This window comes from Canis lupus, chromosome 16, assembly GCF_048164855.1.
Source record: "Canis lupus baileyi chromosome 16, mCanLup2.hap1, whole genome shotgun sequence".
NCBI lineage: Eukaryota > Metazoa > Chordata > Mammalia > Carnivora > Canidae > Canis > Canis lupus.
In genome coordinates, this window is record NC_132853.1 from 36,407,262 (window position 1) to 36,935,242 (window position 527,981).

Consider the following 527,981-nt stretch of genomic DNA (forward strand, 5'->3'; position numbering starts at 1 on the left):
CTCTTGGCAGCCTCCACCTAACAGTTCCCCATGTGTGTGTTGCTTTCTTCAATTTTCCCCTCTACAAAATCTGGTCATGTTTAATAACAATAAATCAGAGGAGAGATTGCAGCCCGGAAGAGAAGTCTGGGGCGGCCGGGGTTTCCACATCTGGGGCCCATTCGGGTTGAAGCGATGACAATTCCTAATAAATGTTAATGGAGAACCTCCTCAGATTCATACACTCCGGCCATAATTTAGCCTGTCTCCATGCCCGATGACCTTTTGAACATCCAGAATACACCCATCATAGCACCAGCTACAGTCCTGGATTGCTTCCTGCATATGAAGTGGGGGGGGGGGGGGAAACCAAAAAAACAAAAAACAAAACAAAACAAAACAACAACAACAACAAAAAAACAACAAAAAAAACCCGAAAACAAACCCAACCTAACAAGGTTTCTTGTTATTGATTACAGTTCTCCATTTTCCCTTCCCTGGACTTCTCTTTAAGGCTCACAAAGCCTTGGGGCCAACAGCCACCCAGGTGGTTAGAGGCCAGGGTGTCAGGTTAAAGGATGTTCCCTTCTGCTCTGAAGGGAAGCTCCCTGAAGTCTGACAGCTGACACTATTCCCGTAAGAGATGGGGCTGGACATCAAAACTCCTCTCTTTCCTTTTTTTTTTTTTTTTTTTGCTTCGGAGAGACCCTTTGCTGATCCCACTTGTTCTATCCCTTTGGTCAGCCACTCTTCCCCCTCCTTCCCCTTCTCATTAGGCAGTCTGTAGGGCTGGCTCCAGTCTTCGGCCTCTCTCTTCCTATATCTGTCACCTCCATGAATCTATGTCCACATGTGCCTTTCCAGTTCTGGCCTCTCTCTCAAGATGCAGTCCTGGGGGCTAGGTGGTTTCACCTGATACCCAGGCCACTGTCTAAAATTCTATCTAAATTAACTTATCATCTCACCAAAACATTTGGCCTCTTTGTCAAGTTTCCATATCTCTGTTAAGAACATGGGTATTCTTTTTTTTTTTTTTTAAGATTTTATATATCCATTCATGAGAGACAGAGAGAGAGAGGCAGAGACATAGGCAGAGGGAGAAGCAGGCTCCCTGTGAGGAGCCTGATGAGAGATTCAATCCCAGGACCCCGGGATCACAACCTGATCGAAGGCAGATGCTTAACCACTGAGCCACCCAGGTGTCCTAAGAACATAATTATTCTTTCAGCCATACAGGTAGCTGATTGTGGTGCTACCTTAGACACTCCCTCTCTGCTGCCTTCTTTCCCTGTCAGGGGATAGAGTTATTAGAACCTCCATCACAGCCTCACTCCTAACTTCCACTGCCACCTCATGCTTCAGGCCCTTATCCCCTCACTCTGAAATTGCCTCTCTCTCTGTAATCGTGGCAGATAGGTACATCATCCCAAGATGTTATCTTGATAATGTTCTCCTCAGCTCAAAATTCTTCAGTGGCTTCCCACTGACTTATCATTATGATTATTCAAATGATTATTTTACATAATTAGGTACCCTTGAACTGTCTAAGGTCACATAATGTTGGAGCCAGATTTTGTTTAAGTAGGCTCCATGCTGGGCATGGACTTCAGAGCAGGACTTGAACTCACGACCTTGAGATCAAGATCTGAACTGAAATCAAGAGTCAAATGCTTAACTGACTGAGCCACCCAAGCACCCCAGAGCCAGGTTTTTAGACTGTAAACAGGCTTTTCACTGTTTCCCCCTTACCAGGTTCAGTAATATGCTTTATTAGAATTCCTTTATTTGTTCAACAAGTATTTTTTTGAGACGCTGCTACATGCCAGAGTTCACCGAGTACTGGAAGATAAAATGGTAAACAGGATAAGCATTGTCCCATGTGGAAACACTTTCTTTTCTTTTCTTTTCTTTTTTTTTTTTTTTAAAGATTTTTATAAATATATTTATTCAGAGAGAGAAAGGCAGAGACATAGGCGCAGGGAGAATCAGGCTCCTTGAGGGGAGCCTATGTGGGACTTGATCCAAGGACTCTGGGATTGGATCACACCCTGAGCCAGAGGTAGATGCTCAACCACTGAGTCACCCAGATGTCCCATGGAAACACTTTCTTGTGGGGAGAAAACCAAAGAAAAAGAAAACATAGATATATAAAATAATTGCAACTCTGTAAAGTGCCAAGCAAGAGCTGAGAGAAAATAAGGGAGTTCTATAGTATTTTAAACAGGTCTCCAAACTCACATCTTTCCCATTGATTGCTACCTCTCTGGTTCTTGAAGGATATGATCACCTTTGGGGGACCCTCCCTCTAATAGCTCCAATAAGGGCAAGCATAAATAACACTTTGTAAAACCAATTCCTTGAGTATATCTCTAATTTCTTAGTGCAGATAGTTATTAAACAAATTAAGCTACATTTCTTGGACATTTAGAATAAAGGATGTAATCTAATGATGCCCTTATTTGGACTGAAGACAGAATGGATGTTTGCCTTAATGTATAAATGATTTAGGTTAGACACAGTGAAAGACTGCCTGGCAAAACTTCAATGGAACAGGCACCCAAGGCAGTATAATCAGTCAACTTCAGTAAAATAGTGTTCCATAAGAAATGACCTAAAATCTCAGAGGTTACGATATTTCTCTTTCTTTCTTTCTTTCTTTCTTTCTTTCTTTCTTTCTTTCTTTCTTTCTTTTTTCTTTCTTTCTTTCTTTCTTTCTTTCTTTCTTTCTTTCTTTCTTTCTTTCTTTCTTTCTTTTTAAAAGATTTTATTTATTTATGAGAGTCACATAGAGAGAGGCAGAGACATAGGCAGAGGAAGAAGCAGGCTCCCTGCTGGAAGCCCGATGTGGGACTCAATCCCAGGACCCTGGGATCATGACCTGAGCCAAAGACAGACGCTCAACCACTGAGCCACCCTGGTGCCCCCAAATTATTTATTTCTTGCTTATAGGTTTGTGGGTTGGCTGCAGGGGCTCCATTCTAGGTTGTGGATTTTGTTCAGGTTCACTCTGTGTACCTTCTCATTCTGGGCCCCAGGCCAAAGTGACCAGGACATGCTCTTCTCATGGTCCAGGGGCAGAAATGGAAGAGGCTAAGCCCAACCAAGCAAGTAGAGTGAAAACCTCTGCTTACACTCCATTGGCTAAAGCAAGTCACACGACTAAACCCATCATGGGCGGTAGGGGTAAGACTTTTCCCCACATGGAGGGACAGAGAGGACATTCAATATTTGCTGAATAATAATCCCCTCCACCGCAGGGAAGCTAAGGAGTTTTCTTTCACAAGTCATCTTTACAAACAGAAGAGATGGTCATTTATCTGGGTGCTTCTTCGTACCATACCACCTGAAGCACAGCAAAGGAGGACTAGAAGACTTGATTTCTTAAAGATGCCTATTTTGGTACAAGGGCAATGTAATTCGTGTTTGATATCTGGTTGCCACTGAAGTCCCTTTTCCTCTTCCACCAGAGCTGTGCCATGGGGGTGATTTGCAGCCCAAGTCTTAATATCAGAGTCTCTATGTAATTGTACACAAGTGACAGTCACACAGCAAACATAAATACAGAAGAGATTCTGATACCATCGGGGAACAGTATTCCTGCCATCCAGTCAGCTTTGTCTGCTGCCACAGAGCAGTTAACTCTGGAATGAAATTGGAGAGCTAACTGATGGTCAGAGGGGACCCGGAAGACTTCCATTTGTAACTGAGACAGGCAGGGCTCAGCCAAAGGGGAAGCAGGAAGGGATTTTATTTACCATGCCTAGCTAAATTCAGCTCACAAACATTTAACATTTATACAGTGCATGAAATCACTTGTGGTTTCATTTTTCAACTTATTCAAATGTAAACACACATGCATAATTGTGAATCCACAAGCTCGGAAGTCTTTGACTCCAAATCTCCATACTCTGTATCTATTTCAACCGTGATCATGTCCTTTCTCTCTCTTGTTTTATCCCAGGGTGCTTTTCCACTCTCAATATCTGCTATTAGGAATTTTTGAGGCACAACAACTGGAAGAACAGCCCCGGGCCCAGGTACCTGGCTGGTTCAGTCCTGACAGCATGTGACTCTTGATCTTAGAGTTGTGACTGTGAGCCCCATGTTGGGTGTAGAGAAGATTTAAATAAATAAACTTAAAAGGAAAAAAAGAGGGGCGCCTGGGTGGCTCCATCAGTTAGGTGTCTGCCTCTGGATTGGGTCATGATCCTAGGCTCCTGGGATTGAGCCCTGCATAGTGCTCCCTGCTCCCTGCTCTCAGGGGAGTCTGCTTCTCTCTGCCTCTGCCTCTTCCCTCCCTCATGCTTTTTTTTTTTCTCTTTTCTCTCTCTCTCTCTAATGAATAAATAAAATATTAAAAAAAAAAAAGAAAAGAAAAAGAATAGTCCCCAGACCATCAGCAGCCTGCACCACCTGAGAACTTGTTAGAAATGCAAATTTGGGGTCCCTCCCCAAGACTTGCTGAAACAGCATCTCTGGTGATGGAGTGGAAAGGGGTTGTCCCAGGAAACTGTCTTAATAAGCTCTTTAGATGACACTTTTAAGCCTACACACTGAAGTTCGGGAACCAAGGTAGTTCTGACTCAGTAGGTCTGCAGCAGAATCCACAACTTGCAATTCTAACACTGATGCTGTTGTCTGTGGACCATACTTTGAGTAGCACTGATTTAGAACTCAACCTCATACAGGTGAAATGAAAGCCAACAGTGAAAGCCTTACTGGTCCTGGGTGGATAGGATGAAAGTTTTAGTAAAAGAAATGAGTGACTAATGGTGGGGTTTCAGGTAAAAGCCAGTGGATTTTAGAAACCCTCAAATCAGGTTTTGGTCAGAGGGTAGACCTGGAGCCTCTGAAGCCACATTGCGTGTGGTTAACTTTCTTTGACCTAGAGAGCCTGGCCAGGGATGATTAAAAAATGAGGGTTGGATGGGGGAAAGCACAGGCCTGGGAATCAGGAGACCTGGGTTCTACTTCTTGCCTTATCACTGAGATTGTAGCCAAGGCTGGGTCCCTTCTAAACCGAAGAAGATGAGAGTGACACAATCTGTACCATTCCTATTCGCCCCCCTGCCATCATTTTTTATTACACAAGATTATGATTACCTTGGCAACGATTTTCTCTCCAGCTGAGTAAGGGAGTCTCAAAAATCGGGAACCCCGAGGTGAACGGTCTACGGCGAGGAGGAGGAGGGGCACACGGTGCCCAGTCGGTTCCGGACCCCCCCAGCGGTCGAATTTTCCAGATCAGGGTGCAGGTCTTCCTCTGTCCTGTAGGTGGCGCCTCCCCTCGTTGAGCGCCCTGCCTGCGTCCCGGAGCGCGGAGGGGAAGTTCCAAGTTTCTTGACGTCTGTGCTCTGTTTAGTAGCCTGGGCTCTCCTGCAGCCCCCTAAAACCTATGCCCAGGACCTCCGGGTTTGGGGATCCCGACTTCCTTCCTAGAATGGCTCCGCCTCACCCCGCCCCATCAGAGGCCGCGCACTAGGCCTGCAGCCTCCCCTGCGGCGGGATGCGACCCTGCGGGCCTCGTCGGGGGAGGATTTAAGGGCCGGCACCTGCGCGACGGACTTCAGTGGGAGTTTCTTTCCTGCTCGGTTAAAATGACAAATTGGTACATGAGCGCTTAATGAAAGATGCTGGAAACGTCCGTGAAGATCAGAAAAATCGCCTCTCCGAGCTGACAGCCAGGCCATCTGCATTCCCGCATTCCCATTAATTCCTTAACAATAAACGACAGGAGCGCCTAGAGGGTTAACAGCTTAATTTAATCTCTGAGATTCCTTCCTGGAGCATTGAGAATTAGAAAGGCATTTACAAAACGTTATTTGCACACCTGATTTTTCCCCACTTGATGTGTCTTCTGGACGGGTCACACCCACTGCTGACACATCTGGTACAGTTCTCTGCCCCTCCCGCCATCCATAGAATGCTTTCCACTGGGCACTGGGGCTCCTTGAACCACATGATTGGACTCCAACTGTCCAGAGTTGGAGTTTTGGCTTCTTAGCAGTCACCTCAAATGCTGGTTTACATGATTTCCCCAGAGCCTTTTAGGGACAGGAAAGTCCCCAAAATAGAGCTAGAAAGGTGTTCCTTCTGTTTTGAGTTAATTTCCTTCCTGGTAGGAACTAATGCAAAACTAGGAAGAGGTGCAGGGTAGCAGCAACTGACTTGGAGAACTATCAGGTCTGACTCTGAGAGTCCCTGGCAGATCATGAGCTTTTTTTTTTTTACATTTTTAAAAAGATTTTATTTATTTATTTTAGAGATAGAACACAAGCCAGGGGAGAGGCAGAGGCAGAGGGAGAGGGAGAAGCAGACTCCCTGCTGAACAGGGAGCCTGCCTCAGGACTCAATCCCAGGACCCTGGGATCATGACCTGAGTGGAAGGGAGACAACTAACTAAGCCACCCAGGCACCCCAGATCATTAGCTATTTATTGAAGATACCAATCCACTCATTTTATGGATAAGGAAACTGAGACCCAGAAATATTTAATCATTTGTTCAAGGTCATACACTCAGATAATGTCAAAACCTCACACTAGGATTCAGATCTCCTCATTCAAGGACAAGTATTTGTCCCACTACAGGTTGGTGAATAGAGTTCATCCTGCACAGTACCTCCCATCACTGGTCGGTAGGGGCTGCCCGGGACCTGGGCTTCTCAGGGTGTGTCCAAGTTTAGGAGGGAGGGCCTCGGGGACAATTTGGAAATATCTTCTAGGGACAGAGGGGCAAAGGTGCCAGGTAATTGTCCTCCCTGTACTTTTCAGGCGGTTTCCTTTAGGTTAAGGCATTAAAGGCTTCCATTAAAATGGAAATGTTATCTGGGAGGAGTAATGCATTAAGCCATTATCTGTCATTAACACCTTGGCTAGAATTCAGTTAAGATTAGTTTGTTTGTTGCTCAGGAAATCCCTGAGAGAATGAGAGTTTTGACCAGCATGGGGCCTAGGAAAGGATGAAGGGCCTCGCCCTGGTGGGTGCAACATATGGGGGCTCAGTGCAGATGGGAATTAGAAGACACTGGATGATATCTAGTAGGAGGGACACCGAAGGGCCAACAAAAAGGGAGGAGGTGATCCTGAAGACATTTTTGTATGATTCTCTTTTGGTTTACCTTTGCCAAAAGACTGGTTTCTACCAGTCACATCGCTTGAGCCTCAGTTTCCCCAACTGTTTAATAAAGAATTGGACTAGATCAGAGGTTCTCAGGTCTCTACCTATTAGAATTATCTAGGGGGCTTTTTTCTTTTTAAATACCAAATATCTGGGGACACCTGGGTGGCTCAGTGGTTGAGCGTCTGCCTTCGGCTCAGGTCGTGATCCCAGGATCCTGGGATTGGGTCCCATATCAGGTTCCCCACAGGGAGCCTGCTTCTCCCTCTGCCTGTGTCTCTGCCTCTCTCTCTGTCTCTCATAAGTAAATGAATAAAATATTAAAAAAAAAACCAAACAAACAAATATTCGGGCCCTATACCAGGCCAACTAAGTCAGAGTGTCCAGGAGTGACACCTGCTTCCCTTTTGCCCCAGTACCTCCCTATAGAATATCCTTCTATCAGTCATCCTACCATCCTGTCCTTGTCTGCACACAAACATATTTTATGTACCTACAATTCTAGTTTCTTTCTTTTCTTTTTTTTTTTTTTTTAAGATTTATCTGTTTATTCATGAGAGACACACAGAGAGAGGCAGACACAGGCAGAGGGAGAAGCAGGCTCCCCTCAGGGAGCCCAATGTGGGACTCCATCCCAGATGCCAGGATCATGCCCTGAGGCAAAGTCAGATGTTCAACCACTGAGCCACGCAGGCATCCCTCTAGTTTCTGTATCATTTTGTATTTTATTTTAAAGATTTTACTTATTTATTCATGAGAGACAGAGATATAGGCAGAGGGAGAAGCAGGCTTCTTACAGGGAGCCCGATGTGGGACTCCATCCCAGACTGGGTCACGCCCTGAGCTGAAGCGGTCAACCGCTGAGCCACCCAGGCATCCCTCATTTTGTATTTTAAATGTATCAAAATACTTTCAGAAGCAGGTAGCAAGAGTACCTAACACAAAAGCTCCATAGCTGTTTTCACTGTCTCACAAAATAAGAGGTATAGAGGTCCTATTTCGGTTCATCAGCTGAAAAATACTACCACTGACCAGGCTTCTTTCATCCTTTTGTTTCTTTACCCTCTGTGTTGCCTCTTGGTCTTGCTGTTGTATGGTTGCCATAGTTGAAGAAATCACACCCTCACACAACAATGTTCATAGACATGTAGGAAAGGGCAGGAGCCTCATGCATACTCATCCTTTCAACTAGAAGAAAAATGTCCCCAGACATTACCTCTCATTGGCCAGAATGGGGTCATATGGCCATCTTTAGCTTCATGGGAACCTGGGAAAGCAGAAATCTGGTGTTTTAAGCCTCTACCATGGGACACAGTTTGGCCAGAAATAAAGAACAGTGACTTAGGCAAGCTACTTACAGAATCTGCCCAACTGTAATAAGTATATTTAACAAGGCATAGGATACAATTAAATATCGACAAGAACAGTTAAGGGCTTAAATGTGGCTGCTGCTTTATACATTACTTCCTTAAGCATCTAAAGCCATTTTATTCATATCTCTGGTACTAGCTCCAGAGACCACATCCTCTTACCTCATCAGGAAGTATAAAAGAAGATCAAAGCCATTTAGGTGTGTTTTGTTAACTTGTGATGTGACTCTAAATGTCTTCCTGAAGAACAGATTCCTGTCATCTGGGATCTGATTCCCCTACTTCATCTTGCATTTAGAAGTTCATTATACTCTTGGACAAGGGAGGCCACCCATGTTCTGACATCTGCACCTTCAGCTCGAGATCCCAAACCACTAGTGTTTGTCCTTGATATCTGCAGAACTCTCTAGTGGTCTTGTCTTTCCTGCAGACAAACCCAATTCTGCTGCTGGGAGTGTGGGAGGAAGAAAAAAAAAAAGAAGAAGAAGAAGAAGAGCATGTGCACTGACTGAATAAAGCTGAATATCTATGAACCAAACTAAATATGTAAGTATTGAGGGGTGCCACGCAAAGGGACAATCCACTGGGTTAATCAGATCAGGGCTGGCTCCTGGCAAAATCTGACATTTTGGAAATGATCTTTGGCTAGTGGGGTAATACTCTTAACATATAAAGAGTTCTTAAAAATCTATAAGAGAAAAAGGACAAACACCCCCAAAGGAAATAGGTAAGGAGTAGAACTAGTAATTTACAAAGGAAGTAATGAAAGGCCAATAAATACATTTTTAAAAGTTCATCTTTACTAATAATCAAATAAATACAAATAAAAACAAGATACCAATTCTGTCAACTTGCCAAAGGCTTAAGAAGGTTTTAAAATATATCATACCTAATATGCTGGATAAGATTGATTAGCATTTGGTGTCCATTCCCACTGTTTCTGGTGTGCTATTCTTGTACTGTAGGGGCAGGAAAGCTATTACCTTTTCCACCTAGGATTCTGGATGGGACTTTGGTTTTGTTTTTTTGTTTTGTTTTGTTTTTTAATTTTTATTTATTTATGATAGTCACACACAGAGAGAGAGAGAGAGAGAGAGAGGCAGAGACACAGGCAGAGGGAGAAGCAGGCTCCATGCACCGGGAGCCCGACGTGGGATTCGATCCCGGGTCTCCAGGATCGCGCCCTGGGCCAAAGGCAGGCGCTTAACCGCTGCGCCACCCAGGGATCCCGGGACTTTGGTTTTGAATAAAACTAAATAAAACACTTTTCTAAGATTTGGATGATGCTGTCTGCTGCTGTCCTTTGGGACATTTCCTTTGGGTTAGAGCCTTTAGATTACTGAGCGCTGTGGCAAATAGGCTTAACAACAACATGTATATGGTGCTTCAAATAAGTGAAAGAACAGTTTACCATATATTATTAGCTCAAAGAAATAAAGTATTTAGTTCCAATTCTGGCTCTGGCTCCATGGCTTTAAAAAGCTCATCTGTTTGTCTAGGTCAGTTTCCTTCTCTGTATGGTGTAAGGGATTTATTGGATCACTCCTGCTCCCTTGATAGCCTAGCCTCATCCCAATAAAACACAGTACTGGCTCCTTTCCCCTTGGGAGAATCTGTCCGGCAGAAGACCCTAACCTAGCTTGAAGAGCAGTGGGCAAAACCCCAAATCCTGGGGCAGATTCAAGTTCATCTCTTTGGTCAGGGCAGAGACCATACACACACTCTCTGAGTGTTAGTATCTATGTGCTTTGCCACTTTAGTTCTAAGACTCTTCTACACAAGTGGTGTGGGTGACATGGTTTTAGGAGTACTTACATAGACACTCTTAAAACTCTCCTGCCAACTATTTCCCAACTCTCACTCACCCTGAATGCTGGCACAGTGTGTACACCATTAGAAATGGTTCCATTAGGTCAAGGAATCATTTCCAGTTAAAGTGAAAATACATTATCAAAAGAAGTAATACATTAATATATGAACACTTGCTAACCTCATTAGCACTCACTATACATGGGGTTAAGTAATTAGCTATCAGTCTGGAGTGGGGAGGGAAAAGAAAGGGAGGGTGGATAGAGTTGGGCCGGAAGGAAGGGATCTCAGGGAGGACAAGAGTAGGTAAGGTGCTATGGGGGACACATTAGGGAAGTTGGGGGCAGCATGAGAGTACTTCATTCATTCACTCGTTCTTTCTTTCAAACACAAAAACATTCATTAAGCTTTCATTATATGTTGGGCACAATGTTGGGTCTTATGGATACAGAGACAAATGAATATTAGTCCTGGTTCCTAAGGCAGGTATAATCTCTCTATGGAGAAATGTAAAATGAGCAAGAAAGTTTTCTTTCTCTCTTTCTATGTACAGGAAAGGATGATCAATTCTTTTTGAGGCATCAGAACACATTTCATGGAGATGGTATTCCTTTCCTGCCTGATATGAAGAGGAGCTGCTAAGGGAGGGAGAACAAACTTTACTGCTTATAATTTTTATCTAGGGCCAGCCTCAATAACAGAAATGAAAAATTTTGTGATTGGATAATGAGGCAAAATAAATTTGTTTAAAAAGGTTTTATTTATTCATTCATGAGAGACACACAGAGAGAGACAGAGACATAGGCAGAGGGAAAAGCAGGCTCCCTGCACAGAGCCTGATATGGAACTTGATCCCAGGACCCTTGGACCCCAAAGTGAGCTGAGCTGAAGGCAGATGCTCAACTGCTGAGCCACCCAGGCACTCAAGGCAAAATAAATTTATAGAAGAGTTGGAGGTAGAGTCCCATTGGACTCCTTCAGTGGTCAGAGGGCAAATGGCCAGTCCAGAGTCTACAGGTTACCAATAGCAACGTGGAATAGAGCTTGTGGTGGGTGACTGAGAACACAGGCTTTGCTGTCAGCCTCCTTGGGTTTGAACTCTGGCTCTATGACCTTGGGCAATGTATTTACCAAACTGGGTTACAGTTTTCTTGTTTGTAAAATGGGGAGAAAATAATACCCATCTCATGATGTTGGGAGGATTACATGAAAGGATGCATGGAAGGCACTAAGCAGTTGGGCAATTACCATGTATTTTCTGAGAAGTGTTCTATGAAACAGAAATGACCTAATTCAAGGGTATGAGCTCCAGTTCAGTGTCTTTTGTCTCACTGATGAACCAACAGCTTTTCCATCGTGTCCCAGGGATCTTGTGAATCTTTTTTATAACCTCTTTGCCTGCCTCATGTTCCCATCCAATTCTCTTATAATTACAACCGTGTCTCATGCTCAGAAAATTCAGGACAGAGAAAGCTGACTGTGTTAAATAGATACACCTAGGGTTCGTTATTCTTATTACAAAATAATTATTTGTATTATAGGGGAATTAACCTTTATGAAGTTAATTTCCTATGTACATGCAAAACTGAATGCAGAATATAAAAACTGATTTCCTTTTAAAAAATATTTTATTTATTTATTTGAGAGAGAGAGAGTGCATGCATGCACATGTGCATGTGGGAGTGGGGGCAAAGGGGTGGGCAGAGGGAGAGGGAAAAGCAGGCTCCATGCACAGCAGGGTGCCTAAGGGTTGGACTTGATTCCAGGACCTTGAGATCATGACCTGAGCTGAAGTCACCCAGGTGCCACTCCCCCACTTTAAAAAGATTTATTATTAATTTGAGTGAGAGGGGTGGGAAGGGCAGCAGGAGATAATCTTTAAGCAGACTCCCTACTGAGTATGGAGCCCAATGTGAGGCTTGATCCCACTACCCATGAGATCATGACCTGAGCCAAAACCAAGAGTCAGTCGCTTAACCCACTGAACCACCCAGGCACCCCCAAACCTATTTTCAATATATCTGAGAATCACAGAACTGTGAAACTTTAAACGTGGAAATCATCTAGACATCATCTTGTCCATTGTTTTTCTACAATTTTATTGCAGCAGCCCTATCTCATTGGGAGCCTTACATTTCTTAGATGCATGATGCAGAGGAAGGCAGATCTACATCAGTTGAACCAGGGATGGGATGCTGGCTGACCTTGTTGCCTTTTCCCGGAAGCAGCTTTGGGACCCTCTGAGGAACCCGAGGGCTTCTAGAAAGATACATTTGAGTTCCAGCCATCAGCCTCAATCATCTTGCTTTGTGCATTCCTTTTGTAAAATGTGGTACTCCTTTATTCTTATTAATTCAGTTGTCTTTTTTTTATTTTTGAGTTTGTTTATTTATTTATTCATGAGAGACACACAGAGAGAGGCAGAGAGACAGAGGAAGAAGCAGGCTCCATGCAGGGAGCCCAACATGGAACTCGATTCCTGGACCGGGATCACGCCCTGAGCCGAAGGCAGAAGCTCAACTGCTGAGCCACCCAGGCATCCCTCGGTTGTTTTAATTTCTTTCTTAAATTAGAGATATCTTGAGGGCAGAAACCTTTTTGGTTTAAATAAAAAAATTCTCTTGTATATTGCTCTGAATGTAAGTTGAATATTTAAGGCCTTGTTAAAGTCTTCCTGTTAGTGCCAGAAATGACCAGAGACAATTATTATATATATAAACATCCTTTACTGAATCTTTGAAAAGTGATTTCATAGAACCATTGAATTTTCAGATGAAGAGACCTTGGAGAGCATGTACTTGAAAACTCTCATTGTCTGGATGTGGCAACAGGGGCCCAGATAAGTGATTTGGTTGATGTCATGTTGTAAGTTAATAGTAGAGTCAGGACAAGAGTGCTGGACACCTGATTCTTGGGTTAGGGCTGTTGTTTTATCTCCTAACCAGAGGCTGCTCTTGCACTATATGGATATTATAGATTTGTATTCCTGAAAACACAGGTAGGCTGCCTACAAATCTTTCTTTTCTCAATAGTTAACACAGAGAGCTATCTTTATAACCTGTGGCCTATGTTTTAGTATATAAATTTTTAAATTCTAAAAGTAAAGAAAGGATTGACATGAGAAGATGTCCATGATATATGAAATGAAAATGCAACTATTATATGTAGGATGATCCCATTTTGTTTAAAACTTAACTTATTTCTGGACATATTTTTCTCTGATCATTCCACTCAAGTATCTAATGATGTGATAACCTTACCTGTTAATTTATAAAAGCTGACATTGATGCATGACTCTAACAACTATGAGAGGTTTTTTTTATTTACTTTATCCTATTACTTGTACTACTGTGCAGTGTTGCCTACCATACATGCATCATAATTTATTTACCCAATCTTCTATTGACAACATTCAGTTTATCTCTGATTTTTCAACAAGCTGCAGTGAAATCCCTCATACATACATCCTTCTCCACAGCAGAGGGGTTTTGTGGGATAAATTCCTGGAAATGGAATTGCTGGGTCAAATTTTGAGATACTGTATGGCTTTATCCTCACTATTTTTCTTTTGTTGCTGAGCCTAAAATGAATAAACCCCAGCATCTGTACCTAACTTGAAATTTACTGAGGCTTTCACATACACTAAGCTCTTTGCCCATTTTAACAACTGTGCAGGTTTACGGATGAGGGAAATAAATGAAGTTTAGGTAAGTTAAGTTATTCACTCAAATTTTTTAGCTAGGGAAGGAAGAGCCAGACCTGAAACCAGGTGTAGGCCAAAAGTCCCCAGTGTAAACACAGAAAGAAACCATTAGTATGAGAACAGGAATGTGAGTGCATGGTCTTTGGGCAATGGAGACCATTAATTTGGTCTGTTGGTGGGTATCAGTTGGGGCATAGACATAATCTGGCCTTCACCTTAAAGTCACTTTATTTATTTATTTATTTATTTATTTATTTATTTATTTATTTATTTAGAAAGGAGTGTGCCCATATGCATGTGAGTGGAGAGTGGGGAGGAGGGGCAGAGGGAGAGAGAGGGAGAGAATCTTAAGTAGGCTCCACACTCAGGGCAGGGATCAATGCAAGGATGGATCTCACGACCCTGAGATCGTGACCTGAGCTGAAATCAAGAGTTGGAGGCTTAACCAACTAAGCCTCCCAGGCGACTCTTAAAATCACTTTAAAACCTTTTTGAAATCTTCCTGAGGAGAGTTCAGTTGTATCTCCACAAACACTGCCAAATTACCCCACGGTGAAGAGAGGTTCAAAGAGTATTGAATAAACCATTTGTGTCCTAGATGCAGGGGAGAGAAGCCCTAAAATTTGTTAATTAGACTTATTGGATAGGCCTTTGTGAGCATAAGTGGGGTGTATGTGCGTGTGAGGTGGCATAAGGACATTTTCTTCCAGACAGAGGACTCTGTCGTGCTCTACTCTAAAGAGCTGTATTTTGACTTGCCAGTGGGTTTCTAGCATGGACAGGGGCCCAATTAATGGCTGTTATAGTAGAGATATTCCAGTACAAACATCCATTCTTCCTTTCCCCCACCAAGACTATGTTCATGCTACCTTGTATAAACTTTTCCACCTAATCCTTGGTGTTAAAGCAAATATCAAATCTTACTTGGTTTACTAGTTATTGGGCACCGACCATGTATAAGGCCCTGAGGATGTTGTCCTGATGTAAGCTACTGTAACTGAATACCATGGATTGGGTAGCTTCAACGACAAAATATTTCTCACAGCTCTTGCAGGCTGGAAGTCTGAGACCACAGTGCTGGCATGGTTGGGTCCTGGGTGAGAGCCCTCTTTCTGGCTTACATAAGGCTGTCTTCTCCTCCCTGTATCCTCCCACGGTGGAGAAAGATCTTGTGTCTCTTACTCTAACTATAAGGACACCAATCCCATCATGAGGGCCCTACCCTCAAAACCTAATCTAACCCTAATTGTCTCCCAAATGCCCCACCTCCAAATACCATCCGTTGGGGATTAGAGTTTCAACACAGACATTTGAGGAGATTCAAATATTTAGTCCAAAGTGGATGTGAAGCTAACAGTGCACAGAGATCTCGGCCACAAGACTAGGGCACTTCCGTAGCACCTCCATTCTCCACCACCAACCCTACCCACCCCTGAGACCTCTTGGGAGCAGAGGTGGATGCAGGCAGCAGTAGAGCTAGCAAGGCCTGGCTTTTCACACCACCACTATGGGCCAGTGGCTGTTGGGGGGTGGGGTGGGGTGGTGGTGGTGGGGTTGGGAGGGTGGAGATGGCTGGCAAAGCTTTGGGATGTGGGTTCCATTTGGCTTACTCTTCAGAGACCACCTCCCCTCCAAGCTGCGGATTATGCTAGCAGAACCCGGAGAGATTTATTTGGTGACCTTTGTGGATGCAGAATCCACGCAGGGAGCAGGGGGCGGGGGGGAGAGCAAATCAGCTCCGAAGCGGTTAATTTTGCTGGCTCCTAAATTGATAAGCGGTGGGACGTCAGTCTGAAATGAACTCGCCTTGTTCGAAGGGGTTCTAAGACAGCGGAACTCAATCAGCAGCGGGCCGCACGGTTCAAGGCTGCAATTCATCCCGCCGCGCCTCTGAAAAATGGGAGGTGACAGTTCATTTTGCCAGTGACAGTCTGTCGGTCTCGCTCGCTGCTCCTCCTGTCGATTGCCTGGCTGAGGTGAAGCGCGGCTCGGAGACACCCTCGTTTGGTATTCCGCTCAGCTGAGCAGGATGGTCCCAGGACCCAAGGTGGGCAAATCTCCCCCCACCCCCACAGCTCGTCCTCTCCCCTCCTCCGAGACCCTGCACTGCCCCGCTGCATGACGATGGGTCCCAGGAGCCACCTTTCCCGCCTCCTCGGGCCTCACCTTCTCTTCCAAGCCTCGCTTCCGTTGGACCCGGGCTTCCTCCCGCTCCGGAGCCCTGGTGGTTCACGGCCACCCTGCCCAGAGGTGGGGCGCTTGCAGCCTGGGGACAGGGGACTGCGGCCAGGCAGGATAGGGACAGGGGTGCAGAGAAGTTCCTGAAGCAAGCCAGCGGATGCAACAAGCAAAGCACTTCTTTGATCGTAGCTGCAATTTTTTTTCTAAGATTTTATTTATTTATTTATGAGAAACACACACAGAGAGGCAGAGACACAGGCAGAGGGAGAAGCAGTTTCCCTACCAAGAGCCTGACGCAGGACTCGATCCTAGGACCCAGGGATCACGACCTGAGCCAAAGGCAGACACTCAATCACTGAGCCTCCAGGTTCCCCTACACAGCTGCAGTTTTTGAAGAAACTCCTGAAATAAGGGCAGAGACAAGAGAGGAAGGAGAAAGGGAGGTGACCCTGTGAACGCCTGAACTTAATCCTGGACAGCCACCCCTTCCCTGGTACTTCTATTTTTCCAAAACGAAAGAAAGAAAAAAAAAGACCAAAAAAAGAAAAAAAGAAAAGAAAAAGAAAGAAAGAAAGAAAGAAAGAAAGTGAAAGAAAGAAAGAAAGAAAGAAAGAAAGAAAGAAAGAAAGAAAGAAAGAAAAGTGAATTAGAACTCATTTATCCTTGTTAACTTTCCTCATTTTGATAACTGTACCGGTGTTATTTAAGGAAATACTATTGAAGTATGCCGGGGAACAGGACCATGATGTCTACCACTTATTCTCAAGTGGTTTGGAGAAAAAGAAATATGTAGATTTACATAAAGAAGAAATAATAAAGTCAACATGACAAAAGCTAACTATTGATGAATTTAGGTAAGTGGTATGTAAGCGTTGTGGGTACTCTGGTAAGTTTTCTGTAAGTGGGTAATTAATTTGAAGTAAAAAGTATAATCAAGCCCCAACAGACTCACAGCATTTCTTCAGTAAGCATTTATGGAGGACCTACTATGCACCGAGCATAGGAAGTGCTGGGGATACGGTGATGAACAAGATAGGAAAATTCTGGACCCTCAGGGGGCTCACAGTTGGGAGTGGACAACAGGTGGTAGAAAAGTAATTACAGATTGAAGATGAGTTTTGAATGGCAGGTCTTAAGTGTTACGGGAATGTGCAAGAGGGAAACAAAGCAACCTGGGGAGGCAAGGATTATTACCAGAGGAAATGATGCTTGAGACTTGAAGCATGAGTAGGGGTTAGCTGAATGAAAAGGTAGGGAGAAGAGTGTTGCAGAAAGGAGAACACAGGCAACAAAGAGAACAGCACATACTGGGGGGAAATGACAGAGGGACAAGGTGTGATTCATTGAGAAACTGAAAGAAGTCAGACTACTGAAGACTACAGAGATGACATTTCACATGGTCATAGGGGGACCATGTGAAAGGTGGGACAGGGAAGATAAGCAGGACATCAAGCATGGTGGTGGTGGGGTGCTTATTAGCTATATTTGGAAGTATAATATTGGAAAGCTACTAACATCTTAATTGGGGAGGACATGAGCAGATTTTTTTTTTTTTAAGAGATTGCTGGCTCTAAGGTAGAAAATAGGTGGATGAGTATAAGACCAGAGGGCTGCAAGGTGACAGGTGATGGTGGCCTGGACCAGGATGGTGGCAGCAGGGCTGGAGAGAAGTGGATAGTTTGGAAGATATTTAGCAGGTACAATTGGCAAAGAGAGAAAGATTGGATTATCCACGGTACCATTTACTGACCTAGGGAAGCTGAAAAGAGAGAGGGTTGGCTAAGAAAAGGTAAGTTGAATCTCTGTGGAATCTTGGTCTATCCTGCATGTTACACAACCGAAATCATAACACCTAGTAGAGCAGAGTCCCAGTCAGGCTGGAACTATGGCTCCAGTGAGTGGAGTAAGAATCTAAACCTCCTATCTGACCACATCTCTGATTTTCAAGGGCCCAGATGTCCTGTGAGAGAGAATTTGCATTCTCCCTATAGCGATTGAGCAGTATACAGGCAAATCTGAATAATAGGGGGTATGATGCATAGATTGCTCTTTCTGTTCAACAGCTCTACCAACTTCTAGAAACAATGATCCATGTCATCTAGGAATTCCTTGTCTTCCCTGTTTCCACCCATTTGGATTCTGCAGGAGCTGCGATGTTCTTATGTAACACTGCACCCTTGGCCACACAACTGACCAAGTGGGGCCAATGACAGCCTGTCCTATGGCCAAAGAAAAATGGAATCAGGGATTCAAAGACCAGTTGCATTTAAGATCCAGTTATATTCCTGCCCTCACGAATAATTGAGTAATATTCAATAATGTGATCCTTCCTTGGATTCTTGGCGATAATTAATTATTCTTTTTGCCAAAAGCTATTTGATTTGGATTTCTGTCTCGTACAATCAAGAGTCTTGATTAATACAAGGGGACCTTAAAGAAACCAGATTGTTAGACAATGAAACTGTTGAGAGAAAGATAGTCACAAAGAAAGGATAGAATTTGCAGATGGGCCAGAAGCAGCAGCAAAATTTGAGTGGAAGGCAGCATGTGGCTATTGTTAAGCCCTCCTGGCCCAGCCCTTAGAGGTACCAGAGGCTCTGTCCTGGGAAGGGTAAGCACTGCCACATTTCTATAGGCAGCATAGCAAAAGTAGGACGTTATTTTATTTTATTTTAATTTTTAAAAAATATTTTATTTATTTATTCATGAGAGACACAGAGAGAGGCAGAGACATAGGCAGAGGGAGAAGCAGGCTCCATGCAGGGAGCCTGATGTGGGACTCAATCCCGGGACTCCAGAATCATGCTCTGGACCAAAGGCAGGCACCAAACTGCTGAGCCACCCAGGCGCCCCAAAAGTAGGACTTTAAAATGAGCCAAGAGAACAAACAAAAACCAATGAGTTGGCAGAGGCAGAAGTGATGCAAAGCTGTGAAATGACCCTGGAAATATCAGAAAGACCTAGAATGGAGAAAAAAAGGCCTAAGATAATTGCATTTGAGAGACAGGGGCTGTGGATCTGGTGGACCTAGGGACAAATTGTTAAAGGAATCTTACCTGGTAATACTTGGAAGACCACACTAAAACCATTTTATATATTTATTTATTTGAGAGAGAGAGAGAGCAGGCTGGGGTGGGCAGGGGCAGAGGGAGAGAGAATCTTTTTTTTTTTTTTTTGGGGAGAGAGAATCTTAAGGAGACTCTGCACTGAGCACAGAGCTGGATCCTGGGCTGGATATGGTGCAGGACTCAGGGCGCCAATGTGGGACTCGATCCCAGGACCCTGAAATTATGACCTGAGCTGAAACTAAGAGCCAGACACTTAACCAACTGTACCACCCAGGCGCCCCTAAAAAATTTTTATTACTCATGGAGGAAGCCCATGGAGGAGCCAGGAATTTAGTAAGGTTGACCAAGATGGAAGATTCTAGAGGGCAGTGATCAGAGCTCCTAAGGAGGAACTTCTGAAATAAGCATTGCTTGCCTTCAGATCCCTTTTGTTCTCCATCCTTCCATTGGTACCCAATCCTGCAGTTGATTTTAAAATTAGTATTTCATTAATTTTTAATATTCACCCAGGCCTGAATTCTCTTCCATAATCCTCAATGTTCCAGACATTTCCTGCTTTCATGTCCTATCAAAATTTACCTGCCTGTATCCGATATCAGCCCCTCAGGACAGCTACTAATCTGATAAATCAGTGTGTACTAATGGGATAAAGAGTATGAAAGTAGCAACATGTTGGCCCTGCCTGGTAATTCATGTCTTATTTATTTATGGATTTTCACTACCTGACACTGTTCCTGGCACATACCAGGTTTTCAGTTCATGTCTGCTGAAATGAAATTGATGGAGTATGGCCCTTTTTACTCAGACTTTTTTGAGGCAATACCTTACTCACAGCTAAGGCCCTCATGGTAAGAATTTCAAGCATGTGGCACCTGACAGTGGGGGAGATTGCTGCGGGGTAGGTGGCCTTTTGACATTTCTCAAATACATGATGAGGTCAATTGCTCATCTTGACTCTGTATAGGATGGATCTTAGCCTTCATGAAACATTCATTGAGCATTTATTTTGGGAACCTCTTTTGACACCAAACATCTTTGGACACTCAGTTAATACTGAGGCATTAAACAGGCAAGTATTTTGGTCTCTGAAGAGCTCGGTGTTGTCATTTGACACAAAGGCGATATTATTAGTATAGCATCTGTAGGTCATGTGTTTGGGCCCAGTAATGAGAATGGGAATATTTGACAACTACTAGGTGATGTGTTTCTTAAAGGCAGCCATACTATGAACATAGGAGCTTAGTAAAGAAGGAAGGAAGGAAGGAAGGAAGGAAGGAAGGAAGGAAGGAAGGAAGGAAGGAAGGAAGGGAGGAAGGAAGGAAAGAGGGGAGGGAGGGAAGGAGGGAGGGAGGAAGGGAAGGAGGGAGGGAGGAAGAAATCCACATTGGCATTCCTGGTTCTCTTGTGACTAAAGGAATACCCAAGGCCATTTTGCAGTTAAGGTTAACAGAAATTACAAGGAATAGAAATGTTTGGTGGTGCTTTGTTTCTATTTTCCTTTTTCTTATGAAGCTGATGGGTCCCCTGAAGACTAAACCTTGAGTCCAAACAATGTGATTGCCCTGCCTCAAGCTATCCTGTTAGCTGGAGTATTAACAACTTGGACTTTTACATGAGTAAAACACAATGGGTTTCTTCCTTCTCCTTCTCAAAACACGAGAAGTTTCACTGCATGTGCCAATTCTGGCCTGAAGTCCATGGGAATACATGGGAGTTGAATATACCTTTGGTGTTTGCCACACAGATGATACTAATCTTGGGAAATAAGCTACTTACATTATGGCCATTACCAATAATGTAATCAAACACTGTAACAGGATACTGGAGAAGGCTGAGAAGTCTCTACTTTTAGGATCATGGAATTCTGGACCTTAGAGCTGGAAGGAACCTTATTTTCTCATTTACAGTTGAGGAACTGGGTCCTTTAATAAAAAGGAAAGACAATCAAATTACCTGTCCTAGATAGTTTTGTTACCAGAAGACATAATGCCAAACCAGATATTCTCTTGGAGTTCTTATAAACTCCATTATTCTTTGGTTTCATGATTCTGTGTTGGACGCTAACCAATAAACCCCTTGAACAATCAGATTCATGCTCCCCTCAGTGGCCTGAGAGAAACAGTATGGATTGGCTGGGGACAATTGTGTAGAAGCTCACAATCCTGTCACTTAACTATTTTCTTCTCCGGAATCTTCCCCCATCTTCCCTCCTTGGCACCAGCTAACACAGGAAGTGGTAGTGCTATTATCTGTAGATTCAGCCAAATCACCATTTCCTGATTCTAATGTGCAGCAACCACTTTTGAAGCCTCCCCCAACTTCCTTTCTGCTTCAGTTTGAGGTTCAAAAGCATCCAGGAGGTAAATTAGTACTTAGCTGAGCAGAGCAGAGCCCTGAAACCCCTGCTGTTCCGCCATTAATTTGCCATAACTTGGGCATAACACTTCTCCATCTGAGTCTCAGTTTTTCTCCTGTGAGTTATGGGGTTTCTAAAGTCCCTTCCAGCTCTGAAATTCTGAGGTTCTTTGTTGAGACCCTGAAAGAAAAATCTTAATGATCCCTTCCCTTTGAGAAGAAAAATGTGTCATGCAGCCCTATGAATTTCTTCTTAGCCCAAACCTTTTGGTTTTTTCCCAGAGCACTATACTGAGCAGTGAATGAAATCTGAGAAGCAGGGTGACGGGTAGCTGAAATCGGCCAGCATCTCATGTGAATTGGCAAATGGAATCAGATGCCAGCCTCCAAACGGCCAGAGTGGCTCTTTGCTGAGGCTGAGTGGAATTCAAGGAAAGAGGCTGTGGGCTCTTCCTTTGACATTGCTACATTTTCTCTGAGTCTGTTTCCTGTCCAAACTCTGGACTCCTACTCTAGGGCAGCTCAGAAAAAATTGCCTCCTGGTTTTGTTTCCAAATCAGCATAGAGGTAAAGAAGTCCTGCTGAGGCCCTCCAATGGCAATCCCCATATTTTCTGTTGACCACCATGGAATTAGGGCTCGACACTCTACGTGACTAGCACTGGCAGTTTGGAAGACCCATTTCTGAGGGCAAAATTCCACTGGGAGTTGCAGAATTTCCCCCCAGTAAGCATAACTAGGTACCATCTTCTTCTAGAGGAACTTTGGAAGTCCTCAGCCTTCTCTTCTCCAGGCATTTCTTCCTGGTGGGAAGATGTTGAAAGTTGGAGGTTAAATGACTTGCTCAAGGTCACAGTGTTGGAAACAGAGCAGAGATGAAAACTTCAGCCAATATTCTGAGTCCTTAGCTCTCGTTGGACCATGCTGCCGCCTCTGCTTCTTGTTTAAGGGACAGTCACACCTCCTGAGGTTGCTGGGGCGGGGAGGCCAGGTATTGATATGACTGCTGTTCCAGTCCCCAGTGACCTTTTTCATCCTGCAGCCTGCTCAGATGGAGGAGGAAGCAGGTCTGGGGCAGAGGGGGTTGCCATATGCAGAGCTGCCCTGGCAAAGATAACAGGTTGTCTGTCAGTGCATGAAGCCTGTGTACAGCCCAGACCACAGAGCTTCCACTGGAGGAGAAATTAAACCTGTCTCACATACCAATCCCAGTGCTCTGATTACATTTACAGAGGTCATGGCCTGCATTCTGTCACCATGGAAACCTCTCATGCTGCCAGTGTGTTGTCTGTGTGTGTGGTTGATATTTAAAGGCAAAGTCACAGGCCCTGTTGCCGAACTATCAGCTGCCAGGGGCAACTGCTCTCCTTCACTAGCCTGAGTCCTGGTGCTTCATCCCAGAGATAAGAGGAAGGGGAAGAGATGGAGAAAAGAGCCCACCTGTCCCTAAGAGGCAGGTCTCTGTAGTAGAGCCAAGTTTGCAGGGAGGAGGGCTCTGGGCTGGGGGTGCTGGGAGAGAACCCCAACTTTGTCAGAATACAAACATTTTCTCAGCGGCACGTGAACCCCAGTGTTGAGTGGCGCCCTTCTTCCTCTGATACGTCCTCTGACTCGCGCGCACATCTCAGAGCAGCCAGATGGAGCTGGGGAAGCCCCCTCTGCCTGAATGCCCTTGGTGGTTTCGATTTTGCACATCTGGTAGCTGTGTGAATTGTGCTGATAACAATACAGTTTATGAAGAATCCCTGCTTCTTCTAAAGACCCCACAGCACTGTCCTGGAAAAAGCTACCAGGGGAGTGACTTATCAGGAATCCCAGGTGTTGGGAGAGGTAAATAACACCTGATTCAACAGGGTAAGAAAAGAACACAAGTGCTGACTCGGCCTGTGACCATCAATTTTTTTCTTTAGTCTCAAGACAATTATTTCCACACCATTGAATGGAGTGTAGATAACACAGGCACCTTAATAGGCTGGGAGCAGAGGCTGTTTAGAGGAGATTTTAAGCACTGTGAGCATAAAATGAACATGAATATTCTGCAATATGCATCTTACAACTTGTCATTAAATGGATGGCCTCAGTGATGTGACGCAACAGGCTTTGATTGGAATATTGAACTCTGGGAAGGGGAATTCTGCATCAATAGTCTCATGATGCAGAATATCACATATTACTCAATAAGACATGTCATTGTGTTGATAGTGTATATACTAAAAAGTACAGCAGCAGATAATAATGGCTTAAATCTCCATAAAATGCACTTTTCTTTAGGAATTTACAGCCACTCCCTGAAGCTTCTCAGTGTCCTTGGGGGTGGAATATGGAATATCCTGAAATTATAACTCAGGAAATGGAGAGAAACTGTTTGATTTAGTTTCTAATCTTCTAAAGTATGGGAATCTCTTTATTTTCTCCTTCTGTTTTCTTCCTATTTCTCCATTTCTTCATTTAAAAAAATTATTTATTCATGAGAGACAGAGAGAGAGAGAGGCAGAGACACAGTCAGAGGGAGAAGCAGGCTCTCTGCAAGGAGCATAATGTGGGACTCGATCCTGGATCCCAGGATCATGCCCTGAGCCGGAGGCAGACACTCAACCGCTGAGCCACTCAGGCATCCCTATTTCTTCATTTTTTAAAATTATTTATTTATTTATGATAGTCACACACACACACACAGAGAGAGAGAGAGAGGCAGAGACACAGGCAGAGGGAGGAGCAGGCTCCATGCACCGGGAGCCCGATGTGGGATTCGATCCCGGGTCTCCAGGATCGCGCCCTGGGCCAAAGACAGGCGCTAAACCGCTGCGCCACCCAGGGATCCCTATTTCTTCATTTTTTAAAAAAGATTTTATTTATTTGAGAGAGAGAGAGAAAGAGAGAGAGCATGAACGGGGATGGGGGGAAAAGCAGGCTCCTTGCTGAGCAGGGAGCCTAACATGGGGCTCGATTTCAGAACCCTGGGATCATGACCTAAGCTGAAGGCAGGCTCTTAACCAACTGAGCCACCCAGGTACCCCATCATTCATTTTTTCATTCAGTTTTTCTTTTCTTTTTTTTTTTTTTTTAATTTTTATTTATTTATGATAGTCACACAGAGAGAGAGAGAGAGAGGCAGAGACACAGGCAGAGGGAGAAGCAGGCTCCATGCACCGAGAGCCCGATGTGGGATTCGATCCCGGGTCTCCAGGATCGCGCCCTGGGCCAAAGGCAGGCGCCAAACCGCTGCGCCACCCAGGGATCCCTCATTCAGTTTTTCATTCACTTTTCTTTCTTGTTTGCTTTATCCCTAGTCTGTCACCCCTGACTATCACCACGATGCCCACCCCTTTCTGCAGAGTTAGCTCTGTTGGCAGTTGCCCAGAGTAAAGAGGCTATTGACTCTAGGAGGAGGGGGAGATATAATCTGTCTTCTGATTCGTTCTTTCTGGGGCTCGTGTTTATAGTAGAAACTTGGTTTCTGCCACATTGAGTGAAAAGAGGAGTTAATATCTCATGCCTTCTAGATGAGTGTTTTCCCCATGTGGTTTGGAGAACACTGCCAGTATTCCGGAACAGACAGGGCAGGGAGGAAATCTTTGGAAGTGAGCGTGGAGAATCTGCAGGCTGATTATCCCAATTTGTTGGAGCCTGGTGCTAAGGAAGTCAAGACCACTCTTTCCATCTCTTTAAAAGCAAGTTAGCTTCATAAAAAAGGAAAACTCCCATCCTCGGAGACTAATGACACCCATATCTTGGCCAATCACTCCTCAAATGTCTAGTGAGCAAGGAGGATCAAGTGAGAGATTATGGATGATTCAGTATATATAGTGATTGAGTACCTCTCAGGTGCTGATTGTTGAAGGGAATGCAGAAATAATAACCATAGCTAACATTTATGAAACCCTTACCATGTTGCAGACAGCTATAAACATGATATGTATTAGTTCTTTGAATCTTCACAAAAGCCTTAAAAATACTTTTAATATTGCCATTTTGCAGATGAGGAAATTGAGGCATGGCAAGGATAAGTAGGTTGCTCAAGGTCACAGTAGGCAGGTGGCAGACTTGAGGGTAAAACTGTCTGACTCTAGGACCACTGTACTTTATCACCTCTTTGTTGGGGTCAGGATCGTGCTTTGGGATGTGTATCCTGGAACTTGGGTGATGGGTGCAGAGATTGGAGCCACAGGCTTGATTGGAAGCCATTTCAATATCACTTCTCAACAAAAATAATAAGAAATCAACCAATGGTGACACTCAGGATGCAAAGGAGGATAAGAAATCAAAAGCCATTGATGAGAAGGTAAGACTGGCAGGCTTGGTGGGTGTTTGAAATGAAGATGAAGACAGTCCCTCCATTTTGTGCTTAGATTACTGGAGAAAAGCAATCCTTTCTAATTGTTACATTTTATTGAGCATATACCATATATTATATGTGTATGCCATCCTATTTAAGCCTCACAATTACCCTGCAAGGTAGGGATTATGATCTCCAATCTACACATGAGGAAGCTGAGGATCATAAAGCTTTGCTCAGAGTCATAGAGCTGGTAGGTGAAAGAGCCAGAATTGGGATACAGGTCTTTTTCATACCTAAGTTTTTTACTGAGCTTTCTTGCCATTTTAAGGATGAAGGCGAGAGGAAATAGAAATTTGGTGGAACTGTTCGGATATCTAGGCTGAAATGTGGGACAGAGGTATGAATTAGAGAAGTAACATTCATGAAGGGAGAAATTAAGGTGGTGGGAGAATGAAACCTAGGAGAGAGAGAGCAAGGAGAACACCAAGAGGAAGAAGGAGAGAAAGGCAAACCTCTGGGGCATACTTGTGACCAGCAGTGAAATGAAGAGAGCTGGAGAAGGAGGCAGAGCAGCAATAGTTAAGAAGAACAGGAAGACCAGGATAGTGCAGTGCTAGGGAAGCTGGCCGCTTACAGCAAGAGCAAGTGGCTGATGCCACTCAAACTGCAAAGAGAGGTTAATAACGTTGAGAAGCCTTGACAACCTTGGGACAGTCACCTCAATGGTGTAAAGATGGGCAGGTCAGGAGACAGGATGTGAGCTCTGACAGGGTGGGAAAGAAAGGAGAAGAAAAAATGAAATTTAGAGAAAGTAGCAGGGTTGAAGTAAGGTTTCTCTCTTTTGTTTTGTTTTGTTTTGTTTTTAGGATAGAGGAGACCATAAATGTTAGCAGACAGACAGGAAAGACTGAAGATGAGAAAGGATGTGAGATTGAAGCTCTAATGGGGAGTGGGAGGGGGTGGGATCATGAATTCTAATGGAAGAATGAAAGGAGGGACATCCATCTTTTAGAAGAGAAGGAAAAGGAAAGCCTGAATGCAGTGCAGTAAGGACTAAGACTGCAGTCTTGTATCTGAAAGAGAGTGTGGTCTGCGCTTTCAGAAAATGCTGCCAGAAGGGAAGCCCAAGGATGTTTGGGAACAGACATCAAGAAAGAAAAAAAAAAAATAAAGTGGACACTGACACAATTCTGAGAGCAAGGAAAAAAACGTATTTTGGGCACCTGAAGGCCATTGCATATAGGATGTCCACTGGGGAAAGGTATTTTTTCCCACTTTCTGTCCTTGAAATCATCCACCATTGCTGCCTTAACTCTGATTCTACATAGTGCTTCCGTTGGTGTTTGGGAATACTGGGGATTCCGGTCAGATTACATCAAGTCCTCTTAGTGTGAGTTATTCTTCAAAGCATATGTGCATATGGGCCATGCAGGCCAGAGCTTTCTATCAGATTCCAAATAACTGCCCCCTCTCTCACCTTGAATCCCCCTACCTCTACCTTGAATTCTCAGACCTGTAGTAAAGTGATGGAGAAGAAAGGGCAGAAGTAAAGAAAGGGGCTTTGAGGGTTTAAACTTTTACCCTTTGAAATAACAGATGAAAGGAAACCAAAGAAAGCCTGTTTAACCTTAAAAAATTGCTATCCCTCTGTTATTTACCATAAGTCTCCTTAATCACCCCCAAAGAAATAGTTACTCCTTCTGCATAATTTCTCTAAGTTATCATGTCTGCAAATATCTAGCATATAAAATTGGCTGTAGCCCCACCTGCCTCCCATGCAGATTAACCCCATAGACTGCCTGCACATCTCACTCAGAGAGTGCACAGCCTCATCTGGCTACAGCTGACACATTCTGTGTGCCCCCCCCCCCCCACTTCAGATTCCCAAGAGAGCCAATCAAAAAGACCGAGAATGTCAGAGTCAGCAACCTCTTTGGTCTTTAGGGTTTCTGCTGGGCTCAGCAGTGCCCACGGGGAACGTCTAATATAGTCTAAGGGATAGGCAAAGAAGATACAAAAAAAAAGTGATTGGGGAAAAGGGGAAAAGTGATGGGGAGGGGTGTTAGAAAGATAAGATAAAGAACAAAGAAAGAGATATTACTATTTAGATCAAGGGATCCCAACAATGGTGGCTTCCCAAATCACCTCCCTGTAATCCCCGGGCTGTAATTATGCATCTCAGGTGTTCAGTTCTACAAGAGCTTTGGACCAGTGCTAGGGAACCAGGGTTCTAATGCCAGCACAGCCCCTGGTGAGCTGAGTGGCCATAGGCAAAGCACTGGGTTTATCCTTCATCTTGAATTTGATCACCTTGAAGATACTTTTGAGTTTTAATAGCCCCTTGTTCTGTTCTCAGCCTGTACCTCATTGAAAAGCTGCTTTGAGCATTTTGCCTGATATAAGGACCTGCTCATTTTGTTGTATGTATTAGCTCAGAGAATTTAGGAGTATGACCTGGAAAGGGAGACCATGAAAGTATATTTGTGTGAGTGTGTGGATAGGACCCTCATGATTCAAAAGATTAGCTAATTACTAAGAGTATGGCTTCTGGCAATTTGTAGACACCCTGCATTTCAAGGCCACTGCAGTGATGAGCCTACGCGAACATCTCGTGTCCAAATCTTCTACCTCAGGGGTGGCATGAGGCTGGATTTCCGAGGACTTGCAAAGCATGCACTGAGCCTGGTTCTTGGCACCGGGCAGGATGCATCATCTCTCCTTCCTTCTTAATGAAGTGTGCAGCTCTTGTCCTCATTAGGCCGCAGCATCGTCAATAAAAGAGTCAATAAACCCGGTTGATGGGGTTGGGACCAAGGGGCTGAGATACAGCAGCCGCACATCCATAGGCAGACATCAGCTCGGCCGTGTGTCGTGACCCAGCATCCAGGGATCAATAACCAGTTCAGAATAAAGTCCAAGAGCCTGCCCTCCACAGTCTCCTCTCCAGACCCATTTCACTCAGGGTGGAGCAAAGCCAGCCAGCTCCTGCTTTGCTTGCAGTTGTTCCCACCTCATGCCATTCTGGGTGCCAGATGCTTTTGTTTCTTCCTGATTGGGCCCCCTGGACACCCTACGGATGCATATTTAGTGAGTGCCCACCTGGCATAAGAACATGTAGATGGCATCTCCAAGCAGCCCAGAGACTGGCATGGACCCTGTTTTCTATGTCTTCTGTCTGCTGACAGTATGTGAGGGGCCCCAGTGGACTGGGTGGTATGTTTTCTGCATGTTGTGCTGCTGGACTCCATTCCTAGCTGTTCTGCATCTCTTTAGATACCCTTATCTTATCTAATTACAAGGAATTTCAGATTAATTTCGTGGCCTCTGCTCCAAAGGACCTCTTATCTGTTGGGGAGGCCCTTGTATTTTGACCTTGTCATTCTTTTGTTGTTTGCCTTTAAGGGGCAGGCAGCTTAGAAGGGGATGCTAAGATCTTGCTGGAATTGGGGCTGGGGGAGGGGAAGATGAGGGAGGCAGACAGAACTGGGATTTGTGTATTCTGCTCCATCCCCCTGCCTGTGTGCAGAGACAGCTGGCTGCTTACTTCCATGACAGCCACATGGTACCCAGCCACACAGAATCGGACCTGGGCAGGGACTCGCCTGCTGCCAACCTCTCCAGATCCCTTTGATATTTCCGACAGAGCAGTAAAGGACTCTTGACTATCACGTTTTGCCTTGCCTCTCTCCACCTTCTCAAAGACTCCTCGGTGTGGTTTCCATGGCTACCCCCAATCAGATTTGGCTTCTTGCGAAATTGGATTTCAAAGAAGGACAAGGCTTCAAAGGAATTTGTCCATTTAACAGAATGTCATTAGGAGTAAGGCTGACTGCTGAACCAGGGTCCTCAGATGATTAAGGAGGGGCCGCGCTCATGTGTGGAGGCAGGTTTCTGTCTGCAATGAGGAAACTTGATGCAACATGACAATGCCGTATTGCAATCTGCCAGTCACCCACCTCATACTACCCAACTCTGCACCTCTCTCTCCCCCTGTCTGAGACCCAGAACGGTTGTAGAATACCTATGCCTCTAGTTACTGCTGCTTCTTTTGGTATAAGTAAGCTCTGCAGGCAGTGAGGCCTGAGAGGACACAAGATTACCTGAGTTCATTGCTCTTTACCAAACAACTCATTAGCTTGTGGCCTATATTAGCATTTGACAGATATCCTTGGAGAAGAGGGGGAGGTTGTCAAATTTCCTCCCACTGCTGAGAGGGAAAGCAAGACAAAGTGCTGGGGTTACATAGAGGAGGGACTTTGTTTCCCTTGCTGTTTCTTAGAAGAGCTTCAGATTCACGGAAAAATTACCATGCAGGTACAGAGAGCTCTGGTATATCCTCCCTGGCTTTTTAACACGTCATAAGTACTCAAAAAATTCTTTGAGAGCAGTTACAATTCTATAGAAGGAGCAGTTGAGTATGATAAAAATGCCCTAGCAGGGACCTGGTATTTGCTCCCGAGTCTAGAGAAGGCAGCTTGTCTATTGTTAACTTTTCCAGAGCAAGAAGGAGCAGCAGTAGGAGCCAGAGTCCCCAGAGACACCCTTCCTGCCCCAGCCCCTGTCTCTCCACCCCCAGCCCAATTTGCTACAACTTGTGGATGGATCATGTGATCCTGGAACCAAGGGACCATTCCTCTTCAGATTGCAGGATGTGGACATGTAAAGATAGTCATTACAAGCCTACATTACAAAGCCACTGCACCCCTTAAAGGATCAAGCCCCCAACCTTGGGAAACTATGCCAGGAGGCAGGCAGTGCCACTCCCTGTCCTTCTGGACAGTTTCTCCTTATGGCTTCCATCCCCAAATCCGTGGTTCCATCAACATTTTCCCCTGAGGCTGCTGTAAAAAACCACTCACCCATCTTCCCTGTGTTCTCTCTCCCTCACTGCTTTCAATCCTTCCCACATATTCTTGTTGTATGCAAGAATCTGAGACTAGAAACTCTATTTTTTATAAAGAAGGAAAATGTGAAATGTGCAAGATCACACAACTACACAGGTCACATGCCACAGCTCAAAACTTGTCAATGTCTCCCCAGTTGAGTTCAAAATCCTCATTCTGACTTTCAAGTCCCTTTACAATAAGACTTCACGTTTTCTTGACAGCCATGATTTCCCTATACCATCCAGTAAAAGGGTTATTCGCTGTTCCTCAAGCAAAAGGTTTTTCCATCTTTTTTTATTCTGTTCTTTCCACCTGAAAAGCCCTCCTGCCCCTTCCAAGCCTGGTGTGTTCAGGGCCCATCTTGAATGTCATATGCACCATTAAACACATATGCACCCACACTTCTCTCCTTTTTTAAAAAAATATATTTGTCTCCCTCCTTTTACGCTCATGGCACTTTCTGCTTTCATGGCACTTGGTTTATTGAGCTTAAAAAACTCCACAAAGGTTTTTGAGGTCACTGAGATTCACAGAAGTTAAAAGAAATGATACAGAGCGATCCTCTCTACCCCTTCCTTACTCGTTTCCACCAGTGGTAACATCTTGCAATACTACAGTTTCAGATCGCAAGCAGGATAGGGACCCATACTGTATTTTGGAGGAGGGGAGGAGAACACTTCTGTGATCTCCCGTTCTTCACTTTCCTCCCTTTGCCAGCTGTTAGAGGCAAAAGGCTGGCGTCCTCTCTCCCCCCCGCCTTCTTCGGGGTTACCCCATCCTTTCCTGGCATCCTTACAGCCTTAGGGAGGGACACTGGCTCCCTGTATCCGCTGCAGCCGCGCCGCTCCGCTCCTCCCCAGTGTTGGTGGCTTTATTATTTGAGACCTGCAGCCGTTCCTTTGAGACAGGGGTTTGCCCGAGATAGTGGACGTTCTGCCCCGTTTTCTGGGCGTGGACGTGCGAGCCGGATCGGGAACTGCTTGCCGCGGGGCTCGGCGGGGACGGCCTCCCCGCGTTCTGCGGCTCCGCGCCCCACTCCGGGCACCACCGTGGCTTTGGGACGCGTCCCTTGAGGCCCACCGGCCAGTACTTAGGGTAGAAAGTGTCCCAGGAGATGAAGTTCCTTTGGGCCGCGTTTAGTCTTTTGTTCCGGTGCGGGGAGAAGGGGTGGCTGTGCGGCTCCCCGCCCCCCAGTGCTTCCACCTGCGGGCGCCGCGGGAGTGGCGCGGGCACCCGCGCACAGGTGTTCCCCCCAACACCGCCCGGGGCGCGCCCCCCGCCCGCCGCGCGCGCCACTTCCTGAGCGCGCCCCGGGCCCGCGGCCCCGCCCTGCGGCCAGGCCGGGCTGCCGCAGCAGCGGCGACAGAGGTACAGGTGCCTCCGCCGGAGACAGCCGCCTGCCAGCCCGCGGGCTTTGGCTCCAGGCCTTCACGGCCGCTCTCCCGCCTCACACTCCGGCCTCCCCGCAGCCCGGCCAAATGCAGGCCGTCGCCCTCCCCGAGGAGATCCGTTGGCTCATGGAAGGTAACGCCCTGGCCCGGCCCCAGGCCCCCCTCCCGGCCCCCTGGGAAGTCCCGCAGGTGCAGAGCTGGAGGCCCGAGCCGAGACCCAGGGGCTCCCAAGACCGGCCTCTCTTTTCGGCTCCATCATCCACAGCCTTCCAGAACCTCAAGACTGCTGGAACCCTCAACTCTGCAGACCCAGATTTCATCCTGTCCGCTCAGGGTCCCATTCACTCCCCCTCAGTTCCACATTTTTCTTTTTCTTTTCTTTTCTTTTCTTTTCTTTTCTTTTCTTTTCTTTTCTTTTCTTTTCTTTTCTTTTCTTTTCTTTCTTTCTTTCTTTCTTTCTTTCTTTCTTTCTTCTTTCCTTTCTTTTCTTTCCTTTCTTTCCTCTTTTTAAAGATTTTATTCATGAGAGACACACAGAGAGAGGTAGAGACACAGGCGGAGGGAAAGCAGGCCCCATGCAGGGAGGCTGATGTGGGACTCGATCCCAGGACTCCAGGATCATGCCTCCGGCAGAAGGCAGGCAAGCCACCCCGGCGTCCCCACATTTTATTTCTTCCTCGAGGCATCTCCACCCCCCCTCCACTTCACCTTCCAGGCTTCTGAACAACGTCTGGCCAGGTTCTTGGGGGGGGGGGCCTCCATGCGACCTTGCATGGTCTTTGGCCAGACCCTTTCTCCTCGGGACAGTACCCCGACGCCTGTGGGGTTTTGCCTTTCCTCCCTCCCCAGCCCCGAAGCCCCTCACCTTCTTGCTCCAGGTCCTCGAGGCTCTCGGGGGCTGTGAGGGGCTCGAGGGGCTCGTGGGATGCTGTTGGCCAAGGCCTGGGGCTAAGTGTGAGTTTTGTCGGTGCCGAAGGCCCCAGCCTCCTTTTGCCAGCCTGCAGACTTCTGCGGGTCTTGCTGTCTACCCAGGGCAGGTGGATGCAGTATTAAGTTTCTAACTCTTCTAGAAATGCCCCACACTGGTGTGTTTACCTTCAAACTATGGTGCCTAAGCAGTCCTTTTAAGAGTTAAGGCCATATTCAGCAACACTCCACAGATGCTTCTAACACTGGAAAGAGACTTTTTGCTAATGGGCAATATCTCCAGCTCCATTCACACTGCTTTCTGGCAAAAGTGATTTGCTTTCCTGTAACTGACCTTCCTGGAAGGACAGAGGCCTGGAATCTGTCCTTGCATAAGCGTCCCAGGAGGAAACGACTCTGAATTAAGCCTTTTGGCATCCAAGTGACATTTTTGACACATATTTAACAGATGGCCTGCTTTGGGCAGGTCAGACTTTTGGCAAGGAGTTTTTTTTTTTTTTTTTTTTTTTTCAGTTTCTCTCAATGTAATTGGTTTTATATCTCCATTACCTTGTTATCTTGGTATAAATGCCTCCTAATCAAATATTTGGCAGTCCTTTTGGTCTCTGTTTGTAGCACTGTTTCCATTCTGGATTGCTTCTATGTAAAAGCTGTCAACGAGGTATTTCTTTTGAGGTGAAGTTTCCAAAATCCACTTTACTTATATGACCCGAGTAAATCTAAACTTTCAGAGTAGAAAAGTATTTGTAGGGTGAAGCAGCATCATCTGGGTGTGTGAGAAGAAGCAATCCAGCCTCTCTTTCTGCCATTGGTTCAATATTGGATGTTGAATGTAAAGAGAGACTCAAAGTGTGATGGTTTCTGGGAGAGAAGGAACTGTGGCAAAAAATGTAATTCTGCCCTTGTGTTTAAAAATATAAAGTGATTATTTTTATTGGTATCTGTCATTTGATGAGAGGAAACCTATTTTACCAGCTTGTTAAACTATACTTCCGTTTTGTGTGCAGCTTTAGTAGGAAATTCTTTTTTATTTTCAGAGGCTTGCAATGAAATACACTCCTTCAACATTTTTGATGTGCAGTTCTTTATTGTTCAAAACTGACACTTTGGTAAACAACTCATTTCTGTACCTGCCACCTTCCTTTAGCTTAGATTATTTTCTTGTTAGCTGACTGTTTTTAATTGAAGTCTTCAGATCTCCTTCTAAAGCAGAACCTTTGTTTGCTGACAAGTAGAGCAGGGTATGAATGGAGATTAATTGCATGTCACATACTTCTGTGTCAAACTTGCTGTGTCTTAACAATCTGTGTTGGTGCCTGGGTCTTTAGAATCTATAGAGGAGTCTGAGATTAAATTTTAAGGAGCTTCGTTGGTTAATGTATTTCTTTAAGGCCTTTTTTTTAAAGTTTGCAATTAGAATCTGAATCTGAAGGAGAGGGGGGATTCCAACCAATAATTCTATTGAAAAATGTTTGAGGACTATGTTTTTGAAAGGTTCATGTAATCATAACACATTGGTTATAGGTTTGTTTTTTTTTAATGATATATAGTCTCTGGTGTAGACCAACAGAATTATTCATTATACTACAAATAATCTGTGGATATTAGAAACCCATAATGACTTTCAATTTATTGTCTGTTGCTGTGTACTTGTCTCCCCACCACACACACTTTTTAAGGTTAACTGTTGACAATTAGAAAATATGTAGGTCCTGATCTCTATATCGTCACTCAGTGGAGAAAGTCACAGGGTGAGAGAGCTGCCACTTTAGTGCTGCCACATGGTTGTGGGGGTGGAGTTTCCACAATGAATTACTACTTTCATAAACCAAGGCATAAGCATTCGCATGGTGATTTAACGCTGGCCATCACGGCCATAACTTAAGCATTTATTTATTTATAACTACATGAACAGAAATGACAGGGGTGTTTTTTGACATAATATGTGTGCTTTTAAAAATAAAATATGCAAAGCATTATGAAAGGTTTATGCCAAAATTTTGCATAATGAAGAAAGGAACAGAAATGTTGAAGGTCTAAAATTAATTTTAAGGATAAAATTTTAAACATTTGAAAATGTTTCATTTGACCTAGAAACTCCACTTCTGGGAATCTATGTTACTGAATTTAAAGGACATGAAGTATATATGTACAAGGATCCATCTTAAATGTCCAGGAGTTGGGAAAGGCAGGGCAATGGTATGAATGAATTATCCATCTTATGGAATATTTTGCAGTCATTAAAAAGAATGTGATAGGTCTGTATGTATTGGCTTGGAAAGTGTCCATATTTTTAAGACTAATAATATATACAATCCATTTTTGTTTGAAAACAAGAAAGTGAACCAACTCCTCCCTCCCATATATTATATATATTTTTTATAAACCTGGGAAGAAGTAAGACTATACACCTAGCTGTTAACATTGTTTCTTTGGGAGGAAAATGAGAGGATGGGGGAGGCAGACATTATTACTTTTGTTTCATACATCTTCATGTTGTTGGAACTGTGACAATGACCATGTATTATTTTTGTTAATCAGATAAACAACTAGTAGGGTTATTTAAAAGAAAAAGGTACAAAAGACAAATAGAAGCTTGGAGAGGTCATAGCGGTCTAGAGCGCTAAAGGACCATTCACCAAGGTTATGATTATGTTTTTCCCTTGTTAGCGCTGGGAGTGGAGTGTGTGGAAGTGTTTTTTTTTTTTGTTTGTTTTGTTTTGTTTTGTTTTTTAACATCTTCTTGGCTATTTGGCTAATATTAAAAGAGCAGGAGTACTTTAAGAGTAACTCAGGAAACAGCTTCCTCAGATTCTGTCAAGCTCTCTTATAGAAATAGTAACTAGTCCATATCAGCAAATAACTACCTTCCAGATAAGTAAAATAAAAGGTGTTTACTGCCTTATTGAAAGAGGAGGAAATATTCAGGTCTGTTTTCAAATTATCAGCCTTCAGATGTAGAAGCTATCTTTTTGTTTTTGTTTTGTGATAACCATACTGAAAACAAAAACAATGGAGTGCTGGCAGTTTGCATAATCTTCATTCCACAGATATAAATACAGTTTCTTTCTTGTCTTTCTAGTCTTGCTTTTGAAGTCAGAAGGACCAGAGGCAAGTATGAAGGAGGTAGGACATATATTTCTTCAGCTCACAGTATGCTGTGTGTGATGGAATGGGGCCTACTGACTTCACCTTCATAGCTAATAGGTCCCAGCTACCTCCAAAGTCCCTAAATCCTGCTGGGAATATGGAGTAAAGCCAAAACAACATCCACATCCAGGCTGCATTTAGTAGCAATTGCCATGTTAATACTAATTATTATATGCCTATGGTTACTTATTTTTATTTTATTATTTGTTTTTTTAAAAGGTTTTATTTATTTATTCACGAGAGACACAGAGAGAGGCAGAGACATAGGCAGAGGGAGAAGCAGGCTCCCCACCAGGAGCCTGATGTGGGACTTGATCCAGGACCCTGGGATCATGACCAGAACCAAAGGCAGATGCTCAACCATTGAGCTACCCAGGCATCCATGGTTACTTATTTTTAAACTTCTTTGGAAAGAAGCAGTCAATATTCCTTTCCTTCTACATTATTCTCCAGATTTGTGTTGGTCGACGCAGAGCCAGCCATAAAATCCTTTTCAATATAGTAAAATTACAACTCTGCAATTTGCAGGAGTGAGCTGCTCTGGATAACTGAGGATATTCTCCTTAAGCACTCTTAACTTTTTATCACAAATATTTGTGATCAGTCTTTTTCTAAAATTGTATTAGGAATTTTTCTTACTTCCTCAACCAGCCAGTCTGCTTTGAACACTTTTAACTCAAGAGTTGTTACAGTGAGTATCACTTATCGTATTTGTGGAAATATATTGAGTTGTTTAGGGATAAGTCTGCCATAATTGCCCTGAGGATGCTTTGTGAATGGCAATTCTGTTTTGTATTTTTATTTTTGTCACTTTTTTCCTACTGCGAGGAAAAAGGCCTAGGCCTATCACTTTACACCATGCTGAGTGTGTCTGTATCTGCTGGGCTACTAGAACATCAGGTAATCAAGCTTGTTGGAATTGGTATGTATAAAAGAAGACACAAAGGGCTCTCTGGATGAATACAGTACCCGGATCTTTGGGTGTGGACTTTGTGACATGCATTTTGGCTACTCAGAGTCTTTCTTACTTAAATTGTGATATAGGTAAATAGGTGATGCTACTGAAAAGTGAGACATAGCCATATTTCTTTTTCTTTTTTATGTTAAAATCTTCTCTGATTATAAAAGTATAATTGGGATCCCTGGGTGGCGCAGCAGTTTGGCGCCTGCCTTTGGCTCAGGGCGCGATCCTGGAGACCCGGGATCGAATCCCACGTCGGGCTCCCGGTGCATGGAGCCTGCTTCTCTCTCTGCCTGTGTCTCTGCCTCTCTCTCTCTCTCTCTCTGTGTGTGACTATCGTAAATAAAAATAAAAAATAAAAAAAATAAAAGTATAATAATGCTCATTGTAGAAAATTTAGAAAACACACAATGATAACACAGTCACCCATAGTCAACAACTGTTAAATTTCCAAGAATTTCTTTCATTTTTTTTTTCTTTCAGTTTTTATTATGTGTACGTACTTAAAAGTTGGGACATATTGTGTAGATAGGTTTAAATACCGATCTTTCCACCTAGAGTCTTTCCAATTGCTAAGGTATCTTTTTTTTTTTTTTTTTTTCCAATTGCTAAGGTACCTTGAGCATTTTCTTAGATCATGAAAATTTTTTCTTCCTGATGATTTAGAAGTTATACGTTCAGGTTTTATTCCATTAGTAGTTTTCCTGTTAAGGCTTAAAAAAAAAAAAAAAAAAAAACTCCACCATGTCCCTTTGATTTAGCAACATTAAGAATGAAACAGCACCTTTTGGCTCTTTCCTCCAGTGTGAAATGTCAAATTGCTGGTATAACCTGAGATTTTTTTAAAAAAATATTTTATTTATTTATGAGAGACACACACACAGAGAGGCAGAGACACAGGCAGAGGGAGAAGCAGGCTCCATGGGGGGAGAGCCTGATATGGGACTCCATCCGGGGACCCTAGGATCACGCACTGAGCAGAAGGCAGATAGATGCTTAACCCCTGAGCCACCCAGTTGTCCCTATAATCTGAGATTTTAAGTAATCTCAAACACCCACCTTGGGGCTCAAACTCACACCCGGAGATCAAGTGCTATGCTTTACTCACTGAGCCAGCTCTAACCTGAGACTTTTATTTTTTATTTTTATTTTTTTATTTTTATTTTTTAACCTGAGACTTTTAGACTCAGAGAATTGTTCATGTTTTATTATGTATATTATATTATATTATATTATATTATATTATATTATAATAATTATTTCTGACATTTGTGTAATATTTTAAAATCATAGTTATAATACTGTTTTTCCCTTTTATTTGTTCATTGCTTACTTTTTGTACCATGGCTTTTTCATTCTTAAACTTTTAATTTTTATCTCTTAGATATTTAGACTGGATTAATATGGTAACCACTAGCCACAGGTGGCTATTTAAGCTTAAATTAAATCAAACAAAAAATTTCCTTCCTCAATTGCAATAGCTACATTTCAGCTGCCAAGTAGCCATACTGGGTCCTGGATTGGACAGTGCTTAAAGTCCTAGTAGATGATGATCTAGAATATAATGCTGAGTAAATTTCTCAAGGAGGGTTTTTTGACACTATACTTAATGATCCCCTGTGTGTCTGAGAATGTGTCTATCCAGTTTCATGTAAACTTAGGTGTGGGCATAAAGTTTTTGGGTTATACTCTGCACATTCCTTCTCCTTCCTACAATTCATCCTCTATAAGTGTCCCATTATCTTCTAGTCTTCAGTTTTGTGGAGAAGTCTGATACTAGCCTGGTGTATTTCTTTTTCTTTCTTTCTTTTTTTTTTTAAAGATTTTATTTATTTATTCATGAGAGACATGGAGAGAGAGAGAGGCAGAGACACAGGCAGAGGGAGAAGCAGGCTCCACGCAGGGAGCCCGATGTGGGACTCAATCCCAGGTCTCCAGGATCAGGCCCCAGGCCGAAGGCCACCCTAAACTGCTGAGCCACCTGGGCTGCCCATGTAGCTCATTCCTTCCACCTCCTGCCTGGATGTTTATAAGATATTTTTCTTTATTCTCAGATATGTCACTAGGTAGTGTCAAGGTCTTAGATTTTTTAATAATTTTGCTTGGTTTGTAAGGAACCCTTTTGATCTATAGACTCAGGTATGTCTTTAACTTGGGAAAGTTTTCTATTATCATTACTTCTCCATTTGTTTTATTTTGTCACATTGGGTTTTATATTATGTGTGTATTGAACCCCAATCTACTCTCTCTGTTTCACCTTTTTTATTGTTTTACCTGTCACTGACTTCATTATGATTTTTAATTCAGCATTCATTTTTTTTTTAAATTCCATGTATTTTTTTTCCTTTTCACTCATTGTTTCATTTTCATTACATCTGCAAAACTCTGGCTTATAGATATAATGAATTTCTGTATGTTTTTGAGAATATGAATTCGAAATTATCTATATGTTTCTGTTCTTTATTAAAAGATTTTATTTCTTTATTTGAGAGAGAGAATGAGAGAGAGAGAGAGAGAGAGCGTGTGTGCGTGCACGAGCAGGGGATAGGGGCAAAGGGAGTGGAAGAAGCAGACTCCCCTGCTGAGTAGGGAGCCCAATGCAAGACTTGATCACAGGGTCTGAAGGCAGATGCTTAACCGACTGAGCCTCCTAGGCACTTCTACATTTCTGTTCTTTACTAATAAATCTACTTCAGAGGGAGGCATTTTCTCTAGTTCTTCAAGATGGTCTTTTGTCTTTGAACTTTAGTGTTTTCTCATAGGTCCTGTATGGTTCTTTTTGTGTGTTCAATTTGCCTAGATTCAAATCCTGTCACTTTCTTGGTACCTGTTTGACTTTGGGTCTCAGTTTCCTCATCTGTAAAATGGGAATAATAATAATAGTACCTATCTCATAGATTTTTACGTGAAGAATAAAGGAATGAATATTTGAAAAGTTACAATAGTGTCTGGCATGTATTATACATCATATAAATATTTGGTAACATTTCAAAAATTCTTTTTTTTAAATTTTATTTATTTATTTATGAGAGACACACACACAGAGAGGCAGAGGCACAGGCAGAGGGAGAAACAGGCTCCACACAGGGAGCCTGACGTGGGACTCGATCCTCGGTCTCCAGGGTCACGCCCTGGACTGAAGAAGGTGCTAAACCGCTGAGCCACCCAGGCTGCCCTAAAAAAGTCTTTTTTTTTTTTAAGGTGTATTTTACTTATTGAGACAGGGGGAGAGCAGGAGCAGCAGAGGGAGGGGCAGTTGTAGACGGAGAGGGAGGAGCAAGCTCTCTGCTAAGCCACCCAGGCATCCCATAAAATGGTACTCTTGTATTACTTCTCTGTTGAAAAAAAGGAAAGGTTTACTTTTCTTTGTCTTCCTTTTTGTTTTTTAAAATATGTATTTTTTGGGATGCCTGGGTGGCTCAGCGGTTGAGTGTCTGCCTTTGGCTCAGAGCATGATCCCGGAGTCCTGGGATCGAGTCCCACGTCAGGCTCCCTGCATGCAGCCTGCTTCTCCCTCTGCCTGTGTCTCTGCCTCTCTGTGTCTCTCCTGAAGAAATAAATAAAATCTTAAAAAAATAAAATATGTATTTTTTAATTGATAGAAATATTTGAACTTCATTGTGGGTATAGCCTAGATGTTAGGTAGACTTCCCAGACCTTTTGAACTCTATGCATGATCTATTCCCCATGGAAGCCCAAACATTTCCTCAAAATCCTAGTATTTCTCAAGGAGCATGCATTCTCAGGATTGCTTTTCCTTCTGAGCTCTTGGTTGCCTCGAGTCGTTGCGTTGTAGGCATAAACTTGTGGCATAAACAGCCAGCTTGGGTGATTTTGTCTCTCAGGGGACTTCTGGTGATACATGGGATACGTTTTTTGTTCTCACAACTGGGGAAGATGCCACTGGCATCCAGTAGGTAGATGCCAGGAATGCTACTAAACTTCCTACAATGCATAGGACGGTCTCCACAATGAAAGAATTATACCACTTCACATGTCAGTAGTGCAAGGTTGAGAAACCTTGGTCCAGACATATCCTTTTCCTCAGTTTCCACAAAAGCCTACCCGTGTGAAGCCCCTGTGACAGTAGAAGACATCACTGGAGATTCAGGGGGTACAGGGAGAGGGAGGAGGGGTTTACATAGCAGTAATGCAAATTATTTCAATTTGAATATTAGTCATCCTGATTCCTAAACCCTTTTGCTATTCCAGTCATCAGATGGTGCCCTCTGGCCCTTCACCCTATGTGGTTCTCAGCCTTATGCCTTCTCACATGTACTTTCTCCCTTTATTGTATCTGGAGCAAAACCAAAAAAATAAAAAGAAAAAAAAAAACCCAACTCTGTTTCCCTTGCCATCTGAAAAGATAGTTTAGCTATTTGCTTATTGTTTAGGTTCCCCGCAACCACCTACACACAGAAAAACAAGTTATTTTTCCAAACGGTGACAGTTCTCTAAGAGGAATTCTGGTGCCAGCTATTAAGATAATAACATTTGTACCTCATTATATAAGTGTAGCACTTAAACAATTTTCAATCATTTTAAATATTGGAAAAATAAGGTAAGTTTCAAGTTTTACCATCATCTGAGAATCTTTACATATTGACATAACTATCATAGATGTAATTTTTTCACGTTATAAGCCATTACACCCTACAGAAATCCTATAATTTCTGCTACATTTATTCATATTTATTTCCCCTATGTTTCCAAGTTCATTGCTTGCTTTTCTGGTTTGTCAGTGCAGCATTTTAGGTTAGGTGATTATAACAGATGGATTTTCAAGTTTGGAGTCTTTGAGTTCCACTGTTTAAATTTTACTATCCAGCTTTTACATGGAAGATAGGACAGATGTGGGCTTGGGAACAAAGTGGTCTTAACATCCAGAGAACAAGCTTTCCTGAAGGCTGATGGGCTTGATAAAATCATTTATGAGTTACTTAAATTCTCATCTAGGGTCTCCTCCTAACATTGGTGATATTCTAATATTAGGATGTTACAGGGAAACAAGGTTTTAATTCACATAATAGAAGCTTTGCTAAAATGTGTCTGGTGGCATATAGTTGAGTTGAAATTAATTAAGGTAGTGTATCTTATAAATTAGTATGTGAAGTATGCTAGGGGTATTTAGCTAATAAAAATATCTTTTTGTCTGATTTATTTTGGTTGTTTTTATTAAATGCAATATATGTCCAGAAAAATGCTTAATCACTAATATACAGCTCAATGAATCTTCAGAAAGAGAACACATCCCCTAAACAAAAGCAAGACTTTGTCTACCAAAATTTCCAGAGACCCCCGTGTCCTTCAGTAACTACTCACACCTATAGGCAAACACATCTCTAATTTCTAACAGCAAAGTTCAAGTTTTGCTTATTCAGTCATACATAGGTCCTCATGTATCTGGCTGTTTTTGTTCAATATTATGCAGAAAATCTCTTAACTGAACTATAATAAACCTCCTTAAAATCATAGTGCCTTTAGGAGCTCCTCGGTGGCTCAGGTGGTTGAGCACCCAGCTCATGGTTTTGACTCAGGTCACGATGTCAGGGTCAGAAATTAAGCCCCCGCATTGTCCTCCATGCTCAGTATGAAGTCTGCTTGAGATTCTCTCTCTCCCTCCCTCACTCGCACTCTCTCTCTTGCTCAAATAAATATGTAAATAAAATCTTTTTAAAAAATCACAGTCTTTAAAATGATTTTCTTTTCTTTTCTTTTTTTTAAGAATTTATTTATTTATTTGGGAGACAGAATGAGGGAGAGAGAGAGAGCACACCAGCAGGAGCAGAGGAAGAGGGAGAAGCAGGCTCTCCTGCTGAGCAGGGAGCCCCAACATGAGGCCTGATCCCAGAACCCTGAGATCATGACCTGAGCCAAAGGCAGACACTTAACTGACTGAGTCACCCAGATGCCCCAATAATTTTCCTTTCTGATAACTTTTTGTGTGAGATTCTTCATCCCTTAACCCATCCATCCATTCTTCCTACCCTCCCTTCCTTCCTTCCTTCCCTGTACTTTATTAAGGTATGATTTATACATATAAAATGCACTAATCTTAAGTGTTACAACTGGATGATTTTAATATAGGTATACACTTGTGTGATTACACCTGGATTAAGATATAAACATTTCCAGTACCTTGGAAAGTTTCCTTTCCAGTCAATAGCCCTCCCCAGAGGCAACCACTCTTCTGACTTCTGTCATCATGGAGTAGTTTTGCTGTTCTGGAACTTCATAAATCAGTAGGATTTCTTTTGTGTCTGTCCTCAACATCATATTTTTGTGATTTATCCATGTTGTTCTGTGCATCAGTTCTATCTTATTCTTTTTGCAAAGTAGTATTCCATTGTGTGAATATTCTATAATTTGTTTATTTTTTTTGCTGATGGAATTGAGTTGTTCAGTTTTGGGCTATTAAGAATACAGCTGCTATGAACATTCTTGTATAATTTGTTTTGTGAACATAAGCACTGATTTCTCTTGGATAAATATCTAGGAATAGAATTACTAGGTCATAGGGTAGGTATATGTCTAATTTTATTAGAAACTCCAGTTTCCCGAAGCAATTGTCTTATTTTATGCTCCTGCCAGCAGTGTATGAGAGTTCTCATGGATATATTTTTATTGTGGAATGTTTACATAACATAGAAATATGTTAGGCTATTTGATTTTTTAAAAATATATTTTATTTATTCATTCATGAGAGACACACACAGAGAGAGGCAGAGACACACAGGCAGAGGGAGAAGCAGGCTCCCTGCAAGGAACCCCATGAGGGACTAGATCCCGGGACTCCAGAATCACGCCCCAGGCCGAAGGCAGGCAGTAAACCGCTGAGCCACCCAGGGATCCCCCACTACTTAATTTTTTAAAACATAGTAGTGTTGTATACTTTTCCATTTGAATCCATCTATCCATGTATATATATATAAATCGCTGCATGGTGTTTCAAATTTTATTTAACTATTTAACTAAAAAATATTTTTTTTATGTTTCCACAGTGCTGTAGAGAACATATTTATAATGTGCATCTTTGTGCACATGGGCAGATATTTCTGTAGGATAAGTTTTTAGACACTCAAATGAAGATTGCAAATGTGTTAACTAGAATTTTAGTTTGGCCACTATTTAAAACTTAATCTAAAGTACTCTCTGTGTTTTAGTTTCTGGTTTTTGTTTTGTTCTGTCTATGCTGTGAGTATACAGGTTATGTCATTTTTCTCATAGGAGGTAGAAGGAGAATTAAAAATATAAACATCACACACTTCTTGGGTCATGGGGCAGAAACAATCAGCAGGTTGAACCAAACCACAACCAGAACATGCTGATAGTTTCTCTGTTGTTTGCTGACAACTTCCTGCAAGTCATAACAAAGCTGGTGGGTATGATGTTAGCCTTGCCAATAAATTTAGCTCTTAACAAAGGGCAAAAAATATATATGCCTTAAGGATTATAAAATGCCAGATCAAAAACGTATTACCAAGTTTAAAATAAGTTTTAAACAAGCTGAAAGTCATTTTTCCCCACTAAGTTACTTTTATTTAATTGATATGAAAATATACAAGATTTCCATGAAGGCTTCCATTATTGAGTTAGAAAAAATGAAACACTGAAATTTAGGGGTTTAATTTTAGCAAGACATTTAAGAGTGACTGCAGAAATCCAAATGATCTGATGTCTTCAGCGTACCTGTGACGGGTAATCAGGAGTTTTTGTTCATTTCTACCAGAAGCTGTCAAAGAGACTTCTAGAAGTTGGACTAGCAACCAGGCTGGTTTCTTCTGTAAAATAAGAATATGTAACTTAAAGGGAATAGTTGTGATATTTAATTTAATGTAAAAAATACCCAGATATCTTAGTAGTAAAAAATGTGACCCAAAGGATATAATTGTCTTCCAAACAAACAAAAGAGTAACCTTGTAAATGAACAAGGCCAAATATTTGGGAGAATGTCAGGAACTTTTCACCTGTCTACAAAACCTAGTGGTTTGGGGTTCATTCTGTCAAGAATCTTTTTAGCTGGGCTTAGATCCTGTAGCAGTCCTTCCCATGGGTGCAATAATCATTTTATGTCTACAGTTTTCTGCATACCCTCTGTTGCCTTCTGTTTTCTTTTCCTACTCTTGACTTGTTGGCATAGATGTAAGCTGCCTGAAAGTTGAGGGAATCAGTGTTTTAGGGAAGCTCTGAGTTATAAAAAGATGTATCTTTGCCAGAGCTGAGTTTATCTTTTAAATATGGGACTTAAAATCATCGTATATTGGGATCCCTGGGTGGTGCAGCGGTTTAGCGCCTGCCTTTGGCCCAGGGCGTGATCCTGGAGACCCGGGATCGAATCCCACGTCGGGCTCCCAGTGCATGGAGCCTGCTTCTCCCTCTGCCTGTGTCTCTGCCTCTCTCTCTCTCTCTCTGTGACTATCATAAATAAATAAAAATTTTAAAAAAATCATCGTATATTTCTTTTAGTGCAAACACTGTATATTGCTACAAAGCTACCTTCTGAAGTAATCTTTTACCACTATCCCTCTCACCTCTAACCTTTGTATTCTGCCATCTAAGTTGAAATTCTTTCAGTCTCTCCAACTGAACTGAGATCTATCACCTCAGGACCTTTGCACATGATGTTCCCATGCTTATGCCATTCTTTCCTACTTCCACCAACTCCACATTGCCCTTACCCACAACATACATACTTGGCCTGCTAATTTGGGAATTTCAGGTAAAAGGTCAGTTCTCTAAGAGTGTCCTCTGATTTACTTTCCTCCCTAGACAAGGTGCCTTACCATGGGCCTGTGCCTCTCTTACTTTTCTTATTAAAACTCACAATTCATTTTAATAGCCTATTTAAGTCTAAAATCTTTGCTAGACTGCAAACTCTTACAATAGAGTTTAGATCTATCTTACTCACTTTTTTCAGTACCTAGTATTAAGTACTCAAAAATATTTGTTGAAGGATGAAGACATTTAGGAAAAAGTGGTATTGTTGATGGTATGTTTCTGATTTTGTCTTTTCTCTTTGATGTGAAGACATTTACACCATATGGTTCATATTGCTTACTTACCAGCTGAAGGTAATGATGTGCAGACCCTGTAACATCGAGTATTATATATAGTGAGAGCTGTGGTGTCAGAGGTACCTCAGGAATGTTCTTACACAGTGTTGTTTTTCATGCTGGGTTTTGCAATTGCAGGAGCCAAAGGCATCCTATTGTGGCAGGATGTGATGTTTATAGAAGAGTTCTTGTTTGTAAAAGGTTGATTGCTTAATAGAAGACCTACAGATAGCTTGGTGAGCTTGGTTAAATATGGAAGGTGATATGTTGAGTGGCCTTTTAAAATCTCTTTCCTATTCAGTGGTGAGTGATGGTTTCTGAGCTGGGTTGCTCAGGCACCTTCAGGTCACAATCACTATAAACAGCAGCATCTTCTAAATTGAAAGACAAATGTATTATATATTGAGCTATAATTTTCTTTCCTTAATATCTTTATCCAGTTGTGATGTCAGGGTTATGATGGCTTCATAAAATGAGTAGCCAAGTGTGTATAATACTGGATATATAACCCCTCATCTAGCCCTTGCTTATAACTTACTTATATTTTTCTTGTTTTACACTTGTTCATCTAATAAGATATGGGTGTAAATTTAGATCTGATTTTTAAAAATAGATGAGACAGACAGCAGAGGTTGTCTTTATGTATTTTATTCCTGAGTAGATGATACTTTCACATGAAGGAATGGGTACTTAAATTAAAATGTGAATTCCTAAAGCATTTGGAAAGGAAGCCTTTCAAAAAATAATTTGAGGTGAAACTTAAAAAGTAAACTCAAAATAAAAATATCAAGGTTTTCTTAATGATATAATTGGGGGATAATTATATCCTGTTGATGTTCTTTTAACAATTTTAGTTTATACAGATATAATTACATAGGATATTTTACTTATAAGAATATAGTAAGGAGGGTAAAAGTACAAAATGCTATATAGTTGATCTTATATAATATCAAGATGATTTATTTTATTTTCTGAATTCCTTAATTTCATGATGAATATTATGCTAAAATGGTTATACAATATTTCATTATATGGTTATACAATATTTCATTATATGGCTCTATAATATGGCCAATAACCAATGTTGAATGTAAAAACATCAGAACATTTGAGCTCTTATTTTTGTAAATGAAGATAAAAAGGTCATGTTAGCAGAGAATAAAATTGGCAAGAATGGTGGATTGCAGGTAATTGCAATTTTCTTCCTTATGTCAAGTTCTGTATCTTCCAAATTTTCTACAGTGAGAAGCAGTACTTTTTAATTTTTAAGATTTTATTTATTTATTTTTGAGCAATAGAGGGAAAGAATGCAGGTGGAGACAGAGAGAGAGAGACAATCCCAAGCAGATGCCCCACTGACCATGGAGCCCCACTGGGGTCTCAATCCCATGACCCTAATATCATGACCTGAGCCGAAAGCAAGAGGCAGTGCTTAAACAACTGAGCCACCCAGGTGCCCCAGCAATACCTTTTTTATTAAATGGAAAGGTAAAATATGTTTCTTAAATCTGAGAAATTTCTTTTTTTTCCTCTTTCAATCTATCTGAATACTTTAATGGTTGCATGGTATTCAAATATGGATGTGTCAATTTATTTTCCTATAATTATGTTACTACATTAATATATTGGGAAGAGCAGCACAGAGTAGTGTTTAAGAGCTCAAACTGTGGAGCCAGACTGCTTAGGTTCATATCGCAGCTGAGCCACTTACTAGGTGTGTAACCTGGGAGCAAGTTTTTTTAACCTTTGATTTTCTCATTTAGAAGTTGGGACATTAGTATCTACCTCCCTATGTCATAGGGAGCCCATTGTTTCCTGAGGTGGTGTGATATGACATTTATATTTTAGAAAAATTTTGTTTTAAAGAGGTTGATCAGTTAACAGAAAACCCATCAGATAGAATGGTAAGCGGGATCCCTAGGTGGCGCAGCGGTTTGGCGCCTGCCTTTGGCCCAGGGCGCGATCCTGGAGACCCAGGATCGAATCCCACGTCGGGCTCCCGGTGCATGGAGCCTGCTTCTCCCTCTGCCTGTGTCTCTGCCTCTCTCTCTTTCTCTCTCTCTCTGTGACTATCATAAAAAAAAAAAAAAAAAAAGATAGAATGGTAAGCTTGGTTAAACGAGGGAGGTGATATATGAGGGACCTTTTAAATTCTTTCCTCTTCAATGGTGAGTAGTGTGTTCAGATCACATTCACTATGTGAATAGCATTATCTTCTGAATTGAAGGGTGAATGCATTATATACTGATCTGTAATTTTCTTCTCTTTTTTTAAAATTTTATTTTTATTTTTTATTTATTTACGTTAGTCACACAGAGAGAGAGAGAGAGAAGAGGCAGATACACAGGCAGAGGGAGAAGCAGGCTCCATGCACCGGGAGCCCGATGTGGGATTCGATTTCGGGTCTCCAGGATCGCGCCCTGGGCCAAAGGCAGGCGCCAAACCGCTGCGCCACTCAGGGATCCCTGTAATTTTCTTCTGTTAATGTCTTTACGAACTTTGGTATCAGAGTTTGCTGGTTTATAAAACAAACTGGAAAGTGTCCACCCTATTCTATTTTCTGTAAGAGTTTGTGTAAGATTGGTATTATTTCTACCTTAAATATTGGATAGCATTCACTTGTGAAATCATCTGGGCCTGACTTTTTTTTCTGAAAAGGTTTTTTAAAACCATGTATTCAATTTCTTTCATAGATACAAGGCTATTTGGATTTTGTATTCCATCTTGTATACTTTTTGGTAAATTGTGTTTTTCAAGGAATTTGTCAGTTTAATATAAGTTGTCAAATTTATTGGCAAAAAGATGTTGATAATATTCCCCTATTATTCTTTTAACTTCTTTGAGATTTTTGTAAATATCCCTTCTTTATTCCTGATATTGGTAATTTGTGTTTCCTTCTTTTCCTTTGATGGATCTTGATAAACCTGCTAGGGGTTCATCAAATTTATTGGTCTTTAAAAAGAACCAACCAATGTTTATTCTTCTTTCTAAATTGATTTCTGTCCTTATCTTTATTATTTTCTTTTTTCTATTTGGGATTTAATGTACTTTTATTTTTCTAGTTTCTTAAGGTGAAAACTTAGATCACTAATTTTAAAACTTCCTTCTTCTCTAACAGAACATTTAAAGCTATACATTTCCCTGAAGCACAGGAATCTATAAATCCTATAAATTTAGATTTGTTGTATTTTATAGTCATCCCATTTGAAATATTTAGTTTATTCAAATAAGACTATTTCTTCTTTGCTTTATGCTATTTCAAATTCTTGATATTTTTAGATATCCCATTGTTACTAATTTCCAACTTAATTATTTTGTAGTCAAGAAACATATTCTGTAAGGTTTTAGAGTTTTGGCATTTATTAAGACTTATTTTATGGCCCAGAATAAGGTATATTTTGATGAACATTCCTTGCACATTTAAAAAACGTATATATCATTCTATGGCTGTCAATTAGGTCAAAGTGATTGATAGTGTTGTTCAGGTTCTCTATCTCCTTAGTGATTATTTGTCTAGCTGTTCTTTTTTTTTTTTTAAGATTTTATTTATTTATAGAGACAGAGAGAGAGAGAGCAGAGACATAGGCAGAGGGAGAAGCAGGTATCATACAAAGAGCCTGACGTGGGACTCGATCCAGGGTCTCCAGGATCACGCCCTGGGTTGCAGGTGGCGCTAAACCCCTGCGCCACCAGTGCTGCCCTGTCTAGCTGTTCTTTTAGTTTCTGAGAGAAGGTGGTAAAATCTCCACCTATGATTGTAGACATGTCTTTTCCTCACTTTAGTCCTGTAGGAGTTTGCTTAAAGTATTTTGTAGTTCTTATTATTGTGTGCATATACATCTATGATTATATCTTCCTTATGACTTGTCCCTTTTATCATAATGAAATATCCCTCTTTATCTCTGGTAATACTATCTTGAAGCTATTTTGTCTGACATTAATATAGCTGTCCTTATGCTTGCTGTTTGCTTCTATGTCACTTCCATCCTTTTATTTTCAGCCATCTGTGTCTTTGTATTTGAAGTATATTTCTTGTAGACAGCACATTATTGCATTTTTATTCAGTTAAGCATTCTCTACTTACAAAAAAAAAAAAAAAAAAAAGTAGGCTCCATGCCCAGTGTGGAGCCAATGTAGGGCTTGAACTCAAGACCCCTCATGATCTCAATCATGTTGGCAAATGGAACTCCAATAAAAAAAAAAAAAAAAAAAAAAAGACCTGAGCTGAGATCAAGATTTGGATGCTTAACTGACTGAACCACCCAGGTGCCCCAAACATTCTCTGCCTTTTAATTGGAGTGTTTAGTTCATTTATATCTAATATAACTATTGTTATGAATGGATTTAGGGTCTACCATTTATTTTTTTTAAAGATTTTATTTATTTATTCATAAGAGTTACAGAGAGAGGCAGAGACACAGGCAGAGGGAGAAGCAGGTGCCTGTGGGGAGCCCCATGCAGGACTCGATCCCAGAACTCCAGGATCATGACCTGTGCCAAAGGCAGATGCTCAACCGCTGAGCCACCCAGGCTTCCCTAGGGTCTACTGTTTATTTTTTAGTCACAGTTTTTAATTACACTTGCCTTGTTAAAAATATATCAAATGCTTTTAAGTATTCCATTTTAATTTCTCTGTTTCTTAAAAACTATACCTCTATATTTTATTTTATTAGGTTTGCTTCAGTAATTACAATATCCAAAACTTATCAGTCTACTTAGAGTTAGTATTGTACCACTAAATGGGTTTCATTTACCCACCTCCTCATCCTCTATTCTATTGTTGTTATGTATTTTACATGTACATATGTTATAAACTGCAAAATGCAGTATTTATCTGTGCTTTAAATTGCCAGCTATCTTTTGAAAAAATTAAAAGGAAGAGAAAAAAATGATAATGTTTTATATTTACCCAAATACTTAGCATTTTGGTGCTCCTGTTGATCTGAGTTTTCCACTGGTACCTGTGCCCTTCAGCTCAATGAATTTCCTTTGGATTTCTTCCAGTGCAGTTTCCTAGCAAAAAAATTTTTTTCCCATTTTTCATTATCTGAAAGATGTCTTTATTTTTTGCCTTCACATTTTGATGACTATTGCCACTGGATATAGAATTCTGGGTTGAGGGATCCCTGGGTGGCGCAGCGGTTTGGCGCCTGCCTTTGGCCCAGGGCGTGATCCTGGAGACCCGGGATCGAATCCCACATCGGGCTCCCGGAGCATGGAGCCTGCTTCTCCCTCTGCCTGCGTCTCTGCCTCTCTCTCTCTGTGACTATCATAAATAAATAAAAATTAAAAAAAAAAAAAAAGAATTCTGGGTTGACAGAGTTGTTTTTTCTTTTTCTTTTCAGCACTTTAAAGTATTGGGGATCCCTGGGTGGTTCAGCGGTTTGGTGCCTGCCTTCAGCCCTGGGCATGATCCTGGAGTCCCGGGATCGAGTCCCGCATCTGGCTCCCTGCATGGAGCCTGCCTCCCTCTGCCTGTGTCTCTGCTTCTCTCTTTCTCTCTCTCTCTCTGTGTCTCATGAATAGATAAATAAAATCTTTATAAATAAATAAATAAAGTATCCTCTGGCCTCCATTATTTTTGATGAAAAGTCACTCTTATTCCTATCCTATTCTCCTATATGTAATAAGTCATTTTCTCTGCCTTCCTTGAATTTTTTTTTCTTTATCTTTGGTTTTCAGCAGTATGATTATAATAAGCCTATGTTTAGTTTTCTTTATATTTATCCTATTTGACATCCACAGAGCTTGTTGAATATGTAGATTGATTTTTTTTTTTTTTTTACCAAACTTGGGAAATTTTTTGCTATTATTTCTTTTCTTTCTTTCTTTCTTTCTTTCTTTCTTTCTTTCTTTCTTTCTTTCTTTTTTTGCTTTTAGGGCATTTATTTTATACTTTGATAGTTTAAAATTTTGTGGCAGTTATTAATTGGTGATAATTTTTATTATATATTTTTTTGACTTTTTTAAAATTTATTTTTTATTGGTGTTCAATTTACCAACCTACAGAATAACCCCAGTGCCCGTCACCCATTCACTCCCACCCCCCGCCCTCCTCCCCTTCTACCACCCCTAGTTCATTTCCCAGAGTTAGCCGTCTTTACGTTCTGTCTCCCTTTCTGATATTTCCCACACATTTCTTCTCCCTTTCCTTATATTCCCTTTCACTATTATTTATATTCCCCAAATGAATGAGAACATATAATGTTTGTCCTTCTCCGACTGACTTACTTCACTCAGCATAATACCCTCCAGTTCCATCCACATTGAAGCAAATGGTGGGTATTTGTCATTTCTAATAGCTGAGTAATATTCCATTGTATACATAAACCACATCTTCTTTATCCACTCATCTTTCAATGGACACCGAGGCTCCTTCCACAGTTTGGCTATCGTGGACATTGCTGCTAGAAACATCAGGGTGTAGGTGTCCCGGCGTTTCATTGCATGTGAATCTTTGGGGTAAATCCCCAACAGTGCAATTGCTGGGTCGTAGGGCAGGTCTATTTTTAACTCTTTGAGGAACCTCCACATAGTTTTCCAGATTGGCTGCACCAGTTCACATTCCCACCAACAGTGTAAGAGGGTTCCCTTTTCTCTGCATCCTCTCCAACATTTATTGTTTCCTGCCTTGTTAATTTGCCCCATTCTCACTGGTGTGAGGTGGTATCTCATTGTGGTTTTGATTTGTATTTCCCTGATGGCAAGTGATGCAGAGAATTTTCTCATATGCATGTTGGCCATGTCTATGTCTTCCTCTGTGAGATTTCTCTTCATGTCTTTTGCCCATTTCATGTTTGGACTGTTTGTTTCTTTGGTGTTGAGTTTAATAAGTTCTTTATAGATCTTGGAAACTAGCCCTTTATCTGATATGTCATTTGCAAATATCTTCTCCCATTCTGTAGGCTGTCTTTTAGTTTTGTTGACTGTATCCTTTGCTGTGCAAAAGCTTCTTATCTTGATGAAGTCCCAATAGTTCATTTTTGCTTTTGTTTCTTTTGCCTTTGTGGATGTAACTTGCAAGAAGTTACTGTGGCCGAGTTCAAAAAGGGTGTTGCCTGTGTTCTTCTCTAGAATTTTGATGGAATCTTGTCTCACATTTAGATCTTTCATCCATTTTGAGTTTATCTTTGTGTATGGTGAAAGAGAGTGGTCTAGTTTCATTCTTCTGCATGTGGATGTCCAATTTTCCCAGCACCATTTATTGAAGAGACTGTCTTTCTTCCAATGGATAGTCTTTCCTCCTTTATCGAATATTAGTGGACCATAAAGTTCAGGGTCCACTTCTGGGTTCTCTATTCTGTTCCATTGATCTATGTGTCTGTTTTTGTGCCAGTACCACACTGTCTTGATGACCACAGCTTTGTAGTACAACCTGAAATCTGGCATTGTGATGCCCCCAGATATGGTTTTCTTTTTTAAAATTCCCCTGGCTATTCGGGGTCTTTTCTGATTCCACACAAATCTTAAAATAATTTGTTCTAACTCTCTGAAGAAAGTCCATGGTATTTTGATAGGGATTGCATTAAACGTGTAAATTGCCCTGGGTAACATTGACATTTTCACAATATTAGATCTTCCAATCCATGAGCATGGAATATTTTTCCATCTCTTTGTGTCTTCCTCAATTTCTTTCAGAAGTGTTCTATAGTTTTTAGGGTATAGATCCTTTACATCTTTGGTTAGGTTTATTCCTAGGTATCTTATGCTTTTGGGTGCAATTGTAAATGGGATTGACTCCTTAATTTCTCTTTCTTCAGTTTCATTGTTAGTGTATAGAAATGCCACTGATTTCTGGGCATTGATTTTGTATCCTGCCACGCTACCAAATTGCTGTATGAGTTCTAGCAATCTTGGGGTGGAGACTTTTGGGTTTTCTATGTAGAGTATCATGTCATCGGTGAAGAGGGAGAGTTTGACTTCTTCTTTGCCAGTTTGAATGCCTTTAATGTCTTTTTGTTGTCTGATTGCTGAGGCTAGGACTTCCAGTACTATGTTGAATAGCAGTGGTGAGAGTGGACATCCCTGTCTTGTTCCTGATCTTAGGGGAAAGGCTCCCAGCGCTTCCCCATTGAGAATGATATTTGCTGTGGGCTTTTCGTAGATGGCTTTTAAGATGTTGAGGAATGTTCCCTCTATCCCTACACTTTGAAGAGTTTTGATCAGAAATGGATGCTGTATTTTGTCAAATGCTTTCTCTGCATCTAATGAGAGGATCATATGGTTCTTGGTTTTTCTCTTGCTGATATGATGAGTCACATTGATTGTTTTACGGGTGTTGAACCAGCCTTGTGTCCCAGGGATAAATCCTACTTGGTCATGGTGAATAATTTTCTTAATGTACTGTTGGATCCTATTGGCCAGTATCTTGTTGAGAATTTTTGCATCCATGTTCATCAGGGATATTGGTCTGTAATTCTCCTTTTTGGTGGGGTCTTTGTCTGGTTTTGGAATTAAGGTGATGCTGGCCTCATAGAACGAATTTGGAAGTACTCCATCTCTTTCTATCTTTCCAAACAGCTTTAGGAGAATAGGTATGGTTTCTTCTTTAAACGTTTGATAGAATTCCCCTGGGAAGCCATCTGGCCCTGGACTCTTGTGTCTTGGGAGGTTTTTGATGACTGCTTCAATTTCCTCCCTGGTTATTGGCCTGTTAAGGTTTTCTATTTCTTCCTGTTCCAGTTTTGGTAGTTTGTGGCTCTCCAGGAATGCGTCCATTTCTTCTAGATTGCCTAATTTATTGGCATATAGCTGTTCATAATATGTTTTTAAAATCGTTTGTATTTCCTTGGTGTTGGTAGTGATCTCTCCTTTCCCATTCATGATTTTATTAATTTGAGTCTTCTCTCTCTTCTTTTTAATAAGGCTGGCTAATGGCTTATCTATCTTATTAATTCTTTCAAAGAACCAACTCCTGGTTCTGTTGATCTGTTTCACAGTTCTTCTGGTCTCGATTTCGTTGAGTCCTGCTCGAATCTTTATTAACTCTCTTCTTCTCCTGGGTGTAGGATCTATTTGCTGTTTTTTCTCTAGCTCCTTTATGTGTAAGGTTAGCTTTTGTATTTGAGTTCTTTCCAGTTTTTGAATGGATGCTTGTATTGCGATGTATTTCCCCCTTAGGACTGCTTTTGCTGCATCCCAAAGATTTTGAACAGTTGTATCTTCATTCTCATTAGTTTCCATGCATCTTTTTAATTCTTCCTTAATTTCCTGGTTGACCCTTTCATCTTTTAGCAGGATGGTCCTTAACCTCCACGTGTTTGAGGTCCTTCCAAACTTCTTGTTGTGATTTAGTTCTAATTTCAAGGCATTATGGTCTGAGAATATGCAGGGGACGATCCCAATCTTTTGGTATCGGTTCAGATCCAATTTGTGACCCAGTATGTAGTCTATTCTGGAGAAAGTTCCATGTGCACTTGAGAAGAATGTGTATTCAGTTGAGTTTGGATGTAAAGTTCTGTATATATCTGTGAAATCCATCTGGACCAGTGTATCATTTAAAGCTCTCATTTCTTTGGAGATGTTGTGCTTAGAAGACCTATCGAGGGTAGAAAGAGCTAGATTGAAGTCACCAAGTATAAGTGTATTATTATCTAAGTATTTCTTCACTTTGGTTATTAATTGATTTATATATTTGGCAGCTCCCACATTCGGGGCATATATATTGAGGATTGTTAAGTCCTCTTGTTGGATAGATCCTTTAAGTATGATATAGTGTCCCTCTTCATCTCTCACTACAATCTTCGGGGTAAATTTTAGTTTATCTGATATAAGGATGGCTACCCCTGCTTTCTTTTGAGGACCATTCGAATGGTAAATGGTTCTCCAGCCTTTTATTTTCAGGCTGTAGGTGTCCTTCTGTCTAAAATGAGTCTCTTGTAGACAGCAAATAGATGGGTCCTGCTTTTTTATCCAGTCTGAAACCCTGCGCCTTTTGACGGGGTCATTAAGCCCATTCACGTTCAGAGTTACTATTGAGAGATATGAGTTTAGTGTCATCATGATATCTATTCAGTCCTTGTTTTTGTGGATTGTTCCACTGAACTTCTTCTTAAAGGGGAATTTTAAGAGTCCCACTTAAAATTTCTTGCAGAGCTGGTTTGGAGGTCACATATTCTTTCAGTTCCTGCCTGTCTTGGAAGCTCTTTATCTCTCCTTCCATTTTGAATGAGAGCCTTGCTGGATAAAGTATTCTTGGTTGCATGTTCTTCTCATTTAGGACCCTGAATATATCCTGCCAGCCCTTTCTGGCCTGCCAGGTCTCTGTGGAGAGGTCTGCTGTTATCCTAATACTCCTCCCCATAAAAGTCAGGGATTTCTTGTCTCCTGCTGATTTAAGGATCTTCTCTTTATCTTTGGAATTTGCAAGCTTCACTATTAAATGTCGAGGTGTTGAACGGTTTTTATTGATCTTAGGGGGGGATCTATTTCCTGGATCTGAATGCCTGTTTCCCTTCCCAGATTAGGAAAGTTTTCAGCTAGAATTTGTTCAAATACATATTCTGGCCCTCTGTCCCTTTCGGCGCCCTCAGGAACCCCAATTAAACGTAGGTTTTTCTTCCTCAGGCTGTCGTTTATTTCCCTTAATCTATCTTCATGGTCTTTTAATTGTTTGTCTCTTTTTTCCTCAGTTTCCCTCTTTGCCATCAACTTGTCTTCTATGTCACTCACTCGTTCTTCCACCTCATTAACTCTCGTGGTTAGGACTTCTAGTTTGGATTGCATCTCATTCAATTGATTTTTAATTTCTGCCTGATTAGCTCTAAATTCTGCAGTCATGAAGTCTCTTGAGTCCTTTATGCTTTTTTCTAGAGCCACCAGTAGCTGTATAATAGTGCTTCTGAATTGGCTTTCTGACATTGAATTGTAATCCAGATTTTGTAACTCTGTGGGAGAGAGGACTGTTTCTGATTCTTTCTTTTGAGGTGAGGTTTTCCTTCTAGTCATTTTGCTCAGTGCAGAGTGGCCAAAAGCGAGTTGTATTGGGAAAAGGAGAAAAAGAGAGGAGAGAAAGAAGGAAAGAAAAGAGAAAGAGAAAAAAGAAAAAGGAAGAAAAAAAGAAAAAAAAAGAAGAAAAAGAGAAAAAGAAAGGAAAAAAAAGTGGGGGAAGGAAACAAATCAAAAAGCAAAACAAAACGAAACGAAACAAAACAAAACAAAAAAACCACGGGGGAGTATCTTCTGATTCTGTGTACTTTAAGTCCCTTGACTTCCCCTGGAACTTGGCCGTCTAGCTGGTCTTCTGGGGGAGGGGCCTGTTGTGCTGATTTTCAGGTGTTAGCACTTGGGGGAGCTGCTCTGCCCCCTGCCTGGTGCAGGGCTCAGTGGGGGTTGTTTACCCCATGAGGCCCCTGGAGGAACAACCACGGTGGCGGCGGCAGCTCTGGAGCCCTGGATTCAGCACCCGCAGGAACTCCGGAGCTCTCCGTCTGCAGGGCCCGGAGGCTCCGGGGCGGGGCCGCTGATCTGCTCAGCTGGGGCAGGAGCGTCCTTGCTGTCCTGGGCCCTCCCGGCCTCTGCCTGTCCCGGGGGGGAGGCCGGATCCTGGGCTGTGTCCCGGCGCCCAGTGCTCCGGGGCCTGCGCTGTTGGATTCGCGCTCCCGCCCCGCAGCCCCCTCCGCGGAGCCGCCGCCCGAGCCCCTCCGAGCTGCTCCGGGTCCCGCCGTGCGCGCTGCAGCCCTTAGGGAGCTCGGGGCACTCTCCCGGGGCGCAGGTGTCTGTTACTGTCCCGGGGAGCCCGAGGGCATCCCCGCCCTCCTGGGTCCTGCTCCAACTCCCCGCGAGCCCCTTTCCGCCCGGGAAGGTCGGTGCAGCTCCTGCGTCTCCGGGACGGGGCTCTCCTGTCCTGGGGACACTCGCCCCGGCCTCAGCCCGGCTCCTCGCGGGGCCCCTCCCCCTTGGAGGCCTTTGTTTCTTTATTTCTTTTTTCCCCGTCTTCCTACCTTGATAGAAGCGCGAACTCTTCTCACTGTAGCATTCCAGGTGTTCTCTTTTTAATTCTCAGGCCGAATTCATAGATTTTCAGGAAAATTTGAAGGTTTTCTAGGTAATTTGGTGGGGACAGGTGATTTGGAGACCCTACTCTTCGGCCATCTTGCCCCTCCCCTCCTCTCTTTTTTTTTTTTTTTTTTTTTTTACCCATTGTCTTTCTGCCCTTCTTCTGGGGCACCAAATACATGTAAGTAATGACCTTTGATGTTGTCCCACATTCCACTAAGTTTTGTCTCAGGGTACTCCTCAGCTACTCCAGACCCCACATGGTCTGGGTGTACCCTTAGATAAAAAGCTGTAAAAATGCAAGTCTCATTCTACAGTTCCTTTCTTTTTTTTTTTTTTTTTTACAGTTCCTTTCTTTCAGGGATCAAATTCCTGCCAATTTCTGCCTGCTTTTGGCTGTTTGGTGCCTTAAAAATTATTGTTTTTAAATATTTTGTTGATAATTCTTACCTGTTTGAAAGTTAGTCCAACACAAATTATTCTATTATTACTCAAAAAGCTATAGGTTTAAAAAAATATTTTCCTTCTGGCTATTATAATTCTTACAATTTCTAAAAGCTTTCAAGTTCATAGTTGTTTTTTTAAGATTTTATTTATTTATTCATGAGAAACAGAGAAAGAGGCAGAGACGTAGGCTGAGGGAGACAAAGGCTCCCTGTAAGGAGCCTGATGCGGGACTGGATCCTGGATCCCAGGATCACACCCTGGGCCAAAGGCAGATGCTCAACTGCCTAACCACCCAGGCATCCCTTAAGTTCATAGTGGTTTTTTTTTTTTTCCTTAAGTTCATAGTTTTAAACTTGTATATATTTGGTTATAATATCTACACATAATGACAGTTTTCTTCTTTCTTGGGCTTCTTTTTGTCTAGAACCTCCCGAACAATATTAATTAATAGTGGGAGTAGTTGGCAAACCAATCTTGTTCTTTAATGATAATGACTTTAGTTTTTCAGGCATAAATGGGATATATATCTCTCTTAGGTTAAGAAGGTATTCTTTTATTTCTATTTAATACAGTTTTGTTACAAATAGATGATAAACATCATCAGGTGAGGTCTTTGCCATTTATCAACCTGCTTGTATAGATCTCTTTTTTAAACTAATAAATAAAAAACACAATACATCAATAATATTCAAACATCTTTATATTCCAAGGATATACTTTATATTATTATTTTAATGTACTGCTACGTTTGACTTACTAGTACTTTATTTAGGGTTTTTATATCTTTTTTTTTATTTCTTTATTTTTTATTTTTATTTTTTAGGGTTTTTATATCTATATTAACTTTAAACTGATTCTTTTTTATGCTCTTTTAGAACTGGAGTTATGATGACTTTTAATAAATGATTAAAGAAGCTTTCTCTTCTTTGCACTGGGATAGTTTATGTTGAATGAGAATGATTGATTACTTAAAAGTTTGAATGACATTTATATAACTATATGAATCTGAACTTTTATTTTTTTTAACAATTTGACAAAATTTTCTTCTTTTTCCCTGGTTATTAGCCTGTTCAGGATTCAGGTTTTCCATTTCTCAATTCAGTTTTAGAAATCTATGTTTTTCTCAGAAATTGTTTCACTGTGGTTTTCAAATTTATTTACATGGCATTTTATTTTGTTTACTTACATAGGCCCTTATTTTTGAAAATAACTTTCAAAGGGGAAAAATGATAACCAATATCATAAAACACATTATATAAAAGCACAAAGAAGAAAATTAAAATAACTTGAAATCTCACCAACTTTATGAAATGTTCCATTATATTATTAAAGGTACTGTATTTGTTGTTGCTTCCTTTTATTCTGCTTCATTTCTGTATATTTGTGCTTTCTTTCCCTTTTCCTTGATTACATATGCAAATGCTTTATCAATTTTCTGGATTTCCCACTCACCTCTGAAAATTTCCAGCTGTTAAACACTTATTTAGTATTTATACATTTTTTTCACTGTTTCTAAGGTCAGTGTTTTTTTTTAAGATTTAATTTATTTATTCATGAGAGAATTTATACTCACAGAGAAAGAAAGGCACAGACAGACACAGGCAAAGGGAGAAGGAGGCTCCATGCAGGGAGCCCAATGCGGGACTCTATCCCAGGTCTCCAGGATCAGACCTTGGGCTGAAGGCGGCGCTAAACTGCTGAGCCACCCGGGCTGCCCAAGGTGTTGTGCAATGGAACCCTTTTCAAAATTAAATTCTTATGTGAAATCATAATGTATAAAGAGATGAAAGCCCAGTGCTTGTGATTAAGGCAAAGGGGACAGAGGGAGCTTCCCAGAGTCCCTCTCAATTGACCTGCCTCTGCTCTTTCTCTTTCTTATCAGAGGGTTGTGACTCCACAGAGCACTGTTCTGATTTATTAATTCTGCTTTTATCTTTATTGTTTCCTTCTTCCTATTTTCCACAGGCTTGTTTTATTGCTCTTTTCTGATTTCTTGAGTTTGATGCTTTTTTTCTTATTTAATACTAGAAACAAATATTTAAGTCTATGAATTGGTCAGGACAATACTGGTTATATCTTATAATATTTTATTCAGGCTATTTTCTCAGTATGTTGTAATTGCATTTCCTCTCTGACCCATGACATATGTAGGAGTGTATTTTCAATGTTCAGATGTGAAAGGTTTGTTTACTCTTTTTAATATTAAGTTCTGGGGGATCCTTGGGTGGCTCAGCAGTTTAGCACCTGCCTTCAGCCCAGGGCGTGCTCCTGGAGTCCCGGGATCAGGTCCCACATCAGGCTCCTTGTATGGAGCCTGCTTCTCCCTCTGCCTGTATCTCTGCCTCTCTCTGTGTGTGTCTCTCATGAATAAATAAATAAAATCTTTAAAAAAATAATATTAAGTTCTGGTTTTATTTTATTCTTAGACCTAAAATTTTTCCTTTAAAGCTATAAAACTTTCATTTTCTGATGCTTATTTTGTGGAGAGGCCATTTTGACTCTGTTGTTTTGTAGGCAACTTATTTTTTTTGTCTGAGTCCTTGAGGGATGTTTTCATTTTTCTTCAATTTTGAAAGTTCAGAAAGGTATACACAGATGTTCTTTCTTTTTCTTTCTTTCTTTCTTTCTTTCTTTCTTTCTTTCTTTCTTTCTTTCTTTTCTTTTCTTTTCTTTTTTAATAGCTTCATTGAGATACAGTTCATATAACATGCAACCTACCCTTTAAGTGTACAATCCAATGGCAATTATCACAATAAATTTTAGAACATTTTCATCATCCCAAAAGAAAACTTGAACCCTTAGTTTTCACTCCCCAATCTTCCTCCCTCCTGCAGCTGTAGGCATCCACTAATCTAACTTTATGTTTCTATAGAGTTGCCTATTCTGTATATTTCATATAAATTCATTTATATAATATGTGGTCCTTGTGACTAGTTTCTTTCACTTACCATGACAATTTCAGAGATTCACCTATATTGTAGCATGTATCAACATTTCATTTTCTTTCTATTGGTGAATAATATTCCACTGTATAGATCTATCACATTTTATTTATTCATTCATCAGTTTATGGACGTTTGGGTTCTTTCCCAAGTGGGAAAGAACATACAGGCTATTAGGAATAATGCTGCTATGAACATTTGTTTTCATTTTTCTTGGGCGTATATCTAGTAGTGAAATTACTGGGTCATATGGTAACTCTCTGTTTAGCCTTTTGAGGAACTACAAGACTGTTTAACAAAGCAGCATTTTAGATTCCTGCCAGTAAAATATGAGGGTCCCAATTTTTCTATATCTTTGACAACATTCATTTTTGTCCATATTTTTGGCTGTAGCATCCTAGTGAGTGTGAAGTGGCATCTCATTGTGGTTTTGATTTGCATTTCCCTGATGACAATTGATGTTGAGCATGTTTTCATGTGCGTATTGACCATTTGTATATCTTCCTTGGGTAAATGTCTGTTCAGATCCTTTACTCATTTTAAAATTGAATTGTTTGTCTTTTTATTATTGAGTTGTAAGAGTTCTCTATATATTCTATAGATAAGTCTCTTACCAGCTATATGATTTGCAAAAATTTTCTCCTGTGGGTTCTTTTTACTTTCTTGATGACATCCTTTGAAGCACAATAGTTTTTAATTTTTTGATGTCCAATTTATTTTTTCCTTTATTGCATGTTCTTTTGACATCACATCTAAGACACTTACCTAATTTTGGAAATATTACCTAATCCAAGGTCACAAGGATTTATGCTTGTTCCTTTCTAAGAATTTTATAGTTTCACATTTTACATTTAGGTCTTTGATCCATTTTGCATGAAATTTTGTATATTGTGTGAGGTAGGGATCCAACTTCAGTTTTTTGCATGTGGATATTCAGTAGTTCCAGCACCATTTGTTGAAAAAATGTTTTTTTTCCCTATTGAATTGTCTTGACATCCTTGTCAAAAATCTATTGATTATAAATGTGAAGGACTATGTCTGAAGTTTCAATTTTATTCCTTTGATTTATGTGTCTATCTCTTTGTTGGTACTATATTGTCTTGATTACTGTAACTTTGTAGTAAGTTTTGAAATCAGAAAATGTGAATTCTGGGGTGCTTGGGTGACTCAGTCAGTTAAGCATCTGCCTTCAGCTCAAGTCATGATTGCAGGGTCCTGGAATTGAGCCCAGCATCCTTGCTCAGCAAGGAACCTGCTTCTCCCTCTCCCTCTGTCCCTCCCTGAGCTCCCTTCTCCCCTCCTCTGTTTGTGCTCGCTCTCTCTCTCTCACCCACACGTTCTCTCTCTCTCAAATAAATAAAATCTTTAAAAAAATGTGAATCTTCCAAAGTTCTTTTTTTTTCAAAGTTGTTCTGGCTATTCTGGGTCCCTTGACTTTTCAAATGAATTTTAGGATTAGTTAATCAGTTTTTGCAAAAAAGTCAACTGAGATTTTTATTGGGATTGCATTAAATCTTTAGATCACATTAAATCTTTAGATCAATTTGAGGAATACTGCCATCTTAACAATAATAAGTCTTCATCTATGAACAGGGATGTCTTTCCATTTATTTAGATCTTTAATTTCTTCCAACAGTTTTTTTTCTAACAATTTTTTTTTTTGCAATTTTCAGAGTTTAAGTCTTGCACTGCTTCTGTTAAATTTATTTCTAAGTATTTAATTCTGTTTTATGCTATCTTAAGTGGAATTTTTCTAATTTCATTTTTGGCTTGTTCATTGCTACTTTATAGAAAGACAGTTGCTTTTGTATATTAATCTTGTATCTTGCAAGCTTACTGAATTTGTTTATTCTAGTAGCTTTTAGTGGGTTTTGTTATATACAAGATCATGCAATGTGCAAGTAGAGATAGTTTCACTTCTTCCTTTCTAATCTGGACTATTTTTTAAATTTTTAAACAGATTTTTAATTATTTATTTATTTGAGAAAGAGAGAGAGCATGAGTGGGGAAGAGGTGGATGGAGAAAGAGAGGCAGAGTTCCTGCTGAGCAGGGAGGCTCAGTCCAGGACTCTGGGATAGTGACCTGTGCTGAAGGAGACATTCAACCAACTGAGCCACCCAGGCGTCCTTAATCCTTCATTTTCTTGTGCAATTGCCCTGGCTACCACCAGCATAATGTTGAATATTCATGGTGAGAGCAAACATCCTTTTTTTTTTTTTTTTTTTTTAAGATTTTACTTATTTATTCATGAGAGACACAGAAAGAGAGAGGCAGAGACACAGGCAGAGGGAGAAGCAGGTTCCATGCAGGGAGTGCAGGGAGCCCAATGTGGGACTTGATCCCAGGACCCCAGGATCATGCCCTAAGCCGAAGGCAGACACTCAACCACTGAGCCACCCAGGCGTCCCAGCAAACATCCTTATATTGTTTCTGATCTTTAGGAACTAAGGGAAAGCACCAGTCTTTGGCCATTATGTATGATGTTAGCTGTGGGGCTTTCTTGAAGCTGCTCTTTATCAGGCCTAGGAATTTTCCTTCTATTCCGAGTTTACTGGGTATTTTTTATCTTGAATTTTGTCAAATGCTTTTTCTGCTTCTACTGAGATGATCATATGGTCCTTGTCTTTTATTAATAGGTTTATTGCATTCACTGAATTTTAGGTGACATTTATTTTTATCTTTTAATTCAACTTTTCATTTCCTCATTCTTTACACTTCAGAGGACTTTAAAGGAACCCATTAAACAACATATGCAGTAGACATGATGCAAGCCTTAGAAGTTGATGGTGTTCCTCTGTGAGATTTTTAATTTCCAGAACTTTATACTTCACCAAAAGTACTAGTGATGGCTATCTAGGATTTTTTTGTTGTTTTGATGTTATTGAATAGTATGAATGTAAAACAAAATTTTAAGCATGCTTATGTAACCCAACTGTATAAATTCATAACATTATGATTTGATAGCATATATGACATTTTTATACTGTAAGCGCTGTTTTGGAGGTGGGATATTTTAACTGTGTTATTTATATACTTTTTAGGGATTATAACCCTTTTTTGCATAATAAAGTATGTAGCTGGTATTTTGGGCAATTGTGATCATTATCAATGTACTTCGTCTTTGAAAATATCTAGATGCCCCTCATTTCTTTCAACATAACATGATTTGTTTCATATTATATATTTCTATCATGTCCCTATTTTATAATGTATGTTCACATTAATTGCAGTTTCCTTCTCTTGGATACATTTTTCTTTTCCATGTGAGTTCATTCACTTGGTTGCATTGTCATTTTCATTGATGATGCATTTGCTAATTAATTTTTCTTCTTTGAATGCCTGCCCTTTTTGTTCCCGGTTTTGTAGTTCAGCTCTATTTTTTATTTCAGCTCTATTACTAGTGTTTCTTTCTTGCTTGTGTTGTCCTGTGACCTTCTATGACTGATTTGTAATATTTATAGGTTTATGAAATTGACAGTCCATCCTCTGGCATCAGAGATAATTAATATTTCAGTGTTTCTTTAAAATGGTTTAGAAAAATAGTTACTTTTTGTTATATATATATATATGCATTGGCATTCCAAGTTTATAGCAAGGTCTTGGATTATCAGAAGGCATCACTTATAGTTATACCTAAAGTTTTATGTATTTTTTATTCAGGTAAAATATATATGACATAAGATTTACTGTTTTAACCATTAGTAAGTACACAGTTCTGTGGTATTAAGTACATTCATATTGCTTTGAAACTTAAAAAAATTTTTTTTTAAGATTTTTTTTTTTTCATGAGAGACACAGAGACAGAGGTAGAGACATAGGTAGAGGGAAAGGCAGGCTCCCTGTGGGGAGCCTGACATGGCACAGGATCCCAGGACCCTAGGATCACCACTTGAGCCCAAGGCAGATGATCAACCACTGAGCCATCCAGATGCCCTGAAACTTTAAAGTTTTTAAAGAGAAGATAATACTCATTTTTAAATTCTTCAGATTTTCCTATTTATCTCTTAATACTTTCCTGTTGACCAGCTTTCTTTTTCTTTTAGATGCTGAGGAGTTCTTGGCAGAAGGTTTGCGGAATGAGAACCTCAGTACTACTGCAAGGGACCACAGAGACCATATTCTACGAGGCTTCCAGCAAATCAAAACTAGGTTTGTATAAACTGATTTCATTTCTCATTAGCTTTGAAACAATTCATAGTCAGTAAAATCTGCTTTCATAGTATATAAATTAACAAGGTAGAACATATTTACTATAGTTCTTTATACTCGACAGAGGTTTAATAAGTATTTACTGAGTTGAATTGGAGATAGGCAAGCATGGTTAGTGGCAACTAATTTACCAAAATAAAAATGTTTTCATAATTATGTATCTTAAGATAATGAATCTACTTTTAGCTTTAGATTGTTATGTTTATCTTTATTGAATACTTCTGCAAAATATGTGAAAAGCTAAACATTTATGCTTGTCCAAGTTACTAAGAAAGATCTTAGGGAGTTAGAGATAATTAATTTTTGTTATAATTTTTGGTCCTGATTTTACTTCTACATCTCCTTCCCTAAAAGAAAACTTAAACCAGACTTATCCAGTTGATTCTTTGACCATATTGGAATGCTTTACTCTTAGACTGGTGTGGAGTATCATGTTCATTGACTTTTTAAAATAAAAGGTCCTGACCTAATTTGTGCCTTTTAGAATGAGCATCTGGCAGATACATATACTTGCCTGGGGAAGAGAAAAATAAAAATTTTCTTTTGCAATATATTTCCTGGCCATCTTTTGCTTGAAATATGGTAACTGAACGAGAATTGGGGATACGTTTAGTATTATTTTAAGCTTTCTCAACCTGATGGCAATGTGGTTCAGAATGTTTGAACTAAGTACTCTTAGAGAAGAGAGAACATCTGTAGGGTTATGACTAGGATTCAATTTGTATGCCTGACTGATCTTAGCATCTACCTTAGAAACCTCTCACTGAAACTCCTTAGAAGTAGGGAGTTTTATCCTTTAGAAGGGCACAGCCAGAATCTATTCCCTCCAGAAATGTGAGAGAACCTCACAAGATGCCCTGCTGGATCTTAATCGATCTTTCCTGCTGGCTAATTAAGCATCACTTTTACTCAGCAACTGGGGACTGGGTAATTATCAGCCTGGGTTGCCCTGAATAATTGAAACAAACAGAATGCAGAAGATGGGAGCTTTCTGCAAACATGAGAATATCTATAATTTTTGGTATGCTGGAAGAGTGTTTAAAACAAACTTCTCCATAATGTTACTTTATTAGTAGATAAATTTAGATTTACCTGTGTATCTGAAGGCTTAGTTAGTAACCCATAGAATTTTTTTATTTTCACAAGCTGGACTTTGCATTATAGGATTATTATAAGGATTGCCTGAGGAATAGAGGTGGTATTGTTTCAAACTGTATGACAGAGAAAGGGAAGCCCAAACTATAATTGTGTAATGATGATGCTATTGATATAAATTTGTGATAAGAAATGCAAGAATAAATGTTATGCACCTGTATGGACAAAGATACAATGAAGAGGAATTCTCTTTTCCCATATTTGTACCACAGCGTTTGGAAAGGGCTAAATCTCAATCTTAAATTTGTAATAAATGGTGATTTTGTGGCTCCTCATTGTTACCAATTGCATATTACTTATTAGTCCTCTTTTTACTTTTTATTTTTAAATTTATTCCCTTTAAACATTTAAAAATTATTTATTTATTATTTATTTATTTATTTATTTATTTATTTATTTATGACACAGAGAGAGAGGCAGAGACATAGGCATAGGGAGAAGCAGGCTCCCCATAGGGGAGCCTGAAATGGGACTTGATCCTACAACCCCAGGATCACACCCTGAGCTGAAGGCAAGATGCTCAATCACTGAACCATCCAGGCGCCCCTCCCTTTTTAAAATTTAAATTCAATTTGCCAACATACAGTATAACACCCAGTGCTCATCCCATCAAGTGCCCTCATTAGCTTAGTGCTCTTTTTAAATTCACATGCACACGTCTATGCACACACACAGAAGCTGTATTTGTTATGGGATGGAGAAGGTTCCTTGTTCTCAAAGAACTTGCTGTGTGGTTTGTGGGATAGACATTCAGGAAATAATCAGCAGGAGCTTTAGGAAACATCTGATGGGAGCTTTCTGTTCATTGATTTGTTGCAAGAAAGATGACACTTTATTTAGAATTTCATAATTATCAGATCATGCAGGAAATGAGGAGCCAGAAATTAGATACTGTACCAGAAAATGGAAAAATGAGAGTTTACTTTGGCAAGCTGTTTGAAATTGCCTTACATCCACCCATTCAATCATCATTCTGTTAATGTAACGCTTGTTTTATTGAATGCTCTTCTTCAGCCATATTGCTTCTATAGTCCTGTTTATGGCTGGTCAACATTATAGACTATATGTATTGATACTGAAAGCTTGTACAATATCAGCCACATTTACTCTTGTTTTGTGGCATTGTATCTCATGCCAAAAAGCTAGGTGTGAAAAGAAATCATCAAACTTGAGAATTAAATGTATGTGGCAAGTTGCCATGTAACATGGAAAGAATCACTGAAAGTTGTTTAAAAGATTGTATCTTTAGTCATATTAAAGTGATGATATTTTAAGGTTTGGTACATTTTGGGGGTATAGGAACCTATCTATAATTATGGTTTGACACTTTAGAACTTACTTGAAGGTGGGTAAGAAATCTCAAGCAGGATAATCTGAGAAGACCACTTGATAGATATGAATACTATACTACTCTGTATACACACACATATACATATATCCCCTTTACACACATACACGCAACTTTCCACTCTATCTTTGTTGTTTTCTTGCTTCAGTTCCTCTAATTCTTTCCTCAAGTTGAGCTGCTTGAGAATGAAAAGGGTAGAGAGTAGTGAAAATACCACTGCCTCTGATTCTTGGTCAACTCTAAAGAGTTGGCCCTAATTTTTATGGTGACTCAGAATTCAGTGGTGTTTGCCACGGCTATGGAATTGCCAGAAGTCAAAGTGTCTGACTCCATCACAACTGTTATAATGTGCTATTTGCCACCTTTCTGTTGTCTAGCATGACCAGCCCCAGGAAATGAGAGTTGTGTCAAGAGTCATGGATGTCCTCCAAGTGCTCATCTATTTTTCAGCACAAGTAGTTTAGCTGTTCTCTTTCCTCCCAGATTTAAAAACAAACAAAGATCATTATCTGTATCTCTGTCTGCATACTAGGTTTTTTGGCTTACATGTATCACCAATGAAGGATAATATATTCCATGTAAAACAAAATGTTAAAAAATGGTAATTCCTGTGATTCTGGAAGTGAAGCCTTTTGTAGTATTCCATGTCCTGAGCTATAATATTCATTGTTCTTCTTCCAACTGCCTCATTTAAACCTTCTCCCTAAAATCTAACAGCTTTCACATTCTGAGTCCAAGTTTTCATTGAGCTCTTTAGAGAATGATTAGGATGAAAGCCAGGCACAGGCTCCTCCTGTTTTATTACGGTGGTCACTGCAGGATCAGCGCCAGATGTGGGACACCTGGAATGAAGCAGACAGAAGCTGCACTTAGACACTTGATGGCAGTCTCATGCATTTGCAAAAACAGTCGAGCATTCCTTAAAAGTTTTATTCAGGGGAGGCCATCTGACAGCAAGAATAGTGGGGGAGGGAATGAAGAAAATGGAATATTTTTATTACTGTGGTAAGGATATATTCTTTCTTGATGGCCTGTTTTGGAACAACTAGTCATTTATGCTCACTGTTGGAAGTGAAGGCCAGAGCCAATGGAAACAAACTTGGAGTATTATTTCCTTCTGTGAAACTTAAAGGAGTTCCAAAAAGAGACAGGTAGATTTATAGCACACTGAAAGGGAAAGAAATCAAGAAATAGCGTTCTGTAACAGGACTATGGCACAAAACCCACAAAACTCAGGACGTTTAATGTACAGACTGAAAGAGTATCTTGAACTTGTCTCATTGTGGGTGGCTAGTGTGTAGCTCCACGTGACACATGATACATTAATATAAATATCATAAAAACAATTCAGTTTTCTTTGGGAACTTCATGTTTTTCTTTTCAGATTAACATGGATTTAACTTTAAAGCAGGGTTTAACTTAAAAATGTATCATCAGGAACACCTGGGTGGCTCAGTCAGTTGAGTGTTTCACTCTTGATTTCGGCTTAGGTCCTGATCTCAGGGTTATGAGACTGAGCCACGTGTCAGGCTCTGCTCTTAGTGGGGAGTCTACTTGAGATTCTTTTTCTCCATCTCTCCCTCTCAAATAAATAAGTAAATACATAAATAAATCTTTTTAAAAAGAGAATGTATCACCAGATATCTTTGTAGTATAGGAATAGAGACAAAGAGTCTGATAACAGACTTTGGGAATAAAAATTTCAAAATAGTATACTGTATATATCATTACCAATAATTACATAGAAGGTTTGACTTTTCATAAGTGTAGTTATTGAGCTTAAACACCCCAAAAGAAAACACATTCACATGAAGCATGCTTAAAGAGAACTAAAATAGGGACCCCTGGGTGGCTCAGCAGTTGAACGTCTGCCTTTGGCTCAGGGCGTGATCCAAATTCAGGGATCGAGTCCCACATCAGGCTTCCTGCATTGAGCCTGTTTCTTCCTCTGCCTAAGTCTCTGCCTCTCTCTGTGTCTCTCATGAATAAATAAATAAATAAAATCTTTTGAAAAAAAGAGAACTAAAATATAATGTACTATTAATACGTTTGTGTTATTTGCAAGTTTAGTTATTTGCATGTAACAACTTTCTGATGTTTCATTTTGCTATTTACACTGGAGTTTCAGTGCCAGCTCAGAAAAAGAAAGAGAAGGAGATATTTGTACAATCTATCTAAGTTTCAATAGCTCTGAAAAGGCTCAAAAGTTGTAGCAATAATTTCACCACATTTTGAAGGCTAATAATTCATTTCTTCCTTTCCCAATCCTATCCCTGCTTCCCATTATTAAACCAAGAAAGAAAACAGTCCTGCAACAAATCCAGAGCTATCAACTAATCTTTTTTTTTTTTTTTAATTTATGATAGTCACACAGAGAGAGGGGGGGGGGCAGAGACACAGGCAGAGGGAGAAGCAGGCTCCATGCACCGGGAGCCCGACGTGGGATTTGATCCCGGGTCTCCAGGATCGCGCCCTGGGCCAAAGGCAGGCGCCAAACCGCTGCGCCACCCAGGGATCCCAACTATCAACTAATCTTATATACCAAATTCCTGTACTAGTATTCTGTTATTCAGTGAATGTTTGTTGAGATTTTTCAACTGTGTTAAAAGATTTTTGAGGATATACTTATCTGGCAATGAGGGGTTCTATTTAGTGTTCCTTTGAGCCTGAAATGCTCTGCAGATGAGACTGATAGGACTTTTTTTAAAGATTTTTTATTTTTTTGAGAGAGAGAGAGAGCACAAGCAGGAGGAGGGGCAGAGAGAGATAGAGAGAGAGAGAAGCAGGCTCCTCATTGAGCAGAGAGCCTGATGTGGGACTCAATCCCAGAACCCTGAAATCATGACCTGACCTGAAAGCAGATGCTTAACTGACTGAGACACCCAGGTGCCTAAGACTGATATGATATTACCCATTTCTGGACTCTTGGCTTAACCTGGAAAGACGGGTCATCTTATTATGTGCTGTTTCCTAGCAGGCCTTCTGTTCCTCCCAAGCAGCCTTGAAATGTATAATTCGCCTTTTAATGTTATGATGATGATTATCCCATATATTCTTTCACTTGTGAGGCTATCTTGGGATTGGTACCAGATCCAAGATTAAATTGATCATTTTTTTTTCTTTTACACTAGATTATTGTGGTGATATTCATGGGCAAGAAGCTTTTCCTTTTGGGCATCCTATAAAATAAATATTTTATATAAGTAATTCTGATATATAATAATATTTTAGTATTTTTTCATGCTAAGTAATAGGTAGGTTTTTTTAAGCATGAAAAAAGCATGGATAAATAAATGTTTTCCTTTCAAAAGTTTTTATTAAAAATTCTGAGTACTGATCTCTTTAAACAGAAAAGATAGTCTATCAAGAGCAAAATAAATTTTGAAATGGGACCTAGGAAGCAGGCAAGTGATGAGCTTGTACCCTTCAGGTTGGACTAACTACTAGAATAGTAAGCTGAACATACTCTTTAGCCATAGAGTTAGGTCGCTGAAATTTGCTTTACTCCTGATAGAATTACAGCCATTGCTATCACTTGGGCACATTCCTATTATCTACTCAGTATGGATTTGTCCTGAAAGGTCTCAGAAAATCCTGTGTCAAAATTTTAATACAGGAAGCTTGTCTATTTGTCTATAAATAGAGGGTCTTAATTCATACCTTGTGTGAAAAGATCATTTGTATGAAATCACTGCCTTCATTTTACCACCATTGCTTTGGCCTCGATTTTAAATTTCATTTTATCTAGAGCTAGTCTTTTATTCCAGCACTGCACTGTTTCCTTTACTTGTAGAAACCCCATAAAAAATTGCCTCTCAGTATTCAATATTTGATTTCCAGGGACCTTGTGGTGTGGGGCCTTCCTGATTGTGGTTTTCTTTGATTTGCTTGCTTTCTCTTATTTTGGATATAGATCCACCCTGTATCCACTTTGTGAAACTAGAGCAACGGGGAGAGAAATATAAGAGCACTAGGTCAGCTGTCAGGAGCCAAGCTCTTTGTTCTGATGTTATTTCTGTAATGCTGACTGATTCAATTGAAGATTCCCCTAACGATGATCTTATGTTTTTGTTTTTGTTTTTTTTTTCGAAGTTGCCCTCTCCAACATGTTGTTTGGAATTTTTTTTTTTCTAAATGTTACAAAATGCAAACATTACCAACCAAAGTTTGAAACCTCTGATTTCTTTTATGGTGTTGCTATGATTTTTTTTTTTTTAATTTGGAAAATGATGCAGGAAATTTCATTTCCTTGGGATTTTATTTTATTTCACAATTCTGTTGAAAATGAGTTGGGCCTAAAGTGGGTTTTTATAATCGCACCATGTGAATCATTTCTTCTTTGGAAGCCGGATCTTCTCCCCCACTGTGTAGCCTCATCTAGTCTCCCCGAAGTGCAGTGCTAGCAGGGTTGATAATGAAATGCGGTCCTACTTATCACGCTCAGCAAAGGGCTCAGAGAAGATGGGGGATAAAATCAGTCCCACAGGAACTTCTAGAGTGCTGGATATCCATATTTAACCCCCATGCATTTAAAATGGAAATGAGATATCTTAGGGTTTTAGTTTTTGATTTACACAAGATGTCACCGCCTCCTTGGCAATGGGAATATTTTACAGACCAACTGCTGACCTGTTTGGGAAGATCTCAGCCTATCGCCCCAGGTCCAATGTAGTTTCTTCATATTTCTTTCAAAATTCTCAGCAGTGCTTTGCAATAGCTTTGATTCTTCAGGCTTCAAAGGATGCCCCTTCCAGGGCCAATCCTCTGAAAGGAAAAAAAAAGGAAGATCAGTGTAGGGGAACAAACAACTCATAAAGGATGGGGCAGCTCTCCCTGTGGCAGTTCTTACTGTAGTCAATTATTAGAGAGTTTACAAATCAGTAGTACTACAGCTTTGCAAAACCAAGAAAACTACAATTTAATGCTAGTACTTCATTGCCAAATGTTCCTGGAGTGACCTAGGCTTCAAAAGTCCAGCTTCAGATTGTTGTATTATAGATACAATGTGGCTTATATAAGATGCATTATTATTTAATTCTCAAACTCAAGCTCTGTCTTGAGTTTGTGAGCCTTGTTGAGGTTCTCATGATAATTTACAGAAAGCTCTGTGTCCACATCATCTCCAGTTAGCTATTTCTCTAAGTTAATATAAGTGAGTGTCTCTTTCATTTGCGAATCCTGCCGTAACCACAAGATCCATTTTGCAATTTGGTAACTAATAATACCTTTTACCATGTCTATCAAGTGCCCTTGTACCTTTGTTGGTGAGAGACCTGGAATATAAGAAATTACTCAAAGTAATAGAATTAATAAAAGATTAGGATTTAGAACTTAGAATTTGTAATTGGTTGCTTAGTTCACTTAGCTAAGCCATTACAAAAGATGAATGGGCATTTTTCAGAAGATTATTGGTTTAAAAGAACTGTAACTGGGGATCCTTGGGTGGCTCAGCGGTTTAGCACCTGCCTTTGGCCAGGGGCGTGATCCTGGAGTCCCGGAATCAAGTCCCGCATCGGGCTTCCTGCATGGAGCCTACTTCTCCCTCTGCCTGTGTCTCTGCCTTTCTCTCTCTGTGTGTCTCTCATGAATAAATGAATAAAATCTTTTTTTAAAAAAAGAACTGTAACAAATACTGAAGTTTAGTCAATTATACATGCATACTAAAATGGAGGAGTATACTAATGAATAGAGGAGTATACTAATGTCTAATGTATACTAATTTATTTTGAAATGCATCAAAAAAGATAGATGGGTAGATGGATGGATGAGTGGGTAGATGCATGGATGGATGGAACGATGGATGGATGGATATGTGACAGAGCAAATATAATAAAATGTGAATCATAAAGGCTAGGTTGTAGGTATATATGGGGTTCTTTCAATATTTATGCGTATTAGAAAATTTTCATAATATAATGTTATGAAAATATTTTTTGGTTGACTTTGCATTTCAGAAGCCATGGATTTCATTCACTGTGGTTTAGGAAAACCATACACTTCTTCAATTTGGAAATGTAATAAACATAATTGGTGTTTTTAAGGATGGTGATTTTCTAGGAATAACCTTATTATTTTTGTTATTTTAAGTGAACTAAAGGATAATCCTCCAGTTTGTTATTCCTGACATAAGTAGCTAACTTTTTATACTTCTTTAAAACTTCTAGGCCAGCAATTATGGAGTGCTGAAATTCAATTCAAACATTCTGCCCAGGAGATCCTGAAATTTTTATTTTTTTTAAGGAAAGGCAATTTCTGACTTTCCTCATAAATTTGATAAAAGGAAAGCTAATATGAGATTGGTAGTCCAGTAGGAAATGGAACTCAATTTTACATTTTTAAAATCACTTTATGGTATTAAAAATGACAGAGGTTAGAAACAAAGCTCTTATTCTTTTATTGAACTAGAATTGAAAGTGGCAGAAAATCATTTTGGCCCTAGTGCAGTAAATGTTATCACTAAAACATGTTCAGGGGATATTAGGATAGTCTCTCAAGCACTGGAGACAAAAGTTCACAGAACAAGAACTGATTTTTCTGTCCTTATCTTGAAATTATTAGATGTACAGGAGATGAAAGTATCTTAGCCCTAAGAGGACAGGGGATGGAGTATGTGTTGAAAATGATAATGTCTCCATTCTGGAGAGAGGTAAAATGGAGAGAATATGGTGGAATAGGTATCTCAGTAGTGACAGGCATGATGGAGGGAGTCCTCAGGGATGGGGAGCCAGCACCTGAACAACCTCAGGACTGGGGAATCCAGAACCAGAAATAATTATACTTGTGCAAAATTGTGAGCTGATGATGAAATGAAAAGCCAGTGATTCTATTCACTAAAAGAAGAGCTGTGTGAAGATTTTATTTTACAGGGAGATTAACTGGAGCTGTCAGCAGATACTTTATTTTGAGAATCCGATAGGAGGGAAATTTTAAGTCCGTGTGGGAAAAACCAATCATTTTTGAGTGTGCAGTGTGATTATTCTTTAGAATTTTGTGTAAATGGAGCAGGTTGGTAGGCATATGTTTGCTGATCCTACAGTGATTAAAATTCAGAATAAGTAAGGCTCTTGTGAAATTGAGTTTTCAGGTTCCATCCAGTGTTCTATACTGCCATATGGCATAACTAGAATTAATTGCTGTTCCCAGTCTCTTATTCTTTTACTGAATATCTAGGTGCCCTGTTTGAAATATTAGAGGTTCCACAGAAGTATTTAATCACATGAGATAGATGTTTGACATGTTCACGAAAGCAGTGTGTGTAGCTAATAGTTGCTTGGGAGAAAAAAGCCCTTTGGGAGGCTTTCTACCCCCTTCCCATCTTTTTATTAGAAAAAATGCATGGATAGGAGAATTAGCAAGGGAAAGAGGATTCTCAGAGCTTTATAGGTCAGTGTAAATAGAAAAGGTAAAGCAAGGTATCTTTTGGTAGTCTTTAGCTCCTTGATACTCCAAATGTGGCCTAGGGACCAGCAGTGTCAGCATCACCTGGAAACTTTTTAGAAATGTAAAATCCCAGGCTCTCTTGAATCAGACCTACTGAATCAGAATCTGCATTTCAGTATGATCCCAAGGTTATTTGTATGCATAGTCACGTTTGAGAAGCACTGCTCTCACACATACTTTTAATTTCATTTCAAATTCAGTTTCTTGGAACGCAGAATACGTATTTCTGGAAATTATTAACTCTTTAAAGGCATGGATGATCTTATGTTAATTTAAAAAAAAGTCTAGCATGGTGCAGGCATGTGATATGAGCTCAATAATGTGAGTTGAATAAATGGGAAGGGGATACTGTTATAACCAAAAACTGTGTTTTTAGGTCCTAGGCTAAAACTTGAAAAAAGAGACCCTCTTTATTAGGAAATTTATTCTTTAGTAGGCAGCCCCACATACTCTTTTCCAAAGATAGGATGCTTTCTTTTTACAGTGTTAGGAGGTACAAGACCTTTGCAAACATGCTGCCCATCTCTTCATGTATCTCTGATGATAACATCTCTCTAAAATTCTGTGAGAGAAGTTTACCACAGAACTGCTCACCCTACACTAGCCTTCTGCGGGAGCATGGATGCTAGTCATTACCACCATCTCTTTAAGCTGTCACCAGCCCTCTGTTTCTGGTCATCATCCTTCCCAGTCAGTTTTGCATGTCTTGTCTCTACCATCTCTCATCTCTCCTGATGACTTCTCCTCTAGCCCTTTCCCCTGTGTTTCTTATGATCCATGTCTTTTTATAATCAAAGTCCACTGCATCCTCAACCACTTTGCTCCATCTCTGCCTTAGGAAACACAGCTCTTCCGCAGGACACTGTTTTGCTTGCAGTCATCTAAAATAGAATTTGCTTATTTTCCAGAAGTGTTGTTGGCATTCTTTAAGCTTCTTGCTGCCACTTCTAGACTTTTCCCATCCTCTCCCATTTTGAGATGTGTCTACATGATGTCATAGTTCTCTGCCCCTCTGTCATCTTTTGAGACCACATTCCTCCTCACACTATTTGAGGACTGAAGCAGTGACTCACAGTTATTAGCAGTTATTAAGCAGTGACTCTTTTGTTATTACTACCCCTTAGGAGTCTCTCTTTCTTAAATTTAGCTTCCCACCCTCTATTACAACTCGTCTTTATCATAGAAATATGCTCAAATATCTCCTAATATATTTATTTATTTATCTATCTATCTATCTATCTATCTATCTATTATTTATTTATTTATTTATTTATTTATTTATTTATTTATTTGAGGGAGGGAGGGAGAGAGACATGAGTAAGGAGAAGCAGAGGGAGAGGGACAAGTAGACTCCACACTGAATGTGGAGCCCAATGCAGGGCTCGATCCCATAACCCTAAAATCATAACCTGAACCAAAATCAGGAGTCAGACACTTAACCAACTGAGCCACCCAGGCGCCCCAAATCTCTCCTAATATTAAGAAAAACATGACATCCTACACAGTGATTCCCATTCCAGCTACTGTTCTGTATCTCTTTTTTTTTACAGACAGAAGCCTAGACTAGCCATTTCTGGTTTCCTGTTCTCTGGTCACTCCTTATTCCTCTATAATCTAGCCTCTGCTCCTGTCAAGTTACTCTTGCCAAAATACCGGTGACTCTCCAGTTGCCACATCCAGGGCACACTGTTCACTTATTTGGTCTCTGTAACATCGGACACCATCAATAGTTTCCTTTTCCTCAAAAAGTTAAAACAGAACAAAACAAAACCTCTCTTTCTCTTCATTCCCATGATAATAGCTTCTACTGGTTTTTCTTCTTCCTTGCATTTATACAGTCTTTTTTTTCCCCTAGGCTCATGCGTGGGCTCATTTTTCTGCCCTGCCCCCTTTACCATAGACCTCTCAGGCTTGCCTCTGTCCTCACCACATTCTTCAGTTGCACCCATGTCCATAGCTCCATGACTTCCTCTGCAGTTTTTATTTTATTTTATTTTATTTTATTTTATTTTATTTTATTTTATTTTATTTTATTTATATGAGAGACACAGAAAGAGGAGGCAGAGACATAGGCAGAGGGAGAAGCAGGCTCCATGCAGAGAACCCAATGCAGTGTTTGATCCCGGTGCTCCAGGATCACACCCTGAGCCAAAGGCAAATGCGTTTAACCCCTGAGCCACCCAGGTGTCCCTTCCTCTATGGTTCTACAGCTCAATTGCAGTTCTCTTGGCAAGGCATCAGACAGTGTATTGGATAGCTCCTTTTGAGTGTCTTAGAGATCTCCAAGTTTATAAAGCTGGGGCAGACCCTACTGGGTGCCTACCCAGCAGGCACCCTCCATTCTTCCTTGACAACAGAACTCTACCAACCTAAGGACGATCATGATTTGAAAGCCATGACAGATGTCTGATAGCTTCTCACAGGACAGTCTTATGCTTGGGAGACAGCAGTACATTGTAGCAGTAGCCACCTTAAGATATGACTCTGTTCTAAGGTAGTATAGCAGAAATACAGGAAGAGCCTAGGTCTTTCATGCTGCTGTTGGCCCCTGCATCAACCCTGGAATCACCTGTCTCCAGACTTTCTCTTTTGAAAGAAAAATAAACCCCTGTTTGTTTAAGCCTTTGTCAGTTGGATGTTCTGTTACTTGTAGTCCGAAAAATCCTGGGCAGCCCCAGTGGCTCAGCAGTTTAGCGTCGCCTTCAGCCCAGGGCCTGAACCTAGAGATCTGGGATCAAGTCCCATGTTGGGCTCCCTGCATGGAGCCTGCTTCTCCCTCTGCCTGTGTCTCTACCTCTCTTTCACTCCCTCTCTGTGTCTCTCATGAACAAATAAATAAAATCTTAAAAAAAAAAAAAAGAAAAATCCTGCTTGACTGTCCAGAACTGAGCTCATTTTATATTCTGCTCACCCCTAATCCCAAATTCTGCTTTTCCTAGGCCCAGGTCCCAAGGCAGAATCCTGGGAGTCATTCCTGACTCCTTTGTCTTTACTCCTCAACCCATCAACAAGCCTATTGATCATTCATCCTAAATCTGTCTTCTCCTTTCCCTTTGTCATTGGCTAAACTTCAGCATCCATAACGTTTTACTCAGAGCATTGCAAAACTCTCCTTTCTGGTACTCTAGCTTAAGTTTCTCCCTGTTCCAGTTTATTCTGCTCCTCCATTCTGTTGAAAGGGCAAACTTATAAGTAAATATGTAAACAAATAATTTTTAAAAAGATTTTATTTATTCATGACACACACACACACACACACACACACACACACACACAGAAAGGCAGAGACACAGGCAGAGGGAGAAGCAGGCTCCATGCAGGGAGCCTGACATGGGACTCGATCCTGGGTCTCCAGGATCACACCCTGGGCCAAAGGCGGCACTAAACCACTGAGCCATCTGGGCTGCCCTATAAACAAATGATTTAATCACGCATGCTCTAGAAGATTTATTGATGTGGGACGATAAAGATATAAGTGAAAAAGTAGATGAAATATATATGTAAAACCTCAGAGAAAAATGTCTGAAAAAAACCCACTGAAATATTTTTTAACTTAATTTATTTAAGTCATCTGTACACCCAGTGTGGGGCTTGAACTCACAACCCCTAGATCTAGAGCCATATGCTATTCTGGTTGAGTCAGCCAGGCATCTAGCCCCACCAAAAATTTTTTTTTAAGATTTTATTTATTTATTTATGAGAGACACAGAGAGAGAGAGAGAGAGAGAGAGAGAGAGGCGGAGACACAGGCAGAGGGAGAAGCAGGCTACATGCAGGGAGCCTGATGTGGGACCTACCCGGGGACCCCAGGACCACACCCTGGGCTGAAGGGTGTGGGCTGAAGGCAGTTGCTAAACCGCTGAGCCACCCAGGGATCCCCTACCAAAATGTTAATGATGGTAATCTTTGGCAAGGGGAGTTTGAGTGATTTTTAAGTTTTCCTTTTTGTTTATTTATATTTTCCAACTCTGCAGTGAATATGTATTTAATCCTAAGTCATTGAGATCAGAGCCTTTCCTGTTTTAAAAAGGACAGAGACTTAGTAGCCAAAGAGTATTTGGTTTCCAGGTAGGAAAGGAGTTGGAACTGAGGGGAATAGATATGTAGAAAGAGAAAATTAGGCTTTAATTGTGTCACGTAGCCTTGGGTCACTCCTGTGCAAATATGTGTAGAGCTATATGTAGTGGTGTTTTACTCTGTGGCAAAACACATACACTCCCATAAATGCACATGAAAGTAAGATTATTTTTGAGCGATATGAATTATAGCAGTCCTCTGAGTAATTTATGATTTTTTTAAATAAAGGAAGTTCATTCTCAAGGTCTTCATTAGATATCACTGACTGAGGACAACTTTCATTTCTTAGATATTATCCCTTTGAGCTGATCTAAACTGACACAGGATGAATCCTTCATTAGAAAAGGAGTAGCTATGCTCTGTGAATATTTAGTAAAACATTTGTGTGTGTGGGATTAGTTTCCTAAAGTGATGGCGCTTGAGTAAACCATTCACTTCCTCCTTCTCAAAACATCAGTCACCATGATTGATTTTCATGTTGGTCATAAAGAGAAACAAAATCACCTAAAAGCATAATGAAGATTACAAACTGGAAGCAGTTAATTTACTTAACAAATATGTATTGGCTATTTGTTTACTTTTTGTTGGACATGATGCCAGGCAATCAAGATAGTGTCACATATTATATATCCCTGTTTTCCAAGACATTATAGGGCCAATGGGTGGCCAGACTCATTGCCAGAGCCAGCATGGAGACCAACGAAATGTTTGGTTTCCATTTGTTACATATCTGGAGTTTCACCATTTAGAAATGTATTCAGGCTCATCACCTTCTTTTAAAATACAAATTTCACCTAGAAGGTTAAGAGACTTTTGAGTGTACCTTAGCTGTGTTTCAATGGTTGTCTTCTAACTTTTGGTTAAGGTGACTGTGTGCTGAAGAAATTCAGTGGCTAGTGAGTTGTTGAACCTCTCTTATGGGCAATGAACAGCGCTAGGTACACTAAAGTTATCAACGCATCAGGGGATCCTTTTCCTTGGGAAGAATGAGGGCTTCAGAGACTCTCACATCTGTAACTTAAGAATGATAGTCACACAGGTAAATGGATAAAGATGTGGTATATATACACAATGGAATATTACTCAGCCATCAAAAATGAAATCTTTCCATTTGCAATGATGTGGATGGAACTAGAGGATATATGCTAAGTGAAATAAGTCAATCAGAGAAGGACAATTATCATTTCTGCAAAGGCAGAAAGCATAAGAATGTCAAAGTTTGCCTATGTTTCCTATGCCCAGGAAAGGAAGATGTAACATTTCTCCCTCTCATGATTCCATTTTAATGTGGAATTTTTTTTTAATGTGGAATTTGAGAAACAAAACAGAGGAGCATATGGTAAGGGAAGGAAAAATAAAACAAGATGAAATTGGAGAGGGAGACAAACCATAAGGGACTCTTAATCATAGGAAACAAACTGAGGGTTGCTGGAGAGGAGAGAGGTGGGGGGGATGGGATAACTGAGTGATGGGCATTAAGGAGGGTACATGATGTAATGAGCACTGGTGTTATATACAACTGATAAATCACAGAACTCTACCTCTGAAACTTATACTATATGTTAATTACTTGAATTTAAATATTAAAATATTCTGAAAAAAAAGTAAAAAAAAAAAAAAAAGCATGATAGTCATAGCCAACATTCACCACACATGTACTGTAGCCAGGCCCATTGTCAAGGGCTTTACGCACATCTCATTTAATCCTCACTATAGGTGTGTGAGATAAATATTGAATGATCCCCATATATCAGCTGAGAAAACAGGTTCAGAGAGATAACCAATGTGCTCAATGTTACACAAATGTCACGTTCTGGAATTGGGATTTGAACCCACGCAACATGACTCTTAGGCCAGCACTCTTTTGAGGTTCAATTTCTTCATAAAAAGTGAATAATATCGCTTCATTCATTCATTCATTCAACAAATGTTTATTGAGAGCATACTATGTGAAAAGCACTTTTGTGGGGAATATGACAGGTTCCAGTGTTCCTATAATTTATTTTTGAGCATGATACAAGTATCTTCACAATACATCCATCTTGTAGGATTATTGTTATGCATATAAAAGTGCCAAATATAATCCATGTTACATAATTATATAGCCCCCAAAATATTCCCAAGAAACTTACAACCCAGTGGGAAAGATATAAAAGCATGCACAAATAACTGTATCTCAAGATATATTGTAGCTAAAGCTTTAGAAGAGGTACATATAGATTGTACTGTGAAATTCCAGAGGAAGAAGTCACTTCTGGCTGGTGAGCTATGAGAAGCTTTCAGAGCTATGAGACAGCATCATGGCTTGGCTGTGGGTTGAAAGGGAGGTTTTTTGTGTAATACAATTGCACCCAAAAATAGCAGGTGCAAAGATACAGAGAAGATAAAGTTTAACCATGTTTGGGAACCAAAGGGTGATTCAGTTTATTAGATATAATGGAGTAAGGGAAAGATAAGCTGAAAAAGATAGGATGGAACTAAATTATGGAAACGAGAGGTACTATCCTCCCTATTTAGGAAATTAGTAATTTAGAAGAGGAAAGCACAGGGCAGGGGTGTGTAAGCTGATGCTTTAGTAGGAAGCTATGGATAACATGTGAATCCTTGGCACCTGGGCAATCCTTGGCCACTGGGGCAGGAGATGGTTGCAAAGGCAGAAAGGGTAAGAATGTCAAAGTTTGCCTATGTTTCCTATGCCCAGAAAAGGAAGACATAACATTTCTCCCTCTCATTATCTTGTGCTTTGAGGACACCGAGCTTATGTTTATATCCATAGTTCCATAGCTGACTCTGTCTTGTTATGAGCTTAATAAGCTTTATGGATAGTCAGGTAACCTAACCACTTGTCAGAACTTTATGGAAAAATACATTCTAAAGCCAATTTTGTCCTTCAACTTTCAAAATGTGATTGGTTTGTAAACGAAAGATTGTATTTACTATACTTCAGATTTGCTGTCAATATTTAATAGGTCATTAAAGCTGGCCCAGAAAACGTAACACTATCTATAATTTTGTTTCATTAAGAAAATGCATTCTGGGATCCTTGGGTGGCTCAGTGGGCACCTGCCTTTGGCCCAGGGCGTGATCCTGGAGTCTCGGGATCGAGTCTGACGTCAGACTCCTTGCATGGAGTCCCCTCTGCCTGTGTCTCTGTCTCTGTCTCTCTGTACCTCTCATGAATAAATAAATAAAATCTTAAAAAAAAAAGAAAAAAGAAAATGCATTCCAAGGTCCAAACAACTGGAAATGCGACACAGTCTATACTTGATCTGGGTACTACCTGTCTAAAATTTTCTTAACAGACAACCATTGGTAAACTACCTGTTTCCTTTATACTGTTTCCCAAACTTGCCCCATCATATGGATTACTCGAGGATCTTGTTAGAAATACAGATTTCTAGGCCTCTACCCTGGAGATGCTAATTTATTAGGTGTGAGGTGACCTCTGGGAATTCATGTTTTGATAAGGGCTCTAGGAGATTCTTTTTTTTTTTTTTTTTTCTAGGAGATTCTTAAAATCAGGCACGTATATGTAAAAATTTTATCAGAAGACTTCATTTTTTTAAAGGTAAGAGACAATTTGGTTTTCAAGTGAATTTGAATAGCGAAGAGGAAGGAAGGAAAGAGGATTTGACTAGGATGTCTGAGTTGAGGTTGTTAGTTGGTGGTGAGGAGGGTCCCCCAATTTGATTGGGGATAATTGACAGGAAAATTTTACTGGCAGGGCTTAGGACCAGCAAGTAGTTGACAACATTTCAACCTAATTGGCTTGTAGGGTGAGGGATGGGGATATGGTCAGGAGCAAATGGCCTTGGTCCTTCCTTTTGGCCTGATGTTTGCCTGCTGTCTTTTGCACTTCCTGGTGGCCTGGCAACAGGTGGAGACACTGCTGATGTTGAAGAATCCCTTGAATTCAGACAGAACAAAACTCCTGGCCCCATGATGGGTCAGGTAAGTCTTAGAATTGAATGGTTGATGTAGTTGACCTGCTGGTGACCCTTGACCTGTATTGATACAGTCATAGTCGTTAGCCTTCAGATTATAGTTCCATTCTTTATAATTTGGGTAATTGGGTACCTCCTGTAAGGGTTTAATAAGACTGCTATGGATACTGTACAGACATAAATGGGAAAGAATGATATTTTAGTATAGAATTTTCTACAATTAAGAAAAAACTCAAGTTGAGGACAAAACTGAAACAATTTAAAAATGATTTCTGAATTTCTGAGTACATCTCATTTCCTAACTAGAAGAAAGCATACACATAAGGATAAGAATTTTCTTTTTAAAAAAATCACTAATTCCTTATAGCTCTTAGACTGGTTACCAGTAGAAGCCTGCATTCTAGATTCTATTTTTATGTATGTATTCAGTTTTGGAGCAGTATGAATGAGTGAAATAATATTATGTCTTTAATTAGAATTCTGTTGTTATTTTTCAATTAATCTGTGTCAGTAGCTTTAGCATTTGTATTAAATCATTTTCTCCATGAAAGCTCTTAATGAAGAAACAAATTGATTGTATTTATATATTGGATTCTTGCCACTACAATGTGTATTCGGTCGTGTCTTTTGAAGTATACTTTTGCCAGTCATATTGTGGTTATTCTTTGAAACCAGTCTTGGGGGGGGGGGGGATTCTTCATTTGGATGAAGGCTTTAATTTAACAAAGGTTTCTTATTTTTTATCTTTCTCCCTCCTTTAATTTTCTTTGTTTTTCCCTCTTGTCTTTGTGTGAGTAATTTAGGGGAAAACAAATGTCCCTCTCCCTATCTTCTTTAGGATAAAAATTCACACCCCATGGCATGACCTGGAGAGGCTTACCTGCTGCCTGTGTCTCCAGCCTCATCTCTGACCCCTCTCTGAAATGCACTCTGTGCTCCATGCATGCTGAACTCACACAGCCTTTCTGTTTCTCATGTCCATTTACCTTTTAAGCAACTCTGCCCAGTAACAGTGAGACAAGAGGATTGTAGGGCAGTGTTAAAGGTGCTGATGAGAAGTGTACACAGAGGTGCCATGGGAGCAGCTTACACAGGTGACAAAGCTGAGTCTCAAAGGGCCACCAAAGGTTTACAGAGAGAAAAAGGAGCACAATGGGGAAAGTGTGCCTGCAGACACATGTGAGAGCAACAGTGTAACAGAGCAGGGGAGGACCTGAAGGCCGGGGCTTAAAGCCCACTGCAGGGCTTTAAGCAGGGAGATAAGACTTGGTTTGCACTTTAGGTCATTAGAATAACAATGGTGCTAATAACATAATAGCTGACATTTACTAAAGGCCTGCCAGGTGCCAGGCCTAGTGCTTAGTTCTTTGTGTGCATTATCTCAGTTAATCCTCCTTAAAATCATACAAGACATGTATAGTTATTATTTCTTTTAAAGGTGAAACCAAGGGGTACCTGAGTGGCTCAGTCAGTTAAGCATCTGGCTTCGCTCAGGTCATGATCCCAAGGTCCTCAGATGGAGCCCTGCATCAGGCTCCCTGCTTAGTGGGGAGTGTCTGCTTCTCACTTTTCCTCTCCCTCTGCCCCTCTCCCCCTGCTCATGTTCTCTCTTTTTCTGTCTCAAATAAATAAATAAAATCTTTTTAAAAAATGAAGGTGAAATCAAGGGAGGGGGTGGGGGATGGGCAAAATGGGGGAAGGAGAATGGAAGATATAGGCTTCTAGTTATGGAATGAATAAATCATAGGAATAAAAGTTACAGCATAGGGAATATAGTCAATGATATTGTAATAGCACAGTGTGGTGACAAGTCGTAGCAACACTCCTGGTGAGCACAGCATAAGTATAGACTTGTAGAATCACTAGTGAAAACCGAAACTAATATAACATTGTGTGTCAAGTATACTTCAATTAAAAAAAAAAAAAGGTAGCCGACTGAGGCCACAGCCAAAGTCTGCCAGCTACAAGGTGGAGGAGCTGGGACTACAGCCCAGACCTGTCTACAAATCCTCTGCTCACCACTGTCCTTCCTTCTCTATCAGCACTGAGGAGAATGGATCAGAGAAGAGCAGGGCGGCAGGTGGGTGGGTGTCTTAGGACTTGGTGACATCAATCTGGGTCAGGCATTTTGAAGGTTTGAATAAATTCAGCGCCTGAGGAGATGAGGAGGAGGTAGATTGATTGATTGATTTTTATAACTTTTTTTTTAAGATTTTATTTATTCATAAGAAACACAGAGTGAGAGAGAGGCAGAGACACAGGCGGAGGCAGAAGCAGGCTTCATGCACCGGGAGCCCGACGTGGGATTCGATCCCGGGTCTCCAGGATTGCGCCCTAGGCCAAAGGCAGGCGCCAAACCGCTGCGCCACCCAGCGATCCCAGGAGGTAGATTTAAAAGATATCAAGGGAATAGAATGTCCAGATCTTGGTGATTAGTGGGATGTACACAGTAATAGAGAAAGAGGGGAAGAGGCCATCCCTAAGTTTCCATTGGGTGGATGGAAATTTCAACCATTGGAACAGGGTGCACGAGATAGGAGAGGTTTGGGACCGGTGGGACAGAGGATAGTCCTGAGAGAGAAGAATGGAATAATGCTATCTCCTGTTTTTGCATATTTTAATTGATTGTTAAAAGTCTCTAATCTGTATGGACACCGTAGTCAAGTCTTTGGCATTGGTTTTTCTCCTACCCAGCCTGAGCTCCAGGACATGCCTCTAGTCTTCTCGTACTCTTTTGTCTTTTCATCTCACAACCCTAGAAGAATCCTAACCTTGGATCAATTCAACTGTCCACTTCTCTGCTCTTATATTTGGCAGCTACTCAGAGCTGAAAAAAAATTTATAGTAGAACTGACTCTACTGTAAGGCATAGTCTCCAACCTCAGCTAAACCTTAATGATACCTGGCTGTTACTTTACATGTTTCCTATTAGCAACCTTCCTAATATTCCTCTTCCTTCCTCCCCAATCCTTAGCAGATTTATCATATTACTCTTGTATAATGTTACTTCACAAGATAAAACAGAGGCTTTCAGGCTGGAACCCACTCAGAATCTTGCCCTATCCCCTCCTCAAACATGTCTGCTTTGGGCCTCTGCCACCTGCTCTGATGGGCCCAGCCCCTCTGGATCCTGGGCCTGGCCTCTCTGTGACCCTCCCTTTCCCTGCTAGGCATCTTCTTTTATCTGATCCCAGATCCTCCTTCAGCAACCCTTGTCTGCAGGCAGTAAGACAGATTCTGGCATTAGCCAGACCTGGGTTCTTCTGGCTCCAGTTTTCACCTTGTGTGTGTTTTGTGCCAATCATATCACTTCTGTTCAATTTGACTATTCTAGCCAAAACAGCCCACAATTGGGGTTTTCTGCACTCTCAATCCCTTACAGAGTGTCTGGCAAATAGTGGAGATTTATTAACATTTGAGAGAATGAATGCAGCCTTCATAACTTGAGATATAGAAGGTATGTTGGCATGTTAATGTTGAAAAATCTACTCTGCCTAGATGAGCTCTAAGAACTATCCAGCCTAAATATTTTTTGTGTAACATTTGTTCTCAGTGAATGATGTGACCATGTTCATAACAAGGGAAATGCCAAAGGAATTTTCAAGTGAATATCATGTTTTTGAACCTGCCTGCAAAAGACAAACTGTGGTAACTTCACAATGTGGAGTTTTTAACTTCATATGCAATCACATAACCTCTCCATACTTCATTTTCTCATCTGGGAAGTGAGGGGCTGGATTAGGTGATCTTCTGTGTCCTTCCAGCTATAAAATTCAATGAGTATAGGGTCCACAGTCTCAGTGTCATGCAAATATCAGTTATTCACTAATCAGATAATTAGGAGTCTTTGGTGGTCCAAGAGTAGCCATTAACCTGAAGCAAGCAAAAAAATAAAACAAATGTAGGTTCCAAGCATCAACAGAGACAAAAATGACAGGGCAAGAGACAAAGATACTAGAGTTTAAAATATGGCAATCAGCTGGAATTCTTTGTATGGAAGTGCTGCCTTGTTCTTTCAATACACAAGTTTAGAACCAAAAGCTATCTCTATCTCTGATTTTCCTCTTGACACTCTGTTCACAGCCCACCTCTCCTATCTCATGCACCCTGTTCCAAATCTCTGGTCTCTCTTCTTAGTCTCCAGTAAACTGCCTTACAGGTTTTATCCCTCCCATACAGGCTGCATATTTCTGCTGGTTTGATTACAGTGGACATCATTTCCCATCCTTAAAAACAAGCAAACCAACCAACCAACCAACCAACCAACCAACCAACCCTTCAGTTGCTCCCCTTTATCTACAGAAAGAAAAAAAAAAGTCTAAACTCTGATTTGACACTTTTGGTCTTTTATTTTATCACAACAACCTGACTGGCATTTTTCTTTAATAGTTCATTGAGTTATAATTGGTTGCCTATTACATGTAAGGAGGGTGGGGATTACATAGACATATAACCAAAATTTGCAGTCCTGATGCTAGAACATAGGGGAAGGATTATTTCAATGCAAGTTTTCATTGTTGGGGTGAAAGACCATAATCATTGACTAATTGAGAAAAGCATCCAGATTTCTTACTGTTGGTATCCAGGGTGGTTGCTGGAATGACCATAGCAGGAATTTTATGTACTGAAAGTGTTGTGGAAGACTCCAGTGATGAGTAAGGTCTTATTTCTTTTATTTCTTTTTTATTGTCTGGGAACAGACTTCTAAAAAAATCAATACCATCAGGCACCTGGGTCACTCAGTGGTTGAGCATCTGCCTTTGGCTCAGGTTGTGATCTCAGGGTCCTGGCATCGAGTCTTGCATCAGGCTCCCCACAGGGAGCCTGCTTCTCCCTCTGCCTATGTCTCTGCCTCGGTCTCTCTGTCTTTCATGAATAAATAAATAAAAAACTGATACTGTCAACATTAGATAACGTTGCTTGTTTATTATTTAATAAAAGCTTAATTGTGACCATTTCATAAGTAGGAGAATATTGTGTTACCTTCCAGAGTGGGTTTCTAAAACTTGTGGATACAGACTCAAGACCACAAAAATATTGCACCCCAAAAAAGAACCTAGGAATGTCTTATGTCAGGTCCTTCTATTACTTGAGTTATATGCTTGTCTGTTGTTACCATAGTGTTTGTTATTTACTAACTTAGATTGATGTCTGTTTATGTGTAAATATCTCATTGTTTAGATTGTAAGCTTCTTGTAGGCAGATATTAGGTCCTGTTCTTTTGATAGATTGAAGGTACAGGGGCTAGGGAGGGCACCAGCTCTCCTCCAGGGCCCTTCCCATTCCTGCCTGTTTCTGAGGCTAGCACCCCAACCCCTGGGTCCCAGCCTTTGATGCCTCCACCAGGGATTTCCACCAGATGGTGCTCTTTTCCCATTTCTGTTCTTGGGTGTCACTGGCCATATTACCCTTTGCCATTTGCCCATTCTTTCTGCAAGGCACTGGTACTAGAAAGAAAATTTGAAATCAAGTGAATCTTCCAAAGTGAGAAAAGAAGTTATAGGAAATATCTACAGTGTACAGACTGTAAGCATTGTTCAGAAAAGCCATTTCCTTAGGCATTTATCAGTCTCAACCATGTGGCTCACTGATCAAGCTCAATTGCAAGGGGTTTTCCTAGTGTTATCAACTCATTATTGAAGTCCTGCTCAACCAGGTTTCCATTTGAATTCCATTTTTTTAAAGATTTTATTTATTTGAGAAAGAGAGAGTGAGTGAGAGAGAGAGAGAGAGACAGAGAGAAGAAACAGGGGGAGGGGCAGAGGGAGAAGGAGAAGCAGACTTCCCCTGAGTAAGGAGCCCCGCATGGGGCTCAATCCCAGGACTCTGGGAATATGACCTGAGCCAAAGGCAGACATTTAACGGACTGAGCCACCTAGGCACTCTGTGAATTGCGTTTCTAATATCAGTATAACACTTCATTATTTGCAGTCTTTGGAGATAGTCATTACCAGCAAAACAGAGATGGTCAAGAGAGAAATAGAAGTCATTTCTGGACATTAAGTAGTACAGACTGCCTATCCATTTAGAAGGCATCACTGTTTTGGTACAAAAACCAAAGTTCAAATTTACATCCATAAGTCATCAAGAAGAGATTTGATTTTGTTTAGCAGGTGGTTTAATGAGGCAGAGAATGTATGATATTTTTTAAATTTCCATAAGTCACAGGTAAAATAACATGTTTAATACTTCAGTTGCAAAAAAATTCATCTAGATGTTCTAGATTTATAACATTACAGATGTTGGCCTTTCTGGGTAGCTAGTTTTATAATGCCATTACAACCTTATTCATCTAACCGAGAGGGTCTTATCATTTTGAAGGGAAAGACTTACTGACATATTTGGGAATCTAATGAAATTTATGGATTCTTCTTCAAGGGAAAAGAAAACATGGATTACTTTTCACCCACAATTTTCAGGAGCTCATGAGTCTTCTAAAACTCAACTGTGTTGGGGCGCCTGAGTGGCTCAGTGGTTGAGCATCTGCCTTTGGCTCAGGTCATGATCCCAGGGTCCTGGGGTTGGGTCCCACATTGGGATCCCCTCAGGGAGCCTACTTCTCCTTCTACCTATGTCTCTGCCTCTCTCTCTGTGGCTCTCATGAATAAGAAAATAAAATCTTATAAATAAATAAATAAATAAATAAATAAATAAATAAATAAATAAATAAATCAAGCAAGCTCAACTGTGGACTCTAAGTTAAAGATGTCTCATCTAAAAAAAAAAAAAGATGTCTCATCTAACTACTCTCTAATACTAAGCTATCTGACAATAATAGATTTGTTTTCCATGTTGCAGTCAGTAGAAAAGCAGTTAATGTGGGATTTAAGAGCTCAACCTCTGGAACCAAGGAGACCTAGATACAAATATGGATTCTGACACTTAATAACTATGTGGTTTGGGTCAAATTGGTTGACTTCCTGAGTTTCAGTTTCCTAAACTATAAAATGGGAAAAATAATAGTATTGACCTCATAGGATTGTGATGAAGATTAAATAAAATATTACATATAAAACATATACATAGCACAATACCTAGCATATGTTAAGTGCTGAATATGCTAATGTTTAAGTTATAATCAGGAAATGGAACTATTTTTCCTTCCTAGATATTTGCAATAATATGAGGAGAGTTACAGTTGTTTGTCTTACCTACTTTGCCAGGATCTTAACTGACTGAGTGGTGAAAGTTCTGAGTACTTTTTTTGAAAAAGATTTTATTTATTTATTCGTGACAGACACACAGAGAGAGAGGCAGAGGGAGAAGCAGGCTCCATGCAGGGAGCCCAATGTTGGACTCGATCCCGGGTCTCCAGGATCACACCCTGGGCTGAAGGCGGCGCTAAACCGCTGAGCCATCCAGGCTGCCCTGAGTAATTTAATCTCAATAACCATGTTCATTGGTTGGTTCCATGGTTAAGAGGGGGCCACTTGATGGGATGAGCACTGAGTGTTATACTATATGTTGGCAAATCGAACTCCAGTAAAAAAATGTACAAAAAAAAAAAAAGAAGTACAAGTGGAACATCACCTAGTGTGTACACATGCTTTCTGTGTGGTAATATTGTTGAGTGTAATGATGCTTCTTACAAGCAAATGCCAATGATGGGCATTTGAAAAACAAGCTGTAATTGACTGGTTATGAGAGAAAACTTCCATAAGCATGGAAAATATTGAAGAGTGCCTGGTATTTTGAATAAAAGGTCTTTTATGTAAAAAAAAAAAAAAAGAGTTTGATTCGTACCCCAGCCCCCCATCTAATGATTAAGAATTGACAGCTTTACTTTTAGCAGAATTTAGTGTTCTGTGACTCTTGAGTGGCAAACTAGAGCAGTTTATTTTCAGTTTGAAAGATACTGAAATATATCTGCAGATGGACAATGTGTATTATAGTCACCGTTTCATCCAAACCACCAGAGCAAAGCACTTGTCATATAGAAGACATTCAACACGTATTTGTTGCTGAGTGGCTGAATTCTGTTACAATAGTAAAAAGTCTTTAGAGAGAAAAAAAATCAATCTTTCTGAGTGCTTTTAAGTTAGATTGTATTTTTCAAGATTTTTCTCCTTAACTTGTTATTAGAGTGTACACCCTGGAACTAGTTGCTAGGATTGGAAACTTGTCTGCCTTATTACTAGCTATGTAAACCATGAGCAAGTCATCTTACTTCTCAATGCCTTGGTTTCATTATTTATAAAATGGGCATAATAATAGGGCCATAGTGTGGAGGAATGAGTTAATATAAGAGAAGTGTTTAAAAAAATGTGCAACCATATATTTGAGAAATATTTTTTTTTATTTGAGAAATCTTGATATTGTTATTGTCCTTGCTGTTACTGTTGCTACAATAGCCTCAAGATCCCCTCACTATGGTGAATCTCATTTATTTTGTTGTTACCTTTCCCAAAACTAAAGTTCACGGAAAACCGCTCTAATTTAAAAACACAAATAGTGGGAGTCTGGGTAGGTCAGTGGTTGAGGGTCTGCCTTGGGCTCAGGACGTGATCCTGGAGTTTGGGGATTGAGTCCCATATCGGGCTCCCTGCATGGAGCCTGCTTCTCCTTCTGCCTGTGTCTCTGCTTCTCTCTCTGTCTCTCATGCATAAATAAATAAAATCTTTAAAAAAATAAATAAAAACATAAATAGTGAACTTTGTCTCACAGGTAATGTAACTCTAAATTTTCTAGACTCTATTCTGCAGAGCCAATGAAATGTTAGGAAATTTTATTCTTCCATTTTCATTTTTGAAGGATCAAGTGAAGATGGATTTATTTTGACTGAATGTGAAAACAATAATCATCAATATGGTTGCAGCAATTTCTGTCTGCTCATTCTGTACTCATCTTTTTCCAGTTCCAAATATCATTTGCATGGACCTGATGATGTTGAGTATGGATATTGCAGCAGAGTGATAGCTTCCTTTTCATATTGAAGCTGAAGCTTCAAAGGGAAGATTAAGGAAGTGTTTGTTATCTATCTGCACAGGCCTGATATGAAATTCTGAGAGGCCTTTAGGATAAACACAACTGTGTGTGTGTGTGTGTGTGTGTGTGTGTGTGTGTGTGTATGCCTTTTCTTCTGTGTAATTCTATTGCAGTGTTTGTATTTTGGTGTAAAATGTCTAGTTTCAGACTTGTTGGAGTCTCTGGCTAAGGGATAATTGTTTTCAGAGTGAAAGATAAGAATTAGAAGATGTGGGCAGGATTTGACTAAATGCCTCCTAAGGAGTGTAGAATTCTCTAATGTGGGGTCATCTTTCCAGAGAATGTGATGAAGTCCATCCATAGGATATATTTAATGAGACAAGATCAAGACTTTAAATGTGTTGTGTCCAGCAGAGAACAATCTATGGTACCCTTCAGTGAGGGATAAGATTGCTCACCTTTTGGCTTTGCTTTTTAGAAGTATCCTCCGTGTTTGTGTGTGTACACAAACTTTCTTTAGGGTTGTACAGTTAAAATGTATAGTAAGAAGAAGAGGGAAAGGTAGGGTAGCAGGATTGTTTTATACCTTCTGAAAATGAAGAGAACTAACGTTCCACTTCATACCATTTCATGTCAAGTTCATATGATTTTTAATGACAGAAATATTTAATTATGGCATCATCAAGATTAAGGCAGATTCTGCTTTTTAGCATCAACTAGATAGACCTGTTACTTTATTTAATACTGTTAAGTTGAATTCTTTATCTGTAATCAGCCTTCTCATGATACAGCTACTATTGGCAGAAGCAATATTCTTAGTGTATGTGAACTTACAAGATCTTAACTAAAAAGAGAAAGCAGGAAACCAGGGTCACTTTACAGTAGATAGAGAAGGGAACTGGAAATATGTGTGTGCATTGGAGTGAGGATTGTGGGGAAGAGAGGACAAAAGAAAAGGCTGAGATAATAACATGTTTCACTTACTTAACAATTTGCCAAGAGTTGGCCTTTTAACTGCTACAAGCATGGCTCCATTTTTTTTTTTTTCTGGGTGAGTAGATGAGAACATTAGTAGCAATGTTCCTGCTGTTGCATCAAATACATTTTGGAAGGAGAAGTACACACACATGCACACACACACACACACACACACACACCCTTGCACAGGCTCACATCTAATTTCTATTTATATTGAATTGGAGGTTGAGTAATGATTGGAATCAAGGGCTAAAGCAAGGCCTCAAGAGAGGGTGGGAAACAGCAAGAGAAGATAGAAAATTGCTCTCCCCTTTGATAATTTGCTTGATTAGCTGTGTTTTATTAAAAGAGATTTATGAAAAAACTCTTCATAGTGGCCAATGTACAGTGGGAAGCTGCACCGTCTGCTGGGGAAGATTGACCTGTTGCACTAATATTATACAACTTGTTTTAAGTTATAACCACTCTCAGCCTACATATGCCTTTATATTGACATGGACATCCTTCTTCCCAGCTGCTGCAGTTTACCTTTCCCACCCCTTCCTCCTCTCATTCTCTCTCCCTTTCCACTGCAGGTGTCAGAGCTGCCCTGAACTTTCCCTGCCCTTTCATCTAAGTATCTTATATTTTCCTTCACCTGATCGCCTACCCAGAACTGTTCTGGTAAAAGAAAGGAATAAGAAAAGTCAACCAGGAGGTTTCCCCATCTTCTCTTCCTTATCTCTGATAATTCATCCTGCCTTCCTTATCTCTGATAATTTCCCACAAATGCATCTCTGAATTATGGTAACATACTCCCTCTTATCTCCTACTTCTTCATCTCCTGAACTTTCATCTTATAAAGAAATAATCTAGATACTCACTGGGATGATATTTGTCTCTAAAGTAGCCTCACCTTCTTTCAATCATGTGTTTACTGGAAAATACACCTTATTACCTATGTATTGCCTTTTTTAAAAAATCTTTTCTTTTGGGGAGGGGGGTTATGGATTCTTTTAAGAATTTAATTAAAAACTCTGAACTCTCTCCCAAGGAAAAGAAGTGTTCAAATGAACATTCACACTCCTGAGAGGTCAAGATGAAGATAGAAAAATATTCATTCTATTTAGTGACATGGAATTATATCCATAGCAGAAATTAATGTGTGGTTCCTATAAGCAAGATTGGAGTATGTTGAGGAGTGAGTAGGAGGTAAGACAACAGAGAAAAACTACTGACAACACTTTTTAAAAATTCACTATGATGGGAAGGGAAAGAGGACAGCAGGTAGAGGGATATGAAGGAAGTGAAGAAGTTTGCTTTATGTTTATGCAAGCATAAATACTGATGGAAAGGGCCAAGTTGAGAGGAAGAGGTTGCATATATACAAGAGAAAATCGATATAGAATAATATAAGGTTCCTGTGAAGGTAGGAGGTAATGGAATTCAAAGTACAATAGACTTCTGTGGGTAGCCATCCTTTATAACATTGTTTCTATGGGGGAAATGCAATTTACATTCCAAATAAGTGACTTACAAATGATCCTTTTGGTCAATGCCATTTCATTAGGTTGAAGACTTGAAGGGTTGTTAGTTTTGCCAATATCCCAAAATAAAAGAGGAGATGGAACGATACAGTGGACTGCAAGAGCCCCACTCCTGGCACAGACACTAAAATGCTAGGTGACCTTGAGTCAGTTGTTCATGCTTCACCTGCAAAATTAAGAATTTAGGCCTAGAATTATTTGAAGTTGTGTATGGGGGAGGAGGGAGATGATGTTTTGGTTGTCATAACAACTGGGGTTGCCACTGGTATTAGGTGCTGAGGACCAGTGATGCTGATTATCCCATAATACACAGGACAGGTTGTCACAAGAAAGAACTGTCATACTCAAAGCCTATAGAAATGCTGATGAGAAACTCTGGACCATGGCTGTAACCTCATAGGACGTTTCCAGCAACATGGTCAAAACGGTCTAAGAAGTTACAGTGAGGGATCCCTGGGTGGCGCAGCGGTTTGGCACCTGCCTTTGGCCCAGGGCACGATCCTGGAGACCCAGGATCCAATCCCATATCGGGCTCCCGGTGCATGGAGCCTGCTTCTCCCTCTGCCTATGTCTCTGCCTCTCTCTCTCTCTGTGACTATCATAAATAAATAAAAATTAAAAAAAAAGAAGTTACAGTGAGTTAAATGCCACTGAGAATCTTTCAAATCTCAGGGACAAGCTTTTGGTTTTTCTCAAAGTGCCTTGGCTAGTTACGAGTATTTAGCAAGCCTTTTAGATTAGGTGCTGTCTCTACCATATATGCCAACCAAGACTGAAATACAAGTTTGATTTATCTTTATTCTTTTCCTTGTATTTCAGGTACTATTGGGATTTGCAGCCCCAAGGTGAGTGCTTTTTGGACATTTATGGTTTTACACTAAAAATGTGTGGATAGTATTGTTGACTTCTGCGTCTTCTAAATAAGCTTCTACACAGAATGGTATTAGCCATTTCTAAGGAAAGTTAGTGGAGTGTTTAATTAACCCTCACCCTGCTGGGCTCCCCCACCCTGCTTTTTAGCAACAAGAGGCTCTGATGCATCTGCCTTCTGAGTGGATTGGTGCTAGATTATTTTACTGAACCAAAGCTATAATATGCTTTTACTCCTTGAGCTTTGTCAGATGCCAACAGGATCCACTAACATTCAAATAAAATGGTGGCCGAGTCCATAATAAAAACCTTGGGAGGGCTCCAACTCAGCTGATCCTTCATTTGCTCCAGAAATAAATTCCAGTATGTTACCTCCTTGGTCACAGTGCTCTTCCACACAGCCTGCCTGTCTGGCAGCAGAGAAATGTCAGAAATGGAGTAGTGTTGAAATTCCCACTAGAGCAGTGTTATCACATTTTAATATGAGCCTCACTGCAGCCTTGGTGCTTCTAATTGCTTTCAAACCATTGTTTTCCTGCTTTTGCTAGATGAACCCAGCATCTGGCATGATTCTAAAAACTACAACAGACAGCTGTGTGCAAAATTAAAAAAAAAAGGAGAGCATTAGAACATATTTTTAAAAGGTTCAAAATTGTATTTTTTTTCCAAATTCAACTTGAAAGGATGTCTTTAAAGTGTACATATATATTTTTCTTTTTAGTGCTCTGACTGAGAATATCAGAAACATATTCTGAATATTAACTCTTAACCTATTATGAATGGAGGATTTTTATTTTCTCAGAGAATCAGGAAGAGTTTTAGATCCAGCTTACAAATAGCTTTATGAACTATTTTGCTCTAAAACTTTTTAAAATCAATTGTAAACTTTCTAGTTTTCCTATTTCTATTCTCTTAATATTATCAATGTATCCATTCTCAGTGAGCAGTAATACCTTAAACTCAAATTGTGAGGAATGATACTAGTTTTACGAAAAATTTAATTTTCCTAGATCAAACTTGTAGTGTATTTGAAGTCGATTTAGGCTTTTCTTTAAAAGCAAACTAGAAATAAAAATCTTACATGTTTAAAACTTTTTGACTCTTGTAAGTTAGTCAACGGTATTTATAATATTTTAAATAATGTGATGCAGCATTACTATATATCTCACTGTCCTAAAGCACTTATGGCTAAAAATGTAGACTAAGAATAGAGAATTATATGTAATAATGTAGCAGTTTGCTTTGCAAAGTGTGAAATATGCTATTCAGGCAATGGCCCCATATAGTTCAGGGTTTAACAGATGTTAACCAAAATCCACAGGGGGCAGAACATGAATGTGAACTGTGAAGGTAGAATTAATTACCTAAAGGAGAAATAAAGAATTAGTGTCAGAGCTATGGTATAGTAATGTATTGAGAAGAGAAGAGAATTTTAGAGTTGAACACAAGAAACTGTATGGGACTACAAAGACAAAGGGCAGATCTTACCAGAGTCTTGTAATAGTGGCATTGCAGTCATCCTCCGGTTTGTGGCAAATTCCACCCAGCCTTTCTCAGAAAGAGGACAGAGGTAGAGCAGCCAAGGGGACAATTGAAGAACAGAAAGCTGCATTTGCTTCTCAACAATGACTGGATATATATAGGAAACTCTTTGCTCATTTAGAAGCAAATGTAGGGAAGATCAAGTTGGAAAACCCATACTTGTGTCTTGCCCTCAGCCTTGCTCTTCCCCCTAAGACATTTTTGGGAGTAGGGTATCTTTTACCTTGCTCTTTTGATCAGATCTTAGTTGACTGTGTGCTTCAGAGAAATTGGCAGGGTGTGTGGGGGCAATAATAAGTTTCTGTAAGGTACTAAAGGACAGTTTAGGAATATGAAAAGTATAGGAATATGTAAATAAGAACAGCTGGCAGAAGAATTTAGAAAGCCCTGGAAGATTAGGTAGTATTGGGAAGGGAGTGAGAAAGGACAGAAATGATGGCCTCCAACTTTCTTATCATTTTTATCTATGGCAGGATCCTCGTGCAGGAAGATGATGGGATGAATTTGATTAACTCTAGGCAATTGCCTAAATACACACTTGTGTTCTTTAGGATAAAAATAAAATAGAGTCTGGTGCCTGGAAGGAAAATAGTTCTTTTTAAAAAAATATTTTATTTGAGACAGAAAGAGCACACAAGCAGAGGGGCTGGGAGGAGGGTAGGGACAGAGGGAGAGTGAGAAGCAGACTCCCTGCTGAGCAGGGGGCCCAACTCAGGGCTCCATCCCAGGACCCTGGGAATCATGACCTGAGGCAAAGGCAGATACTTAACCAACTGAGCCACCCCCCACCCCAGAAAATAGTTCTTAATTATAAAAGATCCATTATTTATAAATCTATTGAGTAGCTACATTTAAACACCTGGCTATGGAAAAGTCTATGAGTTGATACAAGGTGTTGAAAGGGTAACCTTTAAAGAAAGATGCTTGGGTGAATGGACTGCCCAGGCATAGAGAAGACTGCAAATAAAATTTTTCTTATCCATCATTCCATTCAATCCCAGGTTTAATGTGAGTGGAGGAGTGACCATTAAATAATGTCAGGGAGAGTCTTGTCTGTTCTGGGGAAGATACTTGGCATGTTAGAAAGAATATGGACATTGAGGCTTAACACCTCGTATAAATCCCACCTAAACCATTTAGCTAAAGGTCATGTGACCTTAGGAAGTTGCTTAATTGCTCTGAAACTCCGCTTCCTCATCTATAAAATAGGGGATCTGCCAGATACTGTGCTAAGTCCTTTATATGCACTATCTTATTTAATTCTCAGAACAGGGATGTGTGGGTGGCTCAGCAGTTGAGCATCTGCCTTTAGCTCAGGGCATGATCCTAGAGTCCCAGGATCGAGTCCCACATCAGGCTTCCTGCATGGAGCCTGCTTCTCCCTCTGCCTGTGTCTCTGCCTCTCTCTCTGTGTGTCTCTCATGAATAAATAAATAGAATTTAAAAATAATTATCAGAACAGCCCTACGAAATAGACACTAATAAACCCAGTTGACAGACATGGGCACTGAGGCACAAAGAGATTAAAAATTATTCAAGATTGTGCCCCTCGGGATCCCTGGGTGGCGCAGCAGTTTGGCGCCTGCCTTTGGCCCAGGGCGCGATCCTGGAGACCCAGGATCAAATCCCACGTCAGGCTCCCGGTGCATGGAGCCTGCTTCTCCCTCTGCCTGTGTCTCTGCCTCTCTCTCTCTCTCTGTGTGACTATCATAAATAAATAAAAATTAAAAAAAAAAAAAGATTGTGCCCCTCAAGGATTCTAACTTGGTCATACTGATTCCATAGCATTCACTTTTTTAAAAGGGTGTAGCTTTTTTGAGATATAATTCACATAATATTAAGTTCATCCTTTTAAAGTATACAAGACAGTGGCTTTTAGTATATTACTGAGTTGTACACTCATCACCACTCTCTAGTTTCAGGACATTTTCATCACCCCTAATAAGAAACCCCATGCTTATTAATAGTTCTAAAGCCAATGCTCTTCATCGCTGTATTTTACCATCTCGTTGCAGTACTGTTATGAGGACTAGTGGTAATATGTGTAAGTCCTAGCATGGAACCTGGATACTAAGAAAATGTAGTTCATATTTACAATAGTGTTAATGGCAATTCTTTCCCTCACATTTCCACCCTAATTTTCTTATCGGTCTACTGTCACCTTCCTGAATGATGTTTATTAATAAAGAATGAAACATGGGGAAAATAAAACAACCCAAATAATTTATTACTTTAATGTAGAAGGAACATAAATGAAAGACTTCTTTTAATGAGCTCAAATATGATTGGAGAATGTGAGAAAGGCTTTTTATTTTTATTTTTTAATAAGACGGATTCCTTTGACAATTCAGGTCCTGCTTGCTTTAAGAACTTTTTGTCTACTTAACGTTTCACTTAAAATTACAAAGAATATTCACTGGAATCTTTGCCATGGAGCTTTTACCATTTCATTAATCAGATACTCAAAACATGATGCTGATCAGATGTTAAACAACATTAGTTTTACCTTTTAGATATGCTGACAGTCTGACGTTACGGCATTGAGCCAGCTGATTTACTTTATTATGTTTAGTTTCTCTTTTTATAAAATGAATTAATAATCAACAGTTATAGTTTAATCAAATTTGAATTACAAGGCACAATGTTTATAATTAAAAATTTATTGCTAGAAAAACATCATCATGAATATTAGAAAAATTGCTCATCATAGACCCAGAATCTAAATCAGATAAAACAATATTTAAATAAAAATTTAAGAGAGATCTTATGTATATAAATACATACAAAAAGTCAAAAAAAGTCATTTTTTGTCCAATGGTCACTCATATTACATTTGTGTTGTGATAGTGGTAAATATGGGCCAGTGAAATTTCTTGCCAGCTTGAAGATTTTTTGAGTGTTTTTATAAGTGGTATAGAGAGTTTCTGAGAAAATCATTTAGTATATTTTAACATGAAAATTTTCCACTGTGTAAATCTTAAAATCTCATGAAATGGCAAGCCTATATCCCTTGTCAAGGTAAATTTATGCCTAAAAATATAGCTTGGTGAAAATGAGTAATGCAAAGTGAAAAAAGAAATGTTATTATAAAGTCTTATTAGCTATAGATTAAAAGATTTAGAAGGCATATCAACTAATGTGTGGACCTTATTTTCATCTTGAGTCCGATAAACTATAAAAACTTGTATCTATGAGAGAATTGGAAATGTGAACACTGAATATTTTATGTCAAGAATCTACTGAAAAGCTTTTGCACAGCAAAGGAAACAATCAACAAAAAGAAAAGGCAGGGGATCCCTGGGTGGCGCAGCGGTTTGGCGCCTGCCTTTGGCCCAGGGCGCGATCCTGGAGACCCGGGATCGAATCCCATGTCGGGCTCCCGGTGCATGGAGCCTGCTTCTCCCTCTGCCTGTTGTGTCTCTGCCTCTCTCTCTCTCTGTATGACTATCATAAATAAATTTAAAAAAAAAAAGAAAGAAAAGGCAGCCTCCTGAAAAGAAGACATTTGCAAATCATACATCTGATAAGGGTATTAATTCCAAAGTATATAAAGATGCAACTCAATATCCATAAAACCTCCAAGCAACCTGATTTAAAAATGGGCAGAGTGTTTAATAGACATTTTTCCAAAGAATATATATAAGATGACTAACAGGCACGTGAAAAGATGATCAACTTTACTCATCATTAGGGAAATACAAATCAAAGCCACAATGAGATATCACCTTACACCTATCAGATTGACTAGTATCAGAAAGACAAGAAATAACAAGTGTTGGCAAGGATGTGCAGAAAAGAGAACCTTTGTAACGGTCGGTGGGAACATAAATTGGTGCAGACACTATGGAAAACAGTTAGGAGGTCCTAAAAAATTAAAAACGGAACTACCATATGATCTGGCAATTCTGCTTCAGGGTGTTTATCCAAAGAAAACAAAACACCAATTCAAAGAGGTATATGCACTTCTATATTCGTTGCAGCATTATTTACAATATGGAAGATATGGAAATAAGCTAAGTGTCCATTGATGGATGAATGTTTATTTAAGACAATGAGGTATATTTATACAATGGAATATTATTCATCCACTAAAAAGAATGAAATCTTACCATTTGGGACAACATGGATGGGCCTAGAGAGCATTATGCTAAGTGAAATACGTGAGTCAGAGAAAGACAAATACCATATAGTTTTACCTATATGTAGAATCTAAAAACAAAACAAATGAACAAACAAAGCAGAAAGAGACTCACAGATACAGGAAAGAAACTGTTGGTTACCAGAGTGGCTGAAATAGGTGAAGGGTACAGACTTCCAGTAATAAAATAAATAAGTGATGGGGATGTCATATGCAGCATAGGGAATATAGTCAATAATATTGTAATAACTTTGTATGGTGACAGATGCTAACTAGACTTATCATAGGATCCATTTCATAATTATATAAATATTCAATCACAATGATGTATCCTTGAAACTAATAGCTTGGATGTCAATTATACTTCAACTAAAAAATAATCTATTGTTAATTTTTTAGGTGTGACAATGGTGTTAAGCTTTTATATTTTTAAAGAGTCTTTATCTTGGAGAGATGCATACTGTGTTATTTAAAGATAAACTAATAGATATCTGACATCTATTAGTCAGAATAATATTTTGAGCACTAAAATAATAGATATTCAAAATGATATGGGAGAGGAAGAAAGAAATGGAGTGGGGATATATATGAGATAAGATGAATCATAAATTGACTCTTGTTGAAGATGGATGACGTGTATATGGGGGTTCATTACACTATTTTGCCTACTTTTGTATACATTTAAAATTCTTCATAATGCAAAGATAAAAGAAAAAGAAATACATATTGAGATTAATAAAAAGTGACAATTTTTGTTAATGAGATGTAGCACATTAAACATAAAATACTTTATGTACTTTAGACACAAAAAACATTTTTAAAAAATTTCAAGTTTAATATTTTGTGATGGAAAGAGCATGAATTTTGACGTCAGACCTGAATTTGAATCCAAACTCCTCTACTTACAAACTGCATGAGCTATGGCAAGTGACATAACCTCTTCATCTACAAAATATTGCTCACAATTCTTGTTAGCTGTAAGAAATTATAATGAGATTATGACCTCATGAAGAGAGCTTGCCACCTGATAGTCACTTACTAAAGTGGTAGCAGGTATTATTTTTATGTTTCAAAGTAGGGCTATTTGAGTAAATCCACGTATAGAACTTAAACAATATATTTCACATGTCCTCATGTAAAATTCATCCATTCCAGCTGAATCCTAGTATAAGGCCATGTACATATTTGTGAGGTTTGCACTTAAAGGATGTGTGTGGAGAAATTTTATTGGTAGGCGCTTCAAAGGTTAGATTTATGAGCTTGTTGCTCTGTAATGTCTGAGACATGTTGAATCGAAGCATAGATGTCATTTAACTTCTCGTCTCTTACTATCACATACTTGGAGCATGTAGTTATGACAGCTACAAGAAGCAAACCATTAAAGCAGCTAAGAAACACAATCTTTGCACTAAAAAAGGAGAAAAGGGTTTCCCTTTGAAGTTGAAGAGAAGTGTTTTTAAATTAATGGAGTGTACAGTGATTTTACTAAGTTTTATTTATGAAAATACTCTTTGCATTCATGCCAAAAGGTTTTAGCACAGTCGTAAGTAGGATTTATACAAAGAAACACAGCCCAAATTTATGATGTGTTTGCAACTGTAAGAAAAAGTCTGAATTTACAATATTTGTAATTTATTGTTAAATATCTTTCTATCACTATTCCCGGAATGCTAATATTTTATAAACACAAGTGTTGGTTATGAACCTAGAATATCTTAACCTATACTACTTTTTATGAAGAAATCTTCCAGAATGTTTTCTATGTTTTGGGGGGATTTTTTTTCTTTTGGGAATTTAATAGCGGGAAATGTACACAGGATGAATACTCCTGCGTTTGGCTTTAGCCCAACCTTTTAGCATCAACAATCTTGACAGCTGGTGTTGTGACTTGACTTCCTTTAGGCCTTTCCCTCTTTCCTTATTTGCTACATTTTATACAAATTAATCTGTAGAAAGTGGATATACACACAAGTTGTTTTTGAAGTTAATTACTGATTTTGATACCTTTTCAAATATTTTACTTCCTATACATCTACTGTTTGGATTTTTTTTTTTAAGAGTGGACCCGCATATTTTGAAACTAATACACTCTTTTATAATGATCGTCAAAAAGAGATTTTCTTTTTTTTAAGTAAAAGGACTCACTTTTTTCTTTCCAATGTTAACATTTTCTAAGATTTTTATGTTTTTTCTACATGCCCTATTCTGGAGTAAATGGTATTGAAACACAAGAAAAAGAACTGAATTTCATGCAGTTGAAGGAAGAAATCATTGGGATCATATGCTGCTGCGCTTCTGTATTCTCTACACAATACATTATGGACGAGTATTGTTTGGAAGAGCAAAGACTCCAAACAGCCTGAATGTCCAGCATTAGGGGACTAGTTTAATAAATTATGTCACATTCATTTAATGGAATGCTACAAATAGGTTAAAAGAACATAATACATATATATGTGTAACATGTAAAGCTCTCCAAGGCATATTGTTAAGTGAAAAGGCAATTTAGACACACAGTGTACAGTTTGTTTCTGTGTGTGTATAAATACAGGCCTTGCATATGTGCTTGCTTTTATTTATGTACAGAATATTTTTGGAAGGATACATATGAGTCTATTAACAATGGTAACATCTGCTAAGGAGGATATCTATATGAGGGGGTGAGAGAAGCTTCATTATATATATCCTTTGGTACTGTTTGAATTTTCACCATGTGCATGTATGATTTTTTAACTAAAATTGGTTAAAATGAAAAATGAGATAAAGCAATAGGTACTGATATGGAAGAACCAGAAAGATAAATGAATAGGAGGAAAAGGCAGAATATAGAACTGGACAAATGCTACCATTTGTTTAAAAAATACCACTAACACAGACATTTGTTATATTTAGATAGAAAATTTATATAACACCCCCCCCCCAAAAAAAACCTCACAATGGTTGCCTCGGGAGAGAAGAACCAAGAGAAGGGAAGGAAGATGAGTTTTCATGATATACCTTCTTGTAATGGTATAATATATATGATTTTTTATGTGGTATATGTATATAATTTTTGCTCTGGGCATGCTTAACTTTTTAAAAAATCTAATAAACAAGTTTACTATAGTTAACAATACTGTATTGTATGTGTGGAAGTTGCCTAGAGTAGAACTTAAAAGTTCTCATCATAAGAAAAAGAAAATTGTAGCTATGTGAGGTGGTGAATTCTGAGTACACTTATTTTGGTGATCATTACACAGTATAATAAGATCCCTATGTTGCATCTAAAACTAATACAATAATATATGTCAATGATATCTCAGTAAAACTGGGAGCAAAAAAGAAGCTTATAAAAAAACTACATTTAGCACAGTAGTGAGCTCCTTTTCAGTAGAATCATGATTTGATAGCTTCATATCTACTCAAGGTTGTTGTTTTTTTTCTCTATCTCTCCTTATTTGTTTTTTACATATGAATTTATAGGCAAGATCCTGATGATGGTAAAAAATGACTGCATTCATTGTTGTTTAGTGGTTGAGGGCCAGCAATATATAGATGTACTGAGTTGATTTATCACTTAAAAGAGAATTTAAAAACATGATAAAGTAGTATCGTGTAATACCCATGGTCACCAATAAAGAATGCCTTTCTTTTCCTTTTTTTAAAAAATATTTTATTTATTTGAGAGAGAGACAGAGATAGCAAGAGAGCATGAGTAGGGAGGAGAGGGAGAAACAGACTCCCCATGGGGCTCAATGCAGGGCTCCATCTCCAGACCCTGGGATCATGACCTGAGCTGAAGGAAGATGCTTAACCTACTGAGCCACCCAGCTGCCCCACAAAGAATACCTTTTTACTTTATCTTGGTCTTTTTTTTCCATATGTGGTAATTAAAAGTTCATGAAAGTTCATGTTTTATGTAAATGGCAGAGAAAATAACTGGTAAATAAATGAGTGCTTTAAGTTTCATTAATCTGGGAACTTGTGTTGAGGGAAAAAACTGAATAAATGATTTTTCCTAGAGAGTATTATCCCTGGACTAATTAATACAGAAAATCAGGTAAGGAGTATAGTTTCCAAACAGAGAATTTTGTCATAAGAATTAATCTACTTCAGAAATTCTCCTTCTACTGACTTTTCATGTTCTGGACACAAAATATTGAGAGAAATGTGTAATGTATGGTTAATTTGAATACAAAGCTTTTTGGTTTTCTACTTAAACCTTTTGTGAGTAAATATGTTAAGTCTTTGGGTTTGAAGGCCAGTGAATTTGTTTGATTTTTTGGAAGCATAATAAGATGATGGTTGATTCAAATTATAAAGCATTACTTTTCACTGTGCTTCCCATCAACACATACTTCTCTCAGAAATTTGTTTAATAGTTATCGCTTACCAGTATGGCTAGAGTATCACTAATTCAGGAAAGAAATGGTTTAGTTATGGACAAGAGGGATTTATATGATATCAAAATGAAGCTTACAATTACTGCTGACTCTTGTGAGGCAAAGAGTAACAGAATCAATCTTCGAACCTACCCTTATCAGATGACATGTATTTACACAAACTTGCCAGCCTGAAACAGTTCTTGATCATAATTCATGTCCATAAGAAATTTCCTAAACTTAAAATGCAATACCACTTATCCTCCTTAAGATTTGTGCACTTTCCTCATGTTAGTGATATACTAATAAAAAAGGAAAAATAAATTTTAGAAATAGGGAAATGCTCTTCCATGTGAAACTTCTGTCCCAAAAGAGACCAAACATTGAATGGAATTGTTGACAGTGAGAGATTTTGGTTGTTGGTGTTGTTGTTACATGTTGTTTTCGTACGTGGACAGGAATCCCAGTTTGAGGTGAGGTAGGCACAAGGAGGCTGAATCTTGTCACTGTCTATCATTACAGATTTTGTGGTATTGGGGGCTGTATTACTCACAAAGAGAAGTAACCTCTTCAGGGTGTTAAAAGTTGTTTCACGTATTCAGGCCTGCTAATTTTACCCATAATCTTTTCTTTATTTTATGTTGTTTTATTTTTACTCTTTGGACTTCTGTAAAACTTTTTTTATGTCTACCCTTAGCCTGTAAATTCCATAGTTATTTTTTTTAAGATTTTATTTATTTATTTGATAAAGAGAGAGGGAATGCATGAGTGAGAGGAGGAGCAGGGGGAGAGGGAGAGAGCATCTTAAGCAGACTCTGTGCTAAGCTCAGAGTCCGACCTGGGGCTTAGTCCCACAACCCCGAGATCATGACCTGAGCCAAAATCAAAAGTCAGGCACTCAACTGACTGAGCCATCCGGATGCCCCTAGGTCATGTATACAATTGGCCTTACAGTTTCTCTCAAGAAGAGATGTTAATAAACTAATTGGAGTATAACTGATCTTAGAATGCCTCAGAACTGGAAGTGGGTGCTAAAATCTACTACAATTTGTTATTTGAGAGAAAAGAACAAAAAAGATGGGAGGAGAGAGCAAGATGAACCAGTAGTAATAAAATTACTATATTCGTGTGTAATTATATGTATATATATTAAAGATTCATCTATTAGAGAAAGCATGAGCAGGAGGGGCAGAGGGAGAGGAAGAGAGAATCTCAAGCAGAGTCCCCACTGAGTGCCAAACCCAACATGGGCTCAATCTCACAATCCTGAGATCAGGACCTGAGCCAAAATCAAGAGTCGAGTCACTCAACCGACTGCACCACCCAGACACCTCATGTAATTTATATATATATATATATATATATATATATATATATATATATTAGGTATATATATATTTTTAGGCATTTTCTTACTGTGAGACTTAAATCATGATGGTACCAGAAGGGAAGTACATTCTTTAATTAAGTCAGGTCAAAGCTGTATTTGGGTGTGGAGTATGTTGGCTCATTTTATATGAGGCAGAGTCAGAAATACCCAGAATGCAAGAAAATCAGAGGGTGCTGGAAAAAAAATTTAACTTATTGATCTGACAAAATAAAAACTTGTACTAAATTTTGTAAACATGAAATCCATGCCAAAAAATGTTGTTTTAAAAATCACTGCAACAATAATACTACTACAGTAAATTTACAGTAAATTTGTATCCCAGCTCTTTCTTCACGAAATCACTGACCACATTTGTCTTTGTTGATTAGTTCCATACCTAATGGAACTACTGGTATTACTACTATTTATAATAATTAATACTTTTGATTATAGATTTACCTTACTGAAGTAGAGAAAAAACACTAATTAATAGCATGTGTCATAAATTCAAGTCATTGGCTGTCATTCAGTATGCTTTGTCTTTGAGTAATGATCGTAATTTATAAGGTGTACAGACTTGGAGACTGTACAGCTCAGTGGATTAGAACAAGACCTTAGTAATAAGACTAGGTGGGGTCAAAGCCAGCTCTACCACTTATGAGTCACTTATGTGACTTTGGGTAAGTTATATAATCTTTGTGTATCCATTTCTTTCTTTTTTTTTTAAGATTTTATTTATTTAGTCATGAGAGACACAGAAAGGCAGAGACAAAGATAGCAGGAAAAGCAGCCTCCTTGCAGGGAGCCTGATGTGGAACTCAATCTTGGACTCAGGATTGCACCCTCACTGAAGGCAGACGCTTGACCGCTGAGCCACCCAGGCGTCCCTGTGTCTCAATTTCTTTATCTGCAACTTTGAGAATTAAATGACATAGTATATGAAGAGTCTTGACCTAGAGCCTGTGCCCAGTACTATTTCAGTAAGCTGTAATGGTTTTATTATTGCTATAACTGACTTTCTCCTGTAAGTCAAAACATGTTGAGAATTCAGTTGAATAGCTTCATAATAAGAATTAAACATTGAGAGAGAGTACAGTGGTCCAAGGAAGACAGAACTATGAACCCATAGTTCTAGGTTATGATTGCCTGGTTGACATATGATAAATGCACTTATTTTACAATGTATTTATTCATATATACCAAAAACTTAAGTTTGCATGTTTTGAATTCTGTCAAAATCTCATTACTATTCTAAATATTCTAACTCGGCAGACTCCATTTTAGTACCAGTTGAACAATAGCAGTGGGATGCTGACAGGCTATAATTTGCCTTATGCAGTGTGTGTTGTCACATATACAATTATCTGGTTTATATTTGTTGCTGCCAGCCCTCCAGTTTGTTAACATCCAGGAATTGTACCCTGTATAAAACCTAAAAAGGGTTAAAAAAAAATCTTAGCATTTTCAGGTGGGGGAGGGGTAGGAACAGAAGGGTTCACTTGGTGGCTACCTTTTCTTTTTCTTTTCTTTTTCTTTTTTAAGAACTAAGATGATGCTATACACTGCAGCCCACCCTACTGGTCAAAATGAAAAACTGCATCATGAAGGACCACTTTTCTGAAGGAGGGGGAAAAACTTTTCAGTTGGTTCCCAGGGGCATTTTCTGTCCAAGCCCCCCACTGACAGATGTAATTCTTTTGGAAATATTTTTAAGCTGTGCTACTCTCAGTTGTTGGATTCACAGGTGTCATAGTGATTGTGCTATAAGCATCTAATCAATTTTATTCCACTTCTGATCATTTAGACTGTGCTCTTCTCGGCAATCATAACCTAAAGGTTCTTGAGAAATCTGTTATTCTTAGCATAATGAAAATAATACAATTAGTAAACAGTATTATGAGCTAAAAAATAACTTAACCTTAGGCTCAATTTATTTCTTGTACATTTAAGATCTCATTGAGGCAACTTTTTACAAGAAAGATAAATGGAAACTTTCTTTACCTGGCCTATCATTTGTTCTGTAGACTTAATGACATTCAGTACTATTATACTCACTGCCAGGGCCTTGGGAGGAAGAAAGAATATTTATACATTGAGTTATAGCCAGATGTAGGAGGAGGAGAAAAAGAGATGGGTTGGAAGTCAGAATGTAGAGAATGGAGAAGAATTTGAGACCTTCACAACACGTGGATTAATCACAAGAACTAACCACGCAAATCCAAATGGATATTTAGAAATCAGTGAAGCCTCTAAGATGTTCCGTGGGAAACACATATATTTTCTAATGCATGAGTATGTGCAAAATGTTATCTAATTTATAATAGAAGTGTTGACAGGACTTTAGCTTTGGTGTTGCAAATGGACTCCATAACATATTTACATGGAAGGAACATTTCACATATATGGGCACATATGTACCCAACCTATTTCTGTAGTTGATGTTATATTCAATAACTTAGGTGAATGGTTATAATAAGGAATAATAAGCTGCAGTTTTTCCAATCTTACCTTAGTTCAGCTTTGGGAACTACATTACTATTAAATTGGTCTATGAAAACCTGGCAGTATTAATGCTTTCAAGCATGAAAACTAACTGTATTTGGATCAGGGACCTTTATTTATAGCATTTTATTTAGAATTTATTAGTTTAAGGAGGGAGCTGTGTGTCTCATGGGTTCTTAAATATTAAATAGAGTCAGAAGTCGTGTGTTGCCTTCTAATAGCAACAATAAAAACAAAAGCCAAAAATTGTCGATAATTCTACATTAATTTCAGTTTCCTTATTTTATCCAGAGATACTTGGTGAAGTGATAGCAAACCCTGGTAATTTTGAACCACGCCATAGAAACAGTTGGTTGCAGATGTGAAAAAAGTATTTATAACATAGCTCACGATTAATTAGAAGTAAAAGATGATGGCTTCATACTAACATGGAAAAACATTTGGGCCTTTATATACTGAATAAGCAAACATATTTCTGTTTTATCTATTTGTTACCGTCATGTTACTTTTTATGCTTAAACTGCTTTCCATCTTTTTTTGATTACTTTGGTGAAGATATCCTTATGGTCTGTTTTTGTTACTAAATAGTACCTGTAAGTTCAGAATCAGATGGGTTTGCTGTGAGTCAAAATAGCTACAAGGGGAATATCATCATGGTTCATTCCCCCCCCCGCCCTATTTTATTTGGAATTGAATTAGGAAATGAAAGTTTTTAGCAGTTTAATTCACTTCTCCATAAAGTTTATGGAGCAGCAACAGCTGGTTGAATCCATGGCAGAAAAAAAGCCAACTTCTAGTGGCCAAGCTATTGTTTCAGAATTAAGGGGGAAAACTCATTAACTGTTAATGAAAACACTGGGAATAAAAACAAATAGCACGGAAGCCCTAGCAAATAATTACCTCACACCTGACACAAAGCTGCTTTATATTTTTGCTCCAAATGTCAGAAATTCCCAACTTATCATTCTATGGAGCATGAATGAAATTGAGTTTGATTCTCAGGAAAGAACAATAGAGAAATCATCCCCCTTATAGGCTCCTCAGTATGATACTCAGTGGAGAACCTGCCATTGACTATACTAAGGAGTGTATCTAGCGCCCAATTCTTATGACACTTAGGATAGAGGAGCAAATTACTAGCTAATAGCAGATGAACCCTTGGTATAGTTTCCCCAGATCTTGTTTAGAAATACAAATAAATGGGACCAGAGGTAGTGGATGTGATTAATGGAGATATTGTGTGTTAGAATATATATCTGTATAGAAATATATTGATTCTGAGCAAGTTGCAATGGGAGAGTGTGTCTCTAGCGGCAAGGGGTCTTGCTTGTGAGAAAGCCACTCTAAGCAATGGAGTTCTAAGCCCTAATTGTAGAGCTGCTGAATGGAAGTGTCTGTCACTATAGTTTGTGATCATTTATGTCTGATCCCACTGGACTATGGTAGTGGCCTCTTGCAACTGTGATTCTCAGAGCTGCAGATGAATCCAGCGATCACTTGCGGTTATGCTTTAAGGAAAAATGATGTTCTAAACTTAAACAAATCCAAAATGACCACAGTAATTGCTGGTTCTCCTATAAAACTTTTCACCCATGCATCTTGAGTAGTTGTAATCATTTTAATTACATGGGAGTGTCTATTTATATAGTGTTATAGGCTTTTTTCTATGTGTGCCCAAGGGAGTTGGGCCACTTGATGTGACACTAAAAACACTTATAGCAACATTTCCATCATCAGGAACTAATTATGCTTGGATGTATAACATATTTTTTAATGTTTCCCCCACCACAACCATTTTTAGTACTAACCCACGCTCTGTTTTTGCTGCCTTGAGCTGTATACCTTTGTTATTGTATACTTTACAAAGGCATGGTCTTATATTTGGCACAGGGATGACTGTTAAAAGCCCACCTTATGTTGAGAAACCATAGGAAACACAAGTGAAGTTACTTTTTCATCTGAAGTTGATACATTTAATGCTAAAGCGAGGCAGGTATTTTGGATGATATTTTTTAAATGGAAACTCTAAATGCAATTAAATTGGATCCTGAAACAGAAAAAGGACATTAGTGGAAAAACTGGTGAAATCCAAATAAAGTCTATAGTTTAGTTAATAGCAATGTACCAATGTTAATTTCTTTGTTTTGATAGAAATACCATAGTTATGTAAGAAGTTGGGGGAAATTAGGTGAAGGGTATATGGGAACTCTCTGTAAGGTCTTTGTAATATTTTCAGTAAAATTATTCCAAAATAAAATGTTCATTAAAGTACAGCAAAACAAAGTCCCTCCTGACTGGCATATTAAAAAAAAGCCTGGAATGCTGGAATATATGAGTAATTTTGTCAAATTTCTGAAGCAAGCAGAAAACCTTGAGTCTAGAACAATAGTTGAGAAATAATATTTAGTATACCTACAAATGTTAAGTTTTGCTTGACAATCCAAACTACTTCTTTTTTTAAAATGGATTTTGGTCTGGCTCAAAAATTTAAAATTCCTTTAACCTCACAGTTCACTTTCGGGTTACCTGCCAAGCAGTCCATTTAGATTGTTTTGGTAATATAATTTCAGTGGATTTGCAAATTCCACTGATGTAAAATTTGAGTGCTTTAACCCTCAGTCCAGTATTTGAGAATTTTTCTAGTTATAAGGGAAATTTCACAGTAATACTATAAGCATAACTATAATAAGCTTTGTATCCTGATCAGTAGCCTAATAAAGGAGAGCATTTGTTCAGGCTCTGGACAACAACTGCTGTGTGAGGCTGTTGTTTGTTGTTGTTGTTTGTTGTTTTTAACTTTTCTTTTCCACAATAAACCCCATACTTTATTTCTAAAGTCCTTTGTCTGCAGGTGTTCAACTCCGTTATGGACAAGCTACCTACCATTGAGCATTCATAGAAGAGACTAGATATGATCATCTAATTTATTGAAAGAGAAGGCTACCGCCATTCTCTTTGTATCATTTTATATCCTCCCTATCCTTCCAGTTTAATTGTAGGAAATAAACCTTTAAAGTGAGGCAATACAGATTCTATGTAGGTTGTTTGGTTTCACTGCTCCCTCGTTGAAATCCAGGGCCAAAACTCTACAGTGTTTACTGAGATTAGCATTGGTGATTTCCTTTGGAAATTAGTATTTGAGATAATATTAAATTCAGTTGAAAATCTCCTTTTCATGTTTGTGAAATGAACTGAGCAGCTGTTGGTGTCCTTTTATCAGCAGACTGTACCTCTGTTTGGGGGATTTTAAGGAAAGCCATTTGCAATGCAGAGCCTTTTCTTCCGGTTTCTGAATGATCGAACATCTTCCGTCTGAACCTTTTAAAGTATCATGATAGCATGGGCCACTTCTACAAAATATAATCCAATGTATGTTGAAAACACCCAAAAGGGATTAGTACTGTTTTAATTGCATAATTCAGTATTGCATATACATTACCTTTCATCAAAGCCATTTTACAGAACAAATATTACCTTCTTAGGGCTTTTAGAAATCCTAAGAGGTTGGTTGCATAGGCTGTAAACTAGAATTATAAAGAGAGAACTTTCTTAAGATTTCAAAACAAGTAGTGATTTAAATTAGAATAGGATCCAGCAAAATCTAAGTTCTCTCTGTTTTTAAGTCTTTTACTTTTCAGAGAAGGAAAGAATATTGACCTGTTACATTGTATTATAAATAGATTAACTCTTTGTGTGATTTATTCTATTCTATTTGGAAATATAAGGAGAAACAGGTGTTCAGGGTAAAGGTTGCAATTAACGGAAGACATTATATATGAATACATATTTATATAGCTATATTTTCATTTGAAGTGTGATTGAGAAGTTTCTCTCTGGGTGGCAAGAGGTCTCCCTACTCTATGGTAAAAGTTTCTAAGTCTAGTTAGTTGAGTGGAAAATTTCCCATCGGGGTAAGTTAGTTCTTATTTATCTGTTTCTTATATGTTAATGAATAGCTACCATGTCTATCAAGTAAAAGATATATCTTTTGGGGGAGGGCAGGGATGAATATCAGAAGAAATCTACAAAAACCTTTATAAAGATGTCCAAAGTATGACCTTATTTTCCTTCTTTTTTGTCCCTCAGGTGGAGACCAAGCCGAAAGTTACCTTGGACAGGACAGCTCTGATGATAACCATAGTGGAACTCATGGCCTGCCTCTCACATCAGATGCACCTTTTTTGCCTGATTATCAGGATGAGGGTGAGTGCCATCTTCCCAGATTTTGAGTTGGTTATGCTTTGTTACTTTTTGTCTTGGTGTCTTTGCCTTTTGTCATTTTGAACCAAGCAGGCTTCAGTGTGTTTTCTGTATTGGTAATCACTAGTTTGAGAAAAAAAAAAAAAAAAAGCTATTAGTTTCACTGTGGTGCTGAACCTTCTAGGTAATTCAATACTTCTGAAGCTAATGTATTTAGGGAAACACTAATTCCATACTGGAGCAGGAAGACATCATTATTGATCTTTTTATAAGAACTGTACTCAAAAGCTAAGAGGGCATCTTAAGATTGCAGGGCCCCTAGTTCACCATCTTTCAGATTTCTTAGTTTCACAGAGTTGCATGAGAACTAGAGCTTTCATTTAGTGATTATTGGATTATTGATTTATTGTGGATTATTTGAGACCCTTGAGCTCATTATACCATAATAAGATTCAATTTTTATCCATGCTTCTCGCATATCCCTCTCTGACCATATTGGTGTTGTTCAAGGGGAAAGGGAAGCCACAAGAACCACAATGTAAATCTTCCTGGAGCATTAATTTTACTTGAAGATTTGGGAATGGGAGGAGTTAAATAATTCAACTGTTATAAACATTACTTTTATATTAAAAACACATTGATATGCAATGGAGCAGGGTGTAAAACATACATGAATTTTTAAGATACATGAATATAAAAATTTTGGCTTGGTGGCTGCCTGTTTCTGGCTCAGGCTCAGATATCCCAAGGGTGGGGTTCACTGTGCCTCTTCTGGCATCTGGCCACTTGAACAGACGGTTTGATCATCACTGATGCACATGGTTATCTTACCAAAGTCTCTCTTGTGCCTTTTCGGTAGGGGAAAAAGGTAGACACGCTACTAAATGGAATATTAAATTGGAAGCATATTATTCACTTAGGGATTGGGAGTAGAGTTGGTAAACTACTCCTTATTTCTCTTTATTAGCCTGTAATCTTTCAATTTATTTTTCTTTCAAATTTCTCTCTTTGAAAAGCGACTGGCATTTTGCAGGAGTTCATAATCCCTAATTCCTTTCTCTTTTTAACTTATCCACTAATTCTTTTCTTTCTTAAATTTTTATTTAAATTCCAGTTAGCATACAGTGTAATATTAGTTGTTCATTAATTCTTATTTCATTTAGCCCTTTTGGAGATTCAGATTTTCTCCTTTTCATTGAATTAATAACCTCCACATCAGAGCTATAGATTCAATCATACAGAAGCATTCTATTTTACTTGAGCTTTTTTTAGAAATTGGGCCTTGCAATTTAGGATCTGTATACTGATTCAAGTATACGCTAAAAACATTGTTTGGACTGCAAGCTTAATAATTACACTGGTAGTTTATTAATAATTTTAGAAAATTAACAGTGCAAAACCAACCTTTCATTTGTTTTTGATTAATCCAATGCCTAACAGAATTAGAACAATAGTACCTCATTAATCCATAGGTCACTTATTTGGTATTTTCAACTTTCTCAGACACAGCTGAGAACACAATAAGTAAGCCAAAAGGACCTCTAAGAGGAAATGGATGTTCCTGAGTGCTGTGTTAACACTTCTGTACTATATTCTTCGAAATCCCCTGGGGCCTTGGCTGGGGATTCCTCTTTTTACACATTTCTAACCATTACAGTGTTTTGATTTCTCAAACCCACAGTAGGATGAAACATCAAATTTAGAAGAAGGGGTACTTTAGAGGCATCAATTAACAAATAATACTGAGGTGAGAAACAGGGAAACAACTAAAAATTTATACAGAAAACAGAATTGGCAAACAAAACAAAAATTTATATAGGAACCCAAAAACATAGGAGTCTGAGGGCATATCATATTGCAAGAGAAACTAAAAGCTCAGTACCTTTAATAAAGTAAAACTTTTCAGCTAGCATTTATCTATTCATGAGAGACGCAGAGGCAGAGACACAGGCAGAGAGAGAAGCAGGATCCATGCAGGGAACCCGACGCGGGACTCGATCCCGGGACTCGATCCCGGGACTCTGGGACCACGCCCTGGGCCGAAGGTGGCACTAAACTGCTGAGCCACCGGGGCTGCCCTCAGCTAGCATTTATTAAGCGCTTAAAAGTTTTTATTTAAATTCCAGTTAGTTAACATGCAGTGTAATAGTGGTTTCAGGTGAGCAGCCCGAGTTCAACACTTCTAAATAATATCCAGTGCTCATCAGGACAAGGTGCACTCCTTAATCCCCTTTACCTAGTTCACACGTGCTCCAACCCACCTGCCCTCTGGTAACCATCAGTTTGTTCTCTGTAGATGAGTCTGTTTCTTGGTTTCTCTCTCTCTCTCTCTCTCCTTGCCATATGCAACAACATGGATGGAATGAACTAGAGACTATTATGCTAAGCAAAATAAGTCAGATACCATATGATTTCACTCATATGTGGAATTTAAGAAACAAAACAAACGAACAGGGGGGAAAAAGAGAAAGGGAGATAATATTTAAACATGAGTTTCTACAAAGCATTGACACCAGCACAGTACCAGAGTGCCTGATGTATAGTGGGCACGATAAATATTTATTTCCTTACCCTAAATAATAAAGTTACATACATTTCCTGTGCAACTAAGGAGAAGGTTATAAAGATGTCAAAATTTTCAGTAGACATTCTATCCTGTTTAACTAGATTTTACTATTATTGAGAGCAGTAACACTTGATACGCTACTTATTATTTTAACAAATACTTATTTAGAGATTACAAGGTAATAGCATGGCACTGTGCTTAGCAGTAAGGAAATATGCAGTAAAAACATCAGACACAGTCCCTGTCCTCATGGGGCTTATTACCATCTCATTGCAAAAACACACTAATTATTAACTAGACAAATGAACAAATATAAAGTCAGTGTCTTCACTTTCTGTTGGGATAACTAAGGTGATCCTTTAGGAAGAAAAGATATTCTTTAACTTTTTTTTGTAGTGACAGTTATTTTAGACTTCTGGAATTTTATCTTTATTCGAAAATGAAAGATCACTGTTAAAATATTTCAGCTTTGTTGCATTCCACCTCCAGCCAGAACAGTGTCCTAAATGTACAATTATAAAAGGACACATGGTTTATCCCATCCACCCATAACCAGTGTGAGAAGCAATAATCATGGTGCATGTCATGTTTGGATCATGCTTTTGTAAAGACTACAAAGAACTCTAGAAGTATATAGAAGCCTGACCAGGTGCAGAGCAAAAAATGAACACCAAGGCTACAGGCTAAACCATGCATAAAAATGAGGGCATTTTGTTACCTAATCCCAATTTCTTCTCCTTTCGCTTTGTAAATGCCTTCAGTCTGAGAACAGCAGGCTATACCCTGTGGAGAGACACCCACAAGCAAAAGCATAGCCCCAACATGGGGAATGAAAACTTGCTAACAAGTAATAACATTTAGATTTCAAAACCTAAGGAGACATAGTTTCTACTAGATGAAAGGAAAAAAGTTCAGCATGAAACACTGGATATAATTACTGTACAAAATCCAGCCAAGTATGAAGCTCAAGATCTGATTGCTTTCATTGTCCAAGATATACAATGGATTTTAATGTGTTTATAAACTTACCTCATCAGTGTACATTTTTAAAAGGTGGGTGAACATATATTTTTTAAAGATGGGTTGGGGAAAGTGTTCTATAAACAGGGTATAGTGACTCCTTCTGGAAGAAAAAGAAAAAGAAAATTATTTTCTAAAAGAAGAAACCTAAAATCTGTGGCAGTGTATTATTTATCATGTAATGTATATTATCACATCCTAATTAAAGAAAAAGGAATGAATGAATATTGGACAGAAATCTGGGAAGAGGTGAGAAAAATGTTCTTAGAGTTTGTTTTTACATCAGGTTGTTGAAGGTTAGAGACGGTTCTTATTCTCCAGCAAAATGAAAAATAGAATTGGAGAAGTTAAAGACCTATAACCATTTTTGGAGAAGAATAATAATGAATAAGTGAAAACCTGTTTTTGACCAATTTATTACATGCTACTTGATTTAAAAGAAATTGCAGACCCATTAAAATACAAATAGTGGCCATTTTCAACTCCATGCCTTTTCTGAAAGGTATATTAAAAAATATATAGAATATTTTCAAAATAAAGAGAATCAGTTTTTCAGCTTTATTTTTAGCACTTTTCTCTTTTAAAAAAACATTTCTCTGCTTTCATTGTAGTTCTGAAATAGAAGTCAATTTTTGGATTTGATATTATGAATAACAAGAAACTAGCTTTTTGTTATTCCTTGTGTGTTTCATTTCTATAATAATAATAGGAAGAAAATACTATTTTAATATCTTCCCTAATGGGGGGAAGAATATATTTTAAACAAATCTATACTGGTATTGTGAAATAAAAATGAAGGTCTAATTTATTGATTAGATTTTATTGATTAGGTTTTTAAAGATTTTATTTATTTACTCATGAGAGACACAGAAAGAGAGAGGCAGAGACACAGGCAGAGGGAGAAGCAGGCTCCATGCAGGGAGCCTGATGTGGGACTCGTTTTGATCCTGGGTCCCCAGAATCACGCCCTGGGCTGAAGGCGGCGCTAAACCACGGAGCCACCTGGGCTGCACTATTGATTAGATTTTTTGGCTAGAATTCATGTTTGTCTTAAATTTCATTGTACTAAAGTTAGAATCATGCATTTTGGGAGTTGGAAAGGATAATCATAAGAGGAATCATTTATTGAGCACTAAGTGCGCTGCTGTGAGCACTGCTGCACTAAGTGCTTTTTGTGGATTATCTTGTTTAATTCTCAAACCAGTTCAGAGAAGAAAGTGCTGTTATCCCCACTTTACAGGTTAAAAAATTGAGGCTTAGAGAAATTCAGTGACTTGGCCAAGAATGCAGTATCTAATCCACGGGCAGGGGTGAAGGTAGGGTTCCAATAGATCATGAGACTGCAGCTTTGTGTAGAGCTCTGATTAGCTGGATGTTTTTCCTCTGAAACACCCATTCTTATGGGCTTTACATCTCATTCTCCTTATTGCTTTTAATCCACTGAGTACAACATTCATTTAAAAAACAAACGTATTCAAAGCTAAAAATTATCCTCTAAATACCACTTTAACTGCATCCTTCAAAATTTGATATGTACTATTTTCATTATAATTTGCAATTCCATTCTAAGTATTCTGTAATTCCTTTGATGATACCCTTTTTAACCTGCGTGTTATTTAGAAGCATTTGTGTGTGTATGTATGTGTGTGTTTTCCTGGTTTTTATTTTGGTTTGTTTTTAGTTTCTAGGGATTTTTAAACCTGCTTTTTTACTTTGACTGGTAAGTTTTATTACATTATAGTTTAAGAACATAGTCTGTGTCATTTAGATTCTCTGGACACTTTGTTGAAACTTTTTTGTGGCCTAGCAATGATCAAATTTATGCTTAGGTGCTGTGTGGTTCCCAAAAGTAGTTTTTTTTTTTTTTTTAAAGAATTTATTTATTTATTCATGAGAGACACACAGAGAGAGAGGCAGAGACACAGGCAGAGAGAGAAGCAGGCTCCATGCTAGGAGCCTGATGCGGGACTTGATCCTAAGACTCCAGGCAGAAGGCAGGCGCTCAACCACTGAGCCACCCAGGCGTCCCCCAAAAGTAGTTATTGAACATAGTCTTAACAATTTTTAGCTTTTTACTTTTTATTTTTATACTTATAAATAGTATTCTTCAAATCTTTTATATCCTGTGAAAGGTTTGTGTTAAAATCTCCAATTATAGTTGTAGATGTGTCCATTTATGTTTTTTTCCACTTTACATTTTCTTTTTATTTTATTTTTATTTATTTATGATAGTCACACACAGATAGAGAGAGAGAGGCAGAGACACAGGCAGAGGGAGAAGCAGGCTCCATGCACCGGGAGCCCGACGTGGGATTCGATCCCAGGTCTCCAGGATCGTGCCCTGGGCCAAAGGCAGGCGCCAAACCGCTGCGCCACCCAGGGATCCCTCCACTTTACATTTTCAAGGTCATATTATTAGATACTTATAAAGAGCTTTAATTTGTTTTACAAGGTTTTTTTTTCTTTTTGAACAGAAATCCTATCCCTAGAATTTCCATTTATTAAGCTAGTCTACTCATAGCGCCCCCAACTGACTTTCTACTCAAGGAGTATAAAAGATGTCTCTTCATAAACCAGTTTGAGCATTGCTCTGAGTCATGTATAAGGCCTGATTTTAGCATGTAAATTATGTTGTTTCACAGAATAAATAAACTACACATCTTATACTGTTTACTGAGGTATGTGAATTAACGATGCAGTGGTTAGTGGTAAGTGACCTTACCGATCACGTAAATCTTGGGCCAAATCCTGCTGATGACTTTGGAAGAAAATGTGCATATTTTAGGGCTGCTTTACTTGGAATGTTAGAAACCTATTGCAGGCTCAGTCACTAGTACCCTAGTAGGTGGAAAGAGTTGATGGCCTAAAAACAAGCTGTTTACTTCTTTACTTCCTTCTCACAGATAGGGTCAAGCCTACTACTATGTGTGTGTGTGTGTGTGTGTGTGTGTGTGTGTGTGTGTGTGTGTTTGTGTGTGCGCGCGCGCGTGTGCGCGTGTTTTAAAGGTTTTATTTAGGGGTGTACGGGTGGCTCAGTGGTTTCGCATTTGCCTTTGGCTCGGGCGGTGATCCCGGGGTCCTGGGATCGTGTCGCATATCAGCCTCCTTGCAGAGAGCCTGCTTCTCCCTCTGCCCATGTCTTTGCCTCTCTCTGTGTGTGTCTCATGAATAAATAAAATCTTTAAAATTTTTGTTTGTTTGTTTGTTTATTTATTTATTTATTTATTGAAGTGAGAGAGTACGCATGCGCAAGTGGGGGAAGGCGCAGAGGGAGAGGGACAAGTAGACTGTGCTGAGTGCGGAGCCCAATGTGAGGCTCAGTCCCATGACCCTGAGATCATGACTTGAGCCCAAATCAAGAGCTGAGGGACGCCTGGGTGGCTCAGAGGTTGAGCGGCTGCCTTCAGCCCCAGGGCATGAAGCCCCAGGGCATCCTGGAGTCCCAGAATCGAGTCCCACATCCGGCTTCCTGCAAAGAGCCTGCTCCTCCCTATGCCTGTGTCTCTGCTTCTCTGTCTCATGAATAAATAAATAAATAATCCTAAAAAAAAAATAAAAGAGTCGAATGCTTAACCGACTGAGCCACCCAGGCGCCCCTATGTGTATGTGTTTTTATTTTTTTTATATTTCATTTATTTATGATAGTCACAGAGAGAGAGAGAGAGAGAGGCAGAGACACAGGCAGAGGGAGAAGCAGGCTCCATGTACCGGGAGCCCGACATGGGATTTGATCCGGGGTCTCCAGGATGGCGCCCTGGGCCAAAGGCAGGCGCCAAACCGCTGCGCCACCCAGGGATCCCGTGTATGTGTTTTTAATTACATAAGCCATATGAAGATATTTATAGAGTTTTTAGCTCCTTTTTACTCTATGATATGAAGATAATGAATGTGACTCAAAATAGTCTCTCTCCATATATGAATACATATTAAACATACATGCATACATACATGCAAAGATTTATCTCATTTTTTTATTCATCAGTTGCTTTCATCTTTGCTGCTCACAGATGTATTTTTCTTTAGTAAAGGCACATTATTCCTGTCAACCCTGATTGAGTTAATGTGTGTGCGTGTGTTTGCAACACACTGTGGAAGAACACAAAACTTATTTCCTTTCATGTCTATGCTTTTGGGGCCAAAGAACAAATTCTCCTGTAAAACACATACTTTCATAAGCATAGTGGACTTCTGAACAAGTTTCTGTTGGCTTCAGGTGAGCCCATCAGATCTCAGATCATTGGGAAAAATTAAGGACTGATGTTGAGTTAACTGTGATAAGGGTAAGTAAGCTGTCACTCAGGATCGCAGTGGCCTCCTTCATGAAGATAAATGTCTTATTAGATCGAAGACATCATGTCGTTTATATAGTCTGGTATAAATCACAGATGAGGATGACAAACTGGGTTTCAAAGTTGACAGTAATTTATATAACTTAAACAAATGATTACCAAGGATTATACATGTTTTGCGAAGAATAAAAAAACAATAACAATTATCTGTCTATGAACTACCCATTTTTCATTCTTTAGCCTGGCATGTTGGGCTGTTGCTGCGTGTTTAAACTCTAACCTTCCGTCCAGTACCCAGTAAAGCACTCTCTCATGTGTTGATGGCTGGATATCTTCTATAATGCTTCTTTCACTAGAACATACTCTCCAAATTAAACCCAAGGTGTTTTTTTTTTTTTCTTTTTTACATAGAATCATGGCATTTTAGAGCTGGAAAACACTTGGTAATCACCTAATCTAATCTCTGTTTTACCAAAGAGGAATCTAAATTTTGAAGAAGCTAATGCCTAGGTCCTCTATCTAGCAAAAGAGAGCCAGTATGGCAACCAAGACTGCTGCCCTGGAAGTGGCCTTCCCAGGATCACACTACATGCCTTCCCTCATCTGCATGATCTCAAGACACTTTCCAGTGTAAAGCCAAATAACTTTGCAGGACGTTTGATCAGGCTCTTAAGCTATTTCTTACAAGTTTTAGTCAGATTCTTCAGATACACTTGACTCTCTGGTCAATGTATGTTCTTATGCTCTTCCCAGAATGATTTGGGAGTAGTATGTTTAATGAAGAATTTCAAAGTGTTCCATAAATGCTAGCAATTATAACTATGAGTAACATACAGTAAGTCCCTGAATTGATTTGACATAGAACCAATTAGTTCTCTTTTTTGGCCTTTCTGTCTATGTTATAGATTTTAATATACTGCCAATGAAGAGGTAGCTATTGAATATCTATATTGGATGGCTTTGTTCAATCATGAGTTTAGAGGCTGTGTGGAGGATACAAAAAGGATTAGGATATGATTCTTTTTCTTAGTGAGTAAATAATCTAGTTGAAGAGAGATTAGGCACCCTCACAACAAAGTATACAGTACATAATCAAGTGGTGATTAACAGGGACAGAGTTTGCAGAAAACAACAGCAACAACAATTGGTTGGACTTGCAGTGGTTTGGAAGGAAGTCAAGATAATATTTGGCCTGTGCTGTGGCCAAAGTGTTTTTAGAAGTCTAGTCCAGACTGGAAGTATATGCTAACGTTCATTCTCTGAAAGGTCAAATCTTTATTGAGCTTCTGCTATAATTAGTGAAATAACAGTGGCCATTTTTAAGTTCAAATAGTTGTTTTTTAAGTGAGTGATTTGGCAAATGAGATTAAGCTTTTTCATACTGCCTCAAGTATTCTTTGTTTCTCTCCAAATTCTAAAATAGTCAACAAGGTTAATGATGATGTGAAAGTTCTAGTATATGATTATTGAAGATGTTAGTGTGGTCATTATGGTGGTGGTAAAATGATATGTGGTGTTTTGGTTGCTAATGTAACATATTTATCTGATTGATATATAAATCAGTCAGAGGTGGGGAGGGTTCATATATCTTTGTGTGCTGCTTATTAGAAAATCTTATATACTATGCTTAGCTACCTTGTTCTTAGAATCTATAAATGCATTATAATTAAACATAGCATCTAGCTTATAGATGAACACTGAACCACGTGAGGGTTACCTACCTTTCCTAGGGCAATCATGTCTAAAGTCCAGGAATTCTATATTCTCAGGTATAATGTACATACAGGTACTTAATTGATGTAAATATAAATTTATATTTATTCTACATATATATATTTTTGAATGATGATTTGTTTTTTCAAATGGTAATTTGGTGATCTTTGTTCTTCTGCTATCCATAAATTCTTTGCCCTGTCATAGAACTCTGACTTTTCAAGTAAAAAATAAATGTTAGAGTGTTAGTAATGCTATTTAAAACAATGTGGAAGCACCTGTTAATCTTGAATATTATGTTCTGCTAGGGGAAGATTGTTGAATTCACAAACTATATTACACTTATGCTCTACACTGTAATTCCGACTTTGAGTGACAGACTTTTTTATATCGGGCCCTGAGTACCTTATACCCGGATACACTAGTCTAGTGGGAAAGAAAGGCTATGCAGACTAGTTGCTCTGGCTTGTAAAATTGGGATTTATAAGGGAATTGTTCCTTTGTGGGAAAGTTTTTTTTTATTAAGATTTTATTTATTTATTCATGAGAGACCCAGATTGAGAGGCAAAGATACAAGCAGAGGAAGAAGCAGGCTCCCTGGAGGGAGCCTGATGCGGAACTCGATCCCAGGACTCTGGGATCACGACCTGAGCCAAAGGCAGATGCTCAACCACTGAGCCACCCAGGTGCTCCACCCCCTTCTATAAGTTTTCACTTATAGAAGGTTTTGTCCAATTTACAGATCCATTTCTATAAATTGTTAGGGTATAGCTTATATGGCACAGTATATTTTCATGGAGTGCTCTGAAATATAAACATTGTTGTCTTGGTTAATTTTATAATTAAGTTATTTCATGGTGATACTCAGATTTTTTTTTATCAATAAAACATGGGGTTAAATAAGATCATGAGCTCTCCTCTCTACAAATGATCATTACCATCATTGAAAGACATTTATGAATGCCCAAGAACACAGTTGGGCCTAGAGATTGTCACAGCTTAGGGAAAAAAAATCACTTGAGTTATCTAATCTAGCCCTTCTAATGAATTCACATCATTCTTACTAATATCTCATTTAATTAATTATCAAATATAGCAATTATACTTTGTACCCTTCCCTTGCAGGACATCTTGCCCGCCCAACTATTATTACTAATTTATTCTTCATGTCTAACCTAAACTTTTCCTTCCTTAGTTTCAGGCCATTGCTCTTTCCTATACCATCTTCTGAGACTGAATAATTCCCCTAATTCATTTATATTGTTACCTTTAGAAGGTATTTAAAGACTATGAACGTTTATCCCCAGAGCCTTCACTTTTCCAAACTACATAAATTTCAGTTCTCTTAATCCTTACCTCACTCTGCCCCAGTCATACTCTGCAGTCCTTGGGTATTTTATCACATTCCTCGACAGTTTTCATTCCAAGGGGATCTCCTAACCAAAAGACCTGCCTTTTGGGGAGGAAAGTGATAAAGTGTAAAATCTCTTATAAACCACTAGAAGATGCCTAAGTGTTTATTTGATTTTGGTGTTGGTGATCATCTGGCGGGCATGCCAGTGTAGTGCTTCTTTGGCATATGTTGGGATATATGTGTATTTTAATGCGTTAATGTATTATGGCCTGTTGTAATTGAATGTCTATAAAGTAGCAGTTAAGAGGGTTTTACAGACCTTAGAAGAGATCAGAATTCTCTAGCCCCCTCTTGTGGTAAAAGAAAATACTACTTCTGGGCTTTCCTGGATTATCTGGTTTTGGCTGATGAGGAAAGCTAAAATACATAAATTCTCAGCATGTGAGCATAGATAATAAATTAAAAAAATTTTAAATTATACACACACATATACCCATATTTATGTATCCAAGATCACATACACTCATATCTGAGAAATTCCTGTTCTTTTATTTTATTAATGCCCTAAAACCCAAAAAATACTACTTTCTTACAACTACCATTTCAGTATATTCTTATTACATAAGTTAGGATAAAGACAAATAAAATAAAACTATAATCTTGAGGGTTTTATATTCTTAGATAGATAAATAAAGGAGGTTGATATGAATTTTAAACCATATCTATAGATACCTTTTTCTTCGCCATTATAAATGCATGTGGTTAGCATTCTAACAAATTTAAACAGATATTCTAAATCCCCTATAGCATATTAATTTGACCAGTTTTATAATTTATTATTTCAGCATTCCTTCCACAGTAGACACATTTCAGATATTCATAAAGTCCTAGTAAGTAGCAAATAGCTGAAGGGAAGACTGAATATGCATGCAACTAAGTTTATGTATCTTGCCTATGGAAAAAATTTCTACAGGTAGCACAAAATTATGTTTATTTTTCTAGGATATCACTAAAAGTTATACCTCTGTCTTAGAATAGTTGGTGTATAGATAAGAGCCAGTGAGGAGTTGTTACTAATATGCCTTCATGGCAATCCAAGGAGCAAAAAGATTCAAAATTAAACATTGCCCCTAAATAATTTATGTTTTGTTTTAAACTACTCTAAAAATTTGAGTAATGGTTTAGGTAGCTTGTGCCTTTATGCTCAGGTCACATTCACATGAAGATATGAAATTTCTTACCTGGAAATTCTGAGAACTCTAGAAATAAATGTGAGACCATACTTTTTAATATTAGATTTTTTTTTTCCAAAAGGGAATATTGAATATTGCACCAATTGAGGCATTGCAAGAGAGGAATGGCATAGACATAGCAGAACAAAATGAAAAGAGGCTGGTCATAGGTGAAACAAGTGAGAATATATGATTTAAATATTAAATAGAAAACTGATAGTTTTTTACAGATTCTCTTTTTTCTTCCCAACTTGAAGAGATGATAATTTTTTAAGTAGGGAAATTAATTCGTTTGTGTGCTTCTGCCTTAAGATATGTGAATAAAATTTAATCTTAGCTATTTATTAATTTGTAGTATTGACATTTCTGAGTATCTGAAGACAAACTTCAACAAACCTAAAAATAAAACCTCATAATACAAAGCATAAGTCTTAATAGAATAGTCTAATTTTTGTACCTTTTAAAAACAATAATTTGACATAACATTTTTGAGATTTCTGTCTTCAGGTTAGGTGATCTTATATGCTCCGATTTTCTGATCTGTGTCAGGATTCTCAAGGAACTGCTGGATCTGATATTTTTTGTCATGTAAAGGCTGCACTTTTCATGAGAGACTAAGTTGTGGATTTTCATAAAAATTTTGGAACATCATTTTAAGCAGAGAAGCAGAAAATCACCCTTACTTATACCTGCACCATTTACTACCACGTATAATATCAATTGGTTTGCTCACAAAAAAAAAAATGTGACTGCTCTTGGAAACGCATTCTTTGACTATTGATTTTAAATTATATATATATTTTTTCACAAAGCTCTCTGAAATGTATGTTTTAGTTAAAGATCTGTCTTTCAAAAAAAATCTGTCTTTCCTTGGCTATTGGGAAAAGATCTATTTTATTTTTTTAAAGATCTATTTTAGATTAATTATTTATTAACCTAAATTTATTAATCAGTTTAAGAATTTGAATTCTTTATCTTAGCATTAAAACTAGGGAAATTATAATGATCAATTTCTTGGATATTACAATTAATAACAGTATAATATAGAAACTGTTTGCAAAAGTTTGACTTTTCTGACGATAAGGAAGTATCAGAGGGTCTGTTGGAGTAGCAACTCATTGTTGGCATAAGATAGAAGAGATTTTCCTAGGAAATTATACCTGAGTTCTTATTGTCTTATTATAAATAATAATAATTTTCCTTACCATATCATTTAAGCTGAAAAGAAGGCAGATTACTTGTTCCTTCCTTGTTTTATCACTCTAAATGTGTAAATACCTTGAGCTGTAAAGCAAGCATCTTTCTGAATTTTCTGAAGGAATAGCAGGGCAATTCAAGAAGCTCTTCATATGGAATCTTTTGCATGTTTGCTTCTCCAAAAATAACAAATTTATTTAAATTTCATGTGTTGTTTTTTTAAGTGTCTCCCTCCTGATATGGAATTCATTATAATTCGCTTTCATTTAGGATGAGACGCATTAAAAAGGAACCAAACGGAGTGACTTACTACTTTTTAAACTTGTTCAAATCCTGCTTTTCAAGAAAAAAAAAAAAGACAACTTCTCACTGATTTTTCAAATCTGTCCAATGGATAAATTATCAAATCTGTACTGCGATTTAACTCTATGTTAACTTTGAAAAAAGAAATGTTTAATTTAGGGGGCCAGTACAGTAGAGTGTCTTACCAGTGGAAAACCTTGTTTAGCTATGTGAGAAGTCCCAGCTTTATCTAATTGAGAGAGAAGAATACATGCATGAATAATGACTTGGCATATTGGATGTAAAGAAATTTAGAGCAAATGTTGGAAAAGTTGATATTAATTCCAATTCAGTTAAGAAGGCTAGGTTATTCCACTAAAGTATGTCTAGCAAAAATAAACGAGGGCTAATTTGTGAAGGCACATACATTTATAAACTTTTATGTTTACCTTTCACATCTGATGGTGGCCCCTCCTTCAGCATTTTTGTTGTTTCTTATATTCTTTTTGTTTACTTGTTTGTCTTAAGATGTTACTTAAGGAGAAATCTCTGGAAATGTATGAGTGGTGATTTGGCAAATTCTAACAGTTGAGTTAGTAATGAGGCACATTTTACAGTTCACTTATGATTATTAGAGTGTGATATACTGTGTGTTGCCGTTATGACTGCTACAGTTTGAATCACTATCCACGGCATAGCAGAGGTCCTGGTCTCATGCTGCAGAAGCCAGATCGAGGTAAAAAGTTTCACAACTTTTAAGTTTTCTTTTCCTATATAAAATAGGCAGAAATTGAGTTCTGTCTGATTTAGTTATAATGTTCTTTAAACTCTTACCCAACTTATGACTCACAATAATTCTAACATATTCTGTTTTTCAGTCCAAGTGATATAAGAGCATGCTGGGTATAATTTTCAATATATGGCAAAGGTATAAAATTAAGAAAAGATTTTTATGAAACTTTTTGCACACACTGCTAAATGAATTATTGAAATTCCAATAAAGAATTTAAAAAAAAAACCTAAAAAGCAGTATGGGCTTTATTTTTCCCTCAATCCTTTCAGCTCTCATAAATGTCTCCGTGAAAGCTATATCTGCAGGGTTAGAAAAGAATATATCCTATAATATTTACCTGATCAGGAAGATTTTTAAAACATGGCATCTCAATGTGAGATATTGACTGAGGTGGGCTGGCAGGTTTACTGGCCTAGCAGATACAGCAGGCTTGCAGTAAATCCATGTGGTAAAAAATCCCTGAGAAGTTTTTGATTAAGAAACTTTCACTATCCTTTTAAAATGAAATATGCTGGTCATTTTTTAAATGATAAAAGCACAGATATTTTATGTCATTGTCTGAGTCAGTTTCTGAAGTATATTTTAATGAGTTTGCTATATGAAAGTTTCTCAATTTCTAAGATGCTAAACTTAGACCATGACCCAGCATATCCAGAGAATGTTCTAAAAAGAAATGATAAAAATAAGCCTATTCAGCAAAAATAAGAATAAAGTTTTATATCTAAAGCCAAGAAGCCTACATTCAGAGAAGGGTTAATCATATTATTCTTTTATAAATGTTACCAGTAATTTAAAACTGTACTAATGTTATAAACTCTGCTGAATGGTAAAATTAAAGAAGAATATTTTAAAATAACAAATGTAATTTAAAAAAATTTTGTAGTTTTTTAAAAACAAACTAAAATTATGAAGTGGTTTCTGCAAATACATTACAGGTTATGTTTATGTTTAGAGTCAGTAAAAGCAATGATTAATTTAAAACATAACTAGAAGTGACTCTGTTAAGGGGTAAAGTTTTATTGGGCAGATGAATTTAGAAATAATATTTTGTGTAGAAGTTCATAATTAGAGTAAAGGTTATATTTCATTGAGAATTAAATTTTGAAGTCTGTGCCTACCCCTTCAAAAACCACATGCTCAATGAATATTATACTCCCCTCTTTTAGATGTCTTTATTAACTAGTACTTGAATTTTGCATAAAAGCCAGTGTTCAACACAACTACACTTTTTTAAAGTTTTATATGATTATTTTAAAACTTCTTGATTTAATGAGGTAAGAGCAGAGGTTAAAAAGAGATCTATGTCTCAAATTGATTTCTGGTTCCTGTTGAAGAAGATCTATGTATCCATATACCCTCCCAAATTAAACTTAATGTTTAAGAAATCCTCAACACAACAGTAACAAAAACTGCTCCTTAACTCATGGGGACCCTACGTTCTAACTCTACAATTTCAGGAGAAGCAGCTAAAACAATCGGCATCATTCTTCACCTAGATAATGCTTTCTTTGCAGCTAATAGCTCCTTGTTCATCAAGGAAACGAATGCGCACAGAGGTGACATGCTCTTCACCCACTGCTCTTTGTTCTAGGGTCCCTCAGACTGATTATATCAGCCCCAGCCCTGACAAATAACCCCCCAAACTTTAACACTATGTTAAATTGAGTTATGAGGTTTTAAGGTTACACTCCTCTGGCTGAAGGTTGATTGTCTCTGAGAGATAAAGGAATCGTGCTCAATGATAACAGAATCCTTTATCTCTTGCCATGGGATAATCCCAGTTATTGAACTCAGAGCTTTCTTTATTTGGTGACTTGGTCGGTCTCTCTCTCTCTCTCTCTCTCTCTCTCTCTTTCCTGTGGAATGCCTGGATCCTAGATTGGTTATTTACTACTCTTCACCTCCTCCCCCTGGGATATTTTAGAGAGACTCACAAGTAGCAGATGAAGGAACAAGACAACTCAAGCAAATAGAACAACCCCTTGAAATATACTCTCACTTGGAGTGTACCAACTGCTAAAAGCAAGAGAGACTTGGTTCTTGTTTGCCGTTCTCTTGGCAGAATGAATGTGTGAGAAGGTCCAAGGATGCAAAATGCTTCTCTTCTGCTTTCCCTAGCCCTCCAGTTTCTCATGTATGTGTTTAATCTCTGTCGAGGGATCCCTGGGTGGCGCAGCGGTTTGGCGCCTGCCTTTGGCCCAGGGCGCGATCCTGGAGACCCGGGATCGAATCCCACGTCGGGCTCCCGGTACATGGAGCCTGCTTCTCCCTCTGCCTGTGTCTCTGCCTCTCTCTCTCTCTCTGTGACTATCATGAATAAATAAATAAAATCTTAAAAAAAAAATCTCTGTTGAAACAACAACAAAAAAAAGTTGTGATATTTGGATTATGCTCTGAAGGCATATATTTCAGACTTGCTGTCCAGGCAAAATTTTAAGCTACAACCTCTCTTGGTGATAGTGATGGACAGTTCTTTATGCCAATCTTTGCAGTTCCAATCCAGCATGCCACTCCATAAATGCCTTTATAATAGTAAAAACTACTGAGTGATGGTAAATTAAAACCTGTCTGATGAGTTGTGAATGCTCAATTTTTTCCTTTATATCGTACAAACTTAGGATAACTGTTATGAGTAGAGTTGATAATACCGTAGAGGAAAAGTTTAGTTTAGCTGCACCCTAGGAATACTAGAGAGAATCCTGTTTGGGGAGAAGTATTTAAACAATGCATAACACCATCCTACAAAAGGTTTACTAGCCTGATCTTCATTACCAGCAGCAATCACTTAGCATCCAACTATGCTGAATACATGTCACTCTCTAAAGTGAATTAATAGTACCTACCTTGTATAATAAATTTATTGAACACATACCATATGCCAGACATAGTATTTTACATACATTATCTCTAATCATCATTACCACTGCACAGCATAAGTATTATTATTCCCATATTACAGATGTAGAAACTGAGCCTTAGAGAGATTAATTTGCCCAAGGCCCTCAGCTAATAAAGTGGTTCTAAATAAGTCTCTATGCATCTAAAGCCCATAATCTTTCCAATATGCTACACTGCCTCACAGAAAAAAAAAACTTTTATTGTTATGCCTTCAGATACTTGTATATATTGCTGAAAGGACAAAGTAGAGGCTATGGAGTTACTTGAAATAGGAATAGAGTACCAATAATGGCTACCATGAAGTGAGCACCTACCCTCTGGCAGGCATTGTGCTAGGCACTTCCACAATTTTGTTTAATCTCCTCTTAAGTCCAATATTCAAAAGCTAAAGGGCATCTAATTTCAGAGCTCATATCTCTTCCACTACACCACATTGTCTAACAAGATTGTAGAGGGAGAGGAAAGATGGCTCTTGCACAATAATGCCACCCAAACGAACCTTCTCCAATGATGAAAATGTTCTGTAATTATTTACACTATTTGATGAAATAGCCACCACCAGACATAGCTACTGAGCACTTGAACATGTGGCTATCAAGACTGAGAAACTGAATTTTAAAATTAATTTAAATTCAAATATACTTTTAAATGGTCACATGTGGCTAATAGCTACCATGTTGAAGAGTGCAGCTCTAGAAAAATAGCTGCTTCTTAATTAGCTAGTCAAGACAACTTGGAAATAGTTTTTCAGAAACTTCCTGAAAGATGGATGGGATGGAAGTTGGGTGGGCAAGGGAGAGAAGAAAGGAAGGCTCAGGCATAGGCTGTGGCAGAGGAAGAGGTCAGAGGTGTGAGGTACGTGAGTAGGCAGGAGAGTTCTCAAGTGAATTTATGTGAGAAGCCCAGAGAAAACAGGATGTGGAGTGGAAGAAAGAAAGTTGGCCTGGCAAAGTGCTTTGAAGAAGAGCATTAGTACTCATAGTTAATGGATTCACACAGATTGAAAGGTAAGTAAAATCAGTATTTTTTTTTCAGTATTCACCAACTATAAATCATTACTCGTCATTTTGATGAGTGGCTTTGGAGTGGGTTGTTTAAATGGTTCTGTGATGTTTGTGTATGGTAGAAGCTTGCAAGGCTCTCATCCTACAGAACTCACAGAGCTCCTGAGTCATAGGGCTGTAAGTTTCCGGGGCATGCCTGGGGACCTATCATTTATCCCTTCACAGGTATTCATTACGTCATATACATCATCTTTTTTGTGTGTGTTAGTGCCACATCTAATCTTTCTCAAAAAATTGATTCTCTAAGACATTAAAATATTTCTCCATTGCAAAACTATTTAAACCCCTGCTGGTGACTATTGCCACTAATGTGTACAGAGTACTTGTACAGAGTACTCTAATTTGTTTAGAGTACTTCATAGTTTAAAAATCTTGTTTGAAAAAAAAAATCTTGTTTGAATGCACTACCCCCATTCAACCCTCAGAAGTCTCATGAGGTGAACGGTATTCTTGTCTAATGGAGAGGAATGGTACCTAAGATTTGTCTGGGATCACACACCTCACATGTGGCAGAACTACTACAATCCAGGCAGAAGCCGGGCGATTGCAGAGTCTGAATTCTCTGACCACACTCTTCCCAGGGTTGTTTTGTGGCCTTCAACTCCCTCTGCAATGATAAGTACAGTTTTCCATTTTTCAAATTAAGAAACTCAGGCACATATAATCAATAGTATTATAATAGCATTGTATAGTGACAGATGGTAGCTACACTTGTGGTGAGCATAACATAACATAAAAGAAGAAAGAAAAGAAACTGAGGCACAAGATAATGTTAGATATGAGTCGTTAAGCCTTTGGGTCCAACTGGCAACTTGCAGGAAAAACAAGACAGAAGGAAGTGTGAAACTGTGAGCATGTGATTAGCAAAATTCAGACAATGGAAAACTCTAACCAATTGATCATCCAAGATTCTTCAATGGATAAATTATAAGGAAAAGTCAGGGATGAAGGGCAGAGAGAACATTTTTTTATATGGGCAAGATTTCTTAAAAGGAATGAAAATATTAAGGCGCAGATATACTGGAACCCCAATCTGAAAATCAGGATTTGTTTTCCGGCCTACTACTTAGTATCTTGAGCCTTAGGCCTTTCTGTACTTAAGTTGAAAGAGTGTTCCATTAGTTTAATATTTAGCAAACATTTTGGAAAATACATATTAAACATTTTTTAAAAGAAATAAGTGGTAGTTGCTCTTTTGTATGCTAACCCTAATGGTCTATTCTGAATAGCCATAAACTCTTTGCCCAGCCAATTTTATTACCACACAGCTTCTGGTCATCATTTAAAATGGTTCTTTGGGAAGAAAGCATTTTGGATTGAGGAGCTTTGTAATAAGTTACTAGTGGTTCTGTAATTCTTGGTAATGCTTGTGTTTATGGTTATCAGAACAGGAATAATCTAGAAAAAACAGTAAGGAGAAATTATTGGATATGTTATTAGTGTTCTGCTATGAATTCTGATCCACAATCAATATAAGAATGAAAACAAACATTCCCCCCAAAAAAGAAATTTCAAACATGAAAGGAATGCACTCATACAGAGTTGCAACATTAAAGTGTTTGAATTTGCTCTAAAGTGTTTGAATTTGCTCAAACCATTTGAGACAAAATCAGTTCTTCACTCACAAGGGTGCTGAGTTTGCAGGAAAAAAAAATGTTTCAATGAGAGACAACCTTGCAGATGTCATTCCAATCAATTTTGAAGCTCCAGAAGATTGAAGAGCCTGAGCCATTTGACCTGTGGAGTTTCCTACAGGCTATGATAGTTTCTTTTGTTTTTATCACCTCTATTTCCCCAGCTTTGAAACAAACAAACTTATCAAGGTTTCAAGAATAATATGGGACAGGAAGATTTTGACAGGCATACTAATTAGTCTGACTCATGCTAAAATAAACAATACATTTCCCTCTATTATCAGGACAGTTCTAACAAGATGTATGTACCAAGATGTTCACTTTGGGTTTGTCTACAGTAAAAGTGGAATTATTGATGCTTTACACCGTTGGAAGGATTATGAAGTGTTATAAAATTAGATTAACATACTATTTTTAAGTTTCCCCATATTCTACTTGGTTGGAACTTGTGGACCTTGGTTGTTTGCATACAAAGATAGGCTGTGTGTGTGTGTGTGTGTGTGTGTGTGTGTGTTTGACAATGCAAAGTGTGTGTGCATTAATGAACAACTTCCCTTTTAAAGTGAAAGCAATTTATAATATTAAGACTCTTTTGCTTATAAATATCTAGTAGAGCTTTTGAAATAGAAGGTCAAAGTTTGGAAATGTATGCCTTGTTTTCCCTCCCATAAAGATTACTAATGAACACTTCCAACTAGATTATACTTTAAAAATCCAGGACACTTCCTATTTTTGTTTAACACATAAAGATTCTTATATAGCTCATTATGTCAAGAATTGAAATCTGAAATCAAACTTGCAGCATTCTCTATAAGAAAACATGGGAAGCTGTGACAGTAATCTGCACATTCATCCAACAAACATTTGTTGGTGCCTTGTGTGTGTCAGACACAGGCAATCACTGGCACTACAGCAAGTGAATAAGACATGACCCTTCCCTCCAGGAAGCACATGGTCTAGTTAAAAAGACAATATTTGAATGAGTAATTTGACTACTTAGAAGTAAACACTAAAGGGGCGTGTGGGTAGCTCAGTCCATTAAGCATCCAACTCTTGATTTCGGCTCAGGTCATGATCTCAGGGTCATAAGATAGAGCCCCATATCAGGCTCCATGCTGAGCATCGAACCTACTTAAGATTCTCTCCCTCCCCCTGTCCACTGCCCCCCACCCCTTGCTCATGCACATGCACTCACTCTCTCATTCTTTCTCTCTCTCTCAAAAAAAAGTAAATACTAAAAATGAGGAACAGAGCACCTGAGTTGCTCAATGGTTGAGCATCTGCCTTCGGCTCAGGTCATGATCCTGTGGTCCTGGGATCGAGTCCCACATCGGGCTCCTGGCAAGGAGCCTGCTTCTCCTCCTGCCTGTGTGTCTGCCTCTCTGTGTCTCTTATGAATAAATAAAATCTTTAATAAAATAAAATAAAATAAAAATGAGGAACATAAATCGTGTTACAGAGCATAGAAAAAGGAGCAATAACTACACCTGGGAAGGAAATTAGATCAAGGAAGGCCTCTCAGAGGAGATATTTGAATTATACCAATAAAGATTGATAGGAATTTATCAGACTGACAAGGGTTGGGTAGCAATAAGTGAAAATATTCAGGGTTGGGCAGAAGTGTAGGAAGTAGCCACACACTGCAGGTAGATATATTGCTTAGTATACTCTTTCCAAAGGGAACTATAGGGGAAATGTAACAGACTTTCACTGTGAATGGCCTTTGACTTGACAATTCAACCTTAAATGTACTTTAAGAAAATAAATATACAGGGCACCTGGGTGGCTCAGTTGCTTAAGCATCTGCCTTTGGCTTAGGTTGTGATCCAGGCCCTGGGATTGGATCCCGTATCAGGCTCCCTGCTCAGTGGGGATTCTGCTTCTCCCTCTGCCTGCTGCTCCCCATGTTTGAGCTCTCACTGTCTCATATAAATAAATAAAATCTTTTTTGAAAAGAAAATAAATATACATAAAGATGTTTAAAGGTATTCATTGAACACTTGTTTATTAAAGCACAAAATTAGAAATAGGCTAAATGTCTAAGCTACTAGCATTATGCAACCATTAGAAGTGATGTTTACAGAAGAATAATGAGTGGAAAGCTGTTTATACTCTATTAAGTGAAAATACAAGATTATAAGACATCATATACAGTAAGTTCCCCCTTTTTTGAAATAGATGTGTATGTGTGCATAGAAAAAAACTATAATGTTCTTCATCATATATTTTGACATACTTTTCTTTCTAAATTTTGTATAGTAGAACATTATTTTTATAATTTAAAATAAATAATAAAAATTATTTGTCAAAAATCTTGAAAAAGTGCAGAGCCCTAGGCCTAGAAGTTTCACTTCTAGGAATTTATTCTGAGGAAATAAGCCAATATAGCTCCTGGAACATCAAGTAATTGGAAACAAGCTAAATGTCTAATTACATGGGATTGGTTTAATAAATTACAGTACACCATATGATGGACTGCAGTGCAGCCATTAAAAGTCATGTTGTCAGTAGATGAGTCATTACTGTCATAGGAAAATGTTCATAATATATTAAAGGGAGAAAGCAGGGCACGAAACAATAGAAAAGATATATACCAAATGTTGATAGTGAGTTTCTCTGGGTTATGGTATTATGGTTTTTTTTCCCTTTTGTGCATGTCTGTATTTCCTAAGTTTGGTGGTTTGAGCATGTTACTTTTTTTTTTTTAAGATTTTATTTATTTATTCATGAGAGACACACAGAGAAAGGCAGAGACATAAGCAGGCTCCCTGTGAAGAACATGATTCAGGACTCGATCCCAGGACCCTGGGATCACAACCTGAACTGAAGGCAGATGTTCAACTGCTGAGCCACCCAGGCATCCCTGAGCATGTTACTTTTTAAAATGAAAGGTCACTGTTTTTTATTTTTAATGAGTGTGCTGTTAGTTGTGTATTAAACATGTACTGATGAACAGCTGAGGATGCATGAGAGTCCACAGTGACATGAGTACATAGAAGGAGCAAACACAGCAGGCACAGTATGTGTTTGTAAAGGACTGGATGTCATTTAAAACATGCCAACCAGACTTGAGAGGACTTCTCCATCCTGTCTTTAGAGCAGTGTTAGAGGGATCCCTGGGTGGCGCAGTGGTTTAGCGCCTGCCTTTGGCCCAGGGCGCGATCCTGGAGACCCGGGATCGAATCCCACGTCGGGTTCCCGGTGCATGGAGCCTGCTTCTCCCTCTGCCTGTGTCTCTGCCTCTCTCCGTCTCTCTCTGACTATCATAAATAAATAAATAAAAATTTAAAAAAAAATAGAGCAGTGTTAGAGTAACAGATAGCCCAACACCCATGGTCCCATTTGGAATCTGCTGGGGCTCAGCATCATCTCTCCCAACCCCTTCTATTTTGTCCAGGCCTTTATATGAGTCTCCCTCCTCATTATAATCTCTTTTGAAGGCAGTGATAATGCCTAACCCAGCTTTGTGTTATTTTTTTCTCCTCCAGCCTTCAGCATCTGGCATAGTACTTTTCATGTAGGAATACTCAATAAGTGCTTGTTAAACAAATTTTAAAATAAATAAATTTAAAAATAAAAGTCACAAGGCTTTTTATCATAATGCTTCTAATTTTGTTCCCTATTTGCCCAGAGAAGCCCATTAGACTAATGTCTTGAAGGATCACTTTCTAATGATCTAAGTGAGAAACTTTTCTTGGGTTTTAATTGTTGAATGTCCATAATCCATTAACTATAATTTAGATTCTGTGAGTAAAATTTCTTGTATATTTTCCCAGTACTAAAAAAGCATTAGCTAACACTTAGCTGCACTGGAGCTCATCTGCCATTTCTCTGCCCAGCGATTGATGCAGTCTTGTGAGGCTTTTCTGCAATTTGTCCACATTAACTTGATTTTTTTCCTCTAGCTTTGTTTTACTGTTGCTTGAAAATGTAGCAGTTTCACTATCTTTCCTGTTCTAAGTTGTTCCGGGCTCTACTAATTGTGTATAAGCATCCATTTCATTTTATTTCTTACTTACAGAACCCTGATTTTGTCCTAGTGGCCATGTGCCTAGCTGAAAACAGTTGCCTTCCTAGACAAACCTGCAGGAAGATGGCCATGAGTTCTGGCCATCAAGGAGAAAGATGAAGTCACCAGAGGAAGAATACATTCCAAAACAAGAAAGTTCTTTGCCCTTCTTGTCTTCAACTTTCCTTTTGTCCCTTCCTCTTGCCTGTAATACAGACTTGTTGCCTAAAGCTATAGCAGCCATTGGCTCAAAGATACTGTGACTTGCCCTAGACATAGCCAATAAGTAGCAAAACCAGAAGAACATAAATATCCACTCACTCTTTCTGTAATACCTTGAGAGTAATTATCAGTAAACTTCCCTTTATTATAGATCCTGTGCAAGCTCCATGCCAAGAAATAAAGGGGGAGAGAAAGACTATCCCTGCCCTCAATTAGATTACAAATAAATTTTCGTGCAAATGTAATGAAGATAGAATGTGGTAATTATGTAATTTGTTAAAGGAACAGAGGAGTGTAAGATCCATCTTGAATGGGAAATTCTACAGAAACTTTGGGAAGGCAGTGGGCCTTGAAGTATAATCAACAGTTGCAAATGAAGGAAAGGTAATTCCAGGCAGATAATGAAACATGAGTGAAGATATGAAAGGAGGTTTTTTTTGGGTAGAGTTTGGTAGTTGGATGTGGCTGGAGCATATGCTGCACAGATGGAAACAGAGGAAACAAAGCTGGAAAATAGTTTGGATATGGATTGTGAAGACCAAGTTTCTTTTTAAAAAAATTTAAATTCAATTAGCCAACATATAGTACATCATTAGTTTCAGATGTACAGTTTAGTAATTCATCAGTTGCATATAACACCCAGTGCTCATCATCTCACGTGCCCTCCTTAATGTCCATCACCCAATTGCCCCCTGCCCCCACCCACCTCCCCTCCAGAGACCCTCAGTTTTTTCCCTATAGTTAGTGAAAACTATGTTTCGATTGTGTTTTGCAAGTAGTAGGCATCTATGAAAAATAATTTTTTAATCATGAATTAACATAGATCTGTGTTTGGGGAGGAAGGAAGCAAGGTTAGGAGACTCTTGCCAAGGTGTTGATGAGCAGTGGTGAGGAACTTTCCATGTCATTGGTGGGGGAGAAGGAGAGGGATGGATTTAGAATGCATTTTACCTGTAAAAATGATGAAACAGAAGGATTAACTGGACACCAAAGATGACAATGGTATATTGTTCCTTGAAAAAAATTTAAAAGTAGGGTGGCTAGCCATCTATCTTTTTTTTTAAAGATTTTATTTATTTATTCATGAGAGACACAGAAAGAGAGGCAGAGACACAGGCAGAGGGAGAAGCAGGCTCCATGCAGGGAGCCTGACATGGGACTCAATCCTGGGTCTCCAGGATCAGGCCCTGGGCCAAAGGTGGCACTAAACCACTGAGCCACCCGGGCTGCCCTCATCACCTTACACACTTAACTCTCTTTCTCTCTCTTTTTATTTATTGTGTTGAGAGTGCCTAAGATCTATTTCTAGCAACTTTGAAGTATACTATATTGTGGTTTTGTTTTTGCTTTTGTTTTTGGTTTTTTACTGCTCTTTTAACTACCCCTATTAGTGATAAGAAGAAATCCTTTTCTTTTTGATAAAAAGTTTGTACTATTTTCTCTTTCAGACTGTGTTTCCTTTGCCTTAATGAGATTTTCTCTTGTTTTCAAGATTTGCTATTTATTTATTCATGAGAGACACACACACAGAGGCAGAGACATAGGCAGAAGAGGAAGCAGGCTCCCTAAGAGAGCCCGCTGTGAGTCTGGATCCTGGGACTTAATCCTAGGACTCAGGGATCACAACCTGAGCCAAAGGCAGACAGACGCTCAACCACTGAGCCACCCAGGTGCCCCACCTTAATAAGATTTTCAAGAGAAGGTTACTTTCTTTTCTATACTACAGTCACTATTACTATTTTTAAGAATCACAAAATTCAGCCCCACTGTTTTTTTTTTCAAATAAGTTATTTTTATTTAACATTTATAAGTGTGCTAGGCACTATAAATTTCTACCACACAATTTCTACCAATTTATAGGTTTTTATAGAAACCTTATTTCCAGAATAGTAAAGGAAGATTTTACTTTTGGAAGACATCCTTGTCTAGATAACAGTTTAAACAGATATCTAAATATCAGTTTAATTTTAAGGTAATATTATTGATTTAATTAGGTCCCAGAATTGACTTAGAGGCTTTTTAAGGTATACAAAGAGCCAGTAAGATCATTTAATTCATACTTAAGGTCAGGATTTTCCTGATGACATGTTCTTGAGCTATTGTGTGGTTATTTGTGGTTCATAAGAGACTGTTTCCTGGTATAATCAATATCATTGATAGAAAATCCATCCTTTTTTACTTTAGGCTTGATTTTTGTTCCTGGGTAATCTTGTTTGCCTTTGGATCTCTTATCTCATGAAATATTCTGATAATTTTGCTCCTCAGTTTTGTTTTGTTTTGTTTTTACGTATTGATTACTAGAAGACCTTGGGTTACTTGTTCATTGGGTAGATGGTTTTTATCTTATATTTTAGATAGTTGGTCATAAGCTTTCTTATTAAATCTTCAAATTTTTATTAATAGAAGAGTCATCTCAAGAACAATATTCAGAATTTTTAAAAAGATTTTAGTTATTTATTCATGAGAGACACAGAGAGAGAGAGAAGGCAGAGACATAGGCAGAGGGAGAAGCAGGCTCCATGCAGGAAGCCTGATGTGGGACTCGATCCCGGGACTCCGGTATCACGTCCTGAGCCAAAAGCAGACGTTCAACTGCTGAGCCACCCAGGCATCCCCAATATTCAGAATTCTTATAGAACTGTTCTGTTCAAGTTGTGAAGCACCATCATTGATCACCATGATCTGCTGCAGTTTCTTATGTCCAGAATACACTGATGGAAAAAATGATTGGCTTCTCCAAGTTTGTTGTTCTTTCCCCAGTTGAGAAACTATTCTTTCATATTAGCTTAAACATCATTCTAGTTATAATTCTTAAAATCGTCTACTCCAGGGCTAGGTCAAGGGAGTGGCAGGTGAAGACCTTTACCAAAGGAGGTGACAGGACATAGGGTTTATGGCTGAAAATGCTTCTACAATGTACACTGGAACATACTACTCAGAAACTACTGAGACATGGCTCTAGTTTCAAACTCCTGATCACTTGCCCGCCTTTTGCCATTCAAGTCTACTTATTTTATTATTTTTTTTTACTCTTTCAGAGAAGCTTTAACAACAAAGCCCACAAATTCATTTGTTCCAGGGACAGACTTTCTTTCTTTCTTTCTTCCTTCCTTCCTTCCTTCCTTCCTTCCTTCCTTCCTTCCTTCCTTCCTTCCTTCCCTCCTTTCTTTTGTCCTAGGGAATTTCTATCAAAAGATTATTCTTACCACCTTGTGTATTTATGGTCTCCTTCAAACATTAAAGGTTCATATCTCCTTTTCGTCTCCACTTCAAGGTGATTATTTATATTAATTTGGGAATACTCAAGTCTTTGAAAACATGAAAGCTAACAATAAAAAACCTTGATTTTTTTTAAAAGAAAGCAACAACAACAAAAAAACAACAAAAATAAATAAATAAATAAAAATAAAAGAAAGCAACAATTTTTAAAACATTAGTTGCTAGTAAAAATAAAACAAATAAATACAAATAAAGTTTGTATTGTACCTACATGATTACAAACCTCTGAGAGCCTAACAGTGACAGCAGATTGTGGAAGTAGTTTAGTATGTCAGAAAAGCCAAGTGAATGAAGATAGCAGCCTTGATGTAATTTTAAGTGGAACGCCTTAAGTGGGCCACCCAGCATGAAATCAAAGTGAGCCAGCCTCCTGCTTTGGGTAGAAGATAATTACCATCTGAGGTCAAAAAGAAATGATGTTCTTGATATAGAATTGCACCATTAGGTGTATTATTGGATTTGGGTTGCTGAGAGTAGAGCTTTCCTCTAAAGCATCTGTTCACTGTCAGAGTCACATGGCAAAAGGGATGGACCAGTGGTCTGTTTCAATATGGCAATTCCTACATAAGACTATAGAAACACAAATGTCTTCTTAGGCCATTATGAATTATGGTGATGAATATGAAATTTAAAAATCATTGTTTTTGCTAGTATGTCATATTGCAAGCTCATTTGCCCTTCTCTGTTGCCATGAGCTCTTTAAAAGTATTATGCTTTTGAAAACTTTCCTTTTTATTGATACTTGCATTTGGATTATTTTTCTCCCAAACCTGTTGATTGCAATTTTTTTTCTTGATCAAATTCCATTTTATTTTACTCTTGAAGTACTTCAGTTTCTATCTTTATTCTAGCTTTTGATTGCTTCTCTGTTTTTGTGGACTTCTATGATACCTTCTAAGTTAATGTCTCATGAGAGTAATATTTGTTCTAGGCTTGGTCATTAACAAGCATAAAGCATATAAGCATCCTGAAAAACCCAACTAGATTCTTATTTGAACTGTTATAATTCAAATAAGAAGAGACCTTAAGAAGTTATTTATTTCAGTTCCTTTAGTTTATAGACAATGATACTAAGATGCAGAAGTGCTAAGTGACTTGCTCATTATCATTTGTCTTCAAGTTTTATCTAATTTTTGGTACATGAAAATTATTCATGTCCAAGTATATTTGAATTTATTTCAAAAGATTTTTATGGACCTTTTATATGACCAGTCTACTGATCTAAGTATAGAATATTTTGCTTAGTCTGAGCATTTGAGCACTTTCATTGCATTATCCTTAAAATTGTTCCTATTGCATGACTTAAGTTTATTCAATACAGTATATGTACCTGTACTAGACATTATTATTTAAGTGCCACGTTTGTGATATTTCCACTTCTGTTGGGAACTGACCTCTAAAAAAGAAATGAAGGTCATCTGATAATTTAAGTTTAGTCTCTATTTGTGTTCATCATTCTTTTATCAACATTGAGATAGTTTTTTTCCTCCATTATCATGCAAGGAATTGGTGATTTTTCATAGATTCATTTTCACTGTGAGTCTTTTTTCTTCATTCAACCTTGTCAACAGATGAATGCCCATGAACATCCATCTGAGTGTAGAGTCAAGGATCATCGTTTAGGGTAGCTCCAAGGGGCTGGCAACCCTCACTCTTGCATGAGCAGCTGGACCTCAATTTGTCATGGCCAGGATGTGACTGTCAGCCCCACCTGCAATCCAGAGGCTTGGGCACCTGCTACATGTTGGATGTGGTAAGGGGTAAAATAAAGGATTAGTTTGGGATTTTTCCCACAAAGGCTACTAGGGGAGACAAGATCTGTATGCAAATAAGCGAGATACAAAAGAAACAGTAATAGGTACCATAAGGAAGATGTGGTTTTAGTGTCAGAGAAATTGAAAAAAGAGAGAGATGATTTTTTAGCTGTTAGTTCAGCTGATGGTTCATCTTAGTGTGGTGGCCTCTGTTATGTAAACATTCCTTTGAGGTTCATTTTCAAATGAACAGCAGGTGGAATGTATGTCAGTTGCTTTGACTCTTCTTCATTCATTTATCATTGAGGACTTACTGTCTGCTAGACCTTACACTAGGTTGTTGAGGACACAGAGATGAAACCGACAAAATCCCTAGCCACATGGAGCTTACATTTTACTGGATAGTCAGGCCATGGTACATGCTCTGAAATAAAGTAAAACAAAACAAAAAAAGACTGGACAACACAGAAATAGAAAATGATTGAAAAGGGGTAGCAGTGAGACTCTTTGAGACAGACACCAAATGCAGTGAGAGATCAAACCATACCATCATCTGAAGGAGAAGCATTCCAGGCAGAAGGAACAGCAGACTCAAAGCCTGGGAGGTAGAAACCATCTTGAAGAGTTCAAGGAATAATTAAGAAATCTGTGTGGCTAAAGCTAAATGGGTTAAGACAGAGTGAGGAACTGAGATTGAAGAGGCAGAAAGAACTAAATCCTGAAAAAAAAAAAAAAAAACTAAATCCTGGAGGGCTTTTGAAGCCATAGTAAGGTATAATTTATATTTCTAAAAGATTTCTCTAACCACTCTTTATAGAATTGATTAAAGGGGGCATAGGAATAGAAGAGGGGAAAGACCAGAACGAAATATACTAGATGATCCCCAGCAGGGAGAAAACAGTAGAATATGTGCATGCATGTGTGTGAAATTAAGGTTTTCTAATATTAATGTATTAGTGCTAGTATATGTATATAATTTATAAATTAATATACATATATTTTTGTGTCTAATAAAAAATTTACAATTGGGGCAATCAATTTTTAAAAGTTTGAAAACTGCTGTTTTAAGTGAAAGATGATGGTGGCTGTTAGTTGGCTTCCAACATTCTTTTCTTTGGAAATGTAATAATCATTTTTTGTGTGCTTTTATTCCTTTTCTTATCACTACGTAGCAGTGGTTCTTCGTGCCATAAAAATGAGCATGCACAGGCAAGCACACACGCACATTTGCATATAATTTCAGGGTGTTCACAGATACCACATTAAGAATCTCGACTGTAGAGGATCATTTCACAGCACACCCCACCCCAGGGATATAACATTTGTCCTTTTTTTCTGAATACTCCAGCATTTCTATCCATGTTTGTGTTATTCCCAAAATTGTTATGAGTTCAGAGTTTTAATTTATTCCTCAAGCCTAAAGTTCCTACTTGTAAGTGAGCCAGTTTCTTTTAGTTATATTCTGCTACCCATCCATTTTGACATTTTGACATTTGAACTGTCTTGAGGTTCAAAATAATGCCAAATGTCGAGGTTCAAAATAATGCTACCCTATTTCTCTGTTTTCTGGAGTGTTGCCTAATAGACCAAAATTAATATATATTGATAAAGGTCCTTATGATAACCAAACACAAAGTTAGAAGTAGTGTTTTTATAAATAAATGATGTGATTTTTAACATGGATCCCAGCCATCTGGCTATATGTTGCTCTCCCCTCAAGGAAGTTCTGTGACACTCTTCTGTGCTTCCTTGGCTGTACCTCAAGCCCTTGGGCAGAAGTGGGAGTAGAAATCATGCATTTTTCAAGTATTCTTCAGAGTTCTTTATAATTGTTGTACTTCTATAAATGAAGGAAGGTAGCAGATTTGACCTCCTTCCTTTAGAAACTCTACCTAATGGTCCAGTATCATGGGAGACTTCCAGCCTATTTTGTAATATTTGTCCAACCCTAGTTACACTCAACATCATAAAATATTAATCTAAGATTTGCCTCAGTGCACACTGTAACATTTCCTACTTAGAAAGCTTGCCCACATACTTTTCCCTCCCTGTTTGCTTAGGCCTTTGGTTTCAAAGTATATTTAAAACTAATTGCTGAGAATAAAACGTGGCATGCTGATTCACTATGGTGATCAGATGAAAGATCACATTTCAGTGTTGTTTAATTTTGTAAGAAAGGACACAAGTAGCTCTAGCAAAAAACCAGATGATTTGACTTCATAGGTGTGTTTTCTCCAAGCCATTTGTCCTTTTCCACCTGTAATGCCTATAACATTTGGACTGATATGATGCAAACATGACACTAAGGGAAAATTGACTTTCATTTCATTTTTAAGAGAACATGATGCCCTGAGTCTAAACTATGACATAAAGAAGTGAAAACAATCTCTTTTTTGTTTATTCTTCCTTGTTTAACTTCTTGCAATTCATCTTTATTTTTCAGTTTTCTAAGACAAGATAGCTAAAACTTTGGTTTCAGTTTATTTCTTTAAAAATGTAACTTAAGGTAGAAAAATTCAAATTCATTTAAAAAGTCAGTTTATATAGTTTCTATCAACTCTAATTTTGCTGTTAAATCGGATATTTAATTTTTTAATGTATTCTATGATTTAAGCCTTCCTATTAAAGTCTTTGTTTGGTATTTGTTGTACTAAACTTCGCAGACATCTCCATACACACATGCACATACACACATACATTTTCTTTAAAAGACAATCCTCTATAGTTTAAATTGATTATACTAATTCTGTTGGTATTGGCTGTGTCTGTTTTATAACGTGAAGTTTGTAAATTATTAGGAGAGAGTCTGAATTGCAATAGATTGATGCTAAGAAGTCAGATAATTTCAGAATCTTGTGGGAACTTTCTGGTTTCCACTCTTTTATCACCTCAGAAGACTTTTTCATGAAAGACAGGGATTAGTGACGACTTTCTAATGCAGAGTTAGTCTTTAGTTTTTTGTTTAAAAATGACACTTTGAACATGTAGTGCATAATGCATTTGAAGGTCTGTTGCCAAGCAGCTTGAAACCTAGGGGGCATTGTTGTATTTGAAGAAATAGTGGGTTCAGGGAAGGGGCCAAAAGAAAACTTGAGAAAAATAGAGTAAGACTGAAAGTGTTTTATGATAATTAGAATAAAAATTGGATATCAGAACTTCACGGGTCAGCTTCTGTTCACACATTTAGCTTTCACCTTGCAAAGAAAGGGATGTATCAGATAATTAGGTCAAATCAATGATTATATATCTTTAACTCAAGTGGAAGGGACTGTAATTGTGATGAAATTTGTCTGAAGGGGAACGCATGGGGAATCTTGTCAAAGGTCATGAGTTCAAAGGGGAAATTAAGTTCAAGGTTCGGTTCTTGTTCACACACACCCCACACCAGTGGTACCTAACCAGAAACCAATATTTCTCTAAACAAGTTATTTTATCATTTTTGGAACCAGCAGAATTTCATATCCCTTCAGGGATACAGAATTAAAGCAGTTACACCTCCTTAATGAAGCATTTTCTCCTGAGGTGGACAGAAAGAATACCTCTAGTATTATATTTCCTGCTTGTTGGTTTCTTCTCCTTTGTTGCTGATCACACACAAGACTTCCAGCTGCATGGAATGCAAATAAACAGCTCATCTTCAAGGGATCACATGGCCACGTGTCCCCTAATACAAATTCCTAACTCGTTTACAAGATAACAATAAAATATTTTAAGTTTAAGATTGGAGGCACTGGGGGGACAGCTAAGAAAGTTGTTTGGGTCTCTCTCTCTCTCTCTCTGTCTCTCTCTTTTTTTTCCTGAATTCAGTTTCCCTTAAACTTGACAAAGTGGAACCAAAATTCACCCTTGTCTTGGTCATTCTTCTGAAACAAAGGGTCTATTCTCCCCTTTAATGCATGTAGAACTTCCATTAAGGTTGACCGCAAGCTCTTGCATGGGATGAAAAAAGAAAAAGCCCTCAAATCTTTTCTTTACCCTGGTATTATTTTTAAAGGACAAACAATAAGAACATAGTTTCACATAGTGGTAAAGAAACCCTGGCTGAGGAGACACGGCCTTTAAGATCCAATGGCCTTTAAACATTCTGGATTCCATGTGTAACCCCAATACATTAAATTCTATAGGATTGTTTCAGTAAGTGTTTTAAGAAAGATAAATCTATGCAAAAAAGTATATAGTTGCTTAAAGCAAATCAAGAAAGTTTTTGCAGATTTAAAAAAATTTTTTTTCACCCAATCAAGTATTACATTTGCAATTCATGAAGTGACATTATTATTGACTGGAAACCAAAAAGCATAACTGGTAAAAACTAGCCAGTCTGTTTTCTCTACTCTACAGTGGAGCCATGTGTGAGGACCTGCCACCACACATGACTAAGGCTCAAACAAACTGGCTAATGACTGAACTAGTATTTTAATATTAAATGTTATTCATCTAACAGAATACAAAAAGATTTCAAACATAAACACATGTAACCAAACCCCAGATGCTTGTGTCCTTAGAAAGATCTTCACTGAAGTCGATTCTTGCCATAAAACAGGACAAGAAGGCTTTTGATGAAAATTACCCATATTTTTGCTAATGAATTTCCTTGTATTTATCATGTTCAATGCTTGGATGGGCTCATTATCTTGGCGTTTCTTCTTGAACAACTTTTTTGTGTCAGAATGTATGTGATTTCTATCTGTAAAAATTCTAAGATACTTGCCAGATTTTAACAGAAAAATAATCTCTGACACAGATCATGATTGATAAACTATTTTGGAATAAACAGTCCTATGAGTGGAGAAGATTCTAGGAGACAGGTGCCTCACTTGACTGAATGGGCTTGGGAGGGAGGGGCAAAGGGCTGGGGCAGTTCACACTTTGGTTAAACTCTAGAAACTAAAATTTCCAACCTGGTAAAACTTAGAAGTTCAAGGAACAACACTGCCATGATATTAATGACCTTCGAGGGCATTTGGAGTTCAAAGTTCATTTTCTGTTTACAACATCCCTTGCTGCCCCACCTCTTACCCTTCCCCCTTCCAAAAAAAAAAAAAGCAATTACTTAGGGCATTGTGACATTCAGCCTGGCTAATTTTTATACAATAAAAAAAAAAAATAGAGACAGTGGCAAATATAGCAGTTAAGTATTAGTAATGGATAGAACTAGGGGTGCCCAATGTAGGGAGAGGGTATCTCCTGAGCAGTTCAAAGTTCATTCTTTGTTCACATATAATGAAAAGTCTTCAGTTATCAGGTATTTAAACCCAAATCAGCAGTTCCATATCCGTAACCTGAGCTGAGTGTTCCTCCATCTAATGGCCATGCTGCTGTCGTTTGCAGTGAGTTGGGTGACATTCGATTTGTACTCCGAGACAGGAACAGATGGGCTTTCATTGTGAGGCTCCGCCTGTATGCAAATGTGAACCGAGTTTCACCCGATCCCGGGGCCTGACCTGACCGTGCACATGCATTTACTCAACGTGGCTCAGCCTGGGGGGGCGGCGAAGGGGGAATAAAAAATGGCAATCGGATAGTACCAGCGGCAGGTCAAGTTTACCATCCGTCTTTCAGCGGGACTGAGATGGCAACACAGTTATTTAGTTTCAGTGTTGATGTGCGTTGCAATAAACTCCATCATTTCACCTGTTTATGAACCCAGCCTCGTATGAGATCTCTGTGAAATCAAACAAAGCTGGCAATCAACTCTCTTGTTTCCAACAGAATGGGGGATTATGGACTTTTTTTTTAAGGATCTTTATTTTTTTCCCCAGCCTCACATACATACATCAATAATTTTTTTTCTCCAGTCCTTTTTATTTCTTACATTGAATTTATTAATTTCTTATTTGGAGGGAACAAAATACATTTTCCCCAAATGCTTTTTGTTTCAAATTAAGAAATATGATCATTAACATCAGAATAAACAACCAGCATTTTAGATGTCGATTAACTGTTTTCCATGTACACAGCAATGTACAGTACCTAATAAATCTTACAATTAAATGTGCAGCCCTTCATTAGAGTGAAAATATGAACAGCTGTAATCATACACATTCTATTGACAGAGAAAAATTTGGTTTCATTTGTAATTTTTCACACTGGGAAAGAATGAGGGATGGATTGAAACACGACTGTTTCTGTAACTGTGGGCTTTTTTCTTTGCATGTACAGAAGGACAACAAACCAGTGTCTCTGACTTCAGGGTCTAACAGCAGTGATTTGCCTCAATTTTCTCCTCTCATGAAAGTAAATTTCTCTTGGGAAACATATAAGCCTTTGGCTAGAAAACCCACAGGACAGACACCCCCAAACTGTAACAAATAACGAATTGATGCATTTCTTCAGTACATCTGTTCTTTAAGGGGTTCTGTTAACTGATGTCTAAAACTGGCATAAAAGAAAGAGTTGCTAAAGAATATAGTGAAAGTTGATGCATGCAGCAAAAACTGCTTCTGGCAACAAAAGATACTGCTGCTGGTAACACATACATATTGTTCAGAATGGAAGAGGAATCTTTCGAAGTTGTATTTGTGCAAATACGGGCAAAGCCAAGGCAAGCTTCCCTCTAAAAAGGTGCCAAATTGTTTTTGCATAAGGATTCCTCTCCCCATCCCTGTACTCCGGAGTGTGAGGCCAACATATCAAGAAAGCATTTTCAAGCAGTTCGAAAGAGTTAGGCTTGAAATAATTCCAAATAGAAATAAATGGTCAGGACCAGAACTAGCATTTGTCTACTAGGCACCTAGTAGTAGCTGACAGAGATAATAAAGAATAAAGGGTTGCATGACAGTATAGCAGGTATTAAAAAATGTCATACTCCTTTCCTTGGCTATTGAAAATTGATTTGCTTATCTTGCCTAGTCTCTAAATATGTATTTCCATCCTTTTGTAATATATGTGAAGGGCATATATGTGGACATATATGTATACATATGCACTGATACATACATACATATTTACATTTAGTGTACAAGATCCTTCCTTATACAAACAAGGATTTATGTGAATGCAGGATTTTATGTCCACATAAACTTTTGCTCATGGTTGAATTATTGTAGGTCACCTTAAGTTAGGGATACCATTTGTACCCTTAGAAAATGTGTTTGGGAATTGTCAAGGCAATGCTTACAAGGAAATTCAAAATTGTTTATTTACTTTAGAAGCAGGGGACTCATATGTTTTAAGTTTAACAAGAGGCTTAACAAAGTTATATTCTGGCATGAGTAAGATACTGAGGTTGTTTTTTTTAATATAGTGAAAAATGAAAATTAAAACTTGTGTAATATGCACATTGTAACCAAGTTATTGAACGACCACTTATGGTTGTTTGCTTTATTTTATGCAGTAAAATGATGCATTTGCTAGGGTAATATATAAAACAAGCTGTAGAGTTGGAAATCGGCAGTTTATTTTTTTAATGTCATGTTGAAAGTAGCATCATGAATTGGGAAGAAATGCCTTTATATTTTTTAAGTTCTTGAGGAATAAAAAGCCCAGACACCATCAGTTACCCCTGATCAGAGCATTCAGGTATCTAGAAAATGATACATTTTTGTCTCTACAAAAATCATGGAAGTTCATTTGTCTTAAACGTTTGTATCACAAAATACTTGCAAATGAGGAAGTACTAAGCTCAAATAAATAATAATAATAATAGCAAACATTTATATAGCCCCTGCTAAGTACCTTGTAAGTGCTTAACATATATTAACTCATTTAATCCTGACAAAAATCCCATGAGGAATAGATCCTATTTTTATCTCCATTTTACAGATGAGGACAATGACACTTGCCCAAATAACTTCTCCTTGGAACAGAAAATGGAAAACATGAGAAATTAGGACTCAGACTTTTGGAAAGAATTTCCATGTAATCAGATGAATGATTTGTCTCGTTATGCTTACTTCATCTGTAGAAAATTATGATGTATTCTGTAAAAATCACATTTGTGAAATATGGACCCTGTTTCCTAAGCAGCAAGAAGTAAATATGTAATATTTCTATTCCTTTTAAAGCCTTGCAGTATTAGAAATCACTGCTCTTTATCTATGACATGGTACAGGACTTCTAAAAAGTGCTGCAAAGTCCTCATGAAAACTTCCTTGTGGGGAAGTTACCAGAACCAGAAAAGTCAAATCCCTTTCCTACTGCAAATGTAGGCTCCAGTTTGAGTGAGAATAAGTTGCATACTTTTCTTGAAATTTTTCCTTGTCTGTTCTGTATCACTGTTCTTTGGCAACAAAATTAGGTTCCTCTAGAGCACGTCATTATTTTCCATTTTTTTCTCTGAGGTTAGTTAATTGTACCCTTGAAAGGATAGGTGAACAGCAACCAGGCAGGACACGAAAAGCTTTTTCTTTCTCCTCTTTCTAAAGACCAACTTTGTGTTGTATCTTATTGTACCAGGGTCCGGATTGTTATCCATTCAATTCACAATGAAATAAGGTATTTATGGGTCATAATTAGCCTCTGAGTCCTCCTCAGCTCGCAGCACTCAGCAAAGGTGTGTGCCCTGTTGGCTCAAGAGAAGGGGTGGGGGGAGCCACCTTGTGGTTGGAAGATGACCCAGCAGCCTCCAGAACCCTTGCTCTGTTTCATGTTATAAGTGGAGATGAGGGTAGAAGCAAGAGATAAATCAGAAATATCAATCACTAAATATTTGCAGAAAGTGGTAAGGGATATAAATAGAATCTATAACTACAATAACAGTGAAGCTGTAGTTGTAAATATACATTATCCTCTTTAATATGACATAGAGTAGATTGAGAACCGAGAAATTATTAAGACCCCCACAAAAAAAATTGGAAGAAAGAATGAAAACATTTAAGTTAAAATTATGTTCATTTTGTAATTCAATAAAGAAATCCCAGAGACATATTTTTAAATTTAATGTTGTTTTCTAAAGCACAGAAAAAGCCCCACAGACATCTGTTTGCATACATTGTGTGTCAGGCAACATCAGATTTGAATGGAATTTATCTAAATTTTATATGCATGGCTTGATGTAAATTGAAATAAATTGTACAGCATACTCTGCGTGGACATATTGGTTTTTCCATCGCTGCTTGAACTTTTAACCCCAGGGCCTGAGCCGGTCACACGTTGACCTGTCTGAACTCTGCTGGTAGATCCAAGTGTGGAAGGCTGACCTTGCCTCCATGGCAACCATAAAGTAGAGTCCATGACTCCTCTCTCCCTTTCTCTCTCTTTTCTCCACACTCCAAACAAAACAAAACAAAACAAAACAAATTAGTATATTCTCGCACAGCCAGTCAGTGTAATCTTGGAATAGTTTTGCCAAAATGCATTTTGCCCCTAACCCAAGCTCTAAGCAAAGCTTTTTCAGCTTGCTTGTCAGATGTTAATGAAAGTTTGAAATGAAAGCCTTTATAAAAGTTAATGGAAAGGACCCCTTCCTGGGACACATTCAGTTTACTTGTCTACTGTTATAATAAAATATACCTCACATACTCATATATTAAGTAATGTTGCTATTGGCATATTATACATGCAGATGAAAATTATACTGCTGTGGGATTTCAACATAATCCTTTATGGCCGGATTTAAAAAAATAGATAAGATTTTACCAATGGCCACAATATCCACATCCCATCTAACATTTTCCAGTATCATAGGGCTAAATTATCTGAAAGGATTAAGTATTAAGGATCTAATCTTTCTATTGTGAGTTGTAGTCTCCATTTTAATTAAGGTACTTTTATACTTCTGATCTGTTTTCATTTTGATAATTGATCTTTAAATCCATGTACTAACAAATGATCATTTCCACAATCTTGGTGGTGGTATAAAAAGTATTATTTTGTCCATCTCTAAAGTTAAAATCCTGTTCATAGGATGTATTTGTGGCTGTTCATGTATTAATGCAAGAAGCATTTGTCAAAAGCCTACTACATAAAAAACTTCAACTAAGTGCTGTGAGGTGATACCAAAACAAACAAACAAAAACCCAAAATGGTGGTGTCTGGTCCTAAGAATTCCAGTTTTGTTGCATGATAGGAAGTAGATAGAGGAAAACTAGAACAGAATTAGACAGCAGTGACAAATGTATAATTGTTTAAAACTGTATACCACCTGACAAGGAAATATGGCATAATTAAGTGACCATTTGGGAATGGATTTAATGAAGAAAGACTTCTTATGAACAAAACTTCCAAAAGGGCAGTTGTCCAGGGCTAGTAAACAGACATCCTACTGGGTTTGAGTGCTCATGTAATAATCTGCTATTATTCAGATCCTGAAGTCCGTATGCATGCCTCAGTTCTTTGTTTCTGAAGTTTTTGCAGTGAATATCGAAAAAAAAAAAAAACCCAGACTCATCAGTTTTGAGTTGTAAGGGACTTGGATTATCCTTAAAGCATAAAGAAAATCTTGATTTCTAGAAGTTTGAGGTAAAGACCTGGAAATCTCAAATGTTCCACAAGTTGCCTTTGGGCAACCATAGGTCACAGGATTGATAGGAGACCAGTCTGATGAAACTGAAGTTCTCATTTACAGTGGCCTTGAGGTAGTTTAAAAACAGCAACCAAAACATCACAAGAATGTTTTTCTTTGTCAGGCACTATACAAAATAAAAAAGATAACCAACCTAGTGTAGGCAAGGAGAATCAAGAAATTCTCCCAGTTTGCTGTGGGCCAGTTTCTTCACGTGTAATAATAAGAAAACCAAACAGTTAACTGAATTCTTGCTTTATAGCAGGCCCTACTGTTTGAAGCACCTTCGCTTCATTCTTAAAACAACCTATCAGGTAATTACCACAATTGTCCCCAGTTTACAGATCAGGAAACTGAGGCATGCCATCTTTTCCAGGATCACACCCAGGTAGGGAATCTAGCTTTAGACCTTATGTGCTTCACCCACTGCACCAGAGATCAGCAGACTTATTCTTTAAGTGCCTTATGGTATCTTAGGATTTTAAACCATATAGTCTCTAGAGTTGCAAATGTGCCAGTGTAGTGCAAAAGTGCCATAGATAAGACGTAGATATTATAATATGTAGATAAATGAATGTGGCTGTCTTCCACTAAAACTTTTTTTTAGACAACAAAATTTGAGTTCCATATAATTTTCACCTGGCATGAAATATTATTATTTAATTTTTTACCCAGCCATTAAAAAAATGTAAAAAACAAAACAAAACAAAACAAAACCACTCGAAGCTTGCAGTTCCTATAAAAAGAAAGTGTTGGTCAGATTTGGCCCTTGAGTCATGATTTGCTAACCTCTCTATTGCTTCTATATGCTTCTCAATGTACAGAATAAGAAGTTGAACTAGATGGTCTCAGAACTTTAAATTCAATGACTTTCTAGCTCCAAAAGTAGGGTAACCATTTTGGATTCAATACTATGTAATTAAAGAATCGAAAGCTGCCTTGGAAATCAAGCCAGCCCATTCCTTTCCTTTGGAAAGACTATATATTTAAACTATCTCAGAAGGATGAAGAATAATCTTCGTTTAATTGATATTTCAAGAAAGAGATTTCATTATCTCCTTTAACAAGCCATTTTATGTTAATGGCTATTCCTATCAGAATTGTAGTCCTAATATCTCGCCTGAGTTCCTTATGATGCAATGGAAACCTACTTCTCCACTCTTTAGAAATAATGATGAGCTTGTCTCTGTCTTCTACACAACACTACTTTACCTTCTACAACTTCTACACCACCTCTGCAGCTGAAGGTAAGGACCTCCAATCCTTTTCCCAGGCATTTATTTTTCACTCATGTAGACTGCTTTCTATTCTACTAGCTATTATTGTAATGTTCAAAGGAACCCTTTCCAAAATATCTTTATCTCTATTTTATGATAGAACCAGGAACTGGAAAGGTGAGAGACTTCTTTTCTTTGTATCTGAAAGTTTCATTTTCTAAAAGATGCATATGTGCGAATTTCTATAAATGTCATTACTGCCTAAAAGAAGTGTTTTGCAGGGGTCCATATGCTTAACTCGTAACTGCTTTAGTTGCATAATACTTTGGTATTATGATAAATGTAGCAAAATACCTCTTCTTTTAAAATCAAGTAATACATAGAGCTGGTTGTGAACTTAAAACTCTTTTTTTTTTCAGCTTTAAAACTCACAGTCATTGCAGAATTTGCTTCTGTTTCCTTAGTGTCTGTTGAGGTGATGTGATAAAAACAAAATATAAAAGATCCTGTATATCATGACATTCCTACATATTATCCCCAGTTACAACCCCAGCGTTCAAACTCCTGAATAGTCTTCTAAGCTGTATGCCTTGCAGTTTCCCAAGCACTGACAATTTATTTCATAGATAGCAAGGAAATATCCCCTTATTATCTAATAACCTTTTATATGTCCTAGGTATGATAAATTTGGAGGACTGTATTTCATTTTCAGAATAGCCATTGGAGTCAGATTTTCAAAGGTTTTTCCCCTGTATCTTCTACAGACATTTTTGTCAGAAAACTAATATTAACACATATGGAGGTTTTTTTGACATAAGATGGTTATATAGCCACAAAATTGGAGGGCAATGAAGGAAAACATTCTGCCTTAAAAGTCTTCCTCCTTTATGTGTATTCAATATGGTCTTGGAGTACTCACTCAACAACTTGGGTCATAGAGTTGTAGTGAAACCAGAAGAATAAAGTGCTCTGTAAGAGCAAAATGTTCATCTATTTATATTTCTAAGACTGCAGGGCATTATTTGACAGATTACACAGGCATTAATGTAAAGACTATTTACAGGTTATTTGAAGGGGTTGAGACAAAATGTGATTTTATCTAGGAAAGGAGGGCCTTAAAAAAAAGAAGAAAAAGAAAACAGTATTGTAATAAAAAGGTTCCCTTCACTACAACAGTGTCACAGGACAGTGAATCACCCACTGACTGGTAACTTCTTGGCGTATCCAAAAGATAAATTTTAAGTTAGTTGTAGTGAGATTCTCAAATATTTTTTTGTCCCTACTACTGTTGAATAAAATGTTTACTGTCTTTAAAGAGCTCATTTTGAAAGGAATCTGTTCAGTAACTTGTCAATGTTTTTTTTTCTTTTACTTTGTACTTATTTATTTTGTTAACATTTAAATGATCCTTAAAAACAAATTTTAGGTTTTAAATTTGGGCAATTCTAACTTTTAAGATAAATTTTAAGTTTTTAATTAAATTTAGTTATTTTAAATTTTAAATTGTATCTTAAGGGGTGTTTGGATGCCTCAGTCAGTTAAGCGTCTGCCTTGGGCTCATGTCATGATCCCAGGGTCCTGAGATAGAGCCTTGGATTGGGTCTCCCAGCTCAGCCGCGAGTCTGCTTCTCCTGCTCCTTCAGGCCCTCCCCCCTACTCATGCTCTCACTCAAGCTCTCATTTTCTCTCTCAAGTGATTAAAAAAAAAAATCTTTAAATTGTATCTTAAAATGAATTGCCCAAAACAGGTCATTCTTTTTTTTTTTTTTTTTTTTTTTAATCCCTGTGATTTTACTTTTTCAAACTACTGCCAACATTCTATTGAAATTCCGTGTTTACAGATCTCTATTCCCACTGGAGTCTGGTTTCTTGAAGGCCTTGGTATGATGCCTGTCATAGGATAAGTGCTTCCAGAGTGTTTGTTGACCTGAACTGTTGAACCAAACAGTGGCAAAGAGGATGGATTTCAACTTAGCATTAGAACACCACACAGAAACTCATGGATTCTTTACATTTTTGGTGGATAGGCTAAAGGAAGGCTACAAGTAAACAACTGTAACAAGCCAGTATCACTGGCTTTTATGGGCATTTTGTGTGACTTTTAATAAGCTGGGCAGCAGTGTAGGGGAGAAGTGGCTGGGTAACCCCAGTGTGAGCATGTGTGAAAAAGTCATGTGACACTTGAGCTACTCCTCACCAGTCCTAAAGGAGCTCATTGAAGTGGAGGAGTTTGGGGATGCCTGGGTGGCCCAGGTCATGATCTCAGGGTCCTGGGATCAAGCACCACATGGGCTCCTTGCTCAGCAGGGAGTCTGCTTCTCCCTCTACCCCTACTCCTGCTCTCCCTCTCTTTCTCTCACCTCTCTCTCAAATAAATTTTTAAGTGTTTAAAAAAATTTTTTTAATTTTAAAAAAGAAATGGAGAAGTTTGTGAGAGATGGGAGAAAAGGCTTCCATGTCCTGTAAGTAAAATTCCATAGCAATATAAGACACCTAAGGGAAATATAGAAGTTTAAAAGAGTTCCTACATTCCATTGATTATCTTTACACATTTGGATTTCAAGCAAGAATATGTGTTCTGGGGCAGCCCGGGTGGCTCAGTGGTTTAGCGCTGCGTTCAGCCCAGGGCCTGATCCTGGAGACCCGGGATCGAGTCCCATATCAGGCTCCCTGCATGGAGCCTGCTTCTCCCTCTACCTGTGTCTCTGCCTTTCTCTGTCTCTGCCTCTCTCTCTCTGTCTGTCTGTCTCTCTCTCTCTCTGTTTCTCAAGGAAATAAATAAAGAAAATATTTTTTTAAAAAAAAAAGAATATATGTTCTTGTACCTTCCACAGAAAAGAAGCATATTTTTTAAAAAGATTATTTATTTATTTTTAATTTATTTAAGAGAGATCATGAGCAGAGGGAGACAGAGAAAAAAATCCTCAGGTAGACTCCCTGCTGAGGACTTGGGACTCAATCCCAATCAAGTATCTGACTCTTGATCTCAGCTTAGGTCTTGATCTCAGGGTCTGAGTTCAAGTCCCACAGTCGGCTCCAAACTGGGCATGGAGTCTAGTTTTAAAAACATATTTTTTCTTTATAAATATATACATTATATATTTTTATAAATATATATGTTTTATATATTTTATATGTATTTATAAAGAAAAATATATATGTACATATATTAGTAGTGACTGACTCAATTCCTAGTTATGTTTCAGTATTTGTTATGTCTCAGCCACCTATAGAATTTCTTGGGAAGGGCAGCCCGGGTGGCTCAGCGGTTTAGCACCGCCTTCAGCCCAGGGCCTGATCCTGGAGTCCCGGGATCGAGTTCCACGTCGGGCTCCCTGCATGGAGCCCGCTTCTCCCTCTGCCTGTGTCTCTGCCTCTCTCTGTGTGTGTGTGTGTGTGTGTGTGTGTGTGTGTGTGTGTTTCTCATGAATAAATAAATAAAATCTTTAAAAAAAAAAGAATTTCTTGGGAAGATCCTCAAGAAATATAGCTTATTGGATCCCTGGGTGGCGCAGCGGTTTGGCGCCTGCCTTTGGCCCAGGGCGCGATCCTGGAGACCCTGGATCGAGTCCCACGTCGGGCTTCCGGTGCATGGAGCCTGCTTCTCCCTCTGCCTGTGTCTCTGCCTCTCTCTCTCTGTGTGTGTGTGACTATCATAAATAAATAAAAATTAAAAAAAAAAGAAATATAGCTTATTGAATAAAACAAGATATTACAGTGTGGCTTCTGTTTGAGTCAAAGGGAAGCCACTTGATAAGTTTGGCAAGCCAGTGTGCCTTGAATTCTTCATTTGTGAATTGCTGATCAATACCATTGATCATCATGACATACATTTCATGTTGGGTGTCTATTTTTGGTTTAATATATTTTAGCAACAAAATAGAAATAACACAGTCTTCACCATACGTTCTGGTAAATGAGTTTAAAATAATTTTGTTGTCAACAACTGAGGATGAGGTATTTTCTAATTCCCTAAACTCATTAGAGAAAGCTACATGCCCTGATACTAGTTGTAGCATCTGAAACCATTGCTAGGTTCCTAACATGGTAGAAGAAGATCAAAAGTCATGGGGGCCATGAGGAAGGCTGAAGAAATTCAGATTCAATTCAAATATTCATGGAGTCTCTACCACATGCAAGGCATAATGCTCTGTGTGAAGGGATTATATAAGTAATTGACAATACCCTCTTCATGTTCTTAAGCTTTTAGATATGGGCCTAGGGGACAAGGATGGTGGCAATAGAGAGGAAGCAACAAGAAGTTACTTGCTACTCTTTCAAGAGGTAGTTTTAGTAAACTGGTGAAGGCAACAGTCTGCTTTTAGGGATTTAGGAGTGAGTGAGAGGTGAGAAACTAGAGGGTGTGGGTTTATATTGCTTTTAAAATTTGATAAAAAAGAAAGGAAAGGTATGTCATTGCAAGGAAGAGGAACTTTTTTGGTTGTTTTGCTTTTGTTGTAGGAAAAGATAAATTTGAGCCAATTTTCCAGCTAATGGGAAAGAAAGAGAAGATAATGGCTAGAATCAAGTCCTGGAAAAGGTAGAAGTGGGTTGGATAACACAATTCCTGAATCAGTCTTAGCTAAAAGGCAAAGCACTCACTTCTTAGGGTTCAAGGATAGAAGGGGGTAAGGATGCAGAGAAGTTTTTACTTGGAGGGAAGGGAAGGGAAAGCCATGTGTTGAGAATAAAGAGTACAGGGGAGGGATTGGCCCAGGGCTTGAGGAAAATGGATAGTGAAAATGTAGGGCAGCCAAACTTCCTAAAGAAATACGATAGAAAATAAGAATCACTGCTAAGCGGTAAATAATATACAGTGAGAACCATCTCAATTTATTCAACAAGTATTAAAGATTAAATGGAGAATTCGTGGAGGTATGAAATGATAAAAGCTACTGATCCAACTTCATTTTCAGGCTCAGCCCTCATCTCTCTCTCTCTCTCTCTCTCTCTCTCCTGGCATAGTGGGAGCCATAGCCTCCAGTCCATGGAAAAATCACATATGATCTCTTGCTGAGCTGTCCTGAATCTTTGCTTGCCTATCATCCTTGTTGACACCAGGGCCCAATCCTGAAGACGTGTCATATCCATAGATGCACAATAAAAGTAAGCATTTCAGTTCCCCAAAACACTTGTCATATTTTTTATAAGGCAACTTCCTGTCCTCAAAAATCCCCACTACAAAAAAAAAAAAAAAAAATCCCCACTACACCCTGGAGCCTCTTTCTCTCCTGCCCTTGAACTTTCTTAAACCTGCCATCCTGCCCAGTCTCTCCAGATCCTCAGCCACACTGAGGGTGGAGAGTACTTCTTTGTTCTCTGTCTTTTACTGGATCCAAGCGACCTCTGTCCTTTCAAACTCCTATCTCATTCTCCCCCTTCTCCCCATACTGCATCACAAAATGCCAAGACACTTGTCTGAGGATAGCAGAGACTTCCTTGGATGGAGGCGGGCCTGGGAAGAAGCTGAGCCAGTGAAGCCAGAACCTCTTGAGCACACGGGGAATAACAGGCTAGGAGCACTCATTGTAAAGGACTGTGGTTTGATCACACTTCAGCTTCATCACCTTGGCTAGTTTTGAGGAGGATTTGAAATCACAATCTGAAAGATGAGTTGTTTTTCCACAACCTACCTTTATTCTTACCTCCTACATTTGAAACTCATGTTTTAAATTATGGCCCTTATGGAATTATTCATTTTTCCCCAAACCCAGCCCTATGCCTTCCACCTGGAATGCCTTTCCCAACCTCTCCAGTCACCCACATTCCATTAATCCCTCAAGGCTCTGCTCAAACTCTTATATTCTCAGCATGGCTCTCTAGTTGCCCCAACTTGGACTCAACATCTCCCTGTCTTGCATTTTACTTGATCAGTACCTCTATTATAACTGTTACCATTACCTGCCATGCATTATAGTACTTGCATGTGCTGGCTTCTCCAAAACATTATGAGCTCCAGAGGGCAGGGGTTGTGTCTTCATTATTTTTATATATCTCACAAGTCTCAGCATATATTATACATTCAGTAAGTGTCATATTGAACCCCCCCCCCCCGCAGTGTGATTGTGTGGTTCAGACTCTCAAATTATGTCAGATCCTAAAAACCTGCCAAGAACCTTAAGATAATCACAGTCTCTTGTTCTACAGTGTTTCTTAATGTGCCACAGAGTAACTGCCTCTCCCTCTCCCCCATTCCATGGTATTTGGAGGATTTCCTCCCTTAGACACCAGAAATACTGAGGGTGGAAAACACTATGTCAGATAGATCCAAGATAAATGTTTACTTCCTTCAATCATAGTACAAAGGCTAATGCTGGACAGTATACTCACACCACAAAGACAAGAGAGAGACAGGAACTTTAAAAAAGGAAAAAGAGTCAGCCAACAAGGACATGCTCCATTGTGTATGTCAATTCAGGGAAGAGAAAATGGCAGAAAAACCAAATCCACATAAGAGTTTCTATCTCTTTGACTACTGAAATATGTTTAGGCTGAAATGTCAACAATTTGTGATTGCCCACAGGAAGTGAAAATGCTCATATTTATACGGTGTTTTTATCCAGATAATTCCAAGGTGCTTTATAAATTACAAATATAAATGTTCTTTGTGCAATGTCCCTGATGTTCTTCATACCCCAAATCCCGTTCCTAGTGGCCAAAGTCTCCAGCACCCCCGCCACACCACTGAATATTTAAATATTTTTACTAGGTGACAATTTTTTGTCTTTAAAAAAAATCCTCTAAATCAAAAGTCTACAACTTACACTATTTATCTTCTAACATATGCTGCATCTCTCCTACCCACCTCCCTCCCCCTACTAACATGGAAAGTGAATTCAATTAGATTTAAGACAAAGAGTAATTGCATTGGAAAATAGAAAAAATATCTCATCCCAGAGTGATTAAGCTCTTTACCTTCTAGAGGGAGTTTAACTCCTTGGAGAAAACAGGATCCCATATAATAAATGAATACAAAGATTTGCTAAATCAAAGTATAGTGTCTTGAATCTAATTCCCTAGTCATCAGTGAGCTCTTTGCTCCAGGAGAATGGTGTACTCATTCATTGTAAGGTGTGTACAAAATATAAAATAAAGATTAAGTCATTTAAGGGTTTTACAGCTTTATCTTTTAACTCTTCTTATTTTTACACTAAGTATCTCATAATCCAAAATTTATTATAAATCCTTGGATTCCATAAAGCAAATTTAATCACCTGCTTTCCTAGAATTAGTTTATGCTTTTGGTATTTTGGTTTTGGTAACCTTTTCACATACTCAATGTGAATTGGCCCAAGCAGAGCCTCAGTCATCCATGCTACCAAAACTGCCTTGCTAGCAGCTTCTGACTAGTTGCTTACTGGTGCTCATTTTGGAACTTTTGCAGAAAGATTATAAAGTACCCTAATATGACAGATTCTATATAGAGGAAGTCCCAGAACTTGAGATGACGAATAGTTAGGGATGACATATAGGACTGTCATTTGCAATACTCAATAGTTGAGGAGAGTAGGGGTTTGTGAATTGCAAGGGAACCTTAAAAGGTAAATGTTGGATCATCTGAGAGAATCTGGAATAGAGACAGGTCAAATGTACAAGCATAGGCTGCAGTTACCCAATGAGGGTGGCTGCTCAAGGTTGGAGTACACCAGGGACTCCTGGGTGGCTCAGTGGTTGAGCATCTGCCTTTGGCTCAGGGAGTTATCCTCAGGTCCTGGGATTGAGTCCTGCATGAGGCCCCCCGCAGGGGTGCGTGCTTCTTCCTCTGCCTATGTCTCTGCCTTCTCTGTATGTCTCTCATGAATAAATAAATAAAATCTTTAAAAAAAAAAAAGGTTGGAGTACAGCAAACAGAAGAGATCTTTCTGGGTAGAGAAATAAACTTAGGTGCCTTGAACTAAGAAATCTCCCCTCTTTTTACCATCTTTATTATTCAGGCATTTTGTAACTCTCAGTATGGTTTGACATGAGTATGAGTGCCAAAATTTCTGAAGCTGGCCCTGTTTTAATACCTAAGTTAAACTGTCTTTTATAATGGTAAAGTTATATAGGTCCAGTTCCATATATTCCTGTTTGTTCTTTTAAATAACCGGTAAAATAGGTACTATGCATTTTATGTCACATTTAGAAAGACTCTAGCAGCACAATGCATAGACTCGGTTTTGACCTGAGTATCTCATAGTAGCATGGATTTTTCTTTTCTTAGTAGTACCTGGACTCGAACCAGATGTTTTTGACTATTAATAAGATTATACTTTTAATTAGTTGCTGTTCTAATAGAGTCATAGATCTGATTTTAAGAAGTAAAGCAAGATGGGCAGCCCGGGTGGCTCAGTGGTTTAGCGCCACCTTCGGCCCAGGGCGTGATCCTGGAGACCCAGGATCAAGTCCCACGTTGGGCTCCCTGCATAGGCCTGCTTCTCCCTCTGCCTGTGTCTCTGCCTCTCTCTCTCTCTCTCTCTGTGTGTGTGTGTCTTTCATGAATAAATAAAAATCTTTACAAAAAAAGTAAAGCAAGAGAATAGAAGTTGAATACTTGCCTTAGAAGTTTTAGCTTTACCTGTCTCCCCATATGATCTTATTTTGCCCCACCCCTAACTAAGGGTTGATAATATCTACAATATTTATGAGGTCATTTATGTTGCTCTTTGAGATCTGCTTGTGAAAGATACCATATAAACTAATCCTGAGGTTAATATACCTATATTTTCATCCATAGCTTACAGAGTCTGTTGTACATAGGATCAATTCATTTATTTATGGTATGTCCTTAGTTTGTTACTCTTAGCAAAATTTGTGTCATGATCACTATTTCAAAATAATTACACATGTTAACTTGGGATTAGAGAGACTGATTGATAGATTTGGAGTGGGAGGAAGAATAAAATAAAACTACCATCTATTAGAGTTATGGAATCAAATAAGTTGAGAAGTTCCTAAGCGAAATGTTTTTGTCAAGTCAACAACAGGATGGGTCACATCTAAAGGAGCATCTGTAATGAAGGAACACAAGGATTTTTTTTTTTTTAATCTGGAAAAGAGTGACTTAGGAAAATTAATGGCTCTTCTAGCTCCTTAGACAGAGAGTGGTCCTTTCAAGTTTGATGAAGGTCATTTTCAGGACAGTCTAAGCAAGAGGTTACAGTTCAATTTCTACTAGCAGGACTTCAGAAAAGGCAAAAAATGCCTTGAATTTCTGAAGCTTCTGTGCTTTTTTTTTTTTTTTTAATAATTAAGGCTGACAAAAAAGCAAACAATTACCTATATCCTGAATACTTGATGATAATATATTTCTCCTTCCTCATTAGGAATTTATCACTTTTTCTAAAGACTGGAATGGAAAGAATACCAGCTAACCAAGATACAGTGAATGGGTGCCAGTGTGTACTCCCAGCTGCCCATGTAAATCTTTCTTCACAGTAGGATCTGAACAAAAACACACCACTTAATTGAATAGTTCAAACGCCACTGAGTAGAAAATTTCTGTTAGGCCAGAATATTTGTAAACTTAAAGTAGATACATGTATCCTGGCAGCACAGTTAGTTTTGAAATATCAAAAATTTTAAAGGAATCTTTTGTGCTCTTATGCCAGTTATGGGTATTACTTGTCTTAGGACTTTGAAGGTATTTGCTTTATACTGTAGCTGTTTTTTTTAAACAACAACAACAACAACAACAACAACCTTGCTTCATTTTGCTTTTTATTTTTGAGCTGTTTGCAACCCCCTTTGAATAGTGAGAAACAATGCAATTAATTTTCTCCAGCGCAATCATGCATAGATTTAATAAGCATCCGAAGGTAGGATCCATCTGTAAAGTATGCATCGCATGCTAAATTACTTCTCTTCTGTGGTTTTTTTTCTTTCCAAACCTTAATTAATTGAAGAAAAAAAATGTTTATTAAAGTGGGAGCAGGCTGGGCTCTGGCTCTCCGCCTCTGGTTCAAAAGTTCATACAATTCCCTGAAGGCTCATCTGAATGTGTGTGTCTCCCTCTCACAATCTTTCTTTCTCCGTCTCTATAGTAAGGATGAATGCCTAGAAAGGTGTATTATTTTGTTCCCAGGATCAATTTTAATAATCCTAACTTGAGTAAACTAAATTTTTTGTGTTTATAGATTTGTATACATTATATATGTTTCCATAAATAGTGTATATACATGGACACATAAATGTGTAATTTACCCATTTTCCTATTGCTTAGAATAAAAAATTGATATTCTTTCAGTGGCATCTTTAAACAGGATGTAGATAGAGAGCAGGAAGTATAATTCTACAGGTGGATCTCAGACAGGAAATTAAAGGAATTATGTATGGAAATAAGATAAGTCTTTATGAATAAATTTAGAGCAAAAGAAAAAAATACTAAATCTATCCCAAGTAGAAAAATATCTACCTATAAACAGAGAAATGGAAAAAATAAATCATAGGAAGTGACTCACTCCTGTCAGATGCTTTGGAGACAGAAGACATTTCCTGACCTGCAGTAAGCTTTATGTGACCTAGGTGAAAAACAGCAAGTTTATTGTAAAAGAAAAATATTATCTAAAAGACAGAGTCAAGATTTTTTCAATTATCTCCATCGCTTACCTAGGATGCCATGATCTTCCTTTGTTTTTTTACAAATTTTGCTTCTTTCTCCTTATTGTGGTATATACCACAATTTTTAGATTTTTGTGTTTTTTTTTAAAGTAAATACAATGTTGTCATTTTCATCCAAATTCCTTTTTTCTTTTTTACTGTAAACTAAGACTACTTTTCTCCTTTAACACAAATAAAGTTTGCATCTCTGCTTGAAAATTTAGGAGTGTATGGAACCAGAAGGCAGTGCTGAACCTGACCATGATGTTGCTGATTAAGTCTACTTTCCTTTGCCTAGGCGCTGCTTGCAAAGCATAATGTTCACATAGGAGCCTAACAGAGAGCTTTCTACAGGTTGTTTCACTTTCTTTTTGGACTCTTGTACAGGGTAACTAAAACCACTGTCTATTAGTCATTTAATTTTTTTTAAATAGACACTTAAGCAGAGAAAAAACTAAACAACACAGAGGAGCTATTTTAGTTGGTGATAGACAAAGCCTGAGTCATGTTGGCCGTCTTATCACATACATGCCTACCATCCTATACTTTTGTCATGTGAGTGTCAGATGAGCCATGGGGACATTCCTGGAAGGAATTTTGAGGAATCAACAGAGGTCCTGTTGCTACTGCATATTGGCATGTAAAAACATTTGGGCCACATTTGCAAATTTATATATCAGCTCATATGGAGGCAATAATGAAATATAATCACTAAGTAACAATTATAATTGATGTCTTGGAAACTTGAAGGCTATCATCCACTAGGTAGGACATCTATTTATGTGTAAAACATATCATAATCTCCCCAAATCCCAAATTCTGTGACTTTTGGAAGAATCTCACCATTGCTTTCCAAGCAGATTTTGGTTAGACTTCTGTGAAAACCCTGAATCGAATAGCTGTGTGTTTCACAAATTACATGCATGTAAAAAACATACCTTTGAAGGGAGGATGTGTGGGCCCTTTCTCCTATATGCTTATGTCTCTGTTGTCGTAGATTGGCGTCCTTTGTGAGCTATTCAGTGACATTTCAGAACCATTTCGCTCTGCAGAAAACCCACAGTTGTGTTTCTTTAGCTGACACTGTGGCACTTGCACTCGAAATTGCTAGTTAGAAAAAAAAATTGTTGAGGCCGGTGGCTGTAATCAGCGTTGTTGCTGTCTGTTTCCTCAGACTAATAGCAGAGCGATCCGAGTCTGAGAGTTCAAACAGAGGTTATCTTTCCCAGGTAGCATCTCGTCCAACGAGAATTTGATTTTTTTCTATAGGACTTTACTCCATTAGATTAATGAAATTTCAATGAGAGCCTGGCGCCCCCTGAAGCTTTGTTAAGAAAACAAATGGTGATTCTGTAGGTGTGACAGCTTGCTTGGAGAGTTACGAGAAGGTGAATACATCCCCACAATCCAGGCAGCCTGGAACACATTGATCTCTATTTAAAGCACCAATCGGATTTTTGTTAATTATAAATGATTGATCTGCAGTTTTTTCCTCTCTCTCCTCTTATATGTGGTTCCCCCTCCTTTCCCCACTTCTAACTTCTTTGCATGCTGAGTGCAGAGCTTTTTGTTTAAAGGGACAATCATAGAGAGCAAATTATAGCAATACCCAGCAGCGATGCTATTGTGAATGTCATTGTCAAAGCCCTCACTGTTCACCCGATTGAGGTGAGCCCTGAAGTAGATTTCGACTGACTCCATGCTCCCTTTTTACTTGACTCATTCCTGAAAAAAAGAATCATTTTAACAGAAATAAAGCATTAGATTCATTAGAATAGTATCATAGACACTACCATTATTATGTTTTAAAATCTGACTTGTGAGCCCTGTAAACCAAGTTCTCGGTATTAACTCTGAACCACAGTGCATATCTTATATGAACCACAGTATGATGTGTGACCAACCAACCCCATGTGAGACAACTGTGTGAGTGAAGGGAATATCTCTGACCTTAAATCTCAATTTATAGGCATTTAGGTGATTAATCCACCTTTTATCACCTATGTGGAGTGGTTTTTTAATAATGTTTAGAAGCAATACTGTACTCAAAAACTGACATGTATATTATTCCTGATAATTGCTCACCACACATAGTTCTGAAGAGTACAGAAAAATGTCTCCAGTTTCTTTGTGGACCTATGTCTAGTGAAAATATCTGAACATTTAATGTATTTACTTATTGAATCCAAAAGCACATAGTTGCTTCTTTGTTATTTATAACATGTGCAGTGCATAAAGGAGATAATTCGCATAGCTCTTAGGAAACATATTTGTAAAAATTACAGTTCAAAGAGTATGGTTATTAGTGGATTACATTGAAACTACATTGACTTCACACTTCTAACTCATATGTAGATTTTTAGGATTGTGTCTTTCTTAAAGCCCTTAATTTAAGTTTTAGGACATATCAAGTTAGAAAAATGAATTTCTCCCAGTGTTCTTTTTTTCACTTAATTATCTAAGTAATCCAGGCAATGCACAAGAAACTTTTCTACGCCAAGAATCATAAAGTGGTTTACAGCTTTCAGTGACACTTTTCTACAAAATCCTTTAGATTTAAAGAAGTATTGCCTCATTTCTTCAAATGTCCTGAAACTTGTGCAATTTCCTTGTGAGTTGCTCTATCACTAATTGTATATGATAAACTTTCAATAGCATAAAAGCAATACTGCCTTTAAAACAGCAGTATAAAATGGCCAATAACCTCATATATAATAAAACATAATCTCCTCACACCCCAAATTCTGTGACTTTTGGAAGAAGTTCACTATTGCTTTCTAAGCAAGTTCTAGCTATACTATATACATCTAAATATGAACGGTGTAAAAAAAAAAAAAATAAATAAATAAATAAATAAATAAATATGAACGGTGTTCTGACAAAACTTCCTCATGAGCTAATTATTTAATGATCCTGTAAGTACTCTTAGAAAACTAGATTTAAAGTGCTATTTTTGCTGTGTAGTGTTTATTCTCAGTATTTAAAAATATTAATTTTTTTCTTTATTACCTTATTGTTCTTATTGTAATATTTTTAAATTAGCAAAAGTCATTAAGGCACATTTATAAATAATTTTAACTATGACTTTTAAAATCAGATTTTGAATTAGCCAGAAAAGAGCAATGTGACTTTTTGATACAAATATTAGAATATCAGAGTAGTTTGTTCATGCCCCTATCCAAATAAGTGACAAACGGCAACATTAAGAAATGGATGATCATAGTAAATTCACCAAGTTATTTTTTTAAAACATACTTCCAAAGGACTGATTTTAAAGTGTCTTAATTTTATTCCTGTTGTTGTTTTTTTAATAGGCTAACTAATGATTTTCATTAGTGTATTTGTAATTTATGTGATCTTAGTAGGTTCTACCAAGGTTAAATAATTTAAGGAAATATACCCTTATCTGATATAAGATAGCTAATGAACTGTATTAGATACTTGCCCTATTCCTGTATGAAATGGATCTCCAAAGCTAACAACAGCTTTCTGCGGGAACACAAATCTCTATATAAATATCCAAATGTAGCAAGATGTTGCAAATTTTTAAAGATATGCCATAAAAATAGATTAACGCTAGTATGCAGTCCTGTTCAACTGAATTACAAAGGGATATCATGGGATTGCCAGTGACATTCCCATAAATAAAAAATCAATTCTTAATGATGAGGCAGACTTGTTTTAGCGCATTACCCAGGTTAAATGGGAGCACACAAAGACATCAACTCCTATAAGACTAGTGAAATCATTGTATATTAATATGATTTAGGGAGCTACACACCTCGATGGAATAATTGTTATTATATCTATAGAGCCAGATGGCACTTGGTGTAAACAGCCATTGAGCACCTCAAACGCAAGTGTGGCAGGTGATCTTTAAGGTGTGCTTCATCCTGCTCACTCATCTTATCATTGGAATCTGCGTTACTGTTTGGAAAATGGTTTGATTGCCAGTACACAAATTCTTCAGAATGATCCTATTGTTCAGTAGGAGTATAGAGCATAGAATGGTTTAGCAGGAGAACAGATGACAATAGATGAGGCAACTACCTGGATTTGTGTGATTAGTACTTTATTTTTTATAAGAAACAGAACAGAGGGAGTCCATTTTTTTCCCCAGCGCAGTGGCCAAAAAAAAAAAAAAAAAGTTTTCCAAATTTTTAAAAAATGAATTCACAAATTGTCAGTGAAGTAGGCTCAAGTAATTACACTGTTATCAAAATAACTCTCTAAAGGAAACCAAAAGTTATAAAAACGTGTGCTTCTAAAGTAAGAGAAATCCAAGTTCTGAGCAGAAGTATCTTTTATTTCTTGTGAAATCTCTTTCTTTGTTTTGAAGGTTTACATTGACTTCTGCTAACTTTAATTAGACAATTAAAAAAGCTCATTAATTCAACAGATATTTATTGGGCATCTACTATGTGCTAAGTTCTGTTCTAGGCCCTGGAGATATATCAGTGTAAAAACCCTGCCCCCATGGAGTTTACATTCCTTAAGGGTGGCAGTAAATGATATGATACAATCTGATATAAGATACAGGAGAAAAAAAAAAAGATACAGGAGAAATGAAATAAGGAAGAGAGACATTGTGCTGAGATAGAGTATAGGAGGGTAAGATTTGCCTCTTCCCCCTTAAAAAACATAAAAAGGGTCACCTAGGAATAATAAGAGAAGCTAGGAAAGTTCTTATTTATCTTCCAACTTCATTGATCTTGTGAAATTTCTAGTTAATACACCTGCTATTATAGCCTCAGCTCAGTGATCAGAGTTTTAAATAGTTGGAGTAAGTTCAGTGTAAGTTTAGATTTTCTTGGCTTAAATTAAATCTAATAATGTTACATAAATGTTTTATGTTTTGTTTTCTTTCCTTTGATAATAGCATTAAAAAGCATATTACCTTTAATTTTAAGTAATTCTTAAATTGCCCCTTGCTCTATCTTATATAATCCATATTTTCTGGTTTCTAAATATCAAGGACATACAACCAGCTTATATAGGAATCTTTTAATAGTGGATTTAGTGGATTTAGATTTCCAAACGTAAAACAGATTTTCCAAGTATCTAAAATATAAGAAGATCCTCAGTATTTTGGGATCTCACAAATTAACAATTCTGTCCCCTAAAGACAAAATTCATCTTAATCCAGAGAATATATTCCCCATTTCACTCTGTGGTACTGTTGACTAATTAATTCCTGGATTTTATTTTGTTTTTAATACTTTTTTTAAAGATTTTATTTATTTATGAGAGACACAGAGAGAGAGGCAGAGACATAGGTAGAGGGAGAAGCAGACTCCTCACAGGGAGCCTGATGCGGGACTCGATCCTTGGTCAGAGATCAGGCCCTGAGCCAAAGGCAGATGCTCAACCGCTGTTAACTCCTGCATTTTAAACTAATGTTCAGTTTTTCACCAAAAGTCGTTTATCATATAACTGTAGCTACTCTTTAGATGAAACATAGTACCTGCTATAAAGCATTTATTCCTTTAGGTGAAAAAGTAAAACTCATTTTGTAATATGCAGTCTTCATTCAGGTTTATCTTTGATCAAATATCAAGAATCAAAAATATATATGTGCTTATTGCTGCATAGAAAAAAATACTGAAAAGATGTGTTCCAAAGTGCCAATAATAGCTAAAAGTTATAACATAATATTTACTCTTTACTTTGCACTTTTCTGTAGTTTAATTATTTTCTACAATGAACTTGTATTCCTTTTGTATTCAAGAAAAAACTCTCAGTATTATTTTCAAAAGCTAAATGAGCCTAAAAGTTGATATTTTTACCTACCACAAAGCCTCAGAGCTGGCGAGTATATGCAGATCAGTTCTGCAAGTAATAGAAAGTAGTAGAAATCAGCAAGCATCAAAATTTAGGTAATACCACGAAGTTACGTATCTTACCTACTTCTGTTTTGTACTTGAAAAGTGCTATGCTCTGCAAAGTTTGACCAATTTGTCCTTTTTTTCTTATTCCCAAGACATCAAACTTCTTTAAAAAAAAAAAATAGTAGCCTGAGATAATTCTATAGCAACATGCCAGATAGACCAAATTTCATAAGGAAACATGATTTTAATTTCAGGCCTTTGAATATAATGTTGCTCCTAAGGATGAGTATTTATGAATGTATAAGAAAAAAAGAGACTTGGAAACTTTATTTCTTTTAGCAGTCAACAATATTTAGCCTATCAGAATGCTTGAATGGATAAACATTCCTACTGTTTTAATTTTGAATATAGATTGTCTCGTGCTGATGGGAAGTATTGTTAATTTTAATAAAATTAACTTTATATTGTTATTTCACCGCTTTATAATAATTTTACATGGCGCCCTGGGGATGCCTTTGTTTTACATTATCAGGTGTCACATTTGCCATTTGGTTGGTAGAGCAGGCGTTCAGCTCCACTTCTCTATTCAATTGCCTGAAGCCACACTATTCACGTTATATTACAAGTAGCTATATTGCTATACACTGCACAAGTTTATATACTTTTATTTTATATGTATATATCATTTTTGTATTTTCTTAAAATCATTGTTTTGTGCTATTTCCCAGCATTCCTGTTGCTTGCCTTTAGGTAGACACAGTTATGGTAACAAGTTGGCTAAGACACTTTAGCAATCTGCCTCCAGTTCTACTAACATGTTTAAATTTAGTTTCAATCTGATAGCCACAATTTTGATACAATCTAAGCAAGTGCTTCATTGTTTTTGCTAAGACTTATAGCCTGATAAATCCATTAAAATTTAACCTTTTACAGAGAGTTATTGCTATTTTAAAATAAGAGGAAATTATTGACGACTTTCATAACACACGGTTGTTGGACAGATCACTCAGAGATAATTAATCAGAACATGTCTCCATTAAATGTTACCACTTGGCTTAAACTCTCCCAGGAATTCATAGCAATCAGACAGACTAGCAAATAATCTTAAGTGAATTGAGTACTTGTCAAATTAAATACCACTATTACCAAATACACAGTAGTTAAATTAAAGATATACCAGGTTCCTCTTGAATCAGTCTATATTCTTTACTTTTTACTGTTTTTAAAATTAAATTTATGGCTTAGTTCTAAGTTTGAGTTTGTCTGCTTTGAGTTGTTCTATTACATGCTTTATCATGCTGCTATTTCAGCTGTTAAGAGTATGCTAAAATGTTTTGGTTAGCTGTGTCAAATATTTATTATGTACAATTTAAAATATGTATTTTAAAATAGACTTTCTTTTCCACTTGAGGTTATGTATATATGTTGATAAGCAAGCTGGTCTCTTGTCTGAGACCTTATGTGCAGCTGGCTGGTATTTGATTGATAAACTAATGATCCCTATAATCTGAGGAGCATTTAACTAACTCATAACTGATAAATAGACCAATCAATTTAACCTTGCTTTGGTAGTTCATAGTCAGAAAGCACATAAAAATGAGTATTGAGAAGTTTCTTCTTTGTATGCTGTGTGTGCTGTGGTATTTTTGTTTCTGAGAAACTGCTCCCTTTTTTCTTTCACCAAAATTTCTGTGGCTAGTAGGAACTGTCTCTGCTTTGAATTATACCACTGTTCCATGTTATTAACAATCATATATCACTTCCTTTCACACCTTCAAGTTTAATATTTTGTGTACACTCTTTTAGTTAGAATCTTGGAACAAAATATTATATAATAGCCTTACCTTTGTTTCTACTCAATAAATGTAATTACCCTGCCATTCTTTTAAAGTGTAAGTTGCTTATTGGATATATTTTTCATTTTCTGTTGTTATTGTGAAATTTGTAGGTTGGGGGATGTTGCTGACTATAGGTGGTAAAAATGTGGAACCAGGTGGTAAGAGCCATGCCTATGTCCTAGCTGTGGCATGGCGCAACCTACTAAGTGATGAAGTAATTAAAATTATCTAATTAGGGATCCCTGGGTGGCGCAGCGGTTTAGCGCCTGCCTTTGGCCCAGGGCGCGATCCTGGAGACCCGGGATCGAATCCCACATCAGGCTCCCGGTGCATGGAGCCTGCTTCTCCCTCTGCCTGTGTCTCTGCCTCTCTCTCTCTCTCTCTCTCTCTCTCTCTCTGTGACTATCATAAATAAATAAAAAAATTTGAAAAAAATAAAAATAAATAAAATTATCTAATTAAAATGAGCAATATAAAGAAGAATTATTTTAAAAAATAAAGAGGGGCAGGAATTATTCAGCTGATTGCAAGCCATAAAAAACTCTTGCTCTGGAGGAAGAAGTCAAATGTGTATGTTTGTTATAGGGATGTTATAGATATTGGTTGTAGATGTTGTGTGCCTTTTGAGTCCTTATGTAGCTGAGATCCACTCAGTGGTTCCTAGTTGGCTGTTTGCCTCTGAGATGAATTCATAGACTTTTTTTTAAAGATTTATTTATTTATTCATGAGGGACACAGAGAGAGAGAGAGGCAAAGACATAAACAGAGGGAGAAGCAGGCTCCTCGCAGGGAGCCCGATGTGGGACTCCATCCTTGATCCCGGGATCACGCCCTGCCTGAGCTGAAGGCAGACACTCAACTGCTGAGCCACCCAGGTGTCCTGAATTCATAGACTTTATCTTTGCTTTTCCAGTTCCAATATTTAGAGATTCTACATGTGCCATTTGAAAACTCCTACTTATGCCTTGCAATGGACTTTACAGAACTTTCTTGTAAAAATTTAGCAGGACATGGAGAGAATTTGAGGATAAAAATAGTTTGCATAAACTCCATTCTGAGCCAGAACTGAAGGTAAATGACCCACAATGTGCACAACAATTTAATGGCTATTTATGTATTTCTGAATTTTTAGAGGAAAATTTATTTGAAAAAGATTTTATGTAGTTTCTGAATGTAGGTAATTTGAATCATGTTTATAAATATTTTACCTCCCCTGAATAGATGATTAGTTTTGTCCAATAACAATTTCAGAGTAGCTAATGTGGCAATATAAATATGCATATTTAGGGGGGATTTTTTTCTTTATATAGTAAATGTGTGATTCGTAATGATTTCTATTACAGAAGGTTTCTTAATGGCACATTGCTTTATAAAGGAAACAAAGTTAAGTCTGAAGAATTACCTAATGAAATCTGGGAGTATGTGGTTTAGGTATAATTACAAAAGTAAAAATGTATAATTTATGTTTGCATAATACCCTTCATTGAAGGTTATAAAAATAAGTCTTGTGATGTACTCTAGGCTTCACATTTCTTGTATGCCTCCCTATATAAATGAAACAACTTCCCTACTATGGTCTAGCAATAATCCCACACTCAAAAATACCTAAACTTCAGCATCATTCAGCAAATTCTCTCCATTAGGTAATGTAACTGATACCTCATTTGTCTTTCTTCTTAATTGTTTGTTTATGTATTTCCTTCCTCCTCCAAGCATTTAAGATAGCTTCTTCCACCTTTGCAAAGACTTTTATCCAACTAAATAACTACTATCAAAAATTTAAATTGCAAACATTTATTGAGAGCCCTATCTGTGCTAGGCATTGTACTGGCTGCTTTCCATATAATATTTTAACTCTCACAGGAATTCTGTAAACTAGATACTACCATTCCCATTTCACCGGTAAGGAAACTGAGAGATTAAGTAGCTTTCCCAAAGCTGGCAAATTCCTGGCAAAACAGGAATATTAATTTACATCTGACTCTAAAAACAGATGCCTGAGAAAATGAAGAACAGAGTAAGGAACAATACTTAGAATTCCTGTCTCCTATTTTCACCATGAGATTACACTTGATGGCTGTTATGATTTCTGATGGAGAAAAAGATGAATGATAAAGTGTATCATTTGTTTAGGGCCAAAGGATCCAAAACGGCGCATGGGAAGTACTGACATATGGGCTCCCTCTTTCTCTCTAGACCCAGCATGACCAACAAAAGGAGTTGGTACTGTGTGAAGGAGAGTGGGTGTGTGATGTAGTCCCACTTATTGATTTGTACTTTTAGTCTCAAACCCAAAAAAAGTCTTTGCCAAGGCCAATGTCAAGGAGCTTTTTTCCTGTATTTTCTTCTAAGAGTTTTATGGTTTCAAGTCTTTATGTAAGTCTTAATCCATTCAGAGTTAATATGCAAACCATATATCTGATAAGGGGGAAATATCCAAAAATATATAAAGAACTCATACAAATCATAACAAGAACAAAAAATCCAATTTGAAAATGGGCAGAGGAACTGAATAGACATTTTTCCAAAGACTATATACAAATGGCCAGCAGGTACATGAAAAGGTACTCAACATCACTAATCATCAGGGAAATGCAAACCAAAACAACAATGGGATATTAACTTACACCTGTTAGAATGGCTTACCATCAAAAAAAAAAAAAAGTGAAAACAAGTGCTGACAAGGATGTAGAGAAAGGTGAACCTTGCTTGCACTGTTGGTGGGAATGTAAACTGGTCCAGGCACTATGGAAAACAGTATAAAGTTTCCCCCCCCAGATTAAAACTAGAACTGCCATATGATCCAGCAATCCCACTTCTGGATGCATATCCAAAGGAAATGAAAACAGTATCTTAAAGAGATATCTATACTCCTGTGTTTATTACAGCATTATTAACAATAGCCAAGGTATGCAAACAATGTTGTATCCGTCAACAGATGACTTTATATATTACATAATATACATTATGTACACACAATGGAATATTATTCAACCATGAGGAAGAAGGAAACCCTTCCATTTGCAACAACCTGGATGAAACTTGATGTCATTATGCTAAGTGAAATAAGACATACAGAGAAAGACAAATACTTATATATAATAACTTATATGTGAAATCTAAAAATATTGTACTTGTAGAAACAGAGAGTAAAATGATGGTTACCAGGGTCTGGGGGGTGGGGGGAAAATGAGGAGATGTTGGTTCAAAGGGTATAAAGTTCCAATTAGAAGATGAGTAAGTTCTGGGGTTCAATGCAGAATGTTGTGATTATAGTTAAAGATACTATATTATATTCTTGAAAGTTGCTAAGAGAATAGACTATAAAATTTCTCACAACAACAAAAAAGAAATGGTAATTATTTAACTTGATGGAGATATTAGTAAAAGTTATGGTGGTAATCATTTTGTCATGTAAGCATGTCAAATCAACATTTATATTTTAAATTTACATAATGTTAAATGTCAATTGTATCTCAATAAATTTGGAAGAAAAAAGAAAGGACCAGAGGCAGAAATAAGCTTTCTGCTCCTCTCTTAGATTTAACTTTCCCATCTTACTACTCATTCAGAAATGGCTCAGATATTTTGCTAAATGCTTTCCCCATCCCTAGTAACATCCTGACCATTGAGCAAAAAGCCAGAAGAATTTTTAAAGACAGCTGTGAAGATTTGGAGAGCTTAGACAGTGAATGTAACAAAAGCGTAAAAAATTGCCCTCTCTGTGTGTCACAGGAGGCCTCAGGCTTACTGTGAGAGATCTCTCCATTTAATTGCTTTGTAGGCTAATCCATACTTCCATGTCTTTCAATATGACTTCCATAAATCTCAAGCAACCAAGAATTTCAGTGTGTGCTGCTTGGCAGGTGATGCTGAAAACTACTGATCTGGTAACCTGATTGGAGTTTAATGACAACCGTGGGAGAATTCTGTTGAATTGAAAATAAAATCCAAGTGCTTTTAGTCTTATCATGTATCTCTGTGCCAGATTCTTTGGCAGCCCATAAAAGCTAGGTCCTCCCAGACTTGGCTACCATCCAATTTTCTTTAAGATTTCCAGGCTTCTAGAACTGCTAAAATGTATACTGGTCAACTCTAGTATAAGGGGAGAATGAAGTTGTTGCAGAATATCTGAACCCCTGATTTACTTATAGAAAAGAGACCTATCAAAGCCAAATATATTTTTCCCCACAGTGTGACAATTGTACTTTTCAGAAGCTATTTCTGAACATGGCAAGAGAATACATCTGAACATAGACGTCACCTATGTACTCATATCCAAGCCTCCTTCACAGATGACCGCCTGCAGAATTGGCAGAGCCGCCATAGGCTGGGGTGTCTCTGAGTACAAGGAAAGGAATTCATTTCATAAATAACCTATGCTAAAACGGCAAACAATGTTCCCTCCATGTTCTGACAACTACTCATGAGTGGTCTGTTTCAATGTTTCAAATTCATCATAAAGTTTCTATTTGATAAAGAATGTCTTAAAAGAAACTGACCCTCACAAATTATTCCTTATCTTTATTAGCATAACCTACTACATCATAACCTACTTTCAAAAAATTATTATAAAAGATCACCTCATTAAAATCAGAACAATTACAAATGTTTGCCAGAAATGGTGTTGGGTTAATCAGTCAATAGGTTGGTAGCTCCCACTAGGAGGAGAAGGGGCTGTATGGGATTTAGCTAAGGAGGAACAGGAAGCAGGAGGAGAGGAAGATTGAGGGATGCTGCAAGAGAGGGAGCAGCTGGTTTTACCAGGAACTGAGTTTAACCTGGACAGTTACAAAGTTACATCCCAGGCATTAGACATAAGAGTACTAGGCAGAGAATGGCATCAAAACAAACTGAGTGTTGAAAGAATGGCAGATGAGAGCCAAGGGCATTCCCCTAGAAGTTCCATGTGAGACTGGAGGAAAGTGTGGCCTAGTCTCAGGGAAGGAGGATGGCCAGAGTCCCCATTCTGCCCTGGCTGGATTTCAAGCCCATGGGCAACTAGCTAGGTACAGGAAGCCCAGACAGAAGGGCCAATTAGGCAGACTGGGAGCACATTGTCCTTCTGATACCTAAGTTAGTTCCCCCACCTGGAGGGAAATGAAGGGAGCAGCAACTTGTAACAAGCCCTCACCTACACCTGTAGATGAGTGTTAAGGAACCAATGAGACCCCACCCCATGCCTGCCTCCCAGATTTCAGTGAAGGTAAAATATCGCTAGTCAGTCAAATCAACAAACATTTGACTTCTTCTGTATGGTTCTCATTGTCCCAAGCTTGCCATATCTGTAGATAGCAGAGGATAATATAAGTCAAACTGAGCTTGAAAGGGTTAAATAACTTGTCTCAGGCCACAGAGCAAGAAGGAGTTGAACTGTTATTTGAATTCAAGCAGTCTGACTCTAGAGCTAATTTGGCTTTAACCATCAGGTTACACTGCCTCAATCATGGGCACTTAAACTTTAGATACAATTTTAAGCAGATCTTTTCTTGGAATGCTTTCTCCAGTTCTCTCTCTCCCAGTCTACCTTCGCCACAACTTGTCTCTGTATTCCCTCATCAGTTATGTATTTTGTCTAAAAACTCTAAACTCTTTATTTTTCACTGTTGTTAATGCTGCTTTGGAGTTTTTCTCAAGTTGCTAAAGATATGTGAGTATTTTGATGACCTTGGCAAAATTGTGAGCCGCTTGCCAAATGGCCTGGGCTATGTTTCTTGCTGTAGTTCACTTATTTACTGGAGATACAAATAGGAACAGCATCCCAACCATGCCAGCTATTAAAGAGCTACACTAAGTGCAGTTCCAGTCATCCTACCTAGGGGAATCAAGGAAGGCTTACCCCCACAAGGTCCTTCGACCCAGGATCCCAAATATTTGATGGCTTAGCTAACTCATTATATTTCATAATTAGTAACATGGAATTGTGAGTGGCAGGGAGAAACTCATTTACTCTTAAACATCCTAATGGGGGACTCAGAGCAGGAATCTCTTGACATTATTTATCTATATTTTAAAAACAGCCAATGTGTCTGAGCCAAAACTTTATGGTATTTCTGTGTTTCGATAATTATTAGATCATATTCTGCCCCTAAAATAGGAGCTCAACTTTCCCAAACATCTTGTTAAATAAAAATTTCATTAGTTTATGGCTGTTTTAGAGATCTTAAAATACTTGCTCTCTTTTATCTAAATTAAGAAAATAATTATAAAAAATTGCAAAACTGCTAAGGATGGATGGTGTTTTATAGTTCTTGTTCCCTCAAAAGGGTGGATCTGCATTCAGCAGAGGAGCACAAAAATTGTGTTTTTCTTACCGAAAAATAAGAGCAGTTTCTTGGTTTTGGCAATTACACAGTGGTTTTGCAATATGTTAGCATTGGGGGTTGCTGATGAAGGATATATGGGAAATCTACTATTTTAGCAACTTTTCTGAAAATCTAAAATTATCTCAAAGTTAAGAAGTTTTTTTTTTTTAAGGCATTAACTTGGAATGGGAGATAGAAGACACAGGATTGGCCATGAGTTGATAATTGTTGAAGCTGTGTGATAAGCACAAGAAGTTTATTATATTCTCTATGTTTGTACATGTTTGAAATTTTTATAACAATTTTTTAATCTGGGATACCTGGGTGGCTCAGTTTGTTAAGCAACCGACTCTTAATTTCATCTCAGATTATGATCTTGGGGTCGTAGGATCAACCCTGCGTGGGGCTCCAGCCTCAGTACAGTCTGCTTAAGAGTCTCTCCCTTTCCCTCTGACCCTCCCCATCTCGTGCTCTCTCTCTCTCAAAATAACAACAACAACAATAATAATAATAATTTTTAATCTGATAAAAGCTTAAGAAGAACAATTATGCACAATTCAAATTTGGGAAAACATAAGAATTTTCTTTAAGATTTATTTTGTTTAAAGATTTATTTATTTCATTTTAGAAATCAACAGAGAGAGAGAGCATGAGCAAGGGGAGGGGAAGAGAGAGAGAATCTAAAGCAAACTCTGTAATGAGTATGGAATCCTATGCGGGGCTTGATCCCAGGACCCTGAGATCATGATGAAATCAAGAGTAGGACACAACTGAGCCACCCAAGCACCCCGAAAGATTTATATATTTATTTTAAAAAGAAAAAGAGAGAAAGAAGGCAGGGGGACGGGATTAAGGGGGAGAGGAAGAGTCTTTTTTTTTTTTTTTTTTTTTTTTTTTTTGAGAGGAAGAGTCTTAAGCAGACACTGCTGAGCTCATGGAGCCCAACTCAGGGCTGGATCTCATGACCTCAAGATCACGACCTGAGCCAAAATGAAGAGTCAGCCACTCAACAGACTATACCCCCCAGGCACCTCTAACAATTTCTAAATGACGTTGTTATTTAGGACAAACTTGTATTATCTTTGTTGTTGTTGTTTTAGTTTGTTTATTTATTTAAGTAATCTTCATACCCAATGAGGGGCTCCAACTCATGACCCTGACTCAATTATAAGAGTCACATGCTCTTATTATAAGAGTCACTCTTATAATTGAGTCAGCCATGCATCCCTAAATTTGTATTATCTTTGGATTTTGGTTTTCTTTGCCATTCTTATCCTTTGTTGCACAAGAATCAAGTATATGCTTGATTGTAATTTTTTAAATTCTAGAATACATATTCTTAGCTACTTTTAACTATTATTATTATTCAGGTTTTCTTTATTGTTATAGTCCTAAAATATATATGCCTACAATAAACTAGAAAAAAATTCTTAAGTTGTCTTACCTGCCCATAGACTGTTAAATAATAATATTTCTCTTATAAGTCTTTTTTTATTTTTCTAAACAGTATGAGTGTAAAGTCACACATTGGCAAATATTTTTCCATTGCTTTTACAATAAATGTACGCTGTTCCAAATATAATAAATTATGCTAGATCAACCCTCTGGGCAAGAGAAGTTTTAAGTGCCATGTTAGAATTTAAGCCATGGACCACCAGATGGTGGCCACAATGTTACTTTCTTATTTTCTAAACCACCCCCCTTTTAATGATACCTAAATTCGAGGATTTCTTTACAAATAAATTTCCTCAATTAGTCTGGGAATACAAAGACTTTCTTTAAAGCACAATTTGAAGGCATGTTGCTTTTACCCACGTGCCTAACTGTGTGTGCTTGATATGGAACCAGGCAGTTCCTACGTGGAGAGCTCCGGAAGCATTCAGGAGAACATGAAAAAAGAGATCCCATGATGATAGGCAAGAGCTTTGTGGTTCCTGATCAGGCCTCAGTGGAGTGGAGTGTCTAAAAACAGACTGTCTAGATCTGAACACAAATTCTGTCTTGAGTATTTATCACAGCTTTACTCCCAATAGTCTAAAACTGAAAACAACTCAAGCATCCATCAACTGGTGAACACATAAAGTTCTACACATATAAACACATATCCATATAATGAAATGAAATACTATTCGGCAATAAAAAATGATAAGCTGCGGATATGTATAACATAGATGGACCTCAAAAGTTTTATGCTAATTGAAGGAAGCCAGACATAAAAGATTCAATATCATATGAATTCATTTATAGAACATTGCTATAAAAGTCAAATCTATAGATAGAAAATAGATCGATGGTTGTCAGGACCAGGGATGGAGGGACTATATTGACTGCAAAGAGGCATAAGGCAACTTTTTGGAGTGATGGAACTATTCTATATCTTGACTTACTAAGATGATTTACAACTATATATATACATATATATGTATATATATAAATTGTCAAAATTCATCCAACCGTACACTTAGAGTTGTATTTTCTGTAAATTATATTTCAGTAAGATATTCAGAACCAAATATATAAAATACATTTACTATAACCCTTTTTGATTTGTCTGGCTCCCATGAACAAGCCTATTATTGTTGCTTTAAGTCGTGTCTTTCTAGAACCAAGAGATATGTGAGTTCCTTGCCACATGTCTATTCTCTCATCTACTTTCTTCTGGTAAAACTGTACATAACAACAGGGCTCTAGAAGAATAAAGATAAAAAATAAAGATAGCAAAAGGGTTCCTGAGTTAAATACTGGCCTTGGATGACAAGCTTCTAGATGAAACTATAAGCACAGGAGAGAGGGATTCAGGAAGAGTGGAACTCTCCCAGGCTACAGAGAGAAGATGACTCAAGAACAGAGTGTTAGCTGGCCCTCAGAAAGGGAGGAAGGGGTGAAGTGACCCTGTTGGGGAAAGAGAAGCTGAGAAAATGAGATTAAATGTACCTCTTTAGGTATCACAGCTCTCAAATTAACATGTTTACACATTCATGACACCCACGTGGCTTCAATTTCTCGGCAGTAGAATTTCTCAGATAATTAAGCTTTTAGAAAAAAAACTCATTTTTGCCATTAAAAAAATGACAAATGGTCCACATGTATCATTTGGACACAGGTCACATTACCCAGATAATGAACTCTTTCATGTAAAATTTCCAGTAGATTTTTAACATGCAAAAGTCCTCCTCATATGTTATCCCGTATTGATCCGATTGGAGCTGTTAGTGTCTAGTGGATCAATGATCAGCAAACTAAAAAGTCACTTAGTGACTATGACACCCATGGCAGTGTTAGAATCTATTGTGTCAGGAATTCTTGTTTTATTAACTCTGTAATTACCTGTTCAGCTGAACCAGTGAATTTTATTACACATTTTCTTTCACCTGAACAAGACCTTTGCACTTCTACCAGCGCCCTGAGGATCCACCATTTTTTTTCTGCTCCATGTCTTTCTCCAGTGGCCTATGGCTTCACTGCCATCTGTTTAGGCAGAGACATGTGGGAAACAAGGCTTTTAGAATACCACCGCCTAGCTTTGGAAGCTGCTCAGTGGCCTTGCCCTCTAGCATGGTTGCTTCAATTGAGACACATTTAGGCCTCAGGAGGAAGAAAGTCAACAAGGCAACTCTGCTTGCTATGTATTGATGCTTCCTTTAAACAAAGGATCACTATGCTGTATGGCATGGAAGTTAACAGCATGGGCTTTGGAGGCAGGTCTGGGGCTGCCTCCTGGCTCTATCGGTTGGCAAGTTATATAAACTCTCAGCCTCATGTCTTGTGTGTTAGGGAAGGGGATAGGAATAGTTCCTCCCTCAGCGATGCATGGATGTCTTGCCAGCACCTCAGACTCAACTTGCCTGAAATTTTGTCCTGCCTAAAACCTGTACCTCTTCTGCTTTCTCTTGGTAAAATGGTACAATCATCTTTGACTCACCCTTTCATTTACCCCACCCCAACATCCAGCTCTCACCAGCTTCTATCACATCTGCCTCCTAAATGTTTCTCTGATGCATCCATCTCTCTCCATCCCCACCATCTCTACCCTAGCCCAAACCTTTACCATATCTCATCTGGACTAATTGTTCAACTGGACTTCACAAATTCACTCTTGGCTTCTTTTGATAGAATCACCATGCTGCCATTATTCAAAAGTTCCTGTTATCCTTAGAATTGGATTCAATGTCATTAACACTATCCAAGACTTTGCATGATTTCATTCTTTTCTCGTGTCACTCTTCTTGGCTATGGTTGTACCGGGATTTATACATGTAATTTATTTTTTCATTTATTTACTCATCCAATTGACATTACTAAGGATCTTCTATGTGTCAGGCACAGTACAAGTGCTGAGAATACAAAATGAATATGGTCTGCTCCCTGCCCAAGATGAGCTCAATGCCTAATGGAGGATAGAGTTACTATACAATGATTAAAGACAGTAAAATGTAAAATGGGAACTGATGGGGGTTATTCTGTATGTTAGTAAATTGAACACCAATAAAAAATAAATTAAAAATAAAATAAAATAAAATGGGAACTGAGAAGAGAGAGTGATTAGTTTTGGGTTGGCATGTCAGAGAAAGCTCAGAGAAAGTGATAGTGACTATATTACATCTTGAAGGATAAATAAGAATAATATGTTCATGTATGTATGTATAATTTTAAGTCAAATTCTTCATACCAGAAAATATTTTAGGAATATAATATAAACCCAAAGCATAATTCTCCTTTAGAGTATATACTGTGTAGTTTCCCACATCACTGAGGTTACATATGTAATTAGCACTAGCTTTAATTTCTTTTAGAACAAATAGAGCTAAGGAAACATCCCCTTTTCTATTCATTGAATACTTCCTATCAAATTTTGTTAAAATCTTTTCACTTATTTAAGTGGCCAATCCAATATCCCCAAATTTCCCTTTCCTTGGAATGTATCTCAGGATCTAGAAATTAGAAAAGCCATTGATTGTACAATATGGTCAAAATCAACCAAAAATGAAATCAATTCAACATCTTCAGATTTTGAGTCCATTTATTTATTTATTAAAGATTTCATTTATTTATTCATGAGAGACACACAGAAAGAGGCAGAGACACAGGCAGAAGGAGAAGCAGGCTCCCTACAGGGAGCCTGATGTGGAACTCGATTCCAGGACCCTAGAATCACGACCTGACCCTAAGGCAGACGACCCTCAACCGCTGAGCCACCAAGGTGCCCTTGAGTCTTTTAAAACAGCTTCTTTTAAAAAAAAGATTTATTTATTTATTTATTTATTTATTTATTTATTTATTTATTTATGAGAGACACACAGAGAGAGGCAGAGGGAGAAGCAGGCTCTCCACACGGAGCCTGATGTGGGACTAAATCCTGGATCCCAGGGTCAGACCCTGGGCCAAAGGCAGACCAGCTCAACCACTGAGCCACCCAAGCATCCCCTTTAAATAGCTTCTTAACAGAAATATTCCATATATTCATCATGTAAACCCAATCTTCTCTAATAATTAGGGGAAATTTTTTATTTATTTATTTATTTATTTATTTATTTATTTATTTATTTTTAAAGATTTTATTTATTTATTCATGAGACACACACACACACACACACAGAGGCAGAGACACAGGCAGAGGGAGAAGCAGGCTCCATGCAGGGAGCCCGACATGGGACTTGATCCCGGGTCTCCAGGATCACACCCTGGGCCGAAGGTGATGCTAAACTGCTGAGCCATTCGGGCTGCCCCAAAATTTTTTTAAATAAGAATAATTAACTTTAAAAAAAAAAGAATAATTAACTTTAGTACAGAGTAATTAGACCATCCACAAATAACAGGTCTGTCACTTAAAGGCTTTGTGGACTGCCTAAAGCACAGATTAGGCATGAAATACTAGTTTTCTAGAAATGTAGCTTTAATACTCAACTACTACTGAATGTCCACTTGACAAATTTAACTAAGTAGCAGTTTCCTTTAAATTTTAGTCTTCTATGTGGTATATATATATACAATGGACTATTACTCAGCCATTAGAAATTACCAATACCCACCATTTGCTTCAAAGTGGATGGAACTGGAGGATATTATGCTGAATGAAGTAAGTCAATCGGAGAAGGACAATCATTATATGGTTTCACTCATACGGGGAATATAAAAAATAGTGAAAGGGATTATAGAGGAAAGGAGAGAAAATGAATAGGAAAAATCAGAGAGAGTGACAAAACATGAGAGACTCCTAACTCTGGGAAACAAACAAGGGGTAGTGGAAGGGGAGGTGGGGTGACTGGATGACGGGCACTGAGGGCGCACTTGATGGAATGAGCACTGGGTGTTATGCTATATGTTGGCAAATAAAAAAATATACAATCGCAAAAAAAAATATACAATCAATCAATCAATAAATTTTTGTCTTTGATTATATTTTATTTTCCAAACTTTTGGATAATCAAAAGCATTCTCATAGGGATGCCTGGGTAACTCAGCAGTTGAGCGTCTACCTTTGGCTCAGGGCATAATCCTGGAGTCCTGGAATCGAGTCCCACATCGGGCTCCCTGCATGGAGCCTGCTTCTCTCTCTGCCTATGTCTCTGCCTCTCTATGTCTCTCATTAATAAATAAAGAAATCTTTTTTAAAAATAATAGCATTCTCTTAATTTTTGAAGAAATTTATTATTCAATTAAGAATTTTCATAATGTAAAAGAAATATTCTTAAAAGAGAAATTTAAAGTTCCCTTTATGCCTGTGATGCTTATCAACCATATTATTTTGCAGACCTCTCACAGAAGCATTTTTACCATAAGGAAATGGACTCATAACCACAGGCACTTATTTCCATTGTTAAAGGTAATATCCTCTGTCTAAAGTCTGTCACATAAAGATCTCAACACACTTATCATGTAAGATATTTTAGTGTTTTTACTTTTTTTTTTTTTTTTTTAAACTTTTATTTATTTATGATAGGCACACAGTGAGAGAGAGAGAGAGACAGAGACACAGGCAGAGGGAGAAGCAGGCTCCATGCACCGGGAGCCCGACGTGGGATTCGATCCCAGGTCTCCAGGACCGCGCCCTGGGCCAAAGGCAGGCGCCAAACCGCTGCGCCACCCAGGGATCCCCATGTTTTTACTTTTAAGTCCAGTGTCTAAGATATAGAGAAATGCATGCAAGTAGCTCAGTCTGTGCTTCTGAAAGAAACATTTATCAATTAAGCAAAATTGAATTGCTTGTTAGACTTCTGAAAGTACTGATGACACCTCAGTTGTGAAGAGCAATAGGAACATTACTCTCCCCTTCCTTCAGCTAAAGAATAAGAAATAAGAAAAGTTACCTGACCCAGAGTGAGGTTGACCCAGAACTCTGTAGACTGTTTCATTTGAAATGATTAAGGAAGTACAATATATAGAGCAAAAGAAATTAAGCTGAAAAATGTAAACCATAAGCTAAGAGACCTTAGCTCATTATAGCAACATCACCTCTTCTGTTTCCTAATTCTTCCTTAAAATGCTCTTACTGATGTAGACACTGAAGATATAAAGATGAATAAGATCCAGTCCCTGCCTTCAAGGAACTAATAATCCAATGGAAAACAGATGTGTGCAGCTAACCCTAATCATTGAGATATATGAGTGTTTTCAGCAAAGTGCTAAGTAGAGGGAGAACAAAATAAATTAATTCTGCTGAGACAAATCAGAGAAGGCTTCATAGAAGAGGTGATGTTTAACAGAATCTTGACGGATGAATAAGACTCAACCAAATGAAGGAAAGTAGGGATATCTTAGGAAGAGTAAATATTAGGAAACAAAGGCAAGTTGTATGAAAATACTTGCTATGTTAGAGAACGTATAGGGAAGGTTGGGATTAGTTGTAAAGAATATGAATAGTCCTCCTCTGTAGATCCATTCTCATCACCTCCTGTTGATAGTTTAGACTTTATCATATTAGGGACCAATCAACTATAGTATTTTATGGTGGGTATATTTCATTATTTGGCCATCTGCAGTCAAGTCTTCTCCCTTCCTATAAACTCTCTGATTGCTTTTTATGTTATCTCCTATTGTGTGGTATTATTTAAGAGATAGTGACCCTCTTCCACTACCAGATCCTTCTTCAACCAAATATGATGCTGCCAGAGTCCAACCATACGATTTAGGCTTAACCAAAATGATTCCTCCTTCAAAGACTTTGCATCTTGACCATGTGATACAAAGATGTGAAGACATCTGGCAGTTATATTATAGCAGCAGCAATAACTGTAGTTGGTGAACTGATGGACTTTTGTTGTAGCTCCTGTCCTCTGATCCTTGGGATCCCCCCTGATTCTGACCTTGAGTTGGTTTCTGCTGTGTGGCTAAGAACTCTTAAGCAAATAATGTCCAAAACCAAACTCATCATTCAGGTTCAAGGAGTTACACACTTGGAGCTTGAAACTATAGGTTTAGAGCTTTAAGTAAGGGCTTTTCAGAGATGGATACAGGTTTAAAATTCCTTGTATTAAAGTTGAGAGTTAAGGCCCAAGGGATAGATCACTCAGGGAGAGAATATGAAGGAAGAAAACAAGAGGATCAGGGATATTATCCTGATATTATCCTTTGTATCCTGGGAGATGCCAGCATACAAAGAAGCAAACAGAGGAACTATCAATGATGCCTTAAAAGGATTTTAGAGAGGTAGGAGAAGAATTAAGGAGAAAATAAGCTCAAAGAGGAGCTTAGCAATATCACATACTACAGCGAGATTAGATGGAATAAGCACTGAGTAGTCATTGGGATTAGCAATTAGTGGGTCACTGGATACTTCAAAAGAACAGATTTAGAGTAGCTTTCCAGTTGGGAACTATGGTTAAGGAAATATAGTTGATACTTAAACAATGCAGAGGTTAGGGATCCTGACCTCTAACACAAATTTTACGTATAACTTTTGACTCCCCCAAAACTTTACTAATAGCCTATTGTTTAATGGAAGCCTTATCAATAATATAAAAAATCAATTAACATATTTTGTATATGTATTATATACTTTATTCCTGGAATAAAGTAAGGTAGAGAGGGCAGCCTGGGTGGCTCAGCAGTTTAGCGCCGCCTTCAGCCCAGGGTGTGATCCTGGAGACCCAGGATTGAGTCCCACATCCAGCTCCTTGCATGGAGCCTGCTCCTCCTTCTACCTGTGTCTCTGCCTCTCTCCCTCTCTGTGTCTCTCATGAATAAATAAATAAATAATTTTTTTAAAAGTAAGCTAGAGAAAAGAAAATCACAAGGAAAAGAAAATACATTTACAGTATTGTATGTATTGAAAAAATCCATCTATTATTAAGTGGACATTGCAATTCAAACTCATGTTGCTCAAGTTATAACACTGTAATGAGAGGTGACAAGTAGAAGCAGCAGGAAAGACTCTTTTAAATGAAAGTCCAGGGGAGTGCTGAGGGGATGAAGCAACAGCAAGGGATTTAGGGTTAAAAGAAGACTTTTTCTGTAGTGAAAAGCTGAGCCTTTCTAGCAGAAGAGCTGATGGAGGAGAAGAGATTGAAAATGTTATGTAGTAGAGGGACAGATGATGAAGTGTTATCTTGGAGAAGAAAAGAGGCAATGGAAATTGTAGCAAGGTGAAATGGTTGGCCTTGGAAGAAGATAGAGCCTCTTCCTCTTTGAAGTCAGGACTAAAGAGATAAGGTGAAGATTTAAATTTCCTGGATTCGGGATCCCTGGGTGGCGCAGCGGTTTAGCGCCTGCCTTTGGCCCAGGGCGTGATCCTGGAGACCTGGGATCGAATCCCACGTTGGGCTCCCGGTGCATGGAGCCTGCTTCTCCCTCTGCCTGTGTCTCTGCCTCTCTCTCTCTCTCTCTGTGACTATCATAAATAAATAGATAGTTTTTTAAAAAATAAATAAATAAATAAATAAATTGCCAGGATTCTAGGGATGCCTGAGTGGCTCAATGGTTGAGCGTCTGCCTTCAACTCAGGGTGTGATCCTGGAGTCCCGTCAAGTCCCATGTCAGGCTCCCTGCGTGGAACCTGCTTCTCCCTCTGCCTGTGTCTCTGCCTCTCTCTTTCTGTGTGTCTCTCATAAATAAATAAAATCTTTTTTTAAAAAAGTAAATAAATCACCTGGATTCTTATTAAACATGGAGATTTCCCAGCCTACCTTAGACTTAGTGAATCAGAATATTAAAGGGCAGGGCCCCTGAATGTGCATTCTTAGGAAGCCACAGGTGGCAGTTATGCATGCTAAAATTTAGGAAGCACTAATAGAGATCGTACAGAAGTGGAGATGGAGAGCACCTGAGTGGCTCAATCGGTTTAAGTGTCTGCCTTTGGCTCAGGTCATGATCTCAGGGTCCTGGGATCAAGTCCTGCATGGGGCTTCCCGCTCAGGCAGCGAGTCTGCTTCTCCCTCTCCCTCTGTCTCTATGATCTCTCTCCCTCTCACTCTGTCTCAAATAAATAAATAAATAAAAATCTTAAGAAAAAAAAAGAAGTGCAGATGGAGTTGAAGCTAAAGACTATTAAAAATTTGGCACACACACACACACAAAATTTGGCACAGCCCCTGCAGAAAACATAGAACCTGGCAAAAATGAAATAAAAGATTCCCAAAGAACATGAAGAGACTGGGTTAAAATCATAAAAATATGAGTCATTTAAGTATGCTGTTCCCTTCTGATGCTCAGTGGCCCAGGAAAGGTAGAAAAGCAAATGTTCAAATTGATCCAAGAGGTTGGGAATGGCACAGTGAGTGTAATAGCTCTCCAGGAGGCAAAAGGAGGTTGACCCTGGAGTCCAGGCTGAGTAGGCAGGAAAGTGAACTGGTTCTAAAGTGAAGTAGAAACAAGGAGGAAGTTCCATTCCAAATAGGTTGGCTGGCTTTAAGGAGTGCAGTTGATATCACCAAATTCTGAACTGCTCTCTTTACTACTATATAGCAGCCAAAACTGAACAAACCCTGCTATACTTTATCCTTGATACCTTGATCACTATGATGAAAAACTGGAAACCAACTCAGGTGTCCATCAATGGGAGATTTCTTAAATAAATTATGAAGTATCCAAATCATGGATGGTATGTAATCATTAAACATAATGCTAACAACCTACTTATTTTGGAAAGTTAGTCATATTTTAGAAGATGAAAAGTAAGTTTATTAAATATCGTGTAAAAAACTGGATTTTGCTAAAATTAGGTGTGTATGTGCAAGAACATGCATGTATGCACAGGAGATAATCTGAAAGAAAACTCACAAATGTTGAGCTATTTGGGTGATTTTCATTTATTTGTATTTTCTGTATTTAGATTTTTACTATATGTTTCTATTATTTTAGGATTAAGAAAATACAATGAGGTATTTTCATTTTTCTTAGTAATATAAAGTATTTAAAACTCCCCCCCCCAAAAAAAAAACCTCCCAAATTACTTACGTTTCCTCCCCACCAGTTGAAATTCTCTTTATCTTAGCATGGCTTCTCTCAGATAGAGGTAGAAGCTGAGCTGATTAAATTAATTATGTGTCAGTTTGTGAATGATTAGTATCTCCATTATCCTTCAAATTGTCTCAAGACATAAATGACAAATGATGGCATTTGGGGTGGACGAACAATGAAGCACAATAATTTGGACAGTGTAGGTTAAGGTAATTTTGGGCAAGAATATGACCACATAGTAGATTAACACTTCCTGGGAATGTGTATCCCTCAGAGCTCTTCCCATTTATGTGACATTCTGTCATCCTGGCATAGATTGACACTTGTTACACACAGGAGTGGTTTTTGTTGTTGTTTTTGTTTGTTAATCCAGTCACATTTATTTACTTATCTTACACTTCTAACTTAGAATGTCCTTTTTTTTCTCCAGAGATTTGTTAACTTTCAATTTTCTTCCAGTTTTCTATAATCTGACTTCTATATTTATATTTAATTCAGGTGAAATTTATTTTGACATCTAGAGCAAGATGAACATCTAAAATTATTTCCTTCCAAATTGCTACTTTTCTCAGAATCACTTATTGAATCACCCTCTTTTACTTGCATGTCTTATTTATCATATATTAATTTATTACATATGAAAGGAGCTCTTTATTCTGTTACATTGATCGGAGTATTTTTGCACCAGTATTAGGACGTGTTGTAACTCTTTAATGTTTTAATAATTGTTAATGTCAGTCATTACTTTTCTTTTTCAAAATTTCAAAATGCTATTTTCCTCTTTTTATTTTTCGTATAAATTTTAGATTTGTTTTTATCAAGTGCTTAAAAATCTTATTATAGCAAGTGCCTTAAAAATCTTATTGTAGTTTTAGTAGGCATAGCATTAAAGTTAAAACTTGAATGTCTCCACTTTGTACCAACAACTTATTTTCAGTCTTATAAGCATTTCCCACAGACCCTCCCTGTTGGCAGCAGCAATGGATATACATTATACGTGTTAACTCAGGAGTTTGTAAGTTCAGGCATTGCCCATATTCACATAAAGTTCGTGTATTAGAGAACTGTGCCATTTAGAGCCTTCCACTCTCAAGTATTATGATATGTAATACAGGTTTTGTTCTTTTCTAATGAAGTCCTTTATAATGTTATTATTTCTGTTTGCCATTCTGAGTGTTAGGTTATCCAGGACTGATGTATTTTGCATCCTCTTCTCATTTTTCTAATTGGCTTATTATATAAGGTTGGAGACTTCTTCAAGTTTTCTTTTTTAAAACTCTACAGAATAATAGCTGTCTTTCAAGGATTTATGAGATTCGTTTTGTGAACTATTCCAAATCCTGGAATGATTATTACATTAACCACCCATATGATCTCAAGAAAGTCATTTAAATTATCTAATCTTAAACTTTCTTGTCTATAAAATGGGCACAATAATACATGCCTGAGGTAGTAAAATGTAACAGTACCTATCAACAGCTTCTATGTAATCACTCAAGAAATGATGCACCTTGCCATTCTTCCCTTCCCTCTATCTGTTGATATCAACTTTGCCAGTCTTCCCTTCCTTTGGTTCCATAAATACCCTTCCTAAGGGAGTTCCTAAACTTCTCCCATGACTCAGTACCTAAGGCCAAATGGGGAAAGAATAGAGGTATAGCAAATAATTTTGTAAGCAATCTAGTATTAAATTAATTGATACTAAATTAATTACAAATCATTTTAACAAAGGCAAATGAAACTAAACCAGTGTTCATAGCCCCTCTTTAGAAAAATAAGTCAAGTTTAGAAAATTATTGTTTTGTCAGTTTATATTAATGATTAATATAGGACAATAATTTGGATGTAAAACTTAATGCCTTATATACAGAGTACCTATTAGTACCAAGTAATTCCAAGTGTAAATGCTGATCATGACCCCTTAGAGCCAAAATCATTGATTAGCTGGGCATGTTGAACATTAAAGTGTGTGTGTTTAATTAAAATTGATTTTGGAAGAACTCTCTACTGTTCCTTAAGCTCAACTTTATTTTCTGATTGTGAAAACGAAGTAAAATTGAGGTATCGTTTAGGCTAAATCATGTATATTCGGGAGTATCTAATTTTGTTTTTTCTCTCTAAGGCCTAATAACTGATACACCTGCTTCATAGCTTAATTTCATTCTATCCTAGGAAAGGCTTATTAATGTTCATAATTCAGAAGTTAAAATTTTATCTAAAGAAGATCCTAGATATTGTGCAGGCATTCAGAGCCTGAGTGTGGGGAGAGATGTGGAAAACAAATTTCAGGAAAATGATTCTGATTGCTCTCCATCACATTTTTTCGTGGCAAAATAATATTCAGTGTGCTAATTCTGTCATCTGCTGTTATCTGAGAGCTTTCCTTAGAGCAGTGAAAGCATTGTATGTTCACTGTAGTCATAGTCACAGAAAGAAAAATAATTTCTATATATTTGAACATTTCCATTTCATTCACCTAGGAATCCTCTCTAGTAATATAAGGTAGAAATATTATTTTGAATTTTTAAAAAGAGAGAGAAAGAGAAGAGGAATAAAGAAAAGAAACCAGAATTTTTAAAAATTTAGTTGATTTCTAGATACAGACCTGATTTCTTGCACTAACAGTTTCAGTACTGTATTTGTGGGTGTACATAGAATAATTAGTATCTCACAGGCAACAACTATCCATCTGTTCCCAGAGATAGAAACTATCTTTAAATAATAAAGAAATTCCTTTCTGACATAATGCTCTCTGCCTTTGAAAGCTAAGTAGAAATATGTAGTATAATGTTTATATCAGTCTGTCATTTTCATTGAGACCTATCTGACTTTATTTTATAAAATCTATTATTTTTAGTAAATGCTTCAGTTGAATAGACTGGGTTGGTCTTTGTTTTTGTTTTTGTTTTATATTGTCCCTAAAATATTTACAGCTCACTCACAGGTTAATAATCACAGGATGATGTCAGCCAAATCAAGTGCTGACAAGGAAATGGGAGCCCTGTTCAAGAGAGAGATGAGTAAATATCCCAAGAGAGGAATCAAACAGCAAGCAGTCATTTTTCATAAAGAGAAAAATCACCAAACTAAAAAAAAAAAAAAAGAGGTTTAAAAAAATAAGTTTAACTGAGAACTTAGTCTAAAAAAATGTGCAGATGGTAAAATTCTAATGAAAAAGACATTTGAGAGTATGGCCAGCAGCATGTCCCACCTGCCACAGGAGTTTGTCTTTGGCCAGATACAACTCCCTAGTTGGAGAAGGGGGGAAAAAGTGAAAAGGTTACAACCCAGGTGGGTTAGACACACCTCTAGCCAGAGTGATGTTCCTAAGTTATTCATATTGCTGATGGCAACAACACTAGAATAAAATAAAATGTGAAAACCGTGTGATTTTTAACTTCCATGTCAATATGCTTAAAAAATAATTTGAGGTTTTGTGTGCCTTTTCTGAATATACAATAACCACATACCACACTTTCATAGGTTTCTTGCTAATAAAAGACTCCCAACTTGTTAAAATCAAACTTCATTTTAAAGTCTTTTGGGCTTCAATGTGAACTAACTTTCCAAATTAAAACCAGATCCAGGTACTCTTTCTTTAACACATTGGGACCTACTAAATCTCACCCCACACACAAATCCTAGAAAGAGTGTGTATTGTCTCAAATAGCTGGAGAGGAGAGAGTAGATTTCCCCATTGCTCACCGGAGCCGTGGTTCTCCCCAGCAGAGTCATGTTTTTAGCAAGGTTCCTGTGGGAAACCTGTTTGTGAAAGTGGCATTTGTGATTCAGACTTCAGCTCCCCATGCCAGCTTCGGAAAGTCAAACAGATGTTTCCTCGTTTACTGCAGCGTAGCTCATCACTTATCCCAAGAGGAAGATCAGAAGAGGCTGGGGACAAGCGCAATCCTGTCAGCCAAGCCACAAGAAAATGGAGATAGAGAGAAGGCTTATTCGTGTGTGTGTGTGTTCTAAATCCGATTAAATATGACTTTAAACTTTGCTTTATTTAAAGATAGATTCATCTACAGGAAATTTTACCCTGCACCTAAATCTCATTTTTTACTCCCTTTCTCTCCCTGTTTCCTGGCAAAGTTCAGCATCTTTTTGGTTTCGTATCTTTTGAGAGTACAATCTTTGTGCTTTTCAGTTTTGCTTGGGACTAATAGGTTGAGAGCAAACCTAGGCTCTTGATTTGTTTTGCAAGAATAACAAGACCAAAAGTTATTTCTTATTTATATGCATCAAAACACATGCATACCCCCCAAAAAGCAAATAAAATGTATTTTGAGTCTCACACACCACAGTAATGTGGCCAGGGAATTATACTCATTAAATGGATTTACAAAGAGCTGAGTAGCATATAGTGGAAAACAATATTGCACTAAGCCTGAACTAACATTAAGCAAGACACGTAAGTCTTTTTCATCTCTGATCCACTTTTAAAAAATAATATTGCTGATTTTTAAGCTAGAAATCAAGTTGCTGTAGGAAATACTTTAAAAATCAGCTTTAGGCATTCCTGTGTTTTTGTTTTGGACAAATGTAATCTTGCCTAATTGTAACTAGAGTCAGATTTTTAAGTTGAATTTTTTGGAGAAGATTTGCTCTCTTTGCTTGGAATGAATTCCTCTAGTGCCAGGCCTTAGACCAGTGGAAGGGTCACGGCTGATTTAGAAGGTTCTCTGCGGATGTGCATCTTGTCTCTTCCTTTCAGACGTTCTCGTTTTCTTTCCTCTCTTGCTCTGTGCGTACGCAGAGTGGTGTCTGTGTTTCAGGAAAAGAATGTGTGCTAAAAGAACTAATGGTCCGACTGTCCATCAGACTGGGCAGCAATGGAGGTCATCTGGCGGTCAAAACCAAATAATTTCAGCCTGTTCCTAAAGCCCCTGAAGCTGTTGACTCCATGACTGGAGTTCACCGCCTCTTGTTGCTTCTGTATCCTCTGAAACCTGGGAGTTTTATTTTTGGAGACAAGAACAGACATATTTTCTCCCTAGCAACTGTGTGTACACAGTGCCTGCCATTCAGCATTGGCTCAGGTTAGCTTGGCTGAAGTATACAGTCAGTGCTCCTTCTTGATACAAGTCTGCCCTGAATAGACAATAGACCAGATTCCAAAACTAAAGGCTCCCAAAGTATGGAAAAGTCTGAATATTTGTACTTGTTTTGAAGTGCATTGTTACATAGAAATTTAAATTTTTTAAATAGAAAATATTTTCTCTTTTATATAAAGACCCGATGTTCTTAATGTGAAACTTTCTACAGGCACATATTTTAAGGTAACTTCCAAGTTTCCATATTCATATGGAACAGATGGGAGTGGAAGTGGTTTCAGAGTGCTGACAACACCATTAAAAATGTTTTAAAAATCCATAATCCATAAATCTGAACCACATATTGGTTATATTCACAGCCCTTTCAGTATTTCTTGTACCCTATTTGTGAATACCACCACCTGCTGGCAGTTAATGACAAGCTCTTACTTTGCTGAAGAATCAATCTAAAAGTCAATATTAAATAAAATGTAAATGTTTTTAAGTAGGTAAGTTTTTGAAATGAAGATGTTTACTGCATCAGTTTGAAACATCCTAGCCACAATTAATTTACCAAAACTTTTTAAAAGGCATTGAAAAAACAATTGCACATGGAATACTGTTTTGAAATGAAAGCTATTCTTTATTTTTACTTAATACCAGCTCTTGATTATCTTCTCAACTCTTTTCTCCTTGTTCACATTTCAAAGTGATGTTAGAAGTATCCAAATCACCAAGTTGGAGTTGCAGTTCTTCTATTTCTTCCAGTCTGCCCATTTTCTAAAAGAAGTATTTGTGTGCAATGAAATATCTAAATCTGGAAAAGGAGGAGGGGCAGGAAAGCATGGAAAATCCACAGGCTGGATAATTAAGTGTTGACTTCTAAAGATTATGTCTGTGATTGAGGAATTTACCACCCTTATTTTGGCATTGACTCATAAAACATATGTTCACAAAACCTGTTTTATGGGTTTTTTTAACAGGGTAAGAAATTTTAAATGTACAATAAAATAGGCAAATCAAATCTTCATGCAGTGATACTACAATATACTGGTTCCTTTTCATTGTTCAGATCTTAACTCATCAAACAGAAATATGCCATAATACTTTATAATAAAATAAAATACAATGTCACTATGGCCTAACACAGTGAATGACAAAATTTTATGGATTAAGGTAATCCAAAACTAGTTTTCCAACCAAAAAAAAAAATTCTAAAGCTGTTTCAATTCTAAAGTGGTACTCCTAGAATTTTCTGCATTCTTAAAGATGCATCCTGGTCCAATTTTAATATATGCCTTTAGCCAAGTCATTCTTTGTATCCAATAAGGCTACTTGAAATGTACTAGGTAGGAGCCAAACTCAGACAATGATTCCTTCTTCTTAAATAAGTTTTTTCTAACCTCCTGATTGAGGACTGTCCTGCAGATGGATGGTTCTCTCTGTTGCTCCAAAGGTGAGATGCTCTGACACTTCAACCACCCTCCTAATATTTCTAGTTGTTTGCAACATTAATGTCACATCATATTCAGTATTTCAGGCAGTTAGAAGTTACAGGTCTTTGACACCAAGAAGCAAAGCCTTACTGAAACTTGGTTGAACTTACATAGCCTAGTGCTGATTTTTATGTTATCTGGAGAAGAATGAAATTGATGTAATGCCTTTCTGAGAGGAAGAATGCCTTCCAGAGATTTTGCTCTAAGGGCAGTTTTTACAGAACTTTTTCAATATTCTTCCATGGGGGGCAGGAGGTTCCCCCCCACCACCACCATAAAACAAGGGTAACCTCTAATGTCATAAGGAAGGGAGGAACAGAGGGGTAGAGTAAGATGGCACCAAATCTTTTTTGATGACGGAAATCTAAGGAACTCTTTAATTCCATTTAAAAAACTTTCTATTAATCAGAATTTGGGGTTCAGACTAGCCCTTACATTTGGAGAATTTGCAGTTTTTCCCCCAGGCGTCTGAAGGAGGCCAGACTTATGCCCCCTGCTGCTTACATTTAAAAGGTCACCAAAACAATGACTAGGTTTTCTGCAGGCTCCACCCACCACGCAGTCAGTGAGCTCACACTCCACACGGATCCTCAGCTGTAAAGCGCCCCCTACTGTTCCCATGAGGCCAGTGCACTAATGATTCTGGAGTCTGCACTTCCTGGGATGACACTGCTTAAAAGGAGACGGTAGAGATTGGTGCCACATTTCTTCTTAGGCTTTATAGGGGTCTGTGCAGAGCAAGCCGCTGTTCGCTTGGTCAGCCATCCTAACTATCCTCAGTGGTTTTAAATAATCCTTTGAACTAATTCATATAAACACCCATGAAGCATTCTCTCCTTGGAGAGCATGGCACCAAAAATTGTCAAGGAATGCCCCCTGCCCTCCTGGGACTTGCAAAGTTGGGGATCATCCAAACCCAAACACAGGCATAATGATTTTATTACTAGAACATAATACTGCAATGTGATAATTACTATAATAGAAGTTTTTTTGTTTAAATATTATAGGAAAGGGAGAGATTAATTCCACCTGGGAGATTCTGAAAAGCATTTTGGAGTAGGTGGATCTAATATTGAATCCTAAAAGATGACTAGAAGAATATTCCAGTCAGGGGGAACAGTAGTATTGAGAATGTGACATTTGCTTTCATCAGGTTTCTTGCATCTCTGGACTTCTTGGTTGACTTTGTTGTTAAATGCATGATTAACCAATTAAGGCAAGGATAAAAACTGATTTGAGATAGCCATGGTGTGAAAAAGCTTTGATCTGGACATTTACTTTCCCTTCTTTTCACACAGTGATTGTGATATAAATAACATCATTAACTTTCTTTTTTCCTCTTATAATTCATTCACCTGTTTCTTTCCATCTATATTCACACACACACACACACACACACACACACCCCACATACATCTCCAGAATTTATTCTTGGGCACTATCTCAGCTCCTACTATGATCTCCACAAGTCAAATCAATTAGATTGAATTGATAATACAACTTAATGACCCTGTTTGTCTTTGCAGGTAAACTTGAGAACAGAATGAATCTAAGTGCCAACTCATTAACCTTGAGAGACAATTCAGGTGGTTTTATTCTAATGTTTCTAATGTTTATTTAGAGTTGAGCACACTTTAAATATGTCTACATTGTTTAATAGCCTCTTGTTTTACACAGTTTTTTGATGGACTCAATTGATATTTTTCATTAAAGACCAGAGCCCAAAGAACTCATTCGCTTTCCTCTTGAATTTATGTTCAAACAGATTTTTTAATTGCTTCTTAAAATGCTAACTTACTAGTTTTAAATGTATGTATTTCATGCTGCCAACCTCAGAGTTTCTTGTCTGCATCAAATTCCCAATTCTTATTCTGGGCTTTGTGGGAAACAATTGTCCAACTCTTCTCTCTTTACAATTTTTCTAATTTTCTCATCTGTGCTGTTCACTCTCCATGCTATGGATATCTTCATTACGGGACTAGGAGGATTTTAGTCCCTGAAGACAAATATTTTATTAGCTCTTAATGGTGATCTACTATGGAAGGTTACATTTCAGGACATTATTTATTTTAGTATGTTTGTAACTTGTTTTTAAGGAGGTTTTTTCCTCCTTTTACATTTCCGACAGAGAAAATTCATCCAGAAATGTCTCCACTGCCACCTACTTGCAGTTTGGAAATTTACATGCACCTGGTTTATCAAATAAAGCTGATATTTTTTTTTCCTGCAAGGCAAGATTACTGATGAGAATACTGTAGGTGGCATTGTGGATTCTTCTCATGTTTTTAAAGGCATGGGTTTTGTGAAATTGCTATAAAAATGCCTACATTATAGGATTTTTACTAACATTCGTAGAAACGGTTTTCTTCTGTAAATGTGGTATGTCTTCTTCTATGATAATTGTATTGCTACAAATTATATAGGTAACAGTCTAAATGAAAATACCATTCCTAAATGCTTTATTCATATTTATATTAGGTTTACGTTGCTATAGTCATAATCCTTAATAACTTCTTATAAAGCACATTATATAATGCATTCATGATTATGCTATGGAAAGCTGTTACCTAGCACATTGTAAAAGACAGACATTTTAAAAAACAATATATGTTCCTATTTAATACAGAGAGATGAGTTATCAGACACCGTGTGTACTTGTAATTTCATAAATAATAATAAGGTATGCGTAAATGGCTCTTTAATGCCCAATGTTATTATGTAGAGAAGAAAGTGAACTATTCTAATATAATAATAGATATGAGAATTTTGAGTTATTTTTTCTTCTCATCATAGCAGTGACCACTCTGTGCCTAATGATTTCATTTTATTGCAAATCCCCTAGATGGAAGCTTAAAGATTTGACATTGTTATGCGCTTTTTTAATACAGGTTATTCTACATTTTATTCAGCCTCCTAAAAGTATATTGCTCTGTGTTAGCATATTTAACTGGATATCCTAGCTCAAGTCATTTTTGCAGCATGTTCTATAGAGTCTACCATTTTAAAAAATTATGAGCATTTAAGCATCTGCGTAAAATTTTAATTATTTCCCAAACTTCACCTACTTCATTTTTGTCAATTTTCCTACCAGATAACTAGACTCAATTTTTCAGAATATTTTGGAGAGTGTTATTCAATCATTCTTAACCTGAGAATGGATCACACTGTAGATGTATGTATTTGCATATGAAAACATATGATTAGTGACTAGAAATATTTCTTTCTCATGAATGTGGAGCTGGCTGTTCAGAAGATAGGGCTGGTCCTTTTCTGAAAGCATTCAGTACTATCTAATTTCCCATCTATACAGTTTGTCCCTAAGTGACATTTTAAAAGCAGCTGTAACTTTATGGTTGTTTATGTTCAGTGACTGTGGAATGGTTGTCTAAGAGAAGTAAAACAAATCTTTGCTGTGTGTTCCCTGGCTGGTACACAAGCAGTATTATGCTTGTACTTTTAAACAACTTCTAATGTAATCTGATTTCATTTGTATGCTGCACACCCTTTTTAAGTTTTTTTTTTTTTTTAATCTCATCTAGAGAAACTGCAAGTCATTCAAGTTTCCTTAACGGCACCAATAATGTATATAAATCTTGTTAGTATGCAGTGCATTACAGAGTGGAGTGGCATTAAAACTCCTTTGTTGCAAAGTCATGCTTCAAGGAAGGCTTCCAGATTTAAGATAAACAGTGTGCTTGGTGAATCCACTTCATTTTGAAAGTGTCTAGAATATAATTTGTCTAATAAGGGCAATCCTTTCACATGACAGAGAAACCAGGTGAGTTCTTAAGCATGTGGAAATCTGTGCACTAGGATGAAATAAAGGTTTATATTTTCATCCTCTCTGATAAATGCAATAGAAGAACATATTGAGCTTTATGGGAGATTTTGTTTATGGTGTTATTCAGGTAAATGCAGACCTTTGAAATTTTGGTATCAAAAGCACCATCAGAAGAAACAGTCTGGGTGGGAATACTGACAATCTACTGCATAAGAGCATCACTGTAACTAGCCAAGAATCCTGAGTTTCTTGGTGTGAGATGATAAAGCACTAGCATGTCACACTGGCAGCTTTTTGCTGGCACTTGGTACAAGAAGACAGGCAGGCCAGAAGGTGAGTGTCCTCAGCAAATTCCTAGGGTTGGGTCAGTTTTCTCATGCACATGACCCATACCCAAAGCAGCTCTCCCTTTGTAAGTAGATCAGCCTCTTGCAGGCATTCAGGAGATATATAGACAGCCTCAGAGGCTCCAACTGTCAGCTCCTTTTCTGCTTCAAGAAATGAAGAAGCTCCATACAGCACAGTTATTTTTTAAAAGACTATAATAAGTTACAGTTATGGGTCATGGTAGTTTTTTCTATAGTGTTATTACCATTATTATCTTCTACAGCAGTAAAAATTGATTGTTCAGATGAGCAGTGTGAGAGACCCTCAAATTCAGGCAGCAGGACTAAATCTCCCATCAAGAAAGCAAAAAAAATGAAAAAAGCAAAGAAAAGAGCATATTAACCTGCTATTTCTCTCTCCCCTTCATAATTTGCTAGCAAATTTTACGAATGTCCATGGATGTACCACAAATATACCCCTCTGAGTTAAACTGCACTGTGAAGTGGTAAATCTTAAGTTTGTGACCATCTGCCCTCTGTTTTAGTAATCTTTACTCATATCTACACTATTGCTATAGTTATGGTAACTTCTTACACAGTTCCACATGTAAGATTTGTGTTTGTAATAAAATGGCTTAAACAGTGTTTGGATACATATTTATTAGTTCAGGTAAATATGAAAAGGCAAACATTTTTGAGCCCTAGAATGTGTTAACAGAGAAGACAGCTAGTGGTTAAAATGGGGAACAAGAGTCAGGAATCCTTGAGTTCCTGACCTGCAGCAAACTACAGTACTTGCCAGACTCCGTAGGCAATGAAACTTGTTTTAAAATGTCCTAAGATAGATTCTAAAATACAATAAAATACATTTAAAACTACAATATGCTATGTTTTCGTGCAGTTATTGTTGGTAGCTTTAAAAATTGAAATTGTTGAAATAACATTCTGTATTTTCTCATCCCTTTAGTACATAACAATTCTTTGGTATCATCCATGTGCTTAATCAAGTAAACTTACAAACACTTAATAAAACCCTCTTTGACTTTAGGGGGTATTTTGAATCCTTCTAAAAATCACAAGAGTGCCAACAATGTTTGGACCAAGTGTCTTGTGATATTGGCTCTATTCCATCTTGAGATGTGGCCACTCTCCCTTCCAGATTGAGATATATTTCATGATCATTAATAATGCATCAACCACATACCATTTCTAGAAATATTTTTTATTTATAGCTTGGCTCCTTCCTTCCCCACCTCCCAATTGCCAAAGGAGCCCTCAGAGCCTTCTGCCTCATATTTACCCTCCTTCTCTCCTATCATAGGCATTGTCCTTTAGAAGACTTTCTGAGCACAGATGAATCGGTCAGTCCTGTTCTTCTATGAATCAGAGCATCTCCAAAGAGTACAGTGGTGGGGTGGGGGTGGGGGGTTCTTCATGAGTCTTTAAGAACACTGCCTCATAGCTGTTCTGAAAAGTAAGCTGACTGAGGTGCTGGTGGAGGTCTAGTTTCCTTCACTGTCAATGCAAATGTAGGATTGCTAGGAAGTCATGAAGGGGAAAGAGATTTAAATACTTAGTTTTTATCAATAGTCATTTTCAACCGGGGATGTTTATTATTTGTATAGGTTTTTTTTCCTTTTCATCATGTAATATCAGACCATTAATATTGTTTATATGATATTAACTCATTTGAATTTTTCTCTTTCTCTACTCCGTAGGCCTTGACCTACTTGCATGTGTGAACTCCTACACACACACACACACACACTCACACATTTTAGTAAACTGAAGAATACGCATGAGTGTGAAGAAAGTGACAAATGCATTGGGGTAACAAGAGAGGAGGAAACCATGCTAAGTCTGGCTATTTTATAACCTTATTTATATTGATTTAAAAATGCATTCTTTGCAGAAGCCTTTTTCCCTTTGCTCTTTTGCCTGCTAAACTGCACAAGAAGGAGAAGCCAGTGATAGAGCGTTAAGCAGAGAGCAGACGGTAGCGATTTAGTAAATATTGCGGTGTCAGTTTTATTTCATTTACACAATTTATTTCATTGAGAAATATTGGGTAAAATAGATTTCCAAAACAAACGTTATGACTTATATTCTCTTAGGGTGAACCGACTGCATTTCTCATAAGCTGAGGCTGCAGATCTCTTCGAAAGAAACATTATGGGGGTTGATATTACAAGCCTCCTAGATGGCTCTTAGGGTGTAGAGTTTGAAGTGGGGGGACTAGAATGTTTGAATTACATGGAATAACTGTATAACAAAAACCCTAATCTCTGGCCACATCTTACTTAAGTTAGGTAAAACTGTAATATTCAACTTTTTGGCTGGAAGATAAGTCTCTTTGCTAGATTACATAATTATCCATTTTAGGGGAATTGTTTTGAATTTAATAATGACATACTGTATCAGAAGAGGGTCATGATTTTTTTAATCTGTTACTGTATTCCTCATTCTAATGTATAGTGCATCTGTCTTTATGCATATATTTAGTAAGTATTTGAACACAAAGAAGAAAAATCCTTTTTTATGTGGCTAAGAAATAAAAAAGCACTTGCCTGTAAGTGGTGGAGCAAAATGGGAGACCCAGAAAGTAGTGCAGGTCACCTCTAATGAGTGCAAACAGATGACTGCAGTCTCTACTGTTAGACATAATTCTGATTTAAGTTCCAGTCATTTTGTCTGGCTTTAATTTTAATTATATTCTGTTAATTAAAAACAAGATAAGCCCAAGAAGAGTTTTAGACTCTTTTCCTCTCCATTTCTTCACCAAGGATGAAGCTTATCACCATCTGCCTCTCACTAGGTCCCTCTGCTATGATGACGTTAAGCATTAGAAGGGGGAGTATTAGCCCATTCCAGGGAGGAGCTTCTCTTTCATTTCAATGTGTAGAGAAATTTCCATGAAAGGAAAAGAAGAAATCTCAACAGCTTACCCAAAGGAAAAAGAAAAACAAAACCTCAAGCTTTAAGAAAATTCAGGTCTCTTGAGATTGTACCATAGATTTTCAGACCATTGCTGATGATGTTAGAATTGTATTAGCTTGCATGATTGAAGTTCACATTTTTATTCCTTTGAATTTATAGAATTTGATGGTATTTCTAGGTGACAGAAGTATAGGGGAAATCCTTGTCGCTTTAAGGTGGTATAATACCAAATTTAAGTAAATCTATCTTTATTCCAAGAAAACATAAAGAAGAAACTTCATGTCTTGCATCTAATCGGCACTCAGTAAATATAAAAGAATGAATTAATATCCCATGAACACTATCAGAAAGCTTGTGTGTTGTCAAAATTCTCTAAAATAACATGGTGATAATATAATGAAGTATGGATATTAGCAACTCTTGCTCTTCTCTTTAATGATACATACATACATGTATGTACACCTGTGATTTATACTCTATTTTTTTAAGATTTTATTTATTTATTCATGAGAGACACAGAGAGAGAGAGAGAGAGGCAGAGACACAGGCAAAGGAAAAAGCAGAGGTCTTCTGCAGGGAGCCCGATGTGGGACTTGATCCCAGGACTCCAATATCAGGAGCTGAGCCAAAGGCAGACGCTCAACTGCTGAGCCACCCAGGTGCCCCCATACTCTATTCATGCACACATGATCACTTATACTGTGTGTGTATATCAAGAAACGAGTTTAAATTTCTCAAAATGTTTATGCCTTATGTAGAATGCATGAATTAGAGAGTTAAATCAATATGCCCAGTAGCAGCAAATGGCAATTGGTAACATGTAGACTTTGTGTATTCCATTCTAGCTTTGTGATTAGGACTGAAAGTTACTTTACACATGATGCATCATGCACTGAAGGGGGGGGGGGAAGAAAAGACAACATTTCCTGAAAGAAGTTTCTCTTACCAAAAGTTTTCCTAGTGTTATTTTTATAGCCGAGTGAGAGAGAATTTACAGGGAGCTGAAATCATTGAAGCTAATTAGTTGAATGGCCCTATTATTTATCCAGGGACACGTAGTACAATAATTGCTATTGCAGGTTTGAAGCATCTCAGGGATATTAATTCTAGAGCTTTCATGTCATCTCAGTACAGTAAAACTTCCTAATGGCACCCTGAAGGTGCATAATCTCATTTTAAAACTACTTTTTCTTATTTTTTTCTGAAGAAACTGGCAGACTCTCCTTCCATAAAAGCTGAAAAAGGGGAAGAACTCATAATATTTTCCTCATAAGAAAGCAGTTATATTTTCTTATTATTATTTTTTTTTTTACTGTGTGACCTTTCCTACCTTCTGATGAGGCGTTTGCTGTGGTACTTTATCAAAAGTTTATCTGAACTCTGCTTCCTTGCCTCCCCTTGGTGGCAGCCAACATATCTCTTGATCTCTCAGGGGGAGATAGGGAAGGTGTGAGGTGGCACGAGCTCTAATCCCTTCCACATTCATTTAGAAGAAGAGGACTCATTACGGAACACAGCAGGGTCCCAGTTAGGTGGGGGAGAGGTACGTCCAGCACCTATGCCTAAGAGAAGTCTCTTGTAGCCATCCTACCCAACCCTCATTTGGGTCCCCTTAGAGAAAAACAACAACCATAATATGATCTCTATAAAATCACACCAAGAAATGCCACTTGTGTAATTTTAGAGGGAAATGAAGCCATTGCTCATAAAACTGCTAGCACTGTCTTGAGTCAAGAATAGTGTTGGTTGCTTGGCAGACATCCCACACTCATCTTCTGGAAAACCATCTCAGTTCTTTCACTTATCTGTCCTTCCTCCCTCTCCCTCCCCCTGCTATTTCATTCTTGGCCCTGACACAGCTTGAAAACCGAAGTTCTGACCCAGAAAAAAAAAATGGTCCAGCCTAAAAGTTTTAAGACTTAGACTCTTAAGAGTCCCATTGGACTCAGGATCAATGAGATTTGCAGGAACCATTTTATTCATGCCTCAGCCTCAGGCCTCTCTCTACTCTGACCTTGCCAATCTCCAGGGAGGTAAAGAGTCACAGCTTCCCTTTAGTGATAGTTCAGAGGGCTCACCACCTGAAACTTACCGTGCTTACTTCATGTTGTAGTTCTTTAAGTCAGGAGTAACCAGAGGACCACAGTGAAATGTCTCCACTGGGGACCAAAATGATACCACTCAATCTGTGGTTTTAAAACCCAAGCAACAATTTCTATTCAGTTTTCTTTCAAGATCTGAAAAGCAGATACAACTCTTACTATGCCATTAAACGGAGAGAAGTTCTATAGCATCTACTGCAGCCATAAAGCAGCAGAGACCTCCAGGGAAGCTGATGCAATTAGGAAAACCTGACTTAAGTACAGTATATAGATCAAAGTTCCTCCCTTATATTGTCTGTGGTTGTAAGTGGCGGATCCATACACACACAGATGCATGCCTGCACACACACATACTGTCTTAGAGCTTTGGCCATTTTTATCATGGTGTCCTAATCCCTTTGTTAAGGTTTCCTTAAATTCCTTTAAATCCAATGTAAACATATTTGAATATCAATTCTATTAATTAAGGTCTTAAGTTAAACAACACGCTAACGTGATAATGCTCCATTCTTGTACTCCTTCTCTTAGAACTTCATTTTAAGGATTGGTAGATTTTCCCAGAAGTCAGTGGCTGTCTTTGATACATATATAAAGACAAGCAAAAGTTAGCAACTAGTTTGTGGCTTATCATCAAATCTAGGGCAAATAACATATATCAGAAAATCCTATAGGGTTGCTATAGGGGACCTCTGCTCTTGTTAAAAACAAGACTGATTCCTTATCTGACTTTTGGGTTCAAGAAGTGCTGCTGAGTGAGAAAGCCAGGATTAAACTCAAGGATCCCCGTCTTTCTGTCCTATGGCAACTAAACAAACTAATGAAGTCCCTCAGGTGTGTGTTCTCCTCTTTATCTCTCTCTCTCAGTGTTTTCCTTTCTCTCTTCCTCCTGCTCCATTCTCTCTTACATATATTATTTACTCAAGAGTCTGTATCAACCCTTTGGGGGCTGTTAGAATCTATTTTATAGTTTGTTGGTCACTGACCTGATAAGTCATAATCGTTCAGAAAGAATCATCACAATTTTATCAGGTAAGAGCAGCTGCTGCACGGATACAGTAAATTCTTGGGCTTAAAATCTGTGCAGTGATTTTGTTTCCAGAAAAAAATGTTAAATGAGTGCTTTATACATGCAGAGAAAGACTGATCTTATTTAGAATTTGACACTGGTGTTCTGGAAGACAAAATTACCAAGGATTCAAAGAAAAAAAAAAAGAATTTTGAAATTTTACATGGTCTAACCCATATTTGACTTTAAAACCCTCCCAGCTTCTTGCTTGAGTTTCCATTTGCAAAAAATAAATAAATAAATAAATAAATAAATAAATAAATAAATAAATAAATAAAAATAAAAAAAAGATGGGAGAATTATTTGCTGTATGTTTTATATGTATGGCAGGAGGTGGGAGGTGATACAATGGAATTTCTAGTATTTAATATCCTTTAGAAAATCCAAGCACAAAGAAAATTTCATGCTTTAATCAATTTTATAGCTGGAATGCCTATGAAAGCTTTTTTGTTTGTTTGTTTGAAAAGTAAGAAAATCCCAACCAAATGTCTTAAGTCACTAGTACGTCTTTATCTTTTGCCCCAAGAGGGATTTTTAAGTCACTAAAGATAAATTAAAATTCATTTCCAGGCCAAGCTCCTCTGCATTAAGGTGGGTTTGGGGTATTTTTTAATTTTCTCCTGTACCTTCCCAGCTATAAACTTGTGGCAACAAGGCTTTGCATGAAAATGCTGACAGACCCTTAACTATAACAATGTGAATGGTGCTACTTTCACTTTAATTTAACTTGATTTAAATGAAAAGAATGTGAAATAAAAGAGGGTATACATTTGGAGGTGATTCTATATACTTGGTTTTAACCAACAGGCTTTATAAGTGTTCATTAAGAAACTCCACTAGGCATGTTTCCTGCTGCAGAATAGACTTTAACGGAAGAAATAAAGCTGTGAAGATTCCGTTTTCACTTTGTTTCTCGTAAAGACAGTCAGGATCCAACATAAACAACAATTTACACCCAGCATTTATTCTGGAAATTACAGTATCGTGCAGTTAACGCACACAGATAAATAATGTTTTATGGGATTCTGTGGAGCCCTTTCAGGGTAGCGGATGTTTAACCGAATTAAAGGATTTTGAGAACTCAAAGCTCTCATTTTAAGCAGGTTTAAACAGTTAATATTACAAAACACCAGCACAGAGGAGCTGATCCAAATATATTTTTAATGCAGTTATTTTATTTTCATGATTTCCCATTTTGGTTTTATTATCATTTGGCACCTTCCATATATACTAAGTTACTTGTCTCCCAGGCTATCTCCCTCAGGATTTTGCTTGCTTTATAGTAACATTTCTTAATCCACTTTTAATCCCTTATATATCTGGAGGTGTGCAAATATCAGAAATGGAACTATAATTCCTAATACATGGAGTTATATAACAGAGATTATGACAAAAATAAAAAATTGTGATTTTAAATAATAATACAAAAAACTATTTTTTAAAAAAAGGAGAGAATTGCTTATTTAGGCTAATTTCTCACTTTCCAGTTGTCAAAAGGGTCAGTTTAAAAATCATCTTTCGAAAAAAAAAATCATCTTTTGTTGTAATAGCAGTGATGTATCAGGACAGAAGGTAGCTACAGTTGTGGTGAACATACCACAATATATAAACTTGTCCAATCACTATGTTTTATACCTGAAACTAATATAACACCATGCGTCAAATATACTCAAAAAATGGTAATAATAAAAAAATTTTAATTAAAAAATCATCTTTATTTCTAGGACAGCAAAAAGTGGTATTCCTCAAATCATAAAAGATTATAATGGTTTGGGGTCATTTTAATATAAAGCATATTATAACATTGCAATCAAGGAAGGCTTATATGAAAACAGGCAGGAAATATTTAGATGGCAGCATCAGTGAAAGTGAGAGGCTCTGGATGGTATACTCTAGGTAAAAAGCAACAATTCCAACCAGCAAGCTTGAGAAAACGCTCCTAAGGTGCTCTCTTACCCTTCAGAGCTGTAACAAATTTACGTCATTTTCAAAAGATTGCTCCCTTTCCGTATTGTTAGGTCTATCTAGTCTCCTTTCTCACTCACTTAATGGGGCCTCTGTGCTCTCCCAGATAAGCAATATGTGTCAACAGTTATCAGCAAGCCATAATTTTTAGTAAAATTCAAATTGTAACTTTAAATTTTACTAAAATTCTTTTTTTAATAGAACCTCAGGAAAGAATTATAAAGTTTTAGTATTCTTGTTTCACTCATATATTTTACACAGAGTGTGATTTTCAATACTATTACAGCATTAGTTTAACTGTGGTTAAGGTTAAGTTAGCATTTCTATTTTAAATCACTTTTTAGGCTTTTGAAACTTGACCTTTTAAATTCTAATGGGACTAAGGCTGAGAGAGCTAGACCAAGTAAGTGTGATTAAACATACATAAAGCTATTAAACCTGCTATGGGGCCGGCCCAATAGTCTAATAGAACTATATTGCATTGACAAGCTACTGTCTATTGGAGAATCTCAAAGTATTTCTATTCTTTAATTAAACCTACCTAAACCTGGGGTATGTTGAGGCATAACTCAGCTACAGTATCTTTTTCAAAGGTCTTCTAATGAGCCCTTTTCATGACAAATTCAACTTATCTTCAACTCAAAATCTCCCATGCTCCCCGGCAGCCCTTCCCAATCACACTAATCGAAGGCAGCTTCTCCCTTCTCTAACTGAGAGTACATGTTGACTGCACCACTTACCCCAGATTTGTCATTATGGTCCTATATCACTATCATATTACTGTAATCACATGGGCTCCTCTAAGACAAGGATTACCTCTTAAACTTCTTGTCACCCACAGTTCTTAATGCAGTACCTGTACAGAGAAAACACTCCATAATTATTTGGTGAAGGATTAGCAAAACTAAAAATTAAGAGGGCTTACTTGTTCCTCTGAAGACCATCCTTCTTGAAAGAATAAATGAGTAAAAATATAGTTAACCAATTCTACACTGGGAAGTCTGTTCATTGGCCTCTTTTATCATTATGACTTACATATGCCTTCATAGAAATAGCTTTGTTGATCACTCATTTATTCATTTATTTAGCAATTGCTTATTCAGTGCCTGGAATGGAAAAGCAAGACAGGTCCTTGTCCTCATAGGACTTTACATTCTTTTGGGGAGACTAGCAATAAAGAATTAAACCAATAAATAAAATCATTACATATTTTGATGAGTGTGATAAAGAAAATAAGCAGGGTATTGTAATAAAAAATTGCCCTTCCTCCTTCAGGGAAATTCATAAAGGGAGATTCCAGAAATAAAGTAGAACAATGTTGCAAAATTGATGTCTAGCTGATATACATCACATATACACCTATGGCATTTGAGCTGCACTTGACACTTCCCTCCTGAGTTTCTTGGGGGGAAAAAAGGATAGAAAGAGATCTATAAAAGCACTTTGAGGGCAGCCCGGGTGGCTCAAAGGTTTAGCGCCGCCTTCAGCCGAGGGTGTGATTCTGGAGACCTGGGATCGAGTCCTGCGTTGGGCTCCTTGCGTGGAGCCTGCTTCTCCCTGTGCCTGTGTCTCTGCCTCTCTCTCTTTCTCTCTGTGTGTGTGTGTCTGTCATGAATAAATAAATAAAATCTTAAAAAAAAGCACTTTGAAAAGTTGAAAATGTTCATATATTGTTACTATTACTGTCCTCAGGTAGGAAAGTACATGTAATGGTGTTTGGTCAAGCTTTGGTCACTGACTAATATTTTCATAGGGAAGGAAACGAAGGCTATCCTTAAATCATTGAATAAAGAAAATGAATGACAGAGGAAACAAATCAGAAGGTGGACTTAGTTTGCAAATTGGAGGCCCATAAAAGAGCCAACATAAGACATGTTACATGACAAGTGTTTTCACAATGCTAAGTTAATAAATTGCTTTTTGTGTCATGTATGGCTCTTCCCCATTGATTGCAATCAGTCCAATCAGTCAAAACTTAGGATTTGCTCTCCTACTTCTGTGGTAAATGATCAGTCCAATGTCTTCTGTGCACACCTTATAGTGAGTGACATGCACATGAGTGCTCAGAAACTTTTTTGAAGCAAGTGGATAAGTGCATATATATAAAGTATAATGACACTTAATTTTCACTAACTTTTCTGCAAACATGGAAGTATTTATTTATTGTGCCCCAGTATTGGTAGTTCAGCTCAAGATAGTTGGGTTAGAAAGAACTTTGAGACAATCAGAGATAAAAGTCACTGGAATGGGAAGGCTGTTTCACTCCTCTCGTTTAACATCCATTCACACATCAATTCAAATATTTATTAAGTGCCTCCTGGTTATATGTTCTGTTTTAAACCCTCTGGGGATAGAAATGTAGGTGTTAAAGGTGAATAAAATGGAACAGGGGATAAGACCTGTACCTTAAAAAAAAAAAAAAGATCTGTACCTTAAAAACTACCAACAATTCAGGGGGCTATGTGTTAAGTGCTGTAGGTACTATAGCAGCTATAAGGAGACCAGTCAGGCTCAGACTCCAGCCATGAGGACCAAGAGGCTCAGCACTTTGCTCTAAGGTTCTGGATAGTTAGGAGGTCCAGCTTGTAGTGTCTTTGAGCAAATCACTTAATCTCTCCTGGCCTCAGTAAAAAGAATTAGACCACTGAGTCTAACGCTCTTCCATCTCTAAAACTCCATGATTCATAAAGTAGCTGCATTTGACTCAGGCCTTGAAGGATGAAAAAGTAAAATAAAGCCTTATTGTTTGCATGAGAGAACCTCTGTGATGCTATGACTTCAACAGGTAGAGTCGCAGGAGAATAAAAGTGGGAATGGCAAACTCCAGAGGGAAGATGTGGGAAAATGCAGGATGTGCTCAGAAAACACCAAGCAGTCCAGTCCAACAGGGATTACTTTATTGTAGGAGGATGATAAGAGAGAACTGTAAAAGTAAATCAGACTAATTTATGGAAAACTGAATTCCAGTCTTCGGCCTAATATTCAGTGTAATTGGAGTTTTTAAGAATGTAATCGATACTCTTTGCTTTAGATGCCATCCAGATGACTGAATTATCTCAGCCTTCCATTTTCCATACAAGTTAACACTTACACAGCCCCTACAATGTGCCAGGCTCTGTTTTAAGTGATTTACACAAGTTAATTTATTTTATCTTTATAATACCCAATGAGAAAGGGAATATAAAGAAAAGTAATTTGGAAGCAATGAAAGAAGAAAAGATACACTGAAATGGAATAAAATAGGAAAATTATGAAATCTTATGGACTAAGAAATGAAATGCACTTAAACTATGACTTTAAAGTAGTTTTTTCTTTTTAAGATTTTACTTATTTGAGACAAAGAGTGAGAAAAAGCACAAGCAGGGTGGGGAGGGGGAGAGGGACAGGAAGAAGCAGGCTCCCCACTGAGCGGGGAGACCCACTGTGGGGCTCGATCCCAGGACCATCATGACCTAAGCTGAAGGCAGACACTTAACCAGCTGAGTCACATAGGCACCCCTAAAGTAAACTTCCAAGTGAAAATAATGCTTAAAAGGGGAGACTGCAGTTGTACCCATTTTGTAGATGAGAAAACTAAGGCACAGAGAAGTTAAGTAACTCTCTCGGGTTTACACAACTTGTAAAGTGTCAGGGCTGGGAGTTAAACACCATTTGTTATAAATACGAAACTTATCAGTGCTATATTCATTTTTCTCTCTTTAAGTAACATAGTATCTCTAAAAGCACAGGTAGGGGCACCTGGATGACTCAGTCAGTTAAGTATCTGCCTTCTGTTCAGGTCATGATCTCAGAATCCTGGCATCGAGGACTGAGCCCCACATCGGGCTCCCCGTTCAGTGGAGAGTCTGCTTTCCCTCTGATCCTCCCCCATGCTTGTGGTCTCTCTCTCTCTGTGTCTCAAATAAATAAAATCTAAAAATAAAAAAATAAAAGTATATGTAAAAATCTAAAGATTGAGGGGTTCCTGGGTGGCTCAGTCAATAAATGTCTGCTTTCAGCTCAGGTCATGATCTCAGGGTCCTGGGATCAAGCCCCACATTGGGCTCCCTCCCTGCCCAGTGGGGTGTCCACTTCTCTCTCTGTCTCTTCCCCCACTTGTGCATATGTGTTTTCTCTGTCTCTCAAATAAATAAATAAAATATTTTTTTAAATCAAAAGATTGAGTAAAATAAGCCAGTACAGAATAGCCATTCTCAAAGCATAGTGAAGGCACTTTTACCCAACTCCAGTCTGAGCAAGAAACATCATCAACAGCAGCCTGTCATGATCATTATTATTTAAGAAGACCTGTTTTATCAGAATGTGTTCATAAAAATGCTGCTTTTAAAAAATCAGATTGTGGGTTGTGTTTTATAAAGACTGTAGTCATAAAAGTCATTTTTTAAAAGCACATGCATCCCAGAAAATCAAGAGGTGCAATTGCTCCCGCCAGGCTGAGGAGGAAGATACCCATTATCTTCCAAGTTCCTACTGTTTTAGATTCCACAATTTTGGAATTGCCAGGAGTCCCTCAGGCTGATGGTTTTCCAAGCATAATACTGCTCCCCAGAAAAGGAGACCATCAGGAAGTCACTCCTCCCACATGTGACCAAATTCTGTTAAATAAAAGGGGTATATTCTTTCTCCAATCTCTGGCTAACCAAGAACTTTGTATTGAGTTTCCATCCTGTTTGATCATGGTCCAGGCTTCAGACCCATGAACCAATGGAAAGAATTTCACGCAGCATTTTGGAGGTTCTAGAAAAACAAAAGCCACTGATGCAATCCAGCTCTTTTTGTGTGTTGGTTCATCACAAATATAATTTTAAATGCCATATTTACTCTGCATGATGGCATCTTCTTCCAAGTGGATCTTCATGCTTTTTGCTAGACAATTTGGTCATTTCTTAGTCTGACCAAACCCCTTCTTCTTTGGCCAAACTTCCTTTACCACGCTGTAACTGTGTATCCTGAACAGAGCTTTCAGTTTTCTCCCCCCACTCAGTTCTAAACGTTTGCCGAAATGAACCCTTAGGAGGAAGTAAACTTGCCTGGCATGGCCCAGCTGTGCGTGAGGCTTGAGTGAGAGGTATTTATGACCTGACAGGAAGATAAAGATAAAGATAAAGATGAAGCTGACTCGGTGGCTGTTAGCAAGGGGAGAAGGAAATGTTTATGACCCCATCTGCTGGCGTTTCAATAGGATAGAACTGCCTTTATGGCGTCAATCTCCCCTGTGACTTCCTTCCATTTGGGGAGTGATATCTTATTTCAAGATGTTCCCACCGAACACACTGTTGTCCCCTTTGTTTAGGGGCACAAGAGGAAGGAAGGACTTTGTTACTGGAATGTGGGGATGGGTCAGTATTTATGGTTATGACTCAAGCTACAGAAAAGGCTTCATTGGAGTTGATTGCATAGGATCCAAAAAGCTGCCATACATTCTGCTACTTCCTTAAACGTTATCCACACTGAAAGCAGAACCATATTAGCTCTGTCATTATCAGGCATTAAGGCTAACCATTTTCTAACACTATTATAATGAAAATTACTGTAGCTTGATTTTCTTGCCCACTGGGAGAAAAAAAAATAACTTATTTTGTTAGTTCCTTTCTTTCTTGTCTTTTATTTAACTTCTCTTGTTTTCCTTCTCCTCAACATTTTTTCTTTTCCCTGGAGGAGGAGACGCTTAAAACCAACAGGTGCATGTCTGCTCAGTTCAAAATCTATGTACATGTAACAAAAGCAGCATGAAATGACCCCTCTCTTAAAACTAACCCAGGTTAAGAGAGACTACAGATGGGTTGATATTCCTTTGTGAGGCAATGCATTTTTAAAGTGCCACAAATATGGGAATATTCTTACAATACTGTGTCACTGAAGCCTATGTTTATGTAGATAGATAGATGGTATTCATTTTACTGCAAAATAAGTATTTATTTCTCAGTTTTATTTGCACTTCCCCCAGGCCCATTAGTACAGATTAAATTTTATATTAAATTGCTCAAATAATCAGCACAATATATGTAAATCAGGAACTTTAACTTCATTTGCACTATTTGTATGGATATATGTAACCATACTCAATATAACCTTTTTTTCTTTGCAAAAACAGAATTTCTTTCTTTTCTAGTGCTAAGACCCTATTTCTAAAAGATGAATTGTTTACCAAATTATATACACAAAATGCTCAAAATTATAAGAGGAATGACTTTGTTATTGCCATTGGGTTTGTCTGATTTAAAGAACAGAGGGAAGAATTTTTGTTTGGGAGGTAAATCACCCAATGGTGGACTTCTATATCTCTTTAAGGTCATGTCTTCTTTTTCACTGGTGGGAGGAGGGGGAGAGGAAGATGGGTTGCTCAATCATTTTTTCCCAAGAATTCCATAGTAATAATTTTTTTAATGAGAGTCCTATAGAGAAGTTGGGCAAATTAGTTATAATTTTTGTGTCTGATTATGTAAAGACTAGAAGGTGGTAATAATGTGTGAGAAATTACATTTTATATCATAGCTCAGGTATAGTCCATTCACAGAACAGAAATATTCTGGTGGCAGTGTCCCTTCAAGGATTGGAACTATCACGGAAGTAAAACCTACCACATATAAACACTGCATAAGTCCAAGATTTATCATTGATATTCACAGAAGTTCTTCTAAAAAACATTCTACCATTACTTCTACAGCACAGGGCCCAAGTCTTGACGTATTCAATAGACCAGCAAGTCTATCCCAACCATATTTATTCAGTGTGATTCCTGAGAATAATTTGATAGCCCTACTAGGGGAGGTCCTATCACACTTGCAGTTTTCTGAGACCTTCTTCTCAGCGACAGGTTACCAGGTGGCATTCCTATTAACAAAGGTTCAAACCACACCATCAAATGGTTCAAACCACATAACCTCCTGTCTTAGGAGTTAAGCTAGCTTCCAAACCCTCCCTTGCAGTGGTTAACTCCACCGAGAAGCTTTCTATCAGCAATAATAGCTTCAAGGTAGGAAATAAAAAATGGAGAGTGTTTAAATTGTTAATGGGTTTCATGTTCTTGTCACTGTTGAGGGTTTGTTCCCTTTTATAAACTCATAGTTTTTGGTTGACATTGCTTTTATGCGAGCCATCAGCCAGTTGGTGATGGTGTTGCTGTGTTAGACCATTACTGCCGGATTGTATTTGCAGTAAAGAAGGGGAATGGGGGCTGTAAATCTGCAACTGGAGATTTAGGGCTCTGTTACTCTGCAGTTTAGGCCCATGTGCTGGGGAGTCCATTCTCTTCCGGCAGAATTATACCCTCCAAACATGCCTTCTCAGGCACTGATCGACGACGTTCATTCCCTGGGCTACCAAGGCACTTAATACGGCTAATTCAGTGAAAGAAGCCTGAGGGGTGAGGTGGATGAGCCTCTCTCCCTGCTGGAAGCCAGATGCCAGGCAGGTTAGCAATAGTGCTTTATCCCTTCCCCCATGTGAAGCTGCAAGGAGGAGCCATTACGGCAAACACAGAGAAAAATAAGAAGAAAATGCTGCTAATGTTGCTGGACTTTTTTTTTCCCTTAAAGAGGAAATACTGCCTTACAAAACCTCATTAACCCCTTTAGTACTAGCCCATTATCAGGAACATTCAGGAAACACATTCTCTCAGAATTCAGGATGTGTCAGGGGCCTGAATATCTTGCCATCATTTGACAAAGCTACCACCAAAGTTTGGAAGCCAGGAGAGTCAGTGCTTTGAGGACAGGTAACTAAAAAGTAGGGAAAAAAAATTTTCCCACCCTGACCTGGCAGGTTGATTGTGAATATAGATCAGTAGCTTGGAAGATAGTATCTCTTACTGCTGGATTCAGAAAGCATCAAGATTAAATATGTTTAGAATAGCTTTATTTATCATGTATCAATTCTACTATTAGGCATTTTATAGTGAAAAGAATGCCAGAATATTTATTTGGCTGGCAAAAGTTTTAAGCATGATTTTAGACATGTTTTGTTTTGCTTTGTTTAGCCTTCCCCAGAGAGGAAGAATGTTAAATATAGACTCATCCACATGATCCCTCTGAGGCATGTGGGTCTGCTTTCTGTGTCAGCTGTGGCACAAATGTGCATGATTTAACCATACAACTATTGAACCAGCATTGGCCTATTAAGACTTCAGATGATCTGTTCATGAGCTGTCAGCCCAAATTGAGCTTGAAGCCTGCTGTAAAAGATCTAATTTTCATAATTATCCAGAACCTTCACACCCTCCTTCCTTCAGCACCACCCACCTCCATGCACGCACGCAGAGGAGCAAACACATACATACGAACACAGAGGCACAGAGCAGCACTGTCCCTGGAGATTCATCAGGCCCCTTGCCCGAAAATGCACCGAGTTCATCTAGGGGTCATGCCTGGCTTTGACTTCCTGTTTGAGGAGCCCCATGTGTGGTGTTCCAGCATCGCTAGGGGCTAGTGATGACTAAGTAACCTTTCACACTATAGCCTCCCACCAAGAAACAAGGTCCCTTATGATCCCAGACCTGGAGTGATTAAGGCACAACAAATACCTTTTTAATATATAAGGTGGAACTAATGCCTATAGAAATAGCACTTTACTGTCTCATGGCCTTACATTTATAGAAAGAGGATAGAGCTGTTGTCTTTGAGGATGAAGAATTTTAAAGGCAACCTGATTTAGTCTCAGGGTACACTGGGGACTTTGATCATTTAGCAGTTGCTTAAGGCTACCTTCGAGCTTTACCTGACCCTAGTCTCCAAAGGAAATCATCATACTATGTATGGAGTTCAGCTGGCAATATCCCACTAGGTAACCTGGTCTGAACTGTGGACCAGTGGAAATGGGCAGCACTTTCAGGTGTAACCCTTTGCAGCACTGGGGATAAATAGTACACGCTTCAAGGGTTCAGTCTATCTGATGTCCCTACAGTAATTCCACTGCAGCTCCACTGCACAATAAACCATGTGGTTCCTGGACATATATTGCCCATGCGTTAAGGGTGGACGGGCAGCACTTTACTAGGTTCTTCTCATACAATCTCAGGTTTTTAAGGCAGCTGAGGCTTAAATTCCTTGTCTTAACATGGGACAACTGTATTTCTACACTGGTCGTCAATTGTCTTTACCCTCAGAGGGCATTTGAGGGTAAATGCCTGAGTTGCTACTCAGGCAGGGTTCTATGGTTAGAATAAAGGGAGGTATTTCCTGTCTTCATTGCTCTTTGCTGCTGCTGCTGCTGCTGCTGTTGCTTCTGCTGCTGCTGCTGCTGCTGCTGCTGTTGCTGCTTCTTCTTCCTCCTCCTCCTCTTCTTCTTCTTCTTCTTCTTTTTTCTTTTTCCTTTTTTTTTTTTTTAATCATGAGGGTGACTGAGTACATTATTCAAACCTTGGCTTTTCCCTGAAGTCCGTTGTTTACAGAGAGACATTTGGGTCCCTGGGGCTCACTCCCATAAAACCTTATTATCATATATTTCAAGGCATAAACTTCAGTTGTCAGCTTGGGAGCACAGTTTTTAAAGCCCTGGCTGCTCTTGTTTTTCTTCTGCTTCACTCTGGTTTATTTTTCTTTCAGCTTTGTCTTTCCTTTTCCCTCTTCTTCATTGCAAGCAATGCTCAGTTCCAAGCTGGCTTGCTCCTTATTCCACTAATTAGACAAGAAGTCCGGAGAGGCCATTATTAGATTCTGAGAATCTTTATCAGAGCCCATTATGGCCTTAAATACTGCATAAACATTTTGCTAACTGAACCTATGAAAATTTCAGCTGATCCATCCTTGGTCTTTAACATCTACCTTCTTGTGTATTGACAGGGTTATGTTATGATGATAGAGATTCTTAACAGCTTATTTTTCTTTATATTAATTTTCTTAGAGGCAGCAATTCAGATTTGTTTCCATTCTCTCTCTTCTTCTCTCTCTCATTCTAATTACTGGGAGTGGGGGTGGAGAGGGTCTGAGAAGTCTGCTTTTGCTTGGTGGGGTATGTGTGAGTGTGTGTAAATGTCATATGTATTAATGTCACCAGTGAGTAGGATTCATGGTTGCCTGTTTTTCTCTCATTTTCTTTACAGAGCCAGGGATTATTTGTATGGACCAATGGTCTCCCTTTTCTTTCAATGGAAGAATAATCCTGCATTATAATATAGTAACTGCAAAAGAAAGCTCTTTTTCTATTTCATTCTTTTCTTTCTTAATTCACTGTCTAGTGAGTTTCTGATTGACTCACAGACCAATTAAAGTAAAATTTAATGGAAGAATAGATTAACTCCCTGAGGTTTCCCCACCATCCATCACATTTTTATAGCAGGAGCTCTGAGGAAGCTCATAACTTCATGCTGTGAATGTGATAATAAAGAGGGCACGGAGAGGATTCCGATTTACTACCGGGCTGATGTTCGCCAGGACAGAATTTACTGCCCAATCCCTTTCCCCCTTTTATTCAGGAGGAGGTCACTAGATCTGCCCTCAGCCCAGATCTGAGGTACTGAAGGGCAGATTGTCAGGTCGAGATTCTTTCCCTTTAATTGGGGTGGCGTGAGGATGGAATGTGAATTCATTGTCCAGAGATGGATGTCGTGTTAAATTCATTTCTGTCTTCAGGAAGCTGCTGTCACCCCAAGTGTTCATATTTTTAAATGGTGCATTTGATTTGTTACTATTTACTCTCTTAGAAATTCAGAAATAATATCAAGTATATCTGTTTCCAAGTCCCTTAGTCATTGTCTTTACCTATAGGCTTTTCTGGATTACTAAAGATACCTCTCTATATATCTTCATAGCCAACATTAATAATGTGTTCTTCTGGGTATCTTTCATTTGAAGATCTCAAAGCCCGTTGTAACTACTGTTTTAGTCTTTGTGATAGGTCCAAAATAACCTACTAGCCTTCCAAACATTTTGCCAGCCCGCTAACATTTCTCTGATTCATCTTAACAATGAAGTATAACAATGCTCACAGTATAAAAACAGTCATATGATAATCACACCCGTCCCTAAGACTAATTTTGTACATTTACTAAAATTTTTATTTTATGTAGCAAAATTTATTGTTTAGGCCTTGAATCTTAACTCTATATCAGGCATCATGACTGTATTAGATTATCTTTTTTTTTTTTTTCAGAAGCTTGGTGAGGTAGAATCAATATTTAAAAATCATCTTTATCTGATTGTCCTTGAAATCAAAACATGTCTGTACTGAACTCATTAGCTATCTCTCTCCTTACCAACTACTTTTCTGCCTATATACAAAATCTTATACAGGAGGATCCACTTTTTGAAGTATTGTAGTTTGGAGATAGGAAATTGTCCTAGATTCCTCTCTTTCCTGAACACCCCATGTTGCATTGGCCACCAAGGCCCATTGAGTCTACCCTTCAGTGTCCCTTGAAACAATGTCCTTCTCTTCATCCTCTTGCCTTAGTTTTGGTTGAAGATTCTCATCATCTCTTTGTTGGACTGTTATGCTCGTCTTCCAGCTGATCTTCCCTTTCAGCATCTACCTCCAATCCATCCGCAATACTCATAAAGGAATAATACCTCTAAAATGCAAATTTTATAATTTTCCTACTAACAATACTTAAATGACTGCCCATGGCTTTCAGAACAAATTTAAATGCTATAGCATGTTTTACACAACCATTTGTAGAGCAGCATACCTTCAAAGCTTAGAGCAGTGATTCCAGAATTTGGAAAAGTATGGGATTGACATTTTTTAATTTTGATGAAAATATTTTTAAAATAACTATCACCTTCTATCAACATAATTTCACAAAGTAGTTTGATGTCGGAAGACATAAAGAACACAAGTTCAACATAAAGTCTCTCATATTGAATAATTATATAACTTTATGAAAAAAATCACTTTATAGACCTTATTTTTCTTGTTTTACTCTAGTTCTGAAAACTGTATGTTGTTCCCTTATTGTACTTGGGAAATGGAAGTCTGGAGTGGTTAAGGCATAATAAATACTTTTTTAATATACAAAGTAAAACTAATGCTGGTTAAGTAGGTGATCTCAGGAGTCAGAAAGAGCTGAACTTGAAATCTAGCTTCAGGGAGCACCTAGATGGCTCAGTCAGTTAAAAGTCTCTGACTCCTGGTTTTGGTTCAAGTCATGATCTCAAGTTGTGAGATTGAGCCCCATGTCCAGCTCTGCGCTTAACACTGAATCTGCTTGAGATTCTCTCTCTCTCCCTCTCTCTCTGCTCACACACTTGCTCACACACTTGCTCATGTGCTCTCTCTCTCTCAAATAAAATCAGAGAGAGAGAAAGAAAGAAAGAAAGAAAGAAAGAAAGAAAGAAAGAAAGAGGGAAGGAAGGAAGGAAGGAAGGAAGGAAGGAAGGAAGGAAGGAAGGAAGAAAGAAAGAAAGAAAGAAAGAAAGAAAGAAAGAAAGAAAGAAAGAAAGAAAGAAAGAATCTAGTTTCATGACTTAGTGGTTGTATAATCATGGGCAAGTTGCTTATCCTCACTGAATTCAAGTTCCTTTTTTTTTTAAGATTTTATTTATTTATTCATGAGAGACACACACACTCACACAGAGAGAGAGAGAGAGAGAGAAGCAGAGACACAGGCAGAGGGAGAAGCAGGCTCCATACAGGGAGCCCGACGTGGGACTCGATTCCGGGTCTCCAGAATCATGCCCTGGGCCGAACCGCTGAGCCACCCAGACTGCCCTCAAGTTCCTTTATCTGTGAAGTAGAGATAATAATAGTACCTACCTCTTAGTGTTACTTTGATGGTTACATGATATAATACTTATAAAGTGCACAGCCCAGTGTCTGGCATGTAGTAAGCCCTTGACAATAAATTGATTTACTATTATGACTACCTGTTCTCATCTCCTATCACTCCCCTACAAGCACCCTATGTCTACAGATATACTAAAGTGTTTCCAAGTAGTCCCCTGGACCAAAACACACTCTTGCTCACCTTGGCACACGCTTTTCTCTCTGTCTGAAATCCTGTTCCAGTGAATTGTATGTCCAGTGACATCCTACTTTTCCTTCAAGATTCAATTCAACTTTACAATTCATGTTAGCATCTTTATTTGTCCCTCCCTTTCCATTGCCAAACACTCTTCCATGGTCTCATAGTATTTTGCAGACTACCAAATTCATACCAAGTGCTTGTTAGGTTTCTTTGTTCAATTTCAATAAGTGACTAAATAACTTAATATTACAGATAATTTATATTTTGGGGTTTGTCACTTTAATTCATTAATTCAATGAATATTTAGAACCAACTATGGAGCTTAAGCTTCTGCATAGGGTGTATTCCAATAACTATATGCAATATTCAAGGTTTCATAAGGGTTAGTCTCCTCTGTGATTCCATGGAATTTGGTAGAAGCATTAATACAAATGATTGTATTATAATTATATGTTTACTTTCCTTTTCTAGAGTGAATTCCTTGAGGGCAATTACCGTAATCATTTTTGTCTCTCCAGTACCTAAAACTTTGAAGGTGCTCAGTTTCTGTTTATTGACTAAATAAAAGAATATCAGAGAGCATTCTCAACTTTAAAGAGCTTGATTGAACCTTATTAACTCTATGATTGATTGTAGTGTCCCTGATTTTGAAAGGACACCATCATTCCATGCCAAGGTAACTATTTTAAAAAGGCTGAACATCTTTTCTGGTGAGTTTATGTGAATTTTATCCTTAAATTGTGTCTGCAGTTCCATCTAAGAGCCTGGGGTGGTTTCCCTCTTAAATCAATGGATCATCCTAAACAATTACTCAAAGAAGGAAAAAAAAAAAAAGGAAATGTGGTCCCTTGAGCTAATACCAGACTGTAGTAGGAAAGAGAGTATGCTCTGGTATGTTTGGTATGTTTGACTATAGGTTCATTGTGAGTAAAACAAGGGCAAGAGCTATGATAACTGATCCAAGTGCACCTGAGACTTGCCTCCAGGTGATGTTATTTTGGGAGTGGAGTAGCATCTTACACTTGCAAAGAATGTGTTCTCAGTGCTATGAGCCAGATTTGGGAGGTAAAGCACTAATATTATCAGGCATCCTCGGTTTTGCTAAGCTGCTAAATGCTGTGCTTCGTGGGCAATTAAACATGTCTCTAATCATGCTTGTCCCAATTTAACACATTGTACAGTAGCATTATGAGAATTCTGCTCTTGTTACCTTGGCATAGGATAAAATGACTACATTTCCCATTCCAGAGTTTTGCTGCAGTTGATCTTATTCTTCAGTCCCCTACTAAGTGAAATTACAAACAACATTGATGAACTCACTGGAAGAATGAAAGCTAACCTTTGCAACTCTGTTCCAACTTCACAGTAACATAGCAAGTTAGGATAGTCTGCTACTTCTTGACCTTCAATTATAATGATGCTTAGTGCTACAAGTTCACACATTCTGTGATGCTCCCTAAGTATGTACATTTTTGTTCATTTCTGAGTTTCTTTGTAGATCAGTGCCATCTCTCTAGTTTTATTTCCCTTTGCTATTCAGCCCCCTTTTTACATTACCTACTTTTTACACCTCTTTTTTCTCTATCTATTGTTTCTGTATTCTTAGAGAACTTCTATTCATCCTTCGAAACCCAGGCTCAGTCTTTGTCCCCTCTGTGAAGCTTTCACACACAGACACACAGACACACACATGGAAAAACCTAACATTTCTCAAGCTCCTGCTAGGAAACTCATGCCAGAACTCTGTTTGATACCTTTTACAAATCTTACCTTGTTTAATCTTCATAAAGCATTTCAAAGTTTGTGTTATCCCAATTCTCAAAACATAAAGCCAAGGCTTAAACAGTTAAAATATTTTCCCATAAGCTTTATTTTATTTTTTTTTAAGATTATTTATTCATGGAGACACAGAGAGACAGAGAGAGAGAGAGAGAGGCTCAGAGACACAGGCAGAGGGAGAAGCAGGCCCCATGCAGAGAGCCTGATGTGGGACTCGATCCAGGGTCTCCGGGATCACGCCTCAGGCTGCAGGCAGCGCTAAACCGCTGCACCACCGGGGCTCCCTTCCCCAAATCTTTATAGCAAGCAATTGGAAGATCTAGGATTTAAACCAAAGTTTGCATGGTTTTATTTTTTTTAATATTTTATTTATTTAATCATGAGAGAGAGAGAGAGAGAGAGAGAGAGAGAGAGAAGCAGGCTCCATGCAGGGAGCCTGATGTGGTACCCGATCCCGGGACCTCAGGATCACACCCTGGGCCAAAGGCAGGGGCTAAACTGCTGAGCCACCCAGGGACCCCCAAGTTTACATGGTTTTAAAACTGATATATATTCTACCATAAGATGCTACTACTTATCTCCTTTATCAGTTTTGTATCAATGCATATGTCTAAAATGTTGCTTTTTATTCATAATGTCTATTGTGTTACTCATCTGTCTTTCCTACCAGAAAAATAACTCCTTGAAAGTTAAATTTATTTCTTATTTATCTTACTACCCCTAGGGCTTTCAGAACATTTTCTGACACATAACAGACACCAAATGAAGGTTTACAGGATTGAATTGGATCTCATTACAATTGAATTGAAATGAACAACATATTTACCTTGAATTTTGCATTTCTGATGTCTTGAGCTCTGGATGCCATTTCCACAATGCCAGGTGACATGTAGCCTCAGTTGTCTTCACAATTGTCCATGTGTAGCCCTGTATCAACTTCATCCTGAACAATTGTTCGTCTCCCTGTGAGTGTGACTGAAGAACACAGTCATTAGCATATATAAGTTCCTAGAGAACTGTCTTCTATGTCATATATTTACCGTAGTCAGTGGAGTATACTCAGTCTTTTAGGAATAATTAAAATAGTCTGTGGCTCTAATTAAAGTAGTCTGGATATTTTTAAGAAACCTATATATAAGAACAAGCTGAGTGCTGACATCAAGTTAATTGTGTTATTTTTAGTGGCGCTATCACTGGAGATAGCAGTATGGCACCCAATGCCTTTTTAATTCTCATATCTGGATTATAATGTTAAATAACCAGCATCTTGAGCTCTTAAGAGGAAAGGCATTAAAGCGTCGATAAATAAAGCTGTTATGAAAACTCTGAAAATTATCTAAATGCACTTGAATAAGAAGTCATGTAGTTATTAAATTACTAGCTCTGGAGACAAATGTCCTTAAGCGCCTTTCACTGCCAAGAACAAACAACCCACCAACCTGAAACTCTTGTCATGTAAGGAAGGGTAGGGCACCCAGAGAGGAAAGCCACTGGGCTTAAATTTTGTAGTGTTATATTTCATCTGTTCAAATTACAAACTGTTATTTTTACTAGAAGTCAGAACTTTCCCCCTTCTTTCTAGTCCCTTACTCCAAATCTTGGCAAAACAGGGAAGACATAGCACAGCAAAGAAGCACACATTCTAGCATTGCAAATCTTTCACTTTGCTTTTGTGATAGAGTCATCACTATTTCCTCTTAATATTCTCCTTCGTCTTAATTTTAATTAAGCATTGAACCCCATTGTGAAGTAGCTGCCTTTTATTTTCTGTAGCTGAAATTGAGTTTCTTTTAAATGGGCTGCTCAGAACTGGTGTCCTCCCCAAATTGTGATACCTAGTAGCCACAACCGCTAATCCCAACTGAGTTGGAACACACAGTGGAGGTGGAGCATTTCTCCTGTAAAATTTGCACAGGAAGCACTGACCAAACCAAATTTCTCTTGTCTCTTACTGTTTTCTATGATCGGGACTGAACAAAAAGAAATGCATCTCTTGGAAATAATCAAGACACAATGACTTACACAAGGACACCATCATGGTCATGGGCACCCACTAGGGAATTCAACTCTGGATCATCTGTGAGCCTAAGAGAAGGAAGATCAGGGAGTGAATTTATTTGGAAATAATAGAAACCGTTGGTTGGGTTTTGTAGGCTGAAGTTCTGGAGTTAATCATTATTCTGCGGAATCCTGAATGATGTTGCTTGTAGCTTTCCTATGCAGGCAGCATCCCCGTGGGAGTCCTACTAACGGTCTTTTGTCAGGCACTATCAGCAGTATTGAGCCAACCTGAGCACCCTATTATTAATCCTTTTCTCCCAGTGACATGACAGCGATCGATGTCTGAACAAGCTATTGAAACTGTAGCAATCAAGTGGACTCCAGTTAATCCAATGGGATACTTACTCAGAGCCTATGGGAAGGGCAGGGAATTTTTTTCTAATGCTGTACTATTCCCATATCCATACACTCTATGCTGCTATAATTTAAGTAAAGGTTGACATTTACCCAGGCCTGTAAAATACACAAGGAACCCTTACCAATGACTCAGATACATTCATATCACCTTTGCAGCCATCTGCTACTTCTGTAAATACATGAACTTGTGATCATTATATAAATATTTGTACCTATGTAAATATAAAGCAAGGACAATGAAACATTTATATGGAAAGGTACTCACCTGGTGATGTTTTTTGGACTCAAAGAAATCTATCAATTACAAAGAATAGTATGTACAACAAAGATTATCAGGTTTCCTGTCCCCTAGTTCAGACAGAAGTCTAAATTGGTGTGCATTCAGATTCCTGGGTCCCATTCTCACAATTGTGATTCAGTAAGTCTGAGGTGGTGCCCAGTAATCTGCATTTTTAATTCCAAGGTGATTGGGATACTCAGCAGTTGAGAGTCTGCCTTTGGCTCAGGGCATGATCCCGGAGTCCTGGGATCAAGTCCCACATTGGGCTTCCTGCATGGAGCCTGCTTCTCCCTCTGCCTGTGTCTCTGCCTCTCTCTCTCTCTTTCTCTCTTTCTCTCTCTCTCTCTCCCTCTCATGAATAAATGAATAAAACATTTAATAAAAATAAATTCAAAATAAAATAAAATAAATTCCAAGGTGATTGGCCTGAAGTAGGAGTTTTCAGGCTATATTCCAAGGTGCTTTAGGGCTTCTTAGGCACCTAAACAGTTTATAGGTTGGGGCCAGGAAGCACAAGAGAGAAAAAGGCCAGAAAGGACAGATTTGTTCTCAGCTTTGCTAGCAAGTCCATCACTTCTGGCAATTCACCTTAACTTGATTCAATTTTTCTGACTGTTAAATCCATATCAATAATGTATACCTTTATTTATTCTACACAGGTATTTTGAGAAGCATGAATAGGAGAGTGCAAAGAGAATAAGGAATTATAGAGGATAAAGCCAACTTCCCAGTCAGAACAGGACTGTCAATGTGGCCTCTTAGTCCCTCCTTAACCCTACAGTGGGGTGGGGCTTCCTACCTGGTGGGCACGATTTTTCCCCAGGACTGGGGATTAGGGGAGCAATCCAGAGTTTGCAGGATCCTCCTAATGCTGAGCCTAACTCTCCTCATTAGCTCCTGCTCACAGGTCCCATTGCTCTTACTTTTCCCAGTTTCTATAATACAACCCTACAAATATTTGGCAACAGTTATCCCATCTCAGGCTAAAACCCCTTGCTTTCTGAAACTATTCCTTGATTAACTCATTTTCTGAAATCCTCTCACCTATGTAAAGTATCAGGTTTGTTCAATTAATTTGCCTCTAATTTCTGCACCTGAGTTTTCCTGTTTTCCACTTTGCCCTCTTTCTTCAGCATTTTTTTTTGCACTGCATACCTTTACAAGAGCTATTACAATAAGCCCCACTGCAGTATTAGTTTTTCCTGAAATAATAGTGTAAGTATTGGCCTGAGACGCTATTAGTGTGCCAGGTGCTTCTCACACAGGGCTGCACGATAGAATGATTTGGGGAGTTTATAAAAAAGAAAAGACATGTACATGTCCAGGGACCTCAACCAGAAATTCATTCTGAAATCCAGTGGAACAGAGGTCAGTTCTGGAAAGTCTATGTTTAAGGTATATCTTTAAGGTAATGAAAATGCAGCTGACCTGAAAACCACTGTACACACTAAGTTGAGGACCCTCAATGGTTTAAAGAGGCTGGAACAGAGAAATCCAAACCCTGCCTGCATCTGTCACTTACCTGGCACACGACTGGGCATGTTACTAAAGTACCAGCACCTCTTTCCTCATCTTTATCACATCTACCTCCCACATCCTGAGGATTACATGACATGATATATGTAAGACACTTGGTAGATAAAGGACTACACAATGTCCTTTTTATACAAGTGGATTTTTATTTTTTTTTAAAGATTTTATTTATTTGAGAGAGAGAGAGAGCATGAGCAGGAGGGCAGAGGAAGAGGAAGGAGCAGACTCCCCACTGATCAGGGACACAGGTCCACTCCCAGAACACTGGGATCATGACCTGAGCCAAAGGTAGATGCTTAACCAGAGCCACCCAGGTGCCCCAGAAGTGCATTTTTAGATGATCAGTCAAGTGGCTATTTTATTATACTTCTATTCTACTCCATTTTTATATATGTTTGTCTAATAAAGAGGGTCTTAAAGTACTATATGTTTATTTATTCATAGAACAAATTTAAGAGATGACCATTTATTGTGTTTGTTCATATATATGTGTTTGTTTCGAGTGGTCATTCAGAAAATCATTCTTTTGCTGGATATGATTTTGCCTATGTCCATCCAGCAGTATTGGAAGAATCAATAGGAAGAGACTTTGAAATTCAACACATAACAAGGCCTCGTTGATCCCCTAACCTGACATGGATAGGAGATATTCTGGAAGGCTCCCTTGCAGACAGCAAGTTCTAAGAAACAGGTTTCGACAAGAAAATTGCCTGGTTTATTATTTTTAATTTAATGAGGCTTGTTCCTGTAAAAATTGCAGGGCAGATATTCCAGGAAGTCAGCATCTTTTTTTAGCCCTAGAGCAGACAGCCCAGTAGTGGCCACAACTGGACAAGTGTGCCTGACCTGCATTCCAAGCCAAAGGGTCACTGTTGAAAAGTGAGAAGGGTTTTTCAGTTCAAGATCTGAGCCTGGATGTTCTGTCCTTCCCACAGGTACTGTCAACAAGGAAGCAAATGTTGCAACAAAATTTTGTGATGTGCACTTTTCACTATAAACTGGACAGGGCCCAAGATTCATTTCTCAGAGCTCCTTACCCAAGCCCAAGATGAGGAATGGTCTTTGGTCATTAGCACTTGGTCTGGAATAGTCTAGAGGTGAAAGAGTTGCTGCTGGATTTCATTAATCTAAAGAATGGTGTTTGGGTTAAAATGTCTTCCTGGTATTTTAATTGGGGAGGGTAATGTTGGCGTTCAGCAGCAGGAAAAATACATGTGCAAGATTTAGAGGGCGGAAAACTGTGGTGAGGGGTCGAACCTGTGAGTAAAAAATTGAATGTTTTATGACAACACAAAACTTATTTTTGCTGATTCAGCTGACCCTTCCAGACAATCGATGCTTATTCTCTTGCTTCATTTCCATGTCTATGTGATAAAAACCAAAATAAAATAAACTTTTCTTTTTTTAATTATTTCTTTATTTATTCATGAGAGACACAGAGAGAGGCAGATACACAAGCAGAGAGAATAGCAGGCTCCACGCAGAAAGACCAACATAGGACCCGATCCAGGGACTCCAGGATCACACCCCGGGCCGAAGGCAGACGTTCAACCACTGAGCCACCCAGGTGTCCCAAAATAAACTTTTCATATTAAAACTTCAGAACTCCCAAAACTGAAGAGAATATTTGTACTTCCCACATATTTTTGGGGCGCCCACAATGGACCGGGCAAAACTAAACTTTTTTTGTGTTGCCATTAGGAATCCCATCACACTAACCTCCCCTTCAGCCCAGATCTGTGGTGCCTGGTTCTCCCTCCAGTTTCCTAAAATTCCTGAACCCCAGCCAGTAAGCTTAAAGTCTTGCCCATGAGTTCTGACATCCACTAGCTGTGAAACCTAGACAAGTTACTTTCTCTATGACTCAGTTTCTTCATCTGTAAAATGGGAGAGTGCCTACCCAAATAGGCACTATAAGGTTGCTATAAGAACAGAATAAGTTGATACTTATGAAACACCTGGAACAACAGCCAACACATAAGTGGAGTCTAATGTATTAGCCAGGTCATTTCCCCAGTTCTAGCACAGTGCCTAGTTCAATGCTTAACTCATGCCTACCTTTGTCTATATGTCGGATACGATCGGAGAATCTAACAGAATCCTGCAGCAGTATCTGATTGATGCTCCAAAAGCAGAATCAACCTGTGGAAGCTGTTATTAGCTCTGACCAGATGTCAGAAAACATTTAGAGCTATTCAAGTGTCAGTGCTCTCTATGGGAGGTTTATTAACACAAATGTTCTGTATCCTGTCCTTGAGCTAGGCACAACACACCAGTGAAAAATTTCTAAAGTATTTTAGAGACAGACTTTTCCTTAGTGGGTTAGAAAGATTTCTCTCTCTCTCCCTCTCACATACACACACAATCTCTCTCAGCAATCTTTTCTTTTTCTTTAAGATAGTATTCATTTATTTGAGAGAGAGAGAGAGAGAGAGAGAGAGAGAGAAACTGCATAAGCGGTGGGGAGGGACAGAGGGAGAGGATTCAGAAGCAGACTCCCGCTGAGTAAGGAGTGGGAGCCTAATGCAGAGCTCGATCCCAGGACCCCAAGATCATGACCTGAGCCCAGGGCAGACACTTAACTGTCTGAGCCACCACCCAAGCACCCCTGGTTCCAGCAATCTTAAAGATATTGAATCCTATCAATGTTTCTGTGCACATAAGCCTACAACTTAATTCTAGATATGAAATATGGGCCGTAATATCTCTGCTACTCAGGAATGCTCAGGACACGCATAGAACATACTTTGAAATGCAGGATGGAATTTATAGTTCTAGTATTTTTCTTTATCTAGCCAACATTTCTATAGTGCTGACTATGTATCAGGCACAATTCTAAGCACTTTTCAAATAGTAACTCATTTTATCCTCATAAACCTTGTGAGGTAGATCTTATCATTACCCACATCTTACAGATGAGAAAATTGAGTCACAGAGAGCGATTTACTCATGTCTCACAGCTAGTTAAATGGTGGAACCTGAATTCATAGCAGGCCATTTGGCTCCAGAGTCCTGCTTTCCACTGCCACTTTCTACTGCCCAGTAAACTTCACATCTTCCAATCCTCATAACAATAAATTAAAAATAAATTTCTTTTTGGGGTGCCTGGGTGGCTCAGTCAGGTAAGCGTCTTGCCTTTGGCTCAGGTCCTGATCTCAGGGTTCTGGGATGGCTCCACATCAGGCTCCCTGCTCAGCGGGGAACCTGCTTCCTCCTCTCCCTCCCCCTCCCGCTCCTCCCACCCCCTGCTTATGCTCTCCCTCGCTCTCTCTCTCTCTCTCTCTTTCTCTTTCTCTCTCTCTCTCTTCCAAATAAATAAATAAAATCTTTCAAAAGATAGGGACACCTGGGGTGGCTCAGCGGTTGAGCATCTGCCTTTGGCTCAGGGTGTAATCCTGGAGTTCCAGGATCAAGTCCCACATTGGGCTCCCTTCATGGAGCCTGCTTCTCCCTCTGCCTATGTCTCTGCCTCTCTCTCTCTCTCTCTGCGTCTCTCATGAATAAATAAATAAAATATTTTTTAGGGTATCCCTGGGTGGCTCAGTGGTTTAGCGCCTGCCTTCGGCCCAAGGTGTGATCCTGGAGTCCCAGGATCGAGTCCCACGTTGGGCTCCCGGCATGGAGCCTGCTTCTCCCTCTGCCTGTATCTCTACCTCTTTCTCTCTATGTCTATCATAAATAAATGAATAAATCTTTTTAAAAAATCTTTTTTAAAAACTTTCAAAAAATAATTAAAAATAAATAAATTTCTCTTTGAGGCTACAGATGAAGTGAAACGCTGGGAAACCTGCACCCCAATGTTTATAGCAGCGATGTACACATTAGCCAAACTGTGGAAGGAGCCTCAGTGTCCATCGAAAGATGAATGGATAAAGAGGCTATGTTATTGAGTCTCCGTTCTTAATATAAATGTCCAAAGTGCCAATATTCTCTGCATTATATAAAATTCTTAACACAGAGTGTTAATGCTCAATCAGCATCTATCAGTAATGATGGTAGTGCATAAAATTTAGGTTTTAAAATGCTTCCTAGTCCCTTTTTCTATTGAGCTAAAGCCAGGAGAAGGGTGACTAGGGTCCGGGTAAAACAAAGGAAGACCTGAGAATCTTAGAAGTTGGAAGGAGCCATCTACTCATGAGACCCAGCATACCCATTCTATGGACCAACATGCAGATAGAACACATGACTTGCCCATCATTACAGAACTACTCAGTAGTGCTGGGACTAGAGCACAGGACAAGAATAAATAGGGGCAGTTGAGGAAACAGTCCTGCTAGAAACTGCCTTAATTTCTCCCAAGCCAGGTTTTTTTTTCACTGTATCATGTCCTCTTTCTATCTACAGAAACTGAAGTAAGATTTGAGGGATCACACCAATCTCAGAAGTCAGAGTAGGGGAAAATCCAGAATCCAAGTTGTTAAGTAGGGCTCAAAGAATTCACTTGTGCTGGAATTCAAAGCAAGATCGGTAGCCAAAACTAGAAAGGCAAGTCAAGGTCAGGTCCAGAGGAAGATGCATTGGAGGGTGAGGCAAGACAGGTAACTTGAGTCCAGGAAAACAAAAGGTAAAAAGTTAAGAAGAAGTAATTGGAATTGCAATAACCTGCCCATTTCAAAGCCCAGATGCCTTAAAAAAAAAAAAAAAAAAAAAAAAAAAAGTCTCAGACTTGGGAGAGGATGCACTGTCATCCTAAATGGTACATCTCTTTTGAATGATAAAGCATTAGGTTTACCATGCAGATTACGTAGAAGTTTTCAGCGAGGTCAAGAACAGCAGTACCAAGTTTAATGTCCACTTAAAAAAATAGATAAGATTATGGGTTACTACGACTCATCTAAGAGATCTGTGCACAGTAAGCTTCTTAGTATCTTAATTTATCTGCCAGTGAAGACTTGAGGACTGAGCCAATTCGGCTGGGAATTGAACCTGTGGTTCCAGGAAGTCTAGATATTTCAAACCTCATACTTAGTCCATTAAGATATCCCCTCCAAGAACATAATGTAGTTAAAGTAGACTTAGATATCTTTAGTACAGAGAGTGGATTTTATTTCCACTTTGGGAATTTCTGATCCATAGTAGGGAAAGATATAGATGAATCTGACCTACAATAGTGCCTATGGAATAATGCATGTATGTCAACATACACTGTCACTTTTCTGATTTATGGTTAAGACGAGAAAAAAACCATCCTGGGCAAAGAATAGATTATGAGTACATTTGCTAAGTGGGGGCTTCATACATACATATCCCCCCTCTTTCATTCTTTCTAAAGACTCTTTCTTCTATCAATAAAATAGAATGAATTATACTCATCCACAGAATTTGAAGAGGGGCCACAGATTTCACACATCTGTCAGGTGAATCTGTTTATTTGGGGGACAGTTGGGGAACATCCTGTACCATTACAGGCTGTCAGCCACAGAGAATGTTTACTAATAAGCCTAGCCATTAAGTTGGGTCAGTGATGGATGGTCTGTGTTCCCCTGCCCTGGCCTGGCATGTGCTGTGATACTCACTGACCAGCAGCAGCTGTTGTACTAGCTGCCTTGTTAAGGGTCTCGCCAAGTGACATCAGCTATACATCACCCTGGCTGATACCTTTGATTATTTGGACAGCTCCTGGCATGATGAATCGTTGGGATTGATCTGTCTTTTCTTGCACGTCCTCGTCAGTGTTCTTTACCCATCTCCCTTAACTCTTCATTCTTCAGTTAAGGGTCCTTATTCCTGCTCTTTCAGACATATGCACCTTCTACCCTCTCCAATTTAAAGGACCTGTTCATTTCTGCATTCATAATGAGAAACCAGGATGAGGCTGAAGAAAATGAGTGCATCATAGTTAGAACAGGCAGGCAGGAGAAACAGCAGTCATTCTCTTACAGCCAGAAAAACAAGGAGAAAATGCTTTTTTCCATGGGCATCAAGGGCTCAGCAGCTTTCATTACTGAGGTCATGGACCTTCCACATATTCCATGTGGTACAAATTAAATTTGAATGCTGTGGGTAACCTAAACAATGCCTTCTATTTATAAGATCCCTTTCTTCCAAGGATTGCAAATCATTTCACACACAGTATCTCAAGCATCACTATATTTCAGCAAAAGAAGTTTTATCATCTCGATTTCACAGAGAAAAAAAATGAGCACAGAGAGGCTATATACCCAAATCTATTTGATAAATAAATGTATGACAAAATCAATAACGGGACCTAAAATTTCTGACTCCCTGCAATATTAAACCCTTTAATTCATTGATTTATAAAATGTTTATAAAGCACCTACTATGTGTGCTAAGAACTAGGAAAACAGGAGAACAGTGGGGCATCTACTAACTCATTCAATCCCATTGAATTCTAAGTCAGTATTAGTGGGGGAAGGGAGCAGATGTAAATAATACTATTTTACTTCAAAGAATTTATATGCGTGTATTAGAACTACAAATACTATTTTACCATGAATCGGCCAGAGGCCATAGTAAACTGCCCTTCACTCTGAAATCATAAATTCCTGCGTGGTAAAGACAATGTTCCCTATATGGCTCTTTCCAAGTCTGTTGAAAGTCAATCATAGATTCGCATAGGACTATATAAACCCAGTAGTTCTTAAGTAGTTACACTTGGCAAAACCTTGTTAAATATGTGTTTGAGTCCTTTTATAAAAAGAATTTTACTGGGATCCCTGGGTGGCGCAGCGGTTTGGCGCCTGCCTTTGGCCCAGGGCGCGATCCTGGAGACCCGGGATCGAATCCCACATCGGGCTCCCGGTGCATGGAGCCTGCTTCTCCCTCTGCCTGTGTCTCTGCCTCTCTCTCTCTGTGACTATCATAAATAAATAAAAATTTAAAAGAAAAAAAAAAAGAATTTTACTAACATAAAATATGACTATATTATATGTATGCAATATAAATTTTCAATCAGGAGTATACACATCTCCTTTCTCCCCCAGAAAAGGCCACTGAACTAAGCAGGATCAATGTGGTCTCCAAAAATTCCCATTAATGTATTTGTTGACTAGTTCTCTTTTTTTTTTGGACACCTGTAGAAAAGTAGTAAAATAATCCAAGATTATAAAAGGAAAATTATGGGAGAAAATCTCAATTTGATAATATTTTTTATCAATTAAGTAGGTATAAATATGCCACATTGTTCCAGAAGGAATCCAAGTCAAGAAATAACTTTTTATTAAGAATTATTAATCTGGGGCAGCCTAGGTGGCTCAGTGGTTGAGTGTCTGCCTTCCACCCAGTGCGTGATCCTGGAGTCCCGGATCAAGTCCCATATCAGGCTCCCTGCATGGAGTCTGCTTCTCCCTCTGCCTGTGTCTCTGTCTCTCTCTCTCATGAATAAATAAATAAAATCTTTTTTTTAAAAAAAGAATTATCTGTTTGAAAAATAAAATAGCTTGGTCAGATAGGAGAACAGTTGTAGAACACCTATATTAAAAATCATCTGAACTACAAGAAAAACACTGGTTTTATCATGTAATTTCCTGGCTAAAAAAATCCAATGGCTCTACAAAACTGGAAGGAATGCTAGATTATTGGAACTTCATGATTCACTCTTTGAAGTTTTTCATAGCTCATCCTAAATTCATATAAGAAATGCCAAGTTATTTCCCAGAATATACCCATACCTGGACACCTAACAAAAACTCTAGACTTTAGTAAAGTTCCTGTTGACCAAGAATACACCAAATTCAGCATAAGTGTCTAGAAAGCTCATCCTCCTTCAATCCCTATACCATTCGTCTCTCAGAGTCCAGCTCAAATACCCTTGTCCAGTCTATGAGCACTGCCTTCTCTGAACTTCAGGTATTTATTTAGGCTGCTAATCTTCTCCTTTCTTATGTTGTTAATTAACAACTTCAGAGATTCAGCCTGCCACACTACACAGTGGCCAGCTCCTGGAGGCCATCTGCTCTTCCTCTTGGTCCCTAGCACAGTACTCATACTCACAGAACATGCCAAAAAGTTTTGAAAGAATGAGAATAACTCCAAGCAAACTGCTAACCAGGGGTCACTAGGAGCTCATAAAAACTGGTTGAATTGGCTTATTTTTTTAATAATTGGTTATTTTGAATATATGTGATAGTTCTTCGAGACTTGATTTATGGAAATTTGCAGACGTTTCTGTTCTGTGGCCTGGCTTATATAGATGTATAAACACACAGGACATTAGTCCCACGCTTCAGTTTTCAGTAGCTCATGGCTACATGCCAAAGGTACACTGCTGTATACTGTGCAGTGGATAATTGCAGTGTATAACGTGGAAATTTAGTAGTAACCAGAATGTAAGGATTAGTCATATGTTTCAGAGGGCTGCAGTGTTGCTTATAACTGAGCCTCAATGCCTTGGTTGTGTCAGACAGACACTCCAGAGAAGTTAAAAACCTAGTGGGGCCTTAAGATTCCCACATGATTATTTTTTTCTTACCTAGATCTTTATGAAGTATAAATCCCCTTCTGATTCTTCAGACCTTGGTTGCTGTAACTCAGTTTCCATTTACCAAGCAAGAATCAGCAGTTTTGAGATATCTCTCAAACTACACAGGAACTGAGCTAAAAACCTGCTAGCACTTTAACACTGAAAAGCTTGATTTCAAACCATGCACCTTTCAAGAGAACATTTTAGGAACCAATATTTTCTATATGCATTTCCTATATTAAGTATATTTTCGGCTAAAAACCACCACCACCACCAACACCATGGAAGTTCAATCTCTGGAATACAGTTTTTTGTTTTGGAGTTTTTTTAGAGAGAGAGACAGTGGACAGTGTGTGTGTGCACATGCGGGAGAAGGGGGTGTCAGGGGAAGAGGGAGAGAGAGAATCCCAAGCAGGCTCCATGCCCAGTGCAGAGCCTGAAATGGGGCTCGATCTCACAACCCTGAGATCATGACCTGAGCCAAAATTACAAGTCAGACACAACCAAGTGAGCCACCCAGGTGCCCCTGGAATATAGTTTTTTTTGCAACATCAGAAAGAGTATAGAAGTATGAAGGATAATCAAAGGGAAGAAAACTTCTAGGAAACTCCAAATGATAGCTAAAATTATTGTTGATTTGTTCTCTTTAGACACCCTTTTTTGTCACATTTGCTAAGGAATTCCTCCAAATTCATCTCTTTTACCCTAGCTTAGCCCCCTAATGGCCCTTTGGTGATTCCCTCTACTCAAAGCCCATGGGTGCCTGAAGCGACTTCGTTCCTGAGCCAATGTTAAGAGTTCCAAGTTTCCATTTAAATCGACATTTCTGGCACCATCAATGTTGCAGTTGGCTGGGTTTATGATAATAATCATTCTTTATATTTACATACCACATGTCATCACAGAATCAGTACAATTTATACATGCTAACTAGTTGGGCTTTCTCCCTCCTTTATCATCAGGAGGAACAGACAACTGAGATTTACAGAGAGAAATTTAGGGATGTTTCACTCTCAATAAGTTTAGGGGTAAAGCTCTAAAACATGCAGTGCTCTCTGTAATATTATTAACAGTGATACAATGGAGCTAGTTTTATTTTATTTTTTAAAGAGAGAGAGAGGGCAGCCTGGGTGGCTCAGCGGTTTAACACCGCCTTCAGCCCAGGGCCTGATCCTGGGGACCCGGGATCAGGTCCCACGTTGGGCTCCCTGCATGGACCCTGCTTCTCCCTCTGTCTGGTCTCTGCCTCTCTCTCTATGTGTGTCTCTCATGAATAAATAAATAAAATCTTTTAAAAATAATAATAAAATAAATTTAAAAAATAAAGAAAGAGAGAAAAAGAGTGTAAGTGGTGGGGGGTGCAGAGGTAGAGGGAGTGAGAATCCAAGCAGACTGTGCAAGCACGGAGCCCAATGTGGGGGTCGATCTCACAAGCCTGAGATCACAACCCAAGCCAAAACCAAGAATCCAATGCCTAACCAGATGTGCCACCCACGCACTGCACTAATATTTTTTAACTTACTTTTACCAGACAGTGTACTAAGTTCTGAGAAGGATAGATTTTTAAATTATTCCACCATTCCATTGTTGAACTGAAGAGCTGAAGGATACCTCAAGGGATCTTATGATCAATCTACCTGCCAGATGGTTTTCCTTTCTTTTCTTTAAGATACATAACAATTCTGATTCCACAATCACTTAATGTCCTGGTCCAGAAATTTCTCATGTCCAGCTGAAATTGTTTCTGTTTTAATTTAAGCCCATTTCCTACTGCTGCACAAACAGAATAGCTAGTTAGCACCTTCCTTACACAACCTCTGATATAATGCACTATACAGTACTTAAAAGTCTAAACCAAATTGCCACTTATCCTTATAGCTCCAGGCAAAGAAACAAAAAAAAAATGTAAGATTTAATTCTTTTATTTATTCATGAGAGACATAGAGAGAGAGGCAGAGACATAGGCAGAGGGAGAAGCAGGCTCCCTGCGGGGAGCCCAATGTGGAACTAGATCCCAGGACCCCAGGATCAAATCCTGAGCCGAAGGCAGACCACTCAACCTCTGAGCCACCGAGGCATCCCGAAACAAACAAAAAAAATTAACCACATCTATGTTATTTCTCAGGAGTTTTTTTTAATATATAATTCTGTAGTAAATTTCACTCAAAGAGGAACTTCCTTAGTCATTCTTCCTTTGTTTCCTAGTATTTCAGAAGCTGGCAAGGCAGTAGTTAGTAACAAACTGTACTGATAAATTTTCTTTTAACTTTTATGTTGCAGTGTATCTATCACATATGCAGAAAAATGCCCAAGTCACAAGTGTAGAGCTCAATGATTTTTTAGAAGTTTTTTAGTTATTTATTTGACAGAGAGAGAGAGAGCACAAGCAGGGGGAGCAGCAGAGGGAGAGGGAGAAGCAGGTTTTCCGCTAAGCAGGAAGCCTTACTTGGGACTGGATCCCAGGACCCCAAGATCATGACCTGAGCCAAAAGCAGATGCTTAACTGGCTGAGCCATGCAGGTGCCCCAATTTTTTAAACAAAAAATACACACTCGTGTAATCCCCACCTGAATCAAGATATAGAACATTAGCAACACCCCCAAAAGCTTTTTTCTGTGTCCTTTCCCAACTGTTATCTCCCCAAAAGTAACTACTACTCTTCTATTGCCAGATTACTTTTCTCTATTTGAATTTCAGATGAACAGTCATACAATACTCTGATGTGTCCAGATTCTTTCATTCAGCATTATATTTGTGAGAATCATCCATATTTTTTACATGTATTAGTAGTTCTTTGTTCTCATTACTGTACAGTATTTCATTTATTCATTTTAGTTTATTATAGGTAGACATTGGGATTGTTTCTACTTTGGAGATAGTATGAATAACGCAACTGTGAACATTCTTTTTTAAATATATTTTTCATATATTTATATATGAAATATATATGTAGAAATATTTTTTATTATTAATTTTTAGAGAGAGAAAGAGCCTGCACACAAGCAGGGGCAGGTGGGGGGAGGGGAGTGTAGGGTCCGAAGTAGACTCCATGCTGAACCTGGAGCCTTCTGTGAGGCTTGATCTTGACCCTGAGATCATGACCTGAGCTGAAATCAAGAGTTGGATGCTCAACCGAGTCATCCAGGTGCCCCCTGCTGTGAACATTCTTATACCTTATTCTTATATATTATATATAATATATTCTTATATTTTGATACACATCGTGTCGGTATTTCTGTTGGGTCTATACCTAGGAGAGAATTGCTGGATCAGACGGTTCAACTTTAATAGATTTTGCCAAACAGTTTTTCAAAACATTTGCACTAGTTAATGCTCCTACTCACAGTGTGTCAAAATTCTAGTTCCTCCCCATCCTTACTGACATTTAGTGTTGTCAGTTTTTCTTAATTTTAGCGATTTTTGGATAGTAGTATATTCACTTGGAATAAATAAGCTGGCCTGAGTGGATTAGGTCTCTGAAAACATCCTTTTTTCCTACTGTAGTTGTGCATTTGCCAAAAGGGATCACAAGAACATCTGCACTGAGCAGAACAAAGTGGTAGCCATAGCCCTCATTTGCATGACTTTGAACTGTTATCTGTGGCTGCTGGCGATTGTAGACAGAGCAGCCTGGGAGACACCACGTGTGGCATGATAACCTTTCCTTGTTCATTAAGGACCCACTTAACTCTCTGTGGGGCTGCAGCCCACTGCCTAGAAAAGCAGGTCATGACTTTATGACTATACAGTGATAATCTCATTAATAATAATTCAAAGAGGAAAAAAACAGAATTTAAATAACGGAGTTAAAACACCAACCCATGAAGGTACATTAGGTAAGTTAGGTTGAGGTCAGCTGTACTCGTTTTTTAACAGGCATATGACTAATATGATCCCATTTTCCATAATACATATTCAAATAGAGTGTTAAATTGGACGCTGAAATCTAGAGAGGGGAGGGTTAGTTGTCTTGAAGTGTTTTGAAAATATTAATCAATAAACAGTCATATTGGAAGCAGGTAGGCAGAATTGGCACTGTACTTAAGTTGGATACATAAGATTTTCATAAAGGTTTGTGAATGATAATTCCTCTCCTTTTATCAGGAAAAAAATTCAAGTTCAGTGACCAGTTCTTTTGTATGTTCGTTGTTTTGTTTTGTTTTTGCCAGTGAGAAGTGAATAGTAGAGCTAGCTTTAAAAATCAAATATCAAATTCCACATACCTCCCACCTGATTTCTTTTACTCTCTTAAGAGTGGAGCCATTTTCAATAAATGCAGAGATGCAAATGCTGCTTAAGTAACCTTGTTAAAACGAGAGACTCTTAGCCAGTCGAAATCCATGTGTTTTGCCCCAAAATTGGAAACCAGGAACACTTTAGTAATAATTCTGGAAGATTAGACATTAAACATATATGCTGTTAGATAAATATGAATAGGAAATTGGATCATTACATTTTTTCAAAAGGTTAACTTTTTTTCTTTCTCAAACTGCCTTTCTCCAAATTGCCACCAAAAATACTTAATTAATGTGGATGAGCATTCCTTTCTGGTCTATGTTCTGATTTCACATGGCTGCCCTTAGGAGGGATCTGTTAATCTGCAACCCCCAAAATATTGGATTATTATGGAAACAAGGTGCAGTATTTCAAGCATCATGCCACAATAAAAGTAACAGGATAATGATTTTCTTTCTCAGTTCAGATATCAGAGGCCCAAGTATTGATTGCCTGTTTCTTTTGCCTCCTGTCCTCTGATGAAACTACACTTTTGACACAGAGTCACAATAAAATGTGCCCTTTCCAGTATGAGATCTCTGTAAATGTCATTCACACAGTCATTGTTTTCTAATTCTCTGTGTTTTCATCAGAGTAGCACAGAAGCCTTTCACTGATGGAGAGAGAACAAGCAAATGTTTAGATTTAGAATTCCTTGGAACAAACAAGTTCTATTATTTTGCTAAGAACAAGTAACATTCTAAAAGTAGGACTACTTTTCATCCTGACTATGACATTACTCTTATTAGGATTGTCTGAGCAATGAAGGGGAGGTTTCATGAAATGTTTTGGGGAATATTCGTCTTGGGTTTGGCAAGGAAAGAGAGGTCATCAAATCAGCACAAATATTAGTGCTTATAGACAAGAAGGGTCGGTTGGTGGCATGAGCTGGAACCAGGCTGGAGACCCACAGGTAACAGCCGGTTCCCCAGCCCAACTCGTCCTCCTGACCTATACCACTCTTGCTGTCTCAGCTTCAGGTCTCTGATCCCAGCTGCCAGCAAATGATTTGTGATTTTGTTTAAGGATAGCTATTGGTGGTAGCCTCGCTTGAGGCCACCAAACTCATTTCTCTTGTGCCCTGCACCAAATTTGATCCCAAAGGTGCAGGGCTTGTGTATTAACATGATGTGACACTTATTACCTTCCTCTTCTTCTGTGAAATCAGTTTATCTAAAAATATCTCATACAAAAGACCTGCAAAAACAAGCCACACGCAAAGCATTCACTAATGTCATGATAAATGTAATCAGTGCACCTATGGCTTTTCAAGATGCTCCTGCGCTGTGACCTTCCGTTTCACATAATGTAGCCTTTTTATTTATTTCCAATAGCTTTCCAATCAGTCAGGGCCGGCGTCCTTTTTCTAACCTCAGATCATGGTCTAATAATCAGTTTTGGTGCTTTTATTGGCCTCCAAGGTAGTTTGAGCTGTTAAAATCTTTCTTTAACAAGTTTCCCTTTGATAAGAGATGCTTCAGTGGGCTCCATATCTCTCTTACCTTTGCCTAACCTTTTCTAGACAGGCACAAAATCACGGATGACACAGACCCTAAGAATATCATCTAACCTTGGCATTAAAACTCATTTAGAGGGATGCCTGGGTGGCTCAGTGGTTGAGCATCTTGCTTTTGGTTCAGGTTGTGATCTGGGGGTCCTGGGATTGAGTCACACATCAGGCTCCCCACCGGGAGCCTGCTTCCCCCTCTGCCTGTGTCTCTGCGTCTCTCTCTCTCTCTCTCTCTCTCTGTGGGTCTCTCATGAATAAATAAATAAAATCTTAAAAAAAAAAACTCATTTAGATGTAGCACCACCAAAATTTCTAAAACGTCCTAGTCATGTTATGTCCAGAAGAGAAAGCGCAGAGTCTATACTGATACTTGTACCCTATTGCATTTTATGAAAAGTTTAAATGGACCAGTATTATGAGGAGAGCACTATTCAAATGCTAGCTGGTGACTTGTCTTTAAGAGATGAAATACAGGAAAGAGAATCAATTTTTTATTTGTGTTCTCCATTTTGTATATAAACAAAATGTGTCTTAGTCTTTACCTCTCTGGCCCAGTTTATGCCCCTGAAGGATGAAGCTGGCCAATTGTGGTTTTTATATTGCCCTACTGCGGCTGATCTGGTCTTGAAAGCACTCCTACTAGAGATATGTCCAGAGAGTTCTCTCTTGTTCATGTTTGCATCAACTGTCTGGGAGACATAGTCACCTGGGACGCCACTGAGATACGAGATCTTAATCTCTTTTCTTTTCCTCTGCTTGCTTTCTGTTGATTGTCCCTAAAAGAAAGGTAACTGATTTAAGGGGTCTGAAAATGGTTTGGGCAGACCATAAAGAAAAAAAATGAGATCAGCAAGAAGTCAATACCACACACCCTTCTCAAACTTGGCAGAAACATTTAAGTTCTGAAGTATTTCAGGTAAAGAAATGAAATGTGTGATAAGAGGTAGACTATCTGAGATAAATTGTGGGAAATCCAGACTTTAGACCCTACTCCCTCCTTTCCACTCTCACCATATGAAATGCTGAAAATGGCATTTCTGCCTACTATATTAGTAGAGTTTTCAAGATTTAAACTTCTTAGGAAGTTTTAAATCTGATACGTGTAATATTTGCCAGTTTGTCTACTAAAGTAAATGTATTCTAGAAAATGTCTGACAAAAGAAAGGTCAAAGTTTTCTCTTAAGAATATTCGTAGAAGGGGCAGCCTGGGTGGCTCAGCAGTTTAGTGCCGCCTTCAGCCCAGGGCTTGATCCTGGAGACCCGGGATCGAGTCCCACGTCGGGCTCCCTGCATGGAGCCTGCTTCTCCCTCTGCCTGTGTCTCTGCCTCTCTGTCTCTCTCCTCTCTGTGTATTCTCATGAATAAATAAAATCTTTAAAAAAAAAGAATATTCATAGAAAAAAAAGAATATTCATAGAATTAAGGACTTCATGCAAAGTCCATGTGGAATATATACCAGTTTCCCCCATCTCTGGAAGTTCAAGTCATGCCACTTTGTGTTTATGAAAGGCTTACATTAATACCTATTTTTAGTAACAGAAAGAAATCCAAAGCGATTTTCACTTCTACAAAATGACAATTGTTTCTTTGCTTTACACCACTTCAGCTCACAAAAGGTTTCCTAAGGAACCACTACTTTTGGATAGCAGGGAAAACCTGTAGTTCTTAAGACTTATCAGGAATGAGGCGTCTGGGTGGCTCAGTCAATTAAGCGTCAGACTCTTGATCTCAGCTCAGGTCATGATCTCAGCGTCCTGAGACCAAGCCTCCAGTCCAGCTCCTCCACTCAGCAGGCAGTCAGCTTGAGATTCTCTCTCTCCCTCTCCCTCTGCCCCTCCTGCCTGTGCTCTCTGTCTAAAAAAAAATTTTTTTAAAGACTTATCAGAAATGTGTCAGATCTTATTTATATTTTATAAGCAAGGAAGATAAGTGGTGGCCTTACCGTTATCATACAATATATCAGTGGGACATTGTTAAGATAGAACCGAAGTTGTAAACTTTCTATTTAGGAGTTTTACCTATAACATTCCTATAACATTCCTATAACTCAAACAAAATCAAGTTGTGGCTGGCACCATTTTCTTAAGAGTGCCAAAGACCGAACTGATTCCTTTTTGAGAAATGTCAAGAGTTATCCGACCATTGAAAGGTTGACGGAATGCAGACTGCCAAGGAAAACATGTGCCTGACATGTTGCTAAGGTGCCTCCTGCAGATTTCCTCTCCATGGCTGGCAGTAGTATGAACCCAGCAGCTTAAAATAAGGCCATTTCAGAAAAGAGGGCATCCTAAGCCCCTATGATATCCCTCAGATGGTGCACAGGCCAGAGATGGAATCCACAAAGTAGTATTCTGGTTGCCAATTGTTTAAGTGCAGAGAAACCACCATGGGGGCAAAGGGCTGTGGTGAGGAGGACTGGAGAGGCTGGGGCCTCTCCTGAGAGGAGAGCTCACCCCTGTTGGTAGTCACCTCGAACACAGTGGAGGGAAAGGAAGAGGACTGTCTCAATCAGAATCAGGGGAAGCTAGTGGGGCTGGGGCCACCTCTATCTAAACCCTGATCTCATACTGCTTCCCTGTGGAGAATTCTCAGAACTGCAGCCTCCTTCTGTGGGCCCCTGCCAGTCACATCCACCCTGTATGGTGTCTGGCCTGGGCTTGGCATCATCCCAGAACCATTAAAAAAAAAAAAAAAAAAAAAAAATGATGCTGTTAAGACCTCAACAAAAAAAGAATGGAAAAGCCACAAGAGAATGGTCGTGTCCTGAATCTAGAGGTATATCTGATTGCAGGCCGATCTGACAGGCTACATCCCCACCTTTCCCTTTTCACTTAACCTTTTAAAAGCCCAAAGCCTTGATTGCCCAATGGTGTTCCTGCAGCTCTGTTTTCACAGACCAATGTTCTGACCTACACCCTTGGAAATTCCAAATAAATTGGTAAAATTGCCTACTCTTTCTCTGAATTTTTTTTTTCCATGAGAACTAAATCACAGTGTTCTGGCCGCCATAGAGATTCCCATATTCATCTTTCTATGACTACCATCACAACTCCCTGCTTACCCTCTACCTACCCAAAGGTGTTTTGATGGGAGACATGGGCACTGAAAAGGATACTCTTACCTCCAGCTATCCTTCTTTGTAGGACTTTAAGGGCACTAAATCATCTTTTGGGGATAGATCTATAGCTGACTACTTCATTATGATATAAAAACAGCATATAGGGACATTATAGTTAGTATGGTTGTCCCGTTGCCCTGTTTTTTTGTTGTTTTTTTTTTTTGTCTGTTTGTTTGTTTTTACATTTTAGGAATGAGGGAAAAGCTCAAACAAGGAGATAATTAGTAAAGCAGAAGCTAATGGAAAGCTATAATGATCAAATTTTAATACTTTTTTGGGAGGAGGTGAAGAAAAGGGTAATAAATCCTTTGGGCTGGTCGGTGGTATTTTCCAGGGAATATCTGAATCAGAAAGTAGAAAGGAAGTTGATGATATAATTCACATTATACAGAGAACCTATGACCCTTTCTCTTCCTCTCCTCTCCACCCCTGTCGAAGGCTCCAGGGTGAAAGCTGTAAGTTGAAGAGGACAAACCATCAGCAGAGGATAACATATGATGAGAAATGAAAATATTTGGATTAGCTATAATACCAAGCCAGTGATATTTACAAATTATTAAACTGCCATCCACACATCAAACGCCTTTTCTTTTATGAAATGCTAAGCTGTACTTTCTGTCTGTTTCAAATTGTCAAGTCCATTATTTGATGTTCCTCTTTGTTTGTTTATCTAATTAAGATGTTGAATCAATCATTTTTACTTTCTCTCCCCAAGAGCAGCAGCCGGCTCAGAGTCAGGATGAGGGCCAGCTACTCTTGAGTGCCGCGCAGGTGCGGAGTCTCATTTGTTCACAGAGGGTTGAAAAACACATTTGTTCTCCCACTTGTGTGGACAGACTGGCAGGTTTTTGATAAGAGGGGGAAAAAGTCTTCCTGTGGTGAGAAACGACATTTCTATCTAGAACAGGTAAAAGTGGCGGCAAATCTTATTCCTGTTTTGGACATGATTTTCCTCCACATCATCAGTGGCAACTCACCACCAGGTGGGGAACACTGAGGTGTTGTGGGAAATCAGAAACAGAATGTGGTGTCCTGGATAGAGCAGGAAGCAGGAAATGAAGGGCTCTGAACCCTAGCCTATGAATACGACAATTGTTCTTGTCCAGCTTTCTTTTTCCGTTCCTGATGGCACAGTTCAATCTCCATGCTTCTAGGTCATAGTCTCCTGGAAGTAGGATGACTTATTGTTGGAGGGATCATTTCGTATCCAAAATACTTTGTGTTCCTCTTTGTATAGATATACTTCCGGTTCATCAACTCTGTATAAAAAGGCCTTTGCCGAGTTTTTCCAACGGTACAGCTTAATTCTGCTGAGACACCCACACTTTCCTACTCAGTCCCCCTTTTGAGAAGTATGCATTGTTTCAGAACAGCTAGCCAGGGATAGAGAAGCAATCACCTAGTCATGGAACAGAATTTTACTCTGTACACCAGCCAGCCTATCTACAGATAAAACCTGTAACCTTGGTCTCATTAGCATCATGCCCTACCTAACTGAGCTAACTGGCCATGCAATCCCATCAACTGGACAAGTGAGAAATACAAAGAAAGGAAACAAGTCTATTGGATGATTTAGGGAGATCAGATGGGAAATAAACAGTGCTTTACTTTTAAAACCATTCTAGTCAATGAAGCAATCCAAACACAGCCAACAGAGCTAAACAGATTTCTTATATTTTGGATCACATGCTTTTCTAGACCAGCATGGTTCTGGTTGCACTCTCAGATCATTCACAACTGGAAGATACTGACATATCTGTATGCACTTGGTGTCCTAGATTTAGGGGAAAATACACCTTTTCACTGATCAGAATCTCTTTAAGCACTTCCAAGCAGAATTTATATGTGAAATTAGCATTAGCATTTCTCCTAGTTAGCACTGTGTGTACTAGAAGCTAGTGAGGAAATCCATGGTCTAGTATGCTATTCTGCTCCTGACAGATGGCAGAGGTTGACTTCAGGGATTTGAGCAAATAGGACCACATTCCAGTCCTTCATTAGGCAAGAGGTGGATTTTTGAATCACATAATTCCAAGAGGAAACATAAGCTTTCAAAAGACAAACCAGGCACTTCATTTATTTGAGGCCTCTGTTATGACTCCTGGACCATAGATATCTACTTTCAACAAATTCTCACTCTTCATTAGTGGAAAACACGTTCTTCTAATCCCCACGAATTACCCAACACCTGGAACCAAGCAGACTTCTCTCACTACACTCATTTGCTTTCCTTCCGGTGGAATATTCTAGGATCAGAGGTGATCGCTAGTACTGATTGAACTGTGTGCACAATTCCCATTGTGGCCGACACTGCTAGCTAGCCTCCAGCTTCTCTTCTCCCCTTCTGCATTTCTAGATGGGCTCACGGCTGCCCAGAACACCTCCCTGCCCCCTACTTCCCTGGCATCTAGATTTGCCCATGTGGCTTTTCTGTTCAGTGGAATGTGAAAGGGATGTGTCAATGTCTAGGGTCATACAAACGTGTCCTTACCAGGGAGGGGAGGGGGATGCTCTTTTCCTTGCCCCTTTCCCTCCTTCCCGTCAGCTGGAGCTGAGGCCAGCTTGAACCGTGAGGAGGAAATCACATGCTACAGGTGATGGAAGCAAGATAGATGGAGCCTGAGCACATGGAGTGCCCTCCCATCTCTAGACTACCTCCCTATGATACATGAGAGAGACTAATCCTTATGGATTAATGTTGTCTCTTCAAATTTTGGTAATATTACTCCGGGGTAATTTCTCAAAATTGTGATGTGGACAAGTTGTCGTGGTTCTTGCCCAAGTCACCTTTGGTTATTTTGTTCTTAGGGCACCTCTCTTGTCTCTTACCACCTGTTCTGGTACTTGGTGTCCAGGGCCCCCACCTAGGGCCAATATCACCAAGGTGTACCCACAAGTTATGAAGTTAACAAGGACCTAACATACAAATTCACTCTGAGGCTATGGTTTTCGGCCCTGGCTGAGTATCAAATCATCTGTAGAGCCTTGTAAAAATAAACATGCCTTGGGCCTACTTCCAGATGACCCTGATTCAGCCTATCTAGGATACAGTTCAAATATCTACGTTTTTTGGAAGTTTGACAGGTGATTCTGATGTGGACCTGCAGTTAACCACCGCTATAAAGTGCTCATGAGTGATAATGGCGAAATGCAGAATGGTCAACCGCACACACTTCATGGATAAGTCATTGCTGGCCATACTTCTATCTGTTATCTCTGCTCAGTGGCCTACTGCACTGTTACAAATGGCTGTGCCTGCGAGAGCTGGAACTTTGTGGCTCCCTCTTCCAAGGATCTGCAATACCTCAGTTTGTTATCATGAGGTGGATGAAAATGACTCACTTAATGTACTACCTTTCCCAGAGGCATTTGTATTTCAACAGGGAATGATGCTTTAATCTAAGAGAATGGGCTCCTCACAGTGGAACGTCAGGAATTAGGGAAGTCTCTTGAGAAGGTATTTTGGAAGAGGGACCTTTCTCCAGTTCCCTGAAACACATCCTATTTAAGCAACACCAATTCTACTTGGTGCTACTTAAAAAGAAAAAAAAAATTTTTTTTAATCGCTGGGCCTATTTCAGAAGATTAGGCTTCTGGGGAAAAGAAGACCCTTATTTCTTCGTTTTTCCTCATATAGTCTTTGGAATCCTCCTCAGCCCTCACACTTTCTCTTGCCCCCTTGAGAAGTAGTGGCATTCATCCTTACTTCAGCCACAGTTAGGTGGCAAGAGAACTCATGTTAAAAGAACATATTACACTATTCTGAATATCCTTTCATGCCTGGAGTATGATCTTGAAACATGGAGCAGAGGGTCATTTAGAGATTGGTTCTCTATTACAGCACAGAGACAGGCAGGCTGATCAATATTTTCATACATCTGGCCATCTTTTATAAACCCGGCATAATTAAGATTCTGCAGTGTCTTAGGTAATCCTTAATAATTCACTGGCTTCTCTTCTCGACTGTTTAAACGGTTTCTTTTTACTTTTATTCTCTCATTCCAGATGCTGTTAAATACCTCTTCATAGGGCTATTGTAAAATTGAACCAAATAAGAGGTTTGAAAGTGCTCTAAAAATTGTAAAGCTCTATACAAATGTATATTCATGTTTCTATAGTAGGGAATATATTCTTTATGTAGCTGTGCTTCGAATCTTTGATGGAGAGAGAAAGATGGTAAGCTAGAAATGGGGCCCTGGCATCCAGGCATTTATTCCTCAATTCTAATTATTAGCACGCTTCCTCTGCTAAATAGAATAAAAGGAAGAGCTTTTGTTTTTCCCCATTACAAAAATGCACTGAACTGTCTATAGAAATTTTTTTTTAACCATCACAAAGTTATTATCCTGGAAATAAGGATTTGTAAATGAGGGTGTTCTCACACCTTTGTTGGTGTGAACTGTTCTCTGAGAACAGAGAGACCACTGAAATTTAAACAGGACCAGTGAGTAAGTGCAACCTCCGCTAATTGTTTATTTTCCTTCCAAAGTGGCAAGAAGTTGTTGGAGTTTCATACTTCATTTTATATACAAATTGAGGTCCTGAGGGAGAGTATCCTTCATGCGAACAGCTCTCCCAGTTACAGGAGAAAACTGAGTAACAATAAAAGCCTAAGGGACATCATTTAATATTTCCAACATTTCACATGAGCTTCTGACACTCAGGTCTTCAAGGGGAAAGTTGATTTATACCTTCAGTCCTTAGACAATGTAAAGGTGAGGTCAGGCGTAGGCATTCTTCATCCCTTTCCCCAGTGCTCACAGGTCCCTTGGGCAAGGTGGAATCAAAGCATTTCAAATGGTAGAGGTCACAGAAGCGACACTGTAAGAGGTAAGAGAGCACAGCCTCCTTCCTCTATCAATGGGTCTGACTCCCATATATCTTCATATTGCCATTGTTCCTACTTGAAAAATTACATGCAGTTTTCCTTTTCTTTCCCTTCCTATTCTTAAAACAGGATTTCAACCCCCAGTCTAAAGTGTAATTTATGTCAAGAATGATGATTATATGTTTCTGATTATTTTTTTAAAAGGTGAAACTTTTAACATAAATGCAGGACAACAGGTGTCTTGTTTTATGGCCTTGTACCTTTCCAACCCGATAAATTAAAATCATGTCTGCACTCTCTGTGTCTTTGCACTGATCAAAAGTTGTCTTTCCGGGACATCCTGGGAATTCTGTGCTCTTCCGCACAATGCCTCCCACATGGTAGGTTCCAAATAGATTTTTCCTGATTTGATTTCATCTGCAGGTACTTTATCCAATTCTGGCCATGCCCAGTGATACAATAGTATTCTGTAAATTGCAGCCCAAGTTTGTAACCTGGGCTTCTGACCCCAAATTTCATACTGGAATTGAATACCCTCTATTACTTGTGAAGTAAAACGGATCTCCAGTGGGAAGAGGCATCTGTTTCTGTGGGTTCCCATGCAATGCAGGAAGAGCTTAAACAGAATGAGACCTGTGGTACAAACAAAGTAGAATATTAGAGTTGCAAATGAGTCCTGAAATTGCATAAAGGCTACAGAGTATTAAAATATTCTTCAAATGATACCTAATTCAAACATGGTTTTGTGTTAAGGGTGTTCTATAAAATTGCTTCACATTATTCTACACAGCTTTCTTCTCTCTTTTCTGGATTCCTCTGATGTATACCCTTCATATCAAGCTTAAGAATTTTGTGTATTCAGCCACTCAGAGTGTTTTTTTAAAAATCAGATCCTATAGGACTGCAAGCAGTCAGCCCTCCCCAGTCCTGGAGTACTGCTCTCCAGAGGCAAGCTCTTTCAATTCTTTCATCAATTCTGGTGTGCACTTCCAAATTTCTAAATAATATTATTATACAGCTATTTTTTAATTTATCAATTTCAGACATTATCTATTGATTTCATATCGTGGATGAAGAAGATTTAACACTCTTATCTCAGCCCAACCCTCACACCTCCTCCCTTCATCTTCCCAATGTGATTATATCATCATTTTTAGTTAGTTTAGTTTTAGAGCTTACATGATTTTAACTATGTAGATTTTATTTACTGCCACCCCTTATGGCTGCTCTAGAGGCCCAGGGCACAACTGTCATCCTAATACTTCCCTTTGTCTTTTTCCTTTGTCAGAGCCTTACCTGGATCTAACATCACCTTCTTTCTTGCCAGACTCCCTCATTTTGGTGGAGCACATCCTCTGATGACATCCTGAAAAAGGCTGCCTAGGAGGTAGATTTCTTGAGACCATGCATGTGTGAAAACCTCCTTGTTCTACCTTTACACTTGATTGACAGTTTGGGTGTAAAAATGCTAATGGAAATTATTTCATCTTAGAATTTGGATAGTTTTGCTTCATTGACTTCCAGCTTATAGTGTTGCTGTGGAGAAGTTCAATGCCATTCTGATTCTTCATTCTTTGTGTAGAACCTATTTTTCCCCTGATTCAGAAGCTTTTACAAGTTTTTCATTATTTGTTGTGTCCCAGAATTTCACAGTGATTATCAAGGTATGGGTCTCTCTTCATTCGTATTCTGGGTGTGTGAAAGATCCTTTCAATCAGAAGACTCATATTCCTCATTTTGGGAAATTTCATCATTTCTTTGATCATTTATTGCCCTTTATTTTCTTTCAAGATTTTTTATTTATTTATTTATTCATGATAGACAGAGAGAGAGAGAGAGGCAGAGACACAGGCAGAGGGAGAAGCAGGCTCCATGCAGGGAGCCCAACACAGGACTCGATCCCGGGACTCCAGGATCGCACCCTGGGCCAAAGGCAGGTGCTAAACCGCTGAGCCACCCAGGAATCCCCTGCCCTTTATTTGCTATGTTCTAATATTTTTGGCTCTTCTGTTTTCTTTTCCTTGATCTTTTTACCCAATTCCTTTAAGATGTCCTCAATTATATCTCCTGGCTCATCTTTTTTTTTTTTTTTTTTTTTTTTTTTTTAATTTGGCAGAGAGAGAGAGCACAAGCAGGGGGAGCAGCAGACACAGGGAGAGGAAAAAGTAGATTCCCTGCTGAGCAGGGAGCCCAATGCAGGGCTGGATCCCAGGACCCTGGGATCATGACCTGAGCTGAAGGCAGAGGCTTAACCAACTGAGCCATCCAGGCACATACCCCCGACAACTCTATTGATTTTTTTAAATATTTTATTTATTTATTCATGAGAGACACAGAGAGAGAGAGAGAGGCAGAGACATAGGCAGAGGGAGAAGTGAGGACTTTTCATGGAACCCGATGCAGGACTCAATCCCTGGACCCGGGATCACACCCTGAGCCAAAGTTAGACGCTCAATCGCTGAGCCACCCAGGCATCCCTGATTTTATTTTTAATTTTTGCTATCATATATTTATTTTCTAACTCTTCTTTCTTGCTCTCTGATTGTTCCTTTTTAAGCATCCTATCTCATGAATGTAATATCTTCTCAAGCCTCTGGGAATATTAACGATGGCTTGTTGGTTTGCTTTTGTTTTTCATTTTCTTTTCTGCATCCTAAGTTAGCTCATTTCCCTTGAGTTCCTTTTTATCTGTAACATGTTTTGGTCTTTGTCTTGCAAGTTGGAAACTTTCCTGCAAAGTCCAGTGATGGTTAGATCATGCTTATATTTAAAAGTGAGACACCAAGTGCAGATTGAAATTTCTGTGTGCCAAGGTGGAACATATCACCTGATGGGCTTCACTTTAGAAAGCCTCAAGTTAGAAGTGATGAGAGGACCCAACCATTTTTGCATGAAGTCTCCCAAACATCAGTAGCTGTAGGTCTTTACCTTGAAGCCATTCATTTTTCTAGAGAAAGATTCATGAATCTCCCAGTGGTGCCATTATACACTACTAGCAGGGTTTGGGGAACTGAGCAGTGAAAGGAAGCTGGGGAACTCGATATTCAGGACATGGGCTATTACTTAATTCACCTGTTTCTAGGATGGCTTCTTACTCTCCACCAAGCTGTCTTTCCCAAGCTTTGGGACCTGCCTGGTCTCATTTCCCCACAGAAATTAAAGCCCCTGTGGCAGGCTTCCCTGACTATGGGAGCAAAATGGTAATATGCTGGAGTCAGAAAACTCTATTTCACTTCTCAACTCTACAACAAATTAGTCACATCATGCCATTGTTGGATGAGTCACATAATGACATCATTGGGTAAGTCGCATAATCTAGCCAGTGGGGCTTTAGCCAGTGGGGCTTTAGCTTCCCCATCTGTAAAATGAGTGTCATTTGCTCTATCACCACTGGAGAGCCCTGTGACCTCTCCAGCTAAAAGTTCTTCATTAGGGTACCTTATGGAGATGCTAACATATGTGATGAAATAATATATGGAAGAGTTCCCTTAAAGATCACTAGTTCTTAAATTATGCTACTTTGTAGCAGCTGGTCTTACTTATGGAAATCTTAGCTTTGGTAACATATGATATGCTGCTCCGACTCTGCATCCAGAGCCTCTCTGGTTCCTTCTTTCGTATGTTCTACACAGTTTGGCCCATGAGAGGCCCAGCAAGTCCACTCACTGGGCAAAGCTTAACATCCCTATGAGCCTCAATCATGGGGATCATCCAGGCACCTGCCTCTTCCCCAGGAATGCCAAAGATCAGGTCCCCATTCAGGCATGACATTCTGGACAACTCCCAGGCTCTGTCCGGCAGTACTGGTGCAATAGCCATGCTTAGCAGAGAGGATTCCTAAAAACTCTGAAATTTGGGCTGAGAAATTTAGAATTAAAACATTCTTAATCTTAAAAAAAAAGTTCTTTATCTTGACTTCACTACATTATAGTTATGACTATAACATGATTCATGTAAATGTGTAGCAAAAAAAAAACCCACAACATACTGGATTTGGAGCTTAAAACCAAAACAAAACAAAAACGAGTTTGTATCTTGATTCTTCTTTCCACCTTTTCTGAGAAAGTCACTTACCCTCCCTGAGCCTTATTTTCAGCCTCTGGAAGGCTAGTCTGGTAAAGCCTTTCTGTCTATCAGAATCAAGGAGGTGCCATCAAGGAAACCATTTGACAAGCACTAAATAAAGCGCTATCCAAACGTAAAGTATTACTATTACCATTGCTACCACTGTAACTATTTGGCCTGGGAAGCCTGAACTTCATGCTACCCCTCCTGTCTGCAACACACAGGCAATTCCGCAATTAAAGTTGGCTTTCCAAAAAGACACTTCAGTTCTTTTCTTCCTCTAAAACAAATGAATCTGTAACCAATGTACCCTAGCCATCCAATATGTGCAGCCTCTTTTGTTCATGAACAACCTTAAGGTAATAAACTGGTATGCCCCTGTGACAGAGAAAAATGTTGGAAGGAAATGGGTTTCCATCTGAGGCTTCTAAGGTGCTAAACCAAACAATAACAAGGGAAAAATTATTCAGCTAAATGCACCTGACATGCATTGGCATCCAATATGCCACCCTCCTCGCCAGGCATTATTACTTATATACCTGCTTCTGAGAAGGGCTGCTCGGAAGAGCTACTCTGCTTTTAACAGACATACATTTTAGGGACTTTTAAATAAACTTATATAGCAACACCGAGCTGCATGTCTTCTAAACTTTGCTTTTTCATTCGTCTGTACCAAGCACCGTGAAGCAAAATGGATGTGCCTTCAGGTTTCTACAGTCCTGGAAAATGAACCAGTCCACTTAACAATAAATGGTGGTTGGTTCAAACACACATGACTGGTCTAGTGAGGAAGAAAAGAAAGTTGAGCTTAATGAAGTCCAGTGTCTGTGTCCCTGTGCACGGACAGGAAAGGACGAGTGTTTTATAACTGTTTATTGGAGTTAATGGTAATAAATTCCTCACTTGTGATGCATTAACTTTAATGTTTTCATTACTTGGTGATTTAGGTTTTCCCTTTTCACATTGTAAATCATGTTGTCCCAGTAGCAGAGCAGGTCGAGTGCCTGCCGTAATGTTCATAATGCTCAGTGGGGAAAGGAATGTTCTCTTTCTCTCTCCAGCACAGTCTGACAAAAGACACTTTGCGTCATCCTGATTTGCTACTTTCTAAATAAGCAATAAAGACAGACAGACGGATGCATCTGACAGCAGTCTAGCAGAATGTGACAGAGTCTAGTTTAGATCCAGGGAAGGACAGGTCTCCATAGTAACTTTCCAAATGTATTTGCTGCTAAAAGTTCCTTTTTTTTTTTTTCCTTTTTTTTTTTTTCTCTCTGTTTGCTGAGTGTGAGCCCTTAGTTAATGAGCTGTGCAAATAGATATTGAGATTTAGTGTTTTTATTTTGCAATTACAGACTTGGTGATTTGGTTGGAAACTTTTGGGTCTCGAAACATCACCCTCATTTTCCCCTCTCTAATTTTTCCCCCTTACAAAGTTGACTTACTTGCTTGACTTTTATCAGATGAAACAGAAAGATTTTAAATCTCAAACATGTAACTTAAAAGAAAAGGGAGTGATTTTTGCCCTAAAGGTTCCTTATCATAGCCATATTTTTATGTTTGATCCCATACTGCTGCACAGACACCCAGGGAGCTAGCTGGGAGTGAGGTCTGGCTTGGGAGGGACGCTTTGTCCACTAGATGATACATACCAGGTCAAAGCTACATTGCTAAGATCATTGCATTCCCATCAAGTTCTTCCTGATGGGGTGTGAGAGTTCTCATTAGATCACCCACCCTGAAATACCCCCAGAGAATCACGATAATTAGCTCCTGAGTCTTCTTTTTTATTTTCTGCTTTGTTTGCTTTAAAAGTTTTCTTGCAGTGCTCTGATGATATCTGAATATCTTTAACTAGAGAGACATAGAGAAGGCAAATTATTATCATTTGATGTCCCTTTGAAATCTTTTGGTTTGGAGAGTAACTAAAATAGAGACCCCCAGGATTCTGGTACACTAATCCTCACATAGCTTTCACTGTCAGCAGTATTAAGTGCTCAGACACACATAGGATGTTTGCATACAGGATGTAGAGCAGATGAATCTGTAGACGTTCAAAGAGCAAAATACCTTTTTTTTTTTTTTTAAGGGAAACTAGAGAATAAGACTAGGGAAATGCTATAAGAAGAGGTCGGGGATCCCTGGGTGGCTCAGTGGTTTAGCTCCTGCCTTCGGCGCAGGGAGTGATCCTGGAGTCTCTGGATGGAGTCCCAAATCGGGCTTCCTGCATGGAGCCTGCTTCTCCCTTGGCCTGTGTCTCTGCCTCTCTCCAAGGCATAAAGGAATAAATAAATAAAATCTTAAAAAAAAAAAAAAAAAGAAGAGGTCAAGTTCCCAGCTACTCAAGGTCTGTAGCTCAAAACTTGCTTTCGACAGCTATTTCTGAAAAGTATTTGGTTATCCATTTGTTAAGTTGTTGAAGTTTTGCTTGGTCCTTTGTCCATTTATGGCTTCCTCTGGATCCCATCCTTTAATTCTCTCCTGATGGTAGATAAGGTCTGAGGTGAAGAGAGTTGGTGTCTCAATGAGACTCTGAAATTGGCTCAGAAATGTAATTCTCTCCAGTTGAGGTTCATAGCATTTTTTCCTAATTTTCCCCCAAACTTTCTTTGCCCCTCTTCCTATCATTTTTAGCCCTGTTATTCACCCTGGTTTCTGTACTACCCACTTCCTCCTTGCTCTCTTGGCTAAATCTTCTTTTCCTACCTCCTCCTTTTTTCCCTTTATTTCATGTTACTAGTCTTAAGATTAAAATTGTAAATATACAGCAGAACAGAAATTACTGTTTGTGGCTTAGGTGAAAATGGTTTATCTAACAAATATTCACTCCCATATTGCCTTCTTTGACCACAAGTCCCATTAGGCTAGAGGTGGTTTCAGTTCAGCTTAACAAACATTTATCGGGCACCTACTGTGTGTACTAGGCCCCTGGGGATACAGGGAGAACTAATGAATAATGATTGTATTGCCCTCTATGAAAGGGACCAGAGTTACCACCAGCAGCTTTTCCTTCGGTTTCAAGAAATTAAATAATTAGCACCAAACTCCTTAGCCTTTATTGTGGTGTATTTTAGGGGAGGATCCTTCTTAATCCCACACTAGATCAACAATTACTTAAAGTATAACCCAGCCCTGATGGGTTGACATGTTCCAATTGCTCCTCAATCTAATTCTTCCTCTCCTTACCTAAACAGCTGTAGTGAAAACACTGACCCATCCCACTAGGTGTGCAGCTGTATTGGATTCTCCCTTGTTCCCTCATTTCGATCCAGGTACTATGATATTTGTTCACTGAATTTCTTCCATAGCATCAGGTCTCTTCCAGTGAGTGCAAAATCTACTTTTACCCTTCTTTCCCTTTCTAGACCATCCTCCCTACTGCCTTCCACCTAGACCCACAGCTACTTTCCTTTTCCCAGAAGTAGTCCCTTTTCAATTTCCTTGTTCATAGTAGCTTCATATAGCAACCACGGTCTTGAGTAAACCCAAGCAAAGAGGCAAGACTCGAGAGTCTTGGGGAAAAGTTTCAGGGCCCCTGGGAGCCAACACTGTGTTACAGTAATGCCTATAAAAAATGGTATTAGAGCACAGAAAAGGTAGCATATAATTCTACATGGGGAAAACAGAAAGATCCAGAGAAAATGGGACATTTGAATTGGAGTCTTAAAAGAGCATGCCCCTACTTGGAAAATGGAAAGAGAGAGAGACTCCCAAACAGGAAAAACAGATGAGCAGAGTTCTGTAGTGTGAAGTACATGGCATCTTCCAGAAGGCAGTCTGTTATTTACTGTTGCTGAAGTATCAGGAGGTATGGGGTTGGAAGAAAATGAAACTGGAAAGTAGATGAGACCAAAATATTTTAAAGTTTCTGTGTGCTGAAGAGTTTGAGTTTCATCCTATAAGTAGGGAGGAACATGGGGGATCCCTGGGTGGCGCAGCGGTTTGGCGCCTGCCTTTGGCCCAGGGCGCGATCCTGGAGACCCGGGATCGAATCCCACGTCAGGCTCCCGGTGCATGGAGCCTGCTTCTCCCTCTGCCTGTGTCTCTGCCTCTCTCTCTCTCCCTCTGTGACTGTCATAAATAAATAAAAAAAATATATTTAAAAAAAATAAAAAAATAAGTAGGGAGGAACCATTAAAATTTTTAAGCAGAAATGTGACATGACCACATCTATGTCTCAGAAAAATGATTTCTGGCTACAGTAGGGTAGACAAGTAGAAGGCAAACCAATAAAAAAGTGATTCCAAACCTGGGCAAGTCTCTTTTCTTCTGCTTTTCTTCTCTCCATGTTCTTATCACGGTCTAGTGGAGTAGTAAATAAATAGATTTGGAAATGATATTTTGTCATTTATTTTATAGATATGCTTTCAAGTGACACATATATAATGGTGATCTGCCTCAGGACAAGGATGGAATACAGTGATCCTTCAAAGTTTGTAAAAAGACAATTTGGCATTTTACATCCTCTCCATCTCCTTTATTGGAGTCACAAGGCCGTGTGAAGCATTGCTGCCTTGATTTGTATCAGGATTCTCACTTTGCACGGTTGCCACCCACTGCAGTTTGGTTGCTCAAGAGACTTCAGGAAAAAAAAAAAGAGAGAGAGAGAGAGAGAGAGAGAGAGACTTCAGGTAGTTTGGATCTTTATGGTTCTATATTAGGATGGATTCCGAGGATAAAAACAAAGGGGAGGGTGCAGGGTTACAGATATGCATAATTAATAAAATCAGAAGACACAAGAGGCTTTCTGGTTTTAAACAATTTGTGTAGAGATCACATGAATTCTCAGTTTTTTCCCACCATAACGCATACCCACCAACATTTCTATGCTCAACCCACTTCCATGGAACACCGACAATTTTGAAGAAACACGATTTTTTTCAAGGAAATAAAGCAATGGGGGAATTGTTGATTGCCACAATTACAATAGTACATCTGATGTGTGTAGTACCATAGACTGTAGCATAAGTAAGATATACTACAAATTATTTTTCATTGACTTTTTCCTTTAAAAAAGCATATCAGAATTAAGAAAAACTTTGAATCTATTCTTATTCTAAAAGTAAACTATTCGAAATCTCTGCCCTTTAGATTAACACCTTCAGTGGATCAAAAACACCAGTGTGTCATGATGCTATGACTGAGAATCAGTGGATTATTATATCGAGTTAGTCATTCTTTAAAGTGAAGTATTTACAACCTAGAAGATGCTACTATATATTATTACCATTTCTTTATTTTTTAAAATTTTTTTTAAGATTTTATTTCTTTATTGATGAGAGACACAGAGAGAGAGAGGCAGAGACACAGGCAGAGAGAGAAGCAGGCTCCCTGCAGGTAGCCGGAGGTGGGACTCAATCCCTGGACCCTGGGGTCACGCCCTGGGCCAAAGCAGGGGCTCAACCGCTGAGCCCCCCCCCGGGCGTCCCTATTACCATTTCTTTAATGCTAGAAATAGTGTGTTGAAGTTGGAATGGCTTTTTTCTAGTACTTTTGCTTCCTACAAGTAAAATTCCACTGAAAGTGATGATGTGGGTAAGGAGCATCCCCTAAGTCAGCAGCCCTCTTAGACAATTAGTGTGGTACTTCTTTGTAGGAACAAGAAGGTTCTTCATCCCCCATGAATATTCATGGTTCCTGTATGTTACCTCATAGCTTGGCATTACTGATGGAATGTTTTGTGAGAAGAAACCAATTTTGGTTATTTGGCCTAAAAGTCTGTCTTTCTTTCTTTCTTTCTTTCTTTCTTTCTTTCTTTCTTTCTTTTCCTTTTTTGAGAGAGAGAAAGCATGAGCAGGGGTAGGGAGAGGAGAGGGAGAGAGAGACTCCCAAAACAAACTCCACGCTCAGTGTGGAGCCCAACACAGGGCTCGATCTTACAACCCTAAGATCACCACCTAGGCCGAAACCAAGAGTCAGATGCTTACCCAACTAAGCCACCCAGGCGCCCCAAAATCTTCTTTCTTTTTAAATCCTCTTCGTTAAAGAGTAAACAAATCATGTTCAAGATCCCTGCATGAGCCCTACTCTGGAGCAGGGCTTCATTCTTCTGGATACCCCTCTTGCGTCAGAAGACATCTTCCAAACCTTGGTGACCAAGCACCATTTGTGAGAGCTCCAGGTTGCTGCCTCCTGCATTTTCTTTAGCCATGTATGCTTTTATTACATTCTCATATACTCTTTTATTTTGACTTATCAGATTTTGCACAGACCTACCCTGGAAAGCAATTTCACAGATTAGTCAGCCAGTACATTAAAAAATAAATAAGAGGGATGCCTGGGTGCCTTAGTGGTTCAGTGTCTGCCTTTGGCTCAGAGTGTGATCCCAAGGTCCTGGGATCAAGTCCTGCATCGGGCTTCCTAAGGGGAGCCTGTTTCTCCCTCTGCCTGTGTCTGTCTCTGCCTCTCTCTGTGTGTCTCTCACGAATAAATAAATAAAATCTAAGAAAAAAGTAAATAAGAAATACAGTATCTTAAAATAAATTTTTGACACAAACTATTAGAATAACTACTCACCGTGTTTCTTTTCCCAATCCTAAATGGATCTTCTTGTGGGAGAGTGAGGTAGGAAGACTATCTTTCCTCAGCTACTTCTGAGTGTGTCTCCTCAACTCAGGCTCATGGTGGTAGAAAGTGCATGGGCTGTTCCAACTGAGCAAACTTCAGCAAGTTCAGCAATCTCACTGAGCCTCAGTTTCCTGGTCTGTAAAGTGGAGCTGATAATAACACATACCTCATAGGGCAGCTATGAAGCTCAAATGAGGTGTAAACATGCTTTATAAAATGCAGATTAGGGGGACCCTGGGTAGCTCAGTCAGTTAAGCATCCAACTCTTGATTTCAGCTCAGGTCATGATCTCAGGGTCGTGGGATCAATCCTTATGTCAGGCTCTGTGCTCAGTGGGGAGTCTGCCCTCTGCCCCTCCTCTTGCTTGCTCTCTCTCTCTCAAATAAGTCTTTCTTGGAAAATGCAGATTAAAAACTTACTAGTTTTTTTCATTTTTATTAAAACATTAGTTTTAATTTATTCATCAATTATCTGCTTCTTTTCTTAGTACTTCTAATTGGCTTAGAATCTGGCACGAATTTTCTTTGTCCTCAGTATAACAAGATTTCTTCCACAGATTTTTACACTGTCCCGGGGCAGTCTGGGTGATTCAGTGGTTTAGCTCCACCTTCAGCCCAAGGCATGATCCTGGAGACCTGGGATCGTGGGGCTCCCTACATGGAGCCTGCTTCTCCCTCTGCCTGTGTCTCTGCCTCTCTCTCTCTCTCTCTCTCTCTCTGTGTGTGTCTCATGAATAAATAAATAAAATCTTTTTTAAAAAAAGATTTTTACACTGTCTGGTCTGTTACCTGGATTAACAGATTTTCATTTTTTTTTTTAAGACTTTATAAAGTTTGAAGGCAAATGAGCCCATCAAGATCTCCTGAACATTGTCTCCTGTGCTGGTTTGCTGACTGCAGATGTGTGATTTCTTCCATTTTCTGACCTCCTTCAGTCTAGCTCCAGTTCTAATTTTGCTGTCTGGCTTCTTCTATCACAGCTTGTTGAAGAATTTGATCAAGTCTATTATGTTCACTCCCTTCCTTTTCATCTGCTATCCAGTTGATTCCTCCATGAAATTAATGCTGTCCAGGTGGTCTCTATATCTTTGTACCTTTCCAATCCCAAGTCTATTGTTATTTGTGATTTAGAATTTTTCACCTTACATGTATTATATGTGTTGGTGTAAATTCTTTAATCAGTGAAGCAAAATGACAGGAAAGTGGAGGAATAAGGGTAAATTTGAGTGGGTATCAAATAGAACCACAGAAGTTAGAGAATTATATAAGCCTGTCCCAAGAGACTAACAGAGGAAGAGTCATTGAAACCAACTTCCCGGGACACCTGGGTGGCTCAGTGGTTAATTGTCTGCCTTCAGCTCAGATTATGATCCCAGGGTCCTAGGATCAAGCCCCATATCAGGCTCTCCGCAGGGAGCCTGCTTCTCCTTCTGCCTGTCTCTGCCTCTCTGTTTGTGTCTTTCATGAATAAATAAAGAAAATCTTAAAAGAAAGAAAGAAAGAAAGAAAGAAAGAAAGAAAGAAAGAAAGAAAGAAAGAAAGAAACCAAATTCCTTGTTAGCATCACGCTCAGAAGTTGAACCCTACATGCTGGACACCTCAAACTGTCACTAACTGATACTGAAAAATTAAAAGAAAGCAAAAAGTTACCTAGAAATGCAAGAAGCTAAGGAAAGACTGTAAGAAACTTATTTGGCCACAGAGGCCAAATACAAAGGAGATTTAGGACTGGCAACCACCAGACAGGAGATTACTACCCTCCCCAACCCTCCCTCACATACTCTCTTCCTCTGTGTATGTTTGAGGGATTGCAAAGTGTGTGTTTGTCACTCGTCTACAATTGCACATATACCAGCAACCTGTGAGTGAATTGGAATTGCAGATGGAGCTTCACCATCCCCAGCGTTCAAATATTAGATTTTCTCCAACCTCATCCACCCAACCCTCAGGGGCTTTTATCACAGGTACTTTGATGGAGGAACCTGGTCAGCTTCACCCTCCTTGAAATTCATCACTGGTAGCTATCAATCTCTAGGCTGGAGTTTGGTCCATTTCTCAAACAATTGAAAAGAACTTGAAAGGAAGAGGGAGGATGGGAGACATCCACAGTTTCAGGGACAGGTAGGGTTTGAACAAAAGATGTTTTTTAAAAATCATTGATTTTCATTTCAGGTTGGTTTAGCAAGAAACCAAGCCAGCTGCCTATAATGAAAGTTCATGGGCACATGGTTGGTTCTGCAGGGACTACAGCCTTTTTTGCAGTGAAATTGTGTGGCCTCTTGTGCTGTTAGCCTTGTGCTGTGGTGTTGCCAAATGATTTCTCCAATTCTCTTTTCTCAGTGGGCTAGAACGCAGCTGATTAAATAGGCCGTGACTCACATAAGCTCCCGTGTCTTTTTTATTGACTGCTTTATGGAAATGTATCACACTCCAAAGGGTCCCCATTGTTGTTGCTGTGCGTAGCTGACTAAGGAGTCATGTTTAGCGCTGAGAGATGGAATCCTACTCTGTCGTTTTTCATTGCAAAGTTGGGTATGGGTGGGATCCAAGGGCTTAAAGGCATCTGGATGAGGAGAGAAGGATGTCTGAGAATTTCTTTTATCTTTATCTACCATGAAAGTTGGGTGGCCATCACTTCTAGGTAACACTTCTCTGCTGATCTTATCTTTATGGCCCCACATCCTTCAGCTAAGTGAATCTTTTCTTTATATGGGCTATTCTGGGAGATTTAGTTAAGTGCAGTAGTAGAGAGAGATTATGACACGAATGTAATTCTGTTTTGTGCTGATACAACAGGATACACTCTTAGATTTATCCAAGAAGGCCATTTATTCCAAATAACTCTAAATCATTTCTATTTTTTCATTAAGATGGTGATATCTTTTTTTCAGGTAACGGACAAAAAGCCTCAGTTTTTAAAAAATTGTATACTTAAATATAAATGTTTTTGCCCTAAAATAGCAACTCATGCAATTATTTTTGGCTCCTTCCTGTTTTTATCATCATCCTGCAAGGTATTTACATACTTTCTATTAGGCATTAAGTAGCTCAGCAGATCTGTTCATTTGCCAGGAGGTGTGGATTCAGCCATACAAGACTCCTCCTGCCTCATCACCCCAGGACCATAGCTAACATTGTGCATCCTTGAGATCACTGGTTCTTGATCAGTAGGACACTGAGCTGACACTGAAAGAGGAGACAGCTTGATTGCCACAATGGCTTCCCATCTTGATTGTGTGGATTTATCCAATAGATCAGGGAGCTAATGAAATTGAGCTCAGTGTCAACTTACACTGAGAACAATACTGTTATTTTTTTAAAGATTTATTTATTTATTTATTTATTTATTTATTTATTTATTTATTTATGATAGACATAGAGAGAGAGGCAGAGATGCAGGAGGAGGGAGAAGCAGGCTCCATGCTGGGAGCCCGATGCTGGACTCGATCCCAGGACTCCAGGATCGCGCCCTGGGCCAAAGGCAGGTGCCAAACCACTGAGCCACCCAGGGATCCCCCAATTCTGTTATTATATTCACCACCACACAGTGCCTTGTACACAGAAGACAATCACTAGAATAGAAATTGATTTGGTTCAATTTCCTAATTTTTATTCCATAGCCATTTCAAATTTCATCTCAATTTTGTCCACTGCCCATAAGAGAAACCAGGCAAGAGAGTTCATTAGTACAGATTCCTTCTAATAAGAAAGCAACACTGGGGCGCCTGGGTGGCTCCATCAGTTAAGCATCTGCCTTCAGCTCAGGTCATGATCTCAGAATTCTGGGATCAAGCCTCGTATTGGGCTTCCTGCTCAGTGCAGCACCTGCTTCTCCCTCTCCCTCCACCTCTCTCTCTCTCTCTCTCTCTGTCTGCTCACACACTCTCAAATAAATAAATAAAATCTTTGAAAAAAAGAAAGAAGAAAGAAGAAAGAAAGAAAGAAAGAAAGAAAGAAAGAAAGAAAGAAAGAAAGAAACCAATATAATCCATCTTGCCAAAACACAGCACATAAAATACCGCATTTCTAGCTCTGGTGCTCTTCAAAATCTGCTGGTGAATAACCAAGAGAGAGAATTCAGCAACTCATTCCCTGCCCAATTTTAGCAAAACTAAGTATGACTCTTTGGGAAAGAAGGTGGTGGTGGTGCTGACCCTAGCTTCCTAGAATTAGTGACTTGGAGTTCAAACATCTCTGCAGCATCCTGTCTTTGTTTTTTTGGTGGTGGCATTCTTGGGTTTCGGTTGGTGGGGAGAGAAATGCCTCATGCTGATAATGTACTGAAAGTAAATGAAATTAAATAAGCGAAGCAGTGCTCATCACTACTTCCTTCCCCCCTGGGTAATTCAATTCAAGCGCTCTCTCTGATGGCAACTCACAGGGACTGTCTCTGTCACCCCGCTGGGGCCTGGAGTCTTAACATCTAAATAAAAGTTTCACTCAAGCATTTTTTATGCTCCTGCCAGCAGGATCAGTGAGCTGGTGTGGGCACATTAATGTAATATTCATACTCACAGACTCTCCCCGCACACGAGGCAATGTCTTCCCATTTTCATAATTATAGATGTTCCATAAAATGGCATTTAGATTTGCATTAAAAAAGGAGGTTTGAATTCTAATAGAACATTTAACATGTCTTTTATGATTCAGACTCTCGGCATCTTTAACAAGAAGTGTCTCTAAGTTTTACAAGACCTCAAAAAAGGAAAAAGAAAAGAAAAAAAAAAAACTGAAAGAAGGGATGGATACTCCAAGCTTAGGAGATCCTGTTTTTCTCATCCCCTCTTTCACTTCATTTTTAGGCCTCTAGGAGCAATTTTTGACAGTGCTACAGAGAGGATGAAGTCTCCTCCAAAGGGCTTTCAGAACCATGCCCGGGTCCTGGACCCAGCCACTCTAACCTCAGTGGATCAGTTTCTGTTTTCTTGGAGAGCATTTTCAGAAAGATATTAGAATTTTTAGAGGGGTGGGAGAAATGAAAGGATCCTAGACAAATGAACTTCCCTTTGCTGCTGTTCATCTCATGTGTGCACCCTGAGACCCATCTGGGAGGATTTATAGCAGCCACAGAGTTTGCTAACTGTAGAGCACACAAATGAAAATAGTCCATGAACAAGGAAGTTGACAATAAGGACAAATAGAAAGATTCAGGCACTTTGACACACTAAAAAAGAAAAATTCTTTAGATCTCTATGCTTAAAACTAAGTTTGAAACAGCTAAGAAGCAAAAGGTAATCTTAGTTGCATTTTAAATTGTCTGAAAATGCTCTTTTTAAATAAATTTTTATTTTTTTATTTTTATTTTTTATTTTATTTACTTATTCATGAGAGACACAGAGGGAGACAGAGGCAGAGACACAGGCAGAGGGAGAAGCAGGCTCCATGCAGGGCCTGACGTGGGACTTGATCCCGGGTCTCCAAGATCAGACCCTGGGCTGAAGGCAGCGCTAAACCACTGAGCCACCCGGGCTGCCCCTTTAAATAGATCTTTAAATAAGAAGTGCCAGCTCATAGCCCCCTGCCCCCAAATAAATGTTAGTTATAGTAGATTTCAAAAAACAATTGTGCAATTGAAAAAATGATTTCAACCCCAAACTTTCAATATATTGTATAGGTGACCCAGTTGATTTATATGAGGTTGTGCCTTAATTTGGTTTGTATTTTGTTTGGATTTCTAAATCTATTAAGGGAAACCAAAAGAGCTTTGGTTTTGGAGACTAAAAAAAATAAACATTAGAACTCTATCAGCCCACTCTCTTTATTTCTCCTAACTAAGAAATACGGGCTTGGGGGCACCTGGCTGGCTTTGTTGGAAGAGCACACAACTCTTGATCTCAGGGTCATGAGTTCAAGCCCTGTGTTGGGTGTAGAGATGACTAAATAAATAAACTTTTATTTTAAAAAAAGATTTTATTTATTTATTCATGAGAGACAGAGAGAGAGAGAGAGAGAGAGAGGCAGAGACACAGCAGAGGGAGAAGCAGGCTCCATGCAGGGAGCCCAACATGGGACTCGATCCTGGGTCTCCAGGATCACGCCCTGGGCTGAAGGCGGTGCTAAACCACTGAGCCACCCGGGCTGCCCAGTAAATAAACTTTGAAAAACAGGTATATGGACTTGTATTTTTTAAAGGGTTTTTGTTGTTCTTGTTTCATTTTATTTTTTGATAAAATGTCCTTTTTTGTCCTTACCCCCTCCCTTCTATAAAATAAGTGTGAGCCCCTGTAGTGAAAGATGGCTCAGGATCTTGACTTCTCAATAAATTTGTACCTAACAAGGCTAACTGAAAGTCAAGGATGGAAAAAGAAAGAAAGAAAGAAAGAAAGAAAGAAAGAAAGAAAGAAAGAAAGAAAGAAAGAAAGAAAGAAAGAAAGTCAAGGATGTTAGCAGCATATGTTCCAAAGCCGATGGCAGTTCCAGAGTCTTCTCTTGGTATAGGCTCCAACCATTCTTAGACTCTTTCCCATACTTGGACAAAACCAGGATGTGGCACTTACTGCCAATTGAGCCCTTCTTTGTATGAACTTAATATTTATGTTTTTCTTTTGTTGTTGTTTCTTTTTTTTTTTTTTTTAAGAGTGAGTGTATATTGCTCTCACAGAGGTGGTTCCATGTATGGTGAACTCTATCACTCGTTAAGCTTCTCTCTGCTGGTAGAAATTCATTTGACTTTTGATTATCTCAATGTGGATTATCCTATTTGGAGCTTATATCCACAGCAAGCTCTTAATTCTCTAGAGTCCTATTTAGGCTCATATTTAGGCTACTTCCCCTTGTCCAAACTCATGTATGTTTAGATCATTGTAAGTGATTTTAGCATTAGATATAATTAGGAAGAAAGAAAATTTACTTCCCCCATCATACAAAAATTGTTTTATTTTGTACTGTGTTTAAGCTGTTGTGTTTCTGCACCCCCTTCATTAATGTGGATTATCTCAAGGAGCCTAAATAAATGAAAAAATTCTGTCAGGCTTCAACAAAGCATTCTGCTGTTATTCCTTTTAGGAATGGAAGACATCACAAGAGGAGCTCAAGAACTTGATAACATCATCAAGCAAGGTTACTTGGAAAAGAAAAGCAAAGGTACTGACCAGATCCACAGTCCTTAGAATGTTCCAGAAAGGGGAGGGACATGAGGAAAACGAGGGCTAACATAGCAGGTGCTTTTTCTATGACCAATTCTGTGTTTGGGAGATGAATGGCCAAAAAGAAGGCAGGAGAGGAAAAGAAGTCTGGTGTGTAGGCTGAAGAGATGCCTCAAAACCATCAGGATAGGAAACTAGTTCTGCTTTACTCACCTGGTACACAACAGGTGTTTAATAAATACTTGTTGAATGCATGAGTGGTGATATTCTTGTTTTCATCCCTCAGTGTGCTCCCATAGAGTAAAACTATGTTGCCACAAGCGTAATTTTACAACCAATGTGAAGCAACCCAGTTTCACGTTTCAGAGGAGCCCAACCTCGACCCATCACTCACTGGATTAAAATAGATACTGCTATCCTAACTAAGCCCAGGGTCCCAGGTTTAACACTCAAAAGGCAAATTGCTTTCGTACAAAGGAAGAACTTCTCATGCCTGTGTGGCCTGGAGCATCAGTTTGGTTTGCTAAAAGGCACCACATAAAAGTATCATAGAGAATTTGAAAAGTACTAGATGAGATTAGAACCTGAAAGCTATAAAAGAAGATAGATAGTGGGATAGCTGTGAGGGGTCACATCAGGCAAAACCTGTTTAGAATTTGGACCTTTAACTGAGCGAGCCCTCTGGACTCTGAGTCAATATGGGATAGCCTGCGGGAGTGAAAGGGAGAGTTTTACAGTCCATTAACCTAGGAAATAAAACAATAACACACTGGACTGTGTGTTGTTGGACTTTACGGACTCTTCAGTGGTTGTAGTTACCTGAATTTATGTCCCTTACTGCTGTTCTGTTTAGATCATAGTTTCTTTGGATCAGAGTGGCAGAAGCGGTGGTGTGTTGTCAGCAGAGGCCTCTTCTACTACTATGCTAATGAGAAAAGTAAGTGTTCTTCATTTGCACAGCAGCATCTCACTCCTGGATGCAAGCACTTCGTAAATTCTCGAGCACTTAGATCTCATGATAGCAGTCTTTAACTAACACCCATAAACGGACATGCTTGGGAAAAATAGGCTTGGGTAAGTCATACCTTGCCCATGACCAAAAACTCAGATGCCAGTTTAGAAGTTATTTCTCCTTTAAACATTAGGATAGTGTGGTCAGCATATCAAAAGGTTATCTATGGGGCACCCTGGTAGCTCAGTCAGTTAAGCATCCAACTCTTGTCTTTGGCTCAGGTTATGGTCTCATGGGTCATGGGATCAAGCCCCAGGTGGGGCTTTGCTTGAAGCTTCTCTCCCTCTGCCCCTCCCCCCAACTCACATGTGCACTCTTTCTCTCTAATAAATAAATCTCTTTAAAAATAAAATGTTAAAAAAGATAATCTTTTATTATGACTATAACATATTATCAAGGTTGAACACTTTGGCATTCTTTTTTTTAAAGAACCTCCAACTCTTTATAGACATTAACCATATAGTTAAAATATTGAAAAAAATCTGAGAAGGATTTCAACAGCTTAGCAACAGCCCAGAAATAGACCCCTTGAGTCCAAACTCTCTAAGAATATGCTCTCAACTTTATCCTACTGAATACTGGGAAGTAGTCCAGTGGACATCCCTAGAGTCATGGAGTATTGAGACCCAAATGGTTGCTGTGCCCAAGAGACACCCTCCAGCCAGATGGCAGCAGCAGTGAAGTGTTGACTCAAGCCAGAGGCAGCTTCTTAATGAGCCACCACTGAGTCAATCAAGCACAACACTCATATGCTATCCCTAGAAGACTTCCCAACCATGCTTAACACAGTCGCTAAGTTCCTGAGAGGGAACAGGATATAAGCACAAATATGAGTCAGCTACAACTAAATACAAGTTAAAAATGATTATTGTAGGGACGCCTGGGTGGGTCAGCTGTTAAGTGTCTGCGTTCAGCCCAGGATGTGATCTTGGAGTCCCAGGATCGAGTCCCACATCAGGCTCCCTGCCTGGAGCTTGCTTCTCCCTCTGCCTATGTCTCTGCCTCTCTGTGTGTGTGTCTCTCTTATGAATAAATAAATAATCTTTTTAAAAAATTATTATTGTAAATGAACACAAACCTTCAAAGAAGGGGTACCCTCCTGCAGACTCTAACTAGCCACAGGAATAATTCTACGAAGCAAGAGAAAAAGAAAAGCAACACATCAGTTCTTGTGGAGGCCTTCCTTGGGCTCTAATTCCTTGGCACAGAGGCTCATAATTCAGAGTAAACCCTTCCTTTTCCTTCCAATCATTCCCTGTTACTCCTCTCTTTGTTCCTTCCCAGGATTAGGCATCTTCCAATGCCTAGATGTCCAGTCTAGGGAATAATCAGATATCTACCCAATTGCCTTTGGACTTCCTATACTTTTGGAATTAAGGTAGCTGAAAGAACTGCAGCTTTGCTAAATGACCTGGCATCCTTAAGATTTGCCCTTGGGCGTCAAGGCAATTGATTCACCCTGCCTCTCTGCCTACCACAGGTATCACTGACTTCCTCTTCTTCTTCCTCCCTCTTATATTCCTCAGAGACCTTCCCATCTAGGGGTGAAATGTGAAGCCCCCTTCACAATCCATAGCCACAGAGCTCAAACCCTAAGTAACACACCCCCAGCTTTCCTTCCAACCCCCAGACCACTCTTCAACCCAGAAACCACAATTTCTTCCCTGAATTCTAGATGTACAAGCCAGCCAGGTGCTATTTGCTTATTTTAAACCTTCAAACTAATATAACATTTATATCATTGTAAAATGTTCTTCACTTCCAAAAAAAAATGTTCTTCACTTCCCATGCATTTAAATAAGTGGTTGGCATATCTGAATATAAAACCAGGTATCACATTCATTCATTCAGAATCCTCTATACTCAAGGTGAGAGAGCGGGAGAGGGAGAAACTTGGAGACTTTTATGGACCATTTTGCCGTCAGAGTGAAATAAAACCTGGTGACCAAAGAAACAACAAAACATTTAGTGGCCAGTTAGAACAAGGAGAGATACTTTAACAAAAAAGATTCTGGTGTCAAAAAGCACTGTTGCATGGCTCCCTTCTCGCCAGTTACTTCTTATTGTGCCCAAGACATTTTCTTAGTAAGTATAGAGTGTTTGTGTATTTCTTTTAGCTCAACCAGGTAAGGATAGAGTCTTTTTCTTTTCTTTTCCTAATACTGTCAACCCACTGCCACCTTATCATCATCATCCTCAAAAAGCATGTATTAAGAAATCCATTTCACATGGTAACAGGACACAAATCATCACCCAGACGCTGTGGTTCCACTCTTCTGTATTCTCTGCCTGAACCACACCATGAGGACAGAAAACCATCGGGAACCAACCGCCTCTTTTCCCATTCCTAATATTTTATTTTTTAAAAAGGGGAGTTACAGGCAAAATGGTCTCTCCTCTCCTTCACTTAGAGCCCTGTCCCTCCTTCGTCATCACCCAGTGATACTTAACAGAACCCTGCTACTTCCCAATTTGACCTCTGGGAAGGGGGGATAAAATATGGAGTTTTAATTATGCTCCCTCTAGCACCAATTCCCACCTGACCAGCAGTGGGGGAGAGCAGTCTAGCCCAAATACTACAGAGGGCATAGGGAGAGAGTCTGGGAACTCCTCATGCCCCCTGTGCTGCTGTCCACCCCCCCTCAAACGTGAGCTCTGCTGGCCCTGATAATAACATGCTGCAGTTCTATAATAGCCTTCAAGAGCCTCACGTTTACAGCCACTCTCTCCCTGTTGTAATAATTCCTTCCTTCTGTTATTATAGATCTCTTAACATTCTAATAAATTCTCTGTCTCTGTTGTACTCTTTTGGCAAAATAACCTTTCATGTTGCATTTCCCTAGCTTGGCAGTGATCTCTGCCTCACTGTCACAGTAGCCTCTTCTTAAGCTTCCTTAATAACCTTTCCTTGACTGTTGTGGTTCCTCAGGGATGTAACAGCTGTTTCCGTGCTTTTATTTTACATACCAGAGAAGATGCCTTCCTTTGGCGGTTGCATCTCTCTAGGGATACAGGGAGCTTTCCTGTCTTGCAGGCAAGCAGCCCAAAGGGACCTTTCTCATTAAGGGCTACAGTGTACGGATGGCCCCCTACCTGCGAAAAGATTCCAAGAAAGAATCCTGCTTTGAACTGACCTCCCAGGATAGGCGCAGCTATGAGGTAGGATGAGCCGAGGAGATGATGGTCCTCATTTGTGTTGTAATTTCATTCCATGCTGCATGTGAGCTGGGGTGCTATGCTGGGTTCCATCCTTTCTTTGTTACCTGTCCATTTCTTACCAGGACCTTCTTTCTTGACATGTCTTCACCTTTGTTATGTGATGCCCTCCTTCCTCCTCTGTATTGTCACTCTCATCCTAGATACTGCTTTTGGTTGGCTTCCGACTTTTCACCCCTCCCCTTCCCAGTCTCACTCCATAGGTGAGAGTCTTGTCTATTGCAGCACATAATCCAATTCCTTATTCATCATCCCTGATTTCACACCTTCAATTTCCATCCTTTTTATTTTTTAACAGACTACCTTCACTTCATTCCATGAAAGCCAGAAAAAAGAAAAATCTGACAGTAGAATGAAAAATAAGTTATTTTCCCATATTCATCTTGCTATCCCAAATAATCTTCCTGTGTGTAGAAGCATTGCATATCTCTAGAAGGACTCCTAAGACATGGGTGACAATTGAGTAGTAACAGTGATAACTGGAAGGACTAGAGTACCTGGATGGGGGTGAGAAATGCTTATTTTTCAATGTGTTCATTTTTATATATTTGACAAATATAGTAGGCAATATTATAAGCAAGACATTTATTAGCTAAAGCAATAAAAAATTCTGACTATAGGAATGTCATGATTTTCTCTGAAAATATATTTTACATGTGTCTGTGTATATATACACACACACATACACACACACAAATGTTGTTTCCCGCTTGTTGGTCATTTTTATCTTATCATGATTTTACTAAAACAATGTGGAAAAACATTAGCTAACTTATGAGAAAGAGAAAAGCCATGCTAAGGTTAATATTAACCACTTGAGTAAACTTTTGACTATTCAAATGCTTCTCAGTACTTGTCCCTTTATATTTCTATGGTATCTTAAATCTCATTTTGATAAAACGACCTAGGTCTTTAATATGGAATTTCAAAAAAGATTTTTTTATTTAAACTAAACTTTTATAAAGAGTCCTTAATAAATAAATATATATATATATAAAACAGATGTATGCGCTGGGTCTGTATCTAAGTTATTTTTATTATTCAGTATTGATGGTGCCTCCTTCACATAAAAATTTATTTGACAAGTCTAAATCAATTTCCTTAGACATTTCTTATGTAAATGAGTTTTTATGAAATCAAGAATGATAATGTCTATTAATAAGTATTAAGCAGGAATCTAGGTTTCTTATACGGCACATATCTTTATCTTACCCTAATGGCCAGATAATAAAAATGTTTTTCGGGAAGAGTCATTTCAAGTTGATTCATTTAAAATAAAAAATTACTAAGTCTTGATGCTTGACTGACTTGTTTTGTGAATCAGAATGTAGAGTTTGTTTACTTCTTCTATTCTTTGGCCCATTGAATCCAAGTCATTATCACGGTCTGTGGATTCTTCCTCTACAATATCCTTTGGATCTTCCCCTTCTTATTCCCACAGCCGTCACAATACTTGTCCCAACCACGTCCCCCAGAGGACCTGCTAAATAGCCTTCTAGATGGTCTTCTGTCTCCAATTTCTCCCTTTTCTAATCCCTTTTACCCACAACAATTGAAAGAATCTCCCACGCCTTTTGCTTAGAATTTACAGCTTCCTATTGCCTACATTTCAACTCCTAGTACTCAGAGCCCCTTCACCAACTCCCCCCCCCGCCGACCCCTGACCCAGAACGCTCCAGCACCACCTGTTCCTGGTCTTCTGTCTGGCTGATCTGCCTACCCTCCCCAATACACAGTGGTCTCACACCTCATCTTCTGCACATGGTTCCCTCCACCAGGCAGCTTCCACCAACTCTTTCAAAATCCAACCAAAACAGTATTACTTTCTCAAGCTTCCCGGGCTTCCTCTAGGCTGCTGTGCTCTCTCAGCATCCTCTTAGCATCCAACTGTTTTCAGATGCACCTACTTTGAATTGTTTCCATTTCAAGTGTGTATATCCTGTCTCCATAACTGAACATTGTTCTTTGAAATCAGGAGTTTTAGTTTGCTTTTTCTTTCTGTAAACTTTTCTCAAAAAAATGCCTGATGAATGCATGGATAATCGAATGAATGCACGTGAACATGAAGGTCTGGACCCAAACAGTAGTCCATATGGGCTATACAGAACTACTGAAGGGAAATAACACTTTGAGTAAGATTTTGATTTTTTTTTCTCTAAATATTAAGCAGACAGCAAATCCTGAGCTTTCAACCTGACTCTGCAACTTGGCCCACAAAGCTCTTCTCTTTGAACCTCCCTATAGGATTCATGGAAATTTTATGAACTCATAAAGGTGATAAATTAATTCACTAATTTTTCTCTAGTTTACAGCTGCTAATCCAGCTGAAGCCAGGGACTGGGTGGATCAAATAAGTTTCTTGTTAAAGGGTAAGTACCATTATTACAGAAACAATACTTAAGTGGATTTGCAGTTGAAGTTATATTGCATAAATATAACCCATAGGCTTCAATCTATTTTTTCTGTTCATTCTCCCTTCTACCATTCCTTATATTATAACAACAAATAGTACCATGTATGAACCAGAAGGTAAACAAACCATCAACCTGGAGATGACCACTGTAGTATTCATAATCACTAGAAAAGGAGATTATGAAAACCAGCTCAACTCAATTAGATATCTCCCAGCCCCTTATATTCCTTTTCTTTTTTTAATTTTTATTTATTTATGATAGTCACCCAGAGAGAGAGAGAGAGAGAGAGAGAGAGGCAGAAACACAGGCAGAGGGAGAAGCAGGCTCCATGCACCGGGAGCCTGACGTGGGATTCGATCCCGGGTCTCCAGGATCGCGCCCTGGGCCAAAGGCAAGCGCTAAACCGCTGCGCCACCCAGGGATCCCCCAACCCCTTATATTCTGGAAAGGGAATTCATATCAAATGTAAAGTCATCTAGATGTAATTTAGGTCCCAAATCTTCTTGTTTTAAACTTAACAGAAAGTAGAAATCTAATCAAGGTGGCCTTCATGACCATTTGACATTAAAAGCAAATTGTTCTTTCCCAAACCACAATAAAATATTCCTCACCTTGGGATGGGAAGAGTCCTGCCTGAAGAAGTTAAATGACCGCTCTTAGAGTACCCTCTGCTGGCCAGCCTGCAAGCGCAGCAGTGACAGTGGCCCAGGAAGCCTTATCTGGGAGTGGCCTGGCAGGTAGAAGCAGCCTACTTGAATCTATCACTTGGCATCAGATAACCCATGATACACCATCATGGCAGAACTCGGCTGCTGAAGAAAGGCAGAAACACCAACTTTGTTCATGGCCCAAGTCCTAGAGAGAAACACATCAGCCTAAAAACACCAAGCCTTTTCGCCTCTGTTTTTTATTCTGCTATAAGATTTTATTGTGGATAAAAAGAAGGAAGCACCAGAGCTTTAATTACAAGAATTGCCTATTTTACTCAGTTTATGCCTTTGCTTTCACAAAAACAAACTATTGCATCTACCAAGAGCGTCACGTATAATAGACTGGAACTAGGCAAACATGAACATTGATGGCAAGACTACAGGGTACACTCTCATCTAGGTGCCTTGGATTTATGCGTGTAATATACCCCTAAGTGTGTAAACCTCAATAAAACTCAAAGCAGCTTTATTGAGCTGTACCCTGTGGTACTTTCAGAATCCCACATTGAAGAAATTATTCATTCCATTTTATTTTAAAACAAACAAAATAATAACATATGGTTTAAGCCACAAATGTGTCTTTGATCCCTTCCTCATATGATGTGGCACCAGAATTCAGATGAAAATTGTTGCAAAATCTTTATTAAATGCCTAATCAAGCCAAACAGTTTTATTGTGTTTTGAAATGAATGTCGGATGTCTCTCTCCATCCTTTCCTTCCCCAGAGTACCCTGACTGCACTCGCCCATCCTGCAGAGGCCCCTCAGCAGGGTTTCAGAGAGCATTCTGTACTAGACATCAGAGAGCGAACCTTCCCAGTTCCCCATTAAAATAAGAAACCAATCTCCCTCTCTGGCCCTGTGCTCCCCAGTGCTGTAATGGCTCCATATCCTTTCTGGAATGACCCACTTTGAGGTCAGCCAGACTGTACAGTTGCAAAAGGACATGGTAACCACATGGCTCAGCCATTCCATTTGGTCTTGCACTACTATAATATTTTTCTGTATCTCACTTTCTCTTCTTCCACCCTTGCTGGTTTTTCTCTTTATAAACAAACTTGCCTGACATTCTGCAGTAAGATCATGGGGGAGATGAGCTTCTGACAGCTCAGCTACCTTCAGGAAGCCACCATAGCTCCCAGGGTTCTGCGCATCCTGTGGAGCCACAGGCCATCACTCACCCTTCTAGTTCTCTACTTGGCAACAGTACACGGTACACTGGCATTTCCTCTTCTGGCCTCATTTTCATCCCTTCACTTCATGTGCTTATTCGCACACTCATCCTTTTCAAAGCTGCTTCATCCTGATCAAGTTTTATTGCATGGAAGGATTTATGTTGATAGTTTAAACCTGACACAGTGCTAGTCTGGCCTTTTCTGTAGATTTCCTGGCACCACGGCTCACGTTAGAAATAACAGCACTTAACCTAGCGTTTCATTTTCTTTTGACATATTTTATTCTCATCCCTCCACCTCCTTCTCCCTCTTTCCTTCCCTGCCTTTTTCTTTCCTTTATCTCTCCACCGTGATTCATTCTCACCTCTGCCCTGGCAGATCTGAGCTCCTTAACCATTCCCTGTGAAGATGAGGAGGAAGAGGAGGAAGAGGAAGAGACGTATGATGATATTGATGGCTTTGATGCCCCAAACTCCGGTTCCCAGTGCAGACCTATCATCTTGCCTGGGAGTATGGGGCCAAAAGAGCCCACAAAGGAGACAGAAGATGATATTTATGAAGTCTTACCAGGTGAGAAATTTTATCTTCTGATTATCTTCCATTGAAATTCTTGACCTGGTAGAAGAATGTAAGTTTGAAACCTCCAGAGGAAGCCAAATCTCTGAAGAAAAGAACATAGGGAGGGATGCCTGGGTGGCTCAGTTGTTGAGTGCCTGCCTTCGGCCCAGGACGTAATCCTGAAGTCCCTGGATCGAGTCCCACATCAGGCTCCCTGCATGGAGCCTGCTTCTCCCTCTGCCTGTGTCTCTGCCTCTCTCTTTCTCTGTGTCTCTCATGAATAAATAAATAAAATCTTAAAAAAAAAAAAAAAAAGCAGAAGAAGAAGAGCATAGAGAAGCTTCATTGAAGCTTCCATGATTCCCACCCAGTACAGAAGTTCTCCCTTGCTCTGGGAGCAAGATGACTTGATCAGGGAGTGTCTTTCACCTTTGCCATGTGAAGTAATTTATTACATATGTTGACAAGATTAAAGAGTCAAGACTACTCAGGTTGGCCTTCACTGGTTTACTCTGGATCTTTAAGTGGGTCACCAAAACGCTCTAGTTTCAACTTCTTTTCTTTGTAAATGTGAAAATAATATAAAGTCACCTCAAAATGAGGAAGGTGATCAAAAGTCTATAGGAATACAGATAAGTGCTGGCAAACTTTGTCAGTAGCCTAAGACCCTGATAGAGTACAACTCATTAGTACTTAGTTCATATATACCACAAATCTAATTGCATCTCCTATGCATAAACCTGTTTCCTCAGCCCACCATCACAGCAGGCCCATGTACATATTTCTTTTCTTCCAAAGGCATGGTAACCGGCATTTCAAAAAATGTATAGTCATCAGTGCTTCCGCATAGCCCCTTCTTGTGGGAACAAGAGCAGCTGTCGAATGGTGCAGAGCACAGTGGGGGTCAGACTGTGGAAAACCGAAGCCTGAGCCTTTTAATTGTGAGGTAGTTAGACCACAGGAACGCTGAATCTTCAAGTCCATTCAGAAAGATCGCTCCTGTGGAAATTTGCCAGGAGTTCAGTGCTCTGCTGAGAAATTCGAGTTAAGCCAAAATTTATAGCAGTTTAAACCTCAATCCCAGATGAACTTAGGAACATAGGTGAATCTAAGGCCCCCTAATGACAGGACTGGTTGCTAAAAAGCCAGGGTCAGCAAGCAACCTGCATTTCAGGGATTCCTAAGAAGAGGGTCTGACCCTGTCAATGCTACATTTATCTCTTCCCTTGGGGGGGTGGGGGAGGAAGCTACGTCATTGCTTCCTGAGTCAAGGAGCAAGGCTGTGGCCCCATGTCTCCTTCTTGCTGAGGACCTCACCCACCTCCCCACCACCAAGGAGAGCCTGCTACTTCCCCTAGCACTTCCAGCCTCTGCCAGCCCGACTTCCCCAGCCTTTTTGTTGTGTTTTATTATGCAAATGATATCTTGGTTGAGGTCGAGCCATTTCTTGTGTCTGAAGTTAAAAAAAAAAATGATAATTTCCTCAGCAAGTCATCGTCGTTAATGAAGTTTTACAAAAACAGATACAACCAAAGGAAAATAAAATTTCACAGGTGATAAATTTTTCCAATTTCCCTGGCAGAATTCGATAGGATTGTTAAATTAAGAGTGAAGGTGTCTGTTAGAAAGCAACGAGCAGTGATGGGTAATTTTATAGAGTGGAAAATTGAATCAAATTGCTACATTAAAACACAGCTCCTCTGAGAATCTTCCCTTTCACAGTCTGCTCCATTGCAACAGCAGGGTGCAGAAATGGATCTAATTCACAACACTCCCTAAAAGGAGATATACTCCTCAACTTGGCCAGAATCTTCTTAGGGAGCTCACATTCTACTCACTGTCATCCAGGCTGGGGGGAAATATCCAGGTGACACACCACTTTGGGTTACAGCTGTGGAAGAGTGCTCTGGGAAAACCTCGCTGAACCACTCAGCCTTCTGGGGAGCAAAGAAGGGCCTTTTCATGCACAATGTTTAGTTCTCAAAGGAACCAGGGAAGAGAGGCCTGATGCTCAGAGGCACAGAGCAAAGGACAGGAAAGAGAGGAGCCTTGGGAAATGAGATGAGTTTGGAACCATCACCTTCCACCCAGGCAATGGGTCGATGAATGTATAATTGGCTTCTTAAAGACCATCCTTCCCTTGCCTCCTTAACTCCTACCCTGGGCCATCCCCGCACTGCCTCAGAAATTCACATCAATTCAGGTGTTGGAGTGGACTCCAAGGGCATGGAGACTGGTCTGATTTCCCAAGGAAAGCCACTTAGCCTATGCTCACAACTGTCCCTTGAAAGTGAGGAAGGCCACCCAACAGGAGAGCCAGAGACTCTCTTCAGGTTAGGGAAACTGCAGCTAACTTGCTTATAAGTGTCCAAAAAAACCTGTTCCCAGCCAACACGTTCTTTCCTGAAAGCTTCTAGCCATCACAGGTTTTAGAAACCGCATTGGGGGTGGGCTATATTGATACTTAATAATGATATGAATATTTTAGCACCTAGTCTTTATCACCCATACCACTTCCCACCCATACCACTCAGCTTGTTGCTTCTGGAATTTTCTGTTCATTATACATGTGCTACAATACCAGTCCCAGAGGAATTGAAAGGGAATACGAGGGCACCTGACACTGCCTACCTTCTGCTGCTAACTCACAAGATCTTACTGAGCAGCAGCATATGAGAAACAGCAAGGTATGGCTGGTAAGAGTACTGGCTCTAAGTCAGAATGGACCTCTTCAGCCACCTGCTAGTTGTGAGATCTTGAGCAAGTTCTTTGCCCTCTCTGTATGTGATTTTCCCACCTGTACAATGGGAATAACAGTAGTACCTATCATGGAGGGAGTCTGTGAGTAGCCTAGAGCTAGAGTTTGTAAACCACTTAGAACAGAGCCCTGGCATACAGTGAGTACTCAATAAATGCTGGCTATTAGGAATTTGGTGCTGTTTGAGTAGGAATTGTTGCCTCCTTGAAAAATTGAGGGATGGCTAGTTCCCCGCCTCCACCAACCAAACCTGAGACAGTCCAGTTGGACATTTTCAGCTATATGTATGAAGCAGGTGAAATTGAAAATCCTCAGCAGATGGAATGTGGAGTGCACCTTCTGCTCAGGCCTGTTTTTACTGCAAGGACAGGTGCTGGGTAGAGGTATGGCCAACGGTAACATTGGATTGTGCTAACACTGCATACCCATCAAAAGTCAAATGACTGGGGCTTCTAACATTTGTTTCATTGTAACAGGTAAATGCCTTTTGCAGAGAATCCTTAGTAGCATTCTGCTACTCCTTCCTCTTTGGTCTGGGGCCTACACAAGCCTCATTGTCTCAATGGGAAGGCCATGTACATGAGATCTCCCTTTCAGAGTATAATTTCAATGGTCTTCCTAGTAGAGAGAAAAGTGCTCATAACACATACACATACAGTCAATACAAAAACTTTTTTTCCTAATCAAAATAATATATGGGTCATCAAATTAAATGCACTACATCACATTGATTATGGGATAATTAGCATTTGCTACGTAGCTGGCACTGTCCTTCCCATGAGGGAAAACCAGAGCACTCAAGGTTTTCAGCCAAGACCGCAAAAATGTTAGTCCTGGGTTAGTATGGTTTCAAGGTTGGTATCCGGTGGGATTTCTGAACATCCGTGTTGAGCATAGGGGGCCCTTGACTTTTAAGATCTCATTTGCAGTAGATTAAACTATAGAGAATTACCACAAGGAAATACTGAAGCAATACATGCAAGATGGGAGGCTTCTCTGAGCTTTCTCTCACCCCTCCCGGACTATTTGACCAGCTAGACCAGGCCCAGTTTTGTAATTTGATATTCCATAAAAGGACAACTTTTATCAGGTTTCACTTTCTCTGGGGCCTCAAAGCTGGAATCCAGCAAGGTGCCCGAGACCATTGTGCAGCTTTAACTGGGGCCTTGTAGCAGCTGCTGTGACAACAGAATCTGGCTGTGTTCTCAGGAGAGATTTTAGGAGAGCAAAAGGGAAGAGAGACAATGATTTCTCCCTAGGAATTTCTGTGTGCATTCTGACACTGCCCACACTGCCCCGGAGGGTTGTTCAGACCCAGAAATCAGATTGCTTTATAATAAAGCATATAACTGGGTTGTTGTTTTTTTTAATTTGAGTCAAATGGAAACAAGCATTCTATGGAATTATCTTCCCCCCTTTACTGTTATCCAGATGCACAGGAAGAAGAAATGGTGAGAGTAGGTCTAAGGAAAGAAAAAAACAGATACCAAGAACACAAAGTTTATGAAGAAAGGGATTTTCAGTTTCACAGAAAAGCAACAGCACTCCGTGGGGGGCAGAGGGGAGTATCCACGCATCAATGCCATCAGCAGGCCTGAGCTTCCTAGCGGTTTCTGTCTCTCACTCCCCTGAACACTGGGCCTAGCCATGAGGTGGTGTTTGGCCAGCACCAAAACCAGAATCATGCTTGGGTTTTTTCATCTAGAATATCTTGCCTGAGCTCAGCCTCTGAATCTGCTCTCCTCCGCATTCTGCTCAAACATGTCTCCTTAGTGACACCTTCCCAGATACTCAACTAGAATTGAGCTCTGTTACAGCCCTTACCACAGTGATTTGTATTCAGGTCTTTCTCCACCAATTAGTAGGTGCTCAATTATTATTTGTGAAATTAAATTCAGCGCATTCCAAGTGTTGCAGTTAGCACAAATTGGATTTAATATCGTGTACATCAAGACCCATACCACAGAGATAGGATGCAAATATTCTGAGGTAACAGTTGAGATTAAAAACTATACAACAGAGAATTAAGTGTGTTATTAGCATCTTGCTCATATTTTCTGTGTTGTCTGAAGAGGTGCTGTGGCATTCACAGATTTATAGTATATCTGTGCATGCAGTGGAGTGGTTTCTGTTCCCACTTTTCTGCATGCTCTCTTCTCTGAATCTATCTGCATTTCTCTTGCATCTGTCACCAGAGCACCTTGACATCTGGTTGCACATTGATACATTTGGCATTTTTTAAGCTTCTGTCACCTTGCTTTGTTTGAGGAAAGTGATTTCCCTCTTTCTGACCCAGTCATTTTTTTTTTAAATGTTCTCAGTTTAGCCAACATCAGAGCAGCACTTCAGAAAGGAGCCAGGTGTCATGGGAAGCTGGCTCCTCTCTGTGTCTCTGCGATGGAGTCAGTGTCCTGTTCCTTTCAGCCTCTCATTAGTGTCCCTGACATTGTGCCAAGAGTGTTGATTGAAATCAACTCTCTGGATACTGATGCTCATTTGTGATGCCCCATGGTTCTCTTACACGTTCACAAGCTAACAGAATCTTCCTCAACTGTTTTCCCAGTTGAGATGAGATATTTGGGAATCAAGTAGAGCATTTAATGTAATAAGTGGACAGTAATCTTTAGAGGTTAATTTGTTTAAAACCTATGTAAGGTTGGGGTCCCATATGCCCTGTTAGGAGCAAGGACCATTATAATCTATTACTGTTTAAAGTTGAGCTAGCACATAAATTTTAATTCTCTCTTAAATGAAGATGTATTCTAGTAGATGTAATGCTAAAATGCCTAATAATATTCTTATAAAGAAGTTCAATAAGCTCTTTAGCCTAAAGAAGAAAATTTTTTTCAAAATAATCTCTTTGAAATTGAAGGTTCATTTTACAGATGAAAAAAGAAAGAGAGAAATCTAGCTGTTTAGCCCACCCTCTTTCATGAGCAAAGAGACATTTCTTTCTGTTGCCATCTAATTGGTTTTCTCGACTTTGGAGTTTGAAAGATACCAGTTTGATTTCATTGAAGGATCCAAGATAAAGTGTCTGCCTCTCTGTATTGTGCTCTCTGCAGCTAGGAAGGTGCTGAGAGCTGCTGCCTTTCACACCAGCTCTGGAGAGATTGCCTTCACTATGTGATGGCACCTCCATACTCACACTTTCAAAGGCACAGCACCCAGACTCTCACATCAGTAGCTAGGCTTCTCGACTTGAGTCCACTTTCAGCCACCCGGGAAGGTCAGCGTTGGATAGAACAGATGTGGGGATTAGAGCTTCCCTGTTCACATCCATCATGGAAGAGGTTAGTAATGGTGGTAAATGATATATAAGATCAGTGTTCTGCTTGCTTTCTAGGTGACTCCACAGGCGCAATGGAAATCAGAGTATTTGGTCTGGAATTGAACTGCATAGAACAGATTTTTATTTTTCCCATTTTTGTATCATGACTAGATTAAGTGCTGTTGCCTGAAAGGATAAAGGAATCAAGTTTAGTTTTCATTTTTATCATTGCAAATACATTTACATTCTCCTATTTTACAAATGCAAAGAGCAAGCAAGCCACTTTCAATAATTTATTTTAAAATCAATGCTAATGAGGTTATGTCTCGTCAGTGGCCGAGTTTTACAATAAAGTCTGATTTATTTAGAAAAGATCTTTGGTGTAGCTTCCCATCTAATGGTGGTGGGAAGGAGGTGGAGTCACAAGCACGGTGACCCTCCAACTTCGGATCCAATTTGTAATTCACAGCGGAGATCTGACCCAATTTACATTGATTAGAATTGGGAGGAAGAGACATCTGTGCACAGACAGCAGAGGTAGAATAAACCATCTCTGCAAAAGTGCCTAAGCACAGCAAATTATTGGTCTTTGTGATTGAGTTGTTTGGTATCAGCCGAAGAGATGCTCTCTGTCCAAATTGTTGCGTATCTCTAAAACTGAGGCCATACCAACTCTTCTTTTAATGTTTTCAATCCTGTGAAATTGGTCCCAAGTCAAAAAGGAAAAGCATCACAGCAGAGGAAGGAAGGAAGTGGGCAAGTAATAGGAAGACAATGTGCAAAGAATGATGTTTAACGTGATTTATTTCAGCAAGATCTATTTCCGATATTCGGTTTCACTTCTCCATTATCTCACATCTTTATTCCTCATGGTGGCAGGGGAGGGGGGATGGGGGGAGCACTACAGGTAGTAAGGAATTCTCTGCTGTGAGGCCATATGTGAAGGTAAGAAGAGTTGAGTTCTTTTCCCACAGAATCTTGTAGGGCAAATATATATTATATGTACAATAATTTTTTAATCTTAGTAACATATGACTCATTTCCCCAGAATATCAATCCCTTAATTTTTATTTTTGCAGGGAAATGTATCATTTTGTATGTGAAATCAATAACTTCTTTAATGTTCTATAATGCTCCAACATGTTTGTGCTGTCTCTTCTTACTTACGAGCTCAGAGTTTACTTCCCCCATTCTGACATACCTGAATTCATATTGCCCTATAAAACATATTTTAAAAAAAGAAAGGTGATCCCTGGGTGGCTGAGCAGTTTAGTGCCTGCCTTTGGCCTAGGGCATGATCCTGGAGAACCAGGATCGAGTCCTGCGTCGGGGTCCCTGTGTGGAGCCTGCTTCTCCCTCTGCCTGTGTCTGCCTCTCTCTGTGTGTCTCTCATAAATAAATAAATAAAGTCAAAAAAAAAAAAAAGAGAGAAAGAAAAAGAAAGAAAGAAAGAAAGAAAGAAAGAAAGAAAGAAAGAAAGAAAGAAAGAAAGAAAGAAAGAAAGAAAGAAAGAAAGAAAGAAAGAAAGAAGAAAGAAAGGGGGTGCAGTCCTGGTGGTTCAACGGTTTAGCGCCGCCTTCAGCCCAGGGCGTGATTCTGGAGAACCAGGATCAAGTCCCACGTCGGGCTCCCTACATGGAGCCTACTTCTCCCTCTGCCTGTGTCTCTGCGCCTCTCTCTCTCTCTCTCTCCCATGAATAAATAAATAAAATCTTAAAAAAAAAAAAAAAGGGACCCCTGGGTGGCTCAGCGGTTGAGCACCTGCCTTCAGCTCAGGGCCTAATCAAGCCCCACATCAGGCTCCCTGTGAGGAGCTTGCTTCTCCCTCTGTCTATGTCTCTGCCTCTCTCTCTGTGTCTCTCATGAATAAATAAATAAAATCTTTATAAATAAATAAATAGATAAATAAGTAAATAAATAAATAAATATTTTTAAAAATTAAAAAAAAAGGAACTGTCCCCAGGCCAGCTCCTCAAAAGTTTCATTTATTGGCATAACTATGGGGAAACAAGCGAGGTAAGTGTCCCAAGACCCAGGAAGAGAAAGTAAATGTGGACCAAAAAGACCTAAGTATTCAATCTTTAAGAAGTTGCTTACTATGCCCCATTAATTGTGTGTGTGTGTGTGTGTGAGAGAGAGAGAGACAGACAGACAGACAAAGAGATAGAGACAAAGATGATGAAAAGGAAAATAGCAACTGTGTTTTTACTCATCTTACTCCACGTATAAAATGGCTTAATATGGGACGCGTGGGTGGCTCAGCAGTTGAGTCCTGCCTTTGGCTCAGGACGTGACCCCTGAGTCCCGGAATCAAGTCCCACATCAGGCTCCTTGCATGGAGACTGCTTCTCCCTCTACCTGTGTCTCTGCCTCTCTCTCTGTGTCTTTCATGAATAAATAAATAAAATCTTCTTTAAAAATTGGCTTAATAGGGATCCCTGGGTGGCGCAGCGGTTTGGCGCCTGCCTTTGGCCCAGGGCGCGATCCTGGAGACCCGGGATCGAATCCCACGTCAGGCTCCCGGTGCATGGAGCCTGCTTCTCCCTCTGCCTATGTCTCTGCCTCTCTCTCTCTCTCTCTCTCTGTGACTATCATAAATAAATAAATAAATAAATAATAATAAAAAAAAATTGGCTTAATAGGGGGATCCCTGGGTGGCTCAGCGGTTTGGTGCCTGCCTTCGGCGTAGGGCCTGATCCTGGAGTCCTGGGATCGGGTCCCGCGTCTGGCTCCCTGCATGGGGCCTGCTTCTCCCTCTGCCTATGTCTCTGCCTCTCATGCCTCTCTCATGAATAAATAAATAAAATCTTAAAAGAAAAAAAGCAACATTGAGGAGTGAGAAGATAATACAAATGAAAAATACAAATGATAATACAAATTTTTAAAAATGGCTTAATATGATTCTGGTACTCATGCTTTCTTATAAAGGTCCAATTCCCATGGTAGCAGATAGTATGAAGTCTGAGAGGAAACAGGTTAATGAGGGCACAAAACAGGCCAATCATGTTGTGACTTTGACCATATAAACACTTGATTGGAGTTAGACAATAGCACTGACTTATAACCCATTGTGTACCTGCAGCAATTAATTAAAAGACCATTCCAACTGCCCTCAGGAGCTTACACTCTAATGAACAAGGCAGGCTGAATAACAACAATAAAAAGATAACTGCAAGCCCCAAGTACTAGGAACATAAAATTACTTACATGACCAGCTTCTGCTACAGCTGAACAAAACCTGATACATTAAGGACTAATTAATCATGGAGGGTTTAAACACGTGCTTAGCTACACACACACATACACACACACACACACACACAGTAACTCTGGATGCTTACACAGAGATAATACATTTAGAAGAGAATTCTAGAAGGAGAAGAGAAATATAGCTTGAGGGAAAGGATCAGGATTCTAGTGATAGGTGCCTAAATAATCCAGTGGATTGAAAGCTCCACAAGGGCAGGGACCCTGCTTATCACCTATCACTGCATCTGCTGTTTCTAGAGAGGCACCTTGCATATAATAAGCACTTAAAAATGTTTATGAATGAATGAATGAGTAGGGAAGGAGAGGGCCAGTTTGGAGATGCGAGATGATTTAAAAAAAAAAAAGAAGAAGAAGAAGAAGAAGAATTGTTTCCTTGAAAAGAAAAAGATGAGCTCTGAGAAAGCAGATCCACCAGTATAAAGAGCGTAAGACTATCAACCACTAATTGCTAATGCTGATTGTGTTTATCCCCTCAGATGAAGAGCATGATCTGGAAGAGGATCAGAATGGCACTCCACATAAAGGAGGTATGAGAGCTTCACAAATATGCAGGTACTGGGTAGGATTTTTAGGCTTGACTGGAGAAGGCACCTTGCTCCAGACTACAAACATTACCAGACTCCCTAATTAAGAGGGTCCAGTGTGTCTACCTCAAAAGCCCCAGATAAGATGACTGGATAGGGAAATATCTCAATCTTAAAAGCAGCCACTCACCTTAATTAATGTTCCCGGAACAGCTAAGATTTATCCTAGAGAGGGTAAGAAACCAAACCAGTTATATATTTTTTCCTATCAGTATTTCCTAAATCAGTACAGTGAAAATAGAATTGCCTCATCTCTAAGAGATCAGAGGATTGAGAATGGAAAGAATGGAAATGTCTCCTCTCTGAGAGGCCTGGAGATTGCAAGTTCACAGGGGAATGGAAATGTGTCAGGTCTGAAAAGTGAATGTGGGGTGAAGGATAGAATTGCTTGGCGACGCTGACTTCTGATGGCCTGGTTTGATTCCAGGCACATTTGAAAATGAATATGTAAGAGGTTTGTTGAATACAAAATTACATCTTATTCATCCCAGACTGTTAACCATGCTTTAAGCAGTTAGTGAGTCCATCCTTTCCTAAGGTCAGATGCCCCTCCAAAGCCTCCTTAAGTGGACCAAGGACCTACTCCATCGTTGTCAGTGAAGGAATATGAATTGCAAGGGCCACCTCAAGGACATCCATCCCATCAGCAGAGCTTAAATTGTGGCTGATTGTAGATACTAGCTTATTTTTTTTTTCTTAGAGATTCTATAAAAATCTTAAGCCTAGGAGTTCTTCCCAACTACCTCTTCCTGATCCCTCCCCATTTCCCTGGCCCTTCCTTTTCCCATTCTCCTATCTCTTCCTATCTTTTGCTGTTTTTTCTCTTTGTTATCCACTCAGCAAGACCCCCTTCTCTAAGGTTAGTGCCCTATGGGAAGTAAACATGTAGCAGGTTTAGGGAAGGACCTAACTTCATCAATCCCCAACTTCTCCCAGGGACAAGAGGCAGCATCAGAAATCATGTGCCAGGGACACCTGGGTGACTCAGTGGTTGAGAAATCAGGTGCCAAAGCAGGAGAAAAAGAAAGAACTGGCACAAGTATGATTTAGGATTAATGTAGCTTTCAGTAAGCACCTCATAACAGTAAACCCATATAATTAAGTTCATTCTGAAACCTATTTTCTACCGTTTCCTACTTGGCTGTGCAGAATTCCAACAGAAAATCTGTTTGCTGACCAACCCATGTCCCAAGTCTTTTCTCAACCAACTTCCAACATTGATGCAGAAAAGAAGACACCTCATGTGAACAGCTTGGGTTGAATAACTATAAATTTTCTATGGCCAATTTTATATTAAATTCCATGCAGGAGGGCACCTGGGTGTCTCAGCGGTTAAGTGTCTGCCTTCGACTCAGGTTGTGATCCCAGGGTCCTGGGATTGAGTCCCTCATCAGGCTTACTGCAGGGAACCTGCCTGCCTCTTCTTCTCCCTCTGCCTCTCTCTGTGTGTACATCGTGAATAAATAAAATCTTTTTAAAATAATAAATAAATAAACAAACTCCATGTAGGAAGCAGCAGTCTCTAGCAAAAGTCTAAAATTCAGTTTCAGGGGATCCCTGGGTGGCTCAGCAGTTTAGCACCGCCTTCAGCCCAGGATGTGATCCTGGGGTCCCAGGATCAAGTCCCACATCGAGCTCCCTGCGTGGAGCCCACTTCTCCCTCTGCCTGTGTCTCTGCCTTCTGTCTCTGTGTCTCTCATGAATAAATAAATTAAATCTTTTTTTAAAATAAAATAAAATTCAGTTTCAGACTCCTCCCTCATCACATTTCCTCTTTCAACCTTTCTTTCTAAGGTTCTATCTTGGGTGGGGGAATGGTGAGGGGAGATTTATTTCTTAACTATTCAACAGTTCTAATTCAAGTAGGTTTTAAAAAAAACAGGCCTTTTGTTCCTCATGCTTCTTGCCTCCAAAATAGGTGTTGTTAAAGTGTAGTGAGCTCTAAATATGTTTCCATGGTTTATACTTCCCACCAGTTATAATGATTGGTGACTTAGTGATTAAAAAACAGAGGACTTTTTGCTCTCTCTGCAGAATCTGAGGCAGGAATTTTTATTATTTGTGTTTACTTATTTATTTATTGAATTTATACAGTGCCTTTTCTCCAGAGAAGCTATAGATATGGCAACAAATATGGAGCATCCAAATGTCATCACTTAGCTTTATAACAATAAAATGTACAGGTCCAAGGAAAGGGTAGGCAGCCCCACAAAGACATATAAAAGGGAACTCTAGGATAATGTGAATTCTTATGTAATAGACAACCTACACAAGTTTGGTTCACTTAATTTTTTTAAATGGTCTTTTTTTATTATTTATGATAATCACAGAGAGAGAGAGAGAGGCAGAGACACAGGCAGAGGAAGAAGCAGGCTCCATGCACCTGGGAGCCCGACGTGGGACTCGATCCCGGGTCTCCAGGATCGTGCCCTGGGCCAAAGGCAGGCGCTAAACTGCTGCGCCACCCAGGGATCCCCAGTTCACTTAATTTTTTTCTCAGATGTCATATGTCTTTGGCAGGGTGGCGGACTTTTCTCCTAAAAGATACCGTGGCTAGCAGGGTTACCTTTAAAATCCACATGGTTTTCTCCAGAACTCTTCCAGGGATCCTGTTCCCAGAAATGCTGTGCTTTCCCATGATACAATTGCTAACATTTTTAAAGCCCAACTAGATCTTATCAGAAGAGGGGAAAAAAAGGAATTCAGTTTATCCTCATTGGGTGTTAATGACCCTGTAAGATGTAATTTCTTTTATTTTATTCTGTTACCTAGAAAATCTATCACAGCCTTGTAGTATTGATTGTTCAATCTATAAAGAGCTCAGTTTACAGCATGACTGCTAGTAACAGGGTTATTTTAATGAGTGACTCTTCAACACCTCAGATTCTCACTAAATTGCAACCCATCAGCCTAACAGTCTAACACTAAGTGTCTTCTGTGATGAGAGCTTATCTCCCTTCCCTATCATGAGAAGGCAATATCCAGGTAACGAAAAATAAAACTCATTCTGTGCTGTTTATATGAAAATTACTGGCCATTGGCTTGAGTATGCCATGTCAAATAAAAAGCCAAGCTGGAGGCACAACTCATCCTTAGATACATCAAATACCTGACCAAGGAGGATCTCCAAACACGTTGTTTTCACTCTAAAATGGTAGGCCAATTCAGCCAAAAAAGAGCCCACATGTGGTACCTTCTGCAGGGCAGAAAAGGAGTCACTGATGAACTTCCACCACCAAGGCACTTTTCCATTTTAGTGCATACCAATGGAGTGATTACATGAAAGGGACAGAGGAAAGCCACAGAAGTATTTGCAGCTCTTACTTTTTGAAACCTATTTCCCAAGACCAAACATTAGTTGATCATCAGCCAGCTACAATTTTGGCCCAATAAAAGGAGCATGGGAGATGAAGATCAGGATCTGTGAATGTTCTCAACTTCAAAATCATACTTACAACATTAAGGACCATAGAATTTCAAAACCCAAGATTAAAGGGCTGTAAAAATAAGCAAATGGTAATGTTCGGCTGCTCTTCCTATTCTGGTGTGTCAGTGGAGCTTGGCAAATTTCTTTTTTTTTTTAAGATTTTATGTACTTATTTGAGAAAAAGTGCCCACACGAGCAAAGGGAGGGAGGCAGAGGAAGAGAGAAGTGCAGGAGAGGGAGAAGCAGACTGCCTAATGGGCAGGGAGCCCAATCTAGGGCTCCATCCCAGGACCCTGAGATCATGAACTGAGGTGAAGGCAGGTGCTTAACCAACTGAGCCACCCAGGTACCCTGGCAAATTTCTTTATGCCTTTCTTTCTGAAATGGTTACTAAGGTATCAGACTGAGTCTGCTTTAATGGACTGAACATGGTGGACTTCTCCAGCCTGGCTTAGAAAGATATTTCAAGTCCCTTCCAGTGGGTCATTGCTTTGGCTTTCTCTTTCTCACCTACCCATGGTCTAGCGAGGACTGGCTTTATCCATCTTCTCATTCTGTCTCTCTTTTCCATAATCTGTTAAGTAGTTGCTCCCATAGCCAGGCCTCATTAGTACAGCCCTTTGGCTCATCAAGCAAATGTAAACAGCAGGCTGACCTGCCTTTAGCCTTTTTCCCTTGGTCACAGCTTGAATTCTGGAGCTACCCACTCACTCCCAAACAAAACCTCAAGGTGACATATGAACCCTAGAAGGAACACAGTCAAGATCTGTTGTTCTTAAGGAGGAGAACAGCCAAAAAGGTGTCCCGGTCCTTTTACCTGAGAACTCTCATTATAGAGGCTCATTTTCAAATTCTGACTCTATCAACAGTAGTACCATCCTGGCCTCAGTTACAGGAGAAATGACCACTACTGGTTATAAAGAACTTGTTGGGGCACCTGGGTCTCAGTGGTTGAGAATCTGCCTTCAGCTCGGGTCGTGATCCCGGGGTCCTGGGATCAAGTCCCACATCAGGCTCCCTACAGGGAACCTGCTTCTCCCTCCGCCTATGTCTCTGCCTTTCTCTGTGTGTCTCTGATGAATAAATAAATAAAATAATTTTAAAAAAATAAAAGAACTGGTTGTGGAATGAAAAATGTTTTGCAGTAAGTATCTAGAAAAGAGAGAGAAACAATATATTTTTAAACTTAGACTATTGCTATTCTTCCTATGACATTTTGTTTGCTGGGAGCTTAACTTCTCTTATATGGGATAAAGGAAATAAGATACTTCCCCACCCCCTGCTTTTTTTTTTTTTCTCTAGAAAAAGTCCTTCTCAGCTCTGCTAGCAATTTAAATGCAGTGATCATACCCATTAGCTTCTCTATCATTGTAATTGTTGTTAATTGTTATAACTGTTTTAGTTATTAGTAGTGTCATTATTGCTCTAGGTCCTCTGTCTGTTTTATGCTGAATATATTAGTGCTTTGCTTTTGAATTACCAGGCTTTATTTAGTGCAGAGTTACGGTTTTTTTGGAGAGACATTGAGAAATGCTGGCATTAAGCTTTATTCCTTTGTTTTTCATTCCAAATGGACAGACTGGAAAAAAATAATTAGATGGAATAATGTCCTCAAAATGAGAATGAGGATGCTTTGAATTAATTAAATGGTCAGAATGCTGCACCATTTCTGATCTGAGACTTCTACCAGAGTCCTGTAAACCTAAAGGAACCTCAATCCAGCCCACAGAGGAAATCTCTCAGGCTCCCAATTCCTCACTGGTCTGAAGACAGTCTCCCTATGCATTCGCTTGTTTATAGAATGACCCGAGCAAATTTAGGGAGAAGCTGGACTGACCCTGCAAACTTTTAGGCCTTCAAACTCTTCCACAGGTCAAAGGGTCAGGAATGAAGTCCTCCTCCACCTTACAACTTCCCCTCCTCAAGATCTTCAAATAACACCCACTCTCAGGTGTTGATAACACAACCAAAGCTTCTGGGAAGCCTTCCATGAAGTGAGCTTCGCTATTACACACAGAACCCTCAACTTCCCCTTTGAAGACGTATCACAATTATAGATAAGTAAATATCTGTACAACTCTGTTTCAAACAGTGCCACCCCCACCACCACCAGACAGTAGCCTTAAGAGCAGGGACTGTGTGTGGCTAACACTAATTCCCAACATCCCGCCCAGTCCTTGGCACTTTAGTAAGTGCTATGTACATACCCGTTGAATGCTGAGGAATAAGGGTAGTGAAGTTGTGTGTATACATACACATAAATGCAAGTCACACATGTTAAAGAGAGAGTCAGCAATATGGAGTCTAGTCTTGTCCATCCTCACTGATTTCCCTAATACCAGAACATCTTTGTCTAGGAAAGTCCCCATACTTAGCCCTTTATTCTGCTTATTTTTCAAGGCTGTCCTTTTATGGTTCTAATTCTGACAATTCTGGTTCTTGGGCTAGGTAAACTATCTGCTGGATTCCTGAACTCTACCTTCTCTTAGCCTTTAGCTTGTGAAGAACCAAAAGCATTTCCTATATTTTTTCTTGAAAGGCTCTTGTTTTCTTCCTACCTTCTCTCATTCTCTCTCTTTTTTTTTTTTTTTTTATTCACGAGAGACACAGAGAGAGAGAGAAGAGAGAGAGAGGCAGAGACACAGGCAGAGGGAGAAGCAGGCCACATGCAGGGAGCCCGACGTGGAATTCAATCCTGGGTCCCCAGGACCGTACCCCAGGCTGAAGGCAGCACCAAACCGCTGAGCCACCAGGGCTGCCCTTCCTCCTACCTACCTTCTTGCTTTCCTCAAGATCTACATTGCTTTTAGAATAGGTCTTTTTCAAGGTATTCTCCTCTGGTGTCTTATACGCCCAATATCAAGTGACTTTTTACATATATCCCCAAAAAGTACTCATAATCTTAGGAACATTTCCAGGCACATAGGGAGCAGTACCCCCCAGTGACCATCTGCTAAGCCAGGCAAACCCAAGACAACTTTGCCAATCTTCTTGCCATTCAGAAATACCAAGTCGTATATAAAACTTTTTATAAAATTATTTTCTCTATAATATAAGAATGTATGAAGAATATTGATGTCAATATACTTTTCATTTCTGGGGTGCCTGGGTGGTTCAGTTAGTTAGGTGTCTGCCTTCAGCTCAGATCATGATCCCAGGGTGCTGGGATGGAGCCCCACATCCAGCTCCCTGCTCAACAGGGAGTCTGCTTCTCCCTCTCCCTCTACCACTCCCCTTGCTGTGTTTTCTCTGTCTCTCAAATAAATAAATTTTATAATTTATATATATACAATTTTATATATATTATTATATTTTTTCATTTCTAGTTTTATCAAAATCTTCAGGTAATTAATCAATGCCATTATAACTAAAAATACTTTAATATATCCTCTGGGAAAACCATTTTCACTCTTCAGGGATTGATATTTCTCTATCATTTCAAGTCCTGGTATCCCCGAAAATACATTATTTATCTTTCCAATAGTCAGTATTTTTCTCCCAATGTGTTTTTCTTCCAAACGCATTCTTAACTCCATGGTTTCCAGTGTCATTGTCTTGTTTGCTGCCCTCTGTTGTCTACTGCATATACAATTACCTTCCTAAAAGAAAACATAACTGATTTTATATGGTTAACATTTTTACTTCTGTTCGCAATAGCTGCATCTTAATTAATAGATCTGTCCCACCTTGGTTTTTGTGCACTGTAAGATTTCTACTAAAGTTCCTTCCCAGGGCAGTCCTGGTGACGCAGCAGTTTAGCGCCGCCTGCAGCCTTGGGTGTGATCTTGGACACCCGGGATCGAGTCCCAGGTCGGGCTCCCTGCATGGAGCCTGCTTCTCTCTCTGCCTGTGTCTCTGCCTCTCTCTGTGTCTCTATGAATAAATAAATAAATTTTTTTTAAAAAAAGTTCCTTCCCAGATACACAGGCACTTTGTTCTCTTGTGCCTTTATTATTTGAATTGCTGATAAGTAAGGTACAAGTTTTTTAGAAAGCAAACAGAGCCAGTGCCTCTGTCTACCCACACTGCCCACTTGCCTTCCTCCATCTATTCCCATCCTCAGTGACCAGCACCATCACTCCTCATGCATGGGAAGGTCAAAACAAATGAAAGGAAAGGTAGAAACTGGTACAAATAGGGTCCCCAAAAGTTACTTGAAGTTTAATTAGTACCCAGGACTCCTGACTCCCATCAATAAGAATCTCATTTTGGTAGGTGCTTAGCTGACATCTCTCACACACAGCATCCTGAGGAACAGGAGCACTGCCACCTCATGACTGGTCTAGTGGGCATTTGCTCTCCTGCCATTCAAATCCCCAGATCCTCTCCCACTTTGTGCTCTAGTTAGTGTTTAACCTTTCCGGGAGAAGAAGATCAATACAGATTCTTCATTGCTAAGAATCGATGGCTGTCCTGTGGCATCACTGCCATCCAGTCTTGCTGAGAAGCCCAGTAAATCTCTCTGGCTGCTTCAAAAGCTTGGTTTGTCGTCTTCAGTTGCTTTCATTTTTAATGCAGATCACTTTGGTTTCTGTCCCCCTGGGGGCTTGCAGATAAATCTTGGCAGGCGTGTTCAGAGTCTACAAATGAGATGCTGGAAAAGGGCCAGCCCACCCAGAATTTAGTTGTAATGGATGAGACACCCCCTTGGTTCCACTTAAAGACTGGGCTGTTCGTAAGCATATTTATTGGGGGATTACCTCATATAGTACCTGGGTGGGAAGTGCCCAGGATGAAGTTCCTGTGTAACAGAAGAGACCAACATGTGAGATTGTGATGCAGATACATGCTGGCTGACTCAGCCTCTCGGTAAATAGGCAGAAGTCAGAGACTTATCCCATTCCTTCAAATGCATTTTGAAGAGAAGTGCTGGATAGTTTAGATGCTCTGAATCAAGAAAAGCTGGCAGGAAATCTCTGCACTGCTTACTTACAAACCAAGTAAAAAATTACCTGTTTTTCTTTTATTAATAAATGAATGTATTTATCATATTATTGAATAGCATCTGACTAAGGGTGATCTGTAAATATTTAATGTTAGTTAATGATCTCCTTTTCCCACAGTCCTTTGCTCATGCTGAGTGTTGGGCTGTATCTCATCACAACCCCGCTGAATCCTGGGTTTCCTAGGGGCAATATTAGAACCCTGGTTTCCATTTACAGCAAAAATGTGGGCTCCCTGGAAAAAAGACAGAGTCCTTTTAACTTTGATTTCTCCTTTCTTTGATCAGTGGACTATACCAATTATTACCAGGGCCTATGGGATTGCCATGGTGACCAGCCAGACGAACTGTCCTTCCAACGGGGTGACCTCATCCGCATTCTGAGCAAGGTAAGGACGTAGAATGTGGAGCTTGAATCAAAAGTCGATTTTTGTGGGGGGCCTGGGTGGCTCAGTCAGTCAAGCATCTGACTCTTGATTTCAGCTCAGGTCATGACCTCACAGTTGTAAGATGGAGCCCCTCCATACTGGGTGTGGAGCCTGCTTAAGATTCTCTCTCTCCCTCTTTCCTGTAAAAATTTATTTTTTCACTTGCAGTGATGTAGTCACCATAACCAAAATTATTCCATGTCATACATTTCTCTTGTGTATATTACATGGCTCCCTCACACATAGAGTAAATTCCCATTGATTTTTAATCGTTAAGGAAAATTTTAACTGAAAATTCAGATTCAGGAACTAATTTTCAAATTTAAAAATGCAACAAAGTAGATATAACACTAAAACTATGCCAATCAAGTTATTTTTTTTAGGGTCTTGTAGTGCTTAAAAGGTCCATCATTATGTACATAATTTATTACTGTGTAATTCTCTTGAAAACATTCTGTCTTGGTAAACCACCTTCTTATGTCATTTACAGATAAACAAGACTATAATATAATTATGATGGGGTGGGGGGGGCAGTCAGAGCTAATTGGTTCAATTGGTTTGAGCAAGTGCTGATAAGACCGAGATAGTGAATCCAACTCCACGAGAGCCAGCTAACTTTATTCTCTTCCTCAGTCATAAAGCTAATCCCTAGCACCTACTAACCATCTCACAAATAGTGTTGTTGATTATAAAAGAATTGAGAAAAAAATAAAAGGATTATTGCCTATCCATCACTAATGTGAAGAAGATTCAGAAATTATAGGCTACCGTTTGAGGGATCAATAGCATCATCCTTTGTAAAGAAAGATTATACATATTCTATATAGGTGGGCTTAGGAAATAGGTTCTGTCCCTGAAGTAATGTATGAAAAAGTTCTTTCTCTATGAGGTCAATCTCTACAAACACATTTTTTAAATAGGCACTATTTGCTCTTTAATTAATGAGTATGTGGATTCCATAAAGGCAAATTGAAAACCCATTGTGTTATTAACTCATCATTTGCTATTTATTTTTATTCTGTCACTGGCCAAGGGTTTGTCTCAATTTGAAAGATACCATAAGATCCTTAGGAAAAAGACCAAGGCCAACGTTAGGTAACTTTCAGTAGTTGCAACAAGTCCCCTTGCAGTGAGGCCCAAATTCAGACCCAACCTTTTACAAAAGAGTAGGAAGCCTGCAAACCCGGCTGAGATCACAGTCTTCTAGTAATTTCTTTCAGAGTCCTAATTTAGCTCTATCCTAGTGCCATTCTGGTGCAGCTCCAATACACCAAGAATAAATTGGAAGCAAAGAAGGGAGTGGACATTGGCCTGATTGGTATTTCAAATGCCCGAAAGCAAGGTTTGCCTTGTAATAGAATTTGTGTACATTACCACGCTGGCATTACAGGGGTAATCGAGTTATCCACTCAGGTGTGACCAGGCCTCTGTTTGCCCAGAGCCCGCAGGTGAACAAATTAACTGTTTACATTGTCTGAGGTGCCTGCAGCAGGAGGGGGGGCAGAACAGAGCCAGACTGTCTGCTGGCCTTCTCTCTCGGTCATGATTATTTTGTTTGTTTTGCATGTCTTTTGCCTTTGTTAATGGCTTCTCACTAGGGGTCCTTTTTCTCCATTTAGAAGGGGCTGTGTGGTGACTTGCCCTGCAGTACAGAGCTATCTGCAGTTACCCTGGCTGTTGTATTTTTAAGAGATACCAAAGAACATGGAGAGCCTCCCCTACCCACCTTTTTTAACCAATCCTCCTTCCCTTACTGAAAGCTAATATATCAAACTTTGATGCAGGGAGAACACCTTGCTGCTTTGGTTTGGTCTGGTTTCTTTCTCCATCTTTCAGAAGGTCTTAAGTCTATTTTCATCCTTTCCCGATGTAGTAGTGCATTTCTCCCCCCAAAAGCTACACCAGCTGCCTCCCTTCTGCACGCTGTTAATCCCTGCATGTCAGAGGAGGAAATGAGAGGCTGGAAGCTCAACTGGAGTTTCCCTCATAAAGCTTCATTCCAGTTAACGTTGGCTTGGGGAGCATTTTGGATTGGATTTACCTTTATTATATCACCTAACTCAATAACAGTCCATGGACAGGAAGGAACCTTAAAAGGCCACCCAATCCATTCCCTTGCCTCTAAGAAACACAAATGAAACAATTCAGACAGATAAGAAAAGGAGATCCCTCTATCATTAGCAGTTTGTCTACTCAGACATTCAGTAACTCCGAATCTCTGGAATTTGTTCTCACATGAATCCTAAATGCATTCCAGTTTAGCCCCAACTGGCTTCCTTTGGGAGAGTCAGTTAACACTCTGCAACCTGCCTCTTGCATGTAGAGGAAAAGAACTGACCCAAGTGGAAGTTAGTCCAAAAAAATGGTATCTAGAAATCTCCATTTTACTTTTCTCTCTGAGCAGTAAAACCTTTGTCAGACAAGAAAGGCCTACTGGTTTAGGAACCTGGAGAAGTCTATTTCTACCAAGAAAGCCAAGACAAGATGCAACTGGGTACATACCTGGATCAGTTTCCTTCCCCGTAAAATGAGGGAGTTGTGTTGGATAGCCTCTAAAGTTCCTTCCACCCTTAGGATTCCTATCCTAAACACAATGAGTTTGACACCACATCATTGGTAAAGAAATTCCACACGAAAATGTGTTTAGTTTTAATTATTTATTCAGATTAAACAAATTTAGGGGCAGCTGGATGGCTCAGTCAGCTAAGCATCTGCCTTCAGCTCAGGTCATGATCCCAGGATCCTGGGATTCAGCCCCACTTTTGGCTCCCTGCTCCGTGTGGAGTCTGCTCCTCCCTCTTCCTCTGCCTTCGCCTGCTTGTGTGTGCTCTCTCTCTCACTCACTCAAATAAATGAATAAAATATTTTTTTAAAAAAAGATTAAACAGGGGATCCCTGGGTGGCGCAGCGGTTTGGCGCCTGCCTTTGGCCCAGGGCGTGATCCTGGAGACCCGGGATCGAATCCCACATCGGGCTCCCGGTGCATGGAGCCTGCTTCTCCCTCTGCCTGTGTCTCTGCCTCTCTCTCTCTCTGTGACTATCATAAATAAATAAAAATTTAAAAAAAAAAAAAGATTAAACGAACTTTAAAATTTCTGCTATAACTTGTTTTGGGCCCTCATAAATGCCTCTGGTTTTCCCCTCTTCTTTGTATGATAAAAGAAATACTGGGGGAGTGGGCAGGTTAAGAACAGGAAATAGCCCCTGGATGCGGAAGTGAGGTGGTGGTGCGGGGGCTTTATTCCTGGGCTCCTGCTGCTCCCTGTTGTTTCTGAATAGTTGCCCAAATATGATCCAACCTTGCATCTTAGAATCCTAGGTAGAGGAGAATCTGTTAGGGCCTAGGGCCTAGGCCCTTTGGGCAAGAATGATCCCAGAAAGAGAGCTATTTGTCCATTTTATGATTTTATTTTATTTTACTTTATTTTTTAGAGAGCTAATGTGAGTGGGGTTGGAAGGAGGGGGGCAGAGGGAGCTAGAATGTTAAGACTGCCATGGCGCTCAATCTCAGGACTCAGAAACCAAGACTCTGAGTCACCCAGGTGTCCCTATTTATCCTTTTTAAAATAAATTTTCCAGAGAGGATGATTGGCTGGGCAAGAAAGATACACCCAAGAGATAACCAAATAACCATCACCTGTCCTGTTCTTAAGGAAGCAGATCAGTAACAGATGAGTTACTTATGTGACCCTGAGCAAAGTCACTTAATCCTGCTAATCTTCTATTTTCTCATCTGTAAAAATTGGGATAACTTCTATTCATAGAGGTTATGATGCTTGCATTAGAGAATTCATGTAAAGAAGTATCTGGCATCAAGGGAATGGTAACTATTATTATATTCCTCTCTTTTCCACTAACAATAAAGTAAACCCTTGGGGTCAATGCTGGATACATACCAAGAGTTCAACAAACTATTGGTAAAGTGAGAGAGGAAAAGCAGGTAGCCTGTCCTGCCAAGAACTCTTCACAGAGACACTCAAAAGCACAAAAGCTTCTTACTTGGCAATAGAAAACCATCCAGTGAAGAGGCTTACATGGAAATCCATCTAGCCTTTCCTGGTCTGAGAGATTTTGTCACTGACAAAACTGATGGATCGTTCAGGCTTCTCGTTTGATGAGAGGCCGGAGCCACGTATCCAAGCTCTGAAACAGTAACCAACGGGCGGGCGCAGTCAGCAGGACCCCTGCTGACCTCCCCTAACACATCCATGCATTCCTAGGCCCCATGCAGTTTCATGCCCACTTAATTCACTGAGTTCCAATTTGGGTCTTAAAATATATTAAAGGGAGATTTTAATAACGAAGCAGATCTGTGCATCTAGCGGATGTTCCTGCGTTCCTTTCGGGGCCCTGATATTTCTGAACAGCTTTTTCTGGTACAGGAACTGAGCTCCGCTTCCCCCCACCCGCACCCCCACCCCCAAGCAGGGACGCAGCTCAGGCCACAGCGGGGTGTTTAACGCTCTTCAGTGGCTCCAGATTGTGGTGGCGCTTGTGCAGGTCTCCTCATACGTAACCGATGGCTCCTGAGAGCCTGCCTCTCGTAAATTACTTCCCACGATGCCTGCGACCACCACAGAATTCAAGTTTGAATAGAGCAGGAAAAAGGTGTTTGAAAGGCCTGTTCACTCAGCTGCATTTTAATTTCCTTTTCAATCTTGTCCCAATTAATTTCACAGAATTAATCTCACAGAAGCAAACTCGGCAGCATTGAGGCTGTGGTTTTAGTGTGGCGGTTGCTCTGCCTGAACATGAAATAGGAGCTAATATAAAAATCCATCTGCTGTGTTTGAAATACACGCCGGCTGCTGCTCAGTCCTGTCTGACATTCCAAACATCAACAGCGGGGGAAAGTGATTTGGGGGTTAGTGGCCATCAGTACTTGGCAGGGGTTCAACAACAGGTGTACTCCAAAAATCCATTCAGCCTGGGCACCAGGCATGACAGGGCAGGTGCTGAAGCACCCTCCGTGCAGTAGCGCTGTTCCCTGGCTTAGTTTCTTTTATCTGTGGAGCGTGAGGCCCCTTCTGTGGACCAGCACTGCTGTGGGCTTTTATTTTTAAGCGAGAGAAAGGGAGGAAAGAAGCCTCTATTTGGGTAAGATGAGTCATAAGTTCCAACTTTCAGAGAAGTGACTCTCTTCCTGGCTCCAAGGTCTCTCACTAGGGAACCTTTAATAAAAGTGCTTGTTCCACTATGTGCGAGAACTTAAATAAATGCCTATTTAAAAATTAAGCCTTGTGTTCCAGAAGCAATTCATTGCGGCAATGTGAGCTGTCCAGCAGATGAGACAAATTAAAGAGAAAGAAAAACTCTCAATTGACTAGAAAGGAGAAGAGGTCCCCAAATGAGGTCTTCTATTTAGGGTAAACTGAGTCAGCAAGCTACAGCTCTTGGGCTTATGTTGTATACCTCATGAGTTGGTCTTAGGCTTCTCCAAGATTTGCCCTGCTACCTAAGCCCATGGAGATTACCCTCGGAGCAATCAGCTGGGCACCACAGAAGGTTTATACTTATATGGTGTTCCCATGGACCAAACATACCAGCCTTTGGTTGTCTTCTCTACTGGTGCAGTTAACATGGAAACAGAGACTTATAGGCAAAGTCCAATTTAACATCAAACATGTGATGTTGTCAGATAACTTTGGGCTTCATGAGGATGAGGATAGACCAACTTTGTCACCTGAGTGACCATGAGTTTCCAGTATGGTTGAAACCACTTAAAATTAGGCTGGACCCTAGCTCCAAACCCAATTCCTTGTTATCTAAAGGTAGCAGGCCTGTTGCCAGCACACCTGGAGTGTGTTAACACAACACCATGTTCTCCACCTACTCCCTCCAAGGCCTACTTAAAGAATGTAGACCTTTCCCCTCCCTTGACCTCATTCCCTCCAAAAGAGATTTGTAAAAATCATCCAAATGCAGCAGTACTTTCTCTTCTAAGTGTGTTTAGTTGAATGTGACAACAAGCCTCATAAAAACAGATAAGTTAATTCCTTCAATTGCTTTAAATGAAAGATTGGGTTGGGTTTGGAATTTTTTGTTTTGTTTTGTTTTTTGTTTTTTGGTTTTTGGTTTTTTAATTTCAGGGCTCTGAGGGAAAGGAGGTGTTTGGTGACATCTAGTGTCCATTTAGGACTTCCTCAGGCACCATTACCCTCAGCTTGGCTGCATGGGGGGATGGGCAGGGTTATTTGGGAGGTAATTCAGGGGAGTAAGTGGGGAGAATATAGGCCTGGGGCGCAGGCTGCCCAAACAGTGTGATGAAACTGATCAATGCCTGTCAAAGAGCAATTATTCACCTCTGACCTAACCAAAGGGGGCGAGTGAGAGGATACCATTGGAAAATATCTTTTCTTATTTATGGTGATATGAAAGAGAAGCAGAACCTGTCCCCACCACCCCATTTCATGTTAACAAGCAGGTCAACACTGTGCTGTGATGACGAAGATGATGATGATGATGGTGTTTTCTCTCATTAATAACCCCAATGGGAGTCTATAGAGTTAGGAGGATGGGAATGGGATTTGGGGTCAGCTGGAAGGCAACGGTCATACACCGGTCAAATTCAGTAGAGGCCATTCCTTTCCCCCAGACAGGAACCAATCGTCTAGAACAAACCCTGGCAGCCTCATTCCTTCCAGGTAATTTTTATAAATGAGGGGACACCCATTCCAAGAGAGGACAAAAGGGAGAGGATGCTTGTGTGTGTGTGTGCGTGTGTGTGTGCATATGCATGCATATAAACCTGCTAACAAGAGCCCCAATTGCCTATCAACCCTATCCTCCAAACTCCTGCCATTTATTATAAAAGCCACTTTTAAAAAGAGAAAAAAACTGGCATTCTCCACTTTACTCCACTTACTCTTAAACTATTGTCCTGGTTAGGAGCCTTCACTTTTTGCACACACACACACACACACACACACACCTTTCAGTCAGGTGGCAAGTCCCAGATCAGATAATTAACTATGAGGCCTGGACAGAATTGTTTACCTAGAACCATGTAAGCCATGGCAGGGTTAGGTTAATGCTCAGAATCGCCCGATGCTTTACAAACTCCAGTGTAAAAAAAATTCCAGCCATTTATTTTGCGGTGAATTTATAACAAATGCTGTTAAAGGCTTCATCTTTTGACAGAGGTAATAATAAATTCACTGTTAAAGACGGTAGTTTAATTCCTTATACCTCCAATACTGCACAGAATAAACCATATTCATCACTGAGTAATTTTTTACCACATAAATCTTTAAAACTAACCGGTGAAGGCTGTTGAGACTGAAATATTGTGAATTTATTAGATATGCCCATGTAGTATTGGATTCAGAGGTTTCCATTCGAATATATTATGGGGAAAATTTGTGTCTTTAACTGTGACATTCCCTCCATTTCCCACTGCCAGTATTATAACAAGCAGCTCCTCCAGAGTCAACTGCACGTTTATTAGACAGAGATTTAGTAATAAACTCCTCACTAATCTGCCAAAGAGGCTGGATGACATTTCGGTGAGATGCTCTATTTAAAAGGAGTCACAAAAGCTTTGTTTCTGTGTAATTATTTTCTCAAAAGGAGCTCAGCCTCCCCAAACCTCTGTCTGCCAGCATTTCTTGATAGTGTATGGGCCCAGCTCTCCAACCAAACTAGCAAAATATTAAAAGCAAATTATAACCTCATTGCAAACATACAGGGGAGTAACTTCCATGCAGTTTATAGGATTAGTTGGCAGGGTGGGGTGGGGGGAGGCTTGGGGTAATTGGTTAGAACACAGAAAAGCTGGAATTAGCAGACATTGCCAGACGTATGGTATTTAAGGGCTAATAAAAAGATTATATTGATTCTCAAACCAGAAATAATAGACAATGGTTTCAGGAAACTTTCTATTTAAAAACTTTCATCTTGACATATGACACATTAAAGATACAATTAGATCCTCAAATCTGAACAAAAATCCTTTTACCCTACCATATTAATTTTGAGCGAAAATCTGTGCCTGTTAGATGAGAATATTCTGAACCTTTCTCATGATTTGCTGGTGAAGTGACATTTAAACTAACCAATTGATTATATCAAACTGTAATACCCTCTCTAGTTTCATTAAGGAAATATTAATATTGCCAGAATGAAAAATATTTTTTCTTTTAGATGCAGAAATATGCATCATTTTTTTAGCAAAGAGCTTCGGCAGTTTCTCTGTTCCCACTAATATTCTGCATTTGGGAAGAGTTCCAGATACTAAAACTTCCAAGGAGCATTGTGAACTTTAAGATTGTTTTTTAATAAAATCAAATCAAATAGGTTTTTAGCTGTTAAACAAAGGAGAAAAATCTCTTGGCGGTGCAAGACTGCAGCCCATCAGAATAATTGTTAAAAGACAGAACCCGGCTAGAAAGATAAGCATAATACCAGCAATTAATATTCAGCATTTCACATTATAGTCAAGAGGATGTGTTTTTCTTTGTGATGTGGCTCATAAGCTAAGAGTGTTGGGAGCCAGACTCTGAGCTCTGTCTTCTTTTTGTGCGTGAGGATTAGGGAGAAAAAAACAGCAACAACAATCCTGCTCCATCTGTAAATGAACAAACATCTTGATTTTATAGCTATTTGCTTTGTAAAACTGAGGAATGAAACAAAAATTACTGGATGCCTAAGTAACACTTTAATTCCGAATTCATTTACGCTGTAGCTATGTAGTTGTCACAAACCATAATGCAGTATTTAATTAAAATAACACAAGTGCATCTAGATATGTCCTGGGGTAGCTATCACCAAATTATAGTCGATGCCATCCGTATTTTATTTATGAAATGGCAGATTCTAAGGTGCAACTAGGCTGATACAACAGCATAAACATTTTAAACCTGCATTTTTATAAAGGTTCTTTTTTTTCCTGCTGTGTCTTTAAATATGTTCCTCCTTTTTTCATTCTGGGGGTTTTTAGTGGGATTGTTTTGATGTCGATAGAGATCTCCATCTCGCTTTCTAACTCTTGCTTTTCAACAATTGACCTCCCGGGTCCTCTGGCTGTGAAATCCCCCCGTCTGTTGTCATGGAAAGGCTTGACTTTTCACAGGAGCTGCAGCAAGCATGGGACGTCTTAGCAGACCTTGGACATGGATTCCAAGAGGGTAGGAGAAAAAGCAGACCCTTTTCAGGCTCGATGTGCTTGTTCCCATACAATCTTCCTTGCACCTTTTTTTTTTTTCACCTATAAATACCCATTATAGTTTACACGCTTGCTTGCTCTACTCTGTGGATGTTCACACGCAGACATACTGCTCCTTTTCATAAACGCATAGCATCTGTCTTACACGTACCCACCATCTATCTCCTCCTTCACACAGGCTGTCCCATCCACCTCCTTGTCTGTAGAATTATGTTCAGCAAGGTCCCGATTTATAGGAAATAAATAATGAAAATGGAACGGACTGGGAAAGATAATCGAAACATTCAAATTGTTATTTTTCACTGTACTTTCCACAAACAGAGCATCTATAAACACCTAGCAAAGGTGTTGGCCGATTCCTAAAAGAGCAGTGCCTTGTGGACATTCTGACTGGGTGGGTCTCTACATCACATCTTTCTTGTTCTATCTCTCTTGCTTGTTGGTGCTCCAAGATCTGGCCATTTTCAAATGGCAAATGATGCCGTGCTGTTATTTTCATTCTTCCTCCCAATAATGACAGATTTTTCCCATCATTTATCCTCTATAAGACCATCCTAAGAATTTTACAACAGAAACAATCATTACAATCACCTTTTTAAAGAAAATAGCCCTTGCGGTTACTGTATAAAGATATTCCAATAATGGTATCAGCGGATCACAGCCTGATCCTGCAGCAAGGGTCTTTTGGAGAGAGGGTTTCTTATACACACTTGTAATTATTTTAGCCCCTTTCACAGGTCACATAGAAAGTTAATTTCAATCGCTGCTAATTTCCGTCCAACAAGAGTGCGGTACTTTAAACCACCCAAAATAATTGGATTCAAAACAAATTTAGGAAATTGAGTGTGTTAGAAAGCAAATAAAAATATCCTTTTGGTAAGGAGGAGGGTGAAAGTAGTAAAAATGGCCTTTTTTTCCCCCTCCCTTCTTTCCCCTTCGCAACTTTGCCATTAAAGTTGCACCTACAGCTAGAAGTTTGTCCGTGAAAAATGGTCATTTTGTTTCTCTGCTCAAAGAATGTTATTAAAATGCTAATTTAAAAGAAAAAGGAGTTAAATATCTAGCGATGGTGCATTCTAATTGCAACCATAATGAGCTCTCTAAATGTGCGTGCCCCTGACACACACAGAGCATAAACAGCAGTAAACAGATCATTAGTACCCGCGTTCATTTATTCTGGCGACCTTACCATGACCCCACCGAGGGTAGGGTGAAAAGCAGGTGGATCTGGCTGTGACACCCCCTAGAGGGATCCAGGAAATGAAGCTATAAGCGGTTGTCATGGAAACGCCTATGTGTGCAGATGATGTAACACACCGACAGGCTGTAGGGCTCCGCAACTGGGACGTTGCCTTTCCCTCGCCGGAACAATCTTGAAGATTAAATTATTCATTTCTTTAATTCACAAAGCAAAAGGAATCCTAATTTTCTTGGTGATGTGCAACTCTCTTTCATTTGTCTAAGGTTTGGAACGTTGGCGACTTGTCATCCCTTCTTTCTCTGAAACCCACCCCAGCTTCCTACATTCTAGCCCCAAATCACTGAATCTGGCAAAATCCAGTGCGGGGAAGAGGCGGAAATCTGACGTTCAACATCTATACCTTAAAGAGAGAAAAACCTAAGATTTGAAGCTGAAATTGATAATATATACGGTGTCCCTTTCTGGTGAGGGCATTTGGTTGACCGGGGACTAAATGTACACCTGTCCTGAACAAGATGGCTTTGTCTGGAGCAGGGCAGGATTAAGCCAATACTCAATGAGGAGAGCATAAAGCAGAAGAGGCACCTGCCCCAAATGAGCACATCACCCTAGCAAAGTGCAAGAAAAAGAGATAAGAGAAAACAAGCATCTGCTCACCCCCTCCCATGTCCAATTGAGGGAATCAAGATTAATAAAAATAATTCTTTGGAGAATGATTCCACTCTATCCTACCCTGTTTTGTACCAAACAACCTCAATAACCTTACGGCAATAGTAGAATAACGTTTTTCTTTCTTTCTTTTTTTTTTTTTTTTTTTTTTTTTAAGGAAGCAGAAAAGACAATCTCTGGAAATTATTTTAAAATAAAAAATACCCTGGCCTGTGCCTCTCCCCCCCGGCCCCCCCCCCATTGCACTTTAGATGAACCTGTGATATTGTAGCAATGGCCCTTGAAGTGCAGTGGGGAGGTGATTTAGGAGAATATTAAAGGCAATGTGGAGATTCAAGGCGCCTCTCTCAGGGAGATCTGGAGAAATACGCAGCACAGATGGGCCGAGCAGATTAAACATTTCCGTCACATTGTTTCCAAATTGTGTTGTGGTGCCTGAGGCTGGTACTGCGGTCAGAGCAAAACAGAGCGGTGCAGAGCTGCGAGCCGCACAGTTTATGGAATACATATTAATACGCCGGTCTCACATGGTATCACAATTCTATCAGCTCCGAAATGGTGCTGTCTCTATTGTTCCTGAATTCTGCGCTTGGCACCTTGTTTTCTCCCATCTGCAGAGTGTTTACCTTCCCTTTCTCCTTTCTCTCTTTTTTTTAGGCAAAGTTCAAGTTGTGTGTTTCTTTCTCAATTATCTTTCCACCCTCCTTCTTACCTTCACAGCGTGTGATTTTTCTCTCGCGCACACTGTTTTGCACACACACTTTCATCACCAACAATGTCCAGTTTGTGCACATTGTGACTCAGTCATTATCTACCCACACCCCAGTTCAAGACATGAGCTTTGGGCTTGAGGCTGAATTTCCCCTTGCCTTCCAGTGCTCAGAACCACCTCCCTTCTAGCCAACTCATTTCTCTTCAAAAGATTCAAGTCTTAGCTATACAGTCGTCTCCATGTGCCCCCCAGCTGCTGTCACTGACCACCCAGACTTTCCGCACCCCCTTTCTTAACCTCACATACCTTTCCCTCCTCCCTAGCCCAGGCCAACCAACCTCCAGGTTAGCAAGTTCCCTGAAATGTGACAGTAAATAAAACTAGTTTAGTTGAGGCAAGTTTAATGATTCATTTTTATTATGATTGATAGACCAAAACTCTGAATAATGGAAAAACGAGAAAATGATTGCCAAGAACCTAAAACATGGTGTCAAACAGCCCGAGGAGGCTGCCAAGCTACCCAAGGTTTCAGCTGAGCGCTGAGCTCTGGTCTTCTGACAGCTTCCAACACCACTAATCCACCATCCACCCGACTGACCACTTCCTTTTCCCTTCTGCAAAATCTCTCCACAAAACCACTTATGCTGAAAAACGGGCACCTGCTTGTCTTTAGTGAACAATCCCTGTTTCCAGCCTTGCTTTTCTCAGCAGTTGGAAGGGTGCTGAGTTAGAGCCCTCAATTTATTTAATAATTTATGATATGCTCAGAAAGCATTAAATTTCCAAAGCTGGATTTTAGAAGTAGAGAAACTGTGGGCGAATCCAGAGTAAAAATACAATATTTTTGGCTGACCCTGGAATATTACAGTCTACTCTGCTTAGGAATTCGAATTTCCCATCTTTGCTAATGATAATGTCGGATGCACAAGCACTGATAAGAGAACTAAGCAATCATAAACCAATAATTCTGTGATTGATTGACCTTTCCCATACATATATCAACCTTCTATTGATCTTTCATGTCAGGGGCTGATTGATTGTTCTCTTGAAGAAGAATTCTCTTATTTACAAGCACTGATATAGTGAACTTTGATGGTTAAAAGAACAAAAGTATGAGACATTTTCCGGGAATCTTGTTCTACGGAGGCTTATCAAAGCCCAATTCAATGTGAAAAGAGAAGATTTCTATTAGGAACATTCTCAGGGCAGACGATGTCAAGTGGCTTGCTCCAAAAGCCATCACATGGATCTGAATGGGAGCTATTAAGAAGATACCTCAACTTTTAAGTCACAGCTAAAGAGAGGGTGCTAGGGTAGTGGTATACCTGAAAGTAATATAACATTGTATACCAACTATACTTCAATAAAAAAAAAAAAGAAGAGAGAGAGAGAGAGCAATGGTGCCTTAGCAGGAATGAGCAAGCTTGGTCAGCTTTCAGCCTTAGAAGAAGGAACAGACTGTGTGGCTGGAGGGCTGACACCTGAGAACCTTAGCATGGCAGAAACAAGGATTCTTGATTTCCTTTCACTGTATTTTTTAAAGCTGGGGGAAGGGCGGCCACACTTTTGGCCACATGGGGCAAAAGTGCAGAGCCAGGCCGTAAAAATCATTATATTTTCCCCCTAGGGTGCTGGTTCATAAACTGTAGAGGGTTCATGAACCCTTTGAGAATCTGATGAAACTTTTGGACTTCATCCCAAGGACAAGACACATGGATAGGTGCACACAAAATTTCACACCAGTTTCAAGGAGTTCAAAGATCCCTTCGTGTCCATCCATGGACCGGCCAAGGGTTCACAGACTCCAGATTACGAATCTGTGCCCTTAGAGGATGATGCTTTCTTTTTGTTGGAACAGCCTAGGATTCACTGAGCCTAGAAATTGAATTCTCATCCCAAGACAGGATGGTCATTCCAGGTCATGTCTGTGCTACTCCAGGGGAGCCATGGAAGAGTTTATACAAATAGGAACCAGCAGGGAAGAGAGAAATTAAAATGTAGCAATCATGGAGTAGGGGTATTTAATCTCTTTTAAGGCTTATGATAGGCGCCTGCTGGTTTTCCCCCTGATATCCCGTGACACCTACTGACAGGGTATTTGCAGCACCACACAGGGACTCAGGGCCCTGTGACAGGAGGAGCACCGAGGAGGTCCGTGATAGTCTTGAAACCATAAACAGCGATAGGAAACCACTGGAGGCAGAGTCAAGCTGTGCGACATGCCCGTGCTTGGTGGCCATACTGCTTTTTGTTTATAGAATTTGCTGTTCTTTTTATGGCAGGTTTGGTAGGGTTGAGTTGTTTTTTTTTTCCTTGTTGATGGAGATTAGCAGCATAAATCCTTTTATGGCAGTGTGCAATCCCCCATAAACACTTTTGATTGTTGCTGATGGTGAGTGCTGTGTCTATTTCAAGTTCACTCAATGTTCTGCTCATCTAGGCCAATAGCTTCTCCAACCAGATAAGGGAGTCCAAGTAGCCAACCTTTACTTATAAGATTCCTTCATTTGGGGAGTTCAAGGAGGTGGAACAAGGTTTGTTGAGGGAAACGGATATCTAATCAAGCCTAGAAATATTTATGATGAGAACAAGCCCCACGTTGCACTACTTTTGAGTGAAGAGCTTCTAAAAAGACTTTGTGACAGTAGGGCAAGTGCTGATGTAAAGGGTTTGTTTGCTTTTTTAAAAACAGCTTTTTAAATTCTTACCTCAAACATCTTCAGTTAACAATGCTGTGTAATTAACCTCTTAGCTCTACCAGACACAGTATGTATGAAGAGTGGGGCACCTGTGCAGTTCTGATCCCTTCCCGTGGTAGGCGTGTATCCCCACCTTGGAGGGAGAACCACTTCCGCATTGAGGATTTCGGGTCTCCCGGAGTGTCTCAGCATTTTTCTGGTCTTTCCAAACATCTGGGCAGGAAAAGTCAAACTTTATTGAAAATGTTGATCCCAGGAATTCAGTTCTCTCTGCCATCCCAAAACTAAAACCCAAGAATCAGCAACTTAATAAAAATGCAGTAAATTAGCACCTCTAGACAAGAGCAGAGTTCATTCAGAGCTGGGGTCTGCCTGGCTGAGCCAGTACTCTCTCCATTTTAATAGTTTAATAAAAATTAGCATAATTAACGAACATCTGTATGATCCAGAGTGGTGCAATTTGGCACTTGGAAACGAGGGCTTAAACATGATTGCTGTGAGTTTAATGTTGTTTTAATTCTTTTTGGCACTGTGCAGTGAAATAAACGTTTGGTGGTGATAGTTCTCGGCCGGATCTCATTTGCATTTTTCTCCCTTTGATTATGAGCAATTGTGGACTCCCCAGCAATTCATCAAAGTAGAAATTATTTTAAAATACCTCGTGGTGTTCAGACTGGGTTGGAGCAATGCATGGGAGGTGGTAGTGGAAGAGGAGGCTAGAAATTTTCCATTCATGCTTTAAACATCTTAGCCCTGCAGCCCTTTTTGGGTTTCCAGCCAAGGGATGAAATCTGGAAAAGCCAGTCAGATCCCAAGACCTGTAGGTGCTTTGATTAAGCTCCTAGGCTCCCACAGCAGGGTACTTACGGGCTCTGAGACTGTGCCATCCTCCTTACACCCTGCCCGCTCTTTTGTTTTGAAGGGCAGAGAGTTGATTTCACTCATTTCGGTTCTCGGCGCTGTGGTGGGGCTTCTACATCTGCGGTAGGCAGGGTCAGTGTTCCCCTCGAGCAAGAGCACGCGGACTGGGAGCCTGGTCTTTGCAGGTGTCCTGCTGAGCCTCATTCTGCTGCGGGTTGGCAGAGAGCACCTTCCCAAGGCTTGGCCCCTGCTCCCGGCCTTACGGCTAAAGGCCGATGCTAAGAAGCATGAGTCCAAGTCAGGAGTCTTGAACAGTCCCTAGGGAGGGAATGCCCGGCCTGAGCTCCTCAGGTGATAAAGATGACGCCATATGGCAGGTGGAAGACCACACTTCAGACCTGTTTCAGCAAGTTGACTTTGGTCAGGAGGCTATCAGACAGCACTGTGCCACTCTCTGCCTGTGAGGTAGCAGAAGAACTAAAGCTAGGGTTTGTGTGAGTAACAGTGCAAGAGGAGGACAGAGTGTCTCCCCCTCACAGCAAGGCTTTGTGGAAATGGCGTGCCAGCAACATGCTAAGCAAAAAGTAACACCACAAGGAAACTAGGGCAGAAACTGCCTTAACTTCAGTGTTGGAAAATGGACAATAACATAACTTGTATGGAGACGAGCTTCAAACATCGTGGCGGACAGAGGCTGAGGAGCTCTGGGTAATTTCCCACAAGATAGTGTGTAGGGAGAGGTTGGCCTGGGGGAGGAAGGGAACGAGAAGGTGTGTGGAGACAGTGGGCTGGGCGATAGACACATTCATTTATTTTAGACGGGCTCTTCGAAGGTAAATTCTTTGTTCTTTTTAGGATCAACCCAGTCTCACTTGTTATGGCATGTGAGCCCCTCTCCATGGTATTTAGGGAACCATTTGGGGAAACTGTCTCCAGAGGCAGTTGCGCTCTTCCTGCCACAGCCAGTTCAATCACCAGGGGACTCTCCTGGAGTTGGTTGTAACTAAATCTGCTCAACTGAAAGAATAAATCCCACTGCTCCCTTCATTTCTTCATAACTTCATTTAACAAGTATTTTTTGGCCCCTCTCTGTGCCGGATACCATGCTGAGTGCTGGGAGTAGAACAGCACACAAAACCAACAAAGTTCCAGCTCTCACAGAACTTTCCACCTAGTGATTGGCAGTGAGACAAAGGCAGGCAGCTAGCTACAAGGCAGCTTGATGAACTCATTTCCAGGGAAGCCCAGGGCATAGTACACAGTACATAGCTGGGGCCCCCACACAGAGAGTGGCAAAGAGAGGCTTCCAGAGAGTCTAGAGAAACACAGGAATTGAGATCTGAAGCTGCTTAGGAGTGAGCCCCATGAAAGGGAGAAAGGAAGTAGAAGCTAAACAAGCAGAGGAACAGCTGTAAGGTAAGAGGGCCCGTGGCCTGTGGGAGTTGCCGAGACAAATTCTGTTTTACTAAGGGTCTACTCAATTTACGGGGTAGATAACAATTTTGAGCAGTGAACAGGACCAGGTTGTGCACAGCCTTGTCCACCTTAGGAAGACATTGACAAGAAGCAATGGGAACCCACTTAAAGGTTTCAAGCAGAGCAGTGATTTTATCAATGTGCATTAGAATTATTCTGGCTGCAGAATGAAGGTAGGCTAGACTGGAAGCGAACAAGAATGGAGATACAGATACCCGTTTGGAGGCTGTTTCTGTAGTCCTCATGAGAAATGGCAGTGCCATGACTAGGATACTGGCAATGGGAATGGAGAGAAGTGGATAGATTCCAGTAATACTCTGAAAACAGAATCAGCAGAACTCAAGGACTGACTGGAAGAAAAGGTGCACCTGGAAATGAGTCTTGAGTTCCTGGCTTGATTAACTGAGTGCATGGTGCTACCATCCACCAAGATGGAGAACACAGGGGGCAAAGCTGGCTGGGAGTAGGAATGGAAATAGAGGCAGGCTGATGGGTTAAATTTAGGATATGTTGAGTTTGAGCAGCTTGATGGACATGACTTGGGTATTATGATCCAGTACTTAAATCTGGGCTGGAGCCATGGTTGTGAGGCCTTGACACAGTGGCTAAAGCAGAGGTATATGAGATTGCTCAAGGAAAGTGCATCAAGTCAGAAGAGGGCCAGGACAGAATGATGGAAACAACCACATCCAAAGGAAGGATAGAGAAAGATAAGCTTGCAAAGGAGAATGAGAAGAAGCAACCAAAGAGGTAAGAAGGAAGTCTGAGAGTATATTTATCATAAAAACTAAGAAAAGAAAATGCCTCATTGAGGGTCCATAGTGCCAGCATGGCTGAGAGGTCAAGCAAGTTAAGGACTGAGAAGTATCATAGAACTTGAGCAATAGGGGATCCCTGGGTGGCTTAGTGGTTTCACACCTGCCTTTGGCCCAGGGCGCGATCCTGGAGTCCCGAGATCGAGTCCCACGTCAGGCTCCCGGCATGGAGCCTGTTTCTCTCTCTGCCTCTCTCTCTCTGTCTCTTTCTCTCTCTCTCTCTCTCTCTCATGAATTAATAAATAAATAATCTTTAAAAAAAGGATTAAAAAAAAAAGAACCTGAGCAATAGGAGGTTACAGGAGACTGTGGAGAAAAAATGTAGGTAGAGTGATAGAAGCAGAAGCCTGAGTAGAATGGCTTGAAGATGGACTAGAAAGCAAGAAGTTGGGGTGGAAAGTGAAGTAAACTCTTTCAGTAAGTTTGACCATGAATTAGCATAGATCAGTAGAAATGGGAAGTAGGCAGGCAGTGGGGACCATTTAATCATTGTTTCCAAAGACAAAAGAAACTTGAACACATTTCATGCTGAAGGAAAGAGCCATTTACATTAGAGGCAGAAGTCAGACTCCATAGAACCTCACCCGTAAGAAATAAAGAAAGTGGAAGGGTTACAAGGGCATGTCACTAGGGATAGTCTTCAACTGTAGCCATGTGACCTTATGCTCTCCCAGCTTTGAGTTCCTCTTCTGGAAGAGTGGAGATAATATCATCTCTTCCCTATGTTGTGGGGATATAAATGTCTGATGCATAGTAGATGCTCTAAACATTAGATTCTTCCCCCAGAAGAAGTGGGAGGTTGACAAGTACATCAGTAATGACAAGCAGGACATAAGAGCGCACATGATGCTCTTATGTACGCTTGATGAGAGTTTTAACCAGAGGAGGGACACCTCCTCCACTTTAATGGGAAGCAAGGGTGGTTGTCCATACAGGTAAGTTCCTATTTTGGTGGCTAAAGGTTGACACATCTGAAGTCTTTTCATTTTGAAGATGGAAAAGGGGTCATCAGCTAGGCTGGGGGGACAGCAGAGCTGGAGGTGGGGAGATACGCTATCCAGAAGAAACCAGGTGACTTGGAATTTTATTATGCCACCAACTTTTTTTCTTTCTCTTTTTTTTTCCTAGTAGAATTCAACAACCAAGTGTGTAAAAAGATAGTTAGCTTCATCGTACCCCAAATCCAGTTGAACTGGATTGTTCAAGATGAACAAGATGATATCCCCTATTTATTCCTAAATTTTACTTCCTTCAAAAGAAAGAAAATATTTTCTGGTGCTTTCAGAAGCAGTCCCATAATGTTTAACAGCTGCTGTGCTTTTGAAAACCATTTCTGTATTCAAGGTGCCCCACTCCCAATCCTGTGACCACCCCTTCTTTACACCTTCTCATTCCCTCTCTTATTTGTTCCTTTCTGAGGCTCTTATGTCCACCTGTCACTACTGTGTACCTATCAACCTCTCACCTTTTCTGGGGGAAGAATCTAATGTTTAGCCTACCTACTACGCATCAGACATTTATATTCCCACTACATAAGGGAGAGATGACATCCATACTCTTCCAGAAGAGGAAGTCAAAGCTAGGAGAGTGTGAGGTCACACAGCTAGTAAATGACCAAGTGGGGATTGGATCCCAGGCTGTCTGACTCCAAAGCCCATTACTCTCTGCTATAAGCTCCTAGGGAGCAAGCAATGCTCTGATTCATCATTATATATCTCATGGGAACTCAAACAGCACTTTGTACATAGAAGATGCTTGGTAAATATTATTGATTTGAACTATGACCTGACTCCCTGAATATCTTTAGTGCTCTAGTATTTAGGATGTGCCCAACTTTCTCAGAGGAAGCCATTCTACTCTGCTTGATAAAAGACATGCTCTTTAGGTTCAGCAATAGCACCAAATGTACTAGATTTAAAATGGAGACAGGAAGACGGCAAAATGAAAGTAGAGTTCGCTTTCCTCCTCTAGAAGATTTTTTTTAATGTAATAATCCCGTCAAGGTGTTAACAAGTCATAATGATAGTGTTGACAAAGAAACCACCCAACAGAATCTCCCATGCAATCACTGTAAGAGATGAATGGAAACATGATTGGATTCCAATTAAACCATCATCTTTTCATATTTCAGGAGTATAACATGTATGGCTGGTGGGTAGGAGAACTGAACAGCCTCATTGGGATTGTTCCAAAGGAGTATCTCACCACTGCCTTTGAAATGGAAGAAATATGAAGCCCAGGTATCAAAACTATTGCCAATAAATCTGTTGGTCATGCCTTCATTTCTCTGTGAAGGATAAGAGTTGCCAGTGAAGTGGCTTTTCTTCACTTCCAAAAGTGATGCTCGTGATTTACATTGAAAGACGATGAGGCTGGAATTGTTTTTCCTAAATTGGGGAACTATGTGAGTAAGGATTAGGTTCAACTGCATGTGAAAGAAAACTCAAAATAGCAATAATTTAATTAACATAGAAATTTCTTTTTCTCTTCTGAAAAAAATCTGGAGGTAAATAACCCAAGGTATTCAGTTTTCGGATATCTTCTCTTTTTGCTCCACTGCGTGTGGCCAACATTCCAAAGCTTACATTATGGCCCAAGATGAATGCTCCAGCTCCAGCTCTCATGTCTGTACCCTACCCAGTAGGAAAGATAAAATGAAAAAGGGCATACCCACTTGTTTTAAGGACATTTCAGAGATGTTGCACTCATCACTGCTTACATTCCATTTGCCAGAACTTGGACAGACAGATAGACTTATTCTAGGTAGAACCTGTGTCCAGATTAAAAGTGGAGCGGGGAAAGGATTCATTAATAAATAAAAACAGAAGGGACACCTGGGTTGCTCAGCAGTTGAGCGTCTGCCTTCAGCTCAGGTCATGATCTCGGGGCCTCAGGATGGAATCCCGCATCAGGCTCCACACAGGGAGCTGCTTCTCCTTCTACCTATGTCTCTAATGAAAATGAATAAATAATCTAAATAAATAAGGGAAGAATGGATATTCAGGAACAACTAGGAATTTCTGCTACAAGGATGGGTCTCGATTTCTTTATCCCCAGCTCTCAAATAAAGAGCACTATTTCTCCCAAGTGCCCATGTATTACCATTTGATTGGCCAAAACTAGGAATCCAGTATGAGGATTCCTATGGAACATAATCAAATTAACTTTTAGGTAATAAAGAGTATGGCAAAAAAAATAAAAATAAAAAATAAAGAGTATGGCTTGTGTTTTATGAGCAAGAACCACATCATATTTAAAACAGTGGAGTGAGTACTTGCTTTGGGTGGGGTTGCAATAGGAGTTGCTTTGGTGCATAGTGGTTTTTGCTTAAAATTAGGATGGTGATGGAGGGCACCTAAGGATAGCATGATGTCTCTAGCTCCTTCTTCTGACCTAAAATGGGAACAGCCTTTATTGCTGGGGGTGAAGAATGACTTGCATGACCATGATACAAACTCACCTTGGAATCTTCCAGACCAGGGCCCACTATAGTGTGCAGCAGCCCTGAGTGGATTCATTTAGGAAGATATGTAAGTAAAGATCTTACTCTGCGATATCCTTGTACAACCATAAAGTGCCAGCTGAGGCCTGTTGCTCAAGGTTTGACTTTATGACTTTCCTGATGAGGACTCCTTTTCCTGGCCATAAAGGCAAAAGGGTTGGAATTTTTCTGTCAAATCTAAACATATTCACTCTACTTCACTTTGTCATTTATTTAATGACACAGTTGTTTATTTCCTCATTCTCTTTGATCCAACCATTCTACATCTAGGAATTAATCCTATAGCTACACTTACACACATGCAAAAGGATATACACACAGGGCACCCGGCTGGTCAGTTGGTGGAGTGTATGACTCTTGATTTCAGAGTTGTGAATTTTGAGCCCCATGTTGGGTGTAGAGACTACCCAAAAATAAAATATTTTTCTTTTAAAGTTTTTATTTATTTATTCATGAGAGACACACAGAGAGAGGCAGAAACATAGGCAGAGAGAGAAGCAGGCTCCCTGAGGGGAGCCCAGTGTGGTACTTGATCCCCAAATCCCCGGGATCATGCCCTGAGCCAAAGGCAAACACTCAATTGCTGAGCCACCCAGGCATCTCCCAAAAATAAAAGTTTAAAAGAAAAGGATATACACACAAGGTTACTTTATAATAGCAAACCACTAGAAATGACCTAAATGTTCAGTAAAGACCTAGCCAAATAACTATAGTATGTTCATAGAATTAAATACTATGTAACAGTAAAAAATTAAAGGAAGCTCTCTGCACTGATGTTGGTAAGAAAAAATAAAAAGGCAGCAAAGAAGGGTAGGCCTAATTTGTTCCATTTGTGTGAAAAGGGAGTCTCCAGGGGCACCTGGCTGGCTCAGTCCATAGAGCATGCAACTCTTCATTTCAGGGTCATGAGTTCAAGCCCCATGTTGGGTGTAGACTTTACAGGAGTGGGTATAGGGGGAGTCTCCAGTTGTTTCTGTGTGTAGATGGTATCTCTGGAAGGGCAGAGACAATAGAAGTGGTTGCATGACTGTGAGGGTGGAAGGGAGACACTCTTTAATTTGCACCCTTTTATACCATCTTTTATTGAATCATAAGAGCAAACCTATATATTTTCCCTCCTTCAGGAGACATAGCCTAGTCTCTGGCCAGGAGTTCCTATTCCCTACGCCAGCCACCCCACCAACACCAGGGACTCTTCTTACTGAAGAGACCCAAGCCTCTGACAGCTTGTAGTAACTGAAACGCGCCAGTAAGACAAGTGGGAAAGGCAGTCAGCAGGTCATAGCTCATCCCACCTTTGTTTTTTCATCCCACCTTTAAACGTGTCTCACATCCACTTCTGCTTTCTCCACAGGCTTTTCACAGAGAAGGTGAGAGACAAGGAAACCTTCGGAGGAGGAAGTTGTGAGCTGTGTCGGCTGATTTGAAAAGCGTAAATAAACTTCATATTCGGTTCCCAGCAGTGTGTGATAGTGTCCAATTTCTTTATGTAGTGTTCTCAAAAATGCTGGTTCCAGGCATTCTTGCCACCTCCAGACAAAGTAGAAAAGGAAAGCCAGAGAGGAACAAAACCCCAGACAGAGGAGGGGACTTAGATGATCTTTCAGGGCAGAATCATCTCTGGAACCCAGGCCTGCCTGCTTCTGGTTGGCTTCTCAGACTCCCTTTGGCTGCCTATTTGGTGGTTTTTCCTTCTGTGCTGAATCTCTGAGATGAGGCAGCCCCTGGCGTCAGCACATTGGAGAGTTCCTTCGGTTCAAACAGCCGGCCGGCGCGGGAGGTGCTTGGGGGAGGGCTTCTGCCAATCAGCCCGGTTCCTCTTCCTGTGGTCTGTACCTCGCACTCGCGTTAACTGTGTCTTAAAGAGACGACAAGACAGAGTGGTTAAGGACATAAATTCTGGAAGCAGACAGCCTGAGAATAAATCCCAGTTCCCCATTTACTATGTATGCTCTCTAGAGCAAGCTACTTGACATTTTATGCCTCAATTTCCTCACCTTAGGAAGGGTGTAGTCCATTTCACTGGGTCGTTAGGAAGATTAAAGAGTCAACACGTGTAACGCACTTGGCACAATGCCTGGTGCATAGTAACTGCTCAGTAAGGGTTAGCTGATATGATGGCCAGATTCGCTAGGCGAGAAATCTTGAAAAATGGGCCACTGAGCAGCTATAGAAATTTTATCTATGAAACTGCCTATTCAGAGCAGCCCTCAGTTGGCAGTAGCCTTTCTCACCTCTGTAACAGCCACATTCTAGCCCTGCAGTAAGACACCCATTTCACATTGCCAAAAGAAACGGGGCGGCAAAGTAGGATGTTGGCTGTGCACTCCAAGTTTCTCAAAAGATTTTATGCCAGCCGTTCATTTCCAGATTTTTCTGACCCAGGAGTTAAAAAAAGAAGCATTTTGTTTATGTGATTAATAAAGAAGTAAGAAAAGAGGACAACTGAGGTCTAGGAGGGGAAAAAATGAGATAAAAGGCAATCTGGAACTGTTCATAATGTGCCCTCCACTTTACACGCGGTGCTAAAGGAGACTGAACCACTAGGTGGCAGCACATGAGCAGATGAACCAAGAACAACCACTTGCCTCCCCTTTTAGGAGGGGCCTTTGCACCAATCCCCAACCTACAGGTAAGGAAAGGGCATTGTTCTAAAGCCTCTAGCAAGGGAAGCAATCAGAAACACCCTCACCCCCAAGCCCCAGAGTGTTCCCTCCCTTAAAGAACCCCCAGGGGCCCAAGGCTGGAAGGCTGGTGGCTAAGAGGAAAGAAGAGCTTTGTGCCACTGCTCTGTGACTGTGAGACACCAGAAAAGGGGCTACCAGGAGAGGAGGGGCAGGTGTCCCAGGCAGGGTCAAAGGGGGATGAGAAAGGAGCAACGTCAGGGTACCCTCTCCACTCGCTGTTGGTTCAGGGATCCCTCAGTAGTGTCATGCTCATTGGCTTCCAGAACTTAAATCCCTCCTCAAGCTGCAGGCCCGTGTGTACCTACAGCATTCACCATTCTGTGAAGGTCTTTGGCACCTCCATCAACTGCAGGGTAGGCACTCAGACCTCCAACCCTCTAGCTGTGAAACCCAGCAGGGAGAGAAACTAGATTGGCCTTGGAAGATATAAACGAATGGACTAATCTGGAATTGGGTCCATAGCCATCTGGCGATCTTTAACATTCTTAGAGGCAAGAAAAAGATAAAAGTCCAATGGGTTGATAAGACTATCTACAGGCTGAAGGCCATTCCCTTTTAGGAGAAAGTTCTAAAGGAAACCTTTTGGAAGCGGCAGTGGGTGCCTGTAGTCTGCCTGAAGCTAAGCCTCACCTAGCAAAACTGTTCCCTACGCAATTGACAGCCCCGATTTTAACCAACAGCCTCAGAAAGCAACTGGACAGATTACCTCTTCTCTGTTTGACTCCACTAACCAAATCCCCACCTTACTGCCTGTGACTAACTGGATAACCAGGGCATTAGATCACTTAACTAACCACACCATATGCGAGATGGCTTCTTAATAGCCGCTAATTGCTCTGGCAGGTGGAATAGGAGAGGGAGGCTTTTATCCTTCCGTGGTTTTATATAAAGGTAGGAAAATAAGAAAGGTAAGTTCCTAAATTTAAGAACCAGATGTAGAGGGGTGCCTTGGTGGCTCAGTTAAGCATCTGACCCTTGGTTTCATCTCAGGATCAGAATCTCAGGGTCGTGAGGTGGAGCCTGGAGTGGGCTGTGTGCTCAGCAGGGAGTCTGCTTGAGATTCTTTCCCCATCCTTCTCCCTCTCCCACTGCCCCTCCCCCTCTGTTCCTCCACCGCTTACCCCCTGCTCATGCCCTCTCTCTCTCTCTCTCTCTTTCTCTCAAATAAATAAAATCTATTAAAAAAAAAAAAAACAGCAGCAAATGTACAGGGGCACCTGGCTGGCTGTTGGTGGAGTAGTGACTCCTGATCTCAGGGTTTTGGGCTTGAGCTCATTAGATGTAGAAATTACTTAAAAAATAAAACCTTTCAAAAAAAAGAAGCAGCAAATGTATATCTGCCTGTTACAGATAAATAATAATTTATGGAGAGCTTACTGACATCCATTGGATAACCAGACCTGGGGCTGGTACAGTTCAGCCTGCGTTGTCCAAGCTGATGACTGAAAATACCAAATACCCTGAAAGCAGTCTTTCAGCTGCATTTCATTAACAATATGGTTTTCCCAGTGTTTTCTCTGTCATCCATATAGCAAAATAGCATAGGCATTGTTTTGCAGTCACCTCAATATTAAGTTTTTCTCATACTGTTCTCTCTCAATTTGTATTTAAGTCACACCTTGTCCTCCGGCGAATAAAAGTGAGAATGAGAAGGGCACTCCTGGTGCATCTCTTTCCCTAAGGCCAGTTAGAGTCCATGTAAAGTGGGAGCAAGGCCCAAAGGTGGAACTGACTCGAAGTCCGCCCTCCCGTTCAAAGCGGATACTCGATGTAAGCATAGCATGTAAGGAGCTGCCTAAATTCCAAGTTATCGTCCACTTCTTTTAGCCCTTCAGTTTGCTCAGTGGCACCACCTCATTTGTCACCTGTCATTGCAAGTGGCAAAGCTGAGCATCTGAAAGGTGTTGGTTTGGACAAAAATCACACAAAATCTGCCAGGGAAGAGCACATGGCGATGGAGGACTCTGGAAACTGCCGCTTTGCTTCTTCCATCACTCGCATTGTGCTGCAGTTAGACCCCTCTGGTGGTACGTTTTCAAATTCTGACACTTCGTGCCAGTCACTTGTGTCACAGTAAAGCAGTGGTGTCGATACAAAGAGCAGGATAATGCAATGCTAGTGGGGGGGGTGGCAAAGAGGATACACTCCTGCCTTTCAAAACCTGTTTGATGGGGCCCCTGGGTGGCTCAGTTGGTTGAATGTCTGCCTTTGGCTCAGGTCGGTCCTGATCTTAAGGTCCTGGGATCGAGCCCTACATCAGGCTCTCTGCTCAGTGGGGAGACTGCTCCTCCCTCTCCCTCTGCCTGCCCCTTGCTCATGCTCTTTTGCTCTCCTTCTCTCTGTCATATAAATAAATAAATTTTTTTAAAAAATGGTTTGAGGAAAATGGAGTTGAAGAGAAGCAAGAAAGAAAAACAAAAGAGAAGCCAAAGTATGTTTTTTGCTGTGTGTTTTTGTTTTTTCATTTGAAGAACAGAACTCTCAGATGCCAGGAACAGAGGTGCCTTCATCTCTGGCCACAGAGAAGCCCTCCCCATAGATCTCCCCGCCAGGAGAGGCTCTGGAAGGATAAATCTTATGTGGCATTGATGGGCTAATACCCAGAGCACCAGCAAAATATGTGGAGCTGACTTTAGAGAAAGCAGCTGTCTACACAGAGGATTATCCCCGCTGCACAGCCCAGTGACTCGGACTCATTTTCTAGCTGTGGATCACCAGAGTCCCTTGCTCCTCCCCCTTCCTCCCTGCCCGGCAAGCTCCTGTCCCTGTAGAATTTACAGTCACTGGGTTGAGAGTTTCAAACTTACCACTAAAAAAAGAGATTTTTCCTTCTTCAAGGGATTCAAATTGTGTTCCCCATTCCCCTCTCAAAAACTGTTCAGAAAACATGGCTGTTTTGTTGGGTGGGGGGCGGGGAGGTTGTTGTCATGAGTACAAATCAATGATCATTCTTTGGCAACTCCTTAGGATCCAATTAATGACACATTTTAAGACATAGGCCATTTGGGTTTTTTTTTTTAAGATTTTATTTATTTATTCATGAGAGACACACAGAGAGAGAGGCAGACAGAAGCAGAGGGAGAAGCAGGCTCCAAGCAAGGAGCCGGACGCAGGACTCATCCCCGGTCTCCAGGATCACGCCCTGGGCCAAAGGCAAGAGCTAAACCGCTGAGCCACCCAGGGATCCCCACATAGGCCATTTTGTACAAAAATCTTTTATAAATGCAATGCCTCCACCCCGAACAAAACTATTTTATTAGAGGAAACAGGTAGAATTAGTAGAGTGACCGTATCATTTCTTTTCCAGAGACACTTCTGAGACTGAAAGGGGGAGTCACTGATAACTGATGCCAAGCCCACAGGTGTAAAGGAGGATCGGAGGTCCCCCTAAAACACAGAATGGGTGGGCCAGTCACGTGGGGGGCGGTCGGTGGAGAGAGATCACCGGGCCCTCCTGGCTTTGACGTGCCTCCTGATGCAGTCCTCCCCCTCTCCCCCCTTCCCTCCCCCGCCCGCCTCCCCCGGGGCCTCTGCGGACCCTGCCAACCAGCTTTCTCTCCCGACACCCAGGCTGCTCTGAGAGGCCCGTGTGGTCGGCACCAAGCTGCTCGCGGGGCGGCCAGCAGCAGCCGTGTGTGCTCAGTGCCCTCGCGGGGCCCCCACTGCCGCCACCCCTGCACCTGGCAGGCTGCCGCGGCGGGAAGCGTGCTTGGAGAACCGCATGCTAAGCCACTTCCTTGCCTCCGGCGGTGGGACTGGGTTCCAAGAGGCTTCTAGTGCTGGTCCTCAAAGAGGGCATCTGCTTCTACGCTAGACGCTCTGAGCCGGATGGTGAGCAGCTGGCCCGCTCATCCCCCTCATCGGATCACGGAACAGCACACAGGCTGCAGACACTTCCCCTTTACCCCCGCCCCGCTCCGGCAGCGCGCGGCCTCCGATCCCTCCTCACCCCTCCCACCCCACCCCATGCCCCACCCCCCGGCCGGCCACCTACACACCCTGGACGCCTCCCGTGGGTCCACACCCGGCTAGACCTGTCGCCGGGCGCATCCCACCTGAGGAGATCGCCCGGCATCTGGAGATCAGCATCTGGAGATGCTGGACTTCCCAGGACACTTGTAAGGCAGTGCAGGGGAAGAGGGGGTGCAGAGATTGTAACTTATTATTTCATCTGCTGGTGCAAGCTTTCTTAACCTGACACTACTGACATTCTGGGCAGGTAATTTTATGTTGTTGGGAACACTGTAGGATGTTCACAGCAGCACCCTGTTCTCTACCTACTAGATGCCAGCAGTCCTCCCCCCACCCACCCCCTAAATGTTCCCTAGGCACAAAATCACCCCTGGTTGAAGACCACTGTCCCGGGTCACTGTGTGCTTAAGGCCAAGCACAGAGAAACTGCCCTACCCTCTAGAACTTTGTGCTTCAGCCAGTGGATTACAGGGATAGAGAGAAGCCCACAGCTAGGTTGGAAAGCCTAGAGCAGAAATGCCATGAATTCCTCAGGGTTTAAGAACCAGCGAGCCAGCACCAACCTCCACGCTCCACAAGCACCTTTGAGGTTTGCCTGCCCTGCTGCAGATTTGCACTACAAAAACGATGTTTTCACGTGAATACACCCGAAATTGGTGGCTTAGGGAGCTGCAGGCCGGGGAGTCTCTCGTGTGTCTGGAGCTCTGGGGCTGTGATCCTTGTTTCCGTTTCCTGTAGCAGAACTCTCAAAGGGGATCCCTGAAACTCTTGATCATGACTAAGTGAAACCCTGTGCTCGGCTTCAGAGCAAGAAGCCAGGGTCGACGATGCCCAGTAGAGAGGGCAGCGGCTGCCGCCGACGGGAAACTCCGGTTCCACCGCAGTTCCCTGTGCTTTGCACAGGGTCGGGCTAATACAATGCTGACTGCAGTTGTCGGACAGAGGCGGGGAGGCTCAGGACAGCTGTCACCTCCTGAAGGTCGCATTTATCCTTCCTGGCCCTTCATGTAGGTTTTTAAGGGGAACTTTTCTCATGCAAAGTGAACTCCTTGGAGCTGGGTCAAGAACCATAAAAGGAAACCCCAGCCCAAACGCACAGCCTTCTCAGAGGCCAAGACAGGAGGAGGGGTCCATTGGCTTTGCTGGTTTTGCTTACACGGGCCAGACAGCAAGGCCCTCGCTGGCCCCAGAGCCAGCCAGAGCCCTGCCGATGCTGCCTCCCCTGGGCCCCGAATCTGAGGCACCTGGAAGGGTTATTAGCAGGATTGGAACTCATCCCTCTGCTGGGACTAGATCATAATTACAGTAATTTTCTAACAGAGCTGGGCAGTAGGACTGTTTAATCAGCATCCGACTCCCTCGTGCTCCCAGCCCTCATCACTCAAGGAGAGGAGTGGGATGGCTCTTAAAGAGACAGTGCCCGCCTTTCCGTGCTGCGAACAGATGTGCCCTAATTGGTAGAATATATCTAAGTCTCGTAGCTTCTAGCAGGCAGGTTGCACTGCCTCCGACAAACCGCCTCGGGCTCTCGCTATTCTGGGCCGTCTGTTCATGGGACTGGGGTCAAGGGCCTGGCGGGCCTGGCTTCCCAGCCCCTCGCCCCCCCACCCCAGCAGAGCCACAGGTGAAAGGGTGGACACAGGGAAGGAATTTGGACTGGGAGACCCCCATAATCCAAAGATTACAGAAGCGTCTCAAGTTCCTGCCCTCCCAGGGGGGGTAAGCTTCAAGACTTCCGGACCCTCTCTGAATTCTCACTCTAGCTTTCCCATCTGCCCCTATTATTCCTGCCCCCTTCACTTCCTCCTCTCGGGCTGGTGGAAGTGGACCAGGCCTCCCCTGAATGGAAAGGAGGTAAAATTATTCACTTTGCTAATTGACTCAGGAGCATGGTCTCCTAGAAAACGTGGCTTTGTTACCCCTTTGAGCATAAACTGTCCATATTTATTATATCTTGAGATTTGAGGTTCCAGCTTTCAAGTCCCAATCAGCCATTACTAAGGTGGAACTGGTCTTTTTCCCAAGAAGTTAGTTCTCTAATAACATGCTGGGACTGGCTCCTGCGGCCCTGTTGGTGAGGCCAAGTGCATTTGGCCTTAGCAGCAGTTCCTAAGAGAGTTCTGTAGAGAAAAGAGGCAGGGCAGAGAGTGAGTGAGAAGGGGGGGGAGGGTGTCCCAAAATGGGCTGAGGAAAGAGGGGACGTACTAAGAAGTATGGGAAGGGGTATGCTTTATCCACAATGCAAAGGTTACTGTGAGCCAGGTGACATGCCCTCTACAGAGCCAAGTCCCTGCTGGCAGAGGGCTGCCCAGGAGGCTTGACTTAGGATGTGTGCCCAGGCATGACTGAGAAGTCACCATCCCACACTGCTTATCTGCTTGGATTTAGCTGTGCCTCAGCAGGCTGCTCACGTATAAATCTGCAGTTGCCACTCCAGTCCCTGACTGAATGCTCCCTCGGCCTCTGTGAGGCAGGCCAGGCGCTCGTCTTTTTCCATCTCTACCTTCAACCCCACATTACCTCCTCCCGTCCTCCCCACCGCCAAGGTGGTAAGAATATCCAGGAAGAGCTGAGGCATAGAAACAAATCCACAAACACAGAGCTCACTTGAAGTCCAATCAGATTAAGAGTTATGATCGCCTCCCAAACTCCGCTGAGTCTTTTTTTTTTTTTTTTTTTTTAAGATGAGTCTTAGGATGTCTTAAGACTTGGTGTGGATCTAAGGCCTCCGCAGCTGGAAAACTGAGGACTGCGGAGGAGCTGATTTCTGAGAACTACTCTGAAGAGCTACGCAAGTGGGCTTTTTTTTTTTTTCTTCTTGAGTAGTAGTTTTAGTTTTTGGGTTTTTTTTTTTTTTTTTTTTTAAAGACTGGGGGAGGGCAGCCCAGGGGCTCAGCAGTTTAGGGCTGCCTTCAGTCCAGGGCCTGATCCTGGAGACCCGGGATCAAGTCCCATACCTGCAGGGAGCCTGCTTCTCCCTCTGCCTGTGTCTCTGCCGCGCTCTCTCTCTGCGTCTCATGAGTAAATAAATAAAATCTTAAAAAAAAAAAAAAAAAAAAAAAAAGGACTGGGGGAGGAAACAAACAAAAACCTCATCTTACAGAGCTGGGGAAGTCACTCTCACATGAACATATTCTCCCACCATCTAAAAATATGCATTTTAGGCCAGCTCAGTGGGTAGAGCTTATGACTCTTGACCTTGGGGTTGTAAGTTCGAGTTCTGTGTCAGGGTAGAGTGTTTTTAAAACAAACAAATAAATTTTTATGAATAAAAACATGCTCTTTGAAAACCATGCTCAGCTCAGTCTCCTCAGCTAGAAAATGAGTGTCATTCTGGACTTCCCCTCCTTGCTGGCCACTGAGGTCAAGTGGAGTGATGCAAATAAAGGAGACTTCGCTTCATACCAGACCTACCTCCCCCTACACACATACCCTTCCTCCTAACAAAAGGAAACCCCTGAGCATGGCATCACCTATTCTGGGCAACAGGAGAGGACCAGACTTGGGCCACAGTCGGAAGGGGACTGAATCAGGCACAGAACCTACCTCAAACCTAAATCCTCACACACCTTAGTTCTGCGAAAGCTGAGCACAGCTCGGCCAGCCACTGTCCCAGGGATTTCCCATCTTCCCTACAGAGGTCACGGGCCACAGTGAACAGCCTTTAGCACACACAGGGACAGGGCAAAATGTGAGAGGCCAAGGTCATGGCATGGATGGGGAGAATTCAGCTTTGCGGTTTTCCTGGCAACTCCAGGCCCTTACTAGAAAAACTCCTCCCTTCTTAGGACAATTCCTCCGGCTGCCTACACTCAACTGTGTTGGAGCAGGTGAGGGGATGGCGCCTGGCCTTAGATTAACTGAGCTGCTGTTGTATGCACTGCTGGTAATGGATCATTAAAAAAGCCGGGAGTCAGAAAAATCACATCCGTGTCTTCGAATAGCTCCTGCTGTCCCAGCAGCCCACCCTGCTGGCACAACTAGCTGCTGAGCACCAGCTCCAGGAAGATGAGGAGGGAACAGAAGAAGGCCGACCCGGCTTGCTGTTTTTTGGCTGAGTAGGGAATTGACACAGACCACCTCCGGCTCCTGTCTGGAAGTTTCGAGATCAGAGAGCTTCAGGCACAGCTGGGTTCACAGCTGCACCATTTGGAGCATTGGACTCATTAATATTCATGAGCCGTCCCCACCAATCGGCAGAGCGGATGCCATTAGCTTAGCATCTGTCGGGTTTTTGTGACGGTTGTGGATGGAATTTTTTTCCCTCTTTTAAATGAACTTCTTTTGACATTTTGGATTCGCCTCTGTAGGTTTTCTATCCTCGCCTGGCTCGGCGGCCTCGTATAAAGGAGAGGCTCAGGGGAGGCGGGCGGGAAAGAGGGAGGAGCCCCCGCCGGGGCTCTGCATCTGCCTGTTGACAAACTTTATTTCTCTCCCAGCACCTGGCACCTCAGACAGGCTGAGGAGGGGAAGCGGCACCAGGTAAATTATACCTAACGAGGTTCACGCCCAGGACGGCGGGAGAGCTGGATCGGGGCTCCCTGGCAGCGGGCCCCCCCTCCCGACCCGGACCAAGCAGCACACGCCGGGCGGGAGAGCCGAGGCGCACAGCCTCGAACCATTATTTCCACGCTAATAAATTCATGATTTATGAAAGTAACTACTGCCAGGCCGCACTCCCTCCTCCTCGGCTACAGCTTGTTAGACACGAATGGCAACAACCGTCTTAAATACTTGAATTTTATTTCAGGCCAAAGCCCCTCAACTCTGAACTAAATGCCACGACAGTCCCACAGCAGCGCTGGGCGTGCATGGGCCCAGAGACGGGGCGGGCGGGGCGGGGGATGGGGACGGGGGCGAGCGGGCACCGCACGCCCAAGCCCGGGGCCGAGGCAGCGGGCGCAGCCAGGCGGGGTGGCGCCGCTCCCCGCTCCCGCCCTGCCCTGCCCGGCGGCTGGCTCCCGGCGGAGAGGCTTTCGGGAGGCCAGATGCCTCATTGTCTGAAGGCCTGCCGTTCCTCATCCCCATCCCCAGAGCCCTCTCCCCAGGCACAAACAAAGTCCTTGTGCCCCTACTGGACTGAACAGACGGCCTCCCCGCACACAGCGACACGGCGACACAGTGGAGGGGCCGCGCGGTGGCGGGAGCCCTGGGGGCGGGGCCGTTACTAGGGGAGAAGGGAAGGATTCGGAAAAGAAAGGCGCCGTCGCCAACCCCGGAGCAGCCAGTCCCGGCCCTGCTTCATAGCCAGGGGAGACCAGGCGGCCCGGGGCCAGCCTCTCCTAAACCCCAGCCCCCCCGCTGCCGCCTTCCCTCCCTCCAGCTTCCAGGCGTCCCTGCGTCTCTCCCGTGGTGGCCATTAGCTATATCGTGGGTCTCGGGGTCCCCGTGGCCAGCTCAGGGCTTGGGATCGGAGGGTGCCCTGGCCTTGGGAGTCGGTGAAGGAAAAGCAAGGAGGCGAGGGGGACCGAGGATAGACATTCACCACCCTGGCCCCCGCGAAAGGAGGTAGGCGAGAGGCCGGCCTCCCAGAAACAAAGTGCTCCGAGGGCTGCAGCGAAAACACAGCCAGTGGAAGACAAGTATACTAGCATTGCTGGGTCAGTATTCAACAGGACAGCTGAGAAGCTGCCACTCTGCAGGTCCCCAAACCCGTCAACCTGAGGCAATGTGCCTGGGCCCATTAACAAGCATCTAAAGAAACTCAGCTCCCAGGAGAGTAAATATACCCCATGTTTCCGTGCAAAACCAACAGCCTATGGGCCTTATGCCTAAATTACAACCTCCAGTGTTTAATCCCATGGAGGGGGCTTGAGTTGTGGTGACTGTGCTCTGTGTGCGCAACCTGAGCAGAGGCAACCGTGAGACTCCAAGTGGCCCCACCTCCCCAGCACCTGCCCTGTGCTCCAACCCACCCCAGTCTCCCTGCCTCCATCTTCTCCACCTTGGAGCAGAACCCAGGGCTCAGACCAGAGCTCCTTTTTCTAAAACTGTTTCTAACTGCCCAGGGTCCAAAGGCACAGCAGGGTCCCCACCCACAGCCCTCCTCACAGGCTGGGGAGCAGAGGCTCCCTCCTCAGGCCTTGCAAAATCACAACCTGAGGGGGAGGGGGCAGATGGGAGGGGGGTGCTCTCTAAGGAAGGAGCTGCAGAGTCAACAACCGGAGCCCACACCTCAAAATGGTCCTTCTCTTCCCTGGGAGGTGGTGAGGGGGAGCTCCTCCTGCCCGATCTTGGAAGGAAGCAGCAACTGAGAACGGGAAAGGAAAAAGAAGGCCATGAACAGATGAACAAAAATCAGTGGATAAGCACAAAAGCTGGCAGAGAAATATTATTCAGGTGGACTATTATACAGACGGAATACTATATGGCCCTAAAAAGGAAGGAGGTGCTCATCTGCACTATAATATGCAGAGTGAAAGCAGCTCGGCACAAAAGATCGCACATCACATGGCTCCCCTTGGGTGAAACATCCAGAACAGGCAAATCCATAGATGCAGAAAGTAGATGAGTGGCCACTGGGGGTGAGGAGTTGGGGAAAACAGTGTCACTGCTAAGAGGCACAAGGTTTCTTTAAGAGTGATAAAAATTGGGGTTCTAAGTAAAAACTACTGAATTGTACATTTAAAAGGGTGAATTTTATGGTATGTAAATTATATCTCAATGAAGTTGTTACTTTATAAAAGGGTGGGGAGAGAAATAAAGAACCAGCCAGCCTTCTCTTCTTTTCCCCCAGGCTTCAATGGGAGAGCCCACCACCCAGGGACAGGGGTGCCTGAGGTGAGAGGATCAGGTGCAGGGAGACCAAGACCCCTTCTGAGAGGCTACAGGGCTGAGACAGTACTTCCCCTGCAAGCGACGCCTCACTGGCCTAGGTGACAGAAATCCTAGCACTCTAGTTACCTCTTGGGCTGGTCCCCCTTAGCCAGATGAGAAGAGCCCTGCCTCTCTTCCTGGACCCAGCCACAGTTTGACATAGCGTAGTGAAGGATGGCATCGGAGACGGTCATGGGACTTCGGCCCTGGACGCAGGCTTCGATCTCAGGCACGGAGAGCTGGCTTTGCAGGAAGAGGTGTAACTGGCTGTCCGATAGGAGGACCACACTCTGCAGTACCCTGTGGGGCAAACACAAGAGGTACAACACAGACTCCCCCAGAGCCGCTGCTCTCCCCAGGCCCGTCCTCTGAAGGGCTTCCAGCCTGAAGGCTTGGGGGTGCAAGAAACGCATCCACTACAAATGCACCCATCCAATCGATCGAAGGGGCCATCCTGCTCCTGCCACCCCCTACTCGCCCATACCAGGGGGATAGGTGCTAGCCTACCATGTCTACTCACTTTTCCAGGAAATGCTGCAGACCTTGTCTCCGCTTCTCAATGAACTCATCCGAGCTGCCAAAGAAGGTAGACTTCCCAGGAAGTTCAGGTACAGGCCTGTCGGGTCACATAATGTAACTCCCAACATAAGTATAACATTAAAGACAGGCATCCCCCCCCTTCTCTCCCGGATCAAGGAAATCATCTTAAAGAGGCACAAATCACTACAAATAGCTTTTAATAAGGTGTGTTGGGAGGGGGAGCAGGGCAAATAGTCACTGTATGCCATGTGTCAGGCACTGTGCTAAATATTTTACAAAACTTATTTCACTTACTCCTCCCAAAAACCCATGAAAAATCTATTGATGTTCCCATTTCAGGAGTAAGGAAATAGAATCAGAGAAGTTAAGTAAATTTCCCAATGTCACACAGCTAGTAACCAGCAGAGCTGGTATCTGAACCATGTCTATGGCTTCAAAACTCCATTGTTGCTATACTACATAGTTTACAAAACCCATTCCCACCATCAGCTCTTATTTTAAAAAGGGAAAAACTAAAAATTGTTTTAAATTTTAAAAATAAAAAGGGAGAAATTTAGACATGGAGGCATGGAGCATGCTGGGTCCTTGTGTGTAAATCAAGACTACCTCCTTTAATCCAGGAAGGCCACATGCTTAGTTAGGATTTTTTTTTTTTTAAGATTTATTTATTTATTTATGATAGAGAGAGAGAGAGAGAAAGACACAGATGGAGAAGCAGGCTCCTCAAAGGGAGCCCAATGTGGGACTTGATCCCAGATCCTGGAATCATGTCCTGAGCCGAAGGAGACGCTCACCCAGGCGTCCCTTAGGATTTTTTTTTTAAAGACAGATAGATATTGGGGATCCCTGGGTGGCTCGGCGGTTTCTCGCCTGCCTTTGGCCTGGGGCGCGATCCTGGGGTCCCGGGATGAGTCCCGCGTCGGGCTCCTGGCATGGAGCCTGCTTCTCCCTCTGCCTGTGTCTCTGCCTCTCTCTCTCTCTTTATGTCTATCATAAATAAATAAATCTTAAAAAAAAAAGACTGATAGTTATTTATTTATCTATGTATCTATTTATTTAGAGAGAACATAAGCAGGGGGAGGGATAGAGGGAGAGTGAGAGAGGATCCCAAGTAGGCTCCATGCCCAGTGTGGAGCTTAACTTGGGGCTCAATCTCACAACCCCAAGATCATGGCCTGAGTGGAAATCAAGAGTCGGATGCTTAACCCACTGAGCCATCCAGGTGCCCCTCACATGCTTTGAATTTTCTAAAAGTAGTAGAGTTGCAGCAAGGCATCCACAAACTCTTTCGACCTCCCTAGTTTCTATTATGAACATATTAAAAAAAAAAAAAAAAACAGGCCAGGGGCACCTGGGTAGCTGTCCCTCCCCTACTATTCATTCTCATTCTCTCTCTCTCTTTCTCTCTCTCCCCGCCCTTAAACAAACAAACAGGCCAGGGGCTTCTGGGTGGCTCAGTCCTTTAAGCATCTGACTCTTGATTTCAGCCCAGGTCATGGTCTCAGGGTTGTGAGATCAACCCTATAGCTGGCTCTGTGCTGAGCATGGAGCCTACTTGGGATTCTCTCTCTCCCCTCCACCCCCACAAAACAAAACAAACAAACAAAAATAACAGGCCAGGCAAGACAATGCAGGATCTGTCAGAAGTTCCAACTGGCTGTTAAGGGCCTGACCCATGACAGCAGCCTCATCAGTCCCACATGTTAACTAACCGGCTAGATCACCTGCAGGCCCCCTGTCCCCAGAGCGTTCAGGGACTGTCCTGCAATGGAATCACTGTTCTTTTTTTTTTTTTTTTTTAAATTTATTTATTCATAGAGACAGAGAGAGAGAGAGAGAGAGGCAGAGACACAGGCAGAGGGAGAAGCAGGCTCCATGCAGGGAGCCCAATGTGGGACTCGATCCCAGGTCTCCAGGATCACACCCCAGGCTGCAGGCGGAGCTAAACCGCTGCGCCACGGGGGCTGCCCTGGAATCACTGTTCTAAATTGTCTCTAGTTTTAAGACTTATTTGGGGTAGTGTAAGTGAGGAGTGAACAATACTGCTTTTCCTAAGGCTTTCAGTGTATTATCTCTGAAAAAAGGTCTCTCGACAAAAAAAGAAAAAAACTTTTTTTTTTTTTTTTTTTTTTTACATGTCAAATGGACAGGAACACCACTGGTCACCTAAGTCCAAGTGCTAACAAGTTTCTGATAATGAGTGATACGCACATATAAAATGCTAACAGTACATTTGTTTAGCTCTAGATTAATATGCATATTAAAAAATATTTTTGATATTTATAAGTCTTTGTTAGGTCAAAATGCTAGAACTTTTGTCTTTACTTTTTCCACTGACTTGAAAACATAATTTAAGAACACATGTCTTGATTTCCTGAGTGCCTGACATATTGCCAAGTTTTCGTTATTGTAAACTCTGGTTCTCACGTACATGCCTGAAAAACCAGTCTCAGACCCAAGAAAGAAGCAGAAGCAAACTCACACTAAACCAGCATTTCTCTGCAGCTGCTTTCTCAGCCACACGAACTCACGATATCGGCGACGCACACAAGATGTCTTGGCAGTAAAGGCTTTGCTGTTGGTCTACAGGAGGAAGCATGTGAGAAAGAAAAAAGCCAAGGAGAAAAAGACCAAATTCACACATATCCCCATCATCACTCTGACGGAGGATCCAAGCCACCAGGCCACAGTCCAGATCAGGTGCTCCAACTTGAGCAAGGTGCCACCAGGCAGACTGAAAGCAACTCTACAGCATACCCCAAGCTCATTCCTCACCTCTCTCTCTTTCCTCTGTCTCAGGACTGTCAAAATATCCAAAAACAGGCTCCACCTCTGCTCTAGCCCTCAGCCCTGGAGAGTGCTGACCCCGTACAGAAGGCTGATGCACTTACGTGGAGAAAGATCTTATAATCCACATAAGAATTCCAGGAGCCCTCATTCTGCACTCGGGGGTCCTGAACACGCACGGTGATCACCTCCTGGAGGTAAGAAAGGCTCCTTCAGATTCAGCTTGGCCACATAATAAGGCAGCTTTGACAATACAGGTTGCCAGATTTTTCCAATCAGCACCAACCATTCATTTATTTATTCATTCAATTCAACAAATATTTATTGACCGCCCACTATGTGTCAGACAGTTCTAAAGCATTGGGAGTAATACATAAACAAGAGACAAAAATCTTTGCCCTTGTGAATCTGACATTCAACAACATTCCAATGAATGGGGAAAGTTAGTGAAAATGGAACCTCATTTCCCAGGAATGGCTTTACTATGGATATCCTTCTTCTGCCGTTGAGCTCATCAGAACCCCCAAGGTATTCCTGTCATTAGAACACCATGCAGCAATGATAGGCATCTTTACCCAAGTCCCATCAAACTTCTACCCACCTGTTTCCTGGAGACCACACGCTTACCTCCTGCTCTTGGTTTTCCAACATCCTAAACCAAAAGCCCATTGGAAGAAAACATCTGATGGGGGACAGAGGACAGGAGAACAATCATTGTTAGCATGCCTCTATTTTTATCATTCTTTACCAAGAAAAATTTTCATTGATTCCCCCCTGGGAAAACCCAGGCACCTTTTTTTGTTTTTGTGTTAAACTTAAGAGGAAGCAAAAAAATTCCCATACCTTAGCTCAGTGCCAAGCTAAAAGCCCCAGGGGATTTGCCCCTCTTTGCAGACCACAGCCAGGACCTTTACCTAGGCCACGTCTAGCCCAACAAGGCATGTTTAGGTCTGTGAAGCGTTCAGGTCAGGTAGCCAGAATAGGCAAGTTCAAGGTCAGACCTTTTCTGCTAAGGACTGCAGGTGAAAGTCTCTTTGGGGCACACAAGAGCCTCTGCAAGTGAGCCTGACACCGCCCCCTCCTGGCAGTTTAGAGACAATTAAGCCCCACCAACACCAAGGCTCTGAAGTCTGTCTTGCTAAGTCATCACCTACCCAGAAGTCAATCAGGGAGCTGGGGAGCTCAGGGAGCACCTGAATGGGCTGCCCAGTTTCGACCTTCCCTTCTCTAATCTGTTCTCCAGAACCCAAGCCAATGGTTCCAGTCATTTCCTCTCTCGATATGCTATCCGGTTTGTACCAATGCCCAAGTACCCCACAGCTGCACAGGTCGGCTCGGGATGTTTTCCGATCCTTTGTAAAGATTCATTAAAGCCTAAGCCCCTGATTTCCCCCAGTGTGGCAGTTTACATGTGCAGCGACATCGCCCACTCCAACAAGGGGCCCATGAAGCCTCCAGCGCTGGGTTACTCCAGTCCAAAGGGGCCCATGATGTCACCTTCTGTTAAAATACAGCACTAATCTTGTTACTCCTAGAACCACTCCAACAGCATCCACCCTGGCTGCCGCCTCCACCCCCTTCTCCTCTCTTAAGAGCGGAACAATAAGGTTTAATTTCCCTTTCCAATTTACCTTGAAATGAAAACTGACTTCAGCCAATATGTACTGCCAACAAATGATCCAGGCCGGCTCCTGGGAAAACAAGACTATCTCTAAGCTCTCTCTCTCCTCCCCCCATACCCATTCACACACCCACTCATTTTTACAGGCCTACAATTAATTTTAAACACATTCTCTTATTAGTTTTGCCTTACCATTAGAACCGCGTGTAATGAGTTTCCTTCTATTTTATGTTTTGCTAACACAAGGCTAACGTTTCAAGAGAAGGGGAACTCATTTACACCGCAAAATTAGCAGAGCAAACAGCTTTCCCAAATCTTTCCAGTACACCAGAAGGTCTCTCCACACACAGCCACTGCACAGGGATAAAACTGCATGGTGTATGATAGGACTGGACTACACCGTTGAGCAAGCCAGAGGTTTTGTGACTGCGATACCATCGTTGCACTTTTGCCAACAATCTGATTTTTCATCTGATGCAGTCACCATCACAAAGGCATCCTGAACTGAAAGGAAATTCCAATTCCTTACCAACCCATGTGTAACGTCCCCAATGTAAGCAGTCAAAGGGTTGTGACCAGGGCAGCCCAAGTGGCTCAGCGGTTTAGCGCCGCCTTCAGCCCAGGGCGTGATCCTGGAGTCCTGGGATGGAGTCCTTCGTCGGGCTCCTTGCATGGAGCCTGCTTCTCCCTCTGCCTGTGTCTCTGACTCTGCCTCTCTGTCTCTCATGAATAAATAAATTTTTAAAATCTTTAAAGAAAAAAAAAAAAAGGTTGTTACCAAAAAGAACAGACCGGCTGGTGAACAACTAACCTTTTAATTTTTTTCTCTTTTCAGGTATTTGGTAAATTGCCAGCACAAGAGCAGAGAGTTAAATATTCTGAAATCTCTTTTCACAAAAGTAACGATGGGCAAAATGACAAGGCAATTATCATCCACACACTCAGTGGACCTCACACATCTCCTGTGCCTTGAAAGGTTTGTCAAATTCAGGACCATGATTTAGTAACCAAGTGATCATCATTCTCAGGCTCAAAAAGAGTTTGTCTAGGGGAAGAAAAAAAAAAAAAGAGTTTGTCTAGGACCCTGAACCATCTGCAAATATAAGTTTCTCTCCTTTCCTTTGGAGCTAACACCACTCGGAAACGAATGGCTTAAACTGGCTTTCAAAAAAAAAAAAAAAAAAAAATCCTAGCACCCCTGCCCCAAGATGCTGTATACTTAAATCTAAGTTTAAAGGGCACTAACAAAGTTTCCATTTTAACTTTTCCTTAAAAACACTGGACATTGGAACAAACACAAAAACCTAGATTCGGAGTCATAATTTCTAGCAATTACCCTTCCCACCAGCTTCCTCCACACAGATGCCACTCCTCAGCAGGAAATGAAATGAAGCTCAGTTCTGTCCAGGGAGGGGAAGAAGGAAGTTCCTAACTCTAGCTCGTGATCTGGGAAATAGAGTGGTCATGCCAATAAGGATAAGTCAGCGATCCTCTCAGCTATGTCTGCATCTCACGTGGCACTACATTTCCTGGGTCCTTTCAACCACATGTGAAGCTCCCTTTACTTTCTCCACCCCTACCAACACCAATCTCTCTGAGAACGCAGTCGTTTGCTTTTTACAAAGATTCCTTGTAAAGGTTTCCTATGTCCTAACAATTCAACGTAGCAATTCAGGGCTTTCTCAGCACCATCCTCACTCCCATTTAAACTACTTCAAAAAGGCAGGTTAAAAAACAAATCAGGTAGGGAGCCTGGGTGGCTCAGTCAGTTCAGCCTCTGCCTTCGGCTCAGGTTATGATCCCAGGGTCCTGGGATCGAGCCCCACATCAGGCTCTCTGTTTACCGTCTGCTTCTCCCTCTCCCTCTGCCTGCTCTTGCTCTCTCTGTCAAATAAATAAATAAAATCTTAAAAAAAAAAAAACCTCAGGTGATAAGTGTTTTGAGCTACCAAGACTCCTAATCCCTTCTCAGTCATTCTTGAGCCCCTGATGCCAGAGGACCCAGAAAGCTCTCCTTCCTAAACACCCACAGGTGGTAGAGGATGCTCCCTCTCCTGACCAAGTTCCCAACCCAGCAGCTCTGCTCCATGTCGTCCCTCCGTAACTTGTCGCTCGCTACACTTGGAAGATAAATCACAACCGTGACCACAGTCTAGCGCAAGAGCCGGCCTCTGTCCTGTGAAATACTTGTCATCACTCCTAGCCCTACACGTTTCGGTAAATGTCGCCAAACTCTGGGTCACTCCCCCTCCATTCTTAACGAAGTAAGAGCAAAGGAGCCCCACGACCCTTCTTCCCCTTTGACTATTAAGCTTGGGGAGTGGAAAGGAAAGATGCTTCACACTTTAAAAACAAATGAAAAAGCCGAGTTTCTTTCCTGGGATCCCGAGCAAGCACCCGCCTTCATCCCGGGAGGCGAGCCAGCCTCTTCCAAGAGGTGTCGAGCGAGATTCCCACCCCCGAACGCCACTCCTGACGCTCAAGCCTGGCTTGAGAGCAGCATCCACTCCCCGCCGCCCCGCCCGCGGCCCCTCACCTGAGAGCAGCAGTACCCACTCCCCACAGCGACACCGCCAGCGCCGCACCATAGAGCCAGGCTAAGCTTCTCCTTCCGGGTGAGTGGCCGGTGCCCCGGTGCACCACGGGAGGAGGCTCCGGCAACGCCAATCCCCGTCGCCCAAGACGCCCCGCCCCTCCCGGCCCAAGCTCTCAGCGGCTATCCCCGCTCCCGAGGCGCCGCGCTCGGCCCCGCCCAGGCCCTGGCGGGAGTCCGGATCCCTTCAGACTCACTTGGGACCCGGGAGGGTGGACGCGAGTGAGCAGCGCCGAATGGGCTCTGACAGCCAATCCGGAGCCGTGTCCCGCCCACTGTTGTCAGCCCCAGCCAATCAGGCCGAGGGGGCGTTCTTAAAGGGCCAACGGAGGGTCCCCGGGCTCGGGAGGTGTGAAGACGTCGTCTCCGGTGTTTCAGTCTAGCGGAGGGTCGTCTAGCGTGTGGGAAGATCGAGGAAGAAGACGCCCACATTCCTGGAGCATCGCAAAGTCCCAAGAGCTTCCCCATTTGAACCCCCGTGGGTTGCAGTTCCCCTGCGGAGTTACCGAAGGCGTCCCAACTCAACGTTCTCGTAGAAACCACAAATTTGTCAAAGCGAAAACCGAACTGGGATGGCCCAGCAAACACCCGGTTCACTCGCGGAAACAAGCCCGGAGAAGGATCGTGCAGCTGGCTGGGGAAAAGAAAATGCGTTGAATGGGATGATTTTTATGTTGTTGTAGTGTTTTTTTTACAACCTGCTTAAGGATAATTTTAGTATAGATATTATCAAGGAAGAAGTCGGGTCACAAAAGACAAGCTCTGGAGTTAGATGGCACAATACCCAGCACTACCCTGGACCGTGGGGCTCTAAACTGACCCTAAAGCTTTTAAGCCTCAGGATCCTTTTACATTTTTTTTCCTTTTACATTTTTTTTAAGGAAATTATAGCCCAACCTAGGGCTCGAACTCACCTCCCCAAGATCAAGAGTCACGTGCCCTAAGGACTCAACCAGCCAGGCGCCCAAACATTATTAAAAGTTGATTAAGAGTGTTTGTTTAGGGGATCCCTGCGTGGCTTGGTGGTTTGGTGCCGCCTTCGGCCCAGGGCGTGATCTTGGAGACCCGGGATCGAGTGCCGTGTCGGGCTCCCTGCATGGAGCCTGCTTCTCCCTCTGCCTGTGTCTCTCCCTCTCTCCCTCTCTGTGTCTCAAATAAATAAATAAATAAATAAATAAATAAATAAATAAATCTTTAAAAAAAGAGAGAGAGAGAGAGTGTTTGTTTAGGGGCGTAGGGGCGCCTGGGTGGCTCAGACCCTGAAGTGTCTCACTTGGGCTCAGGTCATGATCCTGGGGTCCTGGGACTGAGCCCGCTATCTGGCTCCCTGCTCAGCAAGGAGTCTACTGCTCCCTCTCCCTCTGGCCCTCCCCCCAGTTCCTGCCTCTCTCTCTCTCTCAAATTAAAAAAAAAATAAAAATAAAGTGTGTGGGATATTTACCGAATTAGAAATTAAAATTGAGAAATTAAGAAGCATGTATAATTCACCTAAAATAGTAACAAGCCAATACATCTTAATATATTTTATAAAATATAACTATGACTCCCCCTCTCCAAGAAAATTAGCAGAATGGCATTGCATTACAATTTTGCAAATCTCTTTAATGTCTGGCTTAATAGAAGACAGCTGGATTTTCATATTTCCCTCCCCATTCTCTCTGGTTTGCTCTTATTTTGGTCTAGGAAATGAAGAAAATCCAGTCTCACACAACTGTATAGTTAGAAAAGGAAGAGGTATTTTTAGCCAATAGTTGTGGATACATTTCTATGATACTAGCAAAACTCAACAAATGGTAATTTTTATTTTTTTAAGATTTTATTTATTTATTTATTTATGAGAGACACACACACAGAAGAGGCAGAGACACAGGCAGAGGGAGAAGCAGGCTCCATGCAGAGAGCCCCACGCAGGACTCGATCCCAGTCTCCAGGATCATGCCCTGGGATGAAGGCAGTGCCAAACCGCTGAGCCACCGGAGCTGCTCCTATTTCGTTTTATTTTTTACTATTAGAGAGAGAGGCAGAGAGAATACCAAGCAGTCTCCACACCCAGCAGAAGTATGAAGAGGGGCTTGATCTCACAACCCTAAAATTATGACCTGAGTGGAAATCAAGAGTCAGACTCTTAATGACATGGCTATCCAGGCACCCCAAATTATTTTTTTCTTAAGATTTTATTTATTTATTCATGAAGACACACACACACACACACACACACACACAGAGGCAGAGACACAGGCAGAGGGAGAAGCAGGCTCCCTGCAGGAAGCCCGACATGGGGCTCAATTCTGGGTCTCCAGGACCACGTCCTGGGCCCAAGGTGGCGCTAAACCACTGAGCCACCCAGGCTGCCCGCCATAGGGAATCTGAAACAACTTGGAAAATATTGGTTTACTGAATTATGTGGATCTTCCAAATATTGATGAAATTCACTACTTAACATTAAAAAATTACATTTATTATAATCATCATTGATCTCATCAGGAAAATCCTGGGAAGCTATCAAGCTGACTTTGGTAGATGCATTTCCAAAATTGCAATTTTTTTCTTGAAAGCTCAAATTTTGGGGCACCTGAGTGACTCAGTTAGGCATCTGACTTCAGCTTGGGTCATGATCCAGGGTCCTGGGATGGAGCTCCACATTGGGCTCCCTGCTCAGTTTGTGGAGAGTCTGCTTTTCACTCTCCCTCTGCCCCTACCCCCACCCCACTCATTCTCTCTTGCTCTCTCACCTCCAAATAAATAAATTTTTTAAAATATTTTTTAAAAGAAAGATCAAATTTTATCATTAACAGAAATACTATAAGTCAATTTTCCTTGAAGTGTCAGGCTTGTTCCATTCAAATATTCAAATCTGAATAGCCATAGTTTCCCTGTCATTCTTTCAAGCAAAAATTGGTGTTCTTTTTTTAAAAATTTTTAAAAATATTTATTTATTTATTCATGAGAAACACACACACACACACACACACACACACACAGATAGGCAGAGACACAGGCAGAGGGAGAAGCAGGCTCCATGTAAGGAGCCCGACCTGGGACTCGATCCCAGGCCTCCAGTATCACACCCTGGGCTGCAGGCAGCCCTAAACTGCTGCGCCACCAGGGCTGCCCCAAAAATGGTGTTCTAAAGTCCATAGCCATACCATCTTGAACACCCCAGATCTCATAACTAAGCAGAGTCAACTCTAGCTAGTACTTAGATGAGAAAAGTGGTGTTCTAGGATGCCTGGGGGCTCATCTGCCTTTGGCTCAGGGCATGATCCCAATCTGGGGATGAAATCCCACATCGGGCTCCCTGCAAAGAGCCTGCTTCTCCCTCTATGTCTCTGCCTGTCTCTGTGTGTCTCTCGTGAATAAATAAATAATAAAATAATAAATTAAGTAATAAAATAAAATATATAAACTCCAGAAGAGAGATTTCACACAATCAATAATTTGTACTGCTTCATAAAGGATAGTGTTAAGTGGAAGTGGCTTTATTTTTAAGATTTATTTTTAAGTAACCTTTACATCCAACATGGGGCTCGAATTCACAATCCTGAGATCAAGAGTCACATGCTCTACTGACTGAGCCAGCCAGACACCCCAAAAGTGACTTCTTAATTATTTTATTGCATAGGTGTGGTAGGGAAGAAGACAATGACTCTAGCACCAGTTGATGCTGCGCTGCCTTGATTCATACTAAGGTGCCAGCAATTTTACCCACCATTACCTTTGCATCATCAGTGAAATGTAAACACAGTGAAAAAGAGCAAATCGTGTCTTAATATTATCATAAAAATAGTTTTGATCTTACAGACTCCCTGAAACTCTCTCTCAGGTACTCCCAGAGTCTGTAGGCTACATGTGGAGAACCAAAGAATATATCTGCAAATGCTCACTAGAGCAATATTCCTTGAGCCCTTTCTATGGGTCTGGGTACTGCTTTAGGTATTATGAATAAATTTGTGAGCCAAACAGGAAAACACCACGACCTCCTGGAGTTTATATTATAAATAATATAAGGGCTTAGCATCATTGCCTCACACATTATTCAGTACGTTTTTTGGTTTTGGTTTTCTGGCGGGGGGGGGGGTTGTGTGTTTTGTTTTGTTTTGTTTTGTTTTGAGAGAGAGAGAGAGAAAGAGAGAGCACAGGTACAGACTGGAGGGAGGAAGGCAGAGGGAGATACGGAATCTCAAGCAGGCTCCACGCTCAGCGCAGAGCCACACAATGGGGCTTGATCTCAGGACTCAGATCATGACCTGAGCCAAAGTCAAGAGTCAGATGCTTAACCGTTGGAGCCACACAGGCACCCTCTCAACAAATGTTTTTAAATAAATGTATTAAACAATTTGAATGTAATCTAAATTTCTCACTCAGTGCCCTATCTTGACCTTATTTTTTCAACAATGATTTCTAAATTTGATAATGGCTTCAATCTTTATCATACCTAAAATGCTAGTACCTCTCTAGGCAGTTATCATTTTGCATGAGAAAATCAATCAACGCCAGGGCTATAGGTGCATGATTTGAGAAGTGTAGTTTTTACAGTCCCATAACTACCAGGAAGTCATGTGAGAATCAAACTGATGGGGGAGGTAAGAAAGATAGCTCTTAAGTATATTTGCCTTTTAAAAGAGAGGGCTTGTCAATCCCAAATGAATAAATCTTTATCAATAGAATGTCAAGTAGTAGTCAAAATGAGACAAAGAATCTCACACCCATTAGGAAAGAACTACTGTCAAAGAAACAAAAAACAAGTATTGTGGGGATGTAGAGCAATTGGAACTCTGCTCACGGTTGGAGGGAATGTAAAATAGTACAGCCGCTGTGTAATATAGTTTGGCAGTTCCTCAAAAATTAAAAATGGAACTAACATATGATCCAGCAATTCTACTTCTGGAATTGAAGAACTGTTAAACAGGGACGCCTGGGTGGCTTTGAGCGCTGAGCATCTGCCTTTGCCTCAGGGTGTGATCCCAGAGTCCCAGGATCAAGTCCCACATCAGGCTCCCTACATGGAGCCTGCTTCTACCTCTGCCTAGGTCTCTGCCTCTCTCTCTCTCTCTCTCTCTCTCTGTGTGTGTGTCTCTCATGAATAAATAAATAAAATCATTTTAAAAAATGAAGAACTGCTAAATGAAAAATGGAACCAACATGGAGTCACTAGTGCTAAACCCATGTCAGCAAACCAAGACTTAAAAATCTAAACTAATTGCTGTTTCAGCCCCTCCCAGGAATGTAATTTTAACTGGTCAGTCTAGTGAGGTAACCTTATCAGCACTAGTGGGATAATCTACCTGAAAGACCCCTTCCAACTCCCAAAGAAAGATAATCCAATTTTTCTTGTCCCTGTCCCCTTCTGTCTCTAAAAACCTTCCATTTTTAGGCAGTAGAGCATGCAACTCTTGAATTCAAGCCCCATGTTGGGTGTAGAGGTTAAAAAAAAAAATCCTTCCATTTTGGTTTTGTTTGTTTGTTTGTTTTTGTTTTTGTTTTTGTTTTTTAAATCCTTCCATTTTGTATGCTCTTTAGAGCTCCTTTCTATTTGCTAGATGGGATGCTGCCCAATTCATGAATGATTGAATGAAGCCAATTTAATCTTTAAATTTACTTAGTTGGATTTTGTCTTTTAACACCCAGAAGAATTGAAAGCAGGGTCTCAAAAAGATATTTGTACACCCATGTTCAGAGCAGCATTATTTATAATAGCTAAAATGTAGAAGCAACCCAAAGGTCCAACAGTGGATGAATGGATAAGCAAAACGCTGTGTATATGTACAATGGGATATTCTTCAGCCTCAAAAAAAAAAAAAAAAAAGGAAATTCTGATACATGCCGCAATGCATGAATCTTGCAAACATTATACTACATGAAATGAGCTAGTCACAAAAAGACAAATACTATGTGACCCCACTTATATAAGATTCTTAGATAGTCCAAATCTTAGAAAGTGCAAAGACAACTGACAGAGGCTAGGGGGAGGAGGAATGGAGAATTTTTGTTTAATGGGTATAGAGTTTCAGTTTTACAAGATAAAAAGAATTCTAGAGATGGATGTGATGGTTGCACAACATTAGAATGCATTTAATTCCACTAAACCGTACACTTAAAATGGTTCAGATGGTAAATTTTGTTATGCAGATTTTACCATCATTTTAAAAATTGGGGGGGAATGGGAAATGAAACAAAGAATTTCAGACAGCAGGGAAGAAAATATTTCAAAAGTGCTGTATTTCCCCCACCCCTTAAATCACATGAGAAGCAGCTATCTGCTGTACCTAAAATAGCTACTGTTTATAAGTGCTAGTATATGTTATTGCCTTCATACATTACAATCCATCTCACAGAAATGCTGCAAGTCAGGTCTTAAGTAATCTTTCCATGTTTCAGATTTTTATGTTGGTTGAAGCTCAGAGAGGTTAAGGAGCTTGTTTGAAGTTACACAGAAGGCAAAAAGTAGAGACAAATGAATCCAGTTCAGCCTGATTCCAAGTCCTTGTTCCTTTTTGCAGTGTCCAACTTCCTCTCTTTCCCACATTCCTTATGATTTTAGAAACTTCATGTGAGAGACACATTTCCTGTGGACATGAGTAATGTAGACTTCAAATTTTGTCTTGAGCAAGATTCTGACTGAGCTGCCATTACCCTAAGTAGTAAAGATACTCTGAGGGCCTAAATAACTTAAAATGGCACCATCTAGGCAAAATGATAACTGCCTAGAGAGGCACAAGCATTTTAGGTATGATAAAGATTGACGCCATTATCAAGTGTTAGAAATCATCGTTGAAAAAATAAGGTCAAGATAGGCCACTGAGCGAGAAATCTAGATTACATTCAAATTGTTTAATAAATTTGTTTTAAAACATGGGAAGAGAAAAGAACTGAACCCATTTGATCCTAAAAGATTTTTTTCTTTTAAATATTTTATTTTATTTTTTTTCTTTTAAATATTTTATTTATTTATTCATGAGAGACAGAGAGAGAGAGAGGCAGAGAGAGAAGCAGGCTCCATGCAGGGAGCTCGACGTGGGACTCGATGTGGGACTCGATCCTGGGTCTCCAGGATCACACCCTGAGCTGAAGGCGGCGCTAAACCGCTGAACCTCCTGGACTACCCCTAAAAGATTTTCAAAAAAGATGTTGGTATGCAGGAACTTTAGGCTTGAGAGTTTGACATTCATCCCTGACAGAATTCCAGAATAAATTATTAACAGAGAGAGCTCTGAGTTGATTACAGATTAGCATAAACCAGTGGTGCTCTGCTACCTGAAAAGAAAAGGTGAACTTTGACTTCTGTAATTCAAGAATGGTGTAAAGCATCTGTGCAATGATTCCCTCTACTTGAAATACCCATATAAGGAGCCCAGAATTGGGACTCCTGGGTGGCTCAGTGGTTGGACATCTATCTGCCTTTGGCTCAGGGTGTGGTCCCAGGGTCCAGGGATCAGGATCGGTCAGCATCGGGCTCCCTGCCTGGAGCCTCCTTCTCCTTCTGCCTGTGTCTCTGCTTCTATGTCTCTCATGAATAAATAAATAAAATCTTTTTAAAAAGAGCCCAGAATTTACTAACAAACTATATGTGCTAGACCTGAAACTGTGTTCCTATGACGTAGGTTTAAGATAATTGTGACATTTAGCTGAGAGAAGACCTTGGGGGAACATAAGGGCTGAATTTCAATACTAGAAGGATAATATGAAAGGGGAATTAGGTTTATAGAACACAACTGTGTGCAACCACACACCCAGAATTAGGAGGAAATGGTATTCAACATGGGAAAGCAGAATTCAGCTCACTATGAGGAATTAGGTATGGTAGCATTTCATGTGGGCAGAATTATGGTTTGGAAGTTAGAGATAACATCAGACTTCAGTTCTACCACCTTCTTGCTGAAGGTCATTGGTCACATTACACAACCTGAGTCTTTTCTGTAAAATGGAAATAGTAATTCCCACTTCCAGCATTGTTTAGGATTAAAAAACACTAATCAGGGCCTTAACAGGGGCGCCTGGGTGGCTCAGTCGGTTAGGCGTCTGCCTTCTGCTCAAGTCATGATCCTAGAGTCCTGAGACAGAGATGGCTCGGGGCTTCCTCCTCAGTAAGTTGTCTGCTTCTCCTTCTTCCTCTGCCACTCCCCCTGCTTGTGCATGTGATCTTTCTCTCTTTCTGAAATAAATATATATTTTTAAAGATTTTATTTTTATTTATTCATGAGGGACACACACACACAAAGAGAGAGGCAGAGACATAGGCGGAGGGAGAAGCAGGCTCCAGGCCGGGAGCTTGATATGGAACTTGATCCCGGGACTCCGGGATAACGCCCTGAGCCAAAGGCAGGCGCTAAACTGCTGAGCCACCCAGGGGTCCCAATAAATATATACATTTTTAAATCAAGGCCTTAACAGGATTCCTAGTGCTGAGGTAAGCATTAATAGGAATAGTTAATATTGGGATCCCTGGGTGGCGCAGCGGTTTGGCGCCTGCCTTTGGCCCAGGGCGCGATCCTGGAGACCCGGGATCGAATCCCACGTCGGGCTCCCGGTGCATGGAGCCTGCTTCTCTCTCTGCCTCTCTCTCTCTCTCTCTCTCTCTCTCTCTGTGACTATCGTAAATAAAAAAAAAAAAAAAAAAGGAATAGTTAATATTATTAGAACTAATTTTCTCATCGTTACAGTTATAAAAACAAAATAGGAGACTTTAGGAAGGAGTGAGTAGATGGACTTTTACTCTCCATGGACATTAAACCCAAATGTCTCAGGAAGAATTGTCCTCTTCTCTGTGCTCTCACGGCTCTTTTATTTGGTTGGGTTTCTTATACCACAATTCTCCAGAGCCCTGCACAGTGCCTGACTCAGCAAAACTGTTAACGTAAATACTCTGACGTGGAATACAGTAGACTGGGTTGGCTTTCTTCTTTACCTCTGATTAGGAGGCTATTTGAATATTCAAATAAGAAAGAAAAAAAGTCATGTTCTGGTAGTTCTATTTAGTTCCTGGTCAGATAGAAAAAAAAAGAAGAGTAAAGGAGAGAGAAAGAGAAACACTCACAAATCTGATGTGAAGAAAATGCTAATAACCTCCACTTTCCGTTAGGTAAGGAGATGAACATTTCATTAATGCATTTAATCATTTATTCAACAATTATTGCTTGACAACTGTATGCCAGGGACTATACTGGGCACTGGGTATAGAGTGGTAAACAACACGAGGCAAGATTTCTGCCTTTATGGAGTTTAGGGAACAGCACACACCAACTAAAGACAATAAAGTGGAGGAATGACATGAGACGGAATTTCCAGTATGAATAGGTTTGAGGACAGCGATATAGTTGAAATCAGAACTAAACCATTTGTCTCGAAGAATAACAAGAGGTGGTTTTCACCTCTTTCCATGTTTTGGGAGGTGGCTGGGTGAGGAGTGCTGGTGGGGATGAGCGGGCTCTGCACTAAAGCTCTCCACTTGGCACAGCCAACGAAAAAGGTAAGTTCGAAAAAGGTAAGATGCCACGATGACAACGACCAGGGGAACCTAACCTAGTCTAAGCGTCAGGCAAGCAAGACTCCCAAGGGGAAGTAGGAGCCTTACACAAATTTGAGGCAGAAATTGAGGATTACAGAGATTATTGGAAAGTCAACAAAACTCTGGTGAGACACCTATTCAGATTAAAAACTTTCGAGGATGTGAATTACTGCCCAGAAACGGTTGATTTTTCGGACCAAGCATCATGGGGGTCACTTGCGAAACCAGACGCTCTAATGCTCTAGGCTGCAGCATTCTAAACTACACTCGTTCCAGCGCTTGCAGTTTAAAAACTAAAACTCCCCGAACCCCTCGCCAACTCCGCGTGGTGGCGTAGGACGCGCGCAGCACTTCGGGTCTTGTAGTCTGGGAGGGACTCCGAATCCCATACGGCTGTGCGGAGGGTCGCCGCGCCTGCGCGGTGCGGGCGGCGGGCAGCGCCGAGTGCGAGGCTCTTTTGTTCGGCTGAGGGGAGGGCCGTTGGCTGGGGCCTGCGGTACGCCGCTTCAGTGAGGGGCTCGACTGCGGCCACCGGCTTGTTGCTTTTCTGGGCGCCACTCCCCCGGCCGGCCCGACGCGACGCGCCATTAGCGCGGCACCGATTCCTCTCGGGCTCTTGGGCGCTGCTCTGAGGTGAAGAGCCCGCTAGAGGCGGGGACGCGGGGGGGAGGCGCGCGGCGGCGGCGGCGGCGGCGGCGGCAGCGGCGGGAGCCCTGGGTGAGGGGCCGCGCGGGCTTGCAGCGGAGGGTGGGAACGGGGAGCGCACCCGGTCCCGCGCCCTTCCCGCACGGGGCCCTCCGCCGGCTGCAGGGGGTCGGGCGCCGGGCGCGAAAAGGATGGAGAGGGCGGGGCGGGCGGCGTACTCTGAGCAGGAGATCGAGACGATTCGGGGTGGGCCGAGCCCTGGCGGGTCGCTCCTCGGGGCCTGGGTGGACCGAGACAATGCTACGTAGGTTGGGTGGGCTGCCGGATTGGGGGAAGACACTTGAGTACAGCGGGGAGGGGACAGGCTGGGCAGCCTTGATGTTTGGACACGGCGAGGGGAGGGCTGACGGCTGCGAGACCCTTGGCTTCGAATGCCACCTGAGAATTTGGGGTCCGGCCGGGGCTGCCAGCGGAATTGCCGCTCGCCGGGCTAAGGACAAGTAACTTCGAGGACATCTTCGAGGGGGCTGGGCAGTCCAAGGTGTGCTACTCGGGGAGGAGACCTGTTGGATAAACTGAAGAGGGGGCTAGGAGAGGAAGGGGCAGTTACGTGCCGAGTTGGATCTGGAGAGGGAGGAGCTGAGAGAGTAAGTAGGGCGGAGGCCCCGAGAGTGTTTCTGTGAGGAGTTGAAAGGGGAAAACCGGCCGCCTTTGATTCCTGATGGGTCCTCACACAGTGGGGAGGCTGTAAGAATAATGTGTGAAGAAAGGACAAAAAACCCAGATTTCTTCCCCCTTTCCAGGTTTTCTACTGCCTCAGCTCTTTTGATTCCTTCGGGGAGTTAAAAAAAAAAAAAAAATCCCAAGTGCAGCGCTTGCTTGGATTCACAGTTACATACGTTTTTATCTGGGATCGTCACTGGTCGCAAAAGACAGTGGTATTGTAGAAACGTGTAGATGGGTTCATACTTAAGGAATTAAGTTAGTGAGAGATATGTAAGATGATGTGGGAAATGGGGAGACAAAGAAGAAGAGTTAGTGAGATCGTGAGATTTGTTTCCTAGGCTCTTATGATTTTCTTGCTTTGCTTTGCTTTGTCTTTCTTTCTTTCTTTCTTTCTTTCTTTCTTTCTTTCTTTCTTTCTTTTTTAAGCTAGCCTTTCTTTGTTGTTACAAAATTTGAATACGGGAATGAGCAGTACTTCTTCAAAGCTTCAGATGAAGGTTTTTCATGGATGGCCTTATATGCAGACTTGAATTGGTTTAACTCCATTGAGGTGGAGTTTACAAAAAGATCAGTGATACTGGAAAACTCTGGCCAGGGTTAAGATCGCCTCCTCAGTTGTATTAAGAATCGTGTTGGCAGTTTGGAATAGCTCTGAAAAGGTCCAAAGTTTGGAATGGAAACATGAATACAATTGGGAAATTAGTGCCTGTGTTCCTCCCTAGGTGCTTACAGGCATTTATATTGTAAGTGGTATGATTGAGTGGGAAACCCGTTGGAACTTGGAACTGGTCACACCTTAATAAAGCTTTAGCGGGGGTTCAGGATCTTCATTCATTTCCAGTTTTCCCTTTGGTGCTGTTATTCTTCTTTGGCTGCTGTAGCCTAAGTTTTTTCATTAAAGATGTAAATAGTGCGTGTAGCCTGTTGCTTCTAGCTTCGTGATTGAAAGGGACCAAGTAAGGATACCCTAGCCTTCTGCGTTTTTGACTGCGGGATACTGATAATTTTCTAACCAAATATCTGAAAAGAAGCAACCATTGTACTGAAGTGCCTAGGTGGCTCAGTCAGAAGAGCATGTTATTCTTAATCTCTGGGTCCTGAGTTCAAGCCCTATGTTGAGTGTAGAGATTACTTAAAAATAAACTTAAAAAAATAAAGTTAAAAAGCAACCATTATATTCTGTGCCCATTTTAAGGACTAGAAGAATGTTTCTTTTTGAGTTCATGCCATTTAAAAAAGAGAACTGATGCATTTTTGACATTTTCTAGTAGTTTCTCCCTCAGAATCTCATCTTCTTTATGTACTATCTCTGGTGGTATAACAGATACCACCAGATTGTACGTTAGGCTTGATTTTCATTTCATGGGTTATTTCCCCAAAGAGTTTTTGGAACAAAATGCTAATGGCTAGCATATGAACTCACATAAGATGGGGCTATACCTCTTGTTCTTCTAAATGTCTGGCACATGGTAGGTCATTCATATTGTTGAATGAATGGATATGGCTTTTAGATCCTTTCTTAGAATTCCATGTGCTAGCGGAAGGAGTTAATATGCACTTAAATAACTAGTTTTCCTGTCTTTGATCAATGACATTGGGTAGAGTATAACTGTTGTCCTTGTCATGCTTGTCCTAGCCTCAGTTTTTAATATACTCATCTTGGTCTGTAGATTGTGCAAGTAACAATTTTAAATACCTTAGGCAAAGACGAGAGGCTCCAGGTTCTGGGTTTCAATAGCAAGCTATAGTTTGAATATCTTGTTTTAAAAGTATCTTGAGGGACACCTGGGTGGCTCAGGGGTTGAGCGTTTGCCTTTGGCTCGGGGCATGATCCTGGAGTCCCGGGATCGAGTCCCACATCGGGCTCCCTGCATGGAGCCTGCTTCTCCCCCTGCCTGTGTCTCTGCCTCTCTCTCTGTGTCTCTCATGAATAAATAAATAAAATCTTAAAAAAAAATAAATAAAAGTATCTTGAAAAATCTTTTGGGTTCTATGTATAGGGTTAAATAAATGGTATTTCCAGATAGTGGTGTCTACTGAAAAATTGAATAGACTGTCCAAAGTTAATTGGAGAAGTTACCCAAATATGAACAAAATTCAGATCATGTCGTTATATGAATTGACTAACTTGTATTAATTCATTCCTGCCTTTAGCTTTTATGGTTTACTGACCAAGAAGGGGCTACCTAATTTGTCTGTGAAATTGTGCCTTTCTCTTTAATAATAGCTAACACGTTGAGGGCCTACCCGAACTGTGGTATGAAGGTTAGTGTCAATAATCTGGTTTTGTCTTGTTATCTGTGAATGCTTTGATCTCTGCTTTTAATTCCAACTTAGCCATACTTCTGGCCTAGCTTTCTAATCATTTTTATTTCGTCTTAAACTAAAAGACTTGCTTCAGGTTATCACTGTGTCCTACTAATATTTGTCCATCCCTGTGGCCTCTCAACTGAAAGCTGTGTGTATAGTTTCATCCACATGAGCATACTGAAAGGAGTTAGCCAAGTTTCTGGACACATCTCAGATAAAATTCTCATTTTATTAACACATCAGTATTCTAGTCCTAGGTCCTGAAATTCAGGAGCAGGTATTCCTTTAAAAATGAAACTCCTGCTTACTGGGTATGTGGCATGAGTTCTTGTTTTCTACTCAGTAAAGTTTTCCATCTGGAAAGCATTTGCCTCCCAAACAGCCATGGTTAACAAACAGACTAACAGCAGTTTAGAAGCATGAGTCAGGAAGACTACACATTGAGTATATATCACACATGTCTTCACCTGCCTTTTGATGACTGGTACATAGTTGCTAATGCTTCAGCAAAGGTGTACTGCATATTTACGATTTTGGGCTTGCTGATCAGATTCCTCACTGATCATTCCCTAAAACGCTGACAGCTTTGGACATCTTTTCCCTGATTTTTGGAGTCAGACATCCATCCAACTGCCCATACAAGGTTCTACACATTACACAGGGCTCAGGCCTGCCTTTAATTAAGAGTAAAAATAGAAACAAAATGCTTGAAGAACCGCAAGGAAAAGAGAAATAATACTTGGCTAGGTTGGGTAGACTTCATGGAAGAAGTAGCATTTAAGTTCGGTCTTGAAGGATGGGTAGGATCTTGGCTGCTGGTGTTGGACAGGTGCCCTTCTTAATAATGAACAAAGCCTTGCATGGAGGAAATGTGCAAGATATGTTCAGGTTATAGTTTTAACAGGACTGTAGGTTTTGTGAGGGAGTAGAAGTATGAAATGGTTGGAACCAAAGGGTGTTAGATGTCACGCTGAGGAGTTTGATCTTTGTTTTAAGGAGGAGAGGGATCTTGTAGAAAATTTTTTAGCAGTTACCTACCATTTTCCTATTCAGTCTACTCCGCCCAAACTAGTTTACACACCATCTACCTCAGACGTGCCTCATTGCTTTTGTTCACAACAGTTCCTTGGGCCAAATTGCCCTACTCAATCCACCTTTTCAAATGCTGTTGGAGCCTGGCTTCAATCCCAACTTTTCAAAACCTTTCCTAATCACCCTAGCCATTTATTCTTCTGAGCCTCTGTAGTGCTTTTGTGGTTGCTTATTCTTGCTAATGTTTCTTTTGCTAATTATTATATACTCTTACCATTTATCTTAGTGAAATAAAGTTCAACTTGCATTGTTTTGTATATTTTATATTTCAGTCCTGGCTCTGGGGGCTTTGGGAAATTTTCTTTGCTTCATAAGCCTTAGTTTTCTCATTTATGAAATGGGTCTAATAGAGTTGCCATGAGGATTGAATGCCTTTATATGCATTAAGTTTTAAGTATTCAGTAAATTTTAGTTGTTATCATTATGTTGTTATTACTTACCATTAAGGGATTCTCAAAAGCCTGTGCTGCTTGTGTGGCTGCATATCCCACTGGCCTAAACAAACAGCTCCATTTGCCTGGGTCTGAGAGGGTCCCTCCCTGCAATGTGGAATTGACTCTCTGCTTTTTTCGCCAGAGTGAGTTGGTCACCCTGTATTTTTTTTTTTTTTTTTTTTTTACATTTTTTTATTTATTTATGATAGTCACACAGAGAGAGAGAGAGTCAGAGACACAGGCAGAGGGAGAAGCAGGCTCCATGCACCGGGACCCGATGTGGGATTCGATCCTGGGTCTCCAGGATCCCGCCCTGGGCCAAAGGCAGGCGCCAAACCGCTGCGCCACCCAGGGATCCCTACCCTGTATTTTTTAATAGATAATATTAAACGCTGGAGGAGCTGTAGTTATAAACTTTTATAGTTATGAATGCCTAGGTCTTAAACCTAAGCTGGAGGCAAAAGAGGCAGAAGGAAAATAAGGAATGGAAAAAGGAGCTAGATGAAAGGAGGAGTAACATGGGAAGTGGTATGCATAATAATTATCATCTGGTCCTTACCGGCTCCTCTTTCAGTCTTCGTGATTTCTACCTGGCCACATTTCTGTTCTTCAGATAAGAGCAAGCTCTCCTCGCTTCAGTAGGACTTTGGACCAGCTATTCCCTAAACTTGGTGTGTTGTTCTGATTTTTGCTGAGTTGTCTCCTTGTCATTTGGATTCTGTATAAACTTACTTAAATCTAACGATACTTACTTTATATTTATAGCATTTATAACTAATACTTTCTTGCTTATTGTCTGTGTTCGCTCTGCCTGCACATGTATGCATGCACATACTCCCACTCATGCTCACTCATCCACATTAGAATATAAATTCTAGGAGACCAGGGATTTTTGTCTAGCACCTTACACAGAATAGGTACCCAAGAGATAATTGTTAAATGATGAATACTGTACGACAGAGTTCATTGGAAGAATTAACCTAACCTAAACCCTGGGGCCTCAGGGAGGCTTCTGGCCATGACATTTTAGGTAAGGGAAGTGTTCAAGTGAAAGAATGGGTCAAAGGACAAGGTAATTGTGAATGAAACGTTAGGTGTGGTGGTCTTCAGCTCAGATGCCCACAGATAATGCTGTGAAGAGATCTGCATTTTAAATGAGTGCCTGGTATTGAGAATGCATTGAATTAGGAGTGATCCAGACAAGAGATGATGTTAGCTTGCAATAGGATGGAAGTAGTAGGCCTAGAAAAATGTATGAATTGAAAGATATTTACCAAAACAAACAAGAAAGATATTTATAATACAAACTTAGTAGGACTTAGGAAGAGGCTAGATATGCAGGATGAGTGGAGAGAAATCAAGGATGGTTGTCCTTTTTGTCTTGAACTCAGTAAACACATTATGAATTCTTAGACCATTGTTCATTTCATTGGTTTTTTAAAAAAGTTAATATGTAAAAGCTGAGCTTGAAATCACAACTTCTGAAGCTTGTTATAGAGCTTTACTGTTTAGATCATTAAAACTGATTTTTGGTATTTATGCTGATCTTCAGAAATCTTTTTTTTTTCTTTTAGATTTAATTTTTTTATTCATGAGAGACACGGAGAGAGGCAGAGACATAGGCAGAGGGAGAAGCAGGCTCCATGCAGGGAGCCCTGTGTAGGACTGGATCCTGGGACTCCAGGATCACGCCCTCAGCCAAAGGCAGACACACTCAACCACTGAGCCAGCCACCCAGGCGTCCCTGATCTTTAGAAATCTTAAACTTCTTTTCACAAATAAACCATTTTGTTGAAATTTTCCAATGTATTCAGAATTTACCTCCTTTCTCGCCTATTTTATCTTTCTTCATAGGAAGTTATATTCCTTTTGCCAGTAACTACAAGAGCATTTTTACTTTATTTTCCTGTGCGGGTTAGATAAAAAGAAAAGCACAAGAAATTCCTACACTTAAGATATATGAAGTGTGATTTTTTTTCAGTTTCTGGCAGCTCTTCTGTCTTGGTCATCTAGAAGTGAGATCTTGTTTTCTCTGTTTCATAATTATTGGTTCCTTCATAATAGCCAGACCTGGATCCCTCTTGAATGTGTTCTGGACCTGCTCTCTGATTTTAAAAACAGCCATACACACAGTGTGGAAGTGCTGTTTTCTTAATGAGTTTTTAATGCATTGGGCTTCAGAAAGCTATATTTAAGCTTAAAGCAGTAAATAATATAATGAAATAAGACATATTACAAATATGTAAATAGGTAGTTAATATCAGAAGGTCATAAAAGTTCACCTCCGGAATCCCATGAGGGTTATTACACCTGTTTTACTTATTAGGAAATAGGTATTTAGTATTTAAATGTATAGAACTGCTTATAGGCATAAATTTGTTTTGAGAGGCAGGGACAGGAAAGATACCATCTTGTCCTCATACTAACTTTCTTCTGGTGAAAGGAACTATGAAGATCAAGCAGTGCTCTTCCAATTGCATTGCTAGTGCAGAAAAGGTCTAGATTGAATAATACTAAATGTGATATAAGAAGATTTTTGTGGGCAGCCCCGGTGGCGCAGCGGTTTAGCGCCCCCTGCAGCCCAGGGTGTGATCCTGGGGACGCAGGATCAAGTCCCACATCGGGCTCCTTGCGGGGAGCCTGCTTCTCCCTCTGCCAGTGTCTCTGCCTTTCTCTCTCTCTCTGTGTGTCTTTCATGGATAAATAAAATCTTAAAATTTTTTTTTGTTTTGTTTTCAAGAGCATTAGTTTATGCTCCAACCTTATTCTCAATTCTATGAAGAAAGTAAAATGTTTACCTGTCTTTTTTTTTTAAGATTTTATTTATTTATTCATAGACACAGAGAGAGAGGCAGAGACACAGGCAGAGGGAGAAGCAGGCTCCATGCAGGGAGCCTGATGTGGGACTCAATCCCCGGCCTCCAGGATCATACCCCAGGCTGCAGGCGGCGCCAAACCGCTCCGCCACCGGGGCTGCCCTGTTTACCTGTCTTTTAGCTAACTCTGAGAATTGATTTATGTCTGTAATAATGTATGTAATTTCACTTAAGGAATGTCGTTTCTGCCGGTCCCCTTTTAACAATGAGTTTTTTTTCCAAGGATATCCATCAAATCACCTAAGCAGTTTTAAAATTTATATAATTATTTATTTATTTTTAAGTAAACTGTATGTCCAGTGTGGGGCTCAAACTCATGACCCTAAGATCAAGAATCACACAAATCACCTAAAGAGCTTTAAAGGTGAGATGCCATGGTCGAAGCAACATTGTTTGTAATAATAGAAAATTGGAAACAACCCAAATTTTCATCACTAGGTGTATGGTTAGAGTATATGTCCTAGCAATACGGAATACTATGCAGCCTGTTATGAATGGAAATCTCTATGGAACGGCATCAGAGATATATACTATATTCCATAAAAAGGCAAGTTGTAGGGCAGCCCCGGTGGCTCAGTGGTTTAGCGCCACCTTCAGTCCACGGCGTGATTCTGGGGACCTAGGATCGAGTACCACTTCGGGCTCCCTGCGTGGAGCCTGCTTCTCCCTCTGCCTGTGTTTCTGCCTCTCTCTCTCTATCATGAATAAATAAATAAAATCTTAAAAAAAAAAAAAAGGCAAGTTGTAGAACTGTAATAATCTATTTTCACTTAATGTTTATCTGTGTTAGTTTATGTATAGAAGAACGAAAACAAACAGGCTTTGACAGGTTTTGGGCCAAGGAACTTTGATTTCCTAAATTAAATATTTTTTAATTGAATATGAATACATGTATTATATTACATATAGAAAAACAGTATTTCTTTAATACAATGCACACCGTACTTTGTATGTCATTGGATCTGGGTGTCCATATTTATAAACTCCATCCATAGGCGATTCTGATTCTCCTATAGGTAAAAGCTCTGTACTCAAGGTCTGCTTCTCTGTGAATTCTTTCTTAGTAAAGATGGTCACCTCACCAGGTCAACATTCTAAATGCTTCTTCATGACATTTAGCTAAAAGGCCTACTGCTTTGGTTTCAGAGGTCTGTGGTTGTTACCTTGTCCTGACATCTGGAATTTGATCTTCCAAACTGGCAAGAAATCTATCAGTACCAGCTCCTCAAAAACAAAACAAAAATGCCTTTATCTTGTATCTGATACTGTACCGCCTTCTACTTTCAAGTAGCATTGTTCCTCTCTATTTTCTAGTATCTTACCTCCTGGTAGAGGTAGTGTGGGGGAGAATTGAGACAGTGCTTTTTTATCTCTTGAAAGAACTATGAGTTCATGACTCTTCAGATTTACACCGTCTCTGGATTCATTGGGACATTATAGATGAACTTTGGTTTCTTAAAATTGGCATTTTCTCAGTACTCTCTCCAGCCTACTTGGTGTGGGTATTTAACTTAAAAAATTCTGCACTGTCTAGGTTGTGTCGATTTAAAAGACTCCAAAGAGTTGCTGGGACACTAACAACCAAGGCTTTGCTACTGCCTGCTGATTTAATTAACAGTGAATACCTTTGTATTCCAGTAACCAATTAAGAATTTTTTTTTAACAGCCATACCTTACAAGGTCTTTTCTGAAAGAAAATCATTATCAGTCACTTACTTATTTACTGATGACAAATTGTAGGGAGGATCCATTTAAAGAGACCTCTATCCTTTCCTTATACAGGCTGAAGGGAAGTCTCCTCTCCCTACAGGTGTGTGGCTACCTCCTAGTACTTTCTGGCATCAGGGCCATTAGCTCAGCCTCGCTAGGTGTCCTTACTGAGGTGCTATGCTCTTTGTTAATTGTGTGACCTTAGGTGATTTATAGAGTGTAAATCTGTTTTGTTATCTAAGAGGTGTTGATAACATCTGAGTGGCTTATTTCATGGGATGGTTTCAAGGATAAAATGAGACAACAGTGCAGTAGCACTTTGAAATTTGTAAAATTAATACAAGTGTATTTTTCTAGGCAGCTTAAAATGTGGCAGACCCAGTATATGTATTTAAGTCCTCTCTGCACCCAACGTGGGGCTCAAACTTCCAACCCTGAGATCAAGTCACACGCTTTACTGACTGAGCCAGTTAGGTGCTCCCTATCTTAGTAAATATTTAGATAAAAGTTAAAGCAGCTCGAGTAACTAGGTTTTTTGTCTGCAACATCAGGATAAACCTTAAGGAGATTTGTCCAAGGACTAAGAATTCTGAGTTAATCCAGAACTGTTCCCACTTGTGTACACCTTTGGGATGTGTTCTGACAGTGATTGACCAGTGATTATGGCACTTTTGATGCCATAATTTGGTTGCCAGGATGTTTAGGAGGGAGTGGCAGATTTTGTTGATGAAAGGCATTTTTCCATTTTGCTACTATGCTGATTTGAGTTACTTTGAGGCTTGCCAAGCAATTCCAATTGAGAAGCCTTCTAGAGGATCCCTGGGTGGCTCAGTGGTTTGGCGCCTGCCTTGGGCCCAGGGCATGATCCTGGAGTCCCAGGGTCAGGTCCCACATCCGGCTCCCTGCATGGAGCCTGCTTCTCCCTCTGCCTGTGTCTCTGCCTCTCTCTGTATCTCTCATGAATAAATAAATAAATCTTAAAAAAAAAAATGAAAAAGAGTCCTTCTAGATGTCCCTGCTAGTATTTGGAGACTGCCATATTTGGAGAAAGGGGGGTTTTCTTGAAATAATCCATTTGGAAACTGAGAATTGTCTCCTTGTAATATTTAAGGGGGCTCCTGGCTCCTCAGAAGGTTCTAGATTCTATAGAAAGACTAGATTGCATTTTTAATCTACTGATTTTGACAAACAGCTTATTCAGGACCCTAAGAACTACCTATAAAGGGAAAACTCAAGTTGAGAAGCCTGGCTGAGAATCTCCAGTATAAAGAATCCAGTACCTTAGATAGATGCTGGCATAAGCCAGATATGAAAGCTCAGAGAGAAGAAGGAGTCTGTTTTCTAATTCTTCAGGGTTTTTTTTTTTAAGATTTTATTTATTCATGAGAGGCGGAGGTCGGGGCAGAGATAGGGAGAGGGAGAAGCAGGCTCCCTATGGGTAGGTAGCCTGATGCGGACTCCATCCCAGGGCCTTGGGATCACGACCTGAGCCTGAAGGCAGACACTCAACCACTGAGCCACCCAAGTGCCCCCATTCTTCACTTTTCTGAGTTGATCTTAAGATAGTGAGTTCAGTGGGCAGCCCAGGTGGCTCAGCAGTTTAGCGCTGCCTTCAGCCCAGGGTGTGATCCTGGAGAGCCGGGATCGAGTCCCGAGTCCCATGTCCCACGTCGGGCTTCCTGCATGGAGCCTGCTTCTCCCTCTGCCTGTGTCTGTGCCCCCCCCCTCGAATGAATGAATGAATGAATGAATGAATGAATGAATGAATGAATGAATAAAATCTTTTAAAAAGAAAAGATAAGTGAGTAAAGAAAATCAAGAGGTCTCACTTTAGATTTTCCCATGGGGGGCAGGGTGTTTTTTCTTAACCTAAAGGATACATTCTTACTCTGTTCTATGATTCTTCCTCCTTGGGACCAGGCTAATGCTACAGGAGCAGAGGCCTGCAGTAGCTAGAGACAAAACAAGCTGTCCTGACCCTTTTCCTTCATAGTAGCAGGATCCAGTGGGTAGTATTCACAGTTTCTTTTTGTAAGACAAATAACAGCTATTAATGTAGATAACACAGGGCTTTAAATAGCTCTGAATTCTGAAGCCATAATGATAGAATGCCTTTACTTTCTTAAATTTAATTACTTGGTAGAGGAATTATTAGGGAACAGTTAACTATTTTTGGATTGTTATAACCCATTGTTTACCTTCCATCTACTGAGAAAGGGAGTATCTTCTAATTTCCAAGTCCAAATTAACATAGAGAGTTGTGGTACCCTTTGTTATCAAAGGTAATCTGTTTTTCTCCACACATTAACCAAAGACTGAAGATGAATCCTGCTTACTCCTTCAACTCATAGTGGAAAGAAGCAAGGGATAGCACTTCTTCTGGGGAGGAAACACAACTGCATTTATCCAAACAGAAAACTAAATTTTTCTTTCCTCATAAAATAACACTTGTCCTATGGCAGTCAGAATTCTGAAAACCTGAAAGCATCTCCTTCCAGAAAGAAGTACACACAGCCTCTGAAGCAGAGGTACGATGAAGCTAGCTAGCCAAGTATTAGCCAGGTTACATTCAATCTACTGATTAGTCTGTACAATAAAAGAAGAAAGGGGGGATCCCTGGGTGGCGCAGCGGTTTAGCGCCTGCCTTTGGCCCGGGGCGCGATCCTGGAGACCCGGGATCGAATCCCACATCGGGCTCCCGGTGCATGGAGCCTGCTTCTCCCTCTGCCTGTGTCTCTGCCTCTCTCTCTCTCTGTGTGTGACTATCATAAATAAATAAAAATTAAAAAAAAAAAAAGAAAGGGAATTTTCTCTAAAAGAGGTTGAGAGGAAGGAAAGCAAAGCAGATTCTTAAGTATGTAAGTGGAGAGGAAGAGTGTTGAAAAAGATGCCTCTTATCTGAGAACAGATGAGTGTTCTGAACCCCTCTGTATACAGGGCCTTGGGTGTTGCCTTAGACCACACTAGGAGCACTCCAGAAAACATTGTTTTATGCCACTCTGTAAAAATTCAGAACAGCTTTAAGTGGAAGTGGTGTCTGCTTTTTTTCTTTTCAGACATTAAGCATCAGAAAGCCAGGAACCATTTCTTATTCTCTTGAATCTCCAGTATCCAGCAGTGTCTAGATTTTCTAGTAGTTAAGTAAATGTTTCAGTAAGTAAGCATTTCTCATATATGCAGACATGGGAATATCTCAGAGTGAAAAACCAAAGCTTCTGCGGATAATTTAACTGCTTCATAATGATGAATTCGACTTTTATGAAAATTTGTTATATTTTATATAGTCTATATATGGACTTAAATATTCTATCTGTACATGCCAGTTTTAAAGTATATTTAGAAGAGTTTCTATTTTAGGCTGAGTGAGACTCCCTTTCCCGAGGATGCTAGTATCCAGTTTAACCCCAAATCAGCATTGCCTTGAATTTCAGACGTAGTAACTACTTTCTTGGCTTAGATTATCTGCCATACCCTTAATTCTTTGTATGTCATTGTGGGCAATTGTGACCTACCAGTTTGTAGATTTTTGGCCAGTTTTAAAGCTCAATTTTGTTGTATTGATATCTTATGGCGCCACCTACTGACACAAATTGGTAAACAAATGGCTTCAAGTCTACCAGCAGTCAAGAGTTGTATTTGAAGGACTAAAAATAGATTAATAGGGGACTAGAATTTTAGCACTAGAAGTCACCCAGCCTGAAGATGTATTTTACAAAAGAATAAGCTCAGGTTCTATTATCTGTGATAACTATTTTTTTTGCCTGCCATTTTCCAAATTATTGCAGTGTCTTGAGTTTAGAGGATTTCATGGTCATTCTGGCATTTTTACATTTTTTTTTAAGATTTTATTTTATTTATTCATGACAGACACACACAGAGAGAGAGGCAGAGACACAGGGGGAGAAGCAGGCTTATGCAGGGAGCCTGACGTGGGACTCGATCCCTGGTCTCCAGGATCATACCCCAGGCTGAAGGCGGCACCAAACCGCTGAGCCATCGGGGCTGCCCATTCTGGCATTTTTGAGTATTTTCCTGCCTCAGAAATAAGCTAAGTAGAATAAGAAACTAATAAGAAACTTTGACATTTTAAACCATTGGTTCAGAAAAGACTGCAAAAAGAGCTTTGAGACTCAGGAAGAAGTGTTTAAGAATGCAAAGAAATGGGTTGTATTATATATGCAAATACAAAAGAAAAACCAGATGTTTGATAAATAGACAAGCTACCTCACACTAACATTTGAAGTCTAGTGATATGAAAGTATAGATCAGAGGATTATATGTATATAAATAAGTCTGATGTATGTACATTATTTTTAGGAGCCTTGCTTTCAATTTTATTTATTTAGTTAGTTATTTTTAAAGATTTTATTTATTCATGAGAGACACACGCACAGAGAGAGAGAGAGAGAGAGGGAGGCAGAGGGAGAAGCAGGCTCCTTGCAGGGAGCCCAACGCGGGACTCAACCCTGGGTCTCCAGGATCAGGCCCTGGGCTGAAGGAGGCACTAAACTGCTGAGCCACCCGGGCTGCCCCTATTTATTTATTTTAGGAGAGCATGAGCAGGAGATAAGGGCAGAGGGAGAGGGGGAGAGAAGGAAGGAAAGAAGGAGACTCCCCACTGAAGGGAGAGCCTTGCACAGTGCTCGACCTCCTGACCCCAAGATTATAACCTGAGCAGAAACCAGGAGTCGGATGCTTAACTAACTGATCCACCCATGCCTCCCAATTTAATATTTTAGATACATGCTTTACAGTAAGAGGGGTATTGGGAACTTTTTAAACTTAGAATAGGTATAAAACTCTTAAGTGGAGATACAACAATAAAGAAGCTGAATAAAGTTTTGCGTTGAGATTGGCTGGGACTGTTTATGAACTTTCTAGCTTAATATATCAGAAAGCCTTATTTAAAAAAAAAAAAAAAAGAAAGCCTTATTTTATACTGCAGTTGTATAGGCAGAACAGCTAATACAAGCAGCATACACCATTAAAGTCAGAGCTGTCCCTGGATTTCTAACCATCCAAATATTCACCTAACCAAGAAAAATGTGCCCTAACGCCCTTTTTATTTTATTTTATCACTTTAGCAGCGTCACCCTTTAGACCAGAAAGCTGGCGGGCACTATGGGGAAGAAACAAAACAAGAAGAAAGTGGAGGAGGTGCTAGAAGAGGAGGAAGAGGAATATGTGGTGGAAAAAGTTCTTGACCGTCGAGTGGTAAAGGGCAAAGTGGAGTACCTCCTAAAGTGGAAGGGGTTCTCAGAGTAAGTTTCATTAACTTGGGTAAATCTATCTATTTAGTCACTGACTATTTCTCAGGAGTCTAGTAATGCGCAAGGCCTAGGGTGCTCTGATGGGTAGTATGACCCAGGCCTGGCCTTCATGGCTTAGAGTCTAATGAGGAAAACTGTCCACATGTACAAAGTGCTACAATGCAAGACAGTGATTTATGAGAAGCAGTTTTATGTGCAGCTTTAGACTGATTCAAGTTTGCAAAGAAAGTAATTTTCCTTTGAAGAAGGCAAGTTTCTAAGCTTTTAATTTACATTAAAAAGTCTGATGCCCACCCCCCTGCCCCAAGAAATCTCAGTGTTACCAAGTTCTTGGTCTTGGACAAAATCTGGATACTCATTATCATTAACTCCTCTTTTCCAAGGACACCAGCTCTCGTCATCCTGTGCATCTCCTTAGTATGAGTGTGCTAACTTTTGAGTGGAAAGTGTGACTCACTGTGCCCTCTGGTTTCAGTGAGGATAACACGTGGGAGCCAGAAGAGAACCTGGATTGCCCTGATCTCATTGCCGAGTTTCTACAGTCACAGAAAACAGCACATGAGACAGATAAATCAGAGGGAGGCAAACGCAAAGCTGACTCTGATTCTGAAGATAAGGGAGAAGAGAGCAAACCAAAGAAGAAGAAAGAAGAGGTAAGGGGAGAACAAGTTTTACTAGCCCAGAATTCCTACTGCTGTCAAAGCTGAAAAGCCTTTTAATTTTTAAATTTAAGGAGTTTTATTCTGCTGCTTCTTGGGCCTCAGCACCCATCTCTCCTTCCTCTGGAATCTTAGGCTAATGCTTATAAAGTGTTTGGGGGTTCACTTTGCTGAAGCCATGTAATCTATACTTTATCCAAGTTTCTTTCCTTTTTTTTTTTTTTTTTTTTTTTTTTAAGATTTTATTTATTTATTCATGAGGGACACACAGAGAGAGAGAGGCAGAGACACAGGCAGAGGGAGAAGCAGGATCCATGCAGGGAGCCTGATGTGGGACTCGATCCCGGGCCTCCAGGATCACACCCCGGGCCGAAGGCAGGCGCTAAACTGCCGAGCCACTCGGGCTGCCCTACTTTATCCAAGTTTCAAGAATAATAATGAGTGCAAATAAATTCATTCCTATAGATAGTTTTCAGTGTTGTAATCATTACAGGTGTTAGCTCTATATTTATTCAGTACCTTAAAGTAAGTTATCTTCTGAGGGTGAAGAAACTGTTGTGAAAATTTATTTTGCTTGAGATGTATGTCCCTTTTTACATATGGGGAAACCTCAAGACCTTGATGGAAGAATCACTCAGAAGGATGCATAAAGGCCTGTGACTTGGAGCCAAGGTATTGATGAAATACTGACAAGAATGTGATTATATTAATCAGAGGAGCAGGAGTGACTCTAGTCTGGATAACAGTCCCACATAATTAAATTTGTTGCATCCATCTGATTTTTACAGTCAGAAAAGCCACGAGGCTTTGCCCGGGGTTTGGAACCAGAGCGGATTATTGGAGCTACAGACTCCAGTGGAGAACTCATGTTCCTGATGAAATGGTGAGTCTGCTGGTGGCCCTGTGTGGTGGTTTTTTTCTTCTCCCCATCTGTTCCATGCCAGAGGAAAAGAGCTGGATCTTCGAAATTCCAGTCGCCCAAGTGTGAAATCTTTAAGATGGCATAGTCCTTCGATAGTGACCCTCGGCCTGACTGCCAGCCTGGACTCATGAGTTACAGGTAGGGGCCCTTAGGATTCTCAGATCTTTGCCCCATTTATTAGGAGGTGGGAGAAAATCCAGGATGGAGAAGGTACAGGGAAGGATCACATTTCACTTCTGTGAATGAAGGGGTTGGGAATGAAATGTGATTGAACCACCTTCCCCTTGTACAACCTCCTTAATAAAAATTGGGCTGGCCCCAGGATCAGAAGTTCTGTTAACTTCTCAGGGTTATTTAAGAATTTCTGTAGCTCTTCCTTTGTCTTTGATTGTTAGATCCTTTCCAATTTGTGCAGATTCTGTAATTCCAGGATCAGCCAGTAGGGGTCAGCAAGTCCCCTTTACTGTACTGAGAGCATAGAGTAATAGGCTATTTTTTTCCATTAGAAGTATGAATACCAATGGTAGTAATACTCCACAAAACAGCTTAAGGAAAACAGTTGTCTTGAGAATGATAAGAACTTTAATTAACCCCAGATTCCCTAAAATATCCCTATTCTCCGCCAAAAGGAAGGCTTTCTTTTCTTTTTCTTGCTGGTTGAAAAATGTTTGTGCTTTTTCCCCCCCCAGGTAGGTCTCAAACATTGTCCTTAAAATATAAATTAGGAGGGAATGATTCTAAGCCTTTACCAGTTAAGGCAGAATTTTAAGGATTTTGTCCTTTTGTCAGTCTAGAATCTTCTCTTAAATTCCTGTCTATACTAATTCCTCTTGCTTAGAAGGTGGTCAGAGAGGCCTGACTTTGACACTGCTGAAAGCTTATGTCACAATTAGGTGAAACTCTTGTTTTCTTATTTTGTGTTTCCTATGTTCACTGAATCTGACATTTTAGCTGCTTTACTGCTAGCCTATAGGAGAAAAGTTCATTTTTCATTTTTAAGGTGTGCATCTGGGGTGGTGGGGGGAGATTGATACCAGGAGCTACAATCCAACTAGAATATATTTTCACTGTCTGCATGTGATCAGTCTGAGTTACTATACTATCTCCATATTGTTTAAGATTGCACTTCTTTGGTTGAATTACTGCTATTTTTAAAGATTATACCTGAATGTAATTCTACAAGTTAAGATAAAAAGATTGGATGTTGATTAGAAAAACCTAGTTCATTTTAAGATGATTTTCTGGAAGAGTTGAAATAGTTGTCCATTACCAAAATAGAAAATATTCCTTTGTTATGAAATAACTGAACTTCCCTCAAAGTATTGTTTGAATTGTCAACAAGGGCAGCCTCCTTCAGGCTCCCATATTGTTAGACTCCTTTTCCCTCCCATTCTCTTCAGTCTGTTGTTCAGAAACATACCTTACCAGTTTAGTCAATCCTGGTTCCTTGTGCTCTCTGGCTTTGGTTTATCTGTTTCTGAGTTCTAGAAGTTTTGGGTGGTGCCTCATTGGATCCCATCATATAACTGCTACCTGCCTTAATGCTGCTACTCTCATCTAGGAGATTCCTAGTGACCTTACTCCTAAGTCCTTTGTAATATGTATGTGATTTTCAAATTTTGAGACCATTTTTTAAAATTCAGGAAAATATAGAGAATTATGTAACAGTCCCTTATTTTCTACTTCCCAGTGTTGAAGCACCATTTCAAAGCACCTGGGAGTTGTGGAATATCTGTGTGAGCATGGCATTTGGTAATGTTAAACAGTGTAATTATGAGTCAATGAGAATGTGTCCACCTGCATTGGCTAGAGCCAATGGTATTAAATCTTATTATTGGTATTAAATCTTACTATTGGTATAAAATCAATTACTATCCAAAATTCTACTACAAAGCCAAGATCTCTCCATGGGCTCTTGGGAGCTTGGCTTTTGGATGAGTATGGTAGCCTTTCTTCTGCCCTCCAAGAATCTGAGAGTCATGTTTGTTTTTGTTTTTGTTTTTTCCTGGCCTTGCCAGAGGTTCACATGTGATAGATTGAGTTAAGTGACTGAGCTTAACAAAGATACCAGAGAGGATTTTCAACAGAAGACCTCTGAGGATGTCACTTGACTAAATGCTGTGTAGGCCATGTTATCGCCCTATCCCTTGTGTAATCCAGGTTAGGAGACCACTAGCACCTGGTCTCAGGGTCTCTCTGCTTTGTTCTGCAGGAAAAATTCTGATGAGGCTGACCTAGTCCCTGCCAAGGAAGCCAATGTCAAGTGCCCACAGGTGGTCATATCCTTCTATGAGGAAAGGCTGACGTGGCATTCTTACCCCTCGGAGGATGATGACAAAAAAGATGACAAGAATTAACTGTCCTGAGTACCTGCCCCTGTCACATCTGACTGTGGGTTTCAAGTGGGGAGGGAAGGAGTTCTACTCGTCTTGACACCGTAGAGGTGGCTTGAGAAGATGTCCTTTGAAGAGCCAGTATCGTTTCTGTGCCCTACAGCAGCCCAAGTGCTTTAAAGCCTTTCCATGCTGTGTAGTTTGCACACCCATCCCAGTGGAGGGGAAGGAAGAGAAGTATTGCAAGGCCACCCATTCTGTACTTTGCTGAGAAAGGCAAAGGGCCTTCCATGAAGGACAGAACTTGCAGAATGGGTGTGTGGGAGAGCAAAAGATACTGTAGATCTTCAAAGTGCATCTCCACAACCCACAGCCTTCTTCCCAATAGTGTTAACTCTGCATTTTTACAGCGTAGCATGTGTGTAGTTTTTGGCTATTTCTGGTGTATCATTTGGGGGTGGGAGGGTTGGGGGTGGGAAGGAACGGAGATGGGTAGGATCATTTTTGTTAAAATTTGGGGCCTGATTGGGAAAATGGTGAAACAATGGAAAGAACAAACTTGTGGTGATTTGGTTCTGTGTCCAGAATATTTTATCTTTTCAAAAAATGTCATTGGCAACCTAAATGAGGACTGTGAGAGACTGTTTAAAAGCTGTGAATGCCTGAAACTTAAAGCCAAGGTGTTCCCTGCCTGAGCTTAATGCTATTCCCAACAAAGGACTAAGCCAGTTAATAAGTTACCAAAGCTGCCATTTTGGGGATGGAAACTGGTTGAAGAGGGAAAGTCTTATTGGAGCGTATACATAGGCAGATTGTTCTGTCATAGAGGTGCTAATTCTTGAAATTGGTAAGAAGACCCTTTCTTTTCCAACTATGAAGTTTTAAACATCAGCTTATCCATCCAAGCCACTGGCTGAGGTATTTGGGGAGGAGAAGAGGGTGGTATAGAAGGTGGGAGAGTAGAGAAAGACAAGGGCCCATGCTCTTAGGGTGGAAAACTCTTGGAGCCTATTATTTGAACTTTGAACCCTGAAATCATTGGTGGCAGGGTTCAATCACTGACAGCACAAGTTCATTGAATCACTTCAAGAGTTGAATGACTTCAAAAGCCCTGGTCTCAGGAGAAGATTAAACTTTCATACTGGGGCAGTGGTTCACTTTAAAACACAAAACAAAACAAAAAAATTTTTTAATCCTAAGAACTAATACCCAAAATGCTGTCTTGAATCATGAGATCCATCAGTTCTTGACATCGTCTAGACCTGCATTCTAGAACTCCATTGTAAAATCTTTTTAGGCATGTGTTAGGTTTCTGTGAAAACTTTGTTTAAATGTAAACTTCATACCACATTTGTCAGTTTTGTCTTAATAAAACTATAGATTTATAATCCTTGATTTCTGTCTTGATTAAGTATTACCAAAAACCCTCCCTGCCTTTGATTACCTTTTGGTTCAGCTTATAAGGAAACAACTTCTACAGTTGGACGGTTTGATTTTTTTTTTTAATTTTTTTTTTTAAGATTTTATTTATATTTGTTCATGAGACAGAGAGAGACAGAGGCAGAGGGAGAAGCAGGCTCCATGCAGGGAGCCCGATGTGGGACTCGATCCCAGGACTCCAGGATCACGATCCTAGCTGAAGGCAGACGCTCAACCGCTGAGCCACTCAGGCATCCCAAGGAAGGTTTAATTTCTTGAACACTGTAGGTTTGAAAATCTAATGCCTGGCCTGAATCTTTGAGTGGTCTCATTATGTAGTAAATATTTATTGAACGTCTATAATTGCTATAGAGATTATAAAACTTGTCACATCATTCTGCCTTCATATTGCTCAAAGTTTGCTTATTTATTTATTTATTCATTCATTCATTTTTTGCTCAAATTTAATTTAGCACTCTGACCTGCTAGCACTTCCAAACCATGATATGTTTGGAAACGTGTTTGTTTGTTGTTGCTGTCAGTTTGTTTTTTTAATAATAGGTTTTTTGAGTTATGTTTGTTTTTATTCATGAGAGACTCAGAGAGGCAGAGACGTAGGCTGAGGGAGAAGGAGGCTCCCTATGGGGAGCCTAATGTGGGACTCGATCCCAGGACCCCAGGATCACGACCTGAGCCAAAGGCAGATGCTCAACCACTGAGCCACCCAGGTGCCCCAGAAACATGGGTTTTTTTTTTTTTGTTTGTTTTGTTTTTTTTGAAACATGGGTTTTGAGTTAGGTTTAGTTCTTGGCTTATGTATTTTGTAGACTTGTGTCACTTCAGCTAATAGTCAACTCCAAAATTTTCAGGAACTGATCTAATATTTGATCACTGACTTAAAATGTTATCTACTTTCTTAATGTCCAGAGCCAAAATGGGACTAGGCTCTTGTTATTTATTAAAAGGGAATATGGGATTTCCACCAAGATCAAATCCGCTCTGCTCACTAGTACACAGCATTTGTTCCAAATAAACTGATGCATAAGTATTTTTTTTCAAAAAGCCTTCTGGGCTGACAGGCTGGCTCAGTCAGCAGAGCGTGCGATTCTTGATCTTGAGGTTGTGAGTTTGAGCTCTGTATTAAGTATAGAGATTACCTAAAAACAAGATCTTTTTAAAAAAAAAAGCCTCCTAAGAGTTTGGGAAGATGAGGTAAAATGGAGCTGAGGAGGCCTTTCTAGCTGTGTCCTTGTGGTTGACAGCAGCTGAGGTCTCAGTAGCTATTTGAGAGAGTTAGGGTGTGGCAGGCAGAGATGTGCTGGTTCTGTTCTGCATCATTAGAGGCACTGAAATTAACCTTCAGCCTTGCTGTGTGTCAAGAATGGACTGCCATTCAGCTTCAGTCTTAACCTTTGGGACCTACTTCATTGTCCTTTCTGGCATCCTGAACCCTCATAAAACGCTATCAGTCTTCCCCCGGGGAAGATCCTGAAATTGATAATGCATGCGATGAAAACTGAAGCGAGGATAGATTTTCACAATTTTGTTATCTTTGAAAGCCAACTGTCACATGTCTAGATTAAGGGTTTCAGTATAAAATTTTTTCAAGTGCTTGTTGAAGCCACAAATGCATGCAGAAATGTTGGAAATAAAAGATACAGAGGCACAACAAAGCTTCCGTCTGTTTCAGAAGGTATTCGGAGAGCATTTCTTCAGGCAGCACAAGAGCAAGAGTTGGATGGCTTCAGTGGAGCTGCGTCATCGTAGACTCCTCACCCCGGAGTTGAAGAGGAGACAGGTGATTCTTAGTTGCTGTTTCAAAAGAAGAGCTTGCTAATCTGGTGACCGCATCACCACCTGAGGTGTCCTCCACTGTCTTCAGTTGAGTTTCAAGCTAGTACAGTAAATGACCACAGAGACATTCTGTCAACCAGCAGTGCTCAGGAATAATTATTTCTGCTTTTCAGTGTCATCTGGAAGATTGGCCTACTGATTATAAATAATTTTTAATAGTTGAGCTTTTTTAAAACTTATTTTCAGATATCATTTTATATTCCAGAACTCATTCCAACTCAGCTCAATTTGATTTTAACATGGCCATTTGGTGTTTGGCCATGTTTTCTCAGGACATCTTTGTGGCCTGTGGCAGTGGGAATGTGTGTTATCGTCACTATTTCCATCACCGAGAAAGTGAGAGGAAATTGCTACTCCAAAAACTGGAACTCTGAAATCCAAATTTTCTACAGTGGCTCCAGATCCTAAACTATGTATGGACCCAGGTTCTGTTTGAGATCAAATTAACCTGATCAGTTTCTCTGGTACTAGTATTAATCTGACGTGCAAATTGGGTCTTTTTGTGAAGATCTCCTTGTTTAAAACTGAGCAGATAGGACTAAGTTAAGTCCAGGCTCGGTGTTTCCTCTCCTCTTGCATATGATTGAAATACAGATATCACTACCAGACCAGCATTCAGCTTTAGGAACGGAGGGCATCTTGGCTTCATCTTGCCTTTCTGCAGTAGGAAGCAGTCAGGCAGAGGCATCTGGGTATCCCCGTGTGTGGCTATGGAAGCTTGGTGGTGGAGCTCAAAATTCCTTAGACAATCCTCAGTCTGATCTGCATGTCACCTTGGTTTGACTGTCCAGCATTGATAGCAGAAATTACTGCTATTCTAACCAATGTGTTCACTATTGCTCATCCCTCTTCTATGGATAACTTTAATTGACCTTCACCTTGGGAGCTTCCTACTGAATAAATTGCTGAATATTGAAAGCAAATTGAAATTTGAAAATAAAATCATCTTGAAATTCAAAATAAAACCATCTTGCACTGGGATGGAAAACCTAATTGGCCATGCTCCGTGGGGGCAGGTAGAGCAAGTATTCTGTTTCTGAGGCTTTGGGGTATTTTGGTTTTTTCACCTTAGGCCAGCGAGGCAGCAGGACATTGAGGCCAGGCTGAAACACTAAGTTTACAATATATATGTATTGATGATTTGGTTCTGTAATTGTTGCTTATATTAAATAGCTTGTGTTAAAATAGTCACACATCTGGATCTGCATTGTAACCTTGGTGGTTTGCGATAGTACCAGAGCCACTGTTTACTCCACAAGGATTTGAAATCCTAGTTTGACTTTGACCAAAGTTTGACTTTGACCAAACCTACCATTTATTGTTTGCATAGCCTCAGGTCAGACTGGGCAACTTTGGGGCCCAGCTGTGGGGCACTGGCCCATTGTTTAAAGTAGTGCTTCAGCCCCTAGCTGAGAACTGGAAGGTTTTAAGACAACCTAATTAGCCTCATTAAATATGTTTACAACAAAAGGCAGAGCATCAACTCCTTGGCCTTTTTTCTGCCTCCCCCCAAGTGTAAACTAGGTTGTTTCCTTGGTTGGAATAGCATCTGGACTTAAGTCACAAATACTGTACACTCAGTCTCCATTCTGCAGTTAGACTGGAAGAGAACCAGCTTTTAAGACTTTTATAATCTGTGTACTCAGAAGACAAGTGTTTATATCCAACTGATTTGGAAAACTCACCTCTTTTGTGGGGTCTCAGACTCACTCCTTCAGACAATTTGTGCACCAGATTCTGTGTCTCAACTAATTGAGGCTGACCTGAACTTTCAAAGTCCTGGACAGAACAGGGACTAGAACTCACATTAGGTGCTAAGTTCCACATATATTGAGTCCCTCACCTGCTCCTTTTGTACTATAGAGTTCAGAACTAGAGGCAAGGAGGATGGCTGGCCTCTGGGAAAGGTGAAAGGTTCTTATTAGACTGACAAAATGACAAACTGAAGGTCTATGAGTCCTTTTCATGTCCCAGATGGATCAGTGATAAGAAAACAAGGCTTAACCACTTATGATAATGAAGCACATGGGTTTTGCTAGAGAATTTCCACACCTGGTTGGGAAACGGACTTCCAGAGCCTGCCACTGATCTGGTTCCTGTGCTCCTAATGTGGTAGTGCCAGTAAGGAAGTGGACTTCTTGCCTGGAGTGCCATAAAACTAGTTAGTTGGAGCTGAGGCTGTGGCTCTAGGTCGGTACCTACTGGATGAGGTAGGAGACGTGAAGGTGGTGGGGATGTTATTTTTTCTCTGAGGCATTTGTTTTTCCACCTATTTGCCAAACTTGAAAAGCAGCAAGGTCTGGTCAGTAGCTGGGGTTGGAAAAGGGCTGAGGGCTGCCTGAGGAAGCCAGGGCTCTGTGAAAAGGACTTCCCACTCACTGGCCAACTGGGTGCTGTTCGGCTTTCCCTAGTCAGGGCATGGAGGCCAGGTCTTGGTGACACTGAGCATTTTTTAGATCACTCTTTCCCCTCAGTTCTAGATTTCTTTTTTTTTTTTTTTTTTTCTTCTATTTTTATTGACACTGAAATATTGCCCCCAGCCTCACTGGTGAGATCTGTGCAGGGCAGAGGTTGAAACAACAGGTCTACTTCCAAATGCTTATGTGAATTAGGATGTGGGGAGAAATCGGTTTGAATGGAGACTAGTACTGCCAAAGTGGAAACAGAGCCAGGTTTCCGCCCCCACCCAAGCAGGTCACCTTGAGGTCTGGTCCTCCGTTAAGCCCTGAGGCTAGCTAATCTCCCTCCTGAGCTTAGATACCTCTTCTCACTCGTCTAAGGTGTAGCTGCTCTTTGACAGGCCTTACTTGAGTCCTCCTGTCTTCTTCCTGCCAGAAAAAGCCTTGAAGCTGGAGCACCCACTCCACCTGCCAGCGGCAAAAAGAGGTCAACCCCGCAGCAAGTGCTGACCAACTTGGCGCAAAGCCCCAGCTGATCAGCGGGATCCTAGACACAACTGTACATCTCTACATAAGGGGACGTGGGGGAGGGATGACAAACATGGACTTTCTCAGACCAGGGGCAGCGCTAACAGGGTGAGAGAAGATTTTTTTTCTCTCTTAAGAAATTTTGAAAAAAAAAAAAAAAAATTTGAATGTGTTCGGTTAAAATTGCAAAATAAGATAAAAGCTACAGTCTAATTGTATACCTAGGCAAAAATACACACTTTTCTAGAAGGGATACAAAACAACTCTGAATTTTACTTATCTCAATTTACTCCTCTATAATTTGTATTTTTTATCAGCTTGAATTAAAGTTTTTCAAATTTAATTTTTTAGTCTCTTATTTTCAAGAATCTTGGTTTTATCTGGCTTATAGACATTAGCTAATTCCTAATTAGGAAAGAACTTGTTTGAGGACGCTTTCCAACCAGCTGGGGGTTTAAAAGAGCCAGTGTAAATTCAAACAAATAAATTGATGTTATTCCCAGAATTCTATTCCATACCTTGGGATACTCTGGTAGCACCACTAAAGGACTACTGGGCTAAGGTCACCCTGTGGCACACAGGAGTTCCAGATCATGGGTTCCATTATGGGGATCACAGCTTCTGGTCCTAAACCTCATCCAGGAAATTGTACAGGCTGCCAGGTGAGTGAGTATTCATTCCTCTGGCATTTGCTAGCCACCTACCCCAGGATGTGGTGGCAGTTCCATCAAGCACCCAGCACCTGGAAGCATCCAGCTCTTCTTAAGGCTTTGATGTTAAAGCAGGTTTTCTGAAGAACAGATTCTGTTGACCTCACTTGGGGAGGTTTTGTGATGCCTTAAACCCTGGAGTCTAACTTCCTGCTTCTCTAATTTTGTGGTCCTGCTGTTACACTCAAGTGCTTGGCATGGGTCAGGCTCATAGATTTCTCAGGTTTTCAGTCCGTCATTGGTATTACTCTCTGATGCTCTGTACCCTTTGGTAAGTGGGGTCACCAGAAGTGACAGCATGCTGAAGCTTAAAAATGCACTTTCTCACAGGTGGACCTACAAGGAGCTGGCCCAGGTGACAGCCCCTCCACCTAGCCTAGTCCTAGGAGAAAGGCCAAAATTCTCCAGAGGGAGGATTCAGCTAGGGAACCCTGTGAAGAGGTACCAACAACCTGCCTGGAAGGTACCAACAACCTGCCTGGAAGGTACTTAAGTCTTTCTAAATTCCTCACTGTCAACCTCCCCAGTTCTCCACCCACCTTCCCCTGCAAGCTCTGCCTTAGCCACACAATGGCCAGTCCTCCCCTCCTGGGATCTTTCTTTACTCAATTTAAGTTCAAAGTAGGGAAAAACTACACTTGAGAATGAATCATCCATTTTATTTTATTTTATTTTGTCATGTGCTCACAGCATCTCTTTCTCTCTCTCTCTCTCTCTCCCCTCTCCCTGGCAGGTCAGAGATAAATTAAAAATAAAATCTACAAGGAAAATAATTTATAAAAGCACTTCCCAGGCTCATGCCTTCCATTCCTACTGCTCAGTTAGCCGCCCCCCCGCCCCCCAGTATGGAGGAGAATCAGTACTTCTCCCCCCACAACTCACTCCTGCTAGTCTGGGGGTGACTGTACTCCAGAGCCAGGCAAGGGTGGGGGCAGCAGTGGCAAACAGTTAAAAATAAAGACACTGTGGTCCTGGAACCATCTGGCCACCTTGGCGCTCCCCTCTCTGCCTCCCCCAGGAAGTCCTGCCCAGGGCCTTTGCTGAACTGGGGGTGTGGAGAAGCAGCCTGTGGCCGAGAGCCTGGGGGGTAGGTGCCCTCAGCCCCCATTACATGCACTTCTCATTCTTCTAGAAAGAAACAAAAAACAAACAAAAAAAAGCAGACAGAGACCTCGGGACAGAGGAGAAAAATCCCAAGTGTTCACACAGTTACACGGAGTCTTTATGGCAAAGAGAACATTTAGCAGCTTTGAATATTGGGGTATCTCCTTTTTACTCAACACAAGCATTCTAGACCCTATAAGTGAAACAGGGCTCAAGCCCTAAAAAAATCAAAGCGCAAGAAATTCTAAAAGGACTAGTTTGTTTTTGTTGCTGGGTGTTGTGGTTTTTTTGTCTTCCAGTGACATGCCCGGTTGTTGGCAGGGGAGGCCTGAGGGATGGGTCACTCCCCAGTGTTGTGCTAAATACTGCCTGGCTTCTCCACATCATCCCCCTGCCTCAGAGCAGCCCCCAGGAGGCTACAGGCTCAGCTCTAGGGAGGCAATACCAGCACCCCAGCAGCAGAAGAGCTCCAGGCAGCAGGGAGGGGTGAGGGGCACTCGGGCGGGAAGAGAACAGCATTGGCATGCAGGCTCTGATGGAAACGTGGGTGCCTCAGCTCAGGGGGATACTGGGCACAGAGGGAGATGGAGTGGCAGGGCAGTGAGGGACATGCTTGGTGTTGGGGCTGCTGCCACACGGCACGGGGGCCTCGGGGCCTCGTGACCTGTTCCCTCTAACTCTTTGGCCCTAGCCCTCCCAAGCCAGTGTTGGGTCCCAGCGGCTCCCCTCCAAATGAGAACGTTACAGGACATATCCAAGAGCTCCCCTTCGAACCACTACAGGGCAGAAACTGAAAGCTCCTCCCAGATCCCACCTTGTGTTCCACCCTCCCCTGGGATGAAGTGGGGTTTACTCGAGCAGAGGGCGTAGTCCCACCACAAACCTTCTGTCTGGTATCCTGGCCAGACCCAACCTTAACCTGCCCTTTGATTTTCTTCCCGCTTTGATTTTTTTGGGTTTTTTTTTTAATCCCCCTTCCTTTGTTCCTTCCTTGTTTCCTTCCAGGAATGAGACTTTCTATGACTTTCCTCTCACAAGCCCCCCCCTTCCCCTTGGTCGGCCTCCAGCAATGCCAGCACCACCCCTTCCCGCAAAGGAAACAGTAGGGGTGAGGACCCTGTCCACCCAAGTGGTCTGGCCACTTCCGCCCTGCCCCACCCCCACTAGGGGAAGCTGAGCCAGACAGCGCCTGCGCCCTCCTCTTCCTGTCCACTGACCCGCAGTTTATCCCATCTGAGAAGATCTATTGGATAAGAAGGCATTCGAGTCCCCTCTGTAGGTCCAGGTCCAGGCCCAGCCCTTCTCCAGTTTCCATCCCGGTGAGCGTCAACCCCCCTTTCCTCCCCAGGCTCACTTTCTTCGGTCCTTTGGCTTCCTCTCCTGCCTCCGGGCCTGCTGGTCGGCCAAGGTGCGGGGAATGAGGAGGACACTGCCGTCCCCAGCATACTGGAGTGCATACTGACTGGGCGAGTAGGGCCGCCCATTCTCATCCCGCAGCCGCCCAAACACCTCCTGGTACAGGCTCTGGACCTTCTGCTTCATCTGCCGCAAGGACCGGAGGAACTCCACCTTTTCCCGCAGCAGCCGGGCTTTATCACGCTGCAGGTCCTCCACATCCCGCTCCAGGTTCAGGATGGTGTCCAGCTTGCGCTTGCGGCAGTTCTGTGCAGCCATCTTGTTTTTGCCCCGGCGCCGGATGTCACGGATGAGGCTGAGCTGGGCCTCGCTCAGCTGGTATTTGGACAGCAGCTCATTGAACTCCTCCACTGGCAGGTTGATGATTTTGTCATTGGTGAAGGGGATCTTCATGGCTCGGGCTCGATGCTCGTCCCGGCTCATCTGCTTGTCTAGGAAGTCAGCCTGCTTCTCCTTGCTGCCTTTCTTGAGGCCGCTGGGTGGTGGCAGGTCAGCAGAGTCGAGGGCACTGGGCGCCATGTTGTACGTGTGGTTGTGGCCCACGTGCTCCAAATAGGGCAGGCAGGAGAGCTGAGACGGATCCTGGTAGCTCATGCGGCAGAACTTGGAATACTCCGGCTGGTAACCCACAGCGCCCTCAGCCTCTTCTAGATCCAGGGTCTCAGAGTCAGAGCTGTAGCCAACAGCACCTTCCTCAGAAAAGGAGGAAGAAGCTGAGGAAGAAGCAGAGGAAGAGGAGGACGAGGAAGACGAGGAGGAGGAAGAGGACGAGGAGGAAGAGGAAGAAGAGCTGCCTTCAGAGCTGCTCAGGGAGGAAGGGCTATGGCTAGAGTCCAAGGAGAGGCCTGAGTCAGAGTCAAACTCTTCTTCGAGCTGGGAGGCCTGCACAGGGTTAAAGCCCTCTTCGATGGCCAGGTCCATCAGGCTTATCTCGTCCAGCATGGCTTCGTCTAACAGGCCCCCCAGAGGGTCAGGCAACTCGGGGCCTGCCGTGTCATTGGCTGTGCCGTTGAGCTGGGGTGGAAAGAAGAGCCCCGCCAGGTTGGTGGAGCCAAAGCTGGAGTTGAGGCTGGTGGAATTGCTGGGGAGCAGCGGGAGCAGCGTGGAGCCGCTGGCCACAGGCAGGCTCTCCGCCTCGGGACTGAAGAGTGAGAAGTCCTGGCTGCAGCCCCCCAGGGACGCCTGATGCAGGCTGACATTCTGATTGATGGGAGTGTTGGGGGCAAGGCTATAGTTGGTGCTCAAGGGGTCTCCAGGAGGGGCATTGTACAGGATCTCATTTGTTGAAGTGTTCACTTCCATGGCCTGGGAGGGGAGAAGAGCGTCACAGTTCACTCTGAGCAGACTCCCTCCCTCAGCGTGGCTGGGGGCTCACACCAGCAGGCACCTGACACTGGCACAGCTGTGCGGGCGGACAGGCAAGAGACTGGAATCCAGAGCCCAGGGTTAACTCCTGGCCCTTCTTGGTCCATTAGCCCAACTAGGCCTGGTAGAGATGAGTACTCCCTGTGGACCCCACCTCAATGCACAGCTGACTGGCTCCTGATCCTCCCTTCCTTGGAGGAAGAAGGAAACACCCAGCCCTGGAGTGAGAAAACCTAGCTGCACCACTTGCTGTGTGACCACAGACACATCACTTAACCTCTCTGAGTTTCAATTTCCTCCCCTCTAAAATAACAAAGGGCTGACTAGATAACTGTGAGGGTCAGGAAAGCTGGCACCGGCTATAAAAGCACCACATGAATGTCCAGTTTGTTTTTTTTTTTAATGCTAATAAAACCTGGAAGCCTTCAGTCAAGTGATTATCTACCTAAAAGGAAGGATGAAGGCATCCCTATGGGCCAGTCCTGCTTTCAAAGCCTCAACCCTGGGGTTTTAACCCAAACCCCACTCCTGACTGCACCCCCTACCCTAAGGAGACACCCAAACAATTACCTCTCAGTGTCCCCACTTTCCTATGGATTAGACAGAGAAGTGTTACTTTCTTTTCCCAGAGGTGAAACAGCAACTGAATGTGAACACCCAAACCCACCCCCCACCCCGCACCCCTCATCTGAGAACCCTGTGCCCTGTTCTTGTAATCCTACCTGCATTTCCATAATGGACATGAGATCTTGCCACTGCTGCTCCAAATCAAATGGCGACTCTGTCCCCGTCAGGAGAGGAGACAAGAGGTTGTTTTGAAGACCGGGGGGCTCACTCTCACTAGGCACTGCTTCTGTTATGCTGGAAATGTCTGCTGGAAACTAGGGCAAAACACAGAGGCTTCAGCAAGGAGAAGGCAAGACCACCGAATGCACTCCTCCCAGAGACTACCACCTCCGGTTCTGTCTCTTCCTTCCTCTGAATTTACCCCCGCAGCCAGGACCAGGCCAGCAGCAGGAGCTGTCCCCTCAGGCAGCCGCAAACGGACACACGGCGTGCAGGCTGCCCTGCTGGCTCAGTGGGCTCTCCCTGGAGCCCTGCTCACCTCAGCATTCTCCCCAAAGGGGCAGGTGGCCTCCAGCAGCCTAAGGCACTCTTCCAGGGACAGGGCCGTCTGGTCCTCCCCACCAGGCACCTGTGGCAACAGCAACTGTAAGTCTGACTGCCCCGGGCCCTGGCCGCCTGCGGGCCAAAGCCTTATCCCCAGCCTTTCCAGGGCGGGGAGCTGAAGGAGGGCCGCAGTGGCTACAAGCCTCCACTCTCCCTCTGTTCCCGGGCTGATGGCTGGCCCTGAGTCTCCGACTCCAGGAAAGAACAGAGGGAGAGGGGAAGAGTCCTGATAGAAACAGGAAGCTGCTGGGTGCTTTGCCTCCTCTGTGCTGTTGGTGACCAAGGCCTGGTTCCTCTGCTTCTCTGCTGCTCATCCACTCCCCCTTCCTCAGCGCAAGTGACTTGGAGACCCCAACCCAAAAGATACATTCGGGTTCATTCCACAGACAGAACCTGCCATCTTTAAGAAGTCTCTAGAAGTGGGCAGAGATGGGCGTACCTGTGCAGGGAAGCTCTCCCCAGTTTCTCCATCCACTAGCAGGTTTCGCGCCAGAGCTTCTGCACCCTCGCCTGACCAGGTGTCCTCCTGCTCCGCTCCATCTCGCAGGTCCTTATCCACATCCTGCTCCTTCTGGCGATGACTATAGTCAAAAATCTCACGCCCAGCCCCCAGGTCAATATCCTGTCGCCAAAGGATGTCAATCAGATCTATGTCCTGAAAGACAAATCATGGTGACTTTAGCTCTCGGATCCAGGGGTCTTTCCTAGCATCACTCTGATTAGTCCTGGGAGTTGGGGGGCAGCTCTCCCAGCCCCATCCCCTTCGTACCAACAAGGCTTCATTCATCCATTTCCAGATACCAGCCTCCAAAAACAAAACAAAAAAACAACCAAAAAACCCCAAGAGCTAGCAAAAATTACCAGCATGACCAACCCCACACAAGCCTGTGGGCTTAGCACCAGAGGTACAGCCAGGCCAAAAGGCAGGGCCACCCTCACCGCTCCACAAGAAAGAAGGGGGAAGCAGGAGATACTTCTCATTCTGGAAATGGGAATCCCTTCACACTTGGGCTTGTACGATGCTGGCCAGGCCACGCAAGGGCGAACTGTCATGCAGAATTGCTCTGAGGTGGCCAGGCTTGCATCAGACTATGGTGCCATTTCATTTGCATAAAGAGGTGGGGTGGGCCAGAGAGGAAAATCCCTGCATTTGCAACCACCTGCTGCAACCAATGACAACGATGGGCTGCCTCCAGCCCTTCCTACAGCCATTCCCCCTTCCCTGGCTGAGGCAGGAGTAAGGCCGGACACCCACAACTCTTAAAGCCCAGGCTCACCTCAAGATCCATCCCTTCCAGAACTCCCACTCTCAGCTGATCCCAGCAAGCTGCCTCTGTCCCAGGAGAGCCTCGGGCAGTCAGATGATCCTCACTGGGCACCCCACCCCTGCCAAGGCCGGCCCCTGGTGTCCCTTCACACCAGCACTCTCACTCCCTTCCTCACCACACCCCAGGACTCACGGATGCTCCGTCAGTCAACCCACTCAAGGACATGGGCCCCATCACCACTCAGCCACAACTGCCACCATAGGCACCAAAATGCCTCCTTCCCACTGTAACCTGGTGGCTCCTGATCAGTTCCTGCACCAACTGCCATCCCCAGTGCCACCAGCATCGAGCCCCAATAAATAAGAGCCATTTGGGCTTCCTACACATGCCATCTCCTGTGGCTAAAGAAACCCTGAACTCTTGCCTTCCACTCAGAGGTTAAAAAAGCACTTTCCAGAAAGCAATATCCTTACACAAGACCCACCTCCCCAGCCCTACCCAGGTATCCCTTTCCCACCGGAACCCTCCCAGATCGTAAGACCTCCCAGGTGTACCTCTCCCTTTACTCTCCCCACATACACCAACCTGAACAGAAGCCCTGGACCCAGGAGCAGAGGGGGGCTGGGCCACCCGGTGACCAGCCAGCAAAGAGTTAAGGGGCCGGCTCCCTTTGGCATGGCCCCCACCACTGTGAGAGCTGCGGTCCAGGCGGGTCATGGTCTGCGAGATGAGCCCCAGGGCAGCTGGTGCCGGGAAGCCGGACAGGGGGCTGCAAGGAGCTCTTGGCTTGCAGGGAGCACACCAGGCTGGAAGGGTGGCCCCTTGCTAGCTCCAAGGGGCCCGAGGAGGGTGCCCCGCCCGTGCTGCTGCCTGGGCGGCCCAGCCCAGCCCCCTTTCTCCATCCTCGAGCAGCCCCCTCCCACCTCACAACCCCAGTTCCACTCAGGCACCCGGCAGCCCCCACCCTGAGCTCACCGCAGAGGCTGCAGTGAGATGGGACTCCCACCCCATGCTCCGTGCTCAAGCTGCAGAGGAGAGCAAGCTCCCTCCAGGGCCTAGCCGCCCGCTCCTCCCTCTCTCCCCCTCCCCACGCCCCCCAAACTTGTTACCTAGGCTGCAGCAAGGAGCCAATCCCCTCCCCCTCCCACCCCGCAGGTCACTGCTGAGGCTGCGGAGAGCCAATCCCCTCCCCCAGGTCAGCAGCTGGGCTGCGGAAAGAGCCAATCCCCTCCCACTGTCGTTACCTAGGCTGCGACGAGAGCCAATCTCCTCCCCCAAGTCTCCGCTGGAGATGCGGAAGGAGCCAATCCCCTCCCACCGCCTGTTACCTAGCTGCAGCCGGGAGCCAATCTCTGCACCAGGGCAGCTGGAGAAGCTGCCGCAAGGAACCAGCCCATCCCTGGGCCGCCTCCGTCTCCTCAAGGAGACGCACCCAGGGGCGGGCAGCCCCACCCAGCCCAGTCAGCCAGCCGGGGTGGCGCAGTGAGAGAGCCCTGGGGGGGAAGGGGTGCCACTCTCCCTCCTGTCGCATCCTGCTTCCCCAGCCCACTCAGGACTGGGCAGAAACCACTCCCGCAGCTTCTCGGGGAATCTAGTTCTTCCCTAGAAGTGAAAGGAGTTTTCCTGTTCCTCAGAAGGGCTGTGGCCAGTCGTCCTGAAGCCCAAGGACCACAAGCTAGGCTGGGCTAGGACCCGGTGCACCCAGGCCTGCTGGGAGCGGGGGGGGGGGGGGGGGGGGGGAGGGTATCTGTCTGTCCCCCTACCAAAGGCCAGAGGAGAGGAGGAAGGAAAGCCCTCTCCACGCTGCTGAGATGTCACAGCGCTGACCAGGCCTCGCCCCAGGCAAGACAAGGGAGACACGAGCCTGAGGCTCACATCGAAAGAGCCGGGTGCTCCGCACCATCCTGGCCACACACGTGTGCCACGCTCCCCCTCTGCCACAGCTCTGTTCAAGAGCTTCTCTGCCAGAGCCCTGGCCCACATCTCCAAAGCAAGAAAAATGCCACCAACAGAATCAGGATCACAGTTCCAGCTTCCATCCTCACTGCTGCACCCCTTGAGCCTAAGGTCAGGTCAGGGACAGTATGTTCTCCTTGGTCACAGACTGCTCCTCGCTGGGAAAGAGTTGTACACAAGCCATCCCCTGCTCTGGGCGGAGTGCCAACCTCGAGGGGAATCCTATCCCTGACAAGGGCCTGGGCCACGGCTGTCCATGGAACCGGCCTGGCAGCAGGGGTGGGGGGAGGCTGCCACCCCGGGGGAGAATACCAGCTCCAGCAGTGCCTGTCACATGCTCGGGACCTGGGTATTTTTATCCTGGAGTTGCTGAGGAAATGTTGTTCTGGACACGTAATAATCCTCCCTTCCCCCACACCCAGCCTAGGGCCCTAATGCTGACCCACCCCCAACCCCAAAGGGAGCAGAGAAGGCCTGGGGTCAGGGACAGCACAACCTTCCTGAAGCCAAGGAATGGAAGTAAGCAGGGCCAAAGTCTCATCCCATTCTGCCCCAAACCATCCACTTACAGCCAGACAGCCCAGCCCAGCCCACCCCATTCCAGCCCAGGAGAGCTCCCAAGGGGAACAGGAAGCTTCCCCTGCAGAGTTCCCAGGAGCAAGCCCAGTTACACGCCCACCCCTTGGGGAGCTCCATCAGGGCAGAAGGATGGAAGAGGCGGCTGGGAAGCATACTTCTTCAGACCACTGTGCCAACTCTGAAGCCCATTTGACAGAAAAGAACAGAGGAAGCAGAAAAAAGGTACAGTTCCCAGTGGCACTGGAAGAATCTGAGAAATGAGGCACTGCAAGGTAAGGAATGCTCACAGCTCCCATGCTCAAATAATTCTAGTCTCTCTCAAAGCAGATCAAGTATGAGCCAGCTGAGCATAGAGCAACGCTGGCACTACTGATGTCTGGGGCCAGATCAATCTGACCTTTGGGGGCTATCCTATGCTTTTTAGTAAGTTTAGCAGCATCCCTGGCTTCTCCCCATAGATGCCAATTGTACCTCTTCCAGCTGTGACACCCAAAACTGTCTCTGACAATATGACATTGCCATTATTATCCCCTGGACGGGCAAAATCGCCCCAAGTTGAAGACTACTGGCCCAGGGGAAGCCACAAGCTTTGACAGCCACTGACATCCAAAGGGGGTCAGGAACAGGCTCACATGCAGGACAGGAGACAAAACCTGGTCTGACTGGCGGGCAGAAAAAGAACCAAGATCTGTAGCACCTGTAAAACTTTTACATATCCACCCCCATCCCCAGGCCTCAGCTCTTGAAAACCCAGTGCAGTGCAAGCCAGCCTTCCCTTCCTTTCATGGCCAGGAGAATGTAGCAGGCGTTTTCTCAAGCTCCCAAGGCTAAGTGGCAAGTCTGGGCTAAACACGGAGCTCAAGGTCGTTTTATCATGTTGGTGAGGTGGGAGCAGCAGGAGCCATTCGCATCGTTAAAGACAAGTCCCTCACTTTCTGCCCAGAACAGTGTGTCAGCCACGTGTCAGGAGCTAAACATCTCTGACAGCTCAAAGCCAGCCGACTTAGGCAGCAGAATGCAGTTTCTCTTCTAGCTCCCAGCCCTCTCCTCCCTACTCCCTGCAGGCCTTAGCAAGGAATGGGAGCCTTGGCCCTCTCCTGGCCAATAATCACTCTGTAAATCTACCCCTTGGCTCAGGCCCAGGAGAGCCGACTTATCAAGGACCTTACAACAACAGGCCTGACCACAAAGGAGGAGAACTTCAGGATATGCATGTGTGTTTTGATGTGGGGGAGGTACAAGGCAAGAGTCCACCAAGTATTTGTGTCTTAGCAACAAATACACACCGCATCAAAGCCCATCACAACACGATGCCCTCCCCCACCCCGTGCCTCCAACAATCCTGTTGAAATCCAAGCAGTAAACACGCTGGCATGTTCTAGGAACCTCCCACTGTCCTGACAGTACATTTAGAGGTGGGTCAATGGTTCACCACAAGGAAATGCTCCCAGCCCCCAGTCCTGGTCCGACAATTTAGCTCATTCCTGTCAAAGAACAATGCCTGAGATCCCTTCCCCTCCCAAAACACTGTAGTTCTTCACAGGGTTAGTACTATGACCTTACTCCTTTAGGATCGGCCCACCCCCCACCCCCGAAACCCCAAACCCCTCTCATCCACCCCGACGTGTGGTCACTAACCTCTTTGGTTAGGTCTCCACTGACTGGAGGGGCTACAGCTCCCAAATCCTCCAAATCTTCACTGAATCCCTGCTCCGTTTCGCTTTCTCGCACCCCGTTGTCTGGGCCTGTCACATCTTGAAGGCCACTGGAACTCTCGAGGGTGAGGCCTGAGCTGGGCTGGCTGCCAGAGACAGACCCCTCTGGATCCCGGTGGACCAGCCAGGCGTTTACCTCAGTGGTCGGCACCTGGAACCTGTCCAGCGCCCTCACCTGACTGAGGAGCCGCCGGGCCGTGAAGTAATTGTCCAGGTCTATGCTCTTGGGGTGGATACCATAGCCATCCAAGGTATTCCTCAGGTTGTGGAACTGGGTCTGAGTATAGGCAGAACTGGGCCCCAGGATGATCTCCCGGAGCGGGGGAAGCTGTGAGGTCAGGTAAGTATCCACGTCCACCCGCACCCCAATCAAACTCAGCAGAATGGTGAACTGGAGGAGTCCTTCCGTTAAGTATTTCTTCAGAGAAAGCATTGCTGAAGGACCAGAATGTTTATGCTTTTTGGTTTTTAAATCTTCAAACACAAATCAAGGCCACTGCTCTGGTGCTCCAGCCAGCAAGTTACCCTCCTCAGTGCCAAACCCTGTAGCCCACCCTGGCAGAACACAGGGGCTGAGCTCCCAGACAGCCTCAGAGGAAAGCACACCCCGTGAAGCCAAGGCCACACTCCAGACCACATTCACTTTTCCCTTCTCGGCACCTCACCTCTGCATGTACAACTGTTGCTAACCCAGTCCAGGCCCTCGGGGCCCACGTGACTTACTGTCTCCACAGTCCACATACAGTCACTTCCTCACTCACATCAGTTGTCCTCTCTGTAGATTCCACTGCAGGCTGTTCTCAGGAACAGCTGATGGATTTTTTTTTTTTTCCTTCTCTCTAAGGTTTATTTTCTTTGGCTGGAGCTACAGGCCTTTTGTCTTGGGTCAGAGTGTCCCGCCTCCTCCACACTTACCAGGGGGGTTTCCAGAGAAACCTGAAATGGGAATCACAAGAGCAACAAGATAAGATTCCAAAACTTTCACACCAAGATTAAGGCAGTAGGCAGGAAACACATTCAAGTGCCACTTTTATATTTTATTGAAAAATAATTCCATTACTCTACTCCCAGGGAAAGAAAAACTAAAAATATGTTACAGGTAGAACAACTAGGAAAGGAAAATATTGCTCAGGAAGGATCCCTGTCTCTGGATACCAAATTTGTAATACCCTAAAAGGTAGCTTGTTTTGGATAAGCAGATAATGCCTGGGGCATCCAAAATATTTTGCACTTGTCTGATTTACTGACCCTCCCCCACCCCATCCCCACACTACCCAGCTTCTATTTTTAGCATGAGAAGTCCATTTCCTATCTTAAAGAAAAGTTGTATCCTCCATCTCCCAAGAGAAAACTGCCTACAATCCCTGTGCCTTCCAGTTCTAAAGGGAAGGGAGGGACTATAATGGGAGAAGAGTGTAAAAGGACATGAGAACAACATCCAGGGCACCTAACTCCGCAAAATAATGCCTTTTGTTTTCCCAACTTTAAAATCTGATTTCTCTTTCCTAGCTCTCACATTAAAAGGGGGAAGGGAGGCTGATAGGGCCTTGGGGGGGGGGGCGGGGTTGAGGCAGGAGGATTATTCCACCCAGAATTTGCAATAGGCAGGTTTTATTTTCATTCATATGACCTTCTGTGCCACAGCAGGAGGATAAGGCCAAGTTCTCAGCGCGGATAGCCAAGTGGGGAGGGAGTAAATCTGCCTTTCAGTTTCTGATCTCTACTTTTGAGCTTCCATTAACCTCATAAAACGGAGACATAATTCTCCTCTTCACTGTTGTGACCCACCTACCAACTTCGTCTAAAGGGGAAGAGGGACACACGGACGGACGGACGGACACACAGACACCTTATTTGGTTAAAGTAAACGCAACTGCGACCCAGAATCCCTGCTTACACGACCCTCCCGTTCTCACGCAATTTATTACTAAAACCTCCCAAGAGACAATTAAGTTCGAGAAACCGGACAAGGCCCCTTAAAGACGGAGTAAAGCCAGAGGCCTCAGGTCTGAGCCCGGTCCCACCCCGCCCCGGATACCCGAGTCCGGCTGGGACCAAGTCGCCATGCCCGCTGTCGGCGCCTCGGCTTCTAGCCTTCTGGGGCAACAGCGAACAAGTGCTACTCGGCCGGCCTTGACCCACCCTCACAGCCAAACCCCACCCCGCCCTCCGTCCCGATGGCCCCACCCCGCTCCCGGCCTGGGCCTCACACCACGCCTTCTCGCGCCCTCAGCCCTCCCCGGCCCAACCCACCCCGGAGCTGCCTTTCTCCACGGCCCGGCGGCCCCTCCCTGCCAGGCCCAGGGCCCGGGCCGACGCGAACCTAGCTCGCCCGCCCGTTCCCGCCTCCCGCCTCCTGCCTCCTGCCCCTGGGCTCCACCCCGCCGCCCTTCACCCCATAGGCCTCGGCCCCGCGGAGCGGCGCCGCCCCCCGTCGGGGAAAGGAAGGTGCCTGGTACCCGCTGCAGAGCTCGGCGTCCGCCGCTGCCGCCACAGCAGGCCCTCAGCTCGAGTCCCGGCCTTGCCGCCGCCACCGCCGGCCGGCCTAGAGCTCCCCAGCCTCCGCTTCCCTCCCCGCCCCCTCCTCCCACCTCCCTCGGAAGCCCGCCTTCGCGTCCTTCCTAGGACCAGGTTGCTCCAATCAGCGAGCCGGGACTGAGGCCGACGCCGGATGTCATTTTGATTGACAGCCAGAGGGGCCCAATGGCTGAGTGTGCCTCCTCCTTCCTTTCCCGATTTCCCAAGACTGACATGGCCCACAGCCCAGTGGGCGCACAGGCCCGCCCCGCGGCGTGGGCTCACCAATAAGTGGGGCGAAGGCCCTGTCGCCCGGCATTCTGGCCCCTCCGCGGTGCGTCGGCCGCCCGAAGTATTACAGGCTGGTGGCGGAGCAAAGTGTGCAGGCTGAGCGCTTCCAGCGCATTCCTCAGCCGGGGGATAAGGGCCTGGGGCAGGGGGCCAGAGACGGTATCGCTGCGGGAGCGCGGAGTCTACTCCCCCGCCCTGAAGTTTCCCACGGTGACTTGCAAAAGTCCAGGGAGACCTGAGGGGCCGAGGCGGGACACAGAGCATGTGTTTCCCGCGGTGGCGACGCTGGGGCCGCCATATTGGGTGCTGGCAGCGGAAACCACGCTCGCCGCTTCCGCTCTGTGCCCACAGGCACCGCGACGCGTGCCAGCCAGGGTCGATTGCGTCGCAAGCCCCGGGCCAGGGGTCTCGTGGCGGGGATGGCCCAGCGGGCAGGTTGCCACCCCGTTGGCGGCGTGAGGGATGTGGCACAACTGGCGATGTTTGTCGTGAAAGGGACGTCCCGTAGAGCTCCCCTTTCGCGTCTTGTCCCACCCCCGCCCCTACCACCATGGACCTGAGTCTTGCCTTTCAGGAACTTTCCTGGGTCTCGGGTGCGGGCCAGTCTCGCCTCGCCAACATCTTTGTGACTTTGGAACGTTGCTTTATACCCAGCCTCACTTGGGGGAGCTTGTTAAACCTGCAAATTCTGAGGCCTCTCTCCAGAGATCGTGATTCACTTACCCTGGGGGTGGCGGTCTGAGAACCTTCCAGCTTAGTAACGACTCGGATAATTTGGGTTGCGGTTCACAGTACTTTGTTCCCAGCTGTGGGGCAAAGAGGCACCGACTCCCAGGAATCCTCAGGAATCCTCGTAATCTAGTGGGCGAAATCACTGGTCCTTGTAGAGCTAAGGACAAGGCCAACTGCTAACTCTTCAGATAACAACATGCAGTCCTCACGTGTTTGGAGAGTTGGAAGGCTTAATTTGGATGGTTCACAGTTTTTTTGGTTTTTTTTGTTTTTTTTTTCCAAGGTTTTATTTATTCATGAGAGACACAGGAAGAGACATAGGCAGAGGGAGAAGCAGCGGCCCCCCTCCTGGCTGTGGGGAGCCTGATGCAGGGCTCCCATCGCAGGACCCAGGACCCCTACCTGACCCAAAGGCGGATGCACAACCACTGAGCCACCCAAGTGCCCAGTTCACAGATTATAAAACACTTTAAAAATTCATACAGAAAGGTACACCAGGGTCCATTCATTGACTCCTTAAACTGCTGAGGTAGTTATGCATTTCAAAGACTGATTCACAGAGCACTTGTTTATTTACTCCTTCGTTTTACAATTTGGCTTCTAGTAAATGCTAGAATAAAAACTCCATGAGGACTAGAATTCCATGCATTAACTGTTGAGTCCTCAAAACTTAGAAGAGTGCCAGGAACAAAATAGACAAATACTGAATGATTGGAGAACTCCAGCAGGCAGGCCTGTGATGAAAAGTTCCTGCTAAAAGAGGTTCCTGGGTGGCTAGGTCGGTTAAGCGTTTGCCTTGGGCTCAGGTCATGATCTCAGGGTCCTGGAATGGAGCCCCACAGTGGGGGCTCCCTGCTCCGAGGAGAGCCTTCTCCCTCTGCCGCTCCCCCTGCTTGTGCTCTCTCACTTGCTCTTCCTTAAATAAATAAAATCTTAAAAAAAAAATCTGCTAAAGGCAGAAATTAATATGTGGAAGACGTGGTTTTGAAAGATATGACATGTTACCAAGGAAATGGGAGACCATTCAGCCCCTGAATTAGTAAGACCATGAAGGTAAATACTGCTATTGGATAAGAAAAGAGGAGAGGGACGCCTGGATGGCTCAGCGGTTGAGTGTCTGCCTTTGGCTCAGGGTGTGATCCGGATTGCCGGAATCAAGTCCCACGTCGGGCTCCCTGCATGGAGCCTGCTTCTCCTCCCTCTGCCTCTGTCTGTGCCTGTCTCTTTCTGTGTGTCTCTCATGAATAAAATAATAATAATAATAATATATATATATACACCAAGAGAGTTAAGGGAATATTAAAAAACCATAGAACTGAAAGGTACCTAAGCTGGATTAAAGTTACAGGGCTTAAATACAAGACTTTGGAGGTGCCTGGGTGGCTCAGTACATTAAGCCTCTGCCTTGGCTTGGGTCATAATCCCAGGGTCCTGGGATGTAGCCCCACATTGGGGTGTCTGCTCAGCCAGGGGGGCTCTCCTTCTCCCTTTCCTTATTTTTTTTTAATTTGTTTTTTATTGGTGTTCAATTTACCAACATACAGAATAACCCCCAGTGCCTGTCACCCATTCACTCCCACAACCCGCCCTCCTCCCCTTCTACCACCCCTAGTTTGTTTCCCAGAGTTAGGAGTCTTTACCTTCTGTCTCCCTTTCTGATATTTCCCACACATTTCTTCTCTCTTCCCTTATATTCCCTTTCACTATTATTTATATTCCCCAAATGAATGAGAACATATAATGTTTGTCCTTCTCCAACTGACTTACTTCACTCAGCTCTCCCTTTCCTTCTGCCTCTCACCTTGCTTGTGCTCTCTCACAAGCTGTCAAATAAAATCTTTTAAAAAATTTTTTAACAATGCAAGACTTTGGAGAAGATAGAAGCGTGTTGTTTGTTTCACACAGCAAATACAGAACAATTTTAAGCCTTGACAGTGTTTTAAAATAACAACTGGGCAATCCTTTAATCTGTGGAAAACCTTAGTACCAACAAAACTGGTGTTTTAAACAGGTCCACTTGTATTTTCCAAGTTCTTTTTGAGCTGCATAGCAGGGTACCAGGTACCTGGGATAAGAGATAAAGTCCTATAGTGGACGCCAAACTGACCAACGTGAAGTCAAATCGGGTAAATATTCACTCAAATGAAATGACAGCAGTAGGTGGGAGGGCCACCCTGGGGAGCTAACATGTGACACTGTCAAGTCACTTTGAAAGCCTAAATTCATTTGGTCACATTTAATGACTCAAATTTGTTGAGCTAGCACTCCTACCCATCCTATCCTTTCCTTTCTAGGGTCCTGGGTGCAGAGGGCAGGCAGGGCACAGGCACGAAGAGTAGGAGGGACTCCATGTTAATCCCTAGAGAAGGTGGGGAGAGGTGTGGAAAAGGTTTTTGTTCATGCCCACACTGTCCGCTTCATTTTCTTTTGCCTGCCAACTTCTAGTACTGTGCTTCACTGTGTATAATTATTTGAGTGTACAGTGGGAGAGAGGTGGATCAGGAACTGTATAATCGGGTTAAAGAATGACTGGATAGTTCAAGGTTCCTGCTTAGCAGTTACTCAAGGGTGGGAAGGAAGAGGGAAAGACAGAGAATTGCTCACCCGTTGCAAGGGATGAGGAGAATCTAGATATAGAGACAGTCTCCAATCAGCTGCAGGCAGTTAGGCCTGGCGGGGTGTGGGCATCCAGGATAGTTAATACTCTATGGTAGGAAGGGAGATCAAAACACCGTCTTGCACTCTGTCTAGAGTTCCAGATCAAGTCTGAGCAGGTGCAACCACCTTCCCAGAGCCCACTGATAAACACTGTCAAATCCAGGGTATGTCCTTCACCTAGGAAGGCACCCTCCTCCCTTCCCCTGGCATTCTCTCTCTCTCTTTTGCCTGGGGGAGCTGTTAATAGGACAATTACCCAAGAAGCAAAAGAAAGATGCCATGCTGATGTGTCATCAGTCCTGGTATATCCATTAAATCAGACTGAGAAGACCACTGGAAAAAGTGAATACATGTGCTCACTTCCCTAAGTGAGAGGCTGGGAGCCATCAGTAAAACCAGACCTTGCCCTGTGACTCGAGACCTTGGAAAAGGAGAAGGCAGGGGGAAGCCAGGAAGATAGTTCATTCTGATGCACAGGGACTATGGTTACCGAAGAGCCAGCTAATTCTACGCTGAATTCCCTACTCATCTGGGTTAAATCTGTTTTGACCCAGCTTCCTCTGTGGAAAAAGCTGTTACCGGGGTACCTGGGTGGCTCACACTGTGAAGCCCCTGCGTTTCGCTCAGGTCATGATCTCGGAATCCTGGGGTGGAGCCCTGTGTTGGGGAGGGGGGGGGGCTCTGATCAGCAGGGAGTCTGCTTCTCTCTCTTCTTATGCCTGCTGCTTCCCCTGCTTATGCTATCTCTGTGTGTCAAGTGAATAAATAACATCTTAAAAAAATAAAATAAATGTTGCTAATCTATATAAATATTTCTCGTTCTCCAACTTCCATCTAATCCAGGGAAGTGTATTAGATGACTGTCTGAGATTTCCTTACAGCCCTTCTGAGAGATTCTAGGATTACATCCTGTCAATACTAGATGTTAGCATGTTTTGCAAGGAAATCAATTAGTTTTGCAGCTAATCCAGACATCTGGCTTCCTTTCTTACATGGTAAACATCATTAGCAAGCTTGTTACCATTAAATCCTCCAAAGGTAAAGCTCTTCCCAGAGCCAGCGAGCCAGCCTCTTCTGTGGGCACCCCTGCACCTCGTGGGCATCCCTAAACGTCCGCTGTCTTAAAGATAGCTTCTCCAAAAAAAAAAAAAAAAAAAGCTTCTCAACCCTGGCTGCACATTAGAATCACGGGGGCGGGGGGGGGGGGGGGGCTTGTAAAAAATATCAATGCCCAGGTCCCACCCCCAACCAATTAAGTCAGAGTCTCCCAGAACAGCCCTGGCATCAGGATTTTGTAAAAGCTCCTCAGGTGATTCTTAAGTGCAAAGTAGAGAATCACTAGCTTGGAGCAAGAAACCAATTTGGGTAAAAAAGAACAGCAGTGGTAAGGCAAGAGCATAGACTAGAATCACCACCTGACTCTAGGATATAGTCTCTCTCAGTCCTAAAATACTCTCTTCCTTGAACTATCCAGTGAAAACACCTCATTGTTCATTCATGTCTTGGTAACAATTTCTGAAGCTGAGTTCAGCCATTCTGTAACGTCTCACCACATTGTCCCAACAATGTTGGGTAATTGTCAGGGAGGTGCTATTGTGAGGTGGGAAGAGTGGGTGTTTTGGACACAGAGCTGAGTTCAAAAATCTGGCTCTCTCACTTACTTGTTGGGCCCTTCTGAGCTCAGTGGAGATACCAATATGCAGATTCACAAGGTTTAAAAATCAGATCCTGTGGGGCACCTGGCTGAATTATTTGGTAGAGCATGCAATGCTTGATCTCAGGATCATGAGTTCAAGCCCACATTGGGTATGGAGCCTACTTAAAAAAAATCAGATTCTGTATATAAAGCCACCTGTGCCTGGGAATAGCTGAGCATGAGGCTCCTTTCTTGCCCAACTCTCTCTCCACCCACCCTACAACCTTATTATCCTAGAGAAAGTCAAACGCCTTGAAATGAGAGCTGTCCTTAGGATAGTCAACTGGAAACTCATCCTGCAGACGGCACAGAAGCTTTCGTCTTCTCTCTGGAGGATGCCATAAGCACACACATCCACACCTCGAATTCCACACACACACCTCCCCCTCTTGACATTATAGCAAGGAGAGAGAGAGAAAAAGAGACACAGAGAAAGAGAGTCTGTTACCCAAGGGAGCTGTTTCTTCTTGTCACACAAGAACAGATGCCCAAATCCTAGGACAGCACAGAAATGTGGCAGCAGGAGAGTGAGTCAGAGGAAACAGAATGGTCTCACCTCCAAGATTTACCAAGGCCCAGAGGGGAGCCCATGTGAATCACTAGCCTCCCAGAGACTCCCAAGGGTAAGGACCTGGGTTTAGTTTTCGGAACCAATGCAGAGTCCAGCTACTTTACAGACTCCAGCTGGTTAGACATGTGCACAGGCCCTCACACACCGCCCCCCCCCCAAACCAAGCACACCCACCCCGAAGGGAGCAGAGAGCCAGGGAACTCAAGGCTGTGTTCTTTTTGAACACAGCTTTGGCTTCCTCATGCCAGGGAGCCTCTCCAGCTGCTTCTCATCTGTTGTACTTGCACACTACTCAGGTGTATTTTTACATAAAACCCCGTTAAAAGGACACTCTGGGCTAGGACCCAGAGAGAGAAAGTCCTGAGGTCTCTGCTGAGGGAGTTTAGAGGAGAAACCATCCCTGGGGAGAATCTCTTTCTGGAAAAGTTACCTGGAGTTCTCTGAATTTATTTTTTCAGCACAGCATGAAGAGATAAAGAGATCCCGGTGACTACAACTATAGCAACAACCAAGGTGGAGGTAGAGGTGGTAGTGAGGAAGATTTTGTGCTTCCTACGCTTCCTTCCAAGGCCTTCTCTCTGATCCCAGCCCCTATGCCCCTCTCCAGTGGCTTCTCATTCACTCTCCTATAACCAGCTCCCCCCACCCCTGCTCCCCACAGAGCCACATCGGCTCCCTAAGTCCCCTATCAACCTAGGCCTTCCACCTCCCTCTTTCTGCAAACTGACCCTCTCCCACTGTGGGTACCATATGCCAAGCAGAGGCTAGGAAATGCCCCCCTGGAGGCTTTTTGATGCTGTCCTTGTAAATATGAGCTAAAGATGAACTAGCTGACAAAAATTAGGGGATCAAAATAATCAAATCACTATTCTTCTATTACACACTAAGCCGGCATGACCATTGACATAACTTCTGTTGATCTGGAATCCAAACAAATAAAACACTACATCTTCCCCCTATTGCACCAAATAGTGTTGATTCATGTTCACTATTATAACTCTGATAGCCTGCAAGGAAGATTCAGATGTGTCTTCTAAATCATCATAGAAAAAAAAAAAAATAAATAAATAAATAAATAAATCATCATAGAAAGAGATTCGGCAGATGTTTTCCTCAGATGTTTGCGTGGCTCACTCTGTTTCCTCTTTCAGCTCTTTGTTCAAATGTCACCTTCTTGAGACCTTTCTCAAATGACCCTAATGAAAATGAGCTGCCCTGCATTCTCCAACCCCTCATATTCCTGATCTTTTTATAGCATGTATCACCAACTCACGCAATACCTCTCTTATTTGTATGTGTGGCTTACCTGATTTGCACAGAAATGTACGCACACACACAAAAACACTTGAATATAAGCTCCATGAAACTAGATTTTGCTTATTTTGTCTACTATTGTATCCCTGTGACTGGAAAAGTAGCTGGTACACAGCACTCAATATATATTTGTATAGCACATAAAGTACAGTTTCACTGACAGGTGCGTTATTATTATTTATTTAAAATACGTAGTCTGACTATAAGCCATCTTCCTCATCTTAAATTCATTTACTCATTCACTTAACAAATGCTCATTAAGAGATGCCTTGGTAGCTCAGCGGTTGAGCGTCTGCTTTCGGCTCAGAGTGTGATCCTGGGATCTGGGATCGAGTTGTGTTTCAGGCTCCCTATGGGGAGCCTGCTTCTCCCTCTGCCTATGTCTCTGCCTCTCTTTCTTTGTGTCTCTCATGAATAAATAAATAAATCTTTAAAAACAAAAAACCACAAGTGCTCCTTAAGTACTCATCACAGGCCAGGCCCTGTCCAGGGTGTCGGGAATTCCATGGCGGAACAAAACAGACACATGATGTCTCTTCTCCTAGGACTCAAAGTCTGGTGGAGGAAAGGACCGTACACATTTGTATGTAAATAACTCTGTAAAGATGATATTTCAAGATTGAGAAAGGTTCAATGTAAGAAATCAGTAGGGAGCTGAGACAGAATGTGACAGGAGAGACCTATCAAGTTAGATCTGGTGGGTTAGGTTCCCTTTGGTGATGAAGTCGACCCTGAATAGTGAGAAGACCTTCCTCAGCAGAGGAAGAGCCCACTCCCAGGCAGTGGTGGGGATGAGTGGGTGTGGTACACAGTGTTAAGAGGCCTTGAGGAGAATGAAAAAGCAATGTTGAGCCTAAAACCTGGCTCCCCTCCTCATTCAACTACACAGTCTTTATTAGCTGTACCATCCTGATCAGATCACACAAACTCTGTCTCCCCACCCATTAAAATGTGCGTGATAGTACCTATATCACAGGTGTGAGTTGTATTAGGTAATGAATGTAACGGTGTTTAAATGCAAAATACAGGGATACATGGGTGGCTCAGTCTTTGAGCAACTCCCTTGGGCTCAGGGCGAGATCCCGGGGATCTGGGCTCCTGGAGGAGCCTGCTTCTCCCTCCCTGCCTAAGTCTCTCTCTCTCTTTCTGTCTCTCTCATGAATACATAAATAAAATCTTAATAAAAATAAATGTAAAATACATGCATGGTAGTGTTATGGGCAAACAGGTAAGTACCATTGCCTTTGTACCTTTGGAGTGTGAATTTCCCACTGGCCCCAAGAAGTATCCCAAAGTGAAAGTTTGAACTCCCATGTACTCAGACCAAAGAAACTAAAGCACGGCAACGCCTGATGCCATTGGTGAAGCATCTGTGCTGCTAGGCATCTGTCCTGCCCCAGATTGTCCTTCCTGTCTGTGCCTTGGGAGAACCTGGGGAGGTGTCTGGGCCATGGGCCATGGCTCTCCTTCCTGAGGAGTGGGAGAAACTTTTCTGCAGAGAGGGGTCTCCCTAGAACTGTTCTTGCCTGCCTTCACTCTAGAACCTGTCCTGAGCCCGGGGGGGGGGGGGGGGGGGGGGATGACCTGAGATATTTTGTCACCCAGGAATCTACCAGGAGTTCAGAGACAAACCTGGGCTTTGCGGGTGTTTTCTGCTGGCCCGGGGCAGCCTGCGGACACCGCAGCCAGCCTACCCTACGGGCCAGGGGGTCGGCGGCAGGGGAAAGCAGGGCTGGTCCCGGGACGCCCGAACATTCGGAGAGTTCTGGACTGGGCGAAACCGGGGGGAGCGCAGAGGAGGAGAAGCGGGGGAAGGAGAGCTGGGCTTTGGGGCGCCGGCGGGTGGGCGGGTGGCAGGAAGGGGCCACGCGGAGAGGGAAAGACACGCACCGCGGGGCCCCGGGGGAGGGCGCGAGGCCCGGGCCGCGGGGGCTGCACGGGCGGCGGCGGCGGGGGGCGGCCCGGGGGGCGGCCCGCGGGCGGGGCGGGCGGAGGCGGGGCGGCGGGCGGCGCTGTCAGCGCGAGGCGGCGAGCGGAATGCAGCGGCCGGAGGCCTGGCCACGTCCGCACCCGGGGGAGGGGGCCGCGGCGGCCCAGGCCGGGGGCCCGGCGCCGCCCGTCCGAGCCGGGGAGCCGGCGGGGCTGCGGGTACGGAGCGGGCGGGCGCCGGGGCCCGGCTGCGGGGTGAGGGGGGTCGCCACTGAGGGCGCGCGCGCCAGCGCCGGGGAACTTGGGGGCCCCCGCCGAGCGCCCGGGGAGGGGGCCCGGGACAGGGCAGGGAGCAGAAGTTCTCCGGGCGCGGAGCGGCGAGGAGGCCGGGCCCGAGTGCGCGGGGGACTGAAGTTCTGGATGAGTTCGGAGTGGCGATGGGCACGGCTGGGGCGGGGGGGTGGGGGTGGGGGACCGAGGTTCGGCTGCGGGGCGGGGGGGGCGGGGGGGGCGGGGAGCGCCCGCGGCTCGAGCTCTTGGGGGCGGGGGGCTGACTTGCGGGCTCCTGGGGCTCCCCTCCCCGGGCCAGGGGGCTGGGGGCGCGCTGAGAGCGCGGGTCCAGCCTCGGCCCGGGGTCCGCTGGAAGGAGGAGGCTCGGCGCCGCTGTCCCCCCGGCCCAGGTTCTGTGATACACTCCGACTCGGGCTCTGGAGCAGTCAGTGCATGACAGAACTTGGGCCCGGACGGACCTTCTGCACCCAATGGGCACAGCGCCCACCCGGGGCCTGCAGTGGAACATCCGCCCGGGAGTGGAGCAGGCACTGGAGTTGGCCTGTGTAGCCCAGGGTTGGGCCAGATCCAGCTGTGGACCTTTCGGGTCGCTGGACCTTGAGGATGGACTCCTGAGGCCAGCAGATGCCATAGAGCCAAGGGCAGGTGTCTGCCTTGGGTCAGGAGCCAACGGAGCTCTCCCCTGGTGTCAGTTGCAGGAACCTTCCCTCTACACCATCAAGGCTGTTTTCATCCTAGATAATGATGGACACCGCCTCCTGGCCAAGGTAACCTCCCACCCTCCCTGGAAGGCCCCTGAGGACGCTGTGCCACAGCCCTGGGAACAGGAGTCCCCACCCAGCTGAACCTTCCATCCTAGGAGAGACCCTACTGTGGGCTCTGTGACTCAGAGCAACTCAGACCCTTCCAAAGGTCCTTCTGTCCATCCTCCTGCCTTGTGAGACAGCTGGCCCCTGGAGTGGGGAGTGTGGCTCCTCTGTTTCCACTCACATTCCCTGAAATGGCTTCTCATCACTCTTTCCACTGGCCAGCTGGACCTTGAGCATGGAAGGGGCCCCCTGAGAGGTCAGGGGAGTGTTGAGCCTGGAACCCAGGAGTCCTGGCCCTCACATGCTATATGAGCAATGTCCACTTTTCTTCTGCAGTTTGGGAAACACTAAGGATTAATCTGAGGAGCCTGAGAATTTAGAACCAGACAAGGTCTTAGAGACTATACAGTCTGACTCTCTCATTTCACAAATGAAGAAAAATGTGGCCTAGAGAAGCCAAATGAGTTGCCCGAGGTCACAAGTATTACTAGCAGAACGCAGATCTAAACTCAGGTATTTTGACTTGAAACTCAGAAGGCTGATTTTCACTGCACCAACTATTCAGTTCTCTGGTGTCTGTGCCACATAGCCTGGGTAAACCAAACTAGAATATTCCAAAAATAAATGTCTATCATCAACACAGTTAACTACAGTAGGGCTATGGCACTTAAACTAGCTATGAAATGCATTATAGACTAGTTTGTTCGTTTGGGACTGAAACTTTTTGTTTTCCTGATACTCAAGTGAGCTCGTTCACCACAGCAGCAGTCAGCAGGGAGGCTACTCATTTGCCTGCAGATGGGGTACTAAGTGGCAAAATCCACATCCAGAAAATTGAAAGCTGAGCCGGTCACACTTTGCTCCTGCAGATGATCAGAGGTGGATAGCCATGCGAAAGGCTCTGGGGCCTTCTCCTCGCAGGACCCATCCATGTTCAGTTTAAGAAACTGAGTCAGAGAAAGAGGTTCACCAAACCCAAACGAAAAAGCATCAATCTAGTTATGCAGTGAGTGCTAGGCACTTTCCCTTAGATATTTGGTCTTCACCACAACCCTGTCTAAAGTTAGACCATCCTTGGCTCTGCACCTTACAAATGTGAGACCTCGGGGAAGTTAGGTGACTTCTTTCCACCTCTGTGCCCCCATCAACAGAATGGGGATAATGGAGTAGCTGCTATGATTGTCATTGCTGTGATAAGGGGCCCTCGGCTCTGCCATCTTTCCTGGGGACTCGGGTTTCTGTAGCAACAGGGTGACCCACTGACCATCCCCATCCTCAGCACACCAAACATCAGCCAAATGTACAAAAGCTTCCGGGAAATCAGGAGGAGACTCCAAATACAGCGCTTAAAATTCCTCTATATTTTATGACTTTCTTTGCTTAAAATGTGTGTCTGCAGTGAAAACAGTGAGCACAGAGGCCTAGAAGGCAACAGACAGGAGATGGGGCTCTGTTTGGCCAGCACCGACCATGCTCTGCCTCCCATCCACGGAGGAGCCAGGCTCAGTGGAAAAGCTATCACCCCTTCTCCTTCCCTTTCTCATAGTATTATGATGATACATTCCCCTCCTTGAAGGAGCAGATGGCCTTCGAGAAAAATGTCTTCAACAAGACCAGCCGGACTGACAGTAAGTGTCCGCCTCTTCCTTGCCCAGAACTCTCAGATGCACATCGCCATCCCCTCCATCTGGACACATCTGTCCCTGTCGGCCATACATACCCACAGGCCATCCCCTTTCCTTATAGGTTCTTTTTCCTCTCCCTCTCAGCTGTTCTCCTCTCCCTCCCTTTGGGGAGCCTTCACTCCCCATCCCTCTCTAACCCCCACCACACTCCACCCCCAACATACCCAGACCTCTCTTTCCGCAGAAGGTGCCAACTACCTGTATGTCCCCCACCAGCCTGGAGCTGGAACAAGGTGTTTACGTGGTGGGAGGGGAAACCGAAGGTTGCCCCTGCACTGGATTTGTGGACTACTCAGAATGAGACAATCACCAGAAGTAGAGTAGGGGTTGGGGGAAAGGACACCAAGTAGCCTAATGGTGGTATCCTTAGTGCTAGTCTTTTCAAGGGTTCCTTGGAAAGTGAAGAAGGAGAAAGGGGGAGAGAAGCAGGGCTGGAGATCAGGAAGAGGGGTCCGGCAGAGGTGGCCAGACCTGAAAGCCTCCTCCACTTCTAGGTGAGATTGCATTTTTCGGAGGCATGACCATCGTCTACAAGAGCAGCATTGATCTCTTCCTGTATGTGGTGGGCTCCTCCAACGAGAATGAGGTGAATTCAGGAGGTTGGGGTGACAGAGAGGGTCTGTCCAGAGCTTGGATTCGGGGGTAGAAGCTGGGTTCTGAAGGCTTATCATTAGGTACCCCTCCTTCTGGGGGCTGGGAGCAGCTGGAATGATTCTTTCTAGAATGGTACATTTCCATGTTGCCTCTTAGGTTCCTTGGGAGCCCGAAATGAAGTCCTGGGCAGGGAGCCTTTATCTCTTCTTTAAATATCACTAGGGAGGGATACACTCAGTGTCCCACAGTGGGGGAGGGCACCCCATGTACGGGAGGGCACCCCTGAGGTCAAGCTGCAGTTGCCAGCTCCATCCTCTCTGAAAAGGGACAACTAGCCAAACAGGTAGGCTCTGAGAAGGCCAAAAGGAGTTTTGGCCTTCTCAACCACAAGCTCTCTTGTTCTCCTCCTCCCATATGCACCCATCCTCAGCTGATGCTCATGTCCGTTCTCACCTGTCTGTTTGAGTCCCTGAGCCACGTGTTAAGGTAAGTGAGGTCCTCTGCCCTCCAAGGCCCTCACCCCCCCTTGCTACATCACAGAGGCAGGACTCTTCCTCTGCTTTCCTCCTGAAGTCCTCAAAAGACTAAGACTGGAGCCAGAGCATCCTCCTCCAAGGCCCCCTGCCCTTTAGCAGACCACCTTGATGTCCCCAGAGCAGAGCTATGTGAGGGTATGGCCAGAAAATGAGGTCCAGAGAAGTGAGGTGATCTGCCTGGGGTTACAGTCTGTTTATATCAGAACAGAGACTCAAGCTCAGGTTTTTTGACTTGAAGCTCAGGATGGTTTTCACTGCACCCCCATTCAGGTACCTGGTATCTGTCTGTCCCAGTGAACATGGCCTAGGTAAACTGAGTCAACATAATGCAAAAATAAATATCTACAGTCAAAACAATTAACTATCGTACAGCTGTAGCATCTGACCTAGCCATGAAATGCATTAGGGGTAACTTGGTGGTGCAGTGTCAGTGCCCCGCATGTGAGAGTTTGGGCAAAGGGGGGCTAAGGAATCCCTTGCATAGGTATCACCCTCACTGTCCTGTACATTCTCCTTCCCCGTGCTCCTCAGGGATAAGGGTGGGGGAAGGGGTGGAGAGAGAGGGTCTGCCTCACTTAGGCAGAAACCCAGGTCCTCCTGGCCATGGAGAGGTCCAGGAACTGTGTCTGCCTCCAGGAAGAATGTGGAGAAGCGCTGGTTGCTGGAGAACATGGACGGAGCCTTCTTGGTGCTGGACGAGATTGTGGATGGCGGGTGAGGAGAGGTCTCAGAGAAGAGGGGCTGCTCAGGGACACTCACCGTGGGAGGTGCCTTTGGGGGTCATCTGCTCTAGATTGTACCAAGCACATTGTTGGCTCTCTGGCCAAGTCCTCCCTCCCTTCCCTCACCCCGCTCATGAGGATGGAAGCTGATCTCAGTGTTAGCCAAAGTCAAGCAAACAAGAAAGCAACCTCATGTCCAACTATGGCCAACTGTTGAATAGGCGGGGTCTGGGGAAATGGTTTGCTGTCTGGTGCCCAGGAAAAAAGGGGTAGCACAGGCCTCTGCGGCTCCCTGGGAGATCTCCATTCAGCCCCCTGCTGCCTCCACACCTCCCCTCTTAGAGCTCCATCCCAGCCTCAGCTAGACCATGACCGGACTGGTTGCTTTTACTCCCTCAGCCTTCCTTTCCCCATCTTTCCAGTGTGGATAAGATAACTACCCAGAGGATATGGGGATTACTTGAGGTGAGGCAGGTGGAGCTCACGGCTCTCTTCCCAGGAACATCACCTCCTACCGCTCTGCTGTGATATTCCTGGGAAGCCCGGAGCCCTTTTGAGAAGGGCCGGTTAGTCTATTTCCATCGCAGGTGATGTGGGGGGAGAAAAAGAAGTTCTGGCTCTGGGGGAAGGATAAGAGAAACCAATCACCGTAAATACGTGCCTCTTTCATAACATCCAGTTTATAGACGAGGAAGCTGAGGCTCAGAGATTCAAGCGACCTGCCCAGCGTCCCATGGCAAGGGAGCAGCAGGGCCAAGATCAGACACCATGTGCATAGTTCCAGAGACTGTGCTCTTCCTACGAGGACACTGTACACTCAGGGAGGTGGGGCACTGTGCAAGCCCTCTCTCCTTCCCTCCTCCTTCCCTCTCCATCCACTGCCTGTTGCGGCAATGCCTCTTGCTAATTGGCAGAAACCCAAAATGAGTGGGACCAGAAGTATATACAATTTTGTGGAACCTCTTTAAGGAACACACACAAACACACACATACACACACACACACACACACACACATTTTATATTTATAAATACAAAATGAGGGCCTTGGAAGAGCCTGTGTGAGGGAGGATATAAGCTTTATATGCCTCTAGGCCTGTGCCCCAGAAGGCCTAGTCTCTGCCCCCCACCCAGGAGCTCAGTTTCACTCTAAGGAAAACCAGGGACATGTCAGTTGAGACAGTGCCTGAACTGGAGCCTTGGCTGGGTAGGTCTCTGTCTTTATGGGTGAAAGGATCTCTGGTGAAGGGGTGCCCAGTGTCCCAGTGATGAGGCCTGAAAGAGGCTCTCAAGATATATCTGTTCACTTCCCTGGGATTGATGTGAAAGAAAAACTCAGCTTCTGCCCTAGAGGAGCCTCACTGGGTGAAGAGGAACATTCAGTCAAACCCCCCCCCCATCCCACCCACGGTGACCAGCCCTCACACGGGCACCCCTGCCCATACCCACAAAGCTCCCCTGTGCCCCCACTGCATGGTGAAAGACTGCTTGCTGGCCAAGAAAAGCCTTGATACTTGGATCTATCAAAAGGGAAGATAGATTCTGGTTTTAAAGGTTTTACTCGGGCAGCCTGGGTGGCTCAGCGGTTTGGCGCCGCCTTCAGCCCAGGGCGTAATCCTGGAGACCCGGGATTGAGTCCCAAATCGGGCTCCCTGCATGGAGCCTGCTTCTCCCTCTGCCCGTGTCTCTGCCTCTCTCTCTCTCTCTCTCTCTCTCTAGAATAAATAAATAAAATCTTTAAAAAATATAAAGGTTTTACTCATTTATTCATGAGAGAGAGAGAGAGAGAGAGAGAGGCAGAGACACGGGCAGAGGGAGAAGCAGGTTCTCTGTGGGGAACTTGATGCAGGACTCGATCCCCAGACTCCGGGAACAAGACCTGAGCCAAAGACAGATGCTCAACCATTAAGCCACCCAGGTGCCCAGATCCTGGTTTTAAGTGTTCTATTTCTTGTATGGCATGACCCCATGGCACAGAATCCTAGTGAAACAGGTGGGGTCCCCAGGCACCCTCCCTTCCTTCACAACATCTGACTCCATCTCCCTAGATCCAGAACGTGAAGTGAACTTTCAAGAGCTCAAAGTTTGTTGGTCTCTTGCTTTTGACTCTGTGATCATTCTAGACTGGACTGCCCTCACCCTATTCCAGAGCTTGTAACCATGACCACCAAGTGTGTGACCACCAGGTTTGAAGTGTAGAGGAATCAAAGCTGAGGGCTGTCCATAGGGAGGGAGAGCTCTGGCTGAGGAGTATCAGTGGGAAGGTGCCTTGGAGGGGATGCCTGCAGCATATGGTAAGGGAGGGAAGGGGCTCAGCCGGGAAAGGCCGCAGAGGGCAGAGTCATAGCACTGATTTTCTCCTCTTGGTTCCTCTCTCATCTTGTAGCGTGATTCTGGAGAGTGATGCTCAGCAAGTGATCCAGAAAGTGAATTTTAGGGTAAGAGTCTTCCTGCATGTCCCTCACTCCCACCCCATCCTCACTCCCGCCCGGGCTGCCCTTCCCACACTTCCAGCCTCCCGTCCTCCCCCTACAAGCATTGTCAGGGCCAGGATGCTAGGGACCCACATTCCTCTAGCAGAAGCAGCTCCTGGATTGATGCACATGTGGGGGTGGCAGTGAATAAGAGAGATCTCTTGCCCTCTCCCTCTGTAGAATCACCAAGTACCTCACTCTCCATCCTCCCCAGTGGGAAGCACAGAGTGGGGAAAGGAAGAAATTCTCCAAGGGCTACCGGGTGGCTGCCTTGGCCTTGAGTGTGGAGAATTGGGGTGCAGACAGACCCTCTCCCTGCCTAGTTTGGCATTTATTGTCTGGATGAAGTCTTTTCTCCCATCTTTATTTGCCTTCATGCCCTTGCTGTCCATGCCTCACAGGCCCCAGGGGCCTGGCTCCCCAGGTGGCAGGCTCCAGGGCTTCCACTCACTGGTGATACCAGTGTGGTTCTGGGTCCCCTAACCACTGCCTCACCTCACCACCACCCCCAAAGACTCTTTCTTCACTCTGTCCCCTCCCCTGGCCTGACCACCCTCTGACACTGCTTCCCTGCAGGCCGATGACAGCAGCCTGACTGAACAGAGTGTGGCCCAGGTAGGCCCCCTGCGTCTGCCATGGCCAGAAATAGGCTAGAGGGAGGAGAGAAGAGCCTCCCAGGGGGACCGGGGCAGGGGCTATTGAGGCTGAGAAGTCAGGGGTGCAGGGGGGGAAGGATGGGGCTGTCTCTTGGAGAGCCACTGGAGGCTTCCGGGAACACCAAGATGGGACAGAGCTGGGGATTCATAAACAACGCGTACCTCACCAGTGGTCTGCCTCACTTCCTGGCTTGGCAGCTTTGCATGGAAACCCCAGGCTGAGCTACCACTCTGGAGATGACAGGGTCACTTGTCCCCCAAAGCATTCTGGGAACTGAGGCCCCTGGTGCTCCCCCAAACCCAGAAAGGATACCAAATGGGAGTTTTTCCTTTTAACCCCCCCTCACCCCATGCAGTTTAGGGTTCCTGCTGGAGTTGTTAAGAAACCGACCACTCACCAGTTGCCCCCTTGGCCCCCCAAATGACCTGGCCATGGAAAAGTCCATCCCCACCCGACTTCTGCATGGTCCTGTCTGGGGTGCAAGTATGGCAGGGGGCAGACTCCTGGATCTGTGGCGTGACTGGTTCCACAGCTGTGCAAACTTCCTGCTTGTCAGGCCCACTGCTTGACCTCCATTCTGTCTGCCCACAGGTCTCTCTGCCCAGACTAATCCTGCTTTTCTGGAACTTCCTGCCCAGGGCACTAACTACCTCCTGCTGTGACAGCTAAGGCAGGGGTGGAGCCAAGCCATCCTGCATGGAGCCCCAGGTGTCATGTCCCCCTCCTTTACTGCCCCTGCCGCTTGCTCTGCCTCTCCCTCCTCCCAGTTTCCTATGTGTCCTCACAATTTGCTGGAATGAAGGCAGCCACATGGCAGTTTTCAGGTCAGAAAGAGGTTGGAGAGCACTGAGCAGAGCCGTTAAGAACACAGGTGCAGATGTGAGTCATCCCAGGATGGATGTTCCAGCCTCCCACCTGCAAGCTGGGTGACCTCCAGCAAGTTACTCAACCTCTCTGGGCCTCACACAATCATGGGACACTCCTGAGAGAGTTGTTACAAGAATTAGAAGAGCTAATGCAGGGAAAGCTTTTAGCTCAGCTCCTATTTTTTCCAAAGGGGGAGAGAATGAAGACACAGCACTTTAATGGAATTCTTGAGTAAGAACCAAGGAAGGTGTAGGTAGTGACTGGGAGAGGACATGAGGGGACAGTTCGTTTCTGGCTAGGAGAAGCAGGAGAAACCCAGGGCCAGGCTGCCCCTGAGAGAGGAGGGACACTGTGCAGGAGGAAGATATGTACAGCGTGGCATGGGACTTCTTCAGAGGGGAATGAGGCTTGATGGCTGCAAAGATGATCTGAGGGACAAACCTGGGGTCCCCACCATGTTGGCATTGTGTTCGTGCACACTTGAATGGATTTGTCTAAGTCCCTGACCAGGCTGTTTCCTCCCCAGGATGTGAGAATGAGCGCATCTGAATGCAGGTGTCCCGTGGCAGCACTAGGCCAGCCCCCCTTTGCCAGCTGTGCCACATCAGCAGGGAGTTGGGGTGGGGTGTTGAGGATACACTGCCAGCCCAGGCCAGAGCTAGGGGGTTGCCGAGCTGTCTGGGCACAGGAAGTATCTGGTCTGGGCCTAGTCTCTGCCGAGACGTGGCACTGTGGGCGGGCGTTGGAATGACACGGCCTGGGGGAGACCAGGCCTGCTGCCACACCCCTGGCTGCAGACTTGGGGACTGTGGAAGGCCAGGCAGGCTCAGGCCTGAGCCGGGAGCCGGCTGCAGCCAGTTTGGACTGCTCTGTTTTGCTGGCCTGGTCCCACTAAAGCGGGCACAGATGAGGTGCTGCCACCTAGTGACAGAGGATTGCAGGGACACTTAGAGCCGGCTTGTAGACCCACCCCCCCACCCCACCCCCCGCGCCCCAGCGTTAAGGCACTTGATATTCCCCACCCAATTCTTTCTCTCAGCTGTATTCCCTATCCCCCAGGTTCTTCAGTCTGCCAAGGAACAAATTAAATGGTCGTTACTGAAATGAAGGCTGTGCATTCAGGGCTCCCTGCCCCCAGAGCATTTCCCCGATCCTGGCAAAATCTCAAAGATCCAGGGAACAGGAGAGACCCATCTGTATCCCTAGGCCCTCCCAGAACTGACTCCTGAGGTCTCTGGCCAGGGACTCTGAGATGCAAAGATTTGGCTTCAGTACTGACTCACCCCTTCTCACTGCCCTGGCCTGTCCCTCCAGCCACGAGAACCAGCTGAGCTGCCTTAACTCAGACCTTAGGCATTCCTCGCCCCAGAGCCCTAATAAACCTGCTTTGTCTCCTGCCAATGGTCTCCTTCTCTCTTGGCCTGAGAAATGTGCATAAGTTCTTATAAGGGCTCCTGCACTGCCTGCGACTCATCTTAAGGACGCCCAGTACCAGGGTGTCCAGGATTTATCCCCGTGGCCATGTGTTGGGGAGGGGGCCACGAGAGAGGGACGATTTATCATAGTGGGGTGTGTGATACTGATACCACGGGTCCCCATATGCAATGGGAAGGGCTAGGTACGATTGTGTAGCAGAATAAAAAAAAAAAAACAGTAATAATGGTGCAATAGGGCACATTTGGGGAAAAGGAGACAAAAGATGATACTCCTAAATGTATACTTCCCAAACCTCCGGGAAAAAGGGAGCAAAAGATGGTAAACACATGGTGATCCTGTTGGGGGTTCTTTGAGTCACTTTATCCATTCTCAGCTTCCAAAAAGGAAGGGCGTCAGGCTTCCTCTAGACAAACTGAGGAACAGCACGCCCGTTTTTCTTGGCATGCCGGGGGCCGCGGAATGCCTACACTAGCAGACGTCCTGGGCACTAGAGCCCTGCGAGCTTGCCATGGCTGGGCCGGTGCTGGCCGCGAGGAAGCGCCCGCCAGCCCCCACTGTGCATGTGTGTCCAGAGCACCCAGGGCGTCCCAGGGGGTGGCTGAAGACTGGAGGCCCGGAGGGTGGGGAGACAAGGGCAGGGGATGATGCCGGGGGCCAACGGGAAGGATGGAGCGACTTCCCAGGCGACATAACTCCACTTCTTTCTCCCTGTCCCAGAACCTCCCGTTTCTCCTTTTTTTTTTTTTTTAAGTTTTTATTTATCCATGAGAGACACCGAGAGAGGCAGAGACATAGGCAGAGGGTTAAGCAGGCTCCCCGCGGGGAGCCAGTGTGTGTGTGTGGGGGGGGACTCCGTCGGGACCCGCATCCCGACCTGAGCCAAAGGCAGACGCTCAACCACTGAGCCACCCAGGTGCCCCTCATTTCTCCCTTTCTTTCTCTGACGCGTACACTTTCTGCGTCCCTGTACATAAGTCCCCTAGAAAGTCTAACGGTCCCACCCGGGACAGCTCATCTCCCTCCGCACGTTCCTAACAGCGGCGGCAGGTTCACGCCCCACCCTGGCCCCGCCCCTCGTTGGCACGATTCGCCGCGGGGAGCCCGCCCTAGGGCCGCATCCGCGATCCTACAGCGCCACCTGGAGGGAAAAGTGGGAAACGCGCTCCCTCCAGGTCCTGCTCCCCTGATTAACTCCGCCTCCAGGGCGGGACCAAACCCGGCTCCCGGGGTCCTCCCGGCCTCCCACGCTGACAACAGGGCGTTGCCCTAGCAACCAGCATGCTTGACCCGCAGTGCGAGTTCCGCGCCAGCGTGGGCACACGAATTTCTGCCGGCAGCTACAGTAAGAAAGCAGCGAACCTTGGATGTTAATAGAGGCTGTCCCTGCGGGTTATCACGTTTACATTATAAAACTCTAAGATTGGATATTTATAATGGGCACGACTACTTCTGTAATTAGAGAAAATGATAAGGATATAGCTATGTACACAAATACATTGTAAGCACTGTGTACATAACCCGTTCCAGTAAATAACGCAAAAAGGCAACTCCGAAAGGGGAAAGAAAAAAAGAGTATGTAATTAAATGCTGTAGAGTTCGAGGGCCAGTGTAGACACGGGAAATGAGAGGTTCTCCAGGAATACTTCGCCAAATATGCGGCCTCATCTGGTGCCCGGCTCCATCCACTGCCTCTAAACGACCACAAGGTCGGAAGGGGCAACTTCGCTTCCTTAGCAACCCGGTGGCGCCTGGCGAGCCCCTGCAATTCCAGTGATGCAGGGACTGGAATGGGAAGGCCCATCGCTTCGCACAAACCGGTTCGCCGAATTCCTGCGGACTATGCGATGCTCTCCTCACTTTACCGAGGTTGCACACCGAGGCTCTGAAAGTTAAACTGTTTGCAGCAGTTTCTGCAAAGCCGGCGGGGGAAGGAGAACTGCTGGAGAGAGGTGGCCTTCCCGCGCCCCCTGACCTAGGGCCACACAGGGCCTGTACTGGGTTAAGAGGAATGAGCGGAGGGGGCATTACTCTCTGCAGAGTAAGGCGACAAGAAGGGTGTCCTGTCCGCTGTGGCTAAAGGACTAGGGGAAGGGGTTTACAGCAACGCAGCCCCCCCCCCCCCAGGGGGAGGACAGCGCAGAGAGGACAGTGGACGCCGGGCGGGCGTCTTCCCGGGGATCCCAGGCTTGCTGGCCCGGCTCTGTGGGCGCCGAGGCGGAGGCTCTGCTGCGTCCCTGGGCCTCTGGCAGTCTGCCTGGAGCCCCGGCCGTGGCTCCTTCCCCGCAGACTGCCTCATTAGCGTGGCCCCAGGCGGGAGCCCGCGGGCGCAGAGCGGAGCGCGCAGCACCGGGCAGGCGGGGCGCAGTCGGCCCGGGACTGGGTTTCGGGAAGAGCAGCCGGCGGTTTAGGGAGTCGGGGGCGGCGGCCGAGGCCTCGCCTTCCAGTCTGTTCTCGTCCCCTGGGCCCCTCCCCGTCTTTCTAACTTCCCCCCTCCCCTCGCCCTCGTGGGCGACCCAGCGGGTCTCGGGTAGGTGTAGACAAGGGGACTTCAGGGCGCCTCCTTCTCCCCTGTAGAATGGGCACCAGGGCAGGTCAGAAGCCGAGAGCCCAGGGGCTTGCGTCCAGGCGGAGGGGGCACACTGAAGCACTGGCCCCGGGTCTCCACTAGCAGGAGGGCCACTGGCTTCGGCTAGGCCGGGCTGGGGACACAGTCGCACGACCAGGCCCTCGGACCCCCTTTATAGCACTCGGAGCAGGTCGTTCCCACTCGCGCCCCGCGCGCCCCCTGCGTCCTGGCCATTGGCTGGCGGGAAGGCTGAGCTGGTCGGATTGCCTGGCCTCGGGACAGAGATGGATGGCTCCCCGCTGGCAGGACCCGCGGCGGCCCGAGGGTGTCCTAGCTGCGAGGCACAGTTTGGCTAAGGCAGAGCCAGCAGGCCTGGGGAGCGGCAGGGATGCGCGGGAGACCCGCCTAAACTCCAATTTTCTGTGCCCTAAGTCTACCTTCGAAACTCTACAGAGGGGGCAGCCCCGGTGGCGCAGCGGTTTAGCGCCGCTTGCAGCCCAGGGCGTGATCCTGGAGACCGGGGATCGAGTCTCACGTCAGGCTCTCTCTCTATTATACAGAGATGCCTGCTTCTCCCTCTGCCTCTCTCTGTCTCTATGAATGAAAGAGAGAAAGAAAAAAACTCTACAGAGGAAAGAAAAAATCTTACCTCTGAATTTCCAGTAAATACCCTTTAATTCCAGAACCGGATATAGGCAAAATTGAAGCATTTACCCAAAGCAGGTTTGGCACAACCCTACAAGTCTCCCTTTCCTTCCAAACTGGGTCTCTTCATTTAACAATATTTGTACATTATATTCATTCACTCATTCATTCATTCATTCATTCATTCAAGTATTTGAGTGTTTGCCATGAGCCAGGAACTAAGGAAAGAAGAGAGGTAGACTTACTTGCAAGTGATTGACTTCAGACTTGCAGTGGGGTAGGTGTGGAGGGCTGAAAGGAGAAAAGGGTTTGGGGGATATTTAAAGGTAGAAATACATTCATTGTAAAATCAAATCTTCTTCTTCTTCTTCTTCTTCTTCTTCTTCTTCTTCTTCTTCTTTCTTCTTCTTCTTCTTCTTCTTCTTCTTCTTCTTCTTCTTCTTCTTCTTCTTCTTCTCCTTCTCCTTCTCCTTCTCCTTCTTCTTCTTCTTGTAGGCTCCACACCCAGTGTGGAGCTGAACTCACTAACCTGAGATCAACACCTGAGCTAAAATCAAAAGTCAGGGGCTTAACTGACTCAGCCACCCGGATGCCCCTAAAATGAAAAGATGTTCTATACTTGATCTGAGTGGTGGCAAAAAAGCAAAGATTACACTTAAGATGTGTCTCATATTAAAAAAAAAAAAAAAGATGTGTGTCATACTTCACTGAAAAAGAAAAAGAAATTAATCGAATGGCTGCCAAATTTTACTCTATCATCAACATTTGTGTGGTCCTCCCCTGTTTCCTAAGCTCTTCCTCATCTCTGCCAACTAAAACTGGAAAACATCTTAGATGAGGATCCAAAGAACTGAGAGCCATTGTGAAGCACACATGAACTTTATCCTGCACATTTAGATGAATGCCTTCCCCCGAAGTGGAATCTTTGGTAAGAAAAGCAGTATTGATAAAATAATAATAATAGTAATGCCAGTAAAATTCACTTTCATTTGGAGTGAATTTTTTAAAAATATTTTATTTATTTATTTATTTATTTATTTATTTATTTATTTTATTTAATTTAAGAGAGAGCATGAGAGAGAGAGAGAGAGCAGGAGCAGGGGGACCGGCAGAGAGACAGGAAGAAAGCAGGCTCTCCTCTGAGCAGGGAGCCCAATGTGGGGCTCCATCCCAGGATCCTCGGACCACGACTTGAGCCAAAGACAGACGCCTAACTGACTGAACCGTCCAGGTGCCCCTGGAGTGAATTCTTTTAGCAGATTTTACTGTCTGTTCTGAGCCAGTCACCTTGCTGAGAGTGGTGGGAGCATCTAAGATGACCTGGAAGACACAGTTCCTGATTTGACTGGGAACAAAGTAGCATATGCAGAAATTATAAATATTGACAGAGGAGATGGTGTGTTACACAGTGTATGCAAGAATGGAGCAGCGGTATCAGCATAGCAAAAGGAGGAGAATCTCTGTTTAAAGAACTGCAGGTGGGCAAAGATAGCTGGAATGGGGAATGCGTGTCTCTGTGGGGCAGGCTGGGCTACGTTGAGACAGGAGGCTTCTCCCTAAGCAGGTGGCTCCTGGATGGGGGTGAATGTTGAATGGCATGCCAAGGAATAACAGCCATGTACTGAGTTTACTACTCTTAGACCTTAGAAACATGATTGTTCTCAAAACAACCTCACAAGGTAGATGTTGTTAGCCTTGTTTTTATAGCTGAAGGACTCCGCGGGTTTGGATAATTTGCCCTCAAGGCACAGAGGTAAGTAAGACTTAAGCCCATGCTGGTCTGACTCCATGGACCATTGCTATTTGCCCCAGACACAGAGCTGAGGAGCTTGGCTTACATTCTGAAGGCTATAGGGAGCCACTGAAGATTTTTGAGCAATTAAGTGATGTCAACTCTGTATTTTGAGCAAGGAACTCTGGCAGCAATGTGGAACGTGGATTGAAGAGGAGAAGAAGAACCTAGGGTCAGTGTATGACCCACAGAAGGCAATCGCTTTCATTATACTTCTCATCCTCTCTCTAAAACAATGCCACCCAGCCTGACTGAGGATTGTGTCACCAAATAGCCTACAAAACTCAAGTTCCATTCAGAGTTTGAATTGCTGCTTTTGAATCACTTCAGGTAATTCCAGGCAATCATTCCAAAGAGGGCTTCCAAAGGGACCACTTTGTTAGGGACAATGACTTGGATATATAGGTCCTTAAAAAAAAAGTATGTTAAAGAGTAATAAGTTTACATTGTATCTTATATATTTGTTACCCTCTTATCACCTTCACCTACCCCCAGCCTGAAAACACACACACACACACACACACACACACATACTCACAACCAAAGAAAAAGAAGTAGCCAGACAATCTGATCCCATTTGACCAGACCCACAACTTCTCTTTATCCAGACACCTGATTTTTAAGACATTGAAAAAATATATCTTGGGGTGCCTGGCTGGCTTAGTTGGTTAAGTGTCTGCCTTCAGTTCAGGATATGATCCCAGGATCCTGAGTCTGCTTCTCCCTCTGTTGCTTCCCCTGCTTGTAGTCTCTGTGAGCCAAATAAGTAAATAAAACTTTAAAAAAAGAAGGAGAAAGTGTATCTTATTCTCCTGGCTACAATGAGTCCTCATCCAGGAAAACTTGAGGATAGAAGAAAACTCTGAAAATCATGGAGGCAATGCTCCTACCTCTAGATCCAGTGGATGAGGGACCATCCCTACCACTCTGAAGGGTCCAGTCCTGTGTTCCAAAGGTTGGAGGTCTCCTGGAACATTCTCTCCTAAGACACAGCTAGGAAAGTCCAGAATTCAGAGTGTGCTTATGGGGAAGCAGATGAGATTTTCAAAACTTCTGAGACCAAAAATTTTCTCCACCTTTTCTGAATGGCTGCAAGTATCGCCTCTCACAGTTCTGCCCAGAAGATGGTGCTATAAGACAAGCCCCACATCCATCCTTCCTTGCCTGGCTGGGATCAGGATGGGGCAGTGGAAAGCCTGCAGGAACCGGCAGCAGTTATCCCACAGTGCTGAGCACTGGACTCCCTTCCTAGAGATCCCTAGATGACTGAACAGAACCTTGGGGGTGGGAGCATCCCCTGAGAGAGGCCTGAGCATCTTGATGGAAAGGATGAGATGAGGGACCTAGGAACCAGGAACAATTATGCTAAGGAAAGAGGGCCCCTGATAAATACACTGTCAAGAAAACCAGATATCCCTTTCAACACTTGAGACTTGAACCCATTTCCCAGGATAGCTGAAGACTGGGGATGAGGGCTGAGAGGCCCAGGGCCCTGAACACAGTTTATATTCTGAGGTAGAAAAAGGACATTGGTGGTTGTGGGAGAGCAAGCCAGAGACCCTCAGATGAGGAAAGTGAATCTCCAGGGATGACTTTGTCAATGTCACAGAGCTAATAAATGACAGCTGGGCTAGGAATGAGGGTTTCTTGAAACCCCACTCACCCTCCTCTGACCCCATTGTCCCCTGCATTCTGCAGAACGTCAGAACCTAACATTTATAAACAGAATTTCCACAAGGACTGCCTTCCTGGGCAATTGAAAAAGATAGGGCTCTTGACTCAGAATACCAATTCACATTTTTCTTTGATGTTTCCAATCAGATTTATTGAGGTATGATTTACACACATTACAATTCATCCATTTTAAGACTACATTTTAAAAAAACTTTTTTTAAGTGGGCTCCATGCTGGGGGTGGAGCCCATTGTGGGGCTTGAACTCATGACCCTGAGATCAAGACCTGAGCTGAGATCAAAACTCAGGGGCTTGTGGTACCTGGCTGGTTCAGTTGGTAGAGCATGTGACTCTTGATCTCAGTGCTTCAAGTTCGAGCCCATGTTGGGTGTGGAGATTGCTTAAAAATAAAATCCTTAAGGGACGCCTGGGTGGCTCAATTGGTTAAGCATCTGCCTTTAGCTCAGGTCATGATTCCCCACATCCTGGGATTGAGTCCCACACGGGGCTCCTTGCTCAGCAAAGGGCCTGCTTCTCTCTCTGCTTGCTGTTCCCGCAGCTTATGTTCTCACTCTTTCACATAAATAAAATCTTTTTTTTTTTTAATATTTTATTTATTATTTATTTATTTAAGTCACAGACAGAGAGAGAGAGAGGCAGACACACAGGCAGAGAGAGAAGCAGGCTCCATGCACCGGGAGCCCGATGTGGGATTCGATCCCGGGTCTCCAGGATCGTGCCCTGGGCCAAAGGCAGGCGCCAAACCGCAGCGCCACCCAGGGATCCCACATAAATAAAATCTTAAAAAATAAATAAATAAAGGGAATCCCTGGGTGGCTCAGTGGTTTAGCGCCTGCCTTTGGCCTAGGGTGTGGTCCTGGAGACCTGGGATTGAGTCCCCCATCGGGCTCCCTGCATGAAGCCTGCTTTTCCCTCTGCCTGTGTCTCTGCCTCTTTCTCTGTGTGTGTGTTTCTCTCGTGAATAAATAAATAAAATCTTTAAAATAAATAAATAAATAAATAAATAAATAAAATCTTTAAGACAAAAATCGAGGGCTTAACCAAGTGAACCACTGAGGCGCCCCTTAAGACTACATTTTAATTGACAACATATAAGGTGGTTTGTACGGTTTCCAGGTACACCAGCTCCAATGGTGATTTTCAAATAATGAAATTAAGAAATGAGTACCATCAGCTGCATTTATTTTCATACAGAGGAAGGAGAATATATCTACACAGGACAAAACAGTTTCTTTCGTAGCTTTCTTTGAACAAGACTTAAATAACTCACATTTACCATGTTCCGTAACAGAATTCTGTTTCCTCCACATACATAATTTTCTTTGCACTCCCTGAGCTGTGAGGTAAACAGGGACTGTCATCCCCACTTGACAGCTGGGGAAATGGAAGCTGCTCTGGTCCTGGGAAGCATAGGCAGTGAGGTCTGAACCCAGGTGTGAGCTTCACGTTGAAGAAAGATCTCTCTTCCTGGAAGCAGTGGGCCTGCCCTTCCTACCTGTTCCCCATGAAACCAGAACGTTTGCTGGAGCCAGCGAGATGGAGCATCATGATTAACAAAATGACTGGGGTTGGGCTAGTGGGTCAGTAGGTGGGTAGGTGGGTATGTGAGTGGAGGAGGGAGATGGAGAATCAGACACTCTCCCCTGGGGTCCACTAGAAACTTTTGGGGCAATCTTGAAATGAATCACAGAAGAGGAGAACCCTGGAACACTGCACCCCACCCCATCCCCCAACAAGGATTAGGATGCAGGAAGACTGCTTTTGTGCAGCAAGGATGAAACAAATGTTTACAAAGGCTGGAGAAGCATGCCAGGATGCCAGTCCAGGCACAGAATGAATTTGCAGGATGTGAGATTAATACCACTCCCTCCTGAAAAACTAAAAGAAAAAAAAAAGTGTGGGTCTCTACCTCTGTACCTCTTTTGTTCTGAAGGAGCACATTGGGGGGCTCCTTTAAGCTCTACCTGGATACAATGAGGGGAGCTAAGGTGCAGCAGGTAGGAAGGAAACAAAAGGGAGCTGGGAAGGTAGGGAGTGAAAGCAGGGGAGAGACCAGGAGGCCAGGCTGAGAGAAAGCCCAGGGCTTGGGAGGGCTCCTGCCTGCGCCATCGTGTGTGCATGTTCACAAGCACCCCGTCCAAGACGGGGCCCTCCAGGGGATGCTCCACTTAGAGCTCAGAGGCTGGGCAGCAGCAGGAAGGAGGGAATTGGGGTATCCCTGGGCAGATGGGCTCAAGGGATCTATTTGTAGAGTCAGAGGCCCAGAGGCTGCCGTGTGCAAGCTGCTTTGGGCTCTCTAGGTCACCAGAGAAATAAGGAGCTTCTCTGATGGCAGCCTTTTTCCTTCTCCTCTTCCTGACTCACCTCTTCCTTCCACTCTCCTTAAACCTGCTGAATCCCTTAGGCAGCTGGGATCAACATAAGCTAGAGGCTGATCCGTGTACAAGGGAAATAGGGGAGCCTGGAAACAGCAGAACCTGGGAGAGGTATCCGTGTACAGGCCAAATGAGGGGAGCCTGAAAACAGCTGAATCTGGGGAGATGGAACTGCCTAGTGAGAGAGCAAGGGGGTTCTGGAAACTGCCGAACCCAGGGAGGCCAATTTGTATACTGGGGAAACATGGGGGAACCTGGAAACAGCAGGATCTGGGGAGACAGTTCGTGTACAGGGGGGCAGAGAGTGAGAAGCCTGAAAACTGTTGAGGCTAGGGAGGTGGATTCGTGTGCAGGGGGAGCAAGAGGAGCCTGGAAACCGCATAATCTGGGGAGATGTGCAGTATACAGTAGAAGCTGGGGCAGCCTGAAAACAGGGACTCTCAGGGGATGGATTTTGTAGGGTTGCAACAGGGGGACAGGGGAGCCTGGGGACTCTGATGAGGCAGGCGAGGCAGGGAGACAGAAAAACACAGGCATGGAGTCAGAGAGGTGGCTAAGTGGAATGGGGGTACAATGAACCCCCTTCCTAAGAGATTTGAGCTGGCCTTCCCAACGCCTTCTTCCAGACAGGGCAGGGTAAGCAAGTAGATATCCAATGGCGATGCAAGATTTAATGAGAAGCCCAATGGAACCCCATTCCTAGGAGATTTGAGTTAGACTCCTTTGCAGGAGTCTTACCCTTCTTCCAGACAGCACAGGGTAAAGGAGATCTCCACTGGCCACCCAAGACTTCACATGGCAAGAAGAGAAGGGTCTTTGTGGACAGTTGCTACCCAGATCTTAAAATGCGCAAAGGCTAGAATTCCCTAGGGGAGCTGAGGAGTTGGGAGGGAGGGGGGGTGAAGAGGTTGAAGAAGCGGCACCCCCCCCCCCCCCCCGCCTTCTTCCCCACCCCCTCAGTGACAGGGACAGGCCTCTTTCTCTTTTTCCACCAACCAGCCTGACCTCTCCCCCCCCCCCCAGCGGTTCACTTCTGAGTGACAGACGGACAAAGACAGAGCTGCAGACAATCGAAGGAGGGAGGCCCCACAAAAGCTCCTTCCCCACCCCGCCACCCCACCCCCAGAGAGGCCTTAGGCCGGCCAGGGCCAACGGGAGCTGTCACTCCAGTGGCGCTGCCTTCAGGTGACAGGTCTTCTGGAGACAGAGTGACGACCGGCTTAAAAAGGCCTGAGATTTTTGGGACTCTGTCTGTGCCTCTTGGAAACCAGTCTCCCCGCCAGTCAGTTGCCTTCGAGAGGGGAGAGGGAGGGGCACCAGCAGCCACCATGGCAGAGGGCAACAGCAAGGTCCCACTATTCCCTAAGTGTGGGATCTTGAGCCAGTTACGGTCCCTCTCCGAGTCTCTGATGGCTTCTTTTGCCCACCTTCTGGAAAATGAGGGATTGGCTTCCATTTCGAGAGGCCCTTGCAGCTCCAACATGAGAATTCCTAGCAGACTCGGGAGAAAGGGCCCCGAGTGTGTAGCATTTCTTCTCATTGGCTGGCACAGCTCGGGACTTTGCAGGCAAACATTGGAGGAGGCTGGCATTTTGGATGTCCTGGGAGTTTAGTTTAAGCGTTCCCTGGTTGCTGAGGAGAACTTCTCCACTTCTTATCACTCCGAGGGGATCCCTCCCTTTAAACAAAATTATTTTTTTGCTCCAACCACCTTGGACTTCCTGGCTTGTGAATCAGCCTGGAATGCGGGTCCGCACCCAGTCTCATATCCCTCGCCCACGTGTTTTGCTCTGCTTCCAGGCTGGCCTCACCCCCAGCCCCTCTGTCCTCTTTTGCCAGTGGTTCTGTTATTACTCTGTTTCTCCTGAAGCCAGAGATGTTTGGAAAGGAATGTCTGGGTCTTGTAATGAAGCCTCAGAGTCTAAAGGGAAAGATTCTCCTCTTTCAGCAGAAAGACCTCAGGTTACCCCAAGGCCCCGAGGCCTTACAACTGTGTCTTGCCCATACCAAGCCCGGAGAGGGGACACAGTACAATCACTTGCAAGACTGCCCGCTGGGAGTGCAGGGGAGATCACCTATAAACAAGACCTCTCAGCCCCAGAGCTCGAGAAAGCAAACTGTGTGTTGGCCAAGGGGGTCAACCTATTCTTGGGCCAAACTCAGGCCAGGCCGCCTCATTTGAGTATCAGACCTGTGTCTCTCCCCTCCTCTCTTAGTCTGAGAAAACACTGGGTTCAGCCCCAGGAGCATAGCTTGGAGGAAGGTGCTAATGGCTCCAGGGGCCCACCTCCCCTCCAGGCCATGCAGAAGCAATTTCTAGCATTTTCAGAATCAGAAGGGAAGAATCCTGCCCAGGTGGAAGGGGAACTAGAGTTGCCTGCCTTCCTTCTCTTGCGGACCTCAGGTGACCTGCCTCAACGTGACCAAGAAGGGGGAGGAAGAGTCTCCAGGGGACCTACTGGGAACTGGACTGCCCGCTGGGGGGATGAGGGTGGGGGAAGTGGCGGGGGGCGGGGAGGGGGACGTCCAGGGCCACCAAAGATGGCTTCAGGCGCACAGAACCCCATTCCTACCGGGCCCGTCATTCCCAAAGACGCGGGCGCGGGGCATCTCTGCCGCTCGGCCGTCCTCGGGGCCGTGGGAGCCGGAGGGGCGGCGCGCGGGGCGGCGGAGGGCGGGCTGCGGGGCCTCCGGGAGCGGGGGAGGGGAGGGGATCTGATTAGGAGCCCGGCCGTATGGCGAACGCCGCCGAGATGGAGGTAATCACTGAGCGGGCGAGACAGCGTGCTCGGCGACAGCAGGCGGCCCGGCCGTCGCCATGGCAACCGCGGCCTCCGGGGCGCGCGGCTCGGCGCAGCTCCGCGTCCGCGGCGGAACATCTGCTTCGCACGGGGCTGCTGGGAGCCGGGGGGCGCGGGCGCGGCTGCTCCCCCCACCCCGCAAAAAAGAAACAAATTAGGCCAACTGTCCAATGAGGGGCCGCAAATGTATTTATTAATGCGAGGGAAAGGTTGTTCCGGAGCGCAGTTTGATTAATGTTTGAGTCTTCAGCTTGTCAGTCTGGTTTTGTCTCCCGCGAAAGGGGGAAGGGGAGGGGGTGGGTGGGGGCTGGAAGGGGAGGGGGGAGGAGAGAGACAACAAAGCGGGAGGGGATGTTAATAGCCAAATAGGCTCTTTTTCATGTTTCCCTCAGCCTGCCACCCTTGATGGATGGCTCAGACAGAGACCGGAGCGCATCGGGGAGACGCGAGCCCCTCCAGAGAGCTGGGGGGGGGGGCGGATGGAGGAGAGGGGGGTGGCTGGAGCCTGGCTGGGGTCTGCGGGGAGGGAGCTCCCCGAGGGCGGCGGGGAAAGGAATGGCCCCCGGGAGGCCGGCGGCTCCCCGGGAAAGCAGAGGAGAATTGCACAAACTGTTCGCAAGCCTCCCCTGTCTGCGACCTCTGGGCCCGGAGACAGCACCGGCAGTCGGTGGGTGAGGGTCTGTGTCCCCTCTGGATGACAGGGAGGGGCAAGAGGCCCTCACCCGTGGGGTTAGGGATGAGGGAAGGGAGGTGGGCATAGGGCGATGGCTTCCAATTGTCCCTCTCTGTCCTCCACTATTCCCTTTGCTCTCACCCCTCTGCCCTATTCCCCATCTTCACTCTTTGCTCCTCTTCCCTCCCTTCTCTTTGTCTTTTCTTCCATTGTTTCTTTCCTCCATCTTCCTCTCCTCTCTTGGTGACATCAGCTGGCTGTGCTAGGGTTTGCCTTGCTGAGATTGTCTTCTGTGAACACAGGCTGAACACATGTAATGCTTCCTATTTTCGGTGTCTTCTTTTCTGGACTCATGGGAAATTGAGGGCTCCACTGGAACCCCAAACTTGACCTTCATGAGGAAAAAACACAACCTTACCCCTTTTCCACCATCCTCACCAAATTCGCCTAAGCCCCGGATAATGAGGAATTGGGAGAGGTGGTTGGTGGAGGCTGAATATGATAGATTTCTGGCCAGGCCTGGGATTCAGGAACACAGGAGAGGGTCTGTAAACTTAAACTGTTCCGAGGTTAGAGTCTTTCTCATTACTATCCCCTGTCAAAACACAAAGTAAAAAAGAAGAAAGTAGCCTTTAAAGACCAGGCAAAATTCTAATGTTACTTTGCAGCTCATTTTATCTTCTCAAACAAAAAAAGATCGAATTTGTAATTCCGAAGAGCTTTGTGAGAGCGAAGTCATTAAACACTGGATAAGCCACTTGAACAGATCAGAGCCCTACTTTCCTCGGAAAAAATTTATTTATTATCATCAGCATCACAATTATTATTATTTAAACTCTTGGGGGTGGGAGGATTGTCTTCTCCATTGGCATTTGGTTAAGAGCAGGGGCTCTGGAATCAGACCATTTGGGTGGAATCCTGGTTTTTCGACTCACTAGCTGGCTGATCATGGGCAAATTCCTTAGCCTTCCTGAGCCTCAGTTTCCTCATCAGTAAAATGGGGACTAAAATTATCCCTAGATCACTGGGTTGTGGGAGGAGCAAATGATATAGTCCACATAAAGTGTATGGCATTGTGTCTAATGGTTATGTGCTCAATACATGTTGTCTGTTATTGTTTCTCAGTTATAAACCCTTTTCAAAGAAATCCCATGGTCAGCAGCACTGGATGTGCATTGTGCTCCAACTCTATAAATTGCATTACATTAATATAAGATGGGAAGAGATACAAACATGATATCTGCTCTTGAAGGATTTATAGTCTTTCTTACAAGAAAGACTAGATGCATTAACATTACAAATTATCTAAGGAGTCATGCGCCAAGTGCCAAATAAGTAGTAGAGATGTCAAATGCTTTCAACACTCAGCTGGAAGGGAAGGGCTGCAGGACTTGGAGCTACGAGCCCCCCCAGAAGGAGCCCTGGGAACCAGATCTCTAAGGTAGTGAGAGATGGAGTGGGGTGGACAGGGGAAGGGTTAGGGCAAGAGCAAAGGCCCAGAAGGTGGCTTGCTTATGGATGAGTGAGTGTGGCTGGATCTAAAATGGAAACTTAAGGAGAATATCAAACACAGACATGGAGAGAGTAGATAGCTAGATATAGATATTTTTAAAGGGAAACTTAATCTAGTGGTAGTACATAGAATGACTTGATAGAAGAAAGACCAGAGACCAGGGAGACAGTAAAGTAGGACATGGACCAGAAAGGCGAGGAAAGAATAAGTGTGAGAAACATGAAAAGGTATGGTGACTCACGGATGTCAAGAAGAGGGAGAAAGGAGAGCAGTTAAGTACTGAGCACTAATCTAAGGCTTGGAACCTGGGGAGAGGAACGAGATCTACAGAAACATCGTTTGGTCATCACTAACTTGAGTTCTGGCTGGAGCCTGCATTGAGCAGATCACTGCACAGCCTGCTGCCATGTGCTTGCTGATGTGTTTTCGTGTTTTTTTGTGTGTCCATAATGGAGTGAGTATGGTGGGAAGTCAATGTTATCCATCTTCCATCAGCCTGACACGTGTTGTGAGTTGTGGGAAACTTCTTGCCTTGTACATCTTCTCTTGCCCACCTCCCTCCCTCATGACTGATCTTAGAGGGGAAGGGTTCATTCTCTGGCAAGTAAGAATAGCCCTTGTGGGGGGCTAACCCTGGGGCTTAGCTCCAGCAGCCCAATACCTCAACAAACGAACTGAGAGGGATGCACCTGTCATACGGGCCCTGTTCTCCAGAAGCTGAGACTCTAAGATGGTGTGCAGTTTGATCATGATGAAATGAGGCAAATTTATAAGCAAATGCCCTGGGAGTCCTAGCTCTCTTTGAAGATATTCCCTCCACAGTGATCTCATCAGGCGGCAGCACTTGTTCTAGATGTTTCCATGGCTCAAAACATTGGCAAAAAGCTTCACAGGAAGTACCAACAGAGTCTGCACCACATTTTGTTTTATTGTTCTCAGAGGTACTGGATCTTCATCCTTGGAAGGTGCAATGGTTTCACCATTTTTCATTGGTTGGTGTTCTTCAAAAAAGTTTCCAAACTACTTTTAAGCCAAGTGTTGAAATAAAGCCATAACCTCCTACTAAAGAGCTTGACTACTGAATGCCGTGCATGATTCTGGATCAGAGCCCGGATCAGGGGCAGTGGGGAGTGGAGGGAGATGAGGATGGGAACAGCTATAAAGGACTTTCCTGGGAAAGTTGATGGAATTTGAACATGGACCATGAGGTACATAGTGATCTTACAGCAACATTAATTTGCTGGATTTTGATCATCATGCTGAGATTGTTTGTGTAAAAGAATGCCTTTGTTGTTTTTAGGAACTAAATACTAAAGGGACATTAGGTCTCCAACTTTCAGAAAGTTCAGGGAAAAAAAATACATATGTAAACATGTGGACAGAGAAGAATAAAGCAAATGGAGCTAACTGTAAACAGTGGATAAATTTGGGTAAAAGGCACATGGGAGTTCGTTGTACTGTTTTTGATATTCTTCTGTGTTAGAAATTTACCAAAATCAAAAGTTATTTAAAAACCCAATTACGGCCTCCATTTGAAGGAGAGAGACTCATTTAGACCTCAATTTTTACAAAATAGTCCTCTCAGAAGTACACAGTACCCTTCAACACCTTATGAGTGGTTGGATGAGGGCATCAGACCTGGGGATAGAACAGAGCTGGTTCATATTTGGGTGACGGGCTCAGGATCTAAGACCTTGGTAGGATGGGCACATTGGCCCAAATCAGACATGGCAAAACATACTGACGCTATATCAGTGTTAGTTAACTTGAGTTGAGCGAGATGAAATTGAAAAGAGTTAAATTATGTTTGATATTTAGCATTAAAAGCATTAACTCGGGCAGCCCGGGTGGCTCAGCGGTTTAGCGCCGCCTTCAGTCCAGGGTGTGATCCTGGAGACCCCGGGTCGAGTCCCATGTCGGGCTCCCTGCATGGAGCCTGCTTCTCCCTCTGCCTGTGTCTCTGCCTCTCTCCCTCTCTCTGTGTCTCTCAAGAATAAATAAATTAAATCTTTAAAAAAAAAAAAAAAGCATTAACTCAGAAACACATGACCTAAAGGTGGCATATTCCCAAATAAGTTTGGTTGACTGTAACCTCAATGTGCCAATATATATAGAAGCTACTGTGATCTATGGTTGCCATAGAACAATGATAGATTCTGAGCTGCATTAATACAGATACAGTCTCTAGAACAGGGGAGGTGATAGTCTTTCTCTGTCCTCTACCTATCAGACTTAATCTAAAGCATTCATTTTAGGCCTGGGCAGTATTAACAAAGAAAGACATTGCTAATGAAAAGAGGCACAAAAAAGAGAATAGTGAGATTTTGAAATGAGAGCATTTGAGGAATGGCCGAAGGAACTAGGGATGGTTCAACTCTCCGGGATTCCTCTTGGTCACCGTCTAGACACTGGATTCACCTCTAAAACTAGAGAAAAGGTTTATACATTCTCCATCACTTCACAAGGTGAAAATAGGACAGAAGGATGGGAATTACAGGGAGATGATACGAGAAATAATTTTCTAATTATTAAACCAGTCTGAAAATAAAAAGGGGATACCTAGTGAGATAGTGAGTTCCCTGTCACTGGAAGAATTCAAAGAAGGATATTTTCAAGGCTACTGTAATAAGAATTCTTGCGTAAGAAAGACCCTGGGTTGAATAGACCTTGCTGGTCCCTTGAACTCTGAAGTTCTAGGCAATCATGTGTCTGCTTGGAAAAAAACAACCCGCCAGCCTCATTACTCTGTGGTCCTTATTATGTCATGTTTACAGAAACTTTCCACAAACCCACTGCTTTCATAAGTCTTGGGAAGCCTGAACCAGGAACCTTCTTTTGAGTATCCCCTGCTTCTCTGCCTTGCCCCTATTCCAATCTCCCATCTGGGTCTTGGTTGCCTCTGCTCAGAACTTTCTGCATATACCTGCAGGGTGGGACTTGAGAGATTTCTGAGGATGAAAATTCTAGGTGATGTACTAGTCTTTCTATCCAAGCTGACTCGAGCCCATATTTGGAATTTTTTTTTTAACAAACATTTTTTTAAAAGATTTTATTTATTTATTCATGAGAAACAGAGAGGCAGAGAGACAGAGACACAGGCAGAGGGAAAAGCAGGCTCCATGCAGGGAGCTGGACGTGGGACTCTATCCTGAGTCTCCAGGATCATGCCCTGGGCCGAAGGCGGCGCTAAACCGCTCAGCCACCCAGGCTGCCCCGTATTTGGAATTTCTTTCGGAGCACTACCTGCATTGGAGGAATTTAGCTGGGATCCCGGCATTCCAGCTGAAGCTGGCAGAAAGCAGGGTGGAGGTGGAGGGTGGGTGCTACCCCAAGTGAAACCAACCTCTGAGGAAGGACCACAAATCTTTTTATTTTAATTTTTTTAAAAATTTATTTATGATAGTCACAGAGAGAGAGAGAGGCAGAGACACAGGCAGAGGGAGAAGCAGGCTCCATGCACCGGGAGCCCGACGTGGGATTCGATCCCGGGTCTCCAGGATCGCGCCCTGGGCCAAAGGCAGGCGCCAAACCGCTGCGCCACCCAGGGATCCCAAGGACCACAAATCTTAAGTGCAGAGGAAGATAGAAAACAGAGATAAGAAATGGGCTCCCCTTCTTTGCTATAGTCTTCCCCCCAATTCTTTTCTGTTTTAATCACAGGAAGAATGATTAGTCAGCTGAGGAAGTACGGGGGAAGAAAGCAGATGAGTTTTATCTGGCTGGGGTCTGCCTGAACCGCAGCCATGTGACTACCTGGCTGACCTGGGGTCTCCATCATGTTCCTGCCTGTCCACAAGACGGATCAGGCTGCCCTTCTCCCCGCCCTCCCCCTCTCATTCCAGGGGAGGGTTGCTAGGATAATTATAGCCTACTTGTTTCTCTCCTTCTCTCCTACTCCTTGGGGTCCTAATTTTTTTTCTTTTTTTTTTTTTTCTTTTCTTTTTCTTTTTTTTTTTTTTAATGGCTCAGCGGACAGAGGAACTTCTTCAACACTCTTGCAAAGTAGAATCTGGAAGTTTCCCTCCAGCAGAATAGGGAGGTTAGATTCTCAAAAATCATCCCGGATTTCCATCCCCTGTTAACTGGGGACCTACTGCTTTGTGCTGCGTCTCGGCAATGCAGGGCCTTTCCCCAAACACTCAGGCCCTCTCTAGTATCTGCAGAGCTGCTCCCATCCTGTGATCTCACCCACGGTGCAGAATCTCTCAAAGTGTCAGTTATTCCACTTGGAAGATGGGGAGAATTATACCTACATCCCAGAATTTTGGTAAAGATTCAAGAAAATAAAATGCGTGAAGTTCTTGGCCAGTGGCTGGCAAAAGACAGGCTCAAAACATGGCAGCTGTTATTTCCTTGGACTCCTATTTGTATCTTGTGGACGAAACTAAAGGAGATGATGAAAGTTAGGGAGAGATAGCAGAGACTCAGAGGGCAGCCCCAGTGGCCCAGCGGTTTAGCGCCGCCTTCAGCCCAGGGTGTGATCCTGTGGACCAGGGATGAGTCCTGCGTCGGGCTCCCTGCATGGAGCCTGCTTCTCCCTCTGCCTGTGTCTCTGCCTCTGTGTGTGTGTGTCTCTCATGAATGGATAAATAAAAAATCTTAAAAAAAGAAAAAAAGAGGAGACTCAGAGAAGACGGTTGAAGGGGTATGTTTGGTTAAATGCAGAAGGGATGCATAGGGGTGCCTGGGGTGGGGGCTCAGTCGGTGGAGCATCCAACTCTTGGTTTTGGCTCAGGTCCTGATCTCAGGGTCAGGAAATTGAGCCTCATGTTGGGGCTCTGAGCTAGGTATGGAGGCTGCTTAGGATTCTCCCTCTCTCCTTCTCTAAAAGAAAGAAAGAAAGAAGGGCAGGAGGGATGCAGAGCAAGAGAAAGAAGACTGGAAGAAGAAGGGGAACAGGTGCACTCCTTGGAGACCAGCCTGCAGAAAGGACAGAGGCTGAAATGGACGGACGGAGCCAGAGCCAGGGCAAAGGGACAGACAGACAGCAGATGGGAAAGGAAGGTGGGATGGCAGAGCCAGGGGCAACCCCAGCTGGTGTGAGACAGACAAGAGGTGCTGGAGAAGACAGGCGGGAGGGAAAGAACAAAGTGATGGGGCGGGGGTGGGGTGGTCAAAACCGGAGGGGGAGCAGGGCGGGACGGACAGACTGACAGGGAGCGGAGAAAGCATAGACGGACAGACAGATGGCAGGGACAAGAGGGTGCCCTGGGTTGCCTGCATTCTGCTGTGTTTACCAGCTAATTGAGTTAAATTGTTGTCAGAGATGTAATTAAAGGGTAGAGAGAGCTCTCTGGCAGGCCCGAAACAGATGGAGGGGGCTTTAATTGGTAATTAAATTCTTCCCTGGCAGCTGAGGAAGGAGCTCGTGCTTCAGCCTCACAAGGCCACGGGTGGCCTTCCCCCCTCTCTTGGCCCCTCTCAGGGGCTCTTTGGGGAGGGGGCTGGGCTCTGCGCACCAGCAGCCTGGCAGGCGGGGAGGCCTGGTAACTGCAGGAGAATGCCAAAGCAAGCCTTCCTCCCGCCTGGCTGGCTCAGCTCCCATGGGCTGATCCGAGCAAACCCACCCCCACCCCCGTGCCTGCCCCTTCCTGACCTCCCCGCTCCCACCCACCCCGCTAGCATTGACCAGTGAATTCCTTCGTGGACCTTATTACGTCACTTGGGATCCCAGGGAAGAATAATGGTTCCTGCCCCCGACCCCCACCCCACGGGCTGGCTGGGGAAGGGTTAGCTGGTTTAGTCAGGGACCCAGGCAGACCCATCTGTTGGCATGGCTCCCATGGGCCCCTCAGCATCTGCACCCTCCCCGCCGCCCTCCCCTCCAGGAGCCACTGTGCGCAGATTCCATTCTGCTTGGCCCATCACTGTCTGGCGCTGACTCTGCACTCGTCCTCCCTGCCCCCCCGCCCCCCAGCAGCGAATAAGACAGGATGGGATCAGCAGCCTTGATGGGCAGATTAGTTAGACTCCTCTAAGATGTGAGCATTTACACTCATCAGCTTTCAACTCCAAATCTCGGTTTGACCTGCATTTCATTGCAGAAGGACCCCGGGGACAGCAGATTTCCCCGAAACCCGCACATTCTCCACTTGTTCCACTTCAGAAGGAGATGAGTACAAAGACAGCAAAGAGGCGAGGCTTTTAAAAAGAAAGCTGAAAGGGAAGTTAGGCAGAAATAAAATCCAAGACAGACGTTGTGGAATTATTGTCAAATGCACGGCTGCCTGTGAGCCAGTAATCCGGTGCTGCCCTTACAACAGCAAACTCCACGCTGGATGCATGAATAAGAGTCCCGGGGATCATTCTCTCATTATAGCTCAGCTGATCAGACAAAAGTTCTTTGTCTTGCTGTGGGCTCCATGGGGCCCAGAGAGTCATGGAGGCGCTTAGAGGGGTTTCTGGGAAGGGCCATAGGGATGATAGAAAGGTTCAGGAGGGACAATGCTCGGCTGTATGGATTTTCTTCCTCTTGGTTCTTGGAGGTTCGCTCTGCTGTTTCACTTCAGCGCCACATATGCTGTTCTATCTCCCAGAAACTGAGATCCCTGCCCTCCCATCCTCCTTCCCCAGACTATCCTGAGGCCACAGGCATGTCCTCCTCCTTCAGGACGCTAACCCTCCCCCCACGTCCCCTGTCCCAGCATGCCCGGGTTGCTAGGTGAATTCTGACCCCCTCTCCTTCAGAGGCCAAGGACGTGTGCACTTCACTCACCACTGTCTCCCCAACACCTAATGTAGGACCTGGCAATTCGTAGGTCCCGAGTTCATATTTGTGACTGAAGTAATAAAACCCAGAACACTCAGCATGGAGGCCAACTCTGAAAGCCATCAATAAAGTTATGCAGAGGAGACGGTTAGAAATGCAGCAGGGATTGGGGTTAGCTGCAGGGAAGAACTTCAAAAATTTTTTTCTATATTTGCTAAGGGAGAAGGAGGCAATCTCTTTTAGAAATAGAAGACAGGGGAGCCTGAGTGGCTCAGCAGTTTAGTGCCGCCTTCAGCTCGGGGTGTGATCCTGGAGACCTGGGATCGAGTCCCATGTCAGGCTCCCTGCATGGAGCCTGCTTCTCCTTCTGCCTGTGTCTCTGCCTCTCTCTCTCTCTCTCTCTCTCTCTCTCTCCCTCTCTCTCCCTCTCTGTATCTCTCATGAATAAATAAAATCTTAAAAAAAAAAAATAGAAGACAAAGCCAGGGGCGCCTGGGTGGCTTAGTGAGCAGAGTGTGCAACTCTTGATCTTGGGGTTGTGAATTTGAGCCCTCTGCTGGGCATGGAGATGACTTAAAAAAAGAGGAAAATAATTTTAAAAATTTTTTGAAAGGAAGAAGACAAAGTCGAATTAATGGCCTCCATCTCCACTGCGGGCAGCCCGGAGAGTGAATTTCATGGCTCCCAAACACCAGAACCCCTCCCCCACTGGAGATTTTTAAATCAGTAAATGTAGGGGCAGGGGCAAGAAATTGTATTTTTAAAATCCTCCTAGTGATCCTAAGGATTGGCAGATTTAGAAACCACTAGATTAAATGTCAGGATTCTCTCAGCTACAAACGTTTGTTTTTCTTTTCTTTTGCTTGGTGCACCACCTCCTCTCCACCCCTGCAAGAATGAATCAGTCTGGCTGATTCTAATAAACCTGAAAGCAAGCAAGCTTCGGGAATATTGACTTCTGTATTCTTCAGAGAACCTGGGCAAATGTAGGCGTGAAACATGCTTTGCTGAGTGGGTTCTTTCAACCCAAGCTGAAGAGGTTATGATCCCTGGTGACCATACTCTACTTTCCCTGTTAAAAAGACCAAATTGAAAATGAATATCATTTTGGGACACCTGGGTGGCTCAGTGGTTGAGTGTCTGCCTTTGGCCCAGGGCATGATGCCGGGGTCCCAGGATCAAGTCCCACATCAGGCTCCCTGCATTGAGCCTGCTTCTCTCTCTGCCTGTGTCTCTACCTCTCTCTCTCTCTGTCTCTCATGAATAAATAAGTAAAATCTTAAAAAAAAAAAAAAAAGAAAGAAAATGAATACGATTTTAACCCTGGTTTAGCAGCCCCATCCCACAAAACATTACTGGAATACAAAAATTGTCAAGGTCAGAGGGCGCCTGGCTGACTCAGTCGGAGCAACAAACGACTCTTGATGTTGATGTTGTGAGTTGGAGCCTCATATTGACTATAGAGCTTACTTAACTAACTAACTAACTAACTAACTAAATAAATAAATAAATAAATAAATAAATAAATAAACAAAATTGTCCAGACGCCTGGGTAGCTCAGTCGGTGGGGTATCCAAAGCTCTTGATCTCAGCTTGGGTCATGATCTCGGGGTCATAGGATCAAGCCCTGCATTGGGCTCTGAGCTCTGCGAGGTGTCTGCTTGACGATTCTTTCTCTCTCTCTCCTGCTGCCCCTCAACCTTTCTAAAATAAATAAATAAATCTTAAAAAAAATAAAATAAGACAAAACAAAACAGAAATTGTCAAGGTCATGGAGTACTGAAGCTGAAGGCTGAGTCTTGCATTTGATTTCTGGTGTCTGCTATTTGGTATCTGCCCCACTACAGATGGATGAAGTCCACTGGGCTTCCCCCAGATGGCTCCGGCTCTCTCTCTGCCTAAGTCACATCCTTCACCCAGGAGGTTGGGGGACAGTTGTGGGTGGGGAGGCCAGGAGAGGAGATGAGTAGCATTCCTCTCCCCCAGCCCCCCACCCAGCAGCCCTGAGGAAGCTCATCCTCCTCCTGCCTCTCAGTGGAGAGCCCTCCTGGTGTGAGCCTGCTCTGAGGACTCTGCCTTCAGAGGCCACCCCAAGGCCCTGGGGCCTGCAGGGTTAAGCAACTGTCCTGGCTCATCAGAGCTGACTTGCTGCAAGACTAGGCTGAAAACAGTGGTAAAACCCAAGCCAAGCCTCTTCACTGCTCTGTGTTTCCTTTCTTGTGGCCTGTGATTGAGACTCGCAGAATTTAGAGCTGGAACAAATCTCAGCCTTCTTCTGCTATGACAGTTTTCAAGTCCTGGATTTGGACAAAGCTTGGTGATGTGGTAGGGGCACTCCTGCTTCAACCAAAGAAGTTCTGCTTTTTTCTGTGTGTGTATTTTTTTTTTTTTTTAGGATTTATTTATGGGATCCCTGGGTGGTGCAGCGGTTTGGCGCCTGCCTTTGGCCCAGGGCGCCATCCTGGAGACCCGGGATCGAGTCCCGCATCGGGCTCCCGGTGCATGGAGCCTGCTTCTCCCTCTGCCTGTGTTCTGCCTGTGTCTCTGCCTCTCTCTCCTCTCTCTCTGTGGCTATCATAAATAAATTTAAAAAAAAGAAAAAAAAGGATTTATTTATTTGAGAGAGGGGGTGGGGGAGGGACAGAGAGAGGGAGTCTTATTTTTTATTTATTTATTTTATTCATGAGAGATGCAGAGAGAGAGAATGAGAGAGAGAGAGAGAGAGAGAGAGAAAGGCAGAGACACAGGCAGAGGGAGAAGCAGGCTCCACGCAGGGAGCCTGATGCGGGACTCAATCCCGGGTCTCCAGGATCACGCCCCGGGCTGAAGGAAGCGCTAAAGGGCTGAGCCACCCAGGGATCCCCAAGGAGAGAGAGTCTTTTTTTTTTTTTTAAGGGAGAGAGAGTCTTAAGCAGATTCTCCACTGAGCGCAGAGCCCCACACGGGGTTGGATCTCACAACCCATGAGATCATGACCTGAGCTGAAACCAAAAGTCAGATGCTTAAAAAAAGTATGAAGAAGGGTGCCTGGCTGGCTCAGTCAGTAGAACATGCAACTCTTGATCTTGGTGTCATGTGTTTGAGCCCCATGTTGGGCATAAAGTTTACTTTAGATAAAAGAAGTGTGAAGACCATTGTTGAGCACTGCTTTTAAATATAAGGCAATTGGGGCACCTGGGTGGCTCAGATGGGGAAGCATCTGCCTTCGGCTCAGGTTATGATCCCAGGATCCTGGGAGGGATTGAGCCCCATATTGGGCTCCATTCTCCATGGGGAACCTGCTTCTCCCTCTCCCCCCCTGCTTATTCTCTTTCTCTTTCTCTCAAATTAAAAAAAAATGTATATTTTTGGGATCCCTGGGTGGCACAGCAGTTTAGCACCTGCCTTTGGCCCAGGGTGTGATCCTGGAGACCCGGGATCAAGTCCCACATCGGGCTCCCGATGCATGGAGTCTGCTTCTCCCTCTGCCTGTGTCTCTGCCTCTCTCTCTCTCTCTGTGTGTGTGTGTGTATGACTACCATAAATAAATAAATAAAATCCTTTAAAAGTGTATATTTTTAATAAAACAAACAAATAAATAGATAAATATAAGGCAACTGTGAGCCACCTGGGTGGCTCAGTCGGTTGAGCTGCTGACTCTTGATTTTGGCTCGGGTCAGGATCTCAGGGCTGTGGGATCAAGCCCCATGTTGAGCCTCTGGGGGCCCAGCGTGGAGTCTCTCCCTCTTCCTCTGCCTCTGCAAGCACATTCTCTCTCTTAAACAAACAAACTTAAATATAAGGTAACTGAGGCCCACTGAGGCCCCTTTAAACTGAGGTTTAAAAGGATGGCTGAGGGTCACATAGCTAACCAGGACCAGAATCCTTCTGACCCTCCAACCTCTAGACACCACACTATGAATCCTCCTCAGCCTGCCCCAGGCAGCTGGGGGAGAAGGGAAACCAGAAATCATCACTGGGAGAGAGCCAAGGCCATGGCTCTGGGGATGGACTGGCAGTGGGTAATGTCCAAATAAAGCATCAAAGGGTCTTGCACCCAACCTTTGCTGGGCACCCACTTGGTGCTTATCCTTACTCTTCATGGAAGAAGAAGAAAAAACAAATCATAAAACTTCAAACTCAAACTCAAAGAGCCCTGTTTTCAACCAACCTCATTCACATGGTCAGGAGAGTGATGGTTCCTCAGTCTTAGCCCTATAGCTAGGATCTCATGAGCCCCCTCTCCTGCCCTCCCCTAGTCTGTCTCCCAGACCTGGTGGAAGCCCTGGGGCAAATGCACTCTCCCTTGTGGAGGGAGGCAGGAAGGAGGTGGGGAAGAAGAGCCCTTTCCGATGGAGTCCAAGAACAATGATTTCAGCAGTTGTTAAATTTTCTTCCTGGATAAGAAGCAAGAAGAGCCAAGTAAATGAGCTTGATCTTCTAGGACCCTGGATCCTGGCTCTGGCTCTGCCACTAATTGGGTAGGCCTCTTCCCCTCCCCAGGCATCAGTTTCTCCATCTGGACAATGAAAGGTTAGAATTGATGCTTTCCAGCATCTCTTCCTTTTAAAAGTCCACGGATCACCAAGACAGAACGTGTAGGTGACCATCCAATAACGTTTTCCCCTCACTCCTGCATCCCACTCTTTTTCCTCCTTCAAACAGACCCTTCCCTTGCTCTTCTGAAGATGCTCCCCACTCTATAGACCACACCCCACAACCCCCTCCCCCGATTTCTCTGCACATGGAGAGGAGATGCGAAGTCTCCCGGGACTGCCTTGAGGCTGCCCCTGGCCAGGCAGTGGTCCCCTCCTTCCTAGTGATTCTTTGTGTCTGTGTTTCTTCCCAAGGAGCTGGGGTCACAGTGCCAAGGAGAAGGAATGAAAGGTGGTGGTGGGGGTCATCTTTTTTCCCCTCGCCTCTGCCCATCTCTCCCTGCTCCAGTCTGGTTTGTCAGTAAAGGGGAGGGAGGATGGAGGGAGGTGGTCCCCGAGCCTGTCCCACAGCTCCTCACTCTACTGTCTGCCCCTCCACAGAAGCAAAATGGGTCATGCTCAACAAGGGCCGTTATTGCCAACCTGGCCCTGCTGCTGCCTGAGAGAGCCCAGCCCTCCCCCGCCAGATCTCATTAAGGGGTCGCCACTTATGCTTCCCAGCCGCCCCCCATCCATCTTTGGCCACGGATGACAGACTGGGCCCGGGGGCTGATGTCCGGCAGGTGACAGGGTTAATGGCAGAAGAGGGCAGAGGGCAGAGGCCAGCCAACTCACAGTGGCGGGAGGGCAGCCTGGGGAGGCCCCGGGTCCATTCCAGCTGGGCAGCGCCTCAAATTATAGCACCTGGGGGAGGGATGAGTCCTGGACCCATCCATCCCCAGGGAAGTAAGGTGGGCAATATCAGTCATCTTGGGAGCAGATGGTAGGATGTTAGCCTGGGAAGAAGAGGAGAGAAGAAGCTCCGGGGGGTGGGGAGGGGGTGGTGCACAGGCTGAAAAGAGAAGAGAAAAAAAATCCCTAGAGTATAAAGTATAAAGTATATAGTATATAAAAAGCCAGTATGTATGTGGGCTCAGGGAAAACAATTACCTCTGGGATCCCCGGATGCTCTTTGGCAAGAAACACATATCTTGCTGATGTGTAGGAAGCCAGGTGAGTGTTTCGCAGTGTGTGCCCGTCAGTCACTCCTTTTGTTTTCCCTTCCAGCTGCCTGTTAACTGTGGCCTGGCACTGTGGTTAGGAGTAAGGGTCTAGAGTCAAACAGTGTGGGTCCAGATCCTGTTCAGATCCTCCCTGTGTGAGCCCAGGGAACTTACTTAACCTCTCTGAGCCTGATTTTCTCCCTCTGTGTAATAGAACTCCAGAAGCACTGGCTCCCAGGAGGCTGCAATTACACGATGCGTGGACACAGGTCTGCTGTGTGCATGCAGTAAAAGCTAGGAGCTCCTGGGAGGAGCAGGGGCTAGGTGCTCCTGGGAGGAGCAGCATTGTTGCACTATTGCATCACCTTTGCTGCTTCCCATCTAGCCCCAGGCTTTTCCCAGGCTTTCTGCCTCAGGACCTCCCCTCGTTTGACCTCCTACATGCTTATGATCACCTCCAGCCTGCTCTGCTCACTCCCAGGAAGCTGCTGAATGCTGCTTTGGGGGCAGCTGCCCCTCTCACTGCTCCAGAGAGAAGGCCCCACAGTGGCAAGGGTTAGTCCCTCTGGGCCTTTGAAGCCTGGAAAGGGGAGGGGCTGCCCTGTGCTCCTGACCTGGGGGGACCAGGCTCAGCCCCCCACCTCCCACCGTGGGAGGAGAGCCAGGAACAATGGCAGTGGAGGGCTGGCTCTACCGCTGGCCAGCTGGCAGTCAGGCGAGGGGGTGGGGTGGAGGTGGGAGCATGTCTTCTCTGAAGCCAGCAGGAAGTCCTTGTGAGAGCAGATAGTGGCTGGGGTCTGTCCATGGGGGCCCCAGATATTGAGGGTATCCTATGGAGAGGAAGAGAGAGAACCTTACGAAGTCATCCAGAGGCCTCCCAGAGGGGTTGCAGGGAGTCACCTCTTTGGTCCCAAGGACCCCCTCTCAAAGTGCACCCTGATCTCAGGATAGGTAAAAGAGGCAACTAGCACTACCCTGCCCTCCCTCCCTGCCTGGTTGGAGTGGTTCCCCCGGGTGCTGATCACCTCCATTAGGTCCTCAATCTTGCGAGGATAATGCATGGCCCAGGCTGGGCTAAGGGAGGAGGCCCCACCGGCAGGGAGCCGGGAGGCAGGACACAGGGGCCTGAGCAGAATACCAAGCAGCCGGCCTGGGCCTGAGGCTGCCCCTTGTGCCCAGCAAACCTGGGCCAGGCCAGAAAAGACATGGGGGGGCCTGTCCCCACCATCCACAACTCCTGCCCACCTCTGTGCCCTCTTGCCAACTCTACCACTCCCTACTGTGGCTGAGCTTGTCTTTAGAAGGTCTCCCCTCCCCAAGGGCATCAGCCCAGTGTGGTGCCAGGGTCCTGGGTAGCAGGAAAAAGCAGTATCTGATCTACCCAACTGGACCAAAGAGCCTCTGAGGATGACCCAGCAAGACCAAAAACAAAAAAACAAAAAAACAAAAAAACAAACCTTTGGTGGGAGTGGAAAGACCCAGAACATACGAATGTTCTCCCTTTCATTGTCTGTCCACAAATGTCAAATGAAATCAACTATAATGCATTCTTCCAAAGTGAGTATTGCTATGATGTGGCCATGTTCATCGCTAAATCCAGTCCCCTTGGGGAGGTTGCTGTCTTTGGCAGCTCTGATCTCAGTTCACCCCAGCCCAACCTCTTCTTTTGCCTTCTGCTGGGAAAGCCTTTTATGCACCATGTGTGTGAGCGCCCTGGGTGGTTGACAGAGCCCCTGCACTCCTGTGGGCACATCTGACTGCCCCCACCCTGCCAGGTAGGAGGACAGGTGTTACTGCCCCTGGAAGGCAGTGTAGCCTAACAGCTGTGGGCTTGGACCCTGGAGTCAGACAACATCCCTGCCTACCAGCTGTGTGACCTTGGGCAAGCTTCTAAATTTCTGGCCTGAGATTCCTTATCTATTAAGTGGAAATTAAACTAGTAGTATCATATACATTGCTTAGGAGACTTTGTTAAATGAGAAAAGCATTTAGCACAATGCCTGGCACATCATAAATACTTAAAAATGGCAGAGGGGAAAAGAATTTTTAAAAATTTCTATTTCGGGGATCCCTGGGTGGCACAGCAGTTTGGCGCCTGCCTTTGGCCCAGGGCGTGATCCTGGAGACCCGAGATCGAATCCCACATCGGGCTCCCGGTACATGGAGCCTGCTTCTCCCTCTGCCTGTGTCTCTGCCTCTCTCTCTCTCTCTCTCTGCGTGACTATCATAAAAAAAATAAATTAATTAATTAAAAATATTTCTATTTCGTAGGAGGAAAAAATGAGCTCCTGGAAGGTAAGAGGTTGGGCTGGGTTATGGAATTAGAGGCATGATCTAGCTCTTTCTCCACCAACACACCTGACGGGCAACCCCCTGCCCCACCTTCACTGGTTCTTTCTCACTCTCCTGCCTCATCTGTTAGCCTTGCCCCCCAGAGCTGGGGTAGCTGCCGGGGCTCCAGTCTCTGAGTTCCCCCCGAATGTGAAAGGCTGGTTCTCTCTTCCTGTCAGGACCGGGCAGAGATGTTTTCAGTAATGGGAACAGCAATCAGAATTCAAAGTTCATAACTCACCAGTGATCAGATAGATGTAGGGGAGGTGCTGGGACAGTAATATTAATAACTGTACCATTAAAAACTAGTAAGTGGGGACACCTGGGTGGCTCAGCGGTTGAGTGTCTGCCTTTGGTCCAGGGCGTGACCCTGGAGCCTCGGGATCAAGTCCCGCATCGGGCTCCCTGCACGGAGCCTGCTTCTCCCTCTGCCTGTGTCTCTGCCCCTCTCTCTGTGTCCCTCATGAATAAATAGATAATATCTTTAAACAAAACTAGTAAGTGATGTCTTCATAAAGCATGTGTTGTTTGGGGTGCTTGGGTTTGTTTATTTATTTTTCCCTTCAGGAGCACATAGGGCCACAGAGGGAGAACATTAAATTATCTCTTGAAATGATTTCAGTAATAAGTTGGGCAGGTTAGGAGAGCTGTTGGCAGCTCCTGCCAGACCTCCCTCGACCTTTCTGAACTCCTATCTTTCACTTGGCCCTGTTTTAGAAGAGGGCAATTACTCCCTTCTGGGTTAGCTGTGTCCCTTGTTTAGAGCTGCTGTCTATATGGACAAAATGTGTGGTTTTTCATCAGCCAACCAAGTAAGAGTGATCATATATTATTCCTTGCCAGAAATCAGAATGTGTTGCATGACATGGAAGAGAGGGGGCTTGTAGGAACAAAGCCTTTGAATATTTGAAATATGCCCTGTTGTGGAAACCAGGCCCACAGAGCCCCAACCACCATGACATTGATAATAATCACAACTGTTTATGTCATGTGGACAACAAGCCAGGTTCCCTTCTGAGCACTTCACGTGTTAACATACGAGATCTTCATAAGAACCTTTGCAGTGGATACTATCATCGTTCCCATCGTAGGTGGGAGGAAAGGGAGGTGTCATAGCCGGTAGGTGGTGAAGCTGGGATTGAGTCCCAGCCATTCTGACTTTCCAGTCTGGGTTCCCACCAGCTACCCTGCCTTGAATATTCTTCACTGGGGGTGGTGCCTTCCTTGTCTTTAACTCTGAGATAGGGATGCCCTGGCCTGAGCTAAGGAGCTGATTCCTGATGCCTGCGAATTCCCTCCTGCTAAAATGGTCACAGCTATGCTATCCTGAGTACTTTCCAGGAGCCAGGCGCTATGCGAAGAAACACGTTGCGTGCATGATCTCACTTGCTATGTTCCCCACCCGTGAGTTGGGTGCTATTATCATTCCCACTCTGCAGATGAGCATAGCAAGGCCCGGAGGTGTCTAGAAGCCGACCACAGCAAGCAAGTTACTGGAGTCTCAAAACCAGGGCTGACTCTGCCTGCCCTGCTGCCCTACAACAGCTTCGCCCACTTCCCACGCCAGGATTTTTTGTGGTTCTAATACTCTGGGATCAGGTTTGAGTGAGCCCCACTGCCAATTTAACCCATTTCTAAGACGCCCCAATTTCCAAGGGGGTCCGAGGCCAGGCGACCCAGCGGGGAGACTCGCACAGACAGGAAGGCACAGGGAGTCTTTCAATTTTACATTAAAAGAGAAAGTCCCCTCCCCCTCCCCCCTCCCCCTGCTGCAGCAACCTTCCAATCGCATCAGAGACCCGAGAAGGGGCTTGACCTCTGTCCCTGGGGGAGGTCAGCCGGGGTGACCCTGCCTGTGTGCAGGATCCCGTGAGAGAGGCCCAGCTGCAGGCCCCGGAGGGCTGGAAGCGCACCCGGAAGCGGGCCGGGGTCACCGAGGGCGGCCGGGCGGAGGGAGGGGCTTCCCTGGTCTTTTGTGAGCTGATGGGCAGAGGGAGATTAGTTCCACAGGCAGCCCCTGTGTCTCCAGAGAAAGGGGCTATTGTGGAGCGACTCAAAATACGGGGCACAGCCCACCCCACCTCCCCTTTTATCGCCATGGTGATGGGAGGGGGCGGTTGAGGGAGCAAAGGAGGGAGGGAAAATGCAGGGCAGGTGAAGGGTGGGGGGAGTGGGCAGGAGGGGGTGGCAGTGGAAGCCAGCCAGAGCAAGAGGGGGAGAGGAGAGCTCTGCGCCTTTCTCACCCAGAGGGGCTCTCGGCTTCCCTCTCTCCTCCTCTCTGCGTCCTGCCCGAGGGCTCCCAGAGCGAAGAAGGGCTGGCCCACTCCCCTGCAGCTGGCCCTGTGACCTCGGAGGGTGAGGGGTCTGACCATCTGGGAATAAACTGCAAGATGGCCACATGGAAGGCAGCTGGGGAACAGCTGCTAGGCCTTGTCCTGCTTCTGGATATACCAAGTGCCCCAAACCATTGAATCTCAGAATCACGGACCCAGTCTCCCAACCTCGGCAGCAGCCCCCCCAGATACTGATCCAGTGTCAGCCCGAGGTCCTCAGTGATGGTGACTTTCTCACCTGGGCCCTCTGGGGACCTCTAGTTGTCAGAAAGGGCTTCCTTATACTAGGTAGAAACCTGTCTTCCTCTTACGTCCACACACAGGCCTATTAGTTCTGCTCTCTGGGGCTGTACCACGAAATAAGGTAGGCTTTTAATAAATAGTGGGGTGGCGGGTGGAGATAACAATCTGACACTTCTTGACTTGAGATATTTGGAGAAAGCTGTCAAGAAGGTAATTCTGTTGGAAAGAACACAGTCCATAGTTCAAAAGCTACTCAAAGCTAAGTGGAAGAACTGGATGGGAAGCAATTCTGGCCATTGCACGCTGTCTGGGAGACAGGACATCTCAAGATGCCAAGGTCCTGGGCGCCACCTTGATGCCAACAGAGGAGGTCACAGACAAGGCCTTCGGCGTGTTTCAGCAAACTACCCAGCCCAGCAGACAGAGGCCAGAGTCAGAATTTGCCAAGGGAATGTGCCTGGTCCTGGTGTGTATGGCTCTGCCGCAAGCTAGAAAAACCCCCACCATCAAACAGGATCCTCTTGAGGGGAAGGGTCCAGTCATGTGTTCTTATCAAATATATAGAGAGGAAGAGGCCGCCTCGTTTTGGGACTAGCCCCCATAGTCTGGGGAGACTCAAGGGTTCAGGGCTGACTGGGCTCCTCCAATTAGCAAGGTTACAAGTTCCAGCCTACATTCTGGGAAGGCCACCAGGAAGGCCTCAGGGCTGCTTCTGGCCTCCCAGCATAGCTCTTCTTACCAAGGTGGGTCAGCCCCAAGATTTCATAGGACAGGAAAGGTAAGAGACGGGTGGGAGGCAAACTCTACCACGGAGGAAGGAGGTAGAATTTAGGGCTCCCTTGCTACCCTGTTGTTCCTCCCACCACCACCCTGCCTGGGGAGGCCCAGGGGGCAGGCTGCTTGGGCAGGCACTTCGAACAGGTGCGGTTTAAGCACACCAGGCCCCAGAGATAAGCGGAGGCTTGCGGTCATGCTAATGAAGGCCACATCCTACGCTCAAGAGCAGTTGTTTCAAAATGCTGGGGCCCTGGCGAGTGTTGAAGAGGGCCTTGCTTCTTGTTGGGAGAGAAAAGGGAGATTAGTCCAAGGCTCCCTGTTTGAACGGTGCCAAAGCCTCAGCTGTCAGGGAAGGCAGGCATACCTGCTGTTGTCTCTTCCCATTCAGCACCAGGGCTCCTGCCCAAATGCTCATGTCCAGATTGTATTTATGACTGTTTTAAGAAGGAGTGACAGAGCCTTTTAATATCCCTGACAGCCCGGGATGTTTTAATAGATGGTGGAGCTGGGCTGCAGGAGGTAAGGAAAAGGAGCCGAGTCGCTGAGCGAGCTGTCAGGCCTGGTTTCTATGACAGACCCGCTGATCCACTCTCCGACAAAATAAAATACGGGGCCGCGTCTCTCCTCGGCCCCGTCAAGTTGACAGACAGTCTGTCACCATTGTATGTCATCTTTCACCTTCTAATCACTTGGGCTTAGGGGACCTGCATTTAACGGGGAGTCCCTACAGGATTTCCAACCCACCCTGCCTCTGGAGCATCAAGGCCTCTGCTTCAACTGCCCCAGAGTTCCAGCTGGGGTTCTCCAATATTTTTCAATTTTGAGCACTACTTCCCTATCTTCAGAGTTCCGCTTCACTTGTTGCTGGTTGTTAGAGGTGATTATAGGTCTTACAGAAAGACTCAATCACCTGTAAAAACAGATGGGGTAGGTGGTAGGGATGATTGCACAACAATGTGGAAGTATTTAGTGCCGATGAATTGTATGCTCAGAAAGGGTTAAAGTGGTCAACTGTGTGTTATGAGCTGGGTCACATTATCTTTTTTTTTTTAATAATTTATTTATTCATGACAGACAGAGAGAGAGAGAGAGAGAGAGAGGCAGAGACACAGGCAGAGGGAGAAGCAGGCCCAACGCAGAGAGCCCGATGTGGGACTCGATCCCGGGACTCCAGGATCACTCCCTGGGCCACAGGCAGGAGCTAAACCCCTGAGCCACCCAGGGATCCCCACATTATCTTAACCACACACAGAGTAAGAAACAGATACTTTGGGGGCACCTAGGTGGTTCAGTGGTTGAGTGTCTGCCTTTGGTTCAGGGTGTGATTCCAGGATCCTGGGGTCAAGTCCTGCATCAAGCTCCCTGCCAGGGAGCCTGCTTCTCCCTCTGCCTGTGTGTCTGCCTCTCTGTGTGTCTCTCATGAATAAATAAATAATATCTTAAAAAAAAAAAAAACAGATACTGTCGATCTCTGATGCCTTCTAATGTGGGTGTCCCACAGTGTATGCCTATAACCTGTATAACCTGTTGTCCGACTATTCCCAAGTTTCTATTCCCATGAAAATGCTCTGCCCCCACCTCCTGCTTCTTTACCTCTTCCCCCATTCTCTAGGGCTAATCAGCCTCAAGGTCAGTTTTGGAGTTGAACATCTGGAGGTTCCTTTTACATGCTTTTCTGGGACTAGGTTTGTGGCTAAAGCCTCTTTGGTCCTAACAGTATATCCTGACAGGTGAGGCCTAAGGGATTCTCTCGCCCCCCCCCCTTTTTTTTTTGGTGGTGGCGGGGAAAGGACAGCAAATCTCAGTGTCACCACCTGTTCTTTCTGGAGTGGCTGAAAAAAAACTCCAGAGGGACCACAAAGTCCTCCTTCCTCACATATCATCTGCTCCCCCTCATCAGGGCTTCGTCCTTCCGGCCCCACCGACAAATGCCCACTGTGCCGAATGTTAAGGGGCAGCATTCCTGCTCCACTGTCCCAGTCCCGAGGGCTGCAGCTACAGAGCAGAGCCTCCCTCCAGCCTTGCCAGTCCCCGGCTCTGCGTTCGAGTCCTCTGCCAGGAGAGAGTTAAGGGCTTGGGTTTAATTTGCCCGTTAATCACAGTTAAAAGAAGTAATGAGCGTCTCCCCAAAGCCTGGGTGTTTCTCTGCAGATTAAGCAGCAATTTGCATAGCCCCTTTATTCATTCCCACCTTCCCCTGTGGGGCGGCTTGTCCTTTCAGACACAGCCAAGCGCAGCCCGCGGTGGGAGAGCTGTGACAAATGGCTTTGCTGCACGTGGTTTGGGCGAGAGGGAGGGAGGGGCAGGCTGGGAGGAGAGGGCAGCTCCCGACAGTAATGGATAGCTGGGCCGTTAAATAGTGCAGAACTTTTTATTAGACACACAGGAGAAGTTTAAATATTCAAACCGGTTTTCTTTGAAGCCTGGGGAATGAGGGGAGGGTGGCAGGCAGGATAAGTAAGAGTTTACTCAGGGCCAATTTACCCAGGGAGGCCGGGCTCATCAGCGCAGAGGAAGGGCACCTGGAGGACAGGCGTGGGTCTGCGGTCAGCTGGCACCCGGCCTCCGTGGCCCCAGAGCAGCCCTGACCCCCCCGATGGGCTGCGGGATCCTCCAGGCGGGACGGCAACCTGGGGCCTGATCCCACAGCACGCAGAGCAGTCTGCTCGGAGCCCAGCATCGGAGCGGCACTCCATCGTGGGGACTGACCTCAGCTTCAGAGCAGAAGCAACGGTGTCTCCCAAAGGATGGGACAACAGCCCTACTCCTCTGCTCTCCAGGAGAGTCCTCCACTAAACAGGGAGAGAGGACGGAGGGAGCCCGGGACACGTACAGGGCAGGTGCTCCCACTGGAAAGCATGTAGAAAGGATTTCAGGTTGACCACCGGTCCATCGTAAAAGCCTAGTTAAACCCAATTTCCTTCCCAACTTCCCGTGTTTGCGGGATTCTTCAATTTTGCTAACTCATGGGCCCCACGACAGTAATATTTTAGAGGTCAAAGTCACTTTAGAGATCATTAAGACAACTGAAGTTTGGAGAAGTTAATTTTGAGATTCCAAAGGGCACACAAAAGTGAGTGAGAGCCGGTTCCTATCCTCAGGCAGCTCAGGGTGGAGCACAGGTGCCAGGATTGCACTGTGACGCCGTGACAGACAGGTGAAGGGCATCTCCACATGGCTTCGGGATGCTGCTGAGGAAGAGGGGCTCATCCTGTCGGGGCCTGGAAATGTCCACAGAGATGTATTTGGGCCTTGTCTGAGGTGGGGCAGGAAGGCTAGGAGGGGGCCAGGAAGTTGGTTGGGGCTTGAGGACACGTGGGTTTGGTGTCGTGGGTGGATGCTGAGGCTGGAAAGGAGATAGAGATCCAATTACCAAGGCTGGCCTGCTACTCTAGGAGCTTAGGGAGCTAAGGGGGCGTCAGAGTGTCTAAGCAGGGGAATGATGAGGGTGAGAAAGCTGGGGCCGGGAGCCTGCTGCTTGACCTATAGGAAATATCAGATAGGGATGAAGAGTGGAATGGAGAAAGCAATGGGTTTGGTTCAGGATATTTAGGGATACCTGGGACACACAGAGCCGATACCCAAACACAAGTTTCTGACTTTAAGTCCAGGTTCTTTCGGGTCCATCCCCTCTCACAACAGCTGACTATGGAGTCTTACTGGGCCAGTGGCCATCTAGGCACTGTACACTCTTGCCATGGCTCCCTACTCTGAGGCCAGTAGTATCATTTTATACGGGAAGGAAAGAAGGCCCGGAGAGGTCCAGGGACTTGCCCAAGATCACATGGTGGCAAGAAGAGAGCCAGGATTTGACCCAGGCGGTCCAGATCTAGAGAATGTGCTAATCATCATGATGCTTTGCCTGTTTCCTTCCTAACCTACTACAATTATCAGGTTTCGTATGTGCATGTACAGGAATGTGGAGAGAATGGGTGGCAATTAAATGAAATAAAAATTAGTGACAAGACAAGCAGATGCAGATGAGGAGTCAGGGAAGAGCCACAGGACCTGTGTTTCTAGGGGGGAGACTGAAGCAACATCTGGGAATTAAGGAGAGAGACAGAAAGGGGAGCAGGGAGGTACATGTGAGGGAACAAGCAGGACTGCAGCCCCCCCTCCCCGCCATGGTGGGGGTGCTTTGCTTTGGTCCTTGGCTCTAGGCCATTCTCTCAGTGAGATTTCCCTTCTGCACGACAGAGAGAATCCCTGCCCACACTGGCCATGGGGAGCTAGTTCTAGATGGGTAGGACCCGATCTCCTCGGCAAGCCCTTAGTGGGCAGCCAGAAGCCAGATGAACAGCTGTCAGCACTCCGCTTAGCTCCTGGTCGTGGCCGCCATCACAAGCTGCGGTGCAAAGGAATCCTACTTCTGTGGACTCTGACTAGAGCAGCACTTGGAGAAGACGTGGGAAGAAAGGCTTCACGTGAGCAGAGAGACGGTAATGGGGCTTGGGCAGCTGGATTTAGCAGGGAGAGAGGATCTAGGAAAACTGACTCTGCCCCATTGTCTGAAGGAAGGTGACAAGTGAGCTGAGTGGTGAGAGACTGAAATCTTCCCTGGAAAAAGGTGGCATAAAAGTGAACATGAGGGCAGGTGGCTCAGCGGTTTAGCACCACCTTCGGCCCAGGGTGTGATCCTAGGGACCCGGGATTGGGTCCCATGTCAGGCTCCCTGCCTGGAGTCTGCTTCTCCCTCTGCCTGTGTCTCTGCCTCTGTGTGTGTGTGTGTGTGTGTGTGTGTGTCTGTGTCTTTCATGAATAAATAAATAAAATCTTAAAAAAAAAAAAGTGAACGTGAAAGTAGGATGTGCACTTGGCAATACGATTCACACCAAACTAAGGATAAATCTTGGCCCGCCTCCTCCTCCTCTCCCAGAACATTTTCTCGAAGCCCCAGAAATCTGACTGCTCAGAACTTGGTCTTCAAGCTCCACAAAGAACCTCCCACCATTCCCTTCCTGGAAGGCAAGTTAGACCGGGATGAAGAGTCCCTAACCACTGTTTCACAAACCAAAACTAAGAGCTCACATTTGTCCAGGAGTGCTTTCTCTGTGCCAGACAGCATTCTGAGAACTCTGTGTGTGTTAACTCGTTTAATCCTCACAATGAATTGTCAGGCAATTCAGAGAAAAGCAAGTGGGGACCCAACTGCAATCAGAGCAATGCTAAGGGGAATCTGGGAGCAGATCTGCAAGACACAGTGCTGTTCTCCCATGGGGTAAAGGAGCCGGGTGGGATCTCCAATGTCTCAGTGTGGCCGGGAAAGTGGGTTCCAGGAAGTGAAGCCCAGGCCAAAAGGCTAGGAGCTAAAGGTTCTGGACAAGACTAATGTTATAGGCTTAGAGACTTTTAAGAGACAATTGACATTGGGGTGCCTGGGTGGCTCAGTCGGTTGGGCACGTACCTTCAGCTCATGTCATGATCTTGGGGTCCTGGGATCGAGCCCCGTGTCGGGGCTCCCTGTTTGCTTCTCCCCCGACCCCGCCCTGCTCATGCATTCTCTTTTTCAGATGAATAAATATAATCTTTAAAAAACAAAACAAAACAAACCCAATTGACATCAGTGTAGAGTAGGCCTTCATTTTACCAGCTAAGCAGTGGACGAGGTCTGATCCCTGTGAGAGAGAACAGTCCCCTAACCACACCACTTAACAAGGTGCCCCAAATCTGCTGAGAGAACCTTATCTAAACCCACTTCCCCTCCTGTGAAGATGGCCACACCTCAGCCTGTATGACTCCCTGCCATCAACCCCAGGCAGAGCAGAGCAGGCAGGCAGGCAAGGTGCTCCTCCGACAGGGCAGGAGCAGGAAATTTTAAGGCCTGAAACTGGTCCACCGTGGTCACATGGTTCACAGGGCTTCTCCCTGCAGCTAGGTGCCTGGAAGCGACAGCATCCATCCATGTAGCAGCTGGTGATTGGACGAGGGACACTGACCAGGCGAGGGTAGCAATGCCTTGGTGAGCGGATGGCTGCCGCAAGAGGCAGGCCAGAAGGCCGGTGGAGCCAGCAGCCGAACAGGTGGGGCAGGAGGTAGCAGCCACCCTCTTAGAGGGAAAGGGCCTAAGAGACTCAGCTCCCTAGGCCGTACATGTCCACAACGACGGAGGGCAGGGTACAGCCCACCCGGTCCCTGTTACATCCTTCGATTCTAAGGACATTCTCAACATTCCGCACGGGTTGTTTTTCCTTTTCCAATTCCTAGAGTAATTTCAGCCCCCGATACCTCCAAAAGGAGGTGAACAGGCAAAGATTGGGGGGAAGCGATGGGCTGACATTAATTGATAGGAGCGGCTCTGAGCAGTTCATGCTGCCTTATCTCTCTCTCCTTTGGATAGCGTGTGTCCGCCGGAGTCCGCGGGGTCGGTGATTAATAGGGGCCATCACTCACTGTCCAGGACGGCTGAAAGGCAGCAGGGAGGGGGCGGCCCTCCCCAGAACTGAGATAACAAGCAGCAGGAATAATGAGTGGTGTCACTCCACTTTTCATTTTGATGGAAAGTCATTACGGGAGTCAACGCCAGCGACAAAGAGCCATGAATCAACTGCTCTGCTATGAAATTAAAATCGAATTGCCGGCCACCCCCAACCCCTACCCTTCCTGGGAAATGGGGATGGGTAGGTGGCTGGGGAGAGGGGTGCTATCCTGGGGTGGCCTCTACCCAATCACGGTGCTGGCAGTTATGGGGAGGAAGTGAACAGGCAGCTAGCTAGCAAAGGTGACAACTCCTGTCTCCACCTTGTTTATCAGACCCTTCCTCCCAAACCACATCTTCCCTCTGCCTGGAGGTAAACTGTGATTAAAAGGAAAATACAGCTTTGCTTGGCTCCAACAAGGCTGCCACTTGACTACTACCCTTGGGCTTCTGGCCTGAGCAGGGCAGTCTAGCCTGGCCACGGACAGAAAAAGGGGCCCAGCCAATGGAGATCCCCAAGAGCCCCCTGTGGAACCACTTGTAGATACTAATCTGGGGCCCTGCCTGTCACAAGCAAAGGGGGGGAAGCCCCTCCCCCCCTTGGGGCTCTGTAGGAACAGCCGGTGGCCTTGGGAGCCCACTGGATCAAAAGCCCAGGCAAACAGGTGCAAAGCTTTGATTCAAGGGCCAGAGAAGCACAAACTGTCAGTAGTGAAGCAAGAGCCTCTTCCTTTTTTATTAAGTCCAACTAGATGATGAGAAGCCCCAGAAACTGTGGTCTCAGACTGAGGGTCACAGGGCCAATCAAGATAGCTTCTTGCCAGAGAGTATAGCAAGTGTCAAAGGTCACCATCGAGGAGATGGCTCCTTCACGTGGCTTTCCATCCTCCAATCCCCTGGTCTCTGGCTAGGAAGAGCCCTGCCACTTCAGCCCAGGCTGTCTTCCCCTCCTGCCAGAAGGCTGGGAAGACGGGCAGGTGGACCTGTGGAGGCTGTCACAGAGAAGTTCCCATCAGGTTCACGGGGCGCCCACCGTACCTCTTGGAAATGTCAGCTTCGATCTGAAAGACAGTGATACCAAGTGGGTAGAAGCAGAGAGGCAAAGGTGCCTCGTTCTGTATAATCTGGGGGTCTTCCCCCTGGGCAGGTTTGCCTTTCCTGTCTTACCAGCTTCTGAAGCTCCTTGGTCTTCTCTAGCAGTAGATCTAGCTTGGGCTCCAGGGCTGCCTGCTCCTGAAGCGCTTCCTGCTGCTTCTGCACCATCAGCTCTTTCTTCAAAGCCAGCAGCTGGGACTGCTTCAGCTTTTGCTGGAGAAACCCCGTCACTCGATCCACATACCTGTGCGGGGCACTCGGGTTAAGCGTCTGAGGCAGCTGAGTAGCCTGAGTATCCCCATTCATCTGCTGGGAAAGGCAAAGGCAACCAAATCCCTGCCCAGCAACTTGGCCTCCACCCGCTTCATTCCCTCCCTGCAAGGTTTATGGCTCCCACTTCTCCTGTCCTACTTGGGAAGCAGAGCCTGCCTGCATATGTCAAACCACCCCATCCTGCCCCAAGAGAACCCTGGATCCCAGCTGTGACAGAGCTGCCATGGGAGGCAGAGAAGAGCTCTGAGGAGTCATGGAGAAGGGGAACGCAAAGAGTCAGGACTGCTCAATATGGCGGCACCCCACATCACGCTCCGGAAGAGCCCAGTGTCAACAGGAAAGCCAGACCTTGGGGAGGCCAGGATCATAAACAGGTGTTGCATTCGAAGACTGGTGAGCCGGCCAATCAGGTCCTGTAGTGTCGACACCATGGTAACCATCTTCTCCTTAGTCTGGCCCTGCAGGATGGCTGGAGCTAGTTGGAACTGGCTCACAGACAAAATGTCTGCCTCCTCACTCATCTCCACGGCTCTCTGGGACAAGAAGATCTCGAGCTGAGGGCAGAAGAGGATCTGGTTGACACCAAGAAGAGAATTCAGAGGCTAAGCCCTCAGACTGCTCAGAATGCAAGAATGAGATGTGAGGGCTAGACTCCTGGTGAGGAGGGATTATTTCTTCTGAACACTTTAATTGCTAGAAACTTACCAACTATGACGTGAGAGCCTGAAGCAGCCTCCACCGCTAATCTCCCGCCCCTCCTGCTATCTCACTCCCCACCACCCCCAGCCCTGGACACCTCTCCTTCTTCCCAACATGTGGCTCAGATAACTATAAACACAGAGATTTGATGGGTTCTCTCTGTCCCAGTGAAGGTATTTTCTCTCTGTGAGAGGAATGAGATTCAGGGAACAGGAATCCATATTTGAGAAGCCTGGACTAAGAGAGGGCTGGGAAGAATCTGGGAACCAGCCACATATCTTATCACTCTTATTCTAACCAGAGAAACTCCATCCTTTTGTCCTCCTTTGCCCTGGAGTCTAAGAGGAGCCTCTCTTAGCAAAAAGAAAAGGGAACAGGTGAGGACTATGAACGCAGATGAGGCCCTCACCAGCCAGCAGGTCACTGGGAGGGGAACAGATGGAGATGAACACAAGTGGGAAGGGTCCATCCACAGAGGATGAAGGTACCTCCATGAGCTCATCGATGAACTGATTCCGGGTCTCGGGGTATTCGAGAAGTGTCAGGGCGTCTGGGCCCCTAGCAACACCTTCTGGAGCTGCCAGGAAGAGAGTCAGACAAATGATAAAGTCACTGGAGACCAGAGAAAAAGACCCTCAACTTTGAGAAGTTCTGGTGGGCTAATATGGACAAAAACTCATTGCAGAAGCTACTTGATGTCTCACCCCAGGGTGGGGGGAAGGGTTACCTTTTCCCATTGTCTTAACTTGAATCAGACACTACTTCCAACTGCCAGTCTGGGAGGAGGACCACAGAGCTGGCTTTAGGGCCTGGAAAGGGCCCCTCAGCATTGTCGGCCACGAAGTTTCATCCTGCACCGCCCTCTAGTGGCTCAGATGGCCACTACATCCTCTCAGCTATTGGGCAGGAGGGTCAAGGTCAGACCTCCAAGCCCACCGCCCTTCTGGAACCTCCCATCAGAAAGGTGACCCACATTCGCTTTCCAAAAGTTAAGAGCTTCTAGACTTGATTTTGAGAACTTGGGGTACCTTGTGGCTCAGTGGCTGGGTGTTGGCCTTTGGCTCAGACTGTGATCCCAATGTCCTGGGATCGAGTCCCGCATCAGGCTCCCCATGGGGGAGCCTGCTTCTCCTTCTGACTACTGTCTCTTTCTCTCTCTCTCTCTGTCTCTCATGAATAAATAAATAAAATCTTTAAAAGACTTTTTTTAGAACTTCCGTTACTCTACTCTTACATCATCATCATGATTTTGAGAAAACAGATGTGTGAGCAGCCCAATCTTGGCAGTGCATTTTTTTGTTTCCAGAGACACAGGGACCTTTGAGCATCCACTCCTGCCAAAGCTACAGGGAGGAGGGCACTTACCCTGGGTTCCGGCTTCCAGCACTGTGATCTGCAAAGTGGCGTCGTCTCCCCAGTCAATCCCATCACCTCCAGCTTCCTGGGTGGAAAGCAAAGAACCTCAGCAGGGTTGCAAGAATCTTCCCCAGCAAAGGGAGCCAGAATAAACCAAACCCTTGATAAGCTCAATATGCCTGCACATTTCAACTGTATGAAGGACTTGCAGCCATATATGTTGCTACCCTCATCCCTGCTTAGAGTTACCACCTGCCAAGACCCTCACATACCAGGAGAAAAGGGGTCAAATGCTCCCCCCTTGGACTATACCTCGCCTGAGGTCTATGGGCAACATCTTTTTGTTTTTTAAGATTTTTTTTTTTAACTTGAGAGGCGGGGGGGGGGGGGTCGGGGGGGGGTGGGGGCAGAGGGAGAAGCAGGCTTCCTTCACGGAACCGACGTGGGACTTCTTGATCCCGGGTCTCCAGGATCACACCCTGGGCTGAAGGCGGCACTAAACCGCTAAGCCACCAGGGCTGCCCACTTCAGGTAACATCTTTAAAGACAGACAACACTTCTCTCGACACCAAAGCAGAGATCACACAGCAAGTCCTCAGAGAGATGGGCTAAGAGGGCTTCCTAACCTTTGAGTCTGATTCCAGGGAGATGCCCCAGTCAATTCCAGCAGCCTGAGCAGAGATGCCAGAATCGGTCCCTTCGGCAGCCACTTCTACTCCAAAGTCGCCCCAGTCAATCTAGCAGGGGAAAAAAGTGTTAGCTTAGAGAAAGTGGGTGAAAAGAAAGGGGTGTGCCTCCCCAGAGGTCTCAGCTGCCCCTCTAGGGGGCGCCAGCACACTGTTGAAGGGCAATGGCTTGGGGGCTCCCTGAAGGACAGCACATCTTCAGAGAGTTCACAGGACAGGATTCCTAGTTCAAGGTCAACCAGCTTGCTGAGCCTCTACAACACTCATCTCTGCTCTGGCCTCAAGAAGCCTGGAAAAATAAGGGAGGGCCTTCCAGCTAGGGTCTCTCGCACCCAAATCCTACTTTCTTCCTTCTGGGACTCTGCACTCACGTAGAGGTGGAGCTGTGGGGCATGAGGACATGGCTCTCGCCAGGTTTGTCTTACCACATCTTCTTCCACCTGCTCAGGCAGCTCCTCGAGGTGGGGCCGCTCCACCACAGAGGGCTCTGTCCCCATTCTCCATTCGTACACTGTGGAGTTCCCCCGCCTCTGCACGAACCGCAGCATTGGCAGCACCTGCTCTGTAGGACTGAAACAGAGCACCGCCTGACGCTCCTGCTGCGCACATGTGAAGCCCACGCGGGGCTCCGGCCTGCGCCCCCAGGCCAGATGGGGGAGCTCCCACAGGCTCACGTGTTTAAACCAAAACTCAAACGTGAGGTGGGAAAAGCACAAGTAGAGGAGACAGAACAGCCGAGGAAAATAGGTCAATTGTCCCCCCGCCCCCCGCGCTGGAGAGAAACTAAGGTCCTTTACCTTTCACACACAAACCCCACACAGGCCTGGTACAGATCGATGGCTTCACCCAGGGCCTGAGCCCCTGCCCCAATCTCAGCCAGCTGACTCGGCAGGTCTTTCACCAGGGCCAGCAGTTCTCTTCGGACGTTGTCTCCCTAGAGAGGATGGGAGAAGAGGGCTAAGACAGGAGCAGTGGGAAGCACAGTGCAGCGAGCTAAAAAGAACACCCAAAGATTGCAGATGGGTGAGACACTGGCTCAGAAGGGCACAACTGGCCGAGAAGGGAGCCTCTCCCAAAAGCGAAGGGGCTGGGTTCAGGCCAACAGAGGCGCCAGGTGCCCTCCAGCTCACCGTGATGCCATACTGCTTGCACGAGTGGTAGAACTGCTCCCGCATCTCGGCAGCCCCCGCCTGGCCCTCCTCCTCCTTGCGACTATATTCTTGCTGCAGCTGCTGGCACTTGGCGATCTGCTTCTTCAGTGAGGGGATCTCATAGTTGACATTCCGAACCAGGAGGCTGGAGAGTTCCACTGAAAGGGGCCCAGGAAATTTACCCCAGATGCCCACACCCCGAGGCAAACATGCCCCTGGGACACGTGCAAATACACCCCGTGGCAGCAGAGAGCGTGGCTTGGCCTCCCAGCTCCCCCCTCCCAGCCGTGGAACCTCACACAGTCATTCAAACTCGCTAATCCAATCCTGTTCTGTAACATAGGGACAATCATATTTACCATGAGGATTAAGAGAGAGAATCCACATAAAACATGAGTATAATTCCTTGCATTTAGTAGGTGCTTGGTAAGTATGAGCTATTATTATTAAGACTTTGAGGAAATATACCCCAAAGTACCATAAGCCCTGTAATTATGCTCTCAGGCACCCAATGTGGCCCCTCTTCTTCCCAGTGGAGACTAGGGGTGCAGAGGAGGTGGGTCAGTCACCAAGAGGTCAGTAATGAGGACCTACACATACCTGCCAGGCCCGGCCTGGCCAATACCTACTACCTGCCTGGTCTTCCTCCTCCTCCCAATACTCTTTGGGGAACTTCTTTGCCCACCTGGTAAACATCTATACCCCAGCTTCTTCCCCCAAAACGACTGTGCCTCCTAGAAGCCTAGAGTCTCAGAACTCTTGGGAGTGGGCCGCCCCATGGACACCAGGCTTCCCAGGCTAGGCCACTTTACCTAGGTAGGTGTTGTCCTTCTCATACAGGGCTACAATCTCCTGCCAGTCCTGGGTGAGGATAGAAATAGGAAGTGAGCTGGAATGGCGCTCAGCAGCCACATACCAGCTCAAGCCCCAGGGGGGACACTCCCCTAGCCCTCATATCACATCAGACACAGACCTCTTCATAACACTGGCTGGACACCCCCACACACTTCCTTTTAAGAATGTGGCATCAACAAGCGCTCCCCAAAGCAGTAGGACTGAAAATGTAAACCCAGGCATAGGATCTACTTTGGAATAAACTTTGGGGGCAAAGAGAAAGCTCAGGAAACAGTCTACATAGGCATCTCCACTGGACCCTTAGCGAGACCAGAGACTCTGACCCTGCAGCTTTGCCCACACTTGCCTTCATTCGCTGTGAAGAGTACCGGCCAAAAATATTTTTTGTGGAGGCTTCAGTGCCTTTGAGAAGGTCCACAATCCTTAGGCAGTGGAAGTAGTGAATGTCTAAAAAGCAAGGAAAAACAAAGACCTTGGGAATTATAGTATCTTCCCCACCTACTCTGGGCACATGGCTAACTGATGAATATGCTGAGAACTTTAGCATGTATAGCTCTCCCCCTCAGCATTCTGTGTTGGAAGAAACTGGCATCTGTACCCCAAAAATAAATCTCTCTCTAGGGGTCAGCCCTACAGTTAAACAACAAGGGGGCGGCTCAGCTGATATCCAGTGCTCCAGGAAAGAGGGGCTCTGGTAATGTAGCCCAGAAGCACTCACAGGATCCAGAGAGCAGCTGGGCGATCTCCTCGCTCTCTGGCATGTCCTGGATGGCAGCATTGATCTTCTCTCGGATGGTCAACACCAGACTCTGCCATTTCAGACTGCAGTGCCTTCTGTCCACCAGCCAGTCTGTGTGAGAAGCACCCACATCACAGCATTCCCACTGACACAGCCAGAAGCCCACCACTAATTCAGGTGAAATATGCTAAGACACTGGCTAAAAGTTATATGTATATTGGTTAAGGTGCAAGCATCATGGGAATAAAGAGAGGCTCTGGAACGCCTGGGTGGCTCAGTGGTTGAGAGTCTGCCTTCAGCTCAGGATGTGATCCCGAGGTCCTGGGATTGAGTCCAGCATCAGGCTCCCGGCAGGGAGCCTACTTCTCCCTCTACCTGTGTCTCTGCCTCTTTCTTGGTCTCACGAATGAATAAATAAAATTTAAAAAAAAAGAGAGAGGCTCAAAGGCACCCTTGGGGTTAAACAGACCCCACCACAGCGTGACCCCAGGATCATGACCCGAGCCGAAGACAGATATGAGCCACCCAGGCGCCCCATTGTATGACTTTTATAGAGCAACTGCCTCCACACAGGGATAAAGAAAAACTTTAAATTGGTCCTGACATCAAAGTGCCACTTTTGACCACTCTAAATTCTCCATAATATTTTTGCTTCCATGGGTAATTATATCTTTCTTACTGACAGAGGATGCTTTCAACTTCCACTTCCTCAGGGCTGGGATTAACCATGACAATGGAAAATACAAGATGATTATGCCAAGTACCGGATGAATGAACAACTGTAAAGCCCCTAATACCTGCAGCGCCCTAAGGACTAGGTAACACTGGTACTCTCAACAGTGAAGAACTGCCTGGCACCACAAGAACACCAACGTGACTGACCTCCTGGACTCTGGGCCCAGATCTGTTTTTAGGAGAGGGTGTGGGTGGATGAGAGCCATGCATGTTTCCTCAGTAGGAGACAGCTAAGAGCTAGGTTTTGTGGTCAGATGGTCCTGGTTTCTAATTATTACCCCCACCCCCTTTTTTTAAGATTGATTTATTTGAGAGAGAGAAAGAGAGAGCATGTGAGCATGGGGAGGGGGGTAGAAGGAGAGAGAACCTTAGGCAGACTCCCCACTGAGCACAGAGCCCAACATGGGGCTTAATCCCACAACCCAGAGACCATGACCTGAGCCGAAATCAAGACCCTTAACTGACTGAGCCACCGAGGCGCCCCTAATTATCAACTTTAAGTCTCTCAACCATTCTGTGCGTCAAGTTTCCCCACATATAAAATGGAGATAAGATATTGAACACAAGAGAGAATGGAGTACTGTGCCTGGCATATGACAAGGACCCAATAAATCCAAGTAAAATATGCTCATTTTTGCAATGTCAAGTGCCTAAAACAGCACCTGGTAGAGCAAAGACTCAACGAATGGTTGTTGTTTTCCTGGTCCTTTTCACAGCCAATGACAAGTTCATGCACCAAGAGTGCACAAATGCTGAAGAACTGGGACAAATCTGAATTTTTCTCCGTTATGGGGACACCTGGGTGGCTCAGTGGTTGAGCTTCTGCCTTTGGCTCAGGGCCTGATCCTGGGGTCCTGGGATTGCCTGCATCGGGCTTCCCACAAGGAGACTGCCTCTCTCTCTCTTGAATACATAAATAAATAAAAATATATTTAAAAAAAGAAGCTCCAGGGCAGCCTGGGTGGCTCAGCAGTTTAGTGCCTGCCTTTGGCTCAGGGCATGATCCTGGAATCCTGGGATTGAGTCCGAAGTCGGGCTTGCTGCATGGAGCTTACTTCTCCCTCTGTCTGTGTCTCTGCCTCTCTCTCTCTCTCTCTGTGTCTCTCATGAATAAATAAATCTTTTTAAAAATTTAAAAAAAAAGCTCTATTACGTGGCCACTGCATAGAACTCACTAAATAGTCCACAGTAGTGAACTGAGAACCCTGCCCTTGTTAACATACCTGCCAACTGATCAAACACTGTGCTCTCACACTAGTTTTCAGCTATATCCCCTCGCTGTATTCCTCTGAAACCTTCAAAAAGAAAAACTCTGTAGATACAATAAAACTAGAAGGGGATGAGGTAGTCAGATGTCATTTTTTTTTAAGGATCTTATTTATTCATGAGAGACAGAGAGGCAGGGACACAGGCAGAGGGAGAAGTAGGCTCCATGCAGGGATCCCGATGTGGGACTCGATCCCCGGACTCCAGGATCAGGCCCTGGGCTGAAGGCGGCGCTAAACCGCGGAGCCACCCAGGCTGTCCTAGTCAGATGTCATCTTAATGACAAAACTGACATCAAATCCATTAATGCAATTAGCATTTTACAATCCAGGAATAGTGCACTTGCCTAGAAGGGTCATATATGAGGAGGTCCTTCCCTGGCTCTGAACTGAGGAGGTATTTAGATCAGATATAGACAGCAGGAAGGTGGCCTGGCCACTAAAAGGTCTTTGTTCCCAATTGGGTCTATGTCCCTCTTCCTCCTAAAATCAGGGGAAGATGGAAGCTTTTCTCTTTAAAAAAAAAAGGGGGGGCGGTGTGCCTGGGTGGCTCAGTGGTTGAGCATCTGTCTTCAGCTCAGGACATGATCCTGGGGTCCTGGGATCGAGTCCCACATCCGGCTCCCTACCGGGAGCCTGCTTCTCCCTCTGCCTGTGTCTCCACGGCTCTCTGTGTCTCTCATGAATAAATAATTTATTTTAAAAGGAGGGAAGTTTTTTCTATACAAAAAGCATAGACATTGGAGTCCGACAGACTCGAACTCTAACTTCCTATCTGCCACTTAGTAGCTGACCGTCTTTACAGTAAGCCACTAATCTGGGCCTGATGATTGACCGCACGTGTCATGATGTTATACGGTGGAAGCCGAAGGTTCAAGTACAGACTATGTACGGTTCCTTCCCGCTCCTCCGAGCGCGGCAGGCAGACGCGGCTGGGAGCAGATCACCGCGAGTGGTCAGCGCCTCAGCAGGGGCCTTGGGGCATCGGGGCTCCCAGCTGTTGGCGACAGGCAGCAAAGGGCAGGGCCTCCCCCTGGCAGCCGGTTGCGCGGGGCGTCCCCTCCTACCGAGCAGCTTGCTGGTCTGGATGTCGATGGGCACGTGCTGATGGTCCTGGAGGGAAACACGCCGGGGAACGGGGCGTGAGCGCGCCGAGGGGGCGTGCCCCCTGCGCGCTCGGTTCAGGGGCCCAACCGCCGCCCTGCGGGGCCAGAATGACGGGCCCGGGGTGGGGGGCGCGCCCGGGAGAGAGGCCGGCGACGCGGGCCAGGAACTGACGGGCCGAATTCAGCCCGGGTCCCCGGAGCAGCCCCCCACAGCCCCCAGCTCCAGGCCCCACACCTGCATCTTCCTCCACTTCCGCTTCCGGCTGGCGACCCACGCCAGCCCCACCTACAACCAATCGCGCGCGGGGCTAGCGGAGCCTCTGTCTAGGCCCGAACGCGCCTCCTCCGGCCACGTAGCCACCTTCCTCCGAGCCAATCGGGACGCGCGCTCCTCCCCTGGCCACAAGCCCCACCCACCTCGGGGCTCCGAATGGCTGAGCCCGGAGAGGCGGGAGGACGGGAGTCAGCCAATGGGAGACGCGAGGCGGGCTCAGGGCTGGAGAGGGGCGGGGCGCCGAGAAAAGGCTGCAGGGGCGGCGAGCTCGCGGCAGGGGGCGCCCGAGAGCTGACACCCGCCGCTTGCGGCTAGGTGGCCACCGAGCCTCCGGTGCTAGGATTACCTGGCTCGCCGAGAGGGTCCTAGCGCTGACCCTGGACACCCGGAGGCCGTTAGAAATGCCTCCTTCCCGCCTTGCCTGGCTTTACGTCCGTCGTCGTTTGTGGGTGGCACTTGTCACATTTTGCCTTCCCGTTGAGTTTCTCTGATAGACATGTGTTGAGTACCTGCTACCTGTTGGGTAGATTAGGGCGGGGAAGGAGAGGCATCCCCAAGATAACACCTATGTCGAGTCTTCAAAAGAAGAGCTGGGGCAGCCCTGGTGGCTCAGCAGTTTAGCGCCGCCTTCGGCCCAGGGCCTGATCCTGGAGTCCCAGGATCGAGTCCCACGTCGGGCTCCCTGCATGGAGCCTGCTTCTCCTTCTGCCTGTGTCTCTGCCTCTCTCTCTCTCTATCTCTCATGAATAAATAAATAAAATCTTTTAAAAAATAAATGAATTAATAAAATAAAAGAGCTGCAGGAGCACCCTGGTGGCTCTGTGGCTGAGCATCTGCCTTTGGCTCAGGGAGTGAACCTGGGGTCCTGGGCTCCTTCCTGCATCAGGCTCCCTGCAGGGAGCCTGCTTCTCCCTCTGCCTCTCTCTCTGTGTCTCTCATGAATAAATAATAAATAAAACCTTTAAATGAACGAATAAATAAATAAATAAATAATTTTTTATGATGGAAGAATTTCAAGAGGGCACCCCGACCAACGGGTCTCACGCTGATGATGCTGGTGGTGGCAGTGGCAGTGAAGGCAGGCCAGCATTTGTGCAGTAAAAAGTTTGGGGCAAGGAGTGGCCAGCCAGGAGACTGTAAAGGTGGAAAGGTCCTATCATAGGGAGGAGCCTCATGAAGGAACTTGGACTTCACCCCTGCAGACAGGGAGGAACCACTAGAGGAGGGTTTGAAGGGTTTGAAGCGGGGAAGGACCTGTGACCGCAGAGGATAGATTCGCGAGAGATAAGACTGGAGACAGGTAGACTGTCAGGAGGTTATTATTGCAGAGATTAGGGCCTGATGGAGGACAAGACAGGAGGAGGAGGGGAAGGGCTGGATTTGAGAGATGTTTTGGAGGGAATGGGACAGAACTTGGCCATCAAATGGCCATGTGGGTGGGGGAGATAGACAGCAAGAATGACCCCTAGGTGGTTGGATGAGGAGTGCCATCATCTGAGACGGGGAATGCAGGATGCTGAACTGGTACTGGGGAGGGTGGGGATCTTGGGGATCTTGAACTTACCCAGTGAATGATGCTGGGAGGCCCCCATGTCAAAAGTGTGCAGGAGGCACTTGGGTCTACAGCTCTGGAGTTCAGGGGAGCCCTGGGACTGGGGATATAGCTTTTGGAGAGCCACAGGCTGACTGATCTGTAATCAATCCATGCAGTGGCTGAAGCTGAGGGAAGGCATGAGACTAGGAAAGCAATGGCTGGCGTGAGGAGACAGGGTGGTGAGACAGGTGATCACACAGGGCTGAGTATTGGGGCCATTTGGGGTCCCTCCCCTTCCAGGATGTTAGCTCCTCCCAGGGCTCTGCCCGGTTCTTTCTAACGGACCCCCCACCTCTGTGCCACCACAGCACTTGGGACCCAGTAAATTTGTTACTGAACTGCATGGTGTGATAGAACAGTGAGATGACCTAGATTTCTGCCCAGTGAGACCTTGGACTATTTCCATAACCCCCCTGCCAGCCAGTTTCCTCAATGTGGAGATAGCACCTATCCTGATTGTCTTGGTATTTCTGTTTATAGGCTTAAATAAATAAACATACTAGATGTACAACTCTGCAGTTTACAACATGCTTTAATATATCTCTCATGCTTTGTAGACTCTGTGCGTGTCTGTGTGTGCATGAAACATTAATCGCCATTATTATAAAGTGGGTTGAAAGATTTCCCTTGAAATGGCTCTTAGGGCAGAACTAAAGGCCTCTTCAGGGTTCTCTCGTGGGAATTTGGCTCCCATCTCAGAGTCCTGACTCAGGCTATAAGAATTGCTGGGGCTCCCCTGTGATTAAACAAACACTTACTGGGCTCCAACTATGTGTTCCTGGCTCCCCAGGACATCCCAAGAAGCACGGCCCTGCCCCACCCTCGAGGCGCATCCCTCCTCCTTGAACCAACAGGTGGGGCAGAGCAGGGCAGGGTGAGTTGGTGGAGGCAGAGACCACCAGCACTTCACTCCACCCACAGCTCCCCGGGGTGACTCATGTGTAGCAGAAAGATGTTTGAGACTAGTTCTGTCTACCTGCTGGCCTCGGCTCAGGGTGACTGCCCCAGACAGCAGAGGAGTGTGGGCTTCCAGCAGCCGTTGGAAGGTGGCAGGTGGGGTGCTTCTGACTGTGATTCTCACAATTCTTTGCTGATTTAGCAGACGGAAAACTGGGCAAAGGGCAGCATGTGGAGGGAAGTAGAGAAGGACATAGCAGGCCTGTGCCAGCTTTGGATAGGAAAGCCCAGAGCCCCAGGGGGCTATGCAGGCAGGCGGCTTGACTATCCTGTGCTGTTGTTGTTAGCTACCTTAAGTGATAACCATGTGCCACGTGCCAGTGTAGACCTAAATGTTTTACAAGCCTTATCTAATTTGATCCTTCCAACAACCTTATTATGTGGGCACTATCATTAGCCAGATTTTAAAAGGTAAGGGAGCCAAAGCTAAGTTAAGTAACGTGGCCAAAATCACACAGCTGGTAGTTGGTGGGGCTGAGATTCAAACCCAGGCCTGTCTGGCTCTCCAGCCTGCATTCTTTGTTCTCTGTTGGATGTGGCTTCTCCCATAACCCTGCCTACCCCATTCACTCAGCCCCAGCCACCTTAGCCTGGTGGTTTCAGCTTGATTCCCACTTTCTCCCCAGTTGCTGCACCAGATACCTGGAACCCCTACTTTTGCAGTCCCTGTCCTGTTCCAAAGTTCTTTCTTACTACCCCTTATTCTGGGCAAGAACACCCATTACTTATCTTTCTACAATAGCCATAAAAAAAAAAAGGCTTACCCTGGACATTCAAATAATCCATTTCTTTTATCTTCCATATGTTTATTACTTTATGGTCTGTGTTTTCTGTGTACTTGCTCACAGCCATACAGATTGTCGGGATATGTGTGTGTGCGTGTGCACATGTGTGTATGCATGTGCATGTGTGTGTGTGGTGTACTTGCCAAGTGGGCTGAAAGCCCTGGAAACTGGGGTATCTTGGTGTTTATAGTGTAGTTTCTATGTAGCTTTTCCCCAGTCTGTCTCCGTACCTAGTCTGTGAGCATCTTGTTGGCAGGGAGTACCAGCTTGTTCATCTCTGTGACCCCAGTGCCTGGATGACACCGGATGTTGAATGTCAGGCACTTAATGGATGCTCCTAAAGGAAGGAATAAGAGGGCACCTGGGTGGCTCAGTGGTTGAGCGTCTGCCTTTGGCTCAGGTCGTGATCCTGGGGTTCTCGGATCAAGTCCCACATTAGGCTCCCTGCAGGGAGCCTGCTTCTCCCGCTGCCTTATGTCTCTCTCTGTGTCTCTCATGAATAAATAAAAAATAATAATAATAAAAAAGGAAGGAATAAAAAGTGTAGCATGTACAGGCGGGCATTTAGGAATGAGTGGGGACCAGGATCACTTGGTCTGAGAGGAGGGCTGCACATTCCCCAGCTCTTTTTTGCATCCCTCCTTCCTCAGCCCAGGACTTAGAACCAGCGCCCCTGAACTGCTTGAAACTGTAATCCAATAGGACGCTGGGTCTTCTTGCCACAATAGAGCACTGAGACCCTTGGGGCTCCCTGGGTGTATTTTACTTGCCTCAGACAACAAAGATAAATTTCTGAGGATAGGCATGTTGTATGTTTGTCTGTGGAATATCATTTTTTAAAGATTATTTATTTATTTATTCATGAGAGATGCAGAGAAGGGCAGAGACATAGGCAGAGGGAGAAGCAGGCTCCCAATGGGGAGCCTGACACAGGGAGCCCAATCTCGGTCGGGATCACAACCTGAACCAAAGGCAGACGCTCAACTACTGAGCTACCCAGGCGTCTCTGGAATATCATTCTTGAACCTAGTTTTAGGGAGGTGCATTTATTTAATTTATTTATTTTAAAGATTTTATCTATTTATTTTAGAGCAAGTGCAAACGGGGGAAGGGGAGGGCCTTGGGAGAGGGAGAGAGAAAGAATCTCAAGCTGATCCCAAATAGAGCCTTGAGCCAGACACAGGGGCCCAATCCCACGAACTCTCCCCTTGCTTGCACTTGCTGTCTCTCTCTTTTTCAAATAGGTAAAATTTATTTAGATGTCTACCTAAGCCAAAATCTAAAGTGGCTGGTTCAACTGACTGAGCCACCTGGGCACCCCCTAAGGAGGTGCATTTAAAAGTTTAAAAAAATTATAAAGCAATAAAGTGGCCTGTTTAAAAGATATTCATAGTTTATAGCCTTATCTCAAACTCCCCTCCCAATACTGCTCTTCCCAGAAATGAATCTCCTGAAGGCCAAGGGTTTGGCCTACTTCCCAGGCTGGTCCCTCTCAGAAAGATGGGCCAGAGCCTCCAAAGCTGGCACCTGATTCTGGTAGCGTTCTCCAGTGGCAGGCCACAGGTGGTTTTCAGCAAATCCTGCCCACTACAATTCTCACTGGGGCTCCTTCTCCAGTGTGCGGGTCAGAGAACAGCCTTATGCCCGCTCCCCCTAGGTCCCAGGCATCAAAAAGGCTTAGATTTTGGAGTCAAGGAGTGGGGGGATGAGTGTCTCCAGTAGGAGCCCTTCCAGTACAGATGGGATTGGTGCCATCGACCCTTGGTTACTGTACCCCAGGTTAGGGCCCATCCCACCATCCCTCCAGTTTCTTCCCAATACCTAGGCTGAGATGAGTGTTTAGTCTCTTCTGGTGTCTTCTAGACTGGTTGTCCACTCTAAGAGGACACTTTGGCTTTCAGACAAAGTGACAGATCTAGAAAGCTGTGGGCACCTTCCTGGGACAACCATGTATACTTCTTTATTTTTCTTTAAGATTTTATTTTTAAATAATCTTTACACCCAGTGTGGGACTCAAATCCACAACCCAGAGATCAAGAGTTGTATGTTCCACCAACTGAGCCAGCCAGACGCTCCAACTATGCACACTTCTTGCAGAGGCAGGAGGGCCTTGCGAAATAATTGGTTCATATAAACCCCTGGGAAGATGATAATTAAGAGGAGGCCTGCTATAGCTGAAATCACAACAGGTAAAATAGATGGGTTTTCTCTTACATTTACCTGACCCATTGAGAGTGGGACAAAGGCAATAGGAAAGATTAAGAATTTCTTAGGGTAAGTCTGGTGGATGCTGCGCCTCTCCGAGTGGAACATGAAGGTTCTCTTCACCGCCACCCTCGTCATGGGCTCCATCTTCTTCTTGCTGTTGCCAGATCCCTCCACGGCGGGCGAGAAGAAGAAGGGGCCCAAAGTCACCGTCAAGGTGTACTTCGACCTTTGAATTGGAAATGAAGGGCAGCCCCGGTGGCTCAGCGTTTAGTGCCTACCTTCAGCCCAGGGTGTGATCCTGGAGACCTGGGATTGAGTCCCATGTCGGGCTCCCTGCATGGAGCCTGCTTCTCCCTCTGCCTGTGTTTCTGCTTCTCTCTCTCTCTCAATCTCTCTCTCTCTCTCTCTCTGTGTCTCTAATAAATAAATAAAATCTTTAAAAAAAATGAATTGGGTGGTCATTGGTCTCTTTGGAAAGACTGTTCCAAAAACAGTGGATAATTTTGTGGCCTTAGCCATGGGGGAGAAAGGATTTGGCTACAAAGACAGCAAATTCCATCGTGTGATCAAGGACTTCATGATCCAGAGTGGAGACTTTACCCGGGGAGATGGCGCTAGAGGAAAGAGCATCTATGGTGAATGCTTCCCTGGTGAGAGCTTCAAGCTGAAACACTATGGGCCTGGCTGGGTGAGCATGGCCAATGCAGGCAAAGACACCAACGGCTCCTAGTTCTTTATCACGAGGGTTAAGACCGCCTGGCTAGATGGCAAGCACGTGGCGTTGGCAAAGTTTTGGAAGGCATGGAGGTAGTACAGAAGGTGGAGAGCACGAAAACAGACAGGACAAGCCCGTGCAGGATGTGACGATTGCAGACGGTGGCAAGATTGAGGTGGAGAAGCCCTTCGCCAACGCCAAGGAATTGCGTCCAGGGACCGCTTCCCTTTGAGCCACCATCTGTGCGGCCCTGTCGCCTTCCCACAGGTGAGGACGGCCCGCCACAGGGCACCAAGCTGCAGGGTCCTGGTGCTGGCATCTGACGGAGTGGACCCCTCCCCTCACATTCCATAGGCCAGTGGCCTGGTTTTGTAACAAACTCAAACTCCTACCAATGCTGACCAATTAAAAAACAACAACAGTGGTTTAAAAAAAAAAAAAAAAAAAGAATCTCTTAGGATAAAGACAGGACTTCTTAACTCTCATTTGTTTTTTTGGTTTTGTTTTTTTGTTTTTTTAAAGATTTTATTTATTTATTCATGAGAGAAACAGAGAAAGAGAAGGAGACAGAGACACAGGCAGAGGGAGAAGCAGGCTCCATGCAGGGAGCCCGACGTGGGACTCAATCCCGGGTCTCCAGGATCAGGCCCTGGGCTGAAGGCAGCGCTAAACCGCTGAGCCAAAGACAGGACTTCTTAACTCTCATTTGTGTTATAAAGCTTGCATTAGGTCTCTAGTATGTCAGGTCTGTATCAGTGGTAGATAATTTACAACTCAAGGAGCTAAAATTCTCTAAGGGAGCCAAATATATGAATAGATCATTACGATACTATATATGTGTGTACATACATATATATAATCAATTGTGGTATATATCATGTTAAATAGAAGCATGTGAGCAAACTCTGTAGGAACAACACAGTTTCTGGTGGCATGGGAGGCATAATAAATAATTTGGGTCTTGAGGGATGAATAGGAGTTTGTCTTGGTTCACCCAGGAGGCTGTTCCTGACCAAGAGTACAGCATGCACTCCTTCCTAGACAGCTTCTGCACCCAGGGAAGTAGGCAGAGAAAGGGATTAATGAGAGTATTCATGAAGGGTTGGGAGAGACCTATCTTTAGAAGGCCAGGCCCAGTGGGTTCCACTGCAGGCCATGGGAGGACACTTTTGAAGGACCGTGGGCCTAGGGGCAGGGGTGCTGTTTAGGATGGAGGGCAATATGAACCCACAAGACCGTGAGAGGCTGAACCGAGTAGAAGCAGGGTTGGAAATGGTAGGACAGGTTTGAGAGTTGGTTTTCTGGGAGTTGGCTGAGGGGAGTAGGAGGGCAAAGGAAGACATGACATTGTCTCAGAGCCTGGCTTGTATGCACTCAGTCCTCAGAGGAAGGTGGCTGGGTGGGTGGATGGAGCATTAAAGCTTGGCAGCACTGGGACAGGCAGTTAGAGGGACAGTGGACCTGCAGCAAACACTTCTCACTCTCTGGGGGTGCCTGTCCTAGGGGAGAGAATGCCAATAGGAACAGGCCACCCAAGGGTGGCTGCAGAATAACCTTCTCTGATGGATGATCAGTGAGGGCACCATCCCCTGTGTGTACACACTGTCTCCATGCCTTTCCCTCTCTTCCCACTTCACCACAGCCCCCTCACCCTTCCTTCCCTGAGAGCTGGCCCCAGGTTTTGCCCCCCTTGTAATATCAAATAAGGTGCAGTGGACCTTCAGGTCCCGAGGGAACCTCAGCCCCCCAGCCCAGTACCAGCCTGAGCTGAGGAGTATTGAGCTTTGGGGTGGAGCGAACCGGTCTGCCAACCAGTTTAACCAGGGACTGGTTTCGACTTGGAGTTCAAAGGAGCTGGGGTGCACCCGGTCCCACATGGCCAATGGGAGCAGTGCTTAACCCTTTCCCGGCTGTGCCAGGGGCAAAGTCCAGGCAGGGTCTGTGCTGGAGAGGGTCTGAGCCTCTTCTGAGCATGAAATGGGTGAGGGTGACCTTGGCTACAGCTGGGGGGTGCAACCAGGCCCATGAGAGTGGGGAAACAGGAGAGAGGCTCCCTTGTTTCTCCTGCCCCAGACTTCCCTTGGGGTTTCCTCTTCCTGCTGAGGCGATCCCTGGAGGACCCTGGCTTCTGGGTGGGTGCAGGGGCACTGGGATTGGATTTCTGGGGTAATGAATATTCATCAGCCCGATCCGGCCTCTGCTTCTGTTTACTTAGCCGGGAGGGGCTGGGTTTCAGGTTCACCTTGACTCCAGGAGCCGCAGTGGAGCAGGTACCCGCTCCTGCACCTGTTTCTCTTGCACCTGCTGTGCAGCTGCTCCCACCCAGCTCTCCTGGCCTGAGCCTTGCCTGGTGTGGCACCCTGGGGGCACCCCTACCTCTCCCAGTCTCCTGCCCGGGCAGCTGCTACACTCAGCTCCTTCTCTAAGGAAGGTCTCGCCTCCAGCCGGGAGCAGTCAGGATTACAGGTACAGGCAGAGGGTGAGTGGGTGGGGAAACCAAGGCACAGAGCCCAGTCAAGGCACCTGGTTCTGCCTCCATGGCTGGCAAGCCTAACTGGGAAGGGGAACCCAGGCAGGCCGGTTCCCATCTCTCCTTGGTTGGGCAGGGAGAAGTCGGACTCATCCCACTGGCTCTTGGAGTCAATCCAGGCCTCCAGCAGAGCTCTTTCTGGGAAAGTTTCACTCTGAGCAGTTCTCTATTAACGCTTGCTAAGCTGGAGCCCACCCCCCAACCTGGAGGATGTTTCTGGCTATCTGGTGGGAACATCTCCCTGTTCCTATCCAGGGCACCCCAGTCTTATTCAGAATGGAGAAGTGCCATCAGGGGCCTGGCAGAGGGACATGGGCTGGCGGGGGGGGGGGGGGGGGCGGGTCCTGGATATTGTCTTAAAGCCTAGAATCTGACTTGCTTCTACTCCCCTCTATCCCTCCATTTCCAACGCAATCGATGGTTAACTTGTCCCAGCTCAGAAGGGGCTCAGTGGGGGCGGTGGGACCTGTCCTGGGGTGACCACATAGGTGCCATAGAGCTGGCTGTCATAGGCAAGGGGTGGCAGGCTGTCCCATGAGGTCCTTTTGTGGATTCTAAAGCTGTGCAAACAGCAGAGATGTAGCTAGCATCCTCAGGGCTGATTTCTATCATCCCATGGATTGCAGGGCCCCAGGGCAAGGGCCCAGCCCTCGGCGTGGCCAGCTAAGGGCCCTGCACAAACAGCCTGCGTGGCCTGCCACCTGTCACTAAATGCTGGGTCTGCTTGCAGTCCCAATTACACCTCCTGCCCGCAGTTCCCTCCTGCCTTCTATGATCAGGTATGGGCATGTGGCTGAAGGTATATTGCTCTTTCCAACTTTTGATGTCACATCGCTTTATTTATTTATTTATTTATTTATTTATGATTTTATTTATTTATTCATGAGAGAGGCAGAGAGAGGCAGAGAGAGGCAGAGGGAGAAGCAGGCTCCATGCAGGGAGCCCGACGTGGGACTCGATCCAAGGTCTCCAGGATCATGCCCTGGGCAGAAAGCAGGTGCTAAACCACTGAGCTACTCGGGCTACCCCGCTTTTTTGATTTAAAGCAAGTCAGGTTTTATACTATCTTGGGGTGGCTCACTACGTCAAAGAATCTTATAGTTTGGTTATTTTGTAAAACAAAGAACAGTCTTCTAATTTATCTGTTCTGTTCTGACTTCCATATGTCAGTCGTGGTGAAAGAGGCAAACGCTGCTTCCTGGTGCTTGTATGTCCTCTCAGACAGAAAGGATGGAAAAGGTATCTTAGACCAGAGTTCAAGGCCAACAGACAAGGGCGCCGATGCCTTCGTGCCATGGTGGAGGCCCCAGGGCAGGGTCCGAGGGCTATTCCCACTTCCCTATGGTGTTACGATAAGTTCCTTATGATCTATCACTTCCTTCATTCCAAGGGGAGTAAACCCCTGCAGATGCCAATTTGCGGCACCCTCTAAGGCAGGTGTGTTTTAGCTGGCGCGGACAGAAGCACTGCCTCTCAAGGAGGTGGGCAGTCAGGTGGTTACTGTCAGCTCAGGAGCTGTATCGTCCACTCCCTGAGTTCCTTGGCAACCCCGGATGGGCGTTGGTGGGGTCACGGGCCCTGCCCCAGACCAGGCGGCAACTGGGGCACCCACAGGCCAACCAAGTGCCCTCCCCACAACTTCCAGAAAACCCATTCTGGAACACCAAGTTCTGTGCAAGGTTGTGCTAAGCCCAGGTGGGGCAAGCTGCCAATGCAAACCTCTCAGGCTGTCCCCTTGTGCGCTCACCTCTCCAGGGTGCCCTGGAAGTATTTATCTGGCCACTCTCACCCCCTCCTTCACTTTCTAAGTGGGAGCTGCACAAGATCTCCCCTGGGCTTCTCCTGCTACTTGAACCCAGCTAAAGGGACAGAGCTGCCAGTGTGGGAGCTGCTTCCCAGACAAAGAGGTAGGAAGGAATCCATCAGGAATGTACTCTGGGCATGGGGCTGGGTAGATGGAGGGACAGGGGAAACAGCAACCAGGAGCCCATGGAGGCAGGCACTCAATCCTTCCCAAGCCTAGGTCAGCATCCTGCTTGCATCTTTCCCCAAATTTGATATGCTCCCTGTCAAAAAAAAAAAAAGAAAAAAATCCATGCTCATTATGGAATATCCAGAAATCAGAAATACCGGGAGAAAACATCCCCTCTTCCTTCTCCATTAAGAAAACCACTGTTGGAATACCCACCATTTGCTTCAATGTGGATAGAACTGGAGGGTATTATGCTGAGTGAAGTAAGTCAAACAGAGAAGGACAAACATTATATGGTCTCATTCATTTGGGGAATATGAAAAATAGTGAAAGGGAATAAAGGGGAAAGGAGAGAGAAAATGAGTGGAAATATCAGAGAGGACAGAACAGGAGAGACTTCTAACTCTGGGAAACGAACAAGAGGTAGTAGAAGGGGAGGTGATTTGGGGGGTTGGGGTGACTGGGTGACAGGCACTGAAGGGCGCACTTGGCGGGATGCACACTGAGTGATATGCTATGTGTTTGCAAATTGAACTCCAATTTAAAAAAAGAAAAAGAGGGCAGCCCCGGTGGCGCAGCGGTTTAGCGCCGCCTGCAGCCCAAGGTGTGATCCTGGAGACAGAGGATCGAGTCCCACCTCAGGCTCCTTGCATGGAGCCTGCTTCTCCCTCTGCCTGTGTCTCTGCATCTTTCTCTCTCTCTCTTTCTCTCTCTCTCTCTGTCTGTCTCTCATGAATAAATAAATAAAATCTTTAAACAAGAAAAAGAAAAAGAAAACCACTATTAGGCAGCCCGGCTGGCTCAGTAGTTTAGCGCCACCTTCAGTCCAGGGGCCTGATCCTGGAGACCTGGGAGTGAATGGAGCCTGATTCTCCCTCTGCCTGTGTCTCTCCCTCTCTCTGTGTTTTTCATGAATAAATAGATAAAATCTTAAAAAAAAAAATTCTTACTGCTTTCTCAAAAAAAGAAACAAAGAAAACCACTGTTTAATAATTTGTCGTATTTCTTTCTGGTCTTTTAAGAAAATGTAGTTAAGGCCATCAGTTTTTAAAGGAAGTGATCTATTAGCCTGTGCTGGGGTGGCCTGACCACCTAGGTTTCTGGTGCATGATGGCTACTACCCGTTCGGCAGGACCCTTCCCAGCCACAGACAGAGTCCTGAGAACCAGACCACCACCCTCTCCAGGCCCAGAGATGCCTGGATTTCTCATCCCTTGTCCTGCCCTTCTGTTGCTCAGAATCTGTCAGCCTGCTGTGTCCATCCATCTTACACATCCTACCTGGCAACGATGTCCAGGCAATCTCATTTGCCAGAGCTCCCACTAGCTCAGACAGCACCTTTGTGGAAATGAGTTAAAGATGAGGCCACATCTGTGTCAGGACACATCACAGCAGGGCACATGGCTTGTCAGTGGAAAAGCCTGGATTTTGGCCCCCAAGCCCGTGATAACCATTTCTCATGTGGACCTTGTGGCCCCACCAAACCTCCTTCCAAATGTTCAGTTCCCGGGATGCCTGGGTGGCTCAGCAGTTGAGAGTCTGCCTTTGGCTCAGGGCATGATCCTGGGATCCGAGATCGAGTCCCACATTGGGCTCCTTGCAGGAAGCCTGCTTCTCCCTCTGTCTGTCTCTCTCTCTCTCGAATAAGTAAATAAAATTAAAAAACAATGTTCAATTCCCCTGCAAACTCCTGTCCTCATGGAAGCTAGATGGGGAAAGGAGCCATCCCTCAATAATTATTACTGTTACCATGTTTTACTTTGCAAAGGATGCCTCCCTCTGAAGGCAGGGGATGAGCATTAGAGCTAAAAGTTAGGCTGGCAGGGACAGGTGAGGACACTGAGATCCAGAGAAGTAACTTCCTAGAGGTCGAGGCTGATACAGTCCCCAGGATTTCCCACTCCCAGCCTGCAGTTCCTCCCATAGGAAAAAAACCCCTCATCTCCTTCACTCCTGCTGGTACCCCCTGGGAAGCCCAAATTACTCTCAAAATCCTAAATCCTACTTATTTTGTAATGAATTCTAAGCAAAATTCACAGGTGTTTCTGTGCATCTGATACCAGCCAACCATCTCCCAGCTCCTGGTGGTAGGGTCTGGCGCCCCAGTGGGAAGAGCTTGGGAAGGATGTTGGTGGTCTGGGTGCTGGGCCACCTGGGCAAGCCAGTCACCTCCCTGCAGCCCTGAGGGGCCTGGAATCTCAAAGCTCCCCACCACCTGCATGGTAAGAGTGTGTGGTTGTCCCGCTGCCCCTCGGCCTGGGCTCAGTGGCTCTCCTGTTGGTGTCCATTCAGCTGCCCATTCCCCAGATCCCTCTCTTCTCATATTGTAGAGCTTTATCCCAATCCTCAGTTCATTCGGCCCCACGTGGAATTCTTTCATGCCCCGACTATTAAAATAGCCCATGATCAGGTGTTTAGAGAGGGCTGCTCCAGGCAACCCCCACTCACGCCTCACTTCTCCCCACTGACCCCTTTCTCTGTCCCACCCAGCTCCTGCAGAAAGTGCCACCCTCGGCTCCAGGGAACATCATGACTGAAGTGGGCTGGTGGAAGCTTACCTTCCTCCGGAAAAAGAAATCCACTCCCAAGGTGCTGTATGAGATCCCTGATACCTATGCTCAAACAGAAGGCAACGCAGAGTCCCCTCGGCCAGAGGGCGGGAACCCCCACGGCGATTTTAACACCCGCCTGGAGAAGATCGTGGACAAGAACACAAAGGGCAAGCACGTCAAAGTCTCCAATTCGGGTCGCTTCAAGGAGAAGAAGAAAGTCCGAGCCACACTGGCAGAGAACCCCAACCTCTTTGCTGATAAGGAGGGCAAAGGACAGTGAAGGGGGCCAAGGAGGATGCTCTTGCCTCCCTACTCCTGCCATCAGCTGGATCTGAGACAGGGGCCTGCCACGCTGGCCTCCTTGGCCACAGCTGACACCAGGGGTGGGGGGGTGGGGGGGTGGCGTTGACGCCTGCTGGCAGGAAACATGTGGGTTTAGCTTTTTATTTATGTGCCCCAGCTTTCTGGAAGGTCTGGGTTATTCCCGGGTCCTCCCACGTTCCCCAACACATACAGAGGCTGCAAAGTCCCACAGGAAGGACAGCCCTCCTGGAAGCAAGTGGCAGCCCAGCAGGGAAGTGGGCACGGCAAGGGATAGAGGGAGCAGACTTCACCTCCTCCAGGGGCACAGGCTCAAGGGTGAGTTTCAATTGCTGCTCCTTCTACTTGCTCTCCCTGGAACTGTTCCCTGGACCGATTCTGAGAGTGAATTTTCCAGAAGCCACCTGATGGGGTGGTTTTCTGGAGCTGGAGGAGGCAGAGACCCCAAACCTGAGCTCACCTCCTGCCAAAGAGGGAACCGTTCTGGAACTTTGCAGGGGAGAGGAGACCGGCTGGCATTCTGACACTCTCTGGGGGGGTGGGGTACTGCAGAAGGACCAGGCGAGGGACCCCACAGGTCCCTGCACACAACCTCAAAGGGACACTGCACTGGCTCATGGGTCCAAATTCTTCTCCCCTCCTCCTGGTATTTAAGAAGAACAAGCCCCAGGGATGAGTCCTGGAGCCCTGAATTTTGCTTAAAAAAAAAAAAAATAGGTTTCTCTCTTTGTAATAAACAGTGCTGCAAAAGCAGAGAACCTATTTATGCTTTCGTCTTCTATGTACTGAAGACTGTTTCTTCTGTCTTTACTCCCTGCATGGGAATAAAGTGGAACTCTGAGTGCTCAGGTGTTTCTTTTGAACATCAGGAAGGGTCCCCAGGGGCGGGAGCAGGGCGGGGGTGGGGAGGGCCTGGCTGGCTCAGTCAGTAGAGCACAGGACTCTTGATCTAGGAGGCCTGGGGTTAAGTTCGAGCCCCATGTTGGGTCTATAGATTACTTAAAAATAAGGTCTTTTTTATTAAAAAAAAAAAAAAAGAAGAAGAAAGAAAGGAAAGAGTCCTGAGTATGCAAATCTAGCAAAGGAAAGGGCTGGTTTCAGTTCAGTGGTCAGTTCCTTTTGGTCAATGGAACTCTAAGAGAGTGGAGGGGACATTTGGTGACTAACCCCATAGTCACAGGGGTTTGGTTTGGAATCAGGATTCAAATTCTCTTTCCACCGCTTCATAGCTGAGTGATTTGGGGAATATATGTTATTAAACGTTCTCTGAACCTCGAGTGCCTCTTTGGTAAAAAGGGCTGTAATAAGGTCTATTTCGTGGGAATGGTCAGCATGAAGTGCCCCACACATGGTCCTATGGTAGGTGCTTGGTTAGTATGGCCTTCCTCCTCTTGCTCTTATTAAGGAACTCCACTGTAGCCCACAACTTCTACTCTTAAGGAAGAGCAAAGAGTGTGCTCCCCTGTGTTATTAGGTCCAGATTTTTCTCAAGCCAGGAGCTGGGAGCTAGGAGCTAGGAAAAACTGGACAGATCTCTGGAGCTCTTGGTGCGAACAGGGAGAAAGCAAGGTGGCAACTAAACAATGTGGTCCTGTAGCTTCCAGGTCAGTTCTTTGTGGCTGTTGGGCCACTCCACCCCAGGGAGTGTTGCTCGGCAAATTTATTACCAAAACAAACAAACCCATACAAGGGGGCCTTTGTTGGGTGGCCTCACCCAGGCAAGCGGGAACTCTGAAGATGAGTGAGGGACAGAGGAGCTGGAGGGAGGGAACGAAGGCTGGTTCAGGTGTGCTACCTTCTCCGAGGCCTCTGCCCCTATCCCTCCCACCCCATGGGACTTTCTAGAGTCTGTCTGATTACCCAATCCATCAAGTGTCCCGTGAAGGAGCTGCCTTCCCCCATATTCTAGCCCTGTCCACTGTGAATAGCCAATGTTTATAGGGAGCTTACAATGGGCCAGGCCCTGTGGCAAGTACTCCAGGAGATTCCTTGCTCAATCCGCTCATCACCCGAGACAGGTGTGGTCATTGTCCCTGTTTTCCTGCCGAGTTAGCTGAGGCTGAGAGAAGTGAAGACTTGCTTGCCGTGGTGGAGCTGGGACTGAAGCCAGAGCTGGCTTGTGCACATGACTGCAGCATACAGCCCCCTGCACTCTTGATTTTCATCTGCCTGGGGGATGGGAGCAACGAAAGGAGTACAGTCACCTTCCGCAGAAGGCGAGGTAGGGTGGTAGAGGGTAATGCCTGCAGTTTAGGATTCTGATTCTGGCACCAGCTGGGGGAGAGCTAATCAGCCGTGAGGCGGAATACTCCGAGACATCAGACCATAGGGACCTGCCACTTCTGCACATCCTGAGGTCCCTTGAGGGAGGCCAGGGCTGGGGCTGGGGCTGGGCCCTGGGCCACCAAGGCCTCCTTCTGCCCAATACTGGCACCACATTGCCACCATTACCCCTCTTAGGCGAGAGGATCTAAGGCCCTTCTGCCTTGTAAGGGAGAGCCTGCTCCAGCCTCAAAGTGATGTCTGCAGGAATCTTCCAGGGAATCCCCACAAATATCCTGAAGCTGGGGAAAAGGTGGTGGGTGAGTGCTAAAAGCCAAAGGGAAATCTGTCTGGCCAGGGAGTCGGAGAGAGGTAGCTGCACGCTTTCATGAGGCCAGAGGAGGAGGAACCGAGAGTGCAAATATACGCAGGAACTGTGAGAGGCTACGGGTTATCGACCACAGTTTCACTGGGCCAGGACCCAACCAGGTGGGGGAGGCAGGAGGGGCCAGCTGGAACCGGCTTGCACTGCCCAGGAGGGGCCTACCCTGGGCGGAGGGCTCCCCCTGCTGGCCGTCCAACCTCTAGTGAGAGGAGGAGGGAGGTTGCAGGGGTCGTTTAAATCCCCCAACCCTTCTTCCTGGGCGGGAGAGGGGGTGGGTGGGGGGATGCGACCAGGCCAGGTTGAACATTAATCTTACACACGGCTGACGAGGTTTTATTACAGACTTGGCACAGTGATTGTCAAAAACAGGAAAGGAACAGCTGAAACCAGGCTCAGAGCTGGGGGTGAAGGGGGATACATAGCTCCCAATAACAAGACAAGGTAGAGAAGGGCACCCCAGCACCCTGCCTATGGTGTCTACAGGGTTAGCATCGTACCTTCCTACCCTCAGGCTTAAAGGGGGGCGATCATCACCTACAGGGCCACCCTTGCAGGAGCTAGTTAATGACAGACACTGAAGTACAGCACACACCCACGCAGTGGAATGGAACAGTTTACAGAGTTGGTGAGTTCCATGCCAGCGTGCACAAGTAAGAGTTCCCGGATTCTGGCTTAGTCACAGCAAACATTTACCCAGCCTGGCTCCCCTCCAGGGAGGCTGGAGGCCATTCATTCAAGTTGTCCTTTTTTTTTTTTTTTTTTTAAGATTTTATTTATTCATGAGACACACGGGGGGAGAGAGAGAGAGAGAGAGAGAGAGAGAGGCAGAGACACAGGCAGAGGGAGAAGCAGGCTCCATGCAGGGAGCCCAACGTGGGACTCGATCCCGGGTCTCCAAGATCACGCCCTGAGCTGAAGGCGGCACTAAACCGCTGAGCCACCTGGGCTGCCCTCAAGTTGTCCTTGGTCACCAGACTTGCACTCAAGAAAAGCAAATACAGTTCAGCACAAGCATCAGCTTCATAAAGAATCCAATGGTGAGGGTGAATGGTCATACGTTTATGGAGGCTGGTGACACCGTTGGGGACATGGTATCTGGTCACCAGGTGAGGGGGAGTCTTGTTAAATGCAGAACAGGACACGTGGGTCTGAGGTGGGCTTTTAAGTGGTGTTGCTGCTGGTCTGTGGACTGTACTGAGTAGCAAGGATCTCAAACGGTGGGCGGTGGGGAGGGGGTTCTTTTGCCTGCACAGAATTCCCTAGGGAGCCTTTAAGTTTCCCCAAGCTCAGACCTCACTCAGCCTAGTTAAATCACATATGATTAAAGCTCCCTGGGTAATTCCAGCATGGATGAAAATCAGGGTCTGGGAGTCATCAGTAGAGGTGGGGAGTAGGTGAAGGATGTATGAGTGGTCAGAATGATGTAATCTCTATAACAATATATGTGTGTACACACACGCACATACACACACAGTTCTCAGAAACAAACATGGAAAAGTAAAGCTTGATTGACGGTATCAGCACATGAATCCCTTCTATAAAACTCCTAGGGGCACCTGGGTGGCTCAGTTGGTTAAGCATCTGCCTCCAGCTCGGGTCATGATCCCAGGATCCTAGGATCAAGCCCTGCATCAGGCTCCCTGCTCAGTGGGGAGCCCGCTTCTTTCTCTCTCACTCCCCCTGCTTGGGTTCACTCTCAAGTAAACAAAATCTTAAAAATATACATATATATGTAAAACTCCTGATTACTTGAGATTGAATACTTCTAGAGACTTGCTACCTAACAGGTAGCCCACTCCCTCATAGGTAGTCCTGGTTGTTACAAGTCTCTCTTCATACCAAGAGGAAATCTACTTCGATGCAACTTCCACCTATGGGTCCTTTGGAGCTCCAGAGAATAAATTTATTTATTTTTTTATTTTTTATTTTTTTTTTTTTCAGAGAATAAATTTAATCTCTTTTCCACATTGTTGTGCTTCAGATAATAGGAGGCAGTTATCAGTAAGGTATAATGCTATAAAAATATCCTATTAGTAAATACGTTTCCTTTAGTTGCAAGCAACAGAAAATTGATCCTGGCTAGTTTAAGCCAAAAACTTTTTTTTTTTTTTTTTTTTAACAGGGATAATGGGTGTTTTGAGGCAGGAGGAGGTGTTATACACAGCCCAGACATGGGAAAGAAGGATCCAAGGTCACTAAGGGAATTACAAGAGCAGCAGCTGGAGGCTGTTGCTTCTTGGCTGCCATTAATGACTTGGCTACAGTGCCTCTCATACTCTGGGTCTCTCCATTTCAAATTTCAAATTGTTGACAAGAAAAAACAGATTGACTAGATTGGCTCAGGTGCTTATGTTGGAACCAGTCAGCTTTGGGTAGTATGACTCAGTGACAGGGTGGTAACAGAGCAGCCCCGGGCCCACCTAGTGTCACCAGAAGAGGGAATCACACCAGCTATTACCTCTAGAGGGAGCTAGTCCAATAAATCATATTCAAGGTCAAGAAAATAATTATGGGTTTGTTTGTTTTTTTTCCGTTTGTGATTCTCTATGCCACTGCTTATGCTTCACAAGACTACCTAACTGAGAATCAAGTGAAAATACAGAATTTGGAGTTTGAACTCTGAAGAGCCTTAAATGTAAGGGGTGAGGAGGGAAATAGGTTGAGTTTAGAAGGGCCCAGCTCCCAATCCCATACCCTCTCTTAGCACCTGGCCCCAGATCCAGTTGGCGCCAGCAGGTTAGTCAGGGTGCAAGTCTCTCATACAGCCAGTCTTCCTCCCCACGGTGGGTCATGGGCCCCAAAGGGGAGTCTCCTGTTGGCAGGCCCCTCCGAAAGATGATCCGGTCATGCAGACGGTTGGTTTGGCCTTGCCAGAACTCCATCACTTGTGGGTACAGGATGTAGCCACCCCTTCAAGAGAAACAGTGGGTTTGGTGCTCTGTGCATTTTTCCAACAGGTTACCCCCCACCCTGTCTCCACCTCAGGACCCCTTGAGGGAAGTTGCTAATATGAATCTGACGAGGATTACCAGGGGGAGCAGATCTATAATTCCAGGGGGAGTTGTTTCAAGTTCTGGTGCCCCTTTCTGGACAACCACCAAGCATCACTCACCAGTACTTTGGCTTTGGCACCTCTTGTTCTTGGTAGAGCTGTTCCAATTCCTCATTCTTCTTTCTCAGATACTATCCAGGGGAAGGAAATTGAGGAAGGCCCAGACTGAGTCAGTGATTCACCTAATAACCATTTACTAAGCACGTGCTGTTTGCCAGCCACTGGAACACAGGTGAACGAGGGAGGCTGGCCTCTCTCCTCCAGAAGCACAGTCCAACCAGAGGGTCAGATAAAGGAAGCCCATTTCCCCATCTTTACTTCCCCAGGGAGACTATCCTTTCATTTTGCTGGAGAGAGGGCCTTGGCATCCCCCGGGGACAGCTGCTGGGGATGAGCTAAGGCCCCTGCCACCCAGAGGACTAAGAAGAAACTCGACTCACCTCCCGATTGGGGATTACAGAACTCTGGTGGCTGACCACAGCCCCAATTTGGCTGCTCTTGGGGCGGGAGTGGAAGTAACACTCAGCCTCCTCTTCAGGCAGCTTCTTCACAGAGCCCTCCACACGGACCTGCTCAAGGATGGCCCTGGCTAGACGGTCTGCAATGCCTCCTGCCCTCCCTACCAACACAGGCCCCCTTCCTCTCTTCCTACCCCTCTCCACTGCCCCACCACTGCTGGCTCCAACTAGACCAGTTCATTAAGAGCTGAGAGGCAGGTCGTTTTCCCAGCCTGAGGACCTCCACTGGGCTCATCGATAATGAGCCCCTGGTTGTCCTGGAACTGCTCACTCACCTGGCGGTTGAGGGGCTCCCAGTAGAAGACAAGGGAGGCAAAGGGATTGGAGTCCTGGAAATAAAAGAGGATTCGCCGTCGGCCATCAAAACAGCAGGGAGAACACCTCCACCGTGCAGAAAGGAGGTAGGAAGTCTGCAGCATGCAGGCATACAGGGGATAACAAAACATCTCATTTAAACCCTCAAAGGTATGCCTACTTTTACGGGTGTAGGAGACAGACTCAGAGAGGTTAAGGAACCTGCCTAAGTTCACACAGTAAGTGCTAGAGCCGTGCTGAAAACCTAAGCCAGATGGATTCCAAAGTGAGGCTTGCCATTTCTCTCATCCATAGATTTGCAAGTCCTCAGAAATGCACCTGTGGCCAGTATGGATTCCGGGAGTCCTTTGGGTTCATGACTGAATGCACACAAAGTATCAACTCTGGGCTTGACCCCAGGAGAGGTGCTGGGGGAATGGGAGAGGTACAACGGATGCAGCCTCTGCCTCCACAGAGCTTACTGGGTATTTAGCAAGGGAGACAAGTATCAATCACATAAACACACCAACAAATGCAGTCACAAACTGAAAAGAAGGTAGAAAGTAAAGTGACACGTTAAGATGATGGTGAATGGCAGCTGAGGTAGCATAGGGATCAGGGATGACTTTCCCTAGAAGGTAGCACAGGGGCTGAAAGCCAAAGGGTTGGGAGTTACTTAGGTAAGTGGATGGCAGAGGCGGGGTGGTCAGAGCGAGCACTCATTCATGGCAAAGAAAAGGAAGAGTGCCAAGGCCCGCAGGCAGGACGGTGCCCAAACACAGCCAGCAAGTGGGCAGGGGTGGGGCTAGCACCAGAGGGAAGGAAGGACAGGCCCCTGCAGGCCCCTCACCAGCTCTCTTCCCTTCCGACTCTCGAAGTTAGTGAAGAAGCGGAAGCCATCCTTGCCAAAGCCCTTCAGCAGTACCATGCGGGCAGAAGGTTTTCCATCTCTGGGGCAAAGACCAGAGCAAGTGGTCAGAGCCCATGTCACTGTCCTTGCTGCCACCCCTCACCTGGGTGCTCCCCTGAGCTCCTGGCACCTGCACCCCCTTATTCTGTATTGTCCGGGCATGCAGGCTCCCCATTCCCACCTCCCCCTGGGGGCTTGTCCTAGAGGTGCAACTATGACATCACTGCCTGATGCCTGTTTTAGCCTGGCGCCTGTTATAGCCTGGGGCCTGTTATAGACTGAACTGTGTCTCCTTAAAATTTTTTTTTTTTTTTAAGATTTTATTTAAGAGGGATCCCTGGGTGGCGCAGCGGTTTGGCGCCTGCCTTTGGCCCAGGGCGCGATCCTGGAGACCCGGGATCGAATCCCACATCGGGCTCCCGGTGCATGGAGCCTGCTTCTCTCTCTCTGCCTGAGTCTCTGCCTCTCTCTCTCTCTCTCTCTGTGACTATCATAAATAAAAAAAAAAAAAAAAAAAAAAAATTAAAAAAAAAAAAAGATTTTATTTAAGAGACACACAGAGAGAGAGGCAGAGACATAGGCAGAGGGAGAAGCAGGCTTCCCGCAGGGAGCCCAATTCAGGACTCGATCCCAGGACCCTGGGATCACAACCTGAGCCAAAGGCAGATGCTCAATCACTGAGTCACCCAGGTGCCCTGTCTCCCTAAAATTCAGTGTTGAAGCCCTAACTGCCAATGTGGCTGTGTATGGAGATAGGGCTTTTAGGGAGGTAATTAAGTGAGACTCTAATCCAATAGGCCTGGTGTCCAGAAAGATATCTCTCTCTCTCCTTCTTCCCACTCTCTGCATGCACCATGGAACACAGTTTTAAGGGTGGTGACCAATTATAATGCAATCAGCCAATGCTTAGCCATCACAGAAAGGGTGGTTCCTTCAGGTCCTCCGCTCAGAGTTCTGGGGGATATCCAGGGGCACAATACCAGAGCCCTGCCTTCAAGGCCTTACACTTTATTTATTGATTTTATTTATTTATTTATTTATTCATTCATTCATTCATTCATTCATTCATTCATTCACGAGAGACAGAGAGAAAGAGAGAGACAGAGACACAGGCAGAGGGAAAAGCAGGCTCCACGCAGGGAGCCCGATGTGGGACTCGATCCCGGGACTCCAGGATCACGCCTGGGCCAAAGGCAGGCGCTAAACTGCTGAGCCTTACACTTTAATGGCCTTACACTTTAATGAGCAGGGACAAGAGTGGAATAACAGGCTAATGTCAGAGGTGTCTCAAGGAGTATACAATTGATCGTCAAATAAAGAATACAAGGAAGCACTGTGCTAGATTTCAGGAGAGGTTCCAGGAGATGTAGCTCTTAAGGAGCAGACGGGAATTGGGTAGATGGGGAGATGAGGGAGATAAGGGTGGTGTGGGTGGGCGCTTTAGGAACAGACATGAAGGAGGCACTACATTGTTATTACTGAAATGGAATTAAGTAGAGTGTGATCTTTGGTTTACAGGTAAGGACACCGAAGCCCAAAGAGGACAAATTACTTGCCAGAAGCCACAAAGCATGTTAATAACAGAACTATCCTCATAAATTTGCATTCCGCCAATTTGAGAGCTTCCTAAGTTTCTTACTTCACCTGTACCCACCCGCACTATGCCCACCTGGTGCAGGTAGCCAGACACATGGCATTGGCTTCCCCTATGTCAGGACACTGAACAGCCTCCTCAAACCAGGTAGCAAACTGCTTCATGGGGTCCAGGGAGGTCAGCTGAGTCTCCTCAAACGCCTGGGGAAGGAGAGTTTTATTTAACAAATACATACAATTCTCACTGCACACATGGTATTGTTCCAGGAACTTTTCCTAACAAAAAACAGTACCCAGGAAGTAGGTTCTGCTAGCTGTATTTTACAGGTGAGGACAGAGGCAAAAAAACGTGGTAACTCGCCAACCCCCACAGTAGCGACGGATGAATCAGGGTTTCATCTCATGCGTGTCAAACCTATCACCTGAAGAGCATCAAAAATTAAATAAATAAATAAATAAATAAATAAATAAATAAATAAATAAATAAATAAATAAATAAAAGCAAACCATATGTGTGGGCTCAACACCCACAAATTCTCAGTAGGTGTGAGGTTTAATGAAAAACTGCATGTTTAGCAAGTACTTCTGGAAATGCTCACACACAACGAGATCTAGAAACTGCGGCTCTGTTCTGTTGGTTCCTCCTCGGAGCAGGGAAAAGGGAAAGAACTCCTCCAAAGGCGAAGGGAAGGGGCTGAAGGCAGTGAGACCTAGGAGCTTTCTCCTCCCCGCTCTCTGTGAGTCATACCCCTCCCCCACGGGTTACTTATCAAATATTTAGAAGCTGATGGTCACTGCTGCAAGCGCTCTCCAAATATCAAAGTCCAAACGGCCCTGAGAGTTAGGCACTTACTCCCCAGGTGAGGAAACTGAGGCCCAGGGAGGCTCAGTGATTGCCCGAAACGATGCGCCCGCCCCGCGGGTGGCAGGGTCCCGGCCCAGCGCTCGCGCTCTCGCCCACCGCGACCCGCTGCCTCTCCGCATCCTGGTTTCCCCAGAGCCCCGCTTCCCCCCGCTGCTTGTCTGTGACCCTCCTCGTTCTATGGGGGTGACCCTCAAACCCACCCCGTGGGGTTCCTCCCCTCCCTGCGGGGGGGGGGGGGCTGCCCCCGCGGCCGCCGCACCTCTCGGTCCCCGCGGTAGCTCTTCCGCATCGGGCCCAGGTCCATGACGACACCGCCACCGCACAGGTGGTGGAGGTAGCGGGGCCACCCGGCAGGTCGCCCAAACGTCACGGTGACGCCTCGCAGCCCGCACGTCATGAGGCCGCCAGTCACGTGACCCGGCGTCGCCCAGCGCTGGGTTCCGTTGGGTTCGGAACCAATTTCTCAGCTCGGGAGTTTACCCGGGGGACTGAAGAATTCGCCCGTCGCCAGGCCCTGCTAACAGGTCCTGAGTCCTCGGAGCCAATGGGAGCTCAGGGCCGGAGGAGGGAGACAGGCGCGGAGAGGCCATTGGTTGGCGCTGTCCGGGAGCGTGGCCAATAAGAGCGAGAACAGAGGAACCCAGCGGCCAATGGGCGGCGCCTCCGGGGGCGGGAGCAGAGAGACAAGGAAATGCTGTCACCGCCGTTAGCACGCACGTGGAGGTTTGTTAAAGGTATAGGGCCCGCAGCCGCCCGGGGTGGGGGCGGGGAATGAGTCCCCGGGAGCTAGCCGGGAGCGGTCGGTGGGGAGTGGCTGGCCCCCAGCAGGTGCCTAGAGGCGAGGCTAGTGCAGGAAGGACCCCCCCTCGGGGGAAGCTGGGGGCGGGCGCGGGGGGGGGGTTGCCTGGGAAAGGACAAATGGAAAACCAGAATTAGGGGCCAGACTCAGACGAGGTGATGGGGAGACACAGAGGAGGGGCGGTCTCTGGTTGAGGGAAGAAATCGGGGCTGGAGAGTGGGAGAGGTTGAGGCGAGTTGTGGATCACACAGGATAGGTCCTGTGGAGGGTGCATGAGGGTGCGGGTGGAGGGGGGTGTGGGGTCCTCTGGAGTGCGGGGAGAACGCGGTGGAGTGAGGAAGAGACTGTGGGATGGGAAGGAAGACTGCTGAATGGAAAGCGGGGGAAGGGAAATTTGGGATCAAGCCATCCCAGACCAGAGCCATCTTCCTTCCAGCTCTGAACTCTCTCTCTGCCTCATTTCTTTAACCCCAGGTCAGAGCATGCTGCTCCCTTTGCTCATGATTTCTCCTTTACTGGAGCAGTGGGAGTTCACACCAGGCAGTGTTCTGGTAGATGGAAACGTTGTCGCTGCCTCTACTGCTCCTGGGCCTTCCTCATCTTCGCAGGGTTTTCCACTTCTTCACGTTTTGTCTTTCCTAGGTAGTTGGAGTCTAGTTCCTAGGGAATGCCAGCCATAGCTGGGGCACCGGGGAGCAGGTGGCTGTGCAAAGCCATTTCCAGGCTGTGGACCAAAAGGGCTGAGACATGGAAAACCTACCAGGGCCCATTCCAGCTTTGACCTGGCTGGGGCAGCCTTGGGTCAAGTCCTCTCTGTAGTCCAGGTTTCCACCAACATCAGGAAGGGGAGCTGCAGGAGCCATCTAGGCAGGCACCCCAGGACTGTGCCAGGTAAGGGGAACTTCCTGCCTTATCCAGGTGTCTGCATTACCAGGTGTTAAGCTTCATAAAGCCCTACATTAAATAACCTATCATCTTTTATTATATGGATGTGGCTTGAGCCAAATGGAATCTGGAAGACCCAATTTGCTGCAATGAAATAATACATATCTCAAGGCTTAATGATGTTGATATGTGGATTCTCCACTGGTTGGACTTTTTTTTTTTCTACATGGTTTTCTTCCATCAACATGACTGAGAGTTGACTGAACTATACTTTCTTGTTGAGGTTGTCTTTCCACATGTGAACACTGCTGTTCTCAGCTCCTCCCAGGCCCCTGCACTTGAACCTGTGTACGTGTAATTAATGCCCTTTAACACAGATGATTTTGTTCATGGCGCCACACTGTTGGCACTCCTGGGCTGTGCTGCTCTGGACCTGGGATACTAGGGAATCAAGACTGGATCATTTGAATGGTTTGCTTAAAAGCCAAGAGCTCAGGATAGATATTTATTCATTCCATAGACATTTGTTAAAGACTTCTTTTGGACCAGGCGCTGAGCTAGGTCTGAGAATACTAAGATGAAGAGAGTGAGATGCTTCCTGCCCACAAGGGGTTTGTAGTCTCCCCAATAGGAGAAACAGATCTGAGGGCTGATGAGTTACAGGTCCTTTAGCAGATACTTCGTGAGGAAAAGCGGAGCAGAAAAGAGAGTTGTCTGCAGGGGTCAGACAGTCCGAAAGTCTTCGTAAAGGGCAGGCATTTGATTTGTCTTGTTGACTAAGTGTTCTCCAGACAGACAATGGACCAGGCATGCCAGGAAGAGGGGACAGTGTGCAGAAAGGCAGAGCGTGTTAGGGAAATTGTGGAAAACAGTGTGATTCTCCCAGAGCAAGAAAGACAGTAAGGAGCAGGCCAGACTAGTAGGGAGGGCTGATGATCAGACAGGTGGAAAGGGCCGGGCTTTTATTTATTTATTTTTTAAATCTTTTAAAAAGATTTTATTTATTTATTCATGAGACACACACACACACACACACACACACACACACACAGAGGCAGAGACACAGGCAGAGGGAGAAGCAGGCTCCATGCAGGGAGCCTGATGTGGGACTCGATCCTAGAACTCCAGGATCACACCCTGGGCCGAAGGCAGGCACCAAACCGCTGAGCCACCCAAGGATCCTTTTTTCTTTTAGGGCCAGGCTTTTAGACAACATTTTCTTTTCTTTCTTTTTTTTCTTTTCTTTTTTTTTTTTTTTATCCTTGCTGTTATCAAACCAGAGTATCTAATTTCTGTTCTTTAAGACTGGATGAAGAGAAAAGGCACTAGATTCCAACAGCCTCTCGCATCCTCGGTGATTAGCAAGGAAGTTTGCAATTCGTTGCCTTTTAAGATTTTCCCTTCTGCTTTGAAAATAATAAGTAGGTTTGTGTTGTGCTTTTCTGCCTAGTGGGATTCGGTGTCTGGATCACAAAGCAGCCCTGCAGCGCAAAGGAGAGAGGGGCCGGCCTTGCTGCTACTGCTAAAATCCCGGCAGGGGTTTTGTCTGCGTGGGAGAAATGAATGTTTTATTGTTACTGCTTTTTTTTAAAACACTTTGCCACCCTCCTCCCATCCCCAACTTGTAAAATTATTAATCTTCTTGAAAGAAAGAGAGCCTTAAGTGAATAGAAAATGTGTTGTAATACTTTACTGTACAGAAGAGGCATACCGGTTTCTCAATATGAAGCAAAAGAGCTGCATGTGGTTTTAGGGACTGTGCCTTGCCTGTCTTCTTCCCATGTTTTTGCATTTATGTTCTTAAGTCACCTTTTCGTCTGATTGTTTGGTTGCATTCTATATTTCACTTGAATCTTAATGACTGTATTTGGGGACTTAGATCTGGTGACCGAGTGGCTGGTGGGTAAGGGAGGGCAAGGCAGGGGCAGGGAGACGTTGGGAGTCAGGGCAGAAGCTGGAAGCCAGGAGCCTGGAGCCGGAGTCTAGGATGGGGCTGGAGGTGAAGGAAGCCACTCACCGGGATAACTTTGGGTGATGTGGGTGGCACTGTTTGTTGAAGAAGGGCATGGTGAAGGAGGAGGTTTGGGGGGAAGATGAGGCCGATCAGACCTGTTGAGTATGAGGGTTTATAGGACACACATGTTTGGCCAGGTTTGATAATCACATCTGGGGCTTAGGGGAGAGGTTTAGGCCGTTGAGACTGGGCTAAGGGTCACGAGCCCCCGAGGCCATGGGGGAGGATGAGAATGAGAAGAGGGCCTGGGAGAATTAAGGAGGATGGGGGAGAGGGGAGAGGCCCAGGAAGATGGTAAGGATGCTAGTGAAATGCAGCCTCCCAGGAGGCCGGTGGCAGGCCAGAGGAGGTGTGCTCGGGGCTTGAAGCTCAGGCACTCTTGAGCCCAGCCTGGGGTACACCCAGGACACACAGAGGAGTGGGTACTTGGTGCTCTGCCAGTAGCTACCTGAGCCCTGAGAGTATGGTTATTGGGAGGCCCAGATGGGAGCCGGTCCTCAAAGGCTTGCAGTGGGATACGGAGGAGGCTGACCCTTCCCTGGGTGGCCTGCCTGTGGTTTTGTTGTTAACCCCTCTCATGACCCTTGTGTGTGCTCACAGATCATTTCCCAAATGTGTCCTTTTGTTTTCAGCCCCAGCCTTCATTAGAAGTGCCTTCCAGGGAGGGGGCACATCCCTTACTGTCTCTGGCTCCTTCTCAAAATCCCAGCCAGGGAATGCTCTTCTGTAATGTTTATGCATAAACTGCCTTCATTAAGCTTCTTTGTACCTGGGTGCCAGCCATGGTGAGTAGGCCTTGGGGCCTGGTGGGGGCAGGGCCGAGTGTTTTTGCAACCTGGAGGGATGTTAAGCTTTCCAGGGTGAGTGAGGTATTAGGGCATCGGTCTCAGTCCCAGCCCTGGCTGCCTTGGTAATTGGGGCCACAGGCAGAGGGAGGGGGCCTGATGGTGGGTTCCCAGGCAGGACCCTAGGAATATGACCTAGTGGCTTCTTAGTTTCCTTTGAGAAATCCTGGTTGGTCCTTGGTTTGGGCCTGTCCCATGGTCACTTCTCATTTCCTCTCACCCGGGACTGCGATGAGCAAGTGTTAGACTCTTCCTCAAGCCTTGATTCTCTGCCCTAACCCACCCTGGTTTGCTTTCTTTCCCCCCAGCCCCGTCCTATAGTCCATCTTTTCAGGCTCACTTCTTGCCTCTTCCTCTTTCTCTTCCACTCTTTGACTAGGCAATCCAGCTAGCTGCCACCAGTCCCAATAAGACTGCAATCCCTTTAGTGACTTTTTCCCAATGCTAAAGACCTTGGCCAGATCACTAGAGGTCTCCCAAAACAGTGAATCACCAAGTGAGGGTCCCTGGAATCCATCACCATGTAGAGCTCAGCCAATTTCCATCAGCCATGAGCCCCTGATGGGTCCAGGGAGCTGAGAGGCTGTGAGTGCCTCTTGGTCAGACTTAAGTGTGGGGCCTCACAAGGCCCTCAGAGGTGATTGTAAAGATGGACCGAGGAATTTGAAGGAAGTCTGACCTCTATTTGCTGGCTTAGTTTTTGTTTGTTTTTTTTAAAGGCATTTTGCCTGGACTTGCCTTCAGGAGGGAGGATCTCAGAAACGATGGACCCAAGCCCCTTTCCTTCTGGGTTGTAATCCTAGTGTCTGGGGCCAAAGAGCTACAGTGTTGAGCATCACTCAGCAGACAGGAGGGTGCAGTGAGGGGATGCGCTGCTCCCAAATTTTCAACCAGGGCCTACCAGGTACCCCAGGAGGCCTGTGGCCTTGGGTGATCTGGGGCTGCATGACACCATCAACAGCCTCCACCCCCAGCAACTCTCCAGTGAACGAGGGCTGGATTAAGGCAGATGAGGGCCTAGCTTGCCACCAAGCCTCTGTATTCTTTGCCCATGCCATCACCCACAGCGGGCAGAATGTCCTCTCCCGCTGCCTGACTCAGGCACCCCATGGGAGACAGAGCTAGTCAGGCCTGGCTTTTGAGCCTGCTTGCTGGGGGCTGGCACCCTCATTACCAAAGGTTGGGTCAGTTCCCACACATGAAGCATAAAGCACATGACTTGGAATCAGCTCTCAGGAAAGGATCATTCTTTGTGCCGCAGAGCAAAGCTAAGGGGGGGGGGGGTGTGTGTGTGTGGCAGAAATTGGTCAATGTGTTGACATTCTCCTTCTCTCCACCAATCTCCATTCAGAACACAGCGAAGAAGTCTCGTAACCTACACTGGAGGAAGGGAGGAGGAACACGCCTCTCATCTTCCCCCTGCTAGGGCAGCAATGAGATAGAGGATTGATGGAAGCTGGTCGAGAGGCTTCTGTGCCAGGGTAGATGCAGCTGTTGGTCTGGTTTCACTCAAAGGGCTTACGTGTAGAGATCAGGGGCAGAGGACCTGTGATCTATCTGAGATCATATCCTTTTTATTTCTTTAGATTCAAGGCTGTGGGCTGGCTCTGAGGAAAAGCTGTTTGCTTGCAGATGCAGGCTGCCAGTTACAAAGGAAACAGAGGGAGCATAGAGTGCAAAACCAGGCCTCCCCACTCCTGCACAGATGAGCAACCCTGGGGTGGCCCCTTGAGGGGAAGAGGCACATACTGTTCTGTGTGTGACTCACCTCTCCCTTCAGCAGATGTTCTTCTGGCCCCCAGCTGGGTTTGAACACATGCACTGACATCCTCCTCATAGCTCTGCCTGCCGCTCCAAGATACCCACCAAAGTTTCAGAGCTTCTGCTACCCTCTCTGGAGTGCCGGGATCGGGGACAAAAGGAAAACAGAAATCTGTGACTGGGATCCCAGCCCTCTACCCTGGGAAAGTATATTGGCCTTAGGGAACTACTTTTTCTCCAGACTCTCTAGCCTCTGGGAGGTGACTAAGCCAAGGTTCCTCTGGCTCTCTTCCCTATAGTTCTTACAAACAGGTTCTCAGGCCAAAGCCTTCCTCCAGGGACTGGGGAGTTGAGCAGAGGGACTCACTCGCTTGGAAGGAAGGCATCGCTGTGACCTGAGTCTGCAGGCAGAGTGTGCGCCAGCAAAACTGGCTCAGAGAAGCAGGAACACCCATGCTAGGCCCTGCCCGGAGGTCCCATCCTGGTGCTCTGGGGGCTTGTGCCAACACCAGGAGGTCTGTGTGGCTGCTGCCCTTTTTGGGCTGAGGCCAGGAGGGCAAGGTCCTGCCTTGGTCCCCATGTGGATTGCTGGGAGAGGCCAGGGCTCCCTCTTCCGGAGTCCTCCTCTCCAAGTTCTCCCAGGTAAAAGATAAAAGAAGCTGTACTGCCGGTTGCAGATTTGCCTCAGGCAACTAAATTTATTAGCAAGAAAAAATTTTTGTCAGCCCACTGCTGACCAACAAAGTACATCGTTAATAAAGGATAACAAATCTGTCACTTAATTCATAAAACATACCTCAAGCAGTTACAACTAAAAATAAAGTTGGATTTTTGTTTAATTTAAAAGCCTCAAAAATAACAAGCAATATGTTTTTAAACATGTAGTAGACACAATAGTCTATTATACAATATACACTGTACACAAGTAGGGCTGGGGCCAGCTGGGGTGGGATGAGGGGGAGAGGGAAGAGGATCAAGAGGTGAAGGCGTTTTTATCTGAATCCAGATTCGAGTGAAATGCTGTGTCATTGAGAAAAGAGAATTGGTAGAGTGAGAAAAAAAAATCCATATGCTCATCACTGCCCCCCAAACCCTAAACTGAAGCAGGTGTGGGGGAGGTGAGTAACAAGGACAGGAAGGGAGCAATTAAATAAAACCGTAAAGCACACACAATACACAGTGTTCATCATCTGAAGTAGAATATAAGGCAACGTTCTCCATAGAAAAAGAGGGCATCAGTGGGGAGCTTGACTTTTTAAATAGAAAGTTGGAATGTGCTGGAGGAGAGCTGTGGCAGGGCTGGGCATGTGGAGTGGAGGCAGCCCCGTGAGCCTCTCCGGAAGTGGATGCCAATGGCACCCTGGGCGCAGGGGCCCAGGGTGGCCGAGGTGGCTGGCGGGGCCTGGGAGGGGCAGGGGAGAGAAAGACATGGCACGATGCAACTCCGGCAGTGTTGGGGGGGAGAAGACTGAGGGGGGCTCACTTTGCTCCTCGACGGAGTGAAATTCATGTTTTTCCTTTGGAAATAAGGGTTCCCACTCGTCCTGGTTTAGAACGTCTCATTGGGCGCGGCCAACGTCCATGGTCTGGGCAGGCCGGGAGCTCGAGGTGAGAGGGAAGGGCCAGGGTGGAGCCAAGGGGCTGGAGGAAGAGGCCAGTGTGGGGCAGCAGAGCCCCTTCCTGTGGGGACAGTCGCAGAACAGAAGGGAGGGGCGGAGGGTGGCCCAGGGCAGCCCGGGCAGGGGAAGGAGAGGGGGCTCCTTTCCACCAGGGGCCCAGGCAGGATGCAGATGGGGGACTGTATCTTCGGGGCCGCCCGCCTCAGTTGGCCTTACAAGTTCTTCGTGACCAGGTGGGTCTTGTAATGCTTGGTGAGATGGTCACTCCTCATGAAGCGCTTCTGACACTGGGCACATTCGAAGCGTTTGTCCCCTGAGAAGACAAGATGTACATCATTGTCATCCTGTCCTGCCCATCTGATCAGGCATTTGCTCCCTGTGGTCTCACCTAGAGCCTCTGGCGGTTCTCCCTTCTCCACACCCCCATGTGGTGTCACTTCCCAGTCTACCCTGTCCCTTGCCTGAAAAGCCCTACTCGTGCCCAGTACCTGCACCCAGGGCTCTTCCCATGTAGGGCTGTCACCTGCTTCCTTCCTATCTCTGTCCCTATTACTAACCCTGGCTCCATGTCTTCCCCGTCCTAGGAAAGCCCCTTCCTGGCAGACCTGCCAGCTGCCGTTCTGAGTATTTACTCTTTAGCCTCTGAGGGGAAGGTTGCGATCTGGCCCCCACCAGCCCCATCCTTGTCCCAGGATAAGGGTCTGCTCACAGAGGCCCTCTTGCTCTAGCAACAGTTCTCAAAGCGTGTGCTGTGGCCCGAGGGAGAAACCCGCAGCAGTGTTAGATGGTAGATGGACAAACATTTTTCTATCTGGAGTTCTGTATTTATTTGCCAGTGCATTAAAACCTGTAACTCTGATATCATGGCTGCAGGGTCAAACACATGGCACTGGCCACAAATGAGTGAAAAGAGTGAAATGATGTGAGGAAAGTCAGTTGGTAAACACTAGGAGGGAAGGCAATGTGGGAAAGTGTGATTAAGAGCGTGGACCTGGGAACCAGAGGACCCAGGGTTGAACCCAGCTCCACCAGTCACTAGCTGGGTGACCCGGCCCCCTCTCCATGCCTTGGTAAAATGGGCACCACCAAGAGCCCTCCCCATAGTGTCGTTCCGTGGATTAAATTAGCTCATGGCTAGAACACATGGTGCAGTGCCCGGCACTCTACGTCAGGGCTTCTTGGAGAGAAAACCATGTGGCTAGGGCAGAAGTCATGAAGGCTGTGGCAGGTAAATGCCATCCCTTCAGAAAGCACTGCACTAAAGGGCTGGCTTGAAAGAATTTGCTGGGTAGTCCTGGACCTCCTGAGAATGGTGTGTAGCTCCCGCTCAGTGTGGTAGCTCTGTCATGGCAGGGCCGGGGAGACGGATGCCGCGGGGGAAGGCCAACAGACCTGTGTGGGTGCGGGCGTGCCGCTGGAGCTCGTCGCTCCGGGTGAACCTCTTTCCACAGAAGAACCAGTTGCAGACAAAGGGCCGCTCGCCGGTGTGCAGGCGCACATGGGCCCGTAGCAAGGATGTCTTCCGGAAAGTCTTGCCGCAGTCAGGGATGTGGCACACGTGTTTCTTCTTGCCCTGCTCTCCAGACCTGGGAATGGGAAGCCGAGAAAGGGAGGAGGTAGAAAATGCGAGGCGGGGCAGGATGGAGAGAGGACTCGAGGACAGGTCAGAGGGCAGAGGAAAAAGTGAGGAGGACAGGTGGTAGGGAACTGCTACCTCATCCCCTTCCTGTCTGTGTTCCAGAGAAGGGCTGGGGCAACAGGACATGTGCCAGGCTGGTGGGCTGGGCCCTCCCCCTCACCCCCCATTACCTCTTGTCCCCATCCTTGCAGTTGGGACATGTGCAGGCCATGCGGCGCCGCTTCTCCCCAGGCTGGGCCTCTCCAGCCAGGGCCTGCTCCATCTGCAGCTGGATCTGGGTGGGGCTCAGCCCACTGATGGTCAGGTTGTTTCCAGAGACATTCTGCACTGTCAGCTGCTGCTGCCCTGTGGGCCAGAGGAGGGCACAGTTGAGGGTGTGGGAGCCAGATACCCTTTCTGAGGCTTCAGATGTCTTAACTTGCTTAGCCTTAATAACTCCGTGAATCAGATACTATTTTCCCACTTTTACACTTGAGGAACCTGAGGCCCAACAACGTATGTCAAGGTCACAGCTAATCGATGGTAGGACCTGGATTTGAACCCAGGCAGTCAATGTCACACTCAGTGTCCTGAGTCAGGACACTGCCCATGTGACCTCAGTGGGGAAGGCTCCTGTCTTGGCTTGTCTTGGAGTATTTCTTTGGAAACTCTTCCAACCTGAGGCCCTCGTGAGATACCAACTCTGCTATCAGGAAGGTCTCCAGGGATTTTTGGTACTAAGAGTGAGAAAACAGGACAAAACCAAGTCCTCTATGACTTACATAAAGCTATTCTGAAGCAGGGGCAGTGTCACTGACCCAACACTGTGTCTCTCTGAATGGATTCATCCCATGCCCTTAAACCAAATGCATGATGCATAAGTGCCATAAACTCATTTAAGGATGAAGAGAAGAGATTCAGAGGGCTCCCACTACCTTGAAAAGTGCTCTTCACCCAGTTAAAGAACACCCAGCTGAAACGCAAGGAACCATTTTTGCTAGGTGGCTACAATATTCCTTTGATTTGGTGCAAGGCACTTTCGTGCACTAAATACTACCAAATATTAGCGCTGAACTGAGTGCAGGACCAGCCATTCCTTCTGCCACAGGCTCCCTCCTCTCCTTCCCACCTTAACTCAAGGCTGTCTCCTTCTAAAAGCCTTATTTTCAAGTCCCTTTACTGGAACCTCCCTTGAACAGCTCTCTCGTCTGTCCCAGACTAATTTGCATGTGTATATTTGTTGGAGAGTTTTCCTGAGTACATCTTACTTCTCCATCTTACTTAAGATCTTTGGCTGTCAGGTGGGGCCAACATAGATCTTAAATGATCTCGTAGGGCAACTGTAAGGACTAAGTGGACATACTCTTAAGCTAGAAGGGATCAGGCAAATGATGAGCAGTTATCCTCGCTGTGGTTACTGGAAATCCCAGGCTGGCCCATAGTTCCCTTGGGTAGGGCAAACAGGCTTGCTGCCCATACCCTGGCCGAGGGGCCCTCCCTCACCGCCGGTGTTGGTGATGGTGACAGGCACACCCTGGACCTGAACACCGTTGATGTTGATGGTCTGCATGGCCTGGGCCGCTGCTGCCAGCTGGGCAGCATTCAGACTGATGATGCTTCCAGCGGGGGCGATCTTTGGCAGGGGGCGCTCTTTCCGGAGAATTGCGGCCGAGTGTTTTTTGCTGGTCCCACTCAGATGGGGAACACGGGACGCAGGGCTGCTACAGGTGGTGGTAGAGGTGGCTGCAGCTGTTGTTGGGGGGCTGTCCTGGACGAGGACCGTCTGCACCTCACCTGAAGGCGTACGGATGTAGACCTGGGAAGGGCCAGAGAAAAAAGGTCAGTGTCCCAGGAGAGACTGGGATACTCACCCCTACCCCCCACCCCTGCACATGTTTGAATGCAGTGTCACCACCCTCACTGCCCAAGTGAGAAGTTTTTGGGGGATGCCTTCTGATCCATCCACGTCTTCTCCAACTGGCCCAGACCTATATTCACACACTGCCAATGGCATTCCTATACTAAGGTGGCAAATGCTGATTGTTGACTGGAAACCAAACACTGGATTTACTTAATGCAGAAAAATATAACACCAGCCCTCAGAATTAGAAGGCAACTAAATGGTGACGTCACAGAAGATGCACCATGAATGACCATCAAACAAATGAAAAAAGCTCTTAGGAGGCACGATCAAGGAGTCCTCTGCCTCAGATTGGCAAAGATGGAAAAATAAAATATAATGCTCACTGCTGGTGAGACAGCAGGGAAACAGGTACTCACATTAAGAGGAGTGTAGGTGGTCTGGGCTTGCTGGAGGGAAATTTGGGAATGTGTCTCAAAAGTCTTAAAGATAAAAAAAAAAAAGTCTTAAAGATATGCATGCTGGAGCCTGAGTAGGATGAGGAGGGCATCTGTGGAGCAGTGAGGACAGTGGCCAGGCACGGCTGTCCCCACCCCAGCAGGCTGAGGAGTGTGTCCACATGGGAGAACTGAGATCCAGAAAGGAAAATGTTAAGGCTAAAGGAAGTGAGGATTCCCACAAGAGAGTTACAAATACAGAGAGGGAGAAGCTAGAATGAAGTGCGTGGCACTGGACAGGAATCAAACATTGGTGGAAACTCTGGGGTTTTGCTATAAAGAGAGGAACATAGATATAAATGTGTATATATATGTAGGTGTATGTGTGTGTCTATATCCATTTCTATCTACTCAGCCATTATGTATGTGTACATATGTGTGTGTGTGTGTGTCTATATATATATATATATAGTTCTTGGCTGTGTCTACTGAGAAGCGCTGGGAGCAACACTTCCGGGCCACCGAGCTTACCTAGCACCCTGGTCTTTGCTTCTAAATATCATGCTCAACTAAAAGGAACCAGAGCTCCTTAGAGAAAAAGAGCTGATTCCAAGTTTGGGGGCAGGGAAAGTACAAGTAGAGTGTGGAACACCTGTGGTACCAGAAAGTAAGAAGGTACGCAAGGAACACGGATAATGTAGGAAAAGGGCACAGGAGCCTGCTTGTGTGTGTATGTGGGGGGAGGCAGCTCCCCCTGTCCAAAGGGGGATAACCTGAACATAAAAAACATTAATACTAATGGATTATAACCCACTGAAGAAAATGGGAACCTAATAGTCCTTATTGACATAAATAAACAAATGGAGAAAAGAATGGCAGAACTAAACACCTGTTACACACTCTCCAATGAGAAGAACGGTTGATCCCAGGGCTGGAGCTAAGAAATACACAGAAAAAAAGCATTGACATCTGCTACAACATGGATGAACTTTGAAACCGTTATTACTAAGTAAAAGAAGTCAGCTGCAAAAGATCACCTGTTGTAAGATTACATTTAAATTAAATGTCCAGAACAGGCAAATCCACAGAAACAAAATGGATTTGTGGCTGCCAGGGCAGGTTGGGGGAAAGGGGACATGAAGAGTGACTACTAAAGGTCTCTTTTGGGGTGATGGAAATGTTCTCAAATTAGACCATAGGGATGGGTGTACAGCTCTGTGAATATACTAAAACTCACTGAGTTGTACACTTTAAGAGAGTCAATTTCACAGTATGTGAATATCTCAAAGTTGGGGGGTGGGGGAGGTGGGAGTATGCCAGGGGGTATATATTCAAGGAAGTATGTATCCTTAAACTCATGGAGCTCCAAACGGCCAAAGCTGGAACAATGTGAGCAACAAAATAAGTAACATGATCCTGGATTATAACCCAAAGTATAAGATAAATATACATCAGCCCTTATTGGGATAAATGATAAAATAAGTAAACTGAACAAAGAAGAAAAAGGTTTTCCTTCTAGAAGAATTCCAAATAATATTACGTAGATACTTTCTCATCCAAGATGTAGACCGTAATTTCCACCCCTGAAGATGAGAAATATAGCAGCTCCCTTCCAAAGAACAGAGAAAGGTAAGAGTAGCAACTTACAATGAAGAGACCTGGCAAACACGGTCTTAACCAGAGATATAGATTAACATCATGACTGCCAAAATGTCCTATGGACGTCACGTATTCCTCATATAACACGAGAGGGCCATTTTGACCTCTGTATTCTTTCCAAAAGCCCATAACCCCAGAGTTGGGGACATCCTGTAGGATACTTGACCAATACACCTTACGACTGCCAAGATCATGGAAAACAAGGACCAAGAAGCTGTCCCCTGACGGGCCTGGGGAGACATGCCCACTAAGTGCAACATAGTATGTGGACTGGATCTTGGAACAGAAAAAGGGCACAAATGGAAAACCTGGTGACTTCCAAATGTGCCAATTTCAGTTTCATTGTTTTGACAAACTTAGCTGGTAATGTACAATGTTTCAAAAAGGGGAAAATCAAGGGAGAGGATGGAGGGAACCAGACATCATCTGTACTACCTTTGCAACCTTTCTGTGAATATAAAGTTCTTTTAAAATGAAACATTAGGAACTCCTGGGGGGCTCCACGGTTGGGCATCTGCCTTCGGTTTAGGCTGTGATCTTGGGATCTGGGATTGAGTCCCGCTTCGGGCTCCTTATGGAGAACCTGCTTCTGTCTGTGCCTATGTCTCTGCCTCTCTCTCTCTCTCTGTGTATCTCTCATGAATAAATAAAATCTATAAATGAATGAACGAATGATTGAAATATTAGCTTTAAGAAAATCTCTTTAGTAAAAAAAGTGGAGGGAAAAGTCTGATGAGGAATGGGATATTTACATAATCTCAAAGTATCTCCCTACAAAATACTAACTTGTTACACAGAAAACAAGGTGCAGAAATCTGGTGAACATCACTTTAATCACCATCAATACTGAGACAAATTGAAATGACACACCCCTTTTAGGATACAGTGAGAATGAACCCAGCATCTCACCTGTGATATTTCTACAAAAAAAAAAAAAAAAGAAAGCACAATCCGCACATTATGAGGAAACATCACACAAACCTAAAGTGAGGAACATTCTCCAAATAATTGGCCTGAAGCCTTCGAAAGTGTCAAGGTCATGCACATCAAGTAAAGATTGGGGAATGAACGATATTAGCATGTTTCATTGCCAATTTCCTAGGCTTGATGGTTATATTATTATGCAGAATGTCCTTGCAGGTAATAATGAGACACTTTCTATAAAACATTTGGAAGCAGGGACTATGGTGGCAGCTTACACTCAAATGATCCAGGAGCAAAAAGTTATTGTTAAAAAAAAAAAAAAATCCTGCTGTGATTTTGATTAGGTTTATTTTTAATTCCTGGGCTATTTGGGGCCGTGTTTCTCAGTTAAAAGCAAAGAAATAAGCCTCCTGTCATCTCTTAATGAAGAAACAAATCTCACCGTGCTCCTTTTGCATATTACTGCTATTTCCTGTGTATCTGAAATTTCTGTTACTGGAACATTTTGTGTTCCTAATATAGAGCAGGGGTCAGCAAACTTCTTCTGTAAGGGCAGATAGTAAATGTTTTAAACTGTGCAGGTCACTGATGAGGTCTCTGCCTTGTAGTGCAAATGCAGCACACATGAGCATTCCAATGTCTGTATTCTAATTCAACTTTATTTACAAAAACAGAAGGGTGGGCCAGATTTGACCTCAGGCTGTGGACTGCCCATCTCTGACAGTGAATAGAATACCTTTGTGGGGAGGGGAGGGATGTGCATATCCTTTGCCCCACTTTTAGGAATTTATTTAGCTATAAGATTGTAAACTGCCTACATCTACAGTTAATAGAGTATTAGTTGTGTAATATACAGCACCTCAGGATATTGGAAAAATATGTCACCTTTAAAAAATAATGTTGTAGCTAAAACTTTCTGCATATGTATGATTATTTCCTTAGGAAGACCTGGGTTTAAGCCCTGCCTCCATCAATCTCAAGATATGGGACCTCAGGGAAGGGAGGGGAGGTTTCTGCCAAGGATGTGTGTACCTGAGCAGCTATCACTCCAGTTCTTCATCTATAAGGTAAGTCTGGTAATGGAACCTGATAGGTTTAAATAACTTAAAGAAAATCACTTGGCAATACATGATATGCCAAGGAGGGAGGATTCCAGGGCAGGCTTCAGATTTCCTTCTGTGTGACTTCCATGTCCATAACTCAATCTCAAGGGCACTCCTTGTCCACCTGGAAAGAACACAACTCCCTACTGTCACTCACTGTGATGCCTCAGTTCTCTCTCCCCAAACAACTGGATTATAAATTCCTCAATGGCAGGAACTACTTTCTTATATTAAAAAAGATCCTTAAAAACAACAACCACCTTGTCCTCAATTTTAATGGTAGCACCTGCCATACCAAGACGTAGCAAGTCAAGGTGAAAAGCAGAAAAGAGCATGGGGTTTAAAGTCAGAAATTTGGGTTGAATCCTGCCTCTTGTCACCTGTGCCCCATGAGCTCTTGGAAACTTCTTAACTCCTCTGAGTTCCAGGCTCTCCATCTGCAACATGGGCATAATCTCTGGCATTTACTAGGCATACACGAAGAATAAAACCACCTCACAGAGTCAAATAGATTCCAGAGTAGTATGGCACCTTAATATAAGCCCCAAATAACATTCTTATTGAATTATTAACATCCCAGACGGATCTAGCCTAAGTGTTCCTGCCATCAAGCTGGGCTGTGTCTTCCTACTTTTTTTCTTGCCATTAACAATGACCAAAATTTTCTTATTAATTTTCTTACTTTACATCAAATTCTATGGTTCTGAGATTTCATTCTTGCTGCTGTATGTGATTCTATAGTAAAAAATAAACTTTATTATTAAAAAATACGTATCTGTCCTCTAACCACCCTCCAAAAAACTCTCCAAAAAGAAAATGTGGACAATATAGGTATATAGGGATGTCTTATCCGATTTCTAAGGATGAGCAGTACATAACCACCTGAACCAAAGAGAGCCCACATGTCAGCAGAAATGGCCACTTACTACTGACCCCAGATGATGCTGACTCCTAGCACTCAGGTCAAATCAGCAGCTGCCTCAGTATCATCTTCTAAAGCAAGCCAGGGGGAACAGAGTGTCAGCCATTCAGTGCGAAGGAGAGGGAGGCGGGTGTAGAGGGTGAGTGTGGTACCTGAGTAGGCGTCGGCTCAGCCGCCTGGATCTGAAAGTTCTGGGAGGGCTTCTGGGGGACGGTGGGGAGGGTAGCAGATGCCGCCTGCACCACCCGCAGAGCCTGCTGGGGGATCTGTACCACTTGCTGCTGCTCGGCCTTGGGGGGCACCACCTGGACCTGCTGGACCACAGCTGGCTGGCCCCCACCAGGGCTCTGAACAATGAGCAGGTTGTTTCCTGCCTGGATGATGTTGTCCGCGGTGGTCTCAATCAGCACCGTCTCCACTTGCTCCGCCACAGCCACAGGGGGCTGGGAGGTAGGGAGACTCTTCTTCCTGGCTTTCTTGTTAGTCTTAGACAGAGGGGTGGGGGGGCTCTCCGTGAGGAGCTGAGTGGTGGCCCCAGAGTCGCTGGTGTTCACAAGGTTGTTGACGGGCAGAGTGAGTGTCACATTGCCGCCCCCACCCGTCAGCTTCACCACGTTGGCCCCACTCTGCACAGGGGTGGTAGCTGTACTTGACTTCTGAACCGGGGCTGGCTTGATGGGGACAGGCTTGTGACTGGATGGTGAGGGGGTGATGATGGCTTGGCTGGTGCCAGGGATAATCTGGATCTGGTTGGTGAGACTGGGCTGTACCTGGATGGTCTGGGAACTGCTTGCCTGTATCTGAGGGACCGCCTGGTACTGGATATTGGCATTTGATCGGGTCCCTTTGTTGATCACAGTGGGATTCTGAATAGCGAACACGAGCTGCCCCCCAGGATAGGATGCACTCAGTTGTGACCCCTGAATCTGAAGGATGTTTCCTTTGGAGGACAGGATTCCGAAGCTATTCTTGCCAGGACTGAGAGGGAGAGGGGCAGGTTTGATGGGGACGAGTTTCCGTGGTGTGGGCTGGGGGGGAGCAGGCGGCGTCACCGCAGCTTCAACAGCTGGAGGGCCAATTTTGCTACATGTTGCGGCAAGCAGGGCTAGAGGAGATGGCTGGGAATCCTGCGAGAGAACGAGCGGAGGAAAAGTGAGACATGAACCTGCTGCCCAGCCACCCTCTACCCTTCGTGGTCTCCTCCTCTTGGCAGGCTCTTTGGCACCTCTGTGGTAGGCAGGGTGCTAGCATCTTCCCTCTCCCTGCTATCTTCTCTTTCTCTGAGGGAGAAAGGGTAGGCAGTGCCTTTCTCGGGGGGAACTCTCTAGAAGCCCCCATAACAAGGTGAACAAACACCTTTCCCACAACCCGTGTTTCTCAAGGGGTCACAGAATCATCCTCAGCTTTTAGGCAGAAGTCCATTGGCCCATCACGAGGGCTGAGGGGCCCCTGATTCCTCAGCTGAGGAAGGAAGGGAGGAAGAATAAACACTCAGGTAAAGTGGGGAGGGTGCTCTTTCGAGGCTACAAGGACAGAGCCTCTGGACTGTAGGGACACAGCCTCTATTTCCCTTTTATGGTCAGTGGGTCTGGTGGAAGGGACCTGGAGTTTAATCCTGCTTTTCCCCCAACTCAACTGTGCCACCTCAGGTAAGTGGCCCTGGCTTCTTCATTGAGAGAAAATGAACCACCGAATCTTCCCAGGGGTCATGTCCCAGGGTGTTTACAGAGAAGCCAGTACAGAGTTTTCAGCTGTGGTTTAATGTCAGCTTCAGAGAATGCCTCCAGGCTGATGCAGCACTGCCTCCCCACCCAAACCCACTGCTCACTCACCTGGGTGCTGGGGGCGGCGGGCTGCAGGTAGTCGCTGGGGCTGACAGCGGCAGTGGCAGCCATGCTGGTCTGTGGATCTGCTGGAAGAAAAGAGACTGAATAAGTCACCAGAGGCCCAAACAGAACCCAAGCCCATTGGCCTCAGGTACTCCTTTTGCCTCTCTCTGCTTCTCCAAGAGGTCAACCTTTTCTAATGCCTCCCCACTCAAGGTTAGCAACCCTACATCTTGTTCGGTGGGTGGCCTTCTCTCCTCTCCTCCGATCTGTCCATCCTGGGCTGGGAGGGCAGCTGGTTTTGTCTCTAGGCATCATAAAGCCTGGGACAACAGGAAGACACAAGACTTTGCTGAGACCAGCTTCAGTCATCCAATGGAGGAATCTCTACAGGGTACTGCTAACTCTAACTAGGTTGATGGAATCCCTATTTGGTGGGCAGGAGAGCCGCCCTCATCCCAGCCCTGCACCTCTGGTTAATCCTCTAGATCTAACCCAAGCTCCTTGCTCACTCCTTCTATAGCCAAATGCCAGGCTGACAGTCGCTTCTCTCCTAGGATCCCTGACAAAGACACACCTGCTCCACGAGAAAGGAGATCTAAGGTGCTTTATGCTCAGCCTTCACCACAAAGGTACCAGAGCCCAGGTAATGATCTTGAGCATGTGGATAACCACTTTCAGTGACTTTACATAGGCTAACAGGTATGGCCCCAAAGGCATCACCAAGACTAGAACTAATGACTAAATATAATGAGAATGAAAACAGAGTAAATTCTATTTTTGTTAAATGTGTACATATTTCTATATGTGAACACAGCAGGAAATGTCTTTGAAAATGCTGAAACGTTAAGACCCATTATTATCTCCTGGCAGTAGAATTTTGCTTGACTTCAAGAATTTTTCTTGTTTTTCTGGATTTTCTCATTTTCCCACAATGAATATACCCTATTGTGCCCCCCCCTTTAAGAAAGAACAATAAGGAACGTTGAGGAAGTAATGAAGGGAATGTCTACTCTGAACTTAAATCAGATTTAAAGAATTAAAGTAAAATGGAAATCATGAGAATTTGGGGGTCGGGTGGGGAAGAATCTATGCCATCTTGTAGTTCATAAATCATTAAGGAAAAGGACACTAGGCAGTGAGACTCGCATCCTTAACCTTTGGAAAGTAGCTCTTGGGAAGTACAGAAACAAGGTTATTATTTCAGAGAAATAAACTGTGTGAGAAGCCAAAAGCACAGCTCTAGACAAAATTGTATAGGGAGATCTTGAAATATTACAGACACTGATCCTTGGCAAAATCCTAGAAACAAGACTGAATGGCACGTTATAATTACTGAAGACAACAATGACCCTAAGGAAGAAGGCACAGGGTTGCAAAAACTGAATCATGCTGTTTTCATGAGGTTTTGCATGGATACATCAAGGAAAGGGTATACACTCTGTATTTTATTTCAACAAGGCATCTGACCGAAATTTTCATAATATTCTTATGAATAAGAAGGGAAAAAAAAAAAAAAAAAAAGAAGAAGGGAAAAAAAACTGCAGGCAGGAGAGTATGGTTTGGAGGCCAAGCCAAATGTGCCTCCTCCTAAAAGTGCGGAGATCCACACATCCTGAGTGGTTTGCTGCTGCAAGGTCAATCAGGGTTGTCTCAAACTAGGGGTGGCTCCCAAGACAAGGGTCTGCAGCTTCTCCTAAGGAGGCTAATGCTTTTTCTGCCCAGCATGTTTTATTCTTGTGTACGTTGTAATGGTTATCCTTTCAAAATGAACATACACTGACTGGGTGACCGTTGCTTTGCCAAGCTTTGCCTGTTTCAGGGCCTGTGTGTATGTTTACAGCTGTACTGTTGCCAAGTGGCACCACTCTAACTGCGTGGGCTAATTAAGACAACTTAATTCTGTACATTTAATTCATGATACATCTGTGCAAAGTGAAGGAGAACAGCTCTTCAGAAGCGTGGGAGGACTGTGTTGCTTGGCACTAGACACTGCAGGGTAGAGGCATGGGAAACTCAAGGAGCCTGAGGTGTCAAGTCTACCGTGCCTCATGCTAACAGTAGTGACACAGGTTCGATCAAATGTCAATCTCCCAGAATGAGGTTGCTGATGTGACTTTTACTGGCTTTTTGGTAGTTAATTAATTTTATAGGAGCTAGATCAGTGAGTTGATAAACAGATTTATGTGCGTAATTAAGTTGCAGCATTATAATGAAAACAATCTAAGATGACTCAAAAACATTTTTCCTTTAGAGCAGTAGTGTTCAAACTATTTAGACCATGAACCACAGTTATAAAAACAATTTACATCAAGACCCAGTATGCATGCACCCACACACTTCTCTGTTCTATGCTCATGCAGTGAGTTTCCTGAAATAAAATCTGCTCTTACTACGTGTGATGGACTTGGATATTTTTCTACTCTATTTCATTTTTTTCAATGCTGGTTGTGACTCACTAAAATTGGTTCTGTGCCCTAGAGGTTGGAAAATGTGCCTATAGAATACTCGATCCACCACCGAAGTTTGGAAAACCATGCAAAGACCAAGCAGGCAGCTGTCACAAACCGAGGATTATAAATAAAATGGGTGTTGGTATTAGGGTTCAAAGAGATCTTTAAAAACTAGCATGTGCTGTGCTTGAGAGCATAAGGCTCCAGACTTAAATGAGGGTTGGAGTCATGCCATCATCAGTGGGGTGGCTGGAGCTTCCCTCTCAGGCTCACTGTGCCATCGGGAAGACAGAGGGAACAGCATCCTCCTGGGGTTCTGGGAGGCGTCAATAATTACTATGGAGAGCCGTGAGCACATTGGATCATCAATAAATAGTGGTTTAAACTTTGAAGTTGAGTACATCCTGCACTTGGGTTAAAAAAAAAAAAAAAAACGTGCATACAGGACAGAACAATAGAGCTTAATAGCAGTCCTCCCGTGAAAAAGCCCCAGTGGGTTTGACTCAAAGCTAAATGAGAGGTAATAGAATCTAGATGTGGTTGCCAAAAATCTACTGCAATCTAGGTCTGAATTTTCAAAAGTTCAATCATAGAGGAATAAAAATAATCATCCTGGTGTGTTCTGCACATCTGAGCCACATCTGGAGTGTCAGGTTTTGTTCTGAGGGATATTTTGCAAGGGGCATTTTCAATTGGAGCTTGTTCAGAGGACAGCAGTGATGGTGTGGCCAGGATGCTGGACTGGTGATATCCACCAGGACATTTATCCCATATGTGGTTCAAAGACTTCGGGGTGGAAACATCAAGAAAGCAGACTTTGAGGTGCCTGGCTGGCTCAGTAGGCAAAGCCTGTGAACTCTTGATCTCAGGGCTATGAATCTGAGCCCTATGTTGGGTATAGAGTTTACTTTAAAAAAAAAAAAAAAAAAAAGGCAGATTTCAGATTAATAGAAGGGAGAACTTTAAAAAAATGGGATCAGTTGCCATTTGAGGTAATGTTCTCCCTTTTCTGGAATCATTTAGACAGAGGCAGGATGTGTGTCTCTGTTGGAAATGAGATGTCTAGATGGTGTAGGAAGCTGGACTGAATCTTTAAGATTTTTTTAAATCCTCAGACCACGCTGCCATTAAGAACACAAGCTGAGTTACTTACAGCCACTGCTGGGAAGGGAAGGCAGGGGTTCTCCCAGGAGGCTCCCCTTGGGCTCAAGTTCACTTAGCTAAAATTGGTGACTGACTCTCCTGCAGACATCTTCTGCTAAGGAAATGGAAGGACCCTAGAACAGGACAGAGTGTAAATGAAATGAAAACGGGTCTTGTGTTCCTTACTCATCTCCCTTTCCTATTTGCTTTCTCCCTTTGCAGGCGTTGTTACCGAGACTCAAACGGTATGGAGATCGGACTAGGTTCAGAGCGATTCTTCAGTGAGGAACTTAAGAGTACGATTTACTGAAGCAAGCTGCACAACTGCTGGTGCCTGACATTCTACCATTTCAGTTGGTTTCATTTTCCTACCTAGCTGGCTCTTGAAATAACCCTCTGGGTTTCAAATCAACGTAAGTATCTCCTAGTGTCTCTCAGAGCTTTGTGGCCTGGGGCTGCAGGCCTGGGCAACCAGAAAAGGGACTGATCTCCCTGCCATTGCAGCATTATATTCTGGGATTAACCATGAAAGGGAAAAGAGAAGCATTGCCAGTTGGGTGTTTGGAAATGAAAAGTGGTTTAGAAGTAATGTAGATACATAGCTGCAAGACTCTGATCAAAGGTACTTTGAACCTCATTAATTTGGAACCTTATATTTTAAAACGTGTAATTTGGACATAAATTGTGCTTAAATTTGTCTTCATGGTACTCAAAGTGAGGCTAACTAGTGTAAGAAGACTCAAAGGGACTCTTGGGCATAATCATGTAATTGTTTTATACCACTTCTACCATTTTAATCGTACCATTTGCTTTTAACAGTTTACATCCGGTCACTGAAACCGACATTTAGCAACACTGGTAAGTGGGATTTACTGAGTATTTTCAGTAAAGAAAGAAAAGCTGCATTCCTTTCAGAGTTCAGTCATTCAGACTTTTCATTAATTCAGATTGGCTAAAACTTTCCCAGCAGTCCCCTGGCTCATGAAGTTTTATGGTGATTTATTACACAAGCAACAGTAGCTCTCTTAGGCTCTGCGGAAAACTTCGAATTGCATCAAGCAAGGCTTTCAGACTGGGGGTTGGGGGTGGGGTCTAGGGCCTGATGGCACCACCTGGACTTTCCTTTCCCCATACCGGAAGCCAGTTTAGTTCCAACACCCGCAGAAAGGGCATCCTCTGAGTCTCTGGCTTTTTACAAACAGATCATCCATCTCCACCGCCATCCCCTCCAGCTACAGTCTTTCCTTCTTGTCTTCCTTCCCTGGCCAAACTTGGTGGAAAAGCTGCCAGCACTTTACTGCTCCCCTCTTTTCTCATTTGCTTATTTCCCTGAGCAGCAGCTCTCTGCTGACACTGCTCCTGCCAGGGTCACCAAGGACCTCCTCATTGCTAGATCCAACAGACCCTCTTCAGCAGATCTTGACCCTTTGACTATTCCCTCCTCTTCAAAATTCCCACAGATCTTCTCCTACTTCTCTGCCTCTTCTTCCTTTTGCCACCCTTCAATCCTACTGTTCCTTAACACCCTCCTTCTCACCCAACACCCGTTCCACCAGTGACCATGCCCGCCCACGTGGCTTCAGGTAATCTCCACAGACTGACAATTCCTGGTCTCCTGGGTGGCAGAAGGTCCATCCAGGCCTTCCACTTGGGGAGCCACAGGACTGCCCACACTGAGTTGTCACCTTTGCCCATTCTTCCCCCAGCTTTCTCACTCCCAGCCTCGCCTCTACAGGGCCTCTTCCAGATCCTTGAAGTTTTCATTTCTGCCACTGCCCTTTCCTTGATCAGAGCTCTTTCTTCTCTCATCACTAGCTAACACTTACCCTTCAGGTCTCAGCCCAGTTTTTTCCCAGCAAAACTTACTGAGAGCCCACTATGGATCCGGCCCGTTAGTTACTCAGACCCCTGAAAGGAGGTTAACCCCTCTGGTAATGCTCACCACCCAATAAATAATCATGGGCTTAATGTCTGTGGATATTCACAGGAGGATTCCCAGGGTAGGTCAGGTCAGTCTGTACTGCACTGCACTGCCATGCCCAGCACATAGCCCAGGGGCCCTTCAGTGCCTGCAGGTTGGATGGGTAATGAGTCTTGGGTTCAACCAGCCTCTCTGCTATTTCTAATCACAAGGAAACCTGAACGTCATCCTCATCGCCAATGACTCGAGTCCTCATGATTCTACCACCTGAATATAAACCTCTTTCCAATCCACTCACCGCTCTCCATCCCCTTCGCCATTCACTACCCTGGCACTGATCACCTTCCGCTCAGCCTGGAATATGGCCCAAACCCTTCAAAATGGCTCTCCAGGCCTCTGGCCTTGCCAGCTCTTCTCCAGCCTCCACTATCAGGGTCAAAAGAATTTTTAAAATGCAAATCCCATCCAGCCACTCCTCTGATTATACCCTTCAAGAGCTTCCAGATGATCTTATGATAAACTTGTAAAAGCCAAAACGTTTTGCCCCTCCCCTCTCTACCTCTCCTTTATCTCTCTTCCAACTTTTCCTACAAGCAGGTCAGTGTTTTCCATTTCAGTGTTTTCCACTTCTGGAACTTTGACTTGCTCTCTCTCACTGGGAGCCTAAGTTTACACACTCGTGCATGCACATGTGCCTGCTCTCTCTCTCATTTATCTAACCGAGGTTCTTTTTTTTTTTTTTTTTTTTTTTTTTTTTTTTTTTTAACCGAGGTTCTTAAGTTCAGTTTATGACTTACTCAGGGCAAACCCTTCCTGACCTCTTTCCTCCCAGCTCCCCAAGTCTGGGGCAAGTGTCCCTACTATGTGCCAGTGCATAGGCCCCACACCCCCTTCCTAGCACTTAGCCCTGTCACAGAGCAAGGAGGGGTGTCTGTCCTAGGGGTCCTTCCATCAGCTGGCTCAGGGAGCACCGGTAACAGGAAGAGGCCTCAACAGGACCCCAAAGCCCTAGCCGTCAGACTGAGGGCCATTCCACTGGTCTTTTGCTTGAGAACACTGCTTTTGAGACACAGGGAATGAGAGAAGTCCTAAGAAATACCACAATAGGCTTTAAGAAGCTCTTTTCACTCTGGAGAGAACTTGGGTCAAACTCCTTAGCCAGACCTTGAGGGTATTTGGCTTTTTTTTCTTTTTCTTTCTTTCTTTCTTTTCTTTCTTTCTTTCTTTCTTTCTTTCTTTCTTTCTCTCTTTCTCTCTTTCTCTTTCTCTCTCTCTCTCTCTCTCTCTCTCTCTCTCTCTCTTTCTTTCTTTCTTTCTTTCTTTCTTTCTTTCTTTCTTTCTTTCTTTCTTTTTTTTTCTTCCTCCTGGGTTCCTACCATGGCTTTCTTGGCAATACACTATGGTATTTCCCCTGGAGGAATTTCACTCTGCACAAACAGCCTTGCTGGCTATTTTGGTCAGCTCAGCTGGGCCGGAAGCCAACAAAACAGTTTCTAAGCCCAGTCTCTCCCAGTTGCCTGGCCTGGAAGAATTTAGAGCTGGTAAGGGAAAAGCAAGCCATGGCTGGTTTAAGAGAACAAAGTTGGACCTCAAAGGGAGTTCGTGAATGAGCTAAGAGAACTGGCTTGCTTAGAGGGAGCAGCAGCAACACTGGTAGTTAAAAGACTCCAAACCGCTGAGAAGCAAGTCTCCAGCACCATAATAACCACACAGAAGAGAAGGGTGCAAAGAACTTCACCAATTTCTAATACAGGAAGACAGCTGTGGGTGGTGGCTTGCTAATGCCTCAGGCCAAAGGAGGGGGGTGCACAAGATCTTGTCTCTACCCAGACACCTCAGGAGCCATCCTATCTTCCCTGTGCCCACCTTTGACCCCAACCTCAGCCCAGGACTCTTATGTGGGCCCACGATTCCATCAGGAAGTTAAAATTCCGTTCATCAGCTAAGATCTTCTTTTCAAGCAAAATCCCTAGCAAGAGCGACCCATAATTGCTGCCTCTGATTCCCCTCTTGCCACCCCTTCTTGAACTGCTCCAGGGTTTTGCCCATGCCACAAAAACTGCTTGTGCTCCGCGTTGCTGAGTCTCACAGTTGACTCTTCGGCCTCAGTCTATGTGTGGATTTGACAGCAGACCCCTCTTTCTCCTTGAAACAGTTTCCGTCACTTGGCTTCTCAGACACACTTGCTAGGCTGGCCTACCTCTCTATCTCCTTCTTCGAAGATTCCTTTGCTGGGTCCTCCTCTCCTCTCAAATTCTAATTAGTTGGTAGGCCCCAGGGTGCCGGCTCAGCATTTACCTTTCCTCTGTCTACACTTGTTTCCTGGGTGATTTCATCTTGCCTCACAGCTTTAAAAACCAACAATATATAGGTTCTACATAATGACGACTTCCAAATTTCTATCTGTGGACTTGTATATCCAGCTGCCTACTGACGTCTCCACTTGGGTATGTTAACGAGCGTCTCAAGTCTAACTCACCCCTGATATTGTCCTAATTCCATGTCCCCTTCAAGCTTCCCTGCACAGTGAGGCATTGGGCAAAGGCATTGGAATTCTGTCCTTCTAGTGGCTTGGTGCTAAAAATTCTGCAAGTCATCCTTGCCCCTTCTTTTTTTCTGTACTCTACATCTGACAGTCAGCAAACACTTTTGGTTCTACTTTCCAAATATATTCAGAACCTGATTGCTTTCACCACCACCTCTTATTATCAAACAGATTCAGATCTGCATCATCTCTCCCCTGGTTAAGTGCAAAAACCTCTTAGCTGGGCTTCTGACCTTGTTCCCCATCAAGTCTATTCTTGACATGCATCCAGAATGAGACCTATCACACTTAAGTGAGATCATGGTATTCCTCTGCTCAGAGCCCTACAGCAGCATCCCCTCTCCCATTCAAAGTTAGAACCAAAGTTCCCAGCAGGACACATAAGAGCTCTATGTGACCTGTCTTTTGTGACCCCTCTGACCTATCTTGTTACTCCCCTTCACTGCTTCAGCCACAATCGCCTCCCTGCTGTTTTCCAACATGCCAGGTTTGGCCCCTTCTCAGGGCCTCTGCATTTGCTGTTGTCCTTGCTTGAGTTCTCGCCCTCTGCCTCCAACCCTAGACTGAGTGGCTGACTCTTTCCCCTCCAGCTGGTTTCACTCAGCTTCTCACTGAAACCTTCCCTGACCACCCGATATATCGCACCCTTTCACATTCTTCTATCTTCTGTTTTGTTTTTCTCCTTAGCATTTCCCATCATCTAATACCGAGTAGTTACTTATTTATCATCACCCACTAAGCCATAGGCTTCCTAAAGCAGGGACTTCCCCTTGCCTTACCTACAGCTATATCCTTCCTACCTGGCACATAGTAGGTGGTTAGTATATATATATATTTTTTTGAATGGATGAATCAATGAATCCTGGAGACTGCAGAGCAGAATAGCCTAAATGGAGTTTAAGAAAACCCACAGATGTGCATGTCCTGGCATGAGGCTGGGATCCACTTGTCAGGTCAGCTCAGCTGATGCAGTCCCAGATGGAACTCTCAAGCCTACCCATCACCTCATGAGGGGACAAGTGCCTGTGTGTGGACCAGCACAGTCCAGTCCTGCTCCTGGGCAAGTATCTCCAAGCCCATACCTCATAACCACATGCCAGGCACCACATTTCAATGCTTCTTTCAATTAATATATATTGGGATGGGGGAGGACTTCTTTTCTGAATGAGTTCAGATAAAGAGGGCACCTGCTATGTGAATACCTCTCCTCAAAATGTTACTGTCATTTGCTAGTTTCATCCTGCCTGGGTCACACCTAGTAGTCCCAGAAAGGACTCTGGAGAAATGAGTGGCAACCCAGGGCAGCAGTGGTGATGGTGAAAGCTGCACGTTGACAGAGCAGTCCCAGGAAATGGTACAAAGAATACCTGGCCTCAGAGCTGTCTTGGAGAACAGAAGAAAATAAGAAAGCAAGATATATTCCCCCCCCCCCCCCCCCAGAAAGGCATTCTGTACAAACAAGTGTTTTCTCTGCTTTGGCACAATTATTTGAGTCACCCCAGCTGTGGACTGGTTCTGAAATGAGTGCTGACTTCATTTCCCCGGGGGGAAGAGAGGGCAGCCTTACCATTTACTGTTCTGAAAGCTGGGAAATGTTTTGGTCGTTTTTAGGCTAATCTGAGAAGACTTCAGTTAGACACTTACCAGGGGCAGAAATATTCCACTTCCAATCACACAGCCCTTCCTGCTGGTCACACTCTCTGAGAAGCTGCTTTGTGATTCCACTGAGCCCCACAGGAGAAGTAACAAATACCCCAAAGAGGAAGCTCTAGAAAGAGGACATTTGGCAGTGTGCAGGCCAGTGCCTGCTGCTGGCTCCCGGGGCCATTTCCACCCCATGGCTGAGATGAAAGAAGCCATCTAACAGCCGAAGTCATGGCATAAGGACAAAATGGCATCTCAGAGCCCTTAGTAGCAAAAACAAGTCACCCAAGCTAAACCTCAGCACTGTGACATGGTGAGGCTTCTGGCCAGGTACAGCACGCCATTCTGAAGCTGAAATAAACTGTAGCTAAGGGAACGAGGTGTCCAAAGGAAGCATTCAAACAGCTGGGCCTGCACACGTGCTCTTCCTGTGACAAAAACAGCTTGACATCTCAACACTGCTCAGAGCAGCTCATGGGGACAGACTGAGCAGCACCCCAACTGGACACTCAGCCTTTTCACACTCCTTTGGTCCTGAGCAGAGCTCATCTCGCCAAAGCACACCAGCCCAGAGCCACCTGATGAGAAGCATGGTAACCCACTCAGAAAGAGCACTTCCTAGACACAAAGTGGAAGCCATGGCTTCCCCCAAGCACTGAGGGCTGACTGAGCTTTACTCGTGGGTTCTCTTTTCCAGCAGCCCATGAGGCAGCAGAAAAATCCGTTTTCCATTTTGGAATCCTGTCAACTAGAACAAATCTACCAGTGCCACCTGAGAGCATCTCTTCCTGGGTGATCTCTAATTCCTTCTCTCTTTTTTTAAAATATTTATTTATTTATTTATATTTATATTTTTATTTATTTATTTATTTATTTATTTATTTATTTATTTATTTATTTATTTATTTATGAGAGAGGCAGAGACACAGGGAGAAGCAGGCTCCACACAAGGAGCCCGATGCAGGACTTGATCCCAGGTCTCCAGGATCACGCCCTGGGCTGGAGACAGCGCTAAACCGCTGCGCCACCAGGGCTACCCCTCTAATTCCTTCTCTACTTAGGCTGACAATGCCCTTGAGTTGGTAATGTCCCATGTTATTACCCTCTTAATTACAGCAAAAAGCAAATAAGCAAAAACGTCAGCAAATGCATTCCGTAATGATGTCCATTTCCTAGTCTGGTTTGTACTGAAGTGGTCCAGCATGTAGGCCAAGTTTTCCTAGTTTATGAACTCACTAGAAGTCCCTTAATCCAGTTAAGCTACCCAAAGGATAGCTTCATCCAAGTGCATCACCCAATAAACTCCTAAGAAAGTACTGGAGCTTCTCCAAATAGATTTTACTTCAAATCTTTAGCCCATAAGGTTTCAACTGGACCACAAAATCACTTAAACTCAGAAGTGTTCACATCTCTACACCTTCTTATACTACATACGTACTTTAAAGCAGTGTTCCTCTGCATATTTCATTCTGTGGTCATTGCCCACCCCCCGCTCCAAAAGAATCACTCTATTTTTCAATCCTTGGAGGCAAAGCTTCCAGTTTGTGTGTAAACAGAATGAAGAAGGTGAAGACAAGTCATAAAAGAATGTGCTACACTCACATCATAGAAATGAGGTGACAAAGGTTTAGAGATTGCTGAACTCAAGCCAATACCAGGGTCTACTAGATGACAGCACCAAGTTTAGAATGTCTTCATAAGGGCCCTGGTTGGGCAATAGTTGCTTAAAGCAGACTCAGGAATTATCACATGCCTATGGCAAAGGACTGTCAGGCTACAGGGACCCTGCAAATTCTCCAGAGGGCTGCTATTAATCAACAGAAGAATGAGGAAGCTCAAGGCCAAGATATCCAAATGAACTACCCTATCTGCTGTTACGCCCTAAAGCTCCTTTACCCAGATATTTGCCAAAATCTTACAGCTTCTTCTCAGGCCTCCAGAGGCCCAAACTTTAATATAAGAAAAACAAAACAAAACAAAACACCCCGCCCCAAACTGGCCAGTCTATGTGCTGTCAACACTAATGCTAAACTCTTCCTCCTAGAGTCAGGTCTCCTTGCACAGCAGTCAGGTGAGGATCTGATTATGAACTGACTCCACTTGGGTCTCCTTGGCAAGACACTGTGTCTTCAGCTCAGGGGGGGCCACAATCAAGTCAGACCAGCTTTTTTTTTCTTCTTGTTGCTGCTGCTTTCAAATGAAGAGGTTAAGCCTCTACACAACCAAGTGGAAGAACCAGAATTAGAAAACTTACCAATGGCCCCAGCCAATGAGAATTCATTTCCAACAGGTATTAATGCCTGTTAGAAGCCACTAGAATAATGACATCACCAGCCCAACGCTAGGTTGTCTTGACAGATTCACCCCCTTCATTGCACACAAGAATTTAAGACAAAACAAGACACTGCAATTACACTCATTATTGCAGACAACAGGTTTGTGTTATTAATCAAAATGACTTCTATGGTGTGGACTCCACCACTGTTCCTTTAACAGCCTCTCTGTGAACTGGTCAACACCCTAAACGTTCTAGCCCTAAAAAATCTTATCCAAAATACCAACTCAACACCTAGTCCTCCATTATGATACTTAATGCCTTCTGGGTTAGAGCATATCAATTTTAGATAATGCAGTCTAGTGTGCCTTGAAACAATCCTCACCCATAAAGCATCCCTTAAAATCAGTGTCATGGGGGACCATGAACCAATTCATTGCTTAAAGCAGATCTACTAGCTCCTCCCTCCCTTTCTCTAGGAAACAGGTGAGCAAGAAGTAACCTCAAGAAAAACTTTGGGAGAATGTGCCTTGAGAAAAGCCAGAGGAAGTTCCACTGAATCAAGTTAATTAAGAATCAAAACCAAGGAATGCAGTGAAGACAGGTTTTTCAATTGCCCAGAGAAGACACAGTTCCTTTTCAACTAAAATTAGAAAGCCACTGGGAACATAAGCCAAGAAGCACGGGTAGGAGGCTGAAAACCCTAAGTCAGCAATGGGAATGGAAGTGGGGTGGAGGAAGAAAGTAAGTATCCGTTTTGTTTTATTTCCTCTGTCACTCCTTAGGTTTGCGCCTGGCTTTTGGGATTCAGCAGTTCCCCCCCCTCCCCCGCCCCGACAGAGCATCAGCAAACAGTTTGGGAATTCTTGTCAGCAAGTTCTTAAATGGCTCACAATTCTGGTAAGAACTTGCATGTACGTAGCTGGTGCTCAAGGACCCAAGTGAAAACATTAAACGGAGGTTTTTGCCCACTTTGCAGTCTAAGGCGAGAAGTCACCTGCCCTACGAGGTGCCCTCGTGTCCTGACACCATCTCTCCACTGGGAGATATCGGGAACCAGGTTGGGTTCTATGCCCGGCAGTGCCCATGTGGTTGGCGCCGCCTGCACTTCAAGCATTCCCTTGCCCCTCTCTGCACTCGGGAGGGCCCTGAATCGCCGGGGGGCACCTAGAGTCAGAGTGCAGGAGGGTCCCCCGAACACAGGGCAAGCGCGAGGGGCGTCGGCCGCCTCCTCGGAGCAGACCCAGGCTACGTCCACGGGCCGGACAGCACTGGGGCGGGTCGGCAACCGGGCAGAGGGGGTGCCAGGCCCGCCCGGGTGCCCGCACCTCTCGCCAGCCCCCGGAAGCGCCACCCTCCCGCCCAGCGGGCTCCGAGGGGGCGGGGAGTCGAACGCCCCCTTCCGGGTGCCTCCGCCCGGCTGGCCAGCCCCGCTCCTCCTCCGGGCGGGAATCCTCCCTCCCCCGCCCCTCCCGGAGCCGGGCCCCGGCGCCAGGCCCGGCCCCAGGGGGGAACCCCCGGCCCCGGCTCCCCGTCCCTGCGGCCTCTGCCCGTCTTCCCGACCCTTGGGGGCCGGGAAGACCCCGCCGGCAGCGGCCAGGACCCACCGCTCATTACGACATCTTCCTCCCTGGCCTCCGCCGCCTCCGCCGCCACCGAGAGCCTGACACCGCCCGCCCAGCACCCGCCAATCCCGGAGCCCGCCACCGCCCGAGCGACGGCAGCGTTCACCAATAAGAGCCCAGAACATTGGGGACCGACAGCACTAACAACCAATCAAAGAGAGGCATCTAGAGCGACGTTGGTTTGGCCAATAGGCCTGTGAAATGTCACTGATGGACGGTAGAGGGCACCAACCGGAAACCTACTGAAGAGTGATCGACGTGTTCGCCAGCCAGTTGGCGGGAGGCAAAGTCCCGCCCGCGAGGTGGTTGATGGACAGCAACAGGAAGCTAGATAAGGAGGGGCTTAGCTGAGGAGTGGTTTTGTATTGGTTGTGGTTGACCTTCCACCCACCTCGAACCCAAAAGATGAGTGATAGATCTACCCTGAAGCCAATCAGAAGTCCTTAGGGTGAGGCCCAGAAATGCCCTATAAATAGTACCTACATTACACCTCAACCCGGTGTTGCCCTGGTGCGGTAGGGGCCTCCTGCTCTGCGGCCACGCGAGCCCCGTGCCCGGTGAGTGGAAAGCCACCCGCCTCAAGGAGTCCCGCGCCCTGCAGCGCCTCCGGGCTGGGAAGTGAGCCCCCGGGCGACTTTGTGCCGCCAGGCACCGGAGCCCCCGCACAATAGCGGCGAGTTGCGGCGACGCGACACTCCTGCGAGAAGGCGTCGGGCCTCGCCTGGTTGTTGCGGCGACGCCCCCGTTCCCGGGCGGGCCCCCGCCATCACCCGAAGCGCTCTGGAGGGAGGTTCCCGGGACCGCCGCTCGTCCTCGGATGCGGTGCGTCTGGAGGGCACCCCTGGCATACGCGCTCCGACCAGCGCCTCGGGTGGGCGGAATCGGCCCTGCCCCACCTCCCTCGGTGGGTGACGTGCGTGGGAGTCCGCACGGCCCTCGGCGGGAAGGAGGCGGCTCCGGTTCCGCAGTCCACGCCTTCCGCTTACGGACCGCCAGGCGACTGCTCCAAGGCAGCAGCTTCTCTTTCTTTTTTTTTTTTGTTTAAAAAAAAATTTTTTTTTTTTAATTCATTCATGAGAGACACAGAAGCAGGCTCCATGCAGGGAGCCCGACGTGGGACTTGAACCCGGGACTCCAGGATCACGCCCTGGGCCCAAGGCGGCGCTAAACCGCTGGGCCACCAGGGCTGCCCTCTTTCTTTCTTTTTTTCTTTTTTTAAACCATAAATCACAGCGAGAAGTACATTTGAATCCTGATACAGTACACTTACCCTCCCACGAGAATGTCTAACAAAGTTTCCGCAAACAATACTAAACCTTCCTACCCGTGACACGGTGGTATTTTTCTATCCTGTTCTCCTTCCTCCCTCCACCTCCCCTCCCCCCACCTTCCTTTCTGCCTTCCTTCCTTTCATGACTGGCAGTTTGAAAAACGCTATCATAAAGGGTTGGAGGCATAAAATACAGAGCCAATGCCTCGTACATAGGAATTGATGAATAAATGCCAATATTCTCTTGCTGTCTACCCTCCTGGCCTTAGCCTTTGAAAAACAAGACTTTATTTTATGTTATTTTTAAACAAGACTTTAGAAGCTGTCACTCCTCTCGTTAAGATCCTTCATTGACTCACTATGCTGGCTATAAAGCCCCAAACTCCTAGGAGGCGAACAATATCCTTCACAGCCACTTGTGTTATCTTTCCTCCCCCACCCTATTCTCTTCCTACAAATCGTACCCTTTTGCCTCAAGTTTCCACATTTCTTAAAAACTTACTCTTCTATTAACTGTCCTACTTTATCCTGGTAAACTCCTATACATCCTTCAAGACCCTGCTCAAAGCCTGAACACGTAACTCCGCCTGAGCCATAGCTTTTTCCTCCTCTAGACTGCAGAGCGCTTCATTCGCTACCACTGCATTTTTACATGCCCTTCTGACTCCCGTGCTACGCGCTCTGAGCTGCGGTGGAAGGTTGGCAGGTTGGCGGGGCGGTACAAGAGGACTGGCAGGAAATGTATGCTGAGTTAAAGAATGAATATTTGCATACAACTATTATCTATATAGGACTTGTTTATGTAGACCATACATTCTGTTCCCATGCCATTTTTCAAGTTAAGATTGCTTCACTGTCAAGCTAAGGACTCCACCCGGGTTCAGTGACTCAGCTATATTAGGGTGCAGGGAGGTTTTTTTGGGGGGGAGGTGAGGTTGAATATCCTGCTGGGCCACTGCCAAATCTTTTGTGGGCCTAAAGCTGGGGCAGCTGTGCTTCTCTCACCCCAGAGGCCCCATCATGAAGGTAGCAGAAGTTGGGGGGAGGGAGTGTGCATGTGTGTGGGTGGGGGAACAGGGTGCAGAGAACTTGGCAACAGTTTTGAGTTACTTGAATTGTTCTTCCCTTTTAAAGACCGCCACGGCCTCGTTTTTTTTCTTTCTTTCTAGGTTCTCTTGCTCCTGTCTTACCAGAGGCACAGCGGAGGAAGGGGGCACTTTTCTTTTTAAAGATATTTATTTATTTATTCATGAGAGACGCAGCGAGAGAGAGAGAGAGAGAGAGAGAGAGGCAGAGACACAGGCAGAGGGAGAAGCAGGCTCCACGCAGGGAGCCCCACCCAGGACTCGATCCGGGTCCCCAGGATCACACCCTGGGCTGAAGGTGGCGCTAAACCACTGAGCCATCGCGGCTGCCCAAGGGGGCTGCCCAAGGGGGCACTTTCTTTTTTTTTTTTTTTTTTTTTTTTTTTTTTTTTTTAAAGATTTTATTTATTTATTCATGACAGTCACAGAGAGAGAGAGAGAGGCAGAGAGACACAGGCAGAGGGAGAAGCAGGCTCCATGCACCGGGAGCCTGACGTGGGATTCGATCCCGGGTCTCCAGGATCGCGCCCTGGGCCAAAGGCAGGCGCCAAACCGCTGCGCCACCCAGGGATCCCAAGGGGGCACTTTCTAAGGATAGAAATCCCTTAGACTTTTGTCAGGACTTTGGAGCCTTTGAGCCTCATTTACAACCCCCTAAGACCACCATACAACTTCTCTTCCCATGTGTTGCTGCTTTCAAGATGGCCCTCTATTGTCACCAGAGTGGAAGGAGACCAGGCAGGCAGCCTCTAATGTCTGCTTCCTCCCTGGCTGCACTTTAGACTCACTAGAGAGCTAATAGTAAATTCGGAAGTCCAGGTCCCATCCCAGGTGGAGAACATTAGAATCTCAGGGGATGGGACCCCCGTGATGGGACGGACGAGTTCCTCAGGTGACTCCAATAGGCAGCCAAATGTCGACAACCACTCAGCAGCCCAAAGACATTTTCCCACTGAAGGTGCCCAAGTGGAAAACTGTGAACAATCTCCCCCTCCTTCTTCCGCCTCCCCCACTCCTGTCCCTCTCCTTCCTGAATTTCTCCCCTGAACACCCCCCCTCCCCCTGCCCTGCCTCTGTCTCTGTCCTCTGTCTTCAGGGAGCCAGGGCTGACAGGTGGTTCCGGCTGTGTCTCACCCGCAGGTGGGCCTGGGGGCAGGTTCTCTCATATTTCCCTTCTCATTTCCAACTACTCTCACCCTCTTCTTGTTCTAAGTGGTCCATTTCTCCCCATTTCTCATTTGTGCCACCTCTGAAAGCCCTGTGTTTGTCTTGTTCACCCCTGCACCTTCCCCTCATAGCACACTGCTTGCTATATGGTAGGTGCACAGTTGATGTTTGTTGACTGACTAAATGACTGCATCCTTTTAGCGCTTTTCTTGGACTTCCCTTCCATGCCAGGCTTCCTCCACCTCCATTTCACCTCTTCTCCCTGTCACCCTCTTCATCTTCTTCCCTCTTGATTCTCCCCTGCTTTTCCTGCTTCCTAACATCCTTGTTGGCCTTCTCTTTTGCATGTAGCTGCCCCCATCTAATTCATTAGTACCTCTGTCCCCAGGGATGGGCAAGAACACCAGAGGGAGGGAGGGAGGCAGAATTGCAGTTTTTCTGTCCTCAGTTTTTTCTGTCCTTGGGAAGCTCCAGATTCCTTCTGGGGCCTTCTATGAAAGAGATGGCACAGTGGGTGTAGGCTGTCCAGAAGCTAGAAGACAGTCACTGTCCTGCCCATAACTATCTGTTGGTCCTCACTCATTACTACAACCCAAGTTTTGTTGTTGTTTATTTTAAATTTTAAGAGTTACAACCAACTGAGCCTCTGAAAGCTTGCTCATTCTCCCTAAGGATCTTCCCAGTAGCTCTGCTTCTCCCATTTCCCTCCTCTGGTTTTCTACATTCTCATCCCTTTTCTTTCCACCTACAGAGAAATCAAAGTTGAAGATTTGTTGAATCGCCCCTGACACCCTTACATCCCTAGAGAATGTGGGACAAACACCTAGTTTAAATGATCTTGATTCCTTTTTTTTCTCCCTGGCCCATCTATGATTTCAATGATCTAAGTTTCCTTAGTCTTTTATGAGCACAAAACATTGACAGAGGCTATGAAGTGTATCCCCCCTATTATGCTTTGGCAACTACCCCACCCTGCCTCCCCCCAGGTGCACACACTTGGCCACCCCCCTTTTTCCACTGCCCAGGGATGCCACTCCTGACCCATGCCCTGACTTGTCAACTCCCTCTGTCCCCTACTAGTTCCCCTGCAAGACCTATGGCTGTCACCAACTGCCATGGAATCTTCCAGCAAGAACATTCCATCCATCCTTCCCCACAGGGTTCTTCCTTTTTTTTTTTTTTTAAGATTTTATTTATTCATGAGAGACAGAGACACAGGCAGAGGGAGAAGCAGGCTCCATGCAGGGAGCCCTACGTGGGACTCGATCCCGGGTGTCCAGGATCACACCCCAGGCTGCAGGCGGCGCTAAACCGCTGTGTCACCAGGGCTGCCCGGGTTCTTCCTTCTTACCTGGTTTCTTCTACCCCCTTGTCCTCTTGGGATGAGGTCTGTGGAGCCTCAGGGAGAAAGGGCAGTCCCCTCCCCTCTCCCTTCCCAGGGAGAAGCCCTTTAGGGTAGAAGGCACCTGTGCCCTCTCAGCCTTTGTCGCCACTAGGGGGCATCCAAGGCATTTCGAAAAGTAAATGGGTTTTTAACCTTATTGGAAAGGAAAGGCAAACATAGAAATTGAGAAAAGCATGCATTGAGTGACTACTGTTTGCCAGGCCCATGCCCTGCTTCACCTGGGTATGTCCTAGCTGCTACAAAGACTCCTTGAAGAACCGTTTGCCTACCAACCAGCTCATCTCATGTCTGGTAGCATTCTCTCTGCTTCAGCCTCACAACTGCACTCAGCCTCTCTCCATCCGACCTCGAGGCTTCCCATGGCAGGCTGGAAATGTTCCTAGGGACAAAGTGGATTTCCCTGGGTGGGCATTGTCTCCCTCTTTCTTCTGGGTCCCTGAACCTCTCCTGTCATTGCCCCATCTTGGGGACCATCACTACCTTCCTGCGGGTTCCCCAGATACCCTGAGTGAGGAGGATGTGGATTCGGTGAGGCCATTGGCTGGGTTACTGGGCTCAGGAGCATCACTTCTTCACCTGACATTGCCGACCCAGCTGGCAGAGACTCAGGAAGTGGATGATGGTGGCAATGACAGTAACAATGATAATGGTAATAATACATTGGAGCCCACAAAATGGCTGCAAAATACCCTCTAATGATCACTTGTATTTATAGATCTACTTCCCTTCCTAGACACTTCAGAGCCATTGCCCAATTAACCCTCCTAGCTTCCCTGGGAGGGACAATTAACCCCATATTTTATGGCCAGGGGAAACCGAGGCTCCAAGAAGGTGATGGAGTTGGATGAGGTCACACGGTGCATCAGCGGGAGCAGAATTTGTAGAGTGGCACTCTCTCCTTGTTTCTGCTCTATATCCAGGCCCATCTAGGTGTGTGTGCCCGTGTACACACTCATGCACACACACTGTCCATCCTTCCGCCTTGTCACGGACCTCAACATCTGGGAGCAACTGGAACTGGGGCAAAGGATTGTTGCCTGGGGTGACAAGGAGGGCATCCATGTAACCTTGGAGGGCTTCTCAGGGCCAGCCAAGGCTCCGGGGAAATGTCTGTCTGTTCTGTTGGATACACCTTGGGTGCCAGTCAGGACCAAGACTCTTCAGATTCAGGACTCAGGGGGGAAGAGATGAGGGGGTGTCTGGGTGCCCACACAACATGTCCCCAGCGATGGTGCCAGACACACATTCACCCTGAGAACCAGTTTGAGTGAGGAATCCTACTCACCCCTTCCAGCTAGGATAAGGGGGATGGCACTGTGATTTCAGAAAGAAGAGAGGAGGAAGGCCTCCCTGAACCAGAATGGCAATTTGACCTGCACAAAGAAGACACTGCAGACAGGAGCAAGGGGACGCAGAGAGAGACAGTGCTGGGCACATGGGACTGAATGAGTTTCAAGTTCTCACCAAGAAAGTATAAAAGAAATAAGAAGATGCTTTTCTTCTTGTTTCAAGTCAGGCATGGAAAGGGGGAATGTGCTTTTTTTTTTTTTTCAGCAGGAGGGAACATGGTTATCTAATCTCAAAGCTTCCTGACTACACAAAATAATGCCCCGGAGCAGGTGATGGAAAAGTGCAGTGAAGTAAAAGTGGGATGACATTTGGCTGATCTGAACACCGTTCCAGTTGGCTTGGACGCTGGGATTGGGAGCTACACGTACATGGGTGGGTCCCCGGTTGGAGAGAGTGGCCGTGGAAACCAAGCTGACCGCAGTCACAGCCTCGGCGGGGTTCTTCAAGTCACTGGTCCTTGACAGGCTTCGACCTCCCAGCTCCACTCCTGACTCCTGTCTCGCCCCTGCCCCCTGCCGCCAGGGCCTGGGCCCGTCCCTCCCACAGCTCCTGGTTCCCTAGGCTGAAACTCTGAAGGCTCCACATTGCTGAGATTTTACTAGGGCTCCCAGCTGGGTCCCACCTTTGATCTGGCTTCAAAAAATAAAAAGCAGTACCAGGAGAGTAATTTCCCCCGACCTGCTGGGGAGGAAGGCAGGCTGGAGGCAGGTCCTGACCAGCCCGGCCCACTCCTCCTTGAGCCTGTAGTGTGAAGCTGGTGGCCAGGGGAGTGGGGGTGGCGGTGGGGGGTTGAGGAACGAGGGAGCAAAGCCACTTTTCTCTGACTGCCTCTCAGCCCCTGGAAGGCTGACCTCAAGTTGGTCTTCCTTCCCTTCCCTTCCCTGCTTGCCAATCAGCGGGAGAAAGGACAGAAGGAGACGCTAGTAGCTACTCTTCCTACCCACCTTCTACCCCAACCACTTTCCCGTTGGGCTGTCCCCTCCCCGCTGGTGCCCCGGGCCTGTTCCTGGGGAGCACTGGCAGGCCGACCACTCAGGGTGGGGCCTGGCACTGGGCAAGTCTGTGCCCACCTGGCTGGGCACCAGAGACATTACTCAGTTGGCTGTCTCAGCGCCAGCTCTAGTCTTGGGAGGCTGGACTTAGGAGTAGGGAGGGGAAGGCCAGACTGCAGAGAGGGTGGGTCAGCCTTCCCCGAGCTGCCTCCCCGTTCTGCCTATGGTACCTCTGCCTATGGTACCGCAGGCCCCAGGCCCAGAGCTTCCAGCTTCCGGCAGCCCCCACCCTCCCGCCCAGCTCAGACTCTAGCTCCTCACCTGTCCCAGGATGCTTACCCCAGGCCCTTTTAAGTGGTTAGCAGGGCACTCCTCCTCCACCCAGCTGAGTTTCAGGGCTTCTCCATGAAGGTGCAGGGGATGTGGGGGGTGGCTAGGGTGATGGGGTGTCGGGTCCAGAGCCTGTAAGGAAGCAGAAACACACCCTTAAACCAGTTGAGCTGCCCCCCAGTGATGTCAAGCCCGAGACACAGGGCCGTTGATTATGAGACAATTCTCTCCTGGGCCGGGAAAGGAGCCCCGGTGTCAGGCCTGAGGGAAAATTGGCAGCTGAGTCTGGTGGACAAGAACTGAGGGTAGGGTTGGCCTGGGCACCTTCTGCTCATGAGAGCCCCCACTCAGCCTCTGGTTCATTGGCTTAAAGGAAAGATGGCCACCAAGCACAGGGGCACTGGGCTTTCTGTGTTTTTGTGTCCTAATTGTGCCATTCTTTTTCTGCCTTCAGGGAAGGCTGCTACCCCTCAAACATACTCTGAAAGTGGTCCTTAAATCTTGGGGCTCTTCCAGAATGGGCTGGAACCTGCCATCCCCTCCTGCCCCCACTTCCTGGGACAAGGGGCCATGGGAACGCTAGTGTCCCTACCTGCAGGAGGAGGCGCCTTCTGGAAGTCACCCCCCTTGCTCCCCCCACCTGGCCTCAGGCACCTCTCCCTGACCTGGGGGCAGAAAGGAGAGTCGGGGTGGGGGAGGAAGTTGGGAGTCACCTAGTCTCCAGGTGGGGCGGGGTCCCCACAGCGATAACCATCGTTCTGGCAGCTCCAACCTGTTCTATTGGTGAGTAATTTTTTTTCCTAGAGGAGAAAGGTGAAGGCCTTGGTGGGGAATTATTCTGGCTCTGAAGTGTCCTAGCAGCTCCCCAGGCCCCCTCCAGGCCTTGTGCAAGAGCTGTAAATCTCTCACCACCCACAGGCCTGGGGGTGCCTGCTGCTCAGCTTTCAAGTCCAGAGGTTTTTATTCCTTTGCTCCTCTGTTGGGCTCCACAGCTCCTGCCTGGGGCCTCTCCCCAGCCTGTAAAAATCCAGTCCCATAAATCTCAGCTGCCCCCCTAGGGGCCAAGCAGTGCTCCTCCCCCCACCCCCCACCCATAAGCAACTCACACACACACACACACACACACACACACACACACACACACACTTAAGGGATGGCAGACAGCAGAACGGGGGCAGGAAAGAGACTAAAGGAGTTCCGAGGGCAGCAGTTGGGTGAGGGGTTTTCTGGAGTGTCCCACTTTGCTCCTCAGCATCAGCCACTGCCTGGCTGGGTTTGGACCTGGTAACCAAATGGTCTGTTCTGACAGCATCCAGCCCTGGAGGGGTTTCTATGGTCTCTGGTGGGGCGGCCTCTTGGGCTCCACTGCCTGCTGGCATTCACCTGAGCCTCCTAAGACAGGTGGCTGTCTGTCTGCCAAGCCCCCGGGTACAGTCAGAGTGGCAGGCAGCCCAGTGACTGTGCCACTTTCCTGGATTGAAATGGGGAGCCGGAGGAATGGGCAAAGGAGTAATAGTGCCTGAGACATGGAGGGCCACACATGACTTGCATGATCCAGTAGATTCAGTGGTAAAACACAGTTCTTAACTTCCCAGTCTAATGGGGGACCCTGGACACTCAGCTAGATGGGGCAGAGAGAAGGGCCTCAGGTTACAGGGTTCTAGGGTGTCCCAGGGCTGGGGCAACTAGAGGAAGGATGGGCTGGAGCCTGGGAATTGGTGGCTGGGGAAAGAGGACAAGGTGAGAGCTACAGAGGAAGTAGGGTGGCTGGTTCCAGCGGAAGGGACAATCTGGTGGAAGGCTCCCTGGGGAAAAGGATGCAGGGGACAGAGCAGGTTGGCCAGGAAGGTGAGGACCCTGTGGTTGGCTCTGCCCTTCCTAGACTCAGAGCTGGAAAGGGAAGAATGGCTCTCCCTCCTGCTGAAGATCGGGAGAGGCAAGGTGGGAGGTAGAGAGGGGGCTCTGCTAGGGGCAGAGAACTTTCCACTCCAGGGTCTCACGGGCCCTCCTGGCTGGCTTGCAGGGATTCTCACTGCCAGAAGAGAAGACATCAGGAGACCAGATTCTTGGCCCCGGAAGTCATCTCACCACCCTCTTCCCCGATTCCCACCATGTCCAGATTCAGTCTGACTTGTCTACCATCTCCCCACGTCCATCGCCAGGCCAAGATCGAGCTCCTGGCTGCCCTTTTCATTGAGCACTCACTACATGCCAGGCACTTCTCTAAGCACTCCCTGTGTACTTAGCCCCACTTTACAGATGAGAAAGCTGAGGCGTAGCCAGTTTAAGGAATTTGCCCAGGATCATCCGGCTGGATAATGGGCCCAGTCAGGATCCCAACCTAAGTCGTCTGGCTCCAGAGCCAGTGCTCTGCATCTAATGCCCTCTCATGCAGAAGTAGAGTAGAGCACAGAGGGCATCCTCCGCACCTCCTCCAGACTCCCACGGAGGCCCATAGGAGTGTGTCCACTTTGCTCAGGGCAAGAGCAGCCCTGGTCCTCTCTGGGGGCCCTCTGCCTCCTGGGGCACACCCACCTGGAAGCAGCATCAGGGACTAGCTACTGGCAACCACTGGGTGCCCTGCTTCCGCTAGCACCCAGCAACCATCAGGAAGCTGGGCACTAGCAAAAGTGAAACTGACTCGGCCGGTTTCCCGCCCCCGCGGAGCAGCCTCGGCTGGACAACAACCAATTAGGCACTTTTTATTGCCCACACTGCCATAATCCTCGGAGCTTGGCCGGGATAAAGAGGAAATGGGATAGCAAGGAATTCCAAGATGCTGTCAGAGTTCATGCCAGCCATCCCCCTACTTCTGGCTGGGGGAGCCCCAATGCCATCAGGAGAATTTCCCTCCCAGGGAGGTCCTCAGCCCTGGAAGTCAGCAGGCCTTTAGGTTCAACAAGAGTCCTTCAGCCTCAGAAAGGGGTCTTCTTTTTTTTTCTTTTTTAAAGATTTTATTTATTTATTTGCGAGGAGAGAGATCACAAGCAGGGGGAGCAGCAGGCAGAGGGACAAGCAGGGAGACTGATACAGGGCTTGATCCCAGGACCCCGGGATGGAGACCTGAGCCAAAGGCAAATGCTTAACCGACTGATCCACCAGGTGTCCTGGCAAGGGGTTTTTCTCTTGTCCTTTGCTCCAGCAACTCAGAGAAGAGGAATCCCATCACTGTTTCTTCCCAGGACAGGGTCAGCAGGAGCTAGGCTCCTACTTAGGATACAGATGTGGTCGTGGAGACCTCTGGTGGTGCCACTCAGGATGTTGGCATGGAGGGTCAGGGGAATTGCTGATTTTTACTTAGTACCAATCACACACCTCTCTCAGCCTGGCAGGCAGCTCCAGAGGTGGGGACAGTGGTCTTGCCTCTTCCATCAGACTGAAAACTCCTCCAGAAGCTGTCTTTTCAAGAGAAAGACACACCTCATTTGTGCTCTGGCCCTTTCCCTCAGTTGCCCAGAGCAGAGCTTTATCCACAGTAGGTCACTGCTGCTGTCCAGACAACAGAGACTGTGGCTCTAGGCCAAAGTATGCTGCCTTCTGGGCAGGAAGCACAGCACTCTGTCATGGCCTTCATTTTCCCATCTGTAAAGTGGGGGTAATAATAGGACCCACCTCAGCGGTTATGTGAAGATTATAAAGAAAATGGGGGCACCTGGGTGGCCCAGTCAGTTAAGCATCTGTTTTTGGCTCAGGTCATGATCTCAGGGTCCCTAGGATTGAGCCCCACATCGGGGTCTCTGCTCAGTGGGGAGTCTGCTTTGCTTCTCCTCCCTCTGCCTTCTGCTCCACCTGCTTGTGCTCTCTCTTTTTCTCTGTCAGGTAAATAAATAAAACCTTAAAGAAAGAAGAAAGGAAGGATGGGAGGGAGGAAGAAAGGAAGAAAAGAAGAAAGGAAGGAAGGGAGATGTGCAAGCCTGGCCCATACTAAACAAGAGCTCTTCTTAGCAGCTGGGGCAGCTGCACGAGGGAAGACAGCAGCTTTCCACCCATCAGAAATCAGAATGGAATTCCAGCATCTCTCCCAGACCCTGGGTCCCCAAATCACCTGAGGGAGGGGAGAGGACAGGAGAAGGTGAAAACATACCCAGGCTGAGCACACATTCATCTTTCCTGTCACGGGTAGAGACACACTCCTGAATTCAGAGTGGTCCACAAGCCACTTTGCATATCGACACCACCTGTCCTCAGGGAGAAGGGGGTCTCGGGTTTGGCAGCTGCTTTGAGGAAGAGGAGGCACTGCCTCCTCAGCTGGTTCTGCCCTGAGTAAGGACCCTTGGTGGGGCTGAGCAGGCTGACATTTGACAGGTAGCCAGGGCCCTCGGCCAGGCCAGTGGGAGGAGGAGGGAGCGCCATGCAATTACGGAAGCGATGGGACAGACCCTACTGTCCTGTCCTCTGTCTTGGGCCTCAAGGGGGGAAGCAAGTGGACTAGGGGGGTGAGGCTGGAGGAAGGCTCTGAAGCTCTTGGGAGAACCTTGGGGAAAAACACTCTCTTCTTCCTCTCTTCTTTTCAGTTTCAATTTACAAGTTGCCAAAGTAGGAAGATTTCCCCTGGTGCTCCCTTTGCTCCCTGGGCTCACCTTTGCAGTGACCTGTTTAAGGAGTGGAGAACTGAATGTGCCTTCCTTCCTCTCCACCACGACCCCCCACCAGCAGGCAGAGGCCTGTGCCCTGTGCTGGAAGTAGATCCAGAAGGCGACCCCTTCAAGGAGCTGTTGGTCAGATAGGGGAGACACGGTTCTTGAGCACAAAGATCTCCCAGACCAACAGGGGAGAAAGAGCAGGTCCCTGGTTCATCAAGAGTCCAGAAACAAGAGCAGACAACAGCAAATGGATGGAATGCTTGAGGTGGGGCTCAGAGACTGGGAGGGCCCTCTAGGGTGCAGGCTGAGTGCAGTCAGTGGGGAGAAGCTCCCAGAAGAGAACATGAAGTAGATTTAGGGGGAAGAGTCCAGTGAATGCCATTTATCCTTAAGCCATACCTATTTATCCAAAAAAGAAACTGCCTGGGACTTCACAGTAAATAAGTACCTCTGAGGTAGGATCCCAAGTCGCCCTTTTTCCCCAGGGGGAGGAGGATGCTAGCAGGACATGGGGAGGGCTGGAAGACAGGCAGGAAACCAGGGAACCAGCTGAAATGGAAGGGGGAGGGGAAACGTGTCATTTTGGTGAAATTCCTCCCTGGCCCACGGATGAACCAAAGTCACTTAAATGAAAAAGAGAGAGAGGCAAGTTGAACGAGTCCCTGTCTGGCCTCTGTGAGTCAGGGAGCCAGCCCTCTGATGCTATGAGCCAAATCCCTGAACTTCTGGGGCTTTAAAGTCTCCTTGTGTCCAACCTCAAAGCCATCGCCAGGTAGGGATTTGACCCCTCCCTGACCTCCCTCTTTTCCTGCCCTTTCGCTGCTCTCTGACCTCTGACCTGGGAGCCTCCCTGGAAGGCTGGGTTACTTCTCCCCCCTACCCAGATTTGGGGTAGACCTAGATAAAAGGGACAGAACGAAGGGGCTGTGTAGCTGGGCACAGGGCAGGGAGTTGGAGAAATCCAGGTTTCTCAGCTGATGGGAGGCCTGGCCACTGCTGGATCCCACTCTGATAGCCACAGTGGAATGAACTCTTCGTAAGAGGATGCCAGGGTGTGTGCGTCAGGGTGGGTGGGGAGAAGGCAAAAGTGGAGAGAAGGAGGAATTAACATGGGTCCTCAGAGCCCCCTCTGTGTGGGTGCTAACTGCCATGAGCGGGAATTCCTTAGAGGGAAGCACTGCAGGGGCAAGGAGCCTTCAGCTCTGGGTCTGACCCAACAGGGACCTCAGGGAACGCCCAACAGCCCCTGCTCTGGATAGGCCCACGTGGAGCCAGCCCAGAGGTTCTCCTCAGGCACGTCCCAAGTCAAGACACTTGAACTGTCCAACCTCTTGGTGGGAAGGACCCTCTGAGGTGGCACCTAGCCCATCCTTCTGTCCCCAGGCACCTTCATGGGGGTGGGTCTTCTTGCAGAGCCAAGGGCTCCTGATGGCCCGTGTAGACACAGTGGGACGTGGTGGGGAGGGCAAGGAGTGGGATGTGTGTTCTCTGTATTGTTGAGGGCGAGCCCCTGGATACCCTCTCCCAGCCCCCAGGAGCTGGCACACAGGCCTGTGCCTGACTGGCAGGGGAAGGCTCGGAGCCTGGCTGAGCCCCAGTCTCAGGAGGGAGGGAAGAGGGTAGTGAGGGGGTGGGATGCCTCTTCCGCCCGGTAGATTAGGGACTCTGAGACAGGAGAGGGCCTGTCACCAGGCCCATAAATAAAGCAGCTGAGTCTCTCCCTCCATCTGTGTTTATCTGTCTGGCCTCGGTTTCCGGGAGAGGAGATGTCTCAGCACCCCCGGCATCAAACGCAGGCACTGGGGGGGAGGGGGTGGGACAGCCTCCTTCCCTTCGCCTTGCTCTCACCCTGTGTTTCCCTTCCTCCAATCCCTACCTCTTGGCCCCTCGCTCTATAGCCTGGACACTGAGTCCAGGAGCCCCTCTGAGACCAAGCAGGCAGCGTGGGGAGCGTGGCCGAAGGGGTCTCTGCCTCCCCTCCCCACTGGTGCTCACCCTTTATGGACTGGGAGGTGAGGGGTAGGCCTCAAGGAGGTGCTGGGGGGCCTGAGTGTGTGGACTTCTAGTCTGTGAGAGGAGGCATCAGAAGAGGGAGGCAGGCCTGCTCCACAGTGATGAGGGGAGACCCTGCCTCTCTCCTGCTATCCCAGCTCACTCTCCTCTCAGCATCCTCCTCCCCGATCCTCCCCAGGGCTCTGTGAGAGCTCCAGGCTGTCCTTACAATGCAGGACAAGCCACCAGCGCTTTTAAAAGTGTGGTTCCCCAGACCACCTGCATCAACATCACAGGTAAAGAGAAGGAGAAATGCTCATCTAAATGCACGTTCCTGGGCGCCACAGACTTACTGAATAAAGAGGGACCTCTCATTGCCATGAGTATCCCAGGTGATGCTGGTACAGTCCATGCTTGAGAACTGCCCCCTCGTGCTGTCTGAGGGCAGGCTCTCTCTCGTTCTCTTCCCCGACCCCAGCACCCAGTTAGTGCCTGGAACATAGTAAGTGTTCCATAAACATCCATTGGGCAGCCCCAGTGGCTCAGCGGTTTAGCGCCGCCTGCAGCCCAGGGCGTGATCCTGGAGACTCTGGATCAAGTCCCACGTCAGGCTCCCTGCATGGAGCCTGCTTCTCCCTCTGCCTGTGTCTCTGTCTCTCTCTCTCTCTCTGTCTCTATGAATAAATAAATAAAATCTTAAAAAAAAATCCATTGATTGAATGTATTTCTAGATGGCTGACTACCCCTCCTTTTGCACCAGGCCTTCTTCCCTGGCCTCTCCAGCAACCCCAAATCTACCTACTGGAGTGGGGGAGTGGTCCCAAGTTCCTGCTCTCAGAGGAGGTGGTAATGCCAGAATCTGTCAGCCAGACCCCCCAGTGTCACAGGTCTTTAAGCTGAACACATCTGTCTTATCACTGGCACTCCGCAAATACTGGAATGCTAGGGACTTTAAGTTGGTGAGGAGCTCTCACTAGGGCAGGTGAGGGCTCTCAGCTCTCCTCAGAGGCCACAGGAGCCACAACCTCTATCACCCACACTCGGGGAGCAAGGGAGTGAGGATAAGAAGTGGCAGGGGGCAGGGAGCGTGAAAAGCATTGAGAAGGAAAGTACTGGAACTGTGGAAGAAGAGCCACAGGTACATGAGATCTGGGGGAAGAAGAGAGCACACCTGTTGCACAACTTAGGTCAGTGGCTCCTAGGGTTTCCCAAAGGACTAGGCATCCCAGACATGAATGCATGAATGAGTCATTTCTTCTCTCTCAGCCTCAGTTTCCCTGAGCATCAAATTAGCATCTCTGGAAAGAAAGGAGAATCTCTTCCAGATGAGGAGTCCTCTCCTTGTGTCGGGGTCCCTCCAGTGCTGCTGCCTGAATGCATTTGCATTCATTTGCTGGGGCTGGACCAATCCATGTAGAACGCAAATCCATATAAACCCTTAGGGTTCCCAAGTGAGGGGCTCCCAGGGGTGGTGACAGAGGTGTGGGGGAGGGACACACAGGAAGCTGCTTGTGGCTCCAAGGGGATGCTCAGGCTTATTCTGATAGCCTTTCCAGCTCTAGAGTGGAGAGAGCAGTCTAGAACTCCCAGAGCCCCAGCATTGCAGATTCCAAGGCCCCTGGGAAAGGAGAGAGGGAGGGACCCGGGCATTCCAGGGGTAGTGAGGCAGCCCTGGTGGTGATGGGCAGCTGAGCAGGGCTCTCAGGCCTCCCCCAGAGCCTGGAGCCTGCCCCAGGAATGCGCCAATATGGCAGATGGCAAATACTTAATACTTGCCCTGGGGCCCTGGAGAGGGATGGAGAGGGATGAGGGAGGCAGGAGGCCGAGAGAGGAGGATGAGGCCGACTGGGAACAGAGATTCCTGAGGAAGAAAGAGGCAGAACCACTCCTGGCAGGAGGGTGATGACAAATGCAGCTACCCTGGCTGTGGTCCGGGGCTGAAGGGGAAGCTAAAAAGCCAGGGAAGACCTGGGGAAGGTGGCCTGTCTGGTCCCCAGTGGCCAGCCCACTGTCAGATGGCTCCTGCCAAATCCAGGGGTGGCAGATAGAGGAGACCAAGTCCTCAACCTGGGGAAAAGTCCTAATCTGATGGCAGAGACACAGTCCCACCCTAATCTGAGGCAGAGACTCAGTCCCACCCTGATGGGGGCTCTCAGTCCCAGTGATACAACCCAGGTGCTCAGGAAGCCCTCAGTCTTATGGAAGAGACACAATCCCCGTCTCCATCCTGGGGTTGGGTGGGGGCACAATGGGACACTATATATATTCTCAAAATTACTTAGAAGCTCTTTCAGCAACATCCCAGCAAAGGCAAATGTAAGAAACAGTTGTGAATGCTGAGCCTTTCATAGATGGAGGGGGCCCCAACAGAAAGGAGCAATTAGTTGAGCAGAATTAATCAGAGGAGGCTCCCTCAGGTGGATTTCAAGTGAGATTTTGAAAATGGAGAAAGACAGGAGTCAGGGGTTCATCCTGGGTTGGTCTACAACAGCAAGGGTAGAGCTGATAAGGACAAAGGAGACAGTTGGCTCAGAGGCCTCTGGGCAGCAACACTGGATGGCTGCAGAGCAAAAAGAGGACTCCACATCTGGAAGAACCTTCTTTTCCAGAGATGGCCACTTAACATTCAGGGACACTGAGGCTTGGAGAAGAGAAGTGACCGGGTTGAGGTGACCCAGCAAGTTAGGGGCAGAACTGAGACCAGAGAGCAGATTTTAGGGCTACTGGGCCAGCAACTCTATTCTCCTCCCCCAGCTGGCATGCTGATAACCTAGGGCTGTTGTCAGACATCCTCCAGGTGTTTTGTCAGAACAAGGGAAAGTACCTGAATCTCTTCAGGCCTCTTTTTCTCCATCTGTACCTTGGGCTCTTTCATCAAGGAGGGAAAGTCCTTTTCAGGAAGGTCCCCCATGAATCCAACGTTTTGGGTAGGACTTGCTAGTAGTTTTCCTGAAGCAAACCTGGGTGGCTGGAGAGGGAGAGGGTGAGGGAGGCCAGCAGAGGCTTGGGGGGTCCCCTCCAGCTGATCAGGCTTGCTCTACTTCCACAGGGGCCCATCTGAAGATTTTGGGGTGGGTGGGCGGGAAAGAGGACAAAATTTGGGCTTATTTGCATATCAATTGTGTGAATTCCAGGACTGGCCACGTGCTCTGGAATCTCCCTGGCTCCTGCTCCCTCCTCTGTGGTTTCCCCACCTGCCTGAGCGTCCTGGTTGCCAGTTGTGTGGCCACAGCCAAGGAAGGGAGGCGGGAGGGGGTTCAGATGTTGGCCACTGGCTTCCCCAGGACCAACAAAGCGCCTTCCCCACTCCCCAGGCGCCCGGGGCCCTCCTGGCTTCGCTCCTGTGGGGTGTCCACGAGGCCTCCCTGAGGCCTGGTGGGAGGCTCCTGGCGGGCTGAGGGATGGCTCTAATCATGCCCCGGGCCTCCTACCGCTCTGCCTTCCTCAACCTGGACCCCCTCTGAGGGTGACCCAGCGGG

At 43.4% G+C, this 527,981-nt stretch overlaps 9 protein-coding genes, 8 long non-coding RNA genes and 1 pseudogene across 56 annotated transcripts in view; 7 read left to right on the top strand and 11 right to left on the bottom strand.

Annotated features, from left to right (window-relative positions):
- Positions 1-5,384, bottom strand: part of LOC140606601 (uncharacterized) — a 17,186-nt gene extending 11,802 nt beyond the window's left edge. Inside the window, exon 1 of one of the 2 annotated variants that reach the window (XR_012008931.1) lies at positions 5,083-5,380. This is a non-coding gene — a long non-coding RNA (uncharacterized lncRNA). Of the gene's footprint in view, positions 1-5,082 lie in introns of both variants that reach the window. The other variant, XR_012008930.1, reaches the window with a different exon arrangement.
- A 26,674-nt stretch (positions 5,385-32,058) lies between these two features.
- On the top strand, positions 32,059-318,917 carry SKAP1 (src kinase associated phosphoprotein 1). 2 transcript variants are annotated; one of them, XR_012008932.1, is made up of 14 exons: positions 32,059-32,271; positions 65,660-65,765; positions 96,038-96,063; positions 114,087-114,203; positions 268,517-268,594; positions 269,450-269,533; positions 272,643-272,767; positions 275,130-275,193; positions 277,501-277,692; positions 287,456-287,506; positions 296,221-296,321; positions 316,088-316,196; positions 317,432-317,486; positions 318,813-318,917. XR_012008932.1 is itself a non-coding variant. In XM_072780245.1 (13 exons), the coding sequence occupies exons 1-12, from the start codon at positions 32,226-32,228 to the stop codon at positions 316,187-316,189; spliced, it is 1,092 nt and encodes a 363-aa protein (XP_072636346.1). In that variant the 5' UTR covers positions 32,059-32,225; the 3' UTR covers positions 316,190-316,196; positions 318,813-318,917. The 2 variants fall into 2 exon arrangements, 1 of the variants encoding a protein (XP_072636346.1); XM_072780245.1 differs by lacking the exon at positions 317,432-317,486.
- Positions 164,913-167,518, bottom strand: LOC140607502 (uncharacterized). The gene is made up of 3 exons (XR_012009502.1): positions 166,681-167,518; positions 165,604-165,663; positions 164,913-165,033 (listed from the first exon to the last, which is right to left on the bottom strand). It is a non-coding gene; the product is annotated as an uncharacterized lncRNA (long non-coding RNA).
- LOC140607503 (uncharacterized) lies at positions 224,564-226,852 on the bottom strand. Of its 2 annotated transcripts, XR_012009504.1 has the most exons (3): positions 226,519-226,852; positions 225,323-225,471; positions 224,564-224,815 (listed from the first exon to the last, which is right to left on the bottom strand). It is a non-coding gene; the product is annotated as an uncharacterized lncRNA (long non-coding RNA). The 2 variants fall into 2 exon arrangements; XR_012009503.1 differs by lacking the exon at positions 226,519-226,852 and having other exon boundaries at positions 225,323-225,953.
- Positions 294,385-295,838, bottom strand: LOC140606607 (uncharacterized). The gene is made up of 3 exons (XR_012008938.1): positions 295,347-295,838; positions 294,677-294,863; positions 294,385-294,589 (listed from the first exon to the last, which is right to left on the bottom strand). It is a non-coding gene; the product is annotated as an uncharacterized lncRNA (long non-coding RNA).
- On the bottom strand, positions 305,787-308,066 carry LOC140606606 (uncharacterized). Its single transcript, XR_012008937.1, has 3 exons — positions 307,651-308,066; positions 306,713-306,895; positions 305,787-306,077 (listed from the first exon to the last, which is right to left on the bottom strand). It is a non-coding gene; the product is annotated as an uncharacterized lncRNA (long non-coding RNA).
- Positions 318,092-338,567, bottom strand: SNX11 (sorting nexin 11). Of its 10 annotated transcripts, none has more exons than XM_072780250.1 (11): positions 338,418-338,531; positions 336,411-336,629; positions 335,892-335,951; positions 334,888-334,942; positions 334,720-334,794; positions 334,365-334,451; positions 333,956-334,056; positions 331,454-331,549; positions 331,021-331,233; positions 330,292-330,367; positions 318,092-319,316 (listed from the first exon to the last, which is right to left on the bottom strand). In XM_072780250.1, exons 2-11 carry the CDS (start codon positions 336,416-336,418, stop codon positions 319,215-319,217), a joined length of 873 nt encoding a protein of 290 aa, XP_072636351.1. In that variant the 5' UTR covers positions 336,419-336,629; positions 338,418-338,531; the 3' UTR covers positions 318,092-319,214. The 10 variants fall into 10 exon arrangements, with proteins under 10 accessions (XP_072636351.1, XP_072636355.1, XP_072636349.1 ...); XM_072780254.1 differs by lacking the exon at positions 318,092-319,316 and adding an exon at positions 326,040-326,237 and having other exon boundaries at positions 338,418-338,528; XM_072780248.1 differs by lacking the exons at positions 318,092-319,316; positions 336,411-336,629 and adding an exon at positions 336,693-336,926 and having other exon boundaries at positions 328,844-330,367; positions 338,418-338,551.
- On the top strand, positions 329,303-337,088 carry LOC140606605 (uncharacterized). 3 transcript variants are annotated; one of them, XR_012008934.1, is made up of 6 exons: positions 329,303-329,717; positions 330,854-331,253; positions 331,462-331,541; positions 333,979-334,173; positions 334,273-334,457; positions 336,717-337,088. It is a non-coding gene; the product is annotated as an uncharacterized lncRNA (long non-coding RNA). The 3 variants fall into 3 exon arrangements; XR_012008935.1 differs by lacking the exon at positions 336,717-337,088 and adding an exon at positions 335,504-336,671; XR_012008936.1 differs by lacking the exon at positions 330,854-331,253.
- Positions 338,568-347,529: 8,962 nt separating the features above from the next.
- CBX1 (chromobox 1) lies at positions 347,530-368,344 on the top strand. 5 transcript variants are annotated; one of them, XM_072780271.1, is made up of 5 exons: positions 347,530-347,553; positions 362,857-363,033; positions 363,518-363,695; positions 364,490-364,584; positions 366,314-366,823. In XM_072780271.1, the coding sequence occupies exons 2-5, from the start codon at positions 362,894-362,896 to the stop codon at positions 366,465-366,467; spliced, it is 567 nt and encodes a 188-aa protein (XP_072636372.1). In that variant the 5' UTR covers positions 347,530-347,553; positions 362,857-362,893; the 3' UTR covers positions 366,468-366,823. The 5 variants fall into 5 exon arrangements, with proteins under 5 accessions (XP_072636372.1, XP_072636373.1, XP_072636368.1 ...); XM_072780272.1 differs by lacking the exons at positions 347,530-347,553; positions 366,314-366,823 and adding exons at positions 348,381-348,612; positions 366,836-368,344; XM_072780267.1 differs by lacking the exon at positions 347,530-347,553 and adding an exon at positions 348,381-348,612 and having other exon boundaries at positions 366,314-366,821.
- A 6,160-nt stretch (positions 368,345-374,504) lies between these two features.
- On the bottom strand, positions 374,505-387,461 carry NFE2L1 (NFE2 like bZIP transcription factor 1). Of its 8 annotated transcripts, XM_072780259.1 has the most exons (7): positions 386,478-386,633; positions 385,163-385,375; positions 384,363-384,874; positions 379,361-379,576; positions 378,857-378,946; positions 378,474-378,632; positions 374,505-377,691 (listed from the first exon to the last, which is right to left on the bottom strand). In XM_072780259.1, exons 3-7 carry the CDS (start codon positions 384,870-384,872, stop codon positions 376,321-376,323), a joined length of 2,346 nt encoding a protein of 781 aa, XP_072636360.1. In that variant the 5' UTR covers positions 384,873-384,874; positions 385,163-385,375; positions 386,478-386,633; the 3' UTR covers positions 374,505-376,320. The 8 variants fall into 8 exon arrangements, with proteins under 8 accessions (XP_072636360.1, XP_072636359.1, XP_072636358.1 ...); XM_072780258.1 differs by lacking the exon at positions 386,478-386,633 and adding an exon at positions 387,242-387,461 and having other exon boundaries at positions 384,363-385,375; XM_072780257.1 differs by lacking the exon at positions 386,478-386,633 and adding an exon at positions 386,899-387,046 and having other exon boundaries at positions 384,363-385,375.
- Positions 387,462-396,243: 8,782 nt separating this feature from the next.
- Positions 396,244-406,182, top strand: COPZ2 (COPI coat complex subunit zeta 2). 2 transcript variants are annotated; one of them, XM_072780265.1, is made up of 10 exons: positions 396,244-396,366; positions 397,131-397,205; positions 398,794-398,875; positions 399,427-399,518; positions 399,957-400,012; positions 400,699-400,776; positions 403,170-403,221; positions 403,834-403,872; positions 404,506-404,622; positions 405,841-406,182. In XM_072780265.1, exons 1-9 carry the CDS (start codon positions 396,256-396,258, stop codon positions 404,581-404,583), a joined length of 663 nt encoding a protein of 220 aa, XP_072636366.1. In that variant the 5' UTR covers positions 396,244-396,255; the 3' UTR covers positions 404,584-404,622; positions 405,841-406,182. The 2 variants fall into 2 exon arrangements, with proteins under 2 accessions (XP_072636366.1, XP_072636367.1); XM_072780266.1 differs by lacking the exon at positions 404,506-404,622.
- Positions 406,183-430,526: 24,344 nt separating this feature from the next.
- LOC140607504 (uncharacterized) lies at positions 430,527-432,924 on the bottom strand. The gene is made up of 4 exons (XR_012009505.1): positions 432,778-432,924; positions 432,551-432,691; positions 432,236-432,452; positions 430,527-431,362 (listed from the first exon to the last, which is right to left on the bottom strand). It is a non-coding gene; the product is annotated as an uncharacterized lncRNA (long non-coding RNA).
- Positions 432,925-445,405: 12,481 nt separating this feature from the next.
- CDK5RAP3 (CDK5 regulatory subunit associated protein 3) lies at positions 445,406-455,026 on the bottom strand. The gene is made up of 14 exons (XM_072780273.1): positions 454,898-455,026; positions 454,624-454,669; positions 451,536-451,667; positions 451,164-451,264; positions 450,775-450,823; positions 449,942-450,120; positions 449,609-449,745; positions 449,237-449,381; positions 448,752-448,862; positions 448,135-448,210; positions 447,258-447,346; positions 446,419-446,624; positions 445,870-446,041; positions 445,406-445,763 (listed from the first exon to the last, which is right to left on the bottom strand). Exons 1-14 carry the CDS (start codon positions 454,901-454,903, stop codon positions 445,698-445,700), a joined length of 1,515 nt encoding a protein of 504 aa, XP_072636374.1. The 5' UTR covers positions 454,904-455,026; the 3' UTR covers positions 445,406-445,697.
- A 5,518-nt stretch (positions 455,027-460,544) lies between these two features.
- Positions 460,545-461,442, top strand: LOC140606616 (peptidyl-prolyl cis-trans isomerase B-like; annotated as a pseudogene).
- Positions 461,443-463,407: 1,965 nt separating this feature from the next.
- On the top strand, positions 463,408-469,414 carry PRR15L (proline rich 15 like). Of its 2 annotated transcripts, none has more exons than XM_072780284.1 (2): positions 463,408-463,661; positions 468,188-469,414. In XM_072780284.1, exon 2 carries the CDS (start codon positions 468,227-468,229, stop codon positions 468,527-468,529), a length of 303 nt encoding a protein of 100 aa, XP_072636385.1. In that variant the 5' UTR covers positions 463,408-463,661; positions 468,188-468,226; the 3' UTR covers positions 468,530-469,414. The 2 variants fall into 2 exon arrangements, with proteins under 2 accessions (XP_072636385.1, XP_072636386.1); XM_072780285.1 differs by lacking the exon at positions 463,408-463,661 and adding an exon at positions 465,475-465,632.
- Positions 469,415-471,529: 2,115 nt separating this feature from the next.
- PNPO (pyridoxamine 5'-phosphate oxidase) lies at positions 471,530-478,996 on the bottom strand. 2 transcript variants are annotated; one of them, XM_072780282.1, is made up of 7 exons: positions 478,709-478,993; positions 477,661-477,785; positions 475,932-476,031; positions 475,063-475,116; positions 474,710-474,838; positions 474,330-474,400; positions 471,530-474,127 (listed from the first exon to the last, which is right to left on the bottom strand). In XM_072780282.1, the coding sequence occupies exons 1-7, from the start codon at positions 478,844-478,846 to the stop codon at positions 473,959-473,961; spliced, it is 786 nt and encodes a 261-aa protein (XP_072636383.1). In that variant the 5' UTR covers positions 478,847-478,993; the 3' UTR covers positions 471,530-473,958. The 2 variants fall into 2 exon arrangements, with proteins under 2 accessions (XP_072636383.1, XP_072636384.1); XM_072780283.1 differs by lacking the exon at positions 474,710-474,838 and having other exon boundaries at positions 478,709-478,996.
- On the top strand, positions 478,840-512,105 carry LOC140606618 (uncharacterized). 6 transcript variants are annotated; one of them, XR_012008940.1, is made up of 10 exons: positions 478,842-479,183; positions 479,891-480,139; positions 493,814-493,938; positions 497,280-497,368; positions 500,541-500,731; positions 501,138-501,176; positions 506,396-507,021; positions 507,126-507,220; positions 509,183-509,389; positions 509,489-512,105. It is a non-coding gene; the product is annotated as an uncharacterized lncRNA (long non-coding RNA). The 6 variants fall into 6 exon arrangements; XR_012008943.1 differs by having other exon boundaries at positions 478,840-479,172; positions 506,396-507,220; XR_012008939.1 differs by having other exon boundaries at positions 506,396-507,220.
- On the bottom strand, positions 485,425-510,827 carry SP2 (Sp2 transcription factor). 7 transcript variants are annotated; one of them, XM_072780275.1, is made up of 9 exons: positions 510,311-510,408; positions 500,329-500,452; positions 496,729-496,805; positions 495,049-496,023; positions 490,271-490,333; positions 489,494-489,806; positions 488,182-488,356; positions 487,765-487,958; positions 485,425-486,685 (listed from the first exon to the last, which is right to left on the bottom strand). In XM_072780275.1, the coding sequence occupies exons 3-9, from the start codon at positions 496,789-496,791 to the stop codon at positions 486,585-486,587; spliced, it is 1,884 nt and encodes a 627-aa protein (XP_072636376.1). In that variant the 5' UTR covers positions 496,792-496,805; positions 500,329-500,452; positions 510,311-510,408; the 3' UTR covers positions 485,425-486,584. The 7 variants fall into 7 exon arrangements, with proteins under 7 accessions (XP_072636376.1, XP_072636377.1, XP_072636378.1 ...); XM_072780276.1 differs by having other exon boundaries at positions 496,729-496,808; XM_072780277.1 differs by lacking the exons at positions 500,329-500,452; positions 510,311-510,408 and adding an exon at positions 510,812-510,827 and having other exon boundaries at positions 496,729-496,808.
- Positions 512,106-527,981: the final 15,876 nt, after the last annotated feature.

What these genes read in the sequence shown, in the direction of transcription:
- SKAP1 (XM_072780245.1), top strand. Translation starts at nt 32,226, where the DNA reads ATGCAGGCCGTCGCCCTCCCCGAGGAGATCCGTTGGCTCATGGAAG. An exon ending in GATCCGTTGGCTCATGGAAG is followed by an intron (nt 32,272 to 65,659) that starts GTAACGCCCTGG and finishes TTTTTCTTTTAG; the next exon opens with ATGCTGAGGAGTTCTTGGCA. An exon ending in TGGCACTCCACATAAAGGAG is followed by an intron (nt 287,507 to 296,220) that starts GTATGAGAGCTT and finishes TTCTTTGATCAG; the next exon opens with TGGACTATACCAATTATTAC.
- SNX11 (XM_072780246.1), bottom strand. An exon ending in CAGAGAAATGCTGGTTTAGT is followed by an intron (nt 331,550 to 333,955) that starts GTGAGTTTGCTT and finishes GTGACCCGACAG; the next exon opens with GCCTGTACCTGAACTTCCTG. An exon ending in AAGGGGGACCAGCCCAAGAG is followed by an intron (nt 330,368 to 331,020) that starts GTAACTAGAGTG and finishes TCCCGTTCTCAG; the next exon opens with TTGCTGCTTCCTTCCAAGAT.
- CBX1 (XM_072780271.1), top strand. Translation starts at nt 362,894, where the DNA reads ATGGGGAAGAAACAAAACAAGAAGAAAGTGGAGGAGGTGCTAGAAGAG. An exon ending in AAGTGGAAGGGGTTCTCAGA is followed by an intron (nt 363,034 to 363,517) that starts GTAAGTTTCATT and finishes CTCTGGTTTCAG; the next exon opens with TGAGGATAACACGTGGGAGC. An exon ending in CTCATGTTCCTGATGAAATG is followed by an intron (nt 364,585 to 366,313) that starts GTGAGTCTGCTG and finishes TCTACTTCCCAG; the next exon opens with TGTTGAAGCACCATTTCAAA.
- NFE2L1 (XM_072780258.1), bottom strand. Translation starts at nt 384,872, where the DNA reads ATGCTTTCTCTGAAGAAATACTTAACGGAAGGACTCCTCCAGTTCACC. An exon ending in GTGGAGACCTAACCAAAGAG is followed by an intron (nt 379,577 to 384,362) that starts GTTAGTGACCAC and finishes TTTGTCTTTCAG; the next exon opens with GACATAGATCTGATTGACAT. An exon ending in TGTCCATTATGGAAATGCAG is followed by an intron (nt 377,692 to 378,473) that starts GTAGGATTACAA and finishes CTCCCCTCCCAG; the next exon opens with GCCATGGAAGTGAACACTTC.
- COPZ2 (XM_072780265.1), top strand. Translation starts at nt 396,256, where the DNA reads ATGCAGCGGCCGGAGGCCTGGCCACGTCCGCACCCGGGGGAGGGGGCC. An exon ending in GCTCCTCCAACGAGAATGAG is followed by an intron (nt 399,519 to 399,956) that starts GTGAATTCAGGA and finishes ACCCATCCTCAG; the next exon opens with CTGATGCTCATGTCCGTTCT. An exon ending in CTGAACAGAGTGTGGCCCAG is followed by an intron (nt 403,873 to 404,505) that starts GTAGGCCCCCTG and finishes GTCTGCCCACAG; the next exon opens with GTCTCTCTGCCCAGACTAAT.
- CDK5RAP3 (XM_072780273.1), bottom strand. An exon ending in CCCTGGAATCAGACTCAAAG is followed by an intron (nt 448,211 to 448,751) that starts GTTAGGAAGCCC and finishes CTTTCCACCCAG; the next exon opens with GAAGCTGGAGGTGATGGGAT. An exon ending in TCATCGATGAGCTCATGGAG is followed by an intron (nt 446,625 to 447,257) that starts GTACCTTCATCC and finishes TTCTGCCCTCAG; the next exon opens with CTCGAGATCTTCTTGTCCCA.
- PRR15L (XM_072780284.1), top strand. Translation starts at nt 468,227, where the DNA reads ATGACTGAAGTGGGCTGGTGGAAGCTTACCTTCCTCCGGAAAAAGAAA.
- PNPO (XM_072780282.1), bottom strand. Translation starts at nt 478,846, where the DNA reads ATGACGTGCGGGCTGCGAGGCGTCACCGTGACGTTTGGGCGACCTGCC. An exon ending in TGTCTGGCTACCTGCACCAG is followed by an intron (nt 476,032 to 477,660) that starts GTGGGCATAGTG and finishes TCTTTGCCCCAG; the next exon opens with AGATGGAAAACCTTCTGCCC. An exon ending in GTCGGAAGGGAAGAGAGCTG is followed by an intron (nt 475,117 to 475,931) that starts GTGAGGGGCCTG and finishes TTTTATTTCCAG; the next exon opens with GACTCCAATCCCTTTGCCTC.
- SP2 (XM_072780274.1), bottom strand. Translation starts at nt 497,040, where the DNA reads ATGATGCCTAGAGACAAAACCAGCTGCCCTCCCAGCCCAGGATGGACA. An exon ending in GGCCACCCACCGAACAAGAT is followed by an intron (nt 496,806 to 496,952) that starts GTAGGGTTGCTA and finishes TTCTTCCAGCAG; the next exon opens with ATCCACAGACCAGCATGGCT. An exon ending in CACCATCACCAACACCGGCG is followed by an intron (nt 488,357 to 489,493) that starts GTGAGGGAGGGC and finishes TCTGGCCCACAG; the next exon opens with GGCAGCAGCAGCTGACAGTG.